The 576,716-nt window shown below is 40.3% G+C and overlaps 1 protein-coding gene across 3 annotated transcripts; it reads left to right on the top strand.

Annotated features, from left to right (window-relative positions):
* Positions 1 to 259,736: 259,736 nt before the first annotated feature.
* Positions 259,737 to 562,787, top strand: spata17 (spermatogenesis associated 17). Of its 3 annotated transcripts, XM_061216056.1 has the most exons (10): positions 259,737 to 260,023; positions 260,535 to 260,624; positions 262,527 to 262,608; positions 267,399 to 267,449; positions 283,593 to 283,696; positions 310,144 to 310,267; positions 338,764 to 338,964; positions 354,644 to 354,745; positions 356,510 to 356,646; positions 562,644 to 562,787. In XM_061216056.1, exons 1-9 carry the CDS (start codon positions 259,926 to 259,928, stop codon positions 356,621 to 356,623), a joined length of 966 nt encoding a protein of 321 aa, XP_061072040.1. In that variant the 5' UTR covers positions 259,737 to 259,925; the 3' UTR covers positions 356,624 to 356,646; positions 562,644 to 562,787. The 3 variants fall into 3 exon arrangements, with proteins under 3 accessions (XP_061072040.1, XP_061072041.1, XP_061072042.1); XM_061216057.1 differs by lacking the exon at positions 267,399 to 267,449; XM_061216058.1 differs by lacking the exon at positions 354,644 to 354,745 and having other exon boundaries at positions 259,740 to 260,023.
* The last annotated feature ends 13,929 nt before the right edge of the window (positions 562,788 to 576,716 follow it).

The raw sequence follows: 576,716 nt of genomic DNA, 5'->3' as shown, positions 1-576,716 counted from the left end.
TTAAAACTTCAACGCAAGCCGCAACTGACTCTCCCATTTCTAATACGCGACTGCCATCTAGTGGCAAAGGTTAGTATTCTTTCTAATTTTCGGTATGGTTTCTCTTTCTTGGATGAAGTGATTTCTCAACGACAAGTTTTGTTTCTTTTTGCGAGCCAGTAACCATAACGATGTATGAGTAACAGCGGCAGCCTACATGACAAAATGTACTGAAAACACCCAGCCCACAGCAACGTTTTTTCTCATCTATCTTAATTAACTCATTGAATAACTAAAATAAAAACAGGCTTTTACTGGCAGGAAAGTATCATATATTTAAAAGATTAACACATATAATGCATGTATTGCTTTGACGTTCAATGTTATTTGGATTTTTAAAAAACCGTATTGTAGCATTTTAAGGATTCAATACAAAACAGCTGTTCGGAAAGTTGGCTTGAAAACCAAGAAGCCTTATTAAGGAATTCGAGCCGTTTCTATTTGACTTCATTCGATTGAAGTGAATGCCGTAACCCAATTAAATGTAATTCGCGTCGGAATACACATAATAGCCTACACTGTCAACGTGAAATAAAAATATATAGAGGTTTAAATTGATCCTGTATTGGGACATTTGTTATGATGGCTGGTGCAACGGGCATTTTCGGTACCGTTGACCATAATCGAATGCTAGCATTTATATCATTACACTGACCAAGTCCTGTTAAAAAGCACATTTTTGGTTCCTTTGTGGAAACAGTGAAGTTGTCTACACAATCTGTTCTACTCACAGACTAACTGCGTCGCTGTAACTTCCCCCCATTTCTGATACGGCGATTCAATTAATTGGCAGAAAGAGGTACTTTCATTTTTTTCTTCCTTCAAGTGATTTTTCAACGATAGGTTTTTGTTTTTTTCTAGCGAGCCAGTAGGCATAACGATGTATGATTTACAGCTGCAGCCTACGTGACAAAATGTATTGACAACACCCAGCCCGACGTTTCTTTGCATCTATTTTCATTACATGAATTGAATAACTAAAAGAAATATGAAAGACATTTAAAGACTTAAAGACAGGCTTTAACTGGCAGGAGAGTATCATATTTTTAAAAGATTAACACATGAAGTCAAAAAGAAACTTTAGCGTCTGAGGTGGCTCTGCTCGAACGCTGTGTTAACATGAGACCGTTTTGTTCAACAAAGGTATCACATGCAGGTCGTTGGGAGATGACACGCACGGGCTAACAGCAGCCAGCCAGTCCACTGTCTGTGTGAGTCAAAAAACAGGTCAGCTACGTTGGTTTACATGAATAGAAAACTTTCAGTTAAATCGCCAGCTATGTTAGTTTATTAGGCTTGTCATTAAACACGAATTAAGAGAACATACAATTTCGCTAGGAATGGTAAATTAATATGAAAATACTGTATTGAGGGCAGAGAGTTGGCATCTCTTTTAGATTTGGCTGAACAAATGCGTTTCAGGCAGCATAATTACCAGTGAAATGGAAAAGAATGATGCTGGTTAACTAGACGTTTCGTGCAATATTATCCGACACTTCGTAGAGAAATAATTAAACCAAGATAAAAGGAGACATTTGGCCAATAGATGGCACCCGTGTATAAGCGGGCAGTATAGCGTAATGGTTAGGGCGGTGGATTAAGGCACGCAAATTCAGCCGTTCGATCCCCGCTGCAGCCACAATGAATTTGAATAGGTTCTTGAAGCCAATTGTTTTCATTTTGAGTGCATATTTATGGCCGAATGACTTCTCAAGCGTAAATTGTGCCTCCCCGTGTAAAAACTATGGAAATTAATTAATCTCTGCTCTCCATACAGGACTGTAGCATGTTATCACAATGTGCAAGCAAGAAGTAATTTTTGTTTCATTCTACATTGTCTGATGTGGCAAAAACTTCACACATGTTCATTTTTGGAGTGTAATCTCATCAATATACCAAGACAGGCTCAATGGCATAGCGCCACCATCTGGCAACAGGAAGTGGCTTTAATTTTACTTGACATCTTCCAATTTGGCTGAAAATGTACAAATATGTTAATTATTGGAGTGTAATCAAATCCATAAACCATACACGGCTCAATATTATAGCGCCAGCATCTGGCAACAGGAAGTGGCTTTAATTTCACTCAACATCTTCCGATGTGGCTGAAAATTTATAAATAGATTTATTATTGGAGTGTAATCAAATTCAAAAACCATACACGGCTCAATAATATAGCGCCACCATATGGCAACAGGAAGTGAGTCTCATATCATTGATGCATTCCAATAGCAACACCAACATCTTCATTGATCAAAGGGGAATTCCTCTGCACACTATTCGTTGTCCAGGAAGGTGATTATTTCCAAAGTGTGTACATATTGTGAAAAATGTCATTGGCACAACTGTGCCACCAAGGCGGTTGCGCCCATGGTGCTTGGGCCCGTTCATTGCTGCTTGCAGCTATATTTAGGGCCCAAGCACCGTAGGGTGCGAAGGACCCTATTGTTATTGGAAGGATTATTATTATTATTATTATTATTATTATTATTAGGGCCCAAGCACCGTAGGGTGCGAAGGACCCTATTGTTATTGGAAGGATTATTATTATTATTATTATTATTATTATTATTATTATTAGGGCCCAAGCACCGTAGGGTGCGAAGGACCCTATTGTTATTGGAAGGATTATTATTATTATTATTATTATTATTATTATTATTATTATTATTATTATTATTATTCTTTCTCTTCCGTCAAATGGGCATTTTTGAGGGCCTTCCCATGGCTAAAAAGTCTTGAAATTTTGCAGACACATCAGAAGTGGTGGCCGTCAGGATCTATCAGATGCTCAGACCTGGGTGTGGCCGAGGGACTCCACAGCGCCCCCTATTGCGCTGACCCCCCCCCCCCATTGCATTGTTGTCTATTGTGGGCAGGAACTTTGAACTACATGAAACTAATTTGGTAACCATGTGTGGCTCCTCAATTCAAACACATTTCTCATTCGCATTGATGCAAATATGCGAACAGGAAGTGAGCCATTTTGGATTTTGTGTGTTTCACACGTACTACACTTTTACGTACTCCTCCTAGGGGGTTCATCGCATTCACACCAACTGTGGTCAGAATGGTCTCAGGATATTCATGATGCTAAATTGCCAGGATATTTTTGATAGGTCAAACGGGATGGTCATGGCGAGGCGTGCAATTTTTATGTCACGCCGCGCCAACAGGAAGTGGTCATAATTTCATGGTCTACATCGTCTGATCTGGCTGATATTTTAGAAATATGTTTATTGTTGGAGTATAATCACATCCATATCCCAAGAACGGGTCAATGTTATAGCGCCACCTTCTGGCAACAGGAAGTGAGGTCTTTATCATATTTGTATGCCTTCCTGCTAGGGCATTCATCACATTCACACGGAATGTGGTCAGCATGATTTTAGGATAGTCATGACCATAAGCTGTGAAGGGATTTTTGATATCTCAAACGGTATGGAAATGGCGAGTCGTACAGTACACATATTTCGTGCAAAAAAATGACTTTTTTTTCGACATCGTCCGATCTGGCTGATATTTTACAAATATGTTCACTGTTGGAGTACAATATGAAATATATACATATCAATCGGGGCGTGGCTAGACAGCGCCCCCTATAATTATTATTCTCTTTTTTTTCAATGTATTTAGCATTTTTGAGGTGCTTGCCATAGATGGAAACTCACGGAATTTTGCACACACATGAGAAGTGTTGGCTGTCAGGATGTATCAGATGCTCAGACCTGGGCGTGGCCGAGGGACTCCACAGCGCCCCCTAATGCTTTGTCTTCTATTGTGGACAGGCACTTTGAGCTACCTTCACCTAATTTGGTATGCATATGGGGCTCCTCTGGACAAACACATTTCTCTTTCGCATCGAATCAAATATGTGAACAGGAAGTCAGCCATTTTGAATTTTGTGCATTTTACACGTACTACACTTTTAAGTACTCCTCCTAGGGGGTTCATTGCATTCACACGAAATGTGGTCAAAGTGGTCTCAGGATATTCATGATACTAATTCCAAAGGATATTTTTGATATCTCAAACGGTATGGTCATGGCGAGGCGTACAATTTTCATGTCACGCCGCGCCAACAGGAAGTAGCCATAAATTCATGCTCTACATTGTCTGATCTGGCTGATATTTTACAAATATGTTCACTGTTAGAGTGTAATCACATCCAAATACCAAGAAGAAATCAATGTTATAGCGCCACCATCTGGCAACGGAAGTGAGGTTTTTATCATGTTTGTATGCGTTCCTGCTAGGGTATTCATCACATTCACACCAAATGTAGTCATCATGATCTTAGAATAGTCCTGACCCTAAATGACGAAAGGATTTTTGATATCTCAAACGGTTTGGCAATGGCGAGGCTTATAATACACACGTTACGCCCAAAAACAGGAAGTGGGCTTAATTCCGTTCTACATCATCTGATCGGGCTGATATTTTACAAATATATTCACTTTTGGAGTGCAATCACATCCATATCCACATTCATCTGGGCGTGGCTACACAGCGCCCCCTATGGCTTTTTTCTAATATTGTGGACATATACTTTCACGTAAATGCACCACGTCTGGTAGACATAAGGGTCTCCTCAAGACACACACATTTCTCATTTGCATCCCTTAACTTTTCCCAACAGGAAGTGAGCTATTTTGGATTTTGTGTGTTTTTAAGTGTTTTTTCACGTACCAAACTTTGAAATACTCTTCCTAGGGGGTTCATCACATTCACACAAAATGTGGTCAGCCTGATACTATAGCCCTGACACACAACTATGAACTGATTTTTAATATCTTGGAATGGTATGGCTATGGTCAGCCTTAAAATTAACTTGTAATGCTGCCCAAACAGTTCATGTTTTAATAAAATTATGTATTAAATAATTTCAAAAAGGTATTAAATTCTACATTGCCTGATTTTGAGGCTACAACTTTTCACATATGTTCATTGTTGGAGTGTCATCACATCCATTAAGCAATAATAGTTCACTATTTTCGCTGGAGACTCATTATATCCAGTCTTAAAACTTCAACGCAAGTCGCAAATGACTCTCCCATTTCTAATACGCGACTGCCATCTACTGGCAAAAGTTGGTATTGTATATATCTTGCAATGACGTTCAATGTTATTTGGTTTATAAAAAACCGTGTTGTAGCATTTTAAGGACTCAATACAAAACAGCTGTTCGGAAAGTTGGCTTGAAAACCAAGAAGCGTTATTAAAGAATTCGAGCCGTTTCTATTTGACTTCATTCGATTGAAGTGAATGCCGTAACCCAATTAAATGTAATTCGCGTCGGAATACACACAATCGCCTACACTGTGAACGTGAAATAAAAATATATAGAGGTTTAAATCGATCCTATATTGGGACATTTGTTATGATGGCTGGTGCAACGGGCATTTTCGGTACCGTTGACCATAATCGAATGCTAGCATTTATATCATTACACTGACCAAGTCCTGTTAAAAAGCACATTTTTGGTTCCTTTGTGGAAACAGTGAAGTTGTCTACATAATCTATTCTACTCACAGACTAACTGCGTCGCTGTAACTTCCCCCCATTTCTGATACGGGGATTCCATTTATTTGCTGAAAGTGGTACTTTTTTTTTTCTTCCTTCAAGTGATTTTTCAACGATAGGTTTTTGTTTTTTTCTAGCAGCAGTAGGCATAACGATGTATGATTTACAGCTGCAGCCTACGTGACAAAATGTATTGACAACACCCAGCCCGACGTTTCTTTGCATCTATTTTCATTATATGAATAGAATATCTGAAATAAATATTAAAGACATTTAATGACTGTCTTTAACTGGCAGGAGAGTAGCATATATTTAAAAGAGTCAAAAGTCAAAAAGAAACGTTAACGTTTGAGATGGCTCTGGTCGAACTCTGTGTTAACATGAGACCGTTATGTTCAAAAAAGGTATGGCATGCAGGTCGTTGGCTAACAGCAGCCAGCCTGTCCACTGTCTGTGTGAGTCAAAAAACAGGTCAGCTACGTTTGTTTACATGAATAGAAAACTTTCAGTTAAATCGCCAGATATGTTAGTTTATTTTGCTTGTCATTAAACACGAATTAAGAGAACATACAATTTCGCTAGGAATTTTTGACTTAATATGAAAATACCGGATTGAGGGCAGAGACTTGGCATCTCCTTTAGATTTGGCTGAACAAATGTGTTTCAGGCAGCATAATTACCGGTGAAATGGAAAAGAATGATGCTGGCTAACTAGACGGTTATTGCAATATTATCCGACACTTAGGAGAGAAATTATTTAACCAAGATAAAAGGAAACATACAACTTTTGGCCAATAGATGGCGGACGTGTATAAGAGGGCAGTATAGCTTAATGGTTCAGACAGTGGATTAAGACATGCAAGGTCCTCGGTTCCATCCCCGGTGCGGCCACAATAAAGTTGAATAGTTTCTTTACGCCAATGGTTTTATTTTGAGTGCATATTTATAACCGAATGACTTCTCAAGCGTAAATTGTGCCTCCCGCTGTAAAATCTATTGAAATTAATTCATCTCTGCTCTCCATACAGGACTGGTGCATATTATTACAATGTGCAAGCAAGAAGTAATTTTTGTTTCATTCTACATTGTCTGATGTGGCAGAAACTTCACACATGTTCATTTTTGGAGTGTAATCTCATCCATTTTCCAATAAAGGCTCAATGGCAAAGCGCCACCCGCTGGCAACAGGAAGTGAGCCTTATATTGCATTCTTAAGCATTATTTTTCAATGGGTTCATGACATTCACGGTAAATGTGGTCAGCATGATGCTAGGATGGTCCTGACAAAACAGATTTTTGATTTACTGGGATGATATAGCTATGGTCAGGCACATAAAAAACACATCATGCCAGACAAACAGGAAGTGGTCATACTTAAATTCTCCAATGTCTGATGTGACTGCAACTTTACACAGATGCTCAGTGTTGGAGTGGAATCAAATCCATATTCCAAAAACGACTCAATGTTAAAGCAGCATCATCTGGAAACAGGAATTGACCTTAATTTCGCTCAACGTCTTCCGATGTGGCTGAAAATGTACAAATATGTTTATTTCTGGAGTGTAATCAAATTCAAAAACCATACATGGCTCAATAATATAGCGCCACCATCTGGCAATAGGAAGTGAGGCTTTTATCATTGATGCGTTCCAATAGCAGCGCCAACATCTTCATTGATAAAAAGGGAATTCCTGTGCACACTATACGTTGTCCAGGAAGGTGATTATTTCCAAAGTGTGTACATGTTGTGAAACATGTCATTGGCAGAACTATGCCACCAAGGCGGTTGCCCCCATGGTGCTTGGGCCCGTTCATTGCTGCTTGCAGCTATATTTATTATTATTATTCTTTTTCATCAGGCAAATGGGCTTTTTTGAGGGCCTTGCCATGCGTAAAAAGTCTTGACATTTTGCACACACATCAGAAGTGGTTGCTGTCAGGAGCTCTCAGATGCTCAGACCTGGGCGTGGCCGAGGGACTCCACAGCGCCCCCTATCGCATTGTCTTCTATTGTGGGCAGGCACTTTGAGCTACCTGCACTTAATTTGGTGGCCAAATAGCGCTCCTCGGTCCAAACACATTTCTCATTCGGATCTAATCAAATATCCAAACAGGAAGTCAGCCATTTTGGATTTTCTGAGTTTTACACGTACTACACTTTTAAGTACTCCTCCTAGGGGGTTCATCGCATTCACACCAACTGTGGTCAGAATGGTCTCAGGATAGTCATGATGCTAAATTGCCAGGATATTTTTGATAGCTCAAACGGGACAGTCACGGGGAGGATTACAATTTTTATGTCACGCCACGCCAACAGGAAGTGGCCATAATTTCATGGTCTACATTGTCTGATCTGGCTGATATTTTAGAAATTTGTTTATTGTTGGAGTGTAATCACATCCATATCCCAAGAACAGGTCAGTGTTATAGCGCCACCATCTGGCAATAGGAAGTGAGGTCTTTAACATATTTGAATGCCTTCCTGCTAGGGCATTCAGCACATTCACACCAAATGCGGTCAGCATGATCGTAAGATAGTCCTTACGCTAAGTTGTGAAGGGATTTTTGATATCTCAAACGGTATGGAAATGGCGAGTCGTACAGTACACATATTGCGTGCAAAAAAATGACTTTTTTTTCGACATCGTCCGATCTGGCTGATATTTTACAAATATGTTCATTGTAGCAGTACAATATCAGATATATACATATCAATCGGGGTGTGGCTAGACAGCGCCCCCTATAATTATTATTCTCTTTTTTTTCAATGTATTTTGCATTTTTGAGGTGCTTGCCATGGATGGAAACTCACAGAATTTTGCACACACATGAGAAGTGTAGGCTTTCAGGATGTATCAGATGCTCAGACCTGGGCGTGGCCAAGGGACTCCACAGCGCCCCCTAATGCTTTGTCTTCTATTGTGGACAGGCACTTTGAGCTACCTTCACCTAATTTGGTATGCATGTGGGACTCCTCTGGACAAACACATTTCTCATTCGCATCGAATCAAATATGTAAACAGGAAGTCAGCCATTTTGAATTTTGTGCATTTTACACGTACTACACTTTTAAGTACTCCTCCTAGGGGGTTCATTGCATTCACACGAAATGTAGTCAAATTGGTCTCAGGATAGTCATGATACTAATTCCAAAGGATATTTTTGATATCTCAAACGGTATGGTCATGGCGAGGCGTACAATTTTCATGTCACGCCGCGCCAACAGGAAGTTGCCATAAATTCATGGTCTACATTGTCTGATCTGGCTGATATTTTACAAATATGTTCACTGTTAGAGTGTAATCACATCCAAATACCAAGAAGAAATCAATGTTATAGCGCCACCATCTGGCAACGGACGTGAGGTTTTTATCATGTTTGTATGCGTTCCTGCTAAGGTATTCATCACATTCACACCAAATGTAGAGATCATGATCGTAGAATAGTCCTGACCCTAAATGACGAAAGGATTTTTGATATCTCAAACGGTTTGGCAATGGCGAGGCGTATAATACACACGTTACGCCCAAAAACAGGAAGTGGGCTTAATTCCGTTCTACATCATCTGATCGGGCTGATATTTTACAAATATATTCACTTTTGGAGTGCAATCACATCCATATCCACATTCATCTGGGCGTGGCTACACAGCGCCCCCTATGGCTTTTTTCTAATATTGTGGACATATACTTTCACGTAAATGCACCACGTCTGGAAGGCATAAGGGTCTCCTCAAGACACACACATTTCTCATTTGCATCCCTTAACTTTTCCCAACAGGAAGTGAGCTATTTTGGATTTTGTGTGTTTTTAAGTGTTTTTTCACGTACCAAACTTTGAAATACTCTTCCTAGGGGGTTCATCACATTCACACAAAATGTGGTCAGCATGATATTATAGCCCTGACACACAACTATGAACTGATTTTTAATATCTTGGAATGGTATGGCTATGGTCAGCCTTAAAATTAACTTGTAATGCTGCCCAAACAGTTCATGTTTTAATACAATTATGTATTAAATAATTTCAAAAAGGTATTAAATTCTACATTGCCTGATTTTGAGGCTACAACTTTTCATATATGTTCATTGTTGGAGTGTCATCACATCCATTAAGCAATAATAGTTCACTATTTTCGCTGGAGACTCATTATATCCAGTCTTAAAACTTCAAGGCAAGTCGCAAATGACTCTCCCATTTCTAATACGCGACTGCCATCTACTGGCAAAACTTGGTATTGTTTCTCAAGTGATTTCTCAAATACAAGTTTTGTTTCTTTTTGCGAGCCAGTAACCATAACGATGTATGAGTAACAGCGGCAGCCTACGTGACAAAATGTACTGACAACACCCAGCCCACAGCAACGTTTTTTCTCATCCACCTTAATTTTATGGATTGAATAACTAAAATAAAAGACAGGCTTTTACTGGCAGGAAAGTATCATATATTTCAAAGATTAACACATATAATGCATATCTTGCAATGACGTTCAATGTTATTTGGTTTATAAAAAACCGTGTTGTAGCATTTTAAGGACTCAATACAAAACAGCTGTTCGGAAAGTTGGCTTGAAAACCAAGAAGCCTTATTAAGGAATTCGAGCCGTTTCTATTTGACTTCATTCGATTGAAGTGAATGCCGTAACCCAATTAAATGTAATTCGCGTCGGAATACACATAATAGCCTACACTGTCAACGTGAAATAAAAATATATAGAGGTTTAAATCGATCCTGTATTGGGACATTTGTTATGATGGCTGGTGCAACGGGCATTTTCGGTACCGTTGACCATAATCGAATGCTAGCATTTATATCATTACACTGACCTGTTAAGTCCTGTTAAAAAGCACATTTTTGGTTCCTTTGTGGAAACAGTGAAGTTGTCTACACAATCTGTTCTACTCACAGACTAACTGCGTCGCTGTAAAAGATTAACACATGAAGTCAAAAAGAAACTTTAGCGTCTGAGGTGGCTCTGCTCGAACGCTGTGTTAACATGAGACCGTTTTGTTCAACAAAGGTATCACATGCAGGTCGTTGCGAGATGACACGCACGGGCTAACAGCAGCCAGCCAGTCCACTGTCTGTGTGAGTCAAAAAACAGGTCAGCTACGTTGGTTTACATGAATAGAAAACTTTCAGTTAAATCGCCAGCTATGTTAGTTTATTAGGCTTGTCATTAAACACGAATTAAGAGAACATACAATTTCGCTAGGAATGGTAAATTAATATGAAAATACTGTATTGAGGGCATAGAGTTGGCATCTCTTTTAGATTTGGCTGAACAAATGCGTTTCAGGCAGCATAATTACCAGTGAAATGGAAAAGAATGATGCTGGTTAACTAGACGTTTCGTGCAATATTATCCGACACTTCGTAGAGAAATTATTAAACCAAGATAAAAGGAGACATTTGGCCAATAGATGGCACCCGTGTATAAGCGGGCAGTATAGCGTAATGGTTAGGGCGGTGGATTAAGGCACGCAAATTCAGCCGTTCGATCCCCGCTGCAGCCACAATGAATTTGAATAGTTTCTTGAAGCCAATTGTTTTCATTTTGAGTGCATGTTTATGGCCTAATGACTTTTCAAGCATAAATTGTACCTCCCCGTGTAAAAACTATGGAAATTAATTAATCTCTGCTCTCCATACAGGACTGTAGCATGTTATCACAATGTGCAAGCAAGACCTTATTTTTATTTCATTCTACATTGTCTGATGTGGCTGAAACTTCACACGTTCATTTTTGGAGTGTAATCTCATCCATTTTCCAATAAAGGCTAAATGGCAAAGCGCCACCCGCTGGCAACAGGAAGTGAGCCTTATATTGCATTCTTAAGCATTATTTTTCAATGGGTTCATGACATTCACGGTAAATGTGGTCAGCATGATGCTAGGATGGTCCTGACAAAACAGATTTTTGATTTACTGGGATGATATAGCTATGGTCAGGCACATAAAAAACACATCATGCCAGACACCAAATGTAGTGAGCATGATCTTAGGATAGGCCTGACCCTAAAAGCCAAACGGATTTTTGATATCGCAAACGGTTTGGCAATGGCGAGGCGTACAATACACACGTTATGAGCGAAAACAGGAAGTGGGCTTAATTCCGTTCTACATCGTCTGATTGGGCTGATATTTTACAGATACATTCACTGTTGGAGTGCAATCACATCCTTATCCACATACATCTGGGCGTGGCTACGCAGCGCCCCCTATGGTTCTTTTCTAATATTGTGGACATATACTTTCACGTAAATTCACCGAATATGGTATACATATGGGTCTCCTCAAGACACACACATTTCTCATTTGCATCCCTTAACTTTTCCAAACAGGAAGTGAGCTATTCTGGAGTTTGTGTGTTTTTAAGTGTTTTTTCACGTACCAAACTTTGAAATACTCTTCCTAGGGGGTTCATCACATTCACACAAAATGTGGTCAGCATGATATTATAGCCCTGACACACAACTATGAACTGATTTTTAATATCTTGGAATGGTATGGCTCTGGTCAGCCTTAAAATTTACTTGTAATGCTGCTCAAACAGTTCATGTTTTAATACAATTATGTATTAAATAATTTCAAAAAGGTATTCAATTCTACATTGCCTGATTTTGAGGCTACAACTTTTCACATATGTTCATTGTTGGAGTGTCATCACATCCATTAAGCAATAATAGTTCACTATTTTCGCTGGAGACTCATTATATCCAGTCTTAAAACTTCAACGCAAGTCGCAAATGACTCTCCCATTTCTAATACGCGACTACCATCTACTGTCAAAAGTTGGTATTGCATATATCTTGCAATGACGTTCAATGTTACAGTCCATACAGGACTGTAGCATGTTATCACAATGTGCAAGCAAGAAGTTATTTTTATTTCATTCTACATTGTCTGATGTGGCTGAAACTTCACACGTTCATTTTTGGAGTGTAATCTCATCCATTTTCCAATAAAGGCTAAATGGCAAAGCGCCACCCGCTGGCAACAGGAAGTGAGCCTTATATTGCATTCTTAAGCATTATTTTTCAATGGGTTCATGACATTCACGGTAAATGTGGTCAGCTTGATGCTAGGATGGTCCTGACAAAACAGATTTTTGATTTACTAGGATGATATAGCTATGGTCAGGCACATAAAAAACACATCATGCCAGACAAACAGGAAGAGGTCATACTTAAATTCTCCAATGTCTGATGTGACTGCAACTTTACAAAGATGCTCAGTGTTGAAGTCTAATCAAATCCATATTCCAAAAACGACTCAATGTTATAGCAGCATCATCTGGAAACAGAAATTGACCTTAATTTCGCTCAACATCTTCCGATGTGGCTGAAAATGTACAAATATGTTTATTTCAGGAATGTAATCAAATTCAAAAACCATACACGGCTCAATAATATAGCGCCACCATCTGGCAACAGGAAGTGAGGCTTATATCATTGATGCATTCCAATAGCAGCGCCAATATCTTCATTGATCAAAGGGGAATTCCTGTGCAAAATATACGTTGTCCAGGACGGTGATTATTTCCAAAGTGTGTACATATTGTGAAACATGTCATGTCATAGGCCACCAAGGCGGTTGCGCCCATGGTGCTTGGGCCCGTTCATTGCTGCTTGCAGCTATATTTAGGGCCCAAGCACCGTAGGGTGCGAAGGACCCTATTGTTATTGGAAGGATTATTATTATTATTATTATTATTATTATTATTATTATTATTATTAGGGCCCAAGCACCGTAGGGTGCGAAGGACCCTATTGTTATTGGAAGGATTATTATTATTATTATTATTATTATTATTATTATTATTATTATTATTATTATTATTCTTTTTTTTTCAATGTTTTGTGCATTTTTGAGGTGCTTGCCATGGATGAAAACTCACAGAATTTTGCACACACATCAGAAGTCGTGGCTGTCAGGTTGTCTCAGATGCTCAGACCTGGGCGTGGCTGAGGGACTCCACAGCGCCCCCTATCGCATTGTCATCTATTGTGGGCAGGCACTTTGAGCTACCTTCACAAAATTTAGTACGCATATAGCACTCCTCGGTCCAAACACATTTCTCATTCGCATCTAATCAAATATACAAACAGGAAGTCAGCCATTTTGGATTTTGTGCGTTTTACACGTACTGCACTTTTAAGTACTCCTCCTAGGGGGTTCATCGCATTCACACCACCTGTGGTCAGAATGGTCTCAGGATAGACATGATGCTAAATTGCCAGGATATTTTTGATAGCTCAAACGGGACGGTCCTGGGGAGGCGTAGAATTTTTATGTCACGCCACGCCAACAGGAAGTGGCCGTAATTTCATGGTCTACATCGTCTGATCTGGCTGATATTTTAGAAATACGTTTATTGTTGGAGTATAATCACATCCATATCCCAAGAACGGGTCAATGTTATAGCGCCACCATCTGGCAATAGGAAGTGTGGTCTTTATCATATTTGTATGCCTTCCTGCTAGGGCATTCATCACATTCACACGAAATGTGGTCCGCATGATCTTAGGAAAGTCATGACCATAAGCTGTGAAGGGATTTTTGATATCTCAAACGGTATGGAAATGGCGAGTCGTACAGTACACATATTGCGTGCAAAAAAATGACTTTTTTTTTGACATCGTCCGATCTGGCTGATATTTTACAAATATGTTCACTGTTGGAGTACAATATGAAATATATACATATCAATCGGGGCGTGGCTAGACAGCGCCCCCTATAATTATTATTCTCTTTTTTTTCAATGTATTTTGCATTTTTGAGGTGCTTGCCATGGATGAAAACTCACAGAACTTTGCACACACATGAGAAGTGTTGGCTGTCAAGATGTATCAGATGCTCAGACCTGGGCGTGGCCGAGGGACTCCACAGCGCCCCCTAATGCTTTGTCTTTTATTGTGGACAGGCACTTTGAGCTACCTTCACCTAATTTGGTATGCTTGTGGGACTCCTCTGGACAAACACATTTTTCATTCGCATCAAATGAAATATGTGAACAGGAAGTCAGCCATTTTGAATTTTGTGCATTTTACACGTACTACACTTTTAAGTACTCCTCCTAGGGGGTTCATCGCATTCACACGAAATGTGGTCAGCATGATATTATAGCCCTGACACACAACTATGAACTGATTTTTAATATCTTGGAATGGTATGGCTATGGTCAGCCTTAAAATTAACTTGTAATGCTGCCCAAATAGGAAAATTATATATTAAATAATTTCAAAAAGGTATTAAATTCTACATTGCCTGATTTTGAGGCTACATCTTTTCACATATGTTCATTGTTGGAGTGTCATCACATCCATTAAGCAATAATAGTTTACTATTTTCGCTGGAGACTCATTATCTCCAGTCTTAAAACTTCAACTCAAGTCGCAACTGACTCTCCCATTTCTAATACGCGACTGCCATCTAGTGGCAAAGGTTAGTATTCTTTCTAATTTTCGGTATTGTTTCTCTTTTTCTTGGATAAAGTGATTTCTCAACGACAAGTTTTGTTTCTTTTTGCGAGCCAGTAACCATAACGATGTATGAGTAACAGCGGCAGCCTACGTGACAAAATGTACTGAAAACACCCAGCCCACACCAACGTTTTTTCTCATCTATCTTAATTAACTCGATTGAATAACTAAAATAAAAAACAGGCTTTTACTGGCAGGAAAGTATCATATATTTAAAAGATTAACACATATAATGCATATATTGCTTTGACGTTCAATGTTATTTGGATTTTTAAAAAACCGTATTGTAGCATTTTAAGGACTCAATACAAAACAGCTGTTCGGAAAGTTGGCTTGAAAACCAAGAAGCCTTATTAAGGAATTCGAGCCGTTTCTATTTGACTTCATTCGATTGAAGTGAATGCCGTAACCCAATTAAATGTAATTCGCGTCGGAATACACATAATAGCCTACACTGTCAACGTGAAATAAAAATATATAGAGGTTTAAATCGATCCTGTATTGGGACATTTGTTATGATGGCTGGTGCAACGGGCATTTTCGGTACCGTTGACCATAATCGAATGCTAGCATTTATATCATTACACTGACCAAGTCCTGTTAAAAAGCACATTTTTGGTTCATTTGTGGAAACAGTGAAGTTGTCTACACAATCTGTTCGACTCACAGATTAACTGCGTCGCTGTAACTTCTCCCCATTTCTGATACGGCGATTCAATTTATTGGCAGAAAGTGGTACTTTCATTTTTTTCTTCCTTCAAGTGATTTTTCAACGATAGGTTTTTGTTTTTTTCTAGCGAGCCAGTAGGCATAACGATGTATGATTTACAGCTGCAGCCTACGTGACGAAATGTATTGACAACACCCAGCCCGACGTTTCTTTGCATCTATTTTCATTACATGAATTGAATAACTAAAATAAATATTAAAGACATTTAAAGACTTAAAGACAGGCTTTAACTGGCAGGAGAGTATCATATTTTTAAAAGATTAACACATGAAGTCAAAAAGAAACTTTTGCGTCTGAGGTGGCTCTGCTCGAACGCTGTGTTAACATGAGACCGTTTTGTTCAACAAAGGTATCACATGCAGGTCGTTGCGAGATGACACGCACGGGCTAACAGCAGCCAGCCAGTCCACTGTCTGTGTGAGTCAAAAAACAGGTCAGCTACGTTGGTTTACATGAATAGAAAACTTTCAGTTAAATCGCCAGCTATGTTAGTTTATTAGGCTTGTCATTAAACACGAATTAAGAGAACATACAATTTCGCTAGGAATGGTAAATTAATATGAAAATACTGTATTGAGGGCAGAGAGTTGGCATCTCTTTTAGATTTGGCTTAACAAATGCGTTTCAGGCAGCATAATTACCAGTGAAATGGAAAAGAATGATGCTGGTTAACTAGGCATTTCGTGCAATATTATCGGACACTTCGTAGAGAAATTATTAAACCAAGATAAAAGGAGACATTTGGCCAATAGATGGCACCCGTGTATAAACGGGCAGTATAGCGTAATGGTTAGGGCGGTGGATTAAGGCACGCAAATTCAGCCGTTCGATCCCCGCTGCAGCCACAATGAATTTGAATAGTTTCTTGAAGCCAATTGTTTTCATTTTGAGTGCATATTTATGGCCTAATGACTTTTCAAGCATAAATTGTGCCTCCCCGTGTAAAAACTATGGAAATTAATTAATCTCTGCTCTCCATACAGGACTGTAGCATGTTATCACAATGTGCAAGCAAGACGTTATTTTTATTTCATTCTACATTGTCTGATGTGGCTGAAACTTCACACGTTCATTTTTGGAGTGTAATCTCATCCATTTTCCAATAAAGGCTAAATGGCAAAGCGCCACCCGCTGGCAACAGGAAGTGAGCCTTATATTGCATTCTTAAGCATTATTTTTCAATGGGTTCATGACATTCACGGTAAATGTGGTCAGCATGATGCTAGGATGGTCCTGACAAAACAGATTTTTGATTTACTGGGATGATATAGCTATGGTCAGGCACATAAAAAACACATCATGCCAGACAAACAGGAAGTGGTCATACTTAAATTCTCCAATGTCTGATGTGACTGCAACTTTACACAGATGCTCAGTGTTGGAGTGTAATCAAATCCATATTCCAAAAACGACTCAATGTTATAGCAGCATCATCTGGAAACAGGAATTGACCTTAATTTCGCTGAACATCTTCCGATGTGGCTGAAAATGTACAAATATGTTTATTTCTGGAGTGTAATCAAATTCAAAAAACATACACGGATCAATAATATAGCGCCACCATCTGGCAACAGGAAGTGAGGCTTATATCATTGATGCATTCCAATAGCAGCGCCAACATCTTCATTGATCAAAGGGAAATTCCTGTGCACACTATACGTTGTCCAGGAAGGTGATTATTTCCAAAGTGTGTACATGTTGTGAAACATGTCATTGGCAGAACTATGCCACCAAGGCGGTTGCCCCCATGGGGCTTGGGCCCGTTCATTGCTGCTTGCAGCTATATTTATTATTATTATTATTTTTTTTTCAATGTTTTGTGCATTTTTGAGGTGCTTGCCATGGATGAAAACTCACGGAATTTTGCACACACATCAGAAGTGGTGGCTGTCAGGATAGCTCAGATGCTCAGACCTGGGCGTCGCTGAGGAACTCCACAGCGCCCCCTATCGCATTGTCATCTATTGTGGGCAGGCACTTTAAGCTACCTTCACAAAATTTAGTATGCATATAGCACTCCTCGGAACAAACACATTTCTAATTCGCATCTAATCAAATATACAAACAGGAAGTCAGCCATTTTGGATTTTGTGCGTTTTACACGTACTGCACTTTTAAGTACTCCTCCTAGGGGGTTCATCACATTCACACCACCTGTGGTCAGAATGGTCTCAGGATATTCATGATGCTAAATTGCCAGGATATTTTTGATAGCTCAAACGGGACGGTCCTAGGGAGGCGTAGAATTTTTATGTCACGCCGCGCCAACAGGAAGTGGCCGTAATTTCATGGTCTACATTGTCTGATCTGGCTGATATTTTAGAAATACGTTTAGTGTTGGAGTATAATCACATCCATATCCCAAGAACGGGTCAATGTTATAGCGCCACCATCTGGCAACAGGAAGTGAGGTCTTTATCATATTTGTATGCCTTCCTGCTAGGGCATTCATCACATTCACACGAAATGTGGTCAGCATGATCTTAGGATAGTCATGACCATAAGCTGTGAAGGGATTTTTGATATCTCAAACGGTATGGAAATGGCGAGTCGTACAGTACACATATTGCGTGCAAAAAAATGATTTTTTTTTCGACATCGTCCGATCTGGCTGATATTTTACAAATATGTTCACTGTTGGAGTACAATATGAAATATATACATATCAATCGGGGCGTGGCTAGACAGCGCCCCCTATAATTATTATTCTCTTTTTTTTCAATGTATTTTGCATTTTTGAGGTGCTTGCCATTGATGAAAACTCACGGAATTTTGCACACACATGAGAATTGTTGGCTGTCAGGATGTATCAGATGCTCAGACCTGGGCGTGGCCGAGGGACTCCACAGCGCCCCCTAATGCTTTGTCTTCTATTGTGGACAGGCACTTTGAGCTACCTTCACCTAATTTGGTATGCATGTGGGCCTCCTCTGGACAAACACATTTCTCATTCGCATCGAATCAAATATGTGAACAGGAAGTCAGCCATTTTGAATTTTGTGCATTTTACACGTACTACACTTTTAAGTACTCCTCCTAGGGGGTTCATTGCATTCAAAGGAAATGTAGTCAAAGTGGTCTCAGGATAGTCATGATACGAATTCCAAAGGATATTTTTGATATCTCAAACGGTATGGTCATGGCGAGGCGTAAAATTTTCATGTCACGCCGCGCCAACAGGAAGTAGCCATAAATTCATGGTCTACATTGTCTGATCTGGCTGATATTTTACAAATATGTTCACTGTTAGAGTGTAATCACATCCATATACCAAGAAGAAATCAATGTTATAGCGCCACCATCTGGCAACGGAAGTGAGGTTTTTATCATGTTTGTATGCGTTCCTGCTAGGGTATTCATCACATTCACACCAAATGTAGTCATCATGATCTTAGAATAGTCCTGACCCTAAATGACGAAAGGATTTTTGATATCTCAAACGGTTTGGCAATGGCGAGGCGTATAATACACACGTTACGCCCAAAAACAGGAAGTGGGCTTAATTCCGTTCTACATCATCTGATCGGGCTGATATTTTACAAATATATTCACTTTTGGAGTGCAATCACATCCATATCCACATTCATCTGGGCGTGGCTACACAGCGCCCCCTATGGCTTTTTTCTAATATTGTGGACATATACTTTCACGTAAATGCACCACGTCTGGTAGGCATAAGGGTCTCCTCAAGACACACACATTTCTCATTTGCATCCCTTAGCTTTTCCCAACAGGAAGTGAGCTATTTTGGATTTTGTGTGTTTTTAAGTGTTTTTTCACGTACCAAACTTTGAAATACTCTTCCTAGGGGGTTCATCACATTCACACAAAATGTGGTCAGCATGATATTATAGCCCTGACACACAACTATGAACTGATTTTTAATATCTTGGAATGGTATGGCTATGGTCAGCCTTAAAATTAACTTGTAATGCTGCCCAAACAGTTCATGTTTTAATACAATTATGTATTAAATAATTTCAAAAAGGTATTAAATTCTACATTGCCTGATTTTGAGGCTACAACTTTTCATATATGTTCATTGTTGGAGTGTCATCACATCCATTATGCAATAATAGTTCACTATTTTCGCTGGAGACTCATTATATCCAGTCTTAAAACTTCAAGGCAAGTCGCAAATGACTCTCCCATTTCTAATACGCGACTGCCATCTACTGGCAAAACTTGGTATTGTTTCTCAAGTGATTTCTCAACGACAAGTTTTGTTTCTTTTTGCGAGCCAGTAACCATAACGATGTATGAGTAACAGCGGCAGCCTACGTGACAAAATGTACTGACAACACCCAGCCCACAGCAACGTTTTTTCTCATCCACCTTAATTATATGGATTGAATAACTAAAATAAAAGACAGGCTTTTACTGGCAGGAAAGTATCATATATTTCAAAGATTAACACATATAATGCATATCTTGCAATGACGTTCAATGTTATTTGGTTTATAAAAAACCGTGTTGTAGCATTTTAAGGACTCAATACAAAACAGCTGTTCGGAAAGTTGGCTTGAAAACCAAGAAGCCTTATTAAGGATTTCGAGCCGTTTCTATTTGACTTCATTCGATTGAAGTGAATGCCGTAACCCAATTAAATGTAATTCGCGTCGGAATACACATAATAGCCTACACTGTCAACGTGAAATAAAAATATATAGAGGTTTAAATCGATCCTATATTGGGACATTTGTTATGATGGCTGGTGCAACGGGCATTTTCGGTACCGTTGACCACAATCGAATGCTAGCATTTATATCATTACACTGACCAAGTCCTGTTAAAAAGCACATTTTTGGTTCCTTTGTGGAAACAGTGAAGTTGTCTACACAATCTATTCTACTCACAGACTAACTGCGTCGCTGTAAATTCCCCCCATTTCTGATACGGGGATTCCATTTATTGGCAGAAAGTGGAACTTTTATATTTTTCTTCCTTCAACTGATTTTTCAACGATAGGTTTTTGTTTTTTTTCTAGCGAGCCAGTAGGCATAACGATGTATGATTTACAGCTGCAGCCTACGTGACAAAATGTATTGACAACACCCAGCCCGACGTTTCTTTGCATCTATTTTCATTATATGAATAGAATATCTGAAATAAATATTAAAGACATTTAATGACTGTCTTTAACTGGCAGGAGAGTAGCATATATTTAAAAGAGTCAAAAGTCAAAAAGAAACGTTAACGTTTGAGATGGCTCTGGTCGAACTCTGTGTTAACATGAGACCGTTATGTTCAACAAAGGTATGGCATGCAGGTCGTTGCGAGATGACGCGCATTGGCTAACAGCAGCCAGCCTGTCCACTGTCTGTGTGAGTCAAAAAACAGGTCAGCTACGTTTGTTTACATGAATAGAAAACTTTCAGTTAAATCGCCAGATATGTTAGTTTATTTTGCTTGTCATTAAACACGAATTAAGAGAACATACAATTTCGCTAGGAATTTTTGACTTAATATGAAAATACCGGATTGAGGGCAGAGACTTGGCATCTCCTTTAGATTTGGCTGAACAAATGCGTTTCAGGCAGCATAATTACCGGTGAAATGGAAAAGAATGATGCTGGCTAACTCGACGTTTAATGCAATATTATCCGACACTTCGGAGAGAAATTATTTAACCAGGATAAAAGGAAACATACAACTTTTGGCTAATAGATGGCGTACGTGTATAAGAGGGCAGTATAGCTTAATGGTTCAGACAGTGGATTAAGACATGCAAGGTCCGCGGTTCCATCCCCGGTGCGGCCACAATAAAGTTGAATAGTTTCTTTACGCCAATGGTTTTATTTTGAGTGCATATTTATAACCGAATGACTTCTCAAGCGAAAATTGTGCCTCCCGCTGTAAAATCTATGGAAATTAATTCATCTCTGCTCTCCATACAGGACTGGAGCATATTATTACACTGTGCAAGCAAGAAGTAATTTTTGTTTCATTCTACATTGTCTGATGTGGCAGAAACTTCACACATGTTCATTTTTGGAGTGTAATCTCATCCATATACCAAGAAAGGCTCAATGGCATAGCGCCACCTTCTGGGAACAGGAAGTGGCTTTAATTTTACTTGACATCTTCCAATTTGGCTGAAAATGTACAAATATGTTAATTATTGGAGTGTAATCAAATCCATAAACCATACACGGCTCAATATTATACCGCCACCATCTGGCAACAGGAAGTGGCTTAAATTTTACTTGACATCTTCCAATTTGGCTGAAAATGTACAAATATGTTCATTATTGGAGTGTAATCAAATCCATGAACCATACCTGACAAAACAGATTTTTGATTTACTGGGATGATATAGCAATGGTCAGGCACATAAAAAACCCATCATGCCAGACAAACAGGAAGTGGTCATACTTAAATTCTCCAATGTCTGATGTGACTGCAACTTTACAAAGATGCTCAGTGTTGGAGTCTAATCAAATCCATATTCCAAAAACGACTCAATTTTATAGCAGCATCATGTGGAAACAGGAATTAACCTTAATTTCGCTCAACATCTTCCGATGTGGCTGAAAATGTACAAATATGTTTATTTCAGGAATGTAATCAAATTCAAAAACCATACACGGCTCAATATTATAGCGCCACCATCTGGCAATAGGAAGTGAGGCTTATATCATTGATGCATTCCAATAGCAGCAGCAACATCTTCATTGATCAAAGGGTAATTCCTGTGCACACTATACGTTGTCCAGGAAGGTGATTATTTCCAAAGTGTGTACATATTGTGAAACATGTCATTGGCACAACTATGCCACCAAGGCGGTTGCGCCCATGGTGCTTGGGCCCGTTCATTGCTGCTTGCAGCTATATTTAGGGCCCAAGCACCGTAGGGTGCGAAGGACCCTATTGTTATTGGAAGGATTATTATTATTATTATTATTATTATTATTATTATTATTATTATTATTATTATTATTCTTTTTTTTTCAATGTTTTGTGCATTTTTGAGGTGCTTGCCATAGATGAAAACTCACAGAATTTTGCACACACATCAGAAGTGGTGGCTGTCAGGTTGTCTCAGATGCTCAGACCTGGGCGTGGCTGAGGGACTCCACAGCGCCCCCTATCGCATTGTCATCTATTGTGGGCAGGCACTTTGAGCTACCTTCACAAAATTTAGTACGCATATAGCACTCCTCGGTCCAAACACATTTCTCATTCGCATCTAATCAAATATACAAACAGGAAGTCAGCCATTTTGGATTTTGTGCGTTTTACACGTACTGCACTTTTAAGTACTCCTCCTAGGGGGTTCATCACATTCACACCACCTGTGGTCAGAATGGTCTCAGGATATTCATGATGCTAAATTGCCAGGATATTTTTGATAGCTCAAACGGGACGGTCCTGGGGAGGCGTAGAATTTTTATGTCACGCCACGCCAACAGGAAGTGGCCGTAATTTCATGGTTTACATCGTCTGATCTGGCTGATATTTTAGCAATACGTTTATTGTTGGAGTATAATCACATCCATATCCCAAGAACGGGTCAATGTTATAGCGCCACCATCTGGCAACAGGAAGTGAGGTCTTTATCATATTTGTATGCCTTCCTGCTAGGGCATTCATCACATTCACATGAAATGTGGTCCGCATGATCTTAGGATAGTCATGACCATAAGCTGTGAAGGGATTTTTGATATCTCAAACGGTATGGAAATGGCGAGTCGTACAGTACACATATTGCGTGCAAAAAAATGACTTTTTTTCCGACATCGTCTGATCTGGCTGATATTTTACAAATATGTTCACTGTTGGAGTACAATATGAAATATATACAGATCAATCGGGGCGTGGCTAGACAGCGCCCCCTATAATTATTATTCTCTTTTTTTTCAATGTATTTTGCATTTTTGAGGTGCTTGCCATAGATGAAAACTCACGGAATTTTGCACACACATGAGAAGTGTTGGCTGTCAAGATGTCTTAGATGCTCAGACCTGGGCGTGGCCGAGGGACTCCACAGCGCCCCCTAATGCTTTGTCTTCTATTCTGGACAGGCACTTTGAGCTACCTTCACCTAATTTGGTATGCATGTGGGCCTCCTCTGGACAAACACATTTCTCATTCGCTTCGAATCAAATATGTGAACAGGAAGTCAGCCATTTAGAATTTTGTGCATTTTACACGTACAACACTTTTAAGTACTCCTCCTAGGGGGTTCATTGCATTCACACGAAATGTGGTCAAAGTGGTCTCAGCATAATCATGATACTAATTGCAAAGGATATTTTTGATATCTCAAACGGTATGGTCATGGCGAGGCGTAAAATTTTCATGTCACGCCGCGCCAACAGGAAGTAGCCATAAATTCATGGTCTACATTGTCTGATCTGGCTGATATTTTACAAATATGTTCACTGTTAGAGTCTAATCACATCCATATACCAAGAAGAAATCAATGTTATAGCGCCACCATCTGGCAACGGAAGTGAGGTTTTTATCATGTTTGTATGCGTTCCTGCTAGAGTATTCATCACATTCACACCAAATGTAGTCATCATGATCTGAGAATAGTCCTGATCCTAAATGACGAAAGGATTTTTGATATCTCAAACGGTTTGGCAATGGCGAGGCGTATAATACACACGTTACGCCCAAAAACAGGAAGTGGGCTTAATTCCGTTCTACATCATCTGATCGGGCTGATATTTTACAAATATATTCACTTTTGGAGTGCAATCACATCCATATCCACATTCATCTGGGCGTGGCTACACAGCGCCCCCTATGGCTTTTTTCTAATATTGTGGACATATACTTTCACTAAATGCACCACGTCTGGTAGGCATAAGGGTCTCCTCAAGACACACACATTTCTCATTTGCATCCCTTAACTTTTCCCAACAGGAAGTGAGCTATTTTGGATTTTGTGTGTTTTTAAGTGTTTTTTCACGTACCAAACTTTGAAATACTCTTCCTAGGGGGTTCATCACATTCCCACAAAATGTGGTCAGCATGATATTATAGCCCTGGCACACAACTATGAACTGATTTTTAATATCTTGGAATGGTATGGCTATGGTCAGCCTTAAAATTAACTTGTAATGCTGCCCAAACAGTTCATGTTTTAATACAATTATGTATTAAATCATTTCAAAAAGGTATTAAATTCTACATTGCCTGATTTTGAGGCTACAACTTTTCACATATGTTCATTGTTGGAGTGTCATCACATCCATTAAGCAATAATAGTTCACGATTTTCGCTGGAGACTCATTATATCCAGTCTTAAAACTTCAACGCAAGTCGCAAATGACTCTCCCATTTCTAATACGCGACTGCCATCTACCGGCAAAAGTTGGTATTGTTTCTCAAGTGATTTCTCAATGACAAGTTTTGTTTCTTTTTGCGAGCCAGTAACCATAACGATGTATGAGTAACAGCGGCAGCCTACGTGACAAAATGTACTGACAACACCCAGCCCACAGCAACGTTTTTTCTCATCCACCTTAATTATATGGATTGAATAACTAAAATAAAAGACAGGCTTTTACTGGCAGGAAAGTATCATATATTTCAAAGATTAACACATATAATGCATATCTTGCAATGACGTTCAATGTTATTTGGTTTATAAAAAACCGTGTTGTAGCATTTTAAGGACTCAATACAAAACAGCTGTTCGGAAAGTTGGCTTGAAAACCAAGAAGCCTTATTAAGGAATTCGAGCCGTTTCTATTTGACTTCATTCGATTGAAGTGAATGCCGTAACCCAATTAAATGTAATTCGCGTCGGAATACACATAATAGCCTACACTGTCAACGTGAAATAAAAATATATAGAGTTTTAAATCGATCCTATATTGGGACATTTGTTATGATGGCTGGTGCAACGGGCATTTTCGGTACCGTTGACCATAATCGAATGCTAGCATTTATATCATTACACTGACCAAGTCCTGTTAAAAAGCACATTTTTGGTTCATTTGTGGAAACAGTGAAGTTGTCTACACAATCTATTCTATTCACAGACTAACTGCGTCGCTGTAACTTCCCCCCATTTCTGATACGGGGATTCCATTTATTGGTAGAAAGTGGTTCTTTTTTTTTTTTTATTCCTTCAAGTGATTTTTCAACGATAGGTTTTTGTTTTTTTCTAGCAGCAGTAGGCATAACGATGTATGATTTACAGCTGCAGCCTACGTGACAAAATGTATTAACAACACCCAGCCCGACGTTTCTTTGCATCTATTTTCATTATATGAATTGAATATCTGAAATAAATATTAAAGACATTTAATGACTGTCTTTAACTGGCAGGAGAGTATCATATATTTAAAAGATTAACACATGAAGTCAAAAAGAAACGTGAGCGTTTGAGGTGGCTCTGGTCGAACTCTGTGTTAACATGAGACCGTTATGTTCAATAAAGGTATCGCATGCAGGTCGTTGCGAGATGACAGGCATGGGCTAACAGCAGCCAGCCTGTCCACTGTCTGTGTGAGTCAAAAAACAGGTCAGCTACGTTGGTTTACAAGAATAGAAAACTTTCAGTTAAATCGCCAGCTATGTTAGTTTATTTTGCTTGTCATTAAACACGAATTAAGAGAACATACAATTTCGCTAGGAATTTTTGACTTAATATGAAAATACCGGATTGAGGGCGGAGACTTGGCATCTCCTTTAGATTTGGCTGAACAAATGCGTTTCAGGCAGCATAATTACCGGTGAAATGGAAAAGAATGATGCTGGCTAACTAGATGTTTAATGCAATATTATTCGACACTTCGGAGAGAAATTATTTAACCAAAATAAAAGGAAACATACAACTTTTGGCCAATAGACGGCGTACGTGTATAAGAGGGCACTATAGCTTAATGGTTCAGGCAGTGGATTAAGACATGCAAGGTCCGCGGTTCCATCCCCGGTGCGGCCACAATAAAGTTGAATAGTTTCTTGAAGCCCATTGGTTTTATTTTGAGTGCATATGTATAACCGAATGACTTCTCAATCATAAATTGTGCTTCCCGCTGTAAAATCTATGGAAATTAATTCATCTCTGCTGTCCATACAGGACTGGAGCATGTTAACACAATGTGCAAGCAAGAAGTTATTTTTGTTTCATTCTACATTGTCTGATGTGGCTGAAACTTCACACGTGTTCATTTTTGGAGAGTAATCTCATCCATATACCAATAAAGGCTCAATGGCATAGCGCCACCATCTGGCAACAAGAAGTGGCTTTGATTTTACTCGACATCTTCCAATTTGGCTGAAAATGTAGAAATATGTTAATTATTGGAGTGTAATCAAATCCATGAACCATACACGGCTCAATATTATAGCGCCACCATCTGGCAATAGGAAGTGAGGCTTATATCATTGATGCATTCCAATAGCAGCAGCAACATCTTCATTGATCAAAGGGGAATTCCTGTGCACACTATACGTTGTCCAGGAAGGTGATTATTTCCAAAGTGTGTACATATTGTGAAACATGTCATTGGCACAACTATGCCACCAAGGCGGTTGCGCCCATGGTGCTTGGGCCCGTTCATTGCTGCTTGCAGCTATATTTATTATTATTATTCTTTCTCTTCCGTCAAATGGGCATTTTTGAGGGCCTTGCCATGGCTAAAAAGTCTTGAAATTTTGCAGACACATCAGAAGTGGTGGCCGTCAGGATCTATCAGATGCTCAGACCTGGGTGTGGCCGAGGGACTCCACAGCGCCCCCTATTGCACTGACCCCCCCCCCCATTGCATTGTTGTCTATTGTGGGCAGGCACTTTGAACTACATGAAACTAATTGGGTAACCATGTGTGGCTCCTCAATTCAAACACATTTCTCATTCGCATTGATGCAAATATGCGAACAGGAAGTGAGCGATTTTGTGTGTTTTACACGTACTACACTTTTACGTACTCCTCCTAGGGGGTTCATCGCATTCACACCAACTGTGGTCAGAATGGTCTCAGGATATTCATGATGCTAAATTGCCAGGATATTTTTGATAGCTCAAACGGGATGGTCATGGCGAGGCGTGCAATTTTTATGTCACGCCGCGCCAACAGGAAGTGGTCATAATTTCATGGTCTACATCGTCTGATCTGGCTGATCTTTTAGAAATATGTTTAGTGTTGGAGTATAATCACATCCATATCCCAAGAACGGGTCAATGTTATAGCGCCACCATCTGGCAACAGGAAGTGAGGTCTTTATCATATTTGTATGCCTTCCTGCTAGGGCATTGATCACATTCACACGAAATGTGGTCAGCATGATCTTAGGATAGTCATGACCATAAGCTGTGAAGGGATTTTTGATATCTCAAACGGTATGGAAATGGCGAGTCGTACAGTACACATATTGCGTGCAAAAAAATGACTTTTTTTTCGACATCGTCCGATCTGGCTGATATTTTACAAATATGTTCACTGTTGGAGTACAATATGAAATATATACATATCAATCGGGGCGTGGCTAGACAGCGCCCCCTACAATTATTATTCTCTTTTTTTTCAATGTATTTTGCATTTTTGAGGTGCTTGCCATGGATGGAAACTCACGGAATTTTGCACACACATGAGAAGTGTTGGCTGTCAGGATGTATCAGATGCTCAGACCTGGGCGTGGCCGAGGGACTCCACAGCGCCCCCTAATGCTTTGTCTTCTATTGTGGACAGGCACTTTGAGCTACCTTCACCTAATTTGGTACGCCTGTGGGGCTCCTCTGGACAAACACATTTCTCTTTCGAATTGAATCAAATATGTGAACAGGAAGTCAGCCATTTTGAATTTTGTGCATTTTACACGTACTACACTTTTAAGTACTCCTCCTAGGGGGTTCATTGCATTCACACGAAATGTGGTCAAAGTGGTCTCAGGATAGTCATGATACTAATTCCAAAGGATATTTTTGATATCTCAAACGGTATGGTCATGGCGAGGCGTACAATTTTCATGTCACGCCGCGCCAACAGGAAGTAGCCATAAATTCATGGTCTACATTGTCTGATCTGGCTGATATTTTACAAATATGGTCACTGTTAGAGTGTAATCACATCCAATTACCAAGAAGAAATCAATGTTATAGCGCCACCATCTGGCAACGGAAGTGAGGTTTTTATCATGTTTGTATGCGTTCCTGCTAAGGTATTCATCACATTCACACCAAATGTAGTCATCATGATCTTAGAATAGTCCTGACCCTAAATGACGAAAGGATTTTTGATATCTCAAACGGTTTGGCAATGGCGAGGCGTATAATACACACGTTACGCCCAAAAACAGGAAGTGGGCTTAATTCCGTTCTACATCATCTGATCGGGCTGATATTTTACAAATATATTCACTTTTGGAGTGCAATCACATCCATATCCACATTCATCTGGGCGTGGCTACACAGCGCCCCCTATGGCTCTTTTCTAATATTGTGGACATATACTTTCACGTAAATGCACCACATCTGGTAGGCATATGGGTCTCCTCAAGACACACACAATTCTCTTTTGCATCCCTTAACTTTTCCCAACAGGAAGTGAGCTATTTTGGATTTTGTGTGTTTTTAAGTGTTTTTTCACGTACCAAACTTTGAAATACTCTTCCTAGGGGGTTCATCACATTCACACAAAATGTGGTCAGCATGATATTATAGCCCTGACACACAACTTTGAACTGATTTTTAATATCTTGGAATGGTATGGCTCTGGTCAGCCTTAAAATTAACTTGTAATGCTGCCCAAACAGTTCATGTTTTAATACAATTCTGTAGTAAATAATTTCAAAAAGGTATTAAGTTCTACATTACCTTATTTTGAGGCTACAACTTTTCACATATGTTCATTGTTGGAGTGTCATCACATCCATTAAGCAATAATAGTTCACTATTTTCGCTGGAGACTCATTATATCCAGTCTTAAAACTTCAATGCAAGTTTCAAATGACTCTCCCATTTCTAATACGCGACCGCCATCTACTGGCAAAAGTTGGTATTGTTTCTCTTTTTCTTGGATGTAGTGATTTCTCAATGAAAAGTTTTGTTTCTTTTTGCGCGCCAGCAACCATAACGATGTATGAGTAACAGCGGCAGCCTACGTGACAAAATGTACTGACAACACCCAGCCCACAGCAACGTTTTTTCTCATCTACCTTAATTATATGGATTGAATAACTAAAATAAAAGACAGGCTTTTACTGGCAGGAAAGTATCATATATTTAAAAGATTAACACATATAATGCATATCTTGCAATGACGTTCAATGTTATTTGGTTTTAAAAAAACCGTGTTGTAGCATTTTAAGGACTCAATACAAAACAGCTGTTCTGAAAGTTAGCTTGAAAACCAAGAAGCCTTATTAAGGAATTCGAGCCGTTTCTATTTGACTTCATTCGATTGAAGTGAATGCCGTAACCCAATGCAATGGAATTTGCATCGGAATACACATAATAGCCTACACTGTCAACGTGAAATAAAAATATATAGAGGTTTAAATCGATCCTATATTGGGACATTTGTTATGATGGCTGGTGCAACGGGCATTTTCGGTACCGTTGACCATAATCGAATGCTAGCATTTATATCATTACACTGACCAAGTCCTGTTAAAAAGCACATTTTTGGTTCATTTGTGGAAACAGTGAAGTTGTCTACACAATCTATTCTACTCACAGACTTACTGCGTCGCTGTAACTTCCCCCCATTTCTGATACGGGGATTCCATTTATTGGCAGAAAGTGGAACTTTTATATTTTTCTTCCTTCAAGTGATTTTTCAACGATAGGTTTTTTTTTTTTTTCTAGCGAGCCAGTAGGCATAACGATGTATGATTTACAGCTGCAGCCTACGTGACAAAATGTATTGATAACACCCAGCCCGACGTTTCTTTGCATCTATTTTCATTATATGAATAGAATATCTGAAATATTAAAGACATTTAATGACTGTCTTTAACTGGCAGGAGAGTAGCATATATTTAAAAGAGTCAAAAGTCAAAAAGAAACGTTAACGTTTGAGATGGCTCTGGTCGAACTCTGTGTTAACATGAGACCGTTATGTTCAACAAAGGTATGGCATGCAGGTCGTTGCGAGATGACACGCATTGGCTAACAGCAGCCAGCCTGTCCACTGTCTGTGTGAGTCAAAAAACAGGTCAGCTACGTTTGTTTACATGAATAGAAAACTTTCAGTTAAATCGCCAGATATGTTAGTTTATTTTGCTTGTCATTAAACACGAATTAAGAGAACATACAATTTCGCTAGGAATTTTTGACTTAATATGAAAATACCGGATTGAGGGCAGAGACTTGGCATCTCCTTTAGATTTGGCTGAACAAATGCGTTTCAGGCAGCATAATTACCGGTGAAATGGAAAAGAATGATGCTGGCTAACTAGACGTTTAATGCAATATTATCCGACACTTCGGAGAGAAATTATTTAACCAGGATAAAAGGAAACATACAACTTTTGGCCAATAGATGGCGTACGTGTATAAGAGGGCAGTATAGCTTAATGGTTCAGACAGTGGATTAAGACATGCAAGGTCCGCGGTTCCATCCCCGGTGCGGCCACAATAAAGTTGAATAGTTTCTTTACGCCAATGGTTTTATTTTGAGTGCATATTTATAACCGAATGACTTCTCAAGCGTAAATTGTGCCTCCCGCTGTAAAATCTATTGAAATTAATTCATCTCTGCTCTTCATACAGGACTGGAGCATATTATTACACTGTGCAAGCAAGAAGTAATTTTTGTTTCATTCTACATTGTCTGATGTGGCAGAAACTTCACACATGTTCATTTTTGGAGTGTAATCTCATCCATATACCAAGAAAGGCTCAATGGCATAGCGCCACCATCTGGGAACAGGAAGTGGCTTTAATTTTACTTGACATCTTCCAATTTGGCTGAAAATGTACAAATATGTTAATTATTGGAGTGTAATCAAATCCATAAACCATACACGGCTCAATATTATACCGCCACCATCTGGCAAAAGGAAGTGGCTTAAATTTTACTTGACATCTTCCAATTTGGCTGAAAATGTACAAATATGTTCATTATTGGAGTGTAATCAAATCCATGAACCATACCAGACAAAACAGATTTTTGATTTACTGGGATGATATAGCAATGGTCAGGCACATAAAAAACCCATCATGCCAGACAAACAGGAAGTGGTCATACTTAAATTCTCCAATGTCTGATGTGACTGCAACTTTACAAAGATGCTCAGTGTTGGAGTCTAATCAAATCCATATTCCAAAAACGATTCAATGTTATAGCAGCATCATCTGGAAACAGGAATTAACCTTAATTTCGCTCAACATCTTCCGATGTGGCTGAAAACGTACAAATATGTTTATTATTATTGAGAATGGTCTCAGGATAATCTTGATGCTAAATTGAAAGGATATTTCTGATATGTCAAACGGTACGGCTATGGCGAGGCGTACAATTTGAGGTCTCGCCGCGGCAACAGGAAGTGGTCGTAATTTCATTCTAGATGGTCTGATCTGGTTGATATTACACAGATATGTTCGTTGTGGGAGTGTAATCACATCCATATCCCAAAAATGACTCAATGTTATAGCGCCACCATCTGGCAACAGGAAGTGGCCTTAACTTTACTCGACATCTTCCGATGTGGCCGAAAATTTAGAAATATGTATATTGTTGGAGTGTAATTAAATCCATATTCCAAAAATGACTCAATGTTATAGCGCCACCATCTGGAAACTAGAACATTGAATTGACCTTCATTTCACTCAACATCTTCCAATGTGGCTGAAAATTTTGAAATAGGTTTATTATTGGAGTGTAATCAAATTCAAAAACCATACACGGCTCAATACTATAGCGCCACCATCTGGCAACAGGAAGTGAGTGTTATATCATTGATGCATTCCAATAGCAATACCAACATCTTCATTGATCAAAGGGGAATTCCTGTGCACACTATACGTTGCAAAGGAAGGTGATTATTTCCAAAGTGTGTACATATTGTGAAACATGTCATTGGCACAACTATGCCACCAAGGCGGTTGCGCCCATGGTGCTTGGGCCCGCTCATTGCTGCTTGCAGCTATATTTAGGGCCCAAGCACCGTAGGGTGCGAAGGACCCTATTGTTATTGGAAGGATTATTATTATTATTATTATTATTATTATTAGGGCCCAAGCACCGTAGGGTGCGAAGGACCCTATTGTTATTGGAAGGATTATTATTATTATTATTATTATTATTATTATTATTATTAGGGCCCAAGCACCGTAGGGTGCGAAGGACCCTATTGTTATTGTAAAGATTATTATTATTATTATTATTATTATTATTATTATTATTCTTTCTCTTCCGTCAAATGGGCATTTTTGAGGGCCTTGCCCTGGCTAAAAAGTCTTGAAATTTTGCAGACACATCAGAAGTGGTGGCCGTCAGGATCTATCAGATGCTCAGACCTGGGTGTGGCCGAGGGACTCCACAGCGCCCCCTATTGCGCTGACCCCCCCCCCCCCCTGCATTGTTGTCTATTGTGGGCAGGCACTTTGAGCTACATGAACCTAATTTGGTATGCATGTGTGGCTCCTCAATTGAAACACATTTCTCATTCGCATTGATGCAAATATGCGAACAGGAAGTCAGCCATTTTGAATTTTGTGCGTTTTCACATGTACTACACTTTTAAGTACTCCTCCTAGGCGGTTCATCGCATTCACACCAAATGTGGTACGAATGGTCTCAAGATAGTCATGATTCTAAATTGCCAGGATATTTTTGATATCTCAAACGGTATGGTCATGGCGAGGCGTACAATTTTTATGTCACGCCGCGCCAAAAGGAAGTGGTCATAATTTTGTGGTTTCCATCGTCTGATCTGGCTGATATTTTACAAATATGTTAATTGTGTGAGTATACTCACATCCACCTCCCAAGAAGATGTCAAAGTTATAGCGCCACCATCTGGCAACAGGAAGTGAGGTTTTTATCATATTTGTATGTGTTCCTGCTAGGGTATTCATCACATTCACACCAAATGTAGTCAGCATGATCTTAGGATAGTCCTGACCCTAAAAGCCAAACGGATTTTTGATATCTCAAACGGTTTGGCAATGGCGAGGCGTACAATACACACGTTACGAGCGAAAACAGGAAGTGGGCTTAATTCCGTTCTACATGGTCTGATTGGGCTGATATTTTACAGATATATTCACTTTTGGAGTGCAATCACATCCTTATCCACATACATCTGGGCGTGGCTACGCAGCGCCCCCTATGGTTCTTTTCTAATATTGTGGACATATACTTTCACGTAAATTCACCGAATATGGTATGCATATGGGTCTCCTCAAGACACACACATTTCTCATTTTCATCCCTTAACTTTTCCAAACAGGAAGTGAGCTATTCTGGATTTTGTGTGTTTTTAAGTGTTTTTACACGTACCAAACTCTGAAATACTCCTCCTAGGGGGTTCATCACATTCACACGAAATGTGGTGAGAATGGTCTCAGGATAATCCTGATGCAAAATTGAAAGGATATTTCTGATATGTCAAACGGTACGGCTATGGCGAGGCGTACAATTTGAGGTCTCGCCGCGGCAACAGGAAGTGGTCGTAATTTCATTCTAGATGGTCTGATCTGGTTGATATTACACAGATATGTTCGTTGTGGGAGTGTAATCACATCCATATCCCAAAAATGACTCAATGTTATAGCGCCACCATCTGGCAACAGGAAGTGGCCTTCATTTTACTCGACATCTTCCGATGTGGCCGAAAATTTAGAAATATGTATATTGTTGGAGTGTAATTAAATCCATATTCCAAAAATGACTCAATGTTATAGCGCCACCATATGGAAACTATAACATTGAATTGATCTTAATTTCACTCAACATCTTCCGATGTGGCTTAGTATTTAGAAATAGGTTTATTATTGCAGTGTAATCAAATTCAAAAACCATACACGGCTCAATATTATAGCGCCACCATCTGGCAACAGGAAGTGAGGCTTATATCATTGATGCGTTCCAATAGCAGCACCAACATCTTCATTGATCAAAGGGGAATTCCTGTGCACACGATACGTTGTCCAGGAAGGTGATTATTTCCAAAGTGTGTACAGATTGTGAAACATGTCATTGGCACAACTATGCCACCAAGGCAGTTGCGCCCATGGTGCTTGGGCCCGTTCATTGCTGCTTGCAGCTATATTTATTATTATTATTCTTTTTCATCAGGCAAATGGGCTTTTTTGAGGGCCTTGCCATGCGTAAAAAGTCTTGACATTTTGCACACACATCAGAAGTGGTTGCTGTCAGGAGCTCTCAGATGCTCAGACCTGGGCGTGGCCGAGGGACTCCACAGCGCCCCCTATCGCATTGTCTTCTATTGTGGGCAGGCACTTTGACCGACCTGCACCTAATTTGGTGGCCAAATAGCGCTCCTCGGTCCAAACACATTTCTCATTCGGATCTAATCAAATATCCAAACAGGAAGTCAGCCATTTTGGATTTTCTGAGTTTTACACATACTACACTTTTAAGTACTCCTCCTAGGGGGTTCATCGCATTCACACCAACTGTGGTCAGAATGGTCTCAGGATAGTCATGATGCTAAATTGCCAGGATATTTTTGATAGCTCAAACGGGACAGTAACGGGGAGGATTACAATTTTTATGTCACGCCACGCCAACAGGAAGTGGCCATAATTTCATGGTCTACATTGTCTGATCTGGCTGATATTTTAGAAATTTGTTTACTGTTGGAGTGGAATCACATCCATATCCCAAGAACAGGTCAGTGTTATAGCGCCACCATCTGGCAATAGGAAGTGAGGTCTTTAACATATTTGTATGCATTCCTGCTAGGGCATTCAGCACATTCACACCAAATGCGGTCAGCATGATCTTAAGATAGTCCTTACGCTAAGTTGTGAAGGGATTTTTGATATCTCAAACGGTATGGAAATGGCGAGTCGTACAGTACACATATTGCGTGCAAAAAAATGACTTTTTTTTCGACATCGTCCGATCTGGCTGATATTTTACAAATATGTTCACTGTAGCAGTACAATATCAGATATATACATATCAATCGGGGTGTGGCTAGACAGCGCCCCCTATAATTATTATTCTCTTTTTTTTCAATGTATTTTGCATTTTTGAGGTGCTTGCCATGGATGGAAACTCACAGAATTTTGCACACACATGAGAAGTGTTGGCTGTCAGGATGTGTCAGATGCTCAGACCTGGGCGTGGCCAAGGGACTCCACAGCGCCCCCTAATGCTTTGTCTTCTATTGTGGACAGGCACTTTGAGCTACCTTCACCTAATTTGGTGTGCATGTGGGACTCCTCTGGACAAACACATTTCTCATTCGCATCAAATCAAATATGTAAACAGGAAGTCAGCCATTTTGAATTTTGTGCATTTTACACGTACTACACTTTTAAGTACTCCTCCTAGGGGGTTCATTGCATTCACACGAAATGGGGTCAAAGTGGTCTCAGGATAGTCATGATACTAATTCCAAAGGATATTTTTGATATCTCAAACGGTATGGTCATGGCGAGGCGTACAATTTTCATGTCACGCCGCGCCAACAGGAAGTTGCCATAAATTCATAGTCTACATTGTCTGATCTGGCTGATATTTTACAAATATGTTCACTGTTAGAGTGTAATCACATCCAAATACCAAGAAGAAATCAATGTTATAGCGCCACCATCTGGCAACGGACGTGAGGTTTTTATCATGTTTGTATGCGTTCCTGCTAAGGTATTCATCACATTCACACCAAATGTAGTCATCATGATCTTAGAATAGTCCTGACCCTAAATGACGAAAGGATTTTTGATATCTCAAACGGTTTGGCAATGGCGAGGCGTATAATACACACGTTACGCCCAAAAACAGGAAGTGGGCTTAATTCCGTTCTACATCATCTGATCGGGCTGATATTTTACAAATATATTCACTTTTGGAGTGCAATCACATCCATATCCACATTCATCTGGGCGTGGCTACACAGCGCCCCCTATGGCTTTTTTCTAATATTGTGGACATATACTTTCACGTAAATGCACCACGTCTGGTAGGCATAAGGGTCTCCTCAAGACACACAAATTTCTCATTTGCATCCCTTAACTTTTCCCAACAGGAAGTGAGCTATTTTGGATTTTGTGTGTTTTTAAGTGTTTTTTCACGTACCAAACTTTGAAATACTCTTCCTAGGGGGTTCATCACATTCACACAAAATGTGGTCAGCATGATATTATAGCCCTGACACACAACTATGAACTGATTTTTAATATCTTGGAATGGTATGGCTATGGTCAGCCTTAAAATTAACTTGTAATGCTGCCCAAATAGGAAAATTATATATTAAATAATTTCAAAAAGGTATTCAATTCTACATTGCCTGATTTTGAGGCTACATCTTTTCACATATGTTCATTGTTGGAGTGTCATCACATCCATTAAGCAATAATAGTTTACTATTTTCGCTGGAGACTCATTATCTCCAGTCTTAAAACTTCAACGCAAGTCGCAACTGACTCTCCCATTTCTAATACGCGACTGCCATCTAGTGGCAAAGGTTAGTATTCTTTCTAATTTTCGGTATTGTTTCTCTTTTTCTTGGATAAAGTGATTTCTCAACGACAAGTTTTGTTTCTTTTTGCGAGCCAGTAACCATAACGATGTATGAGTAACAGCGGCAGCCTACATGACAAAATGTACTGAAAACACCCAGCCCACAGCAACGTTTTTTCTCATCTATCTTAATTAACTCGATTGAATAACTAAAATAAAAAACAGGCTTTTACTGGCAGGAAAGTATCATATTTTTAAAAGATTAACACATATGATGCATATATTGCTTTGACGTTCAATGTTATTTGGATTTTTAAAAAACCGTATTGTAGCATTTTAAGGACTCAATACAAAACAGCTGTTCGGAAAGTTGGCTTGAAAACCAAGAAGCCTTATTAAGGAATTCGAGCCGTTTCTATTTGACTTCATTCGATTGAAGTGAATGCCGTAACCCAATTAAATGTAATTCGCGTCGGAATACACATAATAGCCTACACTGTCAACGTGAAATAAAAATATATAGAGGTTTAAATCGATCCTGTATTGGGACATTTGTTATGATGGCTGGTGCAACGGGCATTTTCGGTACCGTTGACCATAATCGAATGCTAGCATTTATATCATTACACTGACCAAGTCCTGTTAAAAAGCACATTTTTGGTTCCTTTGTGGAAACAGTGAAGTTGTCTACACAATCTGTTCTACTCACAGACTAACTGCGTCGCTGTAACTTCCCCCCATTTCTGATACGGCGATTCAATTTATTGGCAGAAAGTTGTACTTTCATTTTTTTCTTCCTTCAAGTGATTTTTCAACGATAGGTTTTTGTTTTTTTCTAGCGAGCCAGTAGGCATAACGATGTATGATTTACAGCTGCAGCCTACGTGACAAAATGTATTGACAACACCCAGCCCGACGTTTCTTTGCATCTATTTTCATTACATGAATTGAATAACTAAAAGAAATATTAAAGACATTTAAAGACTTAAAGACAGGCTTTAACTGGCAGGAGAGTATCATATTTTTAAAAGATTAACACATGAAGTCAAAAAGAAACTTTAGCGTCTGAGGTGGCTCTGCTCGAACGCTGTGTTAACATGAGACCGTTTTGTTCAACAAAGGTATCACATGCAGGTCGTTGCGAGATGACACGCACGGGCTAACAGCAGCCAGCCAGTCCACTGTCTGTGTGAGTCAAAAAACAGGTCAGCTACGTTGGTTTACATGAATAGAAAACTTTCAGTTAAATCGCCAGCTATGTTAGTTTATTAGGCTTGTCATTAAACACGAATTAAGAGAACATACAATTTCGCTAGGAATGGTAAATTAATATGAAAATACTGTATTGAGGGCAGAGAGTTGGCATCTCTTTTAGATTTGGCTGAACAAATGCGTTTCAGGCAGCATAATTACCAGTGAAATGGAAAAGAATGATGCTGGTTAACTAGACGTTTTGTGCAATATTATCCGACACTTCGTAGAGAAATTATTAAACCAAGATAAAAGGAGACATTTGGCCAATAGATGGCACCCGTGTATAAGCGGGCAGTATAGCGTAATGGTTAGGGCGGTGGATTAAGGCAGGCAAATTCAGCCGTTCGATCCCCGCTGCAGCCACAATGAATTTGAATAGTTTCTTGAAGCCAATTGTTTTCATTTTGAGTGCATGTTTATGGCCTAATGACTTTTCAAGCATAAATTGTGCCTCCCCGTGTAAAAACTATGGAAATTAATTAATCTCTGCTCTCCATACAGGACTGTAGCATGTTATCACAATGTGCAAGCAAGACGTTATTTTTATTTCATTCTACATTGTCTGATGTGGCTGAAACTTCACACGTTCATTTTTGGAGTGTAATCTCATCCATTTTCCAATAAAGGCTAAATGGCAAAGCGCCACCCGCTGGCAACAGGAAGTGAGCCTTATATTGCATTCTTAAGCATTATTTTTCAATGGGTTCATGACATTCACGGTAAATGTGGTCAGCATGATGCTAGGATGGTCCTGACAAAACAGATTTTTGATTTACTGGGATGATATAGCTATGGTCAGGCACATAAAAAACACATCATGCCAGACAAACAGGAAGTGGTCATACGTAAATTCTCCAATGTCTGATGTGACTGCAACTTTACACAGATGCTCAGTGTTGGAGTGTAATCAAATCCATATTCCAAAAACGACTCAATGTTATAGCAGCATCATCTGGAAACAGGAATTGACCTTAATTTCGCTGAACATCTTCCGATGTGGCTGAAAATGTACAAATATGTTTATTTCTGGAGTGTAATCAAATTCAAAAAACATACACGGATCAATAATATAGCGCCACCATCTGGCAACAGGAAGTGAGGCTTATATCATTGATGCATTCCAATAGCAGCGCCAACATCTTCATTGATCAAAGGGAAATTCCTGTGCACACTATACGTTGTCCAGGAAGGTGATTATTTCCAAAGTGTGTACATGTTGTGAAACATGTCATTGGCAGAACTATGCCACCAAGGCGGTTGCCCCCATGGGGCTTGGGCCCGTTCATTGCTGCTTGCAGCTATATTTATTATTATTATTATTCTTTCTCTTCCGTCAAATGGGCATTTTTGAGGGCCTTGCCCTGGCTAAAAAGTCTTGAAATTTTGCAGACACATCAGAAGTGGTGGCCATCAGGATGTATCAGATGCTCAGACCTGGGTTTGGCCGAGGGACTCCACAGCGCCCCCTATTGCACTGCCCCCCCCCCCCCCTGCATTGTTGTCTATTGTGGGCAGGCACTTTGAGCTACATGAACCTAATTTGGTAGGCATGTGTGGCTCCTCAATTGAAACACATTTCTCATTCGCATTGATGCAAATATGCGAACAGGAAGTCAGCCATTTTGAATTTTGTGCGTTTTCACATGTACTACACTTTTAAGAACCCTCCTCCTAGGGGGTTCATCGCATTCACACCAAGTGGGGTTTGAATGGTCTCAAGATAGTCATGATTCTAAATTGCCAGGATATTTTTGATATCTCAAACGGTATGGTCATGGCGAGGCGTACAAGTTTTATGTCACGCCGCACCAAAAGGAAGTGGCCATAATTTTGTGGTTTCCATCGTCTGATCTGGCTGATATTTTACAAATATGTTCATTGTGTGAGTATACTCACATCCATGTCCCAAGAAGAAGTCAATGTTATAGCGCCACCATCTGGCAACAGGAAGTGAGGTTTTTATCATATTTGTATGCGTTCCTGCTAGGGTATTCATCACATTCACACCAAATGTAGTCAGCATGATCTTAGGATAGTCCTGACCCTAAAAGCCAAAGGGATTTTTGATATCTCAAATAGTTTGGCAATAGCGAGGCGTACAAAACACACGTTATGAGCGAAAACAGGAAGTGGGCTTAATTCCGTTCTACATCGTCTGATTGGGCTGATATTTTACAGATATATTCACTGTTGGAGTGCAATCCATATCCATATACATCTGGGCGTGGCTACGCAGCGCCCCCTATGGTTCTTTTCTAATATTGTGGACATATACTTTCACGTAAATTCACCGAATATGGTATGCATATGGGTCTCCTCAAGACACACACATTTCTCTTTTGCATCCCTTAACTTTTCCAAACAGGAAGTGAGCTATTCTGGATTTTGTATGTTTTTAAGTGTTTTTACACGTACCAAACTCTGAAATACTCCTCCTAGGGGGTTCATCACATTCACACCAAATGTGGTGAGAATGGTCTCAGGATAATCCTGATGCTAAATTGAAAGGATATTTCTGATATGTCAAACGGTACGGCTATGGCGAGGCGTACAATTTGAGGTCTCGCCGCGGCAACAGGAAGTGGTCGTAATTTCATTCTAGATGGTCTGATCTGGTTGATATTACACAGATATGTTTGTTGTGGGAGTGTAATCACATCCATATCCCAAAAATGACTCAATGTTATAGCGCCACCATCTGGGAACAGGAAGTGGCCTTAAGTTTACTCGACATCTTCTGATGTGGCCGAAAATTTAGAAATATGTATATTGTTGGAGTGTAATTAAATCCATATTCCAAAAACGACTCAATGTTATAGCGCCACCATCTGGAAACTAGAACATTGAATTGACCTATATTTCACTCAACATCTTCCGATGTGGCTGAAAATTTTGAAATAGGTTTATTATTGGAGTGTAATCAAATTCAAAAACCATACATGGCTCAATATTATAGCGCCACCATCTGGCAACAGGAAGTGAGTCTTATATCATTGATGCATTCCAATAGCAACACCAACATCTTCATTGATCAAAGGGGAATTCCTGTGCACACTATACGTTGCCAAGGAAGGTGATTATTTCCAAAGTGTGTACATATTGTTCAACATGTCATTGGCACAACTATGCCACCAAGGCAGTTGCGCCCATGGTGCTTGGGCCCGTTCATTGCTGCTTGCAGCTATATTTATTATTATTATTCTTTTTCTTCAGGCAAATGGGCTTTTTTGAGGGCCTTGCCATGCGTAAAAAGTCTTGACATTTTGCACACACATCAGAAGTGGTTGCTGTCAGGAGCTCTCAGATGCTCAGACCTGGGCGTGGCCGAGGGACTCCACAGCGCCCCCTATCGCATTGTCTTCTATTGTCGGCAGGCACTTTGAGCTACCTGCACCTAATTTGGTGGCCAAATAGCGCTCCTCGGTCCAAACACATTTCTCATTCGGATCTAATCAAATATCCAAACAGGAAGTCAGCCATTTTGGATTTTCTGAGTTTTACACGTACTACACTTTTAAGTACTCCTCCTAGGGGGTTCATCGCATTCACACCAACTGTGGTCAGAATGGTCTCAGGATAGTCATGATGCTAAATTGCCAGGATATTTTTGATAGCTCAAACGGGACAGTCACGGGGAGGATTACAATTTTTATGTCACGCCACGCCAACAGGAAGTGGCCATAATTTCATGGTCTACATTGTCTGATCTGGCTGATATTTTAGAAATTTGTTTATTGTTGGAGTGTAATCACATCCATATCCCAAGAACAGGTCAGTGTTATAGCGCCACCATCTGGCAACAGGAAGTGAGGTCTTTAACATATTTGTATGCATTCCTGCTAGGGCATTCAGCACATTCACACCAAATGCGGTCAGCATGATCGTAAGATAGTCCTTACGCTAAGTTGTGAAGGGATTTTTGATATCTCAAACGGTATGGAAATGGCGAGTCGTACAGTACACATATTGCGTGCAAAAAAATGACTTTTTTTTCGACATCGTCCGATCTGGCTGATATTTTATAAATATGTTCACTGTAGCAGTACAATATCAGATATATACATATCAATCGGGGCGTGGCTAGACAGCGCCCCCTATAATTATTATTCTCTTTTTTTTCAATGTATTTTGCATTTTTGAGGTGCTTGCCATGGATGGAAACTCACAGAATTTTGCACACACATAAGAAGTGTTGGCTTTGTCTTCTATTGTGGAAAGGCACTTTGAGCTACCTTCACCTAATTTGGTATGCATGTGGGACTCCTCTGGACAAACACATTTCTCATTCGCATCGAATCAAATATGTAAACAGGAAGTCAGCCATTTTGAATTTTGTGCATTTTACACGTACTACACTTTTAAGTACTCCTCCTAGGGGGTTCATTGCATTCACACGAAATGTGGTCAAATTGGTCTCAGGATAGTCATGATACTAATTCCAAAGGATATTTTTGATATCTCAAACGGTATGGTCATGGCGAGGCGTACAATTTTCATGTCACGCCGCGCCAACAGGAAGTTGCCATAAATTCATGGTCTACATTGTCTGATCTGGCTGATATTTTACAAATATGTTCACTGTTAGAGTGTAATCACATGCAAATACCAAGAAGAAATCAATGTTATAGCGCCACCATCTGGCAACGGACGTGAGGTTTTTATCATGTTTGTATGCGTTCCTGCTAAGGTATTCATCACATTCACACCAAATGTAGTCATCATGATCTTAGAATAGTCCTGACCCTAAATGACGAAAGGATTTTTGATATCTCAAACGGTTTGGCAATGGCGAGGCGTATAATACACACGTTACGCCCAAAAACAGGAAGTGGGCTTAATTCCGTTCTACATCATCTGATCGGGCTGATATTTTACAAATATATTCACTTTTGGAGTGCAATCACATCCATATCCACATTCATCTGGGCGTGGCTACACAGCGCCCCCTATGGCTTTTTTCTAATATTGTGGACATATACTTTCACGTAAATGCACCACGTCTGGTAGGCATAAGGGTCTCCTCAAGACACACACATTTCTCATTTGCATCCCTTAACTTTTCCCAACAGGAAGTGAGCTATTTTGGATTTTGTGTGTTTTTAAGTGTTTTTTCACGTACCAAACTTTGAAATACTCTTCCTAGGGGGTTCATCACATTCACACAAAATGTGGTCAGCATGATATTATAGCCCTGACACACAACTATGAACTGATTTTTAATATCTTGGAATGGTATGGCTATGGTCAGCCTTAAAATTAACTTGTAATGCTGCCCAAATAGGAAAATTATTTATTAAATAATTTCAAAAAGATATTAAATTCTACATTGCCTGATTTTGAGGCTACATCTTTTCACATATGTTCATTGTTGGAGTGTCATCACATCCATTAAGCAATAATAGTTTACTATTTTCGCTGGAGACTCATTATCTCCAGTCTTAAAACTTCAACTCAAGTCGCAACTGACTCTCCCATTTCTAATACGCGACTGCCATCTAGTGGCAAAGGTTAGTATTCTTTCTAATTTTCGGTATTGTTTCTCTTTTTCTTGGATAAAGTGATTCCTCAACGACAAGTTTTGTTTCTTTTTGCGAGCCAGTAACCATAACGATGTATGAGTAACAGCGGCAGCCTACGTGACAAAATGTACTGAAAACACCCAGCCCACAGCAACGTTTTTTCTCATCTATCTTAATTAACTCAATTGAATAACTAAAATAAAAAACAGGCTTTTACTGGCAGGAAAGTATCATATATTCAAAAGATTAACACATATAATGCATATATTGCTTTGACATTCAATGTTATTTGGATTTTAAAAAAACCGTATTGTAGCATTTTAAGGACTCAATACAAAACAGCTGTTCGGAAAGTTGGCTTGAAAACCAAGAAGCCTTATTAAGGAATTCGAGCCGTTTCTATTTGACTTCATTCGATTGAAGTGAATGCCGTAACCCAATTAAATGTAATTCGCGTCGGAATACACATAATAGCCTACACTGTCAACGTGAAATAAAAATATATAGAGGTTTAAATCGATCCTGTATTGGGACATTTGTTATGATGGCTGGTGCAACGGGCATTTTCGGTACCGTTGACCATAATCGAATGCTAGCATTTATATCATTACACTGACCAAGTCCTGTTAAAAAGCACATTTTTGGTTCCTTTGTGGAAACAGTGAAGTTGTCTACACAATCTGTTCTACTCACAGACTAACTGCGTCGCTGTAACTTCCCCCCATTTCTGATACGGCGATTCAATTTATTGGCAGAAAGTGGTACTTTCATTTTTTTCTTCCTTCAAGTGATTTTTCAACGATAGGTTTTTGTTTTTTTCTAGCGAGCCAGTAGGCATAACGATGTATGATTTACAGCTGCAGCCTACGTGACAAAATGTATTGACAACACCCAGCCCGACGTTTCTTTGCATCTATTTTCATTACATGAATTGAATAACTAAAATAAATATTAAAGACATTTAAAGACTTAAAGACAGGCTTTAACTGGCAGGAGAGTATCATATTTTTAAAAGATTAACACATGAAGTCAAAAAGAAACTTTAGCGTCTGAGGTGGCTCTGCTCGAACGCTGTGTTAACATGAGACCGTTTTGTTCAACAAAGGTATCACATGCAGGTCGTTGCGAGATGACACGCACGGGCTAACAGCAGCCAGCCAGTCCACTGTCTGTGTGAGTCAAAAAACAGGTCAGCTACATTGGTTTACATGAATAGAAAACTTTCAGTTAAATCGCCAGCTATGTTAGTTTATTAGGCTTGTCATTAAACACGAATTAAGAGAACATACAATTTCGCTAGGAATGGTAAATTAATATGAAAATACTGTATTGAGGGCAGAGAGTTGGCATCTCTTTTAGATTTGGCTGAACAAATGCGTTTCAGGCAGCATAATTACCAGTGAAATGGAAAAGAATGATGCTGGTTAACTAGACGTTTCGTGCAATATTATCCGACACTTCGTAGAGAAATTATTAAACCAAGATAAAAGGAAACATTTGGCCAATAGATGGCACCCGTGTATAAGCGGGCAGTACAGCGTAATGGTTAGGGCGGTGGATTAAGGCACGCAAATTCAGCCGTTCGATCCCCGCTGCAGCCACAATGAATTTGAATAGTTTCTTGAAGCCAATTGTTTTCATTTTGAGTGCATATTTATGGCCTAATGACTTTTCAAGCATAAATTGTGCCTCCCCGTGTAAAAACTATGGAAATTAATTAATCTCTGCTCTCCATACAGGACTGTAGCATGTTATCACAATGTGCAAGCAAGACGTTATTTTTATTTCATTCTACATTGTCTGATGTGGCTGAAACTTCACACGTTCATTTTTGGAGTGTAATCTCATCCATTTTCCAATAAAGGCTAAATGGCAAAGCGCCACCCGCTGGCAACAGGAAGTGAGCCTTATATTGCATTCTTAAGCATTATTTTTCAATGGGTTCATGACATTCACGGTAAATGTGGTCAGCATGATGCTAGGATGGTCCTGACAAAACAGATTTTTGATTTACTGGGAAGATATAGCTATGGTCAGGCACATAAAAAACACATCATGCCAGACAAACAGGAAGTGGTCATACTTAAATTCTCCAATGTCTGATGTGACTGCAACTTTACACAGATGCTCAGTGTTGGAGTGTAATCAAATCCATATTCCAAAAACGACTCAATGTTATAGCAGCATCATCTGGAAACAGGAATTGACCTTAATTTCGCTGAACATCTTCCGATGTGGCTGAAAATGTACAAATATGTTTATTTCTGGAGTGTAATCAAATTCAAAAAACATACACGGATCAATAATATAGCGCCACCATCTGGCAACAGGAAGTGAGGCTTATATCATTGATGCATTCCAATAGCAGCGCCAACATCTTCATTGATCAAAGGGAAATTCCTGTGCACACTATATGTTGTCCAGGAAGGTGATTATTTCCAAAGTGTGTACATGTTGTGAAACATGTCATTGGCAGAACTATGCCACCAAGGCGGTTGCCCCCATGGGGCTTGGGCCCGTTCATTGCTGCTTGCAGCTATATTTATTATTATTATTATTATTATTATTATTATTATTCTTTCTCTTCCGTCAAATGGGCATTTTTGAGGGCCTTGCCCTAGCTAAAAAGTCTTGAAATTTTGCAGACACATCAGAAGTGGTGGCCGTCAGGATGTATCAGATGCTCAGACCTGGGTGTGGCCGAGGGACTCCACAGCGCCCCCTATTGCGCTGACCCCCCCCCCCCCGCATTGTTGTCTATTGTGGGCAGGCACTTTGAGCTACATGAACCTAATTTGGTATGCATGTGTGGCTCCTCAATTGAAACACATTTCTCATTCGCATTGATGCAAATATGCGAACAGGAAGTCAGCCATTTTGAATTTTGTGCGTTTTCACATGTACTACACTTTTAAGTACTCCTCCTAGGCGGTTCATCGCATTCACACCAAATGTGGTACGAATGGTCTCAAGATAGTCATGATTCTAAATTGCCAGGATATTTTTGATATCTCAAACGGTATGGTCATGGCGAGGCGTACAATTTTTATGTCACGCCGCGCCAAAAGGAAGTGGTCATAATTTTGTAGTTTACATCGTCTGATCTGGCTGATATTTTACAAATATGTTCATTGTGTGAGTATACTCACATCTACCTCCCAAGAAGAAGTCAAAGTTATAGCGCCACCATCTGGCAACAGGAAGTGAGGTTTTTATCATATTTGTATGCGTTCCTGCTAGGGTATTCATCACATTCACACCAAATGTAGTCAGCATGATCTTAGGATAGTCCTGACACTAAAAGCCAAACGGATTTTTGATATCTCAAACGGTTTGGCAATGGCGAGGCGTACAATACACACGTTACGAGCGAAAACAGGAAGTGGGCTTAATTCCGTTCTACATCGTCTGATTGGGCTGATATTTTACAGATATATTCACTGTTGGAGTGCAATCACATCCATATCCACATACATCTGGGCGTGGCTACGCAGCGCCCCCTATGGTTCTTTTCTAATATTGTGGACATATACTTTCACGTAAATTCACCGAATATGGTATGCATATGGGTCTCCTCAAGACACACACATTTCTCATTTGCATCCCTTAACTTTTCCAAACAGGAAGTGAGCTATTCTGGATTTTTTGTGTTTTTAAGTGTTTTTACACGTACCAAACTCTGAAATACTCCTCCTAGGGGGTTCATCACATTCACACCAAATGTGGTGAGAATGGTCTCAGGATAATCCTGATGCTAAATTGAAAGGATATTTCTGATATGTCAAACGGTACGGCTATGGCGAGGCGTACAATTTGAGGTCTCGCCGCGGCAACAGGAAGTGGTCGTAATTTCATTCTAGATGGTCTGATCTGGTTGATATTACACAGATATGTTCGTTGTGGGAGTGTAATCACATCCATATCCCAAAAACGACTCAATGTTATAGCGCCACCATCTGGCAACAGGAAGTGGCCTTCATTTTACTCGACATCTTCCGATGTGGCCGAAAATTTAGAAATATGTATATTGTTGGAGTGTAATTAAATCCATATTCCATGACTCAATGTTATAGCGCCACCATCTGGGGGTTCATCGCATTCACACCAACTGTGGTCAGAATGGTCTCAGGATAGTCATGATACTAAATTGCCAGGATACTTTTGATAGCTCAAACGGGACAGTCACGGGGAGGATTACAATTTTTATGTCACGCCACGCCAACAGGAAGTGGCCGTAATTTCATGGTCGACATCGTCTGATCTGGCTGATATTTTAGAAATACGTTTATTGTTGGAGTCTAAAAACATCCATATCCCAAGAACGGGTCAATGTTATAGCGCCACCATCTGGCAACAGGAAGTGTGGTCTTCATCATATTTGTATGCCTTCCTGCTAGGGCATTGATCACATTCAAACCAAATGTGGTCAGCATGATCGTAAGATAGTCCTTACACTAAATTGCGTAGGGATTTTTGATATCTCAAACGGTATGGAAATGGCGAGTCGTAGAGTAGACATAGTGCGTGCAAAAAAATGACTTTTTTTTCGATATCGTCCGATCAGGCTGATATTTTAGAAATATGTTCACTCTTGGAATACAATATCAAATATATACATATCAATCGGGGCGTGGTTAGACAGCGCCCCCTATAATTATTATAATCTTTTTTTTCAATGTATTTTGCATTTTTGAGGTGCTTGCCATGGATGAAAACTCACGGAATTTTGCACACACATGAGAAGTGGTGTCTCTCAGGAACTGTCAGATGCTCAGACCTGGGCGTGGCCAAGGGACTCCACAGTGCCCCCTATTGTTTTTTCTTCTATTGTGGACAGGAACTTATAGCTACCTTCACCTAATTTTGTAGGGTTGTGGGGCTCCTCTGCCCAAACACAATTCTCATTCGCATCGAATCAAATATGTGAACAGGAAGTCAGCTATTTTGAATTTTGTGCGTTTTACACGTACTACACTTTTAAGTACTCCTCCTAGGGGGTTCATCGCATTCACACCACATGTAGTCAAAGTGGTCTGAGGATAGTTATGATACTAATTCCAAAGGATATTTTTGATATCTCAAACGGTATGGTCATGGCGAGGAGTACAATTTTCATGTCACGCCACGCCAACAGGAAGTAGCCATAAATTCATGGTCTACATTGTCTGATCTGGCTGATATTTTACAAATATGTTCACTGTTAGAGTGTAATCACATCCATATACCAAGAAGAAGTCAATGTTATAGCGCCACCATCTGGCAACAGGAAGTGAGGTTTTTTTTTATCATATTTGTATGCCTTCCTGCTAGGGTATTCATCACATTCACACCAAATGGAGTCATCATGATCTGAGAATAGTCCTGACCCTAAATGACAAAAGGATTTTTGATATCTCAAACGGTTTGGCAATGGCGAGGCGTATAATACACACGTTACGCCCAAAAACAGGAAGTGGGCTTAATTCCGTTCTACATCATCTGATCGGGCTGATATTTTACAAATATATTCACTTTTGGAGTGCAATCACATCCATATCCACATTCATCTGGGCGTGGCTACACAGCGCCCCCTATGGCTCTTTTCTAATATTGTGGACATATACTTTCACGTAAATGCACCACGTCTGGTAGGCATAAGGGTCTCCTCAAGACACACACATTTCTCATTTGCATCCCTTAACTTTTCCCAACAGGAAGTGAGCTATTTTGGATTTTGTGTGTTTTTAAGTGTTTTTTCACGTACCAAACTTTGAAATACTCTTCCTAGGGGGTTCATCACATTCACACAAAATGTGGTCAGCATGATATTATAGCCCTGACACACAACTGTGAACTGATTTTTAATAACTTGGAATGGAATGGCTATGGTCAGCCTTAAAATTAACTTGTAATGCTGCCCAAACAGGAAAATTATGTATTAAATCATTTCAAAAAGGTATTAAATTCTACATTGCCTGATTTTGAGGCTACAACTTTTCACATATGTTCATTGTTGGAGTGTCATCACATCCATTAAGCAATAATAGTTCACTATTTTCGCTGGAGACTCATTATATCCAGTCTTAAAACTTCAACGCAAGTCGCAACTGACTCTCCAATTTCTAATACGCGACTGCCATCTAGTGGCAAAGGTTAGTATTCTTTCTAATTTTCTTGGATAAAGTGATTTCTCAATGACAAGTTTTGTTTCTTTTTGCGAGCCAGTAACCATAACGATGTATGAGTAACAGCGGCAGCCTACGTGAGAAAATGTACTGACAACACCCAGCCCATAGCAACGTTTTTTTCATCTACCTTAATTATATGGATTGAATAACTAAAATAAAAGACAGGCTTTTACTGGCAGGAAAGTATCATATATTTAAAAGATTAACACATATAATGCAGATCTTGCATTGAAGTTCAATGTTATTTGGTTTAAAAAAAAACGTAGTGTAGCATTTTAAGGACTCAACACAAAACAGCTGTTCGGAAAGTTGGGTTGAAAACCAAGAAGCCTTATTAAGGAATTCGAGCCGTTTCTATTTGACTTCATTCGATTGAAGTGAATGCCGTAACCCAATTAAATGTAATTCGCGTCGCAATACACACAATCGCCTACACTGTCAACGTGAAATAAAAATATATAGAGGTTTAAATCGATCCTATATTGGGACATTTGTTATGATGGCTGGTGCAACGGGCATTTTCGGTACCGTTGACCATAAGCGAATGCTAGCAATTATATCATTACACTGACCAAGTCCTGTTAAAAAGCACATTTTTGGTTCCTTTGTGGAAACAGTGAAGTTGTCTACATAATCTATTCTACTCACAGACTAACTGCGTCGCTGTAACTTCCCCCCATTTCTGATACGGGGATTCCATTTATTGGCAGAAATTGGTACTTTTATTTTTTTCTTCCTTCAAGTGATTTTTCAACGATAGGTTTTTGTTTTTTTCTAGCGAGCCAGTAGGCATAACGATGTATGATTTACAGCTGCAGCCTACGTGACAAAATGTATTGACAACACCCAGCCCGACGTTTCTTTGCATCTATTTTCATTATATGAATTGAATATCTAAAATAAATATTAAAGACATTTAAAGACTTAAAGACAGGCTTTAACTGGCAGGAGAGTATCATATATTTAAAAGATTTACACATATAATGCATATCTTGCATTGACGTTAAATGGTATTTTGTTAAAAAAAAACGTATTGTAGCATTTTCAGGACTCAATACAAAACTGCTGTTCGGAAAGTTAGCTTGAAAACCAAGAAGCCTTATTTAGGAATTCGCGCCGTTTCTATTTGACTTCATTCGATTGAAGTGAATGCCGTAACCCAATTAAATGGAATTCGCGTCGGAATACACATAATAGCCTACATTGTCAACGTGAAATAAAAATATATAGAGGTTTAAATCGATCCTATATTGGGACTTTTGTTATCATGGCTGGTGCAACGGGCATTTTCGGTACCATTGACCATAATCGAATGCTAGCATTTATATCATTAAACTGACCAAGTCCTGTTAAAAAGCACATTTTAGACTCCTTTGTGGAAACAGTGAAGTTGTCTACACAATATATTCTACTCACAGACTAACTGCGTCGCTGTAACTTCCTCCCATTTCTGAAACGGGGATTCCATTTATTGGCAAAAAGTGGTACTTTGATTTTTTTCTTCCTTCTAGTGATTTTTCAACGATAGGTTTTCGTTTTTTATATCGAGCCAGGAGGCATAACGATGTATGATTTACAGCTGCAGCCTACGTGACAAAATGTATTGACAACACCCAGCCCGACGTTTCTTTGCATCTATTTTCATTATTTTAATTGAATATCTAAAATAAATATTAAAGACATTTAATGACTGTCTTTAACTGGCAGGAGAGTGTCATATATTTAAAAGAGTAACACATGAAGTCAAAAAGAAACGGTAGCGTTTGAGGTGGCTCTGCTCGAACGCTGTGTTAACAAGAGACCGTTATGTTCAACAAAGGTATCGCATGCACGTCGTTGCGTAGCCTTTCCACTGTCTGTGTGAGTCAAAAAACAGGTCAGCTACGTTGGTTTACATGAATAGAAAACTTTCAGTTAAATCGCCAGCTATGTTCGTTTATTTTGCTTGTCATTAAACACGAATTAAGAGAACATACAATTTCGCTAGGAATTTTTGACTTAATATGAAAATACCGGATTGAGGGCAGAGACTTGGCATCTCCTTTAGATTTGGCTGAACAAATGCGTTTCAGGCAGCATAATTACCGGTGAAATGGAAAAGAATGATGCTGGCTAACTAGACTTTTAATGCAATATTATCCGACACTTCGGCGAGAAATTATTTAACCAAGATGAAAAGAAACATACAACATTTGGCCAATAGATGGCGCCCGTGTATAAGAGCGCAGTATACCTTAATGGTTTAGGCAGTGGATTAAGACATGCAAGGTCGGCGGTTCTATCCCCAGTGCGGTCACAATGAAGTTGAATAGTTTGTTTAAGCCAATGGTTTTATTTTGAGTGCATATTTATAACCGAATGACTTTTCAAGCATAAAATGTGCCTCTCGCTGTAAAATCTATGGAAATTAATTCATCTCTGCTCTCCATACAGGACTGTAGCACGTTATCACAATGTGTTTGTTGTTTTTGTTTCATTCTACATTGTCTGATGTGGCTGAAACTTCACACATGTTCATTTTTGGAGTGTAATCTCATCCATATACCAATAAAGGCTCAATGGCATAGCGCCACCATCTGGCAAAAGGAAGTGGCCTTAATTTCACTCGACATCTTCCGATGTGGCTGAAAATGTAGAAATATTTTTATTATTGGAGTGTAATTAAATCCATATACCAAAAATGGCTCAATGTTATAGCGACACCATCTGGCAACAGGAAGTGAGGCTTATATCATTGATGCATTCCAATAGCAGCAGCAACATCTTCATTGATCAAAGGAGAATTCCTGTGCACACTATACGTTGTCCAGGAAGGTGATTATTTCCAAAGTGTGTACATATTGTGAAACATGTCTTTGGCACAACTATGCCACCAAGGCGGTTGCGCCCCTGGTGCTTGGGCCCGTTCATTGCTGCTTGCAGCAATATTTAGGGCCCAAGCACCGTAGGGTGCGAAGGACCCTATTGTTATTGGAAGGATTATTAGGGCCCAAGCACCGTAGGGTGCGAAGGACCCTATTGTTATTGGAAGGATTATTATTATTATTATTTTTATTATTATTATTATTATTATTATTATTATTAGGGCCCAAGCACCGTAGGGTGCGAAGGACCCTATTGTTATTGGAAGGATTATTATTATTAGGGCCCAAGCACCGTAGGGTGCGAAGGACCCTATTGTTATTGGAAGGATTATTATTATTATTATTATTATTATTATTATTATTAGGGCCCAAGCACCGTAGGGTGCGAAGGACCCTATTGTTATTGTAAAGATTATTATTATTAGGGCCCAAGCACCGTAGGGTGCGAAGGACCCTATTGTTATTGTAAAGATTATTATTATTATTATTATTATTATTATTATTATTATTATTATTATTCTTTCTCTTCCGTCAAATGGGCATTTTTGAGGGCCTTGCCCTGGCTAAAAAGTCTTGGAATTTTGCAGACACATCAGAAGTGGTGGCCGTCAGGATCTATCAGATGCTCAGACCTGGGTGTGGCCGAGGGACTCCACAGCGCCCCCTATTGCGCTGTCCCCCCCCCCCCCCGCATTGTTGTCTATTGTGGGCAGGCACTTTGAGCTACATGAACATCATTTGGTAGGCATGTGTGGCTCCTCAATTGAAACACATTTCTCATTCGCATTGATGCAAATATGCGAACAGGAAGTCAGCCATTTTGAATTTTGTGCGTTTTCATATGTACTACACTTTTAAATACTCCTCCTAGGCGGTTCATCGCATTCACACCAAATGTGGTAAGAATGGTCTCAAGATAGTCATGATTCTAAATTGCCAGGATATTTTTGATATCTGAAACGGTATGGTCATGGCGAGGCGTACAATTTTTATGTCACGCCGCGCCAAAAGGAAGTGGCCATAATTTTGTGGTTTACATCGTCTGATCTGGCTGATATTTTACAAATATGTTCATTGTGTGAGTATACTCACATCCATGTCCCAAGAAGAAGTCAATGTTATAGCGCCACCATCTGGCAACAGGAAGTGAGGTTTTTATCATATTTGTATGTGTTCCTGCTAGGGTATTCATCACATTCACACCAAATGAAGTCAGCATGATCTTAGGATAGTCCTGACCCTAAAAGCCAAACGGATTTTTAATATCTCAAATGGTTTGGCAATGGCGAGGCGTACAATACACACGTTATGAGCGAAAACAGGAAGTGGGCTTAATTCCGTTCTACATCGTCTGATTGGGCTGAAATTTTACAGATATATTCACTGTTGGAGTGCAATCACATCCATATCCACATACATCTGGGCGTGGCTACACAGCGCCCCCTATGGTTCTTTTCTAATATTGTGGACATATACTTTCACGTAAATTCACCGAATATGGTATGCATATGGGTCTCCTCAAGACACACACATTTCTCATTTGCATCCCTTAACTTTTCCAAACAGGAAGTGAGCTATTCTGGATTTTGTGTGTTTTTAAGTGTTTTTACACGTACCAAACTCTGAAATACTCCTCCTAGGGAGTTCATCACATTCACACCAAATGTGGTGAGAATGGTCTCAGGATAATCCTGATGCTAAATTGACAGGATATTTCTGATGTGTGAAACGGTACGGCTATGGCGAGGCGTACAATTTGAGGTCTCGCCGCGGCAACAGGAAGTGGTCGTAATTTCATTCTAGATGGTCTGATCTGGTTGATATTACACAGATATGTTCGTTGTGGGAGTGTAATCACATCCATATCCCAAAAATGACTCAATGTTTTAGCGCCACCATCTGGCAACAGGAAGTGGCTTTAATTTTACTTGACATCTTCCGATGTGACTGAAATTTAGAAATATGTATATTGTTGGAGTGTAATTAAATCCATATTCCAAAAACGACTCAATGTTATAGCGCCACCATCTGGAAACTAGAACATTGAATTGACCTTAATTTCACTCAACATCTTCTGATGTGGCTGAAAATTTTGAAATAGGTTTATTATTGGAGTGTAATCAAATTCAAAAACCATACACGGCTCAATATCATAGCGCCACCATCTGACAACAGGAAGTGAGTCTCATATCATTGATGCATTCCAATAGCAACACCACCATCTTCATTGATCAAAGGGGAATTCCTGTGCATACTATACATTGCCAAGGAAGGTGATTATTTCCAAAGTGTGTACATATTGTTAAACATGTCATTGGCACAACTATGCCACCAAGGCGGTTGCGCCCATGGTGCTTGGGCCCGTTCATTGCTGCTTGCAGCTATATTTATTATTATTATTATTATTATTATTCTTTCTCTTCCGTCAAATGGGCATTTTTGAGGGCCTTGCCCTAGCTAAAAAGTCTTGAAATTTTGCAGACACATCAGAAGTGGTGGCCGTCAGGATCTATCAGATGCTCAGACCTGGGTGTGGCCGAGGGACTCCACAGCGCCCCCTATTGCGCTGCCCCCCCCCCCCCCCCGCATTGTTGTCTATTGTGGGCAGGCACTTTGAGCTACATGAACCTAATTTGGAATGCATGTGTGAGTCCTCAATTGAAACACATTTCTCATTCGCATTGACGCAAATATGCGAACAGGAAGTCAGCCATTTTGAATTTTGTGCGTTTTCACATGTACTACACTTTTAAGTACTCCTCCTAGGCGGTTCATCGCATTCACACCAAATGTGGTAAGAATGGTCTCAAGATAGTCATGATTCTAAATTGCCAGGATATTTTTGATATCTCAAACGGTATGGTCATGGCGAGGCGTACAATTTTTATGTCACGCCGCGCCAAAAGGAAGTGGCCATAATTTTGTGGTTTACATCGTCTGATCTGGCTGATATTTTACAAATATGTTCATTGTGTGAGTATACTCACATCCATGTCCCAGGAAGAAGTCAATGTTATAGCGCCACCATCTGGCAACAGGAAGTGAGGTTTTTATCATATTTGTATGTGTTCCTGCTAGGGTATTCATCACATTCACACCAAATGTAGTCAGCATGATCTTAGGATAGTCCTGACCCTAAAAGCCAAACGGATTATTGATATCTCAAACGGTTTGGCAATGGCGAGGCGTACAATACACACGTTACGAGCGAAAACAGGAAGTGGGCTTAATTCCGTTCTACATCGTCTGATTGGGCTGATATTTTACAGATATATTCACTGTTGGAGTGCAATCACATCCTTATCCACATACATCTGGGCGTGGCTACGCAGCGCCCGCTATGGTTCTTTTCTAATATTGTGGACATATACTTTCACGTAAATTCACCGAATATGGTATGCATATGGGTCTCCTCAAGACACACACATTTCTCATTTGCATCCCTTAACTTTTCCAAACAGGAAGTGAGCTATTCTGGATTTTGTGTGTTTTTAAGTGTTTTTACACGTACCAAACTCTGAAATACTTCTCCTAGGGGGTTCATCACATTCACACCAAATGTGGTGAGAATGGTCTCAGGATAATCCTGATGCTAAATTGAAAGGATATTTCTGATAGGTCAAACGGTACGGCTATGGCGAGGCGTACAATTTGAGGTCTCGCTGCGGCAACAGGAAGTGGTCGTAATTTCATTCTAGATGGTCTGATCTGGTTGATATTACACAGATATGTTCGTTGTGGGAGTGTAATCACATCCATATCCCAAAAATGACTCAATGTTATCGTGCCACCATCTGGCAACAGGAAGTGGCCTTAATTTTACTCGACATCTTCCGATGTGGCCGAAAATTTAGAAATATGTATATTGTTGGAGTGTAATTAAATCCATATTCCAAAAACGACTCAATGTTATAGCGCCACCATCTGGAAACTAGAACATTGAATGAACTTAATATCACTCAACATCTTCCGATGTGGCTGAAAATTTTGAAATAGGTTTATTATTGGAGTGTAATCAAATTCAAAAACCATACATGGCTCAATATTATAGCGCCACCATCTGGAAACAGGAAGTGAGTGTTATATCATTGATGCATTCCAATAGCAACACCAACATCTTCATTGATCAAAGGGGAATTCCTGTGCACACTATACGTTGCCAAGGAAGTTGATTATTTCCAAAGTGCGTACATATTGTTAAACATGTCATTGGCACAACTATGCCACCAAGGCGGTTGCGCCCATGGTGCTTGGGCCCGTTCATTGCTGCTTGCAGCTATATTTATTATTATTATTCTTTCTCTTCCGTCAAATGGGCATTTTTGAGGGCCTTGCCATGGCTAAAAAGTCTTGAAATTTTGCAGACACATCAGAAGTGGTGGCCGTCAGGATCTATCAGATACTCAAACCTGGGTGTGGCCGAGGGACTCCACAGCGCCCCCTATTGCGCTGCCCCCCCCCCACCCTGCATTGTTGTCTATTGTGGGCAGGCACTTTGAGCTACATGAACCTAATTTGGTGTGCATGTGTGGCTCCTCAATTGAAACACATTTCTCATTCGCATTGATGCAAATATGCGAACAGGAAGTCATTTTGAATTTTTTGCGTTTTCACATGTACTACACTTTTAAGTACTCCTCCTAGGCGGTTTATCGCATTCACACCAAATGTGGTAAAAATGGTCTCAAGATAGTCATGATTCTAAATTGCCAGGATATTTTTGATATCTCAAACGGTATGGTCATGGCGAGGCGTACAATTTTTATGTCACGCCGCGCAAAAAGGAAGTGGCCATAATTTTGTGGTTTACATGGTCTAATCTGGCTGATATTTTATAAATATGTTCATTGTGTGACTATACTCACATCCATGTCCCAAGAAGAAGTCAATGTTATAGCGCCACCATCTGGCAACAGGAAGTGAGGTTTTTATCATATTTGTATGTGTTCCTGCTAGGGTATTCATCACATTCACACCAAATGTAGTGAGCATGATCTTAGGATAGTCCTAAAACTAAAAGCCAAACGGATTTTTGATATCTCAAACGGTTTGGCAATGGCGAGGCGTACAATACACACGTTATGAGCGAAAACAGGAAGTGGGCTTAATTCCGTTCTACATCGTCTGATTGGGCTGATATTTTACAGATACATTCACTGTTGGAGTGCAATCACATCCATATCCACATACATCTGGGCGTGGCTACGCAGCGCCCCCTATGGTTCTTTTCTAATATTGTGGACATATACTTTCACGTAAATTCACCGAATATGGTATGCATATGGGTCTCCTCAAGACACACACATTTCTCATTTGCATCCCTTAACTTTTCCAAACAGGAAGTGAGCTATTCTGGATTTTGTGTGTTTTTAAGTGTTTTTACACGTACCAAACTCTGAAATACTCCTCCTAGGGGGTTCATCACATTCACACCAAATGTGGTGAGAATGGTCTCAGGATAATCCTGATGCTAAATTGAAAGGATATTTCTGATATGTCAAACGGTACGGCTATGGCGAGGCGTACAATTTGAGGTCTCGCCGCGGCAACAGGAAGTGGTCGTAATTTCATTCTAGATGGTCTGATCTGGTAGATATTACACAGATATGTTCGTTGTGGGAGTGTAATCACATCCATATCCCAAAAATGACTCAATGTTATAGCGCCACCATCTGGCAACAGGAAGTGGCCTTCATTTTACTCGACATCTTCCGATGTGGCCGAAAATTTAGAAATATGTATATTGTTGGAGTGTAATCAAATTCAAAAACCATACACGGCTCAATACTATAGCGCCACCATCTGGCAACAGGAAGTGAGTGTTATATCATTGATGCATTCCAGTAGCAACACCAACATCTTCATTGATCAAAGGGGAATTCCTGTGCACACTATACGTTGCAAAGGAAGGTGATTATTTCCAAAGTGTGTACATATTGTGAAACATGTCATTGGCACAACTATGCCACCAAGGCGGTTGCGCCCATGGTGCTTGGGCCCGCTTATTGCTGCTTGCAGCTATATTCATTATTATTAGGGCCCAAGCACCGTAGGGTGCGAAGGACCCTATTGTTATTGGAAGGATTATTATTATTATTATTATTATTAGGGCCCAAGCACCGTAGGGTGCGAAGGACCCTATTGTTATTGTAAAGATTATTATTATTATTATTATTATTATTATTATTATTATTATTAGGGCCCAAGCACCGTAGGGTGCGAAGGACCCTATTGTTATTGGAAGGATTATTATTATTATTATTATTATTATTATTATTATTATTATTATTATTCTTTTTCTTCAGGCAAATGGGCTTTTTTGAGGGCCTTGCCATGCGTAAAAAGTCTTGACATTTTGCACACACATCAGAAGTGGTTGCTGTCAGGAGCTCTCAGATGCTCAGACCTGGGCGTGGCCGAGGGACTCCACAGCGCCCCCTATCGCATTGTCTTCTATTGTGGGCAGGCACTTTGAGCTACCTGCACCTAATTTGGTGGCCATATAGCGCTCCTCGGTCCAAACACATTTCTCATTCGGATCTAATCAAATATCCAAACAGGAAGTCAACCATTTTGGATTTTCTGAGTTTTACACGTACTACACTTTTAAGTACTCCTCCTAGGGGGTTCATCGCATTCACACCACCTGTGGTCAGAATGGTCTCAGGATAGTCATGATGCTAAATTGCCAGGATATTTTTGATAGCTCAAACGGGACGGTCATGGGGAGGAGTACAATTTTTATGTCACGCCGCGCCAACAGGAAGTGGCCATAATTTCATGGTCTACATTGTCTGATCTGGCTGATATTTTAGAACTTTGTTTATTGTTGGACTACAATCACATCCATATCCCAAGAACAGGTCAATGTTATAGCGCCACCATCTGGCAACAGGAAGTGAGGTCCTTAACATATTTGTATGCATTCCTGCTAGGGCATTCAGCACATTCACACCAAATGCGGTCAGCATGATCTTAAGATAGTCCTTAAGCTAATTTGTGAAGGGATTTTTGATATCTGAAACGGTATGGAAATGGCGAGTCGTACAGTACACATACTGCGTGCAAAAAAATGACTTTTTTTTCGACATCGTCCGATCTGGCTGATATTTTACAAATATGTTCACTGTAGCACTACAATATCAGATATATACATATCAATCGGGGCGTGGCTAGACAGCGCCCCCTATAATTATTATTCTCTTTTTTTTCAATGTATTTTGCATTTTTCAGGTGCTTGCCATGGATGGAAACTCACAGAATTTTGCACACACATGAGAACTGTTGGCTGTCAGGATGTATCAGATGCTCAGACCTGGGCGTGGCCGAGGGACTCCACAGCGCCCCCTAATGCTTTGTCTTCTATTGTGGACAGGCACTTTGAGCTACCTTCACCTAATTTGGTACCCATGTGGGGCTCCTCTGGACAAACACATTTCTCATTCGCATCGAATCAAATATGTAAACAGGAAGTCAGCCATTTTGAATTTTGTGCATTTTAAACGTACTACACTTTTAAGTACTCCTCCTAGGGGGTTCATTGCATTCACACGAAATGTGGTCAAAGTGGTCTCAGGATAGTCATGATACTAATTCCAAAGGATATTTTTGATATCTCAAACAGTATGGTCATGGCGAGGCGTACAATTTTCATGTCACGCCGTGCCAACAGGAAGTTGCCATAAATTCATGGTCTACATTGTCTGATCTGGCTGATATTTTACAAATATGTTCACTGTTAGAGTGTAATCACATCCAAATACCAAGAAGAAATCAATGTTATAGCGCCACCATCTGGCAACGGACGTGAGGTTTTTATCATGTTTGTATGCGTTCCTGCTAAGGTATTCATCACATTCACACCAAATGTAGTCATCATGATCTTAGAATAGTTCCGACGCTAAATGACGAAAGGATTTTTGATATCTCAAACGGTTTGGCAATGGCGAGGCGTATAATACACACGTTACGCCCAAAAACAGGAAGTGGGCTTAATTCCGTTCTACATCATCTGATCGGGCTGATATTTTACAAATATATTCACTTTTGGAGTGCAATCACATCCATATCCACATTCATCTGGGCGTGGCTACACAGCGCCCCCTATGGCTTTTTTCTAATATTGTGGACATATACTTTCACGTAAATGCACCACGTCTGGTAGGCATAAGGGTCTCCTCAAGACACACACATTTCTCATTTGCATCCCTTAAGTTTTCCCAACAGGAAGTGAGCTATTTTGGATTTTGTGTGTTTTTAAGTGTTTTTTCACGTACCAAACTTTGAAATACTCTTCCTAGGGGGTTCATCACATTCACACAAAATGTGGTCAGCATGATATTATAGCCCTGACACACAACTATGAACTGATTTTTAATATCTTGGAATGGTATGGCTATGGTCAGCCTTAAAATTAACTTGAAATGCTGCCCAAACAGTTCATGTTTTAATACAATTATGTATTAAATAATTTCATAAAGGTATTAAATTCTACATTGCCTGATTTTGAGGCTACAACTTTTCACATATGTTCATTGTTGGAGTGTCATCACATCCATTAAGCAATAATAGTTCACTATTTTCGCTGGAGACTCATTATATCCAGTCTTAAAACTTCAACGCAAGTCGCAAATGACTCTCCCATTTCTAATACGCGACTGCCATCTACTGGCAAAAGTTGGTATTGCATATATCTTGCAATGACGTTCAATGTTATTTGGTTTAAAAAAAACCGTGTTGTAGCATTTTAAGGACTCAATACAAAACAGCTGTTCGGAAAGTTAGCTTGAAAATCAAGAAGCCTTATTAAGGAATTCGAGCCGTTTCTATTTGACTTCATTCGGTTGAAGTGAATGCCGTAACCCAATTAAATGTAATTCGCGTCGGAATACACATAATAGCCTACACTGTCAACGTGAAATAAAAATATATAGAGGTTTAAATCGATCCTATATTGGGACATTTTTTATGATGGCTGGTGCAACGGGCATTTTCGGTACCGTTGACCAGAATCGAATGCTAGCATTTATATCATTACACTGACCAAGTCCTGTTAAAAAGCACATCACCTTTGTGGAAACAGTGAAGTTGTCTACACAATCTATTCTACTCACAGACTAACTGCGTCGCTGTAACTTCCCCCCATTTCTGATACGGGGATTCCATTTATTGGCAGAAAGTGGAACTTTTATATTTTTCTACCTTCAAGTGATTTTTCAACGATAGGTTTTTGTTTTTTTTCTAGCGAGCCAGTAGGCATAACGATGTATGATTTACAGCTGCAGCCTACGTGACAAAATGTATTGACAACACCCAGCCCGACGTTTCTTTGCATCTATTTTCATTTTTGAATAGAATATCTGAAATAAATATTAAAGACATTTAATGACTGTCTTTAACTGGCAGGAGAGTAGCATATATTTAAAAGAGTCAAAAGTCAAAAAGAAACGTTAACGTTTGAGATGGCTGTGGTCGAACTCTGTGTTAACATGAGACCGTTATGTTCAACAAAGGTATGGCATGCAGGTCGTTGCGAGATGACGCGCATTGGCTAACAGCAGCCAGCCTGTCCACTGTCTGTGTGAGTCAAAAAAACAGGTCAGCTATGTTTGTTTACATGAATAGAAAACTTTCAGTTAAATCGCCAGATATGTTAGTTTATTTTGCTTGTCATTAAACACGAATTAAGAGAACATACAATTTCGCTAGGAATTTTTGACTTAATATGAAAATACCGGATTGAGGGCAGAGACTTGGCATCTCCTTTAGATTTGGCTGAACAAATGCGTTTCAGGCAGCATAATTACCGGTGAAATGGAAAAGAATGATGCTGGGTAACTCGACGTTTAATGCAATATTATCCGACACTTCGGAGAGAAATTATTTAACCAGGATTAAAGGAAACATACAACTTTTGGCCAATAGATAACGTACGTGTATAAGAGGGCAGTATAGCTTAATGGTTCAGACAGTGGATTAAGACATGCAAGGTCCGCGGTTCCATCCCCGGTGCGGCCACAATAAAGATGAATAGTTTCTTTACGCCAATGGTTCTATTTTGAGTGCATATTTATAACCGAATGACTTCTCAAGCGTAAATTGTGCCTCCCGCTGTAAAATCTATTGAAATGAATTAATCTCTGCTCTCCATACAGGACTGGAGCATATTATTACACTGTGCAAGCAAGAAGTAATTTTTGTTTCATTCTACATTGTCTGATGTGGCAGAAACTTCACACATGTTCATTTTTGGAGTGTAATCTCATCCATATACCAAGAAAGGCTCAATGGCATAGCGCCACCATCTGGCAACAGGAAGTGGCTTTAATTTTACTTGACATCTTCCAATTTGGCTGAAAATGTACAAATATGTTAATTATTGGAGTGTAATCAAATCCATGAACCATACACGGCTCAATATTATACCGCCACCATCTGGCAACAGGAAGTGGCTTAAATTTTACGTGACATCTTCCAATTTGGCTGAAAATGTACAAATATGTTAATTATTGGAGTGAAATCAAATCCATAAACCATACACGGCTCAATATTATAGCGCCACCATCTGGCAATAGGAAGTGAGGCTTATATCATTGATGCATTCCAATAGCAGCAGAAACATCTTCATTGATCAAAGGGGAATTCCTGTGCACACTATACGTTGTCCAGGAAGGTGATTATTTCCAAAGTGTGTACATATTGTGAAACATGTCATTGGCACAACTATGCCACCAAGGCGGTTGCGCCCATGGTGCTTGGGCCCGTTCATTGCTGCTTGCAGCTATATTTAGGGCCCAAGCACCGTAGGGTGCGAAGGACCCTATTGTTATTGGAAGGATTATTATTATTATTATTATTATTATTCTTTTTTTTTCAATGTTTTGTGCATTTTTGAGGTGCTTGCCATGAATGAAAACTCACAGAATTTTGCACACACATCAGAAGTGGTGGCTGTCAGGATCTCTCAGATGCTCAGACCTGGGCGTCGCTGAGGGACTCCACAGCGCCCCCTATCGCATTGTTTTCTATTGTGGGCAGGCACTTTGAGCTACCTGCACCATATTTAGTATGCATATAGCACTCCTCAGGCCAAACACATTTCAAATTTGCATCTAATCAAATATGCAAACAGGAAGTCAGCCATTTTGGATTTTGTGCGTTTTACACGTTCTACACTTTTAAGTACTCCTCCTAGGGGGTTGATCGCATTCACACCAACTGTGGTCAGAATGGTCTCAGGATAGTCATGATACTAAATTGGCAGGATATTTTTGATAGCTCAAACGGGACAGTCACGGGGAGGATTACAATTTTTATGTCACGCCACGCCAACAGGAAGTGGCCGTAATTTCATGGTCGTCATCGTCTGATCTGGCTGATATTTTAGAAATACGTTTATTGTTGGAGTATAAACACAAGCATATCCCAAGAACGGGTCAATGTTATAGCGCCACCATCTGGCAACAGGAAGTGTGGTCTTCATCATATTTGTATGCCTTCCTGCTAGGCCATTCATCACATTCACACCACATGTGGTCAGCATTATCTTAAGATAGTCCTTACACTAAATTGCGAAGGGATTTTTGATATCTCAAACGGTATGGAAATGGCGAGTCGTAGAGTAGACATAGTGCGTGCAAAAAAATGACTTTTTTTTCGATATCGTCCGATCTGGCTGATATTTTAGAAATATGTTCACTGTTTGAATACAATATCAAATATATACATATCAATCAGGGCGTGGCTAGACAGCGCCCCCTATAATTATTATAATCTTTTTTTTCTATGTTTTGTGCATTTTTGAGGTGCTTGCCATGGATGAAAACTCACGGAATTTTGCACACACTTGAGAAGTGGTGTCTCTCAAGAACTGTCAGATGCTCAGACCTGGGCGTGGCCAAGGGACTCCACAGCGCCCCCTATTGCTTTGTCTTCTATTGTGGACAGGCACTTTGAGCTACCTTCACCTAATTTTGTACGGTTGTGGGGCTCCTCTGCCCAAACACATTTCTCATTCGCATCGAATCAAATATGTGAACAGGAAGTCAGCCATTTTGAATTTTGTGCGTTTTACACGTACTACACTTTTAAGTACTCCTCCTAGGGGGTTCATTGCATTCACACTAAATGTGGTCAAAGTGGTCTCAGGATAGTCATGATACTAATTCCGAAGGATATTTTTGATATCTCAAACGGTATGGTCATGGCGAGGCGTACAATTTTCATGTCACGCCACGCCAACAGGAAGTAGCCATAAATTCATGGTCTACATTGTCTGATCTGGCTGATATTTTACAAATATGTTCAATGTTAGAGTCTAATCACATCCAAATACCAAGAAGAAATCAATGTTATAGCGCCACCATCTGGCAACGGAAGTGAGGTTTTTATCATGTTTGTATGCGTTCCTGCTAAGGTATTCATCACATTCACACCAAATGTAGTCATCATGATCTTAGAATAGTCCTGACCCTAAATGACGAAAGGATTTTTGATATCTCAAACGGTTTGGCAATGGCGAGGCGTATAATACACACGTTACGCCCAAAAACAGGAAGTGGGCTTAATTCCGTTCTACATCATCTGATCGGGCTGATATTTTACAAATATATTCACTTTTGGAGTGCAATCACATCCATATCCACATTCATCTGGGCGTGGCTACACAGCGCCCCCTATGGCTTTTTTCTAATATTGTGGACATATACTTTCACGTAAATGCACCACGTCTGGTAGGCATAAGGGTCTCCTCAAGACACACACATTTCTCATTTGCATCCCTTAACTTTTCCCAACAGGAAGTGAGCTATTTTGGATTTTGTGTGTTTTTAAGTGTTTTTTCACGTACCAAACTTGGAAATACTCTTCCTAGGGGGTTCATCACATTCACACAAAATGTGGTCAGCATGATATTATAGCCCTGACACACAACTATGAACTGATTTTTAATATCTTGGAATGGTATGGCTATGGTCAGCCTTAAAATTAACTTGTAATGCTGCCCAAATAGGAAAATTATATATTAAATAATTTCAAAAAGGTATTAAATTCTACATTGCCTGATTTTGAGGCTACATCTTTTCACATATGTTCATTGTTGGAGTGTCATCACATCCATTAAGCAATAATAGTTTACTATTTTCGCTGGAGACTCATTATCTCCAGTCTTAAAACTTCAACTCAAGTCGCAACTGACTCTCCCATTTCTAATACGCGACTGCCATCTAGTGGCAAAGGTTAGTATTCTTTCTAATTTTCGGTATGGTTTCTCTTTTTCTTGGATAAAGTGATTTCTCAACGACAAGTTTTGTTTCTTTTTGCGAGCCAGTAACCATAACGATGTATGAGTAACAGCGGCAGCCTACATGACAAAATGTACTGAAAACACCCAGCCCACAGCAACGTTTTTTCTCATCTATCTTAATTAAATCGATTGAATAACTAAAATAAAAAACAGGCTTTTACTGGCAGGAAAGTATCATATATTTAAAAGATTAACACATATAATGCATATATTGCTTTGACGTTCAATGTTATTTGGATTTTAAAAAAACCGTATTGTAGCATTTTAAGGACTCAATACAAAACAGCTGTTCGGAAAGTTGGCTTGAAAACCAAGAAGCCTTATTAAGGAATTCGAGCCGTTTCTATTTGACTTCATTCGATTGAAGTGAATGCCGTAAGCCAATTAAATGTAATTCGCGTCGGAATACACATAATAGCCTACACTGTCAACGTGAAATAAAAATATATAGAGGTTTAAATCGATCCTGTATTGGGACATTTGTTATGATGGCTGGTGCAACGGGCATTTTCGGTACCGTTGACCATAATCGAATGCTAGCATTTATATCATTACACTGACCAAGTTCTGTTAAAAAGCACATTTTTGGTTCCTTTGTGGAAACAGTGAAGTTGTCTACACAATCTGTTCTACTCACAGACTAACTGCGTCGCTGTAACTTCCCCCCATTTCTGATACGGCGATTCAATTTATTGGCAGAAAGTGGTACTTTCATTTTTTTCTTCCTTCAAGTGATTTTTCAACGATAGGTTTTTGTTTTTTTCTAGCGAGCCAGTAGGCATAACGATGTATGATTTACAGCTGCAGCCTACGTGACAAAATGTATTGACAACACCCAGCCCGACGTTTCTTTGCATCTATTTTCATTACATGAATTGAATAACTAAAATAAATATTAAAGACATTTAAAGACTTAAAGACAGGCTTTAACTGGCAGGAGAGTATCATATTTTTAAAAGATTAACACATGAAGTCAAAAAGAAACTTTAGCGTCTGAGGTGGCTCTGCTCGAACGCTGTGTTAACATGAGACCGTTTTGTTCAACAAAGGTATCACATGCAGGTCGTTGCGAGATGACACGCACGGGCTAACAGCAGCCAGCCAGTCCACTGTCTGTGTGAGTCAAAAAACAGGTCAGCTACGTTGGTTTACATGAATAGAAAACTTTCAGTTAAATCGCCAGCTATGTTAGTTTATTAGGCTTGTCATTAAACACGAATTAAGAGAACATACAATTTCGCTAGGAATGGTAAATTAATATGAAAATACTGTATTGAGGGCAGAGAGTTGGCATCTCTTTTAGATTTGGCTGAACAAATGCGTTTCAGGCAGCATAATTACCAGTGAAATGCAAAAGAATGATGCAGGTTAACTAGACGTTTCGTGCAATATTATCCGACACTTCGTAGAGAAATTATTAAACCAAGATAAAAGGAGACATTTGGCCAATAGATGGCACCCGTGTATAAGCGGGCAGTGTAGCGTAATGGTTAGGGCGGTGGATTAAGGCACGCAAATTCAGCCGTTCCATCCCCGCTGCAGCCACAATGAATTTGAATAGTTTCTTGAAGCCAATTGTTTTCATTTTGAGTGCATGTTTATGGCCTAATGACTTTTCAAGCATAAATTGTGCCTCCCCGTGTAAAAACTATGGAAATTAATTAATCTCTGCTCTCCATACAGGACTGTAGCATGTTATCACAATGTGCAAGCAAGACGTTATTTTTATTTCATTCTACATTGTCTGATGTGGCTGAAACTTCACACGTTCATTTTTGGAGTGTAATCTCATCCATTTTCTAATAAAGGCTAAATGGCAAAGCGCCACCCGCTGGCAACAGGAAGTGAGCCTTATATTGCATTCTTAAGCATTATTTTTCAATGGGTTCATGACATTCACGGTAAATGTGGTCAGCATGATGCTAGGATGGTCCTGACAAAACAGATTTTTGATTTACTGGGATGATATAGCTATGGTCAGGCACATAAAAAACACATCATGCCAGACAAACAGGAAGTGGTCATACTTAAATTCTCCAATGTCTGATGTGACTGCAACTTTACACAGATGCTCAGTGTTGGAGTGTAATCAAATCCATATTCCAAAAACGACTCAATGTTATAGCAGCATCATCTGGAAACAGGAATTGACCTTAATTTCGCTGAACATCTTCCGATGTGGCTGAAAATGTACAAATATGTTTATTTCTGGAGTGTAATCAAATTCAAAAAACATACACGGATCAATAATATAGCGCCACCATCTGGCAACAGGAAGTGAGGCTTATATCATTGATGCATTCCAATAGCAGCGCCAACATCTTCATTGATCAAAGGGAAAATCCTGTGCACACTATACGTTGTCCAGGAAGGTGATTATTTCCAAAGTGTGTACATGTTGTGAAACATGTCATTGGCAGAACTATGCCACCAAGGCGGTTGCCCCCATGGGGCTTGGGCCCGTTCATTGCTGCTTGCAGCTATATTTAGGGCCCAAGCACCGTAGGGTGCGAAGGACCCTATTGTTATTGGAAGGATTATTATTATTATTAGGGCCCAAGCACCGTAGGGTGCGAAGGACCCTATTGTTATTGGAAGGATTATTATTATTAGGGCCCAAGCACCGTAGGGTGCGAAGGACCCTATTGTTATTGTAAAGATTATTATTATTATTATTATTATTATTATTATTATTATTATTATTCTTTCTCTTCCGTCAAATGGGCATTTTTGAGGGCCTTGCCATGGCTAAAAAGTCTTGAAATTTTGCAGACACATCAGAAGTGGTGGCCGTCAGGATCTATCAGATGCTCAGACCTGGGTGTGGCCGAGGGACTCCACAGCGCCCCCTATTGCACTGCCCCCCCCCCCCCCCTGCATTGTTGTCTATTGTGGGCAGGCACTTTGAGCTACATGAACCTAATTTGGTATGCATGTGTGGCTCCTCAATTGAAACACATTTCTCATTCGCATTCATGCAAATATGCGAACAGGAAGTCAGCCATTTCGAATTTTGTGCGTTTTCACATGTACTACACTTTTAAGTACTCCTCCTAGGCGGTTCATCGCATTCACACCAAATGGGGTAAGAATGGTCTCAAGATAGTCATGATTCTAAATTGCCAGGATATTTTTGATATCTGGAACGGTATGGTCATGGCGAGGCGTACAATTTTTATGTCACGCCGCGCCAAAAGGAAGTGGCCATAATTTTGTGGTTTACATCGTCTGATCTGGCTGATATTTTACAAATATGTTCATTGTGTGTGTATACTCACATCCATGTCCCAAGAAGAAGTCAATGTTATAGCGCCATCATCTGGCAACAGGAAGTGAGGTTTTTATCATATTTGTATGTGTTCCTGCTAGGGTATTCATCACATTCACACCAAATGTAGTCAGCATGATCTTAGAATAGTCCTGACCCTAAAAGCAAAACGGATTTTTGATATCTCAAACAGTTTGGCAATGGCGAGGCGTACAATACACACGTTACGAGCGAAAAAAGGAAGTGGGCTTAATTCCGTTCTACATCGTCTGATTGGGCTGATATTTTACAGATATATTCACTGTTGGAGTGCAATCACATCCATATCCACATAAATCTGGGTGTGGCTACGCAGCGCCCCCTATGGTTCTTTTCTAATATTGTGGACATATACTTTCACGTAAATTCACCGAATATGGTATGCATATGGGTCTCCTCAAGACACACACATTTCTCATTTGCATCCCTTAACTTTTCCAAACAGGAAGTGAGCTATTCTGGATTTTGTGTGTTTTTAAGTGTTTTTACACGTACCAAACTCTGAAATACTCCTCCTAGGGGGTTCATCACATTCACACCAAATGTGGTGAGAATGGTCTCAGGATAATCCTGATGCTAAATTGAAAGGATATTTCTGATATGTCAAATGGTACGGCTATGGCAAGGCGTACAATTTGAGGTCTCGCCGCGGCAACAGGAAGTGGTCGTAATTTCATTCTAGATGGTCTGATCTGGTTGATATTACACAGATATGTTCGTTGTGGGAGTGTAATCACATCCATATCCCAAAAATGACTCAATGTTATAGCGCCACCATCTGGCAACAGGAAGTGGCCTTAATTTTACTCGACATCTTCCGATGTGGCCGAAAATTTAGAAATATGTATATTGTTGGAGTGTAATTAAATCCATATTCTAAAAATGACTCAATGTTATAGCGCCACCATCTGGAAACTAGAACATTGAATTGACCTTCATTTCACTCAACATCTTCCAATGTGGCTGAAAATTTTGAAATAGGTTTATTATTGGAGTGTAATCAAATTCAAAAACCATACACGGCTCAATACTATAGCGCCACCATCTGGCAACAGGAAGTGAGTCTTATATCATTGATGCATTCCAATAGCAACACCAACATCTTCATTGATCAAAGGGGAATTCCTGTGCACACTATACGTTGCCAAGGAAGGTGATTATTTCCAAAGTGTGTACATATTGTGAAACATGTCATTGGCACAACTATGCCACCAAGGCGGTTGCGCCCATGGTGCTTGGGCCCGTTCATTGCTGCTTGCAGCTATATTTATTATTATTATTCTTTTTCTTCAGGCAAATGGGCTTTTTTGAGGGCCTTGCCATGCGTAAAAAGTCTTGACATTTTGCACACACATCAGAAGTGGTTGCTGTCAGGAGCTCTCAGATGCTCAGACCTGGGCGTGGCCGAGGGACTCCACAGCGCCCCCTATCGCATTGTCTTCTATTGTGGGCAGGCACTTTGAGCTACCTGCACCTAATTTGGTGGCCGTATAGCGCTCCTCGGTCCAAACACATTTCTCATTTGGATCTAATCAAATATACAAGCAGGAAGTCAGCTATTTTGAATTTTGTGCGTTTTACACGTACTGCACTTTTAAGTACTCCTCCTAGGGGGTTCATCACATTCACACCACCTGTGGTCAGAATAGTCTCAGGGTAGTCTTGATGCTAAATTGCCAGGATATTTTTGATAGCTCAAACGGGCCGGTCATGGGGAGGAGTACAATTTTTATGTCACGCCGCGCCAACAGGAAGTGGCCATAATTTCATGGTCTACATTGTCTGATCTGGCTGATATTTTAGAAATACGTTTATTGTTGGAGTGTAATCACATCCATATCCCAAGAACGGGTCAATGTTATAGCGCCACCATCTGGCAATAGGAAGTGAGGTCTTTAACATATTTGTATGCATTCCTGCTAGGGCATTCAGCACATTCACACCAAATGTGGTCAGCATGATCTTACGATAGTCCTTACGCTAAGTTGTGAAGGGATTTTTGATATCTCAAACGGTATGGAAATGGCGAGTCGTACAGTACACATATTGCGTGCAAAAAAATGACTTTTTTTTCGACATCGTCCGATCTGGCTGATATTTTACAAATATGTTCACTGTAGCAATACAATATCAGATATATACATATCAATCGGGGCGTGGCTAGACAGCGCCCCCTATAATTATTATTCTCTTTTTTTTCAATGTATTTTGCATTTTTGAGGTGCTTGCCATGGATGAAAACTCACAGAATTTTGCACACACATGAGAACTGTTGGCTGTCAGGATGTTTCAGATGCTCAGACCTGGGCGTGGCCGAGGGACTCCACAGCGCCCCCTAATGCTTTGTCTTCTATTGTGGACAGGCACTTTGAGCTACCTTCACCTAATTTGGTATGCATGTGGGCCTCCTCTGGACAAACACATTTCTCATTTGCATCGAATCAAATATGTGAACAGGAAGTCAGCCATTTTGAATTTTGTGCATTTTACACGTACTACACTTTTAAGTACTCCTCCTAGGGGGTTCATTGCATTCACACGAAATGTGGTCAAATTGGTCTCAGGATAGTCATGATACTAATTCCGAAGGATATTTTTGATATCTCAAACGGTATGGTCATGGCGAGGCGTACAATTTTCATGTCACGCCGCGCCAACAGGAAGTAGCCATAAATTCATGGTCTACATTGTCTGATCTGGCTGATATTTTACAAATATGTTCACTGTTAGAGTGTAATCACATCCATATACCAAGAACAAATCAATGTTATAGCGCCACCATCTGGCAACGGAAGTGAGGTTTTTATCATGTTTGTATGCGTTCCTGCTAGAGTATTCATCACATTCACACCAAATGTAGTCATCACGATCTGAGAATAGTCCTGACCCTAAATGACGAAAGGATTTTTGATATCTCAAACGGTTTGGCAATGGCGAGGCGTATAATACACACGTTACACCCAAAAACAGGAAGTGGGCTTAATTCCGTTCTACATCATCTGATCGGGCTGATATTTTACAAATATATTCACTTTTGGAGTGCAATCACATCCATATCCACATTCATCTGGGCGTGGCTACACAGCGCCCCCTATGGCTTTTTTCTAATATTGTGGACATATACTTTCACGTAAATGCACCACGTCTGGTTGGCATAAGGGTCTCCTCAAGACAGACACATTTCTCATTTGCATCCCTTAACTTTTCCCAACAGGAAGTGAGCTATTTTGGATTTTGTGTGTTTTTAAGTGTTTTTTCACACACCAAAGTTTGAAATACTCTTCCTACGGGGTTCATCACATTCACACAAAATGTGGTCAGCATGATATTATAGCCCTGACACACAACTATGAACTGATTTTTAATATCTTGGAATGGTATGGCTATGGTCAGCCTTAAAATTAACTTGTAATGCTGCCCAAACAGGAAAATTATGTATTAAATCATTTCAAAAAGGTATTGAATTCTACATTGCCTGATTTTGAGGCTACAACTTTTCACATATGTTCATTGTTGGAGTGTCATCACATGCATTAAGTAATAATAGTTCACTATTTTCGCTGGAGACCCATTATATCCAGTCTTAAAACTTCAACGCAAGTCGCAACTGACTCTCCCATTTCTAATACGCGACTGCCATCTACTGCCAAAGGTTGGTATTGTTTCTCTTTTTCTTGGATAAAGTGATTGTTTCTTTTTGCGAGCCAGTAACCATAACGATGTATGAGTAACAGCGGCAGCCTACGTGACAAAATGTACTGACATCACCCAGCCCACAGCAACGTTTTTTCTCATCTACCTTAATTATATGGATTGAATAACTAAAATAAAAGACAGGCTTTTACTGGCAGGAAAGAATTATATATTTAAAAGATTAACACATATAATGCATATCTTGCATTGACGTTCAATGTTATTTGGTTTAAAAAAAAACGTAGTGTAGCATTTTAAGGACTCAACACAAAACAGCTGTTCGGAAAGTTGGCTTGAAAACCAAGAACCCTTATAAAGGAATTCGAGCCGTTTCTATTTGACTTCATTCGATTGAAGTGAATGCCGTAACCCAATTAAATGTAATTCGCGTCGGAATACACATAATAGCCTACACTGTCAACGTGAAATAAAAATATATAGATGTTTAAATCGATCCTATATTAGGACATCTGTTATGATGGCTGGGGCAACGGGCATTTTCGGTACCGTTGACCATAATCGAATGCTAGCATTTATATCATTACACTGACCAATTCCTGTTAAAAAGCACATTTTTGGTTCATTTGTGGAAACAGTGAATTTGTCTACACAATCTATTCTACTCACAGACTAACTGCGTCGCTGTAACTCCCCCCCATTTCTGATACGGGGATTCCATTTATCTGCAAAAAGTGGTACTTTGATTTTTTTCTTCCTTCAAGTGATTTTTCAACGATAGGTTTTTGTTTTTTTCTAGCGAACCAATAGGCAGACCGATGTATGATTTACAGCTGCACCCTACGTGACAAAATGTATTGACAACACCCAGCCCGACGTTTCTTTGCATCTATTTTCATTATATGAATTGAATAACTAAAATAAATATTAAAGACATTTAAAGACTTAAAGACAGGCTTTAACTGGCAGGAAAGTATCATATATTTAAAAGATTAACACATATAATGCATATCTTGCATTGACGTTGAATGTTATTAGGTTTTAAAAAAAATGTATTGTAGCATTTTAAGTTCTCAATACAAAACAGCTGTTCGGAAAGTTAGCTTGAAAACCAAGAAGCCCTATTCAGGAATTCGAGCCGTTTCTATTTGACTTCATTCGATTGAAGTGAATGCCGTAACCCAATTAAATGTAATTCGCGTCGGAATACACATAATAGCCTACACTGTCAACGTGAAATAAAAATATATAGAGGTTTAAATCGATCCTATATTGGGACATTTGTTATGATGGCTGGTGCAATGGGCATTTTCGGTACCGTCGACCATAATCGAATGCTAGCATTTATATCATTACACTGACCAAGTCCTGTTAAAAAGCACATTTTTGGTTCCTTTGTGGAAACAGTGAAGTTGTCTACACAATCTATTCTACTCACAGACTAACTGCGTCGTTGTAACTTCCCCCCATTTCTGATACGGGGATTCCATTTATTGGCAGAAAGTGGAACTTTTATATTTTTCTTCCTTCAACTGATTTTTCAACGATAGGTTTTTGTTTTTTTTCTAGCGAGCCAGTAGGCATAACGATGTATGATTTACAGCTGCAGCCTACGTGACAAAATGTATTGACAACACCCAGCCCGACGTTTCTTTGCATCTATTTTCATTATATGAATAGAATATCTGAAATAAATATTAAAGACATTTAATGACTGTCTTTAACTGGCAGGAGAGTAGCTATTAAAGACATTTAATGACTGTCTTTAACTGGCAGGAGATTAGCATATATTTAAAAGAGTCAAAACTCAAAAAGAAACGTTAACGTTTGAGATGGCTCTGGTCGAACTCTGTGTTAACATGAGACTGTTATGTTCAACAAAGGTATGGCATGCAGGTCGTTGCGAGATGACGCGCATTGGCTAACAGCAGCCAGCCTGTCCACTGTCTGTGTGAGTCAAAAAACAGGTCAGCTACGTTTGTTTACATGAATAGAAAACTTTCAGTTAAATCGCCAGATATGTTAGTTTATTTTGCTTGTCATTAAACACGAATTAAGAGAACATACAATTTCGCTAGGAATTTTTGACTTAATATGAAAATACCGGATTGAGGGCAGAGACTTGGCATCTCCTTTAGATTTGGCTGAACAAATGCGTTTCAGGCAGCATAATTACCGGTGAAATGGAAAAGAATGATGCTGGCTAACTCGACGTTTAATGCAATATTATCTGACACTTCGGAGAGAAATTATTTAACCAGGATAAAAGGAAACATACAACTTTTGGCCAATAGATGGCGTACGTGTATAAGAGGGCAGTATAGCTTAATGGTTCAGACAGTGGATTAAGACATGCAAGGTCCGCGGTTCCATCCCCGGTGCGGCCACAATAAAGTTGAATAGTTTCTTTACGCCAATGGTTTTATTTTGAGTGCATATTTATAACCGAATGACTTCTCAAGCGTAAATTGTGCCTCCCGCTGTAAAATCTATTGAAATTAATTCATCTCTGCTCTCCGTACAGGACTGGAGCATATTATTACAATGTGCAAGCAAGAAGTTATTTTTGTTTCATTCAACATTGTCTGATGTGGCTGAAACTTCACACATGTTCATTTAAGTGTAAGTGTCATTTGAGTGTAATCTCATTCATATACCAATAAAGGCTCAATGGCATAGCGCCACCATCTGGCAACAGGAAGTGGCCTTAATTTCACTCGACATCTTCCGATGTGGCTGAAAATGTACAAATATTTTTATTATTGGAGTGTAATTAAATCCATATTCAAAAATGGCTCATTGTTATAGCGCCACCATCTGGAAACAGGAATTGACCTTGATTTCGCTGAACATCTTCCGATGTGGCTGAAAATTAAGAAATAGGTTTATTATTGGAGTGTAATCAAATTCAAAAACCATACACGGCTCAATATTATAGTGCCACCATCTGGCAATAGGAAGTGAGGCTTATATCATTGATGCATTCCAATAGCAGCAGCAATATCTTCATTGATCAAAGGGGAATTCCTGTCCACAGTATAAGTTGCCCAGGAAGGTGATTATTTCCAAAGTGTGTACATATTGTGAAACATGTCATTGGCACAACTCTGCCACCAAGGCGGTTGCGCCCCAGGTGCTTGGGCCCGTTCATTGCTGCTTGCAGCTATATTTAGGGCCCAAGCACCGTAGGGTGCGAAGGACCCTATTGTTATTGGAAGGATTATTATTAGGGCCCAAGCACCGTAGGGTGCGAAGGACCCTATTGTTATTGGAAGGATTATTATTATTATTATTATTATTATTATTATTATTAGGGCCCAAGCACCGTAGGGTGCGAAGGACCCTATTGTTATTGTAAAGATTATTATTATTATTATTATTATTATTATTATTCTTTTTTCTATATGCAAATGGGCCTTTTTGAGGTGCTTGCCATGCATAAAAAGTCTGGGAATTTTGCACACACATCAGAAATGAGGACCTTCAGGATTGATTAGATGCTCAAAGCTGGGCGTGGCCGAGAGACTCCACAGCGCCCCCTATCGCATTGTCATCTATTGTGGGCAGGCACTTTGAGCTACCTTCACAAAATTTAGTACGCATATAGCACTCCTCGGAACAAAAGCATTTATAATTTGCATCTAATCAAATATATAAACAGGAAGTCAGCAATTTTGGATTTTGTGCGTTTTACATGTACTGCACTTTTAAGTACTCCTCCTAGGGGGTTCATCACATTCACACCACCTGTGGTCAGAATGGTCTCAGGCTATTCATGATGCTAAATTGCCAGGATATTTTTGATAGCTCAAACGGGACGGTCCTGGGGAGGCGTAGAATTTTTATGTCACGCCGCGCCAACAGGAAGTGGCCGTAATTTCATGGTCTACATTGTCTGATCTGGCTGATATTTTAGAAATACGTTTATTGTTGGAGTATAATCACATCCATATCCCAAGAACGGGTCAATGTTATAGCGCCACCATCTGGCAACAGGAAGTGAGGTCTTTATCATATTTGTATGCCTTCCTGCTAGGGCATTCATCACATTCACACGAAATGTGGTCCGCATGATCTTAGGATAGTCATGACCATAAGCTGTGAAGGGATTTTTGATATCTCAAACGGTATGGAAATGGCGAGTCGTACAGTACACATATTGCGTGCAAAAAAATGACTTTTTTTTTGACATCGTCCGATCTGGCTGATATTTTACAAATATGTTCACTGTTGGAGTACAATATGAAATATATACATATCAATCGGGGCGTGGCTAGACAGCGCCCCCTATAATTATTATTCTCTTTTTTTTCAATGTATTTTGCATTTTTGAGGTGCTTGCCATGGATGAAAACTCACGGAATTTTGCACACACATGAGAAGTGTTGGCTGTCAGGATGTATCAGATGCTCAGACCTGGGCGTGGCCGAGGGACTCCACAGCGCCCCCTAATGCTTTGTCTTCTATTGTGGACAGGCACTTTGAGCTACCTTCACCTAATTTGGTATGCATGTGGGCCTCCTCTGGACAAACACATTTCTCATTCGCATCGACTCAAATATGTGAAAAGGAAGTCAGCCATTTTGAATTTTGTGCATTTTACACGTACTACACTTTTAAGTACTCCTCCTAGGGGGTTCATTGCATTCACAGGAAATGTGGTCAAAGTGGTCTCAGAATAGTCATGATACTAATTCCAAAGGATATTTTTGATATCTCAAACGGTATGGTCATGGCGAGGCGTAAAATTTTCATGTCACGCCGCGCCAACAGGAAGTAGCCATAAATTCATGGTCTACATTGTCTGATCTGGCTGATATTTTACAAATATGTTCACTGTTAGAGTGTAATCACATCCATATACCAAGAAGAAATCAATGTTATAGCGCCACCATCTGGCAACGGAAGTGAGGTTTTTATCATGTTTGTATGCGTTCCTGCTAGGGTATTCATCACATTCACACCAAATGTAGTCATCATGATCTTAGAATAGTCCTGACCCTAAATGACGAAAGGATTTTTGATATCTCAAACGGTTTGGCAATGGCGAGGCGTATAATACACATGTTACGCCCAAAAACAGGAAGTGGGCTTAATTCCGTTCTACATCATCTGATCGGGCTGATATTTTACAAATATATTCACTTTTGGAGTGCAATCACATCCATATCCACATTCATCTGGGCGTGGCTACACAGCGCCCCCTATGGCTTTTTTCTAATATTGTGGACATATACTTTCACGTAAATGCACCACGTCTGGTTGGCATAAGGGTCTCTTCAAGACACACACATTTCTCATTTGCATCCCTTAACTTTTCCCAACAGGAAGTGAGCTATTTTGGATTTTGTGTGTTTTTAAGTGTTTTTTCACGTACCAAACTTTGAAATACTCTTCCTAGGGGGTTCATCACATTCACACAAAATGTGGTCAGCATGATATTATAGCCCTGACACACAACTATGAACTGATTTTTAATATCTTGGAATGGTATGGCTATGGTCAGCCTTAAAATTAACTTGTAATGCTGCCCAAACAGTTCATGTTTTAATACAATTATGTATTAAATCATTTCAAAAAGGTATTCAATTCTACATTGCCTGATTTTGAGGCTACAACTTTTCATATATGTTCATTGTTGGAGTGTCATCACATCCATTAAGCAATAATAGTTCACTATTTTCGCTGGAGACTCATTATATCCAGTCTTAAAACTTCAAGGCAAGTCGCAAATGACTCTCCCATTTCTAATACGCGACTGCCATCTACTGGCAAAACTTGGTATTGTTTCTCAAGTGATTTCTCAAATACAAGTTTTGTTTCTTTTTGCGAGCCAGTAACCATAACGATGTATGAGTAACAGCGGCAGCCTACGTGACAAAATGTACTGACAACACCCAGCCCACAGCAACGTTTTTTCTCATCCACCTTAATTATATGGATTGAATAACTAAAATAAAAGACAGGCTTTTACTGGCAGGAAAGTATCATATATTTCAAAGATTAACACATATAATGCATATCTTGCAATGACGTTCAATGTTATTTGGTTTATAAAAAACCGTGTTGTAGCATTTTAAGGACTCAATACAAAACAGCTGTTCGGAAAGTTAGCTTGAAAACCAAGAAGCCTTATTAAGGAATTCGAGCCGTTTCTATTTCACTTCATTCGATTGAAGTGAATGCCGTAACCCAATTAAATGTAATTCGCGTCGGAATACACATAATAGCCTACACTGTCAACGTGAAATAAAAATATATAGAGGTTTAAATTGATCCTATATTGGGACATTTGTTATGATGGCTGGTGCAACGGGCATTTTCGGTACCGTTGACCATAATCGAATGCTAGCATTTATATCATTACACTGACCAAGTCCTGTTAAAAAGCACATTTTTGGTTCCTTTGTGGAAACAGTGAAGTTGTCTACACAATCTATTCTACTCACAGACTAACTGCGTCGCTGTAACTTCCCCCCATTTCTGATACGGGGATTCCATTTATTGGCAGAAAGTGGAACTTTTATATTTTTCTTCCTTCAACTGATTTTTCCACGATAGGTTTTTGTTTTTTTTCTAGCGAGCCAGTAGGCATAACGATGTATGATTTACAGCTGCAGCCTACGTGACAAAATGTATTGACAACACCCAGCCCGACGTTTCTTTGCATCTATTTTCATTATATGAATAGAATATCTGAAATAAATATTAAAGACATTTAATGACTGTCTTTAACTGGCAGGTGAGTATCATATATTTAAAAGAGTAAGACATGAAGTCAAAAAGAAACGTGAGCGTTTGAGGTGGCTCTGGTCGAACTCTGTGTTAACATGAGACCGTTATGTTCAACAAAGGTATCTCATGCAGGTCGTTGCGAGATGAGAGGCATGGGCTAACAGCAGCCAGCCTGTCCACTGTCTGTGTGAGTCAAAAAACAGGTCAGCTACGTTGGTTTACAGGAATAGAAAACTTTCAGTTAAATCGCCAGCTATGTTAGTTTATTTTGCTTGTCATTAAACACGAATTAAGAGAACATACAATTTCGCTAGGAATTTTTGACTTAATATGAAAATACCGGATTGAGGGCAGAGACTTGGCATCTCCTTTAGATTTGGCTGAACAAATGCGTTTCAGGCAGCATAATTACCGGTGAAATGGAAAAGAATGATGCAGGCTAACGCGACGTTTAATGCAATATTATCAGACACTTCATAGAGAAATTATTTAACCAAGATAAAAGGAAACATACAACTTTTGGCCAATAGACGGCGTACGTGTATAAGAGGGCAGTATAGCTTAATGGTTCACGCAGTGGAGTAAGACATGCACGGTCCGCGGTTCCATCCCCGGTGCGGCCACAATAAAGTTGAATAGTTTCTTTAAGCCAATGGTTTTATTTTGAGCGCATATTTATAACCGAATGACTTCTCAAGCATAAATTGTGCCTCCCGCTGTAAAATCTATGGAAATTAATTAATCTCTGCTCTCCATACAGGACTGGAGCATGTTATCACAATGTGCAAGCAAGAAGTTATTTTTGTTTCATTCTACATTGTCTGATGTGGCAGAAACTTCACACATGTTCATTTTTGGAGTGTAATCTCATCCATATACCAAGAAAGGCTCAATGGCATAGCGCCACCATCTGGCAACAGGAAGTGGCTTTAATTTTACTTGACATCTTCCAATTTGGCTGAAAATGTACAAATATGTTAATTATTGGAGTGTAATTAAATCCATATACCAAAAATGGCTCAATGTTATAGCGCCACCATCTGGCAACAGGAAGTGACTTTAAATTTCCTCGACATCTTCCAATTTGGCTGAAAATGTACAAATATGTTAATTATTGGAGTGTAATCAAATCCATGAACCATACACGGCTCAATATTATAGCGCCACCAACTGGCAATTGGAAGTGAGGCTTATATCATTGATGCATTCCAATAGCAGCAGCAACATCTTCATTGAGCAAAGGGCAATTCCTGTGCACACTATACGTTGTCCAGGAAGCTGATTATTTCCAAAGTGTGTGCATATTGTGAAACATGTCATTGGCACAACTATGCCACCAAGGCGGTGGCGCCCATGGTGCTTGGGCCCGTTCATTGCTGCTTGCAGCTATATTTATTATTATTATTCTTTTTCTTCAGGCAAATGGGCTTTTTTGAGGGCCTTGCCATGCGTAAAAAGTCTTGAAGTCGTCATGATCTTAGAATAGTTCCGACCCTAAATGACGAAAGGATTTTTGATATCTCAAACGGTTTGGCAATGGCGAGGCGTATAATACACACGTTACGCCCAAAAACAGGAAGTGGGCTTAATTCCGTTCTACATCATCTGATCGGGCTGATATTTTACAAATATATTCACTTTTGGAGTGCAATCACATCCATATCCACATTCATCTGGGCGTGGCTACACAGCGCCCCCTATGGCTTTTTTCTAATATTGTGGACATATACTTTCACGTAAATGCACCACGTCTGGTACGCATAAGGGTCTCCTCAAGACACACACATTTCTCATTTGCATCCCTTAACTTTTCCCAACAGGAAGTGAGCTATTTTGGATTTTGTGTGTTTTTAAGTGTTTTTTCACGTACCAAACTTTGAAATACTCTTCTTAGGGGGTTCATCACATTCACACAAAATGTGGTCAGCATGATATTATAGCCCTGACACACAACTATGAACTGATTTTTAATATCTTGGAATGGTTTGGCTATGGTCAGCCTTAAAATTAACTTGAAATGCTGTCCAAACAGTTCATGTTTTAATACAATTATGTATTAAATAATTTCATAAAGGTATTAAATTCTACATTGCCTGATTTTGAGGCTACAACTTTTCACATATGTTCATTGTTGGAGTGTCATCACATCCATTAAGCAATAATAGTTCACTATTTTCGCTGGAGACTCATTATATCCAGTCTTAAAACTTCAACGCAAGTCGCAAATGACTCTCCCATTTCTAATACGCGACTGCCATCTACTGGCAAAAGTTGGTATTGCATATATCTTCCAATGACGTTCATTACATTACATTACATTATTGGCATTTGGCAGACGCTCTTATCCAGAGCGACGTACAACAAGGCATACCCATAACCAGGGATAAGTTCGCTGAAAGACCCTAGAGGGAAGTACAATTTCAACTGCATGTGAATGTAATGTAATGTTCATTACGGAAAATGGCGCAGATGAGTGGACGTCATGATTAAGTGCATTTATTCTGTGTGTACTTCAACTTCTCCAGTTCGTTTCAATAATCAGCAATATGCGCTTTAGTAAATTCCCGTACTCTAACCATTGCATCTCAAAATGATACATACGTGATGTGTAGTGGCGTAGCCAGGATTCTAAAACTGGGTGTCCTCGTACAATCGATATTAGCATACTGTATCTACGTTCGAGGAAAAAGCAGAAATAACTTGGCTAAACAGACCAACTCCAGGAGCAAGTGTATTTCTTACAATCATATTGGTAAATACATATGCTGTATTGACACTTCTCTTTGTGTTCGTCTGAATATTCAGTGGAGTTTGCATGTTCTCCCCGTGTCTGCGTGGGTTTCCTCCGGGTACTCCGGTTTCCTCCCACAGTCCAAAGACATGCACGTTAGGCTGATTGGAGAGTATAAATTGCACGTTCAATGTTATTTGGTTTAAAAAAACCAAGAAGCCTTATTAAGGAATTCGAGCCGTTTCTATTTGACTTCATTCGGTTGAAGTGAATGCCGTAACCCAATTAAATGTAATTCGCGTCGGAATACACATAATAGCCTACACTGTCAACGTGAAATAAAAATATATAGAAGTTTAAATCGATCCTATATTGGGACATTTGTTATGATGGCTGGTGCAACGGGCATTTTCGGTACCGTTGACCATAATCGAATGCTAGCATTTATATCATTACACTGACCAAGGCCTGTTAAAAAGCACATCACCTTTGTGGAAACAGTGAAGTTGTCTACACAATCTATTCTACTCAGAGACTAACTGCGTCGCTGTAACTTCCCCCCATTTCTGATACGGGGATTCCATTTATTGGCAGAAAGTGGAACTTTTATATTTTTCTTCCTTCAACTGATTTTTCAACGATAGGTTTTTGTTTTTTTTCTAGCGAGCCAGTAGGCATAACGATGTATGATTTACAGCTGCAGCCTACGTGACAAAATGTATTGACAACACCCAGCCCGACGTTTCTTTGCATCTATTTTCATTTTTTAATAGAGTATCTGAAATAAATATTAAATACATTTAATGACTGTCTTTAACTGGCAGGAGAGTAGCATATATTTAAAAGAGTCAAAAGTCAAAAAGAAACGTTAACGTTTGAGATGGCTCTGGTCGAACTCTGTGTTAACATGAGACCGTTATGTTCAACAAAGGTATGGCATGCAGGTCGTTGCGAGATGACGCGCATTGGCTAACAGCAGCCAGCCTGTCCACTGTCTGTGTGAGTCAAAAAAACAAGTCAGCTACGTTTGTTTACCTGAATAGAAAACTTTCAGTTAAATCGCCAGATAATTTTAGTTTATTTTGCTTGTCATTAAACACGAATTAAGAGAACATACAATTTCGCTAGGAATTTTTGACTTAATATGAAAATACCGGATTGAGGGCAGAGACTTGGCATCTCCTTTAGATTTGGCTGAACAAATGCGTTTCAGGCAGCATAATTACCGGTGAAATGGAAAAGAATGATGCTGGCTAACTAGACGTTTAATGCAATATTATCCGACACTTAGGAGAGAAATTATTTAACCAAGATAAAAGGAAACATACAACTTTTGGCCAATAGATAGCGTACGTGTATAAGAGGGCAGTATAGTTCAATGGTTCAGACAGTGGATTAAGACTTGCAAGGTCCGCAGTTCCATCCCCGGTGCGGCCACAATAAAGTTGAATAGTTTCTTTACGCCAATGGTTTCATCTTGAGTGCATATTTATAACCGAATGACTTCTCAAGCGTAAATTGTGCCTCCCGCTGTAAAATCTATTGAAATTAATTCATCTCTGCTCTCCATACAGGACTGGAGCATATTATTACAATGTGCAAGAAAGAAGTAATTTTTGTTTCATTCTACATTGTCTGATGTGGCTGAAACTTCACACATGTTCATTTTTGGAGTGTAATCTCATCCATATACCAAGAAAGGCTCAATGGAATAGCGCCACCATCTGGCAACAGGAAGTGGCTTTAATTTTACTTGACATCTTCCAATTTGGCTGAAAATGTACAAATATGTTAATTATTGGAGTGTAATCAAATCCATGAACCATACACGGCTCAATATTATAGCGCCACCATCTGGCAATAGGAAGTGAGGCTTATATCATTGATGCATTCCAATAGCAGCAGCAACATCTTCATTGATCAAAGGGGAATTCCTGTGCACACTATACGTTGTCCAGGAAGGTGATTATTTCCAAAGTGTGTACATATTGTGAAACATGTCATTGGCACAACTATGCCACCAAGGCGGTTGCGCCCATGGTGCTTGGGCCCGTTCATTGCTGCTTGCAGCTATATTTATTATTATTATTCTTTTTTTTTCAATGTTTTGTGCATTTTTGAGGTGCTTGCCATGAATGAAAACTCACAGAATTTTGCACACACATCAGAATTGGTGGCTGTCAGGATCTCTCAGATGCTCAGACCTGGGCGTCGCCGAGGGACTCCACAGCGCCCCCTATCGCATTGTCTTCTATTGTGGGCAGGCACTTTGAGCTACCTGCACCTAATTTGGTGGCCATATAGCGCTCCTCGGTCCAAACACATTTCTCATTCGGATCTAATCAAATATGCAAACAGGAAGTCAGCCATTTTGGATTTTCTGAGTTTTACACGTTCTACACTTTTAAGTACTCCTCCTAGGGGGTTCATCGCATTCACACCAACTGTGGTCAGAATGGTCTCAGGCTAGTCATGATACTAAATTGCCAGGATATTTTTTATAGCTCAAACGGGACAGTCACGGGGAGGAGTACAATTTTTATGTCACGCCGCGCCAACAGGAAGTGGCCATAATTTCATGGTCTACATCGTCTGATCTGGCTGATATTTTAGAAATACGTTTATTGTTGGACTATAATCACATCCATATCCCAAGAACAGGTCAATGTTATAGCGCCACCATCTGGCAACAGGAAGTGAGGTCTTCATCATATTTGTATGCCTTCCTGCTAGGGCATTCATCACATTCACACGAAATGTGGTCAGCATGATCTTAGGATAGTCATGACCATAAGCTGTGAAGGGATTTTTGATATCTCAAACGGTATGGAAATGGCGAGTCGTACAGTACACATATTGCGTGCAAAAAAATGACTTTTTTTTCGATATCGTCCGATCTGGCTGATATTTTACAAATATGTTCACTGTTGGAGTACAATATGAAATATATACATATCAATCGGGGCGTGGCTAGACAGCGCCCCCTATAATTATTATTCTCTTTTTTTTCAATGTATTTTGCATTTTTGAGGTGCTTGCCATGGATGAAAACTCACGGAATTTTGCACACACATGAGAAGTGTTGGCTGTCAGGATGTTTCAGATGCTCAGACCTGGGCGTGGCCTAGGGACTCCACAGCGCCCCCTAATGTTTTGTCTTCTATTGTGGACAGGCACTTTCAGCTACCTTCACCTTATTTGGTATGCATGTGGGCCTCCTCTGGACAAACACATTTCTCATTCGCATCGAATCATATATGTGAACAGGAAGTCAGCCATTTTGAATTTTGTGCATTTTACACGTACTACACTTTTAAGTACTCCTCCTAGGGGGTTCATTGCATTCACACAAAATGTGGTCAAAGCGGTCTCAGGATAGTCATGATACTAATTCCAAAGGATATTTTTGATATCTCAAACGGTATGGTCATGGCGAGGCGTACAATTTTCATGTCACGCCGCGCCAACAGGAAGTAGCCATAAATTCATGCTCTACATTGTCTGATCTGGCTAATATTTTACAAATATGTTCACTGTTAGAGTGTAATCACATCCAAATACCAAGAAGAAATCAATGTTATAGCGCCACCATCTGGCAACGGATGTGACGTTTTTATCATGTTTGTATGCGTTCCTGCTAGGGTATTCATCACATTCACACCAAATGTAGTCATCATGATCTTAGAATAGTCCTGACCCTAAATCACGATAGGATTTTTGATATCTCAAACGGTTTGGCAATGGCGAGGCGTATAATACACACACGTTACGCCCAAAAACAGGAAGTGGGCTTAATTCCGTTCTACATCATCTGATCGGGCTGATATTTTACAAATATATTCACTTTTGGAGTGCAATCACATCCATATCCACATTCATCTGGGCGTGGCTACACAGCGCCCCCTATGGCTTTTTTCTAATATTGTGGACATATACTTTCACGTAAATGCACCACGTCTGGTAGGCATAAGGGTCTCCTCAAGACACACACATTTCTCATTTGCATCCCTTAACTTTTCCCAACAGGAAGTGAGCTATTTTGGATTTTGTGTGTTTTTAAGTGTTTTTTCACGTACCAAAGTTTGAAATACTCTTCCTAGGGGGTTCATCACATTCACACAAAATGTGGTCAGCATGATATTATAGCCCTGACACACAACTATGAACTGATTTTTAATATCTTGGAATGGTATGGCTATGGTCAGCCTTAAAATTAACTTGTAATGCTGCCCAAACAGGAAAATTATGTATTCAATAATTTCAAAAAGGTATTAAATTCTACATTGCCTGATTTTGAGGCTACAACTTTTCACATATGTTCATTGTTGGAGTGTCATCACATCCATTCAGCAATAATAGTTCACGATTTTCGCTGGAGACTCATTATATCCAGTCTTAAAACTTCAACGCAAGTCGCAACTGACTCTCCCATTTCTAATACGCGACTGCCATCTATTGGCAAAAAAAAAGTATTGTTTCTCGTATTCTGGGATAAAGTGATTTCTCAACGACAGGTTTTATTAATTTTTGCGAGCCAGTAACCATAACGATGTATGAGTAACAGCGGCAGCCTACGTGACTAAATGTACTGACAACACCCAGCCCACAGCAACGTTTTTTCACATCTACCTTACTTAACTCGATTGAATAACTAAAATAAGAAACAGGCTTTTACTGGCAGGAAAGTATCATGTATGTAAAAGATTAACACATATAATTCATATATTGCATTGACGTTAAATGGTGTTAAAAAATCGTATTGTAGCATTTTAAGGACTCAATACAAAACGGCTGTTCGGAAAGTTAGTTTGAAAACCAAGAAGCCTTATTAAGGAATTCGAGCCGTTTCTATTTGACTTCATTCGATTGAAGTGAATGCCGTAACCCAATTAGTAATTCGCGTCGGAATACACATAATAGCCTACACTGTCAACGTGAAATAAAAATATATAGAGGTTTAAATCGATCCTATATTGGGACTTTTGTTATGATGGCTGGTGCAACGGGCATTTTCGGTAATGTTGACCATAATCGAATGCTAGCATTTATATCATTACACTGACCAAGTACCGTTAAAAAGCATATTTTAAGCTCCCTTCTGGAAACAGTGAAGTTGTCTACACGGTCTACTCTAATCACAGACTAACTGCGTCGCTGTAACTTCCCCCATTTCTGATACGGGGATTCCATTCATTGGCAAAAAATGGTACTTTCATTTTTTTCTTCCTTCAAGTGATTTTTCAACGATAGGTTTTTTTTATTTTTATAGCGTGCCAGTATGCATAACGATTGTTGATTTACAGCTGCAGCCTCCGTGACAAAATGTAATGACAACACCCAGCCCGACGTTTCTTTGCATCTATTTTCATTATATGAATTGAATAACTAAAATAAATATTAAACACATTTAAAGACTTAAAGACAGGCTTCAACTGGCACGAGAGTATCATATATTTAAAACATGAACACATGAAGTCAAAAGGAAACGTCAGCGTTTGAGGTGTCTCTGCTCGAACGCTGTGTTAACATGAGACCGTTATGTTCAACAAAGGTATCGCATGCAGGTCGTTGCCAGATGACACGCACAGGGTAACAGCAGCCAACCTGTCCACTGTTTGTGTGAGTCAAAAAACAGGTCAACTACGTTGGTTTACATGAATATAAAACTTTCAGTTAAATCGCCAGCTATGTTTGTTTATTAGGCTTGTCATTAAACACGAATTAAGAGAACATACAATTTCGCTAGGAATGGTAACTTAATATGAAAATACTGTATTGAGGGCAGAGAGTTGGCATCTCTTTTAGATTTGGCTGAACAAATGCGTTTCAGGCAGCATAATTACCGGTGAAATGGAAAAGAATGATGCTGGCTAACTAGACGTTTCATGCAATATTATCCGACACTTCGGAGAGAAATTATTTAACCAAGATAAAAGGAAACATACAACTTTTGGCCAATAGATGGCACCCGTGTATCAGCGTGCAGTGCAGCGTAATGGTTCGGGCGGTGGATTAAGGCACGCAAATTCAGCGGTTCCATCCCCGGTGCAGCCACAATAAAATTGAACAGTTTCTTGAAGGTAATGGTTTTATTTTGAGTGCATATCTATAGCCTAATGACTTTTCAAGCATAAATTGTGCCTCCCCGTGTAAAAACTATGGAAATTAATTAATCTCTGCTCTCCATACAGGACTGTAGCATGTTATCACAATGTTCAAGCTAGAAGTTATTTTTGTTTCATTCTACATTGTCTCATGTGGCTGAAACTTCACTCATGTTCATTTTTGGAATGGAATCTCATCCATATCCCAATAAAGGCTCAATGGCATAGCACCACCTCCTGGGAACAGGAAGTGTGGCTTCATTTCATTTCACATCGTCTGATTTTGCTGACGCTTTAGAGCAGGGGTCACCAACCTTTTTGAAACTGAGAGCTACTTCATGGGTACTGAGTCATACTAAGCGCTACCAGTTTGTTTTGTCACGTGCACAATACTGACCTTTGAACTAGAGTAGGTCAGAGTTCACCTAAACTTTTCAACTTCATGGATAGTAAACATATTTTTAAGATATTGTCATTTTTAAATCTATATAAATGCAAGTGTGATTAAAAAAAAATAGCAACAGAATAAAATTAAATTTTAGATGCAGCTCACTAGTGAGTTGTGCTATTTTTAGAACAGGCCTGCGGGCGACTCATGTGGTCCTTGGGGGCGACCTGGTGCCCGCGGGCACCGTGTTGGTGACCCCTGCTTTAGAGATATGTTCCATGTTGGATTATAATCACATCCATGTTCCAATAAATGCTCAATGTCACATCGCCACCTGCTGGCAACAGGAAGCAGCCTTAATTTCACTCAACATCTTCTGATGTGGCTTAGAATTTAGAAATAGGTTTATTATTGGAGTGTAATCACATTCAAAAACCATACATGGTTCAATATTATAGCGCCAGCATCTGGCAACAGGAAGTGAGGCTTATATCATTGATGCATTCCAATAGCAGCACCAACATCTTCATTGATCAAAGGGGAATTCCTGTGCACACTATACGTTGTCCAGGAAGGTGATTATTTCCAAAGTGTGTACATGTTGTGAAACATGTCATTGGCACAACTATGCCACCATGGCGGATGCGCCCATGGTGCTTGGGCCCGTTCATTGCTGCTTGCAGCTATATTTATTATTATTATTCTTTTTCTTCAGGCAAATGGGCTTTTTTGAGGGCCTTGCCATGCGTAAAAAGTCTTGACATTTTGCACACACATCAGAAGTGGTTGCTGTCAGGAGCTCTCAGATGCTCAGACCTGGGCGTGGCCGAGGGACTCCACAGCGCCCCCTATCGCATTGTCTTCTATTGTGGGCAGGCACTTTGAGCTACCTGCACCTAATTTGGTGGCCAAATAGCGCTCCTCGGTCCAAACACATTTCTCATTCGGATCTAATCAAATATCCAAACAGGAAGTCAGCCATTTTGGATTTTCTGAGTTTTACACGTACTACACTTTTAAGTACTCCTCCTAGGGGGTTCATCGCATTCACACCAACTGTGGTCAGAATGGTCTCAGGATAGTCATGATGCTAAATTGCCAGGATATTTTTGATAGCTCAAACGGGACAGTCACGGGGAGGATTACAATTTTTATGTCACGCCACGCCAACAGGAAGTGGCCATAATTTCATGGTCTACATTGTCTGATCTGGCTGATATTTTAGAAATTTGTTTATTGTTGGAGTGTAATCACATCCATATCCCAAGAACAGGTCAGTGTTATAGCGCCACCATCTGGCAACAGGAAGTGAGGTCTTTAACATATTTGTATGCATTCCTGCTAGGGCATTCAGCACATTCACACCAAATGCGGTCAGCATGATCTTAAGATAGTCCTTACGCTAAGTTGTGAAGGGATTTTTGATATCTCAAACGGTATGGAAATGGCGAGTCGTACAGTACACATATTGCGTGCAAAAAAATGACTTTTTTTTCGACATCGTCCGATCTGGCTGATATTTTATAAATATGTTCACTGTAGCAGTACAATATCAGATATATACATATCAATCGGGGCGTGGCTAGACAGCGCCCCCTATAATTATTATTCTCTTTTTTTTCAATGTATTTTGCATTTTTGAGGTGCTTGCCATGGATGGAAACTCACAGAATTTCGCACACACATGAGAAGTGTTGGCTGTCAGGATGTATCAGATGCTCAGACCTGGGCGTGGCCAAGGGACTCCACAGCGCCCCCTAATGCTTTGTCTTCTATTGTGGACAGGCACTTTGAGCTACCTTCACCTAATTTGGTATGCATGTGGGACTCCTCTGGACAAACACATTTCTCATTCGCATCGAATCAAATATGTAAACAGGAAGTCAGCCATTTTGAATTTTGTGCATTTTAAACGTACTACACTTTTAAGTACTCCTCCTAGAGGGTTCATTGCATTCACACGAAATGTGGTCAAATTGGTCTCAGGATAGTCATGATACTAATTCCAAAGGATATTTTTGATATCTCAAACGGTATGGTCATGGCGAGGCGTAAAATTTTCATGTCACGCCGCGCCAACAGGAAGTTGCCATAAATTCATGGTCTACATTGTCTGATCTGGCTGATATTTTACAAATATGTTCACTGTTAGAGTGTAATCACATCCAAATACCAAGAAGAAATCAATGTTATAGCGCCACCATCTGGCAACGGACGTGAGGTTTTTATCATGTTTGTATGCGTTCCTGCTAAGGTATTCATCACATTCACACCAAATGTAGTCATCATGATCTTAGAATAGTCCTGACCCTAAATGACGAAAGGATTTTTGATATCTCAAACGGTTTGGCAATGGCGAGGCGTATAATACACACGTTACGCCCAAAAACAGGAAGTGGGCTTAATTCCGTTCTACATCATCTGATCGGGCTGATATTTTACAGATATATTCACTTTTGGAGTGCAATCACATCCAGATCCACATTCATCTGGGCGTGGCTACACAGCGCCCCCTATGGCTTTTTTCTAATATTGTGGACATATACTTTCACGTAAATGCACCACGTCTGGTAGGCATAAGGGTCTCCTCAAGACACACACATTTCTCATTTGCATCCCTTAACTTTTCCCAACAGGAAGTGAGCTATTTTGGATTTTGTGTGTTTTTAAGTGTTTTTTCACGTACCAAACTTTGAAATACTCTTCCTAGGGGGTTCATCACATTCACACAAAATGTGGTCAGCATGATATTATAGCCCTGACACACAACTATGAACTGATTTTTAATATCTTGGAATGGTATGGCTATGGTCAGCCTTAAAATTAACTTGTAATGCTGTCCAAATAGGAAAATTATATATTAAATAATTTCAAAAAGGTATTAAATTCTACATTGCCTGATTTTGAGGCTACAACTTTTCACATATGTTCATTGTTGGAGTGTCATCACATCCATTAAGCAATAATAGTTCACTATTTTCGCTGGAGACTCATTATCTCCAGTCTTAAAACTTCAACGCAAGTCGCAACTGACTCTCCCATTTCTAATACGCGACTGCCATCTACTGGCAAAAGTTGGTATTGTATATATCTTGCAATGACGTTCAATGTTATTTGGTTTATAAAAAACCGTGTTGTAGCATTTTAAGGACTCAATACAAAACAGCTGTTCGGAAAGTTCGCTTGAAAACCAAGAAGCCTTATTAAGGAATTCGAGCCGTTTCTATTTGACTTCATTCGATTGAAGTGAATGCCGTAACCCAATTAAATGTAATTCGCGTCGGAATACACATAATAGCCTACACTGTCAACGTGAAATAAAAATATATAGAGTTTTAAATCGATCCTATATTGGGACATTTGTTATGATGGCTGGTGCAACGGGCATTTTCGGTACCGTTGACCATAATCGAATGCTAGCATTTATATCATTACACTGACCAAGTCCTGTTAAAAAGCACATTTTTGGTTCATTTGTGGAAACAGTGAAGTTGTCTACACAATCTATTCTACTCACAGACTAACTGCGTCGCTGTAACTTCCCCCCATTTCTGATACGGGGATTCCATTTATTGGCAGAAAGTGGAACTTTTATATTTTTCTTCCTTCAAGTGATTTTTCAACGATAGGTTTTTTTTTTTTCTAGCGAGCCAGTAGGCATAACGATGTATGATTTACAGCTGCAGCCTACGTGACAAAATGTATTGACAACACCCAGCCCGACGTTTCTTTGCATCTATTTTCATTATATGAATAGAATATCTGAAATAAATATTAAAGACATTTAATGACTGTCTTTAACTGGCAGGAGAGTAGCATATATTTAAAAGAGTCAAAAGTCAAAAAGAAACTTTAACGTTTGAGATGGCTCTGGTCGAACTCTGTGTTAACATGAGACCGTTATGTTCAATAAAGGTATCGCATGCAGGTCGTTGCGAGATGACAGGCATGGGCTAACAGCAGCCAGCCTGTCCACTGTCTGTGTGAGTCAAAAAACAGGTCAGCTACGTTGGTTTACAAGAATAGAAAACTTTCAGTTAAATCGCCAGCTATGTTAGTTTATTTTGCTTGTCATTAAACACGAATTAAGAGAACATACAATTTTGCTAGGAATTTTTGACTTAATATGCAAATACCGGATTGAGGGCGGAGACTTGGCATCTCCTTTAGATTTGGCTGAACAAATGCGTTTCAGGCAGCATAATTACCGGTGAAATGGAAAAGAATGATGCTGGCTAACTAGATGTTTAATGCAATATTATTCGACACTTCGGAGAGAAATTATTTAACCAAGATAAAAGGAAACATACAACTTTTGGCCAATAGACGGCGTACGTGTATAAGAGGGCACTATAGCTTAATGGTTCAGGCAGTGGATTAAGACATGCAAGGTCCGCGGTTCCATCCCCGGTGCGGCCACAATAAAGTTGAATAGTTTCTTGAAGCCCATTGGTTTTATTTTGAGTGCATATGTATAACCGAATGACTTCTCAATCATAAATTGTGCTTCCCGCTGTAAAATCTATGGAAATTAATTCATCTCTGCTGTCCAGACAGGACTGGAGCATGTTAACACAATGTGCAAGCAAGAAGTTATTTTTGTTTCATTCTACATTGTCTGATGTGGCTGAAACTTCACACGTGTTCATTTTTGGAGAGTAATCTCATCCATATACCAATAAAGGCTCAATGGCATAGCGCCACCATCTGGCAACAAGAAGTGGCTTTGATTTTACTCGACATCTTCCAATTTGGCTGAAAATGTAGAAATATGTTAATTATTGGAGTGTAATCAAATCCATGAACCATACCATGGCTCAATATTATAGCGCCACCATCTGGCAATAGGAAGTGAGGCTTATATCATTGATGCATTCCAATAGCAGCAGCAACATCTTCATTGATCAAAGGGGAATTCCTGTGCACACTATACGTTGTCCAGGAAGGTGATTATTTCCAAAGTGTGTACATATTGTGAAACATGTCATTGGCACAGCTATGCCACCAAGGCGGTTGCGCCCATGGTGCTTGGGCCCGTTCATTGCTGCTTGCAGCTATATTTATTATTATTATTAGGGCCCAAGCACCGTAGGGTGCGAAGGACCCTATTGTTATTGGAAGGATTATGATTAGGGCCCAAGCACCGTAGGGTGCGAAGGACCCTATTGTTATTGGAAGGATTATTATTATTATTATTATTATTATTATTATTAGGGCCCAAGCACCGTAGGGTGCGAAGGACCCTATTGTTATTGGAAGGATTATTATTATTATTATTATTAGGGCCCAAGCACCGTAGGGTGCGAAGGACCCTATTGTTATTGGAAGGATTATTATTATTATTATTCTTTTTCTTCAGGCAAATGGGCTTTTTTGAGGGCCTTGCAATGCGTAAAAAGTCTTGACATTTTGCTCACACATCAGAAGTGGTTGCTGTCAGGAGCTCTCAGATGCTCAGACCTGGGCGTGGCCGAGGGACTCCACAGCGCCCCCTATCGCATTGTCTTCTATTGTGGGCAGGCACTTTGAGCTACCTTCACCTAATTTGGTGGCCATATAGCGCTCTTCGGTCCAAACACATTTCTCATTCGGATCTAATCAAATATCCAAACAGGAAGTCAGCCATTTTGGATTTTCTGAGTTTTACACGTACTACACTTTTAAGTACTCCTCCTAGGGGGTTCATCGCATTCACACCACCTGTGGTCAGAATGGTCTCAGGATAGTCATGATGCTAAATTGCCAGGATATTTTTGATAGCTCAAACGGGACGGTCATGGGGAGGAGTACAATTTTTATGTCACGCCGCGCCAACAGGAAGTGGCCATAATTTCATGGTCTACATCGTCTGATCTGGCTGATATTTTAGAAATACGTTTATTGTTGGACTATAATCACATCCATATCCCAAGAACAGGTCAATGTTATAGCGCCACCATCTGGCAACAGGAAGTGAGGTCTTTAACATATTTGTATGCATTCCTGCTAGGGCATTCAGCACATTCACACCAAATGCGGTCAGCATGATCTTAAGATAGTCCTTACGCTAAGTTGTGAAGGGATTTTTGATTTCTCAAACGGTATGGAAATGGCGAGTCGTACAGTACACATATTGCGTGCAAAAAAATGACTTTTTTTTCGACATCGTCTGATCTGGCTGATATTTTACAAATATGTTCACTGTAGCAGTACAATATCAGATATATACATATCAATCGGGGCGTGGCTAGACAGCGCCCCCTATAATTATTATTCTTTTTTTTCAATGTATTTTGCATTTTTGAGGTGCTTACCATGGATGGAAACTCACAGAATTTTGCACACACATGAGAAGTGTTGGCTGTCAGAATGTATCAGATGCTCAGACCTGGGCGTGGCCAAGGGACTCCACAGCGCCCCCTAATGCTTTGTCTTCTATTGTGGACAGGCACTTTGAGCTACCTTCACCTAATTTGGTAGGCATGTGGGGCTCCTCTGAACAAACACATTTCTCATTCGCATCAAATCAAATATGTAAACAGGAAGTCAGCCATTTTGAATTTTGTGCATTTTACACGTACTACACTTTTAAGTACTCCTCCAAGGGGGTTCATTGCATTCACACGAAATGTGGTCAAAGTGGTCTCAGGATAGTCATGATACTAATTCCACAGGATATTTTTGATATCTCAAACGGTATGGTCATGGCGAGGCGTACAATTTTCATGTCACGCCGCGCCAACAGGAAGTTGCCATAAATTCATGGTCTACATTGTCTGATCTGGCTGATATTTTACAAATATGTTCACTGTTAGAGTGTAATCACATCCAAATACCAAGAAGAAATCAATGTTATAGCGCCACCATCTGGCAACGGACGTGAGGTTTTTATCATGTTTGTATGCGTTCCTGCTAAGGTATTCATCACATTCACACCAAATGTTGTCGTCATGATCTTAGAATAGTTCCGACCCTAAATGACGAAAGGATTTTTGATATCTCAAACGGTTTGGCAATGGCGAGGCGTATAATACACACGTTACGCACAAAAACAGGAAGTGGGCTTAATTCCGTTCTACATCATCTGATCGGGCTGATATTTTACAAATATATTCACTTTTGGAGTGCAATCACATCCATGTCCACATTCATCTGGGCGTGGCTACACAGCGCCCCCTATGGCTTTTTTCTAATATTGTGGACATATACTTTCACGTAAATGCACCACGTCTGGTAGGCATAAGGGTCTCCTCAAGACACACACATTTCTCATTTGCATCCCTTAACTTTTCCCAACAGGAAGTGAGCTATTTTGGATTTTGTGTGTTTTTAAGTGTTTTTTCACGTACCAAACTTTGAAATACTCTTCTTAGGGGGTTCATCACATTCACACAAAATGTGGTCAGCATGATATTATAGCCCTGACACACAACTATGAACTGATTTTTAATATCTTGGAATGGTATGGCTATGGTCAGCCTTAAAATTAACTTGAAATGCTGCCCAAACAGTTCATGTTTTAATACAATTATGTATTAAATAATTTCATAAAGGTATTAAATTCTACATTGCCTGATTTTGAGGCTACAACTTTTCACATATGTTCATTGTTGGAGTGTCATCACATCCATTAAGCAATAATAGTTCACTATTTTCGCTGGAGACTCATTATATCCAGTCTTAAAACTTCAACGCAAGTCGCAAATGACTCTCCCATTTCTAATACGCGACTGCCATCTACTGGCAAAAGTTGGTATTGCATATATCTTGCAATGACGTTCAATGTTATTTGGTTTAAAAAAAACCGTGTTGTAGCATTTTAAGGACTCAATACAAAACAGCTGTTCGGAAAGTTAGCTTGAAAATCAAGAAGCCTTATTAAGGAATTCGAGCCGTTTCTATTTGACTTCATTCGGTTGAAGTGAATGCCGTAACCCAATTAAATGTAATTCGCGTCGGAATACACATAATAGTCTACACTGTCAACGTGAAATAAAAATATATAGAGGTTTAAATCGATCCTATATTGGGACATTTGTTATGATGGCTGGTGCAACGGGCATTTTCGGTACCGTTGACCATAATCGAATGCTTGCATTTATATCATTACACTGACCAAGTCCTGTTAAAAAGCACATCACCTTTGTGGAAACAGTGAAGTTGTCTACACAATCTATTCTACTCACAGACTAACTGCGTCGCTGTAACTTCCCCCCATTTCTGATACGGGGATTCCATTTATTGGCAGAAAGTGGAACTTTTATATTTTTCTTCCTTCAAGTGATTTTTCAACGATAGGTTTTTGTTTTTTTTCTAGCGAGCCAGTAGGCATAACGATGTATGATTTACAGCTGCAGCCTACGTGACAAAATGTATTGACAACACCCAGCCCGACGTTTCTTTGCATCTATTTTCATTTTTGAATAGAATATCTGAAGTAAATATTAAAGACATTTAATGACTGTCTTTAACTGGCAGGAGAGTAGCATATATTTAAAAGAGTCAAAAGTCAAAAAGAAACGTTAACGTTTGAGATGGCTCTGGTCGAACTCTGTGTTAACATGAGACCGTTATGTTCAACAAAGGTATGGCATGCAGGTCGTTGCGAGATGACGCGCATTGGCTAACAGCAGCCAGCCTGTCCACTGTCTGTGTGAGTCAAAAAAACAGGTCAGCTACGTTTGTTTACATGAATAGAAAACTTTCAGTTAAATCGCCAGATATGTTAGTTTATTTTGCTTGTCATTAAACACGAATTAAGAGAACATACAATTTCGCTAGGAATTTTTGACTTAATATGAAAATACCGGATTGAGGGCAGAGACTTGGCATCTCCTTTAGATTTGGCTGAACAAATGCGTTTCAGGCAGCATAATTACCGGTGAAATGGAAAAGAATGATGCTGGGTAACTCGACGTTTAATGCAATATTATCCGACACTTCGGAGAGAAATTATTTAACCAGGATGAAAGGAAACATACAACTTTTGGCCAATAGATAACGTACGTGTATAAGAGGGCAGTATAGCTTAATGGTTCAGACAGTGGATTAAGACATGCAAGGTCCGCGGTTCCATCCCCGGTGCGGCCACAATAAAGTTGAATAGTTTCATTACGCCAATGGTTTTATTTTGAGTGCATATTTATAACCGAATGACTTCTCAAGCGTAAATTGTGCCTCCCGCTGTAAAATCTATTGAAATTAATTAATCTCTGCTCTCCATACAGGACTGGAGCATATTATTACACTGTGCAAGCAAGAAGTAATTTTTGTTTCATTCTACATTGTCTGATGTGGCAGAAACTTCACACATGTTCATTTTTGGAGTGTAATCTCATCCATATACCAAGAAAGGCTCAATGGCATAGCGCCACCATCTGGCAACAGGAAGTGGCTTTAATTTTACTTGACATCTTCCAATTTGGCTGAAAATGGACAAATATGTTAATTATTGGAGTGTAATCAAATCCATGAACCATACACGGCTCAATATTATACCGCCACCATCTGGCAACAGGAAGTGGCTTAAATTTTACTTGACATCTTCCAATTTGGCTGAAAATGTACAAATATGTTAATTATTGGAGTGAAATCAAATCCATAAACCATACACGGCTCAATATTATAGCGCCACCATCTGGCAATAGGAAGTGAGGCTTATATCATTGATGCATTCCAATAGCAGCAGAAACATCTTCATTGATCAAAGGGGAATTCCTGTGCACACTATACGTTGTCCAGGAAGGTGATTATTTCCAAAGTGTGTACATACTGTGAAACATGTCATTGGCACAACTATGCCACCAAGGCGGTTGCGCCCATGGTGCTTGGGCCCGTTCATTGCTGCTTGCAGCTATATTTATTATTATTATTCTTTCTCTTCCGTCATATGGGCATTTTTGAGGGCCTTGCCATGGCTAAAAAGTCTTGAAATTTTGCACACACATCAGAAGTGGTGGCCGTCAGAATCTATCAGATGCTCAGACCTGGGTGTGGCCGAGGCACCCCACAGCGCCCCCTGTTGTGCTGCCACCCCCCCCGCCATTGCATTGTTGTCTATTGTGGGCAGACACTTTGAGCTACATGAACTTAATTTGGTAGGCATGTGTGGCTCCTCAATTGAAACACATTTCTCATTCGCATTGATGCAAATATGCAAACAGGAAGTCAGCCATTTTGAATTTTGTGCGTTTTCACATGTACTACACTTTTAAGTACTCCTCCTAGGCGGTTCATCGCATTCACACCAAATGTGGTAAGAATGGTGTCAAGATAGTCATGATGCTAAATTGCCAGGATATTTTTGATATCTCAAATGGTATGGTTATGGCGAGGCGTACAATTTTTATGTCACGCCGCGCCAAAAGGAAGTGGCCATAATTTTGTGGTTTACATCGTCTGATCTGGCTGATATTTTACAAATATGTTCATTGTGTGAGTATACTCACATCCATGTCCCAAGAAGAAGTCAATGTTATAGCGCCACCATCTGGCAACAGGAAGTGAGGTTTTTATCATATTTGTATGCGTTCCTGCTAGGGTATTCATCACATTCACACCAAATGTAGTCAGCATGATCTTAGGATAGTCCTGACCCTAAAAGCCAAATGGATTTCCGATATCTCAAACGGTTTGGCAATAGCGAGGCGTACAATACACACGTTACGAGCGAAAACAGGAAGTGGGCTTAATTCCGTTCTACATCGTCTGATTGGGCTGATATTTTACAGATATATTCACTGTTGGAGTGCAATCACATCCATATCCACATACATCTGGGCGTGGCTACGCAGCGCCCCCTATGGTTCTTTTCTAATATTGTGGACATATACTTTCACGTAAATTCACCGAATATGGTATGCATATGGGTCTCCTCAAGACACACACATTTCTCATTTGCATCCCTTAACTTTTCCAAACAGGAAGTGAGCTATTCTGGATTTTGTGTGTTTTTAAGTGTTTTTACACGTACCAAACTCTGAAATACTCCTCCTAGGGGGTTCATCACATTCACACCAAATGTGGTGAGAATGGTCTCAGGATAATCCTGATGCTAAATTGAAAGGATATTTCTGATATGTCAAACGGTACGGCTATGGCGAGGCGTACAATTTGAGGTCTCGCTGCGGCAACAGGAAGTGGTCGTAATTTCATTCTAGATGGTCTGATCTGGTTGATATTACACAGATATGTTCGTTGTGGGAGTCTAATCACATCCATATCCCAAAAGTGACTCAATGTTATCGTGCCACCATCTGGCAACAGGAAGTGGCCTTAATTTTACTCGACATCTTCCGATGTGGCCGAAAATTTAGAAATATGTATATTGTTGGAGTGTAATTAAATCCATATTCCAAAAACGACTCAATGTTATAGCACCACCATCTGGAAACTAGAACATTGAATTAACCTTAATTTCACAAAACATCTTCCGATGTGGCTGAAAATTTTGAAATAGGTTTATTATTGGAGTGTAATCAAATTCAAAAACCATACACGGCTCAATATTATAGCGCCACCATCTGGCAACAGGAAGTGAGTCTTAAATCATTGATGCATTCCAAAAGCAACACCAACATCTTCATTGATCAAAGAGGAATTCCTGTGCACACTATAGGTTGCCAAGGAAGGTGATTATTTCGAAAGTGGGTACATATTGTTAAACATGTCTTTGGCACAACTATGCCACCAAGGCGGTTGCGCCAATGGTGCTTGGGCCCGTTCATTGCTGCTTGCAGCTATATTTATTATTATTATTCTTTCTCTTCCGTCAAATGGGCTTTTTTGAGGGCCTTGCCCTGGCTAAAAAGTCTTGATGTTTTGCAGACACATCAGAAGTGGTGGCCGTCAGGATGTATCAGATGCTCAGACCTGGGTTTGGCCGAGGGATTCCACAGCGCCCCCTATTGCGCTGACCCCCCCCCCCCCCTGCATTGTTGTCTATTGTGGGCAGGCACTTTGAGCTACCTTCACCAAATTTAGTAGGCATATAGCACTCCTCGGACCAAACACATTTCTAATTCGCATTGATGCAAATATGCGAACAGGAAGTCAGCCATTTTGAATTTTGTGCGTTTTCACCTGTACTACACTTTTAAGTACTCCTCCTAGGCGGTTCATCGCATTCACACCAAATGGGGTAAGAATGGTCTGAACATAGTCATGATTCTAAATTGCCAGGATATTTTTGATATCTCAAACGGTATGGTCATGGCGAGGCGTACAATTTTTATGTCACGCCGCGCCAAAAGGAAGTGGCCATAATTTTGTGGTTTACATCGTCTGATCTGGCTGATATTTTACAAATATGTTCATTGTGTGAGCATACTCACATCCATGTCCCAAGAAGAAGTCAATGTTATAGCGCCACCATCTGGCAACAGGAAGTGAGGTTTTTATCATATTTGTATGTGTTCCTGCTAGGGTATTCATCACATTCACACCAAATGAAGTCAGCATGATCTTAGGATAGTCCTGACCCTAAAAGCCAAACGGATTTTTGATATCTCCAATGGTTTGGCAATGGCGAGGCGTACAATACACACGTTACGAGCGAAAACAGGAAGTGGGCTTAATTCCGTTCTACATTGTCTGATTAGGCTGATATTTTACAGATATATTCACTGTTGGAGTGCAATCACATCCATATCCACATACATCTGGGCGTGGCTACGCAGCGCCCCCTATGGTTCTTTTCTAATATTGTGGACATATACTTTCACGTAAATTCACCGAATATGGTATGCATATGGGTCTCCTCAAGACACACACATTTCTCATTTGCATCCCTTAACGTTTCTAAACAGGAAGTGAGCTATTCTGGATTTTTTGTGTTTTTAAGTGTTTTTACACGTACCAAACTCTGAAATACTCCTCCTAGGGAGTTCATCACATTCACACCAAATGTGGTGAGAATGGTCTCAGGATAATCCTGATGCTAAATTGAAAGGATATTTCTGATATGTCAAACGGTACGGCTATGGCGAGGCGTACAATTTGAGGTCTTGCCGCGGCAACAGGAAGTGTTCGTAATTTCATTCTAGATGGTCTGATCTGGTTGATATTACACAGATATGTTCGTTGTGGGAGTATAATCTAATCCATATCCCAAAAATGACTCAATGTTATAGCGCCACCATCTGGCAACAGGAAGTGGCTTTAATTTCACTCGACATCTTCCGATGTGGCCGAAAATTTAGAAATATGTATATTGTTGGAGTGTAATTAAATCCATATTCCAAAAATGACTCAATGTTATAGCGCCACCATCTGGAAACTAGAACATTGAATTGACCTTAATTTCACTCAACATCTTCCGATGTGGCTGAAAATTTTGAAATAGATTTATTATTGGAGTGTAATCAAATAATACACGGCTCAATATTATAGCGCCACCATCTGGCAACAGGAAGTGAGTCTTATGTCATTGATGCATTCCAATAGCAACACCAACATCTTCATTGATAAAAGGGGAATTCCTGTGCACACTATACATTGCCAAGGAAGGTGATTATTTCCAAAGTGGGTACATATTGTTAAACATGTCATTGGCACAACTATGCCACCAAGGCGGTTGCGCCCATGGTGCTTGGGCCCGTTCATTGCTGCTTGCAGCTATATTTATTATTATTATTAGGGCCCAAGCACCGTAGGGTGCGAAGGACCCGATTGTTATTGGAAGGATTATTATTATTATTATTATTATTATTATTATTATTATTATTATTATTCTTTCTCTTCCGTCAAATGGGCATTTTTGAGGGCCTTGCCAAGGCTAAAAAGTCTTGAAATTTTGCAGACACATCAGAAGTGGTGGCCGTCAGGATCGATCAGATGCTCAGACCTGGGTGTGGCCGAGTGACTCCACAGCGCCCCCTATTGCGCTGACCCCCCCCCCCCATTGCATTGTTGTCTATTGTGGGCAGGCACTTTGAGCTACATGAACCTAATTTGGTAGGCATGTGTGGCTCCTCAATTGAAACACATTTCTCATTCGCACTGATGCAAATATGCGAACAGGAAGTCAGCCATTTTATATTTTGTGCGTTTTCACATGTACTACACTTTGAAGTACTCCTCCTAGGCGGTTCATCGCATTCACACCAAATGTGGTAAGAATGGTGTCAACATAGTCATGATTCTAAATTGCCAGGATATTTTTGATATCTCAAATGGTATGGTTATGGCGAGGCGTACAATTTTTATGTCACGCCGCGCCAAAAGGAAGTGGCCATAATTTTGTGGTTTCCATCGTCTGATCTGGCTGATATTTTATAAATATGTTCATTGTGTGAGTATAGTCACATCCATGTCCCAAGAAGAAGTCAATGTTATAGCGCCACCATCTGGCAACAGGAAGTGAGGTTTTTATCATATTTGTATGCGTTCCTGCTAGGGTATTCATCACATTCACACCAAATGTAGTGAGCATGATCTTAGGATAGTCCTGACCCTAAATGCCAAAGGGATTTTTGATATCTCAAACGGTTTGGCAATAGCGAGGCGTACAATACACACGTTACGAGCGAAAAAAGGAAGTGGGCTTAATTCCGTTCTACGTCGTCTGATTGGGTTGATATTTTACAGATATATTCACTGTTGGGGTGCAATCACATCCATATCCACATACATCTGGGCGTGGCTACACAGCGCCCCCTATGGTTCTTTTCTAATATTGTGGACATATACTTTCACGTAAATTCACCGAATATGGTATGCATATGGGTCTCCTCAAGACACACACATTTCTCATTTGCATCCCTTAACTTTTCCAAACAGGAAGTGAGCTATTCTGGATTTTGTGTGTTTTTAAGTGTTTTTACACGTACCAAACTCTGAAATACTCCTCCTAGGGGGTTCATCACATTCACACCAAATGTGGTGAGAATGGTCTCAGGATAATCCTGATGCTAAATTGAAAGGATATTTCTGATATGTCAAACGGTACGGCTATGGCGAGGCGTACAATTTGAGGTCTCGCCGCGGCAACAGGAAGTGGTTGTAATTTCATTCTAGATGGTCTGATCTGGTTGATATTACACAGATATGTTCGTTGTGGGAGTGTAATCACATCCATATCCCAAAAATGACTCAATGTTATAGCGCCACCATCTGGCAACAGGAAGTAGCCTTAATTTTACTCGACATCTTCCGATGTGGCCGAAAATTTAGAAATATGTATATTGTTGGAGTGTAATTAAAACCATATTCCAAAAATGACTCAATGTTATAGCGCCACCATCTGGCAACAGGAAGTGAGTCTCATATTATTGATGCATTCCAATAGCAACACCAACATCTTCATTGATCAAAGGGGAATTCCTGTGCACACTATACGTTGCCAAGGAAGGTGATTATTTCCAAAGTGTGTACATATTGTGAAACATGTCATTGGCACAACTATGCCACCAAGGCGGTTGCGCCCATGGTGCTTGGGCCCGTTCATTGCTGCTTGCAGCTATATTTATTATTATTATTATTATTATTATTCTTTCTCTTCCGTCAAATGGGCATTTTTGAGGGCCTTGCCATGGCTAAAAAGTCTTGAAATTTTGCAGACACATCAGAAGTGGTGGCCGTCAGGATCTATCAGATGATCAGACCTGGGTGTGGCCGAGGGACTCCACAGCGCCCCCTATTGCGCTGCCCCCCCCCCCCCCCCCCCATTGCATTGTTGTCTATTGTGGGCAGGCACTTTGAGCTACATGAACCTAATTTGGTATGCATGTGTGGCTCCTCAATTGAAACACATTTCTCATTCGCATTGATGCAAATATGCAAACAGGAAGTCAGCCATTTTGAATTTTGTGCGTTTTCACATGTACTACACTTTGAAGTACTCCTCCTAGGCGGTTCATCGCATTCACACCAAATGTGGTAAGAATGGTGTCAACATAGTCATGATTCTAAATTGCCAGGATATTTTTGATATCTCAAATGGTATGGTTATGGCGAGGCGTACAATTTTTATGTCACGCCGCGCCAAAAGGAAGTGGCCATAATTTTGTGGTTTCCATCGTCTGATCTGGCTGATATTTTACAAATATGTTCATTGTGTGAGTGTAATCACATCCATGTCCCAAGAAGAAGTCAATGTTATAGCGCCACCATCTGGCAACAGGAAGTGAGGTTTATATCATATTTGTATGCGTTCCTGCTAGGGTATTCATCACATTCACACCAAATGTAGTCATCATGATCTTAGGATAGTCCTGACCCTAAAAGCCAAACGGATTTTTGATATCTCAAACGGTTTGGCAATAGCGAGGCGTACAATACACACGTTACGAGCGAAAAAAGGAAGTGGGCTTAATTCCGTTCTACATTGTCTGATTGGGCTGATATTTTACTGATATATTCACTGTTGGAGTGCAATCACATCCATATCCACATACATCTGGGCGTGGCTACACAGCGCCCCCTATGGTTCTTTTCTAATATTGTGGACATATACTTTCACGTAAATTCACCGACTATGGTATGCATATGGGTCTCCTCAAGACACACACATTTCTCATTTGCATCCCTTAACTTTTCCAAACAGGAAGTGAGCTATTCTGGATTTTGTGTGTTTTTAAGTGTTTTTACACGTACCAAACTCTGAAATACTCCTCCTAGGGGGTTCATCACATTCACACCAAATGTGGTGAGAATGGTCTCAGGATAATCCTGATGCTAAATTGAAAGGATATTTCTGATATGTCAAACGGTACGGCTATGGCGAGGCGTACAATTTGAGGTCTCGCCGCGGCAACAGGAAGTGGTTGTAATTTCATTCTAGATGGTCTGATCTGGTTGATATTACACAGATATGTTCGTTGTGGGAGTGTAATCACATCCATATCCCAAAAATGACTCAATGTTATAGCGCCACCATCTGGCAACAGGAAGTAGCCTTAATTTTACTCGACATCTTCCGATGTGGCCGAAAATTTAGAAATATGTATATTGTTGGAGTGTAATTAAAACCATATTCCAAAAATGACTCAATGTTATAGCGCCACCATCTGGCAACAGGAAGTGAGTCTCATATTATTGATGCATTCCAATAGCAACACCAACATCTTCATTGATCAAAGGGGAATTCCTGTGCACACTATACGTTGCCAAGGAAGGTGATTATTTCCAAAGTGTGTACATATTGTGAAACATGTCATTGGCACAACTATGCCACCAAGGCGGTTGCGCCCATGGTGCTTGGGCCCGTTCATTGCTGCTTGCAGCTATATTTATTATTATTATTATTATTATTATTCTTTCTCTTCCGTCAAATGGGCATTTTTGAGGGCCTTGCCATGGCTAAAAAGTCTTGAAATTTTGCAGACACATCAGAAGTGGTGGCCGTCAGGATCTATCAGATGATCAGACCTGGGTGTGGCCGAGGGACTCCACAGCGCCCCCTATTGCGCTGCCCCCCCCCCCCCCCCCCATTGCATTGTTGTCTATTGTGGGCAGGCACTTTGAGCTACATGAACCTAATTTGGTATGCATGTGTGGCTCCTCAATTGAAACACATTTCTCATTCGCATTGATGCAAATATGCAAACAGGAAGTCAGCCATTTTGAATTTTGTGCGTTTTCACATGTACTACACTTTTAGGTACTCCTCCTAGGCGGTTCATCGCATTCACACCAAATGTGGTAAGAATGGTGTCAACATAGTCATGATGCTAAATTGCCAGGATATTTTTGATATCTCAAATGGTATGGTTATGGCGAGGCGTACAATTTTTATGTCACGCCGCGCCAAAAGGAAGTGGCCATAATTTTGTGGTTTACATCGTCTGATCTGGCTGATATTTTACAAATATGTTCATTGTGTGAGTGTAATCACATCCATGTCCCAAGAAGAAGTCAATGTTATAGCGCCACCATCTGGCAACAGGAAGTGAGGTTTATATCATATTTGTATGCGTTCCTGCTAGGGTATTCATCACATTCACACCAAATGTAGTCATCATGATCTTAGGATAGTCCTGACCCTAAAAGCCAAACGGATTTTTGATATCTCAAACGGTTTGGCAATAGCGAGGCGTACAATACACACGTTACGAGCGAAAAAAGGAAGTGGGCTTAATTCCGTTCTACATTGTCTGATTGGGCTGATATTTTACTGATATATTCACTGTTGGAGTGCAATCACATCCATATCCACATACATCTGGGCGTGGCTACGCAGCGCCCCCTATGGTTCTTTTCTAATATTGTGGACATATACTTTCACGTAAATTCACCGACTATGGTATGCATATGGGTCTCCTCAAGACACACACATTTCTCATTTGCATCCCTTAACTTTTCCAAACAGGAAGTGAGCTATTCTGGATTTTGTGTGTTTTTAAGTGTTTTTACACGTACCAAACTCTGAAATACTCCTCCTAGGGGGTTCATCACATTCACACCAAATGTGGTGAGAATGGTCTCAGGATAATCCTGATGCTAAATTGAAAGGATATTTCTGATATGTCAAACGGTACGGCTATGGCGAGGCGTACAATTTGAGGTCTCGCCGCGGCAACACGAAATGGTCGTAATTTCATTCTAGATGGTCTGATCTGGTTGATATTACACAGATATGTTCGTTGTGGGAGTGTAATCACATCCATATCCCAAAAATGACTCAATGTTATAGCGCCACCATCTGGCAACAGGAAGTAGCCTTAATTTTACTCGACATCTTCCGATGTGGCCGAAAATTTAGAAATATGTATATTGTTGGAGTGTAATTAAATCCATATTCCAAAAATGACTCAATATTATAGCGCCACCATCTGGCAACAGGAAGTGAGTCTTATATCATTGATGCATTCCAATAGCAACATCAACATCTTCATTGATCAAAGGGGAATTCCTGTGCACAGTATACGTTGCCAAGGAAGGTGATTATTTCCAAAGTGTGTACATATTGTTAAACATGTCATTGGCACAACTATGCCACCAAGGCGGTTGCGCCCATGGTGCTTGGGCCCGTTCATTGCTGCTTGCAGCTATATTTATTATTATTATTCTTTCTCTTCCGTCATATGGGCATTTTTGAGGGCCTTGCCATGGCTAAAAAGTCTTGTAATTTTGCACACACATCAGAATTGGTGGCCGTCAGGATCTATCAGATACTCAAACCTGGGTGTGGCCGAGGGACTCCACAGCGCCCCCTATTGCGCTGCCCCCCCCCGCCCATTGCATTGTTGTCTATTGTGGGCAGGCACTTTGAGCTACATGAACCTAATTTGGTAACCATGTGTGGCTCCTCAATTGAAACACATTTCTCATTCGCATTGATGCAAATATGCGAACAGGAAGTCAGCCATTTTGAATTTTGTGCGTTTTCACATGTACTACACTTTTAGGTACTCCTCCTAGGCGGTTCATCGCATTCACACCAAATGTGGTAAGAATGGTGTCAACATAGTCATGATGCTAAATTGCCAGGATATTTTTGATATCTCAAATGGTATGGTTATGGCGAGGCGTAAAATTTTTATGTCACGCCGCGCCAAAAGGAAGTGGCCATAATTTTGTGGTTTACATCGTCTGATCTGGCTGATATTTTAGAAATACGTTTACTGTTCGGGTTTAATCACATCCATATCCCAAGAACGGGTCAATGTTATAGCGCCACCATCTGGCAACAGGAAGTGAGGTCTTTATCATATTTGTATGCATTCCTGCTAGGGCATTCATCACATTCACACCAAATGTGGTCAGCATGATCTTAGCATAGTCATGACCATAAGCTGTGAAGGGATTTTTGATATCTGAAACGGTATGGCAAGGGCGAGGCACACAATTTTAGGTCTCGCCGTGCCAACAGGAAGTGGTCGTAATTTCATTGTAGATCATCTGATCTGCCCGATATTACACAGATATGTTCGTTGTTGGACTGTAATCACATCCGTATTCCAAACACGACTCAATGTTATAGCGCCACCATCTGGAAACAGGAATTGACCTTAATTTCGCTGAACATCTTCCGATGTGGCTGAAAATTTAGAAATAGGTTTATTATTGGAGTGTAATCAAATTCAAAAACCATACATGGCTCAATATTATAGCGCCACCATCTGGAAACAGGAAGTGAGGCTTATATCATTGATGCATTCCAATAGCAGCACCAACATCTTCATTGATCAAAGGGGAATTCCTGTGCACACTATACATTTTCCAGGAAGGTGATTATTTCCAAAGTGTGTACATGTTGTGAAACATGTCATTGGCACAACTATGCCACCAAGGCGGTTGCGCCCATGGTGCTTGGGCCCGTTCATTGCTGCTTGCAGCTATATTTATTATTATTATTCTTTCTCTTCCGTCAAATGGGCATTTTTGAGGGCCTTGCCCTGACTAAAAAGTCTTGAAATTTTGCAGACACATCAGAAGTGGTGGCCGTCAGGATGTATCAGATGCTCAGACCTGGGTTTGGCCGAGGGACTCCACAGCGCCCCCTATTGCACTGTCCCCCCCCCCCCCTGCATTGTTGTCTATTGTGGGCAGGCACTTTGAGCTACATGAACCTAATTTGGTAGGCATGTGTGGCTCCTCAATTGAAACACATTTCTCATCCGCAGTGATGCAAATTTGCGAACAGGAAGTCAGCCATTTTGAATTTTGTGCGTTTTCACATGTACTACACTTTTAAGTACTCCTCCTAGGCGGTTCATCGCATTCACACCAAATGGGGTAAAAATGGTCTCAAGATAGTCATGATTCTAAATTGCCAGGATATTTTTGATATCTCAAACGGTATGGTCATGGCGAGGCGTACAAGTTTTATGTCACGCCGCGCCAAAAGGAAGTGGCCATAATTTTGTGGTTTACATCGTCTGATCTGGCTGATATTTTACAAATATGTTCATTGTGTGAGTATACTCACATCCATGTCCCAAGAAGAAGTCAATGTTATAGCGCCACCATCTGGCAACAGGAAGTGAGGTTTTTATCATATTTGTATGTGTTCCTGCTAGGGTATTCATCACATTCACACCAAATGAAGTCAGCATGATCTTAGGATAGTCCTGACCCTAAAAGCCAAACGGATTTTTAATATCTCAAATGGTTTGGCAATGGCGAGGCGTACAATACACACGTTACGAGCGAAAACAGGAAGTGGGCTTAATTCCGTTCTACATCGTCTGATTGGGCTGATATTTTACAGATATATTCACTGTTGGAGTGCAATCACATCCATATCCACATACATCTGGGCGTGGCTACACAGCGCCCCCTATGGCTCTTTTCTAATATTGTGGACATATACTTTAACGTAAATTCACCGAATATGGTATGCATATGGGTCTCCTCAAGACACACACATTTCTCATTTGCATCCCTTAACTTTTCCAAACAGGAAGTGAGCTATTCTGGATTTTGTGTGTTTTTAAGTGTTTTTACACGTACCAAACTCTGAAATACTCCTCCTAGGGGGTTCATCACATTCACACCAAATGTGGTGAGAATGGTCTCAGGATAATCCTGATGCTAAATTAAAAGGATATTTCTGATATGTCAAACGGTACGGCTATGGCGAGGCGTACAATTTGAGGTCTCGCCGCGGCAACACGAAATGGTCGTAATTTCATTCTAGATGGTCTGATCTGGTTGATATTACACAGATATGTTCGTTGTGGGAGTGTAATCACATCCATATCCCAAAAATGACTCAATGTTATAGCGCCACCATCTGGCAACAGGAAGTAGCCTTAATTTTACTCGACATCTTCCGATGTGGCCGAAAATTTAGAAATATGTATATTGTTGGAGTGTAATTAAATCCATATTCCAAAAATGACTCAATATTATAGCGCCACCATCTGGCAACAGGAAGTGAGTCTTATATCATTGATGCATTCCAATAGCAACATCAACATCTTCATTGATCAAAGGGGAATTCCTGTGCACAGTATACGTTGCCAAGGAAGGTGATTATTTCCAAAGTGTGTACATATTGTTAAACATGTCATTGGCACAACTATGCCACCAAGGCGGTTGCGCCCATGGTGCTTGGGCCCGTTCATTGCTGCTTGCAGCTATATTTATTATTATTATTCTTTCTCTTCCGTCATATGGGCATTTTTGAGGGCCTTGCCATGGCTAAAAAGTCTTGTAATTTTGCACACACATCAGAAGTGGTGGCCGTCAGGATCTATCAGATACTCAAACCTGGGTGTGGCCGAGGGACTCCACAGCGCCCCCTATTGCGCTGCCCCCCCCCGCCCATTGCATTGTTGTCTATTGTGGGCAGGCACTTTGAGCTACATGAACCTAATTTGGTAACCATGTGTGGCTCCTCAATTGAAACACATTTCTCATTCGCATTGATGCAAATATGCGAACAGGAAGTCAGCCATTTTGAATTTTGTGCGTTTTCACATGTACTACACTTTTAGGTACTCCTCCTAGGCGGTTCATCGCATTCACACCAAATGTGGTAAGAATGGTGTCAACATAGTCATGATGCTAAATTGCCAGGATATTTTTGATATCTCAAATGGTATGGTTATGGCGAGGCGTAAAATTTTTATGTCACGCCGCGGCAAAAGGAAGTGGCCATAATTTTGTGGTTTACATCGTCTGATCTGGCTGATATTTTAGAAATACGTTTACTGTTGGGGTTTAATCACATCCATATCCCAAGAACGGGTCAATGTTATAGCGCCACCATCTGGCAACAGGAAGTGAGGTCTTTATCATATTTGTATGCATTCCTGCTAGGGCATTCATCACATTCACACCAAATGTGGTTAGCATGATCTTAGCATAGTCATGACCATAAGCTGTGAAGGGATTTTTGATATCTGAAACGGTATGGCAAGGGCGAGGCACACAATTTTAGGTCTCGCCGTGCCAACAGGAAGTGGTCGTAATTTCATTGTAGATCATCTGATCTGCCCGATATTACACAGATATGTTCGTTGTTGGACTGTAATCACATCCGTATTCCAAACACGACTCAATGTTATAGCGCCACCATCTGGAAACAGGAATTGACCTTAATTTCGCTGAACATCTTCCGATGTGGCTGAAAATTTAGAAATAGGTTTATTATTGGAGTGTAATCAAATTCAAAAACCATACATGGCTCAATATTATAGCGCCACCATCTGGAAACAGGAAGTGAGGCTTATATCATTGATGCATTCCAATAGCAGCACCAACATCTTCATTGATCAAAGGGGAATTCCTGTGCACACTATACATTTTCCAGGAAGGTGATTATTTCCAAAGTGTGTACATGTTGTGAAACATGTCATTGGCACAACTATGCCACCAAGGCGGTTGCGCCCATGGTGCTTGGGCCCGTTCATTGCTGCTTGCAGCTATATTTATTATTATTATTCTTTCTCTTCCGTCAAATGGGCATTTTTGAGGGCCTTGCCCTGGTTAAAAAGTCTTGAAATTTTGCAGACACATCAGAAGTGGTGGCCGTCAGGATGTATCAGATGCTCAGACCTGGGTTTGGCCGAGGGACTCCACAGCGCCCCCTATTGCACTGTCCCCCCCCCCCCCTGCATTGTTGTCTATTGTGGGCAGGCACTTTGAGCTACATGAACCTAATTTGGTAGGCATGTGTGGCTCCTCAATTGAAACACATTTCTCATCCGCAGTGATGCAAATTTGTGAACAGGAAGTCAGCCATTTTGAATTTTGTGCGTTTTCACATGTACTACACTTTTAAGTACTCCTCCTAGGCGGTTCATCGCATTCACACCAAATGGGGTAAAAATGGTCTCAAGATAGTCATGATTCTAAATTGCCAGGATATTTTTGATATCTCAAACGGTATGGTCATGGCGAGGCGTACAAGTTTTATGTCACGCCGCGCCAAAAGGAAGTGGCCATAATTTTGTGGTTTACATCGTCTGATCTGGCTGATATTTTACAAATATGTTCATTGTGTGAGTATACTCACATCCATGTCCCAAGAAGAAGTCAATGTTATAGCGCCACCATCTGGCAACAGGAAGTGAGGTTTTTATCATATTTGTATGTGTTCCTGCTAGGGTATTCATCACATTCACACCAAATGAAGTCAGCATGATCTTAGGATAGTCCTGACCCTAAAAGCCAAACGGATTTTTAATATCTCAAATGGTTTGGCAATGGCGAGGCGTACAATACACACGTTACGAGCGAAAACAGGAAGTGGGCTTAATTCCGTTCTACATCGTCTGATTGGGCTGATATTTTACAGATATATTCACTGTTGGAGTGCAATCACATCCATATCCACATACATCTGGGCGTGGCTACACAGCGCCCCCTATGGCTCTTTTCTAATATTGTGGACATATACTTTCACGTAAATTCACCGAATATGGTATGCATATGGGTCTCCTCAAGACACACACATTTCTCATTTGCATCCCTTAACTTTTCCAAACAGGAAGTGAGCTATTCTGGATTTTGTGTGTTTTTAAGTGTTTTTACACGTACCAAACTCTGAAATACTCCTCCTAGGGGGTTCATCACATTCACACCAAATGTGGTGAGAATGGTCTCAGGATAATCCTGATGCTAAATTGAAAGGATATTTCTGATATGTCAAACGGTACGGCTATGGCGAGGCGTACAATTTGAGGTCTCGCTGCGGCAACAGGAAGTGGTCGTAATTTCATTCTAGATGGTCTGATCTGGTTGATATTACACAGATATGTTCGTTGTGGGAGTCTAATCACATCCATATCCCAAAAGTGACTCAATGTTATCGTGCCACCATCTGGCAACAGGAAGTGGCCTTAATTTTACTCGACATCTTCCGATGTGGCCGAAAATGTAGAAATATGTATATTGTTGGAGTGTAATTAAATCCATATTCCAAAAACGACTCAATGTTATAGCGCCACCATCTGGAAACTAGAACATTGAATTAACCTTAATATCACTCAACATCTTCCGATGTGGCTGAAAATTTTGAAATAGCTTTATTATTGGAGAGTAATCAAATTCAAAAACCATACATGGCTCAATATTATAGCGCCACCATCTGGCAAAAGGAAGGGAGTCCTATATCATTGATGCAATCCAATAGCAACACCAACATCTTCATTGATCAAAGGGGAATTCCTGTGCACACTATACGTTGCCAAGGAAGGTGATTATTTCCAAAGTGCATACATATTGTTAAACATGTCATTGGCACAACTATGCCACCAAGGCGTTGCGCCCATGGTGCATGGGCCCGTTCATTGCTGCTTGCAGCTATATTTAGGGCCCAAGCACCGTAGGGTGCGAAGGACCCTATTGTTATTGTAAAGATTATTATTATTATTATTATTATTCTTTCTCTTCCGTCAAATGGGCATTTTTGAGGGCCTTGCCATGGCTAAAAAGTCTTGAAATTTTGCCGACACATCAGAAGTGGTGGCCGTCAGGATCTATCAGATACTCAAACCTGGGTGTGGCCGAGGGACTCCACAGCGCCCCCTATTGCGCTGCCCCCCCCCCGCCCATTGCATTGTTGTCTATTGTGGGCAGGCACTTTGAGCTACATGAACCTAATTTGGTGTGCATGTGTGGCTCCTCAATTTAAACACATTTCTCATTCGCATTGATGCAAATATGCGAACAGGAAGTCAGCCATTTTGAATTTTGTGCGTTTTCACATGTACTACACTTTTAGGTACTCCTCCTAGGCGGTTCATCGCATTCACACCAAATGTGGTAAGAATGGTGTCAAAATAGTAATGATTCTAAATTGCCCGGATATTTTTGATATCTCAAACGGTATGGTCATGGCGAGGCGTACAATTTTTATGTCACGCCGTGCCAAAAGGAAGTGGCCATAATTTTGTGGTTTACATCGTCTGATCAGGCTGATATTTTACAAATATGTTCATTGTGTGAGTATACTCACATCCATGTCCCAAGAAGAAGTCAATGTTATAGCGCCACCATCTGGCAACAGGAAGTGAGGTTTTTATCATATTTGTATGTGTTCCTGCTAGGGTATTCATCACATTCACACCAAATGTAGTGAGCATGATCTTAGGATAGGCCTGACCCTAAAAGCCAAAGGGATTTTTGATATCGCAAACGGTTTGGCAATGGCGAGGCGTACAATACACACGTTACCAGCGAAAACAGGAAGTGGGCTTAATTCCGTTCTACATCGTCTGATTGGGCTGATATTTTACAGATATATTCACTTTTGGAGTGCAATCACATCCTTATCCACATACATCTGGGCGTGGCTAGGCAGCGCCCCCTATGGCTCTTTTCTAATATTGTGGACATATACTTTCACGTAAATTCACCGAATATGGTATGCATATGGGTCTCCTCAAGACACACACATTTCTCATTTGCATCCCTTAACTTTTCCAAACAGGAAGTGAGCTATTCTGGATTTTGTGTGTTTTTAAGTGTTTTTACACGTACCAAACTCTGAAATACTCCTCCTAGGGGGTTCATCACATTCACACCAAATGTGGTGAGAATGGGCTCAGGATAATCCTGATGCTAAATTGAAAGGATATTTCTGATATGTCAAACGGTACGGCTATGGCGAGGCGTACAATTTGAGGTCTCGCCGCGGCAACAGGAAGTGGTCGTAATTTCATTCTAGATGGTCTGATCTGGTTGATATTACACCGATATGTTCGTTGTGGGAGTGTAATCACATCCATATCCCAAAAATGACTCAATGTTATAGCGCCACCATCTGGCAACAGGAAGTGGCCTTCATTTTACTCGACATCTTCCGATGTGGCCGAAAATTTAGAAATATGTATATTGTTGGAGTGTAATTAAATCCATATTCCAAAAATGACTCAATGTTATAGCGCCACCATCTGGAAACTAGAACATTGAATTGACCTTCATTTCACTCAACATCTTCCAATGTGGCTGAAAATTTTGAAATAGGTTTATTATTGGAGTGTAATCAAATTCAAAAACCATACAGGGCTCAATACTATAGCACCACCATCTGGCAACAGGAAGTGAGTGTTATATGATTGATGCATTCCAATAGCAACACCAACATCTTCATTGATCAAAGGGGAATTCCTGTGCACACTATACGTTGCCAAGGAAGGTGATTATTTCCAAAGTGTGTACATATTGTGAAACATGTCATTGGCACAACTATGCCACCAAGGCAGTTGCGCCCATGGTGCTTGGGCCCGTTCATTGCTGCTTGCAGCTATATTTATTCTTTTTTTTTCAATGTTTTGTGCATTTTTGAGGTGCTTGCCATGGATGAAAACTCACAGAATGTTGCACACACATCAGAAGTGGTGGCTGTCAGGTTGTCTAAGATGCTCAGACTTGGGCGTGGCTGAGGGACTCCACAGCGCCCCCTATCGCATTGTCATCTATTGTGGGCAGGCACTTTGAGCTACCTTCACAAAATTTAGTACGCATATAGCACTCCACGGTCCAAACACATTTCTCATTCGCATCTAATCAAATATACAAACAGGAAGTCAGCCATTTTGGATTTTGTGCGTTTTACACGTACTGCACTTTTAAGTACTCCTCCTAGGGGGTTCATCACATTCACACCACCTGTGGTCAGAATGGTCTCAGGATATGCATGATGCTAAATTGCCAGGATATTTTTGATAACTCAAACGGGACGGTCCTGTCACGCCACGCCAACAGGAAGTGGCCGTAATTTCATGGTCTACATCGTCTGATCTGGCTGATATTTTAGAAATACGTTTATTGTTGGAGTATAATCACATCCATATCCCAAGAACGGGTCAATGTTATAGCGCCACCATCTGGCAACAGGAAGTGAGGTCTTTATCATATTTGTATGCCTTCCTGCTAGGGCATTCATCACATTCACACGAAATGTGGTCCGCATGATCTTAGGATAGTCATGACCATAAGCTGTGAAGGGATTTTTGATATCTCAAACGGTATGGAAATGGCGAGTCGTACAGTACACATATTGCGTGCAAAAAAATGACTTTTTTTTTGACATCGTCCGATCTGGCTGATATTTTACAAATATGTTCACTGTTGGAGTACAATATGAAATATATACATATCAATCGGGGCGTGGCTAGACAGCGCCCCCTATAATTATTATTCTCTTTTTTTTCAATGTATTTTGCATTTTTGAGGTTCTTGCCATGGATGAAAACTCACAGAATTTTGCACACACATGAGAAGTGTGGGCTTTCAGGAAGTATCAGATGCTCAGACCTGGGCGTGGCCGAGGGACTCCACAGCGCCCACTAATGCTTTGTCTTCTATTGTGGACAGGCACTTTGAGCTACCTTCACCTAATTTGGTATGCATGTGGGCCTCCTCTGGACAAACACATTTCTCATTCGCATCGAAAGAAATATGTGAACAGGAAGTCAGCCATTTTGAATTTTGTGCATTTTACACGTACTACACTTTTAAGTACTCCTCCTAGGGGGTTCATTGCATTCACACGAAATGTGGTCAAAGTGGTCTCAGGATAGTCATGATACTAATTCCAAAGGATATTTTTGATATCTCAAACGGTATGGTCATGGCGAGGTGTAAAATTTTGATGTCACGCCGCGCCAACAGGAAGTAGCCATAAATTCATGGTCTACATTGTCTGATCTGGCTGATATTTTACAAATATGTTCATTGTTAGAGTGTAATCACATCCATATACCAAGAGAAAATCAATGTTATAGCGCCACCATCTGGCAACGGAAGTGAGGTTTTTATCATGTTTGTATGCGTTCCTGCTAGGGTATTCATCACATTCACACCAAATGTAGTCATCATGATCTTAGAATAGTCCTGACCCTAAATGACGAAAGGATTTTTGATATCTCAAACGGTTTGGCAATGGCGAGGCGTATAATACACACGTTACGCCCAAAAACAGGAAGTGGGCTTAATTCCGTTCTACATCATCTGATCGGGCTGATATTTTACAAATATATTCACTTTCACAATCACATCCATATCCACATTCATCTGGGCGTGGCTACACAGCGCCCCCTATGGCTTTTTTCTAATATTGTGGACATATACTTTCACGTAAATGCACCACGTCTGGTAGGCATAAGGGTCTCCTCAAGACACACACATTTCTCATTTGCATCCCTTAACTTTTCCCAACAGGAAGTGAGCTATTTTGGATTTTGTGTGTGTTTTAAGTGTTTTTTCACGTACCAAACTTTGAAATACTCTTCCTAGGGGGTTCATCACATTCACACAAAATGTGGTCAGCATGATGTTATAGCCCTGACACACAACTATGAACTGATTTTTAATATCTTGGAATGGTATGGCTATGGTCAGCCTTAAAATTAACTTGTAATGCTGGCCAAACAGTTCATGTTTTAATACAATTATGTATTAAATAATTTCAAAAAGGTATTCAATTCTACATTGCCTGATTTTGAGGCTACAACTTTTCACATATGTTCATTGTTGGAGTGTCATCACATCCATTAAGCAATAATAGTTCACTATTTTCGCTGGAGACTCATTATATCCAGTCTTAAAACTTCAACGCAAGTCGCAAATGACTCTCCCATTTCTAATACGCGACTGCCATCTACTGGCAAAAGTTGGTATTGTATATATCTTGCAATGACGTTCAATGTTATTTGGTTTTAAAAAAACCGTGTTGTAGCATTTTAAGGACTCAATACAAAACAGCTGTTCGGAAAGTTCGCTTGAAAACCAAGAAGCCTTATTAAGGAATTCGAGCCATTTCTATTTGACTTCATTCGATTGAAGTGAATGCCGTAACCCAATTAAATGTAATTCGCGTCGGAATACACATAATAGCCTACACGTTCAACGTGAAATAAAAATATATAGAGGTTTAAATCGATCCTATATTGGGACATTTGTTATGATGGCTGGTGCAACGGGCATTTTCGGTACCGTTGACCATAATCGAATGCTAGCATTTATATCATTACTCTGACCAAGTCCTGTTAAAAAGCACATTTTTGGTTCATTTGTGGAAACAGTGAAGTTGTCTACACAATCTATTCTACTCACAGACTAACTGCGTCGCTGTAACTTCCCCCCATTTCTGATACGGGGATTCCATTTATTGGTAGAAAGTGTTTTTTTTTTTTTTTTTATTCCTTCAAGTGATTTTTCAACGATCGGTTTTTGTTTTTTTCTAGCAGCAGTAGGCATAACGATGTATGATTTACAGCTGCAGCCTACGTGACAAAATGTATTGACAACACCCAGCCCGACGTTTCTTTGCATCTATTTTCATTATATGAATTGAATATCTGAAATAAATATTAAAGACATTTAATGACTGTCTTTAACTGGCAGGAGAGTATCATATATTTAAAAGAGTAACACATGAAGTCAAAAAGAAACGTGAGCGTTTGAGATGGCTCTGGTCGAACTCTGTGTTAACATGAGACCGTTATGTTCAAAAAAGGTATCGCATGCAGGTCCTTGCGAGATGACAGGCATGGGCTAACAGCAGCCAGCCTGTCCACTGTCTGTGTGAGTCAAAAAACAGGTCAGCTACGTTGGTTTACAAGAATAGAAAACTTTCAGTTAAATCGCCAGCTATGTTAGTTTATTTTGCTTGTCATTAAACACGAAATAAGAGAACATACAATTTCGCTAGGAATTTTTGACTTAATATGAAAATACCGGATTGAGGGCAGAGACTTGGCATCTCCTTTAGATTTGGCTGAACAAATGCGTTTCAGGCAGCATAATTACCGGTGAAATGGAAAAGAATGATGCTGGCTAACTAGATGTTTAATGCAATATTATTCGACACTTCATAGAGAAATTATTTAACCAAGATAAAAAGAAACATACAACTTTTGGCCAATAGATGGCGTACGTGTATAAGAGGGCAGTATAGTTTAATAGTTCAGGCAGTGGATTAAACACAATAAAGCACAATAAAGTTCAATAGTTTCTTTAAGCCAATGGTTTTATTTTGAGTGCATATTTATAACCGAATGACTATTCAAGCATAAATTGTGCCTCCCGCTGTAAAATCTATGGAAATTAATTCATCTCTGCTCTCCAGACAGGACTGTAGCATGTTATCACAATGTGCAAGCAAGAAGTTTTTTTTATTTAATTCTACATTGTCTGATGAGGCTGAAACTTCACACATGTTCATTTTTGGAGTGTAATCTCATCCATATACCAATAAAGGCTCAATGGCATAGCGCCACCATCTGGCAACAGGAAGTGGCCTTAATTTCATTCTAGATGGTCTGATCTGGTTGATATTACAGATATGTTCGTTGTGGGAGTGTAATCACATCCATATCCCAAAAATGACTCAATGTTATAGTGCCACCATCTGGCAACAGGAAGTGGGTCTTATATCATTGATGCATTCCAATAGCAACATCAACATCTTCATTGATCAAAGGAGAATTCCTGTGCACACTATACGTTGCCAAGGGAGGTGATTATTTCCAAAGTGTGTACATATTGTTAAACATGTCATTGGCACAACTATGCCACCAAGGCGGTTGCGCCCATGGTGCTTGGGCCCGTTCATTGCTGCTTGCAGCTATATTTAGGGCCCAAGCACCGTAGGGTGCGAAGGACCCTATTGTTATTGTAAAGATTATTAGTATTATTATTAGGGCCCAAGCACCGTAGGGTGCGAAGGACCCTATTGTTATTGGAAGGATTATTATTATTATTCTTTTTTTTTCAACGTTTTGTGCATTTTTGAGGTGCTTGCCATGGATGAAAACTCACAGAATGTTGCACACACATCAGAAGTGGTGGTTGTCAGGTTGTCTCAGATGCTCAGACTTGGGCGTGGCTGAGGGACTCCACAGCACCCCCTATCGCATTGTCATCTATTGTGGGCAGGCACTTTGAGCTACCTTCACAAAATTTAGTACGCATATAGCACTCCTCGGTCCAAACACATTTCTCATTCGCATCTAATCAAATATACAAACAGGAAGTCAGCCATTTTGGATTTTGTGCGTTTTACACATACTGCACTTTTAAGTACTCCTCCTAGGGGGTTCATCACATTCACACCACCTGTGGTCAGAATGGTCTCAGGATATTCATGATGCTAAATTGCCAGGATATTTTTGATAGCTCAAACGGGACGGTCCTGGGGAGGCGTAGAATTTTTATGTCACGCCACGCCAACAGGAAGTGGCCGTAATTTCATGGTCTACATCGTCTGATCTGGCTGATATTTTAGACATACGTTTATTGTTGGAGTATAATCACATCCATATCCCAAGAACGGGTCAATGTTATAGCGCCACCATCTGGCAACAGGAAGTGAGGTCTTTATCATATTTGTATGCCTTCCTGCTAGGGCATTCATCACATTCACACGAAATGTGGTCAGCATGATCTTAGGATAGTCATGACCATAAGCTGTGAAGGGATTTTTGATATCTCAAACGGTATGGAAATGGCGAGTCGTACAGTACACATATTGCGTGCAAAAAAATGACTTTTTTTTTGACATCGTCCGATCTGGCTGATATTTTACAAATATGTTCACTGTTGGAGTACAATATGAAATATATACATATCAATCGGGGCGTGGCTAGACAGCGCCCCCTATAATTATTATTCTCTTTTTTTTCAATGTATTTTGCATTTTTGAGGTTCTTGCCATGGATGAAAACTCACAGAATTTTGCACACACATGAGAAGTGTTGGCTGTCAGGAAGTGTCAGATGCTCAGACCTGGGCGTGGCCGAGGGACTCCACAGCGCCCCCTAATGCTTTGTCTTCTATTGTGGACAGGCACTTTGAGCTACCTTCACCTAATTTGGTATGCATGTGGGCCTCCTCTGGACAAACACATTTCTCATTCGCATCGAAAGAAATATGTGAACAGGAAGTCAGCCATTTTGAATTTTGTGCATTTTACACGTACTACACTTTTAAGTACTCCTCCTAGGGGGTTCATTGCATTCACACGAAATGTGGTCAAAGTGGTCTCAGGATAGTCATGATACAAATTCCAAAGGATATTTTTGATATCTCAAATGGTATGGTCATGGCGAGGCGTAAAATTTTCATGTCACGCCGCGCCAACAGGAAGTAGCCATAAATTCATGGTCTACATTGTCTGATCTGGCTGATATTTTACAAATATGTTCACTGTTAGAGTGTAATCACATCCATATACCAAGAAGAAATTAATGTTATAGCGCCACCATCTGGCAACGGAAGTGAGGTTTTTATCATGTTTGTATGCGTTCCTGCTAGAGTATTCATCACATTCACACCAAATGTAGTCATCATGATCTTAGAATAGTCCTGACCCTAAATGACGAAAGGATTTTTGATATCTCAAATGGTTTGGCAATGGCGAGGCGTATAATACACACGTTACGCCCAAAAACAAGAAGTGGGCTTAATTGCGTTCTACATCATCTGATCGGGCTGATATTTTACAAATATATTCACTTTTGGAGTGCAATCACATCCATATCCACATTCATCTGGGCGTGGCTACACAGCGCCCCCTATGGCTTTTTTCTAATATTGTGGACATATACTTTCACGTAAATGCACCACGTCTGGTAGGCATAAGGGTCTCCTCAAGACACACACATTTCGCATTTGCATCCCTTAACTTTTCCCAGCAGGAAGTGAGCTATTTTGGATTTTGTGTGTTTTTAAGTGTTTTTTCACGTACCAAACTTTGAAATACTCTTCCTAGGGGGTTCATCACATTCACACAAAATGTGGTCAGCATGATATTATAGCCCTGACACACAGCTATGAACTGATTTTTAATATCTTGGAATGGTATGGCTATGGTCAGCCTTAAAATTAACTTGTAATGCTGCCCAAACAGTTCATGTTTTAATACAATTATGTATTAAATAATTTCAAAAAGGTATTAAATTCTACATTGCCTGATTTTGAGGCTACAACTTTTCACATATGTTCATTGTTGGAGTGTCATCACATCCATTAAGCAATAATAGTTCACTATTTTCGCTGGAGAGTCATTATATCCAGTCTTAAAACTTCAACGCAAGTCGCAAATGACTCTCCCATTTCTAATACGCGACTGCCATCTACTGGCAAAAGTTGGTATTGTATATATCTTGCAATGACGTTCAATGTTATTTGGTTTATAAAAAACCGTGTTGTAGCATTTTAAGGACTCAATACAAAACAGCTGTTCGGAAAGCTGGCTTGAAAACCAAGAAGCCTTATTAAGGATTTCGAGCCGTTTCTATTTGACTTCATTCGATTGAAGTGAATGCCGTAACCCAATTAAATGTAATTTGCGTCGGAATACACATAATAGCCTACACTGTCAACGTGAAATAAAACTATATAGAGGTTTAAATCGATCCTGTATTGGGACATTTGTTATGATGGCTGGTGCAACAGGCATTTTCGGTACCGTTGACCATAATCGAATGCGAGCATTTATATCATTACACTGACCAAGTCCTGTTAAAAAGCACATTTTTGGTTCCTTTGTGGAAACAGTGAAGTTGTCTACACAATCTATTCTACTCACAGACTAACTGCGTCGCTGTAACTTCCCCCCATTTCTGATACGGGGATTCCATTTATTGGCAGAAAGTGGAACTTTTATATTTTTCTTCCTTCAAGTGATTTTTCAACGATAGGTTTTTTTTTTTCTAGCGAGCCAGTAGGCATAACGATGTATGATTTACAGCTGCAGCCTACGTGACAAAATGTATTTTTGTAACACCCAGCCCGACGTTTCTTTGCATCTATTTTCATTATATGAATAGAATATCTGAAATAAATATTAAAGACATTTAATGACTGTCTTTAACTGGCAGGAGAGTAGCATATATTTAAAAGAGTCAAAAGTCAAAAAGAAACTTTAACGTTTGAGATGGCTCTGGTCGAACTCTGTGTTAACATGAGACCGTTATGTTCAACAAAGGTAAGGCATGCAGGTCGTTGCGAGATGACACGCATTGGCTGTCCACTGTCTGTGTGAGTCAAAAAACAGGTCAGCTACGTTTGTTTACATGAATAGAAAACTTTCAGTTAAATCACCAGATATGTTAGTTTATTTTGCTTGTCATTAAACACGAATTAAGAGAACATACAATTTCGCTAGGAATTTTTGACTTAATATGAAAATACCGGATTGAGGGCAGAGACTTGCCATCTCCTTTAGATTTGGCTGAACAAATGCGTTTCAGGCAGCATAATTACCGGTGAAATGGAAAAGAATGATGCTGGCTAACTAGACGTTTAATGCAATATTATCCGACACTTCGGAGAGAAATTATTTAACCAGGATGAAAGGAAACATACAACTTTTGGCCAATAGATGGCGTACGTGTATAAGAGGGCAGTATATCTTAATGGTTCAGACAGTGGATTAAGACATGCAAGGTCCGCGGTTCCATCCCCGGTGCGGCCACAATAAAGTTGAATAATTTCTTTACGCCAATGGTTTTATTTTGAGTGCATATTTATAACCGAATGACTTCTCAAGCGTAAATTGTGCCTCCCGCTGTAAAATCTATTGAAATTAATTCATCTCTGCTCTCCATACAGGACTGGAGCATATTATTACACTGTGCAAGCAAGAAGTAATTTTTGTTTCATTCTACATTGTCTGATGTGGCAGAAACTTCACACATGTTCATTTTTGGAGTGTAATCTCATCCATATACCAAGAAAGGCTCAATGGCATAGCGCCACCATCTGGCAACAGGAAGTGGCCTTAATTTTACTTGACATCTTCCAATTTGGCTGAAAATGTACAAATATGTTAATAATTGGAGTGTAATCAAATCCATAAACCATACACGGCTCAATATTATAGCACCACCATCTGGCAACAGGAAGTGGCTTTAATTTTACTCAACATCTTCCAATTTGGCTGAAAATGTACAAATATGTTCATTTTTGGAGTGAAATCAAATCCATAAACCATACACAGCTCAATATTATAGCGCCACCATCTGGCAATAGGAAGTGAGGCTTATATCATTGATGCATTCCAATAGCAGCAGCAACATCTTCATTGATCAAAGGGGAATTCCTGTGCACACTATACGTTGTCCAGGAAGGTGATTATTTCCAAAGTGTGTACATATTGTGAAACATGTCATTGGCACAACTATGCCACCAAGGCGGTTGCGCCCATGGTGCTTGGGCCCGTTCATTGCTGGTTGCAGCTATATTTATTATTATTATTCTTTTTTTTTCAATGTTTTGTGCATTTTTGAGGTGCTTGCCATGCATGAAAACTCACAGAATTTTGCACACACATCAGAAGTGGTGGCTGTCAGGACGTCTGAGATTCTCAGACCTGGGCGTGGCCGAGGGACTCCACAGCGCCCCCTATCGCATTGTCATCTATTGTGGGCAGGCACTTTGAGCTACCTTCACCAAATTTAGTACCCATATAGCACTCCTCGGACCAAACACATTTCTCATTCGCATCGAATCAAATATGTGAACAGGAAGTCAGCCATTTTGGATTTTGTGCGTTTCACATGTACTACACTTTTAAGTACTCCTCCTAGGGGGTTCATCACATTCACACCACCTGTGGTCAGAATGGTCTCAGGATAGTCATGGATTTAATTACACTCCAATAATAAAAATATTTCTACATTTTCAGCCACATCGGAAGATGTCGAGTGAAATTAAGGCCACTTCCAGTTGCCAGATGGTGGCGCTATGCCATTGAGCCTTTATTGGTATGTGGATGAGATTACACTCCAAAAATGAACATGTGTGAAGTTTCAGCCTCATCAGACAATGTAGAATGAAATAAAAACAACTTCTTGCTTGCACATTGTGATAACATGCTACAGTCCTGTCTGGAGAGCAGAGATGAATTAATTTCCATAGATTTTACAGCGGGAGGCACAATTTATGCTTGAATAGTCATTCGGTTATAAATATGCACTCAAAATAAAACCATTGGCTTAAAGAAACTATTCAACTTTATTGTGCTTTATTGTGTTTAATCCACTGCCTGAACCATTAAACTATACTGCCCTCTTATACACGTACGCCATCTATTGGCCAAAAGTTGTATGTTTCCTTTTATCTTGGTTAAATAATTTCTCTATGAAGTGTCTGATAATATTGCATTAAACGTCTCGTTAGCCAGCATCATTCTTTTCCATTTCACCGGTAATTATGCTGCCTGAAACGCATTTGTTCAGCCAAATCTAAAGGAGATGCCAAGTCTCTGCCCTCAATCCGGTATTTTCATATTAAGTCAAAAATTCCTAGCGAAATTGTATGTTCTCTTAATTCGTGTTTAATGACAAGCAAAATAAACTAACATAGGTGGCGATTTAACTGAAAGTTTTCTATTCTTGTAAACCAACGTAGCTGACCTGTTTTTTGACTCACACAGACAGTGGACAGGCTGGCTGCTGTTAGCCCATGCCTGTCATCTCGCAAGGACCTGCATGCGATACCTTTGTTGAACATAACGGTCTCATGTTAACACAGAGTTCGACCAGAGCCACCTCAAACGCTCACGTTTCTTTTTGACTTCATGTGTTACTCTTTTAAATATATGATACTCTCCTGCCAGTTAAAGACAGTCATTAAATGTCTTTAATATTTATTTCAGATATTCAATTCATATAATGAAAATAGATGCAAAGAAACGTTGGGCTAGGTCTTGTCAATACATTTTGTCACGTAGGCTGCAGCTGTAAATCATACATCGTTATGCCTACTGGCTCGCTAGAAAAAAACAAAAACCTATCGTTGAAAAATCACTTGAAGGAAGAAAAAAATAAAAGTACCACTTTCTGCCAATAAATAGAATCCCCGTATCAGAAATGGGGGGAAGTTACAGCGACGCAGTTAGTCTGTGAGTAGAATAGATTGTGTAGACAACTTCACTGTTTCCACAAAGGAACCAAAAATGTGCTTTTTAACAGGACTTGGTCAGTGTAATGACATAAATGCTAGCATTCGATTATGGTCAACGGTACCGAAAATGCCCGTTGCACCAGCCATCATAACAAATGTCCCAATATAGGATCGATTTAAACCTCTATATATTTTTATTTCACGTTGACAGTGTAGGCTATTATGTGTATTCCGACGCGAATTACATTTAATTGGGTTACGGCATTCACTTCAATCGAATGAAGTCAAATAGAAACGGCTCGAATTCCTTAATAAGGCTTCTTGGTTTTCAAGCCAACTTTCCGAACAGCTGTTTTGTATTGAGTCCTTAAAATGCTACAACACGGTTTTTTTAAACCAAATAACATTGAACGTCATTGCAAGATATATACAATACCAACTTTTGCCAGTAGATGGCAGTCGCGTATTACATTACATTACATTACATTATTGGCATTTGGCAGACGCTCTTATCCAGAGCGACGTACAACAAAGTGCATACCCATAACCAGGGATAAGTTCGCTGAAAGACCCTAGAGGTAAGTAGAATTTCAACTGCTACCTGTACAACAAAGATAAGGACAAGGGCCATTTTTTTTTTTTTTTTTTTTTTTTTTTTTTTGAACAAACAAACAAACAGAGCAAAAGTCACCAAAGTTAACTATCCAAACACTGCTTACCTAGCCAACTAAAATACTGATACACAAGTCACAGAGACAACAATTAAGGTTCACAGGGAGGTAGGGAGGGATGGGGAGAGGTGCTGTTTGAAGAGGTGTGTCTTCAGCTTGCGCTTGAAGGTGGGGAGGGATTCTATAGTTCTGACCTCAACGGGGAGTTCGTTCCACCACCGTGGAGCCAGAACAGACAGTAGTCGTGAGCGTGAGGTGGAGGTTCTGAGAGGGGGAGGTGCCAAGCGGCCTGTGGAGGCTGAACGAAGAGGTCTGGCAGGGGTGTAGGGTCTGATGATTTTTTGCAGATAAGCTGGGGAAGACCCTTTAACTGCTTGGAAGGCTAGCACCAATGTTTTGAATTTGATGCGAGCCATGACAGGCAGCCAGTGGAGGGAAGTAAGCAGGGGGGTGACGTGTGAGTATTTGGGAAGGTTGAAGACCAGACGAGCTGCTGCATTCTGGATGAGTTGGAGGGGTCTGATGGCAGACGCTGGGAGGCCAGCCAAGAGGGAATTGCAGTAGTCCAGGCGGGACAGAACGATCGCTTGGACCAGGAGCTGGGTCGAGTAGGGGGTGAGAAAGGGGCGGATTCTCCATATGTTGTATAGGAAGAACCTGCAAGACCGGGTCACCGCCGCAATGTTCTCGGAAAGGGACAGTCTGCTGTCCATCACCACGCCGAGGTTCCTTGCACTGGGTGACGGCGTGAGTGTGGTATCCCCGAGGGAAATGGAGAGATCCAGATGGGGAGAGGTATTAGCAGGGATGAATATCATTTCAGTTTTACCTGGGTTGAGCTTTAGATGGTGGTTGTCCATCCAGCTCTGGATGTCCCTCAGGCAAGCAGAGATACGGGCTGAAACCTGCGTATCAGACGGCGGGAACGAGACGAAGAGTTGGGTATCGTCCGCATAGCAGTGGTAGGATAGCCCATGTGCAGTGATCACAGGGCCAAGGGAGCGAGTGTAGAGAGAAAAAAGAAGCGGGCCAAGGACTGAGCCCTGGGGAACTCCTGTGGCGAGGGGCCGAGGTGTCGATACCGAACCAGCCCAGGCAACCTGGAAGGAGCGACCAGAGAGGTAGGACTCAATCCAGTCCAGGGCTGTGCCACAGCCCTGGACTGGAATGAGTCCTACCTCTCTGGTCGCTCCTTCCAGGTTATTAGAAATGGGAGAGTCATTTGCGACTTGCGTTGTTTTAAGACTGGATATAATGAGTCTCCAGCGAAAATAGTGAACTATTATTGCTTAATGGATGTGATGACACTCCAACAATGAACATATGTGAAAAGTTGTAGCCTCAAAATCAGGCAATGTAGAATTTAATACCTTTTTGAAATTATTTAATACATAATTGTATTAAAACATGAACTGTTTGGGCAGCATTACAAGTTAATTTTAAGGCTGACCATAGCCATACCATTCCAAGATATTAAAAATCAGTTCATAGTTGTGTGTCAGGGCTATAACATCATGCTGACCACATTTTGTGTGAATGTGATGAACCCCCTAGGAAGAGTATTTCAAAGTTTGGTACGTGAAAAAACACTTAAAAACACACAAAATCCAAAATAGCTCACTTCCTGTTGGGAAAAGTTAAGGGATGCAAATTAGAAATGTGTGTGTCTTGAGGAGACCCTTATGCCTACCAGACGTGGTGCATTTACGTGAAAGTATATGTCCACAATATTAGAAAAAAGCCATAGGGGGCGCTGTGTAGCCACGCCCAGATGAATGTGGATATGGATGTGATTGCACTCCAAAAGTGAATATATTTGTAAAATATCAGCCCGATCAGATGATGTAGAACGGAATTAAGCCCACTTCCTGTTTTTGGGCGTAACGTGTGTATTATACGCCTCGCCATTGCCAAACCGTTTGAGATATCAAAAATCCTTTCGTCATTTAGGGTCAGGACTATTCTAAGATCATGATGACTACATTTGGTGTGAATGTGATGAATACCCTAGCAGGAACGCATACAAACATGATAAAAACCTCACTTCCGTTGCCAGATGGTGGCGCTATAACATTGATTTCTTCTTGGTATTTGGATGTGATTACACTCTAACAGTGAACATATTTGTAAAATATCAGCCAGATCAGACAATGTAGACCATGAATTTATGGCTACTTCCTGTTGGCGCGGCGTGACATGAAAATTGTACGCCTCGCCATGACCATACCGTTTGATATATCAAAAATATCCTTTGGAATTAGTATCATGACTATCCTGAGACCAGTTTGACCACATTTGGTTTGAATGTGATGAACCCCCTAGGAGGAGTACTTAAAAGTGTAGTACGTGTAAAATGCACAAAATTCAAAATGGCTGACTTCCTGTTCACATATTTGATTCGATGCGAAAGAGAAATGTGTTTGTCCAGAGGAGCCCCACATGCATACCAAATTAGGTGAAGGTAGCTCAAAGTGCCTGTCCACAATAGAAGACAAAGCATTAGGGGGCGCTGTGGAGTCCCTCGGCCACGCCCAGGTCTGAGCATCTGATACATCCTGACAGCCAAAACTTCTCATGTGGGTGCGAAATTCTGTGAGTTTTCATCCATGGCAAGCACCTCAAAAATGCAAAATACATTGAAAAAAAAGAGAATAATAATTATAGGGGGCGCTGTCTAGCCACACCCCGATTGATATGTATATATTTCATATTGTACTCCAACATTGAACATATTTGTAAAATATCAGCCAGATCGGACGATGTCGAAAAAAAAGTCATTTTTTTGCACGAAATATGTGTACTGTACGACTCGCCATTTCCCTACCTTTTGAGATATCAAAAATCCCTTCACAGCTTATGATCATGACTATCCTAAGATCATGCTGACCACATTTGGTGTGAATGTGATGAATGCCCTAGCAGGAAGGCCTACAAATATGATAAAGACCTCACTTCCTGTTGCCAGATGGTGGCGCTATAACATTGACCCGTTCTTGGGATATGGATGTGATTAGACTCATGGCGCTCATGGCGAGGCGTACAATTTTTATGTCACGCCACGCCAACAGGAAGTGGCCATAATTTCATGGTCTACATTGTCTGATCTGGCTGATATTTTAGAAATTCGTTTAGTGTTGGAGTATAATCACATCCATATCCCAAGAACGGGTCAATGTTACAGCGCCACCATCTGGCAACAGGAAGTGAGATCTTTAACATATTTGTATGCATTCCTGCTAGGGCATTCATCACATTCACACCAAATGTGTTCAGCATGATCTTAAGATAGTCCTTACGCTAAATTGTGAAGGGATTTTTGATATCTCAAACGGTATGGAAATGTCGAGTCGTACAGTACACATTGCGTGCAAAAAAATGACTTTTTTTTCGACATCGTTCGATCTGGCTGATATTTTACAAATATATTCACTGTAGCAGTACAATATCAGAAATATACATATCAATCAAGGCGTGGCTAGACAGCGCCCCCTATAATTATTATTCTCTTTTTTTTCAATGTATTTTGCATTTTTGAGGTGCTTGCCATGGATGAAAACTCACGGAATTTTGCAAACACATGAGAAGTTGTGGCTTTCAGGATCTATCAGATGGTCAGACTTGGGCGTGGCCGAGGGACTCCACAGCGCCCCCTATTGCTTTGTCTTTTATTGTGGACAGGAACTTTGACCTACCTTCACCTAATTTGGTATGCATGTGGGGCTCCTCTTGCCAAACACATTTCTCATTCGCATCAAATCAAATATGTGAACAGGAAGTCAGCCATTTAGAATTTTGTGTGTTTTACACGTACTACACTTTTAAGTACCCCTCCTAGGGGGTTCATTGCATTCACACGAAATGTGGTCAAAGTGGTCTCAGGATAGTCATGATACTAATTCCAAAGGATATTTTTGATATCTCAAACGGTATGGTCATGGCGAGGCGTACAATTTTCATGTCACGCCACGCCAACAGGAAGTAGCCATAAATTCATGGTCTACATTGTCTGATCTGGCTGATATTTTACAAATATGTTCACTGTTAGAGTGTAATCACATCCATATACCAAGAAGAAATCAATGTTATAGTGCCACCATCTGGCAACGGAAGTGAGGTTTTTATCATGTTTGTATGCGTTCCTGCTAGGGTATTCATCACATTCACACCAAATGTAGACATCATGATCTTAGAATAGTCCTGACCCTAAATGACGAAAGGATTTTTGATATCTCAAACGGTTTGGCAATGGCGAGGCGTGTAATACACACGTTACGCCCAAAAACAGAAAGTGGGCTTAATTCCGTTCTACATCATCTGATCGGGCTGATATTTTACAAATATATTCACTTTTGGAGTGCAATCACATCCATATCCACATTCATCTGGGCGTGGCTACACAGCGCCCCTTATGGCTCTTTTCTAATATTGTGGACATATACTTTCACGTAAATGCACCACATCTGGTAGGCATATGGGTCTCCTCAAGACACACATTTCTCATTTGCATCCCTGAACTTTTCCCAACAGGAAGTGAGCTATTTTGGATTTCGTGTGTTTTAAAGTGTTTTTTCACGTACCAAACTTTGAAATACTCTTCCTAGGGGGTTCATCACATTCACACAAAATGTGGTCAGCATGATATTATAGCCCTGACACACAACTATGAACTGATTTTTAATATCTTGGAATGGTGTGGCTATGGTCAGCCTTAAAATTAACTTGTAATGCTGCCCAAACAGGAAAATTATGTCTTAAATAATTTCAAAAAGGTATTAAATTCTACATTGCCTGATTTTGAGGGTACAACTTTTCACATATGTTCATTGTTGGAGTGTCATCACATCCATTAACCAATAATGGTTCACTATTTTCGCTGGAGACTCATTATATCCAGTCTTAAAACTTCAACGCCTGTCGCAACTGACTCTACCATTTCTAATACGCGACTGCCATCTATTGGCAAAAAAATGGTATTGTTTCTCTTTTTCTTGGATGAAGTGATTTTTCAACAACAGGTTTTGTTTCTTTTTGCGAGCCAGTAAGCATAACGATGTATGAGTAACAGCGGCAGCCTACGTGACAAAATGTCCTGACAACACCCAGCCACAGCAACGTTTTTTCTCATCTACCTTAATTATATGGATTGAATAAGTAAAATAAAATACAGGCTTTTACTGGCAGGAAAGTATCATATATTTAAAAGATTAACACATATCATGCAAATCTTGCATTGACGTTCAATGTTATTTGGTTTAAAAAAAAAAAGGATTGTAGCATTTTAAGGACTAAATACAAAACAGCTGTTGGGAAAGTTAGCTTGAAAACCAAGAAGCCTTATTAAGGAATTTGAGCCGTTTCTATTTGACTTCATTCGATTGAAGTGAATGCCCTAACCCAATTCAATGGAATTCGTGTCTGAATACACATAATAGCCTACACTGTCAACGTGAAATAAAAATATATAGAGGTTTATATCGATCCTATATTGGGACTTTTGTTATGATGGCTGGTGCAACGGGCATTTTGACCATAATCGAATTCTAGCATTTATATCATTACACTGACCAAAAGCATATTTTAAGCTCCCTTGTGGAAACAGTGAAGTTGTCTTCATAATCTTTTCTAATCACAGACTAACTGCATCGCTGTAACTCCCCCCCATTTCTGATACGGGGATTCCATTTATTGGCAAAAAGTGGTACTTTGATTTTTTTCTTCCTTCAAGTGTTTTTTCAACGATAGGTTTTTTTTATTTTCATAGCGAGCCAGTATGCATATCGATGTATGATTTACAGCCGCAGACTACGTGACAAAATGTAATGACAACACCCAGCCCGACGTTTCTTTGCATCTATTTTCATTATATGAATTGAATATCTAAAATAAATATTAAAGACATTCAAAGACAGTCTTTAACTGGCAGGAGAGTATCGTATATTTAAAAGAGTAACACATGAAGTCAAAAAGAAACGTTAGCGTTTGAGGTGGCTCTGTTTGTACGCTGTGTTAACATGAGACCGTTATGTTCAACAAAGGTATCACTTGCACGTCGTTGCGAGATGATACGCACGGGCTAACAGCAGCCAGCCTGTCCACTGCCTGTGTGAGTAAAAAAACAGGTCAGCTACGTTGGTTTACATAAATAGAAAACTTTCAGTTAAATCGCCAGCTATGTTAGTTTATTAGGCTTGTCACTAAACGTGAATTAAGAGAACATACAATATCACGAGGAATGGTAACTTAATATGAAAATACTGTTTTGAGGGCAGAGAGTTGGCATCTCCTTTAGATTTGGCTGAACAAATGCGTTTCTTGCAGCATAATTATCGGTGAAATGGAAAAGAATGATGCTGGCTAACTCGACGTTTAATGCAATATTATCCGACACTTCGTAGAGAAATTATTTAACCGAGATAAAAGGAAACATACAACTTTTGGCCAATAGATGGCACCTGCATATAAGCGGATAGTATAGCGTAATGGTTTGAGCAGTGGATTAAGAAACGCAAGGTCAGCGGTTCGATCCCTGCTGAAGCCACAATAAAATTGAATAGTTTCTTTAAGCCAATGGTTTTATTTTGAGTGCATATTTATAGCCTAATGACTTCTCAAGCATAAATTGTGCCTCCCGGTGTAAAAACTATGGAAATTAATTAATCTCTGCTCTCCATTCAGGACTGTAGCATCACAATGTACAAGATAGAAGTTATTTTTGTTTCATTCTACATTGTCTGATGTGGCTGAAACTTCACACATGTTCATTTTTGGAGTGTAATCTCATCCATATACAAATAAAGGCTCAATGGCATAGCGCCACCTGCTGGCAATAGGACGTGTGGCTTAATTTCATTTCACATCGGCTGATTTTGCTGACGCTTTAGAGATATGTTCCATGTTGGATTATAATGACACCCATGTTCCAATAAATGCTCAATGTCATAGCGCCACCTTCTGGCAACAGGAAGTGGCCTTAATTTCACTCGATATGTTCCAATGTGGCTTAGAATTTACAAATAGGGTTATTATTGGAGTGTCATCAAATTCAAAAACCATACACGGCTCAATATTATAACGCCACCATCTGGCAACAGGAAGTGAGGCTTATATCATTGATGCATTCCAATAGCAGCACCAACATCTTCATTGATCAATATGTACACACTTTGGAAATAATCACCTTTATGAGTGCATTAAGAATAACAAAAGAGAACTGCTGTATAAGAATAAAGATATTGCTGATGCTGTTAAGCACACTCAGTACCAAATATTGAGATAGTGGATAAAGAAATACTGGATAAATTACATAAATTAAAGACAAATAAGGCAGCAGGACCAAATGGCATATTCCCAACAGTACTGAAATATTTAAGTTTAAACCACTGGCAAGCATTTTTAGACAGTCTTTAGAAACCTGAGAAATACAGGATGACTGGAAACAAGGTAATAATAATACCAATATATAACAAAAGGGGACCAAGGAAACTACAGGCCTGTCAGTCTAACTTGTGTCACATGCAAAATACTGGAATCTATCATTAGGAATCAACTGGAATTATTTCTTGAAAATAGTAACATTCTAAGGGATGGTCTGCTTGGTTTTCGAAAGGGTAGGTCATGCCTGACAAACCTTTTGGCATTATTTGAGGAAGCTACCAAGTCTTTTGATCATAGCAAGGCTTATGATATTGTATTTCCAAAAAGCATTTGATACCGTATGATAAACTCATTATCAAAATGAGGAAGGTAAGAATTATAGGAGCCATTTCAAAGTGGTTTTAGAATTGGCTACAGGATAGAACACAAAGAGTTGTAGTAGGAGGGGCCTTATCCACGCTGGGTGTTGTGGGAAGTTGAGTCCCACAGGGATCAGTCCTGGGGCCACTGCTCTTCCTCATTTACATAAATGACCCTGACATAGGCATTGCAAGAAATTTTGTTAATTTCTAGATGAATTTGCAGATGATCCAAAACTCGAAGATTCCATACTATTAGCTAAACCTCCTGAAGTAATCCAGGAAGATTTAAACATAATCCAAAAGTTGGTGGCAAATGAAATTCATTATTTACATTACATTTGGCTCTTATCCAGAGCGACTTACAGTTGGTTAGACTAAGCAAGAGATAATCCTCTCCTGGAGCAATGGAGGGTTAAGTGCCTAGCTCAAGGGCCCAAAGGCTGTACAGATCTTCTTGTGGCTACATGCCACAATGTAAAGTTCTGCACGTGGGAAATAAAAATATAAGGCAGGATGACTTCATGGGGGAACAACATTGGATAGTGCTCAAGATGGAAAATGACTTGGGGGTAATAGTTGACCAAAGCCTTTGCATATTGACAATATGTCCAAGGAAGTTATAGTCACCGTATACAATACTCTTGCTAGACTCTTGTTAGCAGAACAAGAGGGCACAAATGGAAATTGGCAAAGGAGAAATTCCATGCAGATATTAGGAAGTATTTTTTCACACAGCGAGTGGTCAATTTGTGGAATAGCTTGCCAGTACATGTAGGAAAAGTGCTGGGCTGAATAGCCTGTTCTCGCCACCTTATGTTATGTCAGAGGTGCACAGATATGTGCATTGCAGAAAATAAAAAGCTATGGCTTGGCACAGTCGTTAAGTACCTTGATATACAGGTGGAAATGTAGTATTTGATTACACATCAAGGGTAGTAAGGGGAAAAGTTAATTAAACGTGGACAATTAAAACAGATGAAGGCAAATTTCACTATTGGAGTCACACAGAGTACGAAAAGCAAAATGATTTTCCCAATTTTTTTTTTGGTCAGCCTATTGTTTGGCCAATGTCTTTCACCACTTCATAGTGGTTCTCATGTTGACAACTGCCAGTAATGGACTCCAAAGGCAATCAAAGCCTAGAATCAAAACTAGATACTGATCGCTTTCTTAGACCTGCACTGTGAATAACCCTGACTAAATCAGAAACAGCTGAGAAGTCAAATGTCCAATTACTTTTGGTCCCCTAAATGTCAAAAAAGGGATGCAACCTATTTGCAGAAATTATAGCAAGAAAACAGTCCTTTAAAACTTGCTTCTCACCCTGCATGGCCTCATACACAAAGTTTGTTTTTCAGCACCTGGATTTTGTTTGAAAGGCAGTGGCTGTCAATTCCCAAAAACGAAACTCGAAGGTGTACCTTAAATCAGATGGGTAGCTGAGGTTTAGTACGTAGATGACCCCAAACAACAGAGCAGTGGCACTGGCGACATCTTCAAGGTCCTTGAGTACGGCGACACCCTCAACTATGATCCCTACATCTTCTGGTGGATCAGCGGCATTGGCCCCCTCATGTTTGATTGCATAGATCCCCATGGGGGTCTTCTCCATCTGGCTCTGGGCATCTTGAAAGTCCACGTCCTTTACCACAGACCAAAAATAGAAATTGAATTGATGACTTGTCAAACAAAGGCAAATGAAAATAGCTGCTTACAATCATTTCTGTTTTTAGATACTTTGAATTCAGTGAATTAAGCTCACATCCCCCACTGCTGTGTTGTTGGACTTTGACTCTCTCTTTGACGCTCTACAACATCCCTCTAACATATGTTTTCTTTTAACTCAAAAGGTCCTGGTTAACCAAAGATTAAAACTCATCAACTCCCCTAATCCTCATTTCTACACAGGTTAAGCTCTCTTGGTGACACACAGTCACATCACAAACACAGTTTGCAAAGGGTTTATGTATATGGTCAGTGATAGTGTTCAGCTGGAACCTTGCCTGCATATTACAGGACTGAGCAAAACATGACAAGCACAGAAGCATGAACAAGGAAATGTCCATGGGTACCAAAATAATAGGTAGCCATACTCACTCATACCCATATCTATCTTGCCACTAGACAAACCACTGCTACTTTCACTAGTAATGCAATAATGATTTTGAATATTCTTTTACACTTACCTGGTATTCCTTTCCAAGTTTCTCAGGGTCTTCATTTCAGGTACACAACCAGTGTTTTCAGGTTGCAGGCCCTCAACAAGCCGATGGTATGATTCTGAAATATAGGGAATATGACTGTACACTACTTTATTTACACTTTAAGCATCTCAAATTGGATCACAGGTTTTCAAAGTGGGAGGCTCAAATCAACTCCTCACTAACCTGGTCAATGGCAGCCACGATCTCCTTGATCTTACGTCCTGCTTCTCCTCCCTTCCTATGGCACAGTGCAGACAGCCGGGAGCAGATGATGTCAAGTTCTGCCATAAACTTGGACTTCAGTTGCACAGTGATAATGCGTGTGAATTCTTCACATATCTTGAAAGTTATGAGGAGGGGAGACAGAAACGTACAACTTACAATACAACTCAGCATTTGGGAATACACAAATAACTACAATTAGCATACAATCTTGATGTAGGTCATGGTATGTCTTGAATACAGTTAAGTGTGTTATCAAATAAATTGTGAATATCTACAAATAGCAATCCTTTAAAAAATGGATCATGTAAAAAGAGTTTGACATTCAAATCTCTTACCTCTCGTTCAAAGAAAAGAGCTGGCCATCTGCTTTTTAATTCTGCAATGAATGGCATGTCATTCACAACTTCATTCCTCTTGAGGGCAAAGGTTTTCTCCATCTTCATTTTGATTATCTGATGGTTGTCTTTCTTTTTAACCTGAGATAGTAGTGCCTCTCTTCCTCGAGACTTTCTTTGTTTTCTCCAGCTGGATAGTCAGGTAAGTAATTTACTTTAATAAATTTAATTAAGCTTCTTAACTTGGTTTGGACTTGTGTGCTTGTCTCCTCGCCCATGTTTCAAGGAATTGATGGTCAACTCTGAGGTCATATTTCTCATTCGTGTGCGACAATTGGCCATCTTATATTTTAAACTGTGTCCGCATTCTCGGCACAAAGTCAAGCACGTTTCCGGTGGGTGTTGGACTCCGCCAAGGTTGCCCCTTGTCACCGGTCCTGTTTGTGGTATTCATGGACAGGATCTCAAGGCGCAGCCGAGGTCAGGAGAGTGTCCGGTTTGGTGACCTCAGAATCGCATCTCTGCTTTTTGCGGATGATGTGGTTCTGCTGGCTTCATCGGACCGTGACCTTCAGCACGCACTGGAGCGGTTTGCAGCCGAGTGTGAAGCGGCCGGGATGAGAGTCAGCACCTCCAAGTCCGAGGCCATGGTTCTCTGCCGGAAAACGGTGGATTGCTCCCTCCGGGTTGGGAACGAGTCTTTGCCCCAAGTGAAGGAGTTCAAGTATCTCGGGGTCTTGTTCACGAGTGAGGGTAGAAGGGAGCGTGAGATCGACAGGCGGATCGGTGCAGCGTCAGCAGTAATGCGGGCGTTGCACCGGACCGTTGTGGTGAAGAAGGAGCTGAGCCGGAAGGCGAAGCTCTCGATTTACTGGTCGATCTACGTCCCAACCCTCACCTATGGTCACGAGCTTTGGGTAGTGACCGAAAGAACGAGATCGCGTATACAAGCGGCCGAAATGAGCTTCCTCCGTAGGGTGGCCGGGCTCAGCCTTAGAGATAGGGTGAGGAGCTCGGACATCCGGAGGGAGCTCGGAGTAGAGCCGCTGCTCCTTCGCGTCGAAAGGAGCCAATTGAGGTGGTTCGGGCATCTGATCAGGATGCCTCCCGTCCAACTGGGCGGAGACCCCGAGGGAGACCCAGAGCCCGCTGGAGAGATTATATATCTCTCCTGGCCAGGGAACGCCTCGGGATCCCCCAGGAGGAGCTAGAATGCGTTGCTGGGGAGAGGGACGCCTGGAATACCCGGCTTTGCCTACTGCCCCCGCGACCCGACTCCGGATAAGCGGGTGACGATGGATGGATGGATGGATATTTTAAACTGATCTTCCAGCCATAGAATCCATATACTGAACCTTGCTCCTTTAAGCAGGGATGCTTTTTAATCAAAGCTTTGGCAACATCATCGAACTTGTGGGGTATGCTTTGAGACACATGAAGTTGTCCTGACCATGTAACATTCAATTGTGTTTTATATGAAACACTCACCGAGGCAAATAAACCCCCAACAAACATGACATGACAGCCTTAGAGGACACTTAGGATAGCTTCCACCACTCGCAGCTAGATTTTTGGCTGCTCCAGTTAACAAATTTACACCAATACAATTATTACAGTCCTGCTACAATTATTATGTTGGTTGTTGTTACTCTGCGTTTGCTGACTTCACAGTCGAAATTTAAACTAAAAACAAGTAGCCAACACTATGAACAGCAACAAATAGTTTACATACCGTAAAATTACAGGTTCCACAAACGTTCGGTGAGCGAGGAGAAAATTGCGGCCCTTCCACAGCAGCGACACCACGAGTGACACAACCAACAAACTCACGTTTGAATCTGAATGATTCTACGGCACCCGTAGAGGGACAAATGTCCCCAAACGCATAATCAAATGCGTTTTACTTGCGTTTTAATTGTGTAGATCCAACGAAAACCTGTTATGTTGACCTGCCAAAATGAATTATTGATTTGAAATAACTCAACTGACTCAATTTCACCTTAGAAATCTAATTTTGTTAAGTAAATCCTAAGAATTTCATTAAGATCAGCAATAGTGAGTTTTTACAGAAAATGGCACAGCTGACTGGACGTCAAGAGTAAGTGCATTTTTCATGTGTACTGCAGCTTCTCCAGCTTTGTTTCAATATTCAGCAATATGCGCATTTGTAAATTCCCACACTCTAACCATTGCATCTCAAAATAATACATACGTGATGTGTAGTGGCATACGCATAGCCAGGATTCTAAAACTGGGTGTCCTCGCAGAATCAATATTAGCATACTGTATCTAGGTTCAAGGAAAACGCAGCTAAACATACCAACTCCCAAGAGCAAGTGTATTTCTTACGATCATATTGGTAAATACGTGTGCTGTATTGCAACTTCTCTCTGTTTTCGTCTGAATATTCAGTAATGCACGTTTGTAAAGTTACCACTCTGTTCTGAATTCATGGGTGATTCTAACCATTACATCTCAAAATAATACCTCTGCATATTTGCAAGACGTGCATGCACTGCAGGATGGACATTGGGGAAAAAGAAACACTATGTGGAAGTGCAAAGAGTGTCCCCCTATGCTTGCAGCTAAACAGGAACTGTTTTGAAAAATGGCATGCAAAACTTTGTGATATTTGTGAATGGCATTTTCATTGTATGTAGTTTGTGTGGTGATTTCAATAAATTACTGAATCAAAAAATGTTTTTGTTTCTGTATTCTAAATGGCTCTCCGAGTATTGCTTTGTGGAAAGGATTTGTCTTACAGGTAGGGAGGGGTCAGGCCAGTTGTGAAAAGCTTACTCACCTGGCAGGACAACATACCATATAAATATTCATTGAAGAAAGGTCATTAGCCCTTCCATTTTCAACTGGTGCTGAAAAATAGTAGTGATAAGTTTTTGTAATTTGTTATATTTCTAATTGGATTTGCAACAATATTTTGTCATCTTTTGATACCCAAGACCTCGATGAAGAAATTTCAGTGATCCAAAAATTTTGTTACACTAGATTAGTATGTGTTTTTAAAGCATTTGGGTACATGTTCAAAACTACTATTTACAATTTGTGTGATTCTAGAGCAATTTACAACCAACATGAGATTCTTACCTATTTACTCTTGCCATATTATATTGTAGCTGAGTTTGTGCTGAAAACAAAGATATGAAACACTTTGGAATCACTATATATAAAGTTGATTAAAATGACACAAATGTCAGAGCATGGTACATTCACCAGTTTTCTTAATTTTGCCCTCAGACCCCAGAGGGTTAACACAAAAATCTTAGCTATTGTACCTTTAACCATTCCTTTAACCACTCTGGAGACTTGAAACTTGACTGGGAATTGCATTTGATGAGTTCTGAACATCTCTGTTGTGAGCAAACATAGTCAATAAGCAACCATAATCATAAACCACATTTTTGAATACTTCAAAGAACATCTTGAAAGAATGTTGCAAGAGTGGGCAGGGCTTAGGTATGGTCAATTAACATAGACGTCATCATAGCACCACTTTATTAGCAAAGTTACAGCTGATGCACTCGCAAATAAGAACGTGGAGGACCAACAGGAAATGCAACCAGACTTTTAGATTTTTTAATTTAATATTTTCTCATTGTGAGGTATAATAGATTTATAGCTGAATTTAGTATTTGAAGATTCCAAATATGTGCTTTTTGACCATTTTTGACCAAAATTCAATCTGACACAGTTTTTAGTATAATGGAGTGCCGTATCTAAAAGCAGCCGTTCCAAGGTCTTTATTTACTGTGGGATGAAATGTATCATGTGATTTACTTATATTTTCTGAATAATTAAACAATATATACAAGAAAAATACCTCTAAAAGTATTGGAACAGCAAGGTAAATTCCTAGTATTTTAACTACATTTGTTAAAGAATATATCACCTTTTGTATCAGACCACCCAATTTTTAGGTGAGTAAAAGTATTGGAACTTGTGATTGACAGGTGTTTCTTGTTGCCCAGATGTGTCCTGTTAGATTGACTGGTTAAACAAAAATATTTCTGAATGTCTACTGTGAAGACTACATTTGTGTTGAAAACGTAAACCAGAGAGAAGCAAGCCATTGAGTGGAAACCGATCATTGCACAAGCGTTGGGGATAGCTTGTCCAACAACTTGTCCAAACCCCTGGTGTACTGAGCAGCAGATATCAAACAGGTCAACCAAGGAGTAGTTTACAGAAACATGGTGGGAGCGGTGAAGAAAACCCAAAACATCAGTAAGTGACATCACAAACAATCTGAAAAGGGCAGGGTTGAAGGTGTCTCAATCAATTTGTTGTATCTTTCTGCTAGTTCTACATGCAAGTTCTGGCCTCATATACTATACAGTGGTGTCGCTACAGTAAATGGATTGATTCTTTATAAGTTATTATTATTATTATTTTTGTTTAGCATATTAGCTTACGTTACAGCTACCTGCCGCTAGATACACTAGTTATATTGAGTCAGCTAGCATCTTACTATCACAGCTACTAACATTATAATGTTATATACCAGTAAACCTCATTTATCTAACTGGCATTGACGTGGACGCTCTGGGCAACGGCTGTGCGCAGGCTTCTCTAATTTGAATTTCATACCTTTGTGCAAGCGTTTTTCTACAGCATGTGGCTTGACCCAAGTTCTGAAATGTCTGTTAGATCCACTTTTTCCTGACCTGGGTGTATTTTGGTTGAGGCCTAACATTTTGTGTAAGATTTCCGTTAATTGTTTGATTTTGTATTTATAAATGGCAATCAGCCAACCATTATTTAGAGTTTGCGGAGACAATCCTTCAGTGGAGCAGGGCCTGTTTGTCTGTTTACCACGTGAAGCCAAGGCCCTCCCCAGCCTGGCATCACCAGATACTTTGAAGTATTCAAAAGTATATTTCAGCAAGTTTACTTCATAAATTAAAAGTATACTACACAGAAACTTTGAAGTTGTCATGGTTCTTGGCTCGACTCAGAAATAATTCCCAGGCATTACCTTTTTTCCATCGATGCCATTGTGCTGTCGACTGATTCCAGTTGTCTGCCACATGTGGTTTGATTGCTCATCAAGGTCAGCTGCATGCCTTTCTATTTCAGCCCTGTTCCTCTTTGAATCAGGGCTTGTTTGTTGCATTCTCCAGAGCACATTATTTTATTTTTCATTTGTGCATTATGTGAGGTGTGACTGACAATTCACAATTACACGTAGCAATTCTCTGCCATGTTAGACCATGGGAAAACGGGATTCCTCTGGGAGTTTGAGACCCCATCCACAGCTTCCTACTGTCTAGGGCAAGTGTTAGAGTTTTAAGGTTATTACAGCCTTTTTCTGCACTCTTCACATTGGCTGTTTGCCCACATAGTTTATTCCCGCCTTGATGAAAGCTACCTTTGGGAAGGAAGGAGTTTTAGGCTGAGATAAGGTGGACCCTGGAGTACTGAGACCCTCTTTTGTGACTAATGAAGTTTGTCCCTTATCCCTTACCATAGACAGGAGAGGAGTCCCGTGAGGTATGAGACAATAGAGACAGCCGGAAGAGTGAGTAAATACAACCTGTGTTAATCAAGAACAGAATTGTCACCCATAATGAGTAAAAGTTAATAAGTACGCCAGAGCTCACACTAAAAAAGGCCATAGACATTGCACATTCACATGAGCTAGCACAGCGACAGCTAAAGATTATGAGCTAGGGCAAAGACAACAGCCACGACACTGTGCAAAGCAGTGGCACAGCAGCCAGGGCATGTAGCCACTGCGGAGGGCAAGGCCCAAAATCACTTGCCCAGCAAAAGGAAAACAATGCATTAACTGCAATAAGTTCAATCATTTTGCAAAAGAATGCAGATCAAACTTCCAAGCACAGACAAAACCTTACTGCAGCACAGTGCACACTATTGGAGACAACACAGAAGATTGTCTCCTGCTTAGTCTAAACTGTACATCGCTCTGGATAAGAGCATCTGCCAAATGTCATTAATGTAGTGTAATGTTATCACTGTACCGTTCCTGGTCTTAGGTAAGCTATAGCGCCGTTGGGAGCCTGCATAGTTTTCCTCCCTGGCATGGTTTGTGTAGGCGACCTATCTTATACTCGTCTCGCCTTATGTCTGCCATAATTGAACAAGAGGTTGAGTTTACATATCGTTTATCATTTCCTTGCTGTTCAAGATCAAACTTGTTGACCGGTTTTTCTAGGTCGTTTTCTAGTTATTAAATTCATTAGAACCCCACTCGGTTGCATTTGGCCCTTCGACCCCCATCCCTTACAAAAGTATTCTAAAGTATACTTGTAAGTAGTTCAGTGAGTGTACTTAATAATGAAAGTGAACTTCCCAGATACTTTGAAGTATTCAAAAGTACACTTAAAGTTAACTTGGTGTACTTTATTCATTGTTTAATTTCAAATACAATAGACACAACATTGGATCAGAACAACAAGAATTGTATCACTTTCCAAATACGAAGAAATAAGAAAAAGTATGTATTTTCCCCAAACATTATGGAGGTTAATTTGCATTGCATGTTATTTAGCTGACGCTTTTATCCAAAGTGACTTACAGTTGATTAGACTAAGCAGGGGACAATCTCCCCTGGAGCAGTGGGGGGTTAAGGGCCTTGCTCAAGGGCCCAACTGCTGAGCAGATCTTATTGTGGCTACACCGGGGATTGAACCACCAACCTTGCGGGTCCCAGTCATGTACAAACTGTTGCCCAAATATTTTTTATAACAAATGGTCATGGGTCTCTAAAATGGAAATTAAAAATGAACTAACACAGAGCATAGAGAACAATGAATTGGAAATAGAATATAATTGTAAATTATGTAGTTTCAAGCCCATCTCTGTTAGTTCACAAGTACAATTAAACCAAATTAAAATGGACGAAGAAGACAAAATATTAAATCTCATAATACTTCACAGCTTTATGCAGAGCATTGTAACTGCTGCTTTCATTTTCCATCTTTTCCATTCAGTAAATTTTGGAGCAGCAGCAACTATCTTTCTCACATTGAACAGAAAGCAGTCAATAAACTATTTCAGCATCACAAATGGACTTACCACGTTATTTGATTTGCGGACAATGGATTTGTGGGCAAAATTCCAGTTATAGAGTAGACATGTGAGAAAATGTATATTACACTAATTAAAATTATTATGCATTATAGTAAGGTTTTGCTGAAAAACATAATATTACAGTAATATGTTCTCCATCACTGCTCAGTATGTGTAATTATTTATTTTATGCAGCCTTTGGAGGGCACTGTATGTATTTATAACATATTATTCATGAACTTGTCTGGTTTGCTCCAGTTCTTTCCTCTCCTCAAAGAAGGAAATTGAGCAAGCTTTGCTAAGCCAGGCCTTAATTAAACTCTTTAATTGTTACCGACAGAGCAGGGTTTCATGCATCAAGTATGTAAATGTTAGCAAATTGCAACTCAACATTACAGTGATGAATCTCATCCATGTAAGGCCTTTTAATTAGTTGAATTAGCTGTAATGCTCACATTGCATGCAGGCAGTGAAGATGAGATTGCACTCTTAATGTCTTGTTGATATGCAAGTCTGAAATGACCTATTGCACCTTTAAATAAGCAGATAATCATAATTGAACTGCATTATACATTTTTTATTTAAATCTTGTAAGCTCATTGGGAGGGGGGGTGCATTGTTTTGTTTTGTAAATATCTTGCTACATACTGGTGTTCATGATCACGTCTATCTTACAGTTTTTTCAATTGCTAACAAGCATCAGTCGACCCTGAAGCCACTTTTTCGAAACTCTTCATCCAGTCTGCATTACCAACAGGCATCTTGGCCAAACAGTTAATCTCACTTCCAAAACTCACTCAAACCACCAAAACAGGTCATCCATGTTTCAAAATAAGCTTGTTCAACCATAACACTGGCAACAGTTCTCACTCAGAAGGCATACATTGTCACTCATAACACACTGATCTAAAAAACATTAGCAACAGGGAGCATTACATAAATTATGAACTTTTATCTTTGAAGTTATTTTATGAAACATGATTCATTATACAATAAGAATAATACCTTTTCACTTTATTGAGTGTACTAAAGTGTATATATAACAAGAATGAATAAGAAATGCAGCAATTTGCATCAATATCCTTTAAATAATTTGATATCTTTGCATATAGTAATTTACTTGTGCAAAATAAAATGTTTAGATAAAACATTCCTGAAATTCCCAGGCTGCAATAATAATAGCAAAAAAACAATAACATGTACAGTATAATCACTCATACTGTACAGTACTGTGAGGGTTCTCGTTCTCCATCTCTCCTGCTCCCTCTCTTCTCATCAACATCACATCTTATCTCGTTCTCCCTCTCTCCTGCTCCCTCTCTTCTCATCAACATCACATCTTATGTCTTCTCTGCCAATGCATCTTGGGAAGTATCTTCTGGAATGTCTAATCTAACCCTGGTAATCCTTGGGAGAATTGTTTCCACACCCTGCATTCATGGTATTCAGTAAGGTCATGTGGATGGTGGTCATTCACCTTCCACCTCCACACAGTATGGAGGCAGGAATAGTACTAACATCCTGAGATGTGCAGCAAACCAGTCTGTGAAGGTAGGTGTCAGGTTTTGGGGGACAGAAGAACCAATCGCAGACTCTGGGGTATGAGAAAAATGGCACGTTTAATGAAGTAAGCAGGGCAAATCCAAAATGTAATCCAGGGACAAGCAATGGTCAAAATCCAGGCAGGCAGGTATATGCGGGGCAGGCAGAGTGTAATTGCAGGCAGAGTTCAATAACCAGAAAAATCCAAAAAGTGCAAAACCAGACAGAATGAGAAAAAGGGCTACAGGGAAGAGGAGGCTAGAACCAGGGGGAAGGAATACAAGGGCTCGGAACTTGGAAACAGAAAGAGACTAACTAGCAAAGAGCAACTGAAAAGGACAGGTATAAATACACAGGGGAATGAGACAACCTAGGCGGGGCATGGGAGTGAGGGGGGGTCCAACAAACAAACATCAGGTGAGACACATGAAAGGGAAATCGAGGGAGGAACGAAAACGAGGGACTGGATTCACATAGACACTCGTAATACAAATGGCTCCGGACTAGGGAGCAGAAAATTGCACAGAGTTAAGGAATGTAGAGATAATGGAGAGCAGGTGCGAACACTTCGCTGAATTAAAGCAGACGATTAGAGATAGAATAGGGAGGCAGAATTATAGAGCAGTCTAGAAATAGAGATAAAGGTAGTCTGTTAGTTTACGTGATTAAATTCTAATTACCCAAACTATTGACTGTTAGTTAGTTAGACAATTAGTGTGTTCATATAATTAGTACTGTACCAAATCTATGTTAGTTGTTATCAGTATATTATTGCTATCTACAAACATGAATGGAGAAAGAGCAGGAAGTAAGAAAAGCGAGACTGAGAAGGAATCGTGGGAAACCGGAAAATTCCGAAAACAACCGAACAGTGAATCACGCAGACAGGGTAGTGACTCAAGTTAGAGCTACATAGAGACACAGACATCACAGGGGAAGATGAGTGCAATGAAATATGAATGTGAACAGAAAACCAGACAAGAATATAAAAAATAATACATTTACAAGAATAAGGAATTAAACAAACAGACAGAATCCAGGATCATGACAGTATGTTTCCTGCCCCTCTCTCCTCCGCTGCCACAAGATGATTATGCAGGTCATCCAGAAAATAAATGAGCCTCTCTGTATTGTAGGCCAATGACTGTTTTGTGTAAACGAAAACCATCATTGGGCAGTGCTGCACACATTGTGATGTTAGCTCCTCTCTGGCCTGGAACATCCACGGTTGCCCTCTGTCCAAGGGGGGCAGCATCTTTTGAATGTATGTGCTGTTTGCCTGGCTTCCATCTCTATTACACTCTGAAATACACTCAATCCACAGTTTTACAGTACTTTACATTAAGCATAGTTGTATATGTACCCTGATTGGTTATTGAACAGGGATCTTACCTGGACATATTGATACCGGATTTCTTTCACCACACGTTCACCATTTCTCTCTAAGGGAACAGTGTACAACTGCTTCATCTTTATTTTAAGATGGACTCTCGGACTCTGGCAATTGTCGTTGTGCTAACTGTATTCACATTCCCAAAAGTGATATTGTCTGCCAGCACGCTGTCCCAAATTTGCCACAGTTTTATTGCATTGTTGCCATGTCAGGTACTATGTCAACTAGGGCAATTTCCTGCACATCTGAAAATATTCTGCCTCTCCCTCCTGTGGGGGTGACCTATGGATCCTACTGTAAAATAGAAACAATCAATATATTTCAAAATGTCAGTTTATGTAGAAATGTAAACCTCTTGTAATGTACTGTAATATGTAGTTCAATTATCACTGAAGGATGCACATCTCACTTGTTTTGAAAATGTGTATTATTGATGCAACTGTTGAATGCTGCAGATTTGGTTTCACCCTTAAACTGGCCTCTCAAAGAGAGACCATGGTTCACAATGATTGTGGCCCTTATCTCATGAGAGACACTCTTGGTCTTCCTCTCCTTTGTCCTCCACCCATTCTCCCTCTCCCTGCCACTCTTTTTTCTCCACCATCCTGTCCTCCATTTTTCCAAACAAAATCATACAGCAGCCATTCCCTTTTGTATGTTTGGTAACAAGACTAAAAACAGGACACCAATGTAGGCGTTCAGCTGAAATTGCAATCAGCTGTGTTTGGAATGATTATTATTTCATTTTGTTGTAAATATTCTGCCAAAACTTTTTATATATTTCAATATGGTTACTATGGTTCAGTATGGTTATTGCAGCAAATACATTGTATTTTGCAGATGGTGGAGTATGAATGGGCGGCACGGATGGTGCAGTGGGTAGCGCTGCCACCTCACAGCAAGGAGGTCCTGGGTTCGAATCCCTGTCAAAACTCTCTGAGTTTGCATGTTCTCCCCGTGTCTGCGTGGGTTTCCTCCGGGTACTCCGGTTTCCTACCACAGTCCAAAGACATGCAAGACATGCAAGACATGCAGGACATGCAGGACAGGCTGATTGGAGAGTCTAAATTGCCCGTGGGTATGAGTGTGTGAGTGAATGGTGTGTGTGCCTTACGATGGACTGGAAACCTGTCCAGGGTGTATTCCTCCCTTTCGCCCAATGTATGCTGGGAAGGCTCCAGCACCCGTGCAACCCTGTTCAGGATAAGCAGGTTAGGATAATGAATGAATGAATGGAGTATGAATGAGAAAAGAGTTCATGGATTTTGGAAAATGTGGATGCATTTTGTGTGAAAGCAATGAAAAATGATTCAGTTTGGTCCAAATAGACTTCTATTTTGCTGACTGTGTGAAAAGTTTTGACAATGTGACTTCAGTTTTTTACAAGATTTCCATTTTCATTAAAAAACTTTAATTTTAACTTTTGACTGTGATTCACTTATGATCATCTGCTCATAAAAGTACACATATCATCTAATGAAATATGAAGTGCTTATAGACACGTTTATACAGTTTAAGGCATCTTAAATCATGAACAAACTGGTTTAAACATAAAAAAGCAGTTTTAATGTTGTGGCTGATTGGTGTATATACAATACGTACTCATTGTGAATATGTACATCAATGCTAGTCAACCTGGTCCTGTGGATTTGGCCACAAATTCTCATCTATATGACACCTTATATCCTCTCTTGCCATACACATGGGAAAAAACTTATTTGAATGCCTGATACATCTTATCTCCCGCAGATATATCCTGACATGCAGCATTCATCGCATTCAGGAGGGACATTTGATCACATGGACGGTGGTTATATATGTACCTTCCACCTCTATGAGGAAAATAATTCCTCTATGGGGTTAAGGAATGCTGTAAGGTGGATGTAACGCTCGGTCAGATACCCAAGTGCCGACCAAGGGACAATCAGAATTGTTGTTTATTACAGTCCAATAATCAAGCCAGGTATTCAATAAACACAGTGCCAAATCAAGGTCAAAAATCCAAAAAGGCAGATATGCAGAGGTACAGGGATAAGGCAAGTGGAGGGTCAAAAAACACGAATTGAAGATCAAAACCAACAAAACACAAAGGCGACAAAACAAAAGGGCAAAGGCAAACTCGATGTCAGGCAAAGCGTGTCTAAGGAATCTTAATCAATACAGGCCTACTAAGAATCGGCTACAGCAAAAGTGATCAACGTTCTGACAAAGGTTACTGCGGAGACTGAGGTTTAAATACATGAGGGATGGTGACAATCTAGGCGGGGCTCGGGAGAAAGGTGGGCTAAACAAATTGACAACAGGTGGGAAACATAATAGGGTAATAAAATAACAGAGGGAGATGAAAACGCAGACTGGATGTACATAACACACATGTAAAACATACAGCTCCGGATTAGGGAGTAGACATTTGCATAAAGTGAAGATGTAGTGATAGTAAGAGACAGGTGCGAACACTTCGCTGAAACTAAGCAGGTAATCAGGGATAGCATAGGAAGGCGGAGTTATAGAATAGCGTGGAAAGGTAGATTACGTTAGTGAGTTAGTTACGTGATTAATCTAAACTACCCAATTAAAATGACTGTTAGTTAGTTAGACAGACAGTAAGTGTATTAATCGGATTAGTACTGTACAATATCTAAATTAGTAGTGGTTCGTAAGAATAGTGCTTTACACATTTAACTATCGAGAGAAGCCAGAGGTAAGGAATGTGAGGCTGGAAGAAATGTTGAAAATCCAGAAACTACCGAAACCACCCCAATAGTGCAGCACACAGACAGGGGAGTGACTCGGGCTCAGAAACATTCAGACACAGACATAACAGGGGATCATGAATGCGAAACTTTAATGGGAACAATAACCAGATATAAATATAGCTGCAAGCAGCAATGAGCTGGCCCAAGCACCAAGGGGGCCGCCTTGGTGGCATAGTTGGAAAAAATCAACTTCCTAGGACAACGTATAGCGTGCACAGGAATTCCCCTTTGATCAATGAAGATGTTGGTGCTGCTATTCGAATGCATAAAACTATGATATAAGCCTCACTTCCTGTTGTCAGATGGTGGCGCTATAACATTGAGCCGTTTTTGGGATACTCTCCTGCCAGTTAAAGCCTATCTAAGTCTTTAAATGTCTTTAATATTTATTTTAGTTGTTCAATTCATATAATGAAGATAGATAAAAAAATAAACGTCAGGCTGGATGTTGTCAATACATTTAGTCACGGAGGCCGCAGCTGTAAATCATACATCGTTATGCATACTGGCTCGCTATAAAAAACAAAAACCTATCGTTGAAAAATCACTTGAAGGAAGAAAAAAATGAAAGTACCACTTTTTGCCAATAGATGGAATCCGCTTATCAGAAATGGGGGGAATTTACAGAGACGCAGTTAGTCTGTGAGTAGAATAGATTGTTTAGACAACATCACTGTTTCCACAAAGGAGCTTAAAATATGCTTTTTAATGGTACTTGGTCAGTGTAATGATATAAATGCTAGCATCCAATAATGGTCAACGGTACCGAAAATGCCCGTTGCACCAGCCATCATAACAAATGTCCCAATATAGGATCGATTTAAACCTCTGTATATTTTTATTTCACGTTCACAGTGTAGGCTATTATGTGTATTCCGACGCGAATTACATTTAATTGGGTTACGGCATTCACTTCAACCGAATGAAGTCAAATAGAAACGGCTCGAATTCCTTAATAAGGCTTCTTGGTTTTCAAGCTAACTTTCCGAACAGCTGTTTTGTATTGAGTCCTTAAAATGCTACAACACGGTTTTTTTTAAACCAATTAACATTGAACGTCATTGCAAGATATATGCAATACCAACTTTTGCCAGTAGATGGCAGTCGCCTATTAGAAATGGGAGAGTCATTTGCGACTTGCGTTCAAGTTTTAAGACTGGATATAATGAGTCTCCAGCGAAAATAGTGAACTATTATTGCTTAATGGATGTGATGACACTCCAACAATGAACATATGTGAAAAGTTGTAGCCTCAAAATCAGGCAATGTAGAATTTAATACCTTTTTGAAATTATTTAATACATAATTGTATTAAAACATGAACTGTTTGGGCAGCATTACAAGTTAATTTTAAGGCTGACCATAGCCATACCATTCCAAGATATTAAAAATCAGTTCATAGTTGTGTGTCAGGGCTATAATATCATGCTGACCACATTTTGTGTGAATGTGATGAACCCCCTAGGAAGAGTATTTCAAAGTTTGGTACGTGAAAAAACACTTAAAAACACACAAAATCCAAAATAGCTCACTTCCTGTTGGGAAAAGTTAAGGGATGCAAATGAGAAATGTGTGTGTCTTGAGGAGACCCTTATGCCTACCAGACGTGGTGCATTTACGTGAAAGTATATGTCCACAATATTAGAAAAAAGCCATAGGGGGCGCTGTGTAGCCACGCCCAGATGAATGTGGATATGGATGTGATTGCACTCCAAAACTGAATATATTTGTAAAATATCAGCCCGATCAGATGATGTAGAACGGAATTAAGCCCACTTCCTGTTTTTGGGCGTAACGTGTGTTTAATACGTCTCGCCATTGCCAAACCGTTTGAGATATCAAAAATCCTTTCGTCATTTAGGGTCAGGACTATTCTAAGATCATGATGACTACATTTGGTGTGAATGTGATGAATACCCGAGCAGGAACGCATACAAACATGATAAAAACGTCACTTCCGTTGCCAGATGGTGGCGCTATAACATTGATTTCTTCTTGGTATTTGGATGTGATTACACTCTAACAGTGAACATATTTGTAAAATATCAGCCAGATCAGACAATGTAGACCATGAATTTATGGCTACGTCCTGTTGGCGCGGCGTGACATGAAAATTGTACGCCTCGCCATGACCATACCGTTTGAGCTATCAAAAATATCCTTTGGAATTAGTATCATGACTATCCTGAGACCACTTTGACCACATTTTGTGTGAATGCAATGAACCCCCTAGGAGGAGTACTTAAAAGTGTAGTACGTGTAAAATGCACAAAATTCAAAATGGCTGACTTCCTGTTCACATATTTGATTCGATGCGAATGAGAAATGTGTTTGTCCAGAGGAGGCCCACATGCATACCAAATTAGGTGAAGGTAGCTCAAAGTGCCTGTCCACAATAGAAGACAAAGCATTAGGGGGCGCTGTGGAGTCCCTCGGCCACGCCCAGGTCTGAGCATCTGACACATCCTGACAGCCAACACTTCTCATGTGTGTGCAAAATTCTGTGAGTTTTCATCCATGGCAAGCACCTCAAAAATGCAAAATACATTGAAAAAAAAGAGAATAATAATTATAAGGGGCGCTGTCTAGCCACGCCCCGATTGATATGTATATATTTCATATTGTACTCCAACAGTGAACATATTTATAAAATATCAGCCAGATCGGACGATGTCGAAAAAAAAGTCATTTTTTTGCACGCAATATGTGTACTGTACGACTCGCCATTTCCATACGGTTTGAGATATCAAAAATCCCTTCACAGCTTATGGTCATGACTATCCTAAGATCATGCTGACCACATTTCGTGTGAATGTGATGAATGCCCTAGCAGGAAGGCATACAAATATGATAAAGACCTCACTTCCTGTTGCCAGATGGTGGCGCTATAACATTGACCCGTTCTTGGGATATGGATGTGATTATACTCCAACAATAAACGTATTTCTAAAATATCAGCCAGATCAGACAATGTAGACCATGAAATTACGGCCACTTCCTGTTGGCGCGGCGTGACGTAAAAATTCTACGCCTCCCCAGGACCGTCCCGTTTGAGCTATCATAAATATCCCGGCAATTTAACATCATGAATATCCTGAGACCATTCTGACCACAGGTGGTGTGAATGTGATGAACCCCCTAGGAGGAGTACTTAAAAGTGCAGTACATGTAAAACGCACAAAATCCAAAATGGCTGACTTCCTGTTTGTATATTTGATTAGATGCAAATTATAAATGTTTTTGGTCCGAGGAGTGCTATATGCGTACTAAATTTTGTGAAGGTAGCTCAAAGTGCCTGCCCACAATAGAAGACAATGCAATAGGGGGCGCTGTGGAGTCTCTCGGCCACGCCCAGGTCTGAGCACCTAATAAATCCTGAAAGTCCTCATTTCTGATGTGTGTGCAAAATTCCCAGACTTTTTATGCATGGCAAGCACCTCAAAAAGGCCCATTTGCATATAGAAAAAAGAATAATAATAATAATAATAATAATAATAATAATCTTTACAATAACAATAGGGTCCTTCGCACCCTACGGTGCTTGGGCCCTAATAATAATAATAATAATAATAAATATAGCTGCAAGCAGCAATGAACGGGCCCAAGCACCATGGGCGCAACCGCCTTGGTGGCATAGTTGTGCCAATGACATGTTTCACAACATGTACACACTTTGGAAATAATCACCTTCCTGGAAAATGTATAGTGTGCACAGGAATTCCCCTTTGATCAATGAAGATGTTGGTGCTGCTATTGGAATGCATCAATGATATAAGCCTCACTTCCTGTTTCCAGATGGTGGCGCTATAATATTGAGCCATGTATGGTTTTTGAATTTGATTACACTCCAATAATAAACCTATTTCTAAATTTTCAGTCACATCGGAAGATGTTCAGCGAAATTAAGGTCAATTCCTGTTTCCAGATGGTGGCGCTAAAACATTGAGTCGTGTTTGGAATACGGATGTGATTACAGTCCAACAACGAACATATCTGTGTAATATCGGGCAGATCAGATGATCTACAATGAAATTACGACCACTTCCTGTTGGCACGGCGAGACCTAAAATTGTGTGCCTCGCCCTTGCCATACCGTTTCAGATATCAAAAATCCCTTCACAGCTTATGCTCATGACTATGCTAAGATCATGCTAACCACATTTGGTGTGAATGTGATGAATGCCCTAGCAGGAATGCATACAAATATGATAAAGACCTCACTTCCTGTTGCCAGATGGTGGCGCTATAACATTGACCCGTTCTTGGGATATGGATGTGATTAAACCCCAACAGTAAACATATTTCTAAAATATCAGCCAGATCAGACGATGTAAACCACAAAATTATGGCCACTTCCTTTTGGCGCGGCGTGACATAAAAATTTTACGCCTCGCCATAACCATACCATTTGAGATATCAAAAATATCCTGGCAATTTAGCATCATGACTATCTTGACACCATTCTTACCACATTTGGTGTGAATGCGATGAACCGCCTAGGAGGAGTACTTAAAAGTGTAGTACATGTGAAAACGCACAAAATTCAAAATGGCTGACTTCCTGTTCGCATATTTGCATCAATGCGAATGAGAAATGTGTTTCAATTGAGGAGCCACACATGCATACCAAATTAAGTTCATGTAGCTCAAAGTGTCTCCCCACAATAGACAACAATGCAATGGGGGGGGGGGGGGGTGGCAGCACAACAGGGGGCGCTGTGGGGTGCCTCGGCCACACCCAGGTCTGAGCATCTGATAGATCCTGACGGCCACCACTTCTGATGTGTGTGCAAAATTTCAAGACTTTTTAGCCATGGCAAGGCCCTCAAAAATGCCCATATGACGGAAGAGAAAGAATAATAATAATAATAATAATAATAATAATCCTTCCAATAACAATAGGGTCCTTCGCACCCTACGATGCTTGGGCCCTAAATATAGCTGCAAGCAGCAATGAACGGGCCCAAGCACCATTGGCGCAACCGCCTTGGTGGCATAGTTGTGCCAATGACATGTTTAACAATATGTACACACTTTCGAAATAATCACCTTCCTTGGCAACCTATAGTGTGCACAGGAATTCCCCTTTGATCAATGAAGATGTTGGTGTTGCTTTTGGAATGCATCAATGATATAAGACTCACTTCCTGTTGCCAGATGGTGGCGCTATAATATTGAGCCGTGTATGGTTTTTGAATTTGATTACACTCCAATAATAAACCTATTTCAAAATTTTCAGCCACATCGGAAGATGTTTTGTGAAATTAAGGTTAATTCAATGTTCTAGTTTCCAGATGGTGGTGCTATAACATTGAGTCGTTTTTGGAATATGGATTTAATTACACTCCCACAACGAACATATCTGTGTAATATCAACCAGATCAGACCATATAGAATGAAATTACGACCACTTCCTGTTGCCGCGGCGAGACCTCAAATTGTACGCCTCGCCATAGCCGTACCGTTTGACATATCAGAAATATCCTTTCAATTTAGCATCAGGATTATGCTGCGACCATTCTCACCACATTTGGTGTGAATGTGATGAACCCCCTAGGAGGAGTATTTCAGAGTTTGGTACGTGTAAAAACACTTAAAAACACACAAAATCCAGAATAGCTCACTTCCTGTTTGGAAAAGTTAAAGGATGCAAATGAGAAATGTGTGTGTCTTGAGGAGACCCATATGCATACCATATTCGGTGAATTTACGTGAAAGTATATGTCCACAATATTAGAAAAGAACCATAGGGGGCGCTGCGTAGCCACGCCCAGATGTATGTGGATATGGATGTGATTGCACTCCAACAGTGAATATATCTGTAAAATATCAGCCCAATCAGACGATGTAGAACGGAATTAAGCCCACTTCCTGTTTTCGCTCGTAACGTGTGTATTGTACGCCTCGCTATTGCCAAACCGTTTGAGATATCGAAAATCCATTTGGCTTTTAGGGTCAGGACTATCCTAAGATCATGCTGACTACATTTGGTGTGAATGTGATGAATACCCTAGCAGGAACGCATACAAATATGATAAAAACCTCACTTCCTGTTGCCAGATGGTGGCGCTATAACATTGACTTCTTCTTGGGACATGGATGTGAGTATACTCACACAATGAACATATTTGTAAAATATCAGCCAGATCAGACGATGTAAACTACAAAATTATGGCCACTTCCTTTTGGCGCGGCGTGACATAAAAATTGTACGCCTCGCCATAACCATACCATTTGAGATATCAAAAATATCCTGGCAATTTAGCATCATGACTATCTTGACACCATTCTTACCACATTTGGTGTGAATGCGATGAACCGCCTAGGAGGAGTACTTAAAAGTGTAGTACATGTGAAAACGCACAAAATTCAAAATGGCTGACTTCCTGTTCGCATATTTGCATCAATGCGAATGAGAAATGTGTTTCAATTGAGGAGCCACACATGCATACCAAATTAAGTTCATGTAGCTCAAAGTGTCTGCCCACAATAGACAACAATGCAATGGGGGGGGGGGGTGGCAGCACAACAGGGGGCTCTGTGGGGTGCCTCGGCCACACCCAGGTCTGAGCATCTGATAGATCCTGACGGCCACCACTTCTGATGTGTGTGCAAAATTTCAAGACTTTTTAGCCATGGCAAGGCCCTCAAAAATGCCCATTTGACGGAAAAGAAAGAATAATAATAATAATAATAATAATAATCCTTCCAATAACAATAGGGTCCTTCGCACCCTACGGTGCTTGGGCCCTAATAATAATAATAATAATCCTTCCAATAACAATAGGGTCCTTCGCACCCTACGGTGCTTGGGCCCTAAATATAGCTGCAAGCAGCAATGAACGGGCCCAAGCACCATGGGCGCACCCGCCTTGGTGGCATAGTTGTGCCAATGACATGTTTCACAATATGTACACACTTAGGAAATAATCACCATCCTGGACAACGTATCGTGTACACAGGAATTCCCCTTTGATCAATGAAGATGTTGGTGCTGCTATTGGAACGCATCGATGATATAAGTCTCACTTCCTGTTGCCAGATGGTGGCGCTATAATATTGAACCATGTATGGTTTTTGAATTTGATTACACTCCAATAATAAACCTATTTCTAATTTCTAAGCCACATCGGAAGATGTTGAGTGAAATTAAGGCCACTTCCTGTTGCCAGATGCTGGCGCTATAACATTGAGCCATTTCTGGTATATGGATTTAATTACACTCCAATAATAAAAATATTTCTACATTTTCAGCCACATCGGAAGCTGTCGAGTGAAATTAAGGCCACTTCCTGTTGCCCAATGGTGGCGCTATGCCATTGAGCCTTTATTGGTATATGGATGAGATTACACTCCAAAAATGAACATGTGTGAAGTTTCAGCCACATCAGACAATGTAGAATGAAACAAAAACAACTTCTTGCTTGCACGTTGTGATAACATGCTACAGTCCTGTATGGAGAGCAGAGATTAATTAATTTCCATAGATTTTACAGCGAGAGGCACAATTTTTGCTTGAAAAGTCATTCGGTTATAAATATGCACTCAAAATAAAACCATTGGCTTAAAGAAACTCTTCAACTTTATTGTGGCCACACCGGGGATGGAACCGCGGACCTTGCATGTCTTAATCCACTGCCTGAACCATTAAGCTATACTGCCCTCTTATACATGGCCGCCATCTATTGGCGAAATGTTGTATGTTTCCTTTTATCTTGGTTAAATAATTTCTGGCCGAAGTGTCGGATAATATTGCATTAAACGTCTAGTTAGCCAATATCATTCTTTTCCGTCCTGCATGCCATACCTTTGTTGAAAATAACGGTTTCATGTTAATACAGCGTTTGAGCAGAGCCACCTCAAATGCTAAGGTTTCTTTTTGACTTCATGTGTTACTCTTTTAAATATATGATACTCTCCTGCCATTTAAAGACAGTCATTAAATATTTTTAATATTTATTTCAGATATTCAATTCATATAATGAAAATAGATGCAAAGAAACGTCGGGCTGGGTGTTGTCAATACATTTTGTCACGTAGGCTGCAGCTGTAAATCATACATCGTTATGCCTACTGGCTCACTATAAAAAAACAAAAACCTATCGTTGAAAAATCACTTGAAGGAAGAAAAAAATAAACGTACCACTTTCTGCCAATAAATGGAATCCCCGTATCAGAAATGGGGGGAAGTTACAGCGACGCAGTTAGTCTGTGAGTAGAATAGATTGTGTAGACAACTTCACTGTTTCCACAAAGGAACCAAAAATGTGCTTTTTAACACGACTTGGTCAGTGTAATGATATAAATGCTAGCATTCGATTATTAAAATGCCCGTTGCACCAGCCATCATAACAAATGTCCCAATATAGGATCGATTTAAACCTCTATATATTTTTATTTCACGTTGACAGTGTAGGCCATTATGTGTATTCCGACGCGAATTACATTTAATTGGGTTACGGCATTCACTTCAATCGAATAAAGTCAAATAGAAACGGCTCGAATTCCTTAATAAGGCTTCTTGGTTTTCAAGCCAACTTTCCGAACAGCTGTTTTGTATTGAGTCCTTAAAATGCTACAATACGATTTTTTTTAAACCAAATAACATTGAACGTCAATGCAAGATATGCATTATATGTGTTAATCTTTTAAATATATGATACTTTCCGGCCAGTAAAAGCCTGTCTTTTATTTTAGTTATTCAATCCATATGATTAAGGTAGATGTGAAAAAACGTTGCTGTGGGCTGGGTGTTGTCAGTACATTTTGTCACGTAGGCTGCCGCTGTTACTCATACATCGTTATGGTTACTGGCTCGCAAAAATAAACAAAACGTGTCATTGAGAAATCACTTTATCCAAGAAAAAGAGAAGCAATACCAACTTTTGCCAATAGATGGCAGTCGCTTATTAGAAATGGGATAGTCAGTTGCGACTTGCGTTGAAGTTTTAAGACTGGATATAATGAGTCTCCAGCGAAAATAGTGAACTATTATTGCTTAATGGATGTGATGACACTCCAACAATGAACATATGTGAAAAGTTGTAGCCTCAAAATCAGGCAATGTAGAATTTAATACCTTTTTGAAATGATTTAATACATAATTTTCCTGTTTGGGCAGCATTACAAGTTAACAAAACTTGTCATTGAGGAATCACTTGAGAAACAATACCAACTTTTACCAGTCGCGTATTAGAAATGGGAGAGTCATTTGCGACTTGCGTTGAAGTTTTAAGACTGGATATAATGAGTCTCCAGCGAAAATAGTGAACTATTATTGCTTAATGGATGTGATGACACTCCAGCAATGAACATATGTGAAAAGTTGTAGCCTCAAAATCAGGCAATGTAGAATTTAATACTTTTTTGAAATGATTTAATAGATAATTGTATTAAAACATGAACTGTTTGGGCAGCATTACAAGTTAATTTTAAGGCTGACCATAGCCATACCATTCCAAGATATTAAAAATCAGTTCATAGTTGTGTGTCAGGGCTATAGTATCATGCTGACCACATTTTGTGTGAATGTGATGAACCCCCTAGGAAGAGTATTTCAAAGTTTGGTACGTGAAAAAACACTTAAAAACACACAAAATCCAAAATAGCTCACTTCCTGTTGGGAAAAGTTAAGGGATGCAAATGAGAAATGTGTGTGTCTTGAGGAGACCCTTATGCCTACCAGACGTGGTGCATTTACGTGAAAGTATATGTCCACAATATTAGAAAAAAGCCATAGGGGGCGCTGTGTAGCCACGCCCAGATGAATGTGGATATGGATGTGATTGCACTCCAAAAGTGAATATATTTGTAAAATATCAGCCCGATCAGATGATGTAGAACGGAATTAAGCCCACTTTCTGTTTTTGGGCGTAACGTGTGTATTACACGCCTCGCCATTGCCAAACCGTTTGAGATATCAAAAATCCTTTCCTCATTTAGGGTCAGGACTATTCTAAGATCATGATGTCTACATTTGGTGTGAATGTGATGAATACCCTAGCAGGAACGCATACAAACATGATAAAAACCTCACTTCCGTTGCCAGATGGTGGCACTATAACATTGATTTCTTCTTGGTATATGGATGTGATTACACTCTAACAGTGAACATATTTGTAAAATATCAGCCAGATCAGACAATGTAGACCATGAATTTATGGCTACTTCCTGTTGGCGTGGCGTGACATGAAAATTGTACGCCTCGCCATGACCATACCGTTTGAGATATCGAAAATATCCTTTGGAATTAGTATCATGACTATCCTGAGACCACTTTGACCACATTTCCTCTGAATGCAATGAACCCCCTAGGAGGAGTACTGAAAAGTGTAGTACGTGTAAAATGCACAAAATTCAAAATGGCTGACTTCCTGTTGACATATTTGATTTGATGCGAATAAGAAATGTGTTTGTCCAGAGGAGGCCCACATGCACACCAAATTAGGTGAAGGTAGCTCAAAGTGCCTGTCCACAATAGAAGACAAAGCATTAGGGGGCGCTGTGGAGTCCCTCGGCCACGCCCAGGTCTGAGCATCTGAAACATCCTGAGAGACACCACTTCTCATGTGTGTGCAAAATTCCGTGAGTTTTCATCCATGGCAAGCACCTCAAAAATGCAAAATACATTGAAAAAAAAGAGAATAATAATTATAGGGGGCGCTGTCTAGCCACGCCCAGATTGATATGTATATATTTCATATTGTACTCCAACAGTGAACATATTTTTAAAATATCAGCCAGATCGGACGATGTCCCAAAAAAAGTCAATTTTTTGCATGCAATAGGTGTATTTTACACCTCGCCATTTTCATACCGTTTGACATATCAAAAATCCCTTCACAGTTAATGATGAGGACTATCCTATGATGATGCTGACCACATTTGGTGTGAATGTGATGAATGCCCTAGCAGGAAAGCATACAAATATGATAAAGACCTCACTTCCAGTTGCCAGATGGTGGCGCTATAACATTGACCTCTTCTTGGCACATGGATGTGATTACACTCTAACATTGAATGTATTTGTAAAATATCAGCCAGATCAGACGATGTAGACCATGAAATTATGGCCACTTCCTGTTGGCGCGGCGTGACATAAAAATTGTACGCCTCGCCATGACCATACCGTATGAGATATCAAAAATATCCTTCGGAATTAGTATCATGACTATCCTGAGACCACTTTGACCACATTTGGTGTGAATGCAATGAACCCCCTAGGAGGAGTATGTAAAAGTGTAGTACGTGTAAAACACACAAAATCTAAAATAGCTGACTTCCTGTTCGCATATTTGATTAGATCCGAATGAGAATTGTGTTTGGCCTGAGGAGCCCCACATATCTACCAAATTAGGTGCAGGTAGCTTAAAGTGCCCACAATAGAAGACAATGCGATAGGGGGCACTGTGGAGTCCCTCGGCCACGCCCAGGTCTGAGCATCTGAAAGATCCTGACAGCCACAACTTCTGATGTGTGTGCAAAATTCTGTGAGTTTTCATCCCTGGCAAACACCTCAAAAATGCACAATACATTGAAAAAAAAGAGAATAATAATTATAGGGGGCGCTGTCTAGCCACGCCCAGATTGATATGTATATATACTCAGCTATTGGCTGGATGTCCTTTGTAGATCCCTTAAGGCGCCGCGGAGAGGGGCACCTGAAGAGTGTGTTGAGATGGTGGAGGGCACTAACTTCTGGCTTGTATGAAGTCAAAGTTTGGAGAGAGTCCAAGGAGAGATTATGACAGGGAGACAAATACCAGTGATGAATAGGTTCCTTAAAAAAATACAAAAAAGCTAGTGTTTTTCCACTCGTATATTAAGATGGTGGAAATTCCCAACCGGAGGGGCACATGATATAAAGTATTGGGGAAATTTATTTTGAGGTATGAGAAAATGACAGTGGGAAAAACAGAAGTGATGAATATGGTCACTAAAAAACAAGTTGCATAAGAGATAAATGTCTTCCCGCTTGATATATTGGGGAGGCCAACAGAAGGGACGCGGGGTTCCTCCACGCTACAGAACACCTTCCTGCTGGACCCACGCAAGAACCTGAAGCCTCCCCCCCTAACCTCAGTGTCAGTGAGGAGAGGCATATGCTGCGGCAGCACTGCAAAACCCCCGACGTGTTCGAAGACATACCAGTGCACATCCCATACAACAGGCAGGAGAAGTACGAAGTGCAAAGTCACGTCTTTCGAAAGTCTGGGTCCTGATCCTGCCCCAGATTCCCAAACCAAGGCAGCTGTTCAAAGAGCTCATCAACAGCAAGGAGGAGGGATCAAATCCCGTGGAAAACAAGATGACTATATTTAGGGCATGGGTGGTAATTATAATCTATATTACTTGTAAAAGTAGGAAAAGTAGTACATAGAAGTAGTACATTTTAAGTTTCCTTTCATTTTTATGTATTTTATTTTTTAGTAAGATACTATATACGATATAAATAAGTAGTAGACTTTAGGGGTGTTCGTACCCATTGTATTAATGGAAGTTCAGTAGCTTTTATCTCCATGAAGGGGGAGCCATAAGATAAGGTAAAGGCCAAAGAGGATGATGGATATTTGAGGGGTTTACCTTGATTTTTAAACATCATGGTGGAAAGGTCAATTAGAAAGAGCTAAAGGGGTATATGTAACTTGCATGTGATCAGCAAACTGAAAAAGATGATATGTACACTGTAATCTGTATAACTCTATTCTTTTGATTGATTATAATAAAGTATATCTTACTATAATCATATGTGATAAAGATTCTTTCGAGGAATACATTGAATACAGGACATCGAATACCAGATTTGCATCACACCCTTCACTTCGAGACTGGGCTGGAAGTTCAGTAGAACTTACCAGGGCTCCAGGACGTTCGGAGTACTTGAGTTCGTCCCCGAGACACCTCATGGTGAGGTACTGCTCGTGGGAACGTGAGGTCTGAGCTCGGCAAGGGGTCCGTGGCTCACGACACTGTCCAACTTCCTGCTTCATCCCCACTGCTCACCCACCTTCCGCGACCCTGACCAGGAATGAGCATTTTAGAAAATGGATGAATGGTAGTCATCACAACGCCTAACACCAGCCAACACCTAATCTGTAAAAAGAAAAATTTGTCTGTATAATTTCATATGTGGCCACCACTTTAACAGAACTGTGGTGTAAATGTGTGTGTATGTGTGTGTGTATGGGGGGGGGGGGGGGTTGAATTGGGAGCTGGAGGACCAGCTTGAGAAGGCAAAAAAAAAATATTTATCCAGGGGAGTATTACAGCTGAACAATGATGAAAAGTCCAACGGGGCCTCCAAAAATAGGCCAGGCACAGCTCTGGCTGTGTGGAAATAAATTGCCCAAATTTCAGCTGGAGAGATCTGCTGTTCTTGACATTCCTGTTTATGTGGTGATCATTGCCCTGTGTGAGCACTCTGAAGAGGGAGAAGAGGCAGAGCATGGGTAGCATCTATTCCTGTAAGACCAGTCACACAGCAGCCAATCTACATGGGTGAGGTGGGGCAAGGGGCAGAGCAGAGCAGGGTGGCATCAGGGAACCTGCAAGATTTATTATGGTGGAAAATCCAAGGAAGTGAGTGGATTTGCCAGGTTGAAATCCAACACTTCAGGGTCACAGATGAGACTACAGGCTATCGGGATTGCAGCAACTGAAGGTGTGATGATTAGAAGGAATGATACGAGCAGAGAGATAAAACAACATGCAAATGTAATTCATAGACTGTTTTATAGTTTTTTTCAATTGCTAAGGACATTTTATGAAACAATTCCCCCTTTTCTCCAAACAATCCCCAAACTACACATCAATCAGTACAAACCTCAAACATCCACGCCAAACTCAAATTCTCTTCTCAAAAACATATGCTCTTCCATAAAAATGAAACTGTGCCTTCATATAGCACACACAAGCTATCAAAAACACAGATAATGTAGATTACCCCTAACACATCAGTCAGATAAATTCAAAGCACTAAATTCTAAACCTTTTATAGCAGTAAGCCAGTTTTTAATTTTCCAGAGTTTTCATTTTCTAGTTTTCAGATTTTGATCTTTGCAATGTTACACTACCTACAAATTAGGGAGTGTGCAAATTTCCATGTATTTTATTTACAATACTGAAAAGTGATGCTGGGTGAAATGTACTGTATGGTAAACACAACACAGTTGAAGGAACAAAAAGCTGTAGTCATTTCAAAGGAGAGTAGCATACCAAAAAGGAACTGCAGCACTTCAAAAAAACCCCCACAATTTAGAGAATAGTTTGAAATTCATACTACTCTGCTTCCCTCAAGTGAAATGCCAGAAACCCTCAAAAACTCCCTTAAGTATTGAATTTTCCCTGAAGTAATTCTTAAAGTGCATTAAGCGTTGCATAAAACACCTCAGCAACAACTTCCCGAAGTAGAGTTTAAGGTTAGCTACCTTAAGACCTTAGACCTTATATCTTGGAAAATAAAGGAATGGAGTTTTTTGAGCCATTGGAGGAGGAAAATGTCCCTCAGCAAATTCTTCATGATAGAGAAAATCCTCTAGACCACATGACAGATGAAAAGTTCATTCTTGAATATAGATTTTCACATCAATCTATTGATGAGATCACAAATGACCTGGAAGGCAAGCTTGATCACCCAATGGAGCCATGCCTTACCGTGTATATTACGACTTTTAATTGCGCTGTGGTTTTTGGCTAAAATGTTTCAAAGCAGTGCAGAATGAATGTTTTACAGAGAGTGATTATACTAGGCATAGTCTTTTATTTCATATTTATTTATTTATTTCACCCTTCTCAGCTCCTTCCCTGAGGATGGCACCCCACTGATTCTCCTTGGAGACTTCAACATCCACCTTGAAGCCTCCCAGGCTGCTGCCTTCCTACCGCTACTCCACGCCTTCGGCCGCTCCCTGCAACACTCTCCTCCAACCCACAAGGCAGGCATGTCCTAGACCTTGCCTTTGTGAGGAACTGCTCATGCTCCGATTTCACGGTTACCCCTCTGCATACATCTGATCACCACTTCATCTCATTCTCCCTCCCTCTTCCTCCCCATCCTCTTCCCCCTCCTCCCACCCACACTTCCTCAGCCCGCCGTAACCTCCACTCCCTCTCACCCTTTTCCTTTGCCACCACTGTCACCGCCTCACTCCCCCCTCTCGAATCCTTCTCCAAACTCCCCACTGACTCTGCATCTGCCACCGTCCTTTCATCTCTCTCCTCCGCCTTTGACTCTCTCTCTCTGTCCCCCTGTCTCAAAGCCGCCTTGCACATCCCCCCCCAGTCCTTGGATATCTGACACCCTCCGTACCTCCAGGGCCAGCCTCTGCGCAGCGGAGAAGAAGTGGGGGAAATCCAGAGACCCTTCAGACCTCACAACTTACCAGTCTCTCCTGGCGGCATTCTCTTCCGCTGTCACTGCCGCCAAAGCAAAATACTATCACACACAAATTCAGAACTCCACTTCTAACCCCCGGAAACTGTTCTCCATTTTCTCCTCTCTCCTCAACGCACCGCCTCCTCCACCTCAGTCCTCCTTTGCTGCTGATGACTTTGCTGATTTTTTCGATGAGAAGGTCAGTCATCCACAGATCCTTTACAACCACCACCCCCCTTACTCTGCCCTTCCCCCCCTCTAGGCCCATCCCTTCCTTTTTCACTTTCTCCCCCCTTACAGACTCTGATGTTTCTCAACTCCTGCTCGCCCACCGCCCTACAACCTGTGCCCTTGACCCTATCCCCTCTTCTCTTCTCCAGATTATCACACCTGACATTCTCCCATTTGTCACCTCCCTTGTCAACCCTTGTTTTCCATCATCCTCCAAGAGGGCCCACATCACCCCGCTGCTAAAAAAATACTACTCTGGATCCCTCCATCATCCAGAACTACCGCCCGGTATCTCTTCTTCCTTTTCGATCTAAAACAATAGAATGAGCCGCTTCTAGTCAACTTTCTTCTTTCTTTTCTAAAAACAACCTGCTAGACCCCCATCAGTCTGGCTTCAGATCTGGCCACTCAACTGAGACTGCACTCCTCTCCGTCAGTGAATCACTCCATGCCGCACAAGCAGCCTCCCTCTCCTCTGTCCTCATTCTTCTAGATCTCTCTGCTGCCTTTGACACTGTGGATCACTCCATCCTCCTGTCCTCCCTGTCAGCAACAGGGATCTGTGGCACAGCCCTGAACTGGATCAAGTCCCACCTCTCTGGTCCTTCCTTCCAGGTTGCCTAGGCTGGTACGGTGGAAAAGAGTGTCTGCCAAATGCCATTAATGTAATGTAATGTAATTTTGGAACATGTGACTGACATGTGTTTCTTGTTGCCCAGATGTGTTCTGTTAGATGGATTGGTTGAAGAATAAATAGCTCTACTCTTGGCTTTAGCCTTGGGTTTTGCCAAAGACTGCCATTTGTGATAGAAAAGATAAACCAACATGAAGAGTTGTCTTTGGGAGAAAAGCAAGCCATTTTGAAACAGAAAAGAGGGGAAATCCATTGCAAAAACATTGGGGACAGCTTGTATGTAACTTGGAATGTCCTGAAAAATAAAGAAACCACTGGCGTACTGAGCAACAGACATTGAACAGGTTGACCAAGGAAAACAACAGCAGTTGAAGACAGAAACAGTGAGAGCTGTGAAGAAAACCCCCAAAACATCAGTCAGTGACATCACAAACAATCTCCACAGGGTAGGGGTGAAGGGACCTCAATCAACTGTTCAAAGAAGACTTAAGAGAGCAGCAATATAGAAGCTATACCACAAGATGAAAACCACTCAGTCGTAAGAATCGGAAGGAGATAATACAGTTTGGAAAGAAGGCAAGGCAAGGCAAGTTTATTTGTATAGCACATTTCATACACGGAGGCAATTCAATAGACAAAAAAACCCAAAAAACATAAAAGCAAAGATGTACAGAATGAGCCACAAAAGTTGGAACAAAGATTTATGAACTGATTAGACCGAGATTAACCTCTAACAAAGTGAGACATTACTCTCTCTCTAATTTCTTTGGTGGTGAGAAATGAATTGTAGGATGCAATGTTGTCATATGTTTCTTCTGTAGCTGTTAGAGTACTATAGTATGTGTTGGAGTATGTAATATGAGATATTAGGAAATAAAAGATAAAATAAAAGATAAAAGATGATGAAAAGATAAAGGAAAGAGTCCAGAAATGTATGTGTAAACACTAGGTTTTGTCACATTTTTTGTGTTCTTTTGAAAAAGAGGTGGACTGAATAATGTGGAATTATGGTTAAATGGATTGTGATTGTATGTGCAGAGATGTACTGGGGAAATATTCTGAATTAGTGACGTTGTGAGGTACTTTAGGTTGCAATTTTTATTGAGTGGTTTAATTGTATTATTGCTGTTGCAGTGAGTGATTTGTAGCATTTCTTACACTATTGTAGTACAAGAAAGAGAAAGTATCAAGAATAGTTAATGTATGAAAACTGTGTGAGCATATGTATGAGCTTGGCAGGCCCTGATATGTGCAGAGACAGAAATGAAGGCAACATTGAATATTTGACTGCATACTATACCACCACCAACTATCGAATCATTTATATTTTAATAGTGGTTGTTGGGGCCATCAGTCTGGACAGTTTGACCATTAATCCTGAGTTTTTTCATGTCTAAACTGCTGTTATAGGCCTATATTTCAAGCAGCTTAGCAGCTCTGACACAAAACTGCCCAAGTTTCTACATTTCTTGACTGATTGACACCATTCAAATAGTATGTCCTTCAGGACGACCGGTCGGACAAGATGATATAAGATATCTCAAATCTTTTGGAAAAGTGTTCACGAGTTACAGCCGTTGTAGTAAAAATTTTTTAACCCTTGTGCAGTCTTAACATTCTGTATACTCCCCTTGTACTAAGGGTAAAAAATGACCCGCCTTCACTAAACCACTCAAATAAAGCAGCTTAATTGAATTTCCATTTTTAAAATCTATTTTGCATGAGGAAGCAACCTGTCACTCATCAAACTTTGTCATCAGATTTCAAGTTAAAAAAAAATTTTTTTCAGTTAAACATAGTGGAGGGTCATTTTTGACCCTTAAGACAACACAAGGGTTAAATTTTATTTTGTGGGCATGGCTAATTTAGTTATTTTCTGCTATTTTGACTTATTTGCAAAATGTACTTTCATGAACTAGTCCCTGGGTTTTTGACCTACCTTCAACAAATTGGTCTTGAAATCTATATAGTCTGATATGCAATCATAATCACTAGTTGTCAATAAATGTTTGTGGGCGTGGCCAATTTTACTACAACGGCTGTAACTCGTGAACACTTTTCCAAAAGATTTTAGATATCTTATATCATCTTGTCCGACATTTTTTACATGGAAACTTTCCTTAAATAACTTTTAAAGAGAAGCTTCCTTTGAAAATAATAGTGCAAGTTTCATGCAAATCGGTCAGTCAGCATCGTAGGAGATATCGTTTAAGAAAATTCAAAATAGCAAAAAGTTTAACCAGATGCACTTTAATGGGTCAACAGAGGAATCTAACAAACCTAGTCCCACCTTTTTATGACAAATGAATAAAACATTATGATCATTTTAATATGACTGAACAGTATTGCTATTGTAGCAGCCATTAGCCTTAATAGACCAATTTTCAAGAGTTATCACCAGTCCAAACAGCAGCTTTCTAACGGACAAATACAATACAACAGTTATGGACAAATACAATAGGGTTCCAGCAACTTCCCTGCTCGGACCCCTAAATATAGCTGCAAACATTGACATTTTACATTTTATTCATTTAGCTGGCGATTTTAATCCAAAGCAATTTACAAGTGCATAGGTTCAACAAGTTAAAAACATCACATCCATAAATAGCAAAACACGCATGAACAGCTGTTCTAACCAAAAAGCAATAGTCATCATAAGTGCAATTTTTGATGTCTCTCATTAACAAGGCATTGCACTGCTGCCACACAACTGGCTGATTAGATAATCGCATGAATAAGTAGGTGGAATAAAGTTAAAATGTTCCTAATAAAGTGCTCGATGAGTGTATATTATGATTCATAGCACTGTATTTATGTTTTGTGTTAAATAATATATGTGTTGCACTTACGGACTACAAAGACTGCAGCGCTAATCAGCCCTGCAAAGCTATAAAGCTAGGAGTTATTAAAATGATCCAGAATCCAGAAGGTCTGAGAAGCAATACAGGAGAAGTTAGAGATGCTGCATACATACCTATAAGTGAAAATTCTATTTTCTCAATTATATGATTGTAGATGCACTTATTGGAGCTTGAATATGACATAAGTGAGGGGCAGAATCCAACTTTAAATAACTTTGAGGCATCCTGCCATTACCCAAATAACCCATTGTTCTCTTCCCTCCACAACCCATCCCCTCCCCCACCTTTTCTCTCACTGCAGATCATTTTGGAACCTACAGTAAAATGTCAGTAGCAGACATCCGCAGTTCAATCTCCAGCAAAATCTCTATCCTGATCTCCCCCAGCCCACCCTCTATGTGTGTCTCATTGTGGATGAACAACTGACACCTGAGGCATAATCTGGCCCAGACTGAGCTCCGCTACATCCATACCAAGTCTGATATCCTCTAGGACTTCTCCATTACCTTGGACAACACTGATGAGCTTACTTCCTGACAGTGGGGGCTGCTGATAGACAGGATGGAAACCTGAATATGTATTATTCAGATCACTGGCTAAATTGTTAATCAATGAAAACAGGTTGAGACCAATAATCAGAATAATACATTGGGAGGTAAACAGAGAGCTTCTTTATTCACATCATGTTTGGGAGATTAAATGATACATTCAATTTAGTTTTAATCACTAAGTATGCATCACGGAAAAAAGATACCACTCTACCGTGTGGGTCAGGAGGACAAATAGCATATGTATCCTCAATTTAAAATAATGTTGGTAAAATGTGCGCTATTTTATAATACTACAGACACTGCAAGACCTGGAATTCAGTAGCACTGCCATAGTGACTGCCATAAACCAAGCAGTGATGCTCGACAGTAACCTGATAAAATACGGTGAGAGAGCCGGGCTTGCAGATTCTTCCTTTTCAACATCGGAAGAATCTGTTCCTTTGTCATCACCTAGTCCACTCAATACCCTTGTACTGGCCTACCCAGACATGACGGGAATGGCTCCTCCACATCTTCCGACTACCACCATATTTTATCTTGGTCATGTCTTCTGTCTATTCCAGCCTCTGTGGTGAAATATGCTGCTCACAGAAGCCAATGAGCATCTTCTGGTGTAGACTCAAAACCCGCCTCCTCAGATTGCATTTTGGATCCCTGAATTCATTGTCAGCACGAGTCTTTATACTGGATATCACATTTTATGGGTATATTAACCCTTTCCCCTTTGGTCCCCATATTTTGTACTAGTCCTAGAAAAGTGTCAATACCTCAAAAAGTATTTACTGCACACAAATGGTTTAAAATGATTCAAGTTCGTTGCCATCTCCGCTTTCTGGATCTGAATGATGCCAGATTTTGTGGGTTGAGTTTTCATAGTGTGTGGGAGTGAGCATGATGAAGTCACCCAGAAATGCATAAAGACTTCTGCTAAAACATTCATTGTTGTACACTATGCTGGGGGAGTGGAGGAGGGCGGAGTTGTAGCCGTTCCTACACTTAGATAGCTTGCTAGCTTGTTAGTTACTAGTAGCTAGCGATACAACTGTACAAAATTATTATTAAGCTAGTCAACTTAATTAAATATATATGTGTTGCCCCAACTAATATGTTACTTACCGAGGTAGCTATACTTCAGGCTTAAGTTGCCCTGCTGCTCTAGGATCTGATTTCCTGAAATAACTAAGTAACATTATATCTGACCCTGGATCGATGGGTAACATACTTTACACCACAAAAAACAGCATACAGTAAATCCTCAAATTATGTCCAGGATTCTATTTGAAGCCAGGCCTCGGATAATAGCCGGGGGCGTGGTCGATTCGGACAAATAAAGGCCAGCGCCAAAATACAAGCCGGGGTAATATTGCCTACCAGTAGGGCTATCAGTCCATGAGCACTAGAAGACATTGTTTCGATTTAACTCAATGAAATAAGAGCTCTTCTTAATATTTTATATTGTTGGTTGGTTTAATACTGTTGCCAATGAAAAGTTGTTGTCCTACACCATGGGTCTCCAACATGTTGCTCTCAAGCTACCAGTCGCTTGCCGCCCCCTTCTGAGTAGCTTGCCAAAGGCTGAAGCAGTATACATTTAAACATAATTGTTGCCGCGAGGCATTCCAGCCTACGAATTTAATAAAAAGTAAATCAGACAAAATTAAAAATTAACTCAATTTAGGCTACTTGGCTACGCAAAAAGGTTTCCATGTATTTACAGCACAGCGCACGTTCAATGAATGAATGAAAGCGGCTGCCTTGGCTCGCAATAAACAGACGGGTGGAAATCCCGACACTCTTTCAACTACATAAAACTTAACAGTGAACCATCAAATACACCCCAGATTTCAGTGCCCATCAGTCCCAACATTTAGCAATAGAATCAAACAGTCCAAAAGTAAATTAAATCCCAAACCAAAGCGAAAATCTTTTGATAGCCTACCAGTATGCTGCTCCAAACGAAACGCATGTCTCACAATAAAATGCACTTTAGGAAAAAAAGATCCTTAACTTGCTGTTATCTACGCTAATTTGTTATTGTTCATGAAAGCGTGTCTGGCAAGTTGTTATTTTATGTATTCTGGACTTTCATGAGATTTATTGTGTTTGAGAATATTTGCAATAAACTAAGTCTGTTAAGACTGACACTATGACTTACCAAACGGTGTTCCTGATTAGCCTACACTAATTGATTTCTGAACGGTTACAGGAAGTGTTGAACAGTGTTGGCCCACTTTAAGTGTAGCCTTTTACTTTATTTCTAAGAATAAAATTCTACAACAGAAGCATAATAAGAAATAAAGGCCTGCCTCGAATACAAGCCTGCCCCAAATAAAGGCCTGTGCTTTGTGCAGCCTAAGTAAATAAAAGACCCCGGCTACAATTTGAGGATTTACGGTATCTGGTTAGTCTGTAGCTATTAACGCTTAGCTAGATAGTATATATCGGCTTTGTGGTAAAGTAACGTTAACATTAATTGCGTTAGCTAGCTAGCTAAATAGGACATTAAATAGGACAATTTAGCTATGAAGGCAACTTCTAGCTAGCTAGCTATGTTAATAAGTCCTGTAAAGCATATACATCAACAAACCAATAACTGCAGTAGACTAGTTGTCACCGGCAAGCTACAAAACAACATTGCCTTTATGTAACGTTATCTCCAGATTTGCAGCTATCAACAGCTAGCACATCCTGGTATGAGGCATGACATCTCTGTTTATTGTCCGCTGCTACAGTAATTACATGGATAGCTATTATAGCTAGCAAGATAAGCAGAGCTAGCTAGTGACTGGCTTTGATCATGCTGTAACATTAGCTAGTTTGAACAGTAAAGTTAGGCAAACTTTGTCTCCTATGGTTGGTTGGTAGCCAGCTTGCAAACATATATTTAGCTAGCGTCTGTAGTCAGCAGCTATTGAAATAATCTTGTGATGGAGCTGACGTTTTTTTCTGTGTGTTCTGGGGTGAAGTTGCCCCATAGGATCAGATTTCCCTCCCCAAATCCTAACCTTAACCATTCGTAAATGAAAAAGATAACAGACCCTCGATCACAGTGAAAAGAAGTCTGACTTTCTTCTTTTTATCCTTGTTTTTTTTTTACTTCGGGCAATGTTGCTACAGCAAGCTGGAAAGAAAAAACTTTATATGCTCACGCAACCCAACAGAAGTTTCACCACATGCAGTGCCATGTAATTCCAATGTAGGGAGGAAGGGTGAAACTGATAAGAATGCATGCATTTTTAAATATGGCGGGTGGTCTGTATATCTTTATATATTAAAGATTGTACATGCCCTGGAGCACCTGTTAACACATTGTAGGGTCCTCGCACGGGCCGCCAAATAACGTAGGGATTTTATTCTCTATGAAACCGGGGCGCCAATTAATGTAGTGTAGCAGTATAACTGAAAAAAGTAAACAGTCTCATAAAATTACTGTTATCACAAATATATAAACACAAATGTAGTATTTTAATTAATAATTAAAATAACCAATATTAATGATTAAACATACCGATAACCTGAAGCTTGGAAGTTCTTCAAACGACTGCTTTAACTTGGCTCTCATGTCTATGTGACGCCAAAACAGACACCGGGTTTAATAAAATATATTTATTAAACAAACGTACAAACACAGAACATATGGGGTTTAACCAAGGGAAGTTAGTAGGGTAAGTTAGGGTATGTGTGTGTGTGTGGGTGTGTGCGTGTGCGCAAGCGCACGTGTCCCTTGAACAAAGGTAAAAGTGGGCGTGTTAGTGTTAGTGTTAGCTGTGAGAAGAGACTACTCGCATAGTTTACTCTATATATGCGTGAAAGATGGCGAATCAATTCACGTACATATATGGCTAACAGAATATATTCAAATGATAAGAAAACAAATATAGAAACACAGATTCACAATAACAGTTAAGACTAAACAAAACACCAGCTGTGCCTGAATGTTTGCTGTCTTACTGAGTTCATACGCATTGCTGGGTCCAAAAGATGTGCTGTCCTTGTAGGAGCGGCGATGGTAATGTGAACTGTTGTCCTAGGCAAATGCGCAGAGCTGGGCACTGTTCCCGTGGGCTGCGCGTTGTCGTCTGGTCTGTTCGGTTCTGGAAAAAATGTTTGATGGTCCTTTTTCCGTGTGTAAAATTTTGTTGCTGTTGTTCGTTGGTGAGCTTTGCAGGGGTAAACTGATGTAGCGTTCCGCGTACACCAGTTTCCACTCGCTATAGGCCACAAAGTGGCTGATTGGCTACGGGATTGGCTGAGACGAGCTATACGTCATGCAGGGTGAATGTTGCGGAATTATCATGTGGGATTGTGGGAAATGCTCCTACAACATGATCATGAACACCAGTACATACCAAGACATTTAAATAACAAAACACTAATGCAGTATTCTGCAATATATTTGCAGGAATACAATTTATCTTTCATTCCAAACAAGCAGATATTTTTAGGATAAGTTTGTCGTATTAAAAGGTGCTGATTTGAGAAGTTACAGCAACTGTGACTGACCCTGTGGAAATAATTGCTGCCACAAACACACATACACATAGACGGACCCTGTGGCATCTAGCATGTGTTGTCGTTAGTATCATAATATTTACATGGTCTTGGGTAGCAAGTTATAGAAAGTAAAGCGCATCCATCTCTTTCATCTTCTCTTCTCTTTTTGTGCTTGCTTAGAGTCAAACGGTTGCTGAAAGTTTTGCTAAATCAGCCATCGCAATGCTTCCAGACAATTACCGTATCTTCAACTCTTTCATTTTTGACTTGGTCCGGAAAAGGTGGAAAAGAATGTGGTGATGGCTACTTCACTGAAACTCTTGCTGCTGTGCCGTTCACGTGTAAGGGCCATTATATTATGTGTTTGATAGGTAACAGTCTTAAACTACTTACTGTTCTCTTTTCTTTTCAAATGTCAAATTCAAATTATATTAGTCATTAATAGATACATTAATAGTAATAGCGGAGTTTATTCAAAACACAAGTTGAATATTGTAAAATGCTGATTTTGAAATGGTTTACTTACTAATAACACAAGATATCCTCGGTCAGGGCAACCACTTTTTTTTTTTTAGATATGATTACATTACCTTCCGGTAAACAAAGCGAGAGATAATGTCATAATGGTTGGCAAAAGCAGAAAAAGACAGGAAATTCACAGAAGCACCGAGAACAGTATCTTGACCTATGCACTGACAAGGCTTCCAACACACAATGCATTAATACCTGCTATGGGTACTGTAACTATGGTGGTCTACTTCAAACGACATGTACCACTGGACAGGCTGCTGAGGATTCAATCAAATATTCTCTTCGAATCAACAACCAAAAAGATTATTTTCAGAAGAACGCACAAGTTTATTAATTTCTAGAAATTAATTAGGTAAGTATGTACAATGTACTTAAAATGTACCAATTATGTGTCTTGTTACTTTCTCGTAATCAATGCTCTGAAGAAGAAAAAATATATCACGGTCACATTCAAGGCATGAAAATAATAGAGTCATGGAGGAAAATCCAAATCTATTTATTTCAGTCAGTATATATCTCCATATCTTAATTTGAAATATAAATGTATTTCTGAATGTTCTGAACAGTTAAATAGGTCTTAATATCAAAATCAATGGAAAAAATATGAAGTAGCTCATTTCAGCCCAAAGGCTTTCCTATCTTTACCATTCATTTGTGATTGAGCAAGGTAATGTATCTATGGAAAAGATCCTTTTGAATGTGAATTCATTTTGCCATTTGACTATTTTTGACATAAGAAATCAGCTGATAATTGTTTGGTGAACTATTGCTTTAAGGCTCCATCTTCAAAATATAAGTGCTTGTGCAATTCTGGGTAAATTAATTTCATAACTGATTTAGAGTATATGTGTAATGTCTGTGAGCCCACACAAAATATTAATGTGAGTTGCACTGCTAAATCATACCATCCTCATATAATAATGTTATAATGATGATAGATATAATAATAATAATAAAATTTTATTAACAATTTCAATTTTTCAAGAAACACTTTTCAAGAAACCAAATACTTCACAAAATCTGGGGGGAAAAGGACTATTACTATGGTGACTAACAATACAATTCTGATTATTTTTATTTATTCTTTATTTACACAGATTCATTGAGGCGTGTCATATTTTCAAGAGTTTGCTGTTAACAAGAATCAGTAGAAGCCATACAATATGACAGGAAATACATTTAAAATAAAACTATACATTTTACAATAGAAACAAGTACAATTTAAAAGTGAAATCAATCAAATCACAAATTCTACAAAACATGTACAAATCTCTGCTGTGATGTTCTCTCTTATTGTCCAGTTGTCTGAACATCGATTTTCATGGCTGCTACCATTAGCTCAGATATAAATAATGTACTTATGTAATTTGGCAGGGATTATCTCTTTTAATTTCTTTTATAGATCATTAATTACTAGAAAGTAACAAGACACATTTGGTACATTTTAAGTACACATAGCAACTAAATACGTACCTAATTGATTTTGAGAAAAGCAGAAATTAATCAACTCCTGCGTTCCTCTGAAAATAATCTATTTGGTTGTTGATTCAATCCTCAGCAGCCTGCCCAGTGGTACATGTTGTTTGAAGTAGACCAGCATAGTTACGGTACCCATAGCAGGTATTAATGCCTTGTGTGTTTGTCAGTGCATGGGTCAAGATACTGTTCTCGGTGCTTCTGTGAATTTCCTGTCTTTTTCTGCTTTTGCCAATCATTATCTCTTCTTTAAAACATAGTTGTTGGGTTGAATTTCCTGTCTTTTTTGCCAACCATTATGACTTTATCTCTCACTTTAAATGTAGTTTTTGTGTTGAATATGAGAAATTGTCTGGCCAAATCTACTCTAAAGGCCTATGATTCCGCTTGGAGACAATTTTCTCTTTTTTGTTTTTCTCAAGCTGTTTCTATGTATCCGGTCCTGGTTTCAACTGTCTCTGCATTTATTGTATCTTCATTTCATGTTTGTCATGTGCATACTTCTTGTAGGTGTCACAGCCAAAACTTGGGACAACTGGGAATCTGTTCTCTAATCCAGCACTGACGATTTATTATTAGCCTCTTCCCGTCAGGGGCAAAATAGGCCAATTTCAGTAGTGTCAAATAATGATCTATAGCTCAAAAACTACATAGGCTACAAAATACAAAAACCTTTATTCAAGCTAAAGGCCCTTCCACTCCAAGCAGGATTCGGATTGCGGTGTGGAAATGCGGAAAAAAAAGCAAATGCGAAAATTCCGCACACAAGGTGTCCACACCAGGTGCGGTGCGATTTTTTTATATTTTGCATTCTATTTCGTGCTGCTTTCGCGCCGTGATTGTCAGTGGCGAGAGTGTCATTAGTAAAGATGTCGTCAAGTGATGAAGATCTCATAGTGATTGATATGTTAGTGAATAACAAAAAAATAAAGTATTGGGTTCACCCTTGTTGGAGCGGAGGCGACAGCAGGCCAATTTCAGTAGTGTCAAATAATGATCTATAGCTCAAAAACTACATAGGCTACAAAATACAAAAACTTTTATTCAAGCTAAAGGCCCTTTCACTCCAAGCAGGATTCGGATTGCGGTGTGGAAATGCGGAAAAAAAAGCAAATGCGAAAATTCCGCACACAAGGTGTCCACACCAGGTGCGGTGCGATTTTTTTATATTTTGCATTCTATTTCGTGCTGCTTTCGCGCCGTGATTGTCAGTCGCGAGAGTGTCATTAGTAAAGATGTCGTCAAGTGATGAAGATCTCCTAGTGATTGATATGTTAGTGAATAACAAAAAAAGAAAGTATTGGGTTCACCCTTGTTGGAGCGGAGGCGACAGCAGGGTGAGTTTCATCAGCTCATCCAAGAGCTGAAACTCTACAATGATCGGTTCCGTCAGTATTTTCGGATAAGTGTGGCGGAGTTTGAGGCAAGATTATATCGACACCGAGCTGAAGGAAAATATATGGGCTGGGATAGCTCGACAACTCCGGAAAAGTGGTAATGGTTACCTAACAACGTGTAAACATAGTGAATATTAGCCAATCGCCTGCTGAGGTAGTGTCAGACTGTCTATGGTCAGAAGTAGCCTAGAGGCTACCAAGCTAGCTATGTTTCGGCGATTGTAGTATACAGGCATACATACAGGCATCAGTAGTTAGCATCAGTAGTTAGTGTCATCAACTTGATACAATGCTCAAATGCCGTGGCTATTTGTCAGAATAAAAATCATTAGAATTCTTTCAATCCTCTGTTATGAACAGAGTTCAGAGTTTTTTTGGTGAGCTGTCTCCTCAGGTGAGGAGCAAGGATAAGAAGAAGCGCCTCGAACTCCGCCACACTCATCCGAAAATACTGAAGGAACCGATCATTGTTTCAGCTCTTTTTTTCCGCATTTCCGCACCGCAATCCGAATCCTGTCTGACCAAATGACAGAATTCACATAAATGAATGTACTGCTTACAGCAAGTTATATACAGGAAATGTAAAAAAAAAAAAAAAGAAGAAAAAAGAAGGAATACCTTCATTCAAGTTCTAGAATTTTTCCCTGATGGGCTAAAAAGTTATGGTGGATTTTTTAAATGTATTATATTCCTCAGTCTGCAGACTACCACTGGTAAAATATTTGTAGCACTATCTCAAGTCATTTTTTCTTCAGGCGAGCCCATTTGGTTACCAAATTGTGCCGAATTGTGCCAAATTGTGCCAAAAATTCCAATGTTCCAAAAAAGTGTCAATATGATTTATTTTGAAAGTGTTTACAATAAAATAATAGATTTTGACAATAAAAGTGCATTTTTAGAGATGGAACCCAACAAAAACAAAAAATATAACCGGAAAAGGCAGTCATACCCCTCTGTGCATCATTTTGCCCATCTGTATTAGGGTCACTGATGTGCAGCAGGAGATTGCCTCAGACCTGGTTCTACAGAAGACTGTGTGAGGGGAAGGCAAGCTGTAACACCTCACATGGCTCCAATAGTCCCGAGTCTCAGGGCACCTCACAAGACCCATGCTAATCAGCACCCGAGAGTAGTGGCTGCTGATACTGCTCCCTGCTAGGCGCGTGTAGTTGTTGAAGACTGGCTGTGCTAGATTTGTTAGTCAAATTGCCGTGTTAGTTAGGCCAGCTGTGTAGCATTTTGATATTAGTGAATCTAGTGCATTTTCCACCAGCCGCCGGCAGTTTCGCTCATTACTGTTATTCTGATTAGGTGATCAATCAGTTAGATACTTTGGAGGCTGCAATTGTTAATTGTAATTATTAGATCGCTACATTCCATTTGGTATTTAGCAGGTTCTATAGACGTGCTCAGAGTGACGCTAGTGTTGCTCCCTCCCAGTTAGCATGGTATGGTGTGTCAGTACCCCATTACAGTCTGCTCTCTCCCCTACAGAAAGCGCTTCCAGCAATGTGGCCCTCCATGGCGACGGAACCCCACCAACCTCTGCTACCCCACACTGACCCCCTGTGACAACTTCACAGTTGCAGGGGGCCTATGGAACTGCCAGTCTGCCACACGGAAGGCTGACTTAATTACTGGTTATGCCTCCCTCCTGTCCCTACAGTTCCTCGCCCTCACAGAGACTTGGATTACACCAGAGAACATCTCCACCCCCGCTGCCCTCTCATCCTTTTTCTCCTTCTCACACACAGTGGAGGTGGGACTGGCTTGCTGATCTCCCACTCCTGGAAATTCTCTGTTTCCCCTCATTTACCTGTCCCCATCCACCTTTGAATACCACACTGTCTCAATTACTCACCCCGTTAAACTTTTTATTGTCGTTGTTTATCATCCTCCAGGTCCCCTGGGAAGTTTCCTTGATGAGCTTGACACTCTACTCAGCTCGTTCCCTGAGGATGGCACCCCACTGATCCTCCTGGGGGATTTCAACATCCACCTGGAAGCCTCCCAGTCTGCTGCCTTCTTACCTCTACTTCACTCCTTTGACCTCTCCCTGCAGCATTCTCCCCCTACCCACAAGGCTGGAAACCTTCTAGACCTGATCTTTTTGAGGAACTGCTCCTCTTCTAACCCCACTGTTACCCCTCTACACATGTCTGATAACCACTTAATTTCCTTCTCCATCCCCCATGGTCCCCTGCCTCCCTCCCCTCCTCTCACCCTCACTGTTTCTGTCCTCTTTAACCTCCACCCTCCTCGCTTGCCCCCAGAGTCACCGCTTCTCTCCCTCCTCTTGAATCCTTCTCCAAACTACCCACCGATTCTGCATCTTCCACCCTGCTTTCCTCTCTCTTCTCAGCCCTTGACTCTCTCTGTCCTCTAGTCTCCAGGCCTGCTCGATCCTCCCCTCCCAGCCCATGGGTTTCCGACCTCCTACATTCCTTCAGGCCCAGCCCACGTGCAGCTGAGAGGAAGTGGAGGAAATCAAAGGACCCAGCGGACCTCTCTTCCTACCAGTCTCTCTTGGCGGCATTCTCCTCCGCTATCACCACTGCTAAAATAAATAACTACCAAACAAAAATTCAGAATTCCACCTCTAACCTTCGTCAACTGTTCTCCATTTTCTCCTCTCTCTTCAGCACACCTCAGCATCTCAGACCTCCCTCACTGCTGATGACTTTGCAGTATCTTTTGACAAGAAGGTCGCACACATCCGCAGCACCTTCGCGACCACCACCACCTCTGCCTGCCTCCCTTTCTGTGCCTGCCCCCTGTTTCTCCTCTTTCTGTCCCCTTACAGATGTTGATGTGTCTCACCTCCTGCTCTCCCACCGCCCTACTACTTGTACCCTGGATCCCATCCCCTCAAACCTCCTTCAGGCAATCACGTCTGACATCCCCCCGTTTGTCACCTCCCTTGTTAACCCCTCTCTGTCCTCTGGCTGCTTCCCCTAATCATTCAAGAGGGCCTACATCACCCCACTCCTAAAGAAACCAACTCTGGACCCCTCCTGCATTCAGAACTACCGTCCAGTATCTCTTCTTCCTTTTCTATCCAAATCCATTGAACAAGCTGCCTCCAACCAACTCTCTTCCTTCTTCTCACAGAATAACCTGCTGGACCCCCACCAGTGCGGCTTCAGACCTGGCCACTCGATGGAAACCGCACTCCGCTCCATCAATGAGTCCCTTCAGTCTGCACGAGCAGCCTTCCTCTCCTCTGTCCTGATCCTCCTTGACCTCTCTGCAGCCTTCGACACGGTCGACCACTCCATCCTCCTATCTTCCCTGGCATCTACAGGGATCTGTGGCACAGCCTTAGACTGGATTAAATCTTATCTCTCTGGCCGGTCCTCCCAGAGTGTCAACCCCTTGTTACAGGAGTCCCCCAGGGCTCAGTCCTCAGACCCCTCCTCTTCTCCATTTACACAAGATCCCTTGGGCCTGTTATCTCTGCTCATGGCATCTCATATCATTGTTATGCCGGTGACACCCAACTCTTTCTCTCCTTGCCCCCCATCAGACACACAGGTCTCTACCCGTATCTCCGCCTGCCTGAGAGACATCCAGAACTGGATGGGCAACCACCATCTCTAAAGCTCAACCCAGGTAAGACAGAGGTAATCTTCATCCCTGCTCTAACCTCTCCCTTCTCCGATTTTTCCATCTCACTAGGGATACCACAGTGACCTCATCCCCTAGTACAAGAAACCTTGGAGTGGTGTTCTCCGAGAACATCGCTACGGTGACCCGGGCATGCAGGTTCTTCCTATACAACATCCGGACAATCCGACCCTTCCTCGCCACCTACACCATTCATCTGCTTGTCCAAGCAATAGTCCTGTCCCGCCTGGACTATTGCAATTCTCGGCAGATGCTGGAAGGCCAACCAGCAATCAGACCCTTACAACTGATCCAGAATTCTGCAGCCTGTCTGGTATTCAATGTTCCCAGACATTCACATGTCACCCCCCTGCTCAGCAACCTCCACTGGCTGCCTGTTATGGCTCACATCAAATTTAAAACTTTGGTGCTCGCGTACCAGGTAGTTAAGGGATCACCCCTGTATATATTCAATGACTTATCAAGACCTATACACCAGCAAGACCCCTCCGTTCCGCCACTTCGTGCCATCTGGCACCTCCCCCTCGCCACACCCTCACTTCTCGCTTACGACTGCTGTCTGTCCTAGCCCCATGGTGGTGGAATGACCTGCTTGTGGATGTCAGAACGGCAGAGTCCCTGACCTCTTTCAAATGCTAACTGAAGACTCATCTCTTCAGGCTGCACCTTTCCCTCCCTACCTCACCACCATGATTAGCCTTGTATATGCCATAGACTATACATAGCTATATAACTTATATACTTTTATATAGATATTGTTGTGTTTTGTATTAGCTATTGTATTGTTGTACTCTGGGTATTCTAGCTGCCAACCATGGTATGCTAGTTTGTAAGTTCATGTATTCTTCCAGGGTTCCGATTGTATCTGTATGGTCACGCTAGGACTCGGAACCATACTGTCCTCACGGGTCCTCTTTACACTTGTTCCTGAGTTTGATCTGCACTTCATTGTACGTTGCTCTGGATAAGAGCGTCTGCTAAATGCCTTGTAATGTAATGTAATGTCCTTGGTAAAGTCCAGCTGAGCCCCAGGTGTCCTGGCTGCAGAGAACGGATGGACTAATGGCTGCTGATCCTGCTCCCTGCTATCCATCCACCTCCCCGCTTGCAGAGGTGGGCTTGTGTCACCTCTGGGTGGAGGGGATAAGCTGGATGACGAGCTGGGAGCAGGATCAGCAGCCATTAGTCCACCCGTTCTCTGCACCCTGGTATGGCCTGATATGGCCCCTTCCTCGCTGCGCTGCCACCTGAGCACCAGATCACTGTGGGAGAGACCCCTTACCGGCACCCTGTCTGCATGGCCTCTTCAGAGAAGGACCTGCAGCACTGGGCTGGCATGGAGGAATTCCCTCACTCATGGATGGGAGAGGAGAGGGCCGCAGAGCACAAAGGAGAGCCTACAAGCATGGAATTGCTGAGGGAAAAAAAAGGAAGAAAGACCATTTATTCACAACTCATTTATCCCAAACGTGTCAGGATATTATACACACTGCACCAACCCTGACCATGGATGCCAACAAACTACTGATGAATCAACAAGAATAAACACCCTCTCCCCAGATTATGCACAAATTACCAATTTGTGTACTGCATACAGAAAAATTACTGAGCTGGAATGGGCAAACACTTCTGAACAAACAAAACAAAATCTACTTTCCACTGTAAAAGGGAGATTGTTTTACAAACACGGTTTGCAGCGTCATGAAACATTTCATAATTAAACAAAGCCATTCACCGTATGTTTATGTAGATGTAGTTAGTGTCATACAGTTGCAATGAGCACTTTTATTATTTGCTGAATTTAAAGTGCCAAACAAGATGGCAATTTGCCAAGCCAATTCCAAAACAGCAAGGGTACTTCAGTTTGCTAACTTTCCACTGTAAAAGGGATATTGTTTTGTAAATAGGTATAGTTGGATATCTAAGTCACATAACTGAACAACAAGCATTTACAAATCGTTGATAAACAACATTAGCTGGTTATGCAAATCTTAAATTGTTGTTTTCTTGTAAGTTAGCTAGCAAGCTAGCTACAGTGATCTCCCACAGTCATCTGCTAGCAAGCTAGCTAGGCTAGCATTACACGTTTCCACAAACTCTCCAGGATATAGTGAACACGGCTTGCAGCATCATGACACAGTTTTATAATGCAATTCACTGTATATTTATGTAGACATAGTCATACAGTTGCAATGAGCACTTTTTTGATTCACTGAATTTTTGTTCTGCAATTGCCGCTCAGTCTTACCAGCTCATTCAAAATTAAATGCATATTTATAAAATAAGTATTGTAAAATAACTTACATGTAATGATCCTGTTCATTAGAGGAGTCCCCTTCGAGAAAATCATGCTTCCGAAGACTTGCTGCAGACGTTTCAAATGATGCTGCAAATGTTTCAAAAACCTAGACAAAAACCCTTACTTTGAAAAAAAAAGACTGTAAAACTAAACTGAAACTGTTTATTATTTATAATCCGAGTGGCTACTTGCGAATAAAGGTGAATATCTAAATCTGAGAGCCGGGTTGGGCTCTTATCGCAATTTTGGATAGACTGCTCCGCCTATCAGTCAACGCCCCTCTAACAACAACATAGTGAACTGCAAAGACAATTGGCCATTTTATACATGAGCTAGAGAATGGCAAACATAGCCAACAAAATTACCCGCAACTAGCACTGGAAATCGCAAGTCCGCCTGGTTAACGAGAAAAGAATAAACAGCCATACTGAAAGTTCTGAAGTGTATTTTCCAATTTTCAAACCGAAGCTTTGTGAAAAACAACAGGAACAGTCTGCTTGCAGATTGTTTACAGCCTCACAGCGGGCTGCAGCAGGGTGCAATAGAAAGGTGGATTTTACAACGTCATCAACACAATTATAACTTGTCATTGTGGGCTGTTAACATGCACAAGTCTCTGTGCGATTCAACTCTGACAACATGGGCTTAAAACCCACTTTATCTGAAAGATTGATGTCTCTTAAGGTTATTTAATGAAACTTTTGACGTGATCAGTTAATTATATTTTACTAAATTAATAAAATATAAAATGTATGTAATTTGGGCACGCCCACGTGACACCTTGGGGGTGTCTCACGTGAAGGCATCAAGAGAACCTGTTCCACCTGTATTATACAGTTGTGTTCAAGAAAATAGCAGTATAACATCAGTAACCTGATGAACCACTGTTATTTGTAGTAGTGATATTTCTGCATGGCAAATACTTTATTTGTAGATGTAGTATTGTAATAGAAAAACAACAGACCCAACTGTCATGACATGCACGCTGCTTGTTCTGCGTAATTCATTCTGTGAAAAAACAGGTATCATTAATTGTCCTTTATTAAGGAAAAAGGGAAGCAAATGTTTCACACATTGTTATAAATATATTTCCTTCTGAATTGCTAAGTAAAATGGGCCATTCCAAACGTCGCTTGATTAAAAAGTTGATTGGAGAGGAGAAAACGTATAAAGTGCAGCAAATTATAGGGCTCGGCTAAAATGATCTCAAATGCTTTAAAATGGCAACAAAAACCAGAAACAAGTGGAAGAAAACGAGCATCTACTGTTAAAATGGATCAAAGAATAGTCAGAATGGCAAAGATTCAGCCATTCATCAGCTCCAGAAAGATCAAAGATGATTACAATTACCTGTAAGTGCTGTTACAGTCAGAAGACGTTTGATCAAAGCTAAGCTATCATCATGAAGCCCCCGTCAAGCACCATTGTTGAAAAAATGTGTAGAATTGGTTCAGATTTGCCAAGGAACACATCGATTGCCCAAAGAGAAATGGCGTAACATTCTGTGGACTGATGAGATTAAAATTGTTATTTTTGGGTCTAGTGGTTATCGACAGTACGTCAGACGACCCCTGGTGACTGAATTCAAGCCACAGTACACTGTGAAGACAGTGACGCATGGTGGCGCAAGAATCATTGCATGGGGATGTTTTTCATAACACATTGTTGGGTTTGTATACCAGGGATCATGGATCAGTTTGAATACTAAGCGAGCGACATCTTGGTTCCAGACAAAAAGGATTCAGGTAATGGAGTGGCCAGCTCAATCCCCCGACCTCAACCCCATTAAAAACGTGTGGGGTGACATTAAAAATACAGTTCTGAAGCAAAATCCAAAAATTCACAGGAACTGTGGAATGTAGTTTGTTCATCTTGGGCTGAAATACCTGTTTCTAGGTGACAGATGTTGGTTGACTCGATGAAACGCAGATGCACAGCAGTTATGCAACAATGGTTATGCAACTAAATACTAGTTCATTAATTTAAAGTGAAGTTAAATCTTTAAAATCTATTCAGTTTACACAGTGTTTCAGTTTGAAGAGAATAATGTCAACACTGCCATTTTTTTGTACAGATTAATATTCTTTTCCTTTGCTTCCTGTAAAAGAATAACGCACACTTAATCAAATTTGCTAATGCTTTGATTTGGAATTGAATGTTTAATGTTTCCCCTACATTTGAAATATTGAACTAAAGCTATTAAAATGTATTTTTTTTTGCACTTTATTCTTTTTTTTTAACGCACTGCTATTTATTTGAACACAACTGTAAATATAGTCTAACATGTCGATAATAATCAACGCTCAAAATTATATTTCTTCAGGTGATAATCTTTGTCTTGCACATATAAATTGGTGGTGGTGAGCATTAATTTGTTGCAATACATCTGAATGTATATTGCATATGTATATGGTGGTGTTGAAGGTGTATACATGGCAACAATCAGGTTTCCAGCGGGTTTCCTTCTATCTTGCAAGTGTTCAGAGTAGCAAGCGTCACAGTTATGGAAGCACATTTGGCAGTCTGGCAAGCCTTCATAGATTCTTCCAAAGTATCTGCCTCATGTCCACTAGCAGTGGCTCACTACCGTTTTTGGCAAAGTAGCCTCACAATGCTAAGCTAGCATCATAGTTACAGGAGCATGTCCACAACTATAAGCCGCAATGTATGGGCGGCTCATTCTTCTTGCAATCAATGTTAATTCACGTCTTTTCACTTTTAATATGTTTGTGTTTTATTCCAGGTTAGTACAATCAATGATGACACCGCCAAGTCCCTCTGATCAGAAAAAGGTCACCATTTATTTTTGGGGATGGCCCATTGTCACTGCCTGCTCTGCAGGTAGATCAGCATGCTGGAGGGGTCATTTAATGAGTCATGGCCAAAATTGGATCACATATTTCGTTATTAAATCACTTAAACTTTCATTCTGGAGTCTCTGTGCTTGAAATGTAAATATAAACTAAAACGACCAAAATCAATTGAGACAAAAAATAAATGTATTTTCTGTCATGACTGACATCAAAACCGTCTATATAATGCGATGTGTGTAGGTGAGTGAACAATTTTACAAGAAACACTTTTGGCTTAGCGGACCTGCCCATTCATATCTGAACCACTATCCACGTTGCCGTCAACACTCGCAGGAAATCAGCAGTTTCTGAGATGCTCAAACCACCCTGTCTGCCACCAACAATCATTCTACAGTCAACGGCACTGAGATCACATTCTGATGGTTGATGTGAATATTACATTACATTACATTACATTAATGACATTTGGCAAACACTCTTATCCAACGTACAACAAAGTGCAAAGTGCATACCCAATACTGCAACACGCAAATATATTGAACAATAAACAGCTTGCCTAGCCAAACAAAACTACCAAAGGTATCATCCTAGCGTACTAACACAAGACAACAACAGTTATGGTTTACAGGTAGGTAGGGAGTTCGTTCCACCACCGTGGAGCCAGAACAGACAGTAGTCAAGAGCGGGAGATAAAAGTGCGGAGTGGGGGAGGCGCCAAGCGCCCTGTGATGGTGAACAAAGAGGTCTGGTAGGCGTGTAGGGTCTGATGATTTTTTTGGAGGTAAGCTGGGACAGACCGTTGAACTGCTTGGAAAGCTAGCACCAATGTTTTGAATTTGATGTGAGCAGGCAGCCAGTGGAGAGAAGTAAGCAGGGGGGTGATGTGAGAGTGTTTGGGAAGTTCAGATGAGCAGATGAGCTGCTGAATTGTGGATGAGTTGGAGGGGTCGGATGCTGGAAGGCCAGCCAGGAGGGAGTTGCAGTAGTCCAGGCGGGTCAAAACCATCGCTTGGTCCAGGAGCTGGGTCAAGTAGGGGGTGAGAAAGGGGCGGATTCTCTGGTTGTTGTATAGGAGGAATCTGCATGACCGGGTCACCGGCACAATGTTCTTGGAGAGGGACAGTCTGTTGTCCATCAACATAAGCGAGGTTCCTTGCACAGGGTGATGGCGTCAGTGTGGTATCCCCTAGGGAAATGGAGAGATCCAGATGGGGAGAGGTAAGAGCAGGGATGAAGATCATTTCAGTCTTGCCTGGGTTGAGCTTTAGATGGTGGTTGTCCATCTAGCTCTGTATGTCACTCAGGTAAGCAGAGAGAAGAACACTAACTGAAGCTCCTGACCCGTATCTACAACATTGTATTGTATAACACTGCTGCCACACAATTGGCTGATTAGATAATCGCATTAATAAGTAGATGTAATAAAGTAAAAATAATACTTTATTAATAAACTAATAAAGTGCTCTGTGAGTGTACTGAAATATTACAGCTCCTTACTGTTACGTAGCCCTAAAATGAAGCATGTTTGATAAATATGCCTGAAATACAAATGCCTAAAATTGTGCTGAATTAGCACTGAATAGAATATTTTTTCATATTTCAATACACAAATAAAATGATTAAACATTACACTAATACATTGTTTAATGGTATTTATTCACCTCATTTAATGTATTCTTCTATTTATTTAAATGTATTTTAAATTGATGTTTAATTATAGAAGAGCATGTTTGTTGCTACACACATAACAGTTGGTGGCGGATGAGGGGAAAAAAACATCCTCACATACTCCAAACAAGTCATCCTTCTTTGGGCTTACTTATCCAGCCTCTACTCACATCCCTTGGCAGTTAATGATGGATATCAAAGCTGTGGAAAGTGGGTGACAACAACAGCCTTGTTATAGCTGCCAGTCTTCTCCATGCTCCTGTCATTATTACATGCTGAAGATTTATTTGAGTTTAGTGTTATGTGCTGGCTGCCAGCCATTTGCAATTCATCACTGATCCTTGAAAATGTGGTGGCTGCCCCATGTCTGTGGCTGTAATTGCCACCATCACCTGCCTGTGGAAATGATGAGGGGTCACCAGCCAGGTTAGACCCCAGAACTGCCTGCCCTGCTGGAAAATCCAGCCCACGCCAAGTCAATGTGTTCAAAAACCACGTGTGAACTAAAATAATCCAATTTATAAGATTAGAGTGGGAAAAGGTAACATAAGCTATTTCGAGTCATGTTTTCGTTTTTGAAATTGCAGCTCACATTTTAAAAAGTCAGCGACAAATGTGAACATGCAAATGACAGAATGTAACCTGCGGATTCAATCATAGGCAGTGGTTGCAATTGTTTTGTGGAGGCTAAGCCTTCCCTAATTTCAACAAAATGAGTAATCAATGAAGAATAGCCTTTTGGGCCAGGTGATTGAGTCAACAGGGCATAACAAAGTGACGTGATTGTGGGATTGTGTGTTTCATTTGGCGTTTCTACCTTGGGAGATCTGCTGGGCTGCGGCAAATTTACATATATTTCTTACAACAGTAAATACTTGTTGTTTGCACAACCACTACCAGGTAGAAAATGTGAGCATTCTAATCCAGAACTGTCTGAAATACTTGTGTTCCAACCGTAGGGAGCGGCAGAGTGTCATATTTATAATATTGGCCTACATTCAAGAACAGTCACACTCGTCAACCTCAACACAAAATTAAGTGTCTGAAGTATGCAAAAGAAAACACTGAGAAGCCTGAAGCCTTTTGGAACAATGTGCTTTAGACTGACAAAACCAAAATTTAACTTAACTAATTCTGGCCTCCCATACAGAAGGTATTGTTTGGAGAAAAAAGGTTGAAGCCTGTGAAGCTGGAAATATTGTTGAAATGAGTTCACTTCCTGTTTGGCGACTTTGTCACACAGACAACGGACAAAAGCTGTTGAAAATCAAAAATCTGTGAGGCTTGCTCTGAACATCATTTGTGCCAATTTTGGTGAAGGATGCGGACTGTGAAAATCCAATGTGGCGGATATTGACAATGGGTTCATTGAACTCTGCATGATCCAAGGAATCCAACGATACCTCATTTTTTTTTAAAACAGCTCAAAACCTACCTGCATAAACGTACCTCCAACTTTGATGCATTGGTGGCACTAGAGTGCTTGAGGTGGAGACATGAATCTCGGTGACAACAATCACGAGACTGTCCCCAATCAAGAGCAAATAATATGGCGGAAGGCACATCTCCTTGTTTGGCCCCAGGGAACTAACTTGGACTGAAATGATTTACTTGCACACATGCAACCAAGGATTTATACAAATCCTTGATGGCATTATAAAATGTACCATCAATACCTGAGCATATCAGCTTATTCAACCCAAAAAGTTTTAAAGAAGAGATAATGATTTGGAAAAGCCGAAAAAGTCAGACATTATCTTGACTTTTGCATTGACAAGGTTCCAACACGTTGCATTAATACCTGCTATGGGTACTGTAACTATGGTGGTCTACTTCAAAGAACATGTACCACTGGGCAGGCTGCTGAGGATTCAATCAAATATTCTCTTTGAATCAGCAACCAAATAGATCATCTGTCCACTGTGTTGGACCATCTGAACTCCCTGCTGTAATGCTGGCATGCCACATGGAAGTGGTCAAAGGAATGTGAACAGGCATTCAAGATTGCTAAACAATTGATCACGTCAGAGGTTAACACATTTTGACTCTAGGCTCCTTGCCTGCGATGCTAGTCCATATGGTATTGGCGCCATCCTTTCTCACAAGATGTTGGATGGGTCTGAGTGCCCTATTGCTTTTGCCTCAAGGTCACTTACCTCCGCTGAGCGAAATTATGCTCAAATGGACAGGGAAGGACTGAGTCTGGTGTGGGGGTGACATTTAATCAATATTTGTATGCGAACGATGGTTTAAACCAGAAATGGCAGCCTAGGTATCAGCATACAAGACAGGACCTCTGACATATACTGTGACCTTAGGCCCTGATATAGTCTAACACTGACATGTAGACCAGCTACTGGATGCCACGACTCGAGAAGTCAGGGCACACAATGAGTTTGAGAGTGCTGGCACTGACACTCAAGAGACTGTTGATCACCCTGATCAGTGGGATACTGACTCGGAGACACAAGCCACAAGCTATGCTGAGAGAAATCGCAGAGCACCTCAGAGAGATAGCTTGTAGTTGTAGGCATTGATAAAATGACTATGCTTATTAGGAAAAATTTATACTGTGCCTTATTTGTGTTATTGTTATACATTGAGAAACATACTGTATACCTACCATTTGATGTTACAGGGTACATCAAAGCTGGAAGGGAGGAATTGTTTTGTATGTGGAAATGTGATATGTATATGAGCATTTACACTTGGCACTATTTTATGTTACTTTCGCATTGCATATTAATACACATTAAATCCGGGTCCGTGCATTTTGATAGGTTGTTGACTGAACTGGAAATTGAACAGTAAAGTCATGGTTAACTGTATCTCCTTGGTTCGAGTCATCTTTATTGCTGTTGTCATTAAATGAAAGGACACAAGAACATGGCGTGTACCAGCAAAACCAGTATTAGACAGTGCGACTATGATTGATGGATGTGGCCACGGTGGGTGGAACACAGTGGATAGAGATAAGTAAATGTCTGGATGTGCCAGTGGATGAAGTAACTGCTGGAATAATACAGTAGAGATACCTGATGAAGTTGTGCTCCATAATGGATGCTGCACCAATCAAATGTCGAGAAGTAGTTGGAATTTTTGGATTTACTGCCACACGAGTGATGGCTAATGGGATAGAACAATCCCATTTCACTGTACCATATTTCACTGGAAATAAAACCATTTCCACTGAAATATTAAATGTACCAATTTGGGCTGCACTGGAAGTAAATTGGACAGGGATATGTGCGCCAGTCGCTCTGACTGGACGTGTCGGTCATTGAACTAAGGTCGCATCACAGTTCGAGGCAGTGGAGACAGATGTGGGACAGAAGGCAGTGAACACGCACTCCACCTATGCCCTGATAGTATTCTTTCGCTGGGCCCAAATAAAAATAAATACAGAATGGGTAAATTACCTGTGGTACAATCAGCAGGTTTATTAATTACTGTGCTGAATTGCATGCCACTTCAATTATGACAGTACAAAACAGGTTAATTCTTGATATGATACTTGCTGACTCCCAGGGAGTATGTAAACGTATTAGTGAGGAATGTTACACAATCATTCTGATGCACACAGCAGAAGGGGAAATATAACAGTAGCAATAAAAGCATTGGAGGCGTTGCGAAATGAACACGTCATGAATACGCAGGGAGAATCTAAGGGATGGGACTGGATGGATTGAGCATGTCATCACAGAAAGCAATATTGGTGAGGATTGGGATAATTATAGGGCTGATACTGGTAGCACTGGTGTTCACCACATGTAATTCCATTCATACAATTTTAGGTCAAAAAGATGACTACTACGACTGGACAGTTTTCGAGGAGCCAGAGTGGCTGATTGGCAACCCTTCCGTCTGCCCCTCAATGTGAGAAAGTACTATCAAAGGAAGAACCTGAACTTTTATCAGGTGGATTGCTTGACCCTCACTATGGGAAAAAGGGGGTGGGATGCTTTCAAACAGGGACAAATGAGTATCGAGATCAACATGGGAACCTGGTGAATGCTAAAGGCTTGATTGTTCTTTTGGAAATCAAGTGGGGCATGAGAGGAGGTGTTGGCTGGGAATGCTGGAACTTTGACCCACAGGCTGCCAAGGTGTTGGGAGGCCTATTGCAAACACATCCTCCAGATAAATGACAAAGAAGATTCTACGCAAAGGGAGGGATGCAACTGTGAGAAATAGGTTGACCTGCATCACTATGCGTTGCATGTGCTGGTAACCTCTCCACAGTGACTACCCTCTACAGTGTGCAAAACACCTGGATTGAAGACATATACACTGACTGCACACTCACATGAAGATTAATAATTAATTAATATTCAGGAGCCAATTGCTTACTTATGGCAAATGGTTAAAAGCACGCACATGGTTATATCACACTCACAAAGTTAAAGCACACATAGTTATCTGATGATACATACTCTGCCAAGAATAACTTGGCCAGCAACGGCTGAGTGAATTGCTAGCAACCTCTCCTCTATCCATCTGGTCCAGTGCCTTTGATGAAGGACCCAGAAACGGAGAAGACAATACTCTACTTAAAGAATCTTATGTTTCTCTGTATAACCACACCATGTAACTTTATAATACAAGTTTGATCGTGGCTGGTCATATTAATGTATTCATGCTTGCTTAAGTGAACAAGATTTATAAAATGTATGTGAAAAGGCTAATGTTTGAATTCTTAAATTTGTAAGAAGTAGGTTATAACACACTGAGCCTTGTTATGATGCAATTCAGGCGATGAGGACAGCATTCCTGTCCGCCACACTTGCAGGCAGCATCCATGTGAAGAGGGCTACGTGTTCAATACTCATGCCATGCGGGCAGATGGGGATGCCCAAGCAGTATCATACGGTCTCTACAAGTTGTGTGAACAAGTACTGAGTGACATTAACTGGCAAAATCGGTTTGCTAGTGGCACAAAATCAAGTAACGGGAGTCCGTTGAATTATTTATTTCTTAACAACTCAACTGACTATACTTGAATTAATATCTATACTCACTTGTTTGATTTTACCCATGTTACACCCATGTTACAATACTATGTACTGTTCGTTTTCAGTTAACCACTATGTATTGAAAGGGGTAAATCAATTATTTACATTCATTTGTACTAGTTGTGTGCTGGCAGGATATGTATGTGAGGGATAAAAGCATTGTAATGTTTTTACCCACTCCTCGCAAAACAGGGAGGGGATGTTTACCATGTGATGCTCTACTCTGCTGTTAGGTGTCCCTCCGAGTAACAGTCAACACTAACAGTCATCGATGATCGCTGAGGCCATGAGATAGTGGCTTGCTGTCTGGCTGTATGCAGCCTGACAACAGATGTTAGGGACAGCCTGCCAAGTATGACCATCATGTTTAGAAAGTTACGTTTGAACAGCTCCAGTTTAAAGGCGGAGGCCAGCGTGATGCGACTGTCCTTGTAACATGGATGTATCAGTGTTCAAAGTTCAGGAGAAGGGGGAAATGTGGAAGTTTAATGTCTTAAGAATAACTGTATTAGTAATTCACCTACAATAAGTGTACTGTATCAGCCTTTTACTTTGAATATGCTCAGATCTCTGTACATTCATTTGTAAAGAAAGCCAGATTTGGATGTAGGGTAAAAAGGTGAGGTTGGTGTTCACGACCACTGTCACTAATTAAATTACTGCGGTCAAACCAAGTCCAAGGTGTAATCACTCATACAACTGGATTATAGTCATCTCATTTAGCAAATTCATTACCAGTGACTGCTATATGTAATACATGATCAGCAGAGGCAGAGGGAGGTGACCACTTATTTTTTCATGATAAGAAGTTGTTTCACAGATGTGGTCTGCTAGAGAAACAGGATAAAAAAAGATTTGTTTGGGGGAGATCTCAGCCTGTCTTGGGAATGCATGAGAAACCGTTCTTGTATGTTACTCTTGAGTCATATACAATAAACCCAATTGCACCAGACAACTGTTCCAGTTTCAGCATGTGTGTAGAGAACCCCCAGGACATCCGGCCCTGACTGAGCTAGTTACTTTACCACAACAGGCAGGCGTAGCAGGAGAGCTGTAACAATTTGTAAAGGAAAAAATGTACTTTTTCTCTGTTACATTCGGCTACATTTCTCACGCTACAACTCATTTTTATACAATGCTAGTTCTGTTCGACTTGTTCTAACAAAATTTTAAAAGCAGGAAAGTTCAGCCACGCCCCTGAAATGAAGGGCAAAGATGCGCGCATGATAGGAATCACTTGTACATAGGTACAAAGCTCTCTGGAAATCATTCCTGCTCTTGTGCATATCTATTTGAGTTTCGAGGCTGAATGTTCCCAGAGCCCTTTGACCCAGTTTTAGGCATTATCAACTGTTACTAATGTGACGTCAGGAGTTCCCCCAGGTAATTCACGGGACCTCCACATCCTCCCATGAATAGGGCTGTCCTGTCCTTGAAGGGCAGGCTGGGAGGACTGCCAATGAGGCGTGGACCTGGGGGTTGCTTTAGGCGTGGTGTCCTTTCCTTGGCATCCAAAAATAAGTGAAAATAAATTGTAAGAAAAATCTAAAGAAAAGTCTGTCTGTCCACCAGGGGGCACATTGCCCCCATTCGCCACCAGTTTGGGGAGGCCACTGGCCTGGACAGACAAGACAACTTTTATTAACAAAAATAGCACAAAAGCTTCTTTAAATCAAAGTAAGGCCATAACGCTCTCGAGTATTTTCATGTTTTTAAAGTTCTTCAAATGCATTAACAATTCCATTCTACCACAAAAATCTACCCAGTGCTTATGGATAATGTTGTGAGGTAATCAGTACAAACATCAGCTTAATGTTCAGTAAACAAATGTTTGTTCAACATACAAGTTAGCTAGCCGATGTTAGCTGTTGATATTCGCTTCTAAAGCCAGACAGGAATGTAACGTTACAAGCAATGTTAGAAAGTCTGTTAACTTCATGTAGGGAGGGCAAAATTGAGCTTTTGAATGTAGTCCGCTGTGTGCGCATGTGAAATCAACAATATATTTCTCACTTTTTTACTTCACTGCAGTGGTGATAAAACTTGTAAGAATTAAGTGGTAGTGTGTTGTTGGCCTTTCCTTGTCCCCATATGAGGATAGTATGATGGAGCTAGCCAATAGCACTAACCCATACAATTTGCTTTTTAAAAGTACTTGCAGTAGAACGATAAAAACAAAAATCATACAATTATGGTTATATATGAGAGGTGGTGGAAGATATACCATATACCCTCACATTTGCCATCTGGTGGTGAAACACGAAACCACTGTATGATTTTAAATTAAAACTAACTTTTGAAGTTTTAACTTAAGTTTGCTAGTCACCTCGCTAGTACTGTAGGCAAATGACATGTTGCTTTATCCTAATGCAGGAGGTAGATTTAATTTGACTTGCACGTATCCAACATCTGACAATTCACAAAAATCTGCATGAGTCACATTTTCCAGAATTTCAGATAAATCCAAAAAAACAAAACATTCCTGACAACCCAGGGGATTTGCAGTTAAAGCCAACTGTCCAGTTACATTTGGTCCCCTAAAATGTATAATTCATTGTTTCATTTCAAAGCAATGTGCTGAGTATATCACCAAAAGAACTGAAATTGTACCACTGTCCAAATAATTATGAACAAATAAATACACATACAAATTCTGATATGTCTATGGTTATAAGTATAACTGCTTTGGTACAGTTTCATACTGCCATGCCCTTATCTTGCCCCTTTAAACTACACCATAGCATTTTTGCTATTTCACCAAATTAACCTTCATTCTTTTTTGTTGAGTTTAGTTTTTTCTCACAGACTACAGTGTGGCAATAATCTTGGGAAAGTTGCATTCAAAGCAATAAAAACAACAATGGCCTTGACAAGGACATCTGAACACAATTTAAGCTGGGATGCTAAACATAATCAGGAAACAAACAAAACGTTCCAGCAGGTTAAAAAGGAAAGTGCTCCTTTGAACGATGTGATGTTAACCATCAAGACACTGAACCTTGAATGATAAAGGTATTGTCACCTCTATCTATCTCTATCTGTGACCTGAGATATCCATCTTTTGACTGGGACAAAAGCATATCACGCAAACTTATCCCTGGTTATGGGTATGCACTTTGTTGTACGTCGCTCTGGATAAGAGTGTCTGCCAAATGCCAATAATGTAATGTAATGTAATCATTTGAATTATTTAGCAGATGTTGAGCAGTGCACCAGACCAAAAAGAAAAAAAACAAGAACAAACAAAACATTGTGTTATTTTTAAGGTGCTTATATTTGCATTTATATTTGCAGATTTACTTTGATCTATTTGATTTATTATGATTTATTTTTTACATTGTGATCCTTAGGCAGTTTCCAGTAATATTAATTTCTTTAAACACAATGCACTTCTTTAAAGAATGTGCTAAAATGAATGCAATTTATTAAATTATGTAAATCACCATTGCTTATTTAAAATATTTAGGTCTATATTACATGCTTTCTGATGAGCCCAGGTATTCCAAATAGATTGCCACTAATAATGTTTAGATTTATCCGAACATAATTAAATGTCAATATAATCGCTTTTATTTGAATAAATTCATTGATTGAATTGCTTTTGTTGTTTTTATTAATTCTGAATGATTGTGCAGAGTAGAAAAATAATGTGCATTGTATAAAACATTGAGATCTACTATATTTTCTCATTTTCATTGTATTAAACCTGGATGAGATTCCTCCAATGCTTTGCAAATGCCAGATGAACATCATCCTGATTTAAATTATACTTAAATGCTGGATTATGTTTTTATTACTGATTGAAAATGACATCCATTTAATAAAAAAGATTGAACAAACTATAAAATATAAGACTATATAATAACTGTCTGTATAAAATATGTCATATACTGAGCAATATTTCTCAAATATGTGGCAAATACTAGTATATTGTAAATGTAATATAATTTTTTTTGATTTTATGAAAGTGTTGAATTCATCATTTCAGAAGTGAGGGGGATGACCTTTTTAGTAGGGGTGAGCGAGTACGGCCTTACCTGTATCCGTCTCCGTATCCGTTCAACCAACTAAATTATTTGTATCTGTACTCGCACCCGGAAGTGGGCGTGACGTAACCCGGAAGTTGTGTCATTTAAATAGTACCCTGTATTACATGCGATTTACAGTACACATACAGTACAGTACGCCATACACAACCATATAACCTACAACTCTGGCCAATAGATCTAATATATTACTTATTAGGCAACAAAACATAGATGTAAATAAACATCTATTTGTTCTCACAAAGGCTTTTTTTAAATTAATAATAAATCAAATTACAATAAAGCATGTACTTGTTATGACGTGTCATCAAACAATCTTTTCCTTTTAAAATACATAGCAAGTACAGCAAAATAAAAGAATACAAAATACAATATATATTCTCAGAACAATAAAATAAAAAAGTATAGTAGGGGGGGTGAAGATCTAAAGAAATATTTTTAATACATTACATGCAGCTATAGTTTTGATTGCTTTCTGTTTCTTAGAGTGTCGAATTGAATTAATGTATTGTTCTAATTCTCTGTTAAATACAATGAAACATGGTTTTCTACCTGTAAATTTACATTTATGAATATGGAATATAATGCCAATATAATGATAAGATTAATCATGTACATACAAGTGTTTTTCTGTATACTATTATCCAAGAAACCAAACAATACATTCTTCCGAAATAGGACAAAACTTTCATCAATATTTTCAGAAATAAACATACACAGATTACGCCAGAACATTTTCACACTTGGACAATGCCAAAATAAATGAACAACATTTTCCGGGCCTCCGTTACAGAAGCTACAAGTAACATCAATGTCTTTCTTAAACCTATCATTAATATAGCCTTTAGCTGGGTAGAATCTATGAATGAGTTTAAATGAAATTTCTTTAATCTTATTGGTGATTAAGTATCGATTAGGTAAAAGCCAGGCTCTCTTCCATACCACATCATCCACAAATCGGTTCCAGAATGAAATGACATATGGTAAAACAGTAATATCTCTCTGAAACAAAGCTCTTATTGACCTGTTGTTATTACCTCCAGTGCTTGAAAAACAAATTTTACCTATGGGAGTGTCTGTTGGACATAACAAGGGCAACGGTCTGACATTAATCCTTGGCTGAGATCTGAACAGCATACAAACTCCAAAGGGTATCCCCAGGTGTTACAGGGATATTATATTCTAACAGAAATTCTTCATAGGTAAAAACAAGACCATCCCTATTAAATAAATGATCAACCAATACAATGTTATTGTCAAACCAATATTTATGTTTATATAAAATGTCCTTGTTGTTCCAAATGAAATAGTTATGAGGTGAAAAGTTGTGTTTGTAGATGAGGGACCATGACAAGAAAGCCTGGTGATGAAAGGCAGACAATTTCACAGCGACTTTATCAATCTTATAGTTACAAACAAGAAAAAAGTTTAAACCACCTAGTTTCGATAATATATGGAAAGGAACAACATTAGTTAGGGTTTTTGAAAAATTGCTTCAGCCAGTTTATCTTAAATGTATTGTTTAACGTGCAAAAATCCAAAAAGTTAAGCCCACCATTTTCATACGGGTTCATGACCACAGTTCTCTTCAAGTAATGTGTCCTATTTTTCCATATAAAATCAAAAAGCATTTTATCAATCCTTTTTATTGATTTATCATCAACTTGGAGAGCCAAAGCAGCATAAGTCAGTCGAGATATTCCTTCTGCCTTAGTAATTAAGACTCTTCCTCTCAAGGAGAGATCCCTTAAGAGCCAAAGGTTCAATTTTCTTTGAGTTCTTTCCAAAACAGGATCAAAATTTAAAGAGATTCTCCTCTGTTGATCCTTAGTCATCACTATGCCTAAATATAGAACTTCGCTCTTTATTGGAATACTATAGAGGACAGACTTAGAGCACTCCTCAATGGCCATAAGTTCACACTTCTTTATATTTAAGTGCAGACCAGAAGCCTTTGAAAACTCCTTAATTACTTCAAAGGCGACAGGGATCTGGTTTTCATTCTGCAAGAATAGAGTGGTATCATCAGCCAGCTGAGTCATGACTAAATCTCTATGACAGAGAGAGATACCTTTCATCGCACTAGATTTAATATGGTCTGCCAAAAGCTGAGAAACTAGCAAAAAGAGATACGGGGAAGTGGGGCAACCTTGTCTAATTCCTCTAGATAGATTAAATCTAGGGGATGTACTACCCATCAATTTAACAGAACTATTACAGTTTATGTATAAAGTCTTTATAGCCGTAGAGAAATAATCACCAAAGCCAAATTTCTTTAGAGACTGAAAAATAAACTGATGCTCCACTGTATCGAAGGCTTTATAAAAGTCTAAGAATGGAATAAAGCCATTATCGTCGATCAAGTCTGAATAATCTAGAATGTCCAGGACTAGTCTAATGTTGTTCGTTATGTGTCTTTTTGTCATGAATCCTGACTGTGTTTCATCAATAATCGAGTCTAACACATTCTTAAGTCTCTTAGCCAATAGTAGAGCAAATATCTTATAATCATTATTGAGCAAACAAATCGGACGCCAATTATCAATCAATAATGTGTCTTTGTTGGGCTTTGGAATTAAAGTAGTTAACCCCTGGGTCATAGTGGTTGGAAGATGTTCTTTTTCTATACATTCTATAAAGACTTCAAACAAAAAAGGAGCCAGTTCATCCGCAAATGATTTGTAAAACTCTGAAACCAAGCCATCGGTACCTGGAGATCTGTTGTTTTTTAGAACAGTAATTACATTCTTTATCTCCTCAAGTGTGATAGGTCAATCACAAAACTCCACATCATTTTTATCAATGGATTTAACTGTAAGTGAGTTCAAAAAGGTATCAGCAGATTCTTGGCAAAATTTAGAGCTATATAATTCTTTGTAAAAATCACTACAGTAACTAGAAATCACTTTGTAATCCTCTGTGACCACCCCATTAATATTCAGTTTGTTAATATTATTGTGACTAGAATGATGTTTTTCTAAATTAAAAAAGTAATGTGAATTTTGTTCCCCTTCTTCGAGCCATCTTGTTCTAGACCTGATAAATGCACCTTTAGCTTTATGGCTGTATAATTCATCTAATTTTACTTGCAAATTAGCTAGTTCCAGTTTCTCCTCCTCAGATAACATTTTTTTCTGTGACAAACTGACAATCCCTGTTACTATGTTTACTTCTTCAGCTCTTCTGGATTTGGCTCTAACACGACCAAAATTTCTTAAGAATTTACCAACCTCAAATTTTAAAAGTTCCCAGTTATTGCCAAATTGTTTCTCAACTCTAGCTTTGGACCAAAAGTAGGAAATCAGATCTTTGACCTCTTTTCTAACTTCATCCTCTAGTAATAACGAGCTATTGAGCTTCCAATATACTGACTTTGAAGCACAATTTTTTAAGGCAGATAGTTTTAACTTAATATATATGGCCTTATGATCCGTAAGAGGGGTGGGGCAGTATATTCACCTCTATGTCATCTTTATCAAAGCCCTCAGAGACTAGCCAAAAATCTATCCTCGACTGACTCGAGCCTGTTTTGTTGCTCCAAGTAAATGTTCTACTATCAGGATACTTCGCTCTCCAAATATCCACAAGGCCAAATCTATCCATAAAGGCTATAAGATTAGTATTTGTTCTATTTGACTGTCTAGGTGGCCATTTATCCTTACTACCATCAAAAATAGTGTTATAATTGCCTCCTAATAATAAAGTGCTATTATGGAAATTTATCTAACCATTTTACCAATATACTCTCAATGGATATAATCAAATTATCATTTTCCACTTTTGTGTTGTATCCATAAATATTGGCCACAATGAAAATGAGATCATTGTATTTGATAGCTTGACAGATAAAGTGGCCAGCCCGATCACATTCTGTAAGAAGGACATCGCCATTAAACCTATTCTTTAAAATAGCTACCCCAGCTGAGCGTTCTGTACCGTGAGAAAGCCATATGGAGTTACCCCATTGTGATCTCCAAAAGTTGACATCATCCAAGATGGAATGAGATTCTTGTGCATAGAAAAAATCTGACCTAAACTGCTTAGCAAAGAGAAATAAAGCCTTACGCTTAACATTATTACGCAACCCCCTAGCGTTAAGTGATACAAAAGATAAAGTTCACAGAATAAAACAAACAGTAATGAACAGATACTGTGGTTATGATTGAACTAGACTTTGAGATAAGCTGAACTAGAATCGTAACACTGAGATCAGTACTAAATTATAATTATAATTGAGCATATTTGGCTAAATAATTCAATAAAAGTAAAGTTGGCTGTATTTCTTCACCTTTTGAGTAATAGAAAACAATAATCAAAAAATATAAATTAGACAGCCTAACTAAACAAAGTGCCTGAGTGAGCAAAGGCCTCTGTCCTTAAACTGTAAACAAAAATAGGCTATCATTTTGATAATAATAATAAAATAAAATAAAGTGGCTGTATTTCTTCACATTTTGAGAGCAATGAAAAAAGAGATAGCCTACCAACCAAAACATGCCTACTTGAGCAGAGGCAAAATAGTACAAATTAGCCGACTGATAAAAGTAAAAAAAAGTGTTCCTCAATGGGAGGCTATATGCACCCCCATGCAGTTACAGTAGGCAACCTTTAGATCTTTGAACCTGAAAAATCTGAGAAGACCAAACCTGTAGTCCTCCCCTTGGTGAACAGCAAGGCTAGACATGCCTATGGACGGATTTCTGAGCCATTTATGAATCCTCTTCCTCCCACAAAGTAGGCAGACTTCCCCTCCTCACGCGCTTTCTGTATTGCAGGCCACAGTTTATTCCTGTTTTCTCTGTCCTCCTTTGTCAAGTCCTCAGTGAAGTGCAGTTTCTTGCTCTGGAGAAAAGCACTGTTCTTGGCAGCTTTCCAAACTGCATCCCTGTGTCGCTAGAGCCAAAACAAACATGTTACTGTCCAAATACATTTGGGCCCCTTGCGTATCTCATTTGGCTTATAACATATAATCTGTGTATACATATAACACACTATATTTACTGGGTACATAACATTACATTACATTAATGGCATTTGGCAGACGCTCTTATCCAGAGCGACGTACAACAAAGTGCATACCCATAACCAGGGATGAAGTTCATGTGTTTTTGGAGGTAAGCTGGGGAAGACCCCTTAACTGCTTGGAAGGCTAGCACCAATGTTTTGAATCTGTTTTCTCTGTCCTCCTTTGTCAAGTCCTCAGTGAAGTGCAGTTTCTTGCTCTGGAGAAAAGCACTGTTCTTGGCAGCTTTCCAAACTGCATCCCTGTGTCGCTGGGAGATGAACCTGAGGATGATACCGCGGGGCTTCGGGTCGTCTCGGCGCTGTTTCCCCACACGATGAGCGACATCTATGGCATCAGGAATCCTGTCCCTCTCGGATGGGAGTACCTCCTGGCACACACTGACCACCTCCTCACGCACGTCCTCCCTTTCAGTTTCAGGTACACCATAGAGCCTTCCACCGACGACCGTAACACTCCAAGTCTGACACTCTATCCATGCATTTCACAGTACTTTCCTCACTTTTCTCCACACGTTTTTCAATGCAGACCATCTTCTCCTTTATGCCCCTCATTTCGACATGAACGCCGTCCACCATCTTCTCAACTGCATCACTTCTGGAGTTGATAAGGTCGATCAGGGTGCGAAAGCTACCACCAGACTCGAGAGCACTATCTTGGCCATGAGAGGTCGTAAGCTTCTTGTAAGCAGGGGGTTTAGAGGGCGTTACTGGCAATGGAGGAAACTCATCTTTGTCTTCCACGCACAGGTTACAGTCCATGCCTTCATAATCATGCTCGCTAGCATGGCTATGGCTGCTACCCTTTATCTCATCACTCATCACTGTCTTTTTAGAGCTGTCTTAGGCTTAGACATTTTTCCAGTGCAAAAGTAGCCTAATTTCTCATCCAACTGTATCAAAGAGCTTTCTTCAACAATATTCACCAACTAAACTTCATTAATTAATGTAAATACTGCTTCCAAAAGTAAGTTTAGTGCTGAGCTCGGTAACTTCTGACTCGTCACGCCGCCATCTTGCGCAAACTCTTCACAAAGACAAGGCACAGCAAGACTTATTCCCTCTAATGACAAAGTTAATAATTTCATTTTAAGTAATAAGTTACATTATACCATGGTCTGGGTATATAAAGCCATTTGCATGTAAAAACTGGCATCTAATGAACTGTGAATGGTTTTGTTAGGTACCTGAATGTTATACTGATATATTAGCCAGCTAGCCAGCTCTCTTACTGTGTTGCTAGTTTGCTAATGTTATGTGACGACCTGAAATGGTTGTTTGCAAATGAACAACTCTCAATTAGCTATAATGACTATCACCACCAAGCTGGCTATGTTGGCTAAATTGTGTGATATTTGTGTAATGTGTAGTCTAATACGATTTTGCCATTTAAAAACTATTCTGAAACTGCGAATAGGCACTGGTGTAAAAATGGCCTGTTTAGCTTGCCATCTAGCTGAGGAAATAAAGTTACACACAGCACGTAAAAAAATTTTAATAACAGAACGGCTTTGCTGGTTAACATTCACAAATCCACCCAGTAAACGTACCCGGTTTAGAGGGGAGGAGCATGAAGCCAGAAATGCTTGAAATGCAGAAATGCAATCTTCCCTTTCTTATTTTGGACAGTTATAAAAATGAGATAATGTCTACCCGTAAGGCTTGGTTTTCTATGCCGCCCTTAAAGGTACAATAGGTAAGGTTTTTGTGTTAAAACACCATTGTAAATCCCTTCCTATCGTTGAAAAAGGCTCACTGACATGTTGACTCACCCTCTGCCTGGGTTTATAGTCCTTAAATTCGGGTTTCAAAATATGCAGTTGACCACTAATTCATTAGTCAGCTGCCAATAAAACAGAATTGTGACAGAAGTGTCCAACGTATTCACACAGTATTACTCATAGACCAACAAGATGTTGTGGACATTTGTTATTATAAGCTACTATGTTAAGCGAGAGTATACTGTATGTATGTATGTACATACATATGGATGTCAAAGTCCAAAAGTATTTTGATAGTGAAACATTTTTGTTGTCGTCTTAGCAGTTCTCAAAATGTGTTTAAGGTACAGATGGTCAGCATTAATGTGATGGTATTTTCCTCCATATCGTTTAGAAAAAACATTTTGTACATAGTCCCCCCATTTTAGAGTACTAAAAGTATTTGGACAAATTAAAATTATGTATCATACAGTTCTCATGTTCAGTACTTGATCGCTTATCCTTTGCATGCAATGACTGTCTGAAGTCTGCCACCCATAGAAATCACTAGATGTTGGAGAATCTTCCCTGGTGATGCCCTCCCAGGCCTGTACTACAGCCACTGTAAGTTCTGATGGAAATACCCTCAAATTAAAGCTGACAGTCTGCACTTTAACTTCATAGTCATTGTATCATTTAAAATCTGAGGTTATGGAGTATAGAGCCAAAACAAACATGTTACTGTCCAAATACATTTGGGCCCCTTGCGTATCTCATTTGGCTTACAACATATAATCTGTGTATACATATAACACACTATATTTACTGGGTACATAACATTACATTACATTAATGGCATTTGGCAGACGCTCTTATCCAGAGCGACGTACAACAAAGTGCATACCCATAACCAGGGATGAAGTTCATGTGTTTTTGGAGGTAAGCTGGGGAAGACCCCTTAACTGCTTGGAAGGCTCGCACCAATGTTTTGAATTTGATGCGAGCCATGACAGGCAGCCAGTGGAGGGAAGTAAGCAGGGGGGTGACATGTGAGTACTTGGGAAGGTTGAAGACCAGACGAGCTGCTGCATTCTGGATAAGCTGGAGGGGTCTGATGGCAGACGCTGGGAGGCCAGCCAAGAGGGAATTGCAGTTGTCCAAGCGGGACAGAACCATCGCTTGGACCAGGAGCTGGGTCGAGTAGGGGGTGAGAAAGGGGCAGATTCTCCGTATGTTGTATAGGAAGAACCTGCATGACCGGGTCACTGCCGCAATGTTCTTGGAGAGGGACAGTCTGCTGTCCATCACCACGCCGAGGTTCCTTGCACTGGGTGATGGTGTAAGTGTAGTATCCCCTAAGGAAATGGAGAGATCCAGATGGGGAGAGGTAATGGCAGGGATGAATATCATTTCAGTCTTACCTGGGTTGAGCTTTAGATGGTGGTTGTCCATCCAGCTCTGGCAAGCAGAGATACGGGCTGAAACCTGTGTATCAGATGGTGGGAATGAGATGAAGAGTTGGGTATTGTCCGCATAGCAGTGGTAGGATAGACTATATGCAGTGATCACAGGGCCAAGGGAACGAGTGTAAAGAGAAAAAAGAAGGGGGCCTAGGATGGAGCCCTGGGGAACTCCTGTGGCAAGGGGCCGAGGTGTCGATACCGTACCAGCCCAGGCAATCTGGAAGGAGCGACCAGAGAGGTAGGACTCAATCCAGTCCAGGGCTGTGCCACAGATGCCCATTGCTGACAGGGCGGACAGGAGGATGGAGTGATCCACAGTGTCAAAGGCAACAGAGAGATCTAGAAGAATGAGGACAGAGGAGAGGGAGGCTGCTCGTGCGGCATGGAGTGATTCACTGACGGAGAGGAGTGCGAATGGCCAGATCTGAAGCCAGACTGGTGGGGGTCTAGCAGGTTGTCGTTGTTGAAAGTTGACTAGAAGCGGCTCGTTCTATGATTTTAGAGAGAAAAGGAAGAAGAGGGCGGTAGTTCTGGATGATGGAAGGATCCAGAGTAGGATTTTTTAGCAGCAGGGTGATGTGGGCCCTCTTGGAGGATCCCGGAAAACAGCCAGAAGACAGGGAGGAGTTAACAAGGGAGGTGACAAATGGGAGAATGTCAGGGGTGATAGTCTGGAGAAGAGAAGAGGGGATAGGGTCAAGGGCACAGGTTGTAGGGCGGTGGGAGAGCAGGAGTTGAGAAACATCAGAGTCTGTAAGGGGGGAGAAAGTGGAAAAGGAAGGGATGGGCCTAGAGGGGGGGAAGGGCATAGAGAGGGTGGCGGTGGTTGTAAAGGATCTGCGGATGTCTGTGACCTTCTCATCGAAAAAATCTGCAAAGTCATCAGCAGCGAAGGAGGACTGAGGTGGAGGAGGCGGTGTGTTGAGGAGAGAGGAGAAAATAGAGAACAGTTTCCGGGGGTTAGAAGTGGAGTTCTGAATTTGTGTTTGATAGTATTTTACTTTGGCGGCAGTGACAGCGGAAGAGAATGCCGCCAGGAGAGACTGGTAAGTTGTGAGGTCTGAAGGGTCTCTGGATTTTCCCCACTTCCTCTCCGCTGCACGGAGGCTGGCCCTGGAGGTATGACGGGCGTCAGATATCCAAGGACTGGGAGGGGATGTGCGAGGTGGCTTTGAGACAGGGGGACAGAGATAGTCAAAGGCAGAGGAGAGAGATGAAAGGAGGGTGGCAGATGCAGAGTCAGTAGGGAGTCTGGAGAAGGATTCGAGAGGGGGGAGTGAGGTGGTGACAGTGGTGGCAAAGGAAGAGGGTGAGAGGGAGTGGAGGTTACGGCGGACTGAGGAAGTGTGGGTGGGGGGAGGGGGAGGAGGATGGGGAGGAAGAGGGAGGGAGAATGAGATGAAGTGGTGATCAGATGCATGCAGAGGCGTAACCGTGAAATCGGAGCATGAGCAGTTCCTCACAAAGACAAAAGGATCCAGCTGTGGATGAACTTCATGAGTAAGTGCATTTCTTGTGTGATGTGTACTGCAACTGCAGCTTCATTTCAATATTCAGTAATATGTGCATTTGTACATTCCCACACTCTAACCATTACATCTCAAAATAATATATACGTGATATGTAGTGGCATAGTCAGGATTGTAAAACTGGGTGTCCCCGCACAATTGATATTAGCAAACTGCATCTACGTTTGGGGAAATAACACTTCGACGTAGGCTAGTCGGAAAAGAGGCAACTTTGGTTGTAGGCTATATGATGTAATGTGTGCAAACGTCACATTTTCAAACAATTTTTGTTTTTATTTTATTTTCAGAGATGAAGATGCAGACAAAACACCAAGTACACCAGCTGAGAATGTGAAAAGTCCACTTACCTGGAAGGACCGCTTACCACATAAATATTCAGTGAAGACAATTAGCCCTCCCATTGTCAACTGGGGCTGAAAAATAGTAGTGACAACACTACGTTTTTGTAATTTATTTTATATTTTGAATTGGATTTGCTCCACTATTTTGTCATCTTTTGATACCCAAGACCAGTTTCCTCATTTTGCCCTCAGTCCCCAGAGGGTTGAACTGCGTGGTATGTTATTTCTGAACATAGGATCATTTTCTTTTTTTTGTTATTCAACAGAGACTTGCAACTCTCAAATATTTCAAACTGCCTCACAATAGCCAAAAACCAGAGTAGCATTTGAACTGTGCAAACATTTTTTTAAATTTCATCCGTTTCATAACCAGCAGTAGTACTAGGTGAAAATGCATAAAAATCACCTAAAACACACCCCACTGGAGTGCAATACTTCAGAAACATGCTTACAAGAAACCTTATTATTATGAATGGCACTTCAAGCCATATTTCCCATTATAGATTATATATATATGCTATATTTGACATACAGCTATTGGAATAACATTACATGTTATTTACCTGACGCTTTTATCCAAAGCGACTTCCACGTGATTAGACTAAGCAGGGGAAAATCCTCCTTAGAGCAATGTGGGGTTAAGAGCCTTGCTCAACGGCCCAACAGCTGTGTGGGTCTTATCGTGACTAATGGAATAATATAACCAATAGAACAAATTTTCGCATGGTACTCTGTCGACATTTTTAGACATTATAAAGCAATTGTATGTAAATGGTAAATGGCAGGCATTTATATAGCGCCTTTATCCAAAGCACTGTACAATTGATGCTTCTCCATTCACCCATTCATACACACACTCACACACTGACGGCGATTGGCTGCCATGCAAGGCCCCGACCAGCTCGTCAGGAGCATTTGGGGGTTAGGTGTCTTGCTCAGTGACACTTCGACACAGCCTGGGCGGGGGATCGAACCAGCAACCCTCCGACTGCCAGACGACTGCTTTTACTGCCTGAGCCATGTCACACCCTATGTCCTATTGACATAGCTTTTTGATATTGTTACTCCATCCAACCTATTCCTGCAATGTATGATATACCTGAGCTTACACTTTTGGTTTTGGATATATACTCAAGTGAACAAAAAGTCATAAAATGAGGTGCTGCATGAGGATTTATCTAACCGTTTACTCCGGATAGTGAAAAACCATCAAACTCACCTCAGGGTTCAAGGGGTTACTGAGCTGAAAAAGTTGAGTTGAGTTGAAAAAACTACCATGGAGCATGGAGCATGGAGCATGTTATATAAACCTAATGTCTGTATCCGAGTGAGGATGTTTGGCGATCTGCGCTTCACAAGGCGAAGGTCAACCTGTTTTAGCAAGATCAAGTTCAAACTCTCGGCTCCTCCTCCATTAAGCATTCAATTACACGGTCACCTGGCACTGAATTAGCATGATAGCCTAATTTACCTTTTCACGCTTCACCCAATTTACTGTTTTCTCATCCCTTCCCCTGAGCAAGGAATGGTGTCAGTTACCTCAACCAAAGATTGGTCTATGAAACAGAAAAAGATAAAATCAGATTCAAAGTCAGAGCAAATTAATTATTGAAGAATTAGGAAATTGAGATATTATGGAATCAATCATGCAACCATGTTTGATATCCTTTAGATGTTTGGAGATGAAGAAATGTACCAATTGAATAACATTTATAATTTTACATTTAAGTACATTTCTCCAGACAAATCAGCCTGAAGTTAAAATGTGTGATTTGAAGTCCATAAATATAAATTAGCTCCAGTCAGTGACTCTTTTGCAGAAGGTACCAGCCACATGAAGTTCAAATCTATAATCCTTCACTGTATACACTTCTAATAATGCCTTGCCAAAATAATTCATGCAAAATTGAATGTCACAGAATTAACAGAAATTAGAATCAAAGAATGATTGTGGCAATCACTAACAATTGCTTGCACAGGGCAAGTGAGTAGGGAAAAAGATGGCTAAATCTAAATTAAGATGTTCGATGTGAAGTTTCCAATAGGACCTTGACATAACTGTTGACCTACTCATGACACGATCACAGCGGCAAGGATTTGGAATTCTATTAGTATTATCAGTAGGGGGAAAAAAGTCAAGGCATCATCAGGGAAAGCAAATCTATAGCTTCTACTCCATCAGCCAATTACTGGTGTTAAAGTAGAATTAGATGGGTATTGACAATGAGAGGGGGAAGGGGGATTAGTGTGTGATGGAGTGAAGCTGGCAGGGCCTCTGCACTATGAAAGGAGGAGGAGAGTACAAATACATTAGAAACACTAAGGGGGATATTTTGGGGAATATGTTGTTTTATTCAAAAGCCAACCTGGAAGAACAGTGGATTTTGACCAGAACCGGAATTAGCAGGGGGTGCCAGAAGTGCAGTACACTAATATGAGCAGCCTTGGGGGTATGGAGTACCTGAACGCACACTTAATTCATTCATGAAACACATTAATTCATGAAACAGGTTGTTGAATGAATGTTGCAAGTAACATTGTCAACTCTTTGTGTTATATATAAATACATACATGTTTATACATGTATTTGAATGGCATATTTTCAAATGCAAGAGCATGACCTATTGGTAGATATTAGTCCCCCCCATCCAGTATCACCACTAGCTGCCACTGCATTTTACCAAAGAAAATATCAGAGATATTTAGCCAAACCAATAGCCTAGGACCACCAGCCAAAAATTGACACACCTTTTTTAATTCTATGTCATGTTTCTTATTTTCCCATTTGTAATCAAACGTGAATTGTTTGTGAAGGGTGGCCTGTCGCGTAGTGGTTAAGGTAAATGGTCAAGGTCAGTGGTTCTAATCCTGGTGTAGCCACAATAATATCCGTGCAGCCACTGGGACCTTGAGCAAGGCCCTTAACCCTGCATTGCTCCAGGGGAGGATTGTCTCCTGCTTAGTCCAATAAACTGTATGTCGCTCTGGATAAGAGCGTCTGCCAAATGCCAGTAATGTAACATGTGGTAAAAGTGCAGATTCTCAGCTTATATTAAAGTGTATTTTTATACATTTTGGTTTCACCATGTAGTAGGTGAATTACAGCACTTTTTATAGACCTACATACCCCCATAATTTCAGTGTTTTGGACAAAATAAAATAATGTAAAATGAAATAGTAATGATTTTATTAAGCATGAGTGTTGTCCAAACAATTGGATCCATTTTGATGTGATCAAAATGTCAAGTATGTCTCTTACATACATACATCGATGATGATGATGATGATGATGATGCTTTCATTGTAAGGCATCAGCCAAGTCTGCATAAGCAGGGATGTAGCAACTGTTGTTTTTTTCTTGACAAAGGGACACGTGTCAACTTTCACCTTATTATGCGCATTGAAATCTACGGTCTTCATACAGCTGAATAGCGGGCCACACACACATAAGCACTCCCTGGCGGCAGTGAAAACAATTAAGCAAACTGGGAATAGGGGGTTCTGATATTTTTGCTATTTCTTTCCAGAAAATTATTTTTTGAAATTGTAAACAATAGGCTCCTCTTGGTTGTTTAAGACGTTTCAGTTCATCCAAATTCCTAAATATATTGCATTTAACAGATATATTGACCACAAAAACACGAGATATATAGATACACTACATTAATTATAAAAGTGGCCCGCATGCTTTATAGGGAATGTAGGAGAATTTATATTTAGACCTTGAATGATGACGGGTAATGATCAGGTAGATCAGCATGATTGTTAGCTATATGTACATCCTGTCATTATCCGTTTCCCTTAGGCCGCACACAAAACCATTAGCTAGCTGTCAGGCATTTGGATGAAATCAGTGAAGTAAAATTTAGTCATGCTCTTTCTATGTCTGTTCGCTTGTTTTGACACAGGTAATGTAGGCTACTGTTTAGGCTACACGCTTTTTAAACTTTAAACAACATGGCCCTATAGCCTACTGTATAAACAGCCTGCTTTACTGCACTTACATTGTCTTTAGCCTACTTTTCTTTTTTTTTTGCTATGCATGTGCATTGTAAAAATAATAATTAAAATAATAATAAAACACAAGGTTCCATTTAAAAAATCACAGAATTTTAACAAGCTCTTAATTTGTCTGATTTCGATCATTAGAAAATGAGTAGTGTTGAAGTTTGATCAAAATGCTTTTATTTTACAATAATAAAGTTTGATTTCAATGTTGGTTAGTACTACAATGATAATATGAACAAGTCATAATGTTTAAAGGATCATTTTCATGCTGTTAAAATGAATAAATCAGCATAAGTTATTAAAACTGTGTGTCTGTGCCTCCACCTATTACTCTATGGTCCTTACGGCCTCAGATCTCAATATATCATCCCTTAAAGTGACATGGGAAACTGACTTTTAAATATGTCATTTACAGAGGCGGAATGGGGAAGAATTCTTAGGAATGGGAAAAAAATGTCAAGGGAACTGCGAACTGGACTAGTACAATTTAAAATTATAAATAGTGTCTACTGGACACCATCTAGGCGGCACGGATGGTGCAGTGGGTAGCACTGCCGCCTCACAGCAAGGAGGTCCTGGGTTCGAATCCCCGTCGACCGGGGCCTCTCTGTGCGGAGTTTGCATGTTCTCCCCGTGTCTGCGTGGGTTTCCTCCGGGTACTCCGGTTTCCTCCCACAGTCCAAAGACATGCACGTTAGGCTGATTGGAGAGTCTAAATTGCCCGTAGGTATGAGTGTGTGAGTGAATGGTGTGTGTGCCCTGCGATAGACTGGCGACCTGTCCAGGGTGTATTCCTGCCTTTCGCCCAATGTATGCTGGGATAGGCTCCAGCCCCCTGCGACCCTGATCAGGATAAGCGGGTTCAGATAATGGATGGATGGATGGATGGATGGACACCATCTAGGTTGCATAAAGCTGGACTGGCTGAAAGTGCAGAATGCTGGAGGTGCAAGGATAAAAATGGCACTTCAGTACACATGTTTTGGAGTTGTTCAAAGATTCAAGAGTTTTGGTCTACTATACATATTAATATAGAAAAAATGATTGGCCTAGAGATCCCTTTCTCCCCCAGGTTATTCATCTTGGGTGACCCTTCTACATTAAGTGATTTGAACGCAACAATCGCAGACTGGATCCAGACAGCTATTATGTTAGGACGCAAACTCCTGGTCCCAGAATGGAAAGCTTCCTCTGCACCAGAACCAGCAGTGTGGCATACGTCTCTTGGTCATCTGGCTGCCCTAGAGCATCTATCATATAGGCTGCTCAATAAGGTTGAGGAGTATTACCTGAATTGGGAGCGGTACCATTCATATATGATGAATGTTTAATGGCGTTTCCAGCTCATTGCAAATTAGACTATATTCACTACTTTTGGTCGAATTATGGTACAATCTGCTGAACACCGGTTGTAATACTGTATATTTTAATGCATCACTATCGTTCTTTTTTTTTTTTGTGTTTTGTTTGTTTTTTGTTTTTTTATATATATGTACACAAATGTATGTTAACACTATTCTTTAATACATTTGTAAATGTGTTGTAAAAACAATAAAATACTAATCATAAAAAAGCACACACACACACAAAGTACAAGGAGTACACTTAATCAGATGTTATAAAAGTCATGACATTAGTTCCAAAATGTTTAGTGAGTGCAGACCAAGCAGTGTGTGTCTTCGCAGGGAAATGTTTTCATTTGGTGATTGCAGGCTGGGCGGCCTGACTCATTGCAGAGATGAGAGGTTAAGACAGCTCAGCTTTCATAGAGTGACAGAAAATATTAAGGCGGGTTAAGAGAGACAATGTAATGTTTGTCACATGATTGGTTAGCTATATTGTGTAAAGACTAGGATACTTCCTACTGTTACTTTGGAATTCTCTGGGCTTTTGAAGCTTCTTGCATGGACCACACAGATTCCCCAGATTAATCTGTTTTATTTTAAACTAAAGATTTGTAGTTTGAACAACTATTGACTCTGAGTGCTTCTTCAACATTATTGCTGCCAATACAACTTCACCCACGTAAAAGGGACGAGGAGGAACAGCGACAGCGAATATTTCCTCAACAGTAGACATCTATATTACGAGAGCCGCGTCTTATGCTGATGAACATGTCTAGTGTTTACGTAGGATGAAAAACACCAGCACCGGACAATAAGAGGGATAGAGGGGGATAAGTGGGATAAGTGGGAATGTGTCTGACCTGTTATTAAGAAGCAAACTGAATGACAGAGGAGGGGAAGTGCATGCAGGAGAGTTGCATACAAACGTAACACTCATAATCACATATCTGTCACGTCTGTGCCCTTTTTGCCATCTGTTTTTCCTCTATTCTCCATTTTCTATGTCCCTAGTGTTTTCATCTTTTTGTTACCCTCTGTGACCACTATAGTCTGTCTGTCTTCCCATTAATTCCCTCTCATTCATCTCACCTGTTCTTCATTCAGTGTTTCTGCCTCCCACTCCACTTATATGCATTTCCTTCCTGTTTTTTCTGTCATGACTCTCACCTGTTTCTCATTGTCTGTTTATCAGTTTTGTATTTATAGCTGTCCTTTTAAGTTCTTGTGGCTAGTTAGTCTTCTCCAGTTTCTCGAGTCAGCCCTTTTTTATTTTTCCCCTATTCTTGCCTTTTTGCTACCCCGTTTTTTTGTACTCTGATGTTGTGGATTTTTTGTTGTTCTGCCTGGTTTTGACTCTTTATTTTTTGGATTTATGTTTTGGATGTTCCCAGTGCTTATTATTCTGCAGGGGTTTTTTTTTTTCCATCCCTGAGTCCGCTTTTGGTTCCCAGGCTACCCAGGCTCCTGACAATATCTTCTTATGAGCAAACCATTTTTCCAAGGAGCAGAATCCCCACTAAATTGTAATGCAAAAAAAAAAAAATGAATATGAACCATAATGCTAAACTTGCTCACTCACGTACAGTATTATCATATTTTAAGGTTTACCGAATCAAAAGATCAACATTCTTCATTAATATATGACTATTTAAAAAAAAGATAGTTTAGTTTGCAATTCCAGTGAATTTGGGATGATAAGCATTAAGATAGACACCTTGACTATAACCAGTGGTGTACTTTAGCATTTTTTAGCAGTATCTGTAATGTAAACTCACCATGTTCCAAACACCAAGTTAGCTCACTATATTCCAAACAGTGCAACTTTCACGAAGAATAATTACTTCCAGATCAGCTTTGGTTTTTGTGTGTGTGTAAATTCGAATTCCTTCCGTTTTCATAAAAGCTTCACATACGCAGTCTATTTCAGCATTCAGTGACTCAGGTGTGTGACGTTGTGGTGGGGAGGCTGTGACTATGAACCAGGCAGGCTTATACGGATCAGCCTGCATAACAGCGAATAGGTGTTTGGACCATCGTGAGCTAACACGGTGTTCCAAACACAGGGACTTTGTGTAGTTATTTGTCATTTCCTCTTTTAATATTGGTCCAATTCACATCAATCAAAGTGTTTTAGTGTCTGGGATAGGCAATAAGCAACCATAATCAAAAACCACATTCCTCAGGAGAAAAACTACCATAAAACGGAAGGTACATTTACTTTCACTTTGCTATATTTCAAAGTAAAGTAGCATGCTTTTCACTCTAGTACTTTCTGCTGCATATATTTTCTGAGATAGAATATCCATTCACTTAATCCATATTTCAATGCATATGAACCATAACACAAAACATGCTCGCTCATGTATTTTCATATTTTTAAGGTTCATTGAATGCATTCACAATTCCTTTCTACCACAAAAATCTATCCAGAGCTTACTGCAATATGCAGATGAGCTTGAGTATAATTCAAATGCTCTCTGTACCAGCTAAAAGCCGACCCCTCTTTCTGAAAGTCATATTAAACTTAAAAGTGTAATACGACGTATTAAAAGTTACATTGTAAACATGTGGTGTCGGGTGGAGCTGTTGCAGAATGCAATTTAGTCTGTACAATGTATTCGGCCATGTATAGAAACGCGGATGATATTAATGTTTGTACTGATGAGCTAACGTTAACTTAACATTTAGTAAAAAAAAGTTTGTTAAACATACAAGATGACATCTACTGGCAAAAAGTGAAATTTCCCATTAATTGATGAAAAATTATTGGGTTGGGTTCTCTCTCATCTGAAGGTTTTGTTTTCATAGCAAGTATGCATAACGATGCATGATTTAAAAGTATAGCTGGCGTCATTGTTTTCCATTTCAACAATAATTCTGCTGTCTGAAAAGCATTTCTTCAGTTATATCTTTGGGAGATGGCAGTTGTCTGCCGTCAACACAGCATTAGACAATGTTTTGCAAATTATCTTGCCAGCGATATTGCATGTTCTCTCATTGTTATTGTTGTGAGAAATATCCCATATCAGACGGTCAGCTAGCTAGCGAGGTAGATCGCAAACTACTTTTAAAAGCCTAACTGGAGGCTAACTAGCAGGCATTGGCTAACACTGTCACTGCCATTTTTCTGCGTAGCTAGAGCTAGCTGGATAGCCAAGTGAACTGACTTTGTTGGTGTTTGTGGATAGCCTAATAAACTAATATAGCTGCCTGTCGGTGTGCTGTGGAATGTCATCTGGCTGGCCCTGGAATTATACTCACTTGACTGATTGAATCCCTAACGAGTAAATCACCTGGGTCCTAAGTAATCATCTTTTTAAAAAGTAACAAAGAATAATATATTGTTAACTACGTAGCTAGCAAGCCTCAGCATTTTTATGACACAGGCCTCAGACAAGAGATTGGAGACATCCTCCCATCGACTTTCCATTGTAAAAAGATTTCAATATTTTGCCAAAACATCTGGATTAAAACAATCATTGTTTCATAAACTATGAGACATAATGACATTTAACACTGACAGAAATTGACCGATCAGGTTTTCTTTGGTTGTTAACAGGTTGGCTTGGGTTTTTACATTGAAGTCAATCGGCAAAAACCTCTTATCCCTTCTGTCTGATTATGAACCATAGCTTTTCGACCCGTTTCTGTCCCTCAACTTTTGTTTCTGGATTGTGTTTTTGTCTACTTAGCCCGCTTGTTTACACCTGTTTGGTGGAATTCTGCCTGGAATTTCTATTACGAACTGCCTGATCCCTGTTGTATCTGTTTGCTGGCTTTTGACCCTCACCTGTCTGACCTGCTACTTTATAATAAAGACTCTTATTACAAAGAATCCTTAGTCTGGGTCTTGCATCTTGGTCGCCTGTTCTATGTGCCTGATACACATGTTAACAAAATTGAAAATTGTGCAAATCAGAGGCAAAAATTGGCATTATGGAGGACACTGTGTAGAATTACGAGGATTGATAATTAAAATGTTTCCATCTTAATCAGTGGCAGCTGGTATAAATTGGCTACCAAGGCTAATCCCGCCACCCCGCCCGCCCCCATCGTTAGAAGAAAAAAATAGTTAAAAACAATCACCCTTGTGTAGGGCTCATTTTTCATCTTATTTCATGTCAATAAATGAATTGAAGCGGTTTAGTTTGAATTATGGTGAAACCAAGTACAACAGCACCATAAGAAAACCATAGGGCATGACCAACATTTTAGCTATTTGGCTACTTGTTCTCAGTCCCCATTGAGCATGTTACAGTCCCAAGTTTGTGATGTGCTTTACATAAGATGACACGCCCCCTCGATTTGTTATCCATTGAAAGTGTGAGTTGTGGCAAATTAATGAAATAGCAGGCACAATTATGAACAAGGTGGACTATATATACTTGGCTAATCACCTGTTTTCTAAGATGTCTATTTAATTTAGACTTGAAATAAAGAGATCAAACGATGTGCATCTTACACAAAAGTTTGTCCTGTTGTCTATCTTGGTTTGAACAAAAGGACTGGCTAACAGCAAGCACAGCTTTCCATATTTGCTTTTTGGAGTAGACACGGCATGGACTCAGCAAGGCATTACAGATTTTCAATTTGGTAATTTTTTTGCATGCGTTAGCCAGTGTATAATTCTGCTTAGGTACTGTAGTCTACATTTCTGAAGGTTCAGTTATGGAGAAGGGAGACTGGCACTAACGGACTGTATGTCTGTGTCTGTCACCTTCATTTTTTAATGGTAGATGTACCATGTCTTTAGCTTAGACCTGCATATTTGTAACTAAATAAATTTCTTGATTTATCACCTGGTTACAAGTTGTGCATTTTGATAAAAATGATCCAAAAACAGTTTTCTCTGCCTACCACTGAATTTGGCGATTTAATTGATAATTCATATCTTTGATAATAATTACCAAGTAAAACCACATAAACATACATGTTGGATAAGTCAGGTGTTTTAACTGTTGACACTTGTGTAGAGTATTCAGAGTTTGGACATTTAAACGAGGGTATTGACGATTAAAACTGCTGGATTTAGGCATTGCTGTTTTAAAAGCATTTTAATTAATCTACGCTTCCTCAACATGTTGAATTCGTAAACCCTTCTCAATGAGCCCTGCCTGCCTCATTTGAGTTTGAAGACATTTAAGAAAGTTGTTAGCAGGACTGGGCGTGATACACGCTTGTCAGAACGTGCTGCACACAGTAACAATGATTGTTGATGAGAAATTGGATAATTGTAATTGATAATTGCACTTGCTTGCAGTGGCAATGAGAATCTTGGTGGGGCCACTGCCACTGAATGAATGTAGCGGAAACACTGCTCAGTAACTAGGTTGGGTCAAATGCAAAGGAAAAATTACCCCACTGGGTTCAAAAAAAAGTTTATTTCTTAATCAATTCTCTCTCATGTTCAGCAAAATACAACAAATAAGATATCAATTTTGTGTCTGACAGAAGTGGTTTTGTGAAATCAGCATTTTTTTGGAGCAGTTATCAGTTTCTCACCAAGAACTGACCTTGGTGTAAAAACTGGCCCATCAGCCACTGCTTTGGAGAGTCTGGAGAGATTGGGGGCAGGACATAGTCTGGGAGTGTCTACAAGTTGCATAATGTAGGCATGAGTGAGAGGCATAACACTTGAAAGGCAGCGTTTTTCAAATAATAATTATAAGCTTTATTTATATAGCACCTTTTATATAGCACATTTCATTCAATCACTCTATACACCATGTTTCTTGGTTCTGTTATGTCTTCCCATGGCTTTTCTTACCATTCTTACGCCGATGACACCCAACTCTTTATTTCCTTCCCCCCCGATACCCAGGTCACCACACAGATCTCTGCCTGCTTGACTGATATCTCTGCGTGGATGACTTCCCACCACCTGAAGCTTAACCTTGCCAAAACTGAGCTTCTCTACATCCCTGCTAAGTCCTCTCCGACAATCGACCTCTCACTGACTGTTGAGGACTTTGTAGTTTCCTCCTCCCGGCAAAGAATCTTGGGGTGACTCTTGATAACTGCCTCACCCTGGCTCCACATCCTCCACTGCCAGAACCTGCAGGTTCTTTCTCTGCAATATACGCCGGGGTGTCCGGGGTGTCTTGGTGGCGCAGCCTGTAGAGCACTGACCGCATGCTCATTGCGAGCTGCGACGTCGGCGGTTCGAATCCAACCGTTCGACATTTGTCGCATGTCTTCCCCTCTCTCTCGCTCCCATTCTTCCTGTCTCTCTACACTATATACTGTCCAATAAAGCTGAAAAAGGCCTAAAAAATATCTTTAAAAAAAAATATATATATATATATATATATATATACGCCGTATCCGTCATCTCCTGACGGAGAAAGCCACCCAGCTCCTAGTCCAGGCGCTCGTCATTTCCCGCCTGGATTACTGCAACTCCCTCCTAGCCGGTCTCCCAGCTTGTGCCATCAAGCCCCTCCAGCTGGTCCAGAATGCTGCAGCCCACCTGATCACCAGTCAGCCCAGGTCGGCTCGTGTCACCCCGCTCCTCATTGGCCTCCACTGGCTTCCTATTGCCGCACGCATCCGATTCAAGGCCCTAGTGTTGGCATTTCAGGCTGCTAAGGGGACTGCCCCACCTTACATACAATCCTTGATCACTCCCTACTCCCCAGCTAGACCACTCCGGTCTGCCAGCTCTGGTCGCCTTATGGTTCCCTCTCTACGAGCACCTGGCAGTCAAGCTGCACGTTCACGCCTGTTTTCCGTTCTGGTTCCTCAGTGGTGAAATGACTTGCCTACCACTGTCAGGACAACAGAATTCCTCCCACTATTTTGACGCAGACACACCTTTTCAAACTCTACCTTAGTCCTCCCTCCTGATTTCCCCCGTCCCCCTTTCTGGTATCCCTATCCCTCTTGTCTCAACCCCCCCCCCCCCCCCACCCTTACCCAAAAAAAAAATTGCACTTATGATGACTATATGTTTACGATAACTCTTCATGTGTATTTTACTAGTTATGGATGTGATGCTTTAACTTGTGGAAGAACCTATGCACTTGTAAGTCGCTTTGGATTAAAAGCGTCTGCTAAATGACAAAAATGTAAAAAAGTGGAATTTGCGGCGGTGCCGTGGGTTATTTGTCTAAGCGTAGGCATTTTAGCAATATTGCATTGTCAGCCTGTTGTCCATGAATGACTGTACAGCAGCTAATCATAGTTTGATTTAGTGTTGCCAGTAGTCATGTAAAATGTGAAATCATCCCGTCATTTTAAAGTAAAAGACGCATTCTACGTAGCTGGCCTATTAATTCACACAGACACAGTAGGTTCTGTCACTTATCTGTGGGAAAGATTAGCTAGGTTTTAGCCCCTGTTTTCAGTCGATGAGTGTTACTGTGTCAGCTATTGGCATCATAGCCTAAATGTTCTGACAAAATTAATTCCGTATGAAACGTGATCACAATGTAACGTCCCTCATGTTTTGAGCCTTAAAGCTTTTAAAAGCAGGCTTTAAAACCAGTTTTTTTTGTATAGACAGGGTAACATGAACGAGGGATATGATGTATAAAGTGGATACAAGATGTTTCTTACCATTGGAAAGGTATGTTATGACCTCTGTTGGAAGCTTTTGTATTTGCATCTTTGCTAGATGGACAACTATCTTTGATTTACTTCCGGGTTGCCACAGATAGGCAATTTCCGCGACTGGTTTGCCCTTTGAAAAAGCCGCCACTTCTACTGATCTGGCTAGACTAGGTCTGCCACCCCTTTGCATTTGACTGTGGATTTGTTATTTGACTTTGTTGACTTGTGGATGACCATATGTTTTGTTCGACTTACGACTCTTGCTTAGCCCATTTTGATTGGTTTGCTGATTGGATTTTGACCCCTGCCACCCAAGCTGCCCAGCCCAATCCAGCTGGATTGCATCCTTCCAACAAGACACTGTTTGTAATTTTCCTTTGTTATTTTTCCTTTATTATTTTTGAAGGCGATCCTCAGAGGAGACTTGATCTCCACTGGGAGTTGGCTACATGCCACTTCAAGCCCGGTAATCATTTGAAGACTAGTCAAGGTTTGTTTAGGCAGACATGACTGGAGTTACTCGTCGGTCTGCAGTGTTTGTTTCATTCCCCCTCCCCATTCTACACTCCATCTCCCTATCCTTTACCTTGTCATGGCCTGACCCTAGACCAAGTCATAACAAGGTAGTATTACATTTCTGCATTTTCCGTTTAGCAGAACGCTACTAAGGTGTAGCTGGCAATGGCTTTGAACAGTGAGCTAGTAGTAGCTAACATTAGACCTAAAACGGAAGGTGTTGGTGTCTGAAGTGAGCGTTGTTCAATGCATTGCGTCATCATATTAACTTATAGTTACTGGGACTGTGTGGTGGGGAGGCTGTTACTAACAGGTCTGCGCTTCTCTCATTTTTGACTAAAATCTAATCTGACGAGATTTTAAAGTATTCTATAAAATTTCTAACTGTGCAATGTTACCCCAAAACAGCAATGTTCACAGAAATTCTTACAGTAAATTCTTACATTTATAAGAAAAGACAATATTTCATATCCTTTGTTTTTCCCACATGTGTGGTTAAAAGGTATTTTAAGCCTCATAAAATTATAGAGCAGCATCTCATATTCAATCTCATCAATTGAATTTGGAAGGAGAGGTGCTGTGCCAAAATTCTGTGAGAGAATTACATAATTTTAAGTTGTAAATATATTGATCACAGTGGGTGAGTTTGATTAATACATTTAATTGAAATAATGAAATGTCCCTTTCCATTTTTCGATAAAATACAATAAGACACAAATTAGTTTTATGATTGCTTGATTAACAATTGGAAAATTATCTTCCCACCAAATTGAGGTATGTGTATAAGCAAATAGAGGTAAAAGCTCATTCTTGTTTATACCTCTAACCAAAATCAATGAATCATCCTTGGGTTTAAGAGTTTCTCTGTTTTTTGATATACAGTATTTTTATTGCTTTTGATATGGTCTCACGTTTTCCCTGATGCTGTGCCTTAAAATCGGATAATCTATTTAGGGCCAATTTAATAGTTAAAAAAGTAGGGTCCTGGTGCAGAAGTGTAAATAGAATCAATGAAAACGGCAATGTAGTGTGCAGATAGCACCTTTTCCCTTGAGTTTTTGATTAACCCATCTGGCGCAATGCACAATGGCTCATTTGGTATGTGTGTGGTATTCCCTGAGGTCAGAATTTTTGTCACCATAAACCTTGAGCAGTAGAGCCCACTTATTAAAATTAAAACAATTGTCACGTTTCAGGTCTGTCTCGCCATGTTTTATGTTTATTCATTTTGTCTTAGTCTTGTATTTTCTTATCATGTATTATGTTAGTCTAGGTTCGTCATGTTGTTTAGTTTATTTCTTGTTACGATTTATTTTCTCGTCATGTCTAGTTATGTTTCGTTACGATTATATTACCTTGTTATGTTGAATGGTTATCGTCTTAGTTTCGTTTTGTGTTATGTTTTGATTTATGTTTATTGTTACGTAGACTGGCTACTGTTTAAACATACACTTGTCTTTCCGCAAACCTTGCATTCCGCCTTTTCTCTCTCTCTCTTTCTGTCATTCACTCCCTAATTGTTTCCATTTGTCTATTTACTAAAACTACGAACGCTAGATCAGGATTGGGTAGAAACTAACAAACTAATCATGTGTTCATGTTACCTTACGTTTCTCGTGCATGTCATTTACTAATTTACTAATGCTAGGGCAGGATAGGTTTATTACTAATGATTACTAATCACCTTGTTAAACTTGTCATCCATCGCACCTGTTTTCCATTTCCTTGCTACGCTCTAACTAATTGTCTATACCTGCCTACATCTGCATTTATATCCCAGTCGCGCTACTGTTCACTGCGAAATTGCCTGCCTCTAGTTTTACTACGTAACCCTTGAGCATTATTTTCTGATTGATTCACGTTAAGATCCAAGCCTGTTTTACCGACCATCGTTATTGATTTCTGTTTCGTTGACCATTGTTTGTTTTTGACCACGTCCTCGCCTACCGTCTTTGTACTTTTGCCTCGCTGATTGTTTCATGGTTTCGACTTCCGCATCGCCCTCGACTATGACTCTGCCTGCCGTCCGCCGGTACATCTGCCCCGCTGACAGCTCTCCTGCTACCGGACCTCCCTGCACGTTTACCGACTACAAGTTTGCCTCTTCCCTCGGCACCATGCTTTTTGTTTGTTTATCGTTTGTTTGGCTGGATCTACGTGTATGGACTTTGCTTGTTGTGACTACGCTCCTGGGATTCGTCCCAAATAAAGCCCTGATGGGACTTTATTCCATTATTGTTTCTGAGTCGTGCATTTTGGGTCCAACCCCCACGCACCCGTCTCAGAACAATTTCGCCAGAATGGACCCTGCTGACTCAACTTCCATGTTCTACGCACTCCAGGAACAAGGCGCCATTGTCCAGCAACACTCGCAAGGAATCTCCGAACTTCGTCTGGAGATTCGTGAGCTGTGTGCGGAGATGAGGAGACTCGCCATCGCGGTCCAGCCACACCCACTGGAGGAACCTGCCAACCCGCCTGCACCTCTAACTTCCCACCTCATGGGAACCTGGCAATTCCGGGAGCCACAACAACCCCCCCCGGAGAGGTTCGGCGGAGAACCGGAGAGATGCAAGGCGTTCCTGCTCCAGTGCGACTTTGTGTTCAGACAGCAACCTCAGACCTACTACAGCGATGACCGCCAGATCGGCTACGTGATGGGATTACTGAAGGGGAGAGCCTTGGACTGGGCGACAGCTGTGTGGTCCGTGGGTTCATTCCATCCCCGGTATCCGGAGTTCGCCGAGGAGATCCGCAAGGTTTTCCAGCATGCTTTGCATTCCCGAGAATGCTCGGTCTTTGGATGGAAAGACCTTTTGCCGCATGACGCACATCACCAGACCCATTCAACTGATAATTTCTGGGAACCATCATGAGATGATTCAGTTCCGCGTCATCAGGTCCCCTAATGATCAGCTCATTTTGGGATTACCCTGGCTCCAGAGACACAACCCCACCATTGACTGGAGCTCATGCCTGATTCAAGCCTGGAGTCATGAGTGTCACCAATCCTGTCTTCGATCCGCTCCTGCACCAGCAGAGGGTGCACCCAACCCACCACAAACCCCCAAGCCCTCCCTGGAGAAGGTGCCCACCCCTTACCATGACCTTGGCACGGTCTTCTCCAAGACACAGGCACAGACGTTTCCCCCTCATCGACCTTACGACTGCGCCATCGAGCTGCTACCCGGATCCACACTCCCCTCAAGCCGTCTCTACAACGTCTCCAGACCTGAAAGGGAAGCCATGGAGAAATACATCCGGGACTACCTAGCCAATGGACTGATTCGCCCATCCTCTTCACCTGTGGGCGTCGGATTCTTCTTCGTACAAAAGAAGGATGGCTCCTTGCGTCCCTGCATTGACTACAGAGAGCTAAACAACATTACGGTAAAGAACAAATACCCTCTGCCCTTGATGGACTCCGCCTTTCATCCCCTACATGGTGCCACCATTTTCACCAAGTTGGACCTACGCAATGCCTACCACCTGGTTCGTATCCGAGAGGGTGATGAGTGGAAGACCGCCTTCAATACCTCCCTCGGACACTTTGAGTACCTGGTCATGCCATTCGGCCTCACCAATGCACCTGCCGTTTTCCAGGCACTAGTGAATGATGTTCTTCGGGACTTACTGGGCCGCTACGTATTTGTTTACCTGGACGACATCCTTATCTACTCCACCAATGCCAAGGAACATGAAACACACGTCAGGCAAGTTCTCCAGAGACTGTTGGAGAACAAACTGTTCATTAAGGCGGAGAAGTGTGTCTTCCACACAGACACGGTCGAGTTCCTGGGCTTCATCCTGGAGAAGGGACAGATCAGGGCGGATCCCAAGAAAATTCAGGCGGTCACTGACTGGCCTACGCCTTCCACTCGGAAACAACTTCAACGCTTCTTGGGATTCGCTAACCTTTACCGCAGATTCATTAGATCCTACAGTCAAGTGGTCTCCCCCCTCACCAAGCTCACGTCTACTGCCATGCCTTTCCGTTGGGGTCCCGAAGCGGAGGGGGCATTCGTCAAGATTAAGAGACTCTTCTCCTCCGCTCCTATCCTGGTGCACCCCGATCCCACTCGCCAGTTTGTGGTGGAGACTGACGCTTCCAACAATGGGAGGAACCCAATCCCAGGTCCAACCCGGGAACACGTCTCTACGTCCCATCTGCTGCCCGGACACCGGTGATTCAATGGGCTCACTCGTCCCTCTTGTCTTGCCATCCCGGCTTTACCCGCACCTTGGCAGTGCTTAAACAAAAGTTTTGGTGGAGCTCCATGATCCCTGACACCAGGCGCTTCATCAAGGCTTGCACTACCTGCGCCAGAAGCAAGGCCTCCCACCAGGCCCCTGCTGGTCTACTCCAACCGCTGCCCGTACCCGGCCGACCCTGGAGCCACATTGGGGTGGACTTTGCTTCCAAAGGTAACACCACCATCCTCACCGTGGTAGATCGTTTTAGCAAGGCAGCCCACTTCATCCCCCTACCTGGATTACCCACCTCCCAAGAGACCGCAGACGTACTGATAAAGGAGGTGTTCCGCATCCACGGAATCCCCTCAGACATTGTATCCGAGCGGGGTCCACAATTAATTTCCCAAGTGTGGAAAGCTTTCTGCCTGGCCCTCGGTGCCACGGCCAGCCTCTCATCCGGCTATCACCCCCAGTCCAATGGGCAAACCGAGAGGGCCAACCAGGATTTATTTGGGAGCCGCACTCCGTTGCGTCTCAAACCAGAATCCGGCTTCATGGAGCAAGATGCTCACCTGGGTGGAGTATGCGCACAACACCCTGCCCTGCGCTGCTACCGGAAAATCTCCCTTCGAGATCTCTCTTGGCTACCAACCTCCACTATTTCCTGACCAGGAAGCTGAGATCGCCGTTCCCTCCCTCGCCATCCACATGAAGCGCTGAGCTAAAATCTGGAGGGATGCCAAGGCCGCGCTTTTACGCATGGCAGACCGTAATCGGCGCTTCGCTGATCGACACCGCACACCAGCTCCTGCCTACAAACCAGGTGACTCCGTTTGGCTGTCCACTAAGGACATTCCCCTCCAAGCAACCTCTCACAAACTGCAACCCCGCTTCATTGGTCCCTTTAAGGTCCACAGCATTATTAACCCATCCTCTGTTAAACTGTCACTTCCTGCTTCACTTAAAATTCACCCCACATTCCACGTTTCATGTATCAAGCCTGTATCCTCTCACCCCATTTGTCCCCCCGATCCCCCACCCCCTCCCCCCCGCATCATTGATAACCACCCTGCTTTCACTGTGAAAAAACTTTTGAGCATTCGGAAGAGGGGTCGTGGTGTGCAATATCTGGTTGACTGGGAGGGCTATGGTCCTGAGGAGCATTCCTGGGTAGCTCCCAGTCTCATCCTAGATAAAACATTGATGAAGGACTTCCATCGTGACCACCCTGACAAATTCAAAGGACCGCCAGGAGTCGGTCGTTAAGGGGGGGGTCCTGTCACATTTCAGGTCTGTCTCGCCATGTTTTATGTTTATTCATTTTGTCTTAATCTTGTATTGTCTTATCATGTATCATGTTAGTCTAGGTTCGTCATGTTGTTTAGTTTATTTCTTGTTACGATTTATTTTCTCGTCATGTCTAGTTATGTTTCGTTATGATTATATTACCTTGTTATGTTGAATGGTTATCGTCTTAGTTTCGTTTTGTGTTATGTTTTGATTTATGTTTATTGTTACGTAGACTGGCTACTGTTTAAACATACACTTTTACATGTCTTTCCGCAAACCTTACATTCCGCCTTTTCTCTCTCTCTCTTTCTGTCATTCACTCCCTAATTGTTTCCATTTGTCTATTTACTAAAACTACTAACGCTAGATCAGGATTGGGTAGAAACTAACAAACTAATCATGTGTTCATGTTACCTTACGTTTCTCGTGCATGTCATTTACTAATTTACTAATGCTAGGGTTTATTACTAACGATTACTAATCACCTTGTTAAACTTGTCATCCATCGCACCTGTTTTCCATTTCCTTGCTACGCTCTAACTAATTGTCTATACCTGTCTACATCTGCATTTATATCCCAGTCGCGCTACTGTTCACTGCGAAATTGCCTGCCTCCTTGAGCATTATTTTCTGATTGATTCACGTTAAGATCCAAGCCTGTTTTACCGACCATCGTTATTGATTTCTGTTTCGTTGACCATTGTTTGTTTTTGACCACGTCCTCGCCTACCGTCTTTGTACTTTTGCCTCGCTGATTGTTTCATGGTTTCGACTTCCGCATCGCCCTCGACTACGACTCTGCCTGCTGTCCGCCGGTACATCTGCCCCGCTGACAGCTCTCCTGCTACCGGACCTCCCTGCACATTTACCGACTACGAGTTTGCCTCTTCCCTCGGCACCGTGCTTTTCGTTTGTTTATCGTTTGTTTGGCTGGATCTACGTGTATGGACTTTGCTTGTTGTGACTACGCTCCTGGGATTCGTCCCAAATAAAGCCCTGACGGGACTTTATTCCATTATTGTTTCTGAGTCGTGCATTTTGGGTCCAACCCCCACGCACCCGTCTCAACAATAGTACTTTAATATTATTTCCAAAAGTCAAAGAATAATCAAAAATTAAACATATTATTATTAGATTATGATTTATGGCTGTTATGGCTGTTATGTTTATGGCTGTTACTGTCTGTCTGGGTGCCTGTTGAAGGCTGATTGGCCTGCTGCTGGGATGGATGATAATGGCGGGATGATGCCCTATGGCTGTGTGTTGATGCTGTGGGAAATCACTGGGTAGTCCTTCCAGGGCTTTTCTCTGACTAGTTTAGTTTTTCGACTGAAGCGGTCCTGTCCTCCATAATTAGAATCTTCCATTGGGAGTATTGGGGTGAAGACAGTTTTACCTTTTTGAAAAGGTGAGAGTCCCATTCTACAGGATTATGTCTTATCATCACAAAAGCATTCAGGCACAGAGTTGAGCAAAATGTTTGTGCAGGAACCCTATCTTATATTGATATATTTAAAATTGATTTATTTTGCGAATTATAATTTCCTGATTTCAGGATAGCTGCAGTGTATACTATGTAGTTTATTACTCTGCTCTGCTCTTCGTTGTAATTAAATTTAAATTTTAATATGCATTCCATTCCTTTGGGAAAGTGTACCATTGCCATGAAGTATATCATTCCCATGCATGCTCTTTCACTGCAAGAGAACATTAAGGGTCATGAAAGGCTCTCTTAGTAATTCAGGACCTATACATATACATTGACACAACAAACTATCACTTCCCCTTCAGAATTACTTCACTATGCTTTAGGGGGGCTTATATCTTTTCATTCTATGCACCCTTGGTCATATTGACTTAGCCGCCATATTGCCATTTAAAACAAAAAATACAGTACAGTTTCATACGATACAGCTTATTGTTGTGCATTGCCTAATTTACTTTTGATGAAGTACCCATTTCCAGCACACTGGGTCAGTTTTAAGAGGAATCCCTGTGATTTATTTTTTTTGATTGATTATCACTAATACATGATGCTCATTTAAAAAGATGAAATGTGTTTTCCTTCTTTAAGAAATGAATTACTGTACTATCAGTTTATCAAAGCTCAGAATATGGTCAGAACAAACAGTGAGGTATGAAGTGGGGAGTCTCAGATAGTTGAAGATTTCTAATTATATACTGTCTTAATAAAAGAACATTTAAAATGTTACATTTCTAAATCTAATTTTATTATTTTTATTATTTTATGTGACAACACACTTTCCCCAGTTTCCACCAAGCACACATTTTGTGCATGTTGTGATTATCTCCATAGCACAATAACATTTCATATTGTTGCTGTGATTTTCTGGCTTCAAAAAATTGTATAGCTTATAACAGTGGTTCTCAACCTTTTTTCCACTGCGACCCAAATTTCAATATACCAACTCAGTCGTGACCCAATAGCAAATTGACAGCGCTTATTCATCAAGCCAATAATTTGACAATTTATTTTTGAAAATAAAAAATATGATTACACATGAATACATGAATATGAATACACATTTAATAACGAATACACATTATAGGCCTATCAATAATGACATGATGGACTTACATGTTATGATCAACTTCTTAATGAGAGATCTGGGACTGTCTCCCTTTCATAAGTTGGGGTGATTGAAGAAAGTGAGATCCGAAGATCATGTTCGACATTCAGTTTGTTTCTGTATTTGTTCTTTAGCTGCATGAGGGCAGAGAAGCCAGCTTCGCATAAATAGGTGGTACTGAAAGGCAAAAGCACTCTGATTGCATGGTGGCCAAAGGCAGGATATTCGTGCAGAACGCTGCACCAGAACTGAGGGAGAGTCAACTCTGAAAACTTCTTATGCAGGCCGCGATCACATGATAGGTCCACCAATTGAGATTCCGCTTCGGATGACATTGCCACTGTTTCCACGACAGTTCCAAAAGGGTCCCTTATCCAAGCGTGCGCCAGCACATTCTCCTCCTCTGGAAAATAATCAGAGAAGCGCGTAGGAAAGTCTCTCCACATGAGATCGCATGACCCTTTTCAGCTCTGATCTGTCTGTATCCATCAGGTTTTTTACCTCATGACACACGTTTGGTAACATGTCCAACCTGTCGCTGGTAACATGCTTGGACCACAGACGCAACTTTTTCTTAAATGCATGGATTTTTTTCATTTGTTCAAATCTGTTGTGTCCCTTCCCTTGTAATGACACATTCAGAGTGTTCAAATGATCAAAAATGTCAGCAAGATAGGAGTGACGTGCGATCCACAGGTCAGTGTTAAAACGTTCTGCCAGCTCTGAATTTTTCTCCGCTAGAAATGCTGCCAATTCGTTTCTAAGCTCGTAAATTCTGGATAACACTTTGCCCTTGGATAACCAACGGACCTCGGCGTGATAAAGCAGTTGTTCGTGGCCACTACCCATCTCTTGATAGAAGGCTTGAAAACACCTTGCATTCTTTGCGCTGTGCTTGATGTAATTGACAACTTTCATAACCTCTTGCAATGTTTTGTGAATCTCCGGTACCATGTCTTTGGCAGCTAATGCTTCTCTGTGCAATGATTCCACGTAGCGTTTGGTGCAGCTACATCCAAAATTAGTTTGACAACCCCTGAATGTCTTCCTGTCATTGAGGCTGCCCCATCCGTTGTCATGCCAACACACTTTGACCAGCAGAGCCCCACTGAATTCAAATATGTATCCATTGCAGAAAAAATCTCTACTGCAGTGGTAGATTTCGGCAAATCTGCACTAAACAAAAACTGCTCTTCAAAATCATTATTCCACACATGCCGCACATACACCAAAAGAATGGCATGGTTAGCCACGTCAGTGGATTCATCAAGTTGTAAAGTGAAACAGTCGGTGGAGAGACTGTCGTGAGCCACGGACCCCTTGCCGAGCTCAGACCTCACGTTCCCACGAGCAGTACCTCACCATGAGGTGTCTCGGGGACGAACTCAAGTACTCCGAACGTCCTGGAGCCCTGGTAAGTTCTACTGAACTTCCAGCCCAGTCTCGAAGTGAAGGGTGTGATGCAAATCTGGTAATCGATGTCCTGTATTCAATGTATTCCTCTAAAGACTCTTTATCACATATGATTATAGTAAGATATACTTTATTATAATCAATCAAAAGAATAGAGTTATACAGATTACAGTGTACATATCATCTTTTGCAGTTTGCTAATCACATGCAAGTTACATATACCCCTCTAGTTCTTTCTAATTTACCTTTCCACCATGATGTTTAAAAATCAACGTACACCCCTCCAATATCCATCCTCTTTGGCCTTAGCCTTATCCTATAGCTCCCCCTTCTGGACGTTTTAAAAAGAAATTATTTCTAGAATATTATATTTATCTAACTATGATAACTTCTCTACATTTTTCAACCTTATATAGTACCTTAATGAGAAATAAAAGATATTAAAATAAAAGGGAACTTATAATGTGTTACTTTTCCTACTTCTACAAGTAATATAGATTATAATTACCACTCCAGCTTGGTTATAGTTGTTCTGCGTGGCTCTTTCTTCACCAGCTCGTAGATATCTTCTGAAGCCAAATTCTAAGATCCTGCTCTAAGGTCTAAAAGCTTATTCCTTATATATCTTTTTTGCGTACAAAAGTGTACCTTTTTTGATAAGAAATGTCCCCAATATGTCAAGCGGGAAGACATTTATCTCTTATGTAACTTGTTTTTTAATGATCATATTAATTATTTCTGTTTTTCCAATTGTCATTTTCTCATACCTCAAAAGAAATGTCCCCAATATTTTATTTCATGTGCCCCTCCGCTTTGGGAATTTCCACCATCTTAATATACGAGTGGAAAAACACTAGCTCTTATGTAATTTTTAATGAACCTATTCATCACTGGTGTCTGTTTCAATTTCATAATCTCTCCTTGACTTCCTCCAAACTTTGATCTCATGCAAGCCAGAAGTTAAAGCCCGCCACCATCTCAACACCCTCTTCAGGTGCCCCTTTTTGTGGCGCCTTAAGGGATCTACAAAGGACATCCAGCTAATAGCTGAGTGTAATTCATCATTTAACTCCTCTATAGTCAGTCCTTTGAATCTATTCGATAAATTATTTGTGTTATCATCAGGAAGGCCCTTGAAGCCTCTTAATCTTCTTTCGGTATTGACGTCCTTTCCATTTTCCTTATCTCTTTTACATTTTTCAATCTCCTCCTGCTCTTTGATCTCCCAATTATCTTCATTGTCTTTCTCATCCTGTTGCTTTAACCAGGCCTCGTGCTCCTCCCCTGCAGGAGCCAGCCCACACGTGTCAACCAAGTATGTTATCACATCTATCGTCTCCTTGAATGCAAAACTCCCTGGGTCTCCAATTTTCCGTTCTGCGTGTTCAGCATCTTCCATGGTCATGCTAGAACACATTCTACGCATGGCCTCAGTCAGGCCTTTAGCCTTGCTCTCTAAAACCCTGAATCTAAGTCCTCTGACTTCAGACTCCTCAGTATCCATATACGGTTGTACATTTATCTTGTACCATATACTTCTCCTCTTACGGGAGCTTTTACTCCTACCCCATTGGCGTGTGCGAGGGGTTAACAATGCATTCCTGCCTAACCCATCTTCTGTCAATCTCTCATCAGGCGGGCCTAGGGCCGGGTCCTCGACAAGACGTTCGGTTAGCAGGTGCTCAACATCATTAGATCCTCAGATCACAGATCCTCCTATGAACTGTATCATTAGACATGGAATTGTCTTTAATTTTGCAGCTTCTTGTTCACCAATGAGTGTAGTGCACATGTCTATTGCACATGGAAGGATAAGCTCTTCTGCGAGAGTGTGGACCTTTTTACTCTTGGCGATTTGGTAGGAAACCAGATAGGATGCATGCAGTGCCTGCTCCTGCACGGTACGTCCACGTTCAAATGTCTTCTGGGACACCTCAAGATTTTGGCCAGAGGTTTATCCTTATGGCTGGCGTGTTTTGTTTCTAAATGTCTCTGTAATTTCGAAGGCTTCATGCTTTCATTAGCCAATACTTCATTGCACAGCACACACAACGGCTTATGCTCACCATGCTTCACAGTGTCAGTAATATGTTTGTAATCCATATTTCAGAAAATCCGGGTCGTACGTCCGTTTGTATTTTTTACAGGGATCTTCTGAAGAACAATGTTCTGAGCTGATGTACAGGGAGATTTAGCGGTATTTTAAAGAAATTTATCCATCGTAGCTTATTACACTAGCAGGCTAGATCTTGCAAGAGATCAGTGTAGCGCGCCAGAGTAAGTGACGCTGGATATGTTGATACATTTGAAATTAAATATCTGATAGGCTTAACATTTGATTGGTTGAATGTTCAAAACTGTTGGTAATCATGTGCAGAACCAGGTTCAGATAGCTTAAATTTAGAATAGGGGCTTGGATGTTTTTAGACTGAGCAATTTGGGTTTTTTTTGGATAAAAAAAAAAATCGGAACTCAGTCTCACTCACCCAGACTCACCCTTTCAGAATGTCCAAATTTGGGTCATGACCCAAAGGTTGAGAAACGCTGGCTTATAACCAACATGAGTTTTGCACGTTTCTGAATATTTTAATCTTTCTTGATAAGCATGCTAGTTAGCGACCTGAAAGTGCAAAGGCAATAAGGCACAGTGGTTTCCTGTTACCTTTGGCATTACACCTGTGCGGCATTCTAAAAAATATTTGTGAGGTTTCCGGCAGTAGGGGGCAGCCGCGTTGCATTTTGGGGTGACTCACCACTTACAGAGGAACACTTTGTTTTGGTTAGGAGATTTCATTTGTATTTGGGAAAAAAAAAACTTTGCTCTTTTTAGCTGGGAAAATATGCTTTTGCATTGTTATTGCAATTCAAGAAGTACATTTAATGAAATTCCCAGTTGACTGCAATACATATTTTTCCTAGTAAATGTCATTTGTAGCACGATTTGGTTTTTCACGCAACCACCACCAGGTGCCAAATGTGAGCACACTACTCCATAGCTGTTGTGAGCCCAAGCTCCACGGTGCCACTGGTTCCGCTAGAAAAAATCATAATCCATCAAAGTGTTGGACAGGGTTGAAAAAACAATTACCAGTGGACATTACCGTGGACATTACCGTCCACAGTCTGCCCACACGCTTGCAGCTGTATAAGCTGAAAACTGAGCAGTACCACTGAGCAGCTATTGAAATAATCTTGTGATGGAGCTCCCCAAATCCTAACCTTAACCATTATTAAATGTAAAAAATGACAGCTATTAAAAATGTAAATAAAATGTTTTTATCCTTGTTTTTTTTTTTACTTTGGGCAATGTTACTACAGCAAGCTGGAAAGAAAAAACATGATATGCTCACGCCACCCTACAGAAGTTGCATAGCAGTGCTATGTAATTCCAATGGAGGGGAGAAGGGTGAAACTGATGCAGGATTAGCTGGATGCATTTTTATGCATGGTGGGTAAAAATGCTTGAGCTCCATCACAAGATTATTTCAAAAGCTGCTGACTACACAGGTTAGCTAAATAAATATGTTTCGCTAGCTAGCCACGCGACCAACCAACTATAGGTAACAAAGTTTGTCTAACTTTACTGATCAAACTAGCTAACATTACAGCATGATCAAAGATAGTTACTAGCTAGCTCTGCCTATCTTGCTAGCTATGATAGCTATCCATGTAATTAATGTAGTGGCAGGCAGTGAAAGAGAATGAACAGAGAAGATGTCATAGCTACCTCATGCCAGGATGTGCTAGCTGTTGATAGCTGCAAATGTGGAGGTAACGTTACATTAAGACAATGTCGGTTTGTAAGCTTGGCGGTGACAACTAGAATGCTATTGTTGTTACTTTAACAACAAGCCTAGAGCATAGAGCTAGCTAGCTATCCCAACATGACACACAAATAGACATTCGATGGCTAGAATAGCTACAGACTAAGAGATGCTAGAATCAGATGGTATGAACCCTTATCTTATTTTTGGCTTCCACTTTGGCTCAGGCGACCGATATCTCTACTCTCCCCTGGATGTTTACACAGACAGAATGCTCGGGCCCCCCGCAACCCCCCCCCCCGCCCCCCCACACCTCCTCCCTACTCCTCCTGTGGACTTCACCTCTTGGGACTCAAGGTTGTTTCCAATCCTTACCACCGATAGCGAACACTGTTGGCCTGGGCGGTGACGAAGTACAGAGGCTCACACATACACATACACAAAGACACACGCACACACATCCTTGGATCCAACGCCTTGGTCGGCCCCCTCGAGTCTTTCCCTGTCATAGAGCAGTCTGCTGGGGAGTTGAGCATTGCGCCATGGGCTGCGCGCTCCCCCTAGTGTCTGAGCTGTGACACCTCCCCTCCCTGAGACCTTTCCCAATACCAAAATGTGCATGTCTCAAGTTTCTTGTTGTGATGTTTAATTGTTTGCTTATGTGCTGAGGTTTTTTTTTTCCTAATCCCACACTGGGCCCCCCTAAAGGAGCTCAGTTTGGGGAGTTGTATTTTTTCCCTCATCTCCCCCCATTGTTTCTTTCTTATCTCATGATAGTTCTCCTGCTCCTGTCTCCCTCCCCATGTTGGCCACGAAATGGCCACTGTATGTTTCTTGGACGAGATGGAACTGTCAACTGTAATTTCGTTGCTCTGTACTGTGCAATGACAATAAAGCTATTCCATTCTATTCTATTCTATTCTATTCTATGCTGTTTTTTGTGGTGTAAAGTCTGTTACCCATTGATCCAGGGTCAGACATAATGTTCCATCAGATCCTAGAGCTGCAGGGCAACATAAGCCTGAAGTATAGAGAGATAGATGCAGTCGTATGAAAAAGTTTGGGCACCCCTGACAATTTCCATTATTTTCATTTATAAATCATTGGGTGTTTGGATCCGCAACTTCATTTTGATCTATCAAATAACTGATGGACACAGTAATATTTCAGTAGTGAAATGAGGTTTATTGGATTAACAGAAAATGTGCAATATGCATCAAAACAAAATTAGACAGGTGCATACATTTGGCCACCGCAACAGAAAAATCACATCAATATTTAGTAGAGCCTCCTTTTGCAAAAATAGCAGCCTCTAGATGCTTCCTATAGCCTCTAATGAGTGTCTGGATCCTGGATGAAGGTATTTTGGACCATTCCTCCTTACAAAACATCTCCAGTTCAGTTAGGTGTGATGGTTGCCGAGGATGGACAGCCCGCTTCAAATCATCCCACAGATTTTCAATGATATTCAAGTCTGGGGACTGGGATGGCCATTCCAGAACATTGTACTTGTTCCTCTGCATGAAAGCCTGAGTAGACTTTGAGCAGTATTTTGGGTCGTTGTCTTGTTGAAATATCCAGCCCCGGCGTAACTTCAACTATGTGACAGATTCTTGAATATTATTCTCAAGAATCCGCTGATATTGAGTGGAATCCATGCGACCCTCAACTTTAACAAGATTCCCAGTACCGGCACTGGCCACACAGCACCACAGCATGATGGAACCTCCACCTAATTTTACTGCGGGTAGCAAATGTTTTTCTTGGAATGCTGTGTTCTTTCACCGCCATGCATAACGCCCCTTGTTACGACCAAATAACTCAATCTTTGTTTCATCAGTCCACAGCACCTTTTTCCAAAATGAAACTGGCTTGTCCAAATGTGCTTTTGCATACCTCAAGTTTGTGGCCTGTGCGCAGAAAAGGCTTCTTCCGCATCACTCTCCCGTACAGCTTTTCCTTGTGCAAAGTGCGCTGTATTGTTGAACAATGCACAGTGACACCGTCTGCAGCAAGATGACCTTGTAGGTCTTTGGAGGTGGTCTGTGGGTTGTATTTGACCATTCTCACCATCCTTCGCCTTTGCCTCTCCAATATTCTTCTTGTCCTGCCACTTCTGGCCTTAACAAGAACTGTGCCTGTGGCCTTCCATTTCCTCACTATGTTCCTCACATTGGAAACTGACAGCTGAAATCTCTGAGATAGCTTTTTGTCGCCTTCCCCTAAACCATAATGCTGAACAATCTTTGTTTTCAGGTCATTTGAGAGTTGTTTTGAGGCCCCCATGTTGCCACTCTTCAGAGGAGAGTCAAAGAGAAGAACAACTTGCAATTGGCCATCTTAAATACCTTTTCTCTATGAAGTTCAAGGCTTAATGAGCTCATCAAACCAATTTTGTGTTCCAATTAATCAGTGTTAAGTAGTTACAGCTATTCAAATCAACAAAATGACAAGGGTGCCCAAATTTATGCACCCGTCTAATTTTGTTTTGATGCATACTGCACATTTTCTATTAATCCAATAAACCTCATTTCACTACTGAAATATTACTGTGTCCATCAGTTATTTGATAGATCAAAATGAAGTTGCGGATGCAAACAATCAGGGGTGCCCAAACTTTTTCATACAACTGTAGCTAGGTAAGTAACAGATTAGTTGGGGTAACAAATCTGTATTTATTTAAGTTGACTAGCTTAATTGTAGCTTTGTACAGTTGTATCACTAGCTACTAGTATCTAACAAGATAGTTAGTTATCAATAGCTAATGTTAGCTAACTGCCATCTTGAAAACGGTCATAAATAGCCTGTCATGACAACGAGTGCATCCCATTAGCCGAAAAGCGCATACTCCTTAACTCCACTACCACCCGCCTCCACTCTGTGCCGAGGAAACCGATCTTTGTGGACTCCCTCCCTCCACTGTCCCATTTTTTGAAGTGTAGGAACAAAACTCCTCCCTCCTCCACTCCCCCAGCGTAGTGTACAATAATGTGTCTTTCAGCAGAGGTCTCTCCACAGTTCTGGGTGACTTTGTCATGCTCACTCCCACATAGGCTACTATGAAAACCCAACCCACAAAATATGGCACTGTCCAGATCCAGAAAGGGTAGATGGCAGGGAACTTGAAATACCCCAATTAGGCCATGCAAAAATATTTAACCAACTTTTTGTGTTGTGACAATTACGCATATCATCCTACCCAGATTGTGAAATGTCAGTTTGTTTTTGTGGGTCATATGCAACAAACAAATTCAATTTTGCAATTTAAAACAGGGGAGTGGGTTTATGTATTTGGTTGTAGCCACTTGTGCAGTGGACACCCCCCTCTGTGCAATTATTATTATTTTTTCACCCAGGAATACTCAATTGAGGTCAAAATCTCTTTTGCAACTTGAAAATTCAACCACTTGTTAGCCTACTGTTGCTACAGTTGTGCATGTTTTTATTGTTAACTAAGCCCAAGAGATTATTCTATTTAAAAAAACGGATGTCTTTGCATGACTACTCCGCCACTTCGGCGAGTATTTTCTGCTATATATAACATCCAGCATTAATGATCAGTAATCTCCCTCATCCGTCATATTTTCCCCTTAAAATTCACCAGAAATGAACATTTCCTAGCTGTTCTTTGAAGAATTATGCCACTGGTCGTAGCCTACATAAAACCAGCATGACTGTTAACAAGTAGGGCAGCTACAGTTATTTCAGTAGCCTACGTAAAACATGCATGGATGCGTTTCCAAATGGTATATTTATGACTAATACATTTGTTACAGAGGTTACAGTGGGGGAAAAAAATAGTTTTTCAATGCGAACACTCGCGATAACTGACATATAAAGCGCCATATAGCATAGACTACATTTCACTAATCTACAGAAATGTTTCTGAATTAGCGTATGTGAGATGCAACTGACAGTAGCCAAGAACATAAAACTGTATCTGTTTCTGTCTTATAAATGGCTCACTGAGTATTGCTTTGTCTTGGAGGTAGGGAGGGGTCAGGCCAGGTGTGGAAAGCCTACTTACCTGGCAGGACCACATAAATATTAATTTAAGAAAGGCCATTAGCCCTCCCATTGTAAACTGGTGCTGAAGAATAGTAGTGATAACACTACGTTTTTATAATTTATTTTATATTTCTAATTGGATTTGCTACAATATTTTGTCATCTTCATCTTTTGTGATACCCAAGACCTAGATAAACAAATTTCAGTGATCCAAAAAATTTGTTACATTAGATTTGTATAGGGCAGCACAGATGGTGCAGTGGGTAACACTGCCGCCTCACAGCAAGGAAGTCCTGGGTTCGAATCCCGGTCGGCCGGGGCCTCTCTCTGTGGAGTTTGCATGTTCTCCCAGTGTTCGCGTGGGTTTCCTCCGGGTACTCCGGTTTCCTCCCTAAAATCAACTGTAAGTCGCTCTGGATAAGAGCGTCTGCCAAATGCCATTAATGTAATGTAATGGGTGATTAACTGGCAGAACTGGCCAACAATGGTAGACACTTAGAAGTCCTGTATTTGATGTAATTTTAGTGTTTTCACAAATTAATGAAACTGGAAAAAAATAGTTTGTTGCTTAGATTGTCTGCAGGTGTATTGAATGTCTGACTCAAATAGTCTCTGCTACCGGTGCCATGATCACTAGGATGCTTAAACGAAGGGGTTTATATTCAGTCATACAGTGCAGTCTGTCAGTGTTTGGACAGTGATATCATTTATTTTGTTTTGGATCTATAATACACCACATTGAATTTGAAATGAAGCAATGCATATGAGGCTAAAGTACAGACTGTCACCTTTAATTTGAGGGTATATCAGGTGATCTGTGGAGGAACTACATCCCTTTTTATACATAGTCCCCCATTTCAGATAAGCAGAAGTGTATTAAATTGCTTCCTTATTGCAGGTATAAAAAAGCTTTCAGTATCTAGTCTTGATTCTCGGCTTTTATTGCCTGAATCAGTAATTGGTGTTTTTCAACATGAAGAACAGAGTTGGGCCAATGACATTTACGGTAGCCATTAGGAGACTGAGTAATAAGGCAAAACAGCCAAAGACATAGACCAAATAAATGGCTTACCAAAATGCACTGTGTGAAATACAAATCACCCGATATGGATATAAATACCCTCAAATGAAAAGTGACAGTCTGCACTTCAACCTTATATTCATTGTTTCATTCCAAATCCAATGTGCTGGAGTATAGAGCCATAAATACAGAAACTACCACAGTCTACAGACTGCACTGTATTTAGCCTAATAACCGTGTCATTTTTTTTGCATTCTTCAATAAGATATTTGTACTAGATAATGTGAGTAGATTTCCTTGAAAACAATTTTTACTGGGATTTGTCTCATCTGTGGTTGTCCAAAATGCATAGAAGAAATACCCCAAAGCTTGTTTTTACTCCCAGCTGTTACATCATAGGGACTGTTGAACATTGTGTTCTTAAAATACAGCTACAGTAGAATTATTGGCACCCTGAATGAATGAAATGAATGGTCAAAAAAGGCTGCATATAATAAACAACATGGATAATGATCTATATTTTATGTTCAAATATACAGGATAACTGTATACTGTACTTTAAAATCAAAATATTTACTCTCATGTTTCAATGTTTTCTATTTAGTAATCAATTTTTTTTCTGGTGCGAAACCACAGGTGCCACAATTCTTGACACCCCTATCAATAATTGTAAATAAAATCAGAATTTAGTTAATCTCAGTCTAAAGGAAGTATATTGTACCATTCCATCACTTCCTGTTTGACTAGAGTATAAAAATTAGGTAACAAGCATGCAAAATCCCTTTGTCAACCATCAGCATGTGAAAAGCCAAAGAATGGTCAATTCAGAAGACGTAGATGCTAATTGTCCATCACAAGTTGGATAATGGGTACATACCACTTAGCACTGTAAGGGCAATAAAAAAGGCGTGAAACATATGGAATGGTTGCAAAATTGCCTGGAAGAGGATGCAAGTGCAGGTTGATTTAAATTTTCACCATAAAAAAGAGGAAGGAATGGCAATAAACTCACTTTGGGCTGGTGCAATTTAAGGGGTTAAAAAGCAACAGATATTAGACTAGAGCTATTATTTTGCAACATTCCAGATTAATGGACTTCAATAAAAAAATACCAGTGAATAGATCTGCAATGACTTAATGAAGTCAGTCCAGGCCATTCACACAAAAGACACTGCAATCTCAACGGGTGGAAATAAAATTCAGTGAGTGTGACTTGTGCAGCGTAATTAGCACCTCTTGCAGTAACAATCTGCATTGACATGGTTTAATTGATAAACACATCCACGTATGCATCAGATAACTTATCAATGTTTGAGTTCTTTCTGTGTTTTTATATGTCTTTGCATGTGCACAAATACATCACACATCAGGGTTGACAACATATTCTCTCCATTTCACCAGTGGAATTTGTCAAGTTCCCAGAGGACAAAGGCAAGGAGTATGAACACCTTTAAAAAAATGAAATCTCACAAATGCACATTCATTGCTACAAAATAAAAATTCAAAAGCAGAATAGTCTTTAAATGATCTATTTGCCTCGAATATACAAATTTGCAGAGGCAGTGTGCTTTACCTATTTTGACAATGTGGTAGAGTTAAATTGTAGAACTTTTCAGTGACAAATAGTCTTTTAAACCCGTAACTTTGTTAAGTCACATGTCATGGGGCCCACAGTACCTAATCTATCAGTTGTAATGGCTCCAATAAAACAGGCCAAAGTGATTGCAATAAGGCCAGAAAATGGGCTACAAATCCTGGCTACACTCAGGCATGCAGTGAAGGAAAATACAAAAATGGGTAGAAATGGGATCAGGGTCTTGATATTGTGCGTGTGAACCATAACGGGAGAAGGATGGGGTCAGAGGTCAAGGTCTTTATGAGGTCCCCGCTACCCTCCTCTCTAAGATGAATAGCCACTCTGACGGAGGGCTGTGTAGATTATGTTAAATTCCAAGCAATTATAGCCACTCTCAAGCCAAATAAAAATCCATCCATCACTCACGAAGAGTCAACTGAACTCAAAATCTTTAATGGGCTTGTCTATGTAAAAGAATGATCTGTTTGTCTACATTTACAACATTTGGAAACAGAAAAGAAATAACAGAATTTACAGTACTGAAACAACAAAAGATTCATTTACACAAACAAGAAATTAATTTTTATTAGCTGAATCTCTGAATAGGCTAAAAATGGGCTGATCTCACAATGTAGCAACACATAATTTCAATGAAATTTCAATGAGAAGCATCAATAGTACAAACACAGGGATATACACTCACCAAGCATTTTATTAGGACAATTTTTACTTTATTACACCTAATTATTTATGCTATCTAAACAGCCAATTGTGTGGCAGCAGTGCCATGCATACAATTATGTAGATAAGGGTCAGGAGCTTCAGTTAATGTTCACATCAACCATCAGAATGGGGAAAAATGTGATCTAAGTGACTTTGACTGTGGAATGATTGTTGGTGACAGACAGGGCGGTTTGAGTATCTCAGAAACTGCTGATGATTTTCACACACACTAGTCTCTAGTGTTTGTAAACAATGGTGCAAAAAAACAAAACAAAAAAATCCAGTGAGCAGCAGTTCTGCAGACAGAAACGCCTTGTTAATGAGAAATGAGGAGAATGAGAATGGCTAGACTGGTCAAAGCTAACAGGAAAGTGACAGTAATGTAAGGAACCACACATTACAACTGTGGTATTGTAATGTTTCTGTATCTGTCCTGTTTGTATTAGTGTTTATTCTTGTTATTTATTCATTTTCATACATCCTTGGTTATTGTTTCCATTACAGTTTCTCATTCATGATCCCCTGTTATGTCTGCGTTTGACTGTTTAGCAGCCGAGTCACTCCCCTGTCTGCGTGTCCCACTATTCAGGTGTTTACGGTAGTTTTCGGGATTTCAACATTCCTTCCAATCTCGCAGTTCTTACTTCCTAGTTTTTCCGCACTGTTCTATAACTCCACCTCCCTATGCTATCCCTGATAACTCGCTTAGTTTCAGCGAAGTGTTCGCACCTGTCTCTGACTATCACTACATCTTCAATCGATGCAAATGTCTACTCCTTAATCTGGAGCCGTATGTTTTACGTTTGTTAACGTGCATCCAGTCCGCGTTTTCGTCTCCCCCTCTGTTATGGTGTTATTACCCTATGATGTTTCCCCACCTGTTGTCTATTTGTTTAGCCCACCTTCTCCCCAGCCCCGCCTAGATTGTCACCTTCCCTCACGTATTTAAACCTCAGTCTCCGCTTCATCCATTGTCAGAACGTTGATCATTGATAGTGATGAGTTTTTGTATGCCTATTTTTGAGATTCATGGTTTTGATTTTCGAGTTTTGCCTTGCCCTTTGCCTTGGTTTTGTTTGCCCTTCTGCTTTCTTGGTTTTGACTATTTGCTTTGTTTTGTGACTTCGTTTCCTGCCTTAGCCCTTTTGTACCTTAGCCCTTTGATTACTTGGATTTTGACCCTTTGACCCTGTTTTCCCGACTATTCTTTTGTTTGCTGTTTTTGGTGTTTGGTATTTTGATCTCTTGGCTTGAACTCGGAATAAAAACGACATTTTTGGAATACCCCGTGGTCTGCATCTCATTGCCGACCATAACAGGTATGCAGGAGAGCATCTCTGAATACACAACGCATTATAACTCTAAGTGGATAGGCTACAGCAATAGATGTCTAAAAATAAGTCTAATAAATACCTAATAAAGTGCTCGGTGAGTATATAAGTATTTTAAGAATTATTAATAAAGTAAAAATGACTTTACTTTCATAGAGGTGGTAGGTTGTTCTAAACATATTGGAGAACTTGCCACTGTTCTTTGTCTGAGAAGGTGTCTATAATCTATGTTATCTATGTCATTTTAATCATGTCAGAACTCCAATGATACGTCAGAACATGGTTGCCGTCAGCCCGACAGCTAAATTAGTCTGTGTTTTACTTTTATTTTTGTCATTTCTGTATTTGCATTTCAATAATTTTATTATTCTTTGCTGTTCATTATTTGTAAGTGTCTGTCTTTGCCCTGGCCTCTGCGTGCAGCTCGGTTCTGCTGAATTTCTCCATCATAGTGTGTGTGTGTAAGTCCTGGGACATTCCCTTGATTTTAGTTCTACCAGCTACTCTTCCCTCTTTAGCCACATTGCCTGTGTAATTGGATTTTAAATGACAATGCCTCCACTTACCCTTGCCGACTGCACTGTTGTCTACTGTTGAGCCAAACGATTGCGGATCTTGAAAAAATAATATTCACACTCCACCAGATAAAAGAGGATGAACAGCTCTTTGATTCCCAGCTGTTAACAACAGCCACCCAAATGGCTGAGCTGGACACCTCCCTCTAGTGGCAAGGCACGGATGCCCATGAGGATCCATGGGCGAGGCTGGGAGCTAAACCCAAGTCAATTGCCTGCTCAATGCCCTATGTACCAGAACAATGGTCCCTTGTCCATGGTAAAAATGGATGAATGAGGTAAAGGCCCTCTCCACGCAGTCACCAAGAGGTCATGTCGCTCTCCTTCACCCAGTCCTTCTCTGTCGATGGCAGCTTTGGTCCAGCAGCAAAAGGCTCCATCTCTCCCACCTGTCAGGCTGGTGCCAGGTCGGGGTGTCACCTGTCCCCATCAGCCGGCTCCCCCGTCAACCATAATTATTTGGCGACTCCATTATTAGCTGGAGATGTAAGACTCAAAAGGGCTCTTGCTTTTTGCTTCCCTTGTGCTAGAGCTCAAGACCTTGGATATAATTCATTCCTACCCCGAAGCTTACAAGATTGTTATACATATTGCCTGAACATGTGGCTTGCATCTGCTTGCTGCTTTTGCTGCGTGAATGTGGTGGATAATTTGACCTTTTCTGGGAATGGGGTCACCATCTTCATTCGGAAGTTCTTCACCCCAATAAGGAAGTTGCAAGAATGCTTTCTGCCAACTAATTTTTATAGGATACAGCATTCACTATTGGCCCCAGTGTCTTGTAGATTGTAGTAGAAATACTATATACTAATCATTTTCACCACCATTTAACCACTATATTTGTATTAATTTATATCATTTGTTTGTGTGTATCAATATATCTCATATACATGCTAAAACGTTATGGACTGTATTTAAAAACCTTGAAGTAATGGAACAATTGATCGTATTGTTTTTGTGCTCCTGATGAAAAACTTTAATTCTGTGTGTGTGTGTGTGTGTGTGTCACAAGCCAATATCAACCCCTGCTGAAAAAGACACCTTGAGCTAGGTTTTGAAACAGCTGATTGACCAGTTGGACCAGCTCCATAAAATAATCCCAGAATCCCAATGTGTCCAATCTCAACACCATGTACTGCTACAGTTTTATGTTCTTGGCTATTGTCGGTTGCATCTCAGAAATGTGAATTCAGAAACATTTCTGTACATTAGTGAAACATAGCCTATGCCATATGGCGCTTCATTTACATTTACATTTACATTTTACATTTTAGTCATTTGGCAGACGCTTTTAATCCAAAGCGATTTACAAGTGCATAGGTTCTACCACAAGTCAAAGCATCACATCCAGAACTAGAAAAATACACCTGGACTGCTGTTCTAAACATATAGTCGTCATCATAAGTGCAATTTATTTTTTTTTTTTATTTTTTTTTTTTGGGGGGGGTGGGGGTTAGACAGGGATAGGGGTATCAGAAGGGGGGGGGCGGGGTAAATCAGGAGGGGGGACTAAGGTAGAGTTTGAAGAGGTGTGTTTTGAGTCTGCGTCGAAATAGGGGGAGGGATTCTGCTGTCCTGACAGTGGTAGGCAAGTCATTCCACCACTGAGGAACCAGAACGGAAAACAGGCGTGAACGTGCAGCTCGACCGCCAGGTGCCCGTAGAGAGGGAATCGTAAGGCGACCAGAGCTGGCAGACCGGAGTGGTCTAGCTGGGGAGTAGGGAGTGATCAGGGATTGTATGTAATGTGGGGCAGTCCCCTTAGCAGCCTGAAATGCCAACACTAGGGCCTTGAATCGGATGCGTGCGGCAATAGGAAGCCAGTGGAGGCCAATGAGAAGCGGGGTGACATGAGCCGACCTGGGCTGGCTGGTGATCAAGCGGGCTGCAGCATTCTGGACCAGCTGGAGGGGCTTGATGGCGCACGCTGGGAGACCGGCTAGGAGGGAGTTGCAGTAATCCAGGCGGGAAATGACGAGCGCCTGGACTAGGAGCTGGGTGGCTTTCTCCGTCAGGAGATGACGGATGCGGCGTATATTAAACAGAAAGAACCTGCAGGTTCTGGCAGTGGAGGATACTTGTGGAGCCAGGGAGAGGCAGTTATCAAGAGTCACCCCAAGATTCTTTGCCGTACGGGAGGAGGAAACTACAATGTCCTCTACAGTCAGTGAGAGGTCGATTGACGGAGAGGACTTAGCAGGGATGTAGAGAAGCTCAGTTTTGGCAAGGTTGAGCTTCAGGTGATGGGAAGTCATCCATGCAGAGATATCAGCCAAGCAGGCAGAGATCTGTGTGGTGATTTGGGTGTCAGGGGGGAAGGAAATGAAGAGTTGGGTGTCATCAGCGTAGGAGTGATAAGAGAAGCCGTGGGAAGAGATAACAGAACCAAGAGACATGGTGTATAGCGAGAAGAGGAGAGGCCCAAGAACCGAGCCCTGCGGGACTCCAGTTCTTAGGGGTTGAGGGTCGGAGAGTGCGCCCCTCCAAGTCACCTGGTAGGAGCGACCAGAGAGGTAGGAGGAAAACCAAGCGAGTGCAGAACCTGTGACACCCATCCCAGCCAGCGATGAGATGTGTCAGTTATCGCGATTGTTCGCATTGGTAAACAATTATTTACCACCGCAACTTCTTGCTAGCTAGCTATGTTATTAAGTCCTGTAAAGCAAATACATTACACCAACAGCAGACTAGTTGTCACCGCCATGCTTACAAAATGACATTGCCTTAATGTAACGTTATCTCCAGATTTGCAGCTATCAACAGCTAGCACATCCTGGCATGAGGCATGACATCTTCTCAGTTCATTCTCTTTCACTGCCCACCACTACATTAATTACATGGATAGCTATCATAGTTAGCAATATAGGCTGTCTTCGATCATGCTGTAACGTTAGCTAGTTTGAACAGTAGAGTTAGCCAAAATTTGTCACCTATGGTTGGTTGGTCACGTGGCTAGCTAGCAAACATATATTTAGCTAACCTGTGCAGTCAGTAACTATTGAAATGATCTTGTGATGGAGCTCCCCAAATCCTAACCAGAACTGTTAGTAAATGAAAAAAACAATCACGATGAAAATAAGTCTTACTTTCTTGTTTTTTTTTAACTAACTAACTAATGTTGCTACAGCAAGCTGGAAAGAAAATGTATTATGTTCACGCAACCCTACATAAAATTTCACCACATGCCGTGCCATGTAATTCTAATAGAGGGAAGGAGGGTGAAACTGATGTAGGATTGGATTGATGCATTTTTAAATATGGCGGGTGGTCTTTATTTTTTCAAGATTCTACATGTCCTGGAGCACCTGTTAAGATGTGATCATGAACATCACTACGTACCATCCATCCATCCATTATCTTAACCAGCTTATCCTTAACAGGATTGCAGGGGGGCTGGAGCCTATCCCAGCATACATTGGGCAAAAGGCAGGAATACACCCTGGACAGGTCGCCAGTCTATCGCAGGGTACACGGAGTACCCGGAGGAAACCCACGCAGACACGGGGAGAACATGCAAACTCTGCACAGAGAGGCCCTGGCCGATGGGGATTCAAACCCAGGACCTCCTTGCTGTGAGGCGGCAGTGCTACCCACTGCACCATCCGTGCCGCCACAGAAGCAATACAGCACATGTTTTTACCAATATGATTGTAAGAAATACACTTGCTCTTGGAGTTGGTCTGTTTAGCCAAGTTTTCTTTTTCATGCTATTTCCCAGAACGTAGATACAGTATGTTAATATTGATTCTGCGAGGACACCCAGTTTTAGAATCCTGGCTACGCCACTACACATCACATATGTATTGTTTTGAGATGCAATGGTTAGAGCGTGGGAATTTACAAATGCGCATGTTACTGAATCTTCAAACAAAGTGGGAGAAGTTGCAGTACACACGCAAGAAATGTACTTATTCATGAAGTTCGGAATGACACCGCTCTTCGTCCGTGTCGGGGTATCGGGGGGGAAGGAAATAAAGAGTTGGGTGTCATTGGCGTTAGAGTGATAAAAAAAGCTATGGGAAGAGATAACAGAACCAAGAGACATGGGGTCCCATGCATGAAACGTTAGTAAATCTATGTGCAGATTTGCACATAAACGTCCACGCTACTAAAAACCTACTCCGGATTCATGAACGCCGCGGGAAACTCAGATCTGATCGTAAACACATGATGTGTATGATCATGAATGCCAATCCATCGTAAAGTGAAAGCCCGCTCCCGGTAATCAGCAATGAAACCCGCCCATGAATAGACAATGATTACCATATAAGGAGGTGTAGACGCATCCAGTCGACCTGTCAGTCATCTTGGCCAAGATGAAAAAAAAAGAAAAAAAGAAGTGTCAGAATGTAGAGCTATTTAACATTCATTTCAAGAAAGGATACGGATAACATATAGCCCACTGCAGTTTTTTATGCATCGTCTTCAAATTATTTGAATCTTAATAGCCTAAAGCTCTGTTTTATACTGTACAGCTCCAAATAAGTCAGTCTGCAGCCAACGTAAATTAAACATTTTTCAAATAAGATTTATTTAATGTTTCTTTCAAATGAAAAAAGAGCCACACATAAAATGAAAAAAAACAAACGTTGTCTCATATTTCTAGCTGGCGAGTGCTCCTCCCATGATGTGGCTCCACCATCTGCTGCTGCTGCTCCTGCTGCACCCAGGTACAGAGGCCGAAGAGGTGATCCGGCTGTCCTTACGGATGAGGCTGTCCTTACGGATGAGGTCCTGAGGAATCAAGAAAGTCTACTTACAGCAGTCAACCAAATCAACACGTCCCTCCAAGAAATTAACACTAGCTTGAAGGAAATCTGCAAGGCACTTTTGCGTCCTCAACAATAAAGTGTTATGTTGTCAGTATTGTGTGATGTCTGTGTTTATCCTGGGAAAACACTTATTTACTACGAGATAATCAAGCTACTCTCTTTTACTCTGATAATTAAATATAGCCTATTTGTATACATTTTAAAGAGCATGACATTAAAATGAACTGAGGTAGCCTACTGAAACAGGGTGTTGTATATAAATATAAAACAAAATACAAATGAAACTAACTTTTTGCAAAGCTTGTCGGCCTAAAATGTGCACAGTTTATTCAGTCTTAGCAACACTTTCCTGAAAATTGCTCTACAAGTTGCTGGCGTGTCTGTATAGCAGCCGCATTTCGAGGCCCAAGAGCTGGTTCCGGAGGCAGTTGTTCCTCTGCATTGGGGACTTCAGGCAGGGGAAGGCCCTGTTTAATGGCCACATTGTGCAGGACACAGCAGGCTAATATTATTTTGCACACCTTCCCGGGTGCATAAAGAAGGGTACCACCTTTATTGTCCAGGCAGATCTATCTTGCCTTCAAGACCCCATTTGAGCGCTCCACAACGGCCTGAGTAGCAGCGTGTGCCTCATTGTATGCCAGCTCCTGTGGTGTCTGTGGGTTGGTCAGTGGGGTCATAAGCCACGGCGTCAGTGGGTAACCCCTATCCCCTATGGATATAGAAGGGTAAGTCCATATATAAAACACACATGCAATTGTATAGGCAGGCAGGAGTGCCTCAGCGACCGCGAGCAGGGTGGTCTCAGTGGAGTGGCCACTCTTGAAGCCGGACTGGTTGGGGTCATGGAGATTGTTGTGAAGAAGATAAGTGGACAGTTGGAAGCAGACCACCCGTTCCAGAGTCTTGGCGAGAAAGGGAAGAAGAGAGACAGGCCGGTAGTTGCTCAGAGCAGAGAGGTCAAGAGTAGATTTTTTGAGCAGGGGAGTGACTCTGGCCCTCTTCAGGGAAGAGGGCATGGTGCCGGAAGAGAGGGTGGTGTTGATTAGAGAGGAGAGAAAAGGGAGCATGTCATTAGATATAGATTGTAGAAGGGAAGAGGGGATGGGGTCAAGAGGACAGGTGGTCGGGCGGTGGGATGTAAAGGAGTTTCAATGTGTCGGAGTCAGAGAGGGGAGAAAAGGAGGCTAGGGAGTTGGGGAAGGTAGGAGGGTCAGCGGGGGGAGAGGGTTGGGAGAAGGAATTGCGAATGCCGTCAACCTTCTTTTCAAAGGAGATAAAGTCATCAGGTGTGAGTGATGAGGGGGGTGGGCGGGGGGGGGGGGGGGCACAAGAGAGGAGAAGGTTGAAAACAGTTTGCGGGGATTAGAAGCGGCCGCGTTAATTTTCGAGTGAAAGAAGGAAGATTTAGCTAGAGAGATAGAGGAATGGAAAGATGATAAGAGGGCATGGAAGGAAGCCATATCACTGGGGAGACAGGACCTTTTCTATTTTCTCTCCGCTGCCCGCAGTTCGGTTCGGACAGCTCGTAGAGAATCAGAAAGCCAAGGACTGGGGGGGGAAGCCCGAGCTAATTTGGTGGTGAGGGGACACAGAGAGTCAAAGGAAGATGAGAGGGAGAACATGAGAGTTGTAGCAGCATCATCGGGAGACAGTCGAGAGAAAGACTCTGCGGATGGTAGGGAGGAGAGGATTGTAGATGAGTGGCAAATGAGAGCACTCTAATCCATCGCTGTCTGAAATACTTGCAATGTTCAGACAGGAGTGGGCACAGTGTCATATTTCTTTAAAAATACATTTCATTAACTCTCCAGCAAAACACTAGAATGGTTGTAGTGCAGTCAACAAGCATCTCTATGGGTCATTACAATAAAGAACATAATGTAGGCCGATGTTTTTTGTCTATATGCTGAGTGTGAGTTAAACCAGCAATTGCTATTCCATTGTATACAGATCGAACAATTAATATGAAGTCTCATTCAGTTGATTACATTCAACAGTAACTTGGCTGACACATATATCTGAAATGCTCTGTAAATGTGTCTTTGAGTGACAAAGGAAAACAATGAGACCACTGAGGCTAATAATTTCCTCATTGTTTTGGTGCGTTTGCGTACTGATGATTATATTATTAAATATACCCAGGATTTCTTGAAGAATGTTAATGAAGTCATACAAACAGAACAATTGCCAATTTGTTTATGATCATATATTATATGTTCTGACAAAATGACCTGTACACTCACTTTATTAGGAACATTTTTTAATTTAATTTAACTTTTTTTACACCTACTTCATCATTAAACATTGATTATCTAATCATCCAATTGTGTGGCAGCAGTGCAATGTATACAATCAGTAGATATGGGTCAGGAGCTTCAGTACCCATTCACGTCAACCATCAGAATGGGGAAAAAAGGTGATCTAAGTGACTTTGACCCTGGAATAATTGTTGGTGGCAGACATGGGGGTTTGAGTATCTCAGAAACTGCTGATCTCCTGGGATTTTCATGCACACTAGTCTCTAAAGTTTGCAAAGAATGGTGCAAAAAAAACAAAAAAAAAAACAGTGAGCAGCAGTTCTGCACACAGGAACATCAGAGGAAAGCTGACAGGAAGGTGACTGTCACGCAAATAACCACACAGTACAACAGTGGTACGCAGAAGAGCATCTCTGAACACACAACGCATCATAACTCTAAGTGGATAGGCTCCAGCAGTAGAAGTCTAATAAACACCGAATAAAGTGCTCTGTGAGTGTATATAAAACTTCACATTGTAACGTTCCCCTTAATTCATTAAACACATTCTAAGTACCATGTCAAAAATGTGGGGCATTTCATGGGCTTGGGATAGTAGCCAACAAATGTATGGCTCTGTGTCATTCATGTCTGTGGTCACTGGTTCAGAATAGGTAAGCTGCATTTGCTGTCTAACTAGGCCTTATGAAAAGCAAACTAGCTAGCTAACGTTATTAGTAATGTCACCTGCGCACATTGCCTGTAGGCCAGCTGCACAAACTATGGGTCACAAGTTATAGGGGAGGTATATGGGGAGTGGTTATTCTCATGTGACGTATACAAGGAGAACATTGTCAACTGGTTGAAAATAAAGACGATAAATTGAAAACGCTTACTTCTCCAAAACTAAAGAACGGACATATTTAATACTTTCATCCTGTTTCTTCAATGCCCTCTGGTACAAATTGCATATAAAAACCTAGAGTGTGACCAACCACCATCTTACTCCTTTAACCATAGGCTTTGTGAATGGAACAATGATAGTGCGCATTCCAGGAGAGACATTGTGTCTACTATTTCAACTCCACATTTAATGACGTTCACACAGAGACATAAAGAAGAAATATTCCTAAGATTTCTGTAACAATTACAATACAAAATTGATTTCCATTCAATTCTTTTTAACACTGAAAGTATTAAAACAAATGGTTCAATTAATTATTTTACGATACCACTGTTTTAACAACAGTTGTTATTTTTGTGCAATGACAAAACAAGCACGGGGTGACCTCAAGTTCTATGCATTTTAAAACTTCACAGATCAGGCTAAAATTGGATTTCTTTTCACAGGGTTACCATTTGCTGGTTCTATATCCAAACCGTATTTGACACGTAGGAGACACAGGGGAACAAAACCACTATTCCTTTTCGATTCCAGGGCCGAAGCTGTTAATTATAGCTAGTTAGCTGTCGCTGCACCGTTCACTTGTCAACAACCTCGGAGTAACACCCAACTTAACAACTTAGAGCTTGCTGCAAAAATGAGGAATCCTTAGGCATTTGCTTCCCTTATTGCACTGAATAAAATTACATTAACTACCGTCTTTCTCTCCACAACCTCTCTTTCAAACCACACACGCAACGGGCACAAAACTCCAGTCTTAAAGCTGCATTCCCTTATTTACTAACAACGGCAACAACAACCAAATCCATAATAGATTTTAATTCCAAAAACATTTCAAATGGGGAGAAACATCAAAAATAAAATAAAAAATCCTGGTGAAAATAGGTTTAATCCAAACTTGGGAATTCTTCTGGGAAAATAAGTTAAAACTGACAATGATGAGCCTTGAGTATAGTTTAGTAAGAAAAATGCAGTTCAGTCAGACTCATGTGGAATTAAGCAATATTTATTGAGGATTAATATCAATGCAAACTTTGGCATTGGCTCTGCCTCTCATCACTCCCTGTTGTAAAGCCTGCTGAAACAGGGAGTGGCAACAAACCCCTCCTCATGGGGATTTTGAGAAGTAGAGTTCACCGGTGAACGATGGTGGTGGTCGGAGTGCAAACATTTTTCTGAAGGCCTGAATTCGGAATAGCAGGATAATTTGAGCAAAAGCAGCTAGCTAGTGGAAATAGCATGCAATATGGGCAAAGGCAACATTCCAAAACAAGCAGGCAGCGCAATGGCTTTAGCATGTGGTATGAACCAGGCAGCAGGGCAGCTTTGTATAATTGCATCAGGGCAGATGCGGCAGCAAAGCATGGCAAAGCTTGCAAAATGAGAAGGACTAAACAGGTACGTTTGGTGCTTTATATTGAAAAAACAACGCAGAATATACATTTTTGCATCTGCTTTGAAAGGATTTGTCCATTGAACTATCATGCACACATAAAGAGGAAGGGAAGAAAGATCAAAAGAGCAATTGATCTCTGAATCAAACAAGCCGCAGCCCAGATGGAAGTTAAGCCAAAGAGGGACTAGACTGAAATAAGATAAGATTTTCTTTTTTCAAATTGGAATGCAAATATCTGTTTTTCCATTAACTATAGAGAATATTATTTTTGCCACATAAAACTGCATCTAATCGGAACCTGACAGTAGGCTAGATGTGACTACAGCAAGGTGCTGACACAAATGATGCATTTTATTATTTGCCTCAAATCAAATGCCGGATGCTCCTCTCTTGTGCTGCACAATTCAGCTTGATCCTCAGGAACACTATTGCACAATAAAATGGGAGATGCCTCAATCAAAAGCCAGCTAAGCCTTTCTCCAGGACATGCAATGGAGGAGCCCCCAAGCTGTTATTACATTCCATGTGAAGGAATAGAAAAGATAGCAGAATAAGACTACAAATACACAGAGGTAGGCAATTCCAGAGGTCCCTGGATAAAGAACATGAGATTTTAATGACAGTTTTACATTTTGCATGCATATAATGCGCAACATTTAAAAACATTTAAGTAAGCATTAAAGCATTTAAATAAATACAACGGGGGACAACAAGACAAAGAAAAAAACCTGTTCCCCCTAGTTCATTGCTTAGTTTAGAATATGTACAATTACCCAGGTTGTGAATACAAACACAAAGGTCTGTTCTGAACTATAAAAGTGAATTTGCCTTTGCAGCTAAAAGTTGCCTAATGGTTAAAAAGGGGGGAGGGGGAATAATAAAATAACAAGGTGGTGCATGCAGGTGATGAATCTCCCAGTGCGGCGGTGAGGTCAGCAGCAGCGGACGCCCTTATGTGCAGGGCAGAGGAGCAGAAGGTTCATCAGGGCCTCATTGAAACAGCATACACCTAATGGATTACTGCTGTCTCCATGCAATACACCACAAATAATGATAAAACCCTCCCAAATTATAGTATTTTATGCCACACTCAATTTATTACATTACATTCCCCTTGGATATAGGTGGGCTAATAAAGATACGGTTTCCCCCTATCATTGGCACAATGCTTTTTATCAGTTATCAGAGAAGGGGGGGGGGAGCAAGATGCTTTACCTGGATTGCTCCAATGAAGATCCAGCTGTGTAAATGAGCACTGAGTCTTGGGCAAGATGTCAAATGCCAGAATTGTAAATTATTCCCTGCAAGGGTCCTCTTGCTTAGCAATAAATAAATAATGAAAACAAATCTGAGTGCGGACTCCTTGTCCATTTCTTTATGTCCTGACCATGGCCTCAGCCAGCCAGCCCAGCATGTGCCATCCTAAATCAGGGTAGAAGTGGGTCATCTGGCGGCCACTCCACAGCCTCACCAGGTGACACCTCATCACAGTGCTGCACGAATGATGGCTTACACTCGCCCGCCTTGTCAAAGCACAGCTTCCCAGGCAATTACCACAGTGGCCAGCCCAATGCCTGGCCCGGATGGATGGACATTTCTGCCAAAGGGTCACCCTTTTGCCCATATTTCTGCCAGTTGGATGAGAGGCTGTGGGACAGCGCATTGACCTGCACCTGTTAGCTGCCGGTTGCATATTGACAACTTTGCTGCCACTGGAGGAGACTATGGTTGGGTATTTCTATTTTGTATTTTAGAGTATGTGCAAAAGGGAAATAATTTCCTAATTAGGTTGGAAATAACATCAACAGCCAATCAATCAGACAGGACCCATATTCTTAAAATTGTCAGGTAACAATTTTTTATTTCTGGATTTGAGACCAAGGAAAAACCGTTTCTAAATTTTCACGTCTGACGTAGCCTGCACTATTAATCATGTGGAATGCTGTCTATTCTGTCTCTATCACTGCCCCTCATCCATGCTGAGAGTTTATTACCTTACAGTGTTCGGTATTCAGAGTGCCGAATGTTAAACAAGGGTGTTGGCTGTTAAAATTGCTGGATTTGGAAATATTGACCATATTTCACCTTAAACTTCACTTCCCCAACAAAATAAAGGAATATAGGAATGTAGGAGTAAGAATGCTTAAAAAAAGGCAGTGTGACACATAACTGTGCCAAACCAAAAAAAATGCAACATTGTATTTGGTTTGTCCCAAATCAAGCAAACTATAGGTATGAAATTGCCCTTATACAAGGGATAGGTCCGGTCCATTGTCTCTATTGGTCAGTTTGCATTCCAGCCGTGCCAATATCCACGATATATGCAAGGCTAAATGGAATGTTCACACATCTTTTAATATTACTCCGTGTTTGTAGATCACATTATCTACTTTGTAAACTAAATTAATGTAACACAATCATCATCTCGCTGCTAGTAGCCTAAAAGTAAAACAAAATGAGTGATTTTAAAGTGTCCTTTGACCTTTGAACTAAAGCAACATCCATGGATCAAAATAACTGCAAGACCACCAAACCCCGGCGAAAGAATGATTTCATTCATAGTGATTTCAATGACTGCAGGTTATCTGGCAGTGTACATATAAACATCTACAACAAAGACAAATGACTTGCATGTCAGTGTCTTCAGGTGTAACATAAACTAGCAAGCTAGCTAGCTAATGTTAGTGCAGTGAGGATACATTATTACAATAGCGTTGCTTAGCTAACGTTAGTGCAGCAAGGATACATAACTGTTCGCAATACTGTTGCTTACCAATAAACTGCTGTTCAGCAGAAAAAAAACTAATAGATTTTATATTTATTAATAAACTGGAAAAAATTGTGAAAAGATATAACTTCATTAATGGAATGTCTGACCATAAGATCATGCTAGTTGCAAGAAAATTGACCAAAAACCAAAAACAATACTCAGAAAAGACTTTAAAGAAATTTGAAGACAAATTAAAACATGTCAATTGGAATGGTTTATTGTCATCTGAAGATTTGGATGAATCCTGCAAACTTTTTATGACCACCATTAATAACATGAAGAACAAATTTGCTAAAAGAGTTGAGAACGGTTTCAAGAAAAGCAATGAATAGTTTAATTAACAAATGTGGAATCTGATGGACTCTGCTCTAAAAATAAGCCTTAACCCTTGCTTTAAAGCACCAACCCTTGCTTTGGCATTTTATATATTTTTTTAGAATCTTGGTATTTTGGTACCAGGATCAAATAAATAATCACAGATTACCGGTTTTTAATATTTTTGAGGTTCCAGAACAAAAAGTGAGCACAGTGATACGTCATCTCAACTCAAAAGCTAAGGATGTATTTGGTTGTGACTCCTTCTTGAAAACCTATGTATTGCTTGGAGCACTCCAGTCACCCAGTTTAGTTAATATGTCAAAGACAAGCAAGCTTCCATATCTTCTGGAAATCTGCTGTTGTGACCCCAATTTATAAATCTGGTGATTCCACAGAAATAGCTACAACTATAGCCCAATTAGCATTCTCCCTGTAGCTTATAAGGTGGCAGAACATTTCATTACAGAGCAACTGATCAGCCATTTGAATTAAAGACCCTTATCACTTCATTCTATGCAGTTTGGATTTAGATCTAACCACTCAACCGAAACAGGGAATAGCTATTTTATTGAAGAAATTAAATCAAGTCTTGACAAAGGTGGTGTTTTTTTTATTTAAAAAAAGCATTTGACACTGTAAACCACTGTCTCTTTTCAATTTTTCTACAAATGCAATAAACCTACTGGACTCATATCTTAATCAGTGAAAGCAGGAGCAGAATCCAGAATCAGTGATAGGGTCTTAACATTTACGTGTCCAATTGGAGTCTCACAGGGATCAATCCTTGGACCACTTCTGTTCAGCTTATACATAAATGATCTTCACTCTGTATGCATTGATGTCAAAACTCAAATGTATACTGATGACACTTATCTATGTCCATGCTAAAACACATCAGCAAACTGCATACAAACTCACAGCAGAAATGGACAAAATAGCAAGCAAGCAGATTGGTTACATCATACATGTCTCACTCTGAACATTAGTAAAACTGTATGTATGTACTTTTCAATTCGACATAATGAAACTCACCTCCTAGACATCACTGTGAAAGGAGAGATGATTATGCTAGTCACATTTTAAGTATTTATGAATTATAATTGTTCAAATCTCTCCTTTCAAAAACAAGTTAGCACTGTTAAATACAACTTGGCCAATTTTAGATGTATTTGGAATCAAATGTGTCCTGAAGCAGCACTGCTTTACAGGCACTCAATGATTTTCTCATCTTTTATACTATGTTAAGGGCGTTATGTGTAAGTGCAACTACACTGAAACCATTACACACATTATACAAACAAGCATTAAAAATACTGGACAAGAATCCAACAATGTGCGGCATGGATGGTGCAGTGGGTAGCACTGCCGCCTCATAGCAAGGAGGTCCTGGGTTCGAAACCCCGTCAGTCGGGGCCTCTCTGTGCGGAGTTTGCATGTTCTCCCCGTGTTTGCGTGGGTTTCCTCCGGGTACTCCGATTTCCTCCCACAGTCCAAAGACATGCAGGTTAGGCTGACTGGAGAGTCTAAATTGCCCATAGGTATGAGTGTGTGAGTGAATGGTGTGTGTGCCCTGCGATTGACTGGCGACCTGTCTAGGGTGTATTCCTGCCTTTCGCCCAATGTATGCTGGGATAGGCTCCAGCCCCCCGCGACCCGGGTTAGGATAATGAATGAATGAATGAATGAATGAAGAATCCAACAATCTACCATTATTGCAACATGGCTCATGTCACCCCGCTCCTCATTGGCCTCCACTGGCTTCCTAGTGCTGCACGTTCACACCTGTTTTCTGCTCTGGTGCCTCAGTGGTGGAATGACTTGCCTACCACTGTCAGGACAGCAGAATCCCTCCCCCTATTTCGACGCAGACTAAAAACACACCTTTTCAAACTATACCTTAGTCCTCCCTCCTGATTTCCCCTGCCCCCCTTTCTGATATCCCTATCCGTCTAACCCCCGAAAAAAAAAAAAAAAATTGCACTAGTGATGACTATATGTTTAGAAGAACACTTCATGTGTATTTTACTAGCTATGGATGTGATGCTTTAACTTGTGGAAGAACCTATGCACTTGTAAGTCGCTTTGGATTAAAAGTGTCTGCTAAATGACAAAAATGTAAAATGTAAATGTACAGTCAGTTAGGATTAGAGTATTAGAGTGACAACTGAGTAGCATTTTAGCTCATGAAATTACGTTTCCAACGGTGTATTATTTGTTGGGCTTGCATAACAGATTTATTCATGAGCATATAATTCATTTCATTTTCAGAACTGCTATTACTTCTTGTCCCCTAAAATGGGGGGACTGTATAATTGTCATAATATACAATAGGACTGGTTAATTAATGTATTTATGTATTTTGAAATAACAAACATAGCAAAAACAAAAAAAGTAGGGCCAAAGTAGCCAAATTACTTTCTTCAACAGACAGATGTGTTCTGTTCTTAAATTAATCATCATTGGTAGCTTATAAACCTATATTGCTAGTTGAAGGATTTATATGCTAGGCATACTGTGTAATACTTTAATAGCCTACTAGTCAAATCAAAAGAAGATATATTTTCTTCTCACATTAATAACCCATCATAGTTGTAGGAATTTCATTATACTGTGGGTAATTCATAATTATAATTATTCATCATTATTATAATCACATTACCGATAAACATAGGCCTATATTACAATCGATAAATGGAAGCATTGTTGCATGCGTTCGAAAGTGCAACTTCAAACCCCATTTTTTCGAAAAACACGTATAAATAAACGAAACGTTACGTGTCAGCATCTTTGAACAGGGACACACAATGGGGAAATAACAGGAAAAAGTTATGCTTGATCCGATAATGTTGTCTAAATTGTTGACACAGGTTGCACATGCAGTTTGTTAGTTTGTCAGCTAGTTGATAGTAGCTCCCTCTATTTCTCGCTAACAACATAGCTATCACCTTAACAGCTGCACCAAACCATTTGTAAGAGGTACACTAGTAGGCCCACAATTCATCATTAACACTGTGGGGAGGCGAACTGTTGCAAATATAAAATTATACAGTGAATATTATTTTGTTAACTTGAACGGTTGCTCACTTGGTCGAGGAAGCTTGCTACATTCACGTGACGTGCGTATGTTTTACCAACATGTGAATATCAGAGCTGTCAGAAAGTTCCCATATTTCCCACTTGGAATTACAACCTGAATGTTTTTTTTCCCAGTCGGAAGGAGGTAATTTCAGTAATTCCGATACGACATGAGCGCAGCATAAAGATCCAGTCCCTCGAAAAGAATCGGAATGGTATAGTATCACTCATTTAGTGCGGAAGCTAGACTGACGTTAAGTTACGATGACCAGATATAGGAATGCACCATTAAATAACACTCTTAAATAACAATGATGCCTATTCGCTGAAGATAATTATGGAATGCATTCATTTATTCCGTGAAACAACATTATTTTCGTCCATTTCGTTACCCTGTTTATTTCTTATGTCTGTCTTAATTAATCAAATCCCCGTAGTAGTATGCGTTTTACCACTTAACCTCTTCCGTTGGCATGGAGACAAGAATACACTCGCGAGGAAATATGGCCAGTTTTGTTAGACTTCGATACCAGTTTCGGCAAATAAAAGAAGAGTTTTTTACGAGAAACAGGTAATTTAGGAAATTGAATTTGATATGCGTATATAGGTCATTACTATAATGGGCATGTTGGAAGAATTTTACTCTATCTGTTCGTTTGTCATGTTAGTTCCAGCTACCGAGTGACTTCACTTAGCTGTAATTTGTGTGTGAAATCCCTTGCTGTAGCTAACGTTAGCATTTACATAAACCCACAGTTACATACTTTAGGTTGGGAGAAAAATAATTTCCAAGTAAACTAAAGCTAATGTCATTGAGTATTACGAATTGAGTTATTCATGTTTACTGTTAACGTTAGTTGGGTAGCAGAGACTAGGTTAAGTAGCAAAGACAATCAACCTCAAGTCATGTTAAATAGTTCAACTACGCAACGTTAACGTTAGATGACATTATTTAACCGCGAATGTCCTTACAGTCCTTACGTTACAGACAAGCAATTTCACTCGTTAAATGACACATTTGACATGTGATAAACCATTTAACTCGTAACCACATTTCTGTTGTATTTGTGCAAATATTCAAGGATTGCTGAGGACAACAGATACAAAGAGAACCTTGCGGCTATCCAGATCCAAAGCTGGTTTCGGGGTTGCCAAGTGCGGGCTTATTTTAGGTAACGTCAATTCATATTTTCTCTTTGTTCTGTACTCCAGCATATGGATTTGGAATGAAACAATGAATGTAAGTTTTAAGGACAGACAGACACCTTTAATTTGAGGGTATTTACATCTCTTTTTATAGGTAGCCCCCCCCAGGACCAATAGTAATTGGACGGCTGATTAGTCAGATGTATTCAATCACTTCCTTTCAGTCTTTAGTCTTGATTCAAGGCTTTTGATTGCCTTTGGAGTCTGTTATTCCCATTTGTGCCAATGCAAATCATGGAAGCCATTATGAGGTTGAGAAATCCGAAGAAAAAACAGTCAGAGACATTGGCCAAACAATAGGCTTACCAAAACAAACTGTTTAGACCATCATTAAGAAGAGAGAGAACACTGGTGTGAGTTTTGGATCATTGGCTTGCTGTGGGATGAAGTACCATCTAATGAGTTTGGAGACATTTGATTGAATTTGAGCAGATGAAATGCTTATGTTCACTTCAGAATTCATCAATTCATTAGCAGTTAGGTTATCAATGAAGGCATGTGAGCCAGCCCCTGTTTCTGACTTTAGATAAGATCATTTTGCAAGACTTACACCTGCAACCTGCAACACACCAGAAATGACTTTAAATAATATTGCCGGTGAGCCAATTCAATAAAAAGACTGTTGATGGTAGGGATATAAATAACAAATAATTTGGTATTTCATTACTGTCTTTACTGAAAAAGGGGTGGGTGGGTGGTGGGGGGGGGGTTGTATCAAGGAATTGAAACATAGGCTGACTGTGTTGGCTAGCTAATTCAGTTTTTGTTCAGAAATATTTGCATGCCAAAATACTCTGGAGTCAAACACGTGCATATTCTGTTGACAGTGACACCTGTGGCTGAGAATACTCTCTTGGAGACAGATGATAAGTGGCCTGTAGCGTAGTGGTTAAGGTACATGACTGGGACCTGCAAGGTCGGTGGTTTGATCCCCGGTGTAGCCACAATAAGATCTGCACAGTCGTTGCAGAACTGCCTCCTCAAAATGACTATTAAAAGCATTTAACATATCAGATTTATCCGTAATTATGACCTCACCAATTTGCAATTGCTGAGGAAATTCAGAAAGTTTTTTATTTTGTAAGACTTTGATTGTTTACCAGATTTTTTATGAATTATTAAAACTGTCCTGTGTCAAAGTCAGAGAGTAGTCTGATTTAGCTGATTTAGTGCACTTATTTATGAGTGATATCAATCTTCTTTGCTTTTGTTCCTTCTTACTTGGGACCATTGCTTGTTTCTGATATGAATAAGCTGAGCAAGTTCTCTGGAAAACAACGGATTATCTCTATTCTTGATTCTGAATTCTTTAAATCTGGAATGTTTATTTGCAACCAGTAAAAAAGGAAAAAATGGAACGGCATCATCAACTGTAGGAATTCATGTAATTCGATCCCAGTTTTGTCTCGCTAAATCATGATTAAAATCCGGTCCAGTGAAATGTTTAACCTTGCAGTGAAAATGAATAAACAACCCATATAACCTGGTAATGTCTGTGGGTTGTTCACTTCAGGCAGTCATTGATTGGAAAGGATTTTCAAGAAAATATTGAATATGATGACTTTAAGTTTGTCTTAAATTTGTCCAATTACCTTTGGTCTATTCAAATTGGGGGACAATGAGAGCTGTAAAAAGAGCTGTAATTTCTATAAGGTTCATTAAAGCTGAAAGTCTGCACTTTAACCGCATGGTTTTATTTCAACTGTTTGTACAGAGCAAAAAAAAAACAAAATTGTGGCACTGTCTAGCGGACTGCACTGTACATATATCACGCATCTCATAGGGGTACAGCAGTTTTATATTTTGATGTGAAAATAACGTACTTTTAAAATAATTTAATAAACTAATGTGTTCCATAAATCTTTCAGACACCTCCACAGAAATGCAACCATTGTCCAGAGGATGTGGCGAGGATACACAGCAAGGGCCTGCTTCAGACAAATGATGACGGTATGTCGTCTGACTGTGTATGCACTTTTTCGGACAGTAATTAAATAATGTAATTTAATTATTTACAGTGTTTGCGTTTCATTTGGCGCTTCCGGGATCTGGTGAGCGGCAGCAAATTAGCATATATTTTTTAGTTTTTCCACAGCACAACCAGATGGCAAATGTGAGCACTCTAATCCATAGCAGTCTAAAATACTTTTCAGACTGCAAGTTTCCAACAGTAGGGGGCGGCAGTGTCATTTTTCATCCTGAGGAGCTTGAATTATAGACCTGAAATGTCTGTTTCTGGAAGTAATTACCAAAATATTGACCATATGGAATTTGATGAGGAGAGAACGTGCATTAACCACAGAACATTCATACAGTTCTCAGAACAGTTCTCTGGTATAGACCCTAACAGTTGTAATAGCATACTTGTGTTCTGCTATCCTCTCTTTTAGTTTTCTTGTAGTCCAGCGCTGTCAACCAGGCGTGGACTGGCCATCTGGCAGTTCGGGAATTTTCCCGGTAGGCCGGTGTTGTGAGGGCTGGTCTTTTTTTCCCAACCCCGGCATTATATAGCCTATACACAGATATTCAATAGGTAATCTTAGCTGCAGCGACACAGCTGGTGCAATCCGTAATAGCAGGTAGCAGATGCCATCACAACTGAAAGTATCTAGCACTAAGGCAGTTAGTATCTAGCACTCGTTGCCAAAACATGGATAGAAAGAGAAAACCAGCTGCGGTGGTGCAGTGACGTTAGTAGCCAGATGACATTCCATAGCCGTCAGTAGCGGCAGCCCAGTCCCACTCACTGTCCAAGTGTTAATTAACCTCCCGGTGTAAAAACTAAGGCAATTAATCACAAAACATTATGCTTTAAGTGAAATGTTTGGATTTGCTGAAAGCCTCAAAAAGGTGGACATGGACCAAAAGAAATATAATCATTGTAGAAAACATTTAACTGACATTATAAGACCTAAAAGATACTGGAAATTATAGATTTGATCCAAGAGGCCTCTCCCACAAAAAAATGCCACTTAAACGTCATCACAAAGAATGGAATTGCCCATATATTTGAAAGGTCCTTATCGACACACAAACTGGCCTTCAGTATGAAAGTTTCCTTTGCGATTACAGTAAATTGATTACTTTACCATAATTACATCTGTCAAGAGAAACTTTGAATACAGTACATGGCCCTAAAGATTGGTCTAGTCTGCATGTAACGTCACTCACAAAAAACATCAATTTATTTTTTTGCTTAGCTTTCCATCATGATATTTTGTGCCTTTCATAATTCTCTTATTAGAGGTTATGAGTAACTTATCCATGACAAACAAAACCCCAGGTCAACTATTAGTGTTGACAGGGCTGGTGTTGAAATATGTAACATCAGTCACACAATTTAAGTTATTAAAAAGAATCAGAATTGAATTCAAGCTCTATATACAAAGACAAATGTTAATTTTACCTAAATCAATTGATATGACCTCATTTGGATGTTAGTTGAAATGGAAATTGTTTTCCAATAGTGACATGCCAAAATTTGTTTTGATAACCTTCTGTAAGATTTTCTGTCTTGTTCATACTACTTCTGCTATTCATAATTAGGTCTACTCCAACATGTACTGTATTTCATTTTTAGTTGTAAGTATTTACTTTATAATTTGTATGGAGTCAAATCAGAAAACATTTCTCATTAAAATGAATTCATTATATGGGAATGAATGGGGGGCGGCACGGATGGCGCAGTGGGTAGCACTGTCGCCTCACAGCAAGGAGGTCCTGGGTTCGAATCCCCGTCGGCCGGGGCCTCTCTGTGTGGAGTTTGCATGTTCTCCCCGTGTCTGCGTGGGTTTCCTCCGGGTACTCCGGTTTCCTCCCACAGTCCAAAGACATGCAGGTTAGGCTGATTGGAGAGTCTAAATTGCCCGTAGGTATGAGTGTGTGAGTGAATGGTGTGTGTGCCCTGTGATGGACTGGCGACCTGTCCAGGGTGTATTCCTGCCTTTCGCCCAATGTATGCTGGGATAGGCTCCAGCCCCCCTGCGACCCTGTTCAGGATAAGCGGGTTCAGATAATGGATGGATGGATGGAATGAATGGGCTCATGCTGCCATCAAACGTGACGCGATGGCTACAGTGGAGCCACTGTCATTAATTGCAATGGATTACTTCCCTTTGCATCCAATGTCTGATGGCGATGGCTGACGTTGATGGTTGCAGTGGAGCCATGCCGTAAAATGAAAATGAGTGTTTGGAATAATATAATTGTTTACAATTTAAGCAATAGTAGTGGTGGTACTTAACTTTGTCAACCCATGCTGCACGTTATATTTATGTAATTACTGGAAAAATAAATAACCATTTTCTTTGATTATCATTACTGAGATATAGTCGTTACATTGTGTTAGATGCAATTTTCTACTTCCAGTGGTTTGAAGAAAAGTTTGAATTAAAGGTGACTAGGTTTTTTTGCATGTCCATTTTTTTTAACGCCAGTAAATAATATTTCCATGTCAAACAAGGGCCTAGTATAGTTTGCCAAAAACCTTGAAACTTAATAATAAATACAATGGCAGGTTTAAATAATACTATAATAATATAGTCACAAAACTCTAATTTTATGTCAGTCACGATGGATTTGCCCTGTATTATTACATAAAACATTATAACATTTATTCCTACGGTGATAATCAAAGTGATTTGTGGGTGACACCATCATTGAGTGACTGTTAATGCACAGTTGGTAGCCGTGATTTTAATTGGTCAATTACTGAAATTACAAATATTAATAATCATGTATAGGCCTATATACGTACATATTGTAGGCTATATATCTGCTTCTACACTTTTTTTTAGTCTGGAGCCTATCCCAGCATACATTGGGCGGTAGGCAGGAATACACCCTGGACAGGTCGCCAGTCCATCGCAGGGCACACACACCATTCACTCACATACTCATACCCACGGGCAATTTAGACTCTGCAATCAGCCTAACCTGCATGTCTTTGGACTGTGGGAAGAAACCGGAGTACCCAGAGGAAACCCACACGAACACGGGGAGAACATCCTGGGATTCGAACCCAGGACCTCCTTGCTGTGAGGCGGCAGTGCTACCCACTGCACCATCCATGCAATTTTTTCTGAAAAACCATCCCACACTTAACAATTATTCTAATTTGGCAATGAAATTGTACTCTTTATTTCGTTAATCTTAGTCTAAAGGTAGTACAGTATATTGTGTCATTCCTTCACTTCCTGTTTCACTAGAGCGTAAAAATGAGGTAACAAGCATGCAAAATCCCTTTGTCATCCATCAGCATGGGAAAAGCGAAAGTCTTCATTCAGAAGAGGCGGTTGGTAATTGACCATGACATTTCTGGTAATGGGTACAAAGAAATACATAAATGGTTAACATACCACCTAAAACTGTCAGTGCAATAGTAAACATATGTAAGACATATGGAATGGTTGAGAACTTGCGAGGATACAAGGGCACACTGTCCCCACAGACGGTGAGGAAGATGATGAAGGAGGCCATAAAGAACCCAGATCATGGTTTTAAAATTTGTCAGATGAAACCACAATTTAACATTTTGGCCCTATACACCATCAGCATGTTTGGCGGCAAAAGAGGAATACAAGGATAAGCACCTTATACCGATTGTGAAATATTGAGGTGGTTCATTGATGTTTTGCTGTCAGTGGTCCAGGTCCACAATTTAAAATCAATGGCACAATGAATCCAACAAAGTCAAACAATTTTGGCAGACAATCTGGTCACCTCTGCTTGGAAATGGAGACTTGGTCGTAGGTCATTCCACACAGAAATCGTTACGTGAAAATAACAACCATGTTCTGCAATGGCCATCTCAATGGAAATATCTGAAATAAATATAAAAAAAGAAATACAATTTTTGTAAGTCGGGTCATTTTTGACCTGCCTATGAATTAAGCCTATGCATCTAAGGAAAACCCTTGTCTACCATGTCATCTACCTTAACAAATATTCAAAGCATGAGAGATGATTTCCTGTGTTTCTGCATATTAATCAAACATATTGCTGATTCTCTGCCACTCTGGGAAATATTTGCTTTGATCAGAGCTTTGCGATTCTAATAATCCTTTCTAGGTGTGACAATTTTATTTCAATGTTAAATAAAACAACAGCAAGATGCATTTGAAGTTTTTAGCTGAACATTCCTTTGCTAGTTTGGAGACAAAGTACAGAGGACTTACTTTCTGAAGATGGATTTTCCACCTCTGACAGTTTCTAATCTGATCTGAACTCCTCACTTTGGGTTGGGATTAGACCAATCATAGCATCCATTTGATATATTTTTTCCTCCTTTGCCAGCTGCTTCCCCTTATTATTAAAGCAGATATGCTGACATATCCTTTTACGTTTCTTGCAGAGTTTATCCTGAAACTCCAGTGGATAAAGCTTGAGTGGATAAATCATACAATAATGCATGGCCTATATTTGTGCCTTTGTTAATCTATCCTCATTGGAGCCCCATTGATTATCAAACTCATTGGAGAGTACTTTACGATCATATATCTCCATTAGTTTCCAGCTTGACTACCATTGATTTTTTTTTCTGGTCATGTCTGCATTATGTATTAAGAAGCAGTCCATCCCTTCAGTACAAAGTCTGACTTCCCTTCTTCTTTTTCAACTCATTGTGCTTCCGAGCCTTATCATGTATTATGTATAAAGGGGGTTATGTTTTTTTCAGGATAGATAGAAAGACTTGGATTTTAGTGACAGCAATGTAATGCTTTCTTTCTCTCAATTCACAGACAGCATTTTTTTTGACGAAGATGAACTTCTACAGTGACATGGCTGTCAGGGTAAATATTTCCTCAGCTGTTAAACAAATCAAACAGATGAGATTTAGTATCTTTGATTGCAGCAGTAGCTAGCATAAGCTCTCACTGTGATTTTTTCAATGTGATCTTACACAATAGCATAGTGTATGCTAAATGGGTTTGGTAAATTAACTTTAAACAAAAAAGTTTTTTCAGCACATCATGTTTTGATGATCACACAGTTTGAAATGAAAAATATAACAATCACTTTAATTTGCAATTCAAGGACAAGTGTTGATAAAATTCAAGTAATAATAATTGTCAGAGGACAATTAATTTACAATTCACTTGAGTCACACATTTCAATTGAATGAATCCGAAAAATCACAACTATTGCCACTGAGTCACCTGCTCATGTATGCATGTATGAACACTTACCAGCTGAACTGACTGTAGTTTTATAAGGGGGGGTTGTCTTAACGTGATATTTCACAATTCTGTACTTCCTTTCTCCCAACATTTTTGGGGAAACACTTATTGAATAACATATCCAGAAAAATAAAAATGAGGGAAAACTTTAACAGTTATCCCAGTAAATACTCCCTTGTTATCCAAGGGTATGCCTTCATGAGAAGTAAATAACGTGTATGCCAGACTGAGGATAATACATGACTGACCTTCTGAAGTCACAGGGTTGTTTTTTGTTGAATAATTGATGGAAAAAATTCATTGAATGAACATTGATGCTAAGTCTTATTTTAAATCATATTTAAAAGAAGAAGAAAAAGATTAGTCTGCTATGAAAATGTATTAATATTTTTGTGAGCAAGCTTTCATTCAGGATATGCAAGATATTGGGACCATATCCATAATTAACCATTACTATTTGTAATATTTGGTTGCTGAGCCCTTCAATGCAATAGCTGCATCAGATCTATGCCTCATTGACATCAACATTTTTTTGGAAATGCCTTTTCAGGGCTTCAAGTCACTTTCAGTTTATCTTTATTTTGGCAGATTTCTGTCTTTTGGCTTTCCATCGCAGATGAGGCCAAAGTTTTATTTTGGAATTATTTTGGTCTATGAAACTTCGTCCCAACCTTTTCTGTATTTTTGGCAAATTTGAATCTGGCATTCTTGCTGCTGATAACAGGTTTACATTTTTAAAACGCTGTTACTGACAGTTCTGACATTTTCTTTGTAATTACCGGGTTCATACAGAGACTGGCAAGTTTGGAAAATGCTTCATTTTAAATGTTGTGTAAGGTTAGAAATGTGCTTGAATTTTGAACATATACCTTGAAAATGCTAGATTTTTCCCCTAAAGCCAAGTGTTATAATAAAAAATATACATTCCCCTCCAAAAGTATTGGAACAGCAAGGTCAATTTCTTTGTTTTTGCTATACGCTAAAACCCCACGCTAACCCAATGACGGAATTTAGTGAGGGCCGAAGGGGTTTTTGCGTGCTTGTCCTTCTGGTGTTGCTGGAAGAATTTTAGTAGGGTTAAATAGTAATGACCGCTATGCGGAGAGTCTAGATCAGCTAATGAATAAACCATGTTACAAAGACAGTAGTACCACTCTGCCTTCCGCTCTTTACTGGTCTGGGCTGACCAAGAATCTCCACAGTAGGGTCAATACATCTACCTTCGTTATCTGACTCTATTTAAGATTAGAATTGAGAAATTTGGGTTTGAAACATACGCGAACTTCGGGAGTGATTACACTCGACTCTTACCTACGCCACCATTACTCAATATATGCTCCCGGGATTAGCATCATTGCTGAAATCTCAGTTTGGTGGAGAACTCAGAGGCTGAGGGTCCAGCCAACACAATACATGCAAAACTGCCATGATAGTTGCGAGCCCAGATCGGCGTAGCATTAACTGGGCTCCTTAGAGCTAATTTGACAGGAACCAGCGCCGTAACGCCCATGGGTTCCCATTGCATCAAATTACAAGAGCCGTGCGTCACCGATCCTTTAATGGGCAGAAACTTGACGGCCTCACAGCTTAGAACTACCACAGATGTACCAAGCCGCCGATCGGTCGGTCTTCAGCCACCATTTCCCACCATTTCAGTTGTAATTTAGGCTAAAAAGGTACAAGATGAATTAGAGTCATGGAGATCACGCAAGTTACAAACAAAATAGTTTATTCGCAGACAGGTAGGTTATTAGCTTTAGAATTCCAATAGTCAATTATAGATACACAAATTAAGAATAGAGATAGAGTAAATCATCATACCTAGCCTGCGTTGGCTACACACAAACAAAGAGTATAGAATATGCCGTGTATGGGAAGCCGATTACGATCTTTCTGATACTTACATATACGTACAATATGTTGTGTGGGAAGTCGAATACGATCTTCCGTTGCGACACATACATAGAACGTGCTGTGCGGGAAGCCGGTTACGGTCTTCCCAGATTGGTCTGTCTCCCTTGCTTTTATGCCAAGTCATACGTTTGAAACCAGGCGGCAGTGCCATAAATCAACCTGGAGGGGTGGTCAAATCTGGAATTTAGACCCCCACCCTTGGGGGTTGTTAAGTAGGGAAAATTAGATGATTACCAAGAGAGGACATGCAGGTTTTCCCTTGAAACTATGGTTTATTAAACTCCATTTGGTATGAAATGTATCTCATCCGATTCCTTGTATTTACCGGATCACATCCATACCCAACAGATTACCCTTATGTTTTATTATGTTGCAGTTATCATGAAACTTCCCTCCTGATTATCCATTTTACATGCACTCCCTGTTACCATGACATAAGACTTAATGCAATAATACAAGGATCACACGGACAATGTTTTCAAAGTTTTACCGGGTCTATTTACTATCTTAATAGAAGTTTTGAATATTTAATCTAGGAGAGCAGTCACCGGTGTAATGGCAGCAGTGCCCAAATGAGGGCACTGTGGCATTGTCCGGAGTCTTCCCCCTTGGAAGTGACCAGGTATGGGGTCACAGGGAGGTCACCAATGTTCTGGAGGATTCTTTTCCCATGACCCAACTGCCCTTGGACCACTCATACATCTTTCCCTTATCTTTGCTCGAAACTCCCCAAAAGGTAGTCTAAACAACATTGACCAGAAACCCCAGCTCTCAGGCCCCTCACAAATGGCAGCCCTTCCTGACCTTAACCACTATGCTACAGGCTGTCCCATCATATCTATGAATGCTGTAGTTGGGAGTTTTCATGATACAGTGGGGCAAAAAAGTATTTAGTCAGCCACCAATTGTGCAAGTTCTCCCACTTAAAAAGATGAGAGGCCTGTAATTTTAAACATCATAGGTATACCTCAACTATGAGAGACAAAATGAGAAAAAAAAATCCAGAAAATCACATTGTCTGATTTTTAAAGAATTTATTTGCAAATTATGGTGGAAAATAAGTATTTGGTCAATAACAAAAGTTCATCTCAATACTTTGTTATATACCCTTTGTTGGCAATGACAGAGGTCAAACGTTTTCTGTAAGTCTTCACAAGGTTCACACACTGTTGCTGGTATTTTGGCCCATTCCTCCATGCAGATCTCCTCTAGAGAGCAGTGATGTTTTGGGGCTGTCGCTGGGCAACACGGACTTTCAACTCCCTCCAAAGATTCTATGGGGTTGAGATCTGGAGACTGGCTAGGCCACTCCAGGACCTTGAAATGCTTCTTACGAAGCCACTCCTTCGTTGCCCGGGCGGTGTGTTTGGGATCATTGTCATGCTGAAAGACCCAGCCACGTTTCATCTTCAATGCCCTTGCTGATGGAAGGAGGTTTTCACTCAAAATCTCACGATACATGGCCCCATTCATTCTTTCCTTTACACGGATCAGTCGTCCTGGTCCCTTTGCAGAAAAACAGCCCCAAAGCACCCCCATGCTTCACAGTAGGTATGGTGTTCTTTGGATGCAACTCAGCATTCTTTCTCCTCCAAACACGACAAGTTGAGTTTTTACCAAAAAGTTCTATTTTGGTTTCATCTGACCATGACATTCTCCCAATCCTCTTCTGGATCATCCAAATGCTCTCTAGCAAACTTCAGACGGGCCTGGACATGTACTGGCTTAAGCAGAGGGACACGTCTGGCACTGCAGGATTTGAGTCCCTGGCGGCGTAGTGTGTTACTGATGGTAGCCTTTGTTACTTTGGTCCCAGCTCTCTGCAGGTCATTCACTAGGTCCCCCCGTGTGGTTCTGGGATTTTTGCTCACCGTTATTGTGATCATTTTGACCCCACGGGGTGAGATCTTGCGTGGAGCCCCAGATTATCAGGGATTATGAGGGAGATTATCAGTCTTGTATGTCTTCCATTTTCTAATAATTGCTCCCACAGTTGATTTCTTCACACCAAGCTGCTTACCTATTGCAGATTCAGGCTTCCCAGCCTGGTGCAGGTCTACAATTTTGTTTCTGGTGTCCTTTGACAGCTCTTTGGTCTTGGCCATAGTGGAGTTTGGAGTGTGACTGTTTGAGGTTGTGGACAGGTGTCTTTTATACTGATAACGAGTTCAAACAGGTGCCATTAATACAGGTAACGAGTGGAGGACAGAGGAGCCTCTTCAAGAAGAAGTTACAGGTCTGTGAGAGCCAGAAAAATTGCTTGTTTGTAGGTGACCAAATACTTATTTTACCGAGGAATTTACCAATTAATTCATTAAAAATCCTACAATGTGATTTCCTGGATTCTTTCCCCCCATTCTGTCTCTCATAGTTGAAGTGTACCTATGATGAAAATTACAGGCCTCTCTCATCTTTTTAAGTGGGAGAACTTGCACAATTGGTGGCTGACTAAATACTTTTTTGCCCCACTGTAACTGCATTATGCTGTAAAAATTTGTGCCTCTCATGGTAATATACCTTTAGGATAAACCTGATTTGGGTGAATGAAAGGAAAGGAGACACAACCCCAGATTGCTTGGTTTCTTCTCCTTATCTCCGAAATCCAGGCCTTAGTTCTTGACCCTAAAAGTGAGTCACCCATCTGTAATTTACAGCCAGCCCCCACCAGGCAGTGGTCAGGGGGGGATTCTGCAGACAGCTTTTGCCCAGTTGCCCGGCCCCTGAATGGTTATGATATCAAAGGTAGACTGTTACAAAAACTAGACCATTACACCAGTCTCACTGAACCAATCAGAATAACACCAAACATTACTATATTCTGGCCTGGGATTATCATGAAACATCTTTATGCCATCTCCAGTATTCCTGTACTCAAACCCTGTAGGAATGTGTGAGAAGGGGGCTCCAGGAATCCTTCTCTAGCCCTCCCCCACAGGCATGTGTGCCAAAAGGTGGGGGCTAACAATGCATGCTCCGGGAGAGGGAAGTCAGCAAGCTGACCAGCGCATGAGACCAAATGTGAATTTCAGCTTTTATTTCCTGGTTGATCTAGATTTGTTAGACCACCCAATTTTCATGTGAGCAAAAATATTGGAACATGTGACTGACAGGTGTTTCTTGTTTCCCAGATGTGTCCTATTAGATTGACTGGTTAAACACTAAATAGTTCTGAATGTCTACTCTTGGTTTTAGCCTTGTGTTTTCCTATGAAGACTGCATTTGTGTTAGAAAAGATAAACTAACATGAAGACCAGGGGGCTGTCTTTGGGAGAAAAGCAAGCCATTTTAAGGCTCAGAAAAGAGGGGAAATCTCAAGAATTGGTGATAGCTTGTACAACAACTTGGAATGCTCTGAAAAAGAAACTGCTGGCGTACTGAGCAACAGATATCGAACAAGTCGACCAAGGAAAACAACAGCAGCTGATGACAGAAACCCTGTTGGTGTATTCACTGTCATTGCTGGGAAACATATTATCGTCTGTACAACATTTAGGGTGCAGTTTTCTTTTTTCTTCAACAACATGAACCAATATTTAGTGGTATGTTCACAGTAAAACTATTATACTAATACTATACGCATTTATTCATTTATTGTTATGGGATGTGACATTTAATGAAGTGTTCCCAAAATGCCATTTTCAAGACTGAGAATGCTGTCTTATACCACACTGTAGATAAGATATTGGTAATTCTACTTTTAAACATCTCATAGTAGGGGAGGGACAGGGGTTAGTTGAATCGCTGCGCACAATAGTGCCTCGGATTCAGAATCACGGGCTAGACAATATGGCTTGAAGAAGGCATGTCGTTCTCAGGAACGATAGCCCCATCCAGGCCGTTAAGGGGCAGGGTCATTGACGGTGTATAATAATTGGAATAGATTGGGTACATTTGGCAAAATGGGAAAAAATGACAAAGGGCCAATAGGCAGTCAATATCCACTAATCTAAGATACGATACCAATGTCGTGAAAGGTGAAAAATGAATAATCTCCATTGCTAACTTTATACAGGGTTCATATCAGGTCCTTGACGTGCTTGAATTTCGTCATCAGGAATTCAAGTACTGGAATACCTTGAAAAGAGTCCCTTTTGTGCTCAAGTGCTTGCAAATCCTTAAATATAGTCCTTAGTGATATTCCCCATGGTTTTATGAATCAAATTGTAATATAATATTCTTTTTCCAGAATTGATTTTTTTCTTTTGCTATATTTCGTCTCGCGCTACTGCCCCTCCCCATTATCTACCTGCTACATGAACGAAGAAGCATGAACGTTAATGGTCAGGATGCTGGAAACAACATAACTTTAGATAGCAAGGCCAGGGAAGTGTAAATTTAACCCAGCATGGCTGGAAATAGACACAGTAGTTGGCTTTTGCCCGACAAGAGCAACATTCATCGTGCAAGATGCAAACAATGCATGAAGGACTTTGACCTGTCAAGTATGGGCAGGTCTGCCCTGGAGAGTCACATGAAATCATGGAAACATCAGTCAGTTGTCGTCGCTGGTGTATCCACATTACGACAGTTCTTTGGGCCCCAACCAGTACAAAGTGTACAGGTAAGAACATCATTTACTGTCTTATCTAGAAAGGTGATCTGATCAAGTGGTTCAACGAACAACCTGATGTATGATGTTAGCCAGGGAGCGTTAGTTAGCCAATAGGTATTCAACTAGCTAACGTTAACGTGTTAATTCAATTTTATGTGCTATGTTGTCGAGTGTTCAAGCACCTATTATCGACCACATGCCGTTAACCATTAAAATGTAAGTCCCGTGGAGATACACCTCATAAACTTCATGTAAAACATTTTTTTTACAATATTAACAATACACGTACAACACGCCTGGAATTCCGTAATCGCAACTATTAATTAATACAGCTCAACGATAAGGCTTCTTGGTTTGCAAGTTTCCTAACGGCTGTTTTGTTTATAGTCCTTAAAATACTACAATACATTTCATTAACTAAATAACTTTTTTAAATATATGATACTTTCCTGCCAGTAAAAGCGAGTATAGGCATGTCGCTGTTTTGTTTTGTGGAAAGGCATTTCAAGGCATGATCTCAAGGAGTACTAGTAAAGATTATGATCAATGCCTTCAACATGTCTTTTAGTTATTCAATCCATATAATGAAGGTAGATGAGAAGAAACATTGGGCTGGGTGTTGTAAACAAATTTAGTCACGTTGGCTGCAGGCTTTGTGTAGCTAGTCAGATTCAGGTGTTTCCATAAGGCACAGGTGATGATGTCACAAAATAAACTGTGGATGGGATGAGATCATTGACAGTTCAATGCACACCATCTTTCATAGCTTAGATTGGCTCCACTTTTAGCAAAATGGAGAAAAAGAAAGACCAAGGTAGTCGGTACACCTCTGCTGGGTGATCGATACATGTCCTCTTAGCGGTAATGGGCTAACATGGAGACATCCGACTTATTTTACATACAACAAAAAAAATACGAAAGTAACGAAAAAAGAACCCCCGGAGGATAAAAATAAATTCTACATAACTAGGTACAGTGTGTTAACACCAGTTTGTCTATTTCTTTATAGCTATAGTTGTAAATACCTTATCTTTTTGCTGTTTATCATGCATAGCTGGTCAGACAGAGAGGGAGGCAGTCCTAACGTGTGTGTGTGTGTGTGTGTGTGTGTGTGAGAGAAACAGAGAGTGTGTGTATTTGTGTGTGTGTGTGTGTGTGTGTGTGTGTGTGTGTGTGTGTGAATGACTGAGAGACTGAGGGAGAGGGAGAGCTGCAAGTTTATGAGCCCTGAGGGGAAACTATACTGCAAGAATAAGATTAATTTTATGAGCTATATAATAAGGTTTGAAGAATAATGTTTTATTTTTGTGTTTAAAATAGACTTTATCTTTTATTGTGATTGTGAATCAAAAAGCCAAATACAGTTAGGCTTTTTATGATTTGGGTAATACAACGAAGATGTTACATGAAATGGTGAACTCTTGAGTAGGCTAAACTGTATTTCTCTTCTATTCACAGAATCCTCAACCAAATCCTTCCTCATGTAATGATCTGTTCATCGGTACGGAACAACAATTTCTGGCATGCACAGCACAGCACAGAACTGCCTGTCACACTTCACTGAGTTGACCGATGAGCTAAACCTCACACCTCTTCCAAATTTCTATGGATGGACCCAACGCTTACCATAAATTCTACGGAGATTTCACGTCAACTGTACTGTCAGAAGTCACAGAGAAAAAACTAATTGACATTGGGTAACATGTTCTTTGGGTAACATTCATAATCCATTCAGAAGTGCATTCAGTAGAATGGGGTGGGACATAGACAACACATTATGTGCCGTCTATAGGGCCCAATGGCTGTACGGATCTTATTGTGGCTACACTGGGATTAGAACCACCGACCTTGCGTGTCCCAGTCATTTACCTTAACCACTACACTACAGGCTGCCCCGTAGCATAGATGTAACCAACGAATCAACAAATAAATTAGTTGACAACTAATTTGGTCATCAATTTTAGTCGACTACTGAACAAGGCTGCAGTAAGGGCCTGGAAAAGCATTGCAAAAGAAGAATGCAAGTTTGGTGCTGTCAATGGGTTGCAAGCAAGGGATATGCTACCAAATATTGTTTACTTTCAATTACTTAAATACGGTATGTGTCCAAGTCTGCCCCTAGAGATACTGCACTAGCACATGCCATGGCCATTGCCAGTGAGAAAACAGCAGACAAAGAATTTGAGTTAAAAATAAAATTCAATGCAGCCTATATGATTGCAGTCGAAGTACTGCCATTTACCAAATTTAGCTCACAAATTCTGCTGATGAAAAAGAATGGCATGGATGTATCAAAAACATATGACAATGACCCATCATGCGCCAATTTTATAGGTTACATTGCAGATTTTTTGAAAGGGAATACACTTCAAGGTACACAAAAAGCAAACTACATATCAGTTGTGGAACTGATGTGTCTGGGAAGTGCAATCTGGTCATGTACTGTAGGCTTACATACTCTGGTAATGTGAATGTGATTTGACTGATAGGACTGGCTAAGCTTGATCATTGTCATGCCCAGGGAACACTTTTAAAACATTGCTTGGCAGTGCTGATCTAATAGCTCCAAACTGGTGGCAAAACAAAATAAGTGCTTTTGAAGCAGATGGTGTAAGTGTTGCATGATGGTGCATGTTTTAGGAAGTTCCAACCAATTCAGACTTAATATTGAGCGAATGAAAAGGCAAGTGGTACTGACAATACCATCTTGAGTAAAGCAGGCTTGAGCCTTGAGCCTTGCTGCAGCCCGCCTGGCCACCAGTCAGCCCAGGTCGGCTCATGTCACCCCACTCCTCACTGGCCTTCACTGGCTGCCTATTGCCGCATGCATTTGCTTCAAGGTGCTAGTGTTGGCATTCTAGGCTGCTCAGGGGACTGCCCCACTCTAATTGCTCCCTACACTCCAGCAAGACCACTCCGATCTGCCAGCTGTGGTCGCCTTGTGTTCCTCTCATTACGAGCACCAGGTGGTCAAACTGCACATTCATGCCTGTTTTCTGTTCTGGTCCCTCAGTGGTGGAATGACTTGCCTACCAATGTCAGGGCAGCAGAATCCCTCCCCGTATTCCGACGCAGACTAAAAACACACTTTTTCCGACTTAGTCCTCCCTCCTGATTTACCCCACCCCCCTTCTGATATCTTTCTTGTGCGCCCTATAAAATAAATATATATTTTTTAAATTTGCACTTATGATGACTATTGCTTTTTGCTTAGAACAGCTGTTCATGCGTGTTTTGCTATTTATGGATGTGATGCTTTTACGTGCACTGTACGTCGCTCTGGATAAGAGCGCCTGCCAAATGCCGATAATGTAATGTAATGTTTTAACTTGTTGAAGAACCTATGCACTATTAATTTTGTCAAAATGTAAATTTAATAAAAGAACAAAGCAGACTGTGCGAGGCAATTTTTATGTATTTACAATAGTTCTAATATGTTTTTTTGTATTACGAACATACAGTGAGATTTTGGCTCCAATAAAAATAATTTGGCTCCCAGAATTTTAGTGGCTCCTGAGGCATATTTTTTGTTTGGATCCCTGGAATACTTTTTCCAGCACCTCAAAGCTTAAAATATCACCCAATTCAAACGGTTATTTCACATGCAATGGAAAGAAAACGTACTTTATAGTTTCATACATTGCCCTGTAAAACTGAAGGCTTTAGCAAATCCATTATAACCACAGCTAAGACTTAAATCCTCAATCTGATGCCACTTAAAAGATTTGACCTAGTGTATTTAACATATTGTTCATATTTAATGCTCACTGTATCAAATGAATAAATATTTAATATTAAAATATAATCACATTGAAGCCGTTGAAACACATTTATTACGAGAAACTCACTGTGAATTGTTTTAGATGTTATTCAGTAGTTATGTATTCATACTTTTGTATTTTTGTTACAGCTGCTAGCCTACTGAGGGACTTTGAATTCTACAGCCTTTTCAGAAGCAAATTGGCACCCAAAAAAAAAAATCATCCCAGTTTTTAATTTCCAATTCGTCCAAGTTATGGCAGAAAATAAAGCCTCTAAAATGTTTTCTGACGTGGCTAGCCTGGTAAATGTATGAGTTATTTACATGTAGATCTCATCAAGATCTTGTATACAATGTGGTATAAAGCATTTTAGATTTACGAATGGTTGTTTTTTTTTTTTATTATGGTAAAACGGGCACATGCACGCCCAATGTCTGAGAAAGTAATATCTGTCCCCCGCAATGTTGGGCCCTTACATTGAAACTGGGCAAGATATGCGGTACCCCATATCTATTCCCTATTTCTGAGACCTAGCTGGACACCGCCGGGAAATTGATCCTAATAAAACGTGAATAACACCTTTTCTTAACGCATTTTCGATCCAGAAAATGTGTTTAAAACCTAAGATTAAACTTAGATGTTTATTGTGGGCAATACAGCTGCAAAGAGTTTCCCACTTTGGTTCTGTCAAGAAAGGAGTTTGAGGAGAGAGGAACGTTTTAGGAGTATATATTGTGTGCGTGACACTATTGCATATATGGATGGTTAAACTAGTTGTATATCGTTTGTTTGTTAGTTGTATATAGCTTAATACTCGTGGCTGCAGGGACGTTATCAATTTGTTTTTCTGCAGTCCTCTCTCGAGTGCATACAGTGTCTTATTTCTGAGTAAACCCCTGTTATCTCTTTAACAGCCCTGCACTCTCCCACTTCCCCTTGGGCTCTCTAGCCCTTTCACCTTTTAAACACCCAACCCAAGGATGAATGCTGTAAATGACACTAAGGGTGTTGGCAACATCTTTGCATATAGCTGAAGCACAATACCACATACCTTGACACTGTAAACCACAGACGAGATGTTTGTTCCTTGCTGTTTGGTAGCCTTTAATCACACCCACTCTGCCTATACACCAGTCATATTCAGCATATTCGGAAAATAACTAATGAGACGGTTTCTGATACTCAGCGGATAAGAAAAAACTTTCAGGGATCCAATAGCGAGACCACAACAAAAGTTCTTTAGAAAATAAGGTCTTTATTTTCTCAGGGTAGGTTGGTACAGCGAGGGTCAATAGCCAGCAAACAGATATAGCAGGGATAAGGCAGTTCGTAAGCAATAGTCCAGGCAAAGGGTCAGATCTCCAGCAAAAGGATGTATTTAGGATAATCTAAAGAATAGTCGCGGTCACAGGTAATGGGTCGAAAACAAACGGGCTAATTAAACAGAAACACAATCCAGAAACGAAAGTCGATAAACAGAAACAGGCCGAAAAACTACGGGTCAGAACAAGACAGAAGGAATAAGCTAAACTCGATGGTCGGGGATGAAACCGGTCAAAACAGGTATCAATACAAAAACGCTGGAGAGTATGGAATAAACACATAACAATCTGGCAACTAACTGCACAAACAGAGGGGTTTTTGTACACAGGTAACGAGAGGGAATGGGAATCAGGTGGGGACACAATCAGGAAGGTGAAACGAATGAATGAAGTGCACGGAGGTAACAAAAACACGAAAACGCTAACAACATAAGCAGAATACAGAACATGAAAAACACAAAAACTGAAAGTTCAGTCCCTGTGTTTATCTTGTAGCACTGCATTCCTGTGTTTGTTAGCCCAAAATGCTAGTAATTATTAACCTGAGTCTAAAGTGGTCATGTTTGATATGGTTAGCTCTTAAAAATCATAACAAACACCATGAGACAAAGCACATCAAGCTATCTCATAGACCAAGATATTTATCTAAGCTGATAAAGCTTGTTTAGTGTATTTCTAAAAGTATTGTAACCCAGCCCCAAGGGAAAACAGCGGTAATGATATGAAGTTGTGTACTCCAAGCAACCAATAGCAGCTTAGAGAAACCCCGCCCACTCAGCCAGGTTTTTTTGGTAGACAACCCCAGGGGTTTGCGCTTCTGCTTTTAACTTTTTAATCTAAAATTTGGAAGTTTGGCCATTCTGCTCAGAAACCGTCGTCTGTGCCTGGGATGCTACAGTGTACAGCGAGAATTTTTTTAAAGGGAAAACATTATCCAGTCATAGAGCTTTGTTTCTTCAAGATGTGGATTATTACCATGCATTTGCTAAGAAATATTGCACACCCCTCCAGCCAATCAGAAATGAGTATTTAACCAAGCCGTGGTATAGTAACCTATTATTCAAAACGGTCCTGTTCACACAAAAATATATATACATTGGAATTTTTATTTCTATTTTGTATCAGTGGGAAAGTTCATTTTTGAATGAAGTAGTCATTTATTATCTTTATTGTTTATTGTTGCCTAAACCTCAACCTCAAGCTAAATTTAAAAGCTGATGGCTAAATAAGAGCCATTGAGCGATTCATAATCTGAATGGTTGATTAATCGATAATCGATATTTTATTCGACCATCAAAATAGTTGTTAGTTGCAGCCCTAATCTCCACTTCTGGAGGAGAAATGCATGCTCAATTTGGTTAAGGTCTGGTGATCGAGTTTAGCCTTTCCATTACTTTGGTATAGGTACTCATCATTTCAGAAAACTTTTGTGGCTCATCTCTGTACTTCTTTGCAAATTATAATCGTGCCTTCCAATTCGTACTACTGATGAGTGGTTGGCATCTTGTGGTATAGCCTCTATATTGCTGCTCTCTAAGTCTTCTTACAACGGTTCATTGAAATGCCTTCACCACTGCCCTGTGGAGATTGTTTTGATGTCACTGACTGAGATTTTGGGGTTTTGCTTCGCAGCTCTGACAGCTGTGGTTATCTGCTGTTGCTCAGTACGCCAGTGGTTCTCTGTTTTTCAGGACATTCTATCCCCATTGTACAAGCTATGCCCAATGCTTGTGCAATGGCTTTGATCAATTTTCCCCGTTTTCTAAGCTTCCAGCTTTTCTCCCAAAGACAGCTTTCTGGTCTTCATGTTGGTTTATCTTTTCTAACACAAATGCAGTCTCCACAGGCAAAACCCAAGGCTAAAACCAAGATTAGACATTCATAACTATTTATTGTTTCAAATTAATCTGGGCAACAAGAAACACCTGTCAGCCACATGTTCCAATACTTTTGCTCACCTAAAAAAAGGGTAATATTTTCGAAGTTCTTGGAACAAATTTAGATTAAAATAAGAGGAAATAAAATCTGAAATTCATGTACATCTTTTGACCTCAAACTCAATTGTCTTCAGTGTATAGCAAAAACAAAAAAATGGACTTTGCTGTTCCAATACTTTTGCGACTGTATATTATTTAGTCGCGACCTTGAAAAGCTGCACAAACCATGTTGTTAAAGTACCTGAATGAAACACTTAAGTATTCAAGAGCATACTACATGACATTATTGGCATTTGGCAGACGCTCTTATCCAGAGCGACGTACAGACTAAGCAGGAGACAATCCTCCCCTGGAGCAATGCGGGGTTAAGGGCCTTGCTCAAGGGCCCAACAGCTGTGCGGATCTTATTGTGGCTACACCAGGATTCGAACCACCGACTTTGCGACCTTGCGTGTCCCAGTCATTTACCTTAACCACTACAGGCCGGCCACTATTCAGGAAGTAAGTTAACACTTCAATCCCTCAAGGCTGTGGGAAACTGAAATACCAGTGATGCATTCAAATGTATGTGGTTTCCTTACTTTTCATGGTACATTGACTGTAGTGTAAACAATAATATAAAATGGCTTATTGTTACCCCTGACTGAATCAGAGTATGCACTACAGGTGCAGGTTAATTTATGGCACTCCCAGAGTATGGTTAGAATATGATAAATGCCCTGCATTTGTATAGTGTCTTTATCCAAAGCGCTGTACAATTGATGCCTCTCATTCACCGACTAGCTTGTCAGGAGCAAAACCAATTGGGGGTTAGGGGTCTTGTTCAGGGAAACCTCGACACACCCAAGGCGGGTTCGAACCCACAACCCTGATTCTAAACTGCAAGGCGACTGTATTGGGCGAATACAGTCGCCAGAATTCTGAACCTGTCAGCTTGCCTTGGTTGACTTTTCTCACCCAAACAGCCTTTTAAATAAACCTGAGTAAAACAACCAACAAAATATGTGTTGCTGGGGTGTTGTTATTGACCAATAGAAGCAACAACACTACATTTGTGCCTCAATTTATTTAGTCATTTCCTTATTATGAACTGACTAAATAATCCCTCTGTGACCACCATAATCCGTCTGTTTTCAGCTCCATTCACCTTCATCTGTCTGTTTCAGCTGTCCCATTTTGTGTCTCCACCTCGCCATTCCTTATATGGACTTCCTTCTTGCCATTTCTGCTATTCCTCTCACCTGGGTCTCATTGTCTGTCAATCCCTAGTCTATTTAAACCTGTCCTTTTCATTTTCTTGTGGCTAGGTTGTCTTTCTGTGATTCCATTCCCTACCCCGGTTCTAGATTTCCTGTACCTGTACCTGTACCTGTTTAGTTCTGCTCCGTTCCACTCTGTTCTGTTTTCAGATTTTTCTGGTCTTGACCACTGCCTATCTTCTTGGTTTTGAACTCTGCCCATTTTCCTGACTACGCTCTGTCTGCCCTCCATGTACCTGTCTGCTTGGATTATGACCATCGCCTGTTTTTGGATCTGCTTTTGGATCTGCCTGCCTTTTTTCACCTTCTCCCTGAGTCTGTGTTTGGTTCCTCTGTCCCTGAACCCTGACACAAAGACTCTGCAGCAATCCCCCTTATGTCCACTCTCTTGACTACCTGGAAGTGTCGGTGTGAAAAGCCATCCTAGTCAAGCCCACCTTTTATCTGCTTAAAACAAAAAGTCAGAACCTTGCCCTCTGACGGGCACAGCTGGAAGCTGGAAACTTAGGGTAGCATGGGGAGGGGGGCATGATAGGGGACAACCAGTTAACATTCCATAAACATGGTTTAACTGAGCAGGGTACGTGGGCATTTAGAGAGTTCACTAAAATAATAATAATCTCTCAAAGGCAATATACATTTTTTATTTACAATAATTGGTAGGGGTGCCAATATTTTTGAGATTTTCATAAAAAATTACTTACAAAAAACATTGAAACATGACCCTCAAATTGAAACTGAACGTCTGCACTGCACCACATAGTGATTTGTTGGCAGTTTTATTTATTTCTTGATTTTATTTATTTATATTATTTATTATTTTTATTATTTTATTATGTTTGCTGGAGTATAAAGTATAGAGACAGTGACAAAAGATGTGTCACTATCCAAATACTGCACTGTATGTGTGTACATTGTGTTACATTGCATTGCATTCCACTATAGTTTTTGGTTTGTTTTTCTGTTCATTTTTAATATGTATTTACTTATTGCTCTCATTTCCCTTTTCAGATACAACAAAGATGGAGGGGATACTACGTCCGGAAGTATATACATAATTACCATGCAAGACAGCAGTATTTGGAAGGGCTGGCAAGAAAGAATGAGCAAGTTAGGTATGAACCAAAAATTCACAGAACATACATATTTCAGTCAATATTTGAAAAGCTGTGAAAAGATGTTAGCTCAGAACAGAGCAGATCATGTATATCCATTGGATGTACCCCTCTGTGATGTGGTTAAAGGTGGAAAATAATAATTTTTGAAACTAAGAGAAGGATGCTTTTTGCGTTCAGAAAAATAGAACAAGGATTAAAGGTACAGTAGGTAATTTTGGACTTCTAATGGTCAAGAGAGGAATTGTTGCAGCAAACACGCTCAAACCACAATACTGTTTATCCCACCCCTTCTCTGTGAATGAGCTGAAGTTGAAACACCATTGGCTGTGGCAATTACAGACCAGACAAGTTTCAACCAATGAGCTTGAATTATTGCCCAGATATACAGTGGTGTGAAAAAGTGTTTGCCCCCTTCCTGATTTCTTTGTCACACTTAAATGTTTCAGATCATCAAACAAATTTAAATATTATTCAAAGACAACACAAGTAAACACAAAATGCAGTTTTTAAATGAAGGTTTTTATTAAGGGAGAAAAAAAATCTTAACCTACATGGCCCTGTGTGAAAAAGTGATTGCCCCCTAAACCTAATAACTGGTTGGGCCACCCTTAGCAGCAACAACTGCAATCAAGCGTTTGCGATAACTTGCAATGAGTCTCTTACAGCGCTGTGGAGGAATTTTGGCCCACTCATCTTTGCAGAATTGTTGTAATTCAGCCACATTGGAGGGTTTGAGCATGAACCACCTTTTTAAGGTCATGCCACAGCATCTCAATAGGATTCAGGTCAGGACTTTGACTAGGCCACTCCAAAGTCTTCATTTTGTTTTTCTTCAGCCATTCAGAGGTGGACTTGCTGGTGTGTTTTGGATCATTGTCCTGCTGCAGAACCCAAGTTTGTTTCAGCTTGAGGTCACGAACAGATGGCCAGACATTCTCCTTCAGGATTTTTTGGTAGACAGCAGAATTCATGGTTCCATTTATCACAGCAAGTCTTCCAGGTCCTGAAGCAGCAAAACAGCCCCAGACCATCACACTACCACCACCATATTTTACTGTTGGTATGATGTTCTTTTTCTGAAATGCGGTGTTACTTTTACGCCAGATGTAATGGGGGACACACCTTCCAAAAAGTTAAACTTTTGTCTCGTCAGACCACAGAGTATTTTCCCAAAAGTCTTGGGGATCATCAAGATGTTTTCTGGCAAAATTGAGATGAGCCTTAATGTTCTTTTTGCTCAGCAGTGGTTTTTGTCTTGGAACTCTGCCATGCAGGCCATTTTTGCCCAGCCTCTTTCTTATGGTGGAGTCATGAACACTGGCCTTAACTGAGGCAAGTGAGGCCTGCAGTTCTTTGGATGTTGTTGTGGGGTCTTTTGTGACCTCTTGGATGAGTCGTCGCTGCACTCTTGGGGTAATTTTGGTCGGCCGGCCACTCCTGGGAAGGTTCACCACTGTTCCATGTTTTCGCCATTTGTGGATAATGGCTCTCACTGTGGTTCGCTGGAGTCCCAAAGCTTTAGAAATGGCTTTATAACCTTTTCCAGACTGATAGATCTCAATTAATTTCTTTCTCATTTGTTCCTGAATTTCTTTAGATCTCGGCATGATGTCTATCTTTTGAGGATCATTTGGTCTACTTCACTTTGTCAGGCAGGTCCTATTTAAGTGATTTCTTGATTGAGAACAGGTATAGCAGTAATCAGGCCTGGGTGTGGCTAGAGAAATTGAACTCAGGTTTGATAAACCACAGTTAAGTTATGTTTTAACAGGGGGGGGGGCAATCACTTTTTCATACAGGGCCATGTAGGTTTGGATTTTTTTTCTCCCTTAATAATAAAAACCTTCATTTTAAAAACTGCATTTTGTGTTTACTTGTGTTGTCTTTGACTAATATTTAAATTTGTTTGATGATCTGAAACATTTAAGTGTGACAAACATGCAAAAAAAATGAGAAATCAGGAAGGGGGCAAACACTATTTCACACCACTGTACAATGTTTTGGTACAGAGCGCCGGCCCGTCTGCTGCATATTTTGAAACCCAAATTTAATTACTATAAACACAGACAGAGGGTGAGTCAACAAGCCTTTTTCAATGATAGGAAGGGATTTACAATGGTCTTGTAACAATGTTTTAACACAAAAAAATAGAGATGCAGATAGATTTTGATAAAAATATAGTACTGTGCAAAGGTTTTAGGCAGGTGTGAAAAAATGCTTTCAAAAATAGAAATGTTAATAGTTTTTTTTTTTTTATCAATTTAACAAAATGCATGAACAGAAGAAGTGAATGAACAGAAAAAAATCTAAATCAAATCAATATTTGGTGTGACCACCCTTTGCCTTCAAAACAGCATCAATTCTTCTAGGCACACAGTCTTTGAAGGAAGGTAGGTTGCAGTTAGGCTGTTCCAAACATCTTGGAGAACTAGCTACAGTTCTTCTGTGGATTTAGGCAGCCTCAAATCCTTCTGTCTCTTCATGTAATCCCAGACCGACTCGATGATGTTGAGATCAGGGCTCTGTGGGGGCCATACCATCACTTCCAGGACTCCTTGTTCTTCTTTATGCTGAAGATAGTTCTTAATGACATTGGCTGTATGTTAAGGGTCGTTGTCCTGCTGCAGAATACATTTGGGGCCAATGCGATGCTGTCGTTGCTAGGAAACGGTAGCTCTCAAGGTCCAATCTCTAATCAGTTGAAAAATAACTCCAAGAAGGAAAAGATCCCACAGCAGCAAGCTCTTCAGAAAATTAGACTTTATTGTGGCACAACAGCCGGTTCAAATCCAGATTTTCAACCTTGAATATCAGACTAAACTCTCATTTTATGAACTGTCCCATAGTGTTTTCCAGAACTTTCTACGACCTATGGATCATTTTTGGTGCTTTCCACCTCATATTAATCATTTTACTCAACTTTGGATTACACATGGGTCACTTATGCGCTTCTAACAACAATATTTATCAGCAATAAGTCATAGAAAGTATACAGACCTACTGAACAGCAGTAAAATCATAGAAAACATATGATAGACATCAGTGAAATCATTGAAAATATACTACTAAATATCTGATTAATACTTTCTTCTAGGTGAGTAAATGTATTTCTTTAGCCTGCAGTCTTTGCTCTCTTTTCGACAGTGTACACTGTGGTTTCTAGCGTTTTCATAAGCTCAGCTGTAATTAAATGTTCTAGGTTCATTCAATTTAATAAAACAGCATACATGTGATACATTGATTACAGGTCATGTATATATATATATATATATATATATATATATATATATATATATATATATATTGATACACTCTTAGCATAAATCTTTGAGAGCGTTGGAGGAACCAGCTTGCTCATTAGGGCAGTCTTTTTGGCCGCAATTCTTCCATGAAGACCACTTCTGACCAGACTTCTAGATGGGTGTATAACTACCTTGTGTTCTGACATTAAACTGTCTTCAGCAACCTCACCTTGGAAGCAGTTTGGCTGTTCCTCACCCAGTTTTAACCCTGCTACACAGCTATTTCAACCTACATTAAATTAAATTAATGATCATTAGCTCCTGTTTGGTATAATTGGTTAATCACACACCTGACTATATGCCTACAAAATCCCTGACTTTGTGCAAGTGTACCTAGAGGAATCGATGCTGGTTTGAAGGCAAAGGGTGGTCACACCAAATATTGATTTGATTTAGATTTTTCTTCTGTTCACTCACTTTGCATTTTGTGAATTGATAAAATAAACTATTAACATTTCTATTTTTGAAAGCACTCTTTCTTTACAGCTGTAGGGAAGAATACATTTCCTGAATGATCAAGGGGGGTTCACTGTCTGCTTTGCTTGTGTATTCATCTGCCTGTCACCCAATCAGGGATAAGTACCTGCATTTACTTCAGGAGGTTTGGGGCATAAAAGCTCATTCCTTTCTAACATGATTTTGTAATTGAACTGCCTTGCTTTTACCCGGGATTCTTCATACAGTAATAAAAGACCATTTTTGGTCTGTATTAATACATTGTTGAACATCGGACTACTAGTTTTACTTCACAAAGGGCCAAATTCCTACACAGCATTGTTTCACACCTGCCTAAAACTTCAGCACAGTACTGTACATTCAAGAAAAACTGCTTGCCAAGAAGTACGCACACAAAATCTGTGTCTGGCCGACCTGCTATTTGCAGTCTGAGTACCATGGGCTCACTGAAGTGCACAAATTCCCACAGTTTTGGATGGTAAACTGTCAACATTGAACATAGTCTGCAGTGGGATCTGTCTAGCCAACTGTATGTTTACTAGCATTTTAAGCAGATGGTGGGACAACTTATGTGTAATTAAATCCACAAGCCTCAATCAATACGTATTAGCCTACTAGCCAAAAGTATTTGTTCCAAGCATAGGTGGAGTTTGACTTGGAAGCAACATTTTTCATCATGGGGGATCATGCTATTGGGAGAGAAGAATGTAAAAATATCTCAATGTGGAAATCTGTATTCTTGGTTTTGTAATCGCTAGCCTATAATCATTTTTAGGTGCACACATATTTAGTAATAACAGGGGCTTGCCAGCATGCAATTAAACAGTAAAGTAAGTAAAAGCAATAAATAATTGTTGCTTACAGAATTCAGCAGATTCAGAATTCAGCACCGCACAATCTATCAAAACATTATTTTTAAGTTGTCTTAAGGGTTGCCTTTCATTGGTTAGTTATTATACAATATAGAGTAGCCTATAATGTTTAAGACAAAGATATTTTTTTGTAATCAAACAATCCACATAGGGCAAAGGACTGAACAAAGTTGAATTTTATGAATTTGGAACGCCATATCTAGCTTAAAAGCCATGGGAGTAATGTGCAGAAAACAATACTTATTATTTTATATTGGTTCTAGTGTTAAGGGTAGGGCTGCAACGATTAGTCGACATCCTCGATGACATCAACCATGTAATTTCGTCGATTCATATATTCATACCGTTATACCGCTTCATATATTTTTGGCGGCAGCAAACCCAGCTGAGAGTGCGGGAGAGGGTTCATCCAAAAAACCTGTGGGAATTCTTCAAGCAAAAACCCAATAATATGGTGGTTTGCACGCTGTGCAAAGCTCAAACGCCAGATCACAGCAGCATGACGGCCATGCAGAAACACCTGTCGTGAGCCACGGACCCCTTGCCGAGCTCAGACCTCACGTTCCCACGAGCAGTACCTCACCATGAGGTGTCTCGGGGACGAACTCAAGTACTCCGAACGTTCTGGAGCCCTGGTAAGTTCTACTGAACTTCCAGCCCAGTCTCGAAGTGAAGGGTGTGATGCAAATCTGGTATACGATGAACATCGGACTACTAGTTTTACTTCACAAAGGGCCAAATTCCTACACAGCATTGTTTCACACCTGCCTGAAACTTCAGCACAGTACTGTACATTCAAGAAAAACTGCTTGCCAAGAAGTACGCACACAAAATCTGTGTCTGGCCGACCTGCTATTTGCAGTCTGAGTACCATGGTCTCACTGAAGTGCACAAATTCCCACAGTTTTGGATGGTAAACTGTCAACATTGAACATAGTCTGCAGTGGGATCTGTCTAGCCAACTGTATGTTTACTAGCATTTTAAGCAGATGGTGGGACAACTTATGTGTAATTAAATCCACAAGCCTCAATCAATACGTATTAGCCTACTAGCCAAAAGTATTTGTTCCAAGCATAGGTGGAGTTTGACTTGGAAGCAACATTTTTCATCATGGGGGATCATGCTATTGGGAGAGAAGAATGTAAAAATATCTCAATGTGGAAATCTGTATTCTTGGTTTTGTAATCGCTAGCCTATAATCATTTTTAGGTGCACACATATTTAGTAATAATAGGGGCTTGCCAGCATGCAATTAAACAGTAAAGTAAGTAAAAGCAATAAATAATTGTTGCTTACAGAATTCAGCAGATTCAGAATTCAGCACCGCACAATCTATCAAAACATTATTTTTAAGTTGTCTTAAGGGTTGCCTTTCATTGGTTAGTTATTATACAATATAGAGTAGCCTATAATGTTTAAGACAAAGATATTTTTTTGTAATCAAACAATCCACATAGGGCAAAGGACTGAACAAAGTTGAATTTTATGAATTTGGAACGCCATATCTAGCTTAAAAGCCATGGGAGTAATGTGCAGAAAACAATACTTATTATTTTATATTGGTTCTAGTGTTAAGGGTAGGGCTGCAACGATTAGTCGACATCCTCGATGACATCAACCATGTAATTTCGTCAGCGGCAGCAAACCCAGCTGAGAGTGCGGGAGAGGGTTCATCCAAAAAACCTGTGGGAATTCTTCAAGCAAAAACCCAATAATATGGTGGTTTGCACGCTGTGCAAAGCTCAAACGCCAGATCACAGCAGCATGACGGCCATGCAGAAACACCTGTCGTGAGCCACGGACCCCTTGCCGAGCTCAGACCTCACGTTCCCACGAGCAGTACCTCACCATGAGGTGTCTCGGGGACGAACTCAAGTACTCCGAACGTTCTGGAGCCCTGGTAAGTTCTACTGAACTTCCAGCCCAGTCTCGAAGTGAAGGGTGTGATGCAAATCTGGTATACGATGTCCTGTATTCAATGTATTCCTCTAAAAGAATCTTTATCACATATGATTATAGTAAGATATACTTTATTATAATCAATCAAAAAAATAGAGTTATACAGATTACAGTGTATATATCATCTTTCAGTTTGCTGATCACATGCAAGTTACATATACCCCTTTAGCTCTTTCTAATTTACCTTTCCACCATGATGTTTAAAAGTCAAGGTACACCCCTCAAATACCCATCCTCTTTGGCCTTAGCCTTATCCTATAGCTCCCCCTTCTGGACGTTTAAAATAAACTATTCCTAGAATATTATATTTAGCTAAACTATAAAAACTTCTCTACATTTTTCTACCTTATATAGTACCTTAATGAGAAATAAAAGACATAAAAATAAAAGGAAACTTATAAAGTTGAACTTCTATGGCCTACTTTTCCTACTTATATAAGTAATATAGATTATAATTACCACCCAAGCTTGATTATAGTTGTTCTGGGTTGCTCTTTCGACATCAGTCCTGTTGCCACAACTCTTGGGCTAAGTGCGCACCGCGTACATCACTGTTCTCCATATCCAGATCCAGCTTGACTACAGCTGTCTTGCGTTGCTCTCTCTTCAACAGCCCATAGATATCTTCAACAGTGAAATTCTAAGATGCTATCCTAAGGTCTAAAAGCTTATTCCTTATATATCCTGTTTCCGTATAAAAGTGTACCTTTTTTGATAAGAAATGTCCCCAATATATCGAGCGGGAAGACATTTATCTCTTATGCAACTTTTTAATGACCATATTCATCACTTCTGTTTGTCCCACTGTCATTTTCTCATACCTCAAAGGAAATTTCCCCAATACTTTATCTCATGTGCCCCTCCGGTTGGGAATTTCCACCATCTCAATATACGAGTGGAAAAACACTAACTTTTTTTTTTTTTTTTTAAGGAATCTATTCATCACTGGTATTTGTCTCCCTGTCATAATCTCTCCTTGGACTCTCTCCAAACTTTGACTTCATACAAGCCGGAAGTTAGTGCCCTCCACCATCTCAACATACTCTTCAGGTGCCCCTCTCCGCAGCGCCTTAAGGGATCTACAAAGGACATCCAGCCAATAGCTGAGTGTAAATCATCCCCCAACTCCTCGACACTCAGTCCTTTGAATCTATCCAATAAATTATCAGATTATAATCAGGAAGGCCCTTAAAGCCTCTTAATATTCTTTCGGTATTCACATCCCTTCCGTTTTCCTTATCTTTTTTCTTTAGCCAGGCATTGTGCTCCTCCCCTGTAGGGTTGGGGTTTTCCCTGACTGCTCGCTCAGCATGTTGAATCTCCTCCAAGGTTATGCTGGAACTCATTCTATGCAGGGCCTCAGTCAGAACTTTAACCTTGCTCCTTAAAACCCTAAATCTATGTCCCCCGACTTCAGACTCCTCTACTGACAAGTATGGCTGCTCATTATCTCTGAACCACATATTTTTCCTCTTACGGGCGTGCTTACTACCACCTCGATGGTGTGTGCGAGGGGTTAACAATGCATTCCTTCCTAACTCATCCCCCGTCAATCTCTCATCAGGGGGGCCTAGGGCCGGGTCCTCGACACACCTTAAAAGGATCCAGGAGCTGTGACTAAGTTATCTAGCTTGCTATTGTTATGTATATGTAGCTCTAACGTTGTCAACATTGCTATCCTCAGACATTTAATTAAATGAGCTGTATTAAATAATAATGTGTTGATTGCGTGATTTTAGTTAAATTAACCTAAAACCCCATGCATGTCTGAAATCTAGCTAGAGCTCCCTTATTAATGTAAATACAGCCATGATAATTGTTGGAATTGGACTGGACTGTTGGAATTTTTACAACGCCACAGTTACACTAATGTTAGCAATATTAGGCTACTGTGTAACTACGCAAAACTTTGAACACGGTTTTACATTCCTTTAATGGCATCAGTGATCGAGCGTTTGGTAAGACAAACAAAATGCAACATCAGCAGCTGTTATAATTCTCAGTGTAAATATGGATTACCCGTTTCAAAAGCAGTCGTAAAAAATCTTGTCTAAATGAACCGGTTGTCAGGTTAGTTTTATAACATCTCTGATTTTACTTGTGTGCCATGGACGTTCAAAGTCATAACATGTGCAACATGTGTAATCTAACTAGTGCGCAATGAATGAGTCACATTCAAAATATAAATAGTTTAATAAACATATTTTAAGAAGTTAATTACAATTTCACTGTTTCCATGTCCAAGTCCAATGTTTACCATTACCCGAATAAACACCTAGCCATGTGCGCACTGCGTAGTGCACAGACGAACACAAATACAACCGTCCTCAACTAATCTGTAGTATCATACTACAGCCCCTCCATCGGATAATCTCGTTTTTCAGCATGTAGCTGCAGGCATAGATACATTCTATATACAATGTCACAGTAACTGGTTGGTGTTATATTATTTCACGATAATAAAGTAGCTATGATGAGTCGATACATTAAAAGCAGTAAGACATGGCATGTAGGTGACTCACCCTACTAGTATGATTTAGTAGGGATCCACACTACACAGCATTTACGGGAATAAATGAACTTAATGGCTCGTAGTTAATATTATCAATATTATAAATATATTCTTATCAATAAGTACAAATCTTAATCTTAAATCTTAAGGGTAAAATTGTGCAATTGCTAACTAATTCTGACTCTTACTTTTTTTTCTTGCATTTTCTTTTTCCTCGTAAAAAACTAATCCATGTGGATGATTTGACCCCTTTACTCATAGATGGTCTACTCTGGGTCTTCAGCCAGTGGTGTCTGAGAGACATCTACACCCCGTAGATGTAGTCTGAGGAGCCTCACTGCTCCCATGTTAATGCAATTCCTGTAAATTAGAAGTGGTTGGTGGAATTACAGAATTGTCTTTTTCATGAAGGTAAATAGAGAATTACAGGCTCTGTGCGCAGTTACCCCTAGCCTGCTACTGTTGTCGTGTCTAGGAAACGACAGAGTCCAAATCTTCAATTTGTCGAAAAACATCTTCGCGAGGGAAAAGACGACACCAGGCAGCAAGATCTTCAGGAAAATCAGACTTTATTAGCACCCGTGCATAAAGCCGGATCAGCTCTCCAGAACTGAACCCCGACTGGCATTTGTACACCCATTTTATACACAGTTACTCCACCTACAACTCCTCCTCAAACCGCATTCTGGCAAATCACCCACACTTTTCTTATCGTAACTCCTCCCAACGCTCCTCCCACAACGTCATTGTGGCAAATTGCCAACGGTCCTTATGCTCCGCCAACTCTGTACAAAGTTCAGGGCATTCTGCCAACTACGTGTCCTCACTTCACCCCGCACCTGCTCTTGGCAAACTACCAGACCTCATAAAGTTCTGGATGCCCTCCCTCTAACACGTCATCCATACACGTCACTCTGTATCTTTCACTTTTATAAGACAAACTAAGCAGCAGTAATCATTGAAAATATACAGACAAACTAAACATTTCATTAATATTCACTTCTAATATACTTTTCTAATATACAGAAATACTAAACATTTGATTAATTATTCTCTTCTAAGGGAGTAAATGTACGTAGCATTCTTTGCTCTCATTTCAACAGTTTTCACTGTGGTTTCTTGCGTTTTCATAAGCTCAGCTATAATTAATGTTCTAGGTCAAATAGATACACTTCTGGCATAAAACATCGAGAGTCCCGGAGAAATCAGCTGTACAGTCATATCTTGCTCTGCCCATGTCCTTGACAGTTTGGTCTACACAGTTCAAGACGGCCCCCCCCGCCAGCTGGCTGGGCTCACTGTGTAATCCTGGCACAATTAAGCAGTTACTCAGTTTGAAACTATACAGGGTACATATCATACTTTAATACAGATATATTGATAAACTTTTAGCACACATCGTCGAGAGTTTTGGAGGAACCAGCCTGCACACTAAGGTGATTTTGACTTGTGATTGGTTATCATGCTTTTAGGAGGGAGATCTTTCGTTCTGTGAATTTTCCCCTACACTGTAAGTGAGTGATGTTTTGAAATTAGCCACTGATTTTGGCAAGCCCTTGCATTCATAAAACCATGCTTGGATGGCTTAAAATGATCCTATCTTTGACAAAAAATACAAATGCAGTTTTGTTGATAATACTATAGTTCCCCGGAAAATATCTTTAATTATTATTATTTTAAATAAAATAAAAAAAACACATGCAGGCACGCACAATTACAATGAGAAGGTTGCTCTGCTTTGCAATGGGCTATTTTCAATATGCTAGTTCTCTGGTACTGTACATACATTTTTCAAATATGGGGATAAATTGTCAAATTGTACATATACAAATTTGCAATTTGACCATCCCACCCAATTTATACCTTGAAATAACATTCAGTGGGCATTCAGGGAAACAGGAATTTTTTAGTGTTGGGAATATGTGCCCTCACTTCGCATGAATGTTCTGGTAACCAACACTTAGCTGGGAAGGCGCAGACTGGCAGGTAGATCGAAACACATCAAACACATGGAGGACAAAGGAAAAGAGGAAAGGGTTGTAGCACCCGACAGTACCTTGTATCCCACGTGAGCCCCTGTGAATCTCCTAGCCTGCACAAGGCCGCCTGCTTATCAGACAGTCATTTGCTTATTTAGTGTTTTAGTCCATATCAAATTAGACAAGGATCACATTCATTTAAAACATTCCTGTTGACTTATCACTCACTCTGCAAAGGCCCAAGTTTTACATTATGTTAATTGCAACATACTAAATTATTTAATAATTTGTTTTTACTAATGGCTACTGTTTATCCAAAGTATACTGATGACAAGCTGTATCTGGCCCCAGAAGCATCCTGGCAGCCCCCCATCCAACAGGCAGGTGACGGATCTCCCAATGTGAAAAGATGTGTCATTTAATTACCTCCTGCCCGGCACGCCATCCGTCAGTGGGAGCTGCCTACATTCCACTGTCCATCCCCACCACGTGCAGTTCACCTGCATATCCTAATGAAGTCAAGACCCAAGTTCAACGTAGTAATTCTGTAGCGAGAGTTTGTGCAATGTATCAATTTATCACTTGTGACACAGATACTTTAAGTTCACCTCACTTAATAAGGACATTCTCTGGGCTGAGTAATTAAAAGTGAACGGTTTGAATATTTACTAAGTGCGGAGTGTCATTTCTACCATGGCCTGTTGCCTGCATGAATTATTCTTCTATCTGCAGTAAACAGCTGGGTAATTATTACTGCCATAATCAGAAAATCTGAGGCAAAATATATGGAAGCAGAGCAGTTAGGTTACTCTTCTCTTTCACATCTTGCTCAAAGACAGTGAAATTAAACATGAGTAAACCATTGCTTGTCTACCTCAAGTGTGCATTCACACTTCATTCACCGTCATAAACTATATTTACACCTGTGGTTAACGTCATAATTAAACCTACCGTGTTGTAACGGGAAGTATATTACACCCTTGAGAACAAATTGAGTCTAGTGTATATTACATTTAGGCAAATTGAATCCAAAGCCAATCACAGTGGCTTCTGACAGTGTAGAACTACTTTCCTTGCAATATATTAAATTATTTAATTAAACTAATTAATCACCAGTCCAGGTCACACAGTAATAAATTATTATTGAGGTCAATTAGCTCAAGTAGCCCCTCTGCCCCAAATCCCCAGCCTACCACCAACCTCCTCAGCAGTGGTTTAAAAATGCCAATGCGTAATTGTCATTTGCATTGTAATCATTTTACGTGCTCTGGTGTCAGTAGAGATTTTAAGTCTTAAAAAAACTTTTTGGAATCAAATCTTACCTGATCTGTGCTACTTTGTTTTGATCCCTTCTTATCAATTTTTAAATGATAGCACATTCATAAAGATTTGTTTTTTTGTTGCACATTGAGGTACTTCCTATTTCTCTTGAATATTGCGATTTACTAAACGTCAATCAGTGTGCTCTTGAAAAATTATGCGCCATTGATTTTCCACACAGAAACCGAGTGTACCAAGTTGGATAGTCCAATTGCATGGCTAAAATGTCAGGAGTGGGGGATGGAGGAACCATGTGCAGACTCAGAGATGCAGTGAAATTGCAGGATTAATAAAGCAGGCAGATGCAGGGGCAGACAGAGCGTAATCCGAATAACAGGCAGGGTTCAAAAACCAAGTGGTCTGTTCAAACAGGGCAGAGGTACAGAAATCGTGATCCAAAAGGAGAGAGTCCACAGAGCCAGGTAGAGTTCATTAACAGAAAATCCAAGGAACTAAACAACAGAACTGATAACAGAAAACACAAGGCTAGAACTCACAGCATACACCTAACACAGAAACTGAGCTGAGCAGAGCAGAGGCTAACACAAGGGAAGCAGACTTGACGAAGTAGCAACAAAAGAAGAAAACAGGCAGGCCTATAAGTACTAACAAATTGACTAAACAATAAGCAGGTGTGGGAGCTGGGGAACAAAACGAGGAACAGGTGAGATGATTTGATGAATGACAGGAAGGAAGTCCAAATAGGGAGTGAAGGGCCGAGACATGTAATAAAGAGAGAGGGGAAAGAAGGACTGGAGTGAGAATAGAGAACATAGAAAAGGTAAAAATAGAAGGGCACAGACGTGACATAAAATTACTGTTTTCTGAGCATAACATCATTCAATGGATTCAAATTGGGTAAAGATTTGTCAGTGCAAATATCTGTCATGTAAATACTCTACAAAAGTTTTTATTTTCCTTAAAAGCTGAATTTGTTGTGTTTGGACACAAAGATAATTTGTTTTACCAGTACCTCATGAGGCTGCTGTGTTACGGCTTGAAGCCACCAACACAGATCAAGATCCCTTCAACGGGAACATATATGTTGGGATTTTATCCATCATGGTGTAATTAATAAGTGTGAGATATAGGTTGGTAAAGGTCACAAGACTAAAGTGCCAAAACAGTATACTGTACAGCCATACAGCCGCTGCTACCACACTAGGACTAACTAAAGTCTACTATCGTCTACTTTCTCAATTTCATATTTCACATTAATGAGCAATTTCCGCAGGCCGGATGGTAAAATAGAGGCCACGCTACTCTACGCAATTCATTTATTTTGTAATTTAATTCCATGAGGACGAAAATAATTGCACCTCTGCAAAGATAAAGTGTGGTGATTTTTAAATGTCAATATACTGGGTTCAGTAACCTTATATAAAAGGTAGGATTAATATTCTCTCAAGGCTGTAATTGAAAACTCAGTGCTGGTGAGGCTGGTTTGAGCAGCAGCTACCTGTGTATTGCCCCAACTTTCTCAGGAATTGGAATGTCTTTCTGTGCCATTTAAAAATAATAAAAAAATCCTTAAAGTTATTACAAAATACAATAACAGCATGATTTTAAAATGAGATTTTAATACAGCCCATTTAAGCAGCTTGGGGAGCAGATGTCATGTAATTTCCTGCCACTGCTGATGGAATATATTCATCATCCAACAGCACACTCCACTTGGCTGATTGGTGTCATTAAGCTTCTGTTTTTATTACATTCTGTTGAAGCAGGGAAATATTTTTAATTTCACCTTCGTCTTTCTGTTAGCTACAAATTGGGAAGGGAACCTATAACCAATCAAAAATGGTCTCGATGAATGAAAAGTAACAGATAATAATTGGGCTGTTTTTTTTTTTCCTGCTCAAAATCTGACCAAGACGTTTTGTACCCCACCAGTGTAGATGTTTAGTCAGGACCACTGTTAGAGTCAAAGTTAGAATTTCTATTAACATTCTTAGGAGGCAATACAGTTATATTTGGCAGTATGGCTCTGTTCTGGTAGACCCCTGGCCATCCATACAAGCATGGATAAAACGGGGTGGGAAATGCAGCAAATGAGAAAATTTTAGATTTCAGTTTTTGATTTTTAATAAATTTGCTCAAATCTATAGGTTATTGGGCACATTAATGGTCATTATGCTATATTTCAGTCAGGACCATAAGAATATTCATGAACAATCTTAGAAGGCAATACAGTTATGTTTGGTTGTTTGGGTTGTTCGGGTACCAGAAGAAGCCCTTCATCCAGTCATATCAAGGCCATTCTAACATTATGTGGGTCAGTGGCTATGTACACCAAAAAGCTTTTTTCACCTTTCCCTGAAGCAAAAATGTTAAATTAGACCAGGGGAAAATACTACTTGTAATAGTGAAGGCTATGCCCTTGTGTAGGGCTTAGCTGCTTCGTTAGCCCAAGGCAACACAAGACCATTCTCTCTCTTCGATCACGGAGATAGATTTGCCAGTTTCTGATGACGAGGTACGAGGTACAATAGCGTCGAATAGCTTAAATTATTAGCCAACATGCATTTGGTTTAATTAGTTTGTCACATATGGCTTGTATGCTGAAACGGCATGTCTGACAAAAAGAAAATGTTCAATTTCAATATTCATATTATATTCATATAATGTAATTGTAAGGGCGTGGGGACGGAGGACCAGATGCGACCAAAAAGGAAATCTTCAAGTTATCACCAGAATGTGTGATAACCACTAATATAGTGTAGGGATCTACCCAATATAATCTAGGAGAACCACTAGAGGAGAAAGGGGAAAATGGAAAACAGGACAGAAAAACCCCTGGCAAAAGAAATAGATGAAAGAAAATAATAAAGAAAACCTGATGTGGTTACCTGAATACGGGGTATTAATTCTCTAATGAAAAGCCAGCCTTGAAGGCTACCTTTACCTGGCTCAATGTCTGAAACACAATGTAAGCACAGAGTGGAGGAACAATGAGTCTTAAATAGGGTAGAGCCCACCTACCAATAACAGATAACTGGTTAGTAATTAGATTGCACCTGGAAACCAATTAACCAAGGCAGCAATCTGAATGCGTGAGTCGATACTGCCTGGAAAATGAGCACGAAAACCCTGACAATAATAAGGTAATTTAAGAAATTGTATGGTTGTATAGCTACCATACAACCAACCATGGCCCTGTTTTGTAAATTATTTGACTTGTTTGTAACCCATATAGTGATACATCAAAGCAAATGCATTGTTGCGTTTGTATTGCAATGAACTGTTGAAAAAGCTTTTACACCTCCACCACTGCTCCGATATCAATGTAGATTAATCCCTACTCCGGTTGCCAGTGAAAATAGAAGCAGCCATGCTTCTATAGTGCAAGCTCACTGCTTGAAATGAAAGTGACCAACAGATTTCACATTTGTAAGAAGCACATATCTGGTCCGAAGCTTTCACTGAGGATGCTGCGCAGCAATTACTACTGTCATTGCCACACTGAAGCAGGAGTGGCAGTATGCAGCTCTGGAAACAGTCTGTATGTTGGCCAATGTGATGGTGGCAGACAGAAACCAGATGTCATGGTGTTTCCTGATGGAGGCTCATCTGGGCTCACGCCACCATGAGTACAGGATCATAGAAGAGAGGACAAAACAGTGTTAGTGTGTGTGTGTAATAATCAAACCAGCTCGTTCATTTTTCAAAATTGAAAGCTTGTGATGAATACAAAATATAGTAAACTTAAGAGTATTTGCTACAGTGAGATCACGAATATTTGCACAATAGTACTATACACACAATATACTCCTAAAGCGTCCCTCACTCCACTAACTCCTTTCTTGACAGAGGCAAAATGGGAGACTGTTTGCAGCTGGGCTGCCCACGTTCTTGATAGGGAATCGTGCTTAGAGTGCCTGCGGAAAGCTTCTGGATAACTTTTCAATGGAACTCTCCGATGCTGTCCATTGAAGCTTTGCTTTGCATTGGCAGATTTATGGTAAACTCCACCCTCATTTACATGCCTAAAGGACTGGCTTGTTTTGCTAGAAAAAACTTGATAGTATAACCATCGTTGCAATCCGGACTTTCGATATCTCCCTGTGTCCCCCTCGTCTATCCTCCCAAGGGAATCACACAGTGTGTGACATGCTTAAAAGTAGCAAGACACTTGTACCAGTATTCAAATACTAGCTTACTTTAGCAAATAATTGAGATGTTACATAACGCAATACAATCAATACAATACAATCCAATATAATACACAAAACTGGATAATTTGAAGAAAGACATAAATGGTATAGAGTTTGCAGCTCTTTAATCAGAATCAGAATCAGAATCTCTTTATTCGCCATGTAGTTTTACGTACATGGAATTTGCTGTGGTTTGTGGGTGCATACAAACAACATAAAGAATGAAACCAAAAAAAAAAAAATAAAAATAGGAACATAGATATATAATAAGGTGGAATGTGATCTGGGTAAATATAAGTAAATACAGTGGGGCAAAAAAGTATTTAGTCAGCCAGTGCAAGTTCTCCCACTTAAAAAGATGAGAGAGGCCTGTAATTTTCATCATAGGTACACTTCAACTATGAGAGACAGAATGGGGGGAAAGAATCCAGGAAATCACATTGTAGGATTTTTAATGAATTAATTGGTAAATTCCTCGGTAAAATAAGTATTTGGTCACCTACAAACAAGCAAGATTTCTGGCTCTCACAGACCTGTAACTTCTTCTTGAAGAGGCTCCTCTGTCCTCCACTCGTTACCTGTATTAATGGCACCTGTTTGAACTCGTTATCAGTATAAAAGACACCTGTCCACAACCTCAAACAGTCACACTCCAAACTCCACTATGGCCAAGACCAAAGAGCTGTCAAAGGACACCAGAAACAAAATTGTAGACCTGCACCAGGCTGGGAAGCCTGAATCTGCAATAGGTAAGCAGCTTGGTGTGAAGAAATCAACTGTGGGAGCAATTATTAGAAAATGGAAGACATACAAGACCACTGATAATCTCCCTCGATCTGGGGCTCCACGCAAGATCTCACCCAGGGGGGTCAAAATGATCACAAGAACGGTGAGCAAAAATCCCAGAACCACACGGGGGGACCTAGTGAACGACCTGCAGAGAGCTGGGACCAAAGTAACAAAGGCTACCATCAGTAACACACTACGCTGCCAGGGATTCAAATCCTGCAGTGCCAGACGTGTCCCTCTGCTTAAGCCAGTACATGTCCAGGCCCGTCTGAAGTTTGCTAGAGAGCATTTGGATGATCCAGAAGAGGATTGGGAGAATGTCATATGATCAGATGAAACCAAAATAGAACTTTTTGGTAAAAACTCAACTTGTTGTGTTTGGAGGAGAAAGAATGCTGAGTTGCATCCAAAGAACACCATACCTACTGTGAAGCATGGGGGTGGAAACATCATGCTTTGGGGCTGTTTTTCTGCAAAGGGACCAGGACGACTGATCCGTGTAAAGGAAAGAATGAATGGGGCCATGTATCGTGAGATTTTAAGTGAAGGGCATTGAAGATGAAACGTGACTGGGTCTTTCAGCATGACAATGATCCCAAACACACCGCCCGGGCAATGAAGGAGTGGCTTCGTAAGAAGCATTTCAAGGTCCTGGAGTGGCCTAGCCAGTCTCCAGATCTCAACCCCATAGACAATCTTTGGAGGGAGTTGAAAGTCCGTGTTGCCCAGCGACAGCCCCAAAACATCACTGCTCTAGAGGAGATCTGCATGGAGGAATGGGCCAAAATACCAGCAACAGTGTGTGAAAACCTTGTGAAGGCTTACAGAAAATGTTTGACCTCTGTCATTGCCAACAAAGGGTATATAACAAAGTATTGAGATGAACTTTTGTTATTGACCAAATACTTATTTTCCACCATAATTTGCAAATAAATTCTTTAAAAATCAGACAATGTGATTTTCTGGATTTTTTTTTTCTCATTTTGTCTCTCATAGTTGAGGTATACCTATGATGTTTAAAATTACAGGCCTCTCATCTTTTTAAGTGGGAGAACTTGCACAATTGGTGGCTGACTAAATACTTTTTTGCCCCACTGTATATACAATACAACATAATGCTGAAGCGGGGTATATGAAGTATTGTTAAAGTGCAAAATATAAAATATATAAAATATAAATAAAATTTAAAAAATATAAAGTTTATGAAGTTTTATGGGGGAGGGATAAAAGTCTGTGACAATGGGGACCCTTGGGCCTTTTTGATGAGGCCAGCTGCCAATGGGTAGAAGCTGTTTCTGTGGCGAGAGGTTTTGGTCCTGATGGACCGCAGCCTCCTGCCAGAGGGGAGTGTTTCCAATAGTCTGTGTCCGGGGTGAGAGGGGTCGGCCACAATCCTTCCTGCAGAGCGGATGATACGCTGCAGTCTGCCCTTGTCCTTGGCAGTGGCAGCAGCATACCAGATGGTGATGGAGGAAGTGAGGATGGACTCAATAATGGCGGTGTAGAAGTGCACCATCATTGTCTTTGGCAGGTAGAACTTTTTCAACTGCCGCAGGAAGAACATCCTCTACTGGGCTTTTTTGATGAGGGAGCAGATGTTCAGCTCCCACTTGAGGTCCTGGGAGATGATGGTTCCCAGAAAGCGGCAGGATTCCACAATGTTGACAGGGGAGTCTCTCAAGGTGATGGGGTCGGGTGGGGGTGGGTTCTTTCTGAAATCTACAACTATCTCCACTGTCTTCACAGCGTTGAGCTCCAAGTTGTTCTGACTGCACCAGGTCACCAGATGGTCAATCTCCCACCTGTAGGCGGACTCATCCCCACCAGAGATGAGTCCAATCAGGGTGGTGTCATCCGCAAACTTCAGGAGCTTGACAGATTGGTGACTGGAAGTGCAGCAGTTGGTGTACAGGGAGAAGAGCAGAGAGAACGCAGCCTTGGGGGGAACCGGTGCTGATGGTCCGGGAGTTAGAGACATGTTTTCCCAGCTTCACATGCTGCCTCCTGTCAGACAGGAAGTCTGTGATCCACCTGCAGGTTGAATCAGGCACGTTCAGCTGGGAGAGCTTGTCTTGTAGCATAGTTGGCATTATTGTATTGAAGGCAGAGCTGAAATCCACAAACAGGATCCTGGCGTAGGTTCCTGCGGAGTCCAGGTGCTGTAGGATGAAGTGTAGAGCCATGTTTACGGCATCATCTACAGACCTGTTGGCTCTGTAGGCAAACTGCAGGGGGTCCAGGAGGGGGTGTGTGATGGATTTTAGGTGGGACAGTACAAGGCGCTCAAAAGACTTCATCACCACAGAGGTCAGGGCGACGGGTCTGTAATCATTCAGTCGTGTGATCCTTGGTTTTTTGGGGACAGGGATGATGGTGGAGGCCTTGAAGCAATCTGGTACATGGCAAGTCTCCAGTGAGGTGTTAAAAATGTCTGTGAACACCGGAGACAGCTGATCAGCACACTGCTTCAGGGTGGATGGAGAGACAGAGTCTGGCCCGACTGCTTTGCAGGGGTTCTGCCTCTTGAAGATCCTATTGACATCTCTTTCCAGTAAGGACAGAGGTGTCTCTGAGGTGAGTAGCTGTGAAGTGGCCCAGGCTCCTGCTGTGATAGAGGAGGTGGGGGAGGAGGGGGGCTGGAGCTGGTGGCTTTTGTCATGGGGGATGGTGTCAGGACTGTCCCATTGACCTTCAAAGCGACAGTAGAACTCATTCAGGTCGTTGGCCAGGCGTGAATTGTTCATGGAGTGGGGGGTTTTTGTTTTCTAATTAGTGATCTGTCTGAACCCTTTCCAGACAGATGTCATTGGCTGAGAACTGGTGTTGCAGCTTCTCTGAGTACAGTCGTTTAGCGTCTCGCACCTCCTTGCTAAACTTGTACTTGGCCACTTTAAACATGTTTCCAATAGTCTGTGTCCGGGGTGAGAGGGGTCGGCCACAATCCTTCCTGCAGAGCGGATGATACGCTGCAGTCTGCCCTTGTCCTTGGCAGTGGCAGCAGCATACCAGATGGTGATGGAGGAAGTGAGGATGGACTCAATAATGGCGGTGTAGAAGTGCACCATCATTGTCTTTGGCAGGTAGAACTTTTTCAACTGCCGCAGGAAGAACATCCTCTACTGGGCTTTTTTGATGAGGGAGCAGATGTTCAGCTCCCACTTGAGGTCCTGGGAGATGATGGTTCCCAGAAAGCGGCAGGATTCCACAATGTTGACAGGGGAGTCTCTCAAGGTGATGGGGTCGGGTGGGGGTGGGTTCTTTCTGAAATCTACAACTATCTCCACTGTCTTCACAGCGTTGAGCTCCAAGTTGTTCTGACTGCACCAGGTCACCAGATGGTCAATCTCCCACCTGTAGGCGGACTCATCCCCACCAGAGATGAGTCCAATCAGGGTGGTGTCATCCGCAAACTTCAGGAGCTTGACAGATTGGTGACTGGAAGTGCAGCAGTTGGTGTACAGGGAGAAGAGCAGAGAGAACGCAGCCTTGGGGGGAACCGGTGCTGATGGTCCGGGAGTTAGAGACATGTTTTCCCAGCTTCACATGCTGCCTCCTGTCAGACAGGAAGTCTGTGATCCACCTGCAGGTTGAATCAGGCACGTTCAGCTGGGAGAGCTTGTCTTGTAGCATAGTTGGCATTATTGTATTGAAGGCAGAGCTGAAATCCACAAACAGGATCCTGGCGTAGGTTCCTGCGGAGTCCAGGTGCTGTAGGATGAAGTGTAGAGCCATGTTTACGGCATCATCTACAGACCTGTTGGCTCTGTAGGCAAACTGCAGGGGGTCCAGGAGGGGGTGTGTGATGGATTTTAGGTGGGACAGTACAAGGCGCTCAAAAGACTTCATCACCACAGAGGTCAGGGCGACGGGTCTGTAATCATTCAGTCGTGTGATCCTTGGTTTTTTGGGGACAGGGATGATGGTGGAGGCCTTGAAGCAATCTGGTACATGGCAAGTCTCCAGTGAGGTGTTAAAAATGTCTGTGAACACCGGAGACAGCTGATCAGCACACTGCTTCAGGGTGGATGGAGAGACAGAGTCTGGCCCGACTGCTTTGCGGGGGTTCTGCCTCTTGAAGATCCTATTGACATCTCTTTCCAGTAAGGACAGAGGTGTCTCTGAGGTGAGTAGCTGTGAAGTGGCCCAGGCTCCTGCTGTGATAGAGGAGGTGGGGGAGGAGGGGGGCTGGAGCTGGTGGCTTTTGTCATGGGGGATGGTGTCAGGACTGTCCCATTGACCTTCAAAGCGACAGTAGAACTCATTCAGGTCGTTGGCCAGGCGTGAATTGTTCATGGAGTGGGGGGTTTTTGTTTTCTAATTAGTGATCTGTCTGAACCCTTTCCAGACAGATGTCATTGGCTGAGAACTGGTGTTGCAGCTTCTCTGAGTACAGTCGTTTAGCGTCTCGCACCTCCTTGCTAAACTTGTACTTGGCCACTTTAAACATGACTCTGTCCCCACTCCTAAACGCATCTTCCTTCTCTGACCTTAACTTTCTGAGTTTTGCTGTGAACCAAGGTTTGTCATTGTTGTAACTCACCCTGGTGCGTGATGGTACACAGCTGTCCTCACAGAAGCTGATATAGGAAGTCACCGCCTCTGTGTACTCATCCAGATTGTTGGTAGCAGTCATGAAAACATCCCAGTCAGTGCAGTCCAAACATGCCTGAAGATCCTCCACAGCTTCACTGGTCCACTTCTTTGATATCCTCACAACAGGTTTAGAGAGCTTTAATTTCTGCCTGTATGCAGGAATCAGGTGGACCATGACATGGTCAGAGTGTCCCAGTGCAGCGCGGGGGATGGCATGATACGCACTGCTAGCTGTGGTGTAACAGTGATCCAAAATGTTCTTCTCTCTGGTCGGACATTTAATAAACTGTCTGTATTTGGGGAGTTCATGGCTGAGGTTTCCTTTGTTAAAGTCGCCGAGGACAATAACTAAAGAGTCCGGGTTTTTCCGCTCCACACACAGTATCTGGTCGGCGAGCATGCGCTGTGCCTCCTGCACGTTAGCATGCGGTGGAATGTAAACACCAACTAGTATGAATGAAACAAACTCACGGGGGGAGTAGAAGGGTTTGCAGTTTATGAGAAAAGATTCCAGATCAGAAGAACAGTGTTGTTGGATCACTGTGATGTCGTTACACCAACCACTGTTAATGTAAAAGCACAAACCTCCGCCTTTCGTTTTGCCGGAGAGTTCTGTGTCGCGATCCGCTCTGAAGAGTTGGAAGCCTGGCAGCTGCAGCGCAGAATCCGGAATCGATCCACACAACCACGTCTCCGTGAAGCACAAAACAGAAGATGAAGAAAAGTCTCTGTTTTTACCCAACAGTAGCTGAAGTTCATCCAGTTTGTTTCCCAGTGAACGCACGTTAGAGAGAAATATTCCAGGTAACGCTGTGCGATATCCGCGTTGGCGGAGACGCACCAGCACACCAGCGCGTCTTCCTCTCCTCCGGCGTTTCACTGTATGTACAAAGGTGAGCGCACCTTTGACGACAATGTTCAATAGTTCCACAGATGTGGCAATGAATGTGGGAAATAAATCCGTAGGGGTTGTAGCCCTGATGTTCACAAGCTCTTCTCTGGTGTATGAGCTCCCCGAATTGTCGCAAAACACTGAACTGACAAACAAAACGAGACAATAAAACGCGCACCGACACACCGAGGCGACCGTCCATGGCGCCATCCTGGTAACAACTTCAGGAAACGTTTAAAGTCGGTCTAAGCTGTACTTCTGCAACATCTGCGAACCACTGATTATTATGAAATCCCCAAAATTAATGGAAGATGCTGCACTGGTGAAAAACATGTGATTGCAGTCATTTCAGCATGCTCATCCTAAAAGAATGAGGCCATTCCAGTTGTCACATGACATTGACCAAAAACAACCAAGGCTATATATATTCCAGCAATTCAAGAAGCTTTGCTATAGAGGAGCGCCCTAGAGTATGTATCATTTGCAAAACAAAAAAAAAACAGGAATCAACATAGTTTCAAATATATAACAGCAAGATGGGAAGCATATGTGGGTTTTAAATTGCTCTTGAATCACACACACATGGTAAATAGTAGTTTTGAAAACAAAAATGTTACAAAATGTTGTAAAAACATGTGCAAACCAATTGTAACACAATTTTTGGATCACTGAAATGTGTTAATCTAGACCTTTTTTGTCAATATATTGTTGCAAATCCAATTAGAAATATGAAATAAATTACAAAAGCTTAAAGTTGTCATGACTATTTTTCAACACCAGTTGACAATGGGAGGGCTAATAGCCTTTCTTCAATGAATATTTATGTGGTATGTACTCCTGCCAGGCGAGTAGGCTTTTCACACCTGGCCTTACCCCTCCCTACCTCTAAAACAAAGCCTTTCCACATATAATAGCAATACTCAGTGAGCCAGTTAGAAGACAAAAACAAATACATTTTTTTATTTAGGAATTTATTGAAATCACCACAAAATCTCCATACAATAAAGATGCCATTCATAAACACCACAAATGTGCCATTTTTCAAAACAGTTCCAGTTTAGCTGCAAGCAAAGGGGGACATCACACTCTTTGCACTTCTGTGTTCTGTTCTGTTTTCCCTATGTCCATCCTGCAGAACATGCATGTCCTGCGCCCATACGATGCCACCTTCTGTGTGGCTGTAGGCACAGGCAGATGATCATGAGTGTCTTTTGTGAGACACCACATAGCTGTGCAGTGAGCCCCTCCATAAAAGCCTTGTGGGTCATTTGTTCCTGTTGTCCCAGTGATGACAGTTCTTTGTGGAGAATGTATGCATTTGTTCCAGCAATGTCCAAAAATGTATATATAGCCTACAAACAAAGATGCCTCTTTACCTACTAGCCTACGTCTAAGACAAAAACACATAAATTCAGAACAATACAAATGTGCATTACTGAATATTCAGGTGAACACAGAGAGTAGTTTCACAGAGAGTAGAGTATCACAGAGGGTCGAAGGTGGAGGTGGTACTGGAGTCGGATATAGCATGTTGGCCGCCGATTGGAGTGGATTCTGGGGAAGTTTATTGGAAATATATGATTTATGTTTTTTACAGTGAAGCTTTTCATCTATCATTACACCAAGGAACTTGGTATATGGGATTCTCATTCAAATATTGCCAGACTTACACTCAGTGAGCACTTTATGAGGTATTTATTTGACTTATTTTTTTTACTTTTTGGTCTTCTACTGCTGTAACCTATCCACTTAAAGGTTTGATGCATGATGTGTTCAGAGATACTCTTCTGAATATCACAGCATAACCACCGTGTGGTTATTTGCGTTACTGTCAGCTTCGACCAATCTGGCCCTTCTCACATCTGACCTCTCTCATTAACAAGGTGTTTTTGCCCTCAGAACTGCTGCTCACTGGATGTTTTTTGTTTTTCTGCACCATTCTCTGCAAACTCTATAGAATACTACATGATTGGTTGATTAGATATGTGTATGAACAAGCTAGTGTACAGGTCTACCTAATAAAGTGCTCAAGAGTGTATATACATCTTCACCAAGATCTACTCCATGTCTATTGTTGGGTAGGAATAGCATGTACAAACTTTTATGGATTAAAGGATAGTTTATTGCTTTGAAACCATAAGTACAAGTTCTGAATTTGTTTTGGTGATTAAATCATTGTATTCTTTGTCTGATAAAACATTAGCATATCATCAGCAAAAAGTATAAAAAACATGACAGATAACTACATGACAATGTAGTTCAACACCTTTAATACCATACAAATTAAGTTTCATAAGCAAAATATTATGATCTACAGTGTCAATGTCTTAAAAAAGTTTTTATCAAGAGCTCTTGAGACCTTGTCCATCAGTTAGACCAAAGCTATTTCAGAAGAGTGTTTTCCTCCCCATATTGGTGGGAATAGAGTAGCTTATACTCAGAAAAGAACTCAGTGATCCTATTTTACAGCATTCTTTCAAATTTAGAAATAATGCTGTATGAAAATGCAGCATGCTGTATGAAATTCTTTCATTTATTTTTTAATTGTGATTCAATCAATAAATTAGTTTCTAAACTACAAAACTATCTTAATCTTTTGAATAAAATTATATTCAATAAGATAAAGCTTTAATACTTTTAACTCGCCTTAGGTTAATTATTTATCTCAACCACTGCTAACCTCCATATTCTCTGGAGAATCGAGACAATCCTCTGTAATTTATGATTCAATTTGTGTGGTGCCTTGAGATTGAAAATGTAATTTCTGACAATTTCCATAAATTACCTGGAAAATCCCCCCCCTTTGCAACCCTAGTCACAACATCTTTTAACATTTAAAATGAAAGAAATGAAACGGAAGCTAAGGGATGATCCTGTTATATCTGAATTCACGTTATTGCAGGGTTTTACTGCAAATAATATATATATTTTTATGTTAACAATGTTTCCAGGAATAGAGCTCTCTAATCCCTCATGAACATTGCTGATCCCTTGCTTGATTGTGGGTTGGCACAACCACAAGTAAAAGCAATAAAGATATGGGTTGTTTCAATCCTGGATGCTGATTGGCTGCTGAAATTCTACAATTATTGTAAATTTGCTACAGTAATAGTTAATCAAACATACCTGTTTATAAACAGTATCACTCCATGCACAACTGTTATTTAGAAATAATATTACTAAATTAATAATGTTGTGTCATCAATTAATTAATTAGTTTGTTTTTACATTAATGCCATTTGGCAGATGCTCTTATCCAGAGCGACCTACAGATTAGACTAAGCAGGAGACAATCCTCCCCTGGAGCAATGCAGGGTTAAGGGCCTTGCTCAAGGGCCCAACGGCTGTGTGGATCTTATTGTGTCTACACCAGGATTCGAACCACCGACCTTGCGGGTCCCAGTCATGTACCTTAACCACTACGCTACAGGCCGTTTGTATATGTTGTAACTGTTTTATAAAAGCTGTATTGCACTTGAGGTGGTGCTGTATCATGAATACAGGGGGTTGCCAGCATTACACTTTGGATTGTACCGTACAACACCCCTGTAGCCGATATGGCCTCTTGTTCTGTATTGCTTAAATAAGCAGACCACAGTCTTTATATTCCACTAGGAGAGACCTGGAGGAGTTTGACGAACTACAGAGGAGGGTGAGGGAGCACTCAAATATGGAGAGAGATGAGCAGGAAAAGCAGGACCAGGCCCAGAGGATGCACTACCTTCTCAGCACTTACCAGGTCTGCACAGCCATCAATCCCAAACCTATGTTCTGCACACCCTCAGCATTCACTCCTACAAGTACTCTCCAAGCCCTCGATACAATAGCCTCTAGAACTTTTTTATATTATGTCTTCAATAATAATAATGATACAATTTATTTGTGAAGCTCTTTTCCCAAGCTGAAATCGCTGTACATATCATTTTTTTGAATACAATATGTGACACAAGTAGCAAGCTTCTTGCTGATAGCTTCAATCAAATGTCTTCTGACTGTAACAGCACTTACAGGTAATTGTAGATCATCTTTGATCTTTCTGGAACTGATGAATGGCTGAATCTTTGCCATTCTGACTATTGTTTGATCCGTTTGAACAGTAGTTGCTTGTTTTCTTCCGTTTGTTTCGGGTTTTTGTTGCCATGCCATTTTAAAGCATTTGAGATCATTTTAGCTGAGCATCCTATCATTTTCTGTACTTCATTATACGTTTCCCCTCTCCAATCAACTTTTTAATCAAATGACGTTGTTCCTCCGAACAATGTTTGGAATGGCCCATTTTACTTACCAATTCAGAAAGAAATATATTTTATAACAATGTGTGAAACATTTGCTTCCAATTAATGACACCTGGTTTTTCACAGAATTAATGAATTCTCTAATTAAACTACACATTGCTATTATTTTGAACACGCCCATTTCAATGAATGAGTCAGCGTGCATGTCATGACAGTTGGGTGTGTTGTTTTTCTATTTCTATTACACTACTACATCTACAAGTAAATTATTTGCCATGCAGAAATATCACTACTACTAATAACAGTGGTTCATCAGGTTACTGATGTTGTACTGCTATTTTTTTTAACACAACTGTACATCAGATTTACACTTTGGAGCCACAATTATCACGGTAAACACACAAAACATTGAAGTCAAAACACAATGCACACAACAGAGTTTACACAATAGATTGTGGTGGAAGAAAAAGTTATTCCATTCCTGACTACAACAGGTTTATATACCAGGGTATAAAACTGGATGGCATTAAGGAGGAGCTTCCACACCGGGCGGCTAGTCTGCTCAACTAAAAGAAGAAGAATATGTTTATGCGATCCAACTTTTTTGCGACTGTTACGGCAGGGAGGACCAGAAGCAGACACAGGGGTGTGGAAAATGGCAAGTTTACTCACAGGTGATGGGGCAGACAGAGTGTAGTCACAAAACAAGCCAAGGTCAAAATCCAGGGGGTCAGTCCAAACAGGCAGAGGTACAGAATTCCACAAAACACAAAGAATAGTCCAGGGAAGCAGGCAGGGGTCAAAACAGGAAAACCAGATAAGCAGATAACCAAGGGCAAGGACTCAAGGGCAAGGGCAAGGGCAAGGGCAAGGAAATAAGGAGGCTAGAACTTGGGGAAGGAATAAAGGGCTCGGGAACAGAAACAGGACAAGACGAACTAGCCACGTGCAACTGAAAAGGACAGGTATAAATACACAGGGTGTCGTTGCTAGGAAACAGAAGCTCTCAAGGTCCAATCTCTAATCAGTTGTAAAACAAGTCCAGGAAGTGAAAAGATCCCACAACAGCAAAGTCTGCAGAAAATTTGACTTTATTGTAGCACACGTGCACAAAAGCCAGTTCAAATCCTCAGATTTCCAACCTTCCAACAAAACTCTCTTTTTATGCACAATCCTTATCTCAGTACAACCAATAGCTTTCTTAAAAACCATCATATGACTTGGCTATGTTGCAGATGTTTACTTTTCAGTCCTGAAACCACTGTGGCGAATTTTCCCCTTGATTCCCAAAACAAAGAAAGACCTTTTTCCATACATTTTGTGCTATAGGCTGTGTCTTCTAATAAACTTAAATCTTTAACATGAAAAACATATGAAACACGGTGCTATTCACTATATAGTGTTTTCCAGAACTTTCTACGACCTATAGATCAGTTTTGGTGATTTCCACCTCATATTAATCATTTCACTTAACTTTGGATTACATGTGGGTCACCTATGCATTTCTAACAACAATATTCATCAGTAAAAAGTCATAAAGAGTATACAGATGTACTGAGCACCAGTCAAATCAAAATCATAGAAATTATATGATAGACATCAATGAAAAATAAAAGTAAGTCATAGAAAGTATAGATAAACTGAACAGCAGTGGCATCATAGAAGATATACATTAATCATCAAAGAAATCATGGAATATATATTACTACACATCTAATCACTACTTTCTTCTAAGTGACGAAACGTAATTCTTTAATCTTGCAGTCTTTGCTCTCTTTTCGACAGTGTACACTGTGGTTTCTTGCGTTTTCATAAGCTTGGTTATAAACAGGTTCTAGGTTCATTCAATTTAATAAAAACAGCATACATATGATAAATTGATTATATGTTGTGTATACATATATATTGATACACTCTTAGCCTACATTTTCGAAAGTGTTGAAGGAACCAGCTTGTTCATTAGGGCAGAGTCTGATTTTGATTTGTACTTTTGGGGGGGGGTCTCCTGCTCTACATATCCCCCCTTTCGGGGTCATGATTTATGGCCCCGAACGGCTCCATGTTCTGCAATCTGTATGACCTTCTCGGTACCTTGGTAAATATCAGGCCATTATGCCGCCTGGGTATGTCCAGGGTTCTGGGCCTATTACATTACATTACATTATTGGCATTTGGCAGACGCTCTTATCCAGAGCGACGTACAACAAAGTGCATACCTATAACCAGGGATAAGTTCGCTGAAAGACCCTAGAGGTAAGTACAATTTCAACTGCTACCTGTACAAGAAAGATAAGGACAAGGGCCATTTTATTTATTTATTTATTTTTTTTATTTTTTTTGAACAAACAAACAAACAGAGCAAAAGTCACCAAAGTTAACTATCCAAACACTGCTTACCTAGCCAACTAAAATACTGATACACAAGTCACAGAGACAACAATTAAGGTTCACAGGGAGGTAGGGAGGGATGGGGAGAGGTGCTGTTTGAAGAGGTGTGTCTTCAGCTTGCGCTTGAAGGTGGGGAGGGATTCTATAGTTCTGACCTCAACGGGGAGTTCGTTCCACCACCGTGGAGCCAGAACAGACAGTAGTCGTGAGCGTGAGGTGGAGGTTCTGAGAGGGGGAGGTGCCAAGCGGCCTGTGGAGGCTGAACGAAGAGGTCTGGCAGGGGTGTAGGGTCTGATGATTTTTTGCAGATAAGCTGGGGAAGACCCTTTAACTGCTTGGAAGGCTAGCACCAATGTTTTGAATTTGATGCGAGCCATGACAGGCAGCCAGTGGAGGGAAGTAAGCAGGGGGGTGACGTGTGAGTATTTGGGAAGGTTGAAGACCAGACGAGCTGCTGCATTCTGGATGAGTTGGAGGGGTCTGATGGCAGACGCTGGGAGGCCAGCCAAGAGGGAATTGCAGTAGTCCAGGCGGGACAGAACCATCGCTTGGACCAGGAGCTGGGTCGAGTAGGGGGTGAGAAAGGGGCGGATTCTCCGTATGTTGTATAGGAAGAACCTGCAAGACCGGGTCACCGCCGCAATGTTCTCGGAAAGGGACAGTCTGCTGTCCATCACCACGCCGAGGTTCCTTGCACTGGGTGACGGCGTGAGTGTGGTATCCCCGAGGGAAATGGAGAGATCCAGATGGGGAGAGGTATTAGCAGGGATGAATATCATTTCAGTTTTACCTGGGTTGAGCTTTAGATGGCCTATCAGGTGAGCTGGCAGCATCTGAATCAGAATAGGTAGAGGCAGGGGAAGAGCCTGGGGAAGGACGCCGGGGCACTGTGGGTGTGTAATCATTGTCTGACTCAATTGGTTCAGGGGATTGGGGGGAGAAGAGGTAGGGGTTTGAGGGAGGATTCAGGAGCGCTGCGAGTGAATCAGGGGATTGAGGGGAGAAGGGGTAGGGGTTTAGGGCAGGAGTCTCAGTCTGCATAGGGACTACCGGGCTCTCTTGCCTGCCCTCTGTTGCAGCTGTAGCCTGTCTCTGCACAGGGTCGGGTGGCATCGGGATGCTCTCCATGCTTTCAGCAGGACTCAGACAAACGGGACAATCAGGGCCCAGCGCACAGGGAGGGGGCCTTGGACAGGAGTTACTCAGTTGGCCCAGTGTGTCTAAATACACTTGATATGCCAGGGGGTTACTGGACCAGAGGACTTTACTCCCCTGCCACATTACCAGAATTTCTTCTCTGATTGCTGCAATAAAGCTAGCGTGTGGGGCCAGTGCTTTCTGAATGTCAAGTTCAGCTTCGCAGACGAAGTGAATTCTTGACATTATGATCTCAGTTTGTGTTGTCGGTTCATTCTTTACCGTGTACCAGGGTATAGTAAGCTTTTTCACATGAACCCAGCTTGGTTGTATATTATTGGGCCCATCATAGTAGGACAGTAACCACAAGGTTGGCATCATCCATTGACCTGTTTGACCTGGGAAGGGTAAGGCAGCCGCCACCTTGGCCTTGGCTGCCGTCATTCGCAGTGACAGGCAGCGCCGGGTATGTCCCACCCCATGTATACTAAATTGGGTTCCTGCACATCCCTTGCTACCATAGCAACATCCAATGCATTTGACTCCTCAATGTAACGCTGCTCCCAAGGTTCCTCCAACGCTTTCTGTCGCACTGGCCATAGCCATATCAAAAAGCAGCATGTATTACTCTAATTAACCCACTCTTAAAATGATCACAAACTTCCACTAAATTGGTTAACACGTTATTCGTAACAGTAAAAATCGTCGTAGTATCCAGTGGCCTCTGGGTACGTCTGCCACCCGAAGGATGCAATCGGCACACGCTGCGGGTATCCTGGTTTGCAGATCTCGTACTGGTTTGACTGGGGCACTGTTGGTGATGTTGTTCCTCCCTCTGTCAGGTGCACCGGCTTGGTGTTCTCATACTGGTTTCGCGGGGGCACTTCTGGAGCTGTAGGCACCCTCTCTGCTCCCTCCGTCTCCCTGGATCGTGCTCGCGGCCTCTGATACCAGGACTCTCCCGTCTGGCGCCAGGTCTCTGCGATACTGCCCCTGTATGACACCAGATGGATACCTATAGCACTGTGGAAAGAAGATCTCAAAAGGGGGAGAACACAAGATAGCACCACCAGCACCACCACCAGTGCTATCCCCACTACAAGACCTATTTTGGCCAGCCAACTTCCCCACTGTCCAATAGCCTGCTCCAGCCAGTCCCCCACAACATGGCTATATCCAGCATTCTCATTCACCTCATGTTTCAGGGCCTTCAATCTGTCCATTGCATGTGTAAATGTCCCTTCTGGGGAGGTGTTATTGGGGATAAAAGTACAGCAGTCTTTTCCAAACATTACACAGACACCCCCCTTTTCGGCCAGCATCCAGTCCAAGACCCAGCGATTTTGACTAACCATTTTGCTAGTTGCCGCTAACTGTTCTCCTAGGGCTGACAATGCCACGTCGGTGTGGTTCATAAACCTTTGCTGATTATAGTATATGTAGTTTATCCACTCCACATTTTTGTTTACAGTTATCCATGGAATGATAGATTCAAATCCTGCTAATATCTCATTCCTGGCCTTAAATTTATTAGGGATCCCCCTTGGTTGGCCAATTACATCTATAGTTATCTCGGACTCAGCCTCATCACTTCTTCTCTGGCGCCCACTAGAGGTTGGACCTTCTTGGGCTGGGTATCCAATTGCAACTGAATGAGCCAGCATTACGCGAGCACATGTTCCCATCCAACCTATTGGTAAGCGACTATATATATCTTCCCCACACACCCAGAACATATCAGCCACCCTTGTATCTGCATTAATTATATTCTGGCATTTGGGGGTCGTTATCCCTGTGGAGTTTATATTTTGCGTATAATTTATAATGGCATTTTCAGTATCTTGTAGTAACCATGGCAAATTAGTGTAATTTAACTGAGGGCGGCCCTGCTCTTTGGTCCCATTACATGTCCATCTAATCTGACATTCACCTGGGAATGTGCCTACCTGTACTCTACCATTGGTGACCTCATAACATAATGTTGCCGTGGGCCCCACTATATCTCCTCTCAGCGTCTCGTTCCTCTGTACCACCTCCGCCCAATAATTCATCAATAATGTCTCCCATTTCTGCTATATCTTGTGCAGGCTCGTCAGATTCAGGCTCCCCAAACTCAAGTCCCCCAAAGTAATCAGTGTCACTCCCGCCAGGCGGTTCTGGAGGACTAATATGATAAGGAGGTACTTGACTAGGTCCCTCTCCCGGGTCATCTTCTTCCTCGAGATTATCCTCCGCTTCTTCTACTCTCCTATCTAGCGCCCTTGTGCAGTGATTCAAATGGTACCAATAAAGGCTACCTGCGACTTGGAGAGCAGTTGGGGAAGTTCGAGTCACTCGATAGGGACCTTCTCGTCGCACGTCGTTCCACTTTCGTCGAAATCGTCGGATGTACACCCAGTCCCCGGGGCGCACTGGCTGGTCCTCTGCAGCTGGTTCTGGCTCTCTGGATTGTTCCTGCTCAAATATAATTTGGTGAATGGCAGAGAGTTGATGCATATACTGTCGAAGGCCCAACTCCATTTCCTCTAACGGAGGGCCTTCTGACTGCCCACTTAATTGGGGTGATGGCATTCTCCTACCCGTGACCATCTCATGAGGGCTAAGGTGGGTGATTCTGCTTTCCTGGCTCCTGTAACACATTAATGCCAGAGGTAGGGCATCTACCCAATTCATGTGAGTATCGTGACATATTTTGCTAATCTTAGCTTTAAGAATCCCATTTACTCTCTCCACCATGCCCTGTGACTGTGGATGGTATACGCACCCATACCTTTGCTTTATTTTTAAAGTCTGTGCAACTTGTCTCAATACATGTCCTATGAATGCAGGACCATTGTCCGAACTTATTGTCACTGGTATGCCAAACCTTGGTATAACTTCATTCACCAGAAATTTTACCACAGTTCCTGACCCTTGGTTCTTGGCGGGAATGGCTTCCACCCATCGGCTAAACCGATCTATGACTACCAACAGGTATCTCTTACCTCTTACCTTGTGTATCTTGTCTACATAGTCCATCATTAGGTGTTTAAAGGGCCCTTCTGGTGTTGGCATGTGGCCAATTGGTGCTCTAAATGGCTTCCGTATGTTATTTTGAGCAGATATTTCACACAACCTCAACTGATAATCAATTCGATTTTGTAAGTAAGGTGACCACAATCCCTGCTTTTTAATATTCCTCAATACCTGTCCCCGCGCACAATGATCATAGCCATGCGCTTCACTGATTAGTTGGGTTAGTAGCGGTACCGGAACCACAAGCAATCCCTCCACATTTCGCCATAACCCATCCGTGCCTTGCATAGCCCCTCGCCTGGCCCAGTCTGTCTTTTCCATATGATTCGCCTCCAGTTGTGCTTCCCTTATAGCGGCTAGCGATGGTTGTGCATGTAATATCATTGTCGGTGCAACTAATGAAACTTTACTTCCTGAGGCTTGCCTTGCTGCCTCATCAGCATTGTTATTACCCGTTATCACAAAATTATTTCCCTTTTTATGAGCTTGACATTTGACTATTGCCAATTGCTTTGGTTTCAACATTGCCAATATTAACTCCAAAATCTGTTCCTTATGCTGTATGTCAGTGCCATTTGTTTTTTGAAAACCTCGGGCTTTCCATACTGCTCCAAAGAAATGGCACACCCCATGAGCATATGCAGAATCAGTATATATGTCTGCGTCTTGCCCTGCCATTAATTCACATGCTCGGGTTAGGGCCTTGAGCTCAGCCAGCTGTGCTGAGCAGGATTGTTGACATCTCTCAGCTTTTAAGGTCACCCACTTGGCACCTCGCTTTTCAACCACTGCATAACCCGAATGTATTCCTCTGTGATCTAAGTAACTTGAACCGTCCACAAACACGATTCTTTTACCCTCCTGTTGCAGTGGTTCTGTTTTTAGATCTTCTCGTAATTTCATGAACTCTTTACTCTCCGGGACACATTCATGAGGTATCCCATCCCCTTGGGAGTGGGACATATTCTGCTTTTCTGGATTTACTGTATCACACTTGACAAACGTGATGTCTGAAAAAGCTAACAACATTTGATACTTGTGTATTCGGGCAGGTGTCAACACAAATTTCGCCTGGTCTAACATTTCTACAACTTCGTGATACGTGTATATTCTTACCGGGTACCCCATGGTGACTGAAACTGCTTTTTGGTAGGCTTCCCAGATGCCTGCCAGGTCCTGGTAACATGGAGGATAAGCAGAAGCAACACTATCCAACTTTGCGCTGTAATATGCCACGGCTTGTTTTCTTTTACCCACATGTGTTGTTTGCATTAGTACCGCTGTCATATATCCCCTTTTTGTTGTTACATATAGGTCAAATGGGTTTTTATAATCAGGTGTCGCCAGTGCAGGTGCTTGCATTAATTCTTGCTTAATACAATTAAAGGCAGTCTCTGCCTCTGCATCCCATGTTAATCTGTTTGACAATTTTTCTTGGCCTGCCTCTTTCATTATTTTTCTCAATGGTTGCGTTTTTTCAGAGTATGCTTCCACCCACTCCATGCTAAATCCCGTCATTCCCAAAAATGTCATCATTTGCCCCACTGTCTGAGGTTGAGGAATTCGCATTATTGTTTCCAACTGTTTGTTTGACATTCCTTTACCGGCAGCCGAGATTACTCTTCCCAAATACTCCACCTCCTGGGAGCAGAACTGCAGTTTTTTCCTGGACACTTTGTGCCCCCCCTCGGCCAGTTTCTCCAGCAGCTTCATGCTGTCAGTCACGCATTTTTCCTTTGTGTCTGCACATAACAACAAGTCATCAACATATTGCAAAACCACACTTTCAATATTCAATCCTTGCAAATCATTTTTCAACACTTGGTTAAATACATGTGGTGCATGTTTGTACCCCTGTGGCATTCTGTTGTAGGTATACTGCCGATTCTCAAATGTGAAGGCAAACAGCTCTTGACTTTGTTCAGCCAATGGAATGCTGAAAAAGGCAGAACACAGGTCTATCACGGTAAACCATTTTGCGGTGTGAGGAACGTTGGTTAGTAAAGTATGAGGGTTAGGTACCACTGCAGTCATATCTTGCACTACATCGTTAACTGCTCTCAGGTCCTGTACCAATCTCCATTTTTCCCCATCTGCTTTTCGCATTGGCAGTATCGGTGTATTACACGGACTACACGTGGTTCTGAGTACTCCGGATTTTAGCAGGCCTGCTATTGTTGTCCTCACTCCCTCCACTGCGTCCTCTTTTAGAGGATATTGTGCTGTAAAAAGACCGGTACATCCTGGTTTTAAATACACTTCAACCGGGTTTGCTGATTTTACTTTACCCACATCAGTATCATGCTGTGACCACAACTGAGCTGGCAATTGCCCCAAAAGCTCCTCTAGATCCAGATCCCCCCCTGATTCTTCCCGTGTTGTACCCTCTTCCCCCGGTACCCTCACCAATTGGGGCTTTCTCCACATTGTGGTACTTACCATAATTTTGATCATTGCACAATCTTCGGTGCACCAAATTAAGAGATTGTCTGTCGGCCTAAAGTCGAGGTATTCTGCTCTCTTAACCATGGGACCTAAGTCCTTAGCCTGGTACCCTGGGTTGACTTTCAATGCTATGTGTGGGGCTGCATTTTGCTCTTGAAACCATTTGTCAATCCATATGGTCTCGCACACTTTTAAAGCAGCTCCTTCCTGCCCTATCAGGAGTGCAGTTGTCACTAAAAATTCTCTCTTCCTTTTATCTTCATTCCACTCCTTTTCTAGCTCTAAGCTCTGTGTGGGATCGACTCTCATTGTACAATGTAAACCCTTCTCTGGCTCCGTTGCATCTGGGATCTGGGCTTCAACGTATGTTTTCCAAGTGTTCCATATGTGGTCGTTTACCTGTGTTTCAATCTCCCCTATCTCATATACATTTGTCATGGGGTGGTTTTCCCTTTCCATATAGTACATTCCTGTCAAATCCATTCCCCCTCCCTCACAATTTAAGTTTAGTCCTAAAGCAAAAATTGCATCTCGTCCTAGAAGGCTTACGGGGGAATTTTTACACACCACCACCCCTAATTTAGCTTCTTTTGTACCGATTTTTATTGTTACCGGTTGTGTGGTCGGGCTTAACATTATTTTCCCTGAGAACCCTACTGTTTGAATGACTTCCCCCGACAGTGGCAGATGTGAGGCATATTCTTTCTGAATGCAAGTGCATGTTGCACCAGTATCTATCATCATAGGGACAACTTTTCCTCCGATTTGTACATTTATTATAGGTTCTTGTTCTGAACCCGTTGTTATCAGTACATGTTGTCCTACTCTGCCTGGGTTCTCTGGGCACCCCTAGTGGGAACCTCAGTAATTTACAGGCCCCCTGGCCTGATATGGGGTTTGCACCTGAGGAGGCGGAGCCAAGTTGGGATAGCCCTGCAGTTGCTGGGGCTGACTGTGATAGGGGGCTTGCACCTGAGGGGGTGGAGCCAAGTTGGGATAGCCCTGCAGTTGCTGGGGCTGACTGGGGGCCCAGTTCCCCTGATTAGCTGGGCTTGAGTTTTGTGTGTTTGGGCACTGTCTTCTTATGTGGCCCTCCTGACCACATCCATAACATACTATGGGACCTCGCCTCTGCTGGTTAGGGAAACCTGATTGGTTCCAGTTTCTATTCGACATGTGGCTGTTCTGATTCTGCTGACCTCTCCACTGATTGAGCTGCCCATCATTCCCTGGCCCTCCCTTCATTTGGTTCCCACCCATTTGTGCCCCCCCCCCTTGCATATTACCTTGCATGGCCACTGGATGAGGGTTGCCGGAGAAGTTGTAGACCACCGTCGACGGGGGTGCCATCGGGCTACTCCATGGTTCAGGTGTGAGGGGTGCCTCAATGTCAAAGAAACCATTGTCCATGTTCTGTATTTTCACAGAAGCCACTTTTTTTGCCTCTTTCTCTTTTTCCAGCTCTTTTGCCTCTCTGGTCTTTTTTTCTTTGGCTTTAAGTTCCTCCAGCTGCAACTGCAGCAGTTTCCTTTGGATGTCTTTAGCTTGATCCTCCAGCTTTTTCCCCTCTTTCCGCTGTCTCTCTACAGCGTGTACCACATGCTCCACAAACTCTCTGTGGGTCATGGTGTTCAGTCCCACCACCTCATCGAGGCGGCGCCCCACTTCTGAAGGCATCCCCTCCCGTATGGCTTTACGGAAGAGGGTAGTCATTATGGGGTCCAACTGTATATTCCGTTCAGTTATCTGCCTCCACCTACGCAACTGCAGGTGAATGTACGTTGCCGTTAAGGTTGTGATGTCAGGTCGCGCAGGATACAGCGCTCGTAGTGCAGTCCAGACAGTCCCCCGCACGTTATCAAATGGCCCCCCATCCACTGCGGGGGTTTGCACTTGGTCTCTGACAAAGCCGGCCTGCTTGAATATGTCCAGCATTGTTTCCATCCCCATGACCTTCCCCAGGAGTGCCTTCAGGTCCCCCACCGCCAGGATCCGGCCCGTTGTCTCCTCCTCCAGCACCCTGATCGAGTGGCTCGCTCCATTCTGTAACTCAGGGAGATTTGTTATTACATTTTGCATGTCCTGAGTGGACCAGGGAATGTATCGGGGTATATTATCTCTAACCAATAATGGCCCCACCATGGTGGGGGTTTCCTCCTCCTCACGATACCGCCTGGGCTTCTGTATTGTTCTTGTTCTACTAGCGTATCGCCCAGCTATATCCCCCTGTATGTGTGCTGATTTTACTTCCTGTTTTGACCCCCCTTCTCCGCAATTTTCCCTCCCAAGGCCTCCCTCTTCTTCCCCTAACTCACCACTACTGTACTCACTGCCACTTCCCTCTGTTTGGATAACCCGCTCATCCTCATTATATTTTACTTGACCGAGCGATTTTCTATTTACTGCGCCTTTTGTTAGGCTTGATTTATACATATCCTGAGATTTTGTGTCTTTGGTATTTTTTGGCTCCGCCCACTCCAATGCCTCCCATGTTTTATATGGGAGTTTCTCCCATTCATAATTTTCCTGCCCCTGCTCAGTTGATTTACGACCTTTACCTGCTCTCTTTTTTCCCTCAGTGCTCCTTATCTCATTTGCTGTTTTCACTAACTTACTGTGGTAGCTATCGTACTCTTCCCATTTTTTTTAAATCAATTTTTTCATATTTTCCGCCTCTTCATATTCCTTTTTAAGCTCTTGTACTCTCTCTTCCACCTCCTTTTCCTTACCCTGGAGACGCTCTTTTGCTTCCCTCACCTGCTCTGCATCTTCCCCATGCTCCACCCACCCACTTATTTCAACTTGCCCTTTTACAACTGGACAAATGACCTTCTCTCCTGGCGGCGCGCCAGGCATAATTGGGCCTATTTGGTGTACAACCCCCTCCTTCTCTCCCCCCTGCCCCTGCGGTTGCAAGGCATACGGGGGAGGAGTCATCATCTCCCCGCAATTGCCTGATATCCCCATGCCCTGCTCTCTAGAAAAGGATCTGAACCACCCTAAGATCACTTTTTCCTGTTCCCTTTTCAGCTGTCTTTCCTTTGTTTTATCTCCCGGTTTATAATTTGCTATTACCCCCCCCATCAGATAGCATATTTCTCTATCGACCGTACCACCTTTAGGCCATTTTGTCACCAATTTTTTTGTTAGTTTTTCCCACTTCTTGGAAATATTTTCTATCTCTTGTTTATATTTAGGATATATCCCCGCAATTATCTCAACTGCTGTTTTCTTTCCCTCATTCATTATTATATGTGGTTCTTATAATTATCTATTTTATTACATATATATTCAATTTTATGTTATTTAGATATATATATATATTTTTTTATTTTTATTTTTTTATTATTATTTATTTCGGACCGTATTTATTTACCTTATTCTATTTTTATTGCTTTCTACACCTTTCTTTTATGATTGTATATGTAAAAAATTATTTTCAAATTATTTATTTATTTTTGTTTGTTTTTTTTAACTCAGCTGTCTGAATACACCGTTATATTTGCTCAAAGTACAGTACCAACATTCTAGGCCTCAGCATAGCATACCAGTATTTTCTCTTACAAAATCTGCTCAAAGCACAGGCATTCTAGGCATCATACCTTTAGACGACACACTTTTTATCAGAGATTCTTGCAGGAGGCCCTTCTTGGGCTTCTTTCCTTCCAAGTCTCTGACACTCTATGACATTTAACAACTTAACACCGTTAGTAGCCACAAATATAACTTCAATCCACCGTATCGATATAATTTTTAGACTTAATACAAGTTCTGCTAAACAAACATTTCTCCAACACACTTTATGAATTCAACTACTGTTCACTATACGCAAATGTCAATGCACCTTCAGACTAAACACAAGTTCTGCTTCAAACATATATCCGACACAATTTTATAACACCATATCACAATGAATTCACTCACAGCTCGCTGCGCGCATTTTCTGCAGAGATCGTTTGCCGTTATCTCCCCCTTCAATTTCCGGTATTAGTTGCCAGGTTAGTTATACGAGAAGATTTTTTGCTTCCAGCGCCAGGGAAAAGAGGTCAGAAGGGCATCCCCTAGTTCGGAATATGAATAGTTAAATACTCTCACCTTCTGATTGGTTGTACGGCATTCAAGGAGCTGGTATCCTCCTCCCCAGTCTTCCAGGCACCGGAAGTTTCAGCAAATCCTCTTTCGTATCCCGGACGAGCCCCCAAATGTCGTTGCTAGGAAACAGAAGCTCTCAAGGTCCAATCTCCAATCAGTTGTAAAACAAGTCCAGGAAGTGAAAAGATTGTAGCACACGTGCACAAAAGCCAGTTCAAATCCTCAGATTTCCAACCTTGAATAATAGACAAAACTCTCTTTTTATGCACAATCCTTATCTCAGTACAACCAATAGCTTTCTTAAAAACCATATGACTTGGCTATGTTGCAGATGTTTACTTTTCAGTCCTGAAACCACTGTGGCGAATTTTCCCCTTGATTCCCAAAACAAAGAAAGACCTTTTTCCACACATTTTGTGCTATAGGCTGTGTCTTCAAATAAACTTAAATCTTTAACATGAAAAACATATGAAACACGGTGCTATTCACTATATAGTGTTTTCCAGAACTTTCTACGACCTATAGATCAGTTTTGGTGATTTCCACCTCATATTAATCATTTCACTTAACTTTGGATTACATGTGGGTCACCTATGCATTTCTAACAACAATATTCATCAGTAAAAAGTCATAAAGAGTATACAGATGTACTGAGCACCAGTCAAATCAAAATCATAGAAATTATATGATAGACATCAATGAAAAATAAAAGTAAGTCATAGAAAGTATAGATAAACTGAACAGCAGTGACATCATAGAAGATATACATTAATAATCAAAGAAATCATGGAATATATATTACTACACATCTAATCACTACTTTCTTCTAAGTGACGAAACGTAATTCTTTAATCTTGCAGTCTTTGCTTTCTTTTCGACAGTGTACACTGGTTTCTTGCGTTTTCATAAGCTTGGTTATAAACAGGTTCTAGGTTCATTCAATTTAATAAAAAGAGCATACATATGATAAATTGATTATATGTTGTGTATACATATATATTGATACACTCTTAGCCTACATTTTCGAAAGCGTTGAAGGAACCAGCTTGTTCATTAGGGCAGAGTCTGATTTTGATTTGTACTTTTGGGGGGGGGGGGGGTCTCCTGCTCTGTGAATTTTCCCTACAAGGGGAATGAGACAAACTAGGCGGGGCATGGGAGTGAGGGCGGTCTAACAAATAAACATCAGGTGAGACACATGAAAGGGTAATGGGACAATAACGAGGGGGAAAACAAAAACGCGAACTGGATTCACAAAGACACACATGTAAAACAAACGGCTCTGGACTAGAGAGTAGACAATGCATAGACTGAAGACGTAGTGATAGTTAAGAGACAGGTGCGAACACTTCGCTGAAACAAACGAGTAATAAGGGATAGCATAGGAAGGCGGAGTTATAGAACAGCGCAGAAATGCTAAGAGATGCGTTAGTGAGTTAGTAACGTGAATATTTCTAAACTACCCAATAAAAGTGATTGTTAGTTAGTTAGACAGACAGTAAGTGTATTAATCGGATTAGTACTATACAAAACCTAGATTAGTAGTGGTTAGTAAGAATAGTGCTTTACAACATTTAACTATCAAGAAAAAGCAGGAAGTAAGAATCGCGAGTTTAGAAAAAATGTTGAACCCCGAAAACTACCGTAACCACCCGAATAGTGGGGAACGCAGACAGGGGAGTGACTCGACTGGAAAACATTCAGACGCAGACATAACAGGGGAGGACGAGTGCAAAGACTAATGAAAATAAACAGAACCAGACATGAAATATGAAAAATAATAAATTACAAGAATAAATAATACTAAACAATGATACACTAACACACAGAACACAGGAACATAACAGCGACGATGATGAAGATGATGGCGTGGCGTAGTTCGCTAGAACGAACCATTGTATGTAACTCAACTTCTTTAAACAGGCTTTACAGAGGTCGGTTCGTACGTATGGGCGTTCGTAAGTCGGGCATTTTTAACCCAGGGGCTGCCTGTACTCTTCAACTCAGCTCAACTTTAAGCTTTAATTTAAGCAGTTTCTGTAGCATTTAACTATATGTTACTTAGCAGTCTTCAATCTTGCTACAATAGCAAAAATGTAATCGAAAAATGTTTGTCATTGTTATACAGAGCTATTTATTTACTTACTTATAAAAGTTAAATATGTTTAGCTCTTAATATGGTATGGTCATGTGGTAGTCTTGGCATTGCTGCTCTGTCAAACCTGAAGGCTGTCTGTGACAGTTAAAAGGGGGGCAAGGATTAGACATGTGAGTTTCAACCCTGGGATGGCTTAACAAGACTGCCAAAAGAACTGCATTCAGAAAGCGGCACAATGCTTGCTGACAAATGATCATGTTTCCCTATTTTTCTCAGCCAAGAGTAATCGAATGTGGATTATCTTACTAAATGTCAGACTGTGACAGCATGTTAACATTGCCCATCTCCTAACAGCAGCAATGATTTGCTGAGTGGGATTTTTATAATTCCCCTGGCAATAGCATGTCCTGATAATTATGATGAAGTATGCTGGTCAGTGTTGATTCAGCAGTCCTCGTCTCCAGCAGATATTTCATTTCCTGGGTCTCCTTCATGCCTGTACAGTCATTGCACCTTTCATCCGACCTGGCAATATTAGCCACGTCCTTTCTGCTTGCTGGTTCCCTGTTCTCACATCTGCCACGGGCTGGTGCTTGCCCAAGGAGCCCCAATCGTTGGGGCAGGAAGATATCACAGCCAGATGTCTGGCGTCTAAGAGTGGAAATGAAGAAATAATAGACCTTGGTTTTTGATGGTCAACAGATGTTCCAGTGTGTGTGCCTCTGTGTGTGAGTATAAGTGAGTTTAGATGAATTTGCCCTTTGAAAAACCAGTACATAATGTAACATTGTGGTCAACGGCTTCTTGTGTTGTATTTTTATATATTAACAAATTAGGTACCTTGTTGGCGCACACAATGTGAAAGTTCATCCTTAAACCTATTAACCATGAGCCATCAAGCTTGGGCCACAACCTTGTAATATTATTGAGAGCTATCAGCAAATACACTCACTGTGCACTTTATTAGGAGTATTTGTACACCTACTTATTTGTGCGATTATTTAATCAGCCAATCGTGTGGCAGCAGTGCAGTGCATAAAATCAAGTGTTTCCCTTAACTCTGACATTTAAGGGTTGATTTCCCCTCAGCTAAGGGATTACCTGAGGGTGTTGCATATAAAGCCTTAGACATTTTTCCTTGGTAAAAGAAACAGTTAAGTGCTTTGCTGCAGTGGTTGACTTTTTCCTGTAGCAAAATTTGAAACCATGGATGCGTTATCTCATCTGTTATGATCAATGAATGTAGACGATACAGTTACTTGATCGGTTACAGTTATGCTGAAGCCAAACTAATGCATGTTACATTGTTTGATAGGTGGTGGACTGCCCCCTTCCGATGTATCAGAGTCCAGGAAAATGGTCCAAGACATTCTTTGGAAGGACTCACCGGTTCTGTCTGGTATCCCAGGCAGTTTAGAGAGTGGATCACCTGAGCTGGTTAATCTTAAAATTAATTTCATAAATTGAAAGTTGCACTTTTCAGAACATTATCAGCTAACTTGGTTTTCAGAACACAGTGAGTCTACATTACTCAAAGTACCTATAGCCTAATGGCCTACTCAATAGAAGGCCTGTGTGTTTCAGGAAACCACGCAGACAATGTTCCTTCAACAGCCCTATTCAGGAGGATGTGCTGGAGTTGCAGAAGGAGGTTTTACAGCTCACTAAAGAGATCAATAAACTTAAAACAGAGAAGGACAACCAGGAGCTTTCTAATATTATTCTCAGCAACAAAGGAAAACTTATGATCATACATATTACAGAGGAATAGCCTCTCGAAATCAAACTTTTCCTCTTTCGGGCTAATTAAAGAATGCGTGGGCAATTGCATTTCTAAGTTGCTTAACAATTGTATGTCCATGCCCCTCACCTTGCTGCTGTTCTTCATGTCCATGAATGTGAGTATGTGTTCTTCCTCCAACACATACTCTTCATCAGTGGCAGGATTGTTCTTTGAAGCTTGAGCTGTCCAATGGTCCGCTCTATTATGCACCTTGTGTGCATTAGAGTGTTGTTGTACCGTTCCTAGAATGTAAAAAAAAAAACATTGACCGAAGTAGGCAAGAAACAGTAATAATTAAAGTAAAGGGAAATACAGTTGGGGACACACCACTAAAAACAGGGACTGTCACCTGAAAATGGGAATCTGTGGCCAACCTAATGTATAAGCCTAATTATATGCACTGAGTATGAGACTATCAGTTTACCAGTGCAGGGGTTGAGGGACTCAAGAATGGTGTTATCAGCCATGGTCGACAAGGGTACTCACTGTCTCTGAGCAGTATGCCACCATGCACACCATCTTCAAAATCCCTCCAGAGCCTACTCTCCGCCTGGATACGGGAGTCATGAGTGCTCCCAGGCCATGACGCCACCACATTTGTGATGTGATGAGGTGGTCACACACCAGTTGAATATTAATTGAGTGATAGTTCTTACGATTTACGTGCTTGTCTTCATGTGCCTGGGGTGCCTGGATCCTGATGTGAGTGCAATCTATAACACCACAGAAAAAATTTGATCTCAGTGATTTCAACCGTGCCATGATTATTGGTTCCAGACGGACTGGTTTGAGTATCTCTGTAACTGCTGATCTCCCGGGAGATTACGCACAGACTTTGCAGAGAATGGTGTGAAAAACAAAAAACATCCAGTGAGCAGCAGTTCTGTGAGCAGAAACGTGTTGTTAATGAGAGATTAATAAGGTCAGAGGAGAAGGGCCAGACTGGTCGAAGCTGACAAGAAGGTGACAGTAACTCAAATAACCACACAGTACAACAGTGGTATGCAGAAGAGTATCTCTGAACACACAACATTTCAAACCTCTAATTGGATAGGCTACAGCAGCAGAAGTCTAAAAAATAAATGTAATACCTAATAAACTGCTCGCTGAGTGTATATTAATAGTATATAAAGAGTTTCCATTTGGAATGACATTTTGTCACACATTTTATTTACCAATGAATTGCCAGACTGCATGCAGTTTTCTGTCACCATGAGAAAAAACCTTCTGCTTTTGTAGGACTGCTGTGCTGCATATGGTGGGACACTGGGCTTTCTTAGTCTGACCTTGTCACCAGGAAATGAATGGGTCTTTCACAGTTCATCCTTAATGGGAGAAATTCTGCTGGACAGAAGTGTTTGCTGACAATGATTTAGATCTTTTGTTCTGGGGTCAATATCATTGCTCTTTTTTATGCCCACAACAAATTTTAAATTGCAGTGTACCCCCCACCACGCTATAACCCATTGCCTTTTTTCTGGTGTATTAGAACTTGGTACGGTATGATAGGGTACGATTAAAAAAAATATGTGCTTAGCATATATCATATCGTACTGTAGACAAGCTTTACCAAAGCTTTCCTCTCCTAATTAAAGTCTAAATGGGATTCATCTGGTTTTACTCATTATTTTTAAAAATGACATTTTTGGAATATTGCTGTAAGCCGATAATTAGCTTCTGTCCATTATAATTAGCTTGACTCTATAAAAAATAATTTTTTGGTCTTTTTGTAGTACTTGATACAGAACAAATTCATGGAATATACAGTGTGCTCCATAATGTTTTGGACAAAAACATTATTAGGGGTCCAAGCGCTGCAGGTGCAGGAAACCTATTGTATTTGTGGGAGTTATTCTTATTAGGGGTCCACAAAGTACTGGAATTGTATTTGTATGAGTTATTAGGGGTTCAAGCACAAAGTGGTATGATTCTTGGTATTATTATTATTATATTATTATTATTATTATTATTATTTGGGGTCCAAACAGTGAAGCTGCTGGAACCCTATTGTTTCTGTTCTGATTATTAGTGGTCTAAACACAAAGTGAGTGAATTTCATTGCTGTGGAGTAATCTTCAATGAGAATTGCCCATAGACTTAACATGTACAGTACAGTATTCACAGCGCTTCACTTTTCCCACATTTTGTTGTTACAGCCTTATTCCAAAATGGAATAAATTCATTTTTTGTCCTCAAAATTCTACACACAACACCCTATAATGACAACATGAAAGAAGTTTTTTGGAAATTTTTGCAAATTTATAAAAAATAAAAAACTAAGAAATCACATGTACATACAGTGGTGTGAAAAAGTGTTTGCCCCCTTCCTGATTTCTCATTTTTTTGCATGTTTGTCACACTTAAATGTTTCAGATCATCAAACAAATTTAAATATTAGTCAAAGACAACACAAGTAAACACAAAATGCGGTTTTTATTATTAAGGGAGGAAAAAAATCCAAACCTACATGGCCCTGTGTGAAAAAGTGATTGCCCCCCCGTTAAAACATAACTTAACTGTGGTTTATCAAACCTGAGTTCCATTTCTCTAGCCACACCCAGGCCTGCCATACCTGTTCTCAATCAAGAAATCACTTAAATAGGACCTGCCTGACAAAGTGAAGTAGACCAAATGATCCTCAAAAGCTAGACATCATGCCGAGATCTAAAGAAATTCAGGAACAAATGAGAAAGAAAGTAAGTGAGATCTATCAGTCTGGAAAAGGTTATAAAGCCATTTCTAAAGCTTTGGGACTCCAGCGAACCACAGTGAGAGCCATTATCCACAAATGGCGAAAACATGGAACAGTGGTGAACCTTCCCAGGAGTGGCCAGCTGACCAAAATTACCCCAAGAGCGCAGCGACGACTCATCCAAGAGGTCACAAAAGACCCCACAACAACATCCAAAGAACTGCAGGCCTCACTTGCCTCAGTTAAGGTCAGTGTTCATGACTCCACCATAAGAAAGAGACTGGGCAAAAATGGCCTGCATGGCAGAGTTCCAAGACAAAAACCACTGCTGAGCAAAAAGAACATTTTTTTTTTTTGACGAGACAAAAGTTGAACTTTTTTTTTTGACGAGACAAAGGTTGAACTTTTTGGAAGGTGTGTGTCCCATTACATGTGGCGTAAAAGTAACACCGCATTTCAGAAAAAGAACACCATACCGACAGTAAAATATGGTGGTAGTGTGATGGTCTGGGGCTGTTTTGCTGCTTCAGGACCTGGAAGATTTGCTGTGATAAATGGAACCATGAATTCTGCTGTCTACCAAAAAATCCTGAAGGAGAACATCCGGCCATCTGTTCGTGACCTCAAGCTGAAACGAACTTGGGGTCTGCAGCAGGACAATGATCCAAAACACACCAGCAAGTCCACCTCTGAATGGCTGAAGAAAAACAAAATGACTTTGGAGTGGCCTAGTCAAAGTCCTGACCTGAATCCTATTGAGATGCTGTGGCATGACCTTAAAAAGGTGGTTCATGCTCGAAGACCCTCCAATGTGGCTGAATTACAACAATTCTGCAAAGATGAGTGGGCCAAAATTCCTCCACAGCGCTGTAAGAGACTCATTGCAGGTTATCGCAAACGCTTGATTGCAGTTGTTGCTGCTAAGGGTGGCCCAACCAGTTATTAGGTTTAGGGGGCAATCACTTTTTCACACGGCCATGTAGGTTTGGATTTTTTTTCTTCCTTAATAATAAAAACCTTCATTTAAAAAATGCATTTTGTGTTTACTTGTGTTGTCTTTGACTAATATTTAAATTTGTTTGATGATCTGAAACATGTAAGTGTGACAAACATGCAAAAAAAAGATGAATGCAGCAATGTACAGAGACATCCTGGATGAAAACCTGCTCCAGAGCGCTCTTGACCTCAGACTGGGGCGACGGTTCATCTTTCAGCAGGACAACGACCCTAAGCACACAGCCAAGATATCAAAGGAGTGGCTTCAGGACAACTCTGTGAATGTGCTTGAGTGGCCCAGCCAGAGCCCAGACTTGAATCTGATTGAACATCTCTGGAGAGATCTGAAAATGGCTGACGCTCCCCCTCCAACCTGATGGAGCTTGAGAGGTGCTGCAAAGAGGAATGGGCGAAACTGCCCAAAGATAGGTGTGCCAAGCTTGTGGCATCATATTCAGACTTCAAGACTTGAGGCTGTAATTGCTGCCAAAGGTGCATCAACAAAGTATTGAGCAAAGGCTGTGAATACTTATGTACATGTGATTTCTTAGTTTATTTTTTATTCAAAAAAAACTTCTTTCATGTTTTCATTATGGGGTGTTGTGTGTAGAATTTTGAGGGAAAAAATGAATTTATTCCATTTTGGAATAAGGCTGTAACATAACAAAATGTGGGAAAAGTGAAGCGCTGTGAATACTTTCCGGATGCACTGTATATAACTTATAAACTCATTGATCACTTTATTAGGAACATTTTTACTTTATCACATGAATAAGTAGGTGTAATAATCTAAGCAGGCAATTGTGTGGCAGCATTGCAATGCATACAGTCATGTAGATACGGGTCAGGAGCTTAAGTTAATGTTCACATCAACCACCAGAATGGGGAAAAAATTTGATCAAAGTGACTTTGACCATGGAATGATTGTTGGCGGCAGACAGGGTGGTTTGAGTATCTTAGAAACTGTTGATCTCCACACACTAGCATTTCCAAAGAGTGGTGCAAAAAAAAAAAAAAGTCTAGTGAGCAGAAGTTCTGCAGACAACAAAGCCTTGTTCATGAGAGACGTCAGAGGAGAACAGCTAGACTGGACAGAGCTGGCAGGAAGGTGACGGTAATGCAAATAACCACACATTACAACAGTGGTATGCAGAAGAGCATCTTGTTCTGAAATCTAAACGAACTTGAGAAAAAATGGTAGATCGTTTTGTCTCAGCAGCAGTGACTCAAGCAGTCTGTGTTGGTCTCAGAAACAGATTATCCACTAAAGCAAGGGTGAAACCTCAGTTCTGTATGGCAAGCCATTTATTGGTTTTCTGTAGCTACCTACTGTCTAGCTAGCTGCTCATTTGTCCTCCTCAGCTAGCCATGAAACTTATCTAGCCAGTCTAAATCAGCAGCTAGTTTATTAGCTAGCTAACGCTAATTCATAAACACCAACAAAATGAAATTACTAGCACACAGTGATCATGGCATCTTGTTAACTCGCTAGGTTTTGCAATCTACTACTAGCTAGCTGACTGGCTGATATGGGATATTTCTCAACTTTACTCAAGAAAACATGAGAATTGGCTAGCCAGATATAATATGCAAATAATATGTGTTGATGGCAGGCAATGCGCATCTCCTTAGGATTTGACTGAAGAAATGTGTTCAGACAGCACTCCACTGAGACTGCCCTACTCGCGGTGACTGAGGCACTCCACTCTCCTGTTCTCCACTCACTCCCTCCTCTGTTCTCATCTTCCTCTCAGTATTTTGCTATTCATGGATTACTTTTCTCTTGTTGAGGAACTTAGGCACTTTAGGTCGCTTTAGATTAAAAGCATCTGCTAAATGATGAAATGTAAAATGTAAATGAGAATACAATACAGTAATAACATCAGGCAAGTCATGGTCCTCGACCCCTTCCAGTTTGCCAGGTTTTCTAGTAGTGTCTACTGGAGTCCGGGTATTGGATATAAACGTGCAACTACCAGCTGTCCTAAAGGACTAAACCAATCTGAGCACTGTTGTTGTACATGCCGACACCAATGACACTTCCCTCAGGGAATCAGATGTCTTAAAGGAACATTTTCAAACTCTTTTTAACTCCTACAAACTGCTAACAATAACATTGTAATCTCTGGACCCCTCCCCACCTAAAATCACGGCATTGGAAAATTCAGCTGCCTTGCTTGGCTAAAAACAACTTGTAACAAAAGGCACATCATTTTTACTGCCAAATTTGATTTGTTCTGGGGTCGCCTTGCCTTCTTCAAGTGTGATGGTCTTTATTCAAACAGCAGGGGGACTCAGCTGCTGTCAAGAAACATTGAGCAAGGTATTGCCATGTCACTGTCCTCTTCAAACAACACAGCCACTGAGTACCCCATTAACTCAATAATTAGCAATGGACAGAACACTGCTGAATTACAGTCTCGAGGATCTAACGTTAAAAATGTGCTGGTTATCCCTCTTAACCGACAACAAAACAAGATAAAATTAATATGGCTTTTTAACATTCATGCTTTAAACAAGTAATTTCTTATTAAGAATCATAGCACTCGTGAAATTGATTGTCTATTTTTAACTGAAATGTGGTTGAGCTCAAGACGGGCCAGCAACATTCATTGAAGCTTGTCCACCCCAGTTCTCCTATTCGACCAGGGTGAGAAGGAAAGGTGGGGGACTGCTGCTATTTAGGCCTGTAAGGGTAGGGATGTAGCTATTGGGCTCTATAGGTCATTTCAATACAATGCCATTATAGTAAAATGTCAGCCTCCACTTTTAGCAGTGGCAATATATAGACCTCCAAAACAATGTCCCTAATTTTTTCTAACAGTTCTCAGATCTGCAGTCAGTAATTTACACTACTTTTGATAACCTACACATTGATCATAAGGCAGATACCAGATGGATTTTTTTTTTAATCTATTGGACTGTTAACATTAATTAAAATCATTAAAAGTGACTTTTAAAATAAATAAAAAATCATACAAATGATTAGATGATCAATCATCAAGCTTTTTATTGAAATCCATGTGAAACGATTAGATGATGGACGAGAGGTAAATCAGACATTTTAATGGAGCTTGACAAGCTATTGCAAGCTACTGCCGAGCCAGCAATGGGGCGGGACCAGGCCAAATTAGTCTTAAAACTGTGATCTTCTGGTCCTGCAGCCACTACTCCACCACTTGGTGACAGGTTTTTTTGGCATTGAATTGCTGTGCCATAAAATGAGATGTGCAGGAAGAAGCTAAGCATCTTGTTAGACAAGCAAGACCTCCAGTCTGACTTAATTCTCTTCATGCTGGAGAATCCACGCTCACAGCGAGATTAACTCATGGGGAACACTTGTGTGTGTGATTTTCAGTATGAAAATATCAAAAATGTGCTTCCCTTCCAACAGCACCCTGAAGTAGCCGCTGCCCCAGCGCCTGTGGTTCAAGGTACCTGTAGTGACGCTGAACAAGTATTTTCAGGTCAAGCCACTCTCTCTTAGCTGCCGCTACAGAAGTAAAGTCCCCAAATGCTGCTGGATGGATTGGAAATTCTCCGTGAATTTGATCAGCATTGCCAAATGTTACCAGTTCAGTTGTGTTTTCTGGCCAGTTATACAGATCAAAGGGGGTGGAGGGTGACTTCAGAATTCCTGTCTCATTCCCAAAGCGTGCTGACAGAAACCTACACAGGTTGTTGATGAGGCAGAGCTTTACTGAGTAAGTTGAAGGTGGAATTGTCCATTTCACTCCTGTGAGCTGGACAATCTGCCAGGTGTTTCCAGGTCCACCCTCATCTAGTACCTTCTGGAACCTTGGGCCTGGGTCTGTCTAGCTTTGTAATACTTTTTTTATGAATTACAATGAGTAAAATGTTGTACGTTATATTGTGAGCATAATAAATATTTGAATTTTGTTTAACATATTATGTTTACTATAACATTGTGTAACCTTCCATATTGCTGTGAGGAATCAGAGAACAATGAACCAAAGAGTGAGATGATAGAAGTTAACGTTAAAGTCTTTATTCACTTAAGAACAGATCAGATAGGCATTGATCAGACAGGGGTTGATATCCAGCAAACAGTCATGACAGAAATCAGGCGGTTCGAAAACAAGAGTCCAGACAAAGGGTTGTTACACAAGCAAACAGGTTCCACAGAGATAATCCAATACATGGTCTGTGTCACAAGCAAGGGGTTGATAACAGATGGGCAGTCGAAACAAAAGGAGAATCCAAAATCAAAAACCGAATAGCCCAAACACAACGGGTCACATCAGAACAAAAGGGTAAATCCTTACCCTTTAGACGGAGGTCTAAAACAACACGGGTCGAAACAGAAGTCAATCAGAAAATAATGCTGGAGAGTGTAGTCGGGACACATAACAATCTGGCAACGAAAGACACAAACAAAGGGGTTTAAAGACACCTCTAAACAAGCACAGAAATGAGAAACCGGTGGAACCAATGACAAGAGACAGGAAGGAAGTACATATAAGGAGTGAAAAGGCGGAGACATGAAATGAGACACAGATGAAAGGAATGAATGAAAGGAACAACCAGGAAACAGATCATGGTGTGCAATAGGGTAACAATACACGGAAACAACTTACGACAACTTAGACAAAACTTGGACAATGAAAAACACAGAATCTGACAATTGCACAGGCTTACATTATTCACATCTAAAGGTACAATAGGTACAATCTGTTAAAACATTGTTAAAAGACCATTGTAAATCCCTTCCTGTGATTGAAAAAGGCTGGGTGTTAACTCACCCTCGGCCTATGTTTATCCTCATTAAATTCGGGTTTGAAGATATGCAGTTGACGGCCCAACACTCTGTACCAAAGCATTGTATAACTGTACGGTCCACCGTAATGGCCTACATTATGGGAGAGGGCTCGCTATCAAGTGTCCTAAATGACTCTGGAACCGACACCAACCTGATCTGCCCTATTCCGGTTCATCAGCTGGGAGTTCCTACGTCCACACTGTTCTAAGCCCTCTGCACCAACACGCTCATTGCCGCCCCCTTGGCCGCAGTTGTCACAATTACCTCACCGACTGGGAACTATCACCAGCTGGAGCGCCAACTGCCACCAGTCCTGTCTCCAGTCTGCCTCCAACCAGACTGATTGGTTGTCCTGTGGCTCCCGAAATCCCTCCTGACCTGTCCTCCGTCCCACCTGTCTACCACAACATTGGACAGGTCTTCCTGAGCCTGCTCCCTGCCTCCTCAGTGGTCATATGACTGCTCCATTGAGCTGCATCCCAGCACTACTCCTCCTAGAGGTCGTCTCTTCTCATTGTCTGACCTGGAGACCCTGTCCACGGAGAAATACATTGGTGATTCCCTGGCTGCCGGCCTGATCAGTCTCTCATCCTCTCCAGCCGGGTTCTTCTTCGTTGAGAAGAAAGACAAGTCTCTGCACCCTTACATCAACTACTGTTGGCTTAATGACATCACCATCAGGAACCGCTACCCCATCCCACTCATCTCCTAGGCCTTTTCCTTCCTGCAGAGATGCCAATGCTTCACCAAGCTCGATCTCTGCAACGCCTACCACCTGGTCCGCATCCGCAAGGGAGATGAGTGGAAGACGACTTTCAATACCCCGAGTGGCCACTTGAATACCTTGTGATGCTGTTCAGGCTCACCATCGCTCCAGCCGTCTTCCAGAAACTCATTAATGATGTCCTCCAAGACATGATCTCCCGTTTCATCTTTGTGTACCTCGATGACATCTCATCTTTTCTGCCACTCTGGAGGAACACATCAGCCATGTCTGGCAGGTGCTTTGTCACCTCCTGGAGAACTTTCTGTTTGTAAAAGCCGAGAAGTGTGAATTTCACCAGTCCTCCATCCAGTTCCTCGGCTTTGTCGTCTCCAGGGAGCATATCGTGATGGACCCGGAAAAGACCTCTGCGGTAGCAAATTGGCCTCCTCCCACCAACCGCAAGGAGCTTCAATGTTTCCTTGGATTTGCCATTTTCTACCTGAGATTCTTCAGACATTACAGTTCTGTAACCTTCTGCTGGACACCTGCCACCAACTCTGCTTTCATGGAGCTGAAAGAACGCTTCTTATCCGCCCTTGACCATGCCCAACCCTCTCAGGTTCTGTGTTTTCACCGTCTAGTCTTGTCTATGTGCGTTGCGTTTCCATGTTTTAGTACCCTCTGTGCACCGCCTTCTTCAAGCCGTCTCGTCTCATGCTAGTGACCGTGATTCCGAGGCCCGAGGTGCTTTATTGTGTGGCGATCAGCTAACCCTGCCCATGTCAGCTGGCCAAACTTGGCTTTTGGCAGGACCGGGAATCAAACCCTGGTCCTCGGTGTGCAACTGCAGTGAACCGCAAGTCCGCTGCAGTTGCACACCGAGGACCAGGGTTCGATTCGCTGCAAGTCCACTGCATCCTAGCCTGTTGCGCCACCGCAGCTCCATTCATTGTTTTTACCTGTTTTCACTTCCTGATTGTTTCCCGCACTTGATTGCCATTCACTCATGTTATATGTCTTATATAAACCCCTCTGTTTGGTACGTGGCCAGATTGTTATGTGTGAACCCCATACTCTCCAGCGTTTATTTCTGATAGATACCCGGTTCGACCTGTTTTTTTTCTACTTCCACATTCTGACTATTCAGTCTGTCTAGTTTTGAACCACTGTGTATCGACCTGTTTCTGTTTATCGACTTCGTTCTGTGGTTTCAGATTTTGTCTGATTTACCAGTTTCTTTTCGACTCTTCACCTGCAACTATGTTTTGGATTGTCCGTATTGTACCTGTTTGCTAGGGAGTTGACCCATTGCCAAAACTATTTACTACAAACTGCCTTATCCCTGCTGATTCTGTTTGCTGCCTGTCTGACCTGCTTTTATTTTAATAAAGACTCTTTACTAAAAGCTACACCTTGGTCTCGCATCTGCGTCTGGTGTTCTACACACCTGATAGTCACGTCTGACTTGAAATGTGTTATTATAGTTTTTATTTACATTTCATTGAATAGATATTTGGTTTTGTCCAGTGTTTCTCAACTCTAGTCCACCCACTTGCCAGAAAGTTTTTGTTGTAACTAGAAACTCACCTAATTTAAGGGCATTTTTGGTTGGTTCAGTCAGTAATTCAGGTGTGTGAGTTCCTGGTTACAACAAAGACCTTCTGGCAAGTGGTTCCCGAGGACTTGAGTTGAGAAACACTGGTGTCGTGCATACATCCCTCTGTGATAACTGTAAATTATTTCAAATTTGCCACTTTCCAGTATGAGCCTGTCTGCTGCGATAACAAGGCTTTGTAAATATGTCAATTGATTTGAACTGTATGTTACTGCGTTTGTGTGTATTTAGTGTTTTCGCATGGTCCTTGCAGTGTCCTGGTGTGTTCAACTCCCCAATCAGAGGTCAACCTCATGAGATGGAGCTGAGAATGAGGAGCATTAGGCCTCTGCTCATCAAGGCTGTGCCCCAAAAGAAGCTACTCAAGGGGAACCATGACCCTTCCATCCCTGTGGCCTCCCTCAATCTCTGTGCCACGCAGCCCCTACCACCTATTCCCAGCAAGATTCCACAGGTGAGACAGGAGCGTATAGAATAGTGCATAGGTAATAGCTGAGATTCAATCTTTTCAGGCTCATTCAGTTCAAAACACATTGCTTAGTATCGAAGTAAAGAAAAAAACATGCACAGTTTCCAAGATGATTCACGTCTAGATTCACTAATCAGATCGTAGTTCATGTTTATAAAATGGAGTATGGCCTAATTTAATGAATATAGTAAAAAATACCTTGGACAGCTAGCAAGCGGGGTATCATTCATCCCACTCTGGTAGTAGGCTTATAGTTTATTTGTAGGCTATCTGTGCTCATTTGTTGTTGTAGTTTTGTTATAGAGTAATAGTACCATTGCCATTGCTGATAATAAAATGTGAACAATGCACAGGAAAACAAGTCAGAGTCATTTGCATGTCCCTTCAATGTGATCTAAGTGACTTTGACCATGGAATGATTGTTGGTGCCAGGGAGGGTGGTTTGAATATCTCAGAAAACTGCTGATCTCCTGGGATTTTAACGCACAATACTCTCTAGAGTTTGCAGAGAATGGTGAGAGAAACAAAATTAATCCAGTGAAATGCCTTGTTAATGAGAGAGGTCAGTGGAGAAGGGCCAGACTGGTCAAAGCTGACAGGAAGGGGACAGTAATGCAAATAACCACACATTACAACTGTGGTATGCAGGAGAACAAACAAAGTGTGTGTCAAACCTCTTAAGTGGATAGGCTACAGCAACAGAAGACCAATTATTTTTTTTAAATAAGTCTAATATATACCTTTAGGCAGGTGTGAAAAAATGCTGTAAAGTAAGAGTGCAATAGGAAGATGTCCAGCAGTGCCATCAGCTCAGAATTGGCAGAAACCAGCGGGACACCATCTACTGTGCAGAGAAGTCTGGTCAGAAGTGATCTTCATGGAAGAATTGCGGCCAGAAAGCCATACCTCCGACATGGAAACAAGGCCATGCGACTCAACTATGCACAAAAACACAGGAACTGGGGTGCAGAAAAATGGCGACAGGTTCTCTGGACTGAGAGCGGTACAAGAATGAGTGTCTGCAGGCAACAGGTGGAAGTTCCTTGCAAGTTTGGGGCTGCATTTCTACAAATGGAGTTGGGGATTTGGTCAGAATTAATGGTCTCCTCAATGCTGAGAAGTACAGGAAGATACTTATCCATCATGCAATCAGGGAGGCATCTGATTGGCCCCAAATTTATTCTGCAGCAGGACAATGACCCCAAACACACAGCCAATGTCATTAAGAACTATCTTCAGCGTTAAGAAGAACAAGAAGTCCTGGAAGTGATGGTATGGCCCCCACAGAGCCCTGATCTCAACATCATTGAGTCAGTCTGGGATTACATGAAGAGGCAAAAGCCTTTGAGGCTACCTAAATCCACAGAAGAACTGTGGCTAGTTCTCCAAGATGTTTGGGACAACCTACCTGCCGAGTTTCTTCAAAAACTGTGTGCAAGTATACCTAGAAGAATGATGCTGTCTTGAAGGCAAAGGGTGGTCACACCAAATATTGATTTGATTTTTTTACACCAACATTTTTTTTACACATCAGCCAATTAGGAAAAATAAATCAAATAAATAAATTTGCCTCATTCGTCACAACCACAGAATACAGTTGTGAATACAGAATACAGTGACGAAATATAATTATTTGTTATACAATCAAGCATCAACTGTTGAGTCAACGCTATACAAGAAACGTACACCAAGTTAGCTCACCATGTGCAACTTTCATGATGAAAAGCAAAAAAATTACTTCCAGCTCAGCCTTGGTTTTTGTGTGTGTGTAAAGTATAATTCCTTCCAGTTAAAAAAGGAATTGGTACGAGTCCCATATGCGATCCATTACAACATAGTGACATGGTATTACTATTAGTGCTCCACTGTGATATTGTGGTGGGGACGCTGGTGCCAACAAGAGACTACAAACCGGGCAGGTTTATACCGCGGTGTTCGGAACGTCGTGAGCTAACATGGCCTTCCAAACACAGGGATGTTGTGCATTATTTGTCCTTTTCTCAATAATTAGTGGTCCAATTTACATCAATCAAAGTATTTTACTGTCTGAGATAGTCAATAAGTAACCATAATCATAAAACACACTCCTAAGGAGAAAAACTACCATTCAATGAACACGTGTGCTTCCCTGTGATCTGTTTGAAACACAGTGAGTTTACGTTGAAATACATACAATATATAATACAAAGGCACAAAAAGTACTATGCTACACTGCTACTGCTACTGATTGCTATGTTTTCATAGAGAGGTAGAGTGTAGAAATGTGAGTTTGTATGCGGTATGTATGCACACAGTGCATGTAGGAGGGTGTGTTTGCCTGTACACAGTGGATGGCTGTATGCACAGAGTACGTAAGATTTCAGGAGTGAACGCAAGTGTGAGAGTTAGGAAACAAATGGCCATGAACTCAGGAGTAAAATATGAATTCTCCCCCGTGGTCTCAGAGTCAGAAAACTCTACGCAGCTAGTACTGAGATCTTAATGGTTAAATGTGTGCGGCGAGTTAGTAAAAAGGAGAGAGAGGGAGCATACTCGATCGATGTTCTAGAACAGTCTGAACAACATAATAAACACAAAAATTGAAAAATTTCCTCGAAGCATGATGAAATTGCAATGCATTCATAACACACACAATCCAATTGCCAGATGCCAGCCTTATTTGCTTGGTGATCAGATGCGTGCTTTGTTTTTTTGGTTGAACAGTGTGGCACGCAGGCCCAGAAGGGAGAAACCAGGCTCCAGTCCCTCTTATCCCGTCAGCAGTCAATGTCGTCTGGTGAATCCAACTTATTGGAAAGAGTAATCCAGTAGTCCAGGGCTGGGCCGGTGAGGGTTTTTTTTTTTTTTTTTTTTTTGCATTAATTCCTTTTTTCACGGTGCCATTTTCCATCACTCTGGTAATGGGATATACCATTTGAAAGCGTTAAAACTCACGGTTCTATCTGTATAACCTATTTTAAGATGGCATTGCTTTCACAACAAAAGTTCCTTACTTCATAACATGTGGGTGGTAAAACAAGCGTGGGGGAACCTCGCCTTCTCTGCATTTTGGAAATCCACATACTACAGGATATAAAGTAATGTTAATGTCCTTGTCATGGCAAGGTTCCAGCAAACGAAATGCACAATAGTTTATAATTAAGGGCGGCACGGATGGTGCAGGGGAGGCTGATTGGAGAGTCTAAATTACCCGTGGGTATGAGTGTGTGAGTGAATGGTGTGTGCCCTGCGATGGACTGGCGACCTGTCCAGGGTGTATTCCTGACTTTCGCCCAATGTATGCTGGGATAGGCTCCAGCCCCCCTGCGACCCTGTTCAGGATAAGCGGGTTAAGATAATTGATGGATGGATGGTTTATAATTTTAATAATGTGCTAACTCGAAACGTTGATAGAATATTCAATGTTTACTTAGAATGTATCTGGATGAATTATCATTGTTGTCTATTTCGCCTTTGTATACTTTTACAAAAGTACTTGCACATAAGAATGTTATGCTCTACGTTTTGTTTTGTTTTCATTGTTTAATTTAAAATCCAATATGCTGGAGTATAGAACCAAACAGAATTTGTACCACTATCCAAATACATAGACTGCACTGTTGTCCACCATTTCAGGACACCGTAATTTTCGGGACATATTAACCCCTTTGGTACAGTGGCGGTTCTAGGATTTTCTTTACTGGTGTGGCCAAGGGGGGTCCAAGGGTTGTCTGGGTGTGGCCACCATATCTCCTGGCTTTGCACACACAAAACAATTTTGGGGTGACTTATGTTTTTTTATTGCTTCACGTGCGTTAAAACCACTATGCATTACTAGTGAGACGGGTGCGTGGGGGGTTGGACCCAAAATGCACGACTCAGACAACAGAGGTGTAATAAAGTCCCGTCAGGGCTTTATTCAGGGAATGTCCAGTGAGCGTAATCAAAAAACAAGCAAAGTTCATACATGTGAAATCCAGCCAAAACCAAAGTACAGTACCTCGAAATTGGTAAACCATACAAAAAGTCCAGTGCCCAGGAAAGCTGTCAGTGGGGCAGTAGTGCAGACGGACGGCAGGCAGGCAGGTTCGGGGTCGATGGCGGCGCAAGAGTCAAGACAGAAGTCCGCTCCGCAAGGCAGAAGCACAAAGACAGCAGGCAAGAGTTTGTGGTACAGGCAGGCAATGGTCAACAAAACAGAAGTCAATCCTGTTGCCCAATCCTGATCTAAAGTTAGTAGATTAGTAAGAAGACAAGGGAAATTGAAACAATTAGGGAAACGTGAGTGACAAAGGGAGAGAGAGAAAAAGCATGAATGTAAGCTTCGCAGAAAGACACAAAAAAATGTATGCTAATCAATAAACAGAACAACATAACATGAAACAACATAAATCGTGACATAAGTTTGCGAAATATTAAATAAACTATATAACGTGGCAAGACAAGGCTAACAATTAAATCATAACAACTAAACATGAAACGTGACATGACATGAAAATAAAATGTTACAAGAAATAAAGCATAACAACATGGCGAGACTAGACTAACATAATATGTGACATGACAATAACGTAACTAAGACAATAACTAAACATGAAACAAGATGTGACAAACATGAACCGTGGCAACTACTCTACTAAGATTAATATAAATTAAAAGGTCAGTCAGTCTCCATTCCAGCCAGTGGAGGCTCCTCCATAGAGGTGGAGGAGGCCTGGCCTCCCCAATAATTTGAGAGAAGAGAGAGATTTAAAAAGAACAATAAATATATTTATTTTATTTATTTTCTTTAACAAAAAACATATTTTTTATTTTTTATATTCATATTATTTTAGTTTTGTTCATAAATCTAAATTTTCCCATGGCTAAAACCCAATATTGCAATTGTAAAGCAACAGGCCAGATTTCCCTATCAGTTTGTATTAAGGGAGGCCAGGCCTCCCCTAGGAAATTAGCTTCTCATAGAAGTCAATGTAATGCATTTTTTTTCATGCCAATATGTGATTGGCCAGATCACTGAAAATGGGTGGGCAACGGAGGCCTGGCCTCACCATGCATTGTGTCCAGGGCTGAAAGATTGACATTTTGTTCGTCCAATCACATGCTACTGGTTCATTTGGAATCAACTATCCTTTCCTTTCCTATTCAACACAGAAGCCATTTTGAGAATTCGCCAGTCACTTCAGTCAAACAAACACTCGCCATAGTGGCTACGAGTGTCCTATCAACTTGTTTTTAGAAATTTAGAGAACACCCCTGGCTATCATCCCTGAAGTTTATAGCTCATTTGGCCAAATACTTTTGCTTAAAACGACCTCGGAAGTCGGCGAGATTCTGGCGCAATTTGAGATCTTGGGCTGGAGATATGCAGATTCCAGATACTAGGGAGTGAGAATGACATTCAATAGGTCATGTTAGACACCATTTGGGATTTATTGAACAGTTTTATTTTTAATGTAGTCCATTTCGTTTTATTACAAGTCAATTTAATAATCTTCCATATCAAATTACTGAATTGTTGCTCTGTGAGGAAATTCACTCTAAATACGAATAGAGTGCTGCCCTCTAGTGGATAACGTTAACGTTAGATAAAGCCAACTGGAACCATATTTTTACATATTTTATATTAAATATATTGAATAAAACTACATATGATAAAGAAAGTGTTATCTTATCTTTTTTATATGCTAAACTTGATTAAATTGGTGATTACATGTTGAAGCTGTAGAAGAATGAAAAATGTAAGCTAAACAAAATTGTTTTTAACTACATAATTAAAATTCCTGCCTTTTACACATGTTCACTTGGCATTTATATTACATCCAAATGTCATTTCTCAGCTTAATTATCAGGCAGGCTCATAGACTTACAGCAATGTCATTTCTTCAGGAAGGCACAAGGCTAAGCTCTGCACAATTAATTTCATCAGCCAGAACTTTCTGACTGTAGCTTACACTCCAAATAGTATGCCTTTGGCCAGCACAAAGACAGATAAGAGAACAGGGAACATTCCATCGCGAGTTAAGTGAGCAAGCGGAAAAAAATGGCCTCCTCAATTCTGGAAGTCACCAGCCTCCACTGATTCCAGCCAATGCCAATATCCACAAGCAAGACCACCAAACCCCGGCAAAGCAAATGATAACTCATAACGAGTTATTTCAATACCTGCACATTAACTGGCAGTGTCCTGATAAACATCTACAACAAAAACAAATGACATGTGCGTGCCAGTGTCGTCTGGTGTAACGTAAACTAGCAAGCTAGCTAACGTTAATGCAGTGGGGATACATTATTGCGATAGTGTTGCATAGCTAAGGCTAATGCAGTGGGGATACATTATTCCTACTAATGTTAGCTAACGTTAGTACTGTTGCTTCGATAATGGAGTGGGGATACATTATTGCTAGTTAACGTTCACAATACCATTGCTTAGCAAACAATAAACTACTGTTGAAGAATACATTTACCATAAAGCATAGTTCCATTAAAGATACATTAATTTAAAGTTTGTCATCTTTCATTAGTGAAATTTTGAAAGATAAATGTGGTAACTGTTGTTTAAAAGCACTATGGAACTCGAACCTCTGGTATATCGTGGATATTGGCACAGCTAGGGGTTTTAACAGCACTCTGCTTCGCATCATGCCTAACCACCACGCTAGCTGTGCCAATATCCACGATATACCACAGGTCCAAGTTCCATAACACTTAATTAAGCCGCTTTATTTTAGGGGTTTAATGAAGGAAGGTCATTTTTTACCCTTAGAACAAGGGGAGTTTACAGAATGCTTAACCCTGTGGGGTCTGAGAGCTAAATGAGGAACACTGGTGACTGTGCCATGCTCTGACATTTCAATCTGATTCCAAAGTGTTTCATATCTTTGTTTTCAGCACAAACTCAGCTTCAATAATATGGGAACAGTAGTAGGTCAGAATCATATACTACTAATTGCAAATAGTGGTTTTGAACACATACAGGAATGCTATAAAAACACATACTAATCTTTTGTTACAAAATTTTTGCATTACTGAAATGTTTCTCTCTGTCTTGGGTATCAAAAGATGACAAAACATTGTCACAAATCCAATTAGAAATATAAAAGAAATTACAAAAAACCTAGTTTTGTCACTACTATTTTTCAGCACCAGTTCACAATGGGAGGGCTAATGGCCTTTCTTCAATGAATACCATTTATGTGGTATGCGGCCCTGCTAGGCAAGTAGGCTTTTCACACCTGGTCTGATCCCTCCCTACCTCTAAGCCAAAGCCTTTCCACAAAGCAATACTCAGTGAGCCATTTAGAAGACAGAAAAAAAATACATTTTTGGATTCAGGAATTTATTGAAATCACCACACAAACTACATACAATGAAGATGCCATTCACAAACACCTCAATGTTTTTGTGCCTTTTTTCAAAACAGTTCCTGTGTAGCTACAAGCACAGTGGGACATCACACTCTTTGCTCCACAGAGTGTTCTGTTTTTTTCCCCAATCTCCATCCTGCAGAGCATGCACGTTGCAAAAATGTAGAGGTTTTCGAGATGTAAAGGTTAGAATCAGAAGTGGTAACTTGGTGACCTCAAGACATAACCAATCTCTGCAATCCTTGGGTTACTTACTGCCTCACCATCTTACACTTGTGTTCTCTTCCTGGCAAGTTACCAACAATTCCATATGTTTTATGCCTTTTTATTATTGCCCTTACAGTGCTTAGCTGTATGTTTAACCCTCTATGTATTTTTGTGCACATTGCATTACCATCTGCGTCTTCTAAATTTACCATTCTGTGGATTTTCCCATGCTGATGGTTGACAAAGAGATTTAGCATGCTTGTTACCTAATCTTTATACCGTAAGTCAGGGGTCTTCAACCTTTTTCAGCCCAAGGACCCCTTGGCTGAGAGAAACACTGAGCACGGACCCCCACCCCAAATTTTGTATTGATAGGCCTATTCATCTTATATTTGTAATGAGCACCCGTGCCCGCAAGCGCGCACACACACACTCCACACACACACACACACACACACAACAGGATTATACATTATCTGTAACGGGTGCTTTATACAACTCGTTTCAATTTATTCTGTTTATTATTGACATTAATAAAACAGCGCAAAACTTCACAATGAACAAAAAATACCCCCCAAAGTTCAGTGCCCATCAGTCCCAACATTTAGCAACTGAATCAAACAGTCCAAACGTAAATTAAGTCTCAAACTGATCTCCCGGAATCTAAAAGAAGGGTTTGGCTTACGGTCAGATGCCGCTAAAAACAAAGCCCAATTTCGACATTTAACGCACGTTAGGAAAAAGGATCCTTTACTCGCCGTAATCCAATAACTCTCAAATAAAATAAAAGATAATCCACAGCGATCGGTAGATACACAAAAAGGGTCACATTTTAATTATGGAGGGACAAAGAATTAAGCTAATTGAGTATGGATGCATCTTTGACGAGCGCATTAAAGCCACTTTTTAAGGCAACCATAGCTCTTGCACCGTCTGTGCACATCGCGACACATTTTGGCCAGGGTATATCATGTTCACGGAAAAAATCATTCGATCACTTTGAAAATCTCAGAACTTGTTGTACGCCCAGGCAGCTGCTTACAAAAAAGAAATTCCTCCTGCATCTCATTTTAGTCGACAAACCGCACAAACACCAAAAGCTGAGCGTCGTTTGACACATCGGTGGATTCATCTAATTGCAGTGCAAAAGAATTCGATGAATCCATCAATCCGGCGGGCGATGGTTGTGTCTGACAATGGGATGCTTTTCAATTTTTTAATGTACTCATCATTCCCAAACATTGTTTTGCACATATCACTAGCTGCAAGCAATATTAAACTTCCCGCTATTGTGTAGGGCTTTTTTGTCTGAGCGGCACATAATGCAACTTGATAAGATGCTTTTTAAGCTAACTCGCCAACTTTCGCTGATTGTCTCATCAAGGTCTGTTGGCCCGCAAAAGCTTTTAAACGGGACTTGAAATATTCAATGGTTTTTTTCTTCAAGTATGCATCGTGTGTCTCTAAGTGTCGTTGCAGCTTTGATGGCTTCATACTTTCGTTTGATAGCACGGAAGAGCAAACCACACACATTGGTAATTCAACACCATCGGTCTCCTTGCAGGTGAAGCCAAACTAGATAATTTTCTGAATATTTACGAGTCTTCTCTCGTTTGCGTTTATGGCTATTCATTGAAGGGGTGTTGGCATCCTCTGAAGGTGGGTCACCCGAACCGCCATAAGTCGTGTTTGACATGGAGCTTTTGTTCCGAGAAATTACAAAACGATCCATCATTTCACATTTTATGGTTATCGCTAACGTGTTTTGGCACAGGATAGCTAAATGTTGCACATGGGGATCACATGATCGCATGCATGATTCATGGGTAGCCTACTATGTGTTATTATAAACGAATAGGAAGCGTTTTTCTTTTCTATATTCTGTTAGCCTATGACATTTTTAATTTTTGGAAGAGGAAAAAAATGCTTCAGGTGAAATAATTTGCCGGACCCCCTGTAGTACCTCCCGGTTGAAGACCGATGCCGTAAGTGATAGAATGACACAATATGGTTCCTTTAGACATTAACTGAGTGAAAGTAAAATTCTATTAGTAATTTCACTTTCACTTTATGTACAATAATTGTTAGGGATACCAATAATAAAAACAATTATTACTAAATAGAAAGCATTGAAACATGAGAGTATATGTACGTTTATTGAAATAAACTTATTTACACTCAGTGAGCAATTTATTAGCATCACTGAAGACGCGCGTCAAACCTCTAAGTGGATAGGCTACAGCAGCAGAAGACCAATAAGTCTAAAAAATGTCTAATAAATACCTAATAATGTTTTCACTGAGTGGAGTTTTCCCATATGTTTGAACAGAAAATATACATCATTATCAATGTTGTTTACTATATGCAGCCTTTTTTCCCAATTTTCTCCATTTTTATTAAGGTGCCAATAATTCTGGAGCTCACTGTATTATATGCAAACACACTCAAACACTAACAGAGTACTACTAATTGTCTACATCTAAATTATTACTGTATGAAATTCCCTAAAGGGAAATAGCTTGTACCTTACGGTTTCTTTTTGCTCAGTATTTGTAAATGCTGCAACTGTTGCTAATATATAACATATACACATGTATTGTATATATTATATATTGTACTTAAAAGGTATTCTATTTAAAAATATATATTCTATTTAAAAGGTATTCTATTTTTAAAAACTCTACAATGTTCAACAGTTTACCTGGTGGGTACATGGGTGCATTGGTAAAAATAAATCACTGGTGATACCCTCCTCGGCTGTAAACAAGATTTGGGCACAGTGGCCTGAATGGTGTTGACACAGGCTACCAAGCAGGAGCCAATGACAATGACAGTAGATTTTCCTGGAGCCCACTGTATAAGGGACCTCCCTGTTTGGTAATCCTGCACTCTCTCTATCATGCAAACTTAAAATAGCTGTCCATATCACGTCTTTATTCGTACACACAGCTTGAAAGCTCTCATGGCTTGTTATGCAGGGTAAATGTATAATTAAATGATAAATACAATATAGTTGAATAATCCAATAATACAACATCTACTGAAGGCTGCTTTCCATGATATTACTACTGTAAGTATAGTCACTAAAAAAGACAAAGGAACAATCACATAAGTAAGCCTTATGGAACGAGAACCAATGGTATATTGTGGATATTGGCACAGCTAGCGGGGTGGTTAGGCACGACACAAAGCAAAACTATGTTTTATGGTAAATGTATTCTTCCAGTAGGCTAGTTTATTGCTTGCTACGCAATGGTATTGCTAACGTTAGATAGCAATAATGCGTCCCTACTGTACTAACGTTAGCTAAGCAATGCTACTGCAATTATGTATCCCCACTGCACTAACGTTAGCTAGCTAGCTTGCATTATACCTGATGACACTGACACACAAGTCATTTGTCTTTGTTGTAAACGTTAATTTGGGCACTGTAAGTAATGAAATAACTCATAGCGTCGTTATGAGTCATCATTTGCTTCACGGAGGTATGGTGGTCTTGCTGGTATTTCGATCCGAGGATGATGCCTTAATTGTATTTTTAATTTTTTTATAGCTATCCTCACTCCTTTCCAAATCCCCAAGAAGGTCAAAAGGCACTTTAAAATCACTAATTTTGTTTTACTTTGGTAGGCTACTAACAGAAAAATTATGACAATGTTGATTTCGGTTACGAAGTAGATAATAGTGATCTACAAATGCAGAGTAATATTAAAAGATGCATGAAGATTCCATTTAGCCATGCGTATATCGTCAATATTGGCATGGCTGCAACTCAAACTAACCAATAGAGACAATGGACCAAACCTATCCGTTACTAAAGAACTTTTGGGTGGCTGCAATGGTGAATACAGGAGTCTGTAGGAGTCTGTAGGAGGTTTCTGAGAATTGTATGGAAAGAAGCTTATGAGGATGAACACAGCATTGTTCTTCATCAGAATAAAGACAGTATAAAGAACTTTGAATGGAATAACAGCTTCACTATCCTCCCATTGTGTTTGAAAGAAAGTGCCATTCCTGGCAACAAACGCTTTCAACTTCTGTTGGCATCTGCAAACAAGAAGCACAATGGCACCAATCTGCACTCTGTATGAGTCATTTTGAGTTGCGTTTAACTCGCTTTCTGAAGCACTACCCAACTCATATTCTATTTCTTCACTTGAAGAATATTTAGGCTCAAACTGGTAAGTTAAAATACAGTATGTGCCATTTCACAATATGCTTTGGTAGATTGTTATGTTCAGTATCTGTCTCACTCGTGATCTTCACGTTATCTTTTGGGAAACTCATTACATTTTCAAGAGCTGTCTTTAATTGTGCATCAAGTAGCCTATATTGTGCATTATTAAGACTTGTAGCAATTGGCAAACAGCAAGGGAACACCATAGCTTCCGGAACAACTCCAGAGGAAGAATTATTTAAGCATCTCTGTATCTAACATATCATCTTGTCCAGCTGTGCAAAGTATTTAAATATATGAATTTGCCATTTGTATTATTTACGGTCCATGACATTTATGGACACTGTTATTATTATTGGTTTCTATTAATGTAAAACATAACAGAAAACAGGAAAGTGTGAGGGTAAGGTGAAACGAAGAAAGGAGGGAGAGAAAGGTAGACTGAGTTGAGATTGAAGTCACCCAGGAGGATGAGGGGAGTGTCATTGACTGGTGAGGAGCTAAGGAGGATGTCCATCTCATCCAAGAAGCTCCCCAGAGGACCCGGGGGGCCGATAAACAACAATAATAAACAGTTTGCACGGCAAAGTAACAGAAACCGCATGAAATTCAAAAGAGGAGAAGGCGAAGGATGAGGAGAAGACACTAGATCTCCATGAGGATGAGATTAGGAGACCTGTGCCACCTCCTCTGCCAGAGGTTCTGGGTGTGTGGGAAAAGCAAGAAAGTCAAGGTTGAGGTGGGAGGCATAGGCTGGGAGCTGGTTTGTTTTAAACATTGTTGCAACAAATTTCGATTTCATTGGGACGTCACACATAATGTTGCAACCTGACTTGAAGCGGTGGGTTCAAATGCATAGGAACATTGTTGGTGCCTTCCCATGCGCTGCTGTTTTCCACATATCGCCTCGGTCTACAGTGGAGAGAGTGATTATACTAGGCATACTCATTTATTTCATAGTTACTTCTTAAATGACTACAGTAGTCTTCATCGGCTCAGGTGGTCCACTACTGAGTCCACTCTCAAAACCGCCTGGGATACCGCCAGAACCAGTGAGTCCTTCCCAAAAATGTCTTTGACCATTTTCATGGACTGTACCGTAGAATTGTATCTTCAAACATTAATACAAAATTTAATTTTAATGTTACTTGATTGAATATGGCTTACTATAGTTATCTAAGGGTAGCTAAGTAGCTGGGTATAACTTTATTTCTCACTGGTTTTGCTGGATTCCCTCATATAATTGCTCAATTCTTTTTTCGCGATACAAATATATTCTCACATTTTTTAGTTACCTCCTTAATTTTTCTCTTCACAGCTAGATTTCTAGCATTAATCCAATCTGTCATTTTGTTATTTGTTATTATATCTTCTGTTTTTTGGTTGCTGTCACAGTCATATTGAGTTTGCTTTTTGAGATTGTTTTTCTTTTCCTGTATTCCTCTAACATTATAGGCTACACTTCTCCTCATCTGTCCAATTTGGTTTCCTTTTTTTTGTATTCTGTATTTTCTATTTTCTCAAAATAAAATAAAATATAGCTAGGCTAACATAGGCGAATGGAGAACATATAGCTTCTTATTGCATAGCCTATAACCCTTAAGTTAATGGTTGATTTCAGAGTTAAGGGAAACACTTAAGGTGTTTTATGCAACCGGGCACAGCTTCATCAATGCACAGCTCCTTCAAACCCTCTCTGCCTCATATTTGTGTAAACTCAGAATATTTAGTGCAAATAGGCATGGATTACGTAAGTAAGCAATGGGTCCACAGACAGTGGATTCAGAAAGTATTCAGGTTTTGCACACTTTATTGTGTTGCAGATTTGATTTTAAATAGATTTTGACCATAAATCTATACTCAATAACCCATAATAACAAAGTGAAAACTAAAAAAAATATTTTTCCATTTTTGCTCATTTATTAAAAATCTAAAACTGAATTCTCTCATTTACATAAGTATTCAGATCCATGTATAATATATTTCACAGAGAGGGATACAAATTGAGTTTCAGGAGGTGAAAGCAGTTCCAGAAAAGTTTTTTTATTTTGTTTTTTACTGGAATTGAGTTGTCCAGTGTGATTTTATTTCAGATTCACTCTTTTATTTGACAAATTTAGAAGGCAAAAATCTGACTCATTCGTCTTTTATGATTGTATTTTCAGAGAATCAACGGGCAATACAATACTGAGTGCGAGTCAGTCTTTCACATTTTAGGGCCCTTTTTTCCAGAACCTGAACAAATTTTATTAGTTAGTTAAAACAAATTTTTTATTTAGTTTATTTTTTAAATTAATTAATACATCTCCTATGCAGCAGTGGGAAATTATTGAAATAACATTAAAAAATGTATTCCCACTTGCGGGTCTCTCCTGTAGCCACGCCCCCATTTCTAACCAGGAGTTAAAAACAGATTTTGAGTAAACTTTACATGACAACTTAAAAATGTAACTGATTTGAGAGTGTCTCTGCACTCACAAACAATCAAAGTTATGCTCAAGAGTTTGTGTTTGGCCAGCTCACATGGAGTGGCATAATTGGCTTGCAGGGGGAGGAGGACTCAGCAGAGGGAGGCTTGCCGCATATAATGGCCGCAGCCCGATTGCCTCGGAGTCACAGGTGATGATGCGGTTCAGAGAAGGTTCCATGTGACTCTCTGGTTCATTAGATACATTTGTGGCAAGCCAGTTATGCTGGGGGACGTGATCGTATGTATCAGGTATATCCAAGATAGCATGGGTAATTGATATAGTTAGGGTGCAATTGGCAACCAAATTTGGAGAAAAAGGGAAAAATCTGAAATCTAAAAAAAGAACTCGAACAGCCTTTTACAGTTCAGCCAATCCGCTATTGATATGCAAATTAGCTGTGTACTTCATGGAACCTTGTGATGTCTGCCCTCAAGCAGAGTTCATAACTGACTTGAAACATGAAGAGGTTCATATACTGCCATAACTTTTAATGTAACACCAGTGATTGGCTGTAAACACCTTAGCAACCACCTAGGAACACCTTAGTAACCAACCTAGCAACCACCTAGCAACACCTTAGCAATCACCTAGCAACACCCTAGAAATGCCCTAGCAACCACCCAACAACACCCTAATAAACACCTAGCCTCACTTAGCAACACCCTAGTAACTGTCTAGCAACTCCTTAGCAACCACCTAGCAACACCCTAGCACCTCACACCATTGTACAAGCTATCCCCAACAGCTCTCTAGCCTTCATGTTGGTTTATCGAAATGCAGTCTTCACATGCAAAACCCAAGGCTGAAACCAAGAGGAGACATTCAGAATGATTTATTGTTTAACCAATCAATCCAACAGGACACATCTGGGTAACAAGAAACACCTGTCAGTCACATGTTCCAATACTTTTTCTCTCCTAAAAATTTGGTGGTCTGATACAAAAGGTGATATGTTCAAAGATATTTAACAAATCTAGATATAAATACCAGAAAGCTGTCATCTAATGTACATCTTTTGACCTCAAACTCAATCGTCTTCAGTGTACAGCAAAAAAAACAAAAAAGGTATTGACGTTGTTCTTCCAATACTTTTGGAGGGGACTGAATTAGTGTGATTGCGTAGTAACACGAAGTAGCAAAAACATTGACATAAGTCTTAGAATCTGGTCTGTCCAATGTGCCTATTGTCAAATAATATGGATTGTTTTAAAATCAGATGAGTTAGACCACTGTTAATGTGAGTTCCACTCAGCACAAATTCCAGCCCATCTCATTGACATGGAAACGAGGTGATAATTATTCTCTAGCAGGGGAGGGGCGCTGCTATGTGTGAGAATGGCTACTGTATAGCATGATACTGTATAGCTTCGAACTGATGTTTGAAGGAGCAAGGGCATTCTATTTGCCTAATTCATGTTCTCGATTTCCCCATCTTTACTTCTTTTTCTTTCATCTTTTCCTAGCCTCTCCCAATGGGTGGAGTTGGCAAGAAAAGGAGAAAAGGAAATGATCTAATCAGCCAATCGTGTGGCAGCAGTGCAATGCATGAAATCATGCAGTTACAGGTCAGGAGCTTCAGTTAATGTTCACATCAACCATTAGAATAGGTCTCAGTGATTTCGACCATGGAATGATTGTTCTACTGTTCTGACCTCAACGGTGAGTTCCACCACCGTGGAGCCAGAACAGACAATAGTCGTGAGCGTGAGGTGGAAGTTTGGAGAGGGGGAGGTGCCAAGCGGCTGTAGAGGCCGAACGAAGAGGTCTGGCAGGGAGGTAGGGTCTGATGATTTTTTGGAGGTAAACTGGCGCAGACCCCTTAACTGCTTGGAAGTCTAGGCTAGCACCAATGTTTTAAATTTGATGCAAGCCATGACAGGCAGCCAGTGGAGGGAAGAAAGCTGGAGGATGACATGTGAGTGTTTGGGAAGGTTGAAGACCAGACGAGCTGCTGCATTCTGCTAATACCCTGCTTAATAGTGCTCTTAAGATTACACCCAACGTAGGTAGGTCTATGACCTGCATTGGAATCTGTGGACTTGGATTCTCATGAACTCCTTGAACCCGGATAATACCAATTGGTGTCATAAAGCAATAATTTTAATCTCAATCAAATAATTTCTCAATGTAATTTCTCAATTTTGCCTGTTGTCACCAGCAGTAGTAGTACTTGCTAAAATGCAATAATAAAATGCTCCACAGGAGTGTCGTACTTCAGAAACTTGCCTCCAAAAAGACTTTCTGGGTAGGATTTTTACTTCCATGTGCTGGGTGCAATTGCAGGATGACGTGAATGTGACATGAGTAACTGTTCAACCGTTCAAATCTTTCAACTATTTGTGTAATAAAGTACATCAAAATAATGAAAGCATTTATTTTACCATTGTAGTTCTCTGAAAATATATCCATCTGGGGCTGATATTTCTATGCATTATAAAGCAATTGTATGTCCTATGTCCTATTGACATGGCTCTATGATATTGTTACTCCATACAATCTCGTCTTGTAATCTAAGATGATAAACCTGAACTGTCACTTTTGGTTTCAGAAATAAACTCAAGTGAACACATTTTTACTAAGTGGAAATAGTTGTTGTCCTCAAATAGGGAATCTAATCAATATCATATCCAGACACAAGCCTGATATTACCTGATAGGAAAAGTCCTCTGGCTAAAATAAGGGACTGCATGAGGGGTTATCTATTACTTAAACCTGTTTCATCTGTAAAAAAAACAACTTGAAAAATATGACAGTGAAAAAGCATCAAAATAACTTCAGGGTTCAAGGAGTTGACGACAAACATTAATACTTTTAGCATTTTTATTGATCTTAGCGATAATGATTTACTATGAAACTGTTAATACAAGATGGGTTTAATCCTTTAAGCATGTGATATGTTGTTAATTACAAATCAGGACTGATATTTGAAGACAGAAATACAAGAAACCACAACTGAACAAGTATGAGGTTTTTCTATTGTTTTAGTTTACATATTTTTTGGAACAATTTCCTTCTGCTTGCAGTACAATTTTATAGTAATCTTCATCAATACTGTCATCATGCATTATTTTATTCATCGTATTGAGGGTGATTTTCACAGGTCTCGAAACTGCACATGTCAGTGCAAGTCCATTTTCCCAGCAGACTAATGTGCTGCAAAATGTGCTTCACATGTTCACACCATTTGTGATGGTCCATCTAGAGAAATTGCTTTTAATAATTCAAAGGCAAGAGGAGTTTGTAGAGCTTGCAGCAGGCTGGGGTCTCGTTCATAATGTCACAGCCCGAGCTCCCATGATAAAGCATTTACCTTATCCCATACCTGTCAGGGGCCTTTCCGCAAGGCGGCTGAGGTGCATCAGCAACGCTACCGGCCCCTTGAGCCAACTCTTCGGGTGGCCACATCCATCACTGCACTGGAAGACGCCAGGAAAGAGCTGTGAACGGGTCACATCTCAGCCCAACCGTGAGTATTGCCATGGCTCACCTCATGTATGCATCCCTCTTTGACCCAGAGTCTTGCTGTTTTACCTAACAGTTATTATTGCTTCAGTGACCACACTAATAATAATAATAATTATTATTATTATTTTTACACACTCTGTTGCAACCATACTCTCTGTTCTCTTGCCGTGTGATGATGTCGTACGTGATTTTCTTTCAGCCAATAGAAGTACACGTGATGCTATTTATAATAATACCGTATTAAGGCTGGCCAACAATATCGTCTCTGACCATAATCACGTTGTGAACAGTGGATATAAATTGTTACCATTAAACCAGAGATATAGGGCTCCACGATTTAATAGGGTTAGACCGAAGCACTGTTTTCAGTCAATCAATTCAATCAATTTGTATTTGTATACCACTTTTAACAAAGGAGCTTTGTCACAGGGGCTTTACAGAGAACCAGCCCCCAAGAGTATGCCTAGGGCAACAGTAGCAAGGAAAAACTTTCTGACCTACAGGAAGAAACCTTGAGCAGAACCTTACTCAGTAGGGGAACCCATCTGCCGCTGGTGGACACAGTTTGTTTGTAAAAATGGTTGTAAATATAAATTATAGTACAAGTGTCCAATCTGAATTAATTAAGTCCAAGCAGAGATGACTCCGGTCATGTGGAGGGATGGCAAGAACACCAATCGGTGGTACTATCAGGTAAGGGGACAGGCTTGGTGCTACAGCTGAATCAACATTGGCAGGAAAGTAAGCTTAGGGGGTTCAGATATTAATTGGTCAATTGCAGCAGGAGGGAGAGGTGCCTGCATGTGATAAGGAAACCCTCAGCAGAATAAGGCTATGGCAGCATAGCTAAGGGAAACAGAGGCAGTGACCAACACAGCCATGGCTTGAGACAGTCACCACCAGCTTATTTCCCGGATTTTAGAAATAGTGAGTGATAATAAAGCAACTTTTTGATATGTGTATCAAATGCAAAATCTGGATCAGAAGTAACACCAAAATCTTTGACAGCACTTGAAGTGATGGAAATTCCATCAATGTTTGAATGATATATACAACTGGGTGTCATCTGCATAGCAGTGGAAGTTAATTCCATGTTTTCGAATAACTTATCCCAGGTGAAGCATATATATAGAGAAAATCAAGGGCCCAAGCACAGATCCTTGTGGTACTCCATATCTAACCCTAGATTGATAAGAGGAGTCATTGCTAAAATGCACAAATTGTTATGGGTCTGATAGGTATGATCTAATTTAAGAGAGAGCCTGTCCTTTGGGGCCTACAAGAATTTCAACAGGAACAGGATGAGGTGCAACAGGATGAGGTGATCACTTGTGTCGAATGCTGCACTTAAATTTAGAACCAGAAGTACAGAGATGTAGCCAGTCAGAAGCGAGGAGTAGGTCATTAGGGCTGTTTCAGTGCTGTGGAAGGGTCTAAAACCAGATTGAAAAACTTCCCATTTATGATTGGGGTGCAGAAATGAACAGTGTTGGTTTGAGATAGGCCTGTAGCTAGACGAGTCATTCACATCTAGGTTTGGCTTCTTAAGAAGGGGTTTGATGACTGCAAATTTAAGAGTCTGTGGTATGTGTCCAGATACTAAGGAAGTATTAACAACAGGTAACAGTGGTGTTCCAATAACTGGTAGTAGTTCCTTCAATAGCTTTGTTGGGATAGGGTCTAGAAGACAAGTAGAATAATTAACTATGGTATTAAATTCAATGAGATCTATTGGAGCAAAATAATTCAGATAGGCCACCAGTTCTTCTGAAGATTCTGCAACCATGTGTTGAGTGGATGGAAGGGCAGACGCTGTGGGGTGGTAGAAGAACTAGAGAAATATTAGGAACGTGCTGTGGAGGGGGGGTATGTTTATAGGTTAGTAGGATGTATTAGGAACGTGCTGTGGAGGGGGGGTATGTTTATAGGTTAGTAGGATGTATTAGGAACGTGCTGTGGAGGGGGGGTATGTTTATAGGTTAGTAGGATGCCTTTTGTACTCAAATTGGCATGAAGATTGCTTGAGAGCACAAGTTTGGTCATTGTACCAAAGTGCTAATTTCTTATGGCAGACTTTCCTCTTCTTTAGATGTGTTATAGTATCCAGGGTTCTGCAAAGTATGTAATTTGTTGTCAAGCAGCTGATCAATTGAGTTAATGCTTGCATTTGTGTATGCATTTTGGCTGGAGCCAAGAAAATCCCCACAGTGCACAAATGAGCCTGGGAGCTCATTAATAAAAGCATTTGCAGTCCTGGAGGAAAGCTTATGGCTGAAGTAGAAAGTAGGATCTGGTGACACATGACAGACTTGTGAAAGTTGGAAAGTAATTAAATAATGGTCTAACAACGCAGAATTATCAGGCATCAAAGCCAATAGATTCAGTGATAGACAGGAATGCTGATCTGAGAGGATTGCCCTCACTGTCCATGTGAATATAAAAATTCCCTACAATTACTACTTTATCTGAATTAACAATAAGGCTGGAAAGGAAATCAGCAAACTCAAGTAAAAATATAGCTGCAAGCAGCAATGAGCGGGCCCAAGCACCAAAGGGGCGGCCGCCTTGGTGGCAAAGTTGGAAAAAATCAACTTCCTAGGACAGTGTATAGTGTGCACAGGAATTCCCCTTTGATCAATGAAGATGTTGGTGCCGCTATTGGAATGCATAAAACTATGATATAAGCCTCACTTCCTGTTGTCAGATAGTGCGCTATGACATTGAGCTATTTTTGGTATATGGATTTGATTACACTCCAACAATAAACATATTTCTACATTTTCAGCCAAATCGGAAGATGTCGAGTGAAATTAAGGTCACTTCTTGTTGCCAACAGGTGGCGCTATAATATTAAGGTGTTTTTGGTATCTGGATTTGATTACACTCCAACAATGAGCATCTGTGTAAAGTTGCAGTCATATCAGATATTAGAGAATTTAAGAATGACCACTTCCTGTTTGCCTGGCATGATGTGTTAATTATATGCCTGACCAGAGCCAGATCATCCCAAAATATCACATATCTGTTTTGTCAGGACCATCCTAACATCATGCTGACCACATTTAGCATGAATGTGATGAACCCATTGAAAAATAATGCTTAAGACTACTATATAATCCTCACTTACTGTTGCCAGCTGGCAGCGCAATGCCATTGAGCCTTTATTGGTATATGGATGAGATTACATTCCAAAAATGAACGTGTGAAGTTTCAGCCACATCAGACAATGTAGAATGAAACAAAAATAATTTGCTTGCACATTGTGATAACATGCTACAGTCCTGTATGGAGAGCAGATATTAATTTCCATAGTTTTTACACCGGGAGGCACAATTTATGCTTTAAAAGACTTTAGGCTATAAATATGCCCTCAAAATAAAACCATTGGCTTAAAGAATCTATTAAATATTATTGTGGCTGCTCCGGGGATCAAACTGCTGACCTTGCGTGTCTTAGTCCCATACCCTAACCATTACGTTATACTGCCCTCTCTTATACACGGGTGCCATCTATTGGCCAAAAGTTGAATGTTTCTTTTTTCTTGGTTAAATAATTTCTCAATGAAGGGTCGGATAATATTGCATCAACGTCTAGTTAGCCAGCGTCATTCTTTTCCATTACAACGATAATTATGCTGCGTGAAACGCCAAATCTAAAGGAGATGCCAACTCTCTGCCCTCAATACGGTGTTTGCATATTGAGTTACCTTTCCCGAGCGAGATTGTATGTTCTCTTAGTTGGTGTTAAATGACAAGCAAAATAAACTAACATAGCTGGCGATTTAACTGAAAGTTTTCTCTTCCTGTAAACAAACGTAGCTGATCTGTTTTGGCCTCTCACAGACAGCGGACAGGATGGCTGCTATTAGCCCATGCGTGTCATCTCGCAACGACCTGCATGCGATACCGTTGTTGAGCATCACGGTCTCATGTTAACATAGCATTCGAGCAGCTGATACGAGCCACCTCAGACGCTAACGTTTATTTTTGACTTCATTTCTACCTTAGTCCCCCCTCCTGATTTACCCCGCCCCCCCCTTCTGATACCCCTATCCCTGTCTAACCCCCCCACCAAAAAAAAAAAAAAAAAAAAAAAATTGCACTTATGATGACGACTATATGTTTAGAACAGCAGTCCAGGTGTATTTTTCTAGTTCTGGATGTGATGCTTTGACTTGTGGTAGAACCTATGCACTTGTAAGTCGCATTGGATTAAAAGCGTCTGCCAAATGACTAAAATGTAAATGTAAAATTTCTGAGACGTAAATGCGACAAAAAGTCTTCTTGGTTTGCAACCTAACTGTTCTAAGGGCTGTTTTTTATATTCCTTGAAATGCTACAATACGATTTATGAACAAAAGAACAGTTAACATCAATGCAAGATATGCATGACAGCCTATGTGTTAATCTTTTAAACATATGATACTCTCCTGCCAGTAAAGCCTGTCTTTAAGTCTTTAAATGTCTTTTCATATTTATTTTAGTTATTCAATTCATATAATGAAGATAGATGCAAAGAAACGTCGGGCTGGGTGTTGTCAATACATTTTGTCACGTAGGCTGAAGCTGTAAATCATACATCGTTATGCATACTGGCTCGCTATAAAAAACAAAAACCTATCGTTGAAAAATCACTTGAAGGAAGAAAAAAATGTACGTACCTGTCACGGACTAATGCCTGTTACACTGTTACAGACATGCAACACAAACACCGCAACACTACACGCTTTACATTGTAAACTGAGCGGGAGTAAACAACGCACAGCGGGTGCTTTAAAAAATGTTTTACCGCATAAAACAAAAGGTTTACCTGGGTCTGTTCAATCCAGGTCTAATAACCAAACAGGAAGTGTAGGGAACCATGTGATATTTATGAAGGGTGATTAGCGGGAACTACCACCTGTTTAATTTAGACAAGGGCGGAATTTGAATAGTACATGAATGATTGTTTTAATTCTGTTTAGTACCCCCTTGTTATTCGTGTGTGTTTAGCTGTTTGCTACTCTTGTTATGGCCATGTGTGTTATGTTCTGTTTGATAATTTTTTATTTTATTTTGTTAATTGATTATATTTATTTTTTGTGCATGGAAGGTGTCAGGTGGGAGGGGCTATGGCCATTTATAGCTCCAGGAGAGAGCTGAGGGGGTCTGAGCCCTTTTTTTTTTTTTTTTTTTTTTTTTTTTTTTGGAGAGACATGGAGTGGGTGTGCTGTGTAATGGGCCTACTTTTTGAGGCATAGCCAAATTCACTCTAGAGGCCCAGGGGCATGCCAATTTCATGAGCATTTTCTTTTGTTTGTTGTAAAATCTTTCTTCTTAGTTTATTATTATTATTATTTTGGTCATCACTGTAAATAAAATACACCTTCAGCACCTCATCATCGCAATCCCTCGTCCTTCGTGTCTTCCACCCTCGGTGCACCCTAACAGGACCATTTTTGCCAAAAGATGGAATCCTTGTATCGGAAATGGGGGAAAGTTACAGCGACACAGTTAGTCTGTGAGTAGAATAGATTGTGAAGAAAACTTCACTGTTTCCACAAGGGAGCTTAAAATGTGCTTTTTAACGGTACTTGGTCAGTGTAATTATATAAATGCTAGCATTTGATAATGGTCAACGATACCGAAAATGCCCGTTGCACCAGCCATCATAACAAAAGTCCCAATATAGGATCGATTTAAACCTCTACATATTTTTATTTCACATTGACAGTGTAGGCTATTATGTGTATTCCGACGCGAATTCCATTTAATTGGGTTACGGCATTCACTTCAATCGAATGAAGTAAAATAGAAACGGCTCGAATTCCTTAATAAGGCTTCTAACTTTCCGAACAGCTGTTTTGTATTTAGTCCTTAAAATGCTACAATCCTTTTTTTTTTTTAAACCAAATAACATTGAACGTCAATGCAAGATATGGATTATATGTGTTAATCTTTTAAATATATGATACTTTCCTGCCAGTAAAAGCCTGTCTTTTATTTTAGTTATACAATCGAGTTAATTAAGGTAAATGAGAAAAAACGTTGCTGTGGGCTGGGTGTTGTCCGTACATTTTGTCACGTAGGCTGCCGCTGTTACTCATACATCGTGATGCTTACTGGCTCGCAAAAAGAAACAAAACCTGTCGTTGAGAAATCACGACAATACAACCCTTTGCCGAAAGATGGCAGCCGCGTATTAGAAATGGGGATAAGTTGCGACTTGCGTTGAAGTTTTAAGACTGGATATAATGAGTCTCCAGCGAAAATAGTGAACCTTTATTGGTTAATGGATGTGATGACACTCCAACAATGAACATATGTGAAAAGTTGTAGCCTCAAAATCAGGCAATGTAGAATTTAATACATTTTTAAAATTATTTAATACATGATGTTCCTGTTTGGGCAGCATTACAAGTTAATTTTAAGGCTGACCAGAGCCATACCATTCCAAGATATTAAAAATCAGTTCATAGTTGTGTGTCAGGGCTATAATATCATGCTGACCACATTTTGTGTGAATGTGATGAACCCCCTAGGAAGAGTATTTCAAAGTTTGGTACGTGAAAAAACACTTAAAAACACACAAAATCCAAAATAGCTCACTTCCTGTTGGGAAAAGTTAAGGGATGCAAATGAGAAATGTGTGTGTCTTGAGGAGACCCTTATGCCTACCAGACGTGGTGCATTTACGTGAAAGTATATGTCCACAATATTAGAAAAAAGCCATAGGGGGCGCTGTGTAGCCACGCCCAGATGAATGTGGATATGGATGTGATTGCACTCCAAAAGTGAATATATTTGTAAAATATCAGCTCGATCAGATGATGTAGAACGGAATTAAGCCCACTTCCTGTTTTTGGGCGTAACGTGTGTATTATACGCCTCGCCATTGCCAAACCGTTTGAGATATCAAAAATCCTTTCGTCATTTAGGGTCAGGACTATTCTAAGATCATGATGACTACATTTGGTGTGAATGTGATGAATACCCTAGCAGGAACGCATACAAACATGATAAAAACCTCACTTCCGTTGCCAGATGGTGGCGCTATAACATTGATTTCTTCTTGGTATATGGATATGATTACACTCTAACAGTGAAAATATTTGTAAAATATCAGCCAGATCAGACAATGTAGACCATGAATTTATGGCTACTTCCTGTTGGCGCGGCGTGACATGAAAATTGTATGCCTCGCCATGACCATACCGTTTGAGATATCAAAAATATCCTTTGGAATTAGTATCATGACTATCCTGAGACCACTTTGACCACATTTCGTGTGAATGCAATGAACCCCCTAGGAGGAGTACTTAAAAGTGTAGTACGTGTAAAATGCACAAAATTCAAAATGGCTGACTTCCTGTTCAGATATTTGATTCGATGCGAATGAGAAATGTGTTTGTCCAGAGGAGGCCCACATGCTTACCAAATTAGGTGAAGGTAGCTCAAAGTGCCTGTCCACAATAGAAGACAAAGCATTAGGGGGCGCTGTGGAGTCCCTCGGCCACGCCCAGGTCTGAGCATCTGATACATCCTGACAGCCAACACTTCTCATGTGTGTGCAAAATTCCGTGAGTTTTCATCCATGGCAAGCACCTCAAAAATGCAAAATACATTGAAAAAAAAGAGAATAATAATTATAGGGGGCGCTGTCTAGCCACGCCCCGATTGATATGTATATATTTCATATTGTACTCCAACAGTGAACATATTTGTAAAATATCAGCCAGATCGGACGATGTCGAAAAAAAAGTCATTTTTTTGCACGCAATATGTGTACTGTACGACTCGCCATTTCCATACCGTTTGACATATCAAAAATCCCTTCACAGCTTATGGTCATGACTATCCTAAGATCATGCTGACCACATTTCGTGTGAATGTGATCAATGCCCTAGCAGGAAGGCATACAAATATGATACAGACCTCACTTCCTGTTGCCAGATGGTGGCGCTATAACATTGACCCGTTCTTGGGATATGGATGTGATTATACTCCAACAATAAATGTATTTCTAAAATATCAGCCAGATCAGACAATGTAGACCATGAAATTACGGCCACTTCCTGTTGGCGCGGCGTGACATAAAAATTCTACGCCTCCCCAGGACCGTCCCGTTTGAGTTATCAAAAATATCCTGGCAATTTAGCATCGTGAATATCCTGAGACTATTCTGACCACAGGTGGTGTGAATGTGATGAACCCCCTAGGAGGAGTACTTAAAAGTGCAGTACATGTAAAACGCACAAAATCCAAAATGGCTGACTTCCTGTTTGTATATTTGATTCGATGCGAATTAGAAATGTGTTTGGTCCGAGGAGTGCTATATGCCGACTAAATTTGGTGAAGGTAGCTCAAAGTGCCTGCCCACAATAGATGACAATGCGATAGGGGGCGCTGTGGAGTCCCTCGGCCACACGCAGGTCTGAGCATCTAATCGATCCTGAAGGTCCTCATTTCTGATGTGTGTGCAAAATTCCCAGACTTTTTATGCATGGCAAGCACCTCAAAAAGGCCCATTTGCATATAGAAAAAAGAATAATAATAAATATAGCTGCAAGCAGCAATGAACGGGCCCAAGCACCATGGGCGCAACCGCCTTGGTGGCATAGTTGTGCCAATGACATGTTTCACAATATGTACACACTTTGGAAATAATCACCTTCCTGGACAACGTAGAGTGTGCACAGGAATTCCCCTTTGATCAATGAAGTTGTTTCTGCTGCTATTGGAATGCATCAATGATATAAGCCTCACTTCCTATTGCCAGATGGTGGCGCTATAATATTGAGCCGTGTATGGTTTATGGATTTGATTTCACTCCAATAATTAACATATTTGTACATTTTCAGCCAAATTGGAAGATGTCAAGTAAAATTTAAGCCACTTCCTGTTGCCAGATGGTGGCGCTATAATATTGAGCCGTGTATGGTTCATGGATTTGATTACACTCCAATAATTAACATATTTGTCCATTTTCAGCCAAATTGGAAGATGTCAAGTAAAATTAAAGCCACTTCCTGTTGCCAGATGGTGGCGCTATGCCATTGAGCCTTTCTTGGTATATGGATGAGATTACACTCCAAAAATGAACATGTGTGAAGTTTCTGCCACATCAGACAATGTAGAATGAAACAAAAATTACTTCTTGCTTGCACAGTGTAATAACATGCTACAGTCCTGTATGGAGAGCAGAGATTAATTAATTTCAATAGATTTTACAGCGGGAGGCACAATTTACGCTTGAGAAGTCATTCGGTTATAAATATGCACTCAAAATAAAACCATTGGCGTAAAGAAACTATTCAACTTTATTGTGGCCGCACCGGGGATGGAACCGCGGACCTTGCATGTCTTAATCCACTGTCTGAACCATTAAGCTATACTGCCCTCTTATACACGTACGTTATCTATTGGCCAAAAGTTGTATGTTTCCTTTCATCCTGGTTAAATAATTTCTCTCCGAAGTGTCGGATAATATTGCATTAAACGTCGAGTTAGCCAGCATCATTCTTTTCCATTTCACTGGTAATTATGCTGCCTGAAACGCATTTGTTCAGCCAAATCTAAAGGAGATGCCAAGTCTCTGCCTTCAATCCGGTATTTTCATATTAAGTCAAAAATTCCTCGCGAAATTGTATGTTCTCTTAATTCGTGTTTAATGACAAGCAAAATAAACTAACATATCTGGCGATTTAACTGAAAGTTTTCTATTCATGTAAACAAACGTAGCTGACCTGTTTTTTTGACTCACACAGACAGTGGACAGGCTGGCTGCTGTTAGCCAATGCGCGTCATCTCGCAACGACCTGCATGCCATACCTTTGTTGAACATAACGGTCTCATGTTAACACAGAGTTCGACCACAGCCATCTCAAACGTTAACGTTTCTTTTTGACTTTTGACTCTTTTAAATATATGCTACTCTCCTGCCAGTTAAAGACAGTCATTAAATGTCTTTAATATTTATTTCAGATATTCTATTCAAAAATGAAAATAGATGCAAAGAAACGTCGGGCTGGGTGTTGTCAATACATTTTGTCACGTAGGCTGCAGCTGTAAATCATACATCGTTATGCCTACTGGCTCGCTAGAAAAAAAACAAAAACCTATCGTTGAAAAATCACTTGAAGGAAGAAAAATATAAAAGTTCCACTTTCTGCCAATAAATGGAATCCCCGTATCAGAAATGGGGGGAAGTTACAGCGACGCAGTTAGTCTGTGAGTAGAATAGATTGTGTAGACAACTTCACTGTTTCCACAAAGGTGATGTGCTTTTTAACAGGACTTGGTCAGTGTAATGATATAAATGCTAGCATTCGATTATGGTCAACGGTACCGAAAATGCCCGTTGCACCAGCCATCATAACAAATGTCCCAATATAGGATCGATTTAAACCTCTATATATTTTTATTTCACGTTGACAGTGTAGGCTATTATGTGTATTCCGACGCGAATTACATTTAATTGGGTTACGGCATTCACTTCAACCGAATGAAGTCAAATAGAAACGGCTCGAATTCCTTAATAAGGCTTCTTGATTTTCAAGCTAACTTTCCGAACAGCTGTTTTGTATTGAGTCCTTAAAATGCTACAACACGGTTTTTTTTAAACCAAATAACATTGAACGTCATTGCAAGATATATGCAATACCAACTTTTGCCAGTAGATGGCAGTCGCGTATTAGAAATGGGAGAGTCATTTGCGACTTGTGTTGAAGTTTTAAGACTGGATATAATGAGTCTCCAGCGAAAATAGTGAACTATTATTGCTTAATGGATGTGATGACACTCCAACAATGAACATATGTGAAAAGTGTTAGCCTCAAAATCAGGCAATGTAGAATTTAATACCTTTTTGAAATTATTTAATACATAATTGTATTAAAACATGAACTGTTTGGGCAGCATTACAAGTTAATTTTAAGGCTGACCAGAGCCATACCATTCCAAGATATTAAAAATCAGTTCATAGTTTTGTGTCAGGGCTATAATATCATGCTGACCACATTTTGTGTGAATGTGATGAACCCCCTAGGAAGAGTATTTCAAAGTTTGGTACGTTAAAAAACACTTAAAAACACACAAAATCCAAAATAGCTCACTTCCTGTTGGGAAAAGTTAAGGGATGCAAATGAGAAATGTGTGTGTCTTGAGGAGGCCCTTATGGCTACCAGACGTGGTGCATTTACGTGAAAGTATATGTCCACAATATTAGAAAAAAGCCATAGGGGGCGCTGTGTAGCCACGCCCAGGTGAATGTGGATATGGATGTGATTGCACTCCAAAAGTGAATATATTTGTAAAATATCAGCCCGATCAGATGATGTAGAACGGAATTAAGCTCACTTCCTGTTTTTGGGCGTAACGTGTGTATTATACGCCTCGCCATTGCCAAACCGTTTGAGATATCAAAAATCCTTTCGTCATTTAGGGTCAGGACTATTCTAAGATCATGATGACTACATTTGGTGTGAATGTGATGAATACCCTAGCAGGAACGCATACAAACATGAAAAAAACCTCACTTCCGTTGCCAGATGGTGGCGCTATAACATTGATTTCTTCTTGGTATTTGGATGTTATTACACTCTAACAGTGAACATATTTGTAAAATATCAGCCAGATCAGACAATGTAGACCATGAATTTATGGCTACTTCCTGTTGGCGCGGCGTGACATGAAAATTGTACGCCTCGCCATGACCATACCGTTTGAGATATCAAAAATATCCTTTGGAATTAGTATCATGACTATCCTCAGACCACTTTGACCCCATTTCGTGTGAATGCAATAAACCCCCTAGGAGGAGTACTTAAAAGTGTAGTACGTGTAAAATGCACAAAATTCAAAATGGCTGACTTCCTGTTCACATATTTGATTCGATGCGAATGAGAAATGTGTTTGTCCAGAGGAGGCCCACATGGCTACTAAATTAGGTGAAGGTAGCTCAAAGTGCCTGTCCACAATAGAAGACAAAGCATTAGGGGGCGCTGTGGAGTCCCTCGGCCACGCCCAGGTCTGAGCATCTGATACATCCTGACAGCCAACACTTCTCATGTGTGTGCAAAATTCCATGAGTTTCCATCCATGGCAAGCACCTCAAAAATGCAAAATACATTGAAAAAAAAGAGAATAATAATTATAGGGGGCGCTGTCTAGCCACGCCCCGATTGATATGTATATATTTAATATTGTACTCCAACAGTGAACATATTTATAAAATATCAGCCAGATCGGACGATGTCGAAAAAAAAATCATTTTTTTGCACGCAATATGTGTACTGTACGACTCGCCATTTCCATACCGTTTGAGATATCAAAAATCCCTTCACAGCTTATGGTCATGACTATCCTAAGATCATGCTGACCACATTTCGTGTGAATGTGATGAATGCCCTAGCAGGAAGGCATACAAATATGATAAAGACCTCACTTCCTGTTGCCAGATGGTGGCGCTATAACATTGACACGTTCTTGGGATATGGATGTGATTATACTCCAACAATAAACATATTTCTAAAAGATCAGCCAGATCAGACAATGTAGACCATGAAATTACGGCCACTTCCTGTTGGCGCCGCGTGACATAAAAATTCTACGCCTCCCTAGGACCGTCCCGTTTCAGCTATCAAAAATATCCTGGCAATTTAGCATCATGAATATCCTCAGACCATTCTGACCACAGGTGGTGTGAATGTGATGAACCCCCTAGGAGGAGTACTTAAAAGTGCAGTACGTGTAAAACGCACAAAATCCAAAATGGCTGACTTCCTGTTTGTATATTTGATTAGATGCGAATTAGAAATGTGTTTAGGCCGAGGAGTGCTATATGCGTCCTAAATTTTGTGAAGGTAGCTCAAAGTGCCTGCCCACAATAGATGACAATGCGATAGGGGGCGCTGTGGAGTTCCTCAGCGACGCCCAGGTCTGAGCATCTGAGCGATCCTGACAGCCACCACTTCTGATGTGTGTGCAAAATTCCGTGAGTTTTCATCCATGGCAAGCACCTCAAAAATGCACAAAACATTGAAAAAAAAAGAATAATAATAATAATAATAATAATAATAATAATCCTTCCAATAACAATAGGGTCCTTCGCACCCTACGGTGCTTGGGCCCTAAATATAGCTGCAAGCAGCAATGAACGGGCCCAAGCACCATGGGCGCAACCGCCTTGGTGGCATAGTTGTGCCAATGACATGTTTAACAATATGTACCCACTTTGGAAATAATCACCTTCCTTGGCAATGTATAGTGTGCACAGGAATTCCCCTTTTATCAATGAAGATGTTGGTGTTGCTATTGGAATGCATCAATGACATAAGACTCACTTCCTGTTGCCAGATGGTGGCGCTATAATATTGAGCCGTGTATTATTTGATTACACTCCAATAATAAATCTATTTCAAAATTTTCAGCCACATCGGAAGATGTTGAGTGAAATTAAGGTCAATTCAATGTTCTAGTTTCCAGATGGTGGCGCTATAACATTGAGTCATTTTTGGAATATGGATTTAATTACACTCCAACAATATACATATTTCTAAATTTTCGGCCACATCGGAAGATGTCGAGTGAAATTAAAGCCACTTCCTGTTGCCAGATGGTGGCGCTATAACATTGAGTCATTTTTGGGATATGGATTAGATTATACTCCCACAACGAACATATCTGTGTAATATCAACCAGATCAGACCATCTAGAATGAAATTACGAACACTTCCTGTTGCCGCGGCGAGACCTCAAATTGTACGCCTCGCCATAGCCGTACCGTTTGACATATCAGAAATATCCTTTCAATTTAGCATCAGGATTATCCTGAGACCATTCTCACCACATTTGGTGTGAATGTGATGAACTCCCTAGGAGGAGTATTTCAGAGTTTGGTACGTGTAAAAACACTTAAAAACACAAAAAATCCAGAATAGCTCACTTCCTGTTTAGAAACGTTAAGGGATGCAAATGAGAAATGTGTGTGTCTTGAGGAGACCCATATGCATACCATATTCGGTGAATTTACGTGAAAGTATATGTCCACAATATTAGAAAAGAACCATAGGGGGCGCTGCGTAGCCACGCCCAGATGTATGTGGATATGGATGTGATTGCACTCCAACAGTGAATATATCTGTAAAATTTCAGCCTAATCAGACAATGTAGAACGGAATTAAGCCCACTTCCTGTTTTTGCTCGTAACGTGTGTATTGTACGCCTCGCCATTGCCAAACCATTGGAGATATCAAGAATCCGTTTGGCTTTTAGGGTCAGGACTATCCTAAGATCATGCTGACTTCATTTGGTGTGAATGTGATGAATACCCTAGCAGGAACACATACAAATATGATAAAAACCTCACTTCCTGTTGCCAGATGGTGGCGCTATAACATTGACTTCTTCTTGGGACATGGATGTGAGTATACTCACACAATGAACATATTTTTAAAATATCAGCCAGATCAGACAATGTAAACCACAAAATTATGGCCACTTCCTTTTGGCGCGGCGTGACATAAAAATTGTACGCCTCGCCATGACCATACCGTTTGAGATATCAAAAATATCCTGGCAATTTAGAATCATGACTATGTTGAGACCATTCTTACCCCATTTGGTGTGAATGCGATGAACCGCCTAGGAGGAGTACTTAAAAGTGTAGTACAGGTGAAAACGCACAAAATTCAAAATGGCTGACTTCCTGTTCGCATATTTGCATCAATGCGAATTAGAAATGTGTTTGGTCCGAGGAGTGCTATATGCCTACTAAATTTGGTGAAGGTAGCTCAAAGCGCCTGCCCACAATAGACAACAATGCGGGGGGGGGGGGGGTCAGCGCAATAGGGGGCGCTGTGGAGTCCCTCGGCCAAACCCAGGTCTGAGCATCTGATACATCCTGACAGCCACCACTTCTGATGTGTCTGCAAAATATCAAGACTTTTTAGCCAGGGCAAGGCCCTCAAAAAAGCCCATTTGACGGAAGAGAAAGAATAATAATAATAATAATAATAATAATAATAATAATCCTTCCAATAACAATAGGGTCCTTCGCACCCTACGGTGCTTGGGCCCTAAATATAGCTGCAAGCAGCAATGAACGGGCCCAAGCCCCATGGGGGCAACCGCCTTGGTGGCATAGTTCTGCCAATGACATGTTTTACAACATGTACACACTTTGGAAATAATCACCTTCCTGGACAACGTATAGTGTGCACAGGAATTTCCCTTTGATCAATGAAGATGTTGGCGCTGCTATTGGAATGCATCAATGATATAAGCCTCACTTCCTGTTGCCAGATGGTGGCGCTATATTATTGAGCCGTGTATGGTTTTTGAATCTGATTACACTCCAATAATAAACCTATTTCAAAATTTTCAGCCTCATCGGAAGATGTTGAGTGAAATTAAGGTCAATTCAATGTTCTAGTTTCCAGATGGTGGCGCTATAACATTGAGTCGTTTTTGAAATATGGATTTAATTACACCCCAACAATATACATATTTCTAAATTTTCTGCCACATCAGAAGATGTCGAGTAAAATTAAGGCCACTTCCTGTTGCCAGATGGTGGCGCTATAACATTGAGTCATTTTTGGGATAAGGATGAGATTACACTCCCACAACGAACATATCTGTGTAATATCAACCAGATCAGACCATCTAGAATGAAATTACGACCACTTCCTGTTGCCGCGGCGAGACCTTAAATTGTACGCCTCGCCATAGCCGTACCGTTTCACATATCAGAAATATCCTTTCAATTTAGCATCAGGATTATCCTGAGACCTTTCTCACCACATTTGGTGTGAATGTGATGAACCACCTAGGAGGAGTATTTCAGAGTTTGGTACGTGTAAAACCACTTAAAAACACACAAAATCCAGAATAGCTCACTTCCTGTTTGGAAAAGTTAAGGGATGCAAATGAGAAATGTGTGTGTCTTGAGGAGACCCATATGCATACCATATTCGGTGAATTTACGTGAAAGTATATGTCCACAATATTAGAAAAGAACCATAGGGGGCGCTGCGTAGCCACGCCCAGATGTATGTGGATATGGATGTGATTGCACTCCAACAGTGAATATATCTGTAAAATATCAGCCCAATCAGACGATGTAGAACAGAATTAAGCCCACTTCCTGTTTTTGCTCATAACGTGTGTATTGTACGCCTCGCCATTGCCAAACCGTTTGAGATATCAAAAATCCCTTTGGCTTTTAGGGTCAGGACTATGCTAAGATCATGCTGACTACATTTGGTGTGAATGTGATGAATACCCTAGCAGGAACGCATACAAATATGATAAAAACCTCACTTCCTGTTGCCAGATGGTGGCGCTATAACATTGACTTCTTCTTGGGACATGGATGTGAGTATACTCACACATTGAACATAATTGTGAAATATCAGCCAGATCAGACGATGTAAACCACAAAATTATGACCACTTCCTTTTGGCGCGGCGTGACATAAAAATTGTACGCCTCGCCATGACCAGACCGTTTGAGATATCAAAAATATCCTGGCAATTTAGAATCATGACTATCTTGAGACCATTCTTACCCCATTTGGTGTGAATGCGATGAACCGCCTAGGAGGAGTACTTAAAAGTGTAGTACATGTGAAAACGCACAAAATTCAAAATGGCTGACTTCCTGTTTGCATATTTGCATCAATGCGAATGAGAAATGTGTTTCAATTGAGGAGCCACATATGCATACCAAATTAGGTTCATGTAGCTCAAAGTGCCTGCCCACAATAGACAACAATGCAGGGGGGGGGGGGGGTCAGTGCAATAGGGGGCGCTGTGGAGTCCCTCGGCCAAACCCAGGTCTGAGCATCTGATACATCCTGATGGCCACCACTTCTGATGGGTCTGCAAAATTTCAAGACTTTTTAGCCAGGGCAAGGCCCTCAAAAATGCCCATTTGACGGAAGAGAAAGAATAAAAATAATAAATATAGCTGCAAGCAGCAATGAACGGGCCCAAGCACCATGGGCGCAACCGCCTTGGTGGCACAGTTGTGCCAATGACATGTTTCACAATATATACACACTTTGGAAATAATCACCTTCCTCGACAACGAATAGTGTGCACAGGAATTCCCCTTTTATCAATGAAGATGTTGCTGCTGCTATTGGAATGCATCAATGATATAAGCCTCACTTCCTGTTGCCAGATGGTGGCGCTATAATATTGAGCTGTGTATGGTTTATGGATTTGATTTCACTCCAAAAATGAACATATTTGTACATTTTCAGCCAAATTGGAAGATGTCGAGTAAAATTAAAGCCACTTCCTGTTGCCAGATGATGGCGCTATAATATTGAGCCGTGTATGGTTTATGGATTTGATTACACTCCAATAATTAACATATTTGTACATTTTCAGCCAAATTGGAAGATGTCAAGGTAAATTAAAGCCACTTCCTGTTGCCAGATGGTGGCGCTATGCCATTGAGCCTTTCTTGGTATATGGATGAGATTACACTCCAAAAATGAACATGTGTGAAGTTTCTGCCACATCAGACAATGTAGAATGAAACAAAAATTACTTCTTGCTTGCACATTGTAATAATATGCTCCAGTCCTGTATGGAGAGCAGAGATGAATTAATTTCCATAGATTTTACAGCGGGAGGCACAATTTACGCTTGAGAAGTCATTCGGTTATAAATATGCACTCAAAATAAAACCATTGGCGTGAAGAAACTATTCAACTTTATTGTAGCCGCACCGGGGATGGAACCGCGGACCTTGCATGTCTTAATCCACTGTCTGAACCATTAAGCTATACTGCCCTCTTATACACGTACGCCATCTATTGGCCAAAGGTTGTATGTTTCCTTTTATCCTGGTTAAATAATTTCTCTCCGAAGTGTCGGATAATATTGCATTAAACGTCGAGTTAGCCAGCATCATTCTTTTCCATTTCACCGGTAATTATGCTGCCTGAAACGCATTTGTTCAGCCAAATCTAAAGGAGATGCCAAGTCTCTGCCCTCAATCCGGTATTTTCATATTAAGTCAAAAATTCCTAGCGAAATTGTATGTTCTCTTAATTCGTGTTTAATGACAAGCAAAATAAACTAACATATCTGGCGATTTAACTGAAAGTTTTCTATTCAGGTAAACAAACGTAGCTGACCTGTTTTTTGACTCACACAGACAGTGGACTGCTGGACAGTGGACAGGCTGGCTGCTGTTAGCCAATGCGCGTCATCTCGCAACGACCTGCATGCCATACCTTTGTTGAACATAACGGTCTCATGTTAACACAGAGTTCGACCAGAGCCTTCTCAAACGTTAACGTTTCTTTTTGACTTTTGACTCTTTTAAATATATGCTACTCTCCTGCCAGTTAAAGACAGTCATTAAATGTCTTTAATATTTATTTCAGATATTCTATTCATATAATGAAAATAGATGCAAAGAAACGTCGGGCTGGGTGTTGTCAATACATTTTGTCACGTAGGCTGCAGCTGTAAATCATACATCGTTATGCATACTGTCTCGCTAGAAAAAAAACAAAAACATATCGTTGAAAAATCACTTGAAGGAAGAAAAAAATAAAAGTTCCACTTTCTGCCAATAAATGGAATCCCCGTATCAGAAATGGGGGGAAGTTACAGCGACGCAGTTAGTCTGTGAGTAGAATAGATTGTGTAGACAACTTCACTGTTTCCACAAAGGAACCAAAAATGTGCTTTTTAACAGGACTTGGTCAGTGTAATGATATAAATGCTAGCATTCGATTGTGGTCAACGGTACCGAAAATGCCCGTTGCACCAGCCATCATAACAAATGTCCCAATATAGGATCGATTTAAACCTCTATATATTTTTATTTCACGTTGACAGTGTAGGCTATTATGTGTATTCCGACGCGAATTACATTTAATTGGGTTACGGCATTCACTTCAGTCGAATGAAGTCAAATACAAACGGCTCGAATTCCTGAAAAAGGCTTCTTGGTTTTCAAGCCAACTTTCCGAACAGCTGTTTTGTATTGAGAACTTAAAATGCTACAATACGTTTTTTTTAAAACCTAATAACATTGAACGTCAATGCAAGATATGCATTATATGTGTTAATCTTTTAAATATATGATACTTTCCTGCCAGTTAAAGCCTGTCTTTAAGTCTTTAAATGTCTTTAATATTTATTTCAGATATTCTATTCATATAATGAAAATAGATGCAAAGAAACGTCGGGCTGGGTGTTGTAAATACATTTTGTCACGTAGGCTGCAGCTGTAAATCATACATCGTTATGCCTACTGGCTCGCTAGAAGAAAAAAAAAAAACCTATCGTTGAAAAATCACTTGAAGGAAGAAATATATAAAAGTTCCACTTTCTGCCAATAAATGGAATCCCCGTATCAGAAATGGGGGGAAGTTACAGCGACGCAGTTAGTCTGTGAGTAGAATAGATTGTGTAGACAACTTCACTGTTTCCACAAAGGAACCAAAAATGTGCTTTTTAACAGGACTTGGTCAGTGTAATGATATAAATGCTAGCATTCGATTATGGTCAACGGTACCGAAAATGCCCGTTGCACCAGCCATCATAACAAATGTCCCAATATAGGATCGATTTAAACCTCTATATATTTTTATTTCACGTTGGCAGTGTAGGCTATTATGTGTATTCCGACGCGAATTACATTTAATTGGGTTACGGCATTCACTTCAAACGAATGAAGTCAAATAGAAACGGCTCGAAATCCATAATAAGGCTTCTTGGTTTTCAAGCTAAGTTTCCGAACAGCTGTTTTGTATTGAGTCCTTAAAATGCTACAACACACGGTTTTTTATGAACCAAATAACATTGAACGTCATTGCAAGATATGCATTATATGTGTCTTTTATTTTAGTTATTCAATCCATATAATTAAGGTGGATGAGAAAAAACGTTGCTGTGGCCTGGGTGTTGTCAGTACATTTTGTCACGTAGGCTGCCGCTGTTACTCATACATCGTTATGGTTACTGGCTCGCAAAAAGAAACAAAACTTGTCATTGAGAAATCACTTGAGAAACAATACCAACTTTTGCCAGTAGATGGCAGTCGCGTATTAGAAATGGGAGAGTCATTTGCGACTTGCGTTGAAGTTTTAAGACTGGATATAATGAGTCTCCAGCGAAAATAGTGAACTATTATTGCTTAATGGATGTGATGACACTCCAACAATGAACATATGTGAAAAGTTGTAGCCTCAAAATCAGGCAATGTAGAATTTAATACCTTTTTGAAATTATTTAATACATAATTGTATTAAAACATGAACTTTTTGGGCAGCATTACAAGTTAATTTTAAGGCTGACCATAGCCATACCATTCCAAGATATTAAAAATCAGTTTATAGTTGTGTGTCAGGGCTATAATATCATGCTGACCACATTTTGTGTGAATGTGATGAACCCCCTAGGAAGAGTATTTCAAAGTTTGGTACGTGAAAAAACACTTAAAAACACACAAAATCCAAAATTGCTCACTTCATGTTGGGAAAAGTTAAGGGATGCAAATGAGAAATGTGTGTGTCTTGAGGAGACCCATATGCCTACCAAACGTGGTGCATTTACGTGAAAGTATATGTCCACAATATTAGAAAAAAGCCATAGGGGGCGCTGTGTAGCCACGCCCAGATGAATGTGGATATGGATGTGATTGCACTCCAAAAGTGAATATATTTGTAAAATATCAGCCCGATCAGATGATGTAGAACGGAATTAAGCCCACTTCCTGTTTTTGGGCGTAACGTGTGTATTATACGCCTCGCCATTGCCAAACCGTTTGAGATATCAAAAATCCTTTCGTCATTTAGGGTCAGGACTATTCTAAGATCATGATGACTACATTTGGTGTGAATGTGATGAATACCTTAGCAGGAACGCATACAAACATGATAAAAACCTCACGTCCGTTGCCAGATGGTGGCGCTATAACATTGACCCGTTCTTGGGATATGGATGTGATTATACTCCAACACTAAACGTATTTCTAAAATATCAGCCAGATCAGACGATGGAGACCATGAAATTACGGCCACTTCCTGTTGGCGTGGCGTGACATAAAAATTATACGCCTCCCCAGGACCGTCCCGTTTGAGCTATCAAAAATATCCTGCCAATTTAGCATCATGAATATCCTGAGACCATTCTGACCACAGGTGGTGTGAATGTGATGAACCCCCTAGGAGGAGTACTTAAAAGTGCAGTACGTGTAAAACGCACAAAATCCAAAATGGCTGACTTCCTGTTTGTATATTTGATTAGATGCGAATGAGAAATGTGTTTGGATCGAGGAGTGCTATATGCGTACTAAATTTTGTGAAGGTAGCTCAAAGTGCCTGTCCACAATAGATGACAATGCGATAGGGGGCGCTGTGGAGTCCCTCAGCCACGCCCAGGTCTGAGCATCTGAGACAACCTGACAGCCACCACTTCTGATGTGTGTGCAAAATTCTGTGAGTTTTCATCCATGGCAAGCACCTCAAAAATGCACAAAACATTGAAAAAAAAAGAATAATAATAATAAATATAGCTGCAAGCAGCAATGAACGGGCCCAAGCACCATGGGCGCAACCGCCTTGGTGGCACAGTTGTGCCAATGACATGTTTCACAATATGTACACACTTTGGAAATAATCACCTTCCTGGACAACGAATAGTGTGCACAGGAATTCCCCTTTGATCAATGAAGATGTTTCTGCTGCTATTGGAATGCATCAATGATATCAGCCTCACTTCCTATTGCCAGATGGTGGCGCTATAATATTGAGCTGTGTATGGTTTATGGATTTGATTTCACTCCAAAAATGAACATATTTGTACATTTTCAGCCAAATTGGAAGATGTCGAGTAAAATTAAAGCCACTTCCTGTTGCCAGATGGTGGCGCTATAATATTGAGCCGTGTATGGTTTATGGATTTGATTACACTCCAATAATTAACATATTTGTACATTTTCAGCCAAATTGGAAGATGTCAAGTAAAATTAAAGCCACTTCCTGTTGCCAGATGGTGGCCTATGCCATTGAGCCTGTCTTGGTATATTGATGAGATTACACTCCAAAAATGAACATGTGTGAAGTTTTTGCCACATCAGACAATGTAGAATGAAACAAAAATTACTTCTTGCTTGCACATTGTGATAACATGCTACAGTCCTGTATGGAGAGCAGAGATTAATTAATTTCCATAGTTTTTACACGGGGAGGCACAATTTACGCTTGAGAAGTCATTCGGCCATAAATATGCACTCAAAATGAAAACAATTGGCTTCAAGAACCTATTCAAATTCATTGTGGCTGCAGCGGGGATCGAACGGCTGAATTTGCGTGCCTTAATCCACCGCCCTAACCATTACGCTATACTGCCCGCTTATACACGGGTGCCATCTATTGGCCAAATGTCTCCTTTTATCTTGGTTTAATAATTTCTCTACGAAGTGTCTGATAATATTGCACGAAACGTCTAGTTAACCAGCATCATTCTTTTCCATTTCACTGGTAATTATGCTGCCTGAAACGCATTTGTTCAGCCAAATCTAAAAGAGATGCCAACTCTCTGCCCTCAATACAGTATTTTCATATTAATTTACCATTCCTAGCGAAATTGTATGTTCTCTTAATTCGTGTTTAATGACAAGCCTAATAAACTAACATAGCTGGCGATTTAACTGAAAGTTTTCTATTCATGTAAACCAACGTAGCTGACCTGTTTTTTGACTCACACAGACAGTGGACTGGCTGGCTGCTGTTAGCCCGTGCGTGTCATCTCGCAACGACCTGCATGTGATACCTTTGTTGAACAAAACGGTCTCTTGTTAACACAGCGTTCGAGCAGAGCCACCTCAGACGCTAAAGTTTCTTTTTGACTTCATGTGTTAATCTTTTAAAAATATGATACTCTCCTGCCAGTTAAAGCCTGTCTTTAAGTCTTTAAATGTCTTTAATATTTATTTTAGTTATTCAATTCATGTAATGAAAATAGATGCAAAGAAACGTCGGGCTGGGTGTTGTCAATACATTTTGTCACGTAGGCTGCAGCTGTAAATCATACATCGTTATGCCTACTGGCTTGCTAGAAAAAAACAAAAACCTATCGTTGAAAAATCACTTGAAGGAAGAAAAAAATGAAAGTACCACTTTCTGCCAATAAATTGAATCGCCGTATCAGAAATGGGGGGAAGTTACAGCGACGCAGTTAGTCTGTGAGTAGAACAGATTGTGTAGACAACTTCACTGTTTCCACAAAGGAACCAAAAATGTGCTTTTTAACAGGACTTGGTCAGTGTAATGATATAAATGCTAGCATTCGATTATGGTCAACGGTACCGAAAATGCCCGTTGCACCAGCCATCATAACAAATGTCCCAATACAGGATCGATTTAAACCTCTATATATTTTTATTTCACGTTGACAGTGTAGGCTATTATGTGTATTCCGACGCGAATTACATTTAATTGGGTTACGGCATTCACTTCAATCGAATGAAGTCAAATAGAAACGGCTCGAATTCCTTAATAAGGCTTCTTGGTTTTCAAGCCAACTTTCCGAACAGCTGTTTTGTATTGAGTCCTTAAAATGCTACAATACGGTTTTTTAAAAATCCAAATAACATTGAACGTCAAAGCAATATATGCATTATATGTATTAATCTTTTAAATATATGATACTTTCCTGCCAGTAAAAGCCTGTTTTTTATTTTAGTTATTCAATCGAGTTAATTAAGATAGATGAGAAAAAACGTTGCTGTGGGCTGGGTGTTTTCAGTACATTTTGTCATGTAGGCTGCCGCTGTTACTCATACATCGTTATGGTTACTGGCTCGCAAAAAGAAACAAAACTTGTCGTTGAGAAATCATTTTATCCAAGAAAGAGAAACCATACCGAAAATTAGAAAGAATACTAACCTTTGCCACTAGATGGCAGTCGCGTATTAGAAATGGGAGAGTCAGTTGCGACTTGAGTTGAAGTTTTAAGACTGGAGATAATGAGTCTCCAGCGAAAATAGTAAACTATTATTGCTTAATGGATGTGATGACACTCCAACAATGAACATATGTGAAAAGATGTAGCCTCAAAATCAGGCAATGTAGAATTTAATACCTTTTTGAAATTATTTAATATATAATTTTCCTATTTGGGCAGCATTACAAGTTAATTTTAAGGCTGACCATAGCCATACCATTCCAAGATATTAAAAATCAGTTCATAGTTGTGTGTCAGGGCTATAATATCATGCTGACCACATTTTGTGTGAATGTGATGAACCCCCTAGGAAGAGTATTTCAAAGTTTGGTACGTGAAAAAACACTTAAAAACACACAAAATCCAAAATAGCTCACTTCCTGTTGGTAAAAATTAAGGGATGCAAATGAGAAATGTGTGTGTCTTGAGGAGACCCTTATGCCTACCAGACGTGGTGCATTTACGTGAAAGTATATGTCCACAATATTAGAAAAAAGCCATAGGGGGCGCTGTGTAGCCACGCCCAGATGAATGTGGATATGGATGTGATTGCACTCCAAAAGTGAATATATTTGTAAAATATCAGCCCGATCAGATGATGTAGAACGGAATTAAGCCCACTTCCTGTTTTTGGGCGTAACGTGTGTATTATACGCCTCGCCATTGCCAAACCGTTTGAGATATCAAAAATCCTTTCGTCATTTAGGGTCAGGACTATTCTCAGATCATGATGACTACATTTGGTGTGAATGTGATGAATACTCTAGCAGGAACGCATACAAACATGATAAAAACCTCACTTCCGTTGCCAGATGGTGGCGCTATAACATTGATTTCTTCTTGGTATATGGATGTGATTAGACTCTAACAGTGAACATATTTGTAAAATATCAGCCAGATTAGACAATGTAGACCATGAATTTATGGCTACTTCCTGTTGGCGCGGCGTGACAGGAAAATTTTACGCCTCGCCATGACCATACCGTTTGAGATATCAAAAATATCCTTTGCAATTAGTATCATGACTATCCTGAGACCACTTTGACCACATTTCGTGTGAATGCAATGAACCCCCTAGGAGGAGTACTTAAAAGTGTAGTACGTGTAAAATGCACAAAATTCAAAATGGCTGACTTCCTGTTCACATATTTGATTCGATGCGAAAGACAAATGTGTTTGTCCAGAGGAGGCCCACATGCATACCAAATTAGGTGAAGGTAGCTCAAAGTGCCTGTCCACAATAGAAGACAAAGCATTAGGGGGCGCTGTGGAGTCCCTCGGCCACGCCCAGGTCTGAGCATCTGATACCTCCTGACAGCCAACACTTCTCATGTGTGTGCAAAATTCCGTGAGTTTTCATCCATGGCAAGCACCTCAAAAATGCAAAATACATTGAAAAAAAAGAGAATAATAATTATAGGGGGCGCTGTCTAGCCACGCCCCGATTGATATGTATATATTTCATATTGTACTCCAACAGTGAACATATTTGTAAAATATCAGCCAGATCGGACGATGTCGAAAAAAAAGTCATTTTTTTGCACGCAATATGTGTACTGTACGACTCGCCATTTCCATACCGTTTGAGATATCAAAAATCCCTTCACAGCTTATGGTCATGACTATCCTAAGATCATGCGGACCACATTTCGTGTGAATGTGATGAATGCCCTAGCAGGAAGGCATACAAATATGATAAAGACCTCACTTCCTGTTGCCAGATGGTGGCGCTATAACATTGACCCGTTCTTGGGATATGGATGTGATTATACTCCAACAATAAACGTATTTCTAAAATATCAGCCAGATCAGACGATGTAAACCATGAAATTACGGCCACTTCCTGTTGGCGTGGCGTGACATAAAAATTCTACGCCTCCCCAGGACCGTCCCGTTTGAGCTATCAAAAATATCCTGCCAATTTAGCATCATGAATATCCTGAGACCATTCTGACCACAGGTGGTGTGAATGTGATGAACCCCCTAGGAGGAGTACTTAAAAGTGCAGTACGTGTAAAACGCACAAAATCCAAAATGGCTGACTTCCTGTTTGTATATTTGATTAGATGCGAATGAGAAATGTGTTTGGACCGAGGAGTGCTATATGCGTACTAAATTTTGTGAAGGTAGCTCAAAGTGCCTGCCCACAATAGATGACAATGCGATAGGGGGCGCTGTGGAGTCCCTCAGCCACGCCCAGGTCTGAGCATCTGACACAACCTGACAGCCACCACTTCTGATGTGTGTGCAAAATTCTGTGAGTTTTCATCCATGGCAAGCACCTCAAAAATGCACAAAACATTGAAAAAAAAAGAATAATAATAATAATAATAATAATAATAATAATAATAATAATAATAATAATCCTTCCAATAACAATAGGGTCCTTCGCACCCTACGGTGCTTGGGCCCTAAATATAGCTGCAAGCAGCAATGAACGGGCCCAAGCACCATGGGCACAACCGCCTTGGTGGCACAGTTGTGCCAATGACATTTTTCACAATATGTACACACTTTGGAAATAATCACCTTCCTGGACAACGAATAGTGTGCACAGGAATTCCCCTTTGATCAATGAAGATGTTGCTGCTGCTATTGGAATGCATCAATGATATAAGCCTCACTTCCTATTGCCAGATGGTGGCGCTATAATATTGAGCTGTGTATGGTTTATGGATTTGATTTCACTCCAAAAATGAACAGATTTGTACATTTTCAGCCAAATTGGAAGATGTCGAGTAAAATTAAAGCCACTTCCTGTTGCCAGATGCTGGCGCTATAATATTGAGCCGTGTATGGTTTATGGATTTGATCACACTCCAATAATTAACATATTTGTACATTTTCAGCCAAATTGGAAGATGTCAAGTAAAATTAAAGCCACTTCCTGTTGCCAGATGGTGGCGCTATGCCATTGAGCCTGTCTTGGTATATTGATGAGATTACACTCCAAAAATGAACATGTGTGAAGTTTTTGCCACATCAGACAATGTAGAATGAAACAAAAATTACTTCTTGCTTGCACATTGTGATAACATGCTACAGTCCTGTATGGAGAGCAGAGATTAATTAATTTCCATAGTTTTTACACGGGGAGGCACAATTTACGCTTGAGAAGTCATTCGGCCATAAATATGCACTCAAAATGAAAACCATTGGCGTAAAGAAACTATTCAACTTTATTGTAGCCGCACCGGGGATGGAACCGCGGACCTTGCATGTCTTAATCCACTGTCTGAACCATTAAGCTATACTGCCCTCTTATACACGTACGCCATCTATTGGCCAAAAGTTGTATGTTTCCTTTTATCCTGGTTAAATAATTTCTCTCCGAAGTGTCGGATAATATTGCATTAAACGTCGAGTTAGCCAGCATCATTCTTTTCCATTTCACCGGTAATTATGCTGCCTGAAACGCATTTGTTCAGCCAAATCTAAAAGAGATGCCAACTCTCTGCCCTCAATACAGTATTTTCATATTAATTTACCATTCCTAGCGAAATTGTATGTTCTCTTAATTCGTGTTTAATGACAAGCCTAATAAACTAACATAGCTGGCGATTTAACTGAAAGTTTTCTATTCATGTAAACCAACGTAGCTGACCTGTTTTTTGACTCACACAGACAGTGGACTGGCTGGCTGCTGTTAGCCCGTGCGTGTCATCTCGCAACGACCTGCATGTGATACCTTTGTTGAACAAAACGGTCTCTTGTTAACACAGCGTTCGAGCAGAGCCACCTCAGACGCTAAAGTTTCTTTTTGACTTCATGTGTTAATCTTTTAAAAATATGATACTCTCCTGCCAGTTAAAGCCTGTCTTTAAGTCTTTAAATGTCTTTCATATTTCTTTTAGTTATTCAATTCATGTAATGAAAATAGATGCAAAGAAACGTCGGGCTGGGTGTTGTCAATACATTTTGTCACGTAGGCTGCAGCTGTAAATCATACATCGTTATGCCTACTGGCTCGCTAGAAAAAAACAAAAACCTATCGTTGAAAAATCACTTGAAGGAAGAAAAAAATGAAAGTACCACTTTCTGCCAATTAATTGAATCGCCGTATCAGAAATGGGGGGAAGTTACAGCGACGCAGTTAGTCTGTGAGTAGAACAGATTGTGTAGACAACTTCACTGTTTCCACAAAGGAACCAAAAATGTGCTTTTTAACAGGACTTGGTCAGTGTAATGATATAAATGCTAGCATTCGATTATGGTCAACGGTACCGAAAATGCCCGTTGCACCAGCCATCATAACAAATGTCCCAATACAGGATCGATTTAAACCTCTATATATTTTTATTTCACGTTGACAGTGTAGGCTATTATGTGTATTCCGACGCGAATTACATTTAATTGGGTTACGGCATTCACTTCAATCGAATGAAGTCAAATAGAAACGGCTCGAATTCCTTAATAAGGCTTCTTGGTTTTCAAGCCAACTTTCCGAACAGCTGTTTTGTATTGAGTCCTTAAAATGCTACAATACGGTTTTTTAAAAATCCAAATAACATTGAACGTCAAAGCAATATATGCATTATATGTATTAATCTTTTAAATATATGATACTTTCCTGCCAGTAAAAGCCTGTTTTTTATTTTAGTTATTCAATCGAGTTAATTAAGATAGATGAGAAAAAACGTTGCTGTGGGCTGGGTGTTTTCAGTACATTTTGTCATGTAGGCTGCCGCTGTTACTCATACATCGTTATGGTTACTGGCTCGCAAAAAGAAACAAAACTTGTCGTTGAGAAATCACTTCATCCAAGAAAGAGAAACCATACCGAAAATTAGAAAGAATACTAACCTTTGCCACTAGATGACAGTCGCGTATTAGAAATGGGAGAGTCAGTTGCGACTTGAGTTGAAGTTTTAAGACTGGAGATAATGAGTCTCCAGCGAAAATAGTAAACTATTATTGCTTAATGGATGTGATGACACTCCAACAATGAACATATGTGAAAAGATGTAGCCTCAAAATCAGGCAATGTAGAATTTAATACCTTTTTGAAATTATTTAATATATAATTTTCCTATTTGGGCAGCATTACAAGTTAATTTTAAGGCTGACCATAGCCATACCATTCCAAGATATTAAAAATCAGTTCATAGTTGTGTGTCAGGGCTATAATATCATGCTGACCACATTTTGTGTGAATGTGATGAACCCCCTAGGAAGAGTATTTCAAACTTTGGTACGTGAAAAAACACTTAAAAACACACAAAATCCAAAATAGCTCACTTCCTGTTGGGAAAAGTTAAGGGATGCAAATGAGAAATGTGTGTGTCTTGAGGAGACCCTTATGCCTACCAGACGTGGTGCATTTACGTGAAAGTATATGTCCACAATATTAGAAAAAAGCCATAGGGGGCGCTGTGTAGCCACGCCCAGATGAATGTGGATATGGATGTGATTGCACTCCAAAAGTGAATATATTTGTAAAATATCAGCCCGATCAGGTGATGTAGAACGGAATTAAGCCCACTTCCTGTTTTTGGGCGTAACGTGTATATTATACGCCTCGCCATTGCCAAACCGTTTGAGATATCAAAAATCCTTTCGTCATTTAGGGTCAGGACTATTCTAAGATCATGATGACTACATTTGGTGTGAATGTGATGAATACCTTAGCAGGAACCCATACAAACATGATAAAAACCTCACGTCCGTTGCCAGATGGTGGCGCTATAACATTGATTTCTTCTTGGTATTTGGATGTGATTACACTCTAACAGTGAACATATTTGTAAAATATCAGCCAGATCAGACAATGTAGACCATGAATTTATGGCAACTTCCTGTTGGCGCGGCGTGACATGAAAATTGTACGCCTCGCCATGACCATACCGTTTGAGATATCAAAAATATCCTTTGGAATTAGTATCAGGACTATCCTGAGACCACTTTGACCACATTTCGTGTGAATGCAATGAACCCCCTAGGAGGAGTACTTAAAAGTGTAGTACGTGTAAAATGCACAAAATTCAAAATGGCTGACTTCCTGTTTACATATTTGATTCGATACGAATGAGAAATGTGTTTGTCCAGAGGAGCCCCACATGCATACCAAATTAGGTGAAGGTAGCTCAAAGTGCCTGTCCACAATAGAAGACAAAGCATTAGGGGGCGCTGTGGAGTCCCTTGGCCACGCCCAGGTCTGAGCATCTGATACATCCTGACAGCCAACACTTCTCATGTGTGTGCAAAATTCTGTGAGTTTCCATCCATGGCAAGCACCTCAAAAATGCAAAATACATTGAAAAAAAAGAGAATAATAATTATAGGGGGCGCTGTCTAGCCACGCTCCGATTGATATGTATATATCTGATATTGTACTGCTACAGTGAACATATTTGTAAAATATCAGCCAGATCGGACGATGTCGAAAAAAAAGTCATTTTTTTTCACGCAATATGTGTACTGTACGACTCGCCATTTCCATACCATTTGAGATATCAAAAATCCCTTCACAACTTAGCGGAAGGACTATCTTAAGATCATGCTGACCGCATTTGGTGTGAATGTGCTGAATGCCCTAGCAGGAATGCATACAAATATGTTAAAGACCTCACTTCCTATTGCCAGATGGTGGCGCTATAACATTGACCTGTTCTTGGGATATGGATGTGATTACAATCCAACAATAAACAAATTTCTAAAATATCAGCCAGATCAGACAATGTAGACCATGAAATTATGGCCACTTCCTGTTGGCGCGGCGTGACATAAAAATTGTACTCCTCCCCATGACCGTCCCGTTTGAGCTATCAAAAATATCCTGGCAATTTAGTATCATGACTATCCTCAGACCATTCTGACCACAGTTGGTGTGAATGCGATGAACCCCCTAGGAGGAGTACTTAAAAGTGTAGTACGTGTAAAACTCAGAAAATCCAAAATGGCTGACTTCCTGTTTGGATATTTGATTAAATCCGAATGAGAAATGTGTTTGGACCGAGGAGCGCTATATGGCCACCAAATTAGGTGCAGGTAGCTCAAAGTGCCTGCCCACAATAGAAGACAATGCGATAGGGGGCGCTGTGGAGTCCCTCGGCCACGCCCAGGTCTGAGCATCTGAGAGCTCCTGACAGCAACCACTTCTGATGTGTGTGCAAAATGTCAAGACTTTTTACGCATGGCAAGGCCCTCAAAAAAGCCCATTTGCCTGAAGAAAAAGAATAATAATAATAAATATAGCTGCAAGCAGCAATGAACGGGCCCAAGCACCATGGGCGCAACCGCCTTGGTGGCACAGTTGTGCCAATGACATGTTTCACAATATATACACACTTTGGAAATAATCACCTTCCTCGACAACGAATAGTGTGCACAGGAATTCCCCTTTTATCAATGAAGATGTTGCTGCTGCTATTGGAATGCATCAATGATATAAGCCTCACTCCCTATTGCCAGATGGTGGCGCTATAATATTGAGCTGTGTATGGTTTATGGATTTGATTTCACTCCAAAAATGAACATATTTGTACATTTTCAGCCAAATTGGAAGATGTCGAGTAAAATTAAAGCCACTTCCTGTTGCCAGATGGTGGCGCTATAATATTGAGCCGTGTATGGTTTATGGATTTGATTACACTCCAATAATTAACATATTTGTACATTTTCAGCCAAATTGGAAGATGTCAAGGTAAATTAAAGCCACTTCCTGTTGCCAGATGGTGGCGCTATGCCATTGAGCCTTTCTTGGTATATGGATGAGATTACACTCCAAAAATGAACATGTGTGAAGTTTCTGCCACATCAGACAATGTAGAATGAAACAAAAATTACTTCTTGCTTGCACATTGTAATAATATGCTCCAGTCCTGTATGGAGAGCAGAGATGAATTAATTTCCATAGATTTTACAGCGGGAGGCACAATTTACGCTTGAGAAGTCATTCGGTTATAAATATGCACTCAAAATAAAACCATTGGCGTGAAGAAACTATTCAACTTTATTGTAGCCGCACCGGGGATGGAACCGCGGACCTTGCATGTCTTAATCCACTGTCTGAACCATTAAGCTATACTGCCCTCTTATACACGTACGCCATCTATTGGCCAAAGGTTGTATGTTTCCTTTTATCCTGGTTAAATAATTTCTCTCCGAAGTGTCGGATAATATTGCATTAAACGTCGAGTTAGCCAGCATCATTCTTTTCCATTTCACCGGTAATTATGCTGCCTGAAACGCATTTGTTCAGCCAAATCTAAAGGAGATGCCAAGTCTCTGCCCTCAATCCGGTATTTTCATATTAAGTCAAAAATTCCTAGCGAAATTGTATGTTCTCTTAATTCGTGTTTAATGACAAGCAAAATAAACTAACATATCTGGCGATTTAACTGAAAGTTTTCTATTCAGGTAAACAAACGTAGCTGACCTGTTTTTTGACTCACACAGACAGTGGACAGGCTGGCTGCTGTTAGCCAATGCGCGTCATCTCGCAACGACCTGCATGCCATACCTTTGTTGAACATAACGGTCTCATGTTAACACAGAGTTCGACCAGAGCCATCTCAAACGTTAACGTTTCTTTTTGACTTTTGACTCTTTTAAATATATGCTACTCTCCTGCCAGTTAAAGACAGTCATTAAATGTCTTTAATATTTATTTCAGATATTCTATTCATATAATGAAAATAGATGCAAAGAAACGTCGGGCTGGGTGTTGTCAATACATTTTGTCACGTAGGCTGCAGCTGTAAATCATACATCGTTATGCATACTGTCTCGCTAGAAAAAAAACAAAAACATATCGTTGAAAAATCACTTAATAAAAATAAAAGTTCCACTTTCTGCCAATAAATGGAATCCCCGTATCAGAAATGGGGGGAAGTTACAGCGACGCAGTTAGTCTGTGAGTAGAATAGATTGTGTAGACAACTTCACTGTTTCCACAAAGGAACCAAAAATGTGCTTTTTAACAGGACTTGGTCAGTGTAATGATATAAATGCTAGCATTCGATTAGGGTTAACGGTACCGAAAATGCCCGTTGCACCAGCCATCATAACAAATGTCCCAATATAGGATCGATTTAAACCTCTATATATTTTTATTTCACGTTGACAGTGTAGGCTATTATGTGTATTCCGGCATTCGGCATTACGGCATTCACTTCAACCGAATGAAGTCAAATAGAAACGGCTCGAATTCCTTAATAAGGCTTCTTGGTTTTCAAGCTAACTTTTCGAACAGCTGTTTTGTATTGAGTCCTTAAAATGCTACAACACGGTTTTTTTTAAACCAAATAACATTGAACGTCATTGCAAGATATATGCAATTCCAACTTTTGCCACTAGATGGCAGTCGCGTATTAGAAATGGGAGAGTCATTTGCGACTTGCGTTGAAGTTTTAAGACTGGATATAATGAGTCTCCAGCGAAAATAGTGAACTATTATTGCTTAATGGATGTGATGACACTCCAACAATGAACATATGTGAAAAGTTGTAGCCTCAAAATCAGGCAATGTAGAATTTAATACCTTTTTGAAATTATTTAATACATAATTGTATTAAAACATGAACGGTTTGGGCAGCATTACAAGTTAATTTTAAGGCTGACCATAGCCATATCATTCCAAGATATTAAAAATCAGTTCATAGTTGTGTGTCAGGGCTATAATATCATGCTGACCACATTTTGTGTGAATGTGATGAACCCCCTAGGAAGAATATTTCAAAGTTTGGTACGTGAAAAAACACTTAAAAACACACAAAATCCAAAATAGCTCACTTCCTGTTGGGAAAAGTTAAGGGATGCAAATGAGAAATGTGTGTGTCTTGAGGAGACCCTTATGCCTACCAGACGTGGTGCATTTACGTGAAAGTATATGTCCACAATATTAGAAAAAAGCCATAGGGGGCGCTGTGTAGCCACGCCCAGATGAATGTGGATATGGATGTGATTGCACTCCAAAAGTGAATATATTTGTAAAATATCAGCCGGATCAGATGATGTAGAACGGAATTAAGCCCACTTCCTGTTTTTGGGCGTAACGTGTGTATTATACGCCTCGCCATTGCCAAACCGTTTGAGATATCAAAAATCCTTTCGTCATTTAGGGTCAGGACTATTCTAAGATCATGATGACTACATTTGGTGTGAATGTGATGAATACCCTAGCAGGAACGCATACAAATATGATAAAAACCTCACTTCCTGTTGCCAGATGGTGGCGCTATAACATTGACTTTTTCTTGGTATATGGATGTGATTACACTCTAACAGTGAACATTTTTGTAAAATATCAGCCAGATCAGACAATGTAGACCATGAATTTATGGCTACTTCCTGTTGGCGTGGCGTGACATGAAAATTGTACTCCTCGCCATGACCATACCGTTTGAGATATCAAAAATATCCTTCGGAATTAGTATCATAACTATCCTGAGACCACTTTGACCACATTTCGTGTGAATGCAATGAACTCCCTAGGAGGAGTACTTAAAAGTGTAGTACATGTAAAATGCACAAAATTCAAAATGGCTGACTTCCTGTTCACATATATGATTCGATGCGAATGAGCAATGTGTTTGTCCAGAGGAGGCCCACAGGCATACCAAATTAGGTGAAGGTAGCTCAAAGTGCCTGTCCAAAATAGAAGACAAAGCATTAGGGGGCGCTGTGGAGTCCCTCGGCCACGCCCAGGTCTGAGCATCTGATACCTCCTGACAGCCAACACTTCTCATGTGTGTGCAAAATTCCGTGAGTTTTCATCCATGGCAAGCACCTCAAAAATGCAAAATACATTGAAAAAAAAGAGAATAATAATTATAGGGGGCGCTGTCTAGCCACGCCCCGATTGATATGTATATATTTCATATTGTACTCCAACAGTGAACATATTTGTAAAATATCAGCCAGATCGGACGATGTCGAAAAAAAAGTCATTTTTTTGCACGCAATATGTGTACTGTACGACTCGCCATTTCCATACCGTTTGAGATATCAAAAATCCCTTCGCAATTTAGTGTAAGGACTATCTTAAGATCATGGTGACCACATTTGGTGTGAATGTGATGAATGCCCTAGCAGGAAGGCATACAAATATGATAAAGACCTCACTTCCTGTTGCCAGATGGTGGCGCTATAACATTGAGCCGTTCTTGGGATATGGATGTAATTATACTCCAACAATAAATGTATTTCTAAAATATCAGCCAGATCAGACAATGTAGACCATGAAATTACGGCCACTTCCTGTCGGCGCGGCGTGACATAAAAATTCTACGCCTCCCAAGGACCGTCCCGTTTGAGCTATCAAAAATATCCTGGCAATTTAGCATCATGAATATCCTATGACCATTCTGACCACAGGTGGTGTGAATGTGATGAACCCCCTAGGAGGAGTACTTAAAAGTGCAGTACGTGTAAAACGCACAAAATCCAAAATGGCTGACTTCCTGTTTGTATATTTGATTAGATGCGAATTAGAAATGTGTTTGGTCCGAGGAGTGCTATATGCGTACTAAATTTGGTTAAGGTAGCTCAAAGTGCCTGCCAACAATAGAAGACAATGCGATAGGGGGCGCTGTGGAGTCCCTCGGCCACGCCCAGGTCTGAGCATCTAAGCGATCCTGAAGGTCCTCATTTCTGATGTGTGTGCAAAATTCCCAGACTTTTTATGCATGGCAAGCACCTCAAAAAGGCCCATTTGCATATAGAAAAAAGAATAATAATAATAAATATAGCTGCAAGCAGCAATGAACGGGCCCAAGCACCATGGGCGCAACCGCCTTGGTGGCACAGTTGTGCCAATGACATGTTTCACAATATATACACACTTTGGAAATAATCACCTTCCTCGACAACGAATAGTGTGCACAGGAATTCCCCTTTTATCAATGAAGATGTTGCTGCTGCTATTGGAATGCATCAATGATATAAGCCTCACTTCCTATTGCCAGATGGTGGCGCTATAATATTGAGCTGTGTATGGTTTATGGATTTGATTTCACTCCAAAAATGAACATATTTGTACATTTTCAGCCAAATTGGAAGATGTCGAGTAAAATTAAAGCCACTTCCTGTTGCCAGATGGTGGCGCTATAATATTGAGCCGTGTATGGTTTATGGATTTGATTACACTCCAATAATTAACATATTTGTACATTTTCAGCCAAATTGGAAGATGTCAAGGTAAATTAAAGCCACTTCCTGTTCCCAGATGGTGGCGCTATGCCATTGAGCCTTTCTTGGTATATGGATGAGATTACACTCCAAAAATGAACATGTGTGAAGTTTCTGCCACATCAGACAATGTAGAATGAAACAAAAATTACTTCTTGCTTGCACATTGTAATAATATGCTCCAGTCCTGTATGGAGAGCAGAGATGAATTAATTTCCATAGATTTTACAGCGGGAGGCACAATTTACGCTTGAGAAGTCATTCGGTTATAAATATGCACTCAAAATAAAACCATTGGCGTGAAGAAACTATTCAACTTTATTGTAGCCGCACCGGGGATGGAACCGCGGACCTTGCATGTCTTAATCCACTGTCTGAACCATTAAGCTATACTGCCCTCTCATACACGTACGCCATCTATTGGCCAAAGGTTGTATGTTTCCTTTTATCCTGGTTAAATAATTTCTCTCCGAAGTGTCGGATAATATTGCATTAAACGTCGAGTTAGCCAGCATCATTCTTTTCCATTTCACCGGTAATTATGCTGCCTGAAACGCATTTGTTCAGCCAAATCTAAAGGAGATGCCAAGTCTCTGCCCTCAATCCGGTATTTTCATATTAAGTCAAAAATTCCTAGCGAAATTGTATGTTCTCTTAATTCGTGTTTAATGACAAGCAAAATAAACTAACATATCTGGCGATTTAACTGAAAGTTTTCTATTCAGGTAAACAAACGTAGCTGACCTGTTTTTTGACTCACACAGACAGTGGACAGGCTGGCTGCTGTTAGCCAATGCGCGTCATCTCGCAACGACCTGCATGCCATACCTTTGTTGAACATAACGGTCTCATGTTAACACAGAGTTCGACCAGAGCCATCTCAAACGTTAACGTTTCTTTTTGACTTTTGACTCTTTTAAATATATGGTACTCTCCTGCCAGTTAAAGACAGTCATTAAATGTCTTTAATATTTATTTCAGATATTCTATTCATATAATGAAAATAGATGCAAAGAAACGTCGGGCTGGGTGTTGTCAATACATTTTGTGACGTAGGCTGCAGCTGTAAATCATACATCGTTATGCATACTGTCTCGCTAGAAAAAAAACAAAAACATATCGTTGAAAAATCACTTAATAAAAATAAAAGTTCCACTTTCTGCCAATAAATGGAATCCCCGTATCAGAAATGGGGGGAAGTTACAGCGACGCAGTTAGTCTGTGAGTAGAATAGATTGTGTAGACAACTTCACTGTTTCCACAAAGGAACCAAAAATGTGCTTTTTAACAGGACTTGGTCAGTGTAATGATATAAATGCTAGCATTCGATTAGGGTTAACGGTACCGAAAATGCCCGTTGCACCAGCCATCATAACAAATGTCCCAATATAGGATCGATTTAAACCTCTATATATTTTTATTTCACGTTGACAGTGTAGGCTATTATGTGTATTCCGGCATTCGGCATTACGGCATTCACTTCAACCGAATGAAGTCAAATAGAAACGGCTCGAATTCCTTAATAAGGCTTCTTGGTTTTCAAGCTAACTTTTCGAACAGCTGTTTTGTATTGAGTCCTTAAAATGCTACAACACGGTTTTTTTTAAACCAAATAACATTGAACGTCATTGCAAGATATATGCAATACCAACTTTTGCCACTAGATGGCAGTCGCGTATTAGAAATGGGAGAGTCATTTGCGACTTGCCTTGAAGTTTTAAGACTGGATATAATGAGTCTCCAGCGAAAATAGTGAACTATTATTGCTTAATGGATGTGATGACACTCCAACAATGAACATATGTGAAAAGTTGTAGCCTCAAAATCAGGCAATGTAGAATTTAATACCTTTTTGAAATTATTTAATACATAATTGTATTAAAACATGAACTGTTTGGGCAGCATTACAAGTTAATTTTAAGGCTGACCATAGCCATATCATTCCAAGATATTAAAAATCAGTTCATAGTTGTGTGTCAGGGCTATAATATCATGCTGACCACATTTTGTGTGAATGTGATGAACCCCCTAGGAAGAATATTTCAAAGTTTGGTACGTGAAAAAACACTTAAAAACACACAAAATCCAAAATAGCTCACTTCCTGTTGGGAAAAGTTAAGGGATGCAAATGAGAAATGTGTGTGTCTTGAGGAGACCCTTATGCCTACCAGACGTGGTGCATTTACGTGAAAGTATATGTCCACAATATTAGAAAAAAGCCATAGGGGGCGCTGTGTAGCCACGCCCAGATGAATGTGGATATGGATGTGATTGCACTCCAAAAGTGAATATATTTGTAAAATATCAGCCGGATCAGATGATGTAGAACGGAATTAAGCCCACTTCATGTTTTTGGGCGTAACGTGTGTATTATACGCCTCGCCATTGCCAAACCGTTTGAGATATCAAAAATCCTTTCGTCATTTAGGGTCAGGACTATTCTAAGATCATGATGACTACATTTGGTGTGAATGTGATGAATACCCTAGCAGGAACGCATACAAACATGATAAAAACCTCACTTCCTGTTGCCAGATGGTGGCGCTATAACATTGATTTCTTCTTGGTATATGGATGTGATTACACTCTAACAGTGAACATATTTGTAAAATATCAGCCAGATCAGACAATGTAGACCATGAATTTATGGCTACTTCCTGTTGGCGCGGCGTGACATGAAAATTGTATGCCTCGCCATGACCATACCGTGTGAGATATCAAAAATATCCTTTGGAATTAGTATCATGACTATCCTGAGACCACTTTGACCACATTTCGTGTGAATGCAATGAACTCCCTAGGAGGAGTACTTAAAAGTGTAGTACGTGTAAAATGCACAAAATTCAAAATGGCTGACTTCCTGTTCACATATATGATTCGATGCGAATGAGCAATGTGTTTGTCCAGAGGAGGCCCACAGGCATACCAAATTAGGTGAAGGTAGCTCAAAGTGCCTGTCCAAAATAGAAGACAAAGCATTAGGGGGCGCTGTGGAGTCCCTCGGCCACGCCCAGGTCTGAGCATCTGTAGGGGAAAATTCACAGAACGAAAGATCTCCCTCCTAAAAGCATGATAACCAATCACAAGTCAAAATCAGACTCCACCTTAGTGAGCAGGCTGGTTCCTCCAAAACTCTCGACGATGTGTGCTAAAAGTTTATCAATATATCTGTATTAAAGTATGATATGTACCCTGTATAGTTTCAAACTGATTAACTGCTAAATTGTGCTAGGATTACACGGTGAGGTCTGGTAGTTTGCCAAGAGCAGGTGCGGGGTGAAGTGAGGACACGTAGTTGGCAGAATGCCCTGAACTTTGTACAGAGTTGGCAGAGCATAAGGACCGTTGGCAATTTGCCACAATGACGTTGTGGGAGGAGCGTTGGGAGGAGTTACGATAAGAAAAGTGTGGGTGATTTGCCAGAATGCGGTTCGAGGAGGAGTTGTAGGTGGAGTAACTGTGTATAAAATGGGTGTACAAATGCCAGTCGGGGTTCAGTTCTGGAGAGCTGATCCGGCTTTATGCACGTGTGCTAATAAAGTCTGATTTTCCTGAAGATCTTGCTGCCTGGTGTCGTCTTTTCCCTCGCGAAGATGTTTTTCGACAAATTGAAGATTTGGACTCTGTCGTTTCCTAGACACGACAACATCACAGCAATTTTTCTCTTACATCACACCTTGAGGTAACTACCTAGATATAGCTTGCAGGATCCCCTTTTTGGGTTTCTTTCCTTCCAAGTCTCTGGCACCTCTTATCACATAACTTAAAATCGTTAGCAGCAACAATATAACTTCAGTCCGCAGTATCAATATACTTTTTAGACTTAATACAAGTTCTGCTAAAAAAACATTTTCCAACACAATTAATAAATTCCCACACCGTTTACTCACAGTTCACCTCGCGCACGTTTCCTGAAAAGTTTGCTACGTTTTTCCCCTTAATTTAGTTGCCGGGTTAGTTATACGAGAGAATGTTGCCTCCGGCGTCCGGGAGAGGAGATCAGAGTCCTTGAATACTTTCATTCCCTGATAAGCTGCAGCTGCAGCCTATCAAAAAGTACTCTCCACCCTGGTCTCCAGTCGCCGGGAGCTTCTCTTTCTCTTTCGTATCCCGGACGAGCCCCCAAATGTCGTGTCTAGGAAACGACAGAGTCCAAATCTTCAATTTGTCGAAAAACATCTTCGCGAGGGAAAAGACGACACCAGGCAGCAAGATCTTCAGGAAAATCAGACTTTATTAGCACACGTGCATAAAGCCGGATCAGCTCTCCAGAACTGAACCCCGACTGGCATTTGTACACCCATTTTATACACAGTTACTCCACCTACAACTCCTCCTCGAACCGCATTCTGGCAAATCACCCACACTTTTCTTATCGTAACTCCTCCCAACGCTCCTCCCACAACGTCATTGTGGCAAATTGCCAACGGTCCTTATGCTCTGCCAACTCTGTACAAAGTTCAGGGCATTCTGCCAACTACGTGTCCTCACTTCACCCCGCACCTGCTCTTGGCAAACTACCAGACCTCACCGTGTAATCCTAGCACAATTTAGCAGTTAATCAGTTTGAAACTATACAGGGTACATATCATACTTTAATACAGATATATTGATAAACTTTTAGCACACATCGTCGAGAGTTTTGGAGGAACCAGCCTGCTCACTAAGGTGGAGTCTGATTTTGACTTGTGATTGGTTATCATGCTTTTAGGAGGGAGATCTTTCGTTCTGTGAATTTTCCCCTACACATCTGATACCTCCTGACAGTCAACACTTCTCATGTGTGTGCAAAATTCCGTGAGTTTTCATCCATGGCAAGCACCTCAAAAATGCAAAATACATTGAAAAAAAAGAGAATAATAATTATAGGGGGCGCTGTCTAGCCACGCCCCGATTGATATGTATATATTTCATATTGTACTCCAACAGTGAACATATTTGTAAAATATCAGCCAGATCGGACGATGTCGAAAAAAAAGTCATTTTTTTGCACGCAATATGTGTACTGTACGACTCGCCATTTCCATACCGTTTGAGATATCAAAAATCCCTTCGCAATTTAGTGTAAGGACTATCTTAAGATCATGGTGACCACATTTGGTGTGAATGTGATGAATGCCCTAGCAGGAAGGCATACAAATATGATAAAGACCTCACTTCCTGTTGCCAGATGGTGGCGCTATAACATTGACCCGTTCTTGGGATATGGATGTGATTATACTCCAACACTAAACGTATTTCTAAAATATCAGCCAGATCAGACGATGGAGACCATGATATTACGGCCACTTCCTGTCGGCGCGGCGTGACATAAAAATTCTACGCCTCCCAAGGACCGTCCCGTTTGAGCTATCAAAAATATCCTGGCAATTTAGCATCATGAATATCCTATGACCATTCTGACCACAGGTGGTCTGAATGTGATGAACCCCCTAGGAGGAGTACTTAAAAGTGCAGTACGTGTAAAACGCACAAAATCCAAAATGGCTGACTTCCTGTTTGTATATTTGATTAGATGCGAATTACAAATGTGTTTGGTCCGAGGAGTGCTATATGCGTACTAAATTTGGTTAAAATAGCTCAAAGTTCCTGCCAACAATAGAAGACAATGCGATAGGGGGCGCTGTGGAGTCCCTCGGCCACGCCCAGGTCTGAGCATCTAAGCGATCCTGAAGGTCCTCATTTCTGATGTGTTTGCAAAATTCCCAGACTTTTTATGCATGGCAAGCACCTCAAAAAGGCCCATTTGCATATAGAAAAAAGAATAATAATAATAATAATAATAATCTTTACAATAACAATAGGGTCCTTCGCACCCTACGGTGCTTGGGCCCTAATAATAATAATCTTTACAATAACAATAGGGTCCTTCGCACCCTACGGTGCTTGGGCCCTAAATATAGCTGCAAGCAGCAATGAACGGGCCCAAGCCCCATGGGGGCAACCGCCTTGGTGGCATAGTTCTGCCAATGACATGTTTCACAACATGTACACACTTTGGAAATAATCACCTTCCTGGACAACGTATAGTGTGCACAGGAATTTCCATTTGATCAATGAAGATGTTGGCGCTGCTATTGGAATGCATCAATGATATAAGCCTCACTTCCTGTTGCCAGATGGTGGCGCTATATTATTGATCCGTGTATGTTTTTTGAATTTGATTACACTCCAGAAATAAACATATTTGTACATTTTCAGCCACATCGGAAGATGTTCAGCGAAATTAAGGTAAATTCCTGTTTCCAGATGATGCTGCTATAACATTGAGTCGTTTTTGGAATATGGATTTGATTACACTCCAACACTGAGCATCTGTGTAAAGTTGCAGTCACATCAGACATTGGAGAATTTAAGTATGACCACTTCCTGTTTGTCTGGCATGATGTGTTTTTTTATGTGCCTGACCATAGCTATATCATCCCAGTAAATCAAAAATCTGTTTTGTCAGGACCATCCTAACATCATGCTGACCACATTTACCGTGAATGTCATGAACCCATTGAAAAATAATGCTTAAGAATGCAATATAAGGCTCACTTCCTGTTGCCAGCGGGTGGCGCTTTGCCATTTAGCCTTTATTGGAAAATGGATGAGATTACACTCCAAAAATGAACGTGTGAAGTTTCAGCCACATCAGACAATGTAGAATGAAATAAAAATAACGTCTTGCTTGCACATTGTGATAACATGCTACAGTCCTGTATGGAGAGCAGAGATTAATTAATTTCCATAGTTTTTACACGGGGAGGCACAATTTATGCTTGAAAAGTCATTAGGCCATAAATATGCACTCAAAATGAAAACAATTGGCTTCAAGAAACTATTCAAATTCATTGTGGCTGCAGCGGGGATCGAACGGCTGAATTTGCGTGCCTTAATCCACCGCTCTGACCATTACGCTATACTGCCCGCTTATACACGGGTGCCATCTATTGGCCAAATGTTTCCTTTTATCTTGGTTTAATAATTTCTCTACGAAGTGTCGGATAATATTGCACGAAACGTCTAGTTAACCAGCATCATTCTTTTCCATTTCACTGGTAATTATGCTGCCTGAAACGCATTTGTTCAGCCAAATCTAAAAGAGATGCCAACTCTCTGCCCTCAATACAGTATTTTCATATTAATTTACCATTCCTAGCGAAATTGTATGTTCTCTTAATTCGTGTTTAATGACAAGCCTAATAAACTAACATAGCTGGCGATTTAACTGAAAGTTTTCTATTCATGTAAACCAACGTAGCTGACCTGTTTTTTGACTCACACAGACAGTGGACTGGCTGGCTGCTGTTAGCCCGTGCGTGTCATCTCGCAACGACCTGCATGTGATACCTTTGTTGAACAAAACGGTCTCATGTTAACACAGCGTTCGAGCAGAGCCACCTCAGACGCTAAAGTTTCTTTTTGACTTCATGTGTTAATCTTTTAAAAATATGATACTCTCCTGCCAGTTAAAGCCTGTCTTTAAGTCTTTAAATGTCTTTAATATTTATTTTAGTTATTCAATTCATGTAATGAAAATAGATGCAAAGAAACGTCGGGCTGGGTGTTGTCAATACATTTTGTCACGTAGGCTGCAGCTGTAAATCATACATCGTTATGCCTACTGGCTCGCTAGAAAAAAACAAAAACCTATCGTTGAAAAATCACTTGAAGGAAGAAAAAAATGAAAGTACCACTTTCTGCCAATAAATTGAATCGCCGTATCAGAAATGGGGGGAAGTTACAGCGACGCAGTTAGTCTGTGAGTAGAACAGATTGTGTAGACAACTTCACTGTTTCCACAAAGGAACCAAAAATGTGCTTTTTAACAGGACTTGGTCAGTGTAATGATATAAATGCTAGCATTCGATTATGGTCAACGGTACCGAAAATGCCCGTTGCACCAGCCATCATAACAAATGTCCCAATACAGGATCGATTTAAACCTCTATATATTTTTATTTCACGTTGACAGTGTAGGCTATTATGTGTATTCCGACGCGAATTACATTTAATTGGGTTACGGCATTCACTTCAATCGAATGAAGTCAAATAGAAACGGCTCGAATTCCTTAATAAGGCTTCTTGGTTTTCAAGCCAACTTTCCGAACAGCTGTTTTGCATTGAGTCCTTAAAATGCTACAATACGGTTTTTTTAAAATCCAAATAACATTGAACGTCAAAGCAATATATGCATTATATGTGTTAATCTTTTAAATATATGATACTTTCCTGCCAGTAAAAGCCTGTTTTTTATTTTAGTTATTCAATCGAGTTAATTAAGATAGATGAGAAAAAACGTTGCTGTGGGCTGGGTGTTTTCAGTACATTTTGTCATGTAGGCTGCCGCTGTTACTCATACATCGTTATGGTTACTGGCTCGCAAAAAGAAACAAAACTTGTCGTTGAGAAATCACTTTATCCAAGAAAAAGAGAAACCATACCGAAAATTAGAAAGAATACTAACCTTTGCCACTAGATGGCAGTCGCGTATTAGAAATGGAAGAGTCAGTTGCGACTTGAGTTGAAGTTTTAAGACTGGAGATAATGAGTCTCCAGCGAAAATAGTAAACTATTATTGCTTAATGGATGTGATGACACTCCAACAATGAACATATGTGAAAAGATGTAGCCTCAAAATCAGGCAATGTAGAATTTAATACCTTTTTGAAATTATTTAATATATAATTTTCCTATTTGGGCAGCATTACAAGTTAATTTTAAGGCTGACCATAGCCATACCATTCCAAGATATTAAAAATCAGTTCATAGTTGTGTGTCAGGGCTATAATATCATGCTGACCACATTTTGTGTGAATGTGATGAACCCCCTAGGAAGAGTATTTCAAAGTTTGGTACGTGAAAAAACACTTAAAAACACACAAAATCCAAAATAGCTCACTTCCTGTTGGGAAAAGTTAAGGGATGCAAATGAGAAATGTGTGTGTCTTGAGGAGACCCTTATGCCTACCAGACGTGGTGCATTTACGTGAAAGTATATGTCCACAATATTAGAAAAAAGCCATAGGGGGCGCTGTGTAGCCACGCCCAGATGAATGTGGATATGGATGTGATTGCACTCCAAAAGTGAATATATTTGTAAAATATCAGCCCGATCAGATGATGTAGAACGGAATTAAGACCACTTCCTGTTTTTGGGCGTAACGTGTGTATTATACGCCTCGCCATTGCCAAACAGTTTGAGATATCAAAAATCCTTTCGTCATTTAGGGTCAGGACTATTCTAAGATCATGATGACTACATTTGGTGTGAATGTGATGAATACCTTAGCAGGAACGCATACAAACATGATAAAAACCTCACGTCCGTTGCCAGATGGTGGCGCTATAACATTGATTTCTTCTTGGTATTTGGATGTGATTACACTCTAACAGTGAACATATTTGTAAAATATCAGCCAGATCAGACAATGTAGACCATGAATTTATGGCAACTTCCTGTTGGCGCGGCGTGACATGAAAATTGTACGCCTCGCCATGACCATACCGTTTGAGATATCAAAAATATCCTTTGGAATTAGTATCATGACTATCCTGAGACCACATTTCGTGTGAATGCAATGAACCCCCTAGGAGGAGTACTTAAAAGTGTAGTACGTGTAAAATGCACAAAATTCAAAATGGCTGACTTCCTGTTTACATATTTGATTCGATGCGAATGAGAAATGTGTTTGTCCAGAGGAGCCCCACATGCATACCAAATTAGGTAAAGGTAGCTCAAAGTGCCTGTCCACAATAAAAGACAAAGCATTAGGGGGCGCTGTGGAGTTCCTTGGCCACGCCCAGGTCTGAGCATCTGATACATCCTGACAGCCAACACTCCTCATGTGTGTGCAAAATTCTGTGAGTTTCCATCCATGGCAAGCACCTCAAAAATGCAAAATACATTGAAAAAAAAGAGAATAATAATTATAGGGGGCGCTGTCTAGCCACGCCCCGATTGATATGTATATATCTGATATTGTACTGCTACAGTGAACATATTTGTAAAATATCAGCCAGATCGGACGATGTCGAAAAAAAAGTCATTTTTTTGCACGCAATATGTGTACTGTACGACTCGCCATTTCCATACCGTTTGAGATATCAAAAATCCCTTCACAACTTAGCGTAAGGACTATCTTAAGATCATGCTGACCGCATTTGGTGTGAATGTGCTGAATGCCCTAGCAGGAATGCATACAAATATGTTAAAGACCTCACTTCCTATTGCCAGATGGTGGCGCTATAACATTGACCTGTTCTTGGGATATGGATGTGATTACACTCCAACAATAAACAAATTTCTTAAATATCAGCCAGATCAGACAATGTAGACCATGAAATTATGGCCACTTCCTGTTGGCGCGGCGTGACATAAAAATTGTACTCCTCCCCATGACCGTCCCGTTTGAGCTATCAAAAATATCCTGGCAATTTAGCATCATGACTATCCTGAGACCATTCTGACCACAGTTGGTGTGAATGCGATGAACCCCCTAGGAGGAGTACTTAAAAGTGTAGTACGTGTAAAACTCACAAAATCCAAAATGGCTGACTTCCTGTTTGGATATTTGATTAGATCCGAATGAGAAATGTGTTTGGACCGAGGAGCGCTATATGGCCACCAAATTAGGTGCAGGTAGCTCAAAGTGCCTGCCCACAATAGAAGACAATGCGATAGGGGGCGCTGTGGAGTCCCTCGGCCACGCCCAGGTCTGAGCATCTGAGAGCTCCTGACAGCAACCACTTCTGATGTGTGTGCAAAATGTCAAGACTTTTTACGCATGGCAAGGCCCTCAAAAAAGCCCATTTGCCTGAAGAAAAAGAATAATAATAATAAATATAGCTGCAAGCAGCAATGAACGGGCCCAAGCACCATGGGCGCAACCGCCTTGGTGGCACAGTTGTGCCAATGACATTTTTCACAATATGTACACACTTTGGAAATTATCACCTTCCTGGACAACGAATAGTGTGCACAGGAATTCCCCTTTGATCAATGAAGATGTTGCTGCTGCTATTGGAATGCATCAATGATATAAGCCTCACTTCCTATTGCCAGATGGTGGCGCTATAATATTGAGCTGTGTATGGTTTATGGATTTGATTTCACTCCAAAAATGAACATATTTGTACATTTTCAGCCAAATTGGAAGATGTCGAGTAAAATTAAAGCCACTTCCTGTTGCCAGATGCTGGCGCTATAATATTGAGCCGTGTATGGTTCATGGATTTGATTAAACTCCAATAATTAACATATTTGTACATTTTCAGCCACATTGGAAGATGTCAAGTAAAATTAAAGCCACTTCCTGTTGCCAGATGGTGGCGCTATGCCATTGAGCCTGTCTTGGTATATTGATGAGATTACACTCCAAAAATGAACATGTGTGAAGTTTTTGCCACATCAGACAATGTAGAATGAAACAAAAATTACTTCTTGCTTGCACATTGTGATAACATGCTACAGTCCTGTATGGAGAGCAGAGATTAATTAATTTCCATAGTTTTTACACGGGGAGGCACAATTTACGCTTGAGAAGTCATTCGGCCATAAATATGCACTCAAAATGAAAACAATTGGCTTCAAGAAACTATTCAAATTAATTGTGGCTGCAGCGGGGATCGAACGGCTGTATTTGCGTGCCTTAATCCACCGCCCTAACCATTACGCTATACTGCCCGCTTATACACGGGTGTCATCTATTGGCCAAATGTCTCCTTTTATCTTGGTTTAATAATTTCTCTACGAAGTGTCGGATAATATTGCACGAAACGTCGAGTTAACCAGCATCATTCTTTTCCATTTCACTGGTAATTATGCTGCCTGAAACGCATTTGTTCAGCCAAATCTAAAAGAGATGCCAACTCTCTGCCCTCAATACAGTATTTTCATATTAATTTACCATTCCTAGCGAAATTGTATTTTCTCTTAATTCGTGTTTAATGACAAGCAAAAGAAACTAACATAGCTGGCGATTTAACTGAAAGTTTTCTATTCATGTAAACCAACGTAGCTGACCTGTTTTTTGACTCACACAGACAGTGGACTGGCTGGCTGCTGTTAGCCCGTGCGTGTCATCTCGCAACGACCTGCATGTGATACCTTTGTTGAACAAAACGGTCTCTTGTTAACACAGCGTTCGAGCAGAGCCACCTCAGACGCTAAAGTTTCTTTTTGACTTCATGTGTTAATCTTTTAAAAATATGATACTCTCCTGCCAGTTAAAGCCTGTCTTTAAGTCTTTAAATGTCTTTCATATTTCTTTTAGTTATTCAATTCATGTAATGAAAATAGATGCAAAGAAACGTCGGGCTGGGTGTTGTCAATACATTTTGTCACGTAGGCTGCAGCTGTAAATCATACATCGTTATGCCTACTGGCTCGCTAGAAAAAAACAAAAACCTATCGTTGAAAAATCACTTGAAGGAAGAAAAAAATGAAAGTACCATTTTCTGCCAATTAATTGAATCGCCGTATCAGAAATGGGGGGAAGTTACAGCGACGCAGTTAGTCTGTGAGTAGAACAGATTGTGTAGACAACTTCACTGTTTCCACAAAGGAACCAAAAATGTGCTTTTTAACAGGACTTGGTCAGTGTAATGATATAAATGCTAGCATTCGATTATGACAACGGTACCGAAAATGCCCGTTGCACCAGCCATCATAACAAATGTCCCAATACAGGATCGATTTAAACCTCTATATATTTTTATTTCACGTTGACAGTGTAGGCTATTATGTGTATTCCGACGCGAATTACATTTAATTGGGTTACGGCATTCACTTCAATCGAATGAAGTCAAATAGAAACGGCTCGAATTCCTTAATAAGGCTTCTTGGTTTTCAAGCCAACTTTCCGAACAGCTGTTTTGTATTGAGTCCTTAAAATGCTACAATACGGTTTTTTAAAAATCCAAATAACATTGAACGTCAAAGCAATTTATGCATTATATGTATTAATCTTTTAAATATATGATACTTTCCTGCCAGTAAAAGCCTGTTTTTTATTTTAGTTATTCAATCGAGTTAATTAAGATAGATGAGAAAAAACGTTGCTGTGGGCTGGGTGTTTTCAGTACATTTTGTCATGTAGGCTGCCGCTGTTACTCATACATCGTTATGGTTACTGGCTCGCAAAAAGAAACAAAACTTGTCGTTGAGAAATCACTTTATCCAAGAAAGAGAAACCATACCGAAAATTAGAAAGAATACTAACCTTTGCCACTAGATGGCAGTCGCGTATTAGAAATGGGAGAGTCAGTTGCGACTTGAGTTGAAGTTTTAAGACTGGAGATAATGAGTCTCCAGCGAAAATAGTAAACTATTATTGCTTAATGGATGTGATGACACTCCAACAATGAACATATGTGAAAAGATGTAGCCTCAAAATCAGGCAATGTAGAATTTAATACCTTTTTGAAATTATTTAATATATAATTTTCCTATTTGGGCAGCATTACAAGTTAATTTTAAGGCTGACCATAGCCATACCATTCCAAGATATTAAAAATCAGTTCATAGTTGTGTGTCAGGGCTATAATATCATGCTGACCACATTTTGTGTGAATGTGATGAACCCCCTAGGAAGAGTATTTCAAACTTTGGTACGTGAAAAAACACTTAAAAACACACAAAATCCAAAATAGCTCACTTCCTGTTGGGAAAAGTTAAAGGATGCAAATGAGAAATGTGTGTGTCTTGAGGAGACCCTTATGCCTACCAGACGTGGTGCATTTACGTGAAAGTAAATGTCCACAATATTAGAAAAAAGCCATAGGGGGCGCTGTGTAGCCACGCCCAGATGAATGTGGATATGGATGTGATTGCACTCCAAAAGTGAATATATTTCTAAAATATCAGCCCGATCAGATAATGTAGAACGGAATTAAGCCCACTTCCTGTTTTTGGGCGTAACGTGTGTATTATACGCCTCGCCATTGCCAAACCGTTTGAGATATCAAAAATCCTTTTGTCATTTAGGGTCAGGACTATTCTAAGATCATGATGACTACATTTGGTGTGAATGTGATGAATACCTTAGCAGGAACGCATACAAACATGATAAAAACCTCACGTCCGTTGCCAGATGGTGGCGCTATAACATTGATTTCTTCTTGGTATTTGGATGTGATTACACTCTAACAGTGAACATATTTGTAAAATATCAGCCAGATCAGACAATGTAGACCATGAATTTATGGCAACTTCCTGTTGGCGCGGCGTGACATGAAAATTGTACGCCTCGCCATGACCATACCGTTTGAGATATCAAAAATATCCTTTGGAATTAGTATCATGACTATCCTGAGACCACTTTGACCACATTTCGTGTGAATGCAATGAACCCCCTAGGAGGAGTACTTAAAAGTGTAGTACGTGTAAAATGCACAAAATTCAAAATGGCTGACTTCCTGTTTACATATTTGATTCGATGCGAATGAGAAATGTGTTTGTCCAGAGGAGCCCCACATGAATACCAAATTAGGTGAAAATAGTTCAAAGTGCCTGTCCACAATAGAAGACAAAGCATTAGGGGGCGCTGTGGAGTCCCTTGGCCACGCCCAGGTCTGAGCATCTGATACATCCTGACAGCCAACACTTCTCATGTGGGTGCAAAATTCTGTGAGTTTCCATCCATGGCAAGAACCTCAAAAATGCAAAATACATTGAAAAAAAAGAGAATAATAATTATAGGGGGCGCTGTCTAGCCACGCCCCGATTGATATGTATATATCTGATATTGTACTGCTACAGTGAACATATTTGTAAAATATCAGCCAGATCGGACGATGTCGAAAAAAAAGTCATTTTTTTGCACGCAATATGTGTACTGTACGACTCGCCATTTCCATACCGTTTGAGATATCAAAAATCCCTTCACAACTTAGCGTAAGGACTATCTTAAGATCATGCTGACCGCATTTGGTGTGAATGTGCTGAATGCCCTAGCAGGAATGCATACAAATATGTTAAAGACTTCACTTCCTGTTGCCAGATGGTGGCGCTATAACATTGACCTGTTCTTGGGATATGGATGTGATTACACTCCAACAATAAACAAATTTCTAAAATATCAGCCAGATCAGACAATGTAGACCATGAAATTATGGCCACTTCCTGTTGGCGCGGCGTGACATAAAAATTGTACTCCTCCCCATGACCGTCCCATTTGAGCTATCAAAAATATCCTGGCAATTTAGCATCATGACTATCCTGAGACCATTATGACCACCGTTGCTGTGAATGCGATGAACCCCCTAGGAGGAGTACTTAAAAGTGTAGTACGTGTAAAACTCAGAAAATCCAAAATGGCTGACTTCCTGTTTGGATATTTGATTAGATCAGAATGAGAAATGTGTTTGGACCGAGGAGCGCTATATGGCCACCAAATTAGGTGCAGGTAGCTCAAAGTGCCTGCCCACAATAAAAGACAATGCGATAGGGGGCGCTGTGGAGTCCCTCGGCCACGCCCAGGTCTGAGCATCTAATCGATCCTGAAGGTCCTCATTTCTGATGTGTGTGCAAAATTCCCAGACTTTTTATGCATGGCAAGCACCTCAAAAAGGCCCATTTGCATATAGAAAAAAGAATAATAATAATAAATATAGCTGCAAGCAGCAATGAACGGGCCCAAGCACCATGGGCGCAACCGCCTTGGTGGCACAGTTGTGCCAATGACATTTTTCACAATATGTACACACTTTGGAAATAATCACCTTCCTGGACAACGAATAGTGTGCACAGGAATTCCCCTTTGATCAATGAAGATGTTGCTGCTGCTATTGGAATGCATCAATGATATAAGCCTCACTTCCTATTGCCAGATGGTGGCGCTATAATATTGAGCTGTGTATGGTTAATGGATTTGATTTCACTCCAAAAATGAACATATTTGTAAATTTTCAGCCAAATTGGAAGATGTCGAGTAAAATTAAAGCCACTTCCTGTTGCCAGATGGTGGCGCTTTAATATTGAGCCGTGTATGGTTTATGGGTTTGATTACACTCCAATAATTAACATATTTGTACATTTTCAGCCAAATTGGAAGATGTCAAGTAAAATTAAATCCACTTCCTGTTGCCAGATGGTGGCGCAATGCCATTGAGCCTTTCTTGGTATATGGATGAGATTACACTCCAAAAATGAACATGTGTGAAGTTTTTGCCACATCAGACAATGTAGAATCAAACAAAAATTACTTCTTGCTTGCACATTGTAATAATATGCTCCAGTCCTGTATGGAGAGCAGAGATTAATTAATTTCCATAGATTTTACAGCGGGAGGCACAATTTACGCTTGAGAAGTCATTCGGTTACAAATATGCACTCAAAATAAAACCATTTGGCGTAAAGAAACTATTCAACTTTATTGTAGCCGCACCGGGGGCGGAACCGCGGACCTTGCATGTGTTAATCCACTGTCTGAACCATTAAGCTATACTGCCCTCTTATACACGTACGCCATCTATTCGCCAAAAGTTGTATGTTTCCTTTTATCTTGGTTAAATAATTTCTCTCCTAAGTGTCGGATAATATTGCATTAAACGTCTAGTTAGCCAGCATCATTCTTTTCCATTTCACCGGTAATTATGCTGCCTGAAACGCATTTGTTCAGCCACATCTAAAGGAGATGCCAAGTCTCTGCCCTCAATCCGGTATTTTCATATTAAGTGAAAAATTCCTAGCGAAATTGTATGTTCTCTTAATTCGTGTTTAATGACAAGCAAAATAAACTAACATGTCTGTCGATTTAACTGAAAGTTTTCTATTCATGTAAACAAACGTAGCTGACCTGTTTTTTGACCCACACAGACAGTGGACAGGCTGGCTGCTGTTAGCCAATGCGCGTCATCTCGCAACGACCTGCATGCCATACCTTTGTTGAACATAACGGTCTCATGTTAACACAGAGTTCGACCACAGCCATCTCAAACGTTAACGTTTCTTTTTGACTTTTGACTCTTTTAAATATATGCTACTCTCCTGCCAGTTAAAGACAGTCATTAAATGTCTTTAATATTTATTTCAGATATTCTATTCATATAATGAAAATAGATGCAAAGAAACGTCGGGCTGGGTGTTGTCAATACATTTTGTCACGTAGGCTGCAGCTGTAAATCATACATCGTTATGCCTACTGCTGCTAGAAAAAAACAAAAACCTATCGTTGAAAAATCACTTGAAGTAAGAAAAAAATAAAAGTTCCACTTCCTGCAAATAAATGGAATCCCCGTATCAGAAATGGGGGGAAGTTACAGCGACGCAGTTAGTCTGTGAGTAGAATAGATTGTGTAGACAACTTCACTGTTTCCACAAAGGAACCAAAAATGTGCTTTTTAACAGGACTTGGTCAGTGTAATGATATAAATGCTAGCATTCTATTATGGTCAACGGTACCGAAAATGCCCGTTGCACCAGCCATCATAACAAATGTCCCAATACAGGATCGATTTAAACCTCTATATATTTTTATTTCACGTTCACAGTGTCGGCTATTATGTGTATTCCGACGCGAATTACATTTACTTGGGTTACGGCATTCACTTCAATCGAATGAAGTCAAATAGAAACGGCTCGAATTCTTTAATAACGCTTCTTGGTTTTCAAGCCAACTTTCCGAAAAGCTGTTTTGTATTGAGTCCTTAAAATGCTACAACACGGTTTTTTTTAAACCAAATAACATTGAACGTCTTTGCAAGATATATACAATACCAACTTTTGCCAGTAGATGGCAGTCGCGTATTAGAAATGGGAGAGTCATTTGCGACTTGCGTTGAAGTTTTAAGACTGGATATAATGAGTCTCCAGCGAAAATAGTGAACTATTATTGCTTAATGGATGTGATGACACTCCAACAATGAACATATGTGAAAAGTTGTAGCCTCAAAATCAGGCAATGTAGAATTTAATACCTTTTTGAAATTATTTAATACATAATTGTATTAAAACATGAACTGTTTGGGCAGCATTACAAGTTAATTTTAAGGCTGACCATAGCCATACCATTCCAAGATATTAAAAATCAGTTCATAGTTGTGTGTCAGGGCTATAATATCATGCTGACCACATTTTGTGTGAATGTGATGAACCCCCTAGGAAGAGTATTTCAAAGTTTGGTACGTGAAAAAACACTTAAAAACACACAAAATCCAAAATAGCTCACTTCCTGTTGGGAAAAGTTAAGGGATGCAAATGAAAAATGTGTGTGTCTTGAGGAGACCCTTATGCCTACCAGACGTGGTGCATTTACGTGAAAGTATATGTCCACAATATTAGAAAAAAGCCATAGGGGGCGCTGTGTAGCCACGCCCAGATGAATGTGGATATGGATGTGATTGCACTCCAAAAGTGAATATATTTGTAAAATATCAGCCCGATCAGATGATGTAGAACGGAATTAAGCCCACTTCCTGTTTTTGGGCGTTACGTGTGTATTATACACCTCGCCATTGCCAAACCGTTTGAGATATCAAAAATCCTTTCATTATTTAGGGTCAGGAGTATTCTCAGATCATGATGACTACATTTGGTGTGAATGTGATGAATACCCTAGCAGGAACGCATAAAAACATGATAAAAACCTAACTTCCGTTGCCACATGGTGGCGCTATAACATTGATTTCTTCTTGGTATAGGGATGTGATTACACTCTAACAGTGAACATATTTGTAAAATATCAGCCAGATCAAACAATGTAGACCATGAATTTATGGCTACTTCCTGTTGGCGCGGCGTGACATGAAAATTTTACGCCTCGCCATGACCATACCGTTTGAGATATCAAAAATATCCTTTGGAATTAGTATCATGACTATCCTGAGACCACTTTGACCACATTTCGTGTGAATGCAATGAACCCCCTAGGAGGAGTACTTAAAAGTGTAGTACTTATAAAATGCACAAAATTCAAAATGGCTGACTTCCTGTTCAAATATTTCATTCGATCTGAATGAGAAATGTGTTTGTCCAGAGGAGGCCCACATGCATACCAAATTAGGTGAAGGTAGCTCAAAGTGCCTGTCCACAATAGAAGACAAAGCATTAGGGGGCGCTGTGGAGTCCCTCGGCCACGCCCAGGTCAGAGCATCTGATACATCCTGACAGCCAACACTTCTCATGTGTGTGCAAAATTCTGTGAGTTTTCATCCATGGCAAGAACCTCAAAAATGCAAAATACATTGAAAAAAAAGAGAATAATAATTATAGGGGGCGCTGTCTAGCCACGCCCTGATTGATATGTATATATTTCATATTGTACTCCAACAGTGAACATATTTGTAAAATATCAGCCAGATCGGACGATGTCAAAAAAAAAGTCATTTTTTTGCACGCAATATGTGTACTGTACGACTCGCCATTTCCATACCGTTTGAGATATCAAAAATCCCTTCACAGCTTATGGTCATGACTATCCTAAGATCATGCGGACCACATTTCGTGTGAATGTGTTGAATGCCCTAGCAGGAAGGCATACAAATATGTTAAAGACCTCACTTCCTGTTGCCAGATGGTGGCGCTATAACATTGACCCGTTCTTGGGATATGGATGTGATTATACTCCAACACTAAACGTATTTCTAAAATATCAGCCAGATCAGACGATGTAGACCATGAAATTACGGCCACTTCCTGTTGGCGTGGCGTGACATAAAAATTCTACGCCTCCCCAGGACCGTCCCGTTTGAGCTATCAAAAATATCCTGGCAATTTAGCATCATGAATATCCTGAGACCATTCTGACCACAGGTGGTGTGAATGTGATGAACCCCCTAGGAGGAGTACTTAAAAGTGCAGTACGTGTAAAACGCACAAAATCCAAAATGGCTGACTTCCTGTTTGCATATTTGATTAGATCCGAATTAGAAATGTGTTTGGCCTGAGGAGTGCTATATGCGGACTAAATTTTGTGAAGGTAGCTCAAAGTGCCTGCCCACAATAGATGACAATGCGATAGGGGGCGCTGTGGAGTCCCTCAGCCACGCCCAGGTCTGAGCATCTGAGACAACCTGACAGCCACCACTTCTGATGGGTGTGCAAAATTCTGTGAGTTTTCATCCATGGCAAGCACCTCAAAAATGCACAAAACATTGAAAAAAAAAGAATAATAATAATAATAATAATAATAATAATAATAATAATCCTTCCAATAACAATAGGGTCCTTCGCACCCTACGGTGCTTGGGCCCTAAATATAGCTGCAAGCAGCAATGAACGGGCCCAAGCCCCATGGGGGCAACCGCCTTGGTGGCATAGTTCTGCCAATGACATGTTTCACAACATGTACACACTTTGGAAATAATCACCTTCCTGGACAACGTATAGTGTGCACAGGAATTTCCCTTTGATCAATGAAGATGTTGGCGCTGCTATTGGAATGCATCAATGATATAAGCCTCACTTCCTGTTGCCAGATGGTGGCGCTATATTATTGATCCGTGTATGTTTTTTGAATTTGATTACACTCCAGAAATAAACATATTTGTACATTTTCAGCCACATCGGAAGATGTTCAGCGAAATTAAGGTCAATTCCTGTTTCCAGATGATGCTGCTATAACATTGAGTCGTTTTTGGAATATGGATTTGATTACACTCCAACACTGAGCATCTGTGTAAAGTTGCAGTCACATCAGACATTGGAGAATTTAAGTATGACCACTTCCTGTTTGTCTGGCATGATGTGTTTTTTATCTGCCTGACCATAGCTATATCATCCCAGTAAATCAAAAATCTGTTTTGTCAGGACCATCCTAGCATCATGCTGACCACATTTACCGTGAATGTCATGAACCCATTGAAAAATAATGCTTAAGAATGCAATATAAGGCTCACTTCCTGTTGCCAGTGGGTGGCGCTTTGCCATTTAGCCTTTATTGGAAAATGGATGAGATTACACTCCAAAAATGAACGTGTGAAGTTTCAGCCACATCAGACAATGTAGAATGAAATAAAAATAACGTCTTGCTTGCACATTGTGATAACATGCTACAGTCCTGTATGGAGAGCAGAGATTAATTAATTTCCATAGTTTTTACACGGGGAGGCACAATTTATGCTTGAAAAGTCATTAGGCCATAAACATGCACTCAAAATGAAAACAATTGGCTTCAAGAAACTATTCAAATTCATTGTGGCTGCAGCGGGGATCGAACGGCTGAATTTGCGTGCCTTAATCCACCGCCCAAACCATTACGCTATACTGCCCGCTTATACACGGTTGCCATCTATTGGCCAAATGTTTCCTTTTATCTTGGTTAAATAATTTCTCTACGAAGTGTCGGATAATATTGCACGAAACGTCTAGTTAACCAGCATCATTCTTTTCCATTTCACTGGTAATTATGCTGCCTGAAACGCATTTGTTCAGCCAAATCTAAAAGAGATGCCAACTCTCTGCCCTCAATACAGTATTTTCATATTAATTTACCATTCCTAGCGAAATTGTATGTTCTCTTAATTCGTGTTTAATGACAAGCCTAATAAACTAACATAGCTGGCGATTTAACTGAAAGTTTTCTATTCATGTAAACCAACGTAGCTGACCTGTTTTTTGACTCACACAGACAGTGGACTGGCTGGCTGCTGTTAGCCCGTGCGTGTCATCTCGCAACGACCTGCATGTGATACCTTTGTTGAACAAAACGGTCTCATGTTAACACAGCGTTCGAGCAGAGCCACCTCAGACGCTAAAGTTTCTTTTTGACTTCATGTGTTAATCTTTTAAAAATATGATACTCTCCTGCCAGTTAAAGCCTGTCTTTAAGTCTTTAAATGTCTTTAATATTTATTTTAGTTATTCAATTCATGTAATGAAAATAGATGCAAAGAAACGTCGGGCTGGGTGTTGTCAATACATTTTGTCACGTAGGCTGCAGCTGTAAATCATACATCGTTATGCCTACTGGCTCGCTAGAAAAAAACAAAAACCTATCGTTGAAAAATCACTTGAAGGAAGAAAAAAATGAAAGTACCACTTTCTGCCAATAAATTGAATCGCCGTATCAGAAATGGGGGGAAGTTACAGCGACGCAGTTAGTCTGTGAGTAGAATAGATTGTGTAGACAACTTCACTGTTTCCACAAAGGTGATGTGCTTTTTAACAGGACTTGGTCAGTGTAATGATATAAATGCTAGCATTCGATTATGGTCAACGGTACCGAAAATGCCCGTTGCACCAGCCATCATAACAAATGTCCCAATATAGGATCGATTTAAACCTCTATATATTTTTATTTCACGTTGACAGTGTAGGCTATTATGTGTATTCCGACGCGAATTACATTTAATTAGGTTACGGCATTCACTTCAACCGAATGAAGTCAAATAGAAACGGCTCGAATTCCTTAATAAGGCTTCTTGATTTTCCGAACAGCTGTTTTGTATTGAGTCCTTAAAATGCTACAACACGGGTTTTTTTAAACCAAATAACATTGAACGTCATTGCAAGATATATGCAATACCAACTTTTGCCAGAAGATGGCAGTCGCGTATTAGAAATGGGAGAGTCATTTGCGACTTGCGTTGAAGTTTTAAGACTGGATATAATGAGTCTCCAGCGAAAATAGTGAACTATTATTGCTTAATGGATGTGATGACACTCCAACAATGAACATATGTGAAAAGTTGTAGCCTCAAAATCAGGCAATGTAGAATTTAAAACCTTTTTGAAATTATTTAATACATAATTGTATTAAAACATGAACTGTTTGGGCAGCATTACAAGTTAATTTTAAGGCTGACCATAGCCATACCATTCCAAGATATTAAAAATCAGTTCATAGTTGTGTGTCAGGGCTATAACATCATGCTGACCACATTTTGTGTGAATGTGATGAACCCCCTAGGAAGAGTATTTCAAAGTTTGGTACGTGAAAAAACACTTAAAAACACACAAAATCCAAAATAGCTCACTTCCTGTTGGGAAAAGTTAAGGGATGCAAATGAGAAATGTGTGTGTCTTGAGGAGACCCTTATGCCTACCAGACGTGGTGCATTTACGTGAAAGTATATGTCCACAATATTAGAAAAAAGCCATAGGGGGCGCTGTGTAGCCACGCCCAGATGAATGTGGATATGGATGTGATTGCACTCCAAAAGTGAATATATTTGTAAAATATCAGCTCGATCAGATGATGTAGAACAGAATTAAGCCCACTTCCTGTTTTTGGGCGTAACGTGTGTATTATACGCCTCGCCATTGCCAAACCGTTTGAGATATCAAAAATCCTTTTGTCATTTAGGGTCAGGACTATTCTAAGATCATGATGACTACATTTGGTGTGAATTTGATGAATACCCTAGCAGGAACGCATACAAACATGATAAAAACCTCACTTCCGTTGCCAGATGGTGGCGCTATAACATTGATTTCTTCTTGGTATATGGATGTGATTACACTCTAACTGTGAACATATTTGTAAAATATCAGCCAGATCAGACAATGTAGAGCATGAATTTATGGCTACTTCCTGTTGGCGCGGCGTGACATGAAAATTGTACGCCTCGCCATGACCATACCGTTTGAGATATCAAAAATATCCTTTGGAATTAGTATCATGACTATCCTGAGACCACTTTGACCACATTTCGTGTGAATGCAATGAACCCCCTAGGAGGAGTACTTAAAAGTGTAGTACGTGTAAAATGCACAAAATTCAAAATGGCTGACTTCCTGTTTACATATTTGATTCGATGCGAATGAGAAATGTGTTTGTCCAGAGGAGCCCCACATGCGTACCAAATTAGGTGAAGGTAGCTCAAAGTGCCTGTCCACAATAGAAGACAAAGCATTAGGGGGCGCTGTGGAGTCCCTTGGCCACGCCCAGGTCTGAGCATCTGATACATCCTGACAGCCAACACTTGTCATGTGTGTGCAAAATTCTGTGAGTTTCCATCCATGGCAAGCACCTGAAAAATGCAAAATACATTGAAAAAAAAGAGAATAATAATTATAGGGGGCGCTGTCTAGCCACGCCCCGATTGATATGTATATATCTGATATTGTAGTGCTACAGTGAACATATTTTTAAAATATCAGCCAGATCGGACGATGTCGGAAAAAAAGTCATTTTTTTGCACGCAATATGTGTACTGTACGACTCGCCATTTCCATACCGTTTGAGATATCAAAAATCCCTTCACAACTTAGCGTAAGGACTATCTTAAGATCATGCTGACCGCATTTGGTGTGAATGTGCTGAATGCCCTAGCAGGAATGCATACAAATATGTTAAAGACCACACTTCCTGTTGCCAGATGGTGGCGCTATAACATTGACCTGTTCTTGGGATATGGATGTGATTGTAGTCCAACAATAAACAAAGTTCTAAAATATCAGCCAGATCAGACAATGTAGACCATGAAATTATGGCCACTTCCTGTTGGCGCGGCGTGACATAAAAATTGTACTCCTCCCCATGACCGTCCCGTTTGAGCTATCAAAAATATCCTGGCAATTTAGCATCATGACTATCCTGAGACCATTCTGACCACAGGTGGTGTGAATGCGATGAACCCCCTAGGAGGAGTACTTAAAAGTGTAGTACGTGTAAAACTCAGAAAATCCAAAATGGCTGACTTCCTGTTTGGATATTTGATTAGATCCGAATGAGAAATGTGTTTGGACCGAGGACCGCTATATGGCCACCAAATTAGGTGCAGGTAGCTCAAAGTGCCTGCCCACAATAGAAGACAATGCGATAGGGGGCGCTGTGGAGTCCCTCGGCCACGCCCAGGTCTGAGCATCTGAGAGCTCCTGACAGCAACCACTTCTGATGTGTGTGCAAAATGTCAAGACTTTTTACGCATGGCAAGGCCCTCAAAAAAGCCCATTTGCCTGAAGAAAAAGAATAATAATAATAATAATAATCTTTACAATAACAATAGGGTCCTTCGCACCCTACGGTGCTTGGGCCCTAATAATAATAATAATAATAATAATCTTTACAATAACAATAGGGTCCTTCGCACCCTACGGTGCTTGGGCCCTAAATATAGCTGCAAGCAGCAATGAACGGGCCCAAGCCCCATGGGGGCAACCGCCTTGGTGGCATAGTTCTGCCAATGACATGTTTCACAACATGTACACACTTTGGAAATAATCACCTTCCTGGACAACGTATAGTGTGCACAGGAATTTCCCTTTGATCAATGAAGATGTTGGCGCTGCTATTGGAATGCATCAATGATATAAGCCTCACTTCCTGTTGCCAGATGGTGGCGCTATATTATTGATCCGTGTATGTTTTTTGAATTTGATTACACTCCAGAAATAAACATATTTGTACATTTTCAGCCACATCGGAAGATGTTCAGCGAAATTAAGGTCAATTCCTGTTTCCAGATGATGCTGCTATAACATTGAGTCGTTTTTGGAATATGGATTTGATTACACTCCAACACTGAGCATCTGTGTAAAGTTGCAGTCACATCAGACATTGGAGAATTTAAGTATGACCACTTCCTGTTTGTCTGGCATGATGTGTTTTTTATCTGCCTGACCATAGCTATATCATCCCAGTAAATCAAAAATCTGTTTTGTCAGGACCATCCTAGCATCATGCTGACCACATTTACCGTGAATGTCATGAACCCATTGAAAAATAATGCTTAAGAATGCAATATAAGGCTCACTTCCTGTTGCCAGCGGGTGGCGCTTTGCCATTTAGCCTTTATTGGAAAATGGATGAGATTACACTCCAAAAATGAACGTGTGAAGTTTCAGCCACATCAGACAATGTAGAATGAAATAAAAATAACGTCTTGCTTGCACATTGTGATAACATGCTACAGTCCTGTACGGAGAGCAGAGATTAATTAATTTCCATAGTTTTTACACGGGGAGGCACAATTTATGCTTGAAAAGTCATTAGGCCATAAACATGCACTCAAAATGAAAACAATTGGCTTCAAGAAACTATTCAAATTCATTGTGGCTGCAGCGGGGATAGAACGGCTGAATTTGCGTGCCTTAATCCACCGCCCTAACCATTACGCTATACTGCCCGCTTATACACGGGTGCCATCTATTGGCCAAATGTCTCCTTTTATCTTGGTTTAATAATTTCTCTACGAAGTGCGGATAATATTGCACGAAACGTCTAGTTAACCTGCATCATTCTTTTCCATTTCACTGGTAATTATGCTGCCTGAAACGCATTTGTTCAGCCAAATCTAAAAGAGATGCCAACTCTCTGCCCTCAATACAGTATTTTCATATTAATTTACCATTCCTAGCGAAATTGTATGTTCTCTTAATTCGTGTTTAATGACAAGCCTAATAAACTAACATAGCTGGCGATTTAACTGAAAGTTTTCTATTCATGTAAACCAACGTAGCTGACCTGTTTTTTGACTCACACAGACAGTGGACTGGCTGGCTGCTGTTAGCCCGTGCGTGTCATCTCGCAACGACCTGCATGTGATACCTTTGTTGAACAAAACGGTCTCATGTTAACACAGCGTTCGAGCAGAGCCACCTCAGACGCTAAAGTTTCTTTTTGACTTCATGTGTTAATCTTTTAAAAATATGATACTCTCCTGCCAGTTAAAGCCTGTCTTTAAGTCTTTAAATGTCTTTCATATTTCTTTTAGTTATTCAATTCATGTAATGAAAATAGATGCAAAGAAACGTCGGGCTGGGTGTTGTCAATACATTTTGTCACGTAGGCTGCAGCTGTAAATCATACATCGTTATGCCTACTGGCTCGCTAGAAAAAAACAAAAACCTATCGTTGAAAAATCACTTGAAGGAAGAAAAAAATGAAAGTACCACTTTCTGCCAATAAATTGAATCGCCGTATCAGAAATGGGGGGAAGTTACAGCGACGCAGTTAGTCTGTGAGTAGAACAGATTGTGTAGACAACTTCACTGTTTCCAGAAGGGTGCTTAAAATATGCTTTTTAACGGTACTTGGTCAGTGTAATGATATAAATGCTAGCATTCGATTATGGTCAACATTACCGAAAATGCCCGTTGCACCAGCCATCATAACAAAAGTCCCAATATAGGATCGATTTAAACCTCTATATATTTTTATTTCACGTTGACAGTGTAGGCTATTATGTGTATTCCGACGCGAATTACTAATTGGGTTACGGCATTCACTTCAATCGAATGAAGTCAAATAGAAACGGCTCGAATTCCTTAATAAGGCTTCTTGGTTTTCAAACTAACTTTCCGAACAGCCGTTTTGTATTGAGTCCTTAAAATGCTACAATACGATTTTTTAACACCATTTAACGTCAATGCAAGATATGCATTATATGTGTTAATCTTTTACATATATGATACTTTCCTGCCAGTAAAAGCCTGTTTTTTATTTTAGTTATTCAATCGAGTTAATTAAGGTAGATGAGAAAAAACGTTGCTGTGGGCTGGGTGTTGTCAGTACATTTAGTCACGTAGGCTGCCGCTGTTACTCATACATCGTTATGGTTACTGGCTCACAAAAATTAATAAAACCTGTCGTTGAGAAATCACTTTATCCCAGAATACGAGAAACAATACCTTTTTTTTGCCAATAGATGGCAGTCGCGTATTAGAAATGGGAGAGTCATTTGCGACTTGCGTTGAAGTTTTAAGACTGGATATAATGAGTCTCCAGCGAAAATAGTGAACTATTATTGCTTAATGGATGTGATGACACTCCAACAATGAACATATGTGAAAAGTTGTAGCCTCAAAATCAGGCAATGTAGAATTTAATACCTTTTTGAAATTATTTAATACATAATTGTATTAAAACATGAACTGTTTGGGCAGCATTACAAGTTAATTTTAAGGCTGACCATAGCCATACCATTCCAAGATATTAAAAATCAGTTCATAGTTGTGTGTCAGGGCTATAATATCATGCTGACCACATTTTGTGTGAATGTGATGAACCCCCTAGGAAGAGTATTTCAAAGTTTGGTACTTGAAAAAAAAACTTAAAAACACACAAAATCCAAAATAGCTCACTTCCTGTTGGGAAAAGTTAAGGGATGCAAATGAGAAATGTGTGTGTCTTGAGCTGACCCATATGCCTACCAGACGTGGTGCATTTACGTGAAAGTATATGTCCACAATATTAGAAAAAAGCCATAGGGGGCGCTGTGTAGCCACGCCCAGATGAATGTGGATATGGATGTGATTGCACTCCAAAAGTGAATATATTTGTAAAATATCAGCCCGATCAGATGATGTAGAACGGAATTAAGCCCACTTCCTGTTTTTGGGCGTAACGTGTGTATTATACGCCTCGCCATTGCCAAACCGTTTGAGATATCAAATATCCTTTCGTCATTTAGGGTCAGGACTATTCTAAGATCATGATGACTACATTTGGTGTGAATGTGATGAATACCCTAGCAGGAACGCATACAAACATGATAAAAACATCACTTCCGTTGCCAGATGGTGGCGCTATAACATTGATTTCTTCTTGGTATATGGATGTGATTACACTCTAACAGTGAACATATTTGTAAAATATCAGCCAGATCAGACAATGTAGACCATGAATTTATGGCTACTTCCTGTTGGCGCGGCGTGACATGAAAATTGTACGCCTCGCCATGACCATACCGTTTGAGATATCAAAAATATCCTTCGGAATTAGTATCATTACTATCCTGAGACCAATTTGACCACATTTCGTGTGAATGCAATGAACCCCCTAGGAGGAGTACTTAAAAGTGTAGTACGTGTAAAATGCACAAAATTCAAAATGGCTGACTTCCTGTTCACATATTTGATTCGATGCGAATGAGAAATGTGTTTGTCCAGAGGAGGCCCACATGCATACCAAATTAGGTGAAGGTAGCTCAAAGTGCCTGTCCACAATAGAAGACAAAGCATTAGGGGGCGCTGTGGAGTCCCTTGGCCATGCCCAGGTCTGAGCATCTGAAACATCCTGACAGCCAACACTTCTCATGTGTGTGCAAAATTCAGTGAGTTTTCATCCATGGCAAGCACCTCAAAAATGCAAAATACATTGAAAAAAAAGAGAATAATAATTATAGGGGGCGCTGTCTAGCCACGCCCCGATTGATATGTATATATCTGATATTGTACTGCTACAGTGAACATATTTGTAAAATATCAGCCAGATCGGACGATGTCGAAAAAAAAGTCATTTTTTTGCACGCAATATGTGTACTGTACGACTCGCCATTTCCATACCGTTTGAGATATCAAAAATCCCTTCACAACTTAGCGTAAGGACTATCTTAAGATCATGCTGACCACATTTGGTGTGAATGTGCTGAATGCCCTAGCAGGAATGCATACAAATATGTTAAAGACCTCACTTCCTATTGCCAGATGGTGGCGCTATAACATTGACCTGTTCTTGGGATATGGATGTGATTACACTCCAACAATAAACGTATTTCTAAAATATCAGCCAGATCAGACAATGTAGACCATGAAATTATGGCCACTTCCTGTTGGCGCGGTGTGACATAAAAATTGTACTCCTCCCCATGACCGTCCCGTTTGAGCTATCAAAAATATCCTGGCAATTTAGCATCATGACTATCCTGAGACCATTCTGACCACAGTTGGTGTGAATGCGATGAACCCCCTAGGAGGAGTACTTAAAAGTGTAGTACGTGTAAAACTCAGAAAATCCAAAATGGCTGACTTCCTGTTTGGATATTTGATTAGATTCGAATGACAAATGTGTTTGGACCGAGGAGCGCTATACGGCTACCCAACTAGGTGCAGGTAGCTCAAAGTGCCTGCCCACAATAGAAGACAATGCGATAGAGGGCGCTGTGGAGTCCCTCGGCCACGCCCAGGTCTGAGCATCTGAGAGCTCCTGACAGCAACCACTTCTGATGTGTGTGGAAAATGTCAAGACTTTTTACGCATGGCAAGGCCCTCAAAAAAGCCCATTTGCCTGAAGAAAAAGAATAATAATAATAAATATAGCTGCAAGCAGCAATGAACGGGCCCAAGCACCATGGGCGCAACCGCCTTGGTGGCATAGTTCTGCCAATGACATGTTTCACAACATGTACACACTTTGGAAATAATCACCTTCCTGGACAACGTATAGTGTGCACAGGAATTCCCCTTTGATCAATGAAGATGTTTCTGCTGCTATTGGAATGCATCAATGATATAAGCCTCACTTCCTATTGCCAGATGGTGGCGCTATAATATTGAGCCGTGTATGGTTCATGGATTTGATTTCACTCCAATAATTAACATATTTGTACATTTTCAGCCAAATTGGAAGATGTCAAGTAAAATTTAAGCCACTTCCTGTTGCCAGATGGTGGCGGTATAATATTGAGCCGTGTATGGTTCATGGATTTGATTACACTCCAATTATTAACATATTTGTCCATTTTCAGCCAAATTGGAAGATGTCAAGTAAAATTAAAGCCACTTCCTGTTGCCAGATGGTGGCGCTATGCCATTGAGCCTTTCTTGGTATATGGATGAGATTACACTCCAAAAATGAACATGTGTGAAGTTTCTGCCACATCAGACAATGTCGAATGAAACAAAAAATACTTCTTGCTTGCACAGTGTAATAATATGCTCCAGTCCTGTATGGAGAGCAGAGATTAATTAATTTCAATAGATTTTACAGCGGGAGGCACAATTTACACTTGAGAAGTCATTCGGTTATAAATATGCACTCAAAATAAAACCATTGGCGTAAAGAAACTATTCAACTTTATTGTGGCCGCACCGGGGATGGAACCGCGGACCTTGCATGTCTTAATCCACTGTCTGAACCATTAAGCTATACTGCCCTCTTATACACGTACGTTATCTATTGGCCAAAAGTTGTATGTTTCCTTTCATCCTGGTTAAATAATTTCTCTCCGAAGTGTCGGATAATATTGCATTAAACGTCGAGTTAGCCAGCATCATTCTTTTCCATTTCACCGGTAATTATGCTGCCTGAAACGCATTTGTTCAGCCAAATCTAAAGGAGATGCCAAGTCTCTGCCCTCAATCCGGTATTTTCATATTAAGTCAAAAATTCCTAGCGAAATTGTATGTTCTCTTAATTCGTGTTTAATGACAAGCCTAATAAACTAACATATCTGGCGATTTAACTGGAAGTTTTCTATTCATGTAAACAAACGTAGCTGACCTGTTTTTTTGACTCACACAGACAGTGGACAGGCTGGCTGCTGTTAGCCAATGCGCGTCATCTCGCAACGACCTGCATGCCATACCTTTGTTGAACATAACGGTCTCATGTTAACACAGAGTTCGACCAGAGCCATCTCAAACGTTAACGTTTCTTTTTGACTTTTGACTCTTTTAAATATATGCTACTCTCCTGCCAGTTAAAGACAGTCATTAAATGTCTTTAATATTTATTTCAGATATTCAATTCATATAATGAAAATAGATGCAAAGAAACGTCGGGCTGGGTGTTGTCAATACATTTTGTCACGTAGGCTGCAGCTGTAAATCATACATCGTTATGCCTACTGGCTCGCTAGAAAAGAAAAAAAAACCTATCGTTGAAAAATCACTTGAAGGAAGAAATATATAAAAGTACCACTTTCTGCGAATAAATGGATTCCCCGTATCAGAAATGGGGGGAATTTACAGCGACGCAGTTAGTCTGTGAGTAGAATAGATTGTGTAGACAACTTCACTGTTTCCACAAAGGAACCAAAAATGTGCTTTTTAACAGGACTTGATCAGTGTAATGATATAAATGCTAGCATTCGATTATGGTCAACGGTACCGAAAATGCGCGTTGCACCAGCCATCATAACAAATGTCCCAAGATAGGATCGATTTAAACCTCTATATATTTTTATTTCACGTTGACAGTGTAGGCTATTATGTGTATTCCGACTCGAATTACATTTAATTGGGTTACGGCATTCACTTCAATCGAATGAAGTCAAATAGAAACGGCTCGAATTCCTTAATAAGGCTTCTTGGTTTTCAAGCTAACTTTCCGAACAGCTGTTTTGTATTGAGTCCTTAAAATGCTACAACACGGTTTTTTTTAAACCAAATAACATTGAACGTCATTGCAAGATATGCATTATATGTGTTAATCTTTGAAATATATGCTACTTTCCTGCCAGTAAAAGCCTGTCTTTTATTTTAGTTATTCAATCCATATAATTAAGGTAGATGAGAAAAAACGTTGCTGTGGGCTGGGTGTTGTCAGTACATTTTGTCACGTAGGCTGCCGCTGTTACTCATACATCGTTATGGTTACTGGCTCGCAAAAAGAAACAAAACTTGTCGTTGAGAAATCACTTTATCCAAGAAAAAGAGAAACAATACCGAAAATTAGAAAAAATACTAACCTTTGCCACTAGATGGCAGTCGCGTATTAGAAATGGGAGAGTCATTTGCGACTTGCGTTGAAGTTTTAAGACTGGATATAATGAGTCTCCAGCGAAAATAGTGAACTATTATTGCTTAATGGATGTGATGACACTCCAACAAGGAACATATGTGAAAAGTTGTAGCCTCAAAATCAGGCAATGTAGAATTTAATACCTTTTTGAAATTATTTAATACATAATTGTATTAAAACATGAACTGTTTGGGCAGCATTACAAGTTAATTTTAAGGCTGACCATAGCCATACCATTCCAAGATATTAAAAATCAGTTCATAGTTGTGTGTCAGGGCTATAATATCATGCTGACCACATTTTGTGTGAATGTGATGAACCCCCTAGGAAGAGTATTTCAAACTTTGGTACGTGAAAAAACACTTAAAAACACACAAAATCCAAAATAGCTCACTTCCTGTTGGGAAAAGTTAAGGGATGCAAATGAGAAATGTGTGTGTCTTGAGGAGACCCTTATGTCTACCAGACGTGGTGCATTTACGTGAAAGTATATGTCCACAATATTAGAAAAAAGCCATAGGGGGCGCTGTGTAGCCACGCCCAGATGAATGTGGATATGGATGTGATTGCACTCCAAACGTGAATATATTTGTAAAATATCAGCCCGATCAGATGATGTAGAACGGAATTAAGCCCACTTCCTGTTTTTGGGCGTAACGTGTGTATTATACGCCTCGCCATTGCCAAACCGTTTGAGATATCAAAAATCCTTTCGTCATTTAGGGTCAGGACTATTCTAAGATCATGATGACTACATTTGGTGTGAATGTGATGAATACCCTAGCAGGAACGCATACAAACATGATAAAAACCTCACTTCCGTTGCCAGATGGTGGCGCTATAACATTGATTTCTTCTTGGTATTTGGATGTGATTACACTCTAACAGTGAACATATTTGTAAAATATCAGCCAGATCAGACAATGTAGAGCATGAATTTATGGCTACTTCCTGTTGGCGCGGCGTGACATGAAAATTGTACACCTCGCCATGACCATACCGTTTGAGATATCAAAAATATCCTTTGGAATTAGTATCAGGACTATCCTGAGACCACTTTGACCACATTTCGTGTGAATGCAATGAACCCCCTAGGAGGAGTACTTAAAAGTGTAGTACGTGTAAAATGCACAAAATTCAAAATGGCTGACTTCCTGTTCACATATTTGATTCGATGCGAAAGAGAAATGTGTTTGTCCAGAGGAGCCCCACATGCACACCAAATTAGGTGAAGGTAGCTCAAAGTGCCTGTCCACAATAGAAGACAAAGCATTAGGGGGCGCTGTGGAGTCCCTCGGCCACGCCCAGGTCTGAGCATCTGATAGGTCCTGACAGCCAACACTTCTCATGTGTGTGCAAAATTCCGTGAGTTTCCATCCATGGCAAGCACCTCAAAAATGCAAAATACATTGAAAAAAAAGAGAATAATAATTATAGGGGGCGCTGTCTAGCCACGCCCCGATTGATATGTACATATTTCATATTGTACTCCAACAGTGAACATATATGTAAAATATCAGCCAGATCGGACGATGTCGAAAAAAAAGTCATTTTTTTGCACGCAATATGTGTACTTTACGACTCGCCATTTCCATACCGTTTGAGATATCAAAAATCCCTTCACAGCTTATGGTTATGACTATCCTAAGATCATGCTGACCACATTTCGTGTGAATGTGATGAATGCCCTAGCAGGAAGGCATTCAAATATGATGAAGACCTCACTTCCTGTTGCCAGATGGTGGCGCTATAACATTGACCCGTTCTTGGGATATGGATGTGATTAGCCTCCAACAATAAACGTATTTCTAAAATATCAGCCAGATCAGACGATGTAGACCATGAAATTACGGCCACTTCCTGTTGGCGTGGCGTGACATAAAAATTATACGCCTCCCCAGGACCGTCCCGTTTGAGCTATCAAAAATATCCTGCCAATTTAGCATCATGAATATCCTGAGACCATTCTGACCACAGGTGGTGTGAATGTGATGAACCCCCTAGGAGGAGTACTTAAAAGTGCAGTACGTGTAAAACGCACAAAATCCAAAATGGCTGACTTCCTGTTTGTATATTTGATTAGATGCGAATGAGAAATGTGTTTGGACCGAGGAGTGCTATATGCGTACTAAATTTTGTGAAGGTAGCTCAAAGTGCCTGCCCACAATAGATGACAATGCGATAGGGGGCGCTGTGGAGTCCCTCAGCCACGCCCAGGTCTGAGCATCTGAGGCAACCTGACAGCCACCACTTCTGATGTGTGTGCAAAATTCTGTGAGTTTTCATCCATGGCAAGCACCTCAAAAATGCACAAAACATTGAAAAAAAAAGAATAATAATAATAATAATAATAATAATAATAATCCTTCCAATAACAATAGGGTCCTTCGCACCCTACGGTGCTTGGGCCCTAAATATAGCTGCAAGCAGCAATGAACGGGCCCAAGCACCATGGGGGCAACCGCCTTGGTGGCATAGTTCTGCCAATGACATGTTTCACAACATGTACACACTTTGGAAGTAATCACCTTCCTGGACAACGTATAGTGTGCACAGGAATTCCCTTTTTATCAATGAAGATGTTGGCGCTGCTATTGGAAGGCATCAATGATATAAGCCTCACTTCCTATTGCCAGAGGGTGGCGCTATATTATTGAGCCATGTATGGTTTTTGAATTTGATTACACTCCAGAAATAAACATATTTGTACATTTTCAGCCACATCGGAAGACGTTGAGCGAAATTAAGGTCAATTCCTGTTTCCAGATGATGCTGCTTTAACATTGAGTCGTTTTTGGAATATGGATTTGATTACACTCCAACACTGAGCATCTGTGTAAAGTTGCAGTCACATCAGACATTGGAGAATTTAAGGATGACCACTTCCTGTTTGTCTGGCATGATGTGTTTTTTATGTGCCTGACCATAGCTATATCATCCCAGTAAATCAAAAATCTGTTTTGTCAGGACCATCCTAGCATCATGCTGACCACATTTACCGTGAATGTCATGAACCCATTGAAAAATAATGCTTAAGAATGCAATATAAGGCTCACTTCCTGTTGCCAGCGGGTGGCGCTTTGCCATTGAGCCTTTATTGGAAAATGGATGAGATTACACTCCAAAAATGAACATGTGTGAAGTTTCTGCCACATCAGACAATGTAGAATGAAACAAAAATTACTTCTTGCTTGCACATTGTAATAATATGCACCAGTCCTGTATGGAGAGCAGAGATGAATTAATTTCAATAGATTTTACAGCGGGAGGCACAATTTACGCTTGAGAAGTCATTCGGTTATAAATATGCACTCAAAATAAAACCATTGGCGTAAAGAAACTATTCAACTTTATTGTGGCCGCACCGGGGATGGAACCGAGGACCTTGCATGTCTTAATCCACTGTCTGAACCATTAAGCTATACTGCCCTCTTATACACGTACGCCATCTATTGGCCAAAAGTTGTATGTTTCCTTTTATCTTGGTTCGATAATTTCTCTCCTAAGTGTCGGATAATATTGCAATAAACGTCTAGTTAGCCAGCAACATTCTTTTCCATTTCACCGGTAATTATGCTGCCTGAAACGCATTTGTTCAGCCAAATCTAAAGGAGATGCCAAGTCTCTGCCCTCAATCCGGTATTTTCATATTAAGTCAAAAATTCCTAGCGAAATTGTATGTTCTCTTAATTCGTGTTTAATGACAAGCAAAATGAACTAACATATCTGGCGATTTAACTGAAAGTTTTCTATTCATGTAAACAAACGTAGCTGACCTGTTTTTTGACTCACACAGACAGTGGACAGGCTGGCTGCTGTTAGCCCATGCCTGTCATCTCGCAAGGACCTGCATGCGATACCTTTGTTGAACATTACGGTCTCATGTTAACACAGAGTTCGACCAGAGCCACCTCAAACGCTCACGTTTCTTTTTGACTTCATGTCTTACTCTTTTAAATATATGATACTCTCCTGCCAGTTAAAGACAGTCATTAAATGTCTTTAATATTTATTTTAGATATTCAATTAAAATAATGAAAATAGATGCAAAGAAACGTCGGGCTGGGTGTTGTCAATACATTTTGTCACGTAGGCTGCAGCTGTAAATCATACATCGTTATGCCTACTGCTGCTAGAAAAAAACAAAAACCTATCGTTGAAAAATCACTTGAAGGAAGAAAAAAAAAAAAGTACCACTTTCAGCAAATAAATGGAATCCCCGTATCAGAAATGGGGGGAAGTTACAGCGACGCAGTTAGTCTGTGAGTAGAATAGATTATGTAGACAACTTCACTGTTTCCACAAAGGAACCAAAAATGCTTTTTAACAGGACTTGGTCAGTGTAATGATATAAATGCTAGCATTCGATTATGGTCAACGGTACCGAAAATGCCCGTTGCACCAGCCATCATAACAAATGTCCCAATATAGGATCGATTTAAACCTCTATATATTTTCATTTCACGTTCACAGTGCAGGCGATTGTGTGTATTCCGACGCGAATTACATTTAATTGGGTTACGGCATTCACTTCAATCGAATGAAGTCAAATAGAAACGGCTCGAATTCTTTAATAACGCTTCTTGGTTTTCAAGCCAACTTTCCGAACAGCTGTTTTGTATTGAGTCCTTAAAATGCTACAACACGGTTTTTTTTAAACCAAATAACATTGAACGTCATTGCAAGATATATACAATACCAACTTTTGCCAGTAGATGGCAGTCGCGTATTAGAAATGGGAGAGTCATTTGCGACTTGCGTTGAAGTTTTAAGACTGGATATAATGAGTCTCCAGCGAAAATAGTGAACTATTATTGCTTAATGGATGTGATGACACTCCAACAATGAACATATGTGAAAAGTTGTAGCCTCAAAATCAGGCAATGTAGAATTTAATACCTTTTTGAAATTATTTAATACATAATTGTATTAAAACATGAACTGTTTGGGCAGCATTACAAGTTAATTTTAAGGCTGACCATAGCCATACCATTCCAAGATATTAAAAATCAGTTCATAGTTGTGTGTCAGGGCTATAATATCATGCTGACCACATTTTGTGTGAATGTGATGAACCCCCTAGGAAGAGTATTTCAAAGTTTGGTACGTGAAAAAACACTTAAAAACACACAAAATCCAAAATAGCTCACTTCCTGTTGGGAAAAGTTAAGGGATGCAAATGAGAAATGTGTGTGTCTTGAGGAGACCCTTATGCCTACCAGACGTAGTGCATTTACGTGAAAGTATATGTCCACAATATTAGAAAAAAGCCATAGGGGGCGCTGTGTAGCCACGCCCAGATGAATGTGGATATGGATGTGATTGCACTCCAAAAGTGAATATATTTGTAAAATATCAGCCCGATCAGATGATGTAGAACGGAATTAAGCCCACTTCCTGTTTTTGGGCGTAACGTGTGTATTATACGCCTTGCCATTGCCAAACCGTTTGAGATATCAAAAATCCTTTCGTCATTTAGGGTCAGGACTATTCTAAGATCATGATGACTACATTTGGTGTGAATGTGATGAATCCCCTAGCAGTAACGCATACAAACATGATAAAACCCTCACTTCCGTTGCCAGATGGTGGCGCTATAACATTGATTTCTTCTTGGTATTTGGATGTGATTACACTCTAACAGTGAACATTATTTGTAAAATATCAGCCAGATCAGACAATGTAGACCATGAATTTATGGCTACTTCCTGTTGGCGCGGCGTGACATGAAAATTGTACGCCTCGCCATGACCATACCGTTTGAGATATCAAAAATATCCTTCGGAATTAGTATCATGACTATCCTGAGACCAGTTTGACCACATGTGGTGTGAATGCAATGAACCCCCTAGGAGGAGTACTTAAAAGTGTAGTACGTGTAAAACGCACAAAATTCAAAATGGCTGACTTCCTGTTCACATATTTGATTCGATGCGAATAAGAAATGTGTTTGGGCAGAGGAGCCCCACAACCCTACAAAATTAGGTGAAGGTAGCTCAAAGTGCCTGTCCACAATAGAAGACAAAGCAATAGGGGGCGCTGTGGAGTCCCTTGGCCACGCCCAGGTCTGAGCATCTGACAGTTCCTGAGAGACACCACTTCTCATGTGTGTGCAAAATTCCGTGAGTTTTCATCCATGGCAAGCACCTCATAAATGCACAAAACATAGAAAAAAAAGATTATGATAATTATAGGGGGCGCTGTCTAGCCACGCCCCGATTGATATGTATATATTTGATATTGTATTCCAACAGTGAACATATTTGTAAAATATCAGCCTGATCGGACGATATCGAAAAAAAAGTCATTTTTTTGCACGCACTATGTCTACTCTACGACTCGCCATTTCCATACCGTTTGAGATATCAAAAATCCCTTCACAATTTAGTGTAAGGACTATCTTAAGATCATGCTGACCACATTTGGAGTGAATGTGATGAATGCCCTAGCAGGAAGACATACAAATATGATGAAGACCACACTTCCTGTTGCCAGATGGTGGCGCTATAACATTGACCCGTTCTTGGGATATGGATGTGTTTATACTCCAACAATAAACATATTTCTAAAATATCAGCCAGATCAGACGATGTCGACCATGAAATTACGGCCACTTCCTGTTGGCGTGGCGTGACATAAAAATTGTAATCCTCCCCGTGACTGTCCAGTTTGAGCTATCAAAAATATCCTGTCAATTTAGTATCATGACTATCCTGAGACCATTCTGACCATAGTTGGTGTGAATGCGATGAACCCCCTAGGAGGAGTACTTAAAAGTGTAGAACGTGTAAAACGCACAAAATCCAAAATGGCTGACTTCCTGTTTGCATATTTGATTAGATGCGAATTTGAAATGTGTTTGGCCTGAGGAGTGCTATATGCATACTAAATATGGTGCAGGAAGCTCAAAGTGCCTGCCCACAATAGAAGACAATGCGATAGGGGGCGCTGTGGAGTCCCTCAGCGACGCCCAGGTCTGAGCATCTGAGAGATCCTGACAGCCACCACTTCTGATGTGTGTGCAAAATTCTGTTAGTTTTCATTCATGGCAAGCACCTCAAAAATGCACAAAACTTTGAAAAAAAAAGAATAATAATAATAAATATAGCTGCAAGCAGCAATGAACGGGCCCAAGCACCATGGGCGCAACCGCCTTGGTGGCATAGTTGTGCCAATGACATGTTTCACAACATGTACACACTTTGGAAATAATCACCTTCCTGGACAACGTATAGTGTGCACCGGAATTCCCCTTTGATCAATGAAGATGTTGCTCCTGCTATTGGAATGCATCAATGATATAAACTTCACTTCCTATTACCAGATGGTGGCGCTATAATATTGAGCCGTGTATGGTTCATGGATTTGATTACACTCCAATAATTAACATATTTGTACATTTTCAGCCAAATTGGAAGATGTCAAGTAAAATTTAAGCCACTTCCTGTTGCCAGATGGTGGCGCTATAATATTGAGCCGTTCTTGGTATATGGATGAGATTACACTCCTAAAATGAACATGTCTGAAGTTTCTGCCGCATCAGACAATGTAGAATGAAACAAAAATTACTTCTTCCTTGCACATTGTAATAATATGCTCCAGTCCTGTATGGAGAGCAGAGATTAATTCATTTCAATAGATTTTACAGCGGGAGGCACAATTTACGCTTGAGAAGTCATTCGGTTATAAATATGCACTCTAAATAAAACCATTGGCGTAAAGAAACTATTCAACTTTATTGTGGCCGCACCGGGGATGGAACCGAGGACCTTGCATGTCTTAATCCACTGTCTGAACCATTAAGCTATACTGCCTTCTTATACACGTCCGCCATCTATTGGCCAAAAGTTGTATGTTTCCTTTTATCTTGGTTAAATAATTTCTCTCCTAAATGTCGGATAATATTGCATTAAACGTCAAGTTAGCCAGCATCATTCTTTTCCATTTCACCGGTAATTATGCTGCCTGAAACGCATTTGTTCAGCCAAATCTAAAGGAGATGCCAAGTCTCTGCCCTCAATCCGGTATTTTCATATTAAGTCAAAAATTCCTAGCGAAATTGTATGTTCTCTTAATTCGTGTTTAATGACAAGCAAAATAAACTAACATATCTGGCGATTTAACTGAAAGTTTTCTATTCATGTAAACAAACGTAGCTGACCTGTTTTTTTACTCACACAGACAGTGGACAGGCTGGCTGCTGTTAGCCAACGACCTGCATGCCATACCTTTTTTGAACATAACGGTCTCATGTTAACACAGAGTTCGACCAGAGCCATCTCAAACGTTAACGTTTCTTTTTGACTTTTGACTCTTTTAAATATATGCTACTCTCCTGCCAGTTAAAGACTGTCATTAAATGTCTTTAATATTTATTTCAGATATTCTATTCATATAATGAAAATAGATGCAAAGAAACGTCGGGCTGGGTGTTGTCAATACATTTTGTCACGTAGGCTGCAGCTGTAAATCATACATCGTTATGCCTACTGGCTCGCTAGAAAAGAAAAAAAAACCTATCGTTGAAAAATCACTTGAAGGAAGAAATATATAAAAGTACCACTTTCTGCGAATAAATGGATTCCCCGTATCAGAAATGGGGGGAATTTACAGCGACGCAGTTAGTCTGTGAGTAGAATAGATTGTGTAGACAACTTCACTGTTTCCACAAAGGAACCAAAAATGTGCTTTTTAACAGGACTTGGTCAGTGTAATGATATAAATGCTAGCATTCGATTATGGTCAACGGTACCGAAAATGCGCGTTGCACCAGCCATCATAACAAATGTCCCAAGATAGGATCGATTTAAACCTCTATATATTTTTATTTCACGTTGACAGTGTAGGCTATTATGTGTATTCCGACTCGAATTACATTTAATTGGGTTACGGCATTCACTTCAATCGAATGAAGTCAAATAGAAACGGCTCGAATTCCTTAATAAGGCTTCTTGGTTTTCAAGCTAACTTTCCGAACAGCTGTTTTGTATTGAGTCCTTAAAATGCTACAACACGGTTTTTTTTAAACCAAATAACATTGAACGTCATTGCAAGATATGCATTATATGTGTTAATCTTTGAAATATATGCTACTTTCCTGCCAGTAAAGCCTGTCTTTTATTTTAGTTATTCAATCCATATAATTAAGGTAGATGAGAAAAAACGTTGCTGTGGGCTGGGTGTTGTCAGTACATTTTGTCACGTAGGCTGCCGCTGTTACTCATACATCGTTATGGTTACTGGCTCGCAAAAAGAAACAAAACTTGTCGTTGAGAAATCACTTTATCCAAGAAAAAGAGAAACAATACCGAAAATTAGAAAGAATACTAACCTTTGCCACTAGATGGCAGTCGCGTATTAGAAATGGGAGAGTCATTTGCGACTTGCGTTGAAGTTTTAAGACTGGATATAATGAGTCTCCAGCGAAAATAGTGAACTATTATTGCTTAATGGATGTGATGACACTCCAACAATGAACATATGTGAAAAGATGTAGCCTCAAAATCAGGCAATGTAGAATTGAATACCTTTTTGAAATTATTTAATACATAATTGTATTAAAACATGAACTGTTTGGGCAGCATTACAAGTTAATTTTAAGGCTGACCATAGCCATACCATTCCAAGATATTAAAAATCAGTTCATAGTTGTGTGTCAGGGCTATAATACCATGCTGACCACATTTTGTGTGAATGTGATGAACCCCCTAGGAAGAGTATTTCAAAGTTTGGTACGTGAAAAAACACTTAAAAACACACAAAATCAAAAATAGCTCACTTCCTGTTGGGAAAAGTTAAGGGATGCAAATGAGAAATGTGTGTGTCTTGAGGAGACCCTTATGCCTACCAGACGTGGTGCATTTACGTGAAAGTATGTGTCCACAATATTAGAAAAAAGCCATAGGGGGCGCTGTGTAGCCACGCCCAGATGAATGTGGATATGGATGTGATTGCACTCCAAAAGTGAATATATTTGCAAAATATCAGCCCGATCAGATGATGTAGAACGGAATTAAGCCCACTTCCTGTTTTTGGGTGTAACGTGTGTATTATACGCCTCGCCATTGCCAAACCGTTTGAGATATCAAAAATCCTTTTGTCATTTAGGGTCAGGACTATTCTAAGATCATGATGACTACATTTGGTGTGAATGTGATGAATACCCTAGCAGGAACGCATACAAACATGAGAAAAACCTCACTTCCGTTGCCAGATGGTGGCGCTATAACATTTACTACTTCTTGGTATATGGATGTGATTACACTCTAACAGTGAACATATTTGTAAAATATCAGCCAGATCAGACAATGTAGACCATGAATTTATGGCTACTTCCTGTTGGCGCGGCGTGACATGAAAATTGTACGCCTCGCCATGACCATACCGTTTTAGATATCAAAAATATCCTTTGGAATTAGTATCATGACTATCCTGAGACCGCTTCGACCACATTTCGTGTGAATGCAATGAACCCCCTAGGAGGAGTACTTAAAAGTGTAGTACGTGTAAAATGCACAAAATTCAAAATGGCTGACTTCCTGTTCACATATTTGATTGGATGCGAAAGAGAAATGTGTTTGTGCAGAGGAGCCCCACATGCATACCAAATTAGGTGAAGGTAGCTCAAAGTGCCTGTCCACAATAGAAGACAAAGCATTAGGGGGCGCTGTGGAGTCCCTCAGCCACGCCCAGGTCTGAGCATCTGATACCTGCTGACAGTCACCACTTCTCATGTGTGTGCAAAATTCTGTGAGTTTTCATCCATGGCAAGCACCTCAAAAATGCAAAATACATTGAAAAAAAAGAGAATAATAATTATAGGGGGCGCTGTCTAGCCACGCCCCGATTGATATGTATATATTTCATATTGTACTCCAACAGTGAACATATTTATAAAATATCAGCCAGATCGGACGATGTCGAAAAAAAAGTCATTTTTTTGCACGCAATATGTGTACTGTACGACTCGCCATTTCCATACCGTTTGAGATATCAAAAATCCCTTCACAGCTTATGGTCATGACTATCCTAAGATCATGCTGACCACATTCCGTGTGAATGTGATGAATGCCCTAGCAGGAAGGCATACAAATATGATAAAGACCTCACTTCCTGTTGCCAGATGGTGGCGCTATAACATTGACCCGTTCTTGGGATATGGATGTGATTATACTCCAACAATAAACGTATTTCTAAAATATCAGCCAGATCAGACGATGTAGACCATGAAATTACGGCCACTTCCTGTTGGCGCGGCGTGACATAAAAATTGCACGCCTCGCCATTACCGTCCCGTTTGAGCTATCAAAAATATCCTGGCAATTTAGCATCATGAATATCCTGAGACCATTCTGACCACAGGTGGTGTGAATGTGATGAACCCCCTAGGAGGAGTACGTAAAAGTGTAGTACGTGTAAAACACACAAAATCCAAAATAGCTCACTTCCTGTTCGCATATTTGCATCAATGCGAATGAGAAATGTGTTTGAATTGAGGAGCCACACATGGTTACCAAATTAGTTTCATGTAGTTCAAAGTGCCTGCCCACAATAGACAACAATGCAATGGGGGGGGGGGGTCAGCGCAATAGGGGGCGCTGTGGAGTCCCTCGGCCACACCCAGGTCTGAGCATCTGATAGATCCTGACGGCCACCACTTCTGATGTGTCTGCAAAATTTCAAGACTTTTTAGCCATGGCAAGGCCCTCAAAAATGCCCATTTGACGGAAGAGAAAGAATAATAATAATAATAATAATAATAATAATAATAATAAATATAGCTGCAAGCAGCAATGAACGGGCCCAAGCACCAGGGGCGCAACCGCCTTGGTGGCATAGTTGTGCCAATGACATGTTTCACAATATGTACACACTTTGGAAATAATCACCTTCCTGGACAACGTATAGTGTGCACAGGAATTCTCCTTTGATCAATGAAGATGTTGCTGCTGCTATTGGAATGCATCAATGATATAAGCCTCACTTCCGGTTGCCAGATGGTGGCGCTATAATATTGAGCCGTGTATGGTTCATGGATTTGATTACACTCCAATAATTAACATATTTGTACATTTTCAGCCAAATTGGAAGATGTCGAGTAAAATTAAAGTCACTTCCTTTTGCCAGATAGTGGAGCTATAACATTGAGCCATTTTTGGTATATGGATTTAATTACACTCCAATAATAAAAATATTTCTACATTTTCAGCCACATCGGAAGATGTCGAGTGAAATTAAGGCCACTTCCTGTTGCCAGATGGTGGCGCTATGCCATTGAGCCTTTATTGGTATATGGATGAGATTACACTCCAAAAATGAACATGTGTGAAGTTTCAGCCACATCAGACAATGTAGAATGAAACAAAAACAACAAACACATTGTGATAACGTGCTACAGTCCTGTATGGAGAGCAGAGATGAATTAATTTCCATAGATTTTACAGCGAGAGGCACATTTTATGCTTGAAAAGTCATTCGGTTATAAATATGCACTCAAAATAAAACCATTGGCTTAAACAAACTATTCAACTTCATTGTGACCGCACTGGGGATAGAACCGCCGACCTTGCATGTCTTAATCCACTGCCTAAACCATTAAGGTATACTGCCCTCTTATACACGGGCGCCATCTACTGGCCAAATGTTGTATGTTTCCTTTCATATTGGTTAAATAATTTCTCGCCGAAATGTCGGATAATATTGCATTAAAAGTCTAGTTAGCCAGCATCATTCTTTTCCATTTCACCGGTAATTATGCTGCCTGAAACGCATTTGTTCAGCCAAATCTAAAGGAGATGCCAAGTCTCTGCCCTCAATCCGGTATTTTCATATTAAGTCAAAAATTCCTAGCGAAATTGTATGTTCTCTTAATTCGTGTTTAATGACAAGCAAAATAAACGAACATAGCTGGCGATTTAACTGAAAGTTTTCTATTCATGTAAACCAACGTAGCTGACCTGTTTTTTGACTCACACAGACAGTGGAAAGGCTACGCAACGACGTGCATGTGATACCTTTGTTGAACATAACGGTCTCTTGTTAACACAGCGTTCGAGCAGAGCCACCTCAAACGCTACCGTTTCTTTTTGACTTCATGTGTTACTCTTTTAAATATATGACACTCTCCTGCCAGTTAAAGACAGTCATTAAATGTCTTTAATATTTATTTTAGATATTCAATTAAAATAATGAAAATAGATGCAAAGAAACGTCGGGCTGGGTGTTGTCAATACATGTTGTCACGTAGGCTGCAGCTGTAAATCATACATCGTTATGCCTACTGGCTCGATATAAAAAACGAAAACCTATCGTTGAAAAATCACTAGAAGGAAGAAAAAAATCAAAGTACCACTTTTTGCCAATAAATGGAATCCCCGTTTCAGAAATGGAGGGAAGTTACAGCGACGCAGTTAGTCTGTGAGTAGAATATATTGTGTAGACAACTTCACTGTTTCCACAAAGGAGTCTAAAATGTGCTTTTTAACAGGACTTGGTCAGTTTAATGATATAAATGCTAGCATTCGATTATGGTCAATGGTACCGAAAATGCCCTTTGCACCAGCCATGATAACAAAAGTCCAATATAGGATCGATTTAAACCTCTATATATTTTTATTTCACGTTGACAATGTAGGCTATTATGTGTATTCCGACGCGAATTCCATTTAATTGGGTTACGGCATTCACTTCAATCGAATGAAGTCAAATAGAAACGGCGCGAATTCCTAAATAAGGCTTCTTGGTTTTCAAGCTAACTTTCCGAACAGCAGTTTTGTATTGAGTCCTGAAAATGCTACAATACGTTTTTTTTTAACAAAATACCATTTAACGTCATTGCAAGATATGCATTATATGTGTAAATCTTTTAAATATATGATACTCTCCTGCCAGTTAAAGCCTGTCTTTAAGTCTTTAAATGTCTTTAATATTTATTTTAGATATTCAATTCATATAATGAAAATAGATGCAAAGAAACGTCGGGCTGGGTGTTGTCAATACATTTTGTCACGTAGGCTGCAGCTGTAAATCATACATCGTTATGCCTACTGGCTCGCTAGAAAAAAACAAAAACCTATCGTTGAAAGATCACTTGAAGGAAGAAAAAAATAAAAGTACCAATTTCTGCCAATAAATGTAATCCCCGTATCAGAAATGGGGGGAAGTTACAGCGACGCAGTTAGTCTGTGAGTAGAATAGATTATGTAGACAACTTCACTGTTTCCACAAAGGAACCAAAAATGTGCTTTTTAACAGGACTTGGTCAGTGTAATGATATAATTGCTAGCATTCGCTTATGGTCAACGGTACCGAAAATGCCCGTTGCACCAGCCATCATAACAAATGTCCCAATATAGGATCGATTTAAACCTCTATATATTTTTATTTCACGTTGACAGTGTAGGCGATTGTGTGTATTGCGACGCGAATTACATTTAATTGGGTTACGGCATTCACTTCAATCGAATGAAGTCAAATAGAAACGGCTCGAATTCCTTAATAAGGCTTCTTGGTTTTCAACCCAACTTTCCGAACAGCTGTTTTGTGTTGAGTCCTTAAAATGCTACACTACGTTTTTTTTTAAACCAAATAACATTGAACTTCAATGCAAGATCTGCATTATATGTGTTAATCTTTTAAATATATGATACTTTCCTGCCAGTAAAAGCCTGTCTTTTATTTTAGTTATTCAATCCATATAATTAAGGTAGATGAAAAAAACGTTGCTATGGGCTGGGTGTTGTCAGTACATTTTCTCACGTAGGCTGCCGCTGTTACTCATACATCGTTATGGTTACTGGCTCGCAAAAAGAAACAAAACTTGTCATTGAGAAATCACTTTATCCAAGAAAATTAGAAAGAATACTAACCTTTGCCACTAGATGGCAGTCGCGTATTAGAAATTGGAGAGTCAGTTGCGACTTGCGTTGAAGTTTTAAGACTGGATATAATGAGTCTCCAGCGAAAATAGTGAACTATTATTGCTTAATGGATGTGATGACACTCCAACAATGAACATATGTGAAAAGTTGTAGCCTCAAAATCAGGCAATGTAGAATTTAATACCTTTTTGAAATGATTTAATACATAATTTTCCTGTTTGGGCAGCATTACAAGTTAATTTTAAGGCTGACCATAGCCATTCCATTCCAAGTTATTAAAAATCAGTTCACAGTTGTGTGTCAGGGCTATAATATCATGCTGACCACATTTTGTGTGAATGTGATGAACCCCCTAGGAAGAGTATTTCAAAGTTTGGTACGTGAAAAAACACTTAAAAACACACAAAATCCAAAATAGCTCACTTCCTGTTGGGAAAAGTTAAGGGATGCAAATTAGAAATGTGTGTGTCTTGAGGAGACCCTTATGCCTACCAGACGTGGTGCATTTACGTGAAAGTATATGTCCACAATATTAGAAAAAAGCCATAGGGGGCGCTGTGTAGCCACGCCCAGATGAATGTGGATATGGATGTGATTGCACTCCAAAAGGGAATATATTTGTAAAATATCAGCCCGATCAGATGATGTAGAACGGAATTAAGCCCACTTCCTGTTTTTGGGCGTAACGTGTGTATTAAACGCCTCGCCATTGCCAAACCGTTTGAGATATCAAAAATCCTTTCGTCATTTAGGGTCAGGACTATTCTCAGATCATGATGACTCCATTTGGTGTGAATGTGATGAATACCCTAGCAGGAAGGCATACAAACATGATAAAAACCTCACTTCCTGTTGCCAGATGGTGGCGCTATAACATTGATTTCTTCTTGGTATATGGATGTGATTACACTCTAACAGTGAACATATTTCTAAAATATCAGCCAGATCAGACAATGTAGACCATGAATTTATGGCTACTTCCTGTTGGCGCGGCGTGACATGAAAATTGTACGCCTCGCCATGACCATACCGTTTGAGATATCAAAAATATCCTTTGGAATTAGTATCAAGACTATCCTGAGACCACTTTGACCACATTTCCTGTGAATGCAATGAACCCCCTAGGAGGAGTACTTAAAAGTGTAGTACGTGTAAAATGCACAAAATTCAAAATGGCTGACTTCCTGTTCACATATTTGATTTGATGCGAATGACAAATGTGTTTTTCCAGAGGAGGCCCACATGCATACCAAATTAGGTGAAGGTAGTTCAAAGTGCCTGTCCACAATAGAAGACAAAGCATTAGGGGGCGCTGTGGAGTCCCTCGGCCACGCCCAGGTCTGAGCATCTGATACATCCTGACAGCCAACAATTCTCATGTGTGTGCAAAATTCCGTGAGTTTTCATCCATGGCAAGCACCTCAAAAATGCAAAATACATTGAAAAAAAAGAGAATAATAATTATAGGGGGCGCTGTCTAGCCACGCCCCGATTGATATGTATATATCTGATATTGTACTGCTAAAGTGAACATATTTGTAAAATATCAGCCAGATCGGACGATGTCGAAAAAAAAGTCATTTTTTTGCACGCAATATGTGTACTGTACGACTCGCCATTTCCATACCGTTTGAGATATCAAAAATCCCTTCACAACTTAGCGTAAGGACTATCTTAAGATCATGCTGACCGCATTTGGTGTGAATGTGCTGAATGCCCTAGCAGGAATGCATACAAATATGTTAAAGACCTCACTTCCTATTGCCAGATGGTGGCGCTATAACATTGACCTGTTCTTGGGATATTGATGTGATTACACTCCAACAATAAACAAATTTCTAAAATATCAGCCAGATCAGACAATGTAGACCATGAAATTATGGCCACTTCCTGTTGGCGCGGCGTGACATAAAAATTGTACTCCTCCCCATGACCGTCCCGTTTGAGCTATCAAAAATATCCTGGCAATTTAGCATCATGACTATCCTGAGACCATTCTGACCACAGGTGGTGTGAATGCGATGAACCCCCTAGGAGGAGTACTTAAAAGTGTAGTACATGTAAAACTCACAAAATCCAAAATGGCTGACTTCCTGTTTGGATATTTGATTAGATCCGAATGAGAAATGTGTTTGGACCGAGGAGCGCTATATGGCCACCAAATTAGGTGCAGGTAGCTCAAAGTGCCTGCCCACAATAGAAGACAATGTGATAGGGGGCGCTGTGGAGTCCCTCGGCCACGCCCAGGTCTGAGCATCTGAGAGCTCCTGACAGCAACCACTTCTGATGTGTGTGCAAAATGTCAAGACTTTTTACGCATGGCAAGGCCCTCAAAAAAGCCCATTTGCCTGAAGAAAAAGAATAATAATAATAAATATAGCTGCAAGCAGCAATGAACGGGCCCAAGCACCATGGGCGCATCCGCCTTGGTGGCATAGTTGTGCCAATGACATGTTTCACAACATGTACACACTTTGGAAATAATCACCTTCCTGGACAACGTATAGTGTGCACAGGAATTCCCCTTTGATCAATGAAGATGTTGGTGCTGCTATTGGAATGCATCAATGATATAAGCCTCACTTCCTGTTGCCAGATGCTGGCGCTTTAATATTGAACCATGTATGGTTTTTGAATTTGATTACACTCCAATAATAAACCTATTTCTAAATTCTAAGCCACATCAGAAGATGTTGAGTGAAATTAAGGCCGCTTCCTGTTGCCAGCAGGTGGCGATGTGACATTGAGCATTTATTGGAACATGGATGTGATTATAATCCAACATGGAACATATCTCTAAAGCAGGGGTCACCAACACGGTGCCCGTGGGCACCAGGTCGCCCCCAAGGACCACATGAGTTGCCCGCAGGCCTGTTCTAAAAATAGCACAACTCACTAGTGAGCTGCATCTAAAATTTAATTTTATTCTGTTGCTATTTATTTTTAATCACACTTGCATTTATATAGATTTAAAAATGACAATATCTTAAAAATATGTTTACTATCCATGAAGTTGAAAAGTTTAGGTGAACTCTGACCTACTCTAGTTCAAAGGTCAGTATTGTGCACGTGACAAAAGAAACTGGTAGCGCTTAGTATGACTCAGTACCCATGAAGTAGCTCTCAGTTTCAAAAAGGTTGGTGACCCCTGCTCTAAAGCGTCAGCAAAATCAGACGATGTGAAATGAAATGAAGCCACACTTCCTGTTCCCAGGAGGTGGTGCTATGCCATTGAGCCTTTATTGGGATATGGATGAGATTACATTCCAAAAATGAACATGAGTGAAGTTTCAGCCACATGAGACAATGTAGAATGAAACAAAAATAACTTCTAGCTTGAACATTGTGATAACATGCTACAGTCCTGTATGGAGAGCAGAGATTAATTAATTTCCATAGTTTTTACACGGGGAGGCACAATTTATGCTTGAAAAGTCATTAGGCTATAGATATGTACTCAAAATAAAACCATTACCTTCAAGAAACTGTTCAATTTTATTGTGGCTGCACCGGGGATGGAACCGCTGAATTTGCGTGCCTTAATCCACCGCCCGAACCATTACGCTGCACTGCACGCTGATACACGGGTGCCATCTATTGGCCAAAAGTTGTATGTTTCCTTTTATCTTGGTTAAATAATTTCTCTCCGAAGTGTCGGATAATATTGCATGAAACGTCTAGTTAGCCAGCATCATTCTTTTCCATTTCACCGGTAATTATGCTGCCTGAAACGCATTTGTTCAGCCAAATCTAAAAGAGATGCCAACTCTCTGCCCTCAATACAGTATTTTCATATTAAGTTACCATTCCTAGCGAAATTGTATCTTCTCTTAATTCGTGTTTAATGACAATCTAATAAACTAACATAGCTGGCGATTTAACTGAAAGTTTTATATTCATGTAAACCAACGTAGTTGACCTGTTTTTTGACTCACACAAACAGTGGACAGGTTGGCTGCTGTTACCCCGTGCGTGTCATCTGGCAACGACCTGCATGCGATACCTTTGTTGAACATAACGGTCTCATGTTAACACAGCGTTCGAGCAGAGACACCTCAAAGGCTGACGTTTCTTTTTGACTTCATGTGTTCATGTTTTAAATATATGATACTTTCGTGCCAGTTAAAGCCTGTCTTTAAGTCTTTAAATGTGTTTAATATTTATTTTAGTTATTCAATTCATATAATGAAAATAGATGCAAAGAAACGTCGGGCTGGGTGTTGTCATTACATTTTGTCACGTAGGCTGCAGCTGTAAATCATACATCGTTATGCATACTGGCACGCTATAAAAATAAAAAAACCTATCGTTGAAAAATCACTTGAAGGAAGAAAAAAATGAAAGTACCATTTTTTGCCAATGAATGGAATCCCCGTATCAGAAATGGGGGAAGTTACAGCGACGCAGTTAGTCTGTGATTAGAGTAGACCGTGTAGACAACTTCACTGTTTCCAGAAGGGAGCTTAAAATATGCTTTTTAACGGTACTTGGTCAGTGTAAAGATATAAATGCTAGCATTCGATTATGGTCAACATTACCGAAAATGCCCGTTGCACCAGCCATCATAACAAAAGTCCCAATATAGGATCGATTTAAACCTCTATATATTTTTATTTCACGTTGACAGTGTAGGCTATTATATGTATTCCGACGCGAATTACTAATTGGGTTATGGCATTCACTTCAATCGAATGAAGTCAAATAGAAACGGCTCGAATTCCTTAATAAGGCTTCTTGGTTTTCAAACTAACTTTCCGAACAGCCGTTTTGTATTGAGTCCTTAAAATGCTACAATACGATTTTTTAACACCATTTAACGTCAATGCAATATATGCATTATATGTGTTAATCTTTTACATATATGATACTTTCCTGCCAGTAAAAGCCTGTTTTATATTTTAGTTATTCAATCGAGTTAATTAAGGTAGATGAGAAAAAACGTTGCTGTGGGCTGGGTGTTGTCAGTACATTTAGTCACGTAGGCTGCCGCTGTTACTCATACATCGTTATGGTTACTGGCTCGCAAAAATTAATAAAACCTGTCGTTGAGAAATCACTTTATCCCAGAATACGAGAAACAATACCTTTTTTTTGCCAATAGATGGAAGTCGCGTATTAGAAATGGGAGAGTCAGTTGCGACTTGCGTTGAAGTTTTAAGACTGGATATAATGAGTCTCCAGCGAAAATCGTGAACTATTATTGCTTAATGGATGTGATGACACTCCAACAATGAACAGATGTGAAAATTTGTAGCCTCAAAATCAGGCAATGTAGAATTTAATACCTTTTTGAAATGATTTAATACATAATTTTCCTGTTTGGGCAGCATTACAAGTTAATTTTAAGGCTGACCATATGCCCGTTGCACCAGCCATCATAACAAAAGTCCCAATATAGGATCGATTTAAACCTCTATATATTTTTATTTCACGTTGATAGTGTAGGCTATTATGTGTATTCCGACGCGAATTACTAATTGGGTTACGGCATTCACTTCAATCGAATGAAGTCAAATAGAAACGGCTCGAATTCCTTAATAAGGCTTCTTGGTTTTCAAACTAACTTTCCGAACAGCCGTTTTGTATTGAGTCCTTAAAATGCTACAATACGATTTTTTAACACCATTTAACGTCAATGCAATATATGCATTATATGTGTTAATCTTTTACATATATGATACTTTCCTGCCAGTAAAAGCCTGTTTTTTATTTTAGTTATTCAATCGAGTTAATTAAGGTAGATGAGAAAAAACGTTGCTGTGGGCTGGGTGTTGTCAGTACATTTAGTCACGTAGGCTGCCGCTGTTACTCATACATCGTTATGGTTACTGGCTCGCAAAAATGAATAAAACCTGTCGTTGAGAAATCACTTTATCCCAGAATACGAGAAACAATACCTTTTTTTTGCCAATAGATGGCAGTCGCGTATTAGAAATGGGAGAGTCAGTTGCGACTTGCGTTGAAGTTTTAAGACTGGATATAATGAGTCTCCAGCGAAAATCGTGAACTATTATTGCTTAATGGATGTGATGACACTCCAACAATGAACATATGTGAAAAGTTGTAGCCTCAAAATCAGGCAATGTAGAATTTAATACCTTTTTGAAATGATTTAACACATAATTTTCCTGTTTGGGCAGCATTACAAGTTAATTTTAAGGCTGACCATAGCCATACCATTCCAAGATATTAAAAATCAGTTCATAGTTGTATGTCAGGGCTATAACATCTTGCTGACCACATTTTGTGTGAATGTGATGAACCCCCTAGGAAGAGTATTTCAAAGTTTTGTACGTGAAAAAACACTTAAAAACACACAAAATCCAAAATAGCTCACTTCCTGTTGGGAAAAGTTAAGGGATGCAAATGAGAAATGTGTGTGTCTTGAGGAGACCCTTATGCCTACCAGACGTGGTGCATTTACGTGAAAGTATATGTCCACAATATTAGAAAAAAGCCATAGGGGGCGCTGTGTAGCCACGCCCAGATGAATGTGGATATGGATGTGATTGCACTCCAAAAGTGAATATATTTGTAAAATATCAGCCCGATCAGATGATGTAGAACGGAATTAAGCCCACTTCCTGTTTTTGGGCGTAACGTGTGTATTATACGCCTCGCCATTGCCAAACCGTTTGAGATATCAAAAATCCTTTCGTCATTTAGGGTCAGGACTATTCTAAGATCATGATGACTACATTTGGTGTGAATGTGATGAATACCTTAGCAGGAACGCATACAAACATGATAAAAACCTCACGTCCGTTGCCAGATGGTGGCGCTATAACATTGATTTCTTCTTGGTATTTGGATGTGATTACACTCTAACAGTGAACATATTTGTAAAATATCAGCCAGATCAGACAATGTAGACCATGAATTTATGGCAACTTCCTGTTGGCGCGGCGTGACATGAAAATTGTACGCCTCGCCATGACCATACCGTTTGAGCAATCAAAAATATCCTTTGGAATTAGTATCATGACTATCCTGAGACCACTTTGACTACATTTCGTGTGAATGCAATGAACCCCCTAGGAGGAGTACTTAAAAGTGTAGTACGTGTAAAATGCACAAAATTCAAAATGGCTTACTTCCTGTTTACATATTTGATTCGATGCGAATGAGAAATGTGTTTGTCCAGAGGAGCCCCACATGCATACCAAATTAGGTGAAGGTAGCTCAAAGTGCCTGTCCACAATAGAAGACAAAGCATTAGGGGGCGCTGTGGAGTCCCTCGGCCACGCCCAGGTCTGAGCATCTGAGACATCCTGACAGCCAACACTTCTCATGTGTGTGCAAAATTCTGTGAGTTTCCATCCATGGCAAGCACCTCAAAAATGTAAAATACATTGAAAAAAAGAGAATAATAATTATAGGGGGCGCTGTCTAGCCACGCCCCGATTGATATGTATATATTTAATATTGTACTCCAACAGTGAACATATTTGTAAAATATCAGCCAGATCGGACGATGTCGGAAAAAAAGTCATTTTTTTGCACGCAATATGTGTACTGTACGACTCGCCATTTCCATACCGTTTGAGATATCAAAAATCCCTTCACAACTTAGCGTAAGGACTATCTTAAGATCATGCTGACCGCATTTGGTGTGAATGTGCTGAATGCCCTAGCAGGAATGCATACAAATATGTTAAAGACCACACTTCCTGTTGCCAGATGGTGGCGCTATAACATTGACCTGTTCTTGGGATATGGATGTGATTGTAGTCCAACAATAAACAAAGTTCTAAAATATCAGCCAGATCAGACAATGTAGACCATGAAATTATGGCCACTTCCTGTTGGCGCGGCGTGACATAAAAATTGTACTCCTCCCCATGACCGTCCCGTTTGAGCTATCAAAAATATCCTGGCAATTTAGCATCATGACTATCCTGAGACCATTCTGACCACAGGTGGTGTGAATGCGATGAACCCCCTAGGAGGAGTACTTAAAAGTGTAGTACGTGTAAAACTCAGAAAATCCAAAATGGCTGACTTCCTGTTTGGATATTTGATTAGATCCGAATGAGAAATGTGTTTGGACCGAGGACCGCTATATGGCCACCAAATTAGGTGCAGGTAGCTCAAAGTGCCTGCCCACAATAGAAGACAATGCGATAGGGGGCGCTGTGGAGTCCCTCGGCCACGCCCAGGTCTGAGCATCTGAGAGCTCCTGACAGCAACCACTTCTGATGTGTGTGCAAAATGTCAAGACTTTTTACGCATGGCAAGGCCCTCAAAAAAGCCCATTTGCCTGAAGAAAAAGAATAATAATAATAATAATAATCTTTACAATAACAATAGGGTCCTTCGCACCCTACGGTGCTTGGGCCCTAATAATAATAATAATAATAATAATCTTTACAATAACAATAGGGTCCTTCGCACCCTACGGTGCTTGGGCCCTAAATATAGCTGCAAGCAGCAATGAACGGGCCCAAGCCCCATGGGGGCAACCGCCTTGGTGGCATAGTTCTGCCAATGACATGTTTCACAACATGTACACACTTTGGAAATAATCACCTTCCTGGACAACGTATAGTGTGCACAGGAATTTCCCTTTGATCAATGAAGATGTTGGCGCTGCTATTGGAATGCATCAATGATATAAGCCTCACTTCCTGTTGCCAGATGGTGGCGCTATATTATTGATCCGTGTATGTTTTTTGAATTTGATTACACTCCAGAAATAAACATATTTGTACATTTTCAGCCACATCGGAAGATGTTCAGCGAAATTAAGGTCAATTCCTGTTTCCAGATGATGCTGCTATAACATTGAGTCGTTTTTGGAATATGGATTTGATTACACTCCAACACTGAGCATCTGTGTAAAGTTGCAGTCACATCAGACATTGGAGAATTTAAGTATGACCACTTCCTGTTTGTCTGGCATGATGTGTTTTTTATCTGCCTGACCATAGCTATATCATCCCAGTAAATCAAAAATCTGTTTTGTCAGGACCATCCTAGCATCATGCTGACCACATTTACCGTGAATGTCATGAACCCATTGAAAAATAATGCTTAAGAATGCAATATAAGGCTCACTTCCTGTTGCCAGCGGGTGGCGCTTTGCCATTTAGCCTTTATTGGAAAATGGATGAGATTACACTCCAAAAATGAACGTGTGAAGTTTCAGCCACATCAGACAATGTAGAATGAAATAAAAATAACGTCTTGCTTGCACATTGTGATAACATGCTACAGTCCTGTACGGAGAGCAGAGATTAATTAATTTCCATAGTTTTTACACGGGGAGGCACAATTTATGCTTGAAAAGTCATTAGGCCATAAACATGCACTCAAAATGAAAACAATTGGCTTCAAGAAACTATTCAAATTCATTGTGGCTGCAGCGGGGATAGAACGGCTGAATTTGCGTGCCTTAATCCACCGCCCTAACCATTACGCTATACTGCCCGCTTATACACGGGTGCCATCTATTGGCCAAATGTCTCCTTTTATCTTGGTTTAATAATTTCTCTACGAAGTGTCGGATAATATTGCACGAAACGTCTAGTTAACCTGCATCATTCTTTTCCATTTCACTGGTAATTATGCTGCCTGAAACGCATTTGTTCAGCCAAATCTAAAAGAGATGCCAACTCTCTGCCCTCAATACAGTATTTTCATATTAATTTACCATTCCTAGCGAAATTGTATGTTCTCTTAATTCGTGTTTAATGACAAGCCTAATAAACTAACATAGCTGGCGATTTAACTGAAAGTTTTCTATTCATGTAAACCAACGTAGCTGACCTGTTTTTTGACTCACACAGACAGTGGACTGGCTGGCTGCTGTTAGCCCGTGCGTGTCATCTCGCAACGACCTGCATGTGATACCTTTGTTGAACAAAACGGTCTCATGTTAACACAGCGTTCGAGCAGAGCCACCTCAGACGCTAAAGTTTCTTTTTGACTTCATGTGTTAATCTTTTAAAAATATGATACTCTCCTGCCAGTTAAAGCCTGTCTTTAAGTCTTTAAATGTCTTTCATATTTCTTTTAGTTATTCAATTCATGTAATGAAAATAGATGCAAAGAAACGTCGGGCTGGGTGTTGTCAATACATTTTGTCACGTAGGCTGCAGCTGTAAATCATACATCGTTATGCCTACTGGCTCGCTAGAAAAAAACAAAAACCTATCGTTGAAAAATCACTTGAAGGAAGAAAAAAATGAAAGTACCACTTTCTGCCAATAAATTGAATCGCCGTATCAGAAATGGGGGGAAGTTACAGCGACGCAGTTAGTCTGTGAGTAGAACAGATTGTGTAGACAACTTCACTGTTTCCAGAAGGGTGCTTAAAATATGCTTTTTAACGGTACTTGGTCAGTGTAATGATATAAATGCTAGCATTCGATTATGGTCAACATTACCGAAAATGCCCGTTGCACCAGCCATCATAACAAAAGTCCCAATATAGGATCGATTTAAACCTCTATATATTTTTATTTCACGTTGACAGTGTAGGCTATTATGTGTATTCCGACGCGAATTACTAATTGGGTTACGGCATTCACTTCAATCGAATGAAGTCAAATAGAAACGGCTCGAATTCCTTAATAAGGCTTCTTGGTTTTCAAACTAACTTTCCGAACAGCCGTTTTGTATTGAGTCCTTAAAATGCTACAATACGATTTTTTAACACCATTTAACGTCAATGCAAGATATGCATTATATGTGTTAATCTTTTACATATATGATACTTTCCTGCCAGTAAAAGCCTGTTTTTTATTTTAGTTATTCAATCGAGTTAATTAAGGTAGATGAGAAAAAACGTTGCTGTGGGCTGGGTGTTGTCAGTACATTTAGTCACGTAGGCTGCCGCTGTTACTCATACATCGTTATGGTTACTGGCTCACAAAAATTAATAAAACCTGTCGTTGAGAAATCACTTTATCCCAGAATACGAGAAACAATACCTTTTTTTTGCCAATAGATGGCAGTCGCGTATTAGAAATGGGAGAGTCATTTGCGACTTGCGTTGAAGTTTTAAGACTGGATATAATGAGTCTCCAGCGAAAATAGTGAACTATTATTGCTTAATGGATGTGATGACACTCCAACAATGAACATATGTGAAAAGTTGTAGCCTCAAAATCAGGCAATGTAGAATTTAATACCTTTTTGAAATTATTTAATACATAATTGTATTAAAACATGAACTGTTTGGGCAGCATTACAAGTTAATTTTAAGGCTGACCATAGCCATACCATTCCAAGATATTAAAAATCAGTTCATAGTTGTGTGTCAGGGCTATAATATCATGCTGACCACATTTTGTGTGAATGTGATGAACCCCCTAGGAAGAGTATTTCAAAGTTTGGTACTTGAAAAAAAAACTTAAAAACACACAAAATCCAAAATAGCTCACTTCCTGTTGGGAAAAGTTAAGGGATGCAAATGAGAAATGTGTGTGTCTTGAGCTGACCCATATGCCTACCAGACGTGGTGCATTTACGTGAAAGTATATGTCCACAATATTAGAAAAAAGCCATAGGGGGCGCTGTGTAGCCACGCCCAGATGAATGTGGATATGGATGTGATTGCACTCCAAAAGTGAATATATTTGTAAAATATCAGCCCGATCAGATGATGTAGAACGGAATTAAGCCCACTTCCTGTTTTTGGGCGTAACGTGTGTATTATACGCCTCGCCATTGCCAAACCGTTTGAGATATCAAATATCCTTTCGTCATTTAGGGTCAGGACTATTCTAAGATCATGATGACTACATTTGGTGTGAATGTGATGAATACCCTAGCAGGAACGCATACAAACATGATAAAAACATCACTTCCGTTGCCAGATGGTGGCGCTATAACATTGATTTCTTCTTGGTATATGGATGTGATTACACTCTAACAGTGAACATATTTGTAAAATATCAGCCAGATCAGACAATGTAGACCATGAATTTATGGCTACTTCCTGTTGGCGCGGCGTGACATGAAAATTGTACGCCTCGCCATGACCATACCGTTTGAGATATCAAAAATATCCTTCGGAATTAGTATCATTACTATCCTGAGACCAATTTGACCACATTTCGTGTGAATGCAATGAACCCCCTAGGAGGAGTACTTAAAAGTGTAGTACGTGTAAAATGCACAAAATTCAAAATGGCTGACTTCCTGTTCACATATTTGATTCGATGCGAATGAGAAATGTGTTTGTCCAGAGGAGGCCCACATGCATACCAAATTAGGTGAAGGTAGCTCAAAGTGCCTGTCCACAATAGAAGACAAAGCATTAGGGGGCGCTGTGGAGTCCCTTGGCCATGCCCAGGTCTGAGCATCTGAAACATCCTGACAGCCAACACTTCTCATGTGTGTGCAAAATTCAGTGAGTTTTCATCCATGGCAAGCACCTCAAAAATGCAAAATACATTGAAAAAAAAGAGAATAATAATTATAGGGGGCGCTGTCTAGCCACGCCCCGATTGATATGTATATATCTGATATTGTACTGCTACAGTGAACATATTTGTAAAATATCAGCCAGATCGGACGATGTCGAAAAAAAAGTCATTTTTTTGCACGCAATATGTGTACTGTACGACTCGCCATTTCCATACCGTTTGAGATATCAAAAATCCCTTCACAACTTAGCGTAAGGACTATCTTAAGATCATGCTGACCACATTTGGTGTGAATGTGCTGAATGCCCTAGCAGGAATGCATACAAATATGTTAAAGACCTCACTTCCTATTGCCAGATGGTGGCGCTATAACATTGACCTGTTCTTGGGATATGGATGTGATTACACTCCAACAATAAACGTATTTCTAAAATATCAGCCAGATCAGACAATGTAGACCATGAAATTATGGCCACTTCCTGTTGGCGCGGTGTGACATAAAAATTGTACTCCTCCCCATGACCGTCCCGTTTGAGCTATCAAAAATATCCTGGCAATTTAGCATCATGACTATCCTGAGACCATTCTGACCACAGTTGGTGTGAATGCGATGAACCCCCTAGGAGGAGTACTTAAAAGTGTAGTACGTGTAAAACTCAGAAAATCCAAAATGGCTGACTTCCTGTTTGGATATTTGATTAGATTCGAATGACAAATGTGTTTGGACCGAGGAGCGCTATACGGCTACCCAACTAGGTGCAGGTAGCTCAAAGTGCCTGCCCACAATAGAAGACAATGCGATAGAGGGCGCTGTGGAGTCCCTCGGCCACGCCCAGGTCTGAGCATCTGAGAGCTCCTGACAGCAACCACTTCTGATGTGTGTGGAAAATGTCAAGACTTTTTACGCATGGCAAGGCCCTCAAAAAAGCCCATTTGCCTGAAGAAAAAGAATAATAATAATAAATATAGCTGCAAGCAGCAATGAACGGGCCCAAGCACCATGGGCGCAACCGCCTTGGTGGCATAGTTCTGCCAATGACATGTTTCACAACATGTACACACTTTGGAAATAATCACCTTCCTGGACAACGTATAGTGTGCACAGGAATTCCCCTTTGATCAATGAAGATGTTTCTGCTGCTATTGGAATGCATCAATGATATAAGCCTCACTTCCTATTGCCAGATGGTGGCGCTATAATATTGAGCCGTGTATGGTTCATGGATTTGATTTCACTCCAATAATTAACATATTTGTACATTTTCAGCCAAATTGGAAGATGTCAAGTAAAATTTAAGCCACTTCCTGTTGCCAGATGGTGGCGGTATAATATTGAGCCGTGTATGGTTCATGGATTTGATTACACTCCAATTATTAACATATTTGTCCATTTTCAGCCAAATTGGAAGATGTCAAGTAAAATTAAAGCCACTTCCTGTTGCCAGATGGTGGCGCTATGCCATTGAGCCTTTCTTGGTATATGGATGAGATTACACTCCAAAAATGAACATGTGTGAAGTTTCTGCCACATCAGACAATGTCGAATGAAACAAAAAATACTTCTTGCTTGCACAGTGTAATAATATGCTCCAGTCCTGTATGGAGAGCAGAGATTAATTAATTTCAATAGATTTTACAGCGGGAGGCACAATTTACACTTGAGAAGTCATTCGGTTATAAATATGCACTCAAAATAAAACCATTGGCGTAAAGAAACTATTCAACTTTATTGTGGCCGCACCGGGGATGGAACCGCGGACCTTGCATGTCTTAATCCACTGTCTGAACCATTAAGCTATACTGCCCTCTTATACACGTACGTTATCTATTGGCCAAAAGTTGTATGTTTCCTTTCATCCTGGTTAAATAATTTCTCTCCGAAGTGTCGGATAATATTGCATTAAACGTCGAGTTAGCCAGCATCATTCTTTTCCATTTCACCGGTAATTATGCTGCCTGAAACGCATTTGTTCAGCCAAATCTAAAGGAGATGCCAAGTCTCTGCCCTCAATCCGGTATTTTCATATTAAGTCAAAAATTCCTAGCGAAATTGTATGTTCTCTTAATTCGTGTTTAATGACAAGCCTAATAAACTAACATATCTGGCGATTTAACTGGAAGTTTTCTATTCATGTAAACAAACGTAGCTGACCTGTTTTTTTGACTCACACAGACAGTGGACAGGCTGGCTGCTGTTAGCCAATGCGCGTCATCTCGCAACGACCTGCATGCCATACCTTTGTTGAACATAACGGTCTCATGTTAACACAGAGTTCGACCAGAGCCATCTCAAACGTTAACGTTTCTTTTTGACTTTTGACTCTTTTAAATATATGCTACTCTCCTGCCAGTTAAAGACAGTCATTAAATGTCTTTAATATTTATTTCAGATATTCAATTCATATAATGAAAATAGATGCAAAGAAACGTCGGGCTGGGTGTTGTCAATACATTTTGTCACGTAGGCTGCAGCTGTAAATCATACATCGTTATGCCTACTGGCTCGCTAGAAAAGAAAAAAAAACCTATCGTTGAAAAATCACTTGAAGGAAGAAATATATAAAAGTACCACTTTCTGCGAATAAATGGATTCCCCGTATCAGAAATGGGGGGAATTTACAGCGACGCAGTTAGTCTGTGAGTAGAATAGATTGTGTAGACAACTTCACTGTTTCCACAAAGGAACCAAAAATGTGCTTTTTAACAGGACTTGATCAGTGTAATGATATAAATGCTAGCATTCGATTATGGTCAACGGTACCGAAAATGCGCGTTGCACCAGCCATCATAACAAATGTCCCAAGATAGGATCGATTTAAACCTCTATATATTTTTATTTCACGTTGACAGTGTAGGCTATTATGTGTATTCCGACTCGAATTACATTTAATTGGGTTACGGCATTCACTTCAATCGAATGAAGTCAAATAGAAACGGCTCGAATTCCTTAATAAGGCTTCTTGGTTTTCAAGCTAACTTTCCGAACAGCTGTTTTGTATTGAGTCCTTAAAATGCTACAACACGGTTTTTTTTAAACCAAATAACATTGAACGTCATTGCAAGATATGCATTATATGTGTTAATCTTTGAAATATATGCTACTTTCCTGCCAGTAAAAGCCTGTCTTTTATTTTAGTTATTCAATCCATATAATTAAGGTAGATGAGAAAAAACGTTGCTGTGGGCTGGGTGTTGTCAGTACATTTTGTCACGTAGGCTGCCGCTGTTACTCATACATCGTTATGGTTACTGGCTCGCAAAAAGAAACAAAACTTGTCGTTGAGAAATCACTTTATCCAAGAAAAAGAGAAACAATACCGAAAATTAGAAAAAATACTAACCTTTGCCACTAGATGGCAGTCGCGTATTAGAAATGGGAGAGTCATTTGCGACTTGCGTTGAAGTTTTAAGACTGGATATAATGAGTCTCCAGCGAAAATAGTGAACTATTATTGCTTAATGGATGTGATGACACTCCAACAAGGAACATATGTGAAAAGTTGTAGCCTCAAAATCAGGCAATGTAGAATTTAATACCTTTTTGAAATTATTTAATACATAATTGTATTAAAACATGAACTGTTTGGGCAGCATTACAAGTTAATTTTAAGGCTGACCATAGCCATACCATTCCAAGATATTAAAAATCAGTTCATAGTTGTGTGTCAGGGCTATAATATCATGCTGACCACATTTTGTGTGAATGTGATGAACCCCCTAGGAAGAGTATTTCAAACTTTGGTACGTGAAAAAACACTTAAAAACACACAAAATCCAAAATAGCTCACTTCCTGTTGGGAAAAGTTAAGGGATGCAAATGAGAAATGTGTGTGTCTTGAGGAGACCCTTATGTCTACCAGACGTGGTGCATTTACGTGAAAGTATATGTCCACAATATTAGAAAAAAGCCATAGGGGGCGCTGTGTAGCCACGCCCAGATGAATGTGGATATGGATGTGATTGCACTCCAAACGTGAATATATTTGTAAAATATCAGCCCGATCAGATGATGTAGAACGGAATTAAGCCCACTTCCTGTTTTTGGGCGTAACGTGTGTATTATACGCCTCGCCATTGCCAAACCGTTTGAGATATCAAAAATCCTTTCGTCATTTAGGGTCAGGACTATTCTAAGATCATGATGACTACATTTGGTGTGAATGTGATGAATACCCTAGCAGGAACGCATACAAACATGATAAAAACCTCACTTCCGTTGCCAGATGGTGGCGCTATAACATTGATTTCTTCTTGGTATTTGGATGTGATTACACTCTAACAGTGAACATATTTGTAAAATATCAGCCAGATCAGACAATGTAGAGCATGAATTTATGGCTACTTCCTGTTGGCGCGGCGTGACATGAAAATTGTACACCTCGCCATGACCATACCGTTTGAGATATCAAAAATATCCTTTGGAATTAGTATCAGGACTATCCTGAGACCACTTTGACCACATTTCGTGTGAATGCAATGAACCCCCTAGGAGGAGTACTTAAAAGTGTAGTACGTGTAAAATGCACAAAATTCAAAATGGCTGACTTCCTGTTCACATATTTGATTCGATGCGAAAGAGAAATGTGTTTGTCCAGAGGAGCCCCACATGCACACCAAATTAGGTGAAGGTAGCTCAAAGTGCCTGTCCACAATAGAAGACAAAGCATTAGGGGGCGCTGTGGAGTCCCTCGGCCACGCCCAGGTCTGAGCATCTGATAGGTCCTGACAGCCAACACTTCTCATGTGTGTGCAAAATTCCGTGAGTTTCCATCCATGGCAAGCACCTCAAAAATGCAAAATACATTGAAAAAAAAGAGAATAATAATTATAGGGGGCGCTGTCTAGCCACGCCCCGATTGATATGTACATATTTCATATTGTACTCCAACAGTGAACATATATGTAAAATATCAGCCAGATCGGACGATGTCGAAAAAAAAGTCATTTTTTTGCACGCAATATGTGTACTTTACGACTCGCCATTTCCATACCGTTTCAGATATCAAAAATCCCTTCACAGCTTATGGTTATGACTATCCTAAGATCATGCTGACCACATTTCGTGTGAATGTGATGAATGCCCTAGCAGGAAGGCATTCAAATATGATGAAGACCTCACTTCCTGTTGCCAGATGGTGGCGCTATAACATTGACCCGTTCTTGGGATATGGATGTGATTAGCCTCCAACAATAAACGTATTTCTAAAATATCAGCCAGATCAGACGATGTAGACCATGAAATTACGGCCACTTCCTGTTGGCGTGGCGTGACATAAAAATTATACGCCTCCCCAGGACCGTCCCGTTTGAGCTATCAAAAATATCCTGCCAATTTAGCATCATGAATATCCTGAGACCATTCTGACCACAGGTGGTGTGAATGTGATGAACCCCCTAGGAGGAGTACTTAAAAGTGCAGTACGTGTAAAACGCACAAAATCCAAAATGGCTGACTTCCTGTTTGTATATTTGATTAGATGCGAATGAGAAATGTGTTTGGACCGAGGAGTGCTATATGCGTACTAAATTTTGTGAAGGTAGCTCAAAGTGCCTGCCCACAATAGATGACAATGCGATAGGGGGCGCTGTGGAGTCCCTCAGCCACGCCCAGGTCTGAGCATCTGAGGCAACCTGACAGCCACCACTTCTGATGTGTGTGCAAAATTCTGTGAGTTTTCATCCATGGCAAGCACCTCAAAAATGCACAAAACATTGAAAAAAAAAGAATAATAATAATAATAATAATAATAATAATAATCCTTCCAATAACAATAGGGTCCTTCGCACCCTACGGTGCTTGGGCCCTAAATATAGCTGCAAGCAGCAATGAACGGGCCCAAGCACCATGGGGGCAACCGCCTTGGTGGCATAGTTCTGCCAATGACATGTTTCACAACATGTACACACTTTGGAAGTAATCACCTTCCTGGACAACGTATAGTGTGCACAGGAATTCCCTTTTTATCAATGAAGATGTTGGCGCTGCTATTGGAAGGCATCAATGATATAAGCCTCACTTCCTATTGCCAGAGGGTGGCGCTATATTATTGAGCCATGTATGGTTTTTGAATTTGATTACACTCCAGAAATAAACATATTTGTACATTTTCAGCCACATCGGAAGACGTTGAGCGAAATTAAGGTCAATTCCTGTTTCCAGATGATGCTGCTTTAACATTGAGTCGTTTTTGGAATATGGATTTGATTACACTCCAACACTGAGCATCTGTGTAAAGTTGCAGTCACATCAGACATTGGAGAATTTAAGGATGACCACTTCCTGTTTGTCTGGCATGATGTGTTTTTTATGTGCCTGACCATAGCTATATCATCCCAGTAAATCAAAAATCTGTTTTGTCAGGACCATCCTAGCATCATGCTGACCACATTTACCGTGAATGTCATGAACCCATTGAAAAATAATGCTTAAGAATGCAATATAAGGCTCACTTCCTGTTGCCAGCGGGTGGCGCTTTGCCATTGAGCCTTTATTGGAAAATGGATGAGATTACACTCCAAAAATGAACATGTGTGAAGTTTCTGCCACATCAGACAATGTAGAATGAAACAAAAATTACTTCTTGCTTGCACATTGTAATAATATGCACCAGTCCTGTATGGAGAGCAGAGATGAATTAATTTCAATAGATTTTACAGCGGGAGGCACAATTTACGCTTGAGAAGTCATTCGGTTATAAATATGCACTCAAAATAAAACCATTGGCGTAAAGAAACTATTCAACTTTATTGTGGCCGCACCGGGGATGGAACCGAGGACCTTGCATGTCTTAATCCACTGTCTGAACCATTAAGCTATACTGCCCTCTTATACACGTACGCCATCTATTGGCCAAAAGTTGTATGTTTCCTTTTATCTTGGTTCGATAATTTCTCTCCTAAGTGTCGGATAATATTGCAATAAACGTCTAGTTAGCCAGCAACATTCTTTTCCATTTCACCGGTAATTATGCTGCCTGAAACGCATTTGTTCAGCCAAATCTAAAGGAGATGCCAAGTCTCTGCCCTCAATCCGGTATTTTCATATTAAGTCAAAAATTCCTAGCGAAATTGTATGTTCTCTTAATTCGTGTTTAATGACAAGCAAAATGAACTAACATATCTGGCGATTTAACTGAAAGTTTTCTATTCATGTAAACAAACGTAGCTGACCTGTTTTTTGACTCACACAGACAGTGGACAGGCTGGCTGCTGTTAGCCCATGCCTGTCATCTCGCAAGGACCTGCATGCGATACCTTTGTTGAACATTACGGTCTCATGTTAACACAGAGTTCGACCAGAGCCACCTCAAACGCTCACGTTTCTTTTTGACTTCATGTCTTACTCTTTTAAATATATGATACTCTCCTGCCAGTTAAAGACAGTCATTAAATGTCTTTAATATTTATTTTAGATATTCAATTAAAATAATGAAAATAGATGCAAAGAAACGTCGGGCTGGGTGTTGTCAATACATTTTGTCACGTAGGCTGCAGCTGTAAATCATACATCGTTATGCCTACTGCTGCTAGAAAAAAACAAAAACCTATCGTTGAAAAATCACTTGAAGGAAGAAAAAAAAAAAAGTACCACTTTCAGCAAATAAATGGAATCCCCGTATCAGAAATGGGGGGAAGTTACAGCGACGCAGTTAGTCTGTGAGTAGAATAGATTATGTAGACAACTTCACTGTTTCCACAAAGGAACCAAAAATGCTTTTTAACAGGACTTGGTCAGTGTAATGATATAAATGCTAGCATTCGATTATGGTCAACGGTACCGAAAATGCCCGTTGCACCAGCCATCATAACAAATGTCCCAATATAGGATCGATTTAAACCTCTATATATTTTCATTTCACGTTCACAGTGCAGGCGATTGTGTGTATTCCGACGCGAATTACATTTAATTGGGTTACGGCATTCACTTCAATCGAATGAAGTCAAATAGAAACGGCTCGAATTCTTTAATAACGCTTCTTGGTTTTCAAGCCAACTTTCCGAACAGCTGTTTTGTATTGAGTCCTTAAAATGCTACAACACGGTTTTTTTTAAACCAAATAACATTGAACGTCATTGCAAGATATATACAATACCAACTTTTGCCAGTAGATGGCAGTCGCGTATTAGAAATGGGAGAGTCATTTGCGACTTGCGTTGAAGTTTTAAGACTGGATATAATGAGTCTCCAGCGAAAATAGTGAACTATTATTGCTTAATGGATGTGATGACACTCCAACAATGAACATATGTGAAAAGTTGTAGCCTCAAAATCAGGCAATGTAGAATTTAATACCTTTTTGAAATTATTTAATACATAATTGTATTAAAACATGAACTGTTTGGGCAGCATTACAAGTTAATTTTAAGGCTGACCATAGCCATACCATTCCAAGATATTAAAAATCAGTTCATAGTTGTGTGTCAGGGCTATAATATCATGCTGACCACATTTTGTGTGAATGTGATGAACCCCCTAGGAAGAGTATTTCAAAGTTTGGTACGTGAAAAAACACTTAAAAACACACAAAATCCAAAATAGCTCACTTCCTGTTGGGAAAAGTTAAGGGATGCAAATGAGAAATGTGTGTGTCTTGAGGAGACCCTTATGCCTACCAGACGTAGTGCATTTACGTGAAAGTATATGTCCACAATATTAGAAAAAAGCCATAGGGGGCGCTGTGTAGCCACGCCCAGATGAATGTGGATATGGATGTGATTGCACTCCAAAAGTGAATATATTTGTAAAATATCAGCCCGATCAGATGATGTAGAACGGAATTAAGCCCACTTCCTGTTTTTGGGCGTAACGTGTGTATTATACGCCTTGCCATTGCCAAACCGTTTGAGATATCAAAAATCCTTTCGTCATTTAGGGTCAGGACTATTCTAAGATCATGATGACTACATTTGGTGTGAATGTGATGAATCCCCTAGCAGTAACGCATACAAACATGATAAAACCCTCACTTCCGTTGCCAGATGGTGGCGCTATAACATTGATTTCTTCTTGGTATTTGGATGTGATTACACTCTAACAGTGAACATTATTTGTAAAATATCAGCCAGATCAGACAATGTAGACCATGAATTTATGGCTACTTCCTGTTGGCGCGGCGTGACATGAAAATTGTACGCCTCGCCATGACCATACCGTTTGAGATATCAAAAATATCCTTCGGAATTAGTATCATGACTATCCTGAGACCAGTTTGACCACATGTGGTGTGAATGCAATGAACCCCCTAGGAGGAGTACTTAAAAGTGTAGTACGTGTAAAACGCACAAAATTCAAAATGGCTGACTTCCTGTTCACATATTTGATTCGATGCGAATAAGAAATGTGTTTGGGCAGAGGAGCCCCACAACCCTACAAAATTAGGTGAAGGTAGCTCAAAGTGCCTGTCCACAATAGAAGACAAAGCAATAGGGGGCGCTGTGGAGTCCCTTGGCCACGCCCAGGTCTGAGCATCTGACAGTTCCTGAGAGACACCACTTCTCATGTGTGTGCAAAATTCCGTGAGTTTTCATCCATGGCAAGCACCTCATAAATGCACAAAACATAGAAAAAAAAGATTATGATAATTATAGGGGGCGCTGTCTAGCCACGCCCCGATTGATATGTATATATTTGATATTGTATTCCAACAGTGAACATATTTGTAAAATATCAGCCTGATCGGACGATATCGAAAAAAAAGTCATTTTTTTGCACGCACTATGTCTACTCTACGACTCGCCATTTCCATACCGTTTGAGATATCAAAAATCCCTTCACAATTTAGTGTAAGGACTATCTTAAGATCATGCTGACCACATTTGGAGTGAATGTGATGAATGCCCTAGCAGGAAGACATACAAATATGATGAAGACCACACTTCCTGTTGCCAGATGGTGGCGCTATAACATTGACCCGTTCTTGGGATATGGATGTGTTTATACTCCAACAATAAACATATTTCTAAAATATCAGCCAGATCAGACGATGTCGACCATGAAATTACGGCCACTTCCTGTTGGCGTGGCGTGACATAAAAATTGTAATCCTCCCCGTGACTGTCCAGTTTGAGCTATCAAAAATATCCTGTCAATTTAGTATCATGACTATCCTGAGACCATTCTGACCATAGTTGGTGTGAATGCGATGAACCCCCTAGGAGGAGTACTTAAAAGTGTAGAACGTGTAAAACGCACAAAATCCAAAATGGCTGACTTCCTGTTTGCATATTTGATTAGATGCGAATTTGAAATGTGTTTGGCCTGAGGAGTGCTATATGCATACTAAATATGGTGCAGGAAGCTCAAAGTGCCTGCCCACAATAGAAGACAATGCGATAGGGGGCGCTGTGGAGTCCCTCAGCGACGCCCAGGTCTGAGCATCTGAGAGATCCTGACAGCCACCACTTCTGATGTGTGTGCAAAATTCTGTTAGTTTTCATTCATGGCAAGCACCTCAAAAATGCACAAAACTTTGAAAAAAAAAGAATAATAATAATAAATATAGCTGCAAGCAGCAATGAACGGGCCCAAGCACCATGGGCGCAACCGCCTTGGTGGCATAGTTGTGCCAATGACATGTTTCACAACATGTACACACTTTGGAAATAATCACCTTCCTGGACAACGTATAGTGTGCACCGGAATTCCCCTTTGATCAATGAAGATGTTGCTCCTGCTATTGGAATGCATCAATGATATAAACTTCACTTCCTATTACCAGATGGTGGCGCTATAATATTGAGCCGTGTATGGTTCATGGATTTGATTACACTCCAATAATTAACATATTTGTACATTTTCAGCCAAATTGGAAGATGTCAAGTAAAATTTAAGCCACTTCCTGTTGCCAGATGGTGGCGCTATAATATTGAGCCGTTCTTGGTATATGGATGAGATTACACTCCTAAAATGAACATGTCTGAAGTTTCTGCCGCATCAGACAATGTAGAATGAAACAAAAATTACTTCTTCCTTGCACATTGTAATAATATGCTCCAGTCCTGTATGGAGAGCAGAGATTAATTCATTTCAATAGATTTTACAGCGGGAGGCACAATTTACGCTTGAGAAGTCATTCGGTTATAAATATGCACTCTAAATAAAACCATTGGCGTAAAGAAACTATTCAACTTTATTGTGGCCGCACCGGGGATGGAACCGAGGACCTTGCATGTCTTAATCCACTGTCTGAACCATTAAGCTATACTGCCTTCTTATACACGTCCGCCATCTATTGGCCAAAAGTTGTATGTTTCCTTTTATCTTGGTTAAATAATTTCTCTCCTAAATGTCGGATAATATTGCATTAAACGTCAAGTTAGCCAGCATCATTCTTTTCCATTTCACCGGTAATTATGCTGCCTGAAACGCATTTGTTCAGCCAAATCTAAAGGAGATGCCAAGTCTCTGCCCTCAATCCGGTATTTTCATATTAAGTCAAAAATTCCTAGCGAAATTGTATGTTCTCTTAATTCGTGTTTAATGACAAGCAAAATAAACTAACATATCTGGCGATTTAACTGAAAGTTTTCTATTCATGTAAACAAACGTAGCTGACCTGTTTTTTTACTCACACAGACAGTGGACAGGCTGGCTGCTGTTAGCCAACGACCTGCATGCCATACCTTTTTTGAACATAACGGTCTCATGTTAACACAGAGTTCGACCAGAGCCATCTCAAACGTTAACGTTTCTTTTTGACTTTTGACTCTTTTAAATATATGCTACTCTCCTGCCAGTTAAAGACTGTCATTAAATGTCTTTAATATTTATTTCAGATATTCTATTCATATAATGAAAATAGATGCAAAGAAACGTCGGGCTGGGTGTTGTCAATACATTTTGTCACGTAGGCTGCAGCTGTAAATCATACATCGTTATGCCTACTGGCTCGCTAGAAAAGAAAAAAAAACCTATCGTTGAAAAATCACTTGAAGGAAGAAATATATAAAAGTACCACTTTCTGCGAATAAATGGATTCCCCGTATCAGAAATGGGGGGAATTTACAGCGACGCAGTTAGTCTGTGAGTAGAATAGATTGTGTAGACAACTTCACTGTTTCCACAAAGGAACCAAAAATGTGCTTTTTAACAGGACTTGGTCAGTGTAATGATATAAATGCTAGCATTCGATTATGGTCAACGGTACCGAAAATGCGCGTTGCACCAGCCATCATAACAAATGTCCCAAGATAGGATCGATTTAAACCTCTATATATTTTTATTTCACGTTGACAGTGTAGGCTATTATGTGTATTCCGACTCGAATTACATTTAATTGGGTTACGGCATTCACTTCAATCGAATGAAGTCAAATAGAAACGGCTCGAATTCCTTAATAAGGCTTCTTGGTTTTCAAGCTAACTTTCCGAACAGCTGTTTTGTATTGAGTCCTTAAAATGCTACAACACGGTTTTTTTTAAACCAAATAACATTGAACGTCATTGCAAGATATGCATTATATGTGTTAATCTTTGAAATATATGCTACTTTCCTGCCAGTAAAGCCTGTCTTTTATTTTAGTTATTCAATCCATATAATTAAGGTAGATGAGAAAAAACGTTGCTGTGGGCTGGGTGTTGTCAGTACATTTTGTCACGTAGGCTGCCGCTGTTACTCATACATCGTTATGGTTACTGGCTCGCAAAAAGAAACAAAACTTGTCGTTGAGAAATCACTTTATCCAAGAAAAAGAGAAACAATACCGAAAATTAGAAAGAATACTAACCTTTGCCACTAGATGGCAGTCGCGTATTAGAAATGGGAGAGTCATTTGCGACTTGCGTTGAAGTTTTAAGACTGGATATAATGAGTCTCCAGCGAAAATAGTGAACTATTATTGCTTAATGGATGTGATGACACTCCAACAATGAACATATGTGAAAAGATGTAGCCTCAAAATCAGGCAATGTAGAATTGAATACCTTTTTGAAATTATTTAATACATAATTGTATTAAAACATGAACTGTTTGGGCAGCATTACAAGTTAATTTTAAGGCTGACCATAGCCATACCATTCCAAGATATTAAAAATCAGTTCATAGTTGTGTGTCAGGGCTATAATACCATGCTGACCACATTTTGTGTGAATGTGATGAACCCCCTAGGAAGAGTATTTCAAAGTTTGGTACGTGAAAAAACACTTAAAAACACACAAAATCAAAAATAGCTCACTTCCTGTTGGGAAAAGTTAAGGGATGCAAATGAGAAATGTGTGTGTCTTGAGGAGACCCTTATGCCTACCAGACGTGGTGCATTTACGTGAAAGTATGTGTCCACAATATTAGAAAAAAGCCATAGGGGGCGCTGTGTAGCCACGCCCAGATGAATGTGGATATGGATGTGATTGCACTCCAAAAGTGAATATATTTGCAAAATATCAGCCCGATCAGATGATGTAGAACGGAATTAAGCCCACTTCCTGTTTTTGGGTGTAACGTGTGTATTATACGCCTCGCCATTGCCAAACCGTTTGAGATATCAAAAATCCTTTTGTCATTTAGGGTCAGGACTATTCTAAGATCATGATGACTACATTTGGTGTGAATGTGATGAATACCCTAGCAGGAACGCATACAAACATGAGAAAAACCTCACTTCCGTTGCCAGATGGTGGCGCTATAACATTTACTACTTCTTGGTATATGGATGTGATTACACTCTAACAGTGAACATATTTGTAAAATATCAGCCAGATCAGACAATGTAGACCATGAATTTATGGCTACTTCCTGTTGGCGCGGCGTGACATGAAAATTGTACGCCTCGCCATGACCATACCGTTTTAGATATCAAAAATATCCTTTGGAATTAGTATCATGACTATCCTGAGACCGCTTCGACCACATTTCGTGTGAATGCAATGAACCCCCTAGGAGGAGTACTTAAAAGTGTAGTACGTGTAAAATGCACAAAATTCAAAATGGCTGACTTCCTGTTCACATATTTGATTGGATGCGAAAGAGAAATGTGTTTGTGCAGAGGAGCCCCACATGCATACCAAATTAGGTGAAGGTAGCTCAAAGTGCCTGTCCACAATAGAAGACAAAGCATTAGGGGGCGCTGTGGAGTCCCTCAGCCACGCCCAGGTCTGAGCATCTGATACCTGCTGACAGTCACCACTTCTCATGTGTGTGCAAAATTCTGTGAGTTTTCATCCATGGCAAGCACCTCAAAAATGCAAAATACATTGAAAAAAAAGAGAATAATAATTATAGGGGGCGCTGTCTAGCCACGCCCCGATTGATATGTATATATTTCATATTGTACTCCAACAGTGAACATATTTATAAAATATCAGCCAGATCGGACGATGTCGAAAAAAAAGTCATTTTTTTGCACGCAATATGTGTACTGTACGACTCGCCATTTCCATACCGTTTGAGATATCAAAAATCCCTTCACAGCTTATGGTCATGACTATCCTAAGATCATGCTGACCACATTCCGTGTGAATGTGATGAATGCCCTAGCAGGAAGGCATACAAATATGATAAAGACCTCACTTCCTGTTGCCAGATGGTGGCGCTATAACATTGACCCGTTCTTGGGATATGGATGTGATTATACTCCAACAATAAACGTATTTCTAAAATATCAGCCAGATCAGACGATGTAGACCATGAAATTACGGCCACTTCCTGTTGGCGCGGCGTGACATAAAAATTGCACGCCTCGCCATTACCGTCCCGTTTGAGCTATCAAAAATATCCTGGCAATTTAGCATCATGAATATCCTGAGACCATTCTGACCACAGGTGGTGTGAATGTGATGAACCCCCTAGGAGGAGTACGTAAAAGTGTAGTACGTGTAAAACACACAAAATCCAAAATAGCTCACTTCCTGTTCGCATATTTGCATCAATGCGAATGAGAAATGTGTTTGAATTGAGGAGCCACACATGGTTACCAAATTAGTTTCATGTAGTTCAAAGTGCCTGCCCACAATAGACAACAATGCAATGGGGGGGGGGGGTCAGCGCAATAGGGGGCGCTGTGGAGTCCCTCGGCCACACCCAGGTCTGAGCATCTGATAGATCCTGACGGCCACCACTTCTGATGTGTCTGCAAAATTTCAAGACTTTTTAGCCATGGCAAGGCCCTCAAAAATGCCCATTTGACGGAAGAGAAAGAATAATAATAATAATAATAATAATAATAATAATAATAAATATAGCTGCAAGCAGCAATGAACGGGCCCAAGCACCAGGGGCGCAACCGCCTTGGTGGCATAGTTGTGCCAATGACATGTTTCACAATATGTACACACTTTGGAAATAATCACCTTCCTGGACAACGTATAGTGTGCACAGGAATTCTCCTTTGATCAATGAAGATGTTGCTGCTGCTATTGGAATGCATCAATGATATAAGCCTCACTTCCGGTTGCCAGATGGTGGCGCTATAATATTGAGCCGTGTATGGTTCATGGATTTGATTACACTCCAATAATTAACATATTTGTACATTTTCAGCCAAATTGGAAGATGTCGAGTAAAATTAAAGTCACTTCCTTTTGCCAGATAGTGGAGCTATAACATTGAGCCATTTTTGGTATATGGATTTAATTACACTCCAATAATAAAAATATTTCTACATTTTCAGCCACATCGGAAGATGTCGAGTGAAATTAAGGCCACTTCCTGTTGCCAGATGGTGGCGCTATGCCATTGAGCCTTTATTGGTATATGGATGAGATTACACTCCAAAAATGAACATGTGTGAAGTTTCAGCCACATCAGACAATGTAGAATGAAACAAAAACAACAAACACATTGTGATAACGTGCTACAGTCCTGTATGGAGAGCAGAGATGAATTAATTTCCATAGATTTTACAGCGAGAGGCACATTTTATGCTTGAAAAGTCATTCGGTTATAAATATGCACTCAAAATAAAACCATTGGCTTAAACAAACTATTCAACTTCATTGTGACCGCACTGGGGATAGAACCGCCGACCTTGCATGTCTTAATCCACTGCCTAAACCATTAAGGTATACTGCCCTCTTATACACGGGCGCCATCTACTGGCCAAATGTTGTATGTTTCCTTTCATATTGGTTAAATAATTTCTCGCCGAAATGTCGGATAATATTGCATTAAAAGTCTAGTTAGCCAGCATCATTCTTTTCCATTTCACCGGTAATTATGCTGCCTGAAACGCATTTGTTCAGCCAAATCTAAAGGAGATGCCAAGTCTCTGCCCTCAATCCGGTATTTTCATATTAAGTCAAAAATTCCTAGCGAAATTGTATGTTCTCTTAATTCGTGTTTAATGACAAGCAAAATAAACGAACATAGCTGGCGATTTAACTGAAAGTTTTCTATTCATGTAAACCAACGTAGCTGACCTGTTTTTTGACTCACACAGACAGTGGAAAGGCTACGCAACGACGTGCATGTGATACCTTTGTTGAACATAACGGTCTCTTGTTAACACAGCGTTCGAGCAGAGCCACCTCAAACGCTACCGTTTCTTTTTGACTTCATGTGTTACTCTTTTAAATATATGACACTCTCCTGCCAGTTAAAGACAGTCATTAAATGTCTTTAATATTTATTTTAGATATTCAATTAAAATAATGAAAATAGATGCAAAGAAACGTCGGGCTGGGTGTTGTCAATACATTTTGTCACGTAGGCTGCAGCTGTAAATCATACATCGTTATGCCTACTGGCTCGATATAAAAAACGAAAACCTATCGTTGAAAAATCACTAGAAGGAAGAAAAAAATCAAAGTACCACTTTTTGCCAATAAATGGAATCCCCGTTTCAGAAATGGAGGGAAGTTACAGCGACGCAGTTAGTCTGTGAGTAGAATATATTGTGTAGACAACTTCACTGTTTCCACAAAGGAGTCTAAAATGTGCTTTTTAACAGGACTTGGTCAGTTTAATGATATAAATGCTAGCATTCGATTATGGTCAATGGTACCGAAAATGCCCTTTGCACCAGCCATGATAACAAAAGTCCAATATAGGATCGATTTAAACCTCTATATATTTTTATTTCACGTTGACAATGTAGGCTATTATGTGTATTCCGACGCGAATTCCATTTAATTGGGTTACGGCATTCACTTCAATCGAATGAAGTCAAATAGAAACGGCGCGAATTCCTAAATAAGGCTTCTTGGTTTTCAAGCTAACTTTCCGAACAGCAGTTTTGTATTGAGTCCTGAAAATGCTACAATACGTTTTTTTTTAACAAAATACCATTTAACGTCATTGCAAGATATGCATTATATGTGTAAATCTTTTAAATATATGATACTCTCCTGCCAGTTAAAGCCTGTCTTTAAGTCTTTAAATGTCTTTAATATTTATTTTAGATATTCAATTCATATAATGAAAATAGATGCAAAGAAACGTCGGGCTGGGTGTTGTCAATACATTTTGTCACGTAGGCTGCAGCTGTAAATCATACATCGTTATGCCTACTGGCTCGCTAGAAAAAAACAAAAACCTATCGTTGAAAGATCACTTGAAGGAAGAAAAAAATAAAAGTACCAATTTCTGCCAATAAATGTAATCCCCGTATCAGAAATGGGGGGAAGTTACAGCGACGCAGTTAGTCTGTGAGTAGAATAGATTATGTAGACAACTTCACTGTTTCCACAAAGGAACCAAAAATGTGCTTTTTAACAGGACTTGGTCAGTGTAATGATATAATTGCTAGCATTCGCTTATGGTCAACGGTACCGAAAATGCCCGTTGCACCAGCCATCATAACAAATGTCCCAATATAGGATCGATTTAAACCTCTATATATTTTTATTTCACGTTGACAGTGTAGGCGATTGTGTGTATTGCGACGCGAATTACATTTAATTGGGTTACGGCATTCACTTCAATCGAATGAAGTCAAATAGAAACGGCTCGAATTCCTTAATAAGGCTTCTTGGTTTTCAACCCAACTTTCCGAACAGCTGTTTTGTGTTGAGTCCTTAAAATGCTACACTACGTTTTTTTTTAAACCAAATAACATTGAACTTCAATGCAAGATCTGCATTATATGTGTTAATCTTTTAAATATATGATACTTTCCTGCCAGTAAAAGCCTGTCTTTTATTTTAGTTATTCAATCCATATAATTAAGGTAGATGAAAAAAACGTTGCTATGGGCTGGGTGTTGTCAGTACATTTTCTCACGTAGGCTGCCGCTGTTACTCATACATCGTTATGGTTACTGGCTCGCAAAAAGAAACAAAACTTGTCATTGAGAAATCACTTTATCCAAGAAAATTAGAAAGAATACTAACCTTTGCCACTAGATGGCAGTCGCGTATTAGAAATTGGAGAGTCAGTTGCGACTTGCGTTGAAGTTTTAAGACTGGATATAATGAGTCTCCAGCGAAAATAGTGAACTATTATTGCTTAATGGATGTGATGACACTCCAACAATGAACATATGTGAAAAGTTGTAGCCTCAAAATCAGGCAATGTAGAATTTAATACCTTTTTGAAATGATTTAATACATAATTTTCCTGTTTGGGCAGCATTACAAGTTAATTTTAAGGCTGACCATAGCCATTCCATTCCAAGTTATTAAAAATCAGTTCACAGTTGTGTGTCAGGGCTATAATATCATGCTGACCACATTTTGTGTGAATGTGATGAACCCCCTAGGAAGAGTATTTCAAAGTTTGGTACGTGAAAAAACACTTAAAAACACACAAAATCCAAAATAGCTCACTTCCTGTTGGGAAAAGTTAAGGGATGCAAATTAGAAATGTGTGTGTCTTGAGGAGACCCTTATGCCTACCAGACGTGGTGCATTTACGTGAAAGTATATGTCCACAATATTAGAAAAAAGCCATAGGGGGCGCTGTGTAGCCACGCCCAGATGAATGTGGATATGGATGTGATTGCACTCCAAAAGGGAATATATTTGTAAAATATCAGCCCGATCAGATGATGTAGAACGGAATTAAGCCCACTTCCTGTTTTTGGGCGTAACGTGTGTATTAAACGCCTCGCCATTGCCAAACCGTTTGAGATATCAAAAATCCTTTCGTCATTTAGGGTCAGGACTATTCTCAGATCATGATGACTCCATTTGGTGTGAATGTGATGAATACCCTAGCAGGAAGGCATACAAACATGATAAAAACCTCACTTCCTGTTGCCAGATGGTGGCGCTATAACATTGATTTCTTCTTGGTATATGGATGTGATTACACTCTAACAGTGAACATATTTCTAAAATATCAGCCAGATCAGACAATGTAGACCATGAATTTATGGCTACTTCCTGTTGGCGCGGCGTGACATGAAAATTGTACGCCTCGCCATGACCATACCGTTTGAGATATCAAAAATATCCTTTGGAATTAGTATCAAGACTATCCTGAGACCACTTTGACCACATTTCCTGTGAATGCAATGAACCCCCTAGGAGGAGTACTTAAAAGTGTAGTACGTGTAAAATGCACAAAATTCAAAATGGCTGACTTCCTGTTCACATATTTGATTTGATGCGAATGACAAATGTGTTTTTCCAGAGGAGGCCCACATGCATACCAAATTAGGTGAAGGTAGTTCAAAGTGCCTGTCCACAATAGAAGACAAAGCATTAGGGGGCGCTGTGGAGTCCCTCGGCCACGCCCAGGTCTGAGCATCTGATACATCCTGACAGCCAACAATTCTCATGTGTGTGCAAAATTCCGTGAGTTTTCATCCATGGCAAGCACCTCAAAAATGCAAAATACATTGAAAAAAAAGAGAATAATAATTATAGGGGGCGCTGTCTAGCCACGCCCCGATTGATATGTATATATCTGATATTGTACTGCTAAAGTGAACATATTTGTAAAATATCAGCCAGATCGGACGATGTCGAAAAAAAAGTCATTTTTTTGCACGCAATATGTGTACTGTACGACTCGCCATTTCCATACCGTTTGAGATATCAAAAATCCCTTCACAACTTAGCGTAAGGACTATCTTAAGATCATGCTGACCGCATTTGGTGTGAATGTGCTGAATGCCCTAGCAGGAATGCATACAAATATGTTAAAGACCTCACTTCCTATTGCCAGATGGTGGCGCTATAACATTGACCTGTTCTTGGGATATTGATGTGATTACACTCCAACAATAAACAAATTTCTAAAATATCAGCCAGATCAGACAATGTAGACCATGAAATTATGGCCACTTCCTGTTGGCGCGGCGTGACATAAAAATTGTACTCCTCCCCATGACCGTCCCGTTTGAGCTATCAAAAATATCCTGGCAATTTAGCATCATGACTATCCTGAGACCATTCTGACCACAGGTGGTGTGAATGCGATGAACCCCCTAGGAGGAGTACTTAAAAGTGTAGTACATGTAAAACTCACAAAATCCAAAATGGCTGACTTCCTGTTTGGATATTTGATTAGATCCGAATGAGAAATGTGTTTGGACCGAGGAGCGCTATATGGCCACCAAATTAGGTGCAGGTAGCTCAAAGTGCCTGCCCACAATAGAAGACAATGTGATAGGGGGCGCTGTGGAGTCCCTCGGCCACGCCCAGGTCTGAGCATCTGAGAGCTCCTGACAGCAACCACTTCTGATGTGTGTGCAAAATGTCAAGACTTTTTACGCATGGCAAGGCCCTCAAAAAAGCCCATTTGCCTGAAGAAAAAGAATAATAATAATAAATATAGCTGCAAGCAGCAATGAACGGGCCCAAGCACCAGGGGCGCAACCGCCTTGGTGGCATAGTTGTGCCAATGACATGTTTCACAATATGTACACACTTTGGAAATAATCACCTTCCTGGACAACGTCTAGTGTGCACAGGAATTCCCCTTTGATCAATGAAGATGTTGCTGCTGCTATTGGAATGCATCAATGATATAAGCCTCACTTCCTGTTGCCAGATGGTGGCGCTATAATATTGAGCCGTGTATGGTTTACGGATTTGATTACACTCCAATAATTAACATATTTGTACATTTTCAGCCAAATTGGAAGATGTCGAGTAAAATTAAAGTCACTTCCTTTTGCCAGATGGTGGCGCTATAACATTGAGCCATTTTTGGTATATGGATTTAATTACACTCCAATAATAAAAATATTTCTACATTTTCAGCCACATCGGAAGATGTCGAGTGAAATTAAGGCCATTTCCTGTTGCCAGATGGTGGCGCTATGCCATTGAGCCTTTATTGGTATATGGATGAGATTACACTCCAAAAATGAACATGTGTGAAGTTTCAGCCACATCAGACAATGTAGAATGAAACAAAAACAACAAACACATTGTGATAACGTGCTACAGTCTTGTATGGAGAGCAGAGATGAATTAATTTCCATAGATTTTACAGCGAGAGGCACATTTTATGCTTGAAAAGTCATTCGGTTATAAATATGCACTCAAAATAAAACCATTGGCTTAAACAAACTATTCAACTTCATTGTGACCGCACTGGGGATAGAACCGCCGACCTTGCATGTCTTAATCCACTGCCTAAACCATTAAGGTATACTGCCCTCTTATACACGGGCGCCATCTATTGGCCAAATGTTGTATGTTTCCTTTCATCTTGGTTAAATAATTTCTCGCCGAAGTGTCGGATAATATTGCATTAAAAGTCTAGTTAGCCAGCATCATTCTTTTCCTTTTCACCGGTAATTATGCTGCCTGAAACGCATTTGTTCAGCCAAATCTAAAGGAGATGCCAAGTCTCTGCCCTCAATCCGGTATTTTCATATTAAGTCAAAAATTCCTAGCGAAATTGTATGTTCTCTTAATTCGTGTTTAATGACAAGCAAAATAAACTAACATAGCTGGCGATTTAACTGAAAGTTTTCTATTCATGTAAACCAACGTAGCTGACCTGTTTTTTGACTCACACAGACAGTGGAAAGGCTACGCAACGACGTGCATGCGATACCATTGTTGAACATAACGGTCTCTTGTTAACACAGCGTTCGAGCAGTGCCACCTCAAACGCTACCGTTTCTTTTTGACTTCATGTGTTACTCTTTTAAATATATGACACTCTCCTGCCAGTTAAAGACAGTCATTAAATGTCTTTAATATTTATTTTAGATATTCAATTCAAATAATGAAAATAGATGCAAAGAAACGTCGGGCTGGGTGTTGTCAATACATTTTGTCACGTAGGCTGCAGCTGTAAATCATACATCGTTATGCCTACTGGCTCGCTAGAAAAAAAACAAAAACCTATCGTTGAAAAATCACTTGAAGGAAGAAAAAAATGAAAGTTCCACTTTCTGCCAATAAATGGAATCCCCGTATCAGAAATGGGGGGAAGTTACAGCGACGCAGTTAGTCTGTGAGTAGAATAGATTGTGTAGACAACTTCACTGTTTCCACAAAGGAACCCAAAATGTGCTTTTTAACAGGACTTGGTCAGTGTAATGATATAAATGCTAGCATTCGATTATGGTCAACGGTACCGAAAATGCCCGTTGCACCAGCCATCATAACAAATGTCCCAATACAGGATCGATTTAAACCTCTATATATTTTTATTTCACGTTGACAGTGTAGGCTATTATGTGTATTCCGACGCGAATTACATTTAATTGGGTTACGGCATTCACTTCAACCGAATGAAGTCAAATAGAAACGGCTCGAAATCCTTAATAAGGCTTCTTGGTTTTCAAGCTAACTTTCCGAACAGCTGTTTTGTATTGAGTCCTTAAAATGCTACAACACGGTTTTTTATAAACCAAATAACATTGAACGTCATTGCAAGATATGCATTATATGTGTTAATCTTTGAAATATATGATACTTTCCTGCCAGTAAAAGCCTGTCTTTTATTTTAGTTATTCAATCCATATAATTAAGGTGGATGAGAAAAAACGTTGCTGTGGGCTGGGTGTTGTCAGTACATTTTGTCACGTAGGCTGCCGCTGTTACTCATACATCGTTATGGTTACTGGCTCGCAAAAAGAAACAAAACTTGTATTTGAGAAATCACTTGAGAAACAATACCAAGTTTTGCCAGTAGATGGCAGTCGCGTATTAGAAATGGGAGAGTCATTTGCGACTTGCCTTGATGTTTTAAGACTGGATATAATGAGTCTCCAGCGAAAATAGTGAACTATTATTGCTTAATGGATGTGATGGCACTCCAACAATGAACATATGTGAAAAGTTGTAGCCTCAAAATCAGGCAATGTAGAATTTAATACCTTTTTGAAATTATTTAATACATAATTGTATTAAAACATGAACTGTTTGGGCAGCATTACAAGTTAATTTTAAGGCTGACCATAGCCATACCATTCCAAGATATTAAAAATCAGTTCATAGTTGTGTGTCAGGGCTATAATATCATGCTGACCACATTTTGTGTGAATGTGATGAACCCCCTAGGAAGAGTATTTCAAAGTTTGGTACGTGAAAAAACACTTAAAAACACACAAAATCCAAAATAGCTCACTTCCTGTTGGGAAAAGTTAAGGGATGCAAATGAGAAATGTGTGTGTCTTGAGGAGACCCTTATGCCAACCAGACGTGGTGCATTTACGTGAAAGTATATGTCCACAATATTAGAAAAAAGCCATAGGGGGCGCTGTGTAGCCACGCCCAGATGAATGTGGATATGGATGTGATTGCACTCCAAAAGTGAATATATTTGTAAAATATCAGCCCGATCAGATGATGTAGAATGGAATTAAGCCCACTTCCTGTTTTTGGGCGTAACGTGTGTATTATACGCCTCGCCATTGCCAAACCGTTTGAGATATCAAAAATCCTTTCGTCATTTAGGGTCAGGACTATTCTAAGATCATGATGACTACATTTGGTGTGAATGTGATGAATACCCTAGCAGGAACGCATACAAACATGATAAAAACCTTACTTCCGTTGCCAGATGGTGGCGCTATAACATTGATTTCTTCTTGGTATATGGATGTGATTACACTCTAACAGTGAACATATTTGTAAAATATCAGCCAGATCAGACAATGTAGACCATGAATTTATGGCTACTTCCTGTTGGCGCGGCGTGACATGAAAATTGTACACCTCGCCATGACCATACCGTTTGAGATATCAAAAATATCCTTTGGAATTAGTATCATGACTATCCTGAGACCACTTTGACCACATTTCCTGTGAATGCAATGAACCCCCTAGGAGGAGTACTTAAAAGTGTAGTACGTGTAAAATGCACAAAATTCAAAATGGCTGACTTCCTGTTCACATATTTGATTCGATGCGAATGAGAAATGTATTTGTCCAGAGGAGGCCCACATGCATACCAAATTAGGTGAAGGTAGCTCAAAGTGCCTGTCCACAATAGAAGACAAAGCATTAGGGGGCGCTGTGGAGTCCCTCGGCCACGCCCAGGTCTGAGCATCTGAGTCATCCTGACAGCCAACACTTCTCATGTGTGTGCAAAATTCTGTGAGTTTTCATCCATGGCAGGCACCTCAAAAATGCAAAATACATTGAAAAAAAAGAGAATAATAATTATAGGGGGCGCTGTCTAGCCACGCCCCGATTGATATGTATATATTTCATATTGTACTCCAACAGTGAACATATTTGTAAAATATCAGCCAAATCGGACGATGTCGAAAAAAAAGTCATTTTTTTGCACGCAATATGTGTACTTTACGACTCGCCATTTCCATACCGTTTGAGATATCAAAAATCCCTTCACAGCTTATGGTTATGACTATCCTAAGATCATGCTGACCACATTTCGTGTGAATGTGATGAATGCCCTAGCAGGAAGGCATTCAAATATGATGAAGACCTCACTTCCTGTTGCCAGATGGTGGCGCTATAACATTGACCCGTTCTTGGGATATGGTTGTGATTAGCCTCCAACAATAAACGTATTTCTAAAATATCAGCCAGATCAGACGATGTACACCATGAAATTACGGCCACTTCCTGTTGGCGTGGCGTGACATAAAAATTATACGCCTCCCCAGGACCGTCCCGTTTGAGCTATCAAAAATATCCTGCCAATTTAGCATCATGAATATCCTGAGACCATTCTGACCACAGGTGGTGTGAATGTGATGAACCCCCTAGGAGGAGTACTTAAAAGTGCAGTACGTGTAAAACGCACAAAATCCAAAATGGCTGACTTCCTGTTTGGATATTTGATTAGATGCGAATGAGAAATGTGTTTGGACCGAGGAGTGCTATATCCCTACTAAATTTTATGAAGGTAGCTCAAAGTGCCTGCCCAAAATAGATGACAATGCGATAGGGGGCGCTGTGGAGTCCCTCAGCCACGCCCAGGTCTGAGCATCTGAGACAACCTGACAGCCACCACTTCTGATGTGTGTGCAAAATTCCGTGAGTTTTCATCCATGGCAAGCACCTCAAAAATGCACAAAACATTGAAAAAAAAAGAATAATAATAATAATAATAATAATAATAATAATCCTTCCAATAACAATAGGGTCCTTCGCACCCTACGGTGCTTGGGCCCTAAATATAGCTGCAAGCAGCAATGAACGGGCCCAAGCACCATGGGCGCATCCGCCTTGGTGGCATAGTTGTGCCAATGACATGTTTCACAACATGTACACACTTTGGAAATAATCACCTTCCTGGACAACGTATAGTGTGCACAGGAATTCCCCTTTGATCAATGAAGATGTTGGTGCTGCTATTGGAATGCATCAATGATATAAGCCTCACTTCCTGTTGCCAGATGCTGGCGCTTTAATATTGAACCATGTATGGTTTTTGAATTTGATTACACTCCAATAATAAACCTATTTCTAAATTCTAAGCCACATCAGAAGATGTTGAGTGAAATTAAGGCCGCTTCCTGTTGCCAGCAGGTGGCGATGTGACATTGAGCATTTATTGGAACATGGATGTGATTATAATCCAACATGGAACATATCTCTAAAGCAGGGGTCACCAACACGGTGCCCGTGGGCACCAGGTCGCCCCCAAGGACCACATGAGTTGCCCGCAGGCCTGTTCTAAAAATAGCACAACTCACTAGTGAGCTGCATCTAAAATTTAATTTTATTCTGTTGCTATTTATTTTTAATCACACTTGCATTTATATAGATTTAAAAATGACAATATCTTAAAAATATGTTTACTATCCATGAAGTTGAAAAGTTTAGGTGAACTCTGACCTACTCTAGTTCAAAGGTCAGTATTGTGCACGTGACAAAAGAAACTGGTAGCGCTTAGTATGACTCAGTACCCATGAAGTAGCTCTCAGTTTCAAAAAGGTTGGTGACCCCTGCTCTAAAGCGTCAGCAAAATCAGACGATGTGAAATGAAATGAAGCCACACTTCCTGTTCCCAGGAGGTGGTGCTATGCCATTGAGCCTTTATTGGGATATGGATGAGATTACATTCCAAAAATGAACATGAGTGAAGTTTCAGCCACATGAGACAATGTAGAATGAAACAAAAATAACTTCTAGCTTGAACATTGTGATAACATGCTACAGTCCTGTATGGAGAGCAGAGATTAATTAATTTCCATAGTTTTTACACGGGGAGGCACAATTTATGCTTGAAAAGTCATTAGGCTATAGATATGTACTCAAAATAAAACCATTACCTTCAAGAAACTGTTCAATTTTATTGTGGCTGCACCGGGGATGGAACCGCTGAATTTGCGTGCCTTAATCCACCGCCCGAACCATTACGCTGCACTGCACGCTGATACACGGGTGCCATCTATTGGCCAAAAGTTGTATGTTTCCTTTTATCTTGGTTAAATAATTTCTCTCCGAAGTGTCGGATAATATTGCATGAAACGTCTAGTTAGCCAGCATCATTCTTTTCCATTTCACCGGTAATTATGCTGCCTGAAACGCATTTGTTCAGCCAAATCTAAAAGAGATGCCAACTCTCTGCCCTCAATACAGTATTTTCATATTAAGTTACCATTCCTAGCGAAATTGTATCTTCTCTTAATTCGTGTTTAATGACAATCTAATAAACTAACATAGCTGGCGATTTAACTGAAAGTTTTATATTCATGTAAACCAACGTAGTTGACCTGTTTTTTGACTCACACAAACAGTGGACAGGTTGGCTGCTGTTACCCCGTGCGTGTCATCTGGCAACGACCTGCATGCGATACCTTTGTTGAACATAACGGTCTCATGTTAACACAGCGTTCGAGCAGAGACACCTCAAAGGCTGACGTTTCTTTTTGACTTCATGTGTTCATGTTTTAAATATATGATACTTTCGTGCCAGTTAAAGCCTGTCTTTAAGTCTTTAAATGTGTTTAATATTTATTTTAGTTATTCAATTCATATAATGAAAATAGATGCAAAGAAACGTCGGGCTGGGTGTTGTCATTACATTTTGTCACGTAGGCTGCAGCTGTAAATCATACATCGTTATGCATACTGGCACGCTATAAAAATAAAAAAACCTATCGTTGAAAAATCACTTGAAGGAAGAAAAAAATGAAAGTACCATTTTTTGCCAATGAATGGAATCCCCGTATCAGAAATGGGGGAAGTTACAGCGACGCAGTTAGTCTGTGATTAGAGTAGACCGTGTAGACAACTTCACTGTTTCCAGAAGGGAGCTTAAAATATGCTTTTTAACGGTACTTGGTCAGTGTAAAGATATAAATGCTAGCATTCGATTATGGTCAACATTACCGAAAATGCCCGTTGCACCAGCCATCATAACAAAAGTCCCAATATAGGATCGATTTAAACCTCTATATATTTTTATTTCACGTTGACAGTGTAGGCTATTATATGTATTCCGACGCGAATTACTAATTGGGTTATGGCATTCACTTCAATCGAATGAAGTCAAATAGAAACGGCTCGAATTCCTTAATAAGGCTTCTTGGTTTTCAAACTAACTTTCCGAACAGCCGTTTTGTATTGAGTCCTTAAAATGCTACAATACGATTTTTTAACACCATTTAACGTCAATGCAATATATGCATTATATGTGTTAATCTTTTACATATATGATACTTTCCTGCCAGTAAAAGCCTGTTTTATATTTTAGTTATTCAATCGAGTTAATTAAGGTAGATGAGAAAAAACGTTGCTGTGGGCTGGGTGTTGTCAGTACATTTAGTCACGTAGGCTGCCGCTGTTACTCATACATCGTTATGGTTACTGGCTCGCAAAAATTAATAAAACCTGTCGTTGAGAAATCACTTTATCCCAGAATACGAGAAACAATACCTTTTTTTTGCCAATAGATGGAAGTCGCGTATTAGAAATGGGAGAGTCAGTTGCGACTTGCGTTGAAGTTTTAAGACTGGATATAATGAGTCTCCAGCGAAAATCGTGAACTATTATTGCTTAATGGATGTGATGACACTCCAACAATGAACAGATGTGAAAATTTGTAGCCTCAAAATCAGGCAATGTAGAATTTAATACCTTTTTGAAATGATTTAATACATAATTTTCCTGTTTGGGCAGCATTACAAGTTAATTTTAAGGCTGACCATATGCCCGTTGCACCAGCCATCATAACAAAAGTCCCAATATAGGATCGATTTAAACCTCTATATATTTTTATTTCACGTTGATAGTGTAGGCTATTATGTGTATTCCGACGCGAATTACTAATTGGGTTACGGCATTCACTTCAATCGAATGAAGTCAAATAGAAACGGCTCGAATTCCTTAATAAGGCTTCTTGGTTTTCAAACTAACTTTCCGAACAGCCGTTTTGTATTGAGTCCTTAAAATGCTACAATACGATTTTTTAACACCATTTAACGTCAATGCAATATATGCATTATATGTGTTAATCTTTTACATATATGATACTTTCCTGCCAGTAAAAGCCTGTTTTTTATTTTAGTTATTCAATCGAGTTAATTAAGGTAGATGAGAAAAAACGTTGCTGTGGGCTGGGTGTTGTCAGTACATTTAGTCACGTAGGCTGCCGCTGTTACTCATACATCGTTATGGTTACTGGCTCGCAAAAATGAATAAAACCTGTCGTTGAGAAATCACTTTATCCCAGAATACGAGAAACAATACCTTTTTTTTGCCAATAGATGGCAGTCGCGTATTAGAAATGGGAGAGTCAGTTGCGACTTGCGTTGAAGTTTTAAGACTGGATATAATGAGTCTCCAGCGAAAATCGTGAACTATTATTGCTTAATGGATGTGATGACACTCCAACAATGAACATATGTGAAAAGTTGTAGCCTCAAAATCAGGCAATGTAGAATTTAATACCTTTTTGAAATGATTTAACACATAATTTTCCTGTTTGGGCAGCATTACAAGTTAATTTTAAGGCTGACCATAGCCATACCATTCCAAGATATTAAAAATCAGTTCATAGTTGTATGTCAGGGCTATAACATCTTGCTGACCACATTTTGTGTGAATGTGATGAACCCCCTAGGAAGAGTATTTCAAAGTTTTGTACGTGAAAAAACACTTAAAAACACACAAAATCCAAAATAGCTCACTTCCTGTTGGGAAAAGTTAAGGGATGCAAATGAGAAATGTGTGTGTCTTGAGGAGACCCTTATGCCTACCAGACGTGGTGCATTTACGTGAAAGTATATGTCCACAATATTAGAAAAAAGCCATAGGGGGCGCTGTGTAGCCACGCCCAGATGAATGTGGATATGGATGTGATTGCACTCCAAAAGTGAATATATTTGTAAAATATCAGCCCGATCAGATGATGTAGAACGGAATTAAGCCCACTTCCTGTTTTTGGGCGTAACGTGTGTATTATACGCCTCGCCATTGCCAAACCGTTTGAGATATCAAAAATCCTTTCGTCATTTAGGGTCAGGACTATTCTAAGATCATGATGACTACATTTGGTGTGAATGTGATGAATACCTTAGCAGGAACGCATACAAACATGATAAAAACCTCACGTCCGTTGCCAGATGGTGGCGCTATAACATTGATTTCTTCTTGGTATTTGGATGTGATTACACTCTAACAGTGAACATATTTGTAAAATATCAGCCAGATCAGACAATGTAGACCATGAATTTATGGCAACTTCCTGTTGGCGCGGCGTGACATGAAAATTGTACGCCTCGCCATGACCATACCGTTTGAGCAATCAAAAATATCCTTTGGAATTAGTATCATGACTATCCTGAGACCACTTTGACTACATTTCGTGTGAATGCAATGAACCCCCTAGGAGGAGTACTTAAAAGTGTAGTACGTGTAAAATGCACAAAATTCAAAATGGCTTACTTCCTGTTTACATATTTGATTCGATGCGAATGAGAAATGTGTTTGTCCAGAGGAGCCCCACATGCATACCAAATTAGGTGAAGGTAGCTCAAAGTGCCTGTCCACAATAGAAGACAAAGCATTAGGGGGCGCTGTGGAGTCCCTCGGCCACGCCCAGGTCTGAGCATCTGAGACATCCTGACAGCCAACACTTCTCATGTGTGTGCAAAATTCTGTGAGTTTCCATCCATGGCAAGCACCTCAAAAATGTAAAATACATTGAAAAAAAGAGAATAATAATTATAGGGGGCGCTGTCTAGCCACGCCCCGATTGATATGTATATATTTAATATTGTACTCCAACAGTGAACATATTTGTAAAATATCAGCCAGATCGGACGATGTCGGAAAAAAAGTCATTTTTTTGCACGCAATATGTGTACTGTACGACTCGCCATTTCCATACCTTTTGAGATATCAAAAATCCCTTCACAGCTTATGGTCATGACTATCCTAAGATCATGCTGACCACATTTCGTGTGAATGTGCTTAATGCCCTAGCAGGAATGCATACAAATATGTTAAAGACCTCACTTCCTGTTGCCAGATGGTGGCGCTATAACATTGACCCGTTCTTGGAATATGGATGTGATTATACTCCAACAATGAACGTATTTCTGAAATATCAGCCAGATCAGACGATGTAGACCATGAAATTATGGCCACTTCCTGTTGGCGCGGCGTGACATAAAAATTGTACTCCTCCCCATGACCGTCCCGTTTGAGCTATCAAAAATATCCTGGCAATTTAGCATCATGACTATCCTGAGACCATTCTGACTACAGTTGGTGTGAATGCGATGAACCCCCTAGGAGGAGTACTTAAAAGTGTAGTACGTGTAAAACGCACAAAATCCAAAATGGCTGACTTCCTGTTTGCATATTTGATTAGATGTGAATTAGAAATGTGTTTGGACCGAGGAGCTCTATATGGCCACCAAATTAGGTGTAAGTAGCTCAAACTGCCTGCCCACAATAGAAGACAATGCGATAGGGGGCGCTGTGGAGTCCCTCGGCCACGCCCAGATCTGAGCATCTGAGAGCTCCTGACAGCAACCACTTCTGATGTGTGTGCAAAATGTCAAGACTTTTTACGCATGGCAAGGCCCTCAAAAAAGCCCATTTGCCTGAAGAAAAAGAATAATAATAATAATAATAATAATAATAATAATAATAATAATCCTTCCAATAACAATAGGGTCCTTCGCACCCTACGGTGCTTGGGCCCTAATAATAATAATAATAATAATAATCCTTCCAATAACAATAGGGTCCTTCGCACCCTACGGTGCTTGGGCCCTAATAATCCTTCCAATAACAATAGGGTCCTTCGCACCCTACGGTGCTTGGGCCCTAATAATAATAATAATAATAATCCTTCCAATAACAATAGGGTCCTTCGCACCCTACGGTGCTTGGGCCCTAATAATAATCTTTACAATAACAATAGGGTCCTTCGCACCCTACGGTGCTTGGGCCCTAAATATAGCTGCAAGCAGCAATGAACGGGCCCAAGCCCCATGGGGGCAACCGCCTTGGTGGCATAGTTGTGCCAATGACATGTTTCACAACATGTACACAATTTGGAAATAATCACCTTCCTGGACAACGTATAGTGTGCACAGGAATTTCCCTTTGATCAATGAAGATGTTGGCGCTGCTATTGGAATGCATCAATGATATAAGCCTCACTTCCTGTTGCCAGATGGTGGCGCTATATTATTGATCCGTGTATGTTTTTTGAATTTGATTACACTCCAGAAATAAACATATTTGTACATTTTCAGCCACATCGGAAGATGTTCAGCGAAATTAAGGTCAATTCCTGTTTCCAGATGATGCTGCTATAACATTGAGTCGTTTTTGGAATATGGATTTGATTACACTCCAACACTGAGCATCTGTGTAAAGTTGCAGTCACATCAGACATTGGAGAATTTAAGTATGACCACTTCCTGTTTGTCTGGCATGATGTGTTTTTTTATGTGCCTGACCATAGCTATATCATCCCAGTAAATCTAAAATCTGTTTTGTCAGGACCATCCTAGCATCATGCTGACCACATTTACCGTGAATGTCATGAACCCATTGAAAAATAATGCTTAAGAATGCAATATAAGGCTCACTTCCTGTTGCCAGCGGGTGGCACTTTGCCATTTAGCCTTTATTGGAAAATGGATGAGATTACACTCCAAAAATGAACGTGTGAAGTTTCAGCCACATCAGACAATGTAGAATGAAATAAAAATAACGTCTTGCTTGCACATTGTGATAACATGCTACAGTCCTGTATGGAGAGCAGAGATTAATTAATTTCCATAGTTTTTACACGGGGAGGCACAATCTATGCTTGAAAAGTCATTAGGCCATAAACATGCACTCAAAATGAAAACAATTGGCTTCAAGAAACTATTCAAATTCATTGTGGCTGCAGCGGGGATCGAACGGCTGAATTTGCGTGCCTTAATCCACCGCCCTAACCATTACGCTATACTGCCCGCTTATACACGGGTGCCATCTATTGGCCAAATGTCTCCTTTTATCTTGGTTTAATAATTTCTCTACGAAGTGTCGGATAATATTGCACGAAACGTCTAGTTAACCAGCATCATTCTTTTCCATTTCACTGGTAATTATGCTGCCTGAAACGCATTTGTTCAGCCAAATCTAAAAGAGATGCCAACTCTATGCCCTCAATACAGTATTTTCATATTAATTTACCATTCCTAGCGAAATTGTATGTTCTCTTAATTCGTGTTTAATGACAAGCCTAATAAACTAACATAGCTGGCGATTTAACTGAAAGTTTTCTATTCATGTAAACCAACGTAGCTGACCTGTTTTTTGACTCACACAGACAGTGGACTGGCTGGCTGCTGTTAGCCCGTGCGTGTCATCTCGCAACGACCTGCATGTGATACCTTTGTTGAACAAAACGGTCTCATGTTAACACAGCGTTCGAGCAGAGCCACCTCAGACGCTAAAGTTTCTTTTTGACTTCATGTGTTAATCTTTTTAAAATATGATACTCTCCTGCCAGTTAAAGCCTTTCTTTAAGTCTTTAAATGTCTTTAATATTTATTTTAGTTATTCAATTCATGTAATGAAAATGGATGCAAAGAAACGTCGGGCTGCGTGTTGTCAATACATTTTGTCACGTAGGCTGCAGCTGTAAATCATACATCGTTATGCCTACTGGCTCGCTAGAAAAAAACAAAAACCTATCGTTGAAAAATCACTTGAAGGAAGAAAAAAATGAAAGTACCACTTTCTGCCAATAAATTGAATCGCCGTATCAGAAATGGGGGGAAGTTACAGCGACGCAGTTAGTCTGTGAGTAGAACAGATTGTGTAGACAACTTCACTGTTTCCACAAAGGAACCAAAAATGCTTTTTAACAGGACTTGGTCAGTGTAATGATATAAATGCTAGCATTCGATTATGGTCAACGGTACCGAAAATGCCCGTTGCACCAGCCATCATAACAAATGTCCCAATACAGGATCGATTTAAACCTCTATATATTTTTATTTCACGTTGACAGTGTAGGCTATTATGTGTATTCCGACGCGAATTACATTTAATTGGGTTACGGCATTCACTTCAATCGAATGAAGTCAAATAGAAACGGCTCAAATTCCTTAATAAGGCTTCTTGGTTTTCAAGCCAACTTTCCGAACAGCTGTTTTGTATTGAGTCCTTAAAATGCTACAATACGGTTTTTTAAAAATCCAAATAACATTGAACGTCAAAGCAATATATGCATTATATGTGTTAATCTTTTAAATATATGATACTTTCCTGCCAGTAAAAGCCAGTTTTTTATTTTAGTTATTCAATCGAGTTAATTAAGATAGATGAGAAAAAACGTTGCTGTGGGCTGGGTGTTTTCAGTACATTTTGTCACGTAGGCTGCCGCTGTTACTCATACATCGTTATGGTTACTGGCTCGCAAAAAGAAACAAAACTTGTCGTTGAGAAATCACTTTATCCAAGAAAAAGAGAAACAATACCGAAAATTAGAAAGAATACTAACCTTTGCCACTAGATGGCAGTCGCGTATTAGAAATGGGAGAGTCAGTTGCGACTTGCGTTGAAGTTTTAAGACTGGAGATAATGAGTCTCCAGCGAAAATAGTAAACTATTATTGCTTAATGGATGTGATGACACTCCAACAATGAACATATGTGAAAAGATGTAGCCTCAAAATCAGGCAATGTAGAATTTAATACCTTTTTGAAATTATTTAATATATAATTTTCCTATTTGGGCAGCATTACAAGTTAATTTTAAGGCTGACCATAGCCATACCATTCCAAGATATTAAAAATCAGTTCATAGTTGTGTGTCAGGGCTATAATATCATGCTGACCACATTTTGTGTGAATGTGATGAACCCCCTAGGAAGAGTATTTCAAACTTTGGTACGTGAAAAAACACTTAAAAACACACAAAATCCAAAATAGCTCACTTCCTGTTGGGAAAAGTTAAGGGATGCAAATGAGAAATGTGTGTGTCTTGAGGAGACCCTTATGCCTACCAGACGTGGTGCATTTACGTGAAAGTATATGTCCACAATATTAGAAAAAAGCCATAGGGGGCGCTGTGTAGCCACGCCCAGATGAATGTGGATATGGATGTGATTGCACTCCAAAAGTGAATATATTTGTAAAATATCAGCCCGATCAGATGATGCAGAACGGAATTAAGCCCACTTCCTGTTTTTGGGCGTAACGTGTGTATTATACGCCTCGCCATTGCCAAACCGTTTGAGATATCAAAAATCCTTTCGTCATTTAGGGTCAGGACTATTCTAAGATCATGATGACTACATTTGGTGTGAATGTGATGAATACCTTAGCAGGAACCCATACAAACATGATAAAAACCTCACGTCCGTTGCCAGATGGTGGCGCTATAACATTGATTTCTTCTTGGTATTTGGATGTGATTACACTCTAACAGTGAACATATTTGTAAAATATCAGCCAGATCAGACAATGTAGACCATGAATTTATGGCAACTTCCTGTTGGCGCGGCGTGACATGAAAATTGTACGCCTCGCCATGACCATACCGTTTGAGATATCAAAAATATCCTTTGGAATTAGTATCATGACTATCCTGAGACCACTTTGACCACATTTGGTGTGAATGCAATGAACCCCCTAGGAGGAGTACTTCAAAGTGTAGTACGTGTAAAATGCACAAAATTCAAAATGGCTGACTTCCTGTTCACATATTTGATTCAATGCGAATGAGAAATGTGTTTGGCAAGAGGAGCCCCACATGCATACCAAATTAGGTGAAGGTAGCTCAAAGTGCCTGCCCACAATAGAAGACAATGCGATAGGGGGCGCTGTGGAGTCCCTCGGCCACGCCCAGGTCTGAGCATCTGAGAGATCCTGACAGCAACCACTTCTGATGTGTGTGCAAAATGTCAAGACTTTTTATGCATGGCAAGGCCCTCAAAAAAGCCCATTTGCCTGAAGAAAAAGAATAATAATAATAAATATAGCTGCCAGCAGCAATGAACGGGCCCAAGCACCATGGGCGCAACCGCCTTGGTGGCATAGTTGTGCCAATGACATGTTTCACAATCTGTACACACTTTGGAAATAATCACCTTCCTGGACAACGTATCGTGTGCACAGGAATTCCCCTTTGATCAATGAAGATGTTGGTGCTGCTATTGGAACGCATCAATGATATAAGCCTCACTTCCTGTTGCCAGATGGTGGCGCTATAATATTGAGCCGTGTATGGTTTTTGAATTTGATTACACTGCAATAATAAACCTATTTCTAAATACTAAGCCACATCGGAAGATGTTGAGTGAAATTAAGATCAATTCAATGTTATAGTTTCCAGATGGTGGCGCTATAACATTGAGTCATTTTTGGAATATGGATTTAATTACACTCCAACAATATACATATTTCTAAATTTTCGGCCACATCGGAAGATGTCGAGTAAAATGAAGGCCACTTCCTGTTGCCAGATGGTGGCGCTATAACATTCAGTCATTTTTGGGATATGGATGTGATTACACTCCCACAACGAACATATCTGTGTAATATCAACCAGATCAGACCATCTAGAATGAAATTACGACCACTTCCTGTTGCCGCGGCGAGACCTCAAATTGTACGCCTCGCCATAGCCGTACCGTTTGACATATGAGAAATATCCTTTCAATTTAGCATCAGGATTATCCTGAGACCATTCTCACCACATTTGGTGTGAATGTGATGAACCCCCTAGGAGGAGTATTTCAGAGTTTGGTACGTGTAAAAACACTTAAAAACACACAAAATCCAGAATAGCTCACTTCCTGTTTGGAAAAGTTAAGGGATGCAAATGAGAAATGTGTGTGTCTTGAGGAGACCCATATGCATACCATATTCGGTGAATTTACGTGAAAGTATATGTCCACAATATTAGAAAAGAACCATAGGGGGCGCTGCGTAGCCACGCCCAGATGTATGTGGATATGGATGTGATTGCACTCCAACAGTGAATATATCTGTAAAATATCAGCCCAATCAGACGATGTAGAACGGAATTAAGCCCACTTCCTGTTTTCGCTCGTAACGTGTGTATTGTACGCCTCGCCATTGCCAAACCGTTTGAGATATCAAAAATCCGTTTGGCTTTTAGTGTCAGGACTATCCTAAGATCATGCTGACTACATTTGGTGTGAATGTGATGAATACCCTAGCAGGAACGCATACAAATATGATAAAAACCTCACTTCCTGTTGCCAGATGGTGGCGCTATAACTTTGACTTCTTCTTGGGAGGTAGATGTGAGTATACTCACACAATGAACATATTTGTAAAATATCAGCCAGATCAGACGATGTAAACTACAAAATTATGACCACTTCCTTTTGGCGCAGCGTGACATAAAAATTGTACGCCTCGCCATGACCATACCGTTTGAGATATCAAAAATATCCTGGCAATTTAGAATCATGACTATCCTGAGACCACTTTGACCACATTTGGTGTGAATGCGATGAACCGCCTAGGAGGAGTACTTAAAAGTGTAGTACATGTGAAAACGCACAAAATTCAAAATGGCTGACTTCCTGTTCGCATATTTGCATCAATGCGAATGAGAAATGTGTTTCAATTGAGGAGCCACACATGCATACCAAATTAGGTTCATGTAGCTCAAAGTGCCTGCCCACAATAGACAACAATGCAGGGGGGGGGGGGGGGGGTCAGCGCAATAGGGGGCGCTGTGGAGTCCCTCGGCCACACCCAGGTCTGAGCATCTGATAGATCCTGTCGGCCACCACTTCTGATGTGTCTGCAAAATTTCAAGACTTTTTAGCCAGGGCAAGGCCCTCAAAAATGCCCATTTGACGGAAGAGAAAGAATAATAATAATAATAATAATAATAATAATAATAATAATAATCTTTACAATAACAATAGGGTCCTTCGCACCCTACGGTGCTTGGGCCCTAAATATAGCTGCAAGCAGCAATGAACGGGCCCAAGCACCATGGGCGCAACCGCCTTGGTGGCATAGTTGTGCCAATGACATGTTTCACAATATGTACACACTTTGGAAATAATCACCTTCCTGGACAACGTATAGTGTGCACAGGAATTCCCCTTTGATCAATGAAGATGTTGCTGCTGCTATTGGAATGCATCAATGATATAAGCCTCACTTCCTATTTCCAGATGGTGGCGCTATAATATTGAGCCGGGTATGGTTTATGTATTTGATTTCACTCCAAAAATTAACATATTTGTACATTTTCAGCCAAATTGGAAGATGTCGAGTAAAATTAAAGCCACTTCCTGTTGCCAGATGGTGGCGCTATAACATTGAGCAATTTTTGGTATATGGATTTAATTACACTCCAATAATAAAAATATTTCTACATTTTCAGCCACATCGGAAGATGTCGAGTGAAATTAAGGCCACTTCCTGTTGCCAGATGGTGGCGCTATGCCATTGAGCCTTTATTGGTATTTGGATGAGATTACACTCCAAAAATGAACATGTGTGAAGTTTCAGCCACATCAGACAATGTAGAATGAAACAAAAACAACTTCTTGCTTGCACATTGTGATAACATGCTACAGTCCTGTATGGAGAGCAGAGATGAATTAATTTCCATAGATTTTACAGCGGGAGGCACAATTTATGCTTGAAAAGTCATTCGGTTATAAATATGCACTCAAAATAAAACCATTGGCTTAAAGAAACTATTCAACTTTATTGTGGCCGCACCGGGGATGGAACCGCGGACCTTGCATGTTTTAATCCACTGCCTGAACCATTAAACTATACTGCCCTCTTATACACGTACGCCATCTATTGGCCAAAAGTTGTATGTTTCCTTTTATCTTGGTTAAATAATTTCTCTATGAAGTGTCTGATAATATTGCATTAAACGTCTCGTTAGCCAGCATCATTCTTTTCCATTTCACCGGTAATTATGCTGCCTGAAACGCATTTGTTCAGCCAAATCTAAAGGAGATGCCAAGTCTCTGCCCTCAATCCGGTATTTTCATATTAAGTCAAAAATTCCTCGCGAAATTGTATGTTCTCTTAATTCGTGTTTAATGACAAGCAAAATAAACTAACATAGCTGGTGATTTAACTGAAAGTTTTCTATTCTTGTAAACCAACGTAGCTGACCTGTTTTTTGACTCACACAGACAGTGGACAGGCTGGCTGCTGTTAGCCCATGCCTGTCATCTCGCAAGGACCTGCATGCGATACCTTTGTTGAACATAACGGTCTCATGTTAACTCAGAGTTCGACCAGAGCCACCTCAAACGCTCACGTTTCTTTTTGACTTCATGTGTTACTCTTTTAAATATATGATACTCTCCTGCCATTTAAAGACAGTCATTAAATGTCTTTAATATTTATTTCAGATATTCAATTCATATAATGAAAATAGATGCAAAGAAACGTCGGGCTGGGTGTTGTCAATACATTTTGTCACGTAGGCTGCAGCTGTAAATCATACATCGTTATGCATACTGGCACGCTATAAAAAAACGAAAACCTATCGTTGAAAAATCACTTGAAGGAAGAAAAAAATGAAAGTACCACTTTCTGCAAATAAATGGAATCCCCGTATCAGAAATGGGGGGAAGTTACAGCGAGGCAGTTAGTCTGTCAGTAGAGTAGACCGTGTAGACAACTTCACTGTTTCCAGAAGGGAGCTTAAAATATGCTTTTTAACGGTACTTGGTCAGTGTAATGATATAAATGCTAGCATTCGATTATGGTCAACGGTACCGAAAATGCCCGTTGCACCAGCCATCATAACAAATGTCCCAATACAGGATCGATTTAAACCTCTATATATTTTTATTTCACGTTGACAGTGTAGGCAATTATGTGTATTCCGACGCGAATTACATTTAATTGGGTTACGGCATTCACTTCAATCGAATGAAGTCAAATAGAAACGGCTCGAATTCCTTAATAAGGCTTCTTGGTTTTCAAGCCAACTTTCCGAACAGCTGTTTTGTATTGAGTCCTTAAAATGCAACAATACGGTTTTTTTAAAATACAAATAACATTGAACGTCAAAGCAATATATGCATTATATGTGTTAATCTTTTAAATATATGATACTTTCCTGCCAGTAAAAGCCTGTTTTTTATTTTAGTTATTCAATCGAGTTAATTAAGATAGATGAGAAAAAACGTTGCTGTGGGCTGGGTGTTTTCAGTACATTTTGTCATGTAGGCTGCCGCTGTTACTTATACATCGTTATGGTTACTGGCTCGCAAAAAGAAACAAAACTTGTCGTTGAGAAATCACTTTATCCAAGAAAAAGAGAAACAATACCGAAAATTAGAAAGAATACTAACCTTTGCCACTAGATGGCAGTCGCGTATTAGAAATGGGAGAGTCAGTTGCGACTTGAGTTGAAGTTTTAAGACTGGAGATAATGAGTCTCCAGCGAAAATAGTAAACTATTATTGCTTAATGGATGTGATGACACTCCAACAATGAACATATGTGAAAAGATGTAGCCTCAAAATCAGGCAATGTAGAATTTAATACCTTTTTGAAATTATTTAATATATAATTTTCCTATTTGGGCAGCATTACAAGTTCATTTTAAGGCTGACCATAGCCATACCATTCCAAGATATTAAAAATCAGTTCATAGTTGTGTGTCAGGGCTATAATATCATGCTGACCACATTTTGTGTGAATGTGATGAACCCCCTAGGAAGAGTATTTCAAAGTTTGGTACGTGAAAAAACACTTAAAAACACACAAAATCCAAAATAGCTCACTTCCTGTTGGGAAAAGTTAAGGGATGCAAATGAGAAATGTGTGTGTCTTGAGGAGACCCTTATGCCTACTAGACGTGGTGCATTTACGTGAAAGTATATGTCCACAATATTAGAAAAAAGCCATAGGGGGCGCTGTGTAGCCACGCCCAGATGAATGTGGATATGGATGTGATTGCACTCCAAAAGTGAATATATTTGTAAAATATCAGCCCGATCAGATGATGTAGAACGGAATTAAGCCCACTTCCTGTTTTTGGGCGTAACGTGTGTATTATACGCCTCGCCATTGCCAAACCGTTTGAGATATCAAAAATCCTTTCGTCATTTAGGGTCAGGACTATTCTAAGATCATGATGACTACATTTGGTGTGAATGTGATGAATACCTGAGCAGGAACGCATACAAACATGATAAAAACCTCACGTCCGTTGCCAGATGGTGGCGCTATAACATTGATTTCTTCTTGGTATTTGGATGTGATTACACTCTAAAAGTGAACATATTTGTAAAATATCAGCCAGATCAGACAATGTAGACCATGAATTTATGGCAACTTCCTGTTGGCGCGGCGTGACATGAAAATTGTACGCCTCGCCATGACCATACCGTTTGAGATATCAAAAATATCCTTTGGAATTAGTATCATGACTATCCTGAGACCAATTTGACCACATTTCGTGTGAATGCAATGAACCCCCTAGGAGGAGTACTTAAAAGTGTAGTACGTGTAAAATGCACAAAATTCAAAATGGCTGACTTCCTGTTTACATATTTGATTCGATGCGAATGAGAAATGTGTTTGTCCAGAGGAGTCCCACATGCATACCAAATTAGGTGAAGGTAGCTCAAAGTGCCTGTCCACAATAGAAGACAAAGCATTAGGGGGCGCTGTGGAGTCCCTTGGCCACGCCCAGGTCTGAGCATCTGATACATCCTGACAGCCAACACTTCTCATGTGTGTGCAAAATTCTGTGAGTTTCCATCAATGGCAAGCACCTCAAAAATGCAAAATACATTGAAAAAAAAGAGAATAATAATTATAGGGGGCGCTGTCTAGCCACGCCCCGATTGATATGTATATATCTGATATTGTACTGCTACAATGAACATATTTCTAAAATATCAGCCAGATCGGACGATGTCGAAAAAAAAGTCATTTTTTTGCACGCAATATGTGTACTGTACGACTCGCCATTTCCATACCGTTTGAGATATCAAAAATCCCTTCTCAATTTAGCGTAAGGACTATCTTACGATCATGCTGACCGCATTTGGTGTGAATGTGCTGAATGCCCTAGCAGGAAGGCATACAAATATGTTAAAGACCTCACTTCCTATTGCCAGATGGTGGCGCTATAACACTGACCTGTTCTTGGGATATGGATGTGATTACACTCCAACAATAAACAAATTTCTAAAATATCAGCCAGATCAGACAATGTAGACCATGAAATTATGGCCACTTCCTGTTGGCGTGGCGTGACATAAAAATTGTAATCCTCCCCGTGACTGTCCCGTTTGAGCTATCAAAAATATCCTGGCAATTTAGCATCATGACTATCCTGAGACCATTCTGACCACAGTTGGTGTGAATGCGATGAACCCCCTAGGAGGAGTACTTAAAAGTGTAGTACGTGTAAAACTCAGAAAATCCAAAATGGCTGACTTCCTGTTTAGATATTTGATTAGATCCGAATGAGAAATGTGTTTGGACCGAGGAGCGCTATTTCGCCACCAAATTAGGTGCAGGTAGCTCAAAGTGCCTGCCCACAATAGAAGACAATGCGATAGGGGGCGCTGTGGAGTCCCTCGGCCACGCCCAGGTCTGAGCATCTGAGAGCTCCTGACAGCAACCACTTCTGATGTGTGTGCAAAATGTCAAGACTTTTTACGCATGGCAAGGCCCTCAAAAAAGCCCATTTGCCTGATGAAAAAGAATAATAATAATAATAATAATAATAATAATAATAATAATAATAATAATCCTTCCAATAACAATAGGGTCCTTCGCACCCTACGGTGCTTGGGCCCTAAATATAGCTGCAAGCAGCAATGAACGGGCCCAAGCACCATGGGCGCAACCGCCTTGGTGGCATAGTTCTGCCAATGACATGTTTCACAACATGTACACACTTTGGAAATAATCACCTTCCTGGACAACGTATAGTGTGCACAGGAATTTCCCTTTGATCAATGAAGATGTTGGCGCTGCTATTGGAATGCATCAATGATATAAGCCTCACTTCCTGTTGCCAGATGGTGGCGCTATATTATTGATCCGTGTATGTTTTTTGAATTTGATTTCACTCCAAAAATGAACATATTTGTACATTTTCAGCCAAATTGGAAGATGTCGAGTAAAATTAAAGCCACTTCCTGTTGCCAGATGCTGGCGCTATAATATTGAGCCGTGTATGGTTTATGGATTTGATTACACTCCAATAATTAACATATTTGTACATTTTCAGCCAAATTGGAAGATGTCAAGTAAAATTAAAGCCACTTCCTGTTGGTGGCGCTATGCCATTGAGCCTGTCTTGGTATATTGATGAGATTACACTCCAAAAATGAACATGTGTGAAGTTTTTGCCACATCAGACAATGTAGAATGAAACAAAAATTACTTCTTGCTTGCAGATTGTGATAACATGCTACAGTCCTGTATGGAGAGCAGAGATTAATTAATTTCCATAGTTTTTACACGGGGAGGCACAATTTACGCTTGAGAAGTCATTCGGCCATAAATATGGACTCAAAATGAAAACAATTGGCTTCAAGAAACTATTCAAATTCATTGTGGCTGCAGCGGGGATCGAACAGCTGAATTTGCGTGCCTTAATCCACCGCCCTAACCATTACGCTATACTGCCCGTTTATACACGGGTGCCATCTATTGGCCAAATGTCTCCTTTTATCTTGGTTTAATAATTTCTCTACGAAGTGTCGGATAATATTGCACGAAACGTCTAGTTAACCAGCATCATTCTTTTCCATTTCACTGGTAATTATGCTGCCTGAAACGCATTTGTTCAGCCAAATCTAAAAGAGATGCCAACTCTCTGCCCTCAATACAGTATTTTCATATTAATTTACCATTCCTAGCGAAATTGTATGTTCTCTTAATTCGTGTTTAATGACAAGCCTAATAAACTAACATAGCTGGCGATTTAACTGAAAGTTTTCTATTCATGTAAACCAACGTAGCTGACCTGTTTTTTGACTCACACAGACAGTGGACTGGCTGGCTGCTGTTAGCCCGTGCGTGTCATCTCGCAACGACCTGCATGTGATACCTTTGTTGAACAAAACGGTCTCATGTTAACACAGCGTTCGAGCAGACCCACCTCAGACGCTAAAGTTTCTTTTTGACTTCATGTGTTAATCTTTTAAAAATATGATACTCTCCTGCCAGTTAAAGCCTGTCTTTAAGTCTTTAAATGTCTTTCATATTTCTTTTAGTTATTCAATTCATGTAATGAAAATAGATGCAAAGAAACGTCGGGCTGGGTGTTGTCAATACATTTTGTCACGTAGGCTGCAGCTGTAAATCATACATCGTTATGCCTACTGGCTCGCTAGAAAAAAACAAAAACCTATCGTTGAAAAATCACTTGAAGGAAGAAAAAAATGAAAGTACCACTTTCTGCCAATTAATTGAATCGCCGTATCAGAAATGGGGGGAAGTTACAGCGACGCAGTTAGTCTGTGAGTAGAACAGATTGTGTAGACAACTTCACTGTTTCCACAAAGGAACCAAAAATGTGCTTTTTAACAGGACTTGGTCAGTCTAATGATATAAATGCTAGCATTCGATTATGGTCAACGGTACCGAAAATGCGCGTTGCACCAGCCATCATAACAAATGTCCAAATATAGGATCGATTTAAACCTCTATATATTTTTATTTCACGTTGACAGTGTAGACTATTATGTGTATTCCGACGCGAATTACATTTAATTGGGTTACGGCATTCACTTCAATCGAATGAAGTCAAATAGAAACGGCTCAAATTCCTTAATAAGGCTTCTTGGTTTTCAAGCCAACTTTCCGAACAGCTGTTTTGTATTGAGTCCTTAAAATGCTACAATACGGTTTTTTAAAAATCCAAATAACATTGAACGTCAAAGCAATATATGCATTATATGTATTAATCTTTTAAATATATGATACTTTCCTGCCAGTAAAAGCCTGTTTTTTATTTTAGTTATTCAATCGAGTTAATTAAGATAGATGAGAAAAAACGTTGCTGTGGGCTGGGTGTTTTCAGTACATTTTGTCATGTAGGCTGCCGCTGTTACTCATACATCGTTATGGTTACTGGCTCGCAAAAAGAAACAAAACTTGTCGTTGAGAAATCACTTTATCCAAGAAAAAGAGAAACCATACCGAAAATTAGAAAGAATACTAACCTTTGCCACTAGATGGCAGTCGCGTATTAGAAATGGGAGAGTCAGTTGCGACTTGAGTTGAAGTTTTAAGACTGGAGATAATGAGTCTCCAGCGAAAATAGTAAACTATTATTGCTTAATGGATGTGATGACACTCCAACAATGAACATATGTGAAAAGATGTAGCCTCAAAATCAGGCAATGTAGAATTTAATACCTTTTTGAAATTATTTAATATATAATTTTTCTATTTGGGCAGCATTACAAGTTAATTTTAAGGCTGACCACAGCCATACCATTCCAAGATATTAAAAATCAGTTCATAGTTGTGTGTCAGGGCTATAATATCATGCTGACCACATTTTGTGTGAATGTGATGAACCCCCTAGGAAGAGTATTTCAAAGTTTGGTACGTGAAAAAACACTTAAAAACACACAAAATCCAAAATAGTTCACTTCCTGTTGGGAAAAGTTAAGGGATGCAAAAGAGAAATGTGTGTGTCTTGAGGAGACCCTTATGCCTACCAGACGTGGTGCATTTACGTGAAAGTATATGTCCACAATATTAGAAAAAAGCCATAGGGGGCGCTGTGTAGCCACGCCCAGATGAATGTGGATATGGATGTGATTGCACTCCAAAAGTGAATATATTTGTAAAATATCAGCCCGATCAGATGATGTAGAACGGAATTAAGCCCACTTCCTGTTTTTGGGCGTAACGTGTGTATTATACGCCTCGCCATTGCCAAACCGTTTGAGATATCAAAAATCCTTTCGTCATTTAGGGTCAGGACTATTCTAAGATCATGATGACTACATTTGGTGTGAATGTGATGAATACCTTAGCAGGAACGCATACAAACATGATAAAAACCTCACGTCCGTTGCCAGATGGTGGCGCTATAACATTGATTTCTTCTTGGTATTTGGATGTGATTACACTCTAACAGTGAACATATTTGTAAAATATCAGCCAGATCAGACAATGTAGACCATGAATTTATGGCTACTTCCTGTTGGCGCGGCGTGACATGAAAATTGTACGCCTCGCCATGACCATACCGTTTGAGATATCAAAAATATCCTTTGGAATTAGTATCATGACTATCCTGAGACCACTTTGACCACATTTCGTGTGAATGCAATGAACCCCCTAGGAGGAGTATCGAACAGCTGAATTTGCGTGCCTTAATCCACCGCCCTAACCATTACGCTATACTGCCCGTTTATACACGGGTGCCATCTATTGGCCAAATGTCTCCTTTTATCTTGGTTCAATAATTTCTCTACGAAGTGTCGGATAATATTGCACGAAACGTCTAGTTAACCAGCATCATTCTTTTCCATTTCACTGGTAATTATGCTGCCTGAAACGCATTTGTTCAGCAATCTCCAGAAATAAACATATTTGTACATTTTCAGCCACATCGGAAGATGTTCAGCGAAATTAAGGTCAATTCCTGTTTCCAGATGATGCTGCTATAACATTGAGTCGTTTTTGGAATATGGATTTGATTACACTCCAACACTGAGCATCTGTGTAAAGTTGCAGTCACATCAGACATTGGAGAATTTAAGTATGACCACTTCCTGTTTGTCTGGCATGATGTGTTTTTTATGTGCCTGACCATAGCTATATCATCCCAGTAAATCAAAAATCTGTTTTGTCAGGACCATCCTAGCATCATGCTGACCACATTTACCGTGAATGTCATGAACCCATTGAAAAATAATGCTTAAGAATGCAATATAAGGCTCACTTCCTGTTGCCAGCGGGTGGCGCTTTGCCATTTAGCCTTTATTGGAAAATGGATGAGATTACACTCCAAAAATGAACGTGTGAAGTTTCAGCCACATCAGACAATGTAGAATGAAATAAAAATAACGTCTTGCTTGCACATTGTGATAACATGCTACAGTCCTGTATGGAGAGCAGAGATTAATTAATTTCCATAGTTTTTACACGGGGAGGCACAATTTATGCTTGAAAAGTCATTAGGCCATAAACATGCACTCAAAATGAAAACAATTGGCTTCAAGAAACTATTCAAATTCATTGTGGCTGCAGCGGGGATCGAACGGCTGAATTTGCGTGCCTTGATCCACCGCCCTAACCATTACGCTATACTGCCCGCTTATACACAGGTGCCATCTATTGGCCAAATGTCTCCTTTTATCTTGGTTTAATAATTTCTCTACGAAGTGTCGGATAATACTGCACGAAACGTCTAGTTAACCAGCATCATTCTTTTCCATTTCACCGGTAATTATGCTGCCTGAAACGCATTTGTTCAGCCAAATCTAAAGGAGATGCCAAGTCTCTGCCCTCAATCCGGTATTTTCATATTAAGTCAAAAATTCCTAGCGAAATTGTATGTTCTCTTAATTCGTGTTTAATGACAAGCAAAATAAACTAACATATCTGGCGATTTAACTGAAAGTTTTCTATTCATGTAAACAAACGTAGCTGACCTGTGTTTTTGACTCACACAGACAGTGGACTGGCTGGCTGCTGTTAGCCCGTGCGCGTCATCTCGCAACGACCTGCATGCCATACCTTTGTTGAACATAACGGTCTCATGTTAACACAGAGTTCGACCAGAGCCATCTCAAACGTTAACGTTTCTTTTTGACTTTTGACTCTTTTAAATATATGGTACTCTCCTGCCAGTTAAAGACAGTCATTAAATGTCTTTAATATTTATTTCAGATATTCTATTCAAAAATGAAAATAGATGCAAAGAAACGTCGGGCTGGGTGTTGTCAATACATTTTGTCACGTAGGCTGCAGCTGTAAATCATACATCGTTATGCCTACTGGCTCGCTAGAAAAAAAACAAAAACCTATCGTTGAAAAATCACTTGAAGGAAGAAAAATATAAAAGTTCCACTTTCTGCCAATAAATGGAATCCCCGTATCAGAAATGGGGGGAAGTTACAGCGACACAGTTAGTCTGTGAGTAGAATAGATTGTGTAGACAACTTCACTGTTTCCACTAAGGTGATGTGCTTTTTAACAGGACTTGGTCAGTGTAATGATATAAATGCTATCATTCGATTATGGTCAACGGTACCGAAAATGCCCGTTGCACCAGCCATCATAACAAATGTCCCAATACAGGATCGATTTAAACCTCTATATATTTTTATTTCACGTTGACAGTGTAGGCTATTATGTGTATTCCGACGCGAATTACATTTAATTGGGTTACGGCATTCACTTCAACCGAATGAAGTCAAATAGAAACGGCTCGAATTCCTTAATAAGGCTTCTTGGTTTTCAAGCTAACTTTCCGAACAGCCGTTTTGTATTGAGTCCTTAAAATGCTACAACACGTTTTTTTTTAAACCAAATAACATTGAACGTCATTGCAAGATATGCAATAACTTTTGCCAGTAGATGGCAGTCGCGTATTAGAAATGGGAGAGTCATTTGCGACTTGCGTTGAAGTTTTAAGACTGGATATAATGAGTCTCCAGCGAAAATAGTGAACTATTATTGCTTAATGGATGTGATGACACTCCAACAATGAACATATGTGAAAAGTTGTAGCCTCAAAATCAGGCAATGTAGAATTGAATACCTTTTTGAAATTATTTAATACATAATTGTATTAAAACATGAACTGTTTGAGCAGCATTACAAGTTAATTTTAAGGCTGACCAGAGCCATACCATTCCAAGATATTAAAAATCAGTTCATAGTTGTGTGTCAGGGCTATAATATCATGCTGACCACATTTTTTGTGAATGTGATGAACCCCCTAGGAAGAGTATTTCAAAGTTTGGTATGTGAAAAAACACTTAAAAACACACAAAATCCAAAATAGCTCACTTCCTGTTGGGAAAAGTTAAGGGATGCAAATGAGAAATGTGTGTGTCTTGAGGAGACCCTTATGCCTACCAGACGTGGTGCATTTACGTGAAAGTATATGTCCACAATATTAGAAAAAAGCCATAGGGGGCGCTGTGTAGCCACGCCCAGATGAATGTGGATATGGATGTGATTGCACTCCAAAAGTGAATATATTTGTAAAATATCAGCCCGATCAGATGATGTAGAACGGAATTAAGCCCACTTCCTGTTTTTGGGCGTAACGTGTGTATTATACGCCTCGCCATTGCCAAACCGTTTGAGATATCAAAAATCCTTTCGTCATTTAGGGTCAGGACTATTCTAAGATCATGATGACTACATTTGGTGTGAATGTGATCAATACCCTAACAGGAACGCATACAAACATGATAAAAACCTCACTTCCGTTGCCAGATGGTGGCGCTATAACATTGATTTCTTCTTGGTATATGGATGTGATTACACTCTAACAGTGAACATATTTGTAAAATATCAGCCAGATCAGACAATGTAGACCATGAATTTATGGCTACTTCCTGTTGGCGCGGCGTGACATGAAAATTTTACGCCTCGCCATGACCATACCGTTTGAGATATCAAAAATATCCTTTGGAATTAGTATCATGACTATCCTGAGACCACTTTGACCATATTTCGTGTGAATGCAATGAACTCCCTAGGAGGAGTACTTAAAAGTGTAGTACGTGTAAAACGCACAAGATTCAAAATGGCTGACTTCCTGTTCACATATTTGATTTGATGCGAATGAGAAATGTGTTTGTCCAGAGGAGTCCCACATGCATACCAAATTAGGTGAAGGTAGGTCAAAGTGCCTGTCCACAATAGAAGACAAAGCAATAGGGGGCGCTGTGGAGTCCCTCGGCCATGCCCAGGTCTGAGCATCTGATACATCCTGAGAGCCAAAACTTTGCATGTGTGTGCAAAATTCCGTGAGTTTTCATCCATGGCAAGCACCTCAAAAATGCAAAATGCATTGAAAAAAAAGAGAATAATAATTATAGGGGGCGCTCTCTAGCCACGCCCCGATTGATATGTATATATTTCATATTGTACTCCAACATTGAACATATTTGTAAAATATCAGCCAGATCGGACGATGTCAAAAAAAAGTCATTTTTTTGCACGCAATATGTGTACTGTACGACTCGCCATTTCCGTACCGTTTGAGATATCAAAAATCCCTTCACAGCTTATGGTCATAACTATCCTAAGATCATGCGGACCACATTTCGTGTGAATGTGATGAATGCCCTAGCAGGAAGGCATACAAATATGATAAAGACCTCACTTCCTGTTGCCAGATGGTGGCGCTATAACATTGACTCGTTCTTGGCATATGGATGTGATTATACTTCAACAATAAACGTATTTCTAAAATATCAGCCAGATCAGACAATGTAGACCATGAAATTACGGCCACTTCCTGTTGGCGCGGCGTGACATAAAAATTGTACTCCTCCCCATGACTGTCCCGTTTGAGCTATCAAAAATATCCTGGCAATTTAGCATCATGAATATCCTGAGACCATTCTGACCACAGGTGGTGTGAATGTGATGAACCCCCTAGGAGGAGTACTTAAAAGTGCAGTACGTGTAAAACGCACAAAATCCAAAATCGCTGACTTCCTGTTTGTATATTTGATTAGATGCAAATGAGAAATGTGTTTGGTCCGAGGAGTGCTATATGCCTACTAAATTTGGTGAAGGTAGCTCAAAGTGCCTGCCCACAATAGATGACAATGCGATAGGGGGCGCTGTGGAGTCCCTCGGCCACGCCCAGGTCTGAGCATCTAATCGATCCTGAAGGTCCTCATTTCTGATGTGTGTGCAAAATTCCCAGACTTTTTATGCATGGCAAGCACCTCAAAAAGGCCCATTTGCATATAGAAAAAAGAATAATAATAATAAATATAGCTGCAAGCAGCAATGAACGGGCCCAAGCCCCATGGGGGCAACCGCCTTGGTGGCATAGTTCTGCCAATGACATGTTTCACAACATGTACACACTTTGGAAATAATCACCTTCCTGGACAACGTATAGTGTGCACAGGAATTTCCCTTTGATCAATGAAGATGTTGGCGCTGCTATTGGAATGCATCAATGATATAAGCCTCACTTCCTGTTGCCAGATGGTGGCGCTATATTATTGATCCGTGTATGTTTTTTGAATTTGATTACACTCCAGAAATAAACATATTTGTACATTTTCAGCCACATCGGAAGATGTTCAGCGAAATTAAGGTCAATTCCTGTTTCCAGATGATGCTGCTATAACATTGAGTCGTTTTTGGAATATGGATTTGATTACACTCCAACACTGAGCATCTGTGTAAAGTTGCAGTCACATCAGACATTGGAGAATTTAAGTATGACCACTTCCTGTTTGTCTGGCATGATGTGTTTTTTATGTGCCTGACCATAGCTATATCATCCCAGTAAATCAAAAATCTGTTTTGTCAGGACCATCCTAGCATCATGCTGACCACATTTACCGTGAATGTCATGAACCCATTGAAAAATAATGCTTAAGAATGCAATATAAGGCTCACTTCCTGTTGCCAGCGGGTGGCGCTTTGCCATTTAGCCTTTATTGGAAAATGGATGAGATTACACTCCAAAAATGAACGTGTGAAGTTTCAGCCACATCAGACAATGTAGAATGAAATAAAAATAACGTCTTGCTTGCACATTGTGATAACATGCTACAGTCCTGTATGGAGAGCAGAGATTAATTAATTTCCATAGTTTTTACACGGGGAGGCACAATTTATGCTTGAAAAGTCATTAGGCCATAAACATGCACTCAAAATGAAAACAATTGGCTTCAAGAAACTATTCAAATTCATTGTGGCTGCAGCGGGGATCGAACGGCTGAATTTGCGTGCCTTAATCCACCGCCCTAACCATTACGCTATACTGCCCGCTTATACACGGGTGCCATCTATTGGCCAAATGTCTCCTTTTATCTTGGTTTAATAATTTCTCTACGAAGTGTCGGATAATATTGCACGAAACGTCTAGTTAACCAGCATCATTCTTTTCCATTTCACTGGTAATTATGCTGCCTGAAACGCATTTGTTCAGCCAAATCTAAAAGAGATGCCAACTCTCTGCCCTCAATACAGTATTTTCATATTAATTTACCATTCCTAGCGAAATTGTATGTTCTCTTAATTCATGTTTAATGACAAGCCTAATAAACTAACATAGCTGGCGATTTAACTGAAAGTTTTCTATTCATGTAAACCAACGTAGCTGACCTGTTTTTTGACTCACACAGACAGTGGACTGGCTGGCTGCTGTTAGCCCGTGCGTGTCATCTCGCAACGACCTGCATGTGATACCTTTGTTGAACAAAACGGTCTCATGTTAACACAGCGTTCGAGCAGAGCCACCTCAGACGCTAAAGTTTCTTTTTGACTTCATGTGTTAATCTTTTAAAAATATGATACTCTCCTGCCAGTTAAAGCCTGTCTTTAAGTCTTTAAATGTCTTTAATATTTATTTTAGTTATTCAATTCATGTAATGAAAATAGATGCAAAGAAACGTCGGGCTGGGTGTTGTCAATACATTTTGTCACGTAGGCTGCAGCTGTAAATCATACATCGTTATGCCTACTGGCTCGCTAGAAAAAAACAAAAACCTATCGTTGAAAAATCACTTGAAGGAAGAAAAAAATGAAAGTACCACTTTCTGCCAATAAATGGAATCGCCGTATCAGAAATGGGGGGAAGTTACAGCGACGCAGTTAGTCTGTGAGTAGAACAGATTGTGTAGACAACTTCACTGTTTCCACAAAGGAACCAAAAATGTGCTTTTTAACAGGACTTGGTCAGTGTAATGATATAAATGCTAGCATTCGATTATGGTCAACGGTACCGAAAATGCCCGTTGCACCAGCCATCATAACAAATGTCCCAATACAGGATCGATTTAAACCTCTATATATTTTTATTTCACGTTGACAGTGTAGGCTGTTATGTGTATTCCGACGCGAATTACATTTAATTGGGTTACGGCATTCACTTCAATCGAATGAAGTCAAATAGAAACGGCTCGAATTCCTTAATAAGGCTTCTTGGTTTTCAAGCCAACTTTCCGAACAGCTGTTTTGTATTGAGTCCTTAAAATGCTACAATACGGTTTTTTTAAAATCCAAATAACATTGAACGTCAAAGCAATATATGCATTATATGTGTTAATCTTTTAAATATATGATACTTTCCTGCCAGTAAAAGCCTGTTTTTTATTTTAGTTATTCAATCGAGTTAATTAAGATAGATGAGAAAAAACGTTGCTGTGGGCTGGGTGTTTTCAGTACATTTTGTCATGTAGGCTGCCGCTGTTACTCATACATCGTTATGGTTACTGGCTCGCAAAAAGAAACAAAACTTGTCGTTGAGAAATCACTTTATCCAAGAAAAAGAGAAACAATACCGAAAATTAGAAAGAATACTAACCTTTGCCACTAGATGGCAGTCGCGTATAAGAAATGAGAGAGTCAGTTGCGACTTGAGTTGAAGTTTTAAGACTGGAGATAATGAGTCTCCAGCGAAAATAGTAAACTATTATTGCTTAATGGATGTGATGACACTCCAACAATGAACATATGTGAAAAGATGTAGCCTCAAAATCAGGCAATGTAGAATTTAATACCTTTTCGAAATTATTTAATATATAATTTTCCTATTTGGGCAGCATTACAAGTTAATTTTAAGGCTGACCATAGCCATACCATTCCAAGATATTAAATATCAGTTCATAGTTGTGTGTCAGGGCTATAATATCATGCTGACCACATTTTGTGTGAATGTGATGAACCCCGTAGGAAAAGTATTTCAAAGTTTGGTACGTGAAAAAACACTTAAAAACACACAAAATCCAAAATAGCTCACTTCCTGTTGGGAAAAGTTAAGGGATGCAAATGAGAAATGTGTGTGTCTTGAGGAGACCCTTATGCCTACCAGACGTGGTGCATTTACGTGAAAGTATATGTCCACAATATTAGAAAAAAGCCATAGGGGGCGCTGTGTAGCCACGCCCAGATGAATGTGGATATGGATGTGATTGCACTCCAAAAGTGAATATATTTGTAAAATATCAGCCCGATCAGATGATGTAGAACGGAATTAAGCCCACTTCCTGTTTTTGCGCGTAACGTGTGTATTATACGCCTCGCCATTGCCAAACCGTTTGAGATATCAAAAATCCTTTCGTCAATTACGGTCAGGACTATTCTAAGATCATGATGACTACATTTGGTGTGAATGTGATGAATATCTTAGCAGGAACGCATACAAACATGATAAAAACCTCACGTCCGTTGCCAGATGGTGGCGCTATAACATTGATTTCTTGTTGGTATTTGGATGTGATTACACTCTAACAGTGAACATATTTGTAAAATATCAGCCAGATCAGACAATGTAGACCATGAATTTATGGCAACTTCCTGTTGGCGCGGCGTGACATGAAAATTGTACGCCTCGCCATGACCATACCGTTTGAGATATCAAAAATATCCTTTGGAATTAGTATCATGACTATCCTGAGACCAGTTTGACCCCATTTCGTGTGAATACAATGAACCCCCTAGGAGGAGTACTTAAAAGTGTAGTACGTGTAAAATGCACAAAATTCAAAATGGCTGACTTCCTGTTTACATATTTGATTCGAAGCGAATGAGAAATGTGTTTGTCCAGAGGAGCCCCACATGCATACCAAATTAGGTGAAGGTAGCTCAAAGTGCCTGTCCACAATAGAAGACAAAGCATTAGGGGGCGCTGTGGAGTCCCTTGGCCACGCCCAGGTCTGAGCATCTGATACATCCTGACAGCCAACACTTCTCATGTGTGTGCAAAATTCTGTGAGTTTCCATCCATGGCAAGCACCTCAAAAATGCAAAATACATTGAAAAAAAAGAGAATAATAATTATAGGGGGCGCTGTCTAGCCACGCCCCGATTGATATGTATATATCTGATATTGTACTGCTACAGTGAACATATTTGTAAAATATCAGCCAGATCGGACGATGTCGAAAAAAAAGTCATTTTTTTGCACGCAATATGTGTACTGTACGACTCGCCATTTTTATACCGTTTGAGATATCAAAAATCCCTTCACAATTTAGTGTAAGGACTATCTTAAGATCATGCTGACCGCATTTGGTGTGAATGTGCTGAATGCCCTAGCAGGAATGCATACAAATATGTTAAAGACCTCACTTCCTATTGCCAGATGGTGGCGCTATAACATTGACCCGTTCTTGGGATATGGATGTGATTACACTCCAACAATAAACAAATTTCTAAAATATCAGCCAGATCAGACAATGTAGACCATGAAATTATGGCCACTTCCTGTTGGCGCGGCGTGACATAAAAATTGTACTCCTCCCCATGACCGTCCCGTTTGAGCTATCAAAAATATCCTGGCAATTTAGCATCATGAATATCCTGAGACCATTCTGACCACAGTTGGTGTGAATGCGATGAACCCCCTAGGAGGAGTACTTAAAAGTGTAGTACGTGTAAAACGCAGAAAATCCAAAATGGCTGACTTCCTGTTTGGATATTTGATTAGATCCGAATAAGAAATGTGTTTGGACCGAGGAGCGCTATATGGCCACCAAATTAGGTGAAGGTAGCTCAAAGTGCCTGTCCACAATAGAAGACAATGCGATAGGGGGCGCTGTGGAGTCCCTCGGCCACGGCCAGGTCTGAGCATCTGAGAGCTCCTGACAGCAACCACTTCTGATGTGTGTGCAAAATGTCAAGACTTTTTACGCATGGCAAGGCTCTCAAAAAAGCCCATTTGCCTGAAGAAAAAGAATAATAATAATAATAATAATAATAATAATAATAATAATCCTTCCAATAACAATAGGGTCCTTCGCACCCTACGGTGCTTGGGCCCTAATAATAATAATAATCTTTACAATAACAATAGGGTCCTTCGCACCCTACGGTGCTTGGGCCCTAAATATAGCTGCAAGCAGCAATGAACGGGCCCAAGCACCATGGGCGCAACCGCCTTGGTGGCACAGTTGTGCCAATGACATTTTTCACAATATGTACACTCTTTGGAAATAATCACCTTCCTGGACAACGAATAGTGTGCACAGGAATTCCCCTTTGATCAATGAAGATGTTGCTGCTGCTATTGGAATGCATCAATGATATAAGCCTCACTTCCTATTGCCAGATGGTGGCGCTATAATATTGAGCTGTGTATGGTTTATGGATTTGATTTCACTCCAAAAATGAACATATTTGTACATTTTCAGCCAAATTGGAAGATGTCGAGTAAAATTAAAGCCACTTCCTGTTGCCAGATGCTGGCGCTATAATATTGAGCCGTGTATGGTTTATGGATTTGATTACACTCCAATAATTAACATATTTGTACATTTTCAGCCAAATTGGAAGATGTCAAGTAAAATTAAAGCCACTTCCTGTTGGTGGCGCTATGCCATTGAGCCTGTCTTGGTATATTGATGAGATTACACTCCAAAAATGAACATGTGTGAAGTTTTTGCCACATCAGACAATGTAGAATGAAACAAAAATTACTTCTTGCTTGCAGATTGTGATAACATGCTACAGTCCTGTATGGAGAGCAGAGATTAATTAATTTCCATAGTTTTTACACGGGGAGGCACAATTTACGCTTGAGAAGTCATTCGGCCATAAATATGGACTCAAAATGAAAACAATTGGCTTCAAGAAACTATTCAAATTCATTGTGGCTGCAGCGGGGATCGAACAGCTGAATTTGCGTGCCTTAATCCACCGCCCTAACCATTACGCTATACTGCCCGTTTATACACGGGTGCCATCTATTGGCCAAATGTCTCCTTTTATCTTGGTTTAATAATTTCTCTACGAAGTGTCGGATAATATTGCACGAAACGTCTAGTTAACCAGCATCATTCTTTTCCATTTCACTGGTAATTATGCTGCCTGAAACGCATTTGTTCAGCCAAATCTAAAAGAGATGCCAACTCTCTGCCCTCAATACAGTATTTTCATATTAATTTACCATTCCTAGCGAAATTGTATGTTCTCTTAATTCGTGTTTAATGACAAGCCTAATAAACTAACATAGCTGGCGATTTAACTGAAAGTTTTCTATTCATGTAAACCAACGTAGCTGACCTGTTTTTTGACTCACACAGACAGTGGACTGGCTGGCTGCTGTTAGCCCGTGCGTGTCATCTCGCAACGACCTGCATGTGATACCTTTGTTGAACAAAACGGTCTCATGTTAACACAGCGTTCGAGCAGACCCACCTCAGACGCTAAAGTTTCTTTTTGACTTCATGTGTTAATCTTTTAAAAATATGATACTCTCCTGCCAGTTAAAGCCTGTCTTTAAGTCTTTAAATGTCTTTCATTTTTCTTTTAGTTATTCAATTCATGTAATGAAAATAGATGCAAAGAAACGTCGGGCTGGGTGTTGTCAATACATTTTGTCACGTAGGCTGCAGCTGTAAATCATACATCGTTATGCCTACTGGCTCGCTAGAAAAAAACAAAAACCTATCGTTGAAAAATCACTTGAAGGAAGAAAAAAATGAAAGTACCACTTTCTGCCAATTAATTGAATCGCCGTATCAGAAATGGGGGGAAGTTACAGCGACGCAGTTAGTCTGTGAGTAGAACAGATTGTGTAGACAACTTCACTGTTTCCACAAAGGAACCAAAAATGTGCTTTTTAACAGGACTTGGTCAGTCTAATGATATAAATGCTAGCATTCGATTATGGTCAACGGTACCGAAAATGCGCGTTGCACCAGCCATCATAACAAATGTCCAAATATAGGATCGATTTAAACCTCTATATATTTTTATTTCACGTTGACAGTGTAGACTATTATGTGTATTCCGACGCGAATTACATTTAATTGGGTTACGGCATTCACTTCAATCGAATGAAGTCAAATAGAAACGGCTCAAATTCCTTAATAAGGCTTCTTGGTTTTCAAGCCAACTTTCCGAACAGCTGTTTTGTATTGAGTCCTTAAAATGCTACAATACGGTTTTTTAAAAATCCAAATAACATTGAACGTCAAAGCAATATATGCATTATATGTATTAATCTTTTAAATATATGATACTTTCCTGCCAGTAAAAGCCTGTTTTTTATTTTAGTTATTCAATCGAGTTAATTAAGATAGATGAGAAAAAACGTTGCTGTGGGCTGGGTGTTTTCAGTACATTTTGTCATGTAGGCTGCCGCTGTTACTCATACATCGTTATGGTTACTGGCTCGCAAAAAGAAACAAAACTTGTCGTTGAGAAATCACTTTATCCAAGAAAAAGAGAAACCATACCGAAAATTAGAAAGAATACTAACCTTTGCCACTAGATGGCAGTCGCGTATTAGAAATGGGAGAGTCAGTTGCGACTTGAGTTGAAGTTTTAAGACTGGAGATAATGAGTCTCCAGCGAAAATAGTAAACTATTATTGCTTAATGGATGTGATGACACTCCAACAATGAACATATGTGAAAAGATGTAGCCTCAAAATCAGGCAATGTAGAATTTAATACCTTTTTGAAATTATTTAATATATAATTTTTCTATTTGGGCAGCATTACAAGTTAATTTTAAGGCTGACCACAGCCATACCATTCCAAGATATTAAAAATCAGTTCATAGTTGTGTGTCAGGGCTATAATATCATGCTGACCACATTTTGTGTGAATGTGATGAACCCCCTAGGAAGAGTATTTCAAAGTTTGGTACGTGAAAAAACACTTAAAAACACACAAAATCCAAAATAGTTCACTTCCTGTTGGGAAAAGTTAAGGGATGCAAAAGAGAAATGTGTGTGTCTTGAGGAGACCCTTATGCCTACCAGACGTGGTGCATTTACGTGAAAGTATATGTCCACAATATTAGAAAAAAGCCATAGGGGGCGCTGTGTAGCCACGCCCAGATGAATGTGGATATGGATGTGATTGCACTCCAAAAGTGAATATATTTGTAAAATATCAGCCCGATCAGATGATGTAGAACGGAATTAAGCCCACTTCCTGTTTTTGGGCGTAACGTGTGTATTATACGCCTCGCCATTGCCAAACCGTTTGAGATATCAAAAATCCTTTCGTCATTTAGGGTCAGGACTATTCTAAGATCATGATGACTACATTTGGTGTGAATGTGATGAATACCTTAGCAGGAACGCATACAAACATGATAAAAACCTCACGTCCGTTGCCAGATGGTGGCGCTATAACATTGATTTCTTCTTGGTATTTGGATGTGATTACACTCTAACAGTGAACATATTTGTAAAATATCAGCCAGATCAGACAATGTAGACCATGAATTTATGGCTACTTCCTGTTGGCGCGGCGTGACATGAAAATTGTACGCCTCGCCATGACCATACCGTTTGAGATATCAAAAATATCCTTTGGAATTAGTATCATGACTATCCTGAGACCACTTTGACCACATTTCGTGTGAATGCAATGAACCCCCTAGGAGGAGTACTTAAAAGTGTAGTACGTGTAAAATGCACAAAATTCAAAATGGCTGACTTCCTGTTTACATATTTGATTCGATGCGAATGAGAAATGTGTTTGTCCAGAGGAGCCCCACATGCATACCAAATTAGGTGAAGGTAGCTCAAAGTGCCTGTCCACAATAGAAGACAAAGCATTAGGGGGCGCTGTGGAGTCCCTTGGCCACGCCCAGGTCTGAGCATCTGATACATCCTGAAAGCCAACACTTCTCATGTGTGTGCAAAATTCTGTGAGTTTCCATCCATGGCAAGAACCTCAAAAATGCAAAATACATTGAAAAAAAAGAGAATAATAATTATAGGGGGCGCTGTCTAGCCACGCCCCGATTGATATGTATATATCTGATATTGTACTGCTACAGTGAACATATTTGTAAAATATCAGCCAGATCGGACGATGTCGAAAAAAAAGTCATTTTTTTGCACGCAATATGTGTACTGTACGACTCGCCATTTCCATACCGTTTGAGATATCAAAAATCCCTTCACAACTTAGCGTAAGGACTATCTTAAGATCATGCTGACCGCATTTGGTGTGAATGTGCTGAATGCCCTAGCAGGAATGCATACAAATATGTTAAAGACCTCACTTCCTATTGCCAGATGGTGGCGCTATAACATTGACCTGTTCTTGGGATATGGATGTGATTACACTCCAACAATAAACAAATTTCTAAAATATCAGCCAGATCAGACAATGTAGACCATGAAATTATGGCCACTTCCTGTTGGCGCGGCGTGACATAAAAATTGTACTCCTCCCCATGACCGTCCCGTTTGAGCTATCAAAAATATCCTGGCAATTTAGCATCATGACTATCCTGAGACCATTCTGACCACCGTTGGTGTGAATGCGATGAACCCCCTAGGAGGAGTACTTAAAAGTGTAGTACGTGTAAAACTCAGAAAAACCAAAATGGCTGACTTCCTGTTTGGATATTTGATTAGATGCGAATGAGAAATGTGTTTGGACCGAGGAGCGCTATATGGCCACCAAATTAGGTGCAGGTAGCTCAAAGTGCCTGCCCACAATAGAAAACAATGCGATAGGGGGCGCTGTGGAGTCCCTCGGCCACGCCCAGGTCTGAGCATCTGAGAGCTCCTGACAGCAACCACTTCTGATGTGTGTGCAAAATGTCAAGACTTTTTACGCATGGCAAGGCCCTCAAAAAAGCCCATTTGCCTGAAGAAAAAGAATAATAATAATAATAATAATAATAATCTTTACAATAACAATAGGGTCCTTCGCACCCTACGGTGCTTGGGCCCTAAATATAGCTGCAAGCAGCAATGAACGGGCCCAAGCACCATGGGCGCAACCGCCTTGGTGGCATAGTTGTGACAATGACATGTTTCACAATATGTACACACTTTGGAAATAATCACCTTCCTGGACAACGCAAGTGTGCACAGGAATTCCTTTTTGATCAATGAAGATGTTTCTGCTGCTATTGAAATGCATCAATGATATAAGCCTCACTTTCTATTGCCAGATGGTGGCGCTATAATATTGAGCCGTGTATGGTTTATGGATTTGATTTCACTCCAATAATTAACATATTTGTACATTTTCAGCCAAATTGGAAGATGTCAAGTAAAATTTAAGCCACTTCCTGTTGCCAGATGGTGGCGGTATAATATTGAGCCGTGTATGGTTTATGGATTTGATTACACTCCAATAATGAACATATTTGTACATTTTCAGCCAAATTGGAAGATGTCGAGTAAAATTAAAGCCACTTCCTGTTGCCAGATGCTGGCCATATAATATTGAGCCGTGTATGGTTCATGGATTTGATTACACTCCAATAATTAACATATTTGTACATTTTCAGCCAAATTGGAAGATGTCAAGTAAAATTAAAGCCACTTCCTGTTGCCAGATGGTGGCGCTATAATATTGAGCTGTGTATGGTTTATGGATTTGATTTCACTCCAAAAATGAACATATTTGTACATTTTCAGCCAAATTGGAAGATGTCGAGTAAAATTAAAGCCACTTCCTGTTGCCAGATGCTGGTGCTATAATATTGAGCCGTGTATGGTTTATGGATTTGATTACACTCCAATAATTAACATATTTGTACATTTTCAGCCAAATTGGAAGATGTCAAGTAAAATTAAAGCCACTTCCTGTTGCCAGATGGTGGCGCTATGCCATTGAGCCTTTCTTGGTATATGGATGAGATTACACTCCAAAAATGAACATGTGTGAAGTTTCTGCCACATCAGACAATGTAGAATGAAACAAAAATTACTTCTTGCTTGCACATTGTAATAATATGCTCCAGTCCAGTATGGAGAACAGAGATGAATTAATTTCCATAGATTTTACAGCGGGAGGCACAATTTTAACATTGACCCGTTCTTGGGATATGGATGTGTTTATACTCCAACAATAAATGTATTTCTAAAATATCAGCCAGATCAGACAATGTAGACCATGAAATTACGGCCACTTCCTGTTGGCGCGGCGTGACATAAAAATTCTACGCCTCCCCAGGACCGTCTCGTTTGAGCTATCAAAAATATCCTGGCAATTTAGCATCATGAATATCCTGAGACCATTCTGACCACAGGTGGTGTGAATGCGATGAACCCCCTAGGAGGAGTACTTAAAAGTGCAGTACATGTAAAACGCACAAAATCCAAAATTGCTGACTTCCTGTTTGTATATTTGATTAGATGCAAATTATAAATGTTTTTGGTCCGAGGAGTGCTATATGCGTACTAAATTTTGTAAAGGTAGCTCAAAGTGCCTGCCCACAATAGATGACAATGCGATAGGGGGCGCTGTGGAGTCTCTCGGCCACGCCCAGGTCTGAGCATCTAATCAATTCTGAAGGTCCTCATTTCTGATGTGTGTGCAAAATTCCCAGACTTTTTATGCATGGCAAGCACCTCAAAGAGGCCCATTTGCATATAGAAAAAAGAATAATAATAATAAATATAGCTGCAAGCAGCAATGAACGGGCCCAAGCACCATGGGCGCAACCGCCTTGGTGGCATAGTTGTGCCAATGACATGTTTCACAATATGTACACACTTTGGAAATAATCACCTTCCTGGACAACGTATAGTGTGCACCGGAATTCCCCTTTGATCAATGAAGATGTTGCTGCTGCTATTGGAATGCATCAATGATATAAACTTCACTTCCTATTACCAGATGGTGGCGCTATAATATTGAGCCGTGTATGGTTCATGGATTTGATTACACTCCAATAATTAACATATTTGTACATTTTCAGCCAAATTGGAAGATGTCAAGTAAAATTTAAGCCACTTCCTGTTGCCAGATGGTGGCGCTATAATATTGAGCCGTTCTTGGTATATGGATGAGATTACACTCCTAAAATGAACATGTCTGAAGTTTCTGCCGCATCAGACAATGTAGAATGAAACAAAAATGACTTCTTCCTTGCACATTGTAATAATATGCTCCAGTCCTGTATGGAGAGCAGAGATTAATTCATTTCAATAGATTTTACAGCGGGAGGCACAATTTACGCTTGAGAAGTCATTCGGTTATAAATATGCACTCTAAATAAAACCATTGGCGTAAAGAAACTATTCAACTTTATTGTGGCCGCACCGGGGATGGAACCGAGGACCTTGCATGTCTTAATCCACTGTCTGAACCATTAAGCTATACTGCCTTCTTATACACGTCCGCCATCTATTGGCCAAAAGTTGTATGTTTCCTTTTATCTTGGTTAAATAATTTCTCTCCTAAATGTCGGATAATATTGCATTAAACGTCAAGTTAGCCAGCATCATTCTTTTCCATTTCACCGGTAATTATGCTGCCTGAAACGCATTTGTTCAGCCAAATCTAAAGGAGATGCCAAGTCTCTGCCCTCAATCCGGTATTTTCATATTAAGTCAAAAATTCCTAGCGAAATTGTATGTTCTCTTAATTCGTGTTTAATGACAAGCAAAATAAACTAACATATCTGGCGATTTAACTGAAAGTTTTCTATTCATGTAAACAAACGTAGCTGACCTGTTTTTTTACTCACACAGACAGTGGACAGGCTGGCTGCTGTTAGCCAACGACCTGCATGCCATACCTTTTTTGAACATAACGGTCTCATGTTAACACAGAGTTCGACCAGAGCCATCTCAAACGTTAACGTTTCTTTTTGACTTTTGACTCTTTTAAATATATGCTACTCTCCTGCCAGTTAAAGACTGTCATTAAATGTCTTTAATATTTATTTCAGATATTCTATTCATATAATGAAAATAGATGCAAAGAAACGTCGGGCTGGGTGTTGTCAATACATTTTGTCACGTAGGCTGCAGCTGTAAATCATACATCGTTATGCCTACTGGCTCGCTAGAAAAGAAAAAAAAACCTATCGTTGAAAAATCACTTGAAGGAAGAAATATATAAAAGTACCACTTTCTGCGAATAAATGGATTCCCCGTATCAGAAATGGGGGGAATTTACAGCGACGCAGTTAGTCTGTGAGTAGAATAGATTGTGTAGACAACTTCACTGTTTCCACAAAGGAACCAAAAATGTGCTTTTTAACAGGACTTGGTCAGTGTAATGATATAAATGCTAGCATTCGATTATGGTCAACGGTACCGAAAATGCGCGTTGCACCAGCCATCATAACAAATGTCCCAAGATAGGATCGATTTAAACCTCTATATATTTTTATTTCACGTTGACAGTGTAGGCTATTATGTGTATTCCGACTCGAATTACATTTAATTGGGTTACGGCATTCACTTCAATCGAATGAAGTCAAATAGAAACGGCTCGAATTCCTTAATAAGGCTTCTTGGTTTTCAAGCTAACTTTCCGAACAGCTGTTTTGTATTGAGTCCTTAAAATGCTACAACACGGTTTTTTTTAAACCAAATAACATTGAACGTCATTGCAAGATATGCATTATATGTGTTAATCTTTGAAATATATGCTACTTTCCTTGCCAGTAAAAGCCTGTCTTTTATTTTAGTTATTCAATCCATATAATTAAGGTAGATGAGAAAAAACGTTGCTGTGGGCTGGGTGTTGTCAGTACATTTTGTCACGTAGGCTGCCGCTGTTACTCATACATCGTTATGGTTACTGGCTCGCAAAAAGAAACAAAACTTGTCGTTGAGAAATCACTTTATCCAAGAAAAAGAGAAACAATACCGAAAATTAGAAAGAATACTAACCTTTGCCACTAGATGGCAGTCGCGTATTAGAAATGGGAGAGTCATTTGCGACTTGCGTTGAAGTTTTAAGACTGGATATAATGAGTCTCCAGCGAAAATAGTGAACTATTATTGCTTAATGGATGTGATGACACTCCAACAATGAACATATGTGAAAAGTGTTAGCCTCAAAATCAGGCAATGTAGAATTTAATACCTTTTTGAAATTATTTAATACATAATTGTATTAAAACATGAACTGTTTGGGCAGCATTACAAGTTAATTTTAAGGCTGACCATAGCCATACCATTCCAAGATATTAAAAATCAGTTCATAGTTGTGTGTCAGGGCTATAATACCATGCTGACCACATTTTGTGTGAATGTGATGAACCCCCTAGGAAGAGTATTTCAAAGTTTGGTACGTGAAAAAACACTTAAAAACACACAAAATCAAAAATAGCTCACTTCCTGTTGGGAAAAGTTAAGGGATGCAAATGAGAAATGTGTGTGTCTTGAGGAGACCCTTATGCCTACCAGACGTGGTGCATTTACGTGAAAGTATGTGTCCACAATATTAGAAAAAAGCCATAGGGGGCGCTGTGTAGCCACGCCCAGATGAATGTGGATATGGATGTGATTGCACTCCAAAAGTGAATATATTTGCAAAATATCAGCCCGATCAGATGATGTAGAACGGAATTAAGCCCACTTCCTGTTTTTGGGTGTAACGTGTGTATTATACGCCTCGCCATTGCCAAACCGTTTGAGATATCAAAAATCCTTTTGTCATTTAGGGTCAGGACTATTCTAAGATCATGATGACTACATTTGGTGTGAATGTGATGAATACCCTAGCAGGAACGCATACAAACATGAGAAAAACCTCACTTCCGTTGCCAGATGGTGGCGCTATAACATTTACTACTTCTTGGTATATGGATGTGATTACACTCTAACAGTGAACATATTTGTAAAATATCAGCCAGATCAGACAATGTAGACCATGAATTTATGGCTACTTCCTGTTGGCGCGGCGTGACATGAAAATTGTACGCCTCGCCATGACCATACCGTTTGAGATATCAAAAATATCCTTTGGAATTAGTATCATGACTATCCTGAGACCGCTTCGACCACATTTCGTGTGAATGCAATGAACCCCCTAGGAGGAGTACTTAAAAGTGTAGTATGTGTAAAATGCACAAAATTCAAAATGGCTGACTTCCTGTTCACATATTTGATTGGATGCGAAAGAGAAATGTGTTTGTGCAGAGGAGCCCCACATGCATACCAAATTAGGTGAAGGTAGCTCAAAGTGCCTGTCCACAATAGAAGACAAAGCATTAGGGGGCGCTGTGGAGTCCCTCGGCCACGCCCAGGTCTGAGCATCTGATACATGCTGACAGTCACCACTTCTCATGTGTGTGCAAAATTCTGTGAGTTTTCATCCATGGCAAGCACCTCAAAAATGCAAAATACATTGAAAAAAAAGAGAATAATAATTATAGGGGGCGCTGTCTAGCCACGCCCCGATTGATATGTATATATTTCATATTGTACTCCAACAGTGAACATATTTATAAAATATCTGCCAGATCGGACGATGTCGAAAAAAAAGTCATTTTTTTGCACGCAATATGTGTACTTTACGACTCGCCATTTCCATACCGTTTGAGATATCAAAAATCCCTTCACAGCTTATGGTCATGACTATCCTAAGATCATCCTGACCACATTTCGTGTGAATGTGATGAATGCCCTAGCAGGAAGGCATACAAATATGATAAAGACCTCACTTCCTGTTGCCAGATGGTGGCGCTATAACATTGACCCGTTCTTGGGATATGGATGTGATTATACTCCAACAATAAACGTATTTCTAAAATATCAGCCAGATCAGACGATGTAGACCATGAAATTACGGCCACTTCCTGTTGGCGTGGCGTGACATAAAAATTATACGCCTCCCCAGGACCGTCCCGTTTGAGCTATCAAAAATATCCTGGCAATTTAGCATCATGAATATCCTGAGACCATTCTGACCACAGGTGGTGTGAATGTGATGAACCCCCTAGGAGGAGTACTTAAAAGTGCAGTACGTGTAAAACGCACAACATCCAAAATGGCTGACTTCCTGTTTGTATATTTGATTAGATGCGAATGAGAAATGTGTTTGGTCCGAGGAGTGCTATATGCGTACTAAATTTTGTGAAGGTAGCTCAAAGTGCCTGCCCACAATAGATGACAATGCGATAGGGGGCGCTGTGGAGTCCCTCAGCCACGCCCAGGTCTGAGCATCTGAGACCACCTGACAGCCACCACTTCTGATGTGTGTGCAAAATTCTGTGAGTTTTCATCCATGGCAAGCACCTCAAAAATGCACAAAACATTGAAAAAAAAAGAATAATAATAATAATAAATATAGCTGCAAGCAGCAATGAACGGGCCCAAGCACCATGGGCGCAACCGCCTTGGTGGCATAGTTGTGCCAATGACATGTTTCACAACATGTACACACTTTGGAAATAATCACCTTCCTGGACAACGTATAGTGTGCACAGGAATTTCCCTTTGATCAATGAAGATGTTGGCGCTGCTATTGGAATGCATCAATGATATAAGCCTCACTTCCTGTTGCCAGATGGTGGCGCTATATTATTGATCCGTGTATGTTTTTTGAATTTGATTACACTCCAGAAATAAACATATTTGTACATTTTCAGCCACATCGGAAGATGTTCAGCGAAATTAAGGTCAATTCCTGTTTCCAGATGATGCTGCTATAACATTGAGTCGTTTTTGGAATATGGATTTGATTGAGCAGCAACACTGAGCATCTGTGTAAAGTTGCAGTCACATCAGACATTGGAGAATTTAAGTATGACCACTTCCTGTTTGTCTGGCATGATGTGTTTTTTATGTGCCTGACCATAGCTATATCATCCCAGTAAATCAAAAATCTGTTTTGTCAGGACCATCCTAGCATCATGCTGACCACATTTACCGTGAATGTCATGAACCCATTGAAAAATAATGCTTAAGAATGCAATATAAGGCTCACTTCCTGTTGCCAGCGGGTGGCGCTTTGCCATTTAGCCTTTATTGGAAAATGGATGAGATTACACTCCAAAAATGAACGTGTGAAGTTTCAGCCACATCAGACAATGTAGAATGAAATAAAAATAACGTCTTGCTTGCACATTGTGATAACATGCTACAGTCCTGTATGGAGAGCAGAGATTAATTAATTTCCATAGTTTTTACACGGGGAGGCACAATTTATGCTTGAAAAGTCATTAGGCCATAAACATGCACTCAAAATGAAAACAATTGGCTTCAAGAAACTATTCAAATTCATTGTGGCTGCAGCGGGGATCGAACGGCTGAATTTGCGTGCCTTAATCCACCGCCCTAACCATTACGCTATACTGCCCGCTTATACACGGGTGCCATCTATTGGCCAAATGTCTCCTTTTATCTTGGTTTAATAATTTCTCTACGAAGTGTCGGATAATATTGCACGAAACGTCTAGTTAACCAGCATCATTCTTTTCCATTTCACTGGTAATTATGCTGCCTGAAACGCATTTGTTCAGCCAAATCTAAAAGAGATGCCAACTCTCTGCCCTCAATACAGTATTTTCATATTAATTTACCATTCCTAGCGAAATTGTATGGTCTCTTAATTCGTGTTTAATGACAAGCCTAATAAACTAACATAGCTGGCGATTTAACTGAAAGTTTTCTATTCATGTTAACCAACGTAGCTGACCTGTTTTTTGACTCACACAGACAGTGGACTGGCTGGCTGCTGTTAGCCCGTGCGTGTCATCTCGCAACGACCTGCATGTGATACCTTTGTTGAACAAAACGGTCTCATGTTAACACAGCGTTCGAGCAGAGCCACCTCAGACGCTAAAGTTTCTTTTTGACTTCATGTGTTAATCTTTTAAAAATATGATACTCTCCTGCCAGTTAAAGCCTGTCTTTAAGTCTTTAAATGTCTTTAATATTTATTTTAGTTATTCAATTCATGTAATGAAAATAGATGCAAAGAAACGTCGGGCTGGGTGTTGTCAATACATTTTGTCACGTAGGCTGCAGCTGTAAATCATACATCGTTATGCCTACTGGCTCGCTAGAAAAAAACAAAAACCTATCGTTGAAAAATCACTTGAAGGAAGAAAAAAATGAAAGTACCACTTTCTGCCAATAAATTGAATCGCCGTATCAGAAATGGGGGGAAGTTACAGCGACGCAGTTAGTCTGTGAGTAGAACAGATTGTGTAGACAACTTCACTGTTTCCACAAAGGAACCAAAAATGTGCTTTTTAACAGGACTTGGTCAGTGTAATGATATAAATGCTAGCATTCGATTATGGTCAACGGTACCGAAAATGCCCGTTGCACCAGCCATCATAACAAATGTCCCAATACAGGATCGATTTAAACCTCTATATATTTTTATTTCACGTTGACAGTGTAGGCTATTATGTGTATTCCGACGCGAATTACATTTAATTGGGTTACGGCATTCACTTCAATCGAATGAAGTCAAATAGAAACGGCTCGAATTCCTTAATAAGGCTTCTTGGTTTTCAAGCCAACTTTCCGAACAGCTGTTTTGTATTGAGTCCTTAAAATGCTACAATACGGTTTTTTTAAAATCCAAATAACATTGAACGTCAAAGCAATATATGCATTATATGTGTTAATCTTTTAAATATATGATACTTTCCTGCCAGTAAAAGCCTTTTTTTATTTTAGTTATTCAATCCATATAATTAAGGTAGATGAGAAAAAACGTTGCTGTGGGCTGGGGGTTGTCAGTACATTTTGTCACGTAGGCTGCCGCTGTTACTCATACATCGTTATGGTTACTGGCTCGCAAAAAGAAACAAAACCTTTCATTGAGAAATTACTTGAGAAACAATACCAACTTTTGCCAGTAGATGGCAGTCGCGTATTAGAAATGGGAGAGTCATTTGCGACTTGCGTTGAAGTTTTAAGACTGGATATAATGAGTCTCCAGCGAAAATAGTGAACTATTATTGCTTAATGGATGTGATGACACTCCAACAATGAACATATGTGAAAAGTGTTAGCCTCAAAATCAGGCAATGTAGAATTGAATACCTTTTTGAAATTATTTAATACATAATTGTATTAAAACATGAACTGTTTGGGCAGCATTACAAGTTAATTTTAAGGCTGACCATAGCCATACCATTCCAAGATATTAAAAATCAGTTCGTAGTTGTGTGTCAGGGCTATAATACCATGCTGACCACATTTTGTTTGAATGTGATGAACCCCCTAGGAAGAGTATTTCAAAGTTTGGTACGTGAAAAAACACTTAAAAACACACAAAATCCAAAATAGCTCACTTCCTGTAGGGAAAAGTTAAGGGATGCAAATGAGAAATGTGTGTGTCTTGAGGAGACCCTTATGCCTACCAGACGTGGTGCATTTACGTGAAAGTATGTGTCCACAATATTAGAAAAAAGCCATAGGGGGCGCTGTGTAGCCACGCCCAGATGAATGTGGATATGGATGTGATTGCACTCCAAAAGTGAATATATTTGCAAAATATCAGCCCGATCAGATGATGTAGAACGGAATGAAGCCCACTTCCTGTTTTTGGGTGTAACGTGTGTATTATACGCCTCGCCATTGCCAAACCGTTTGAGATATCAAAAATCCTTTCGTCATTTAAGGTCAGGACTATTCTAAGATCATGATGACTACATTTGGTGTGAATGTGATGAATACCCTAGCAGGAACGCATACAAACATGATAAAAACCTCACGTCCGTTGCCAGATGGTGGCGCTATAACATTGATTTCTTCTTGGTATATGGATGTGATTACACTCTAACAGTGAACATATTTGTAAAATATCAGCCAGATCAGACAATGTAGACCATGAATTTATGGCTACTTCCTGTTGGCGCGGCGTGACATGAAAATTGTACGCCTCGCCATGACCATACCGTTTGAGATATCAAAAATATCCTTTGGAATTACTATCATGACTATCCTGAGACCGCTTAGACCACATTTCGTGTGAATGCAATGAACCCCCTAGGAGGAGTACTTAAAAGTGTAGTACGTGTAAAATGCACAAAATTCAAAATGGCTGACTTCCTGTTCACATGTTTGCTTGGATGCGAAAGAGAAATGTGTTTGTCCAGAGGAGCCCCACATGCATACCAAATTAGGTGATGGTAGCTCCAAGTGCCTGTCCACAATAGAAGACAAAGCATTAGGGGGCGCTGTGGAGTCCCTCGGCCACGCCCAGGTCTGAGCATCTGATACATCCTGACAGCCAACACTTCTCATGTGTGTGGAAAATTCTGTGAGTTTTCATCCATGGCAGGCACCTCAAAAATGCAAAATACATTGAAAAAAAAGAGAATAATAATTATAGGGGGCGCTGTCTAGCCACGCCCCGATTGATATGTATATATTTCATATTGTACTCCAACAGTGAACATATTTGTAAAATATCAGCCAGATCGGACGATGTCGAAAAAAAAGTCATTTTTTTGCACGCAATATGTGTACTTTACGACTCGCCATTTCCATACCGTTTGAGATATCAAAAATCCCTTCACAGCTTATGGTTATGACTATCCTAAGATCATGCTGACCACATTTTGTGTGAATGTGATGAATGACCTAGCAGGAAGGCATTCAAATATGATGAAGACCTCACTTCCTGTTGCCAGATGGTGGCGCTATAACATTGACCCGTTCTTGGGATATGGTTGTGATTAGCCTCCAACAATAAACGTATTTCTAAAATATCAGCCAGATCAGACGATGTAGACCATGAAATTACGGCCACTTCCTGTTGGCGTGGCGTGACATAAAAATTCTACGCCTCCCCAGGACCGTCCCGTTTGAGCTATCAAAAATATCCTGCCAATTTAGCATCATGAATATCCTGAGACCATTCTGACCACAGGTGGTGTGAATGTAATGAACCCCCTAGGAGGAGTACTTAAAAGTGCAGTACGTGTAAAACGCACAAAATCCAAAATGGCTGACTTCCTGTTTGGATATTTGATTAGATGCGAATGAGAAATGTGTTTGGACCGAGGAGTGCTATATGCCTACTAAATTTTGTGAAGGTAGCTCAAAGTGCCTGCCCAGAATAGATGACAATGCGATAGGGGGCGCTGTGGAGTCCCTCAGCGACGCCCAGGTCTGAGCATCTGAGACACCCTGACAGCCACCACTTCTGATGTGTGTGCAAAATTCTGTGAGTTTTCATCCATGGCAAGCACCTCAAAAATGCACAAAACATTGAAAAAAAAAGAATAATAATAATAATAATAATAATAATAATAATAATCCTTCCAATAACAATAGGGTCCTTCGCACCCTACGGTGCTTGGGCCCTAATAATAATAATAATAATCCTTCCAATAACAATAGGGTCCTTCGCACCCTACGGTGCTTGGGCCCTAAATATAGCTGCAAGCAGCAATGAACGGGCCCAAGCACCATGGGCGCAACCGCCTTGGTGGCACAGTTGTGCCAATGACATGTTTAACAATATGTACACACTTTGGAAATAATCACCTTCCTTGGCAACGTATAGTGTGCACAGGAATTCCCCTTTGATCAATGAAGATGTTGGTGTTGCTATTGGAATACATCAATGATATGAGACTCACTTCCTGTTGCCAGATGGTGGCGCTATATTATTGAGCCATGTATGGTTTTTGAATTTGATTACACTCCAATAATAAACCTATTTCTAAATTTTCAGCCACATCGGAAGATGTTGAGTGAAATTAAGGTCAATTCAATGTTCTAGTTTCCAGATGGTGGCACTATAACATTGAGTCGTTTTTGGAATATGGATTTAATTACACTCCAACAATATACATATTTCTACATTTTCGGCAACATCGGAAGATGTCGAGTAAAATTAAGGCCACTTCCTGTTGCCAGATGGTGGCGCTATAACATTGAGTCATTTTTGGGATATGGATGTGATTACACTCCCACAACGAACATATCTGTGTAATATCAACCAGATCAGACCATCTGGAATGAAATTAAGACCACTTCCTGTTCCCGCAGCGAGACCTCAAATTGTACGCCTCGCCATAGCCGTACCGTTTGACATATCAGAAATATCCTTTCAATTTAGCATCAGGATTATCCTGAGACCATTCTCACCACATTTGATGTGAATGTGATGAACCCCCTAGGAGGAGTATTTCAGAGTTTGGTACGTGTAAAAACACTTAAAAACACACAAAATCCAGAATAGCTCACTTCCTGTTTGGAAAAGTTAAGGGATGCAAATGAGAAATGTGTGTGTCTTGAGGAGACCCATATGCATAAAATATTCGGTGAATTTACGTGAAAGTATATGTCCACAATATTAGAAAAGAGCCATAGGGGGCGCTGCGTAACCACGCCCAGATGTATGTGGATATGGATGTGATTACACACATTGAATGTATCTGTAAAATATCAGCCCAATCAGACGATGTAGAACGGAATTAAGCCCACTTCCTGTTTTCGCTCGTAACGTGTGTATTGTACGCCTCGCCATTGCCAAACCGTTTGAGATATCAAAAATCCCTTTGGCGTTTAGAGTCAGGACTATGCTAAGATCATGCTGACTACATTTGGTGTGAATGTGATGAATACCCTAGCAGGAACGCATACAAATATGATAAAAACCTCACTTCCTGTTGCCAGATGGTGGCGCTATAACATTGACTAGTTTTTGGGATATGGATGTGAGTATACTCACATAGTGAACAAATTTGTAAAATATCAGCCAGATCAGACGATGTAAACCACAAAATTATGGCCACTTCCTTTTGGCGCGGCGTGACATAAAAATTGTACGCCTCGCCATGACCATACCGTTTGAGATATCAAAAATATCCTGGCAATTTAGAATCATGACTATCTTGAGACCATTCTTACCACATTTGGTGTGAATGCGATGAACCGCCTAGGAGGAGTACTTAAAAGTGTAGTACATGTGAAAACGCACAAAATTCAAAATGGCTGACTTCCTGTTCGCATATTTGCATCAATGCGAATTAGAAATGTGTTTCAATTGAGGAGCCACACATGCATACCAAATTAGGTTCATGTAGCTCAAAGTGCCTGCCCACAATAGACAACAATGCAGGGGGGGGGGGCAGCGCAATCGGGGGCGCTGTGGAGTCCCTCGGCGACACCCAGGTCTGAGCATCTGATAGATCCTGACGGCCACCACTTCTGATGTGTGTGCAAAATTTCAAGACTTTTTAGCCATGGCAAGGCCCTCAAAAATGCCCATTTGACGGAAGAGAAAGAATAATAATAATAATAATAATAATAATAATCCTTCCAATAACAATAGGGTCCTTCGCACCCTACGGTGCTTGGGCCCTAAATATAGCTGCAAGCAGCAATGAACGGGCCCAAGCACCATGGGCGCAACCGCCTTGGTGGCACAGTTGTGCCAATGACATTTTTCACAATATGTACACACTTTGGAAATAATCACCTTCCTGGACAACGTATAGTGTGCACAGGAATTCCCCTTTGATCAATGAAGATGTTGCTGCTGCTATTGGAATGCATCAATGATATAAGCCTCACTTCCTATTGCCTATTGTGCTCATTGTGATAACATGCTACAGTCCTGTATGGAGAGCAGAGATTAATTAATTTCCATAGTTTTTACACGGGGAGGCACAATTTACGCTTGAGAAGTCATTCGGCCATAAATATGCACTCAAAATGAAAACAATTGGCTTCAAGATCCTATTCAAATTCATTGTGGCTGCAGCGGGGATCGAACGGCTGAATTTGCGTGCCTTAATCCACCGCCCTAACCATTACGCTATACTGCCCGCTTATACACGGGTGCCATCTATTGGCCAAATGTCTCCTTTTATCTTGGTTTAATAATTTCTCTACGAAGTGTCGGATAATATTGCACGAAACGTCTAGTTAACCAGCATCATTCTTTTCCATTTCACTGGTAATTATGCTGCCTGAAACGCATTTGTTCAGCCAAATCTAAAAGAGATGCCAACTCTCTGCCCTCAATACAGTATTTTCATATTAATTTACCATTCCTAGCGAAATTGTATGTTCTCTTAATTCGTGTTTAATGACAAGCCTAATAAACTAACATAGCTGGCGATTTAACTGAAAGTTTTCTATTCATGTAAACCAACGTAGCTGACCTGTTTTTTGACTCACACAGACAGTGGACTGGCTGGCTGCTGTTAGCCCGTGCGTGTCATCTCGCAACGACCTGCATGTGATACCTTTGTTGAACCAAACGGTCTCATGTTAACACAGCGTTCGAGCAGAGCCACCTCAGACGCTAAAGTTTCTTTTTGACTTCATGTGTTAATCTTTTAAAAATATGATACTCTCCTGCCAGTTAAAGCCTGTCTTTAAGTCTTTAAATGTCTTTCATATTTCTTTTAGTTATTCAATTCATGTAATGAAAATAGATGCAAAGAAACGTAGGGGTGGGTGTTGTCAATACATTTTGTCACGTAGGCTGCAGCTGTAAATCATACATCGTTATGCCTACTGGCTCGCTAGAAAAAAACAAAAACCTATCGTTCAAAAATCACTTGAAGGAAGAAAAAAATGAAAGTACCACTTTCTGCCAATTAATTGAATCGCCGTATCAGAAATGGGGGGAAGTTACAGCGACGCAGTTAGTCTGTGAGTAGAACAGATTGTGTAGACAACTTCACTGTTTCCACAAAGGAACCAAAAATGTGCTTTTTAACAGGACTTGGTCAGTGTAATGATATAAATGCTAGCATTCGATTATGGTCAACGGTACCGAAAATGCCCGTTGCACCAGCCATCATAACAAATGTCCCAATACAGGATCGATTTAAACCTCTATATATTTTTATTTCACGTTGACAGTGTAGGCTATTATGTGTATTCCGACGCGAATTACATTTAATTGGGTTACGGCATTCACTTCAATCGAATGAAGTCAAATAGAAACGGCTCGAATTCCTTAATAAGGCTTCTTGGTTTTCAAGCCAACTTTCCGAACAGCTGTTTTGTATTGAGTCCTTAAAATGCTACAATACGGTTTTTTTAAAATCCAAATAACATTGAACGTCAAAGCAATATATGCATTATATGTATTAATCTTTTAAATATATGATACTTTCCTGCCAGTAAAAGCCTGTTTTTTATTTTAGTTATTCAATCGAGTTAATTAAGATAGATGAGAAAAAACGTTGCTGTGGGCTGGGTGTTTTCAGTACATTTTGTCATGTAGGCTGCCGCTGTTACTCATACATCGTTATGGTTACTGGCTCGCAAAAAGAAACAAAACTTGTCGTTGAGAAATCATTTCATCCAAGAAAGAGAAACCATACCGAAAATTAGAAAGAATACTAACCTTTGCCACTAGATGGCAGTCGCGTATTAGAAATGGGAGAGTCAGTTGCGACTTGAGTTGAAGTTTTAAGACTGGAGATAATGAGTCTCCAGCGAAAATAGTAAACTATTATTGCTTAATGGATGTGATGACACTCCAACAATGAACATATGTGAAAAGATGTAGCCTCAAAATCAGGCAATGTAGAATTTAATACCTTTTTGAAATTATTTAATATATAATTTTCCTATTTGGGCAGCATTACAAGTTAATTTTAAGGCTGACCATAGCCATACCATTCCAAGATATTAAATATCAGTTCATAGTTGTGTGTCAGGGCTATAATATCATGCTGACCACATTTTGTGTGAATGTGATGAACCCCGTAGGAAAAGTATTTCAAAGTTTGGTACGTGAAAAAACACTTAAAAACACACAAAATCCAAAATAGCTCACTTCCTGTTGGGAAAAGTTAAGGGATGCAAATGAGAAATGTGTGTGTCTTGAGGAGACCCTTATGCCTACCAGACGTGGTGCATTTACGTGAAAGTATATTTCCACAATATTAGAAAAAAGCCATAGGGGGCGCTGTGTAGCCACGCCCAGATGAATGTGGATATGGATGTGATTGCACTCCAAAAGTGAATATATTTGTAAAATATCAGCCCGATCAGATGATGTAGAACGGAATTAAGCCCACTTCCTGTTTTTGTGCGTAACGTGTGTATTATACGCCTCGCCATTGCCAAACCGTTTGAGATATCAAAAATCCTTTCGTCATTTAGGGTCAGGACTATTCTAAGATCATGATGACTACATTTGGTGTGAATGTGATGAATACATTAGCAGGAACGGATACAAACATGATAAAAACCTCACGTCCGTTGCCAGATGGTGGCGCTATAACATTGATTTCTTCTTGGTATTTGGATGTGATTACACTCTAACAGTGAACATATTTGTAAAATATCAGCCAGATCAGACAATGTAGACCATGAATTTATGGCAACTTCCTGTTGGCGCGGCGTGACATGAAAATTGTACGCCTCGCCATGACCATACCGTTTGAGATATCAAAAATATCCTTTGGAATTAGTATCATGACTATCCTGAGACCACTTTGACCACATTTCGTGTGAATGCAATGAACCCCCTAGGAGGAGTACTTAAAAGTGTAGTACGTGTAAAATGCACAAAATTCAAAATGGCTGACTTCCTGTTTACATATTTGATTCGATGCGAATGAGAAATGTGTTTGTCCAGAGGAGCCCCACATGCTTTCCAAATTAGGTGAAGGTAGCTCAAAGTGCCTGTCCACAATAGAAGACAAAGCATTAGGGGGCGCTGTGGAGTCCCTTGGCCACGCCCAGGTCTGAGCATCTGATACATCCTGACAGCCAACACTTCTCATGTGTGTGCAAAATTCTGTGAGTTTCCATCCATGGCAAGCACCTGAAAAATGCAAAATACATTGAAAAAAAAGAGAATAATAATTATAGGGGGCGCTGTCTAGCCACGCCCCGATTGATATGTATATATCTGATATTGTATTGCTACAGTGAACATATTTGTAAAATATCAGCCAGATCGGACGATGTCGAAAAAAAAGTCATTTTTTTGCACGCAATATGTGTACTGTACGACTCGCCATTTCCATACCGTTTGAGATATCAAAAATCCCTTCACAACTTAGCGTAAGGACTATCTTAAGATCATGCTGACCGCATTTGGTGTGAATGTGCTGAATGCCCTAGCAGGAATGCATACAAATATGTTAAAGACCTCACTTCCTGTTGCCAGATGGTGGCGCTACAACATTGACCTGTTCTTGGGATATGGATGTGATTGTAGTCCAACAATAAACAAAGTTCTAAAATATCAGCCAGATCAGACAATGTAGACCATGAAATTACGGCCACTTCCTGTTGGCGCGGCGTGACATAAAAATTGTACTCCTCCCCATGACCGTCCCGTTTGAGCTATCAAAAATATCCTGGCAATTTAGCATCATGACTATCCTGAGACCATTCTGACCACAGGTGGTGTGAATGCGATGAACCCCCTAGGAGGAGTACTTAAAAGTGTAGTACGTGTAAAACTCAGAAAATCCAAAATGGCTGACTTCCTGTTTGGATATTTGATTAGATCCGAATGAGAAATGTATTTGGACCGAGGAGCGCTATATGGCCACCAAATTAGGTGCAGGTAGCTCAAAGTGCCTGCCCACAATAGAAGACAATGCGATAGGGGGCGCTGTGGAGTCCCTCGGCCACGCCCAGGTCTGAGCATCTGAGAGCTCCTGACAGCAACCACTTCTGATGTGTGTGCAAAATGTCAAGACTTTTTACGCATGGCAAGGCCCTCAAAAAAGCCCATTTGCCTGAAGAAAAAGAATAATAATAATAAATATAGCTGCAAGCAGCAATGAACGGGCCCAAGCACCATGGGCGCAACCGCCTTGGTGGCATAGTTGCGCCAATGACATGTTTCACAATATGTACACACTTTGGAAATAATCACCTTCCTGGACAACGTATAGTGTGCACAGGAATTCCCCTTTGATCAATGAAGATGTTGCTGCTGCTATTGGAATGCATCAATGATATGAGCCTCACTTCCTATTGCCAGATGGTGGCGCTATAATATTGAGCCGTGTATGGTTCATGGATTTGATAACACTCCAATAATTAACATATTTGTACATTTTCAGCCAAATTGGAAGATGTCAAGTAAAATTAAAGCCACTTCCTGTTCCCAGATGGTGGCGCTATGCCATTGAGCCTTTCTTGGTATATGGATGAGATTACACTCCAAAAATGAACATGTGTGAAGTTTCTGCCACATCAGACAATGTAGAATGAAACAAAAATTACTTCTTGCTTGCACAGTGTAATAATATGCTCCAGTCCTGTATGGAGAGCAGAGATTAATTAATTTCAATAGATTTTACAGCGGGAGGCACAATTTACGCTTGAGAAGTCATTCGGTTATAAATATGCACTCAAAATAAAACCATTGGCGTAAAGAAACTATTCAACTTTATTGTGGCCGCACCGGGGATGGAACCGCGGACCTTGCATGTCTTAATCCACTGTCTGAACCATTAAGTTATACTGCCCTCTTATACACGTACGCCATCTATTGGCCAAAAGTTGTTTGTTTCCTTTTATCCTGGTTAAATAATTTCTCTCCGAAGTGTCGGATAATATTGCATTAAACGTCGAGTTAGCCAGCATCATTCTTTTCCATTTCACCGGTAATTATGCTGCCTGAAACGCATTTGTTCAGCCAAATCTAAAGGACATGCCAAGTCTCTGCCCTCAATCCGGTATTTTCATATTAAGTCAAAAATTCCTAGCGAAATTGTATGTTCTCTGTTCTCTTAATTCGCTTTTAATGACAAGCAAAATAAACTAACATATCTGGCGATTTAACTGAAAGTTTTCTATTCATGTAAACAAACGTAGCTGACCTGTTTTTTGACCCACACAGACAGTGGACAGGCTGGCTGCTGTTAGCCAATGCGCGTCATCTCGCAACGACCTGCATGCCATACCTTTGTTGAACATAACGGTCTCATGTTAACACAGAGTTCGACCAGAGCCATCTCAAACGTTAACGTTTCTTTTTGACTTTTGACTCTTTTAAATATATGCTACTCTCCTGCCAGTTAAAGACAGTCATTAAATGTCTTTAATATTTATTTCAGATATTCTATTCAAAAATGAAAATAGATGCAAAGAAACGTCGGGCTGGGTGTTGTCAATACATTTTGTCACGTAGGCTGCAGCTGTAAATCATACATCGTTTTGCCTACTGGCTCGCTAGAAAAAAAAAAAAAAACCTATCGTTGAAAAATCAGTTGAAGGAAGAAAAATATAAAAGTTCCACTTTCTGCCAATAAATGGAATCCCCGTATCAGAAATGGGGGGAAGTTACAGCGACGCAGTTAGTCTGTGAGTAGAATAGATTGTGTAGACAACTTCACTGTTTCCACAAAGGAACCAAAAATGTGCTTTTTAACAGGACTTGGTCAGTCTAATGATATAAATGCTAGCATTCGATTATGGTCAACGGTACCGAAAATGCCCGTTGCACCAGCCATCATAACAAATGTCCCAATATAGGATCGATTTAAGCCTCTATATATTTTTATTTCACGTTGACAGTGTAGGCTATTATGTGTATTCCGACGCGAATTACATTTAATTGGGTTACGGCATTCACTTCAATCGAATGAAGTCAAATAGAAACGGCTCGAATTCCTTAATAAGGCTTCTTGGTTTTCAAGCTAACCCTCCGAACAGCTGTTTTGTATTGAGTCCTTAAAATGCTACAACACGATTTTTTTAAAACCAAATAACATTGAACGTCATTAGAAGATATGCATTATATGTGTTAATCTTTGAAATATATGCTACTTTCCTGCCAGTAAAAGCCTGTCTTTTATTTTAGTTATTCAATCCATATAATTAAGGTAGATGAGAAAAAACGTTGCTGTGGGCTGGGTGTTGTCAGTACATTTTGTTACGTAGGCTGCCGCTGTTACTCATACATCGTTATGGTTACTGGCTCGCAAAAAGAAACAAAACTTGTCATTGACGAATTACTTGAGAAACAATACCAACTTTTGCCAGTAGATGGCAGTCGCGTATTAGAAATGGGAGAGTCATTTGCGACTTGCGTTGACGTTTTAAGACTGGATATAATGAGTCTCCAGCGAAAATAGTGAACTATTATTGCTTAATGGATGTGATGACACTCCAACAATGAACATATGTGAAAAGTGTTAGCCTCAAAAACAGGCAATGTAGAATTGAATACCTTTTTAAAATTATTTAATACATAATTGTATTAAAACATGAACTGTTTGGGCAGCATTACAAGTTAATTTTAAGGCTGACCATAGCCATACAATTCCAAGATTTTAAAAATCAGTTCATAGTTGTGTGTCAGGGCTATAATACCATGCTGACCACATTTTGTGTGAATGTGATGAACCCCCTAGGAAGAGTATTTCAAAGTTTGGTACGTGAAAAAAAACCCTTAAAAACACACAAAATCCAAAATAGCTCACTTCCTGTTGGGAAAAGTTAAGGGATGCAAATGAGAAATGTGTGTGTCTTGAGGAGACCCTTATGCCTACCAGACGTGGTGCATTTACGTGAAAGTATGTGTCCACAATATTAGAAAAAAGCCATAGGGGGCGCTGTGTAGCCACGCCCAGATGAATGTGGATATGGATGTGATTGCACTCCAAAAGTGAATATATTTGCAAAATATCAGCCCGATCAGATGATGTAGAACGGAATTAAGCCCACTTCCTGTTTTTGGGTGTAACGTGTGTATTATACGCCTCGCCATTGCCAAACCGTTTTGAGATATCAAAAATCCTTTCGTCATTTAGGGTCAGGACTATTCTGAGATCATGATGACTACATTTGGTGTGAATGTGATGAATACCCTAGCAGGAACGCATACAAACATGATAAAAACCTCACTTATGTTGCCAGATGGTGGCGCTATAACATTGACTACTTCTTGGTATATGGATGTGATTACACTCTAACAGTGAACATATTTGTAAAATATCAGCCAGATCAGACAATGTAGACCATGAATTTATGGCTACTTCCTGTTGGCGCGGCGTGACATGAAAATTGTACGCCTCGCCATGACCATACCGTTTGAGATATCAAAAATATCCTTTGGAATTAGTATCATGACTATCCTGAGACCACTTTGACCACATTTCCTGTGAATGCAATGAACCCCCTAGGAGGAGTACTTAAAAGTGTAGTACGTGTAAAATGCACAAAATTCAAAATGGCTGACTTCCTGTTCACATATTTGATTCGATGCGAATGAGAAATGTGTTTGTCCAGAGGAGGCCCACATGCATACCAAATTAGGTGAAGGTAGCTCAAAGTGCCTGTCCACAATAGAAGACAAAGCATTAGGGGGCGCTGTGGAGTCCCTCGGCCACGCCCAGGTCTGAGCATCTGAAACATCCTAACAGCCAACAATTCTCATGTGTGTGCAAAATTCCGTGAGTTTTCATCCATGGCAAGCACCTCAAAAATGCAAAATACATTGAAAAAAAAGAGAATAAAAATTATAGGGGGCGCTGTCTAGCCACGCCCCGATTGATATGTATATATTTCATATTGTACTCCAACAGTGAACATATTTATAAAATATCAGCCAGATCGGACGATGTCGAAAAAAAAGTCATTTTTTTGCACGCAATATGTGTACTGTACGACTCGCCATTTCCATACCGTTTGAGATATCAAAAATCCCTTCACAGCTTATGGTCATGACTATCCTAAGATCATGCTGACCACATTTCGTGTGAATGTGATGAATGCCCTAGCAGGAATGCATACAAATATGATAAAGACCTCACTTCCTGTTGCCAGATGGTGGCGCTATAATATTGACCCGTTCTTGGGATATGGATGTGATTATACTCCAACAATAAACGTATTTCTAAAATATCAGCCAGATCAGACAATGTAGACCATGAAATTACGGCCACTTCCTGTTGGCGCGGCGTGACATAAAAATTCTACGCCTCCCCAGGACCGTCCCGTTTGAGCTATCAAAAATATCCTGGCAATTTAGCATCGTGAATATCCTGAGACCATTCTGACCACAGGTGGTGTGTCTGTGATGAACCCCCTAGGAGGAGTACTTAAAAGTGCAGTACATGTAAAACGCACAAAATCCAAAATTGCTGACTTCCTGTTTGTATATTTGATTAGATGCAAATTATAAATGTTTTTGGTCCGAGGAGTGCTATATGCGTACTAAATTTTGTGAAGGTAGCTCAAAGTGCCTGCCCACAATAGATGACAATGCGATAGGGGGCGCTGTGGAGTCTCTCGGCCACGCCCAGGTCTGAGCATCTAATCAATCCTGAAGGTCCTCATTTCTGATGTGTGTGCAAAATTCCCAGACTTTTTATGCATGGCAAGCACCTCAAAAAGGCCCATTTGCATATAGAAAAAAGAATAATAATAATAATAATAATAATAATAATCTTTACAATAACAATAGGGTCCTTCGCACCCTACGGTGCTTGGGCCCTAATAATAATAATAATAATAATAATAATCCTTCCAATAACAATAGGGTCCTTCGCACCCTACGGTGCTTGGGCCCTAATAATAATAATAATAATAATAATAATAATAATAATCCTTCCAATAACAATAGGGTCCTTCGCACCCTACGGTGCTTGGGCCCTAATAATAATAATAATAATAAATATAGCTGCAAGCAGCAATGAACGGGCCCAAGCCCCATGGGGGCAACCGCCTTGGTGGCATAGTTCTGCCAATGACATGTTTCACAACATGTACACACTTTGGAAATAATCACCTTCCTGGACAACGTATAGTGTGCACAGGAATTTCCCTTTGATCAATGAAGATGTTGGCGCTGCTATTGGAATGCATCAATGATATAAGCCTCACTTCCTGTTGCCAGATGGTGGCGCTATATTATTGATCCGTGTATGTTTTTTGAATTTGATTACACTCCAGAAATAAACATATTTGTACATTTTCAGCCACATCGGAAGATGTTCAGCGAAATTAAGGTCAATTCCTGTTTCCAGATGATGCTGCTATAACATTGAGTCGTTTTTGGAATATGGATTTGATTACACTCCAACACTGAGCATCTGTGTAAAGTTGCAGTCACATCAGACATTTGAGAATTTAAGTATGACCACTTCCTGTTTGTCTGGCATGATGTGTTTATCTGCCTGACCATAGCTATATCATCCCAGTAAATCAAAAATCTGTTTTGTCAGGACCATCCTAGCATCATGCTGACCACATTTACCGTGAATGTCATGAACCCATTGAAAAATAATGCTTAAGAATGCAATATAAGGCTCACTTCCTGTTGCCAGCGGGTGGCGCTTTGCCATTTAGCCTTTATTGGAAAATGGATGAGATTACACTCCAAAAATGAACGTGTGAAGTTTCAGCCACAACAGACAATGTAGAATGAAATAAAAATAACGTCTTGCTTGCACATTGTGATAACATGCTACAGTCCTGTATGGAGAGCAGAGATTAATTAATTTCCATAGTTTTTACACGGGGAGGCACAATTTATGCTTGAAAAGTCATTAGGCCATAAACATGCACTCAAAATGAAAACAATTGGCTTCAAGAAACTATTCAAATTCATTGTGGCTGCAGCGGGGATCGAACGGCTGAATTTGCGTGCCTTAATCCACCGCCCTAACCATTACGCTATACTGCCCGCTTATACACGGGTGCCATCTATTGGCCAAATGTCTCCTTTTATCTTGGTTTAATAATTTCTCTACGAAGTGTCGGATAATATTGCACGAAACGTCTAGTTAACCAGCATCATTCTTTTCCATTTCACTGGTAATTATGCTGCCTGAAACGCATTTGTTCAGCCAAATCTAAAAGATGCCAACTCTCTGCCCTCAATACAGTATTTTAATATTAATTTACCATTCCTAGCGAAATTGTATGTTCTCTTAATTCGTGTTTAATGACAAGCCTAATAAACTAACATAGCTGGCGATTTAACTGAAAGTTTTCTATTCATGTAAACCAACGTAGCTGACCTGTTTTTTGACTCACACAGACAGTGGACTGGCTGGCTGCTGTTACCCCGTGCGTGTCATCTCGCAACGACCTGCATGTGATACCTTTGTTGAACAAAACGGTCTCATGTTAACACAGCGTTCGAGCAGAGCCACCTCAGACGCTAAAGTTTCTTTTTGACTTCATGTGTTAATCTTTTAAAAATATGATACTCTCCTGCCAGTTAAAGCCTGTCTTTAAGTCTTTAAATGTCTTTAATATTTCTTTTAGTTATTCAATTCATGTAATGAAAATAGATGCAAAGAAACGTCGGGCTGGGTGTTGTCAATACATTTTGTCACGTAGGCTGCAGCTGTAAATCATACATCGTTATGCCTACTGGCTCGCTAGAAAAAAAACAAAAACCTATCGTTGAAAAATCACTTGAAGGAAGAAAAATATAAAAGTTCCACTTTCTGCCAATAAATGGAATCGCCGTATCAGAAATGGGGGGAAGTTACAGCGACGCAGTTAGTCTGTGAGTAGAATAGATTGTGTAGACAACTTCACTGTTTCCACAAAGGTGATGTGCTTTTTAACAGGACTTGGTCAGTGTAATGATATAAATGCTAGCATTCGATTATGGTCAACGGTACCGAAAATGCCCGTTGCACCAGCCATCATAACAAATGTCCCAATATAGGATCGATTTAAACCTCTATATATTTTTATTTCACGTTGACAGTGTAGGCTATTATGTGTATTCCGACGCGAATTACATTTAATTGGGTTACGGCATTCACTTCAACCGAATGAAGTCAAATAGAAACGGCTCGAATTCCTTAATAAGGCTTCTTGATTTTCAAGCTAACTTTCCGAACAGCTGTTTTGTATTGAGTCCTTAAAATGCTACAACACGGTTTTTTCAAAATCCAAATAACATTGAACGTAAAAGCAATATATGCATTATATGTATTAATCTTTTAAATATATGATACTTTCCTGCCAGTAAAAGCCTGTTTTTTATTTTAGTTATTCAATCGAGTTAATTAAGATAGATGAGAAAAAACGTTGCTGTGGGCTGGGTGTTTTCAGTACATTTTGTCATGTAGGCTGCCGCTGTTACTCATACATCGTTATGGTTACTGGCTCGCAAAAAGAAACAAAACTTGTCGTTGAGAAATCACTTCATCCAAGAAAGAGAAACCATACCGAAAATTAGAAAGAATACTAACCTTTGCCACTAGATGGCAGTCGCGTATTAGAAATGGGAGAGTCAGTTGCGACTTGAGTTGAAGTTTTAAGACTGGAGATAATGAGTCTCCAGCGAAAATAGTAAACTATTATTGCTTAATGGATGTGATGACACTCCAACAATGAACATATGTGAAAAGATGTAGCCTCAAAATCAGGCAATGTAGAATTTAATACCTTTTTGAAATTATTTAATATATAATTTTTCTATTTGGGCAGCATTACAAGTTAATTTTAAGGCTGACCACAGCCATACCATTCCAAGATATTAAAAATCAGTTCATAGTTGTGTGTCAGGGCTATAATATCATGCTGACCACATTTTGTGTGAATGTGATGAACCCCGTAGGAAAAGTATTTCAAAGTTTGGTACGTGAAAAAACACTTAAAAACACACAAAATCCAAAATAGTTCACTTCCTGTTGGGAAAAGTTAAGGGATGCAAAAGAGAAATGTGTGTGTCTTGAGGAGACCCTTATGCCTACCAGACGTGGTGCATTTACGTGAAAGTATATGTCCACAATATTAGAAAAAAGCCATAGGGGGCGCTGTGTAGCCACGCCCAGATGAATGTGGATATGGATGTGATTGCACTCCAAAAGTGAATATATTTGTAAAATATCAGCCCGATCAGATGATGTAGAACGGAATTAAGCCCACTTCCTGTTTTTGTGCGTAACGTGTGTATTATACGCCTCGCCATTGCCAAACCGTTTGAGATATCAAAAATCCTTTCGTCATTTAGGGTCAGGACTATTCTAAGATCATGATGACTACATTTGGTGTGAATGTGATGAATACCTTAGCAGGAACGCATACAAACATGATAAAAACCTCACGTCCGTTGCCAGATGGTGGCGCTATAACATTGATTTCTTCTTGGTATTTGGATGTGATTACACTCTAACAGTGAACATATTTGTAAAATATCAGCCAGATCAGACAATGTAGACCATGAATTTATGGCTACTTCCTGTTGGCGTGGCGTGACATGAAAATTGTACGCCTCGCCATGACCATACCGTTTGAGATATCAAAAATATCCTTTGGAATTAGTATCATGACTATCCTGAGACCACTTTGACCACATTTCGTGTGAATGCAATGAACCCCCTAGGAGGAGTACTTAAAAGTGTAGTACGTGTAAAATGCACAAAATTAAAAATGGCTGACTTCCTGTTTACATATTTGATTCGATGTGAATGAGAAATGTGTTTGTCCAGAGGAGGCCCACATGCATACCAAATTAGGTGAAGGTAGCTCAAAGTGCCTGTCCACAATAGAAGACAAAGCATTAGGGGGCGCTGTGGAGTCCCTTGGCCACGCCCAGGTCTGAGCATCTGATACATCCTGACAGCCAACACTTCTCATGTGTGTGCAAAATTCTGTGAGTTTCCATTCATGGCAAGAACCTCTAAAATGCAAAATACATTGAAAAAAAAGAGAATAATAATTATAGGGGGCGCTGTCTAGCCACGCCCCGATTGATATGTATATATCTGATATTGTACTGCTACAGTGAACATATTTGTAAAATATCAGCCAGATCGGACGATGTCGAAAAAAAAGTCATTTTTTTGCACGCAATATGTGTACTGTACGACTCGCCATTTCCATACCGTTTGAGATATCAAAAATCCCTTCACAACTTAGCGTAAGGACTATCTTAAGATCATGCTGACCGCATTTGGTGTGAATGTGCTGAATGCCCTAGCAGGAATGCATACAAATATGTTAAAGACCTCACTTCCTGTTGCCAGATGGTGGCACTATAACATTGACCTGTTCTTGGGATATGGATGTGATTACACTCCAACAGTAAACAAATTTCTAAAATATCAGCCAGATCAGACAATGTAGACCATGAAATTATAGCCACTTCCTGTTGGCGCGGCGTGACATAAAAATTGTACTCCTCCCCATGACCGTCCCGTGTGAGCTATCAAAAATATCCTGGCAATTTAGCATCATGACTATCCTGAGACCATTCTGACCACCGTTGGTGTGAATGCGATGAACCCCCTAGGAGGAGTACTTAAAAGTGTAGTACGTGTAAAACTCAGAAAAACCAAAATGGCTGACTTCCTGTTTGGATATTTGATTAGATGCGAATGAGAAATGTGTTTGGACCGAGGAGCGCTATATGGCCACCAAATTAGGTGCAGGTAGCTCAAAGTGCCTGCCCACAATAGAAGACAATGCGATAGGGGGCGCTGTGGAGTCCCTCGGCCACGCCCAGGTCTGAGCATCTGAGAGCTCCTGACAGCAACCACTTCTGATGTGTGTGCAAAATGTCAAGACTTTTTACGCATGGCAAGGCCCTCAAAAATGCCCATTTGCCTGAAGAAAAAGAATAATAATAATAAATATAGCTGCAAGCAGCAATGAACGGGCCCAAGCACCATGGGCGCAACCGCCTTGGTGGCATAGTTGTGCCAATGACATGTTTCACAATATGTACACACTTTGGAAATAATCACCTTCCTGGACAACGTATAATGTGCACAGGAATTCCCCTTTGATCAATGAAGATGTTGCTGCTGCTATTGGAATGCATCAATGATATAAGCCTCACTTCCTATTGCCAGATGGTGGCGCTATAATATTGAGCCGAGTATGGTTCATGGATTTGATTACACTCCAATAATTAACATATTTGTACATTTTCAGCCAAATTGGAAGATGTCGAGTAAAATTAAAGCCACTTCCTGTTGCCAGATGGTGGCGCTATGCCATTGAGCCTTTCTTGGTATATGGATGTGATTATAATCCAACATGGAACATATCTCTAAAGCAGGGGTCACCAACACGGTGCCCGCGGGCACCAGGTCGCCCCCAAGGACCACATGAGTCGCCCGCAGGCCTGTTCTAAAAATAGCACAACTCACTAGTGAGCTGCATCTAAAATTTAATTTTATTCTGTTGCTATTTATTTTTAATCACACTTGCATTTATATAGATTTAAAAATGACAATATCTTAAAAATATGTTTACTATCCATGAAGTTGAAAAGGTGAACTCTGACCTACTCTAGTTCAAAGGTCAGTATTGTGCACGTGACAAAAGAAACTGGTAGCGCTTAGTATGACTCAGTACCCATGAAGTAGCTCTCAGTTTCAAAAAGGTTGGTGACCCCTGCTCTAAAGCGTCAGCAAAATCAGACGATGTGAAATGAAATGAAGCCACACTTCCTGTTCCCAGGAGGTGGTGCTATGCCATTGAGCCTTTATTGGGATATGGATGAGATTACATTCCAAAAATGAACATGAGTGAAGTTTCAGCCACATGAGACAATGTAGAATGAAACAAAAATAACTTCTAGCTTGAACATTGTGAGAACATGCTACAGTCCTGTATGGAGAGCAGAGATTAATTAATTTCCATAGTTTTTACACGGGGAGGCACAATTTATGCTTGAAAAGTCATTAGGCTATAGATATGTACTCAAAATAAAACCATTACCTTCAAGAAACTGTTCAATTTTATTGTGGCTGCACCGGGGATGGAACCGCTGAATTTGCGTGCCTTAATCCACCGCCCGAACCATTACGCTGCACTGCACGCTGATACACGGGTGCCATCTATTGGCCAAAAGTTGTATGTTTCCTTTTATCTTGGTTAAATAATTTCTCTCCGAAGTGTCGGATAATATTGCATGAAACGTCTAGTTAGCCAGCATCATTCTTTTCCATTTCACTGGTAATTATGCTGCCTGAAACGCATTTGTTCAGCCAAATCTAAAAGAGATGCCAACTCTCTGCCCTCAATACAGTATTTTCATATTAAGTCACCATTCCTAGCGAAATTGTATCTTCTCTTAATTCGTGTTTAATGACAATCTAATAAACTAACATAGCTGGCGATTTAACTGAAAGTTTTATATTCATGTAAACCAACGTAGTTGACCTGTTTTTTGACTCACACAAACAGTGGACAGGTTGGCTGCTGTTACCCCGTGCGTGTCATCTGGCAACGACCTGCATGCGATACCTTTGTTGAACATAACGGTCTCATGTTAACACAGCGTTCGAGCAGAGACACCTCAAAGGCTGACGTTTCTTTTTGACTTCATGTGTTCATGTTTTAAATATATGATACTTTCGTGCCAGTTAAAGCCTGTCTTTAAGTCTTTAAATGTGTTTAATATTTATTTTAGTTATTCAATTCATATAATGAAAATAGATGCAAAGAAACGTCGGGCTGGGTGTTGTCATTACATTTTGTCACGTAGGCTGCAGCTGTAAATCATACATCGTTATGCATACTGGCACGCTATAAAAATAAAAAAACCTATCGTTGAAAAATCACTTGAAGGAAGAAAAAAATGAAAGTACCATTTTTTGCCAATGAATGGAATCCCCGTATCAGAAATGGGGGAAGTTACAGCGACGCAGTTAGTCTGTGATTAGAGTAGACCGTGTAGACAACTTCACTGTTTCCAGAAGGGAGCTTAAAATATGCTTTTTAACGGTACTTGGTCAGTGTAATGATATAAATGCTAGCATTCGATTATGGTCAACATTACCGAAAATGCCCGTTGCACCAGCCATCATAACAAAAGTGCCAATATAGGATCGATTTAAACCTCTATATATTTTTATTTCACGTTGACAGTGTAGGCTATTATTTGTATTCCGACGCGAATTACTAATTGGGTTATGGCATTCACTTCAATCGAATGAAGTCAAATAGAAACGGCTCGAATTCCTAAATAAGGCTTCTTGGTTTTCAAACTAACTTTCCGAACAGCCGTTTTGTATTGAGTCCTTAAAATGCTACAATACGATTTTTTAACACCATTTAACGTCAATGCAATATATGCATTATATGTGTTAATCTTTTACATATATGATACTTTCCTGGCAGTAAAAGCCTGTTTTATATTTTAGTTATTCAATCGAGTTAATTAAGGTAGATGAGAAAAAACGTTGCTGTGGGCTGGGTGTTGTCAGTACATTTAGTCACGTAGGCTGCCGCTGTTACTCATACATCGTTATGGTTACTGGCTCGCAAAAATTAATAAAACCTGTCGTTGAGAAATCACTTTATCCCAGAATACGAGAAACAATACCTTTTTTTTTGCCAATAGATGGAAGTCGCGTATTAGAAATGGGAGAGTCAGTTGCGACTTGCGTTGAAGTTTTAAGACTGGATATAATGAGTCTCCAGCGAAAATCGTGAACTATTATTGCTCAATGGATGTGATGACACTCCAACAATGAACAGATGTGAAAAGTTGTAGCCTCAAAATCAGGCAATGTAGAATTTAATACCTTTTTGAAATGATTTAATACATAATTTTCCTGTTTGGGCAGCATTACAAGTTAATTTTAAGGCTGACCATATGCCCGTTGCACCAGCCATCATAACAAAAGTACCAATATAGGATCGATTTAAACCTCTATATATTTTTATTTCACGTTGATAGTGTAGGCTATTATGTGTATTCCGACGCGAATTACTAATTGGGTTACGGCATTCACTTCAATCGAATGAAGTCAAATAGAAACGGCTCGAATTCCTTAATAAGGCTTCTTGGTTTTCAAACTAACTTTCCGAACAGCCGTTTTGTATTGAGTCCTTAAAATGCTACAATACGATTTTTTAACACCATTTAACGTCAATGCAATATATGCATTATATGTGTTAATCTTTTACATATGTGATACTTTCCTGCCAGTAAAAGCCTGTTTTTTATTTTAGTTATTCAATCGAGTTAATTAAGGTAGATGAGAAAAAACGTTGCTGTGGGCTGGGTGTTGTCAGTACATTTAGTCACGTAGGCTGCCGCTGTTACTCATACATCGTTATGGTTACTGGCTCGCAAAAATTAATAAAACCTGTCGTTGAGAAATCACTTTATCCCAGAATACGAGAAACAATACCTTTTTTTTGCCAGTAGATGGCAGTCGCGTATTAGAAATGGGAGAGTCAGTTGCGACTTGCGTTGAAGTTTTAAGACTGGATATAATGAGTCTCCAGCGAAAATCGTGAACTATTATTGCTTAATGGATGTGATGACACTCCAACAATGAACATATGTGAAAAGTTGTAGCCTCAAAATCAGGCAATGTAGAATTTAATACCTTTTTGAAATGATTTAATACATAATCTTCCTGTTTGGGCAGCATTACAAGTTAATTTTCAGGCTGACCATAGCCATACCATTCCAAGATATTAAAAATCAGTTCATAGTTGTATGTCAGGGCTATAACATCTTGCTGACCACATTTTGTGTGAATGTGATGAACCCCCTAGGAAGAGTATTTCAAAGTTTGGTACGTGAAAAAACACTTAAAAACACACAAAATCCAAAATAGCTCACTTCCTGTTGGGAAAAGTTAAGGGATGCAAATGAGAAATGTGTGTGTCTTGAGGAGACCCTTATGCCTACCAGACGTGGTGCATTTACGTGAAAGTATGTGTCCACAATATTAGAAAAAAGCCATAGGGGGCGCTGTGTAGCCACGCCCAGATGAATGTGGATATGGATGTGATTGCACTCCAAAAGTGAATATATTTGTAAAATATCAGCCCGATCAGATGATGTAGAACGGAATTAAGCCCACTTCCTGTTTTTGGGCGTAACGTGTGTATTATACGCCTCGCCATTGCCAAACCGTTTGAGATATCAAAAATCCTTTCGTCATTTAGGGTCAGGACTATTCTAAGATCATGATGACTACATTTGGTGTGAATGTGATGAATACCTTAGCAGGAACGCATACAAACATGATAAAAACCTCACGTCCGTTGCCAGATGGTGGCGCTATAACATTGATTTCTTCTTGGTATTTGGATGTGATTACACTCTAACAGTGAACATATTTGTAAAATATCAGCAAGATCAGACAATGTAGACCATGAATTTATGGCAACTTCCTGTTGGCGCGGCGTGACATGAAAATTGTACGCCTCGCCATGACCATACCGTTTGAGATATCAAAAATATCCTTTGGAATTAGTATCATGACTATCCTGAGACCACTTTGACCACATTTCCTGTGAATGCAATGAACCCCCTAGGAGGAGTACTTAAAAGTGTAGTACGTATAAAATGCACAAAATTCAAAATGGCTGACTTCCTGTTTACATATTTCCTTCGATGCGAATGAGAAATGTGTTTGTCCAGAGGAGCCTCACATGCCTACCAAATTAGGTGAAGGTAGCTCAAAGTGCCTGTCCACAATAGAAGACAAAGCATTAGGGGGCGCTGTAGAGTCCCTCGGCCACGCCCAGGTCTGAGCATCTGATACTTCCTGACAGCCAAGACTTCTCATGTGTGTGCAAAATTCTGTGAGTTTTCATCCATGGCAAGCACCTCAAAAATGTAAAATACATTGAAAATAAAGAGAATAATAATTATAGGGGGCGCTGTCTAGCCACGCCCCGATTGATATGTATATATTTAATATTGTACTCCAACAGTGAACATATTTGTAAAATATCAGCCAGATCGGACGATGTCGGAAAAAAAGTCATTTTTTTGCACGCAATATGTGTACTGTACGACTCGCCATTTCCATACCTTTTGAGATATCAAAAATCCCTTCACAGCTTATGGTCATGACTATCCTAAGATCATGCTGACCACATTTCGTGTGAATGTGATGAATGCCATAGCAGGAAGGCATACAAATATGATAAAGACCTCACTTCCTGTTGCCAGATGGTGGCGCTATAACATTGACCCGTTCTTGGAATATGGATGTGATTATACTCCAACAATAAACGTATTTCTGAAATATCAGCCAGATCAGACGATGTAGACCCTGAAATTACGGCCACTTCCTGTTGGCGCGGCGTGACATAAAAATTGTACTCCTCCCCATGACTGTCCCGTTTGAGCTATCAAAAATATCCTGGCAATTTAGTATCATGACTATCCTGAGACCATTCTGACCACAGTTGGTGTGAATGCGATGAACCCCCTAGGAGGAGTACTTAAAAGTGTAGTACGTGTAAAACGCACAAAATCCAAAATGGCTGACTTCCTGTTTGCATATTTGATTAGATGTGAATTAGAAATGTGTTTGGCCTGAGAAGTGGTATATGCATGCTAAATGAGGTGCAGGTAGCTCAAAGTGCCTGCCCACAATAGAAAACAATGCGATAGGGGGCGCTGTGGAGTCCCTCAGCGACGCCCAGATCTGAGCATCTGAAAGATCCTGACAGCCACCACTTCTGATGTGTGTGCAAAATTCTGTGAGTTTTCATTCATGGCAAGCACCTCAAAAATGCACAAAACATTGAAAAAAAAAGAATAATAATAATAATAATAATAATCCTTCCAATAACAATAGGGTCCTTCGCACCCTACGGTGCTTGGGCCCTAATAATAATAATCTTTACAATAACAATAGGGTCCTTCGCACCCTACGGTGCTTGGGCCCTAATAATAATAATAATCCTTCCAATAACAATAGGGTCCTTCGCACCCTACGGTGCTTGGGCCCTAATAATAATAATAATAATAATAATAATAATAATCCTTCCAATAACAATAGGGTCCTTCGCACCCTACGGTGCTTGGGCCCTAATAATAATAATAATCCTTCCAATAACAATAGGGTCCTTCGCACCCTACGGTGCTTGGGCCCTAATAATAATCTTTACAATAACAATAGGGTCCTTCGCACCCTACGGTGCTTGGGCCCTAATAATAATAATAATAAATATAGCTGCAAGCAGCAATGAACGGGCCCAAGCACCATGGGCGCAACCGCCTTGGTGGCACAGTTGTGCCAATGACATGTTTAACAATATGTACACACTTTGGAAATAATCACCTTCCTTGGCAACGTATAGTGTGCACAGGAATTCCCCTTTGATCAATGAAGATGTTGGTGTTGCTATTGGAATGCATCAATGATATGAGACTCACTTCCTGTTGCCAGATGGTGGCGCTATATTATTGAGCCGTGTATGGTTTTTGAATTTGATTACACTCCAATAATAAACCTATTTCTAAATTTTTAGCCACATCGGAAGATGTTGAGTGAAATTAAGGTCAATTCAATGTTCTAGTTTCCAGATGGTGGCGCTATAACATTGAGTCGTTTTTGGAATATGGATTTAATTACACTCCAACAATATACATATTTCTAAATTTTCGGCCACATCGGAAGATGTTGAGTGAAATTAAGGCCACTTCCTGTTGCCAGATGGTGGCGCTATAACATTGAGTCATTTTTGGGATATGGATGTGATTACACTCCCACAACAAACATATCTGTTTAATATCAACCAGATCAGACCATCTGGAATGAAATTAAGACCACTTCCTGTTCCCGCAGCGAGACCTCAAATTGTACGCCTCGCCATAGCCGTACCGTTTGACATATCAGAAATATCCTTTCAATTTAGCATCAGGATTATCCTGAGACCATTCTCACCACATTTGGTGTGAATGTGATGAACCCCCTAGGAGGAGTATTTCAGAGTTTGGTACGTGTAAAAACACTTAAAAACACACAAAATCCAGAATAGCTCACTTCCTGTTTGGAAAAGTTAAGGGATGCAAATGAGAAATGTGTGTGTCTTGAGGAGACCCATATGAATAAAATATTCGGTGAATTTACGTGAAAGTATATGTCCACAATATTAGAAAAGAACCATAGGGGGCGCTGCGTAGCCACGCCCAGATGTATGTGGATATGGATGTGATTGCACTCCAACAGTGAATATATCTGTAAAATATCAGCCCAATCAGATGATGTAGAACGGAATTAAGCCCACTTCCTGTTTTCGCTCGTGTGTATTGTACGCCTCGCCATTGCCAAACCGTTTGAGATATCAAAAATCCCTTTCGCTTTTAGGTTCAGGACTATCCTAAGATCATGCTGACTGCATTTTGTGTGAATGTGATGAATACCCTAGCAGGAACGCATACAAATATGATAAAAACCTCACTTCCTGTTGCCAGATGGTGGCGCAATAACATTGACTTCTTCTTGGGACATGAGTGTGAGTATACTCACACAATGAACATAATTGTGAAATATCAGCCAGATCAGACGATGTAAACCACAAAATTATGGCCACTTCCTTTTGGCGCGGCGTGACATAAAAATTGTACGCCTCGCCATGACCATACCGTTTGAGATATCAAAAATATCCTGGCAATTTAGAATCATGACTATCTTGAGACCATTCTTACCGCATTTTGTGTGAATGCGATGAACCGCCTAGGAGGAGTACGTAAAAGTGTAGTACGTGTAAAACACACAAAATCCAAAATAGCTCACTTCCTGTTCGCATATTTGCATTAATGCCAATGAAAAATGTGTTTCAATTGAGGAGCGACACATGCATACCAAATTAGGTTCATGTAGCTCAAAGTGCCTGCCCACAATAGACAACAATGCAATGGGGGGGGGGGGGGGCAGCGCAATAGGGGGCGCTGTGGAGTCCCTCGGCCACACCCAGGTCTGAGCATCTGATAGACCCTGACGGCCACCACTTCTGATGTGTCTGCAAAATTTCAAGACTTTTTAGCCATGGCAAGGCCCTCAAAAATGCCCATTTGACGGAAGAGAAAGAATAATAATAATAATAATAATAATAATAATAATAATCCTTCCAATAACAATAGGGTCCTTCGCACCCTACGGTGCTTGGGCCCTAATAATAATAATAATAATCCTTCCAATAACAATAGGGTCCTTCGCACCCTACGGTGCTTGGGCCCTAAATATAGCTGCAAGCAGCAATGAACGGGCCCAAGCACCATGGGCGCAACCGCCTTGGTGGCATAGTTGTGCCAATGACATGTTTCACAATATGTACACACTTTGGAAATAATCACCTTCCTGGACAACGTATAGTGTGCACAGGAATTCCCCTTTGATCAATGAAGATGTTTCTGCTGCTATTGGAATGCATCAATGATATAAGCCTCACTTCCTATTGCCAGATGGTGGCGCTATAATATTGAGCCGTGTATGGTTTATGGATTTGATTACACTCCAATAATTAACATATTTGTACATTTTCAGCCAAATTGGAAGATGTCAAGTAAAATTAAAGCCACTTCCTGTTCCCAGATGGTGGCGCTATTCCATTGAGCCTTTCTTGGTATATGGATGAGATTACACTCCAAAAATGAACATATGTGAAGTTTCTGCCACATCAGACAATGTAGAATGAAACAAAAATTACTTCTTCCTTGCACAGTGTAATAATATGCTCCAGTCCTGTATGGAGAGCAGAGATGAATTAATTTCAATAGATTTTACAGCGGGAGGCACAATTTACGCTTGAGAAGTCATTCGGTTATAAATATGCACTCAAAATAAAACCATTGGCGTAAAGAAACTATTCAACTTTATTGTGGCCGCACCGGGGATGGAACCGCGGACCTTGCATGTCTTAATCCACTGTCTGAACCATTAAGCTATACTGCCCTCTTATACACGTACGCCATCTATTGGCCAAAAGTTGTATGTTTCCTTTAATCCTGGTTAAATAATTTCTCTCCGAAGTGTCGGATAATATTGCATTAAACGTCGAGTTAGCCAGCATCATTCTTTTCCATTTCACCGGTAATTATGCTGCCTGAAATGCATTTGTTCAGCCAAATCTAAAGGAGATGCCAAATCTCTGCCCTCAATCCGGTATTTTCATATTAAGTCAAAAATTCCTAGCGAAATTGTATGTTCTCTTAATTCGTGTTTAATGACAAGCAAAATAAACTAACATATCTGGCGATTTAACTGAAAGTTTTCTATTCATGTAAACAAACGTAGCTGACCTGTTTTTTGACTCACACAGACAGTGGACAGGCTGGCTGCTGTTAGCCAATGCGCGTCATCTCGCAATTACCTGCATGCCATACCTTTGTTGAACATAACGGTCTCATGTTAACACAGAGTTCGACCAGAGCCATCTCAAACGTTAACGTTTCTTTTTGACTTTTGACTCTTTTAAATATATGCTACTCTCCTGCCAGTTAAAGACAGTCATTAAATGTCTTTAATATTTATTTCAGATATTCTATTCAAAAATGAAAATAGATGCAAAGAAACGTCGGGCTGGGTGTTGTCAATACATTTTGTCACGTAGGCTGCAGCTGTAAATCATACATCGTTATGCCTACTGGCTCGCTAGAAAGAAAAAAAAAACCTATCGTTGAAAAATCAGTTGAAGGAAGAAAAATATAAAAGTTCCACTTTCTGCCAATAAATGGAATCCCCGTATCAGAAATGGGGGGAAGTTACAGCGACGCAGTTAGTCTGTGAGGAGAATAGATTGTGTAGACAACTTCACTGTTTCCACAAAGGAACCAAAAATGTGCTTTTTAACAGGACTTGGTCAGTGTAATGATATAAATGCTAGCATTCGATTATGGTCAACGGTACCGAAAATGCCCGTTGCACCAGCCATCATAACAAATGTCCCAATATAGGATCGATTTAAACCTCTATATATTTTTATTTCACGTTGACAGTGTAGGCTATTATGTGTATTCCGACGCGAATTACATTTAATTGGGTTACGGCATTCACTTCAATCGAATGAAGTCAAATAGAAACGGCTCGAATTCCTTAATAAGGCTTCTTGGTTTTCAAGCTAACTTTCCGAACAGCTGTTTTGTATTGAGTCCTTAAAATGCTACAACACGGTTTTTTTTAAACCAAATAACATTGAACGTCATTGCAAGATATGCATTATATGTGTTAATCTTTGAAATATATGATACTTTCCTGCCAGTAAAAGCCTGTCTTTTATTTTAGTTATTCAATCCATATAATTAAGGTAGATGAGAAAAAACGTTGCTGTGGGCTGGGTGTTGTCAGTACATTTTGTCACGTAGGCTGCCGCTGTTACTCATACATCGTTATGGTTACTGGCTCGCAAAAAGAAACAAAACTTGTCATTGAGGAATCACTTGAGAAACAATACCAACTTTTGCCAGTAGATGGCAGTCGCGTATTAGAAATGGGAGAGTCATTTGCGACTTGCGTTGAAGTTTTAAGACTGGATATAATGAGTCTCCAGCGAAAATAGTGAACTATTATTGCTTAATGGATGTGATGACACTCCAACAATGAACATATGTGAAAAGTTGTAGCCTCAAAATCAGGTAATACCTTTTTGAAATTATTTAATACATAATTGTATTAAAACATGAACTGTTTGGGCAGCATTACAAGTTAATTTTAAGGCTGACCATAGCCATACCATTCCAAGATATTAAAAATCAGTTCATAGTTGTGTGTCAGGGCTATAATATCATGCTGACCACATTTTGTGTGAATGTGATGAACCCCCTAGGAAGAGTATTTCAAAGTTTGGTACGTGAAAAAACACTTAAAAACACACAAAATCCAAAATAGCTCACTTCCTGTTGGGAAAAGTTAAGGGATGCAAATGAGAAATGTGTGTGTCTTGAAGAGACCCTTATGCCTACCAGACGTGGTACATTTACGTGAAAGTATATGTCCACAATATTAGAAAAAATCCATAGGGGGCGCTGTGTAGCCACGCCCAGATGAATGTGGATATGGATGTGATTGCACTCCAAAAGTGAATATATTTGTAAAATATCAGCCCGATCAGATGATGTAGAACGGAATTAAGCCCACTTCCTGTTTTTGGGCGTAATGTGTGTATTATACGCCTCGCCATTGCCAAACCGTTTGAGATATCAAAAATCCTTTCGTCATTTAGGGTCAGGACGATTCTAAGATCATGATGACTACATTTGATGTGAATGTGATGAATACTCTAGCAGGAACGCATACAAACATGATAAAAACCTCACTTCCGTTGCCAGATGGTGGCGCTATAACATTGATTTCTTCTTGGTATATGGATGTGATTACACTCCAACAGTGAACATATTTGTAAAATATCAGCCAGATCAGACAATGTAGACCATGAATTTATGGCTACTTCCTGTTGGCGCGGCGTGACATGAAAATTTTACGCCTCACCATGACCATACCGTTTGAGATATCAAAAATATCCTTTGGAATTAGTATCATGACTATCCTGAGACCACTTTGACCACATTTCGTGTGAATGCAATGAACCCCCTAGGAGGAGTACTTAAAAGTGTAGTACGTGTAAAATGCACAAAATTCAAAATGGCTGACTTTCTGTTCACATATTTCTTTCGATGCGAATGAGAAATGTGTTTGTCCAGAGGAGGCCCACATGCATACCAAATTAGGTGAAGGTAGCTCAAAGTGCCTGTCCACAATAGAAGACAAAGCATTAGGGGGCGCTGTGGAGTCCCTCGGCCACGCCCAGGTCTGAGCATCTGATACATCCTGACAGCCAACACTTCTCATGTGTGTGCAAAATTCTGTGAGTTTTCATCCATGGCAAGAACCTCAAAAATGCAAAATACATTGAAAAAAAAGAGAATAATAATTATAGGGGGCGCTGTCTAGCCACGCCCCGATTGATATGTATATATTTCATATTGTACTCCAACAGTGAACATATTTGTAAAATATCAGCCAGATCGGACGATGTCAAAAAAAAAGTCATTTTTTTGCACGCAATATGTGTACTGTACGACTCGCCATTTCCATACCGTTTGAGATATCAAAAATCCCTTCACAGCTTATGGTCATGACTATCCTAAGATCATGCTGACCACATTTGGTGTGAATGTGATCACTGCCCTAGCAGGAATGCATAAAAAATATGATAAAGACCACACTTCCTGTTGCCAGATGGTGGCGCTATAACATTGACCCGTTCTTGGGATATGGATGTGATTATACTCCAACAATAAACGTATTTCTAAAATATCAGCCAGATCAGACGATGTAGACCATGAAATTACGGCCACTTCCTGTTGGCGCGGCGTGACATAAAAATTGTATGCCTCGCCATGACCATCCCGTTTGAGCTATCAAAAATATCCTGGCAATTTAGTATCATGACTATCCTGAGACCATTCTGACCACAGTTGGTGTGAATGCGATGAACCCCCTAGGAGGAGTACGTAAAAGTGTAGTACGTGTAAAACACACAAAATCCAAAATAGCTGACTTCCTGTTCGCATATTTGATTAGATCCGAATGAGAATTGTGTTTGGCCCGAGGAGCCAGACATAACTCCCAAATTAGGTGCAGGTAGCTTAAAGTTCCTGCCCACACTTCTGATGTGTTGGCAAAATTTCAAGACTTTTTACGCATGGCAAGGCCCTCAAAAATGCCCATTTGACGGAAGAAAAAGAATAAATATAGCTGCAAGCAGCAATGAACGGGCCCAAACACCATGGGCGCCAACCGCCTTGGTGGCATAGTTGTGCCAATGACATGTTTCACAATATGTACACACTTTGGAAATAATCACCTTCCTGGACAACGTATAGTGTCCACAGGAATTCCCCTTTGATCAATTAAGATGTTGGTGCTGCTATTGGAATGCATCAATGATATAAGCCTCACTTCCTATTGCCAGATGGTGGCGCTATAATATTGAACCATGTATGGTTTTTGAATTTGATTACACTCCAATAATAAACCTATTTCTAAATTCTAAGCCACATCGGAAGATGTCGAGTGAAATTAAGGCCACTTCCTGTTGCCAGCAGGTGGCGCTATGCCATTGAGCCTTTATTGGTATATGGATGAGATTATACTCCAAAAATGAACATGTGTGAAGTTTCCGCCACATCTGACAATGTAGAATGAAACAAAAATATTGTGGATATTGGCACGGCTGGAATGCAAACTGACCAATAGAGACAATGGACCGGACCTATCCCTTGTATAAGGGCAATTTCATACCTATCGTTTGCTTGATTTGGGACAAACGAAATACAATTTTGCATTTTTTTGGTTTGGCACAGTTATGTGTCACACTGCCTTTTTTTTAAGCAAATCACAATTTCTTATCAAAACTATGTGTTTGCTAAGGTTGTTAATTTTATTGGACAGAAATTTGTAGCGTGAGTCAGACAAATCGGAAAAATTGGTATTTCCCTTCCTCGTTCTGTTGCTTAGCGCAGCCTGTCATTAAAATGCCCGGTGCAATCATTGTGAGAACTGAACATTCTGTGTGATTTTTCTTGTAAGTTTCCCTCCTCTTCCTGGGGGCCAACCTCTTGCAGTGCTACATATACTAGACGAAGCAGACTATACACTTTATCAACCGCTGGATCTTTCTGTTGCAGGCTGAGAATTTCCAAGCTCTAATCTTGCCAAAACAGACAAAACAAAATATAACAAGCAATTGCCACCTAAATGTAAATCAGTATATAGATGAGTTGGGCTTCAAAAAATGTTCTATAAACAAAAAGCTAACCTGTGTGGCATGCAATGGATTGGAACCACATGTTCTCCAGCATCCCTCGGCACCAAATGCAACAAATTTCTGCAAATTTCTGTCTCCATGTGGACAGAGAGCATACAAGGCAGCCTTTGTTGTGCCCAGCACACCTTCAATAATAACTAGACATGAGTTATTACATTGTAATAATGTTAGGTCTTAAAAAAGAAGGTGACTCACCAGCTGTGTGTGAATGCTGCTGCATCTGCTGACTTACGATTCACAGGGTTCCCCTCCTACATCACTCGGACATAAACAATCAGCTACCAGCCTTTTTGCAATATTTACGTCATTGCTTTTCTGTCCTTATCGTATTAAAACCAGGGAAAATCTTTCATCCATTCATAATTAAATTTGTATCTATGACAGGGCCTATCAAAATCAGTGCTAGCCGAACTCTCTCCGACGGACTTCATTGTTAATATGCTATTATATGCTGTTAATATGCTATTATTACTTGATTATTCAAGTCCAACTGGGTTTCTTGGAAAAGGGGGTTCCCTGCACTCTCACCTTCCAACTCTGCGTTCTGTTTCTGAAAATAACTAGCTATGGTTTTGTTCTAGCCTTCTGCTCGTAATTGTTTGCCACCATTGTTAACTTGTTGAACAATGTGTGTGAACTGTAATAGGCTCCTATTTTAGGACTTTGTGGAGGGTTTTTTCATCAGTCTGCCTTGTGATTGTGTGAAAATGCACAGCATAAATGCATGTTTTTCATTGTGTTTGATCGGTTTTTTTTTTTCATTCACAAAGGACAGTCACTCACAAATGCAAGTGAAATGTCCGTAGATCCCTGATTACATTGTTGTGTGATGCTTTATTATTATACAGACTGGAGGGTGTACTGTTGCACAGTAGCCTATAGGTGCCATATTAAGCTTAATATTATGCCATTAATAGCAATGAAACCGTGACATGACTTAAGATCAGCTTTGGTTGGTCATAATGCAAACGCTGCATCAAAATAGCAACACGCCAACAATTAGGCTACCATGACTACATCTCACTTTAAGACCACCTCACCCAAATAAGAGCATTGTCACTTGCTATTTTATGTTGTTCTGGTAATCCCTACATTGTGATTTTAAGTCCATGATGGAGCCAAAAGGCTTTCAGATTCCATGCTGATTGGCTGTGTTCATAATGTCTGAAGAAAGGAGCAATGATCTAGTGACCTAATCTTATCCATTATAGGCGAAAAGGCAGAACTAGTTCGAGACCAGCATTCTTACTCCTACATTCCTATATTCCTATATTTTGTTGGGGAAGTGAAGTTTAAGGTGAAATCTGGTCAATATTTCCAAATCCAGCAATTTTAACAGCCAAGACCCTTGTTTAACATTCGGCACTCTGAATACCGAACACTGTAAGGTAATAAACTCTCAGCATGGATGAGGGGCAGTGATAGAGACAGAATAGACAGCATTCCACATGATTAATAGTGCAGGCTACTTCAGACGTGAAAATTTAGAAACGGTTTTTCCTCGGTCTCAAATCCAGAAATAAATAATTGTTACCTGACAATTTTAAGAATATGGGTCCTGTCTGATTGATTGGCTGTTGATGTTATTTCCAACCTAATTAGGAAATTATTTCCGTTTTGCACATACTCTAAAATACAAAATAGAAATACCCAACCATAGTCTCCTCCAGTGGCAGCAAAGTTGTCAATATGCAGCCGGCAGCTAACAGGTGCAGGTCAATGCGCTGTCCCACAGCCTCTCATCCAACTGGCAGAAATATGGGCAAAAGGGTGACGCTTTGGCAGAAATGTCCATCCATCCGGGCCAGGCATTGGGCTGGCCACTGTGGTAATTGCCTGGGAAGCTGTGCTTTGACAAGGCGGGCGAGTGTAAGCCATCATTCGTGCAGCACTGTGATGAGGTGTCACCTGGTGAGGCTGTGGAGTGACGGCATGTACATGCCGCTAGGTGACCCACTTCTACCCTGATTTAGGATGGCACATGCTGGGCTGGCTGGCTGAGGCCATGGTCAGGACATAAAGAAATGGACAACGAGTCTGCACTCAGATTTGTTTTCATTATTTATTTATTGCTAAGCAAGAGGACCCTTGCAGGGAATAATTTACAATTCTGGCATTTGACATCTTGCCCAAGACTCAGTGCTCATTTACACAGCTGGATCTTCATTGGAGCAATCCAGGTAAAGCATCTTGCTCAAGGCAACAGCCATCATGTCACACCTGGGATTTGTTTGAGAAAGCTGTTTTCTGGCTTTCTCAAACAAATCCAAAGCCTTGCCTACCTCTTTTTGCACTGCTTTTCAAACACATCTATTGGCTTATGTCTATGTATGTCTTATGTCTATGCTGTGGCTTATTCCTGTCTTGAAGAATTAATCCTATTGTTTTCCTCATTCACATACATGCAATGTAGGACTGAATGGAAAGAGCATATTATTGAGAACATTTGGTGTGCCAACGTTAAACTGGATTTTTTTCTTACTTATCTTTCCATTATTTCCCATGCTTTTAACCCCCCCCCCCCCCCCCCTTCTCTGATAACTGATAAAAAGCATTGTGCCATTGATAGTGGGAAGCCGTATCTTTATTAGCCCACCTATATCCAAGGGGAATGTAATAAATTGAGTGTGGCATAAAATACTATAATTTGGGAGGGTTTTATCATTATTCGTGGTGTATTGCATGGAGACAGCAGTAATCCATTAGGTGTATGCTGTTTCAATGAGGCCCTGATGAACCTTCTGCTCCTCTGCCCTGCACAGAAGGGTGTCCGCTGCTGCTGACCTCACCGCCGCACGGGGAGATTCATCACCTGCATGCACCACCTTGTTATTTTATTATTCCTCCTCCCCCCTTTTTAACCATTAGGCAACTTTTAGCTGCACTTTTATAGTTCAGAACAGACCTTTGTGTTTGTATTCACAACCTGGGTAATTGTACATATTCTAAACTAAGCAATAAACTAGGGGGAACAGGTTTTTTTCTTTGTCTTGTTGTCCCCCGTTGTATTTATTTAAATGCAACTTGTTTTTAAATGTTGCTCATTATATGCATGCAAAATGTAAAACTGTGTCATTAAAATCTCATGTTCTTTATCCAGGGACCTCTGGAATTGCCTACCTCTGTGTATTTGTAGTCTTATTCTGCTATCTTTTCTATTCCTTCACATGGAATGTAATAACAGCTTGGGGGCTCCTCCATTGCATGTACTGGAGAAAGACTTAGCTGGCTTTTGATTGAGGCATCTCCCATTTTATTGTGCAATAGTGTTCCTGAGGATCAAGCTGAATTGTGCAGCACAAGAGAGGAGCATCCGGCATTTGATTTGAGGCAAATAATAAAATGCATCATTTGTGTCAGCACCTTGCTGTAGTCACATCTAGCCTACTGTCAGGCTCCCATTAGATGCAGTTTTATGTGGCAAAAATAATATTCTCTATAGTTAATGGAAAAACAGATATTTGCATTCCAATTTGAAGAAAGAAAATCATCTTATTTCAGTCTAGTCCCTCTTTGGTTTAACTTCCATCTGGGCTGCGGCTTGTTTGATTCAGAGATCAATTGCTCTTTTGATCTTTCTTCCCTTCCTCTTTATGTGTGCATGATAGTTCAATGGACAAATCCTTTCAAAGCAGATGCAAAAATTAATATTCTGCGTTGTTTAGTCCCTTTCTCATTTTGCAAGCTTTGCCATGCTTTGCTGCCGCATCTGCCCTGATGCAATTATACAAAGCTGCCCTGCTGCCTGGTTCATACCACATGCTAAAGCCATTGCGCTGCCTGCTTGATTTGGAATGTTGCCTTTGCCCATATTGCATGCAATTTCCACTAGCTAGCTGCTTTTGCTCAAATTATCCTGCTATTCCGAATTCAGGCCTTCAGAAAGATGTTTGCACTCCGACCACCACCATCGTCCACCGGTGAACTCTGCTTCTCAAAATCCCCATGAGGAGGGGTTTGTTGCCACTCCTTGTTTCAGCAGGCTTTACAACAGGGAGTGATGAGAGGCAGAGCCAATGCCAAAGTTTGCATTGATATTAATCCTCAATAAATATTGCTTAATTCCACATGAGTCTGACTGAACTGCATTTTTCTTACTAAACTATACTCAAGGCTCATCATTGTCAGTTTTAACTTATTTTCCCAGAAAAATTCCCAAGTTTGGATTAAACCTATTTTCACCAGGATTTTTTATTTTATTTTTTATGTTTCTCCCCATTTGAAATGTTTTTGGAATTAAAATCTATTATGGATTTGGTTGTTGTTGCCGTTGTTAGTAAATAAGGGAATGCAGCTTTAAGACTGGAGTTTTGTGCCCGTTGCGTGTGTGGTTTGAAAGAGAGCATGGTTGTGGAGAGAAGACGGTAGTTAATGTAATTTTATTCAGTGCAATAAGGGAAGCAAATGCCTAAGGATTCCTCATTTTTGGAGCAAGTTCTAAGTTGTTAAGTTGGGTGTTACTCCGAGGTTGTTGACAAGTGAACGGTGCAGCGACAGCTAACTAGCTATAATTAACAGCTTCGGCCCTGGAATCGAAAAGGAAGAGTGGTTTTGTTCCCCTGTGTCTCCTACATGTCAAATACGGTTTGGATATAGAACCAGCAAATGGTAACCCTGTGAAAAGAATTCCAATTTTAGCCTGATCTGTGAAGTTTTAAAATGCATAGAACTTGAGGTCACCCCGTGCTTGTTTTGTCATTGCACATAAATAACAACTGTTGCTAAAACAGTGGTATCGTAAAATAATTCATTGAACCATTTGTTTTAATACTTTCAGTGTTAAAAAGAATTGAATGGAAATCAATTTTGTATTGTAATTGTTACAGAAATCTTAGGAATATTTCTTCTTTATGTCTCTGTGTGAACGTCTCTCCTGGAATGCGCACTATCATTGTTCCATTCACAAAGCCTATGGTTAAAGGAGTAAGATGGTGGTTGGTCACACTCTAGGTTTTTATATGCAATTTGTACCAGAGGGCATTGAAGAAACAGGATGAAAGTATTAAATATGTCCGTTCTTTAGTTTTGGAGAAGTAAGCGTTTTCAATTTATCGTCTTTATTTTCAACCAGTTGACAATGTTCTCCTTGTATACGTCACATGAGAATAACCACTCCCCATATACCTCCCCTCTAACTTGTGACCCATAGTTTGCGCAGCTGGCCTACAGGCAATGTGCGCAGGTGACGTTACTAATAACGTTAGCTAGCTAGTTTGCTTTTCATAAGGCCTAGTTAGACAGCAAATGCAGCTTACCTATTCTGAACCAGTGACCAGTGACCACAGACATGAATGACACAGAGGTGTGAAAAGCCATACATTTGTTGGCTACTATCCCAAGCCCATGAAATGCCCCACATTTTTGACATGTTACTTAGAATGTGTTTAATGAATTAAGGGGAACGTTACAATGTGAGGTTTTATATACACTCACAGAGCATTTTATTAGGTATTTATTAGACTTCTACTGCTGGAGCCTATCCACTCAGAGTTATGATGCGTTGTGTGTTCAGAGATGCTCTTCTGCGTACCACTGTTGTACTGTGTGGTTATTTGTGTGACAGTCACCTTCCTGTCAGCTTTCCTCTGATGTTCCTGTGTGCAGAACTGCTGCTCACTGTTTTTTTTTTTTTTTTGCACCATTCTTTGCAAACTCTAGAGACTAGTGTGCATGAAAATCCCAGGAGATCAGCAGTTTCTCAGATACTCAAACCACCATGTCTGCCACCAACAATTATTCCAGGGTCAAGGTCACTTAGATCACATTTTTTCCCCATTCTGATGGTTGATGTGAATGGGTACTGAAGCTCCTGACCCATATCTACTGATTGTATACATTGCACTGCTGCCACACAATTGGATGATTAGATAATCAATGTTTAATGATGTAAAAAAAATGAAAGTAAAAATGTTCCTAATAAAGTGTCAGAACATATAATATATGATCATAAACAAATTGGCAATTGTTCTGTTTGTATGACTTCATTAACATTCTTCAAGAAATCCTGGGTATATTTAATAATATAATCATCATCATTACGCAAACGCATCAAAACAATGAGGAAATTATTAGCCTCAGTGGTCTCATTGTTTTCATTTGTCACTCAAAGACACATTTACAAAGCATTTCAGATATATGTGTCAGCCAAGTTACTGTTGAATGTAATCAACTGAATGAGACTTCATATTAATTGTTCGATCTGTATACAATGGAATAGCAATTGCTGGTTTAACTCACACTCAGCATATAGACAAAAAACATCAGCCTACATTATGTTCTTTGTTGTAATGACCCATAGAGATGCTTGTTGACTGCACTACAACCATTCTAGTGTTTTGCTGGAGAGTTAATGAAATGTATTTTTAAAGAAATATGACACTGTGCCCACTCCTGTCTGAACATTGCAAGTATTTCAGACAGCGATGGATTAGAGTGCTCTCATTTGCCACTCATCTATAATCCTCTCCTCCCTACCATCCGCAGAGTCTTTCTCTCGACTGTCTCCCGATGATGCTGCTACAACTCTCATGTCCTCCCTCTCATCTTCCTTTGACTCTCTGTGTCCCCTCACCACCAAATTAGCTCGGGGCTCCCCCCCCCAGTCCTTGGCTTTCTGATTCTCTACGAGCTGTCCGAACCGAACTGCGGGCAGCGGAGAGAAAATGGAAAAGGTCCTGTCTCCCCAGTGATATAGCTTCCTTCCATGCCCTCTTATCATCTTTCCATTCCTCTATCTCTCTAGCTAAATCTTCCTTCTTTCACTTGAAAATTAACGTGGCCGCTTCTAATCCCCGCAAACTGTTTTCAACCTTCTCCTCTCTTCTGGCACCCCCCCCCCCACCCCCCTAATCACTCACACCTGATGACTTTATCTCCTTTGAAAAGAAGGTTGACGCCATTCGCAATTCCTTCTCCCAACCCTCTCCCCCCGCTGACCCTCCTGCCTTCCCCAACTCCCTAGCCTCCTTTTCTCCCCTCTCTGACACATTGAAACTCCTTACATCCCACCGCCCGACCACCTGTCCTCTTGACCCCATCCCCTCTCCCCTTCTACAATCTATATCTGATGACATTCTCCCTTTCCTCTCCTCTCTAATCAACACCACCCTCTCTTCCGGCACCATGCCCTCTTCCCTGAAGAGGGCCAGAGTCACTCCCCTGCTCAAAAAACCTACTCTTGACCTCTCTGCTCTGAGCAACTACCGGCCTGTCTCTCTTCTTCCCTTTCTCGCCAAGACTCTGGAACGGGTGGTCTGCTCCCAACTGTCCACTTATCTTCTTCACAACAATGTCCATGACCCCAACCAGTCCGGCTTCAAGAGTGGCCACTCCACTGAGACCACCCTGCTCGCGGTCACTGAGGCACTCCACTCTGCTAAAGCCAAATCCCTCTCCTCTGTCCTCATCTTCCTCGACCTGTCGGCCGCCTTGATACAGTCAACCATGAGATTGTGCTCTCATCGCTGTCTGGGATGGGTGTCACAGGGTCTGCACTCGCTTGGTTTTCCTCCTACCTCTCTGGTCGCTCCTACCAGGTGACTTGGAGGGGCTCAGTCTCTGACCCCTTACAAACTGGAGTCCCGCAGGGCTCAGTTCTTGGTCCTCTCCTCTTCTCACTATACACCATGTCTCTTGGTTCTGTTATCTCTTCCCATGGCTTGTCTTATCACTCTAACGCCAATGACACCCAACTCTTTATTTCCTTCCCCCCCCGATGCCCCGACACGGATGAAGAGCGGTGTCATTCCGAACTTCATGAATAAGTACATTTCTTGCGTGTGTACTGCAACTTCTCCCACTTCGTTTGAAGATTCAGTAACATGCGCATTTGAAAATTCCCACGCTCTAACCATTGCATCAAAAACATGTGCTGTATTGCTTCTGTGGCGGCACGGATGGTGCAGTGGGTAGCACTGCCGCCTCACAGCAAGGAGGTCCTGGGTTTGAATCCCCATTGGCCAGGGCCTCTCTGTGCAGAGTTTGCATGTTGCATGCGTGTCTGTGTGGGTTTCCTCCGGGTACTCCGGGTACCCTGTGATAGACTGGCGACCTGTCCAGGGTGTATTCCTGCCTTTCGCCCAATGTATGCTGGGATAGGCTCCAGCCCCCCTGCGACCCTGTTCAGGATAAGCTGGTTAGGATAATGAATGAATTAATGAATGAATTAATGTATTGCTTCTCTCTGTGTTTGTCTGAATATTCAGTAATGTATTTGTAAGTTCCCACTGTGTTCTGAATTTATGAACGATTCTAACCATTACATCTCAAAATAATATGTTTGCATTTTTGTCTTGTTTGAGGCATCTTTGTTTGCAGGCTATATGCTATAACTGTCACATTTCCAAATAATGTTTTTATTTTATTTTCAGAGATGAAGATGCAGAATAAACACCAAGTACACCACCAGCTGAGGATCAACTCACAGAAGGTACCCAAAGAATCTGTTTGTGAATGGCATCTTCATTGTATGTAGTTTGTGTGGTGCTTTCAATAAATTCCTGAATCAAAAAATGTATTTGTTTCTGTCTTCTAAATGGCTCACTGAGTATTGCTTTATGGAAAGGCTTTGTCTGAGAGGTAGGGAGGGGTCAGGCCAGGTGTGAAGAAAGGACATTAGCCCTCCCATTGTGAACTGGTGCTGAAAAGCAATTGGTTAGTTCATGTATTTACAGCATTCCTGTATGTGTTCAAAACTACAGCTCTTCAGCTTTATTTTGTGCTGAAAACAAAGATATGAAACACTTTGGAATCACTGCAAATAAAATAATGCAGATAGAAATCACTCAAATAACATACAAACCACAATCACAAATCACAAACCACTTGTGTGACCAGCGACCGCACTGTCCAGATCCTCGGACCACTGACATTAACTCTTACTGCAATCTGTGACAGAGGCAATACACCTCATTCAATACACTGGGCTCGCATGGATTATCAGTACGTTTCAAAATAAGTAATGTTGGACCTAAACTGCTGTCAGGTGACGTTTGACATACACTACAGTACAGTCAGCGTAAAGTAGCCGGCTAGGCTACCAACCACCACAAGGTTAACATTGCAATAAACTGCCTTATTTCAATTCACCTACTTCACCATTTTAAGAGCTAAAAATGTATTCATTATCATGATCATTACAACGCTGTACTTAAGTATGATTGATTTCTTTAAGAATCCTGACCGGAGAATGCAGTAAGTCTGAACTAGGTAGAAAGCTCACTCCGTACAAAGTGCCACCATTCATGCGTTGAAATGTTTGGGGTGTTATGGGTTTATTCAGAGCAGTATCAAATACCACCAGTACAGATTGCTAGCAAGCTAGCCAGCTACAGCAGATACTATAGTTAAAATTCTGTACATTACATGGCATTTAGATATACAACAAAGTGCGGATCAAACACAAGTACAAGTGTGAAGAGGACCTGAGAGGACAGTACGATTCCGAGTCCCACACGTTGTAATGATCATGTTAATGAATACTGTAGGGGTCCTCGCACGGGACTCCAAATTATGTAGGGTCCTCGCACGGGCCGCCAAATAACGCAGGGATTTTACTCTCTACGAAACCAGGGCGCCAGTTAAACGTTGTGTAGCAGTACAACTGCAAAAAGTAATCAGTCTCATAAAATTACTATTACCAGAAATATCTAACCACAAATTTAGTATTTTAATTAATTAAAATAACCAATATTAATGATTAAACATACCGATAACCTGAAGGTTGGAAGTTCTTCGAAAGACTGCTTTAACTCGGCTCTCATGTCTATGCGATTCCAAAACGGACACCGGGGTTTAATAAAATATATTTATTAAACAAACATACAAACACATAACAGATAAACTAACGGGAAGTTAGTAAGGAAATTTAGTTGGGTATGTGTGTGTGCGTGTGTGTGGCGCGCAAGCGCGCGTGTCTCTTGAACAAAGGAAAGGTGGGAGTAGCTAGCTTGAGTAAGCTAGAGTTCTGGGTGTGGTAATGAGTTAGAGTCAGCTGTGAGAAGGGACTACTTGCGTAGTTTTACTCTATATATGCGCAAAAGACGGCGAATCAATTCACGTACATATATATGTAGCTAATCAAACACATTACAATGGTTGGATGGTAAATATTGAAACACAGATTCACAAAAACAGTTAAGACTAAACTAAACACTGGCTATGCCTGAATGTTTGTTTTCTTACTGAGTCCATACGCATTGCTGGATCCAAAAGACATGCTGTCCTTGTAGAAGCGGCGATGGTGCTGTGAATGGTGTCCGGGAGAGATGTGCAGGCTGGGGTGTTCCCGTCTTAGCAGCGCGTTGTCGTCTGATCCGCTGGTCCTTTTCCAGGTGTAAAAGTTTGTTGCTGTTTCGTTGTTGTGAGCTTTGCAGGAGTAAACTGATGTAGCGTTCCGCGTACACCAGTTTCCACTCGCTATAGGCCACGAAGTTGGCCTGGTAGTGCGCTGTGCAGCATTCAGCCTCTGTCCGAGTCTCGGAGCAGATGAGCTGAAGCGACTGGCCAAAAAGGGTGCGTCGAAGAGAACAAGCAGAAGAGGCAGAAAAAGCAGAAGAGAGATCCCAAGAACGTGTCTTGCTCTTATACGGGACCGTTTATTGCTCCCGCCATGACGGGATTGGCTGAACCAAGTTAGACGTCATTCGTGGTGGACGTCGCAGAATTTTCCTGTGGGAATGTGGAAGTTGTAGTCCCTACATCCCCCCTGTGGTCTCAGGATGTGGCTGAAGCCAGTGTTCCTTGAGAGCACAAAAGTCAGTTCACAGTCCACAGGTCAAGTACATTTGGTCGGTAACACAGTTCACAATTGACTGACAAACATCCAGGCATTTATCAACAATTAACTAAACTGGTCTAAAACACATGATACAAACAATGTGAAACACTAAGGTCGAACAGTGACTACATTGTCACAAAACATAAGAAACCTTGGTGAAAGGGTTAGTTGTTTTGTTAGTTCAGGTGTTTTGTTAGTTATTGGATGGTGTCCAGAAGGTGGAGCACCAACAGGAATGACCCAGCCATGAAAATGTTCAGATGATGTAGGGGTCTAGCTGGAGAGGCTGTAGCCTTTTTGGAAGTCTTGTTCAGACTGACCAATTGTTCTAGTCCCTACAGTCAGGTTGCTGACGAGGGTTGTCATCTGAAATATGTGGGGACATTTTCAAATTAGGGCAGCTTTCTGTATCCAAGCTTAACCTTATGGCCTTGTCATCAGGAAGGAAATGGAGAGGTGGTCTCATTTCTAAATGATGTGGTAAGCTCACAAGTGGTCTTGTCTTGCTTGGGGAAGAGGTGGAGTAAGGCACACTGGGGTGTGGCAGTATACTTGTAAAGATTACACTGTAGTTTCTACATGCAATACTTTACGATGGTTCAGTAGGTGTAGAAAGAAGCAATGAACGTTTACGAGTTATATATCTAAGTGGCTGCTATAAACTACCAGTTTTTTTTGCCACCCCCCTTTGGTAGGAAAGGTGTGCAAAAGAAAGTGGTCAAAGCTTCAGCTGGGAGTCTGCCTGTGAGGAGACCACGGCTATAGATCAGTCTTATTCAGTCTTTTGATGGAGGTTGAACAAGACCAGATAGCTCTTGAGTGGTTACTCGAGGCATACACACTACTGAACAAAGGTTAGAGGCTTTAGTTGTCCTCAGAGGAACTGAAGAAGCTCTCTTCAGACAAGGTATCTTCCCTATCAGAGTCATGCTGGTGACTCTGAGGCTTGGGCCTACCGGGTCGGTCTTCTCTCCAATTCCGGCTGGAATCAGAGTGTGAGAAGCGACCACGGTGGCTCTTAACCGGGAACTTACTCACATGCCATTGTTTTGAGCCATTAGACTTTAATGGGGCAACTTGGGAAGTGCTGGCGGGCTTGGTTGGAACAACGTGCTTAGCTGTTTCCAATACCTCATTCCTGGGCACAATCCTTAAAATGTCCCAGACCATTTGGGCTTCATTTCTTAATTCAAGGGCTGAGTGTTGGCCCCTTGAAAACAGTGAAACATGAGTTCGGACACAGGGGTGCAGGTTGTGCACAAAAAGGGATTTGAAGGCTTGATCTTCATCTAAGCCTGGTCCGTTTCTGCCCTGGAAAAAAGCATGTTTAAGTCGTTGGTAAAAATCTTTTGGTCGTTCTGTACGGCTATGTTTAACCTCCACAGATTTGATCATGGCTGTGGCCTGATCAAACCGTGGCAGGTACTCAGCTACCAACGCTTCACAAACCTTGGGATAGCTGGAACGAACCTGTGGTGGAAGTTGTTCCATAAATGTATGGATCTCTCTGGTAGAGGTTTTCCATACAAGTCGTACCTTTTCTCGATCGGTTGCCCTGGGCAGATCCGAGAGACAGTAGTCAACTTCTCTCAAGTAACTCTGAATGTTAAATTCAGAGTCCTTGGGGTCAAATGTGTGGACATACTTCGCCATGGCCTCTAGCTCCTCAAAGCGAAGACCATGTGAAGTTGCACTAGTCTGCCTGTTTGGAGAAGGAGAGCCTGAAATCACATTTGAATGTGAATGCGTTTCATGCGGAGCTCGACGTCCTCGGTTTGGTTTAGAGGGTGGAGCCACAAAACTGTCATTCTCACAATGGTTGGCAGAAGATGAATTGTCGCTGTCAGTGTACTGTACAGAGCTGTCACCTATCCTCTCAGTTATAAAGGGAAAGCTAGCGGGATTAGCGTTGCTTTTTGTGTGCCCAATTAATAACGTTAGATCTCCTCTACCGTGTCCACGGGAGGGTTCCCTGACCTCCTCACGAGAGGGGTGGGCATGGAAGGTGCAGTCCTGTACTTGCCTGACTGTTTCTCCCTTGCGGAGATGGACCACCGTTGGGATGGAGTCCCCCCTTTCCGTCTCCAGGGAAGAGGTGGGCAAACCATTGCATGGGTGGTCAACAGCACTGCAATCTGAGGAGACTGACGAGTCTCCATCAGAGCAAGCTGTGGAACCGGGATCTGACAAACCCGAATCAATTTGTGACCCCCCTTCCCCCGCCTTGTGGTGTAAGGAGGAAGCAGGAGAAGCTGGAGTTGGGCAAGCCTGAGAAAGCAGGCTTACAGAAGAGAGTGGATGTGGTAGCTTGTGGCATCCACTCTTCAACTGAAATAATTCCTCTCTGTAGGAACAAAGATCTGATTCGGCTGAATGCAGATCACGCAAGTATTGTACTGCTTTCTTGCCAACAGTTTGAAGCTCAAGTAAAACACTGGTGTGTTGTCCTTTGAGGTATGCCATCTCTGATTCTAAGTTTTTGTTGCTCTGAAGAGCAAGACTAATCTGTCTGGCAAAATTCAAGACCAGACAACTTAGAATTGGGTCTTTTGACTGGGTGGGGGAGTGACCTTTCTCGTTGATTAAGGAGAACATTTCTTTCCTACAATCAGTGAGGTTCATCTGATTCAGGAAAGCTACGTAGCCAGGTGCTAAACCTTGGGCTAAAAAGGAAAGGTACTCATCAATAGATATGGGTTCCATATCTCACGCCAAATAAAGCTAAAAGCTGAATCAGTAACTTAAGAGGGTACTCTTGAAGTTAACTATTTCACAAGGGCCTTGAGCTCCTAAAAGTTGGCAATGAATTGTTCACCAAAATCACAATCCAACATACAAGTTGTGATGAAGGATAAAGAATTTAAAACGCTCTTTGAATATTCTAACTATAGTACAAGGTAGCTATAGCATCACACAGGGACTCGAGTTGCACTAGCGGTACTGCAATGCAACAACAGCAAAATGACCGAACATATGGCGGATATTCAGACCGTAAAATAGGAACTGTGATGCTGATCACATTAATCCTAAATACCAGAATGTGATTGGTTGAAATTACAATTAAATTTGGATTTAAATGTAAAATTCAATTAATTATTAAAATTACTTTGACAAAGTAATTATAATTAATAATACAGTGCGGCTAATAATACTATTATTGATAATACGTATTATACCGGAAGGTAAATGCCAATCAACAAACTACCGTGTAAGATTACGAATGTAATGCCACAATGTTACACGAGGGGGCAGTATATTGAGAAAGCGGCTCATGCAGGCTTTCAAAAATGGTACAAGGGTGACATCTAGCGGTATTTTCAAAAAATTGCACTGGTGGCAATTTAGCTGAGAAAGAATGCCGAGAATTCGTTCTGGAGTCACGTGACATGAGCCAAAGCTCGTCTTTCTCACGCAGAGCTCCAAATTAGGAAGGGGAATTCGTTATGAAGTCACAAGACATGAAATTTGAGCCAAAGCTAGTCTTCCTCACACGGGGCGCCAAAATATGTAGGGGTCCTCGCACGGGCCGCCAAATAACGCAGGGATTTTACTCTCTACGAAACCAGGGCGCCAGTTAAACGTTGTGTAGCAGTACAACTGCAAAAAGTAATCAGTCTCATAAAATTACTATTACCAGAAATATCTAACCACAAATTTAGTATTTTAATTAATTAAAATAACCAATATTAATGATTAAACATACCGATAACCTGAAGGTTAGAAGTTCTTCGAAAGACTGCTTTAACTCGGCTCTCATGTCTATGTGATTCCAAAACGGACACCGGGGTTTAATAAAATATATTTTTTAAACAAACATACAAACACATAACAGATAAACTAACGGGAAGTTAGTAAGGAAATTTAGTTGGGTATGTGTGTGTGCGTGTGTGTGGCGCGCAAGCGCGCGTGTCGCTTGAACAAAGGAAAGGTGGGAGTAGCTAGCTTGAGTAAGCTAGAGTTCTGGGTGTGGTAATGAGTTAGAGTCAGCTGTGAGAAGGGACTACTTGCGTAGTTTTACTCTATATATGCGCAAAAGACGGCGAATCAATTCACGTACATATATATGTAGCTAACCAAACACATTACAATGGTTGGATGGTAAATATTGAAACACAGATTCACAAAAACAGTTAAGACTAAACTAAACACTGGCTATGCCTGAATGTTTGTTTTCTTACTGAGTCCATACGCATTGCTGGATCCAAAAGACATGCTGTCCTTGTAGAAGCGGCGATGGTGCTGTGAATGGTGTCCGGGAGAGATGCGCAGGCTGGTCCTTTTCCAGGTGTAAAAGTTCGTTGCTGTTTCGTTGTTGTGAGCTTTGCAGGAGTAAACTGATGTAGCGTTCCGCGTACACCAGTTTCCACTCGCTATAGGCCACGAAGTTACCGCGAGGTAACTGGGTGTGTCCGTAGGCCTGGTAGTGCGCTGTGCAGCATTCAGCCTCTGTCCGAGTCTCGGAGCAGATGAGCTGAAGCGACTGGCCAAAAAGGGTGCGTCGAAGAGAACAAGCAGAAGAGGCAGAAAAAGCAGAAGAGACAGAAGAGAGATCCCAAGAACGTGTCTTGCTCTTATACGGGACCGTTTATTGCTCCCGCCATGACGGGATTGGCTGAACCAAGTTAGACGTCATTCGTGGTGGACGTCGCGGAATTTTCCTGTGGGAATGTGGAAGTTGTAGTCCCTACAATACATGCATGTAGCAACAACAGCAATAAGCCCACAGGCTCCAGAAAGATAAGAGTTTAACATTATACTACACCAACTGTTAGATTAAGTAATGCGTGAGGAAAATAACAGCAGGCAGTAGTTTTACTGATCTAAGGGTGAGGAACCAGGGAGGAACTGGCCTATCACGAAACAGTGTTACCTTAAAAAATAAATAAATCAAGCAGGCCAATTCTCCAATCACGGATAATTGAATTCAATTACTCGCACAACATTCATATTCTGAAAAAATAATTGTTACTAGTACACGTCTGAAATGGATACTCGGCTCACCCCTAGTCATTATAAATCGGCCGATTTTCACTCCAAATGATTTGGTCGTTGGTCGGCAAATTAGCCAATCGCAAAATCCGATCTTTTACGAGTGCCACACTGTTTAAGTGGTATTAAAGTCAATTATCAGATTACATTGTTCTGAATGGTAGGCTATATAACAGCCCGCTCAATTCAACAGCCGCAACATCAGGCTTGAAGCCCAAGCTTACACAGTTGACAGTGTTGGCCGCGTGAGCAAAAAAGCAAAAGCAAAAAAAAAAAAACTAAAATCGTTTAATTTATTGGGCTTGATCACCAGCCACTATCAGTCGTGCATGATGCTTTAAGTCACCTGAGTTATACCAAACACATTGACAGCCTTCTAAATGGCACACTTTGCACAAGTGTTAACAGCGAGTGGCTGTTTAGTACAGCGGCAGATATTATTGATGAGAAAATAAATATATTGTCACCAAAGAATACAGAGATGGCTCATATTCATAAATATTAATTTGCTGTCAGGTTCTGTGTTTTTGGCTCTCCGTTCCCTTTGTGACCACCATACCCTGTATCCTGAGTCTGTCCCTGTATTTTCCTGTCCCCGGTTCTAGCCTCCTGTACCCCGTGCCATCACCCCTGTATTCTGTTTGGTCTGTTCTGTTTTTGGATATTCCTGGTTTGATCTCTGCCTGGCTTTGGACTTTATGTTTTTGGATTTTGTTTTTTTGTGCCTTCGTCTGTGTGGACTGCCTTCCTGTTTTTGAATTCTGCCTGTCATCTGACCACTCTCCTGCATGCCCTGTATGTACCCATCTGCCCATATTTTGACCATCGCCTCTTTCTGGATTGCGTTTTGGATCTTCCCCGTGGTAATTAAAGCCTGCCTTTTTTTCAACTTTCTCCCAGAGTCTGCTCTTGGTTCCTCTGTCACCCAAATCCTGACATTTGCCCTCTATGCTTAGTGAACAGTAGCCAAAGATCTGACTTTCACCCTGGACATTGGCCAGAACCCGGTTCCAGTCAGGTCGATGTGGGAACTGCATTCTCAGTTGCCCTAACAGTCCTGTCCACTGGGCTGTCCAGGCCTGGGTCTCCCTCTGTGGTGGGGGCAGGGGATTGCCGCGCTGATCTTGAAGAGGCTGGTTGAAATTTCTGCAGCAAGAGTCCCACCTCAGCTTCAGATGTTTTCAAGGACCATCACCATAGTCTGCGTTTTGTGTTTCTTCATTAAAAGGAGGCGGAAAACTCTCCTGGTTTCAAACCATGTATTTTCCATCAGGAAATACTATCTCTTCAAAACAGCTCCTCTCTCCACATGCACATAACCGGGAAGAGCGTAGCACATATTTATTCATATTAAAATACCATAATAAATGACATTCCTGTTTTCAACAAAGAAACATACCCATCAAGAAATGCTATCTCTTCAAAACAGGTCCTAAACCAAGACCATAGCCACCTATAATGTCCTGAAAATAATACATAAAACCACATAATGGGGCAGACACATACCTCTCTCTACATGCACATTACCGGAAAGAGGCAGAGGTGAGGCCAGACCAATATTTAAGGGGCGAAGTGGACAGGAAATTAGGTCAAGAACCGGACCGAGTCAAAACTGAAATATTTGCAGTTACGATAATTGTCCGGAAGCATTGCGATGGCTGATTTTGCAAAACTTTCAGCAACTGTTTGGCTTGTGCCATTGCAAATGGATTTCTTTAAGTTTGTTTTAAACCAACTAGTTAGCTAGGTCACTAAGCAAGCGCAAAAAGAGATGAAAGAGATGCATGCGCTTTACTTACTCTATAACTTGCTACCCAAGACCATGTAAATATTAAGATACTAACATCAACACATGCTAGATGCCGAAAGCTGATTGGCTGAGAAACACATTCAGATATTAATCAGCACCTATTAATACGAGTGACCACTGATATAAAGATGTCTTTAATCAGTAAATATAGTGTGTTACATACACCAATCAGCTGCAGACATTAAACCCACCTGCTTAAACCAGTTTATTCATGATTAAAATGCTTGAAACTGGATAAACTTGTCTATAAACACTTAATATTTCATTATATGATTTGTGTACTTATATGAACAGATAATCATTTTACATTACAAGGCATTTAGCAGACGCTCTTATCCAGAGCGACGTACAACAAGGGCCATTACAGTCTATGGCATATATAAGGCTAATCATGGTAGTGAGTCAGGGAGGGAAAGGTGTAGCCTGAAGAGATGAATCTTCAGTCTGCGCTTGAAAGAGGTCAGAGACTCTGCCGTTCTGACATCCACCGGCAGGTCATTCCACCACCATGGGGCCAGGACAGACAGCAGTTGTGAGCGAGAAGTGCAGGTGTGGCGAGGGGGAGGTGCCAGACGGCACGAAGTGGCAGAACGGAGGGGTCTTGCTGGTGTATAGGTCTTGATAAGTGATTGAATATATACAGGGGCTGATCCCTTAACTGCCTGGTACACAAGCACCAAAGTTTTAAATTTGATGCGATCCATAACAGGCAGTCAGTGGAGGTTGCTGAGCAGGGGGTCTGGGAACATTGAATACCAGACGGGCTGCAGCATTCTGGATCAGTTGTAGGGGTCTGATGGCAGATGCTGGAAGGTCAGCCAGCAGAGAATTGCAATAGTCCAGGCGGGACAGGACCATTGCTTGGACAAGGAGCTAAGTGGAGTAGGTGGTGAGAAAGGGTCGGATTCTCCGGAGGTTGTACAGGAAGAACCTGCATGCCCGGGTCACCGTAGCAATGTTCTCGGAGAAGGACAGCCTGTTGTCCATCACCACTCAAAAGTTTCTTGCACTAGGGGATGAGGTCACTGGTATCCCCTAGTGTGATGGAAAAATCGGAGAAGGGAGAGGTTAGAGCAGGGATGAAGATTACCTCCGTCTTACCTGGGTTGAGTTTTAGATGGTGGTTGCCCATCCAGCTCTGGATGTCTCTCAGGCAGGCGGAGATACAGGTAGAGATAACAGGGCCAAGGGATCTTGTGTAAATGGAGAAGAGGAGGGGTCTGAGGACTGAGCCCTGGGGGACAAGGGGGCGAGGGGTTGACACTCTTCCAGCCCAGGACACCTGGGAGGACCAGCCAGAGAGATAAGATTTAATCCAGTCTAAGGCTGTGCCACAGATCCCTGTAGATGCCAGGGTGGCTAAGATGATGGAGTGGTTGACCATGTCAAATGCTGCAGAGAGGTCAAGAAGGATCAGGACAGAGGAGAGGGAGGTTGCTCGTGCAGCCTGAAGGGAATCATTGACGGAGAGGAGTGCAGTTGGTTGGAGGGAGCTTGTTCAATGGATTCGGATAGAAAAGGAAGGAGAGATACCGGACGGTAGTTTTGAATGCAGGAGGGGTCTAGAGTGGGTTTCTTTAGGGGTGGGGTGATGTAGGCCCTCTTGAATGATGAGGGAAAGCAGCCAGCAGACAGAGAGGAGTTAACAAGGGAGGTGATAAACGGGAGGATGTCAGACGTGATTGCCTGAAGGAGATTTGAGGAGATGGGGTCCAGGGCACAAGTAGTAGGGCAGTGGGAGAGCAGGAGGTGAGACACATCAGCAAGGGGATAGAAAGAGGAGAAACAGGGGGCAGGCACAGAAAGGGAGGCAGGCATAGAGGTGGTGGTGGTCGCGAAGGTGCTGCGGATATCTGCAACCTTCTTGTCAAAAAATACTGCGAAGTCATCAGCAGTGAGGGAGGACTGAGATGTGGGGGAGGTGTGCTGAGGAGAGAGGAGAAAATGGAGAACAGTTGACGAGGGTTAGAGGTGGAATTCTGGATTTTTGTTTGGTAGTAATCGTAAGTGAATTGCATTCAAAAGTAAAAAATTGTAATGAAAATATTGTAAGCTCATTGGGCCGGGGGTGCATTGTTTTGTTATTTAAATATGTTGGTATGTAGTGGGGCGGCACGGATGGTGGGTAGCACTGCCGCCTCACAGCAAGCAGGTCCTGGGTTCGAATCCCGGTCGGCCGGGGCCTCTGTGTGTGGAGTTTGCATGTTCTCCACGTGTTCGCGGGGGTTTCCTCCGGGTACTCCAATTTCCTCCCAAAGACATGCAGGTTAGGCTGATTGGAGAGTCTAAATTGCACGTGGGTATGAGTGTGTGAGTGAATGGTGCGTGTGCCCTGCAATGGACTGGCGACCTGTCCAGGGTGTATTCCTGCCTTCCGCCCAATGTATGCTGGGATAGGCTCCAGCCCCCCTGCGATCCTGTTCAGGATAAGCGGGTTAAGATAATGGATGGATGGATGGTACGTAGTGATGTTCATGATCACATCTTAACAGGTGCTCCAGGACATGTAGAATCTTGAAAAAATAAAGACCACCCTCCATATTTAAAAATGCATCAATCCAATCCTACATCAGTTTCACCCTCCTTCCCTCTATTAGAATTACATGGCATGGCATGTGGTGAAACTTATGTAGGGTTGCGTGAACATAATACATTTTCTCTATCCAGCTTGCTGTAGCAACATTAGTTAGTTAGTTAAAAAAAACAAGAAAGTAAGACTTATTTTCATCATGATTGTTTTTTTAATTTACTAACAGTTCTGGTTAGGATTTGGGGAGCTCCATCACAAGATCATTTCAATAGCTACTGACTACACAGGTTAGCTAAATATATGTTTGCTAGCTAGCCACGTGACCAACCAACCATAGGTGACAAATTTTGGCTAACTCTACTGTTCAAACTAGCTAACGTTACAGCATGATCGAAGGCAGTCTATATTGCTAACTATGATAGCTATCCATGTAATTAATGTAGTGGTGGGCAGTGAAAGAGAATGAACTGAGAAGATGTCATGCCTCATGCCAGGATGTGCTAGCTGTTGATAGCTGCAAATCTGGAGATAACGTTACATTAAGGCAATGTCATTTTGTAAGCATGGCGGTGACAACTACTCTGCTGTTGGTGTAATGTATATGCGTTACAGGACTTAATAACATAGCTAGCTAGCAAGAAGTTGCGGTGGTAAATAATTATTTACCAATGCGAACAATCGCGATAACTGACATATGAAGCACCATATGGCATAGGCTACGTTTCACTAATGTACAGAAATGTTTCTGAATTAGCGTTCCTGAGATTCAACCGACAATAGCCAAGAACACAACTGGTCCAACTGGTCAATCAGCTGTTTCAAAACCTAGCTCAAGGTGTCCTTTTCAGCAGGGGTTGATATTGGCTTGCGAAGATGGACAGGGATGTAAGGTCGTACCAGCAACGAGAAAACAATTATATGGACACAATCTAGAAAACATGGTGAGACACGACCTCATCGGCAAGTATATGTCATATAATTTTGTCACCCAATGTGAGAAATAGAATGAGAGAACTTGTCTAAGCTTAACAATTTTATTTGCAAATAGGAGAGGTTAATACACACTATTCATATGTGTATTAAGTCTCAAATCATATCACGACAGTCTCTTTTATCTCACTGTGACTTTCTCAAAAATTCCCCATCCTTGAACCAAACAGGTGTGAGGGGTTTCTTTGGGCAGTGAGACGCATGAGGTGGTCTGATATCAACTGAAATGTAAAACCAACCTTCGGCTGATAAGTAAGTTCTTGGTGATCTAATGAGTCAGCCCGCCGGTGTTTGAGCGCGCGCGCACACACACACACACACACACACACACACACACACACACACACACACACACACACACAGAATTAAAGTTTTTCACCAGGAGCACAAAACAATATGATCAATTGTTCCATTACTTCAAGCTTTTTGAATACAGTCCACAACGTTTTAGCATGTATATGAGATATATTGATACACACAAACAAATTATATAAATGAATACAAATATAGTGGTTAAAAGGTGGTGAAAATGATTAGTATATAGTATTTCTACTACAATCTACAAGACACTGGGGCCAATAGTGAATGCTGTATCCTATAAAAATTAGTTGGCAGAAAGCATTCTTGCAACTGCCTTATTGGGGTGAAGAACTTCCGAATGAAGATGGTGACCCCGTTCCCAGAAAAGGTCAAATTATCAACCACATTCACGCAGCAAAAGCAGCAAGCAGATGCAAGCCACATGTTCAGGCAATATGTAGAACAATCTTGTAAGCTTCGGGGTGGGAATGAATTATATCCAAGGTCTTGAACTCTAGCACAAGGGAAGCAAAAAGCAAGAGCCCTTTTGAGTCTTACATCTCCAGCTAATAATGGAGTCGCCAAATAATTATGGTTGACGGGGGAGCCGGCTGATGGGGACAGGTGACAGCCCGACCTGGCACCAGCCTGACAGGTGGGAGAGATGGAGCCTTTTGCTGCTGGACCAAAGCTGCCATCGACAGAGAAGGACTGGGTGAAGGAGAGCGACATGACCTCTTGGTGACTGCGTGGAGAGGGCCTTTACCTCATTCATCCATTTTTACCATGGACAAGGGACCATTGTTCTGGTACATAGGGCATTGAGCAGGCAATTGACTTGGGTTTAGCTCCCAGCCTCGCCCATGGATCCTCATGGGCATCCGTGGTGTTAGTGCCTTGCCACTAGAGGGAGGTGTCCAGCTCAGCCATTTGGGTGGCCGTTGTTAACAGCTGGGAATCAAAGAGCTGTTCGTCCTCTTTTATCTGGTGGAGTGTGAATATTCTTTTTTCAAGATCCGCAATCGTTTGGCTCAACAGTAGACAAC

Source organism: Conger conger, chromosome 1, assembly GCF_963514075.1.
Source record: "Conger conger chromosome 1, fConCon1.1, whole genome shotgun sequence".
Classification (NCBI taxonomy): domain Eukaryota; kingdom Metazoa; phylum Chordata; class Actinopteri; order Anguilliformes; family Congridae; genus Conger; species Conger conger.
The sequence above is the reverse complement of the archived record's forward strand: the minus strand, read 5'-3'. Positions and strand labels throughout refer to the sequence as shown.

Excerpts from the sequence above, each read along its gene's own strand:
- spata17 (XM_061216056.1), top strand. The coding sequence starts at position 259,926 with ATGGAGACAAGAATACACTCGCGAGGAAATATGGCCAGTTTTGTTAGA. Across the intron at positions 260,024-260,534 it reads GAGTTTTTTACGAGAAACAG|GATTGCTGAGGACAACAGAT; the intron begins GTAATTTAGGAA and ends CAAATATTCAAG. Across the intron at positions 338,965-354,643 it reads TTCCCAGCAAGATTCCACAG|CCTCTCCCAATGGGTGGAGT; the intron begins GTGAGACAGGAG and ends ATCTTTTCCTAG.